At 43.0% G+C, this 509,458-nt stretch overlaps 10 protein-coding genes, 2 long non-coding RNA genes and 1 pseudogene across 29 annotated transcripts; 9 read left to right on the top strand and 4 right to left on the bottom strand.

Moving 5' to 3' along the window:
* Positions 1-257: 257 nt before the first annotated feature.
* On the bottom strand, positions 258-75,716 carry ptgfrnb (prostaglandin F2 receptor inhibitor b). Its single transcript, XM_071329971.1, has 11 exons — positions 75,354-75,716; positions 45,624-45,992; positions 42,522-42,932; positions 40,905-41,264; positions 32,962-33,281; positions 32,581-32,701; positions 27,734-27,953; positions 27,438-27,622; positions 25,238-25,345; positions 2,967-3,272; positions 258-2,863 (listed from the first exon to the last, which is right to left on the bottom strand). The coding sequence occupies exons 1-11, from the start codon at positions 75,391-75,393 to the stop codon at positions 2,700-2,702; spliced, it is 2,604 nt and encodes an 867-aa protein (XP_071186072.1). The 5' UTR covers positions 75,394-75,716; the 3' UTR covers positions 258-2,699.
* Positions 75,717-80,893: 5,177 nt separating this feature from the next.
* Positions 80,894-84,142, bottom strand: LOC139532419 (T-cell surface antigen CD2-like). The gene is made up of 5 exons (XM_071329972.1): positions 83,984-84,142; positions 82,384-82,662; positions 82,054-82,299; positions 81,671-81,829; positions 80,894-81,537 (listed from the first exon to the last, which is right to left on the bottom strand). The coding sequence occupies exons 1-5, from the start codon at positions 84,045-84,047 to the stop codon at positions 81,239-81,241; spliced, it is 1,047 nt and encodes a 348-aa protein (XP_071186073.1). The 5' UTR covers positions 84,048-84,142; the 3' UTR covers positions 80,894-81,238.
* A 771-nt stretch (positions 84,143-84,913) lies between these two features.
* On the top strand, positions 84,914-87,985 carry LOC139532954 (lymphocyte function-associated antigen 3-like). Its single transcript, XM_071331098.1, has 5 exons — positions 84,914-85,111; positions 86,185-86,481; positions 87,156-87,407; positions 87,603-87,705; positions 87,952-87,985. Exons 1-5 carry the CDS (start codon positions 85,027-85,029, stop codon positions 87,983-87,985), a joined length of 771 nt encoding a protein of 256 aa, XP_071187199.1. The 5' UTR covers positions 84,914-85,026.
* Positions 87,986-126,322: 38,337 nt separating this feature from the next.
* Positions 126,323-183,319, top strand: LOC139532421 (cell adhesion molecule CEACAM5-like). 2 transcript variants are annotated; one of them, XM_071329975.1, is made up of 12 exons: positions 126,323-126,517; positions 133,522-133,806; positions 133,935-134,207; positions 143,914-144,198; positions 144,327-144,599; positions 159,805-160,092; positions 160,219-160,491; positions 161,126-161,200; positions 166,068-166,094; positions 166,239-166,295; positions 177,400-177,458; positions 177,771-183,319. In XM_071329975.1, exons 1-11 carry the CDS (start codon positions 126,451-126,453, stop codon positions 177,420-177,422), a joined length of 1,926 nt encoding a protein of 641 aa, XP_071186076.1. In that variant the 5' UTR covers positions 126,323-126,450; the 3' UTR covers positions 177,423-177,458; positions 177,771-183,319. The 2 variants fall into 2 exon arrangements, with proteins under 2 accessions (XP_071186076.1, XP_071186077.1); XM_071329976.1 differs by lacking the exon at positions 161,126-161,200.
* A 15,280-nt stretch (positions 183,320-198,599) lies between these two features.
* Positions 198,600-220,265, top strand: LOC139532427 (high mobility group nucleosome-binding domain-containing protein 5-like). Of its 2 annotated transcripts, XM_071329993.1 has the most exons (4): positions 217,269-217,480; positions 218,142-218,393; positions 218,589-218,693; positions 218,940-220,265. In XM_071329993.1, the coding sequence occupies exons 2-4, from the start codon at positions 218,261-218,263 to the stop codon at positions 219,830-219,832; spliced, it is 1,131 nt and encodes a 376-aa protein (XP_071186094.1). In that variant the 5' UTR covers positions 217,269-217,480; positions 218,142-218,260; the 3' UTR covers positions 219,833-220,265. The 2 variants fall into 2 exon arrangements, with proteins under 2 accessions (XP_071186093.1, XP_071186094.1); XM_071329992.1 differs by lacking the exons at positions 217,269-217,480; positions 218,142-218,393; positions 218,589-218,693 and adding exons at positions 198,600-198,838; positions 199,037-199,126.
* Positions 205,818-215,305, bottom strand: LOC139532432 (T-cell surface antigen CD2-like; annotated as a pseudogene).
* Positions 220,266-227,379: 7,114 nt separating the features above from the next.
* On the bottom strand, positions 227,380-458,992 carry LOC139532420 (hemicentin-2-like). Of its 2 annotated transcripts, none has more exons than XM_071329974.1 (27): positions 458,848-458,992; positions 457,426-457,704; positions 457,106-457,351; positions 452,033-452,311; positions 451,711-451,956; positions 450,562-450,840; positions 450,240-450,485; positions 245,872-246,150; positions 245,550-245,795; positions 244,379-244,657; positions 244,057-244,302; positions 242,909-243,187; positions 242,587-242,832; positions 241,439-241,717; positions 241,117-241,362; positions 239,969-240,247; positions 239,647-239,892; positions 238,476-238,754; positions 238,154-238,399; positions 236,983-237,261; positions 236,661-236,906; positions 235,513-235,791; positions 235,191-235,436; positions 234,043-234,321; positions 233,726-233,971; positions 233,352-233,460; positions 227,380-227,842 (listed from the first exon to the last, which is right to left on the bottom strand). In XM_071329974.1, the coding sequence occupies exons 1-26, from the start codon at positions 458,906-458,908 to the stop codon at positions 233,354-233,356; spliced, it is 6,468 nt and encodes a 2,155-aa protein (XP_071186075.1). In that variant the 5' UTR covers positions 458,909-458,992; the 3' UTR covers positions 227,380-227,842; positions 233,352-233,353. The 2 variants fall into 2 exon arrangements, with proteins under 2 accessions (XP_071186075.1, XP_071186074.1); XM_071329973.1 differs by lacking the exon at positions 227,380-227,842 and adding an exon at positions 232,549-233,218.
* LOC139532429 (SLAM family member 7-like) lies at positions 258,591-348,366 on the top strand. Of its 8 annotated transcripts, XM_071330001.1 has the most exons (11): positions 258,619-258,817; positions 291,486-291,498; positions 295,869-296,153; positions 296,283-296,555; positions 296,706-296,783; positions 297,092-297,118; positions 299,421-299,471; positions 299,615-299,647; positions 299,762-299,842; positions 301,802-302,307; positions 302,674-302,724. In XM_071330001.1, the coding sequence occupies exons 1-10, from the start codon at positions 258,791-258,793 to the stop codon at positions 301,822-301,824; spliced, it is 891 nt and encodes a 296-aa protein (XP_071186102.1). In that variant the 5' UTR covers positions 258,619-258,790; the 3' UTR covers positions 301,825-302,307; positions 302,674-302,724. The 8 variants fall into 8 exon arrangements, with proteins under 8 accessions (XP_071186104.1, XP_071186097.1, XP_071186102.1 ...); XM_071329996.1 differs by lacking the exon at positions 291,486-291,498 and having other exon boundaries at positions 258,615-258,817; XM_071329998.1 differs by lacking the exon at positions 258,619-258,817 and having other exon boundaries at positions 291,313-291,498; positions 299,762-301,499.
* On the top strand, positions 274,332-279,805 carry LOC139532435 (uncharacterized). Its single transcript, XR_011666571.1, has 2 exons — positions 274,332-275,097; positions 277,848-279,805. It is a non-coding gene; the product is annotated as an uncharacterized lncRNA (long non-coding RNA).
* On the top strand, positions 318,029-341,954 carry LOC139532426 (SLAM family member 7-like). Of its 8 annotated transcripts, XR_011666569.1 has the most exons (12): positions 318,032-318,232; positions 320,858-321,145; positions 321,269-321,535; positions 322,035-322,301; positions 322,810-322,875; positions 327,862-327,888; positions 330,214-330,240; positions 330,492-330,521; positions 337,070-337,147; positions 337,362-337,445; positions 337,587-340,725; positions 340,764-341,954. XR_011666569.1 is itself a non-coding variant. In XM_071329985.1 (11 exons), exons 1-10 carry the CDS (start codon positions 318,166-318,168, stop codon positions 337,439-337,441), a joined length of 1,197 nt encoding a protein of 398 aa, XP_071186086.1. In that variant the 5' UTR covers positions 318,030-318,165; the 3' UTR covers positions 337,442-337,445; positions 337,591-341,954. The 8 variants fall into 8 exon arrangements, 7 of the variants coding, with proteins under 7 accessions (XP_071186090.1, XP_071186086.1, XP_071186089.1 ...); XM_071329985.1 differs by having other exon boundaries at positions 318,030-318,232; positions 337,591-341,954; XM_071329984.1 differs by having other exon boundaries at positions 337,587-341,954.
* On the top strand, positions 382,675-402,063 carry LOC139532425 (uncharacterized). Its single transcript, XM_071329983.1, has 5 exons — positions 382,675-382,839; positions 394,385-394,669; positions 394,803-395,078; positions 401,084-401,371; positions 401,499-402,063. Exons 1-5 carry the CDS (start codon positions 382,773-382,775, stop codon positions 401,792-401,794), a joined length of 1,212 nt encoding a protein of 403 aa, XP_071186084.1. The 5' UTR covers positions 382,675-382,772; the 3' UTR covers positions 401,795-402,063.
* On the top strand, positions 407,481-422,616 carry LOC139532416 (uncharacterized). Its single transcript, XR_011666564.1, has 3 exons — positions 407,481-407,539; positions 417,172-417,230; positions 417,537-422,616. It is a non-coding gene; the product is annotated as an uncharacterized lncRNA (long non-coding RNA).
* Positions 458,993-478,862: 19,870 nt separating the features above from the next.
* On the top strand, positions 478,863-486,980 carry LOC139532431 (SLAM family member 7-like). The gene is made up of 3 exons (XM_071330007.1): positions 478,863-479,116; positions 485,961-486,248; positions 486,372-486,980. The coding sequence occupies exons 1-3, from the start codon at positions 479,050-479,052 to the stop codon at positions 486,671-486,673; spliced, it is 657 nt and encodes a 218-aa protein (XP_071186108.1). The 5' UTR covers positions 478,863-479,049; the 3' UTR covers positions 486,674-486,980.
* The last annotated feature ends 22,478 nt before the right edge of the window (positions 486,981-509,458 follow it).

Here is a 509,458-nt window from a genome sequence, read left to right on the forward strand (position 1 = left end):
GCGAGAGAAAGAGACATTTAGGGACTAAAGGAGAGCCAGGGATTAAGAAAAACAGGTGTGAAAAAGATAGAGAGGAAGAAGAGAGAGAATGTGATAGTGAAGGTGAGAAGAATAACTCACTGGAGGCTGGCAGTTCTAAACATAACACTCATCTGCATTTGTAATTGAGAGAGAGCGAGAGAGGACACAAGCTATTCACTGAAGAACGACAAGAGATGGAGGGAAGGAGGGATACAACAAACCAGCTTCAGTCGTGGTACTGTTATAAAACATTTATTCTGGCAGAAATATTTGAAGTTTTTCAGAGGCCTGGAAGCAGAGGCGAATCATAAAAAACCCTGATTGATCGTCACCCAGAGAAACATCGGCACAGAATAAGATATTCATGTCAGATAAAAATCCATATTGGGCTTTACAATCATTTACAAAAAGACTTAGAAATCTATTTCAAATTACAAAAAATAAAATGACAGTAAGGATCTTTAAAAAGAACGTGCAGTGTTTTGTGTTGGCGGTTGTCCTATCTGTCTGTGGTTCTAGACTTTAGGGAGGTTCTTCGAATAGATCTCGGATCAGCTTCCCCAAGTCCAAACCTGAACTAAATAATTACGAGGTTGCACACAGAACAGACCTTGGGTCAGTGCTTAGGGACACCTTTCACCCACACAGTGGGACAGCTCGAGACATGATACCAATACTATAAAATGCAACTCTTTCCTTCAAGTACATGTCTGATCTCATACAGATGTATGGCAGCTGTAAACCAGGGTTCCACTACACATCTTTCACCAATCCAGTCATGTCAGATTAGGAAGGATGCAATTTCTAACTATTTTAACAGGGCCCTGGTTTATTGATTGGCACACAGCAGCTCTTCTCCCGTCGGTGGCGCTAGTGAGTTAAACCTAGTCAGATCCCAGAGCCAAAGACCCAGTTGGTACCTGGCCAGAACCTAGATACAGCTGGTGCCTCACAAGATGTGCATTCACACAGGGTTACATTGGCAGTGTGTATACAGGACAGTGTGTGTGTAGGGTTGTTTGTGTGTGTGCACGAGGAGTGTGATTTTATTTTTAGATGTTGGGGTACATGGCATTGGGGAAGAAGAGTGCTCGATCAAGCAGTGTGTGTTTAACTGTTGGTGTGCATGTCAGTATGTTGAGTGTGGTATATGGAGTGTGTGCATAGACAGGGTAGCATGTTGAGTGTTGGCAGTATATGGAGTGTGTGTATAGACAGGGTAGCATTTCAGGGGTGGTAGTTGACATCGGGTACAGGACCATTCTAAAAAGGCCTTTTGGGTCTAGGTTGGGGTAATTAGTAGAGGGTAGGGCTGGTCTTTGTCGCTGGGAAGATTACTGCTGGGCCAACCACTAACCCCAGGAACACAACAGCCCTGAGAGCCCCAGCCCCATACAAACACAGCATAGTCCTTTCTATGGACACTCAGCTATTGTACTGTACCAGAGACAGGGGAAGAAGACTCCCTAAGGACTGGGCCCTACTAAACTGGGAGGTGACATGGAGGTTCCTTTCAGGAATGGGTTTGTTAACAGTTCTCTCTCTAATCCTTCTCCATTGCATTCCACGGGTGTATCTCCATGCTCTGGCTTCCTCGTCCCATCTTCTTCACTTCATCTGCACTGATGTGAATGAAACGGGTAGGCTTCAACCATTATATTGCTTAGATCCGTCCTGTGTTTATTGAACAGTGCAGATGAAGGAGAGGAGACGAGGAAGCCACTTTGGGACTCCTTCAGCTAGAGCCAGGCATTGGCTGGGATAGTGTGTGGAGGACTGCAGGTTCCAGCTGGTTCCACGCATTAATCCAGTATGCTACCTATATAAACGATCTCTCCCTCTGACTGTGTCAGTCCATATCATATCATCATATCATATCACATCACCTCTCAGTCACAACCATTAGTCCATTCTCCCTCAATGGCCACCTTGCTCTTCAACCTGCCCCATATAAACCCTAGGCCCAACATAACATCAATGTCATTCACAGTGGGGGTAGCACCAGTGTCAGTGTAGGGGGTTACAGCAGGTGAGGTCTGGGTCCTTAGTGTCATTCACTCTCTCTAGAGGAGAGCCTCTGAGGTCATCAACGTGCGCCAGGGAACCTGGCTAGTTGCTGTTGAGTCACTGAAATGACATCACACCAGGGATATGACATCACACCAGGATGACGTCACACCAGGATGACATCACACCAGGATGACATCACACCAGGAACAGGGCAGGACAAAACGAGTAAAGCGGCTCTCTTTCCCAGCCTCAGGTGTGGCAAACCACACAAATATAGTATACACTCACACACATCTCCATTTAAAAGCTTTAAAAACAGTCTAATTTCAAAAACTAGTTGAGGACAAACGTAGAGAAAGTCCACTAAGGTAGGAATACTCCAGGGCTGTTTTGTGCAATACCTAACATCAATACGTTCACATAGGCAGACTAGATATCCTGCACTCTTCTTTAGCAGTTTGTTCAGTGTTTTCCCCTCTACAGTAAATGTCCTATTGTCTCTCCTCCTCTCCCGTTGGTGCGCTTAAAAGCTCCACGGAGCGCACCCGAAGGGCTGTGATTGGTCAATTGTCTGCCGTTGCTGTGGTAATGTGCTGGCGCGGTAACGTGCGCGTGCTCGTAGTTCATCAGCTGGAGAAGCGGTGGTCGCTCCAGCGGGCCTGTGCTAGTCAATCCATCTCCAGGTCCATGAGTTTGTTGCATGTGCGGGGGGTGTGTGTGGTGTTGCGGCAGCAGCAGTGGGCACAGATGAAACCCAGGAGGAGAGAGAAGAGCCCCACGGACACAGAGGTTACAGAACCGTACAGCAGAGGCAGCTTCAGAGAGTCCCACACTGGAGGGAGACAGAGAGACAGACCGAGAGAGAGAGAGAAAGTGTTAGTTACTGTACACACACACACACACACACACACAGTACCCCCCCCATCCTTACTCACTGGGGAATCGTACAGTGAGGAACACCCTGGTAGAGGTGAGTTCTGCCCCGTGTGTCCAGGCCCCTGTGGAGGCAGACAGGTACCAGGGCGTGGCCTGGCAGTGGTACTCCCCGCTGTCGCTGTCCTGGGTGGCGTGGATGTTCAGGGCGTAGGCGTGTGTGTCTGTGCGCTCCAGGGACACGTCACTGCTGGCGTTGCGCGCCTCCTTCTTGACCAGACCGAAGCGGTCCACACTGGCCAGTAGGGTGCCTTTGTTCCCCCCTCTCAGCCGCGTGAGGTACCAACGTACCTCGTAGGACAGGTCATCTGAGCAGAGGGAGGAAGAGGAGAGAATTCTATTAAAACCACTTCATTGGGTTTATGTAATAGAGCTAACATCAGCAGATTGAAACTGTGGATGTAGGGACAGGGAGAGGGGAGACTGGATAGAGCAACAGGAAGAGACATGGAGGGGAGACTGGATAGAGCGACAGGGAGAGACATGGAGGGGAGACTGGCTAGAGAGTGAAGAGAGGGGGAAGGGAATGGGACAGAGAGACAGAAGAGAGGGGGAGGGGACTGGATAGAGTGACAGGGAGAGACATGGAGGGGAGACTGGATAGAGAGAGAAGAGAGGGGGAGGGGACTGGGACGGAGAGACAGAAGAGAGGGGGAGGGGACTGGATAGAGACACAGAAGTGGATGGGGGAGGAGAAAATGTAAAGTCTCTGTATTTTATAGAAATTCTCTTCATGTGGTTGGGGCCAAAGGTTTCATCAGTCTATCGCTGAACCTACAGTTAGTGTCTGGTGTTGCCACCGTCTCAATGTTAATCTGTGATGGGAATTCATGGATCTGAAGAAAGCATGTCTATTCACATGTAGAGTTATCACTGAGAGAACATAGAACACAGTATACATCTTCCATATGGATACATCTATTTCTCTATCCATGTATTCATATATCTGTGTTTCTGTGCTAGGGGCTCTTAGCAGAGAGAGGAGCAGCTTTAACCGGTCATTAATGTGTCTAAAAGGGACTATCATTACTGTCCCACCCACACACAGATTACACATCAATACTATGTGTGTGTGTGTCTACAGCCACCTTTAGAGAACATCTCACAGAAAGAGACAAAGAGGGGAGGAACAAGAGGAAAATAAAGAACAAGATGTTCTAGAGAAGATGAAGAAAAAAGAGAACAAGAAAAGGAGAGAGCGAGCAACAAGGGAGAGAGAGCGAGCAACAAGGGAGAGAGAGCGAGCAACAAGGGAGAGAGAGCGAGCAACAAGGGAGAGAGAGCGAGCAACAAGGGAGAGAGAGCGAGCAACAAGAGAGAGAGAGAGAGAGAGCGAGCAACGAGAGCAACGAGAGAGCGAGCGGGAGCAACGAGAGAGCAACGAGAGAGCGAGAGGGAGCAACGAGAGAGAGAGGGAGCAGCGAGAGAGCAACGAGAGAGAGGGAGAGAGCGGGAGCAACAAGAGAGCGAGGGAGAGAGAGTAGGAGAGCAACGAGAGAGAGAGAGAGAGAGGGAGCAACGAGAGAGAGAGGGAGCAACGAGAGAGAGCAACGAGAGAGAGAGAGAGCAACGAGAGAGAGAGGGAGCAACGAGAGAGAGAGAGAGGGAGCAACGAGAGAGAGAGAGAGGGAGCAACGAGAGAGAGAGAGAGGGAGCAACGAGAGAGAGAGAGAGGGAGCAACGAGAGAGAGAGAGAGGGAGCAACGAGAGAGAGAGAGAGAGGGAGCAACGAGAGAGAGAGAGAGGGAGCAACGAGAGAGAGAGAGAGAGGGAGCAACGAGAGAGAGAGGGAGCAACGAGAGAGAGAGAGAGCAAAGAGAGAGAGAGAGAGAGAGCAACGAGAGAGAGAGAGAGAGCAACGAGAGAGAGAGAGAGAGAGAGAGAGCAACGAGAGAGAGAGAGAGAGAGAGCAACGAGAGAGAGGGAGCAACGAGAGAGAGAGAGAGAGAGAGAGAGAGAGAGAGAGAGGGAGCAACGAGAGAGAGAGAGAGAGAGAGAGAGCAACGAGAGAGAGAGAGAGAGAGGGAGCAACGAGAGAGAGAGAGAGAGCAACGAGAGAGAGAGAGAGAGCGGGAGCAACGAGAGAGAGCGGGAGCAGAGAGAGAGAGAGCAACGAGAGAGAGGGAGCAACGAGAGAGAGAGAGAGCAACGAGAGAGAGAGAGAGAGAGAGCAACGAGAGAGAGAGAGAGAGAGAGAGCAACGAGAGAGAGAGAGAGCGGGAGCAACGAGAGAGAGAGAGAGAGAGAGAGAGCGGGAGCAACGAGAGAGAGAGAGAGAGAGAGCGGGAGCAACGAGAGAGAGAGAGAGAGAGAGAGCGGGAGCAACGAGAGAGAGAGAGAGAGAGAGAGCGGGAGCAACGAGAGAGAGAGAGAGAGAGAGAGAGCGGGAGCAACGAGAGAGAGAGAGAGAGAGAGAGAGAGAGAGAGAGAGAGAGCGGGAGCAACGAGAGAGAGAGAGAGAGAGCAACGAGAGAGAGAGAGAGCGAGAGAGAGCGGGAGCAACGAGAGAGAGAGAGAGCGGGAGCAACCAGAGAGAGAGAGAGAGCGGGAGCAACGAGAGAGAGAGAGAGCGGGAGCAACGAGAGAGAGAGAGAGCGGGAGCAACGAGAGAGAGAGAGAGAGAGAGAGAGAGAGCGGGAGCAACGAGAGAGAGAGAGAGAGAGAGAGAGCGGGAGCAACGAGAGAGAGAGAGAGAGCGAGAGAGAGCGGGAGCAACGAGAGAGAGAGAGAGCGGGAGCAACGAGAGAGAGAGAGAGCGGGAGCAACGAGAGAGAGAGAGAGAGCGGGAGCAACGAGAGAGAGAGAGAGAGCGGGAGCAACGAGAGAGAGAGAGAGCGGGAGCAACGAGAGAGAGAGAGAGCGGGAGCAACGAGAGAGAGAGCGGGAGCAACGAGAGAGAGAGCGGGAGCAACGAGAGAGAGAGAGGGAGCAACGAGAGAGAGAGAGGGAGCAACGAGAGAGAGAGAGGGAGCAACGAGAGAGAGAGAGGGAGCAACGAGAGAGAGAGAGGGAGCAACGAGAGAGAGAGAGGGAGCAACGAGAGAGAGAGAGGGAGCAACGAGCGAGAGAGAGCAGCGAGCGAGCGAGCAGCGAGCGAGCAGCGAGCGAGCGAAAAAAAATGAGAGAGGGAGCAACGAGAGAGAGAGAGAGAGGGAGCAACGAGAGAGAGAGAGAGAGCGGGAGCAACAAGAGAGCGAGGGAGAGAGAGTAGGAGAGCAACGAGAGAGAGAGAGAGAGAGGGAGCAACGAGAGAGAGAGGGAGCAACGAGAGAGAGCAACGAGAGAGAGAGAGAGCAACGAGAGAGAGAGGGAGCAACGAGAGAGAGAGAGAGGGAGCAACGAGAGAGAGAGAGAGGGAGCAACGAGAGAGAGAGAGAGGGAGCAACGAGAGAGAGAGAGAGGGAGCAACGAGAGAGAGAGAGAGGGAGCAACGAGAGAGAGAGAGAGAGAGAGGGAGCAACGAGAGAGAGAGAGAGGGAGCAACGAGAGAGAGAGGGAGCAACGAGAGAGAGAGAGAGAGAGAGCAAGAGAGAGAGAGAGAGAGAGAGCAACGAGAGAGAGAGAGAGAGAGAGAGCAACGAGAGAGAGAGAGAGAGAGAGAGCAACGAGAGAGAGAGAGAGAGAGAGCAACGAGAGAGAGGGAGCAACGAGAGAGAGAGAGAGAGAGCAACGAGAGAGAGAGAGAGAGGGAGCAACGAGAGAGAGAGAGAGAGAGAGAGCAACGAGAGAGAGAGAGAGAGCGGGAGCAACGAGAGAGAGCGGGAGCAGAGAGAGAGAGAGCAACGAGAGAGAGGGAGCAACGAGAGAGAGAGAGAGCAACGAGAGAGAGAGAGAGAGCAACGAGAGAGAGAGAGAGAGAGAGCAACGAGAGAGAGAGAGAGCGGGAGCAACGAGAGAGAGAGAGAGAGAGAGAGAGCGGGAGCAACGAGAGAGAGAGAGAGAGAGGGAGCAACGAGAGAGAGAGGGAGCAACGAGAGAGAGAGGGAGCAACGAGAGAGAGAGAGAGAGAGAGCAACGAGAGAGAGAGAGAGAGAGAGAGCAACGAGAGAGAGAGAGAGAGAGCAACGAGAGAGAGAGAGAGAGAGAGAGAGAGAGCAACGAGAGAGAGAGAGAGCGGGAGCAACGAGAGAGAGAGAGAGAGAGAGAGAGCGGGAGCAACGAGAGAGAGAGAGAGAGAGAGCGGGAGCAACGAGAGAGAGAGAGAGAGAGAGAGAGAGCGGGAGCAACAGAGAGAGAGAGAGAGAGAGAGAGAGCGGGAGCAACGAGAGAGAGAGAGAGAGAGAGAGAGAGAGAGAGAGAGAGCGGGAGCAACGAGAGAGAGAGAGAGAGAGAGAGAGCAACGAGAGAGAGAGAGAGCGAGAGAGAGCGGGAGCAACGAGAGAGAGAGAGAGCGGGAGCAACGAGAGAGAGAGAGAGCGGGAGCAACGAGAGAGAGAGAGAGCGGGAGCAACGAGAGAGAGAGAGAGCGGGAGCAACGAGAGAGAGAGAGAGAGAGAGAGAGAGAGAGCGGGAGCAACGAGAGAGAGAGAGAGAGCGAGAGAGAGCGGGAGCAACGAGAGAGAGAGAGAGAGCGAGAGAGAGCGGGAGCAACGAGAGAGAGAGAGAGAGCGGGAGCAACGAGAGAGAGAGAGAGAGCGGGAGCAACGAGAGAGAGAGAGAGAGCGGGAGCAACGAGAGAGAGAGAGAGCGGGAGCAACGAGAGAGAGAGAGAGCGGGAGCAACGAGAGAGAGAGAGAGCGGGAGCAACGAGAGAGAGAGCGGGAGCAACGAGAGAGAGAGCGGGAGCAACGAGAGAGAGAGCGGGAGCAACGAGAGAGAGAGCGGGAGCAACGAGAGAGAGAGAGGGAGCAACGAGAGAGAGAGAGGGAGCAACGAGAGAGAGAGAGGGAGCAACGAGAGAGAGAGAGGGAGCAACGAGAGAGAGAGAGGGAGCAACGAGAGAGAGAGAGGGAGCAACGAGAGAGAGAGAGGGAGCAACGAGCGAGCGAGCGAAAAAAAATGAGAGAGGGAGCAACGAGAGAGAGAGAGAGGGAGCAACGAGAGAGAGAGAGAGAGCGGGAGCAACAAGAGAGCGAGGGAGAGAGAGTAGGAGAGCAACGAGAGAGAGAGAGGGAGCAACGAGAGAGAGAGGGAGCAACGAGAGAGAGCAACGAGAGAGAGAGAGAGCAACGAGAGAGAGAGGGAGCAACGAGAGAGAGAGAGGGAGCAACGAGAGAGAGAGAGAGGGAGCAACGAGAGAGAGAGAGAGGGAGCAACGAGAGAGAGAGAGAGGGAGCAACGAGAGAGAGAGAGAGAGAGAGGGAGCAACGAGAGAGAGAGGGAGCAACGAGAGAGAGAGGGAGCAACGAGAGAGAGAGGGAGAGAGAGCAACGAGAGAGAGAGAGAGAGAGAGCAACGAGAGAGAGAGAGAGAGAGCAACGAGAGAGAGAGAGAGAGCAACGAGAGAGAGAGAGAGAGAGAGAGCAACGAGAGAGAGAGAGAGAGAGAGCAACGAGAGAGAGGGAGCAACGAGAGAGAGAGAGAGAGAGAGCAACGAGAGAGAGAGAGAGAGAGAGAGGGAGCAACGAGAGAGAGAGAGAGAGAGAGAGCAACGAGAGAGAGAGAGAGAGAGCGGGAGCAACGAGAGAGAGCGGGAGCAGAGAGAGAGAGAGCAACGAGAGAGAGGGAGCAACGAGAGAGAGAGAGAGCAACGAGAGAGAGAGAGAGAGAGCAACGAGAGAGAGAGAGAGAGAGAGAGCAACGAGAGAGAGAGAGAGCGGGAGCAACGAGAGAGAGAGAGAGAGAGAGAGAGAGCGGGAGCAACGAGAGAGAGAGAGAGAGAGGGAGCAACGAGAGAGAGAGGGAGCAACGAGAGAGAGAGGGAGCAACGAGAGAGAGAGAGAGAGAGAGAGCAACGAGAGAGAGAGAGAGAGAGAGCAACGAGAGAGAGAGAGAGAGAGCAACGAGAGAGAGAGAGAGAGAGAGAGCAACGAGAGAGAGAGAGAGAGAGAGCAACGAGAGAGAGGGAGCAACGAGAGAGAGAGAGAGAGAGAGCAACGAGAGAGAGAGAGAGCAACGAGAGAGAGAGAGAGGGAGCAACGAGAGAGAGAGAGAGAGAGAGAGCAACGAGAGAGAGAGAGAGAGCGGGAGCAACGAGAGAGAGCGGGAGCAGAGAGAGAGAGAGCAACGAGAGAGAGGGAGCAACGAGAGAGAGAGAGAGCAACGAGAGAGAGAGAGAGAGAGAGAGCAACGAGAGAGAGAGAGAGAGAGAGAGCAACGAGAGAGAGAGAGGGCGGAAGCAACGAGAGAGAGAGAGAGAGAGAGAGCAACAAGAGAGAGAGAGGGCGGAAGCAACGAGAGAGAGAGAGAGAGAGAGAGCGGGAGCAACGAGAGAGAGAGAGAGAGAGAGAGAGAGCGGGAGCAACGAGAGAGAGAGAGAGAGAGAGAGAGAGAGAGAGCGGGAGCAACGAGAGAGAGAGAGAGAGAGAGAGCGGGAGCAACGAGAGAGAGAGAGAGAGAGAGAGAGAGAGCGGGAGCAACGAGAGAGAGAGAGAGAGAGAGAGAGAGAGAGAGAGAGAGAGAGAGAGCGGGAGCAACGAGAGAGAGAGAGAATGACCATATTAGAGAGACATATTTCCCTCAGATTACACAGATCCACAAAGAATTTGAAAACAAATCCAATTTTGATAAACTCCCATATCTACTGGGAGAAATTCCACAGTGTGCCATCACAGCAGCAAGATTTGTGACCTGTTGCCACAAGAAAAGGGCAACCAGTGAAGAACAAACACCATTGTAAATACAACCCATATTTATGCTTATTTATTTTAACTTGTGTGCTTTATCCATTTGTACATTGTTACAACACTGTATATATATAATATAACATTTGTAATGTCTTTATTGTTTTGAAACTTCTGTATGTGTAATGTTTACTGTTAATTTGTATTGTTTATTTCACTTTTGTATAATATCTACCTCACTTGCTTTGGCAATGTTAACACATGTTTCCCATGCCAATAAAGCCCCTTGAATTGAATTGAATTGAATTGAGAGAGAGAGAGAGAGCAACGAGAGAGAGAGAGAGAGCGAGAGAGAGCGGGAGCAACGAGAGAGAGCGGGAGCAACGAGAGAGAGAGAGAGCGGGAGCAACGAGAGAGAGAGAGAGCGGGAGCAACGAGAGAGAGAGAGAGCGGGAGCAACGAGAGAGAGAGAGAGAGAGAGAGCGGGAGCAACGAGAGAGAGAGAGAGAGCGAGAGAGAGCGGGAGCAACGAGAGAGAGAGAGAGCGGGAGCAACGAGAGAGAGAGAGAGAGAGAGAGAGCGGGAGCAACGAGAGAGAGAGAGAGAGAGGGAGCAACGAGAGAGAGAGGGAGCAGAGAGAGAGAGAGGGAGCAACGAGAGAGAGAGAGAGAGAGAGCAAAGAGAGAGAGAGAGAGAGAGAGCAACGAGAGAGAGAGAGAGAGAGAGAGCAACGAGAGAGAGAGAGAGAGAGAGAGAGAGAGCAACGAGAGAGAGAGAGAGCGGGAGCAACGAGAGAGAGAGAGAGAGAGAGAGAGCGGGAGCAACGAGAGAGAGAGAGAGAGAGAGCGGGAGCAACGAGAGAGAGAGAGAGAGAGAGAGAGAGCGGGAGCAACGAGAGAGAGAGAGAGAGAGAGAGAGAGAGCGGGAGCAACGAGAGAGAGAGAGAGAGAGAGAGAGAGAGAGAGAGAGAGCGGGAGCAACGAGAGAGAGAGAGAGAGAGAGAGAGCAACGAGAGAGAGAGAGAGCGAGAGAGAGCGGGAGCAACGAGAGAGAGAGAGAGCGGGAGCAACGAGAGAGAGAGAGAGCGGGAGCAACGAGAGAGAGAGAGAGCGGGAGCAACGAGAGAGAGAGAGAGCGGGAGCAACGAGAGAGAGAGAGAGAGAGAGAGAGAGAGAGCGGGAGCAACGAGAGAGAGAGAGAGAGCGAGAGAGAGCGGGAGCAACGAGAGAGAGAGAGAGAGCGAGAGAGAGCGGGAGCAACGAGAGAGAGAGAGAGAGCGGGAGCAACGAGAGAGAGAGAGAGAGCGGGAGCAACGAGAGAGAGAGAGAGAGCGGGAGCAACGAGAGAGAGAGAGAGCGGGAGCAACGAGAGAGAGAGAGAGCGGGAGCAACGAGAGAGAGAGAGAGCGGGAGCAACGAGAGAGAGAGCGGGAGCAACGAGAGAGAGAGCGGGAGCAACGAGAGAGAGAGCGGGAGCAACGAGAGAGAGAGCGGGAGCAACGAGAGAGAGAGAGGGAGCAACGAGAGAGAGAGAGGGAGCAACGAGAGAGAGAGAGGGAGCAACGAGAGAGAGAGAGGGAGCAACGAGAGAGAGAGAGGGAGCAACGAGAGAGAGAGAGGGAGCAACGAGAGAGAGAGAGGGAGCAACGAGCGAGCGAGCGAAAAAAAATGAGAGAGGGAGCAACGAGAGAGAGAGAGAGGGAGCAACGAGAGAGAGAGAGAGAGCGGGAGCAACAAGAGAGCGAGGGAGAGAGAGTAGGAGAGCAACGAGAGAGAGAGAGGGAGCAACGAGAGAGAGAGGGAGCAACGAGAGAGAGCAACGAGAGAGAGAGAGAGCAACGAGAGAGAGAGGGAGCAACGAGAGAGAGAGAGGGAGCAACGAGAGAGAGAGAGAGGGAGCAACGAGAGAGAGAGAGAGGGAGCAACGAGAGAGAGAGAGAGGGAGCAACGAGAGAGAGAGGGAGCAACGAGAGAGAGAGGGAGCAACGAGAGAGAGAGGGAGAGAGAGCAACGAGAGAGAGAGAGAGAGAGAGCAACGAGAGAGAGAGAGAGAGAGCAACGAGAGAGAGAGAGAGAGCAACGAGAGAGAGAGAGAGAGAGAGAGCAACGAGAGAGAGAGAGAGAGAGAGCAACGAGAGAGAGGGAGCAACGAGAGAGAGAGAGAGAGAGAGCAACGAGAGAGAGAGAGAGAGAGAGAGGGAGCAACGAGAGAGAGAGAGAGAGAGAGAGCAACGAGAGAGAGAGAGAGAGCGGGAGCAACGAGAGAGAGCGGGAGCAGAGAGAGAGAGAGCAACGAGAGAGAGGGAGCAACGAGAGAGAGAGAGAGCAACGAGAGAGAGAGAGAGAGAGCAACGAGAGAGAGAGAGAGAGAGAGAGCAACGAGAGAGAGAGAGAGCGGGAGCAACGAGAGAGAGAGAGAGAGAGAGAGAGAGCGGGAGCAACGAGAGAGAGAGAGAGAGAGGGAGCAACGAGAGAGAGAGGGAGCAACGAGAGAGAGAGGGAGCAACGAGAGAGAGAGAGAGAGAGAGAGCAACGAGAGAGAGAGAGAGAGAGAGCAACGAGAGAGAGAGAGAGAGAGCAACGAGAGAGAGAGAGAGAGAGAGAGCAACGAGAGAGAGAGAGAGAGAGAGCAACGAGAGAGAGGGAGCAACGAGAGAGAGAGAGAGAGAGAGCAACGAGAGAGAGAGAGAGCAACGAGAGAGAGAGAGAGAGAGAGGGAGCAACGAGAGAGAGAGAGAGAGAGAGAGCAACGAGAGAGAGAGAGAGAGCGGGAGCAACGAGAGAGAGCGGGAGCAGAGAGAGAGAGAGCAACGAGAGAGAGGGAGCAACGAGAGAGAGAGAGAGCAACGAGAGAGAGAGAGAGAGAGAGAGCAACGAGAGAGAGAGAGAGAGAGAGAGAGAGAGAGAGAGCAACGAGAGAGAGAGAGAGAGAGAGAGCGGGAGCAACGAGAGAGAGAGAGAGAGAGAGAGAGAGCGGGAGCAACGAGAGAGAGAGAGAGAGAGAGAGAGAGAGAGAGCGGGAGCAACGAGAGAGAGAGAGAGAGAGAGAGCGGGAGCAACGAGAGAGAGAGAGAGAGAGAGAGAGAGCGGGAGCAACGAGAGAGAGAGCGGGAGCAACGAGAGAGAGAGAGAGAGAGAGAGAGCAACGAGAGAGAGAGAGAATGACCATATTAGAGAGACATATTTCCCTCAGATTACACAGATCCACAAAGAATTTGAAAACAAATCCAATTTTGATAAACTCCCATATCTACTGGGAGAAATTCCACAGTGTGCCATCACAGCAGCAAGATTTGTGACCTGTTGCCACAAGAAAAGGGCAACCAGTGAAGAACAAACACCATTGTAAATACAACCCATATTTATGCTTATTTATTTTAACTTGTGTGCTTTATCCATTTGTACATTGTTACAACACTGTATATATATAATATAACATTTGTAATGTCTTTATTGTTTTGAAACTTCTGTATGTGTAATGTTTACTGTTAATTTGTATTGTTTATTTCACTTTTGTATAATATCTACCTCACTTGCTTTGGCAATGTTAACACATGTTTCCCATGCCAATAAAGCCCCTTGAATTGAATTGAATTGAATTGAGAGAGAGAGAGAGAGCAACGAGAGAGAGAGAGAGAGCGAGAGAGAGCGGGAGCAACGAGAGAGAGCGGGAGCAACGAGAGAGAGAGAGAGCGGGAGCAACGAGAGAGAGAGAGAGCGGGAGCAACGAGAGAGAGAGAGAGCGGGAGCAACGAGAGAGAGAGAGAGAGAGAGAGAGAGAGAGAGCGGGAGCAACGAGAGAGAGAGAGAGAGAGAGAGCGGGAGCAAAGAGAGAGAGAGAGAGAGCGAGAGAGAGCGGGAGCAACGAGAGAGAGAGAGAGCGGGAGCAACGAGAGAGAGAGAGAGAGAGCGGGAGCAACGAGAGAGAGAGAGAGCGGGAGCAACGAGAGAGAGAGAGAGCGGGAGCAACGAGAGAGAGAGCGGGAGAAACGAGAGAGAGAGCGGGAGCAACGAGAGAGAGAGAGGGAGCAACGAGAGAGAGAGAGGGAGCAACGAGAGAGAGAGCAACGAGAGAGAGAGAGGGAGCAAAGAGAGAGAGAGAGGGAGCAACGAGAGAGAGAGAGAGGGAGCAACGAGAGAGAGAGAGGGAGCAACGAGAGAGAGAGAGGGAGTAACGAGAGAGAGAGAGGGAGCAACGAGAGAGAGAGGGAGCAACGAGAGAGAGAGAGGGAGCAACGAGAGAGAGAGAGGGAGCAACGAGCGAGAGAGAGCAGCGAGCGAGAGAGAGCAGCGAGCGAGAGAGAGCAGCGAGCGAGAGAGAGCAGCGAGCGAGAGAGAGCGAGAGAGAGCAGCGAGCGAGAGAGAGCAGCGAGCGAGAGAGAGCAGCGAGCGAGAGAGAGCAGCGAGCGAGAGAGAGCAGCGAGCGAGAGAGAGCAGCGAGCGAGAGAGAGCAGCGAGCGAGAGAGCAGCGAGCGAGAGAGCAGCGAGCGAGAGAGCAGCGAGCGAGCGAAAAAAAATGAGAGAGGGAGCAACGAGAGAGAGAGAGAGAGGGAGCAACGAGAGAGAGAGAGAGAGAGGGAGCAACGAGAGAGAGAGAGAGAGAGAGGGAGCAACGAGAGAGAGAGAGAGAGAGGGAGCAACGAGAGAGAGAGAGAGAGAGGGAGCAACGAGAGAGAGAGAGAGAGAGAGGGAGCAACGAGAGAGAGAGAGAGAGGGAGCAATGAGAGAGAGAGAGGGAGCAACGAGAGAGAGAGAGAGAGGGAGCAACGAGAGAGAGAGAGAGCGGGAGCAACGAGAGAGAGAGCGGGAGCAACGAGAGAGAGAGCGGGAGCAACGAGAGCGGGAGCAACGAGAGAGAGAGCGGGAGCAACGAGAGAGAGAGAGGGGGAGCAACGAGAGAGAGAGAGGGAGCAACGAGAGAGAGAGAGGGAGCAACGAGAGAGAGAGAGGGAGCAACGAGAGAGAGAGAGGGAGCAACGAGAGAGAGAGAGGGAGCAACGAGAGAGAGAGAGAGGGAGCAACGAGAGAGAGAGAGGGAGCAACGAGAGAGAGAGAGGGAGCAACGAGAGAGAGAGGGAGCAACGAGAGAGAGAGAGGGAGCAACGAGAGAGAGAGAGGGAGCAACGAGCGAGAGACAGCAGCGAGCGAGAGAGAGCAGCGAGCGAGAGAGAGCAGCGAGCGAGAGAGCAGCGAGCGAGAGAGAGCAGCGAGCGAGAGAGAGCAGCGAGCGAGAGAGAGCAGCGAGCGAGAGAGAGCAGCGAGCGAGAGAGAGCAGCGAGCGAGAGAGAGCAGCGAGCGAGAGAGAGCAGCGAGCGAGAGAGCAGCGAGCGAGAGAGCAGCGAGCGAGCGAAAAAAAATGAGAGAGGGAGCAACGAGAGAGAGAGAGAGAGGGAGCAACGAGAGAGAGAGAGAGAGGGAGCAACGAGAGAGAGAGAGAGAGGGAGCAACGAGAGAGAGAGAGAGAGGGAGCAACGAGAGAGAGAGAGAGAGGGAGCAACGAGAGAGAGAAAGAGAGGGAGCAACGAGAGAGAGAGAGAGAGGGAGCAACGAGAGAGAGAGAGAGAGGGAGCAACGAGAGAGAGAGAGAGAGAGAGGGAGCAACGAGAGAGAGAGAGAGAGGGAGCAACGAGAGAGAGAGAGAGAGGGAGCAACGAGAGAGAGAGAGAGAGAGAGGGAGCAACGAGAGAGAGAGAGAGAGGGAGCAACGAGAGAGAGAGAGGGAGCAACGAGAGAGAGAGAGGGAGCAACGAGAGAGAGAGAGGGAGCAACGAGAGAGAGGGAGCAACGAGAGAGAGAGAGGGAGCAACGAGAGAGAGAGCAACGAGCGAGAGAGAGCAGCGAGCGAGAGAGAGCAGGGAGCGAGAGAGAGCAGCGAGCGAGAGAGAGCAGCGAGCGAGAGAGAGCAGCGAGCGAGAGAGAGCAGCGAGCGAGAGAGAGCAGCGAGCGAGAGAGAGCAGCGAGCGAGAGAGAGCAGCGAGCGAGAGAGAGCAGCGAGCGAGAGAGAGCAGCGAGCGAGAGAGAGCAGCGAGCGAGAGAGAGCAGCGAGCGAGCGAAAAAAATGAGAGAGCAAGAAACGAGAGAGAGGGCAGTGCCAGTGACCCAGAATGTGGTATGACTTCTTCAGTCAGATTTGATATCCTGTCCAGCAGCCTCTAATTACTGAACATCTTAACCACCAATACAGAGTTCTCTCCACTGGAGAGTTGGAAGTAAAAATAAATAAATAGGTACTATGGGGTGAATCCTAACTTTAAGTAACATTTTCACTTCGTATCCCATTGACCTCAATGTGTGACTAACTGAAGATTAAGAATGCTAATACAAGGCCTACTTTGTGAAAAATATGAAGATGATGTTGAATAAAAGGCAGGAAGGGACACATCTATATTTATAGAGATAGAACGGAGGGCACAGCGACCACTCGTTTCCACAACCTCGGTGTCCGGATTCAAGAGGTGACTGGATGTGACACGAGCCTAAACGTAGAGGACCGCTGGACTAACGGACCAATCAGGCCGATTCCTCCAGACCTAATTGAGGACTGGTCAGTGGACGTTAGTCTTAAAGGGATAGTTTGGTAGCTGGGCTGTTGTCAGTCTTAACTCTTTTCACTCCTAGAATTTGGACTGTATGGATAGGGCCAAATCGAAATGTTTTTAACAGAAGAAATATATGAAAAATAATATGCATAACCAATGATAAAGCAACAGTTTGGAGATTAAGGGGAAATTATCTGACCAAAGGTGAGAACACAACAGTTCACCAGACAAGACGGAATCCAAACATTATACACTTCATTTTACATTTACAGTACTTTTTGCAGCATTTCTCAATAACACAAATCTAAAAATACTCTGGATACATTCAGTAACATAGAAAATGGTTGCTTAAATGGGAAGAGGTCCATGATAAGGCGTTGCACTGCCTTCTTGACATCTCAGTCGAGGGAAAGTGTCAGTAACGTGCAAGTCAATCTCTCCTGGCTCAAAGTTGAGGAAAGATTGACTGCATCACTATTGGTCCTTGTACGAGATATTGATGTGTTGAAAGGTACCAAACTGTCTGTTCAACCAGTTCGGGCACTAACCGGTACAACACTAGACATGCAAACAGAGGTCTCTTCACAGTCCCCAGGTCCAGAACAGAGGCTGGGAAACACACAGTATTAAATAGAGCCATGACTACATGGAACTCTCTGCCACCCCAGGTAACTCAAGCTAGAAATAAAACCAGTTAAAAAAAACAGATAGGACACCTTACTGCACAAAGGGGACTGTGAAGAGAGACAGCCATTTTATATAGCTTGTATTGTAACTTGCATTGTACTATGTATTAGACCTAGATATTGTATGTACTGATATGTACGCTGTGTGTGACATTTTGTATTTATGCATTTCAGTCCTTGACTAATAATGTCCTGTACTATGTATTATGTCATGTTTCATGTGGACCCCAGGAATAGAAGCTGCTTCTTTTGCAGCGGCTAATAGGATCCTAATAAATACCAAATATTCTTGAACATTGTGTTAGGTTCAACCTAGCAAAAAAAATGATAACAAGCGTTTGAGTGAGAGGTCTACCTGGTGTGTCCAAGTGGCCACACCTCTCCAAACTATGCACAGATCCATTAGTCATTTCAATGCACTTTTATGACTCAAGGAAAAAGTCTCCAAATATAAAAGGTGCTATTATATATTATTTTATTTACCCTTTATTTAACTAGGCAAGTCAGTTAAGAACAAATTCTTGTTTTACAATGACGGCCTACCCTGGCCAAACATCAACCTGGACGACGCTGGGCCAATTGTGCGCCGCCCTATGGGACTCCCAATCACGGCTGGTAGTGATACAGCCTGGAATCGAACCAGGGTCTGTAGTGACGCCTCTAGCACTGAGACGTAGTGCCTTAGACCGCTGCGCCACTCGGGAGCCACTCGGAAGCAAGCACACTTGAAGTTTGTTTGGAACAAGCTAAAAACAATCCAAAAACGGCCCATTATAAAGCTCAACGTGGATCAGGTGTACATCGTTTGAAAGCCTATTCTATTTCCAACATTACTAGTTATAAAATACGATCTTACCGTCTTAGGTTTTCACAAGGCACTTCAGTGCGTGTTTTACGGCAAATTTTCTTCACAATAGGAGAAATATAGGCTCATTCTGTTCAGAACAATCCAGGGTATAACATGTAATCTTGTAATTTTACACCAAAAATAGCTAATATAAACGTTGATACTGTAAATAAATGAATTTTTAAATATGGAAATGTGAAGTACACATTATGACATCAAACCGGTATTATAATCCTCAACGTTTCATCTTTCAGAACACATGGACTCCTCTAGATTTACAGCATTCCACTCAGATTACAAACTAAATTACTAAAGCAGACAAAATCATCCACGACGAGTTATAGGTGCTGAGACTAGTAGTTGTAAAAGTAGTAGTGGTAGTGCGTTGCTAGGTAACAATGTAAACAATGCCACTTTATATGAACGGGACCATGTGTATGTTGTCTCATATCATGGGCAGGAGAGGCTCTAACAATGGGATCTCTAAACCACCCGTTGTATAACCACGTTTAGAACGTCTGCCAGTTGAAACTCATACAACGCTGTAAAGCAGACAGCTTGAGCTCTGACGTCATATACAACATGTTACTGTACAGCCCCTGCATTCCAATTGAGGTGCTCATTTATGACCAAATCTGCCATTTCCAACCAGTATATGGGATGACAGGGGCTGTGAGTGCAAAGGGTTAATAGTTTGGTAGCTGGGCCTTTTATGTTGAATAGAAAGTAGAGAGTGTTTCTATGAAGCCACTCAGGAGATCCTTTCAGATAGGAACTAAGTTATAAAGCTTCATAAAGCCACCGTTTGCCTCCTTTGACATAGAATACAATTATAACACAAAGGACAGGAAAAGAGAACATGAAGATATTGAAATAACACATCCCTGGAGTTGTAAATAGAAGATATCTAAAGAGGAAGGTGAACCACCACACCTTAGAGAAACAAAAAGAAGAGGTTCCTGCCAAGACCCCCTGTACCAGGCACTGGAGATAACATTCTCTCACGCACATGCACACATGCCTGCGAGCACACACACATCGTCACATTGGTCGCAGCTGTTTCAGTGGACTGTAATTCCTTGAATATACTGCTCTTTGAACCACACGCGTAGCAACAATAACCAAGACGGCAAAACAAATACATTATCATCACCAGTGTTCCCATTAACAAGGTTGATCCCCACCACAACACAACAATATGCTGTAAGATTCCTCCCACTGGCCCTTTTATCCTCCCCTCCACCTCCTCTATCCTCCCCTCCACCTCCTCTATCCTCCCCTCCACCATCCTCTCCCCACTTCCTCTATCCTCCATCTCATCAACACCAGGAACCACTAAGGAGAAATAAAACTAGATTGTCTTCACATCGAAATGAAGTGAATAAAATACATTTGATTGGTTCATTCCATGTATTGATCCCCAGAGGGGGAGTTAGTTTTGCCAACAGCAGCAGAAGGTAAAGAACAATAGTGTTAGAGACACTACTGGCATCCAGAACACAGAACTCAACAGGGATACTGCCACTGATGTCTGATAGAACAAAGTCTATTACATGTGGGCCATAAAGCGCTGATACAACACAGCACACAGGAATACTAAACACTGCATGGACCTCGTAGAATCACAATGAGCAGAACGGCCATTCCAATTACGAGCAACGGGCCATGACCGACGGGCGGCGGCCATTTTGGGTGTCTCATTTGGAATTGACACTAACAAGTCACGACGTCGCGTAAATTCTATTGTGTCGCCAATATTTGGGTGGAACGTGAAAAATGTAGTATTTCTTAGAGTTATGGGCTGATCTAAAGAGACATATCGTGCAGTAAGGTGCCATTTGACACATAACTCATGTCTGTTCAGTTGTGTTACCCCTTCTATTTCTATGCTCAAGCAGTCCTCCCCTTTATTACCAGAAGGACTTAATGGCCTGAGTGAGAGTCTTTCTCTTTCCCCACACCAGTGAGTTAGACCGTTCTCTCTTCACCACTCCTTTAGGAGATCTCTCCAGTCTCCTCTTCTCCCTGTGAGGGGGTAATGGACCATGGAATAGAACTATTAATTACTGGGTGTAGAGGAGAGGAGAAGAGAACATGGTTAGCAGGCTAGTTTGATTCTGTGGTGCAGGCTAGGAGAGAACAGGGTTAGCAGGCTAGTTTGATTCTGTGGGGCAGGCTAGGAGAGAACAGGGTTAGCAGGCTAGTTTGATTCTGTGGGGCAGGCTAGGAGAGAACAGGGTTAGCAGGCTAGTTTGATTCTGTGGGGCAGGCTAGGAGAGAACAGGGTTAGCAGGCTAGTTTGATTCTGTGGGGCAGGCTAGGAGAGAACAGGGTTAGCAGGCTAGTTTGATTCTGTGGGGCAGGCTAGGAGAGAACAGGGTTAGCAGGCTAGTTTGATTCTGTGGGGCAGGCTAGGAGAGAACAGGGTTAGCAGGCTAGTTTGATTCTGTGGGGCAGGCTAGGAGAGAACAGGGTTAGCAGGCTAGTTTGATTCTGTGGGGCAGGCTAGGAGAGAACAGGGTTAGCAGGCTAGTTTGATTCTGTGGGGCAGGCTAGGAGAGAACAGGGTTAGCAGGCTAGTTTGATTCTGTGGGGCAGGCTAGGAGAGAACAGGGTTAGCAGGCTAGTTTGATTCTGTGGGGCAGGCTAGGAGAGAACAGGGTTAGCAGGCTAGTTTGATTCTGTGGGGCAGGCTAGGAGAGAACAGGGTTAGCAGGCTAGTTTGATTCTGTGGGGCAGGCTAGGAGAGAACAGGGTTAGCAGGCTAGTTTGATTCTGTGGGGCAGGCTAGGAGAGAACAGGGTTAGCAGGCTAGTTTGATTCTGTGGGGCAGGCTAGGAGAGAACAGGGTTAGCAGGCTAGTTTGATTCTGTGGGGCAGGCTAGGAGAGAACAGGGTTAGCAGGCTAGTTTGATTCTGTGGGGCAGGCTAGGAGAGAACAGGGTTAGCAGGCTAGTTTGATTCTGTGGGGCAGGCTAGGAGAGAACAGGGTTAGCAGGCTAGTTTGATTCTGTGGGGCAGGCTAGGAGAGAACAGGGTTAGCAGGCTAGTTTGATTCTGTGGGGCAGGCTAGGAGAGAACAGGGTTAGCAGGCTAGTTTGATTCTGTGGGGCAGGCTAGGAGAGAACAGGGTTAGCAGGCTAGTTTGATTCTGTGGGGCAGGCTAGGAGAGAACAGGGTTAGCAGGCTAGTTTGATTCTGTGGGGCAGGCTAGGAGAGAACAGGGTTAGCAGGCTAGTTTGATTCTGTGGGGCAGGCTAGGAGAGAACAGGGTTAGCAGGCTAGTTTGATTCTGTGGGGCAGGCTAGGAGAGGACAGGGTTAGCAGGCTAGTTTGATTCTGTGGGGCAGGCTAGGAGAGGAGACTAGACAGACTCAGTGAACTACTCTAGTCGTAAAGGATGGTTCAATCCTAGTCAAACGTTTACATGCTTCTTTAGTGGGTTTACATTTTTTATATTTAACTAGGCAAATTCTTATTTACAATGACGGCCTAACCCGGCCAACGCTGGGGCAATTGTGCGCCGCTCTATGGGACTACCAATCTCGTCCGGATGTGATGCGGTACTGGGCCGAGTCCATATTCCACTCCATTCAAAGAAAATTAAAACCAATAAATAATTTTATGTTCCATCTTTCTCTTGATCTTAATTTAACCTCCTGTTGTCCTTTTTATGTTATGTCCTCTCACGGCAGCAACTGGCACAAGCAGGGACAAAGTCTTCAGTTTCTCCCCTAAGGAAACAGACTCCGTACTCTGAGTACAAAGTCTGGGTAGAGAGTACAGAGACAGGGTACAGAGACACGACAGCATCTGAGAAAAATAGCTGTTGCTTGTCAGCTTCAACTGATGCCAAACAAACAAACCGATAGCTCTGCTCTTTGATGACAACATCCTTGTGTCCCAGCCACTCGCACACTTCTATACATTTCCTGGGCATTCTATACATTTGCTGTGCATTCCTTACATTGTGAACAACTGACGTCTCCCGTTAGTCTTGGTCAGCAGGCATCAACTCGCCAGGCCAACAGCTAGCTAGCTTTCTCAACAACATCAGTTCACAAGTGCAACATTCCCACCAACACACGTGCAGTCTGTCGGTCTCACACAATCACCACACCGGCTGCGTCCTAATGATCTAATATATATATGTATTTCCTTGACGTCCACTAATCTGAAAGGACATGATGATAGACCAATATTTTTTTGTATCCATCTGTCCATTTATATCAGCTAGGAAAGGAAACAAGGAAAGGTGGCTGTTTGTGTCATCGCGGTCTCTCTGTGACGCTAGGTCTTGTGGGTAGGCCCATTCCAGTGCTGCATAGGAATGTGATTCTCCTGCTCAGGCTTGATCCAGCACTGTAAATGTTGTATATAGAGTATCACTGTCGATTACTCAACACTTACACCAAACCATCAGTCCTGTCAGGTACTATCCAGTCCCTCTCCTTTCTATATAGCAGTGGTTCCCAAACTTTTTATAGTCCCGCACCCCTTCAAACATTCAACCTCCAGCTGTGTACCCCCTCTAGCTCCAGGGTCAGCGCACTGTTTTTTGCCATCATTGGAAGCGTGCCACACACACACACACTATACGATACATTTATTAAACATAAGAATGAGTGTGAGTTTGTCACAACCCGGCTCATGGGAAGTGACAAAGAGCTCTTTTAGAACCAGGGCACAAATAATAATAATAATCAATCATTTTGCTCATTTTTTACAATGTAGAAAATAGTAAAAATAAAGAAAAATCCTTGAACAAGTAGAGGTTCTGAAACTTTGACCCGGTAGTAAGTAAGTAAATATATATATATATATCTTGTTCAAGGGTTTTTCTTTATTTGTACTATTCTGATCAATTTGATGTTATTTTAAAAACGGACAAAAAAATTGCTTTTCTTTCAAAAACAAGGACATTTCTAAGTGACCCCAAACTTTTGAACGATAGTGCTAACATAATTGCAAAATAGTTTTCTACTGATCAATTAGCCTTTTAAAATTATAAACTTGGATGAGCTAACACAACGTGCCATTGGAACACAGGAGTGATGGTTGCTGATAATGGGCCTCTGTACGCCTTTGTAGATATTCCATTAAAAATCAGCCGTTTCCAGCTACATTTACAACATTAACAATGTCTACACTGTATTTCTGATCAATTTGATGTTATTTTAAAAATGGACAAAAACGTTGCTTTTCTTTCAAAAACAAGGACATTTCTAAGTGACCCCAAACTTTTGAACGGTAGTGTATATATTTGTTTTAAATGTGAATCACGTTTTTATTATACATACCACCGACGACATTGCCCCAGTTTGGGAATACCTGCTATATAGGGTATCACTGTGGATTACTCAACATTTACACCAAACCATCAGTCACGTCAGCTACGATCCAGTTCCTCTCCTTTCTATATAGGGTATCACTGTGGATTACTCCACATTTACACCAAACCATCAGTCACGTCAGCTACGATCCAGTTCCTCTCCTAGACATCTGTTCCCAAGTCTCTCTGCCTTTTGGTTTCATGTGGTATTGTTGACAGTTTTTCAGCACCTCACATATCCTACATCAACAGCATTAATATGGGGATTAAATATTCCCCACCTCTGTAATAGAAGAAGGAATAAATAGTGTGTGTGTGTGCGCGCTAAGACAACAAAGGTTGGGTAACACCATCCGGTGCATGACTAAACGACAGCACACACACACACCTACCCACGTGAGTTTAGGACACCGCAGACGGCATGGTTGGGCAATACCGTATCAGTCGGCACATGACTGAACGAAACAAACCACTGCCACACTTGAAGGAAACGGGATGTATCTGTTTTAGTATCAGTAGGATTAGTTGGAACAATTTGTCTTGAATAGTGCGTCACAATACCTATTGTGAGGCATCATGACCAAGACAATAAGAAGGTAAGTCTGGCTCACAGATGAGACATGGAATTCTTAAAGCTACAGGTCAGGGTCTGCAGGTTTTTACTCCAGCATAGCTCTAATTAATTAACACCTGATTCAACTAAATCTGAGGTCTTGATAATCAGCTGATTGGTTGAATTGGGTATGTCAGTGCTGGGATGGCACAAAAGCCGAGGCTACACCCGAAAGCGCTCACCACGGTTGGAGAAAATTCTGCTGTCGATTGAGAAGACAAAATGCCATTCTAACCAAAAAAAGCCATGAGCCACCTAACAAACTAAGTGTAGTTGTAGTTCAGTAATACCATTCCCCTGCAGCCTTCCAGCGGTCTCGCTGTAGGTAACTAACAGACTAACAGTGTAGTTCAGTAATACCATTCCCCTGCAGCCTTCCAGCTGTCTCCCTGTAGGTAACTAACTAACAGACTAACAGTGTAGTTCAGTAATACCATTCCCCTGCAGCCTTCCAGCTGTCTCCCTGTAGGTAACTAACAGACTAACAGTGTAGTTCAGTAATACCATTCCCCTGCAGCCTTCCAGCTGTCTCCCTGTAGGTAACTAACTAACAGTGTAGTTCAGTAATACCATTCCCCTGCAGCCTTCCAGCTGTCTCCCTGTAGGTAACTAACAGACTAACAGTGTAGTTCAGTAATACCATTCCCCTGCAGCCTTCCAGCTGTCTCCCTGTAGGTAACTAACAGACTAACAGTGTAGTTCAGTAATACCATTCCCCTGCAGCCTTCCAGCTGTCTCCCTGTAGGTAACTAACAGACTAACAGTGTAGTTCAGTAATACCATTCCCCTGCAGCCTTCCAGCTGTCTCCCTGTAGGTAACTAACAGACTAACAGTGTAGTTCAGTAATACCATTCCCCTGCAGCCTTCCAGCTGTCTCCCTGTAGGTAACTAATTGCTATGTTCCACCATCAGGAAAAGAAGCTGCAACTGCCCATAAGATTACGACATTCCATTACGTTCTCTGATATGCATGTGAATAACAGGAAGGCTTATGTGTGTATGCGTGTGAATACATACACACACACACACACTGACAGCTGGGGTTCTGAAAAATGACACCCCCCCCTTGCATAATCACACAATCACATTCAGACAAACACACATAGCTGCTATGAGCAGAACTCTCTGTTCTGATCTCTGACCGGTGTCGTGTTAGACTGGACTGAAGAATATAGAAAGATAACAATATGAAAGAGACAGAGAGGAGGGGAAAGGAGACCGACAGACAGAGACAGAGTTATGTAATCTAATGGCTGAGGGAGGGAGAGGAAGACAAAGTGAGAGAGAGAGTTGATACGAGAGAATGAGACAGAATGACTTCCAATAAGAGATCACACTGCACTCCTCCCTGAGCTGGGAGAACAGTGACAAGAGAGGCAGGAGGAGGACAGGAGGAAGAGAGGAGAGGATGGAGAGATGTGAACAGGAGAGCTGATAAGAAACTAATTAACTCAGTCTGTCTCAACACTGGAAGGTTGTGTCTTATGGATACAGCTATCACCTGATGAGAGTGTGTGTGTGTGTCGTCTCCTACCTGACTTGGGGGATGCTCCAGAGACGCTGAGGGCACACACCATCTTGGCGGTCTCCCAGGGATACAGAGTGGTGGTGTCAGAGCGGATGGCCACGGCGAACGAGGGGCCTACAGGAAGGAACACACAGAGGTTAGAGGTTACATTCACTGTGTTTACACCCCTAACACTGGTCCTTCGCCAGGTCTTTCAAAGGTGCTCATCCAAACAGCTCCTCTCAGCTCACTGAGCCAGTCAGAGTGTGTGTGTGTGTGTGTGTGTGTGTGTATAAGCACCTACAGAGGGACACAGTATGGTGTCTCCTCTAACACATGTTCAACACACACGAGAAAGAGAGCCAGTGATACGGATCATTGCGGCTTCTAACTGAGTTGTCCAGGAGAGGTTGGTTATGGGGTGCCGCTTTGAAGCTTCCACCCCACAGAGAGGAAGAAGGGCTGCAGGTAGCCTAGCGGTTAGGAGCGTTGGACCTGTAACCAAATGGTTGCTGGTTCGAATCCTCGAGCCGACTAGGTGAAACATCTGCTGATGTGCCCTTGAGCAAGGCACATTACTGTATTTGATCCTCTAAGACGCTCTGTATTAGAGCGTCTGCTAAATGACTCAAATGTAAGAGAGAGCATGTGTCTTTCCACAGTGAGAGAGATGTAGAGAGAGAGAGTGCTCAAGGGGTCTACCTCCCCAGAGACAGTAGTAGAGGTTTCAGTAACTAGTTACACCTCTCTCCCACTAACATCAAACACAGCCAACTAGGCCGATGCAGGGAATGCGTGAGAGTATATTTAGAGTTCATGTGCGAGAGAGTATATTTAGAGTTCGTGTGCGAGAGAGTATATTTAGAGTTCGTGTGCGAGAGAGTATATTTAGAGTTTGTGTGCGAGAGAGTATATTTAGAGTTCGTGTGCGAGAGAGTATATTTAGAGTTCGTGTGCGAGAGAGTATATTTAGAGTTCGTGTGCGAGAGAGTATATTTAGAGTTCTTGTGCGAGAGAGTATATTTAGAGTTCGTGTGTGAGAGAGTATATTTAGGGTTCGTGTGCGAGAGAGTATATTAGAGTTCGTGTGCGAGAGAGAATATTAGAGTTCGTGTGCGAGAGAGTATATTTAGAGTTTGTGTGCGAGAGAGTATATTTAGAGTTCGTGTGCGAGAGAGTATATTTAGAGTTCGTGTGCGAGAGAGTATATTTAGAGTTCGTGTGCGAGAGAGTATATTTAGAGTTCGTGTGCGAGAGAGTATATTTAGAGTTCGTGTGTGAGAGAGTATATTAGAGTTCGTGTGCGAGAGAGTATATTTAGAGTTCGTGTGTGAGAGAGTATATTTAGGGTTCATGTGTGAGAGAATATATTTAGGGTTCATGTGTGAGAGAGTATATTTAGGGTTCATGTGTGAGAGAGTATATTTAGGGTTCATGTGTGAGAGAGTATATTTAGGGTTCATCTGTGAGAGAGTATATTTAGGGTTCATGTGTGAGAGAGTATATTTAGGGTTCATGTGTGAGAGAGTATATTTAGGGTTCATGTGTGAGAGAGTATATTTAGGGTTCATGTGTGAGAGAATATATTTAGGGTTCATGTGTGAGAGAATATATTTAGGGTTCATGTGTGAGAGAGTATATTTAGGGTTCATGTGTGAGAGAATATATTTAGGGTTCATGTGTGAGAGAGTATATTTAGGGTTCATGTGTGAGAGAATATATTTAGGGTTCATGTGTGAGAGAATATATTTAGGGTTCATGTGTGAGAGTATATTTAGGGTTCATGTGTGAGAGAATATATTTAGGGTTCATGTGTGAGAGAGTATATTTAGGGTTCATGTGTGAGAGAGTATATTTAGGGTTCATGTGTGAGAGAGTATATTTAGGGTTCATGTGTGAGAGAATATATTTAGGGTTCATGTGTGAGAGAATATATTTAGGGTTCATGTGAGAGAGTATATTTAGGGTTCATGTGAGAGAGTATATTTAGGGTTCATGTGAGAGAGTATATTTAGGGTTCATGTGAGAGAGTATATTTAGGGTTCATGTGTGAGAGAGTATATTTAGGGTTCATGTGTGAGAGAGTATATTTAGGGTTCATGTGAGAGAGTATATTTAGGGTTCATGTGTGAGCTTCAGTAACAGTCTAGTGGGTATAGACTCAGTAGGACACAGTAGATATTACTATGTAACTCAGTGGTGGTGGGTGTGTGTTCTATCCTCGTACCAGTCTCCTGGAAGTTGATCTGGACCTTGTTGGACTTGGCGCTGACAGCTTTGGTCCAGGCCTGGCCTGGTTGTTTGGTCCAGGCGGTGATGTCACACCAGTAGAAGCCCCTGTCAGCCTGCTGCACTCCGGCCAGACGGAAGCGGAACTCAGCCGGACCCGTCTTAGTCAGAACCAGGCTGTCCCTGGAAGCCAGAACCCAGTTTAGTTTCAACATAGCTCACTAGTAATAACACCACAACTTCATTCATCTTATGATACATACTGCTCAGTACTGTGTGTATGTGTGTGTTTACCTGCGGTTAGGGTCTGTAGCCCCTCCATGTTGTAGTACAGAGTCAGGACTGAGAGAGATGACGGTTCTGGTGGCAGAGTCCACGCTCTCCTGAGTCTGCACCAGCACAGAGTAGCCCGGGTCCTGCAAGTGCACATGGGATATGGTACAGCTCATCTCAAAGGTGGATCCGCCGGCCACTGCCTCACGCACACGCTGCGCCACGGCGGTTAGAGACGGACCTAGAGGGAGACAGATCAATCAATCAATTAATACATCAATCAGTGAGTCAGTCAATCACCATAACGTTCATCCTTATGACTTAGAAAGCTGCCTGGAGCGCAACCTAAATCAAGGACCATGAGAGCAACTGGGATTTGTGCGATAGTGTGAGCCGGGTACCGAGGTAATGGCAAGGGAAGCAGTGCAATCAATCAAGCTAGAGCCTGAGGCTAGTAGAGTGGTAGGGAGTAACCAGGACTACAGACAGACAGTATACAGTCAGACGCTCCGCAACCACAGCTACTGTAACTTAACAACCAGCTGTCAGTAGTAACCACAGGGACTGAGTGGACAGACCATCAGTAGGAAAGTCCGGACTTCATGAATGGACAAAGACACTGACTGAGCTCTGCAGAGAGAGATGGACAGAGAGAGTGAGACAAAGAGGGATGGAGAGATTGAGAGAGAGAAGGGGAATCCCAGAGTTGCTGGGAGGAAACAGAGGAAGACAGTCAGAACTAGGAGAGAGAAAAATAAAAACTCCCTACAGTATATCCTCATCTTATCGCTATTCAGTAGCTATTACACTAGATCGCCATCATCTAACCAGCCTTACGGGGTTCACAGAGTTCAGTTGTGTGTGTGTGTGTGAGTGTGTGTGCCGAAGGGCAACTGTTGAGCAACTATTTAGACTCAAATCAGCAGTGGAAACTAGGACTCATAGCTGTCACTCAGGGAAGCTGTCTAGGTCCCTTACTTTATTCAATCTTTACTAATGTCATGCCACCTGCTTTGACTAAATGACTCAACACTACACACGTCAGCAGCTACTACAGCGACTGAAATGACTGCAACGCTTAACAAAAAGCTGCAGTTAGTTTCAGAGTGGGTGGCCATCTTTATGTAATACATGTATCACTAGCCACTTTAAACTATGCCACTATGTTTACATACCCTACATTACTCATCTCATATGTACAGACTGTACTCTATACCATCTACTGCATCTTGCCTATGCCGTTCTGTACCACCACTCATTCATATATCTTTATGTACATATTCTTTATCCCTTTACACTTGTGTGTATAAGGTAGTAGTTGTGGAATTGTTAGGTTAGATTACTTGTTGGTTATTACTGCATTGTCGGAACTAGAAGCACAAGCATTTCGCTACACTTGCATTAACATCTGCTAACTTCTTTGGGATAGGGGGTGCTATTTTCACTTTTGGGGAAAATCGTATGATATTTAAACGGCCTCGTACTCAATTCTTGCTCGTACAATATGCATATTATTATTACTATTGGATAGAAAACACTCTCTAGTTTCTAAAACAGTTTGAATTATTTCTCTAAGTGAAACAGAACTCTTTTTACAGACCATTTCCTATCCGGAAGTGAGATTTCCAAAAGCGAAGTCTCTCTTCAAGAGCTTGTCTATAAAAGGGCATGTCACTTATGACTGTAGAAACACGTCATACACCTTCCCCTGGGTGTCATGCGGAAGTGAGAGCAGAAATGACTTGATTATCTCATTCAGGGATTGAATACAACCTCTTGGAGTGATAGGTGCGCCATTTATTTATTTTCGAGGGCGCGAAGTTGGATCTGGAATCGCCTCCTGGAAAACCGTCGTTATAGGTGAATATGATCTCCGGCTTCGATTTTATTTGATACGTCACAATATCATCCTAAAGTATGTTTTTTCAATATAGTTTAATTATATTATTGCAATTTATTCTGGACTTTAGACGTGATGCGTCGCAAGAATTTGTTGAAGAAGGAGAGGTTAGCACCGCACGGCCAGTGTGCTTGCTAATTCAAGAGGGAAATAGTTCGTTCTGGATCCAAATAAAGACGGTTCTGAACAAAGGACCCCTTGGAGAACATTCTGATGGAAGATCAACAAAGATAAGGACCCAATTTGGGATACTATTTCATATATCTGTCGAACTGTGCTATCGCTACCGTTTGACTAGAATCAATGCTGCTGTGTGTTAGCTATTGTAGTAAGCTAATATAACGATATATTGTGTTTTCGCTGTAAAACACTTCAAAAATCGGAAATATTGGCTGTATTTACAAGATCTTTGTCTTTCATTAGCTATCCACCATATATTTTTCTGAAATGTTTTATGATGAGTAATTAGGTAGTTGACGTTGGTGTCTGTATTTACTCTGGCTACTCCCATGCGATTTCTGACTGTAGCTATGATGGTAGCTATGATGGTAGCAGTAATGTAAAACTGATTTATAGCTAAAATATGCACATTTTTCGAACAAAACATAGATTTATTGTGTAACATGTTATAGGACTGTCATCTGAGGGAGTTTTTTCTAGGTTATTTAGGTTGGTTTTAGGTTAGTTAGGTTGGCTTGTGCATGCTACCTGCATGCTACCGTTGCTGTGAAAAATGTCTGTCTGTCTTTTGTATTTGGTGGTGAGCTAACATAAATGTGGTGTTTTCGCTGTAAAACATTTTAAAAATCGGAAATATTGGCTGTATTCACAAGATCTTTGTCTTTCATTTGCTATCCACCATATATTTTTCTGAAATGTTTTATGATGTGTAATTAGGTAGTTGACGTTGGTGTCTGTATTTACTCTGGCTACTACCGTGCGATTTCTGACTGTAGCTATGATGGTAGCAGTAATGTAAAACTGATTTATAGCTAAAATATGCAAATTTTTCGAACAAAACATAGATTTATTGTGTAACATGTTATAGGACTGTCATCTGAGGTCGTTTTTTCTAGGTTATTTAGGTTGGTTCTAGGTTAGTTAGGTTGGCTTGTGCATGCTACCTGCATGCTACCGTTGCTGTGAAAAATGTCTGTCTGTCTTTTGTATTTGGTGGTGAGCTAACATAAATATATGTGGTGTTTTCTCTGTAAAACATTTTAAAAATCGGACATGTTGGCTGGATTCACAAGATGTTTATCTTTCAAATGCTGTATTGGACTTGTTAATGTGTGAAAGTTAAATATTTCAAAAAAATCTTTTTTTGAATTTGCCGCTCTTCCTTTTCAGTGGAATGTGGGAGGAGTTCCGCTAGCGGAACTCCTGTCCTAGACAGGCTAACCATGTGTATGTGACAAATAAAATTTGATTTGAGTGGGTGGCAAGGAATAAGTTAGTCCTAAATATTTCTAAAACTAAAAGCATTGTATTTGGGACAAATCATTCACTAAACCCTAAACCTCAACTAAATCTTGTAAGAAATCATTTGGAAATTGAGCAAGTTGAGGTGACTAAACTGCTTGGAGGAACCCTGGATTGTAAACTGTCATGGTCAAACATATTGATACAACAGTAGCTAAGATGAGAAGTCTGTCCATAATAAAGCGCTGTTCTGCCTTCTTAACAACACTATCAACAAGGCAGGTCCTACAGGCCCTAGTTATGTTGCACCTAGACTACTGTTTAGTTGTGTGGTCAGGAGCCACAATAAGGGACTTCTGCAATTGGCTCAGAACAGGGCAGCACAGCTGTCCTTTGGATGTACACAGAGAACTAACATTATTAATATGCAAGTCAATCTCTCCTGGCTGAAAGTGGAGGAGAGATTGACTTCATTACTACTTGTTTTTGTTGACAAGCTGAACGCACCGAGCTGTCTGTTTTAAACTACTAGCACACAGCTCAGACACCCATGCATACCCCACAAGACATGCCACCAGAGGTCTCTTCACAGTCCCCAAGTCCAGAACAGACAACGGGAGGCTCACAGTACTACATAGAGCCATTACCACATGGAACTCTATTCCACATCAAGTAGACCACCCTTCCTATTGTATATAGTTCTGTCCTTGAGCTGTTCTTGTCTATTAACATTCTGTATTATGTCATGTTTCATGTTCTGTGTGGACCCCAGGAAGAGTAGCTGCTGCTTTTGCAACAGCTAATGGGGATCCTAATAAAATACCAAACCCATGCAAGCAGTAAAATTTGATTTAAAAAACAGAAAAATTCACCTTATGGAACAGGGGGGACTGTGAAGCAACACAAACATAGGCACAGACACATGCATACACACGCACTATACACACACGTACACATGGATTTCGTCATGTAGATGTGGTAGTGGTGGAGTAGGGGCCTGAGGGCACACCGTGTGTTGTGAATTCTGTGAATGTATTGTATGTTTTTAAAATTGTATAACTGCCTTCATTTTGACAGACCCCAGGAAGAGTAGCTGCTGCCTTGGCAGGAACTAATGGGGATCCATAATAAATACAAATACTCACACGCCAAACTGACTGACACCATCTCTGGTATGTTAGAGACTGATGCATCCGTCTGTGTGTGTGTGTGTGTCCTAGGCTTGTGGTGTGCCATGGTACAGGCTTTCCTGTTGTCAGACATACATTGACGCCTCTGCATGCTCTGCCATGTTTGTTGAGCGGCCAACATGAAACAAGCCAAGGTTACATGGTAATGTTCTGCATCCTCTAGCTTGGACTGCCATACAGAACACACGTCCCTTATTACCTCAAACACATCACATAGAAAACAAATGAGCATAGCAGAATGACAAATGTATTTAATAACAACATTGCTATATTCAGGTGGTTTCATCAAAAGAGAAATAAAAAAGGAGGGATGAGAAGAGCAAGAGAGAAGAAATGAGAGAGTCATCACTACTTACGTTTGGGTTCCCATCGGACAGTCAGAGGGGGGGTGAGGAACTCTGCTGCCTCCTCCATTCCATCCTGCCTAGAGGGAGTCCACGCTGTCACACTGCACGCATACGCCCCCATGTCCACCTCCTGATGGTACACACACCTTGTTAGCGGCTCTTGCTTTAATACAAACTTGTGCGTCTAACAAATGATGGTGCTTGAGGCACACACACACACACACACACACACACACACACACACACACACACACACATACACATGCACATACACATACGCGCGCATACATATGCATATATACATACACACACACATATATGTGTACATACACACACATGCATGCGTGCATATGCACGCGTACACACACACACACACACACACACACATACCTGTGTGCGTAGGAAGCGGAGCTTGAATGTATCCGGCTCTACTCGGGTCAGAACGATGGCACCAGACTCCAACCTATCACGGTACAGCGTCCCAGACTTCAGGTTGCCGTGGGCATCCAGGGAACCAATAGGGAGTGTGGTCTGTGTGGTTGTTAGGCGGTCGCCGGGTGGACCAGGAAGTGGTGTGTACTCCCAGGCCACGCCCAGTCGGCCCCCTGCAAGGAAGTGGGTGATGTTGGTCACATGACACGCCAGCTCTGTGGGGTCACCTGTGACCTGCGGGGTCGACGAGGGGGTAAGGGTCACTGCGAAATTAGGCTCTGGAGGGAGGGATAGAAAGATGGGGGTGGGGGGAAGAGAAGAGAGAAACATTAATAAACAGACTCTAAATGTCAGTAAAGGGACATGGTGAAATAACATCCACCTTAGGGCATTCAGGGTAGTGTAACATGTTGACTCCTGCTGCATACAGAACCAGATCAGAATAATCTGGAAGCCACTTCACATCCACTAAAGTAGTGGTGATCAGAGCTCTTCCCTGTCTGTAGCCATGAATCCAATGGGGGGGGTGTGTGTGTGCGTTAGGGATGTGCCTGGTTATTTGAATATCTGAACTTGCGTTAGTATTCAAATAATTGTGAGTATTCATTTTTTGTGAGAGAAAAAAGTGTTTTTAAAGTATTTTTCCAAGGTAAAATATCCATGTGACATTGTTATACCATGACCTATGAAATTATGAATTTAATAAAAACAAACTTTAATGTAATTCATGACATGCTCCCCATAAAAGACTGGTAGCCAACCGGTAGCCTTCACGTGTGTAGCTTGTTGTTTATGTTGGCCAATCAAAGCGGCAAAGAGGCTCAATGTGTAGCAAGTGAAATGAGAGTTCACTAATGCAGTGCAAGATAGAAAAAAAATAACCAACAGGTAGGCTGTTTTATCTGAACGGGGTTGGGGAGAAAGCACAGCATATGGCCTCAATTAGCCTAGCTAGCTATAGCTGGCTAGCTAGCTTCTAGGCTCCTACAATCCAGACAGGTATTGATATATGGGATGATAAATTGCTTCTACACGTTAGCTTGTCTTGGCTGTAGTCGCGTTGCCTTGGGTACTCGTCTCGCTAGCTCCCATCTCACTGGCCCCTCAGCAGAGCCCCAGCCTCTCTCCTTCCCACAGCAGTGTTCAGGTTCAAAACTTAAGCAATAAATAACATACAAAAAGTATTACGAATATCCGGATATCTGACAAAAATGATTGATATTATTCAAATAGTGAAATTATTTCTAAACCCCATTCCTAGTGTGTGTGCGCACGCAAAAGGGGCAATCAGACTTCTCAAACACAGTGTATCAGTATGAAACAACCAAGGCTTACACACACAGTGTATCAATGTTAAGTGTCAGCGGCTGGTATCTCAGTCAGACCTCTAGTCTACAGATTGTCCCTTTATGCTCCAATGAACAGGGAACACACATATTCCTTGCTCTCGATTAGTGTGTGTGTGTGTGTGTGTGTGGTCATGGGTTTTCCACGTTGTGTCATTTGGACGTCACAGGGGCTGAATCATGCACTGTCACCATCTGCTACACTGCTGTGAGGATCATCACAAGCTCATCTGCGAAAATCATCCTTTGTGAGGAGAGAATCCCCGCCAATTACCCATGTGCCCATTCCTCCGCTCTCATCCCCCTCATCCCTCTCTCTCACACACACACACACACCACACACACACCGTAGCTCCATTAATAGACCAAAGGAAGACTCACACTGCAGAACGACTCAAACACATTTCCTGCTACTGGCCTACAAATGGAACGAAACATACACCATAACAAACTCACGTGCCCACACAAGTACACAGGTGCACACCCACCCCTACTTACCCAAGACCGGATAAACCGAGGCATTATGCACAGGACAAGAGCTGTTCCAGGGCCATTTGTTAAGGGAATAGAAAGCTGATATCTAGTCCACCCAGTAGAGAGCTGATACCAGGCAGTGAAGAACACTACTCTGCTCTGATGAAGAAGGTAATGGCCCTCAACAAAACAAGACTAATGCACATTTTGAAACCGAACAACACAACTAGGTTTCCATTAGCCTGGCTGTGGTTCCCAACTGGTTGGTATGGACCATAGAGATGTAGAATACATGAAATGTTCTTCATACATATATGCATGTAATTATATGGACCTACTGCTGGGTTGTGTCTAAAGACTGGTGTGCCATGCACTCTAGCTAGAACCACAGCTCTGTTTACTTGAAAGGTCATATTGAAAAACAGACATGGTTTGGGTATAGCCTAGCACAGCATAGGGGTTGACAACCACTGATCTACAAGCTAACCACATTCAGGATTATGTGCTTGCCTTAAGAGTGTGACCTATAAAAAAAACTACAAGCACACACACACACATTCACTAAACAGACTAACACTTCGGAGGACATTTCAGTTGATTAAAAGCTCTGAAAAAAACAGTTTGTGTTTCAATTGATTTGGAACAGACCTGTCTTAGGGTTGTGTCAGCAGGGGCAAGCTGACGCAGTGTTAACTGCCAGGTATCTCTGGGGGGGGATGTGTGTGCGTGTGTGAGTGACTCACTGCTAATACAGGTCTGGAGTTTCAACGGTAAACACAGCCTGGCCTGTGTTTGAAATAGGTCATCCAATCTTACGTCAGCACGAAGTTCAGGTAAGAACATAAAATGTGTTGTACTTTGACCTCGTACAGTAAGGGAACAATATACTTCAGCCACCATGTTTCCCTGGGAGCTAAGAGTGCGACACAGTGTGTGACGTTTGAGTGTGGAGTTCTGCTCCGTTTTGGTGTGTTAACATCTGTTTATAACAGACAGGAACTACCTGACCAACTCAACTCTAGAGACGTTTACTAACGTACTAGAGTTCACCTGTTCATACTGACTACCACACAAACAGACGTAACTAATGAAATTCTGTATACTTCATGAAAATAGTTAAACAATGGTGCCGATAAATAATAAACACACCCAAGCGTACGTGTCTGCACACACACACCTAATATAGTTAGTGTGTCACACACACACACACACACATGCTGGGCAACTCAAACTAAAACGCCAAGGGGAGATTTAATTATTAGGACCGAGCAAGCAGGTGTTCTATCTGGTGTGAAGACAGAGACAGATGGATGAGCGAGGCGAGAGAAAAGGAGAGCGAGAGAGAAAGAAAAGGGACTAAGCATGTTCCAAGGAATGTTCTCAAAGGACCCTCTCCACTGCCAAAAAGCTCCGGCCTTCATCGGAGGGTCTCTGGTTTCACTGGGGTGTTTGAGCATGTGGTGTGTGTCTGTGTTGAACCAGATATGACCCAGAGTGCATTCCTCCACCCAGTCTCCACCCTGTCAACATCCTCCATCATCACTTTTCCTTCACTTCCTCAGCAGACAGCAGCCACTGAGCATCCTGAAGCCTGACTCAGACATGAAGGTGATATGGAGAGAGAACCAGTGATGAGGGAGAATGATCATTTATTTTATGATCACAAGAGCCTTATTTTCTGTTCCAGCATATTGGATTCACCCACAGCGCAATGTAACATTGTCAGGTTTAGGCTATTACATGATACGCAAATCTTCCCTATACCAATCATGAGGTTGCTACAACCTAGCCTATGACTGAAAGTCAACATAGGTGCACAGGTCAAGGTAATTTTTTGTAATCAAGGTGAGAGACAGTGACACATTCAATATCACCTTCAACACCCTTGCCTGCATCTAGCTGATCTAGGGTGTAAATCATTAGTACACCATGGTGCTACCCCACAGAGTGCTGCTGAGGCTACTGTAGACCTTTATTGCAAAACAGTGTGTTTAAATCAATGATTTGGTGAATATATTTTGTATTGTTTTATCTAAAAAGTGTAACATTCATGTTTAACTGTTTATTTTGATGAAATTCACGGAGGATAGTCCTTCCCCTCTGTGGAGCCTCTACTGGAGAGAACCCATTGAACTCTATGGTGACTCTGGGTGATTGTATGGGAGAGGTGACACAGCACTAACACCACAGGGGGAGTTTGTAGGATGGAGGAAGAATAACTGCAGCTTAAAGTTGTAATATGTCACTTTTTGGGCGACCCAACCAAATTCACATAGAAATGTGAGTTACAAATCTGTCATCCTCATTGAAAGTTTTGGCATCGTTTACTTTCGGTTTTGTGCAACAGCCTCAAACAACTAGAAACAAGATTTTGGGCTATTGAAAAGGTATTTCACAGCAGTTTAGGTGGTAGTGTGATTATCTATAGAATGACTGCTTGTTTTGTCACAAACTGAAATTAGGCGAACTATTAGAATATTAGCAAACAGGATTTCTGCAAATTGCACCTTTAAGAATGGCTCATTAAGTGTGTGTGCAACCACAGGAGGCTGCCGAGGGGAGCACGGCTCATAATAATAGCTGGAATGGAGTAAACGGAATGATAAACACTTGGAAACCATGTTTACGTTACCATTCCGTTGATTCCGTTCCAGTGATTACTATGAGCCCGTCCTCCACAACTAAGGTGCCGCCTGTGGTGTGGGTGTGTGTGTCATGCTTCCGTCATCATTGTGACATACAGTACCTATTGTTGTGATGGACTGCAGTGTAGAGTCAAAGAATAGTACCAATCAGTCAAGGAAAGACTCACCAGGGTAGCCCCCTCTGTAGCTCCATAGGGGATTACAAGGACACAGTGACTTCCAACTCTTTATACTACACCTCTACTGTTGGACAGAGAGGTTTATGGTGGTTGGAGGTATCCTGGATAGAGTGTGTGTGCGCGCGTTACTACATACAGTGGATTCAGAAAGTACTCAGACCCCTTGACTTGTTCCACCATTTTGTTGGGTTATAGCCTTACTCTAAATTGTATTAAATAGTCCCCCCGCCCTCATTCTACACACAATACCCCAGAATGACAAGCATTATGGGGTATTTTGCTATTTAGATGATAAATTAGCAAAAAACAAAACAAAAACGTAAATTTACATAAGTATTCAGACCCTTTACTCAGTACTTTTTTAAAGCACCTTTGGCAGCGATTACAGCCTCGATTCTTCTTGGGTATGACGCTACAAGCTTGGCACACCTGTACTTTGGGAGTTTCTCCCATTCTTCTCTGAAGATCCTTTCAAGCTCTGTCAGGTTGGATGGGGAGTGTTGATGCACAGCTATTTTCAGGTCTCTCCATTGATGTTCATTCAGGTTTAAGTCCAGGCTCTGGCTGGGCCATTCAAGGACATTGAGACTTGTCCCTACACTCCTGGTTTGTCCTGTGTTGTCTTGGCTGTGTGCTTAGGGTCATTGTCCAGATGGAAGGTGAACCTTCAACCTAGTCTGATTCTGCCACCACCATGCTTCACTGTAGGGATGGTGCCAGGTTTCCTCCAGACGTGACGCTTGGCATAAGGGCCAAAGAGTTTAATCTTGGTTTCAACAGACCAGAGAATATTTTTTCTCATGGTCTGAGTGTCTTTAGGTGCCTTTTGGATAACTCCAAGCGGGCTGTCATGTTCCTTTTGCTGAGGAGTGGATTCCGTCTGGCCACTCAACCATAAAGGCCTGATGGGTGGAGTGCTGCAGAGATGGTTGTCCTTCTGGAAATTTCTCCCATCTCCACAAAGGAACTCTGTCAGAGTGACAATTGGGTTCTTGGTCAATCAAGTTGTAGAAACATCTCAAGGATGATCAATGGAAACAAGACGCACCTGAGCTCAATTTGTCTCACAGCAAAGGGTCTGAATACTTATGTAAATAAGGTATTTCTAGTGTTAAATAAATGTGCAAACATTTTTAAAACCTGTTTTCGCTTTGTCATGGGTATTGTGTGTAGATTGCTGAGGATGTCTTTTTATTTAATCAATTTTAGAATAAGGCTGTTGCGTAACAAAATGTGGAAAAAGTCAAGGGGTCTGAATACTTTCCAAAGGCACTGTATTCTACCATTTCCTCAGCGTAGTAGGTCTGAATTTGATGGGATTTGGGTGCAAGTGTGAATGTGTGTCTCTGTCTTCCAGACGTAGGCAGAGTTCCTCTTCCATTGATGTCTGGCCTTGCCTACGACCCTCTCCCACTAGGCTTAACCCAGGGCACTTCTCTCAACATGCACAATGGCAGACAGAAAACTGACATCTAGTAACCACCAACACATACATGTCGCTGGTGAGTCTGTGTTGGTGTAGGGCTCTATGGTACTAGAGGGAACTCCTACACTCTGGCCTCTGGCTACACATTCCTTACCTCCATGACCGTTTTCACTGCACAGCGTTTGGTGTGTGTGTGTCAGAGGAGCGTCATGTTTGGGACTCTAGAGAACCAGCACCAGGCAGACCTAGTTCCAGAGCAGATTTAACCCCACAGCTACTGCAGCACAAACAGCTACTGTGTGGAACATTCAAGATCTGAATTCTAATATGGTTTCATACACTAGGAGCAGTGGGGTTGCTTATCATGCTAATGCTAACCCAATGGACTTTATGGCACTTCCTCACACAGAAATACAACACGTAGCCTAAAGCAGCGATTCTCAACTGCTGGATCGCGACGCAAATTTGCGTCACAGGAGGTTTCTTCAGAGTGTTTTCAATATACAACGCTATTAGTAATGCTATTTTGGTTGATTTTGGAAGCATCAAACCAGTGAGTTTATTACTAATTACTAATTTTCAGTGTAAAAACTCAAGACACTATGAAAGCTCAAACCAAGTTTATTCTTCCCAGAGCTGTCAATACAGCTGCATTAGACAAAGACATTCACACACGCACTGATATTTAACCCTTTCTCCTATGCCCGAGTCTCCTCCTACACATCTGAACAAACATTGTATCTTCCTTGCTAGGCAGGAAACTAAGTGATACAGGCCATAAACTTTTTTCTCCCTTAACATGACCTGACCTGGACCCCTTTCATCACTAATCCATGGCGCTCTCCCCTTATCAATGCCTGCCACGTGATCATTTTCACTACACTCAGTACATTCCAAGCTTAACCAACTTCTGGTGTAGCCCCTCAGGCCTCTATTACAACTAATGATTTATAACATTTAAAGTTCAGAAATGCAAACCTATCATTAGCATTCTTCATCAAGAATATGGGCAGTATTTAATTAATGACAAGAGGTTGGAATGTTGTTCCCTTGTCATATAATTGCTACATTTACTATCTATATAAACATTTAAACCCAGATTGTATTTTGCCAATTCTTTCCGCGATGAGAATATTGGGTCGGGACTGAGACAACCTGGTTCAATTTGGATCCCGAGGAAAAACCAGTTGAGAACCACTGGCCTAAAAGGTCATGAAAATCTATACCAAACTGGGAGGGACGACATGAACTTATCCATTGCAAAATGTTTTGCTACGGTGGTCACTAATGAATCCCTACACGACCACCCACACACTCTGAAGGATGGCATGAGTGACACCACGGCACCTTGAACCTGTCAGGTCATATACAGATACACCCTACACCACCGCTTAGGTCACAGAGCGACCATGCTGTCATTGTAAATAAGAATTTGTACTTAACTGACTTGCCTGGTTAAATAGAGAGGGAGCGAGCGAAACAGGGTGTAAAACCAGAGAAACGAGTTAGCTAGGCCTTAACAGGCATGAATAATCAATATTTTTCACTGTGGGGGCAGGTATGTCAGAAAAAAGGCTTGACTAATGGATAGGCTCACTCTGCGGGTGCCTGTGTGTGATGTGTGTGTGTGTGTGTGTGTGTTCGTTCCTGTGTGTCCCTGTGTAGTACAAGGAATCACTGATGTACTGCCATGGTGAAGCATGTGTGTTCAAAGTAAGCCTAGTGAGAGGCCAATGCTATTAATAGTATGTTAGATATGGTAATCTTGGTTGGACTGCATTTCAAGACCTGAAAAACATACAGCAGATATTTTAACAGCACTTTCACTCACTGATCTGTGTGACTAGAACTTGTACTGGGTTGGAGGTCTTCTCTGCAGCCTGGTACCATCTTCCTCCTCCTCCGACCCAGGCCCGGACCCTACAGGAGTACATCCCCTTGTCAGACCCCCTTACCCCCCTCACCACCAGCCTAAACTCCCCTGGCCCCGTCCGCTCCAGCCCCACCGAGGGGGACCCGTTTGAGACCACCCCGTCACGGCCCAGGCTGACCGCTGTGCGTCCGTCCACAAGCCAGGTGACCTCCAGGGCCAGGGAGGCCAAGTTGCCGGCGGAGACCAGGCAGGTGAGGGTCAGGGTGTCGTCCATGTTGAGCGTGGTGTTGGACTTGGCCACGACAGACAGGGAACGAGCTGGAAGGCGGAGGGAGAAGACAAAATGGCTGCCGTTAGAACCAATAAACAAGGAAACAACCCCCAGGTCCTAACTGCTAGACACCTGTAGAACTGGACCGGTTGGATAAGTAGCAGCAATATGGTGAAAATATAGAACACTCTAGCACAGTTGGATATGGAGATACAAGTACTCTACACGTCGAGAAGACGGAGTAGAAAGGATTCAAAATGTAAAACTTGATTAAAACCATCCAGATCAAAAGAACCAACAGTGAGAAGTTGAAAGACCCACATATAGAAGATCAAGGATTACTATTTATTAAAAAGCCAATTTCAAAAGCTCTAGAACCCACAAAATGTCAAGTATAAATTGGTAACAATTAAAAATGAATATACGCCGAGAACGATTTAGGCTGAATGTTAACAGAGTTTCAAAGCTACGGAAAGAAAAGTCAAGGAAAATCACATTAAAACATGATACGACTCATGACTCCAGAGACTGAACTGAAGCTAAACCTTTTTGAGGGGGTTTATATTTCTCAAATTAAAATCCTGGATACTGCTACTATAGGAGACTGGGATATCTGGTAGGTGAGATGACTTCACTATAGCTCACTATGTATGTTTAGACAAGAGAGCCCAGACAAAGGCCCCTGTTAGACTTCTCCAATCCTCTTTACTTTAGCATCTCAGTAGACAGTCAATAGTGGCTGCATGGCTACACTAGTCTGTACTTAGATACAGCATGTAAAGGAAGGCCCAGTCCCTCCATGTTGTCTTCCTGCCGAGCTAGTCCCACTGTCTCTCACCCCATTTTAATCACTCACCATGCAGGAGAGGGTTCGGGGGATATGGTGTCCCAGGCAACCACTGTGTGTGTGTGTGTGTGTGTGTGTGTGTGTGTGTGTGTGTGTCGGGGGTTCCTCACACACACCCAGGGATAAAGGCCTGACAGGGGGAGGGGCTGAGATAGATCTCTGGGTCAAGAGCCTCTCCAACACAAAGAAATGCTGCTAGGCTAAAATAAAGTAGGGGCCATAGAAACAACTCCACCATCCCCCATGATCCCTCTCTCTCAGCTGGTCCTAACCCTTCGATATTTTTACGTCTGTAAGGTGGAAGCCATATTTTGGAAGCTCCATCGCACCGCTTATACCAATCCAGACCGTACAGATCTGCAAATATCTCAGGGTTAGGGTCAAAGGGGAGTGACTTAGGATCGGCTGAATGTTTCACACGCTAAAGTACATACAAAACACACCCCATCCCCTTTACCTGTAGGTGTGACTGCCACAGCTCCCATCTCCACAGTCTTCTCCACGATGTTCTTCCACTGACCCCCTTCCTCGTGAATCCATTCCCTCCCCGTACACACGTACATCCCTGCATCAGCCTGCGTCACCCCGGCAACAACCAATCCAAACACCCCATCTCTGCGAATAGCCAATCGGAGCCCTCCGTCAGCATAGCGCTGGGAGGAGCCACTTCCTGTGACCACATCCCCATCTGGGCCAACAGTCAGGATATCCACCATTGGGATGCCTGGTCTCCGTAGCGACCAGGTGACGGACAGGTAGGTGGGATCAGTGAAGTGGCGGGTGACGTTGGAGGAGAGGGTGATGTCGCCACCCTCGGGGACCACGGGCTCTGGGGCCTCCGGGGCCACCTTCAAGGTGTTAGCAATGACTGTAGGGAAAGGACAGACAGTTACACACACAAGGCTAGCGTCGTTCATTTGCTGCTTCACTACAGCGACGTGGTTCTTCACTGCATGTTAAATGTCATAGTGACAGACAACGCTAACAGATGTTGCCGTAAGCCAACATCTAAAAATGTCATCATGTTCGTTCTTCATCGCCAAGAGTTATTACTGCTTTTATAATCCATGAAAAATCTATTAAATACCAATGTCAAGCTTACACATGCACATCTTCCTTATCTGCCCCTTTCCTACCCCCCCCCCCCCCCCCCCCCCAAACACACACAAAAAAACACACGGTTTAGGCTGTCAGTGAGGGGTGTAATGGGGGGTGCTGCTGTCAACAGTATGCGTAAGGAGGGTTTAGATTTGATAATCACATCAGAGAGAGAAGCCCTGTTTACTCTGACCGCCACAGCTGAATAAACAGAAGAGAAATGAGAGGGGGGGGGAAGAGAGCGAGAAAGAGAGCGAGAGACAGGCAATGAATGTCTGTCGCTCTCTCGCAATGTCTGTTCATCGCACTCCCTCTCTTACGCTCTTCCTCACTCCCGCTCCCTCAGCCTCTAAACAAGAATGATACTGTGCTTTGAAGTGTTCATATTCTGTTGAACCTTCTTACTCTAAGCTCAGTAAGCTGCCATTCTACCAAGTCTTTGATTTTAGACTTAGTGTCCTGGAGCTGCCATATCACTGTCACACTCATCAGTTAAAAATCTCCCTTTCCCCCCAACTAGCTAAACATATTCCTGTCTATGTGTTCGGGTACGGAGAAAATGAACATCTCACAACAGAAAGCCATTATTAATGTTGAACGTGCTGAAGGCCATTCAGTGGATCATGAATAGTTGTCATAGCAGAAGCAAGCAGAAGCAGCATTCAGTCTGATCAGGGCGGGAGCAAAGAAGTTGTCCGAAAAAATATTTGGGTCTCCCAAATGGACAATGACCCGAAGCATATTCCCAAAGTTGTGGCAAAATGGCTTAAGGACAACAAAGTCAAGGTATTGGAGTTGCCATCTTAAAGCCCTGACCTCAATCCTATAGAAAATTTGTGGGCAGAACTGAAAAAGCGTGTGCGTGCAAGGAGGCCTATAAACCTGACTCAGTTACACCAGCTCTGTCAGGAGGAATGGGCCAAAATTCACCCAACTTATTGTGGGAAGCTTGTGGAAGGCTACATTTGACCCAAGTTAAACAATTTAAAGGCAATGCTACCAAATACTAATTGAGTGTATGTAAACTTCTGACCCACTGGGAATGTGAGGAAAGAAATAAAAGCTGAAATAAATCATTCTCGCTACTATTATTCTGACATTTTCACATTCTTAAAATAGAGAGTGGTGATCCTAACTGACCTAAGACAGGGAATCTTTACCTTCTATTAAATGTCAGGAATTGTGAAAAACTGAGTTTAAATGTATTTGGCTAAGGTGTTTGTAAACTTCCGACTTCAACTGTATACACACACACACACATAAAAAAAATGTAAAAACCTGTTTTTGCTTTGTCATTATGGGGTAATTTGTAGATTGAGGAAAAAAATATATTTAATCAATTTTAGAATAAGGCTGTAACGTAACAAAATGTAGAAGAAGTCAAGGGGTCTGAATACTTTTCAAATGCACCGTATACATGTCAAGGTCACTTTAGTCGGAAGAAAAAAAATAAGACAGACAAGTGAGCCAAGCAAACACAAAACTGAGTGTTGGTGGAGAATGGTGTTTGCGTCGACACACCCATAGGAGAGGTCAGTAGACTGCCTCACCTACACAGGTGACTCTTCATACCAGAGTAAACTAATTTACACTACATGGTGTTACATCAATGGATCTCACTGTACTGTGTATACAACCGTCTACTAGTTCAACTACACCACGAAACATTGTTTAACAGCACGGCTAAAAGCAGCAATAAAAATCACCTACTAGTTCAAGAGCACTTAGATTTCACAATATAATCTCACCCCTCTACTTGTTCTAGCTCTCCTCATCAGCTCAATTCACCATTAAACCTCTCTTTTCCTCTCCCTCAGCTCATTCAGACAGACTGTTCAGAACAGGGCAACAGTCAGCTCAACAGAAGTAACAACCCACATTTGACATGAGATAAATACACCCATCTGGCATCTGCTCTCCAAGTGTGTGCGTGTTGGAAGACTCAACATGTGAACATGAGTGAAATCACCACTTGATCACCTCTCACTAGTGTGTCCCCAAAGCAGCAGATCTAGGAACAGGTTTTCCCTCCCCAAAGCAGATTAGCATAATTGGAGTTAAAAATTACATCACTGATCCTGAACCAGTCCATCTAAGGAAAGTGCAGCTGTGTCCATGTAAGTGTACTGTAGTGTATACAGTATATAAGTGCACACGTGTGTGTGTGTGTGGTCTGACAAACACACCAGCTTAAGAGAGCGAGTCATGTGTAAGCAAGGGATATGAGCCGTGTTCAATAGAGCACACAAACCACAACCAAAGAACATGAACACACACACGCGCTGGATGGGTCTTCCAACCCAGCCAACCTCAGTATGTAAACTAGAAGTCATAATGGAGGTCTGACTAATCTAGTTTGAAGTTAAAACAGTTCTCCTAAACGGATATACGGTGATTCCACTCTCTCTGATGGTTAAGACACTCAGTCTATAAGTCCCTCGCATACTCGTGTCTGACCCACCTTTGAGCGTCACCCTTGCGTCGTAGTTCCCGCTGAAGACAGAGTCCGTACTGGGTGTACTGCAGAGGTACGTGGCGCTGTCTGAAGACCTCACTTCCTGTATCCTCAGCTCCACCACGCTGTCCCCCAGCCGCACCACGCTCAGGTCACCACTGGCCACCCGGTCGCTTAGCGAAACGTCCGAGTACTTTGGGTCGAAGGTGGAGATTACTTGGATAGACCCCGCTCCCCCCTGCTGCATGGTCCAGTCAAAATCCTGCTCCCTGGGCCCTTCGTAGTCAGTGACATCACAGCGCAGTGAGACAGGTTGGCCCTCCACACGGAGCAGAGGGACAGGGGACACAGACACCACCCTGGCATGGGATACACCTAGAGAGAACACACACACACGTCATTGACAGATACGCATACATAAAATCCACAGAACCCCCCACACAATGACAGCGTTCCTACCACATCAGACTTCCTTCGCTAACCTCCTGAAAGCATCTCTGCTTAACAATACACATACAGTTGATACATGGATATATTTAGCACAGGGCAGGCTAAATATACACTTAGATACTACCTTTGGTTTGATTCCTCTGTGATTCCAAACCCACAGTGTGTGTGTGGGTGTGTGTGTGTGTGTTCTATAAAAAAGGCTCACATATTGACACCTGAACCCTAGCGTCGCTGCACTCAACGGGTGAATCAATAACCTGAAGTGGGTCCTCTCCTTGCCTTTATTACCACTGACATATAGTAACAGGTGAAAGCAAAGCCTATGGTAACCTTCTTAGACTGGAGTAGAAGGAGGAAAGGAGTTGAGGAAAGGAAGCCACTAGAGACTATTTAGACACACCCATAGAGAGACAGTCTTGCTAGAGAAGGGAACAGCCTAGACCACTTACTCTAGCTAGAGAGAGAACACCTATATGAAGTACAGGCTTGTTTGGATGGGCATAGGGGAAAGAGCAGCAAACATGCACACACACACCAGGCTTGTCTGAACAGGCTGAGGGGAAGAGCGTGTACATGCCATGGCCAGCATGGAGCAACACATGCTCCCCCACACCAAAGAACAGTATCAGGAAAAATTTGAGGTCAGCTCATTTGGCAAGAACAAAGTGACGATGTACCAGGAGCTTTCAAAAGAACGACCCCACAGCCCAGAAATAGTCCCTGTTACATCCCAACTGGAACAACCAAAGAGCAAAGCCTTCTGGGAACATTTCCATAACGCTCTACTTCTAATGGTAACGTTGGCAGCATTCCAATATGATCCTACACCATTGCCTTGGTTGGACGTTTGTTGGGATCCTTAGTGATTACCATTTCAATTCAAAACGCCTTGTTGACATAGAGTATACTTAACCCTTTTTCCTGTCCTAGCGTTTTGGGACACTCAAGGAACTGGAAAAATAGACGTTTGAGGGAAGGTGGTCCATAAAACATTTCTGGAACAGTCTGGTTCTGGGGAGGTCATCTCTTTGATTTACCCTACGTCATAAGAGAAGGGATAGTATACTGGTCGGACACCACTTAGGAGTGTGACTAATATTACCACGCAACTCTTTAGCCACTCTTATCCAAACAAACAGCCGGAGGGCCACAGAGTAAACAGGCAATATGAGACAGCCCAGTTAGGGTTAGTGTTCCCACATGGCCATATCACTTGTTTAGGGAAGACATAAGTGGCCACCTGTGCTAATTAGCAGTCTAGCGTCCCCGAACACCTGTTTGTAATCTGAGGAAGTGTCGTTTGTCAACTGGAGGCACACAGCTTGTTGGTCTGTGCAAAACTGCTACAGGAAGTGCATCTTTTTTTACTCAGAAAATTCTTTCTTGCCAATGTGAAAGGGGCATATGTTGCCAAAATTGTTAAAACACCGTTGGAATTGTAGTTAACATGGAGGCAACAATGGGCAAATGTAACTGCTGAAAACCATAAATACAGATAAGGGTTTTGGAGAGCTAGGGCAGTAGTGCATCATCAACCATGTTTGGGGAGGTGTGCATGTATTTATTGTTTAGGCCAGGGTTGTCAAACTCATTTTGCCCCGGGGGCCGTATTCGGTCTTCAACAAGGTCCGGTGGGCCGCACTGAAAAGTGGTTATATTTCCTCGCCGTCAAAAATTTGCAAAAAATATTCCTGTATCCATTGTTTTTGTAATTTGATGCTCTGTCTAGCTTTCATTTGTGATTTTCTGCGAGCTGGACAGCAAATAAATTCATGTAGGTCCATTATCATTTCTACAGTTTCGATTTGGTTTTAGTAATAAAAAAGTATATTAAGTTTGTATATTAAATCAATTTAATTAAACCACCTGTGTGCAGTATATTTGACACCCCAGGTTTAGGCTATAGGTCTAAAAACCATCAGCATGAGTCATAACGACTGGCGCCAAGCTGTTAGGAAAATCAAATGAGTGTGCTCCTATACTCCCTTAAAAAGACCTTCACTTCACAAACGATCTGTCATTAATTAATTAACTGCCAGCAGCATACCACCCTGCATACCACTGCTGGCTTGCTTCTGAAGCTAAGCAGGGTTGGTCCTGGTCAGTCCCTGGATGGGAGACCAGGTGCTGCTGGAAGTGGTGTTGGAGGGCCAGTAGGAGGCACTCTTTCCTCTGGTCTAAACAAAGATCCCAATGCCCCAGGGCAGTGATTGGGGACACTGCTCTGTGTAGGGTGCCGTCTTTCGGATGGGACGTTAAACGGGTGTCCTGACTCTCTGAGGTCATTAAAGATCCCATGGCACTTATCGTAAGAGTAGGGGTGTTAACCCCGGTGTCCTGGCTAAATTCCCAATCTGGCCCTCAACCATCACGGTCACCTAATAATCCCCAGTTTACAATTGGCTCATTCATCCCCCTCCTCTCCCCTGTAACTATTCCCCAGGTCGTTGCTGCAAATGAGAACGTGTTCTCAGTCAACTTACCTGGTAAAATAACGGTAAAATAAAAATAAATAAAATAAAAATTAATTGACGTTTTTGCCGAGATCGTAGTCGCGCAATTTTATACTAAAGAAAAATATGAATGCAACAATTTAAAATTATTTACTGAGTTACAGTTCATAAGGAAATCAGTCAATTTAAATAAATGAATTAGAACCTAAAATATGGATTTCACATGACTGGGAATACAGATCTGCATCTGTTGTCATGGATCAGAAAACCAGACAGTATCTGGTGCGACCACCATTTAACACATGCAGTGCGACATCTCCTTCACATTGACTTGATCAGGCTGTTGATTGTGGCCTGTGGAATGTTGTCCCACTCCTCTTCAGAGGCTGTGCGAAGTTGCTGGATATTGGTGGGGACTGGAACACGCTGTCGTACACGTCGATCCAGAACATCCCAAACATGCTTAATGGGTGACACGTCTGTTGAGTATGCAGGCCATGGAAGAACTTGGACATTTTCAGCTTCCAGGAATTATGTACAGATCCTTGCGACATGACGCTGTGCATTGTACTGTTGAAACATGAGGTGATGGCAGCGGATGAATGGCACGACAATGGGCCTCTGGATCTCGTCACGTTCTCTGTGCATTCAAATTACCATCGATAAAATGCAATTGTGTTCATTGTCCGTAGCTTATGCCTGCCCACACCATAACCCCACCACCACAAGGCACTCGTCACAACATTGACATCAGCAAACCACTCACCCACACGATGCCATACAAAGTAGAGGTCGACCGATTAATCGAAATTGGTATTTTTTTTTTTTTTTTTTTTTTACACCTTTAATCAATCTTTATTTAACTAGGCAAGTCAGTTAAGAACACATTCTTATTTTCAATGACGGCCTAGGAGGCAGAACGACAGATTTTTAACCTTGTCAGCTAGGGGGACCCAATCTTGCAACCTTACAGTTAACTAGTCCAATGCTCTAACACTGATTACAGTGCACTCCACGAGGAGCCTGCCTGTGCCGCGAATGCAGTTGGCTAAGGTAAATTGCTAGCTAGCATTAAACTTATAAAAAACAATCAATCAATGACTGTCATTGCTCCAATATGTACTTAACCATAAACATCAATGCCTTTCTTAAAATCAATACACAAGTATATATTTTTAAACCTGCATATTTAGCTAAAAGAAATCCAGGTTAGCAGGCAATATTAACCAGGTGAAATGGTGTCATTTCTCTTGCGTTCATTGCACGCAGAGTCAGGGTATATGCAACAGTTTGGGCCGCCTGGCTCTTTGCGAACTAATTTGCCATAATTTTACGTAATTATGACAACATTGAAGGTTGTGCAATGTAACAGGAATATTTAGACTCATGGATGCCACCCGTTAGATAAAATACGGAACGGAATAAACGTTTTGCTTTCGAGGTGATAGTTTCCGTATTAGTCAAAGGTATACGGTTTAGAGAGAAATAGTCGACGCGTTATAATTCCTGTAATAACTTGCGGCTGAACTTGACAGGGGTTCCTTCGTTATGTTACCGTTCATGTCTTCCATAGAGAATGTCTTGATCTACTTCAAATAAGGTCTGTGTTTCGTGCAGGCTTAAACCGCCTCAACGTTTTGATACCCGTGTAAATCTCACTAGGATAAGTCAAGTCAACATATTTTCATAAATCCACTCTACAAAAAGAATTATCTTCGCTTATATTTAGCCAATATTGATCAGAGTTACCTTGTCCTATGGATATCTACACAGTTATAAAATTGGCAAGGTGGTGTAAGCCTACACGAAACACAGACCTTATTTTAAGTGAATCTAAAAATATCCTATGGAATAAATGAAGGAACCGCTTTTCAGATTTTGCTAGGTGTCATGGGAATTATGACTCCCACTTTGGTCGTCAATTCTTACTATGCCCATTATTAAAATAGGATTTCCTGCATATAGAAATGACAGTTTTTGTTTTCAACATTCCTCACAGGTAACTTAAACTCTATTTTTATTCAAACAGTTGAGAGTATTTGTCTCCTATGCAGACTCTTCAGTATCATTGTCACTTCAGAGCTGTGTGTGTGTATGTATTATATTAAGTTAAAATAAAAGTGTTCATTGTTCATTCAGTATTGTTGCAATTGTCATTATTACAAAAATGTGTGTGTGTATGATATATATATATATATATATATATATATATACACTGCTCAAAAAAATAAAGGGAACACTTAAACAACACAATGTAACTCCAAGTCAATCACACTTCTGTGAAATCAAACTGTCCACTTAGGAAGCAACACTGATTGACAATAAATGTCACATGCTGTTGTGCAAATGGAATAGACAACAGGTGGAAATTATAGGCAATTAGCAAGACACCCCCAATAAAGGAGTGGTTCTGCAGGTGGTGACCACAGACCGCTTCTCAGTTCCTATGCTTCCTGGCTGATGTTTTGGTCACTTTTGAATGCTGGCGGTGCTTTCACTCTAGTGGTAGCATGAGACGGAGTCTACAACCCACACAAGTGGCTCAGGTAGTGCATCTCATCCAGGATGGCACATCAATGCGAGCTGTGGCAAGAAGGTTTGCTGTGTCTGTCAGCGTAGTGTCCAGAGAATGGAGGCGCTACCAGGAGACAGGCCAGTACATCAGGAGACGTGGAGGAGGCCGTAGGAGGGCAACAACCAAGCAGCAGGACCGCTACCTCCGCCTTTATGCAAGGAGGAGCAGGAGGAGCACTGCCAGAGCCCTGCAAAATGACCTCCAGCAGGCCACAAATGTGCATGTGTCAGCATATGGTCTCACAAGGGGTCTGAGGATCTCATCTCGGTACCTAATGGCAGTCAGGCTACCTCTGGCGAGCACATGGAGGGCTGTGCGGTATCGGCTTTTTTTGTCCTCCAATAAATCGGTATCGGTATTGAAAAATCATAATCGGTCGACCTCTAATACAAAGTGGTCTGTGGTGAGACCTGATGGAGGACAATGGAGGTCTGAACGGCGAGGCATGTTCAATCCGCCGTCTGCATTGGCTGTGCAGTATTTACAGTATTTACTCTGCAGAAGTCATGCGGTTTGCCGAACAGCTGTTGTGAAGGACGTTGTCGTGGAAGTCAGTTTGTGTTCATACAGGACCTCCCTACCATCACAAACATTCACGTCAATACGGAGCCCTCCACATTCTTACAAAATTTGAAGGTTGGAGGTTGTGTCATTAATTAATTAACTGCCAGCAGCATACCACCCTGCATACCACTGCTGGCTTGCTTCTGAAGCTAAGCAGGGTTGGTCCTGGTCAGTCCCTGGATGGGAGACCAGGTGCTGCTGGAAGTGGTGTTGGAGGGCCAGTAGGAGGCACTCTTTCCTCTGGTCTAAACAAAGATCCCAATGCCCCAGGGCAGTGATTGGGGACACTGCTCTGTGTAGGGTGCCGTCTTTCGGATGGGACGTTAAACGGGTGTCCTGACTCTCTGAGGTCATTAAAGATCCCATGGCACTTATCGTAAGAGTAGGGGTGTTAACCCCGGTGTCCTGGCTAAATTCCCAATCTGGCCCTCAACCATCACGGTCACCTAATAATCCCCAGTTTACAATTGGCTCATTCATCCCCCTCCTCTCCCCTGTAACTATTCCCCAGGTCGTTGCTGCAAATGAGAACGTGTTCTCAGTCAACTTACCTGGTAAAATAACGGTAAAATAAAAATAAATAAAATAAAAATTAATTGACGTTTTTGCCGAGATCGTAGTCGCGCAATTTTATACTAAAGAAAAATATGAATGCAACAATTTAAAATTATTTACTGAGTTACAGTTCATAAGGAAATCAGTCAATTTAAATAAATGAATTAGAACCTAAAATATGGATTTCACATGACTGGGAATACAGATCTGCATCTGTTGTCATGGATCAGAAAACCAGACAGTATCTGGTGCGACCACCATTTAACACATGCAGTGCGACATCTCCTTCACATTGACTTGATCAGGCTGTTGATTGTGGCCTGTGGAATGTTGTCCCACTCCTCTTCAGAGGCTGTGCGAAGTTGCTGGATATTGGTGGGGACTGGAACACGCTGTCGTACACGTCGATCCAGAACATCCCAAACATGCTTAATGGGTGACACGTCTGTTGAGTATGCAGGCCATGGAAGAACTTGGACATTTTCAGCTTCCAGGAATTATGTACAGATCCTTGCGACATGACGCTGTGCATTGTACTGTTGAAACATGAGGTGATGGCAGCGGATGAATGGCACGACAATGGGCCTCTGGATCTCGTCACGTTCTCTGTGCATTCAAATTACCATCGATAAAATGCAATTGTGTTCATTGTCCGTAGCTTATGCCTGCCCACACCATAACCCCACCACCACAAGGCACTCGTCACAACATTGACATCAGCAAACCACTCACCCACACGATGCCATACAAAGTAGAGGTCGACCGATTAATCGAAATTGGTATTTTTTTTTTTTTTTTTTACACCTTTAATCAATCTTTATTTAACTAGGCAAGTCAGTTAAGAACACATTCTTATTTTCAATGACGGCCTAGGAGGCAGAACGACAGATTTTTAACCTTGTCAGCTAGGGGGACCCAATCTTGCAACCTTACAGTTAACTAGTCCAATGCTCTAACACTGATTACATTGCACTCCACGAGGAGCCTGCCTGTGCCGCGAATGCAGTTGGCTAAGGTAAATTGCTAGCTAGCATTAAACTTATAAAAAACAATCAATCAATGACTGTCATTGCTCCAATATGTACTTAACCATAAACATCAATGCCTTTCTTAAAATCAATACACAAGTATATATTTTTAAACCTGCATATTTAGCTAAAAGAAATCCAGGTTAGCAGGCAATATTAACCAGGTGAAATGGTGTCATTTCTCTTGCGTTCATTGCACGCAGAGTCAGGGTATATGCAACAGTTTGGGCCGCCTGGCTCTTTGCGAACTAATTTGCCATAATTTTACGTAATTATGACAACATTGAAGGTTGTGCAATGTAACAGGAATATTTAGACTCATGGATGCCACCCGTTAGATAAAATACGGAACGGAATAAACGTTTTGCTTTCGAGGTGATAGTTTCCGTATTAGTCAAAGGTATACGGTTTAGAGAGAAATAGTCGACGCGTTATAATTCCTGTAATAACTTGCGGCTGAACTTGACAGGGGTTCCTTCGTTATGTTACCGTTCATGTCTTCCATAGAGAATGTCTTGATCTACTTCAAATAAGGTCTGTGTTTCGTGCAGGCTTAAACCGCCTCAACGTTTTGATACCCGTGTAAATCTCACTAGGATAAGTCAAGTCAACATATTTTCATAAATCCACTCTACAAAAAGAATTATCTTCGCTTATATTTAGCCAATATTGATCAGAGTTACCTTGTCCTATGGATATCTACACAGTTATAAAATTGGCAAGGTGGTGTAAGCCTACACGAAACACAGACCTTATTTTAAGTGAATCTAAAAATATCCTATGGAATAAATGAAGGAACCGCTTTTCAGATTTTGCTAGGTGTCATGGGAATTATGACTCCCACTTTGGTCGTCAATTCTTACTATGCCCATTATTAAAATAGGATTTCCTGCATATAGAAATGACAGTTTTTGTTTTCAACATTCCTCACAGGTAACTTAAACTCTATTTTTATTCAAACAGTTGAGAGTATTTGTCTCCTATGCAGACTCTTCAGTATCATTGTCACTTCAGAGCTGTGTGTGTGTATGTATTATATTAAGTTAAAATAAAAGTGTTCATTGTTCATTCAGTATTGTTGCAATTGTCATTATTACAAAAATGTGTGTGTGTATGATATATATATATATATATATATATATATATATACACTGCTCAAAAAAATAAAGGGAACACTTAAACAACACAATGTAACTCCAAGTCAATCACACTTCTGTGAAATCAAACTGTCCACTTAGGAAGCAACACTGATTGACAATAAATGTCACATGCTGTTGTGCAAATGGAATAGACAACAGGTGGAAATTATAGGCAATTAGCAAGACACCCCCAATAAAGGAGTGGTTCTGCAGGTGGTGACCACAGACCGCTTCTCAGTTCCTATGCTTCCTGGCTGATGTTTTGGTCACTTTTGAATGCTGGCGGTGCTTTCACTCTAGTGGTAGCATGAGACGGAGTCTACAACCCACACAAGTGGCTCAGGTAGTGCATCTCATCCAGGATGGCACATCAATGCGAGCTGTGGCAAGAAGGTTTGCTGTGTCTGTCAGCGTAGTGTCCAGAGAATGGAGGCGCTACCAGGAGACAGGCCAGTACATCAGGAGACGTGGAGGAGGCCGTAGGAGGGCAACAACCAAGCAGCAGGACCGCTACCTCCGCCTTTATGCAAGGAGGAGCAGGAGGAGCACTGCCAGAGCCCTGCAAAATGACCTCCAGCAGGCCACAAATGTGCATGTGTCAGCATATGGTCTCACAAGGGGTCTGAGGATCTCATCTCGGTACCTAATGGCAGTCAGGCTACCTCTGGCGAGCACATGGAGGGCTGTGCGGTATCGGCTTTTTTTGTCCTCCAATAAATCGGTATCGGTATTGAAAAATCATAATCGGTCGACCTCTAATACAAAGTGGTCTGTGGTGAGACCTGATGGAGGACAATGGAGGTCTGAACGGCGAGGCATGTTCAATCCGCCGTCTGCATTGGCTGTGCAGTATTTACAGTATTTACTCTGCAGAAGTCATGCGGTTTGCCGAACAGCTGTTGTGAAGGACGTTGTCGTGGAAGTCAGTTTGTGTTCATACAGGACCTCCCTACCATCACAAACATTCACGTCAATACGGAGCCCTCCACATTCTTACAAAATTTGAAGGTTGGAGGTTGTGTCATTAATTAATTAACTGCCAGCAGCATACCACCCTGCATACCACTGCTGGCTTGCTTCTGAAGCTAAGCAGGGTTGGTCCTGGTCAGTCCCTGGATGGGAGACCAGGTGCTGCTGGAAGTGGTGTTGGAGGGCCAGTAGGAGGCACTCTTTCCTCTGGTCTAAACAAAGATCCCAATGCCCCAGGGCAGTGATTGGGGACACTGCTCTGTGTAGGGTGCCGTCTTTCGGATGGGACGTTAAACGGGTGTCCTGACTCTCTGAGGTCATTAAAGATCCCATGGCACTTATCGTAAGAGTAGGGGTGTTAACCCCGGTGTCCTGGCTAAATTCCCAATCTGGCCCTCAACCATCACGGTCACCTAATAATCCCCAGTTTACAATTGGCTCATTCATCCCCCTCCTCTCCCCTGTAACTATTCCCCAGGTTGTTGCTGCAAATGAGAACGTGTTCTCAGTCAACTTACCTGGTAAAATAACGGTAAAATAAAAATAAATAAAATAAAAATTAATTGACGTTTTTGCCGAGATCGTAGTCGCGCAATTTTATACTAAAGAAAAATATGAATGCAACAATTTAAAATTATTTACTGAGTTACAGTTCATAAGGAAATCAGTCAATTTAAATAAATGAATTAGAACCTAAAATATGGATTTCACATGACTGGGAATACAGATCTGCATCTGTTGTCATGGATCAGAAAACCAGACAGTATCTGGTGCGACCACCATTTAACACATGCAGTGCGACATCTCCTTCACATTGACTTGATCAGGCTGTTGATTGTGGCCTGTGGAATGTTGTCCCACTCCTCTTCAGAGGCTGTGCGAAGTTGCTGGATATTGGTGGGGACTGGAACACGCTGTCGTACACGTCGATCCAGAACATCCCAAACATGCTTAATGGGTGACACGTCTGTTGAGTATGCAGGCCATGGAAGAACTTGGACATTTTCAGCTTCCAGGAATTATGTACAGATCCTTGCGACATGACGCTGTGCATTGTACTGTTGAAACATGAGGTGATGGCAGCGGATGAATGGCACGACAATGGGCCTCTGGATCTCGTCACGTTCTCTGTGCATTCAAATTACCATCGATAAAATGCAATTGTGTTCATTGTCCGTAGCTTATGCCTGCCCACACCATAACCCCACCACCACAAGGCACTCGTCACAACATTGACATCAGCAAACCACTCACCCACACGATGCCATACAAAGTAGAGGTCGACCGATTAATCGAAATTGGTATTTTTATTTTTATTTTTTTTTACACCTTTAATCAATCTTTATTTAACTAGGCAAGTCAGTTAAGAACACATTCTTATTTTCAATGACGGCCTAGGAGGCAGAACGACAGATTTTTAACCTTGTCAGCTAGGGGGACCCAATCTTGCAACCTTACAGTTAACTAGTCCAATGCTCTAACACTGATTACATTGCACTCCACGAGGAGCCTGCCTGTGCCGCGAATGCAGTTGGCTAAGGTAAATTGCTAGCTAGCATTAAACTTATAAAAAACAATCAATCAATGACTGTCATTGCTCCAATATGTACTTAACCATAAACATCAATGCCTTTCTTAAAATCAATACACAAGTATATATTTTTAAACCTGCATATTTAGCTAAAAGAAATCCAGGTTAGCAGGCAATATTAACCAGGTGAAATGGTGTCATTTCTCTTGCGTTCATTGCACGCAGAGTCAGGGTATATGCAACAGTTTGGGCCGCCTGGCTCTTTGCGAACTAATTTGCCATAATTTTACGTAATTATGACAACATTGAAGGTTGTGCAATGTAACAGGAATATTTAGACTCATGGATGCCACCCGTTAGATAAAATACGGAACGGAATAAACGTTTTGCTTTCGAGGTGATAGTTTCCGTATTAGTCAAAGGTATACGGTTTAGAGAGAAATAGTCGACGCGTTATAATTCCTGTAATAACTTGCGGCTGAACTTGACAGGGGTTCCTTCGTTATGTTACCGTTCATGTCTTCCATAGAGAATGTCTTGATCTACTTCAAATAAGGTCTGTGTTTCGTGCAGGCTTAAACCGCCTCAACGTTTTGATACCCGTGTAAATCTCACTAGGATAAGTCAAGTCAACATATTTTCATAAATCCACTCTACAAAAAGAATTATCTTCGCTTATATTTAGCCAATATTGATCAGAGTTACCTTGTCCTATGGATATCTACACAGTTATAAAATTGGCAAGGTGGTGTAAGCCTACACGAAACACAGACCTTATTTTAAGTGAATCTAAAAATATCCTATGGAATAAATGAAGGAACCGCTTTTCAGATTTTGCTAGGTGTCATGGGAATTATGACTCCCACTTTGGTCGTCAATTCTTACTATGCCCATTATTAAAATAGGATTTCCTGCATATAGAAATGACAGTTTTTGTTTTCAACATTCCTCACAGGTAACTTAAACTCTATTTTTATTCAAACAGTTGAGAGTATTTGTCTCCTATGCAGACTCTTCAGTATCATTGTCACTTCAGAGCTGTGTGTGTGTATGTATTATATTAAGTTAAAATAAAAGTGTTCATTGTTCATTCAGTATTGTTGCAATTGTCATTATTACAAAAATGTGTGTGTGTATGATATATATATATATATATATATATATATATATACACTGCTCAAAAAAATAAAGGGAACACTTAAACAACACAATGTAACTCCAAGTCAATCACACTTCTGTGAAATCAAACTGTCCACTTAGGAAGCAACACTGATTGACAATAAATGTCACATGCTGTTGTGCAAATGGAATAGACAACAGGTGGAAATTATAGGCAATTAGCAAGACACCCCCAATAAAGGAGTGGTTCTGCAGGTGGTGACCACAGACCGCTTCTCAGTTCCTATGCTTCCTGGCTGATGTTTTGGTCACTTTTGAATGCTGGCGGTGCTTTCACTCTAGTGGTAGCATGAGACGGAGTCTACAACCCACACAAGTGGCTCAGGTAGTGCATCTCATCCAGGATGGCACATCAATGCGAGCTGTGGCAAGAAGGTTTGCTGTGTCTGTCAGCGTAGTGTCCAGAGAATGGAGGCGCTACCAGGAGACAGGCCAGTACATCAGGAGACGTGGAGGAGGCCGTAGGAGGGCAACAACCAAGCAGCAGGACCGCTACCTCCGCCTTTATGCAAGGAGGAGCAGGAGGAGCACTGCCAGAGCCCTGCAAAATGACCTCCAGCAGGCCACAAATGTGCATGTGTCAGCATATGGTCTCACAAGGGGTCTGAGGATCTCATCTCGGTACCTAATGGCAGTCAGGCTACCTCTGGCGAGCACATGGAGGGCTGTGCGGTATCGGCTTTTTTTGTCCTCCAATAAATCGGTATCGGTATTGAAAAATCATAATCGGTCGACCTCTAATACAAAGTGGTCTGTGGTGAGACCTGATGGAGGACAATGGAGGTCTGAACGGCGAGGCATGTTCAATCCGCCGTCTGCATTGGCTGTGCAGTATTTACAGTATTTACTCTGCAGAAGTCATGCGGTTTGCCGAACAGCTGTTGTGAAGGACGTTGTCGTGGAAGTCAGTTTGTGTTCATACAGGACCTCCCTACCATCACAAACATTCACGTCAATACGGAGCCCTCCACATTCTTACAAAATTTGAAGGTTGGAGGTTGTGTCATTAATTAATTAACTGCCAGCAGCATACCACCCTGCATACCACTGCTGGCTTGCTTCTGAAGCTAAGCAGGGTTGGTCCTGGTCAGTCCCTGGATGGGAGACCAGGTGCTGCTGGAAGTGGTGTTGGAGGGCCAGTAGGAGGCACTCTTTCCTCTGGTCTAAACAAAGATCCCAATGCCCCAGGGCAGTGATTGGGGACACTGCTCTGTGTAGGGTGCCGTCTTTCGGATGGGACGTTAAACGGGTGTCCTGACTCTCTGAGGTCATTAAAGATCCCATGGCACTTATCGTAAGAGTAGGGGTGTTAACCCCGGTGTCCTGGCTAAATTCCCAATCTGGCCCTCAACCATCACGGTCACCTAATAATCCCCAGTTTACAATTGGCTCATTCATCCCCCTCCTCTCCCCTGTAACTATTCCCCAGGTCGTTGCTGCAAATGAGAACGTGTTCTCAGTCAACTTACCTGGTAAAATAACGGTAAAATAAAAATAAATAAAATAAAAATTAATTGACGTTTTTGCCGAGATCGTAGTCGCGCAATTTTATACTAAAGAAAAATATGAATGCAACAATTTAAAATTATTTACTGAGTTACAGTTCATAAGGAAATCAGTCAATTTAAATAAATGAATTAGAACCTAAAATATGGATTTCACATGACTGGGAATACAGATCTGCATCTGTTGTCATGGATCAGAAAACCAGACAGTATCTGGTGCGACCACCATTTAACACATGCAGTGCGACATCTCCTTCACATTGACTTGATCAGGCTGTTGATTGTGGCCTGTGGAATGTTGTCCCACTCCTCTTCAGAGGCTGTGCGAAGTTGCTGGATATTGGTGGGGACTGGAACACGCTGTCGTACACGTCGATCCAGAACATCCCAAACATGCTTAATGGGTGACACGTCTGTTGAGTATGCAGGCCATGGAAGAACTTGGACATTTTCAGCTTCCAGGAATTATGTACAGATCCTTGCGACATGACGCTGTGCATTGTACTGTTGAAACATGAGGTGATGGCAGCGGATGAATGGCACGACAATGGGCCTCTGGATCTCGTCACGTTCTCTGTGCATTCAAATTACCATCGATAAAATGCAATTGTGTTCATTGTCCGTAGCTTATGCCTGCCCACACCATAACCCCACCACCACAAGGCACTCGTCACAACATTGACATCAGCAAACCACTCACCCACACGATGCCATACAAAGTAGAGGTCGACCGATTAATCGAAATTGGTATTTTTTTTTTTTTTTTTTTACACCTTTAATCAATCTTTATTTAACTAGGCAAGTCAGTTAAGAACACATTCTTATTTTCAATGACGGCCTAGGAGGCAGAACGACAGATTTTTAACCTTGTCAGCTAGGGGGACCCAATCTTGCAACCTTACAGTTAACTAGTCCAATGCTCTAACACTGATTACATTGCACTCCACGAGGAGCCTGCCTGTGCCGCGAATGCAGTTGGCTAAGGTAAATTGCTAGCTAGCATTAAACTTATAAAAAACAATCAATCAATGACTGTCATTGCTCCAATATGTACTTAACCATAAACATCAATGCCTTTCTTAAAATCAATACACAAGTATATATTTTTAAACCTGCATATTTAGCTAAAAGAAATCCAGGTTAGCAGGCAATATTAACCAGGTGAAATGGTGTCATTTCTCTTGCGTTCATTGCACGCAGAGTCAGGGTATATGCAACAGTTTGGGCCGCCTGGCTCTTTGCGAACTAATTTGCCATAATTTTACGTAATTATGACAACATTGAAGGTTGTGCAATGTAACAGGAATATTTAGACTCATGGATGCCACCCGTTAGATAAAATACGGAACGGAATAAACGTTTTGCTTTCGAGGTGATAGTTTCCGTATTAGTCAAAGGTATACGGTTTAGAGAGAAATAGTCGACGCGTTATAATTCCTGTAATAACTTGCGGCTGAACTTGACAGGGGTTCCTTCGTTATGTTACCGTTCATGTCTTCCATAGAGAATGTCTTGATCTACTTCAAATAAGGTCTGTGTTTCGTGCAGGCTTAAACCGCCTCAACGTTTTGATACCCGTGTAAATCTCACTAGGATAAGTCAAGTCAACATATTTTCATAAATCCACTCTACAAAAAGAATTATCTTCGCTTATATTTAGCCAATATTGATCAGAGTTACCTTGTCCTATGGATATCTACACAGTTATAAAATTGGCAAGGTGGTGTAAGCCTACACGAAACACAGACCTTATTTTAAGTGAATCTAAAAATATCCTATGGAATAAATGAAGGAACCGCTTTTCAGATTTTGCTAGGTGTCATGGGAATTATGACTCCCACTTTGGTCGTCAATTCTTACTATGCCCATTATTAAAATAGGATTTCCTGCATATAGAAATGACAGTTTTTGTTTTCAACATTCCTCACAGGTAACTTAAACTCTATTTTTATTCAAACAGTTGAGAGTATTTGTCTCCTATGCAGACTCTTCAGTATCATTGTCACTTCAGAGCTGTGTGTGTGTATGTATTATATTAAGTTAAAATAAAAGTGTTCATTGTTCATTCAGTATTGTTGCAATTGTCATTATTACAAAAATGTGTGTGTGTATGATATATATATATATATATATATATATATATACACTGCTCAAAAAAATAAAGGGAACACTTAAACAACACAATGTAACTCCAAGTCAATCACACTTCTGTGAAATCAAACTGTCCACTTAGGAAGCAACACTGATTGACAATAAATGTCACATGCTGTTGTGCAAATGGAATAGACAACAGGTGGAAATTATAGGCAATTAGCAAGACACCCCCAATAAAGGAGTGGTTCTGCAGGTGGTGACCACAGACCGCTTCTCAGTTCCTATGCTTCCTGGCTGATGTTTTGGTCACTTTTGAATGCTGGCGGTGCTTTCACTCTAGTGGTAGCATGAGACGGAGTCTACAACCCACACAAGTGGCTCAGGTAGTGCATCTCATCCAGGATGGCACATCAATGCGAGCTGTGGCAAGAAGGTTTGCTGTGTCTGTCAGCGTAGTGTCCAGAGAATGGAGGCGCTACCAGGAGACAGGCCAGTACATCAGGAGACGTGGAGGAGGCCGTAGGAGGGCAACAACCAAGCAGCAGGACCGCTACCTCCGCCTTTATGCAAGGAGGAGCAGGAGGAGCACTGCCAGAGCCCTGCAAAATGACCTCCAGCAGGCCACAAATGTGCATGTGTCAGCATATGGTCTCACAAGGGGTCTGAGGATCTCATCTCGGTACCTAATGGCAGTCAGGCTACCTCTGGCGAGCACATGGAGGGCTGTGCGGTATCGGCTTTTTTTGTCCTCCAATAAATCGGTATCGGTATTGAAAAATCATAATCGGTCGACCTCTAATACAAAGTGGTCTGTGGTGAGACCTGATGGAGGACAATGGAGGTCTGAACGGCGAGGCATGTTCAATCCGCCGTCTGCATTGGCTGTGCAGTATTTACAGTATTTACTCTGCAGAAGTCATGCGGTTTGCCGAACAGCTGTTGTGAAGGACGTTGTCGTGGAAGTCAGTTTGTGTTCATACAGGACCTCCCTACCATCACAAACATTCACGTCAATACGGAGCCCTCCACATTCTTACAAAATTTGAAGGTTGGAGGTTGTGTCATTAATTAATTAACTGCCAGCAGCATACCACCCTGCATACCACTGCTGGCTTGCTTCTGAAGCTAAGCAGGGTTGGTCCTGGTCAGTCCCTGGATGGGAGACCAGGTGCTGCTGGAAGTGGTGTTGGAGGGCCAGTAGGAGGCACTCTTTCCTCTGGTCTAAACAAAGATCCCAATGCCCCAGGGCAGTGATTGGGGACACTGCTCTGTGTAGGGTGCCGTCTTTCGGATGGGACGTTAAACGGGTGTCCTGACTCTCTGAGGTCATTAAAGATCCCATGGCACTTATCGTAAGAGTAGGGGTGTTAACCCCGGTGTCCTGGCTAAATTCCCAATCTGGCCCTCAACCATCACGGTCACCTAATAATCCCCAGTTTACAATTGGCTCATTCATCCCCCTCCTCTCCCCTGTAACTATTCCCCAGGTCGTTGCTGCAAATGAGAACGTGTTCTCAGTCAACTTACCTGGTAAAATAACGGTAAAATAAAAATAAATAAAATAAAAATTAATTGACGTTTTTGCCGAGATCGTAGTCGCGCAATTTTATACTAAAGAAAAATATGAATGCAACAATTTAAAATTATTTACTGAGTTACAGTTCATAAGGAAATCAGTCAATTTAAATAAATGAATTAGAACCTAAAATATGGATTTCACATGACTGGGAATACAGATCTGCATCTGTTGTCATGGATCAGAAAACCAGACAGTATCTGGTGCGACCACCATTTAACACATGCAGTGCGACATCTCCTTCACATTGACTTGATCAGGCTGTTGATTGTGGCCTGTGGAATGTTGTCCCACTCCTCTTCAGAGGCTGTGCGAAGTTGCTGGATATTGGTGGGGACTGGAACACGCTGTCGTACACGTCGATCCAGAACATCCCAAACATGCTTAATGGGTGACACGTCTGTTGAGTATGCAGGCCATGGAAGAACTTGGACATTTTCAGCTTCCAGGAATTATGTACAGATCCTTGCGACATGACGCTGTGCATTGTACTGTTGAAACATGAGGTGATGGCAGCGGATGAATGGCACGACAATGGGCCTCTGGATCTCGTCACGTTCTCTGTGCATTCAAATTACCATCGATAAAATGCAATTGTGTTCATTGTCCGTAGCTTATGCCTGCCCACACCATAACCCCACCACCACAAGGCACTCGTCACAACATTGACATCAGCAAACCACTCACCCACACGATGCCATACAAAGTAGAGGTCGACCGATTAATCGAAATTGGTATTTTTTTTTTTTTTTTTTTTTACACCTTTAATCAATCTTTATTTAACTAGGCAAGTCAGTTAAGAACACATTCTTATTTTCAATGACGGCCTAGGAGGCAGAACGACAGATTTTTAACCTTGTCAGCTAGGGGGACCCAATCTTGCAACCTTACAGTTAACTAGTCCAATGCTCTAACACTGATTACATTGCACTCCACGAGGAGCCTGCCTGTGCCGCGAATGCAGTTGGCTAAGGTAAATTGCTAGCTAGCATTAAACTTATAAAAAACAATCAATCAATGACTGTCATTGCTCCAATATGTACTTAACCATAAACATCAATGCCTTTCTTAAAATCAATACACAAGTATATATTTTTAAACCTGCATATTTAGCTAAAAGAAATCCAGGTTAGCAGGCAATATTAACCAGGTGAAATGGTGTCATTTCTCTTGCGTTCATTGCACGCAGAGTCAGGGTATATGCAACAGTTTGGGCCGCCTGGCTCTTTGCGAACTAATTTGCCATAATTTTACGTAATTATGACAACATTGAAGGTTGTGCAATGTAACAGGAATATTTAGACTCATGGATGCCACCCGTTAGATAAAATACGGAACGGAATAAACGTTTTGCTTTCGAGGTGATAGTTTCCGTATTAGTCAAAGGTATACGGTTTAGAGAGAAATAGTCGACGCGTTATAATTCCTGTAATAACTTGCGGCTGAACTTGACAGGGGTTCCTTCGTTATGTTACCGTTCATGTCTTCCATAGAGAATGTCTTGATCTACTTCAAATAAGGTCTGTGTTTCGTGCAGGCTTAAACCGCCTCAACGTTTTGATACCCGTGTAAATCTCACTAGGATAAGTCAAGTCAACATATTTTCATAAATCCACTCTACAAAAAGAATTATCTTCGCTTATATTTAGCCAATATTGATCAGAGTTACCTTGTCCTATGGATATCTACACAGTTATAAAATTGGCAAGGTGGTGTAAGCCTACACGAAACACAGACCTTATTTTAAGTGAATCTAAAAATATCCTATGGAATAAATGAAGGAACCGCTTTTCAGATTTTGCTAGGTGTCATGGGAATTATGACTCCCACTTTGGTCGTCAATTCTTACTATGCCCATTATTAAAATAGGATTTCCTGCATATAGAAATGACAGTTTTTGTTTTCAACATTCCTCACAGGTAACTTAAACTCTATTTTTATTCAAACAGTTGAGAGTATTTGTCTCCTATGCAGACTCTTCAGTATCATTGTCACTTCAGAGCTGTGTGTGTGTATGTATTATATTAAGTTAAAATAAAAGTGTTCATTGTTCATTCAGTATTGTTGCAATTGTCATTATTACAAAAATGTGTGTGTGTATGATATATATATATATATATATATATATATATATACACTGCTCAAAAAAATAAAGGGAACACTTAAACAACACAATGTAACTCCAAGTCAATCACACTTCTGTGAAATCAAACTGTCCACTTAGGAAGCAACACTGATTGACAATAAATGTCACATGCTGTTGTGCAAATGGAATAGACAACAGGTGGAAATTATAGGCAATTAGCAAGACACCCCCAATAAAGGAGTGGTTCTGCAGGTGGTGACCACAGACCGCTTCTCAGTTCCTATGCTTCCTGGCTGATGTTTTGGTCACTTTTGAATGCTGGCGGTGCTTTCACTCTAGTGGTAGCATGAGACGGAGTCTACAACCCACACAAGTGGCTCAGGTAGTGCATCTCATCCAGGATGGCACATCAATGCGAGCTGTGGCAAGAAGGTTTGCTGTGTCTGTCAGCGTAGTGTCCAGAGAATGGAGGCGCTACCAGGAGACAGGCCAGTACATCAGGAGACGTGGAGGAGGCCGTAGGAGGGCAACAACCAAGCAGCAGGACCGCTACCTCCGCCTTTATGCAAGGAGGAGCAGGAGGAGCACTGCCAGAGCCCTGCAAAATGACCTCCAGCAGGCCACAAATGTGCATGTGTCAGCATATGGTCTCACAAGGGGTCTGAGGATCTCATCTCGGTACCTAATGGCAGTCAGGCTACCTCTGGCGAGCACATGGAGGGCTGTGCGGTATCGGCTTTTTTTGTCCTCCAATAAATCGGTATCGGTATTGAAAAATCATAATCGGTCGACCTCTAATACAAAGTGGTCTGTGGTGAGACCTGATGGAGGACAATGGAGGTCTGAACGGCGAGGCATGTTCAATCCGCCGTCTGCATTGGCTGTGCAGTATTTACAGTATTTACTCTGCAGAAGTCATGCGGTTTGCCGAACAGCTGTTGTGAAGGACGTTGTCGTGGAAGTCAGTTTGTGTTCATACAGGACCTCCCTACCATCACAAACATTCACGTCAATACGGAGCCCTCCACATTCTTACAAAATTTGAAGGTTGGAGGTTGTGTCATTAATTAATTAACTGCCAGCAGCATACCACCCTGCATACCACTGCTGGCTTGCTTCTGAAGCTAAGCAGGGTTGGTCCTGGTCAGTCCCTGGATGGGAGACCAGGTGCTGCTGGAAGTGGTGTTGGAGGGCCAGTAGGAGGCACTCTTTCCTCTGGTCTAAACAAAGATCCCAATGCCCCAGGGCAGTGATTGGGGACACTGCTCTGTGTAGGGTGCCGTCTTTCGGATGGGACGTTAAACGGGTGTCCTGACTCTCTGAGGTCATTAAAGATCCCATGGCACTTATCGTAAGAGTAGGGGTGTTAACCCCGGTGTCCTGGCTAAATTCCCAATCTGGCCCTCAACCATCACGGTCACCTAATAATCCCCAGTTTACAATTGGCTCATTCATCCCCCTCCTCTCCCCTGTAACTATTCCCCAGGTTGTTGCTGCAAATGAGAACGTGTTCTCAGTCAACTTACCTGGTAAAATAACGGTAAAATAAAAATAAATAAAATAAAAATTAATTGACGTTTTTGCCGAGATCGTAGTCGCGCAATTTTATACTAAAGAAAAATATGAATGCAACAATTTAAAATTATTTACTGAGTTACAGTTCATAAGGAAATCAGTCAATTTAAATAAATGAATTAGAACCTAAAATATGGATTTCACATGACTGGGAATACAGATCTGCATCTGTTGTCATGGATCAGAAAACCAGACAGTATCTGGTGCGACCACCATTTAACACATGCAGTGCGACATCTCCTTCACATTGACTTGATCAGGCTGTTGATTGTGGCCTGTGGAATGTTGTCCCACTCCTCTTCAGAGGCTGTGCGAAGTTGCTGGATATTGGTGGGGACTGGAACACGCTGTCGTACACGTCGATCCAGAACATCCCAAACATGCTTAATGGGTGACACGTCTGTTGAGTATGCAGGCCATGGAAGAACTTGGACATTTTCAGCTTCCAGGAATTATGTACAGATCCTTGCGACATGACGCTGTGCATTGTACTGTTGAAACATGAGGTGATGGCAGCGGATGAATGGCACGACAATGGGCCTCTGGATCTCGTCACGTTCTCTGTGCATTCAAATTACCATCGATAAAATGCAATTGTGTTCATTGTCCGTAGCTTATGCCTGCCCACACCATAACCCCACCACCACAAGGCACTCGTCACAACATTGACATCAGCAAACCACTCACCCACACGATGCCATACAAAGTAGAGGTCGACCGATTAATCGAAATTGGTATTTTTATTTTTATTTTTTTTTACACCTTTAATCAATCTTTATTTAACTAGGCAAGTCAGTTAAGAACACATTCTTATTTTCAATGACGGCCTAGGAGGCAGAACGACAGATTTTTAACCTTGTCAGCTAGGGGGACCCAATCTTGCAACCTTACAGTTAACTAGTCCAATGCTCTAACACTGATTACATTGCACTCCACGAGGAGCCTGCCTGTGCCGCGAATGCAGTTGGCTAAGGTAAATTGCTAGCTAGCATTAAACTTATAAAAAACAATCAATCAATGACTGTCATTGCTCCAATATGTACTTAACCATAAACATCAATGCCTTTCTTAAAATCAATACACAAGTATATATTTTTAAACCTGCATATTTAGCTAAAAGAAATCCAGGTTAGCAGGCAATATTAACCAGGTGAAATGGTGTCATTTCTCTTGCGTTCATTGCACGCAGAGTCAGGGTATATGCAACAGTTTGGGCCGCCTGGCTCTTTGCGAACTAATTTGCCATAATTTTACGTAATTATGACAACATTGAAGGTTGTGCAATGTAACAGGAATATTTAGACTCATGGATGCCACCCGTTAGATAAAATACGGAACGGAATAAACGTTTTGCTTTCGAGGTGATAGTTTCCGTATTAGTCAAAGGTATACGGTTTAGAGAGAAATAGTCGACGCGTTATAATTCCTGTAATAACTTGCGGCTGAACTTGACAGGGGTTCCTTCGTTATGTTACCGTTCATGTCTTCCATAGAGAATGTCTTGATCTACTTCAAATAAGGTCTGTGTTTCGTGCAGGCTTAAACCGCCTCAACGTTTTGATACCCGTGTAAATCTCACTAGGATAAGTCAAGTCAACATATTTTCATAAATCCACTCTACAAAAAGAATTATCTTCGCTTATATTTAGCCAATATTGATCAGAGTTACCTTGTCCTATGGATATCTACACAGTTATAAAATTGGCAAGGTGGTGTAAGCCTACACGAAACACAGACCTTATTTTAAGTGAATCTAAAAATATCCTATGGAATAAATGAAGGAACCGCTTTTCAGATTTTGCTAGGTGTCATGGGAATTATGACTCCCACTTTGGTCGTCAATTCTTACTATGCCCATTATTAAAATAGGATTTCCTGCATATAGAAATGACAGTTTTTGTTTTCAACATTCCTCACAGGTAACTTAAACTCTATTTTTATTCAAACAGTTGAGAGTATTTGTCTCCTATGCAGACTCTTCAGTATCATTGTCACTTCAGAGCTGTGTGTGTGTATGTATTATATTAAGTTAAAATAAAAGTGTTCATTGTTCATTCAGTATTGTTGCAATTGTCATTATTACAAAAATGTGTGTGTGTATGATATATATATATATATATATATATATATATATACACTGCTCAAAAAAATAAAGGGAACACTTAAACAACACAATGTAACTCCAAGTCAATCACACTTCTGTGAAATCAAACTGTCCACTTAGGAAGCAACACTGATTGACAATAAATGTCACATGCTGTTGTGCAAATGGAATAGACAACAGGTGGAAATTATAGGCAATTAGCAAGACACCCCCAATAAAGGAGTGGTTCTGCAGGTGGTGACCACAGACCGCTTCTCAGTTCCTATGCTTCCTGGCTGATGTTTTGGTCACTTTTGAATGCTGGCGGTGCTTTCACTCTAGTGGTAGCATGAGACGGAGTCTACAACCCACACAAGTGGCTCAGGTAGTGCATCTCATCCAGGATGGCACATCAATGCGAGCTGTGGCAAGAAGGTTTGCTGTGTCTGTCAGCGTAGTGTCCAGAGAATGGAGGCGCTACCAGGAGACAGGCCAGTACATCAGGAGACGTGGAGGAGGCCGTAGGAGGGCAACAACCAAGCAGCAGGACCGCTACCTCCGCCTTTATGCAAGGAGGAGCAGGAGGAGCACTGCCAGAGCCCTGCAAAATGACCTCCAGCAGGCCACAAATGTGCATGTGTCAGCATATGGTCTCACAAGGGGTCTGAGGATCTCATCTCGGTACCTAATGGCAGTCAGGCTACCTCTGGCGAGCACATGGAGGGCTGTGCGGTATCGGCTTTTTTTGTCCTCCAATAAATCGGTATCGGTATTGAAAAATCATAATCGGTCGACCTCTAATACAAAGTGGTCTGTGGTGAGACCTGATGGAGGACAATGGAGGTCTGAACGGCGAGGCATGTTCAATCCGCCGTCTGCATTGGCTGTGCAGTATTTACAGTATTTACTCTGCAGAAGTCATGCGGTTTGCCGAACAGCTGTTGTGAAGGACGTTGTCGTGGAAGTCAGTTTGTGTTCATACAGGACCTCCCTACCATCACAAACATTCACGTCAATACGGAGCCCTCCACATTCTTACAAAATTTGAAGGTTGGAGGTTGTGTCATTAATTAATTAACTGCCAGCAGCATACCACCCTGCATACCACTGCTGGCTTGCTTCTGAAGCTAAGCAGGGTTGGTCCTGGTCAGTCCCTGGATGGGAGACCAGGTGCTGCTGGAAGTGGTGTTGGAGGGCCAGTAGGAGGCACTCTTTCCTCTGGTCTAAACAAAGATCCCAATGCCCCAGGGCAGTGATTGGGGACACTGCTCTGTGTAGGGTGCCGTCTTTCGGATGGGACGTTAAACGGGTGTCCTGACTCTCTGAGGTCATTAAAGATCCCATGGCACTTATCGTAAGAGTAGGGGTGTTAACCCCGGTGTCCTGGCTAAATTCCCAATCTGGCCCTCAACCATCACGGTCACCTAATAATCCCCAGTTTACAATTGGCTCATTCATCCCCCTCCTCTCCCCTGTAACTATTCCCCAGGTCGTTGCTGCAAATGAGAACGTGTTCTCAGTCAACTTACCTGGTAAAATAACGGTAAAATAAAAATAAATAAAATAAAAATTAATTGACGTTTTTGCCGAGATCGTAGTCGCGCAATTTTATACTAAAGAAAAATATGAATGCAACAATTTAAAATTATTTACTGAGTTACAGTTCATAAGGAAATCAGTCAATTTAAATAAATGAATTAGAACCTAAAATATGGATTTCACATGACTGGGAATACAGATCTGCATCTGTTGTCATGGATCAGAAAACCAGACAGTATCTGGTGCGACCACCATTTAACACATGCAGTGCGACATCTCCTTCACATTGACTTGATCAGGCTGTTGATTGTGGCCTGTGGAATGTTGTCCCACTCCTCTTCAGAGGCTGTGCGAAGTTGCTGGATATTGGTGGGGACTGGAACACGCTGTCGTACACGTCGATCCAGAACATCCCAAACATGCTTAATGGGTGACACGTCTGTTGAGTATGCAGGCCATGGAAGAACTTGGACATTTTCAGCTTCCAGGAATTATGTACAGATCCTTGCGACATGACGCTGTGCATTGTACTGTTGAAACATGAGGTGATGGCAGCGGATGAATGGCACGACAATGGGCCTCTGGATCTCGTCACGTTCTCTGTGCATTCAAATTACCATCGATAAAATGCAATTGTGTTCATTGTCCGTAGCTTATGCCTGCCCACACCATAACCCCACCACCACAAGGCACTCGTCACAACATTGACATCAGCAAACCACTCACCCACACGATGCCATACAAAGTAGAGGTCGACCGATTAATCGAAATTGGTATTTTTTTTTTTTTTTTTTTACACCTTTAATCAATCTTTATTTAACTAGGCAAGTCAGTTAAGAACACATTCTTATTTTCAATGACGGCCTAGGAGGCAGAACGACAGATTTTTAACCTTGTCAGCTAGGGGGACCCAATCTTGCAACCTTACAGTTAACTAGTCCAATGCTCTAACACTGATTACATTGCACTCCACGAGGAGCCTGCCTGTGCCGCGAATGCAGTTGGCTAAGGTAAATTGCTAGCTAGCATTAAACTTATAAAAAACAATCAATCAATGACTGTCATTGCTCCAATATGTACTTAACCATAAACATCAATGCCTTTCTTAAAATCAATACACAAGTATATATTTTTAAACCTGCATATTTAGCTAAAAGAAATCCAGGTTAGCAGGCAATATTAACCAGGTGAAATGGTGTCATTTCTCTTGCGTTCATTGCACGCAGAGTCAGGGTATATGCAACAGTTTGGGCCGCCTGGCTCTTTGCGAACTAATTTGCCATAATTTTACGTAATTATGACAACATTGAAGGTTGTGCAATGTAACAGGAATATTTAGACTCATGGATGCCACCCGTTAGATAAAATACGGAACGGAATAAACGTTTTGCTTTCGAGGTGATAGTTTCCGTATTAGTCAAAGGTATACGGTTTAGAGAGAAATAGTCGACGCGTTATAATTCCTGTAATAACTTGCGGCTGAACTTGACAGGGGTTCCTTCGTTATGTTACCGTTCATGTCTTCCATAGAGAATGTCTTGATCTACTTCAAATAAGGTCTGTGTTTCGTGCAGGCTTAAACCGCCTCAACGTTTTGATACCCGTGTAAATCTCACTAGGATAAGTCAAGTCAACATATTTTCATAAATCCACTCTACAAAAAGAATTATCTTCGCTTATATTTAGCCAATATTGATCAGAGTTACCTTGTCCTATGGATATCTACACAGTTATAAAATTGGCAAGGTGGTGTAAGCCTACACGAAACACAGACCTTATTTTAAGTGAATCTAAAAATATCCTATGGAATAAATGAAGGAACCGCTTTTCAGATTTTGCTAGGTGTCATGGGAATTATGACTCCCACTTTGGTCGTCAATTCTTACTATGCCCATTATTAAAATAGGATTTCCTGCATATAGAAATGACAGTTTTTGTTTTCAACATTCCTCACAGGTAACTTAAACTCTATTTTTATTCAAACAGTTGAGAGTATTTGTCTCCTATGCAGACTCTTCAGTATCATTGTCACTTCAGAGCTGTGTGTGTGTATGTATTATATTAAGTTAAAATAAAAGTGTTCATTGTTCATTCAGTATTGTTGCAATTGTCATTATTACAAAAATGTGTGTGTGTATGATATATATATATATATATATATATATATATACTGCTCAAAAAAATAAAGGGAACACTTAAACAACACAATGTAACTCCAAGTCAATCACACTTCTGTGAAATCAAACTGTCCACTTAGGAAGCAACACTGATTGACAATAAATGTCACATGCTGTTGTGCAAATGGAATAGACAACAGGTGGAAATTATAGGCAATTAGCAAGACACCCCCAATAAAGGAGTGGTTCTGCAGGTGGTGACCACAGACCGCTTCTCAGTTCCTATGCTTCCTGGCTGATGTTTTGGTCACTTTTGAATGCTGGCGGTGCTTTCACTCTAGTGGTAGCATGAGACGGAGTCTACAACCCACACAAGTGGCTCAGGTAGTGCATCTCATCCAGGATGGCACATCAATGCGAGCTGTGGCAAGAAGGTTTGCTGTGTCTGTCAGCGTAGTGTCCAGAGAATGGAGGCGCTACCAGGAGACAGGCCAGTACATCAGGAGACGTGGAGGAGGCCGTAGGAGGGCAACAACCAAGCAGCAGGACCGCTACCTCCGCCTTTATGCAAGGAGGAGCAGGAGGAGCACTGCCAGAGCCCTGCAAAATGACCTCCAGCAGGCCACAAATGTGCATGTGTCAGCATATGGTCTCACAAGGGGTCTGAGGATCTCATCTCGGTACCTAATGGCAGTCAGGCTACCTCTGGCGAGCACATGGAGGGCTGTGCGGTATCGGCTTTTTTTGTCCTCCAATAAATCGGTATCGGTATTGAAAAATCATAATCGGTCGACCTCTAATACAAAGTGGTCTGTGGTGAGACCTGATGGAGGACAATGGAGGTCTGAACGGCGAGGCATGTTCAATCCGCCGTCTGCATTGGCTGTGCAGTATTTACAGTATTTACTCTGCAGAAGTCATGCGGTTTGCCGAACAGCTGTTGTGAAGGACGTTGTCGTGGAAGTCAGTTTGTGTTCATACAGGACCTCCCTACCATCACAAACATTCACGTCAATACGGAGCCCTCCACATTCTTACAAAATTTGAAAGGCGCACAGCGATCTGGTACGGAGCTCAATTTGACCTCTGTGTGCCTACAGAGGCTTCATAATTGAGTCACACCATCCATACGGTGGCGCCGACCACATTTTCAGATCAAGCCGAAATTGGCTCTTATGGTAGAGAAATGAACATTAAATTATCTGGCAACAGCTCTGGTGGACATTCCTGCAGTCAGTATGACAATTACACGCTCCGTCAACATATGTGGCCCTATGTTGTGTGACAGAACGGCACATTTTAAAGTGGCCTTTTATTGTCTCTAGCACAAGGTGCACCTGTGTAATGATCATGCCGTTTTATCAGCTTCTTGATATACCACACCTGTCAGGTGGATGGATCATCTTGGCAAAGGAGAAACATCACTAACAGGGATGTAAACAAATTTGTGCACCAAATTTGGGAGAAAAGCTTTTTGTCTTAAGAAAAATTTCTGTGATCTTTTATTTCTGCTCATGAAACATGGGTCCAACACTTTACATGTCGCGTTTACATTTTTGTTCAGTGTACAACTAATCTAACTAAGCTGTTTGGTGCAGTATTTCAATTAAAATAAAGTGTATGAATACGAGTCATCTCGTTAAATGACAGACTTTCCTGCAGAATCCCTACTGTTGACCAGTCACCGAAGAAAGTGCGTAGACTCCGGCTTGCCTCAAGAAAATAACGTGTGCCCGAACAACCGAAAAAAAAGAATCGTTATAATATATGCACTAACTCTTCCGAACGGTTTCGGCTGGGAACCATGCGGACGCCTTTAAAGCCATCGGGAAGGGCGGAAGGGCACACACATCCCCTGCTCCAGGAATGCTGGAAACATGTTAACTGGAGACATTTGATAATCTCATAGTACCACAACAATTTTTAAAAACTCAGCCGCTCACACAAACACACTGGCACGGGAAAGCCCTGAGCGATGCAGAGTATACGTTGACAGACACACACTCCCCATCCTACACAATCTGACACACCGTTGTGATATAAAATGTGTCCGATCAACTAATCGAAAAGGATATTTCTTCCTTGATCACTGAGATATGATAACCAATGACTATAATAACAGGGATGTCCATCAGTGGTGGACAGTGCTCCATTCCAAGTTCAACTACATCAGTTCAATTTATCAAGGGGATCTATGCGAATTGGACCGCTACCCATCGCGTGTTATGGTGCCTCCTTGTAACTGGACCATTGTCAAGGCTTGTCAACTTAACTTTTAATTGATTTAATGACATCAATTATCTCGTTCGTTTTCCTTTGATTGAACAATTAAAAGTTTCGACCGGGATTTGAGGAGCTGATATGGAAAATTGCCACACACCCTCCCTCACCTGTGACCAACCACCGTAGCCTACATGTAACGATGAAGTTGGGCGTGGGAAAATCTATTCACATATTTAAAAACGGTTCGTTTTAGTAAAACGCACTGTTATGTGTAATTCATTTAGGAGAAACAGCATGATCAGTAAAAATCCGGTGATAATGTTGCCTTTAAATGAATTTGACTAATTGCTTTGTCAATGAAGATTCTTATCAGGTTAAGTGAAAACGTGCCCGCGTGTGCATGTCAATCTAATATTTCCCACTAAACGACAGCACACGCGTTATTATGACGATATTATCAGACCGTTTGACAACCCTTTTTCAAATATAACTTACCCATCGATAAAAACAAGAGTAGAAGAGAGAGATGTTCCATCCTGCAAATTCGCGTCTTTTTAACTCCCAGTTTGTTCCTTTGTCATTAAAATCCGCCACGGGTGAAAGGAGTCCTCTCGGACCTTCAGTTCAAAAACCCAACCACCGGCGACCTCTCAGAAATCCCCAAAATGCTGTCCACGAGAACCGATACTGGCGAGTAGACGTTCGGATATCCGTTAAATGGACGTGCGTGCAGTGAAAGTCCACTGGTCGCGACCGTGTACGCTCGCATAATTCATACTGAGTGTCGTTAATCAGTGTTTGGTTTTGGAACGGGAGAGGGAGGGAACAACGTTGCGGTGTCCGGAAGTCAGTTTTTGGAGGACGGGAGTAGCGTCGGGATTTTCACAGGTAGCTCTGGCCCAAGTCTCATCTCATGTGGTCTCACTAGTGGCTATTTAGAGCTGAATAATAGGCCTACAGAATATCATCATCGATACAGTATGTGTAACGTTAGCCTATTGAAGCCTATTGAAATGTTGCTCTCAGATCATTTCACATCTACAAGGGGCCACTAAGAGGTGTGTATAGTTTGTAGTTTTAAAGGGGAATTTAACTCAAAAACGATATTTTCATTAGTCCACTGTTGATACAGTCCTAAAATGCCTGGCATGTCAGCAGTCAAGTTGTCAAGATATTATACAAGGGTGGGTCTAATCCTGAATGCTGATTGGTTAAAACCGCATTCCAGCCGGTGTCCATTCCACAAGTTACCACAAGCTACATCTACGATGTTAAAGTGCCTTTTTACCCTGTTCCATCTGACTGTGCAATCCACTGTCTCATCAGCCCAGCCAGGCAATTTATAAACATGATCTCCACTATAACAAACATCTAGATATTATCTCACATTTCTTTTAGACTAACATTTAGTTATCAACAGCGGAGATTTGTATTTACCCTCCTGTCTGTCATTTGCAAAATTGTTTCAATGTTGAAATTTGATCTCCAGCTGTCGCATAGTAATGAACATGTTGGGATGAGACAGACAGGCAGGCACCTTTTTTCAGCCAGTCGAAATCATGAATCAGCATAATTTTTATGTATATTTCTATCGACTGGGTCACGTCCATAGGTACAGAACTAACAGACTTAATGGCTGGGTCACATCTCTGGCAACCAAACCAATAAAACGAACGACCAGCCGGCTTGGGTAGCAACCCTGGATTTATGTCGGGACTATATCTTGTGGATGGAAAGATGAAATAGTATGAATAAATTAATCAAAATATTTTTTTGTTGTAAAATATGTAAATCATTATTAGAATACGTTGTATAAAAGTGATAATGCCCTCAAAGCTGATGTTTGGATGAAATATTGGCATGCCTCATGATTTTTACCTTTATTTATCTAGGCAAGTCAGTTAAGAACAAATTCTTATTTACAATGACAGCCTACCGGGGAACAGTGGGTTAATTGCCTTGTTCAGGGGTAGAACAACAGATTTTTACTTTGTCAGCTTGGGGATTTGATCCAGCAACCTTTTGGTTACTGGCCCAACGCTCTAACCACTAGGCTACCTGCTGCCCCAAAACATGTATCAGAAGTGGGATGACAATATGGCTGGAGACACTTTTCTTCTTAAGTCCAATATCTTGAAAACTTGCCTGCTGACATGCAAAACATTTTGGGACCGTATCAACAGTGGACTAATGAAAAAAATACCAGAAGATAATTTTTGAGTGAAATTCCCCTTTAATGTCATATGCACAAGTACAGTGAAATGCCTTTCTTGCAAGCTCTAAACCACAAAATGCAGTAATCAATATCAATTTAGTATTAAAAATAACATAAGGTATACCAAAAACGCATGTGAAATAAGAACACGAGAAGTAAGTAAGCTATACAGTATACAGGGTCAGTTCCAATACCATATGTACAATGTGCAGGGATACTGGAATGATAGATGTAGATATGTATAGGGTAAGGTGACTAGGCATCAGGATATATGATAAACAGAGTAGCAGCAACGTATATGATGATTGTATGTCAGTGTGTGTGTAGAGTCAGTGTAAATGTGTGTGCATGTTTTGGGCTCCAGAGTGGTGCAGTGGTCTAAGGCACTGCATCTCAGTGCTAGAGGCGTCACTAGAGACCCTGGTTTGATTCCAGGCTGCATCACAACCGGCTGTGATCTGGAGTCCGATAATTGGCCCAGTGTTGTTTTGGCCGGGGAAGGCCATCATTGTAAATAAGAATTTGTTCTTAACTCACTTGCCTAGTTAAATACATATTTTTGTAAATGTTGTGTGAGTGAATGAATAGGGATTGGTGCTGGGGGTTGATTTGGGACTGGGTTGCAGAAGAACCTGACACCTCTGAAGACTGGCCACTGTATTTGCTGTAGGTATAGTTTACAAAGTCATGCTGTGTGAGGAAGGGCAAGGGTTAAAGTTCACGGCTGTCTCTCTCACACACACACACACACACACACACACACACACACACACACACACACACACACACACACACACACACACACACACACACACACACACACACATCAATGAGTATCAGGAAAGAGAGTGGGTGGACAGAAGGGCAGGTGAAAGGTCAGGGTTCATGACCCCTGGGGACTTGGGTTGAAGGGGGTGTCAGTGGTTGAATTGGACATGGGTGCAAGAGGCTGCATTATGATGCATTTATTTTTACCTGTGTGTGTGTGTGCGTGTGCGTGTGTATGGACGTGTTTAACTAACAAGAATAGTAAACAAACAAACAAATTTACCAACTGGGGACATTTTGTTGGTCCCCACAAGGTCAAATGCTATTTCTAGTGGGTTTAGGGTTAAGGTTAGATTTAGTGCGGAAGAGTACAGGATAGGTTTAGGGTTAGGGAAAATAGGATTTTGAATGTGACTGAATTGTTGGTTAGCTGTACAAGACTCTCTCTGTTTGTGTGTGTGGTTGTGTGCGTGTGTGTGTGTGCGTGCGTGCGTGCGTGCGCACATGTGGGTGTAAGTAAGCATTTCAATGTTAGTTGGCAGGTAGCCTAGTGGTTAGAGTGTTGGATTAATAAGCAAAAGGTTGCAAGATCAAATCCCTGAGCAGACAAGGTAAACATCTGTTGTTCTGCAGATAACCCACTGTTCCTAGGCTGTCATTGAAAATAAGAATTTGTTCTTAACTGATTTACCTAGTTTTAAAAAATGGAAGTCTACACCTGTTGTTTATGAAGCGTTAGGGTGTGTTTGTGGGTCTAAGTGTGTGTGTTGGGGACAGGTGCCCAAAGCCAAACAGTGAACGTATCGGATCACCGTCACCCAGACCTCTATTTATACTGGGCCATACAACAGAGTGACTGTTGCTCTTATCTTTCTGACCCATTTTCTCCTTACCGATTTTTAACATTGAATGCATGTGAATATCGTCTCTGTCTGAAGGCTGAAGCCTTAGTACCTCAGTGTGAATAACTGAAAGTGACTGACTGAACAATATTAACAACCCAGACAGGAAACTGAAGGTCCAACCACAGCCTTCTCACTTTGTTTTAGGCAGTAGGTCCAAGTTGCCTCTCAAACCTGATCTTAGGTCAGTTTTGTGTTTTCTCCCTAACGATTATGGCTATAGAATTTGGGGAGGGTAGGTTGATCTTAGATCTGTGCCTAAGGGCACATTGATTTAACCCAGAGACGGGAAGTGATTAGTTTAGGGGTCAGAGTTCAGACTGTCGAACATGGCTCTGAGTGATAAACCTGGGTTTACTGTAGCCTCAATGTGTATCAGGGATACAGCTATTTTCAACCTAGCTTCCTTTTCTGCTGAAAACCTGGATGTGGGAACTCCGTTCAGGCGTTTCTCTTACGCCTGCTACGTTCGGTTAACTTTATTGTGACTCCTGCCGGTCTGTCATCAAACTGGTTCCCAAATGTTTACTGGCTGTCCGTGACCCAGCCGTAGTCTTTCAGGAACATATTCAGATTTCTGTCAACTAACTAGTTTAAATGTGACCCAAAGGAAAATGTTAATGGTCCACAAGTAGGTCCCTGGCCCACCCACTTCCTCTATTACTGTTGAATAGTCATGCAAGCAGATTAAATGAACACGGAAGCAAAGCACCATCTAGGGTTTATATAGTGAACAGGCGTGTGATGGAGAGGTTTTTTCAAATCAAATGTTATTGGTCACATACACATGGTTGCAGATGTGAATGCGAGTGTAGTGAAATGCTTGTAAAACAAATGGGTGCAAAAACCTGTGTTAACAGTCGTGCAGTTCAGCATACACAAATGCGCACACACACACACACACAGCGTCACATCCCTCCCACACACACAGGAAAAGGAGGTAAGATGTGTGGAAGCGAGGGCTTCAGATAAGTGTTGCTTTCAGCATCTTTGCTCCCTGCATGCTATTGGTTGGTTGCGAAACCCACAGCCAAGAGGCCTCAGCGATGTAACAGGAAAACAAGAGATTACATGAGCGCTTTACTCAGAGGTGTGATGACAGAGAATGACTCAAATGCACAATGATGTGAATGGAAACATTTTCAGAACTATTGTTATCATCTTGCAATTGTTAGCTATCAGACCTGGGTTCAAATACATTTGCATTGTAATTATTTGTATTTGAAATACTTATTTCCTGTGTATTTAAGTATTTTCAAATAATGCTGCCCGAATCAACTAGATAATTTGAAAGTATTTCTATAAATAGAATACTATTTTAAACTATTTTCAAATACAAGCTGTCGTACACGTCGATCCAGAGCATCCCAACATGTTCAGTGGGTGACATGTCTGGTGAGTATGCAGGTCATGGAAGAACTGGGACATTTTCAGCTTCCAGGAGTTGTGTACAGATCCTTGCGACATGGGGCTGTGCATTATCATGCTGAAAGATGAGGTGGAGGCGGATGAATGGCAAGACAATGGGCCTCAGGATCTCATCTCGGTATCTCTGTGCATTCAAATTGCCATCGGTAAAATGCAGTTGTGTTCGTTGTCTGTAGCTTATGCCTGCCCATACCATAACCCCACCATGGGGCACTCTGTTCACAACGTTTGCGGTTGTGAGACCGGTTGGACGTACTGCCAAATTCAACTACGTTGGAGGTGGCTTATGGTAGAGAAATTAACATGAAATTATCTGGTAACAGCTCTGGTGGACATTCCCGCAGTCAGCATGCCAATTGCACGGTCCCTCAAAACATGAGACATCTGTGGCATTGTGTTGTGTGACAAAACTGCACATTTTAGAGTTACTTTGTATTGTCCCCAGCACAAGATGCACCTGTGTAAAGATCATGCTGTTTATTCATCTTGTTGATATGCCACATCTGTCTGGTGGATGGATTCTCTTGGCATAGGGGAAATGATCATTAACAGGGATTTAAACAGATTTGTGCACAATATTTGAGAGATAAAAGCTTTTTTTGCAAAAGGACAATTTCTGGGATCATTTATTTAATCATTGAAAGATGCCATACATTGCCTCAAAGCACAGCTTCATTATTAGCTTTGTGGTTGGCAATCACATAATTCAGTCAATGTGCCTGTAATTCTTTACTTTTTATTGACAACCACACAGACATCAAGTTAAGATCACTACTTCAAGAGGAGGTGGATAGATAGGTAGGCTACAACCTATGGATGATTTTGATTACCACTCAACTCAACATAAAAACAATGAAACAGAATTTTGAAAAGGCATTGGAAGAAAAACATTTAATTTATGTAAAAACTAGTGTAAAAATAATCTACATTCATTTGTACAATAGAACACTGTGTGGGTGTTTTTTCCTTCCTTTTCTATTCTTTAGATAACAACATTTTCAACATGTAGACTGCTGGAACTCCTTTCCTTGGATCAGAAAGTATATAGGCTAAACCTGTTTCCAAACTCATTGCCTGGGGGGGTGAGGGCCTTTCTTCCTGGGCTGGGGTAGTGGTGGGGGCTGCTCCTCATCATCATCCATTGGTGTCTGTGGAGGCCTCCCTCGAGCCTGGGCTCTGGGTTGGGGCTCTGCCTGGCCAGAGGTTCTGGCCGTGGGCCTGGGGCCGGTGGAACCAGGTGGGGCCCCACCGGGGGGTCTCTGCCTTTGCTTCTGGCCCTCTGGTTGAGAAGGATGCTTTGTCTGGCCCTCTGGGTGGTAAGGATGCTGGGTCTTGGTCAGGGGGGCTAGTCTCAACTCTCTTTCCTCTGTGAAGGAGAAGGAACAGATGAAATGAGGGAGGGAACAAAAGAAAGATACTGTAGATACCATAAATGTTTCTGTGCACAGAACACCAACACAATAGCCATAGACATTTGAGCTTTGGTCTGAAACGATTACCTTCAAAGTGCATCTGGCTCTTGCGTCGGCTGAGGCAACAGCACACCAAGGTGATGATGATGAGGAGGAGTACCAAGCCCCCTCCCCCGGCCAGGATGCCCACCATGGTCAGGAAGTCAAATCCAAACAGTAACTGAGGATCACCCGATTTTGAGACAGCTGAGAGGAGGGTGGGGGATGAGGGGTGGAGCAGAGGAGAGTCAAATTAGATGTTTTACTGTCTTTTTCTCTTTTTTATGTGGTGCTCCACCAATCTTAAATATTGGTCACTTTTTTCCTGAAAACAGAAGAAAAAGAGAGAGACAGAAGAAAACAGAGAGAAAGAGAAAGACAGAGAGATACACAAAGAGAATTGCAATTGAGCCCTTCAAAACATACTGTACCTTTGCATGTTGGTTTGATGATGCCACTTGTCTCCGTGCTGACCTCGTTGACTGCAGAGCAGGTGAAGGTGTCCCGCTCTTTCAGTTTTTTCAGATCGATGATAAAGGTTGTTTTTGTTTCCTCGTTTAAAGGCTGTCCGTTCTGGCTCCACTTGAAAGTCACTCCCTCAGTGTTGGTCAAGGTACAGGTAAAGGTGACTTCCTTAGCAGAACAGGTGAATTTCACTGAGGGCTTGGAGACCTTTTCTGGAGAGAAACAAAATGTCAGTGTCTCTAAAGGAGAGGATACGGTACTTGTATGGTTGGAAATAAAGAGAGAAAGAGGCTTACCCTTCATACACAGCCTGAAGGACTGTTCTTTGATGCTTGTCCCGTCGCTGTTGAACACCTCTGCTGTGTAAGGACCTTCGTTTGCCAACGCCAGGCCTTTGAGCTGGAGAGACCCATCATCTAAGATGTCCTCAGCCTTGCCTGGTTTGAACTTTCCATTCTTTCTTTTAAATATAACGTTGCCATTGTGTTTCCAGGTTATTTCTTTCGAACTCAAGTCAGTGTATTTCAGAGGGATGGTGAAGTCAGTTCCAGGTTGGAAATAATGATAGCATGAATCTGTGATAGAATAGAAGAAAAGAGATCAGAATAATTCTCTGTTGTTGCTGACGGTAACATACTTTTATTACATTTTGGGGTCAATAAAGAGTTAAAAAATGTGATCTAATTCAAATCTTATTATTGACATTTTTGGTCAAGCATTTATCTACAGTATAAATGACCAATTATGTATGCTACATTTCAAAGTAAAATAAGTTAATTTCAAGTACAACTGTCCATTGTTAGTTCCTCATCATTTGTCAGTTAGGCCAACTACCAGGCAAATATGCTCTAAAACAGGCCCGTAAAATAAAGTGTCACAATTTATACCAAGTGTTTTTAACTTGGATCAAATTCAAATAATGCTACTGTATGAAAAGACATGTTCAACTGGTTGGGTCAGCCACATGAACCCAGATGATTCTATTACAGCTTCCTGTTCTTGTGTACTGGGTGTTTGAAACAGAACATGTCTAAAACCACAACTTTCTGAAAGGCCACAGATACTAAAACAACAGGACCTCTTCAAATCAAATGGCCTATCTGGGGACAATATCATAGACACAGATGGTCAGATTAAGCCTTCTCCTTGAGTAAATAGGATATGAATCTTGGTCAAATGAACGATATCTTATACATTTATATATCAATGGTAATTGAAATCAAATAAATTACATTGGCATGGAAAAAAACACTTAAGTAAAGAAATAAGTATTGTACCACATAATGATCTTAAAATATCTAAATAGCATTTACAACATCCATACAAATCACTCTAATAATGAGATAAAATTGCGATATCAAAGATCGAATCCCCAAGCTGACAAGGTAAAAATCTGTCGTTCTGCCGCTGAACAAGGCAGTTAACCCACTGTTCCTAGGCCGTCATTGAAAATAAGAAGTTGTTCTTAACTGACTTGCCTAGTTAAATAAAGGTAAAATAAATAATGGACATTGTTACATTTACAAGATAACACGTATTAGAGGCACCACAGAAGAGACATTTTCAATGTAATTTTTCATGCCCACGTCGTTGTTCATTTTCTCCCTAACATTGCTCAAATCAATTGTGATCAAATGTAAAGGTTCAATAGCAATCCATGAATGTGACCATCAATAGGTAAGAGTTATTTATTTACCAGATTGACCCTATTTGATGATCATTTAAATGAAAAGCATGCTATTTAAAATCAATAGACATCCTCTTCTCAAATAACTGATCCAACAATTACTCATATTTTTTACAGTATAAAAAAACCCCGGACTAAACAAAACATCCTCAAAAACCAATCCAAAGGCTTCGGGGGGAGGGGGGGGGGTTAGAGGGAGAGGGTCTTACCTGCTGCTGAAAGAGAGAGAAATCCATGAAGGACAAGGAATGCCAGTGATAATGTACAGGCCATTGTGTAGTTACTACATGTACTGTGAGAAAAATGTACAGGTTTCTGTTTAGTAGTCAGACTCTTTCCTGGGTCTCACTGTGTGTGTGTGTCTCAGAAGAGGAAATGATCCAATCAGCAGGTCCTGTATGTATCTACTCCCTCAGCAGTGCAGAGATGTCATATCTTAAAATAAGCTTCAAACAAACTCTTCATCTTCTCATCAGTATCAACACAGGCATTTTCTCAGCCACGTCCTAAACACAACCTTTTTTAACAAAACGTTTAAAAAAAAATGTATTCATTGTGTGGCATTAAATGCCACACAACTCCATATTAGGACATTCTCATAAATGATGACAATTTCAACAAATGTACTTCTTTTTTTATTTACATTAGTCATATAACGTTGATTTATGATACTGGTTTCAGATCAGCTTTTCCTTTCTGAACCTAACTCTGGGTCATCGTTCAAAACTGACCCTGGGTCTGTACTTAGGAGTGGCAAGCTCATACACTGTAATCACTTACCAATTCCAAACTGAGCCCTATATACCTACTGGAGAGCACATCTGAAAGGATTGGACAAGTGAAAGCAACATGGCAGGATGTGTTGATACCTTTCCTTTCCTCAATCTACCAGAAGTATCCAGGGTAGGTGATTGGTCTTGAATTTGAATGGAGCAAGCCAGTGAACAACAGTTTTCATGGATTGTAGAACTATGCTGACATCTAGTGTTCAATAAAGTTAGTTGCATCACCTGCACTTGGGAAATTCCAATTGCCTTCCCCCCAAACTGCGAATTGTTGTACGTTTTTCTAATTTTAGCCAGTCAAAGAGAGAATTTACATCCAAATGTCCTTTCCTTGACCTCGGATGACTTCAGCAGGCCACCGTGGTCGACTACATTCCATGTGAGCATCCACACACACGACAAACACATAATAGTCCTCAAGAGAAACAACAACACTTTCACTTTCATATGGATCGCACCTGCGGGCGATGGCTGACCAAGGAATATCAACTCCCAGTATAATAGGCATAGTCACTATATTCTGTTGCATTTATGGCGGACAATTCGTCAATGGTAAGTGAATGTATTTCCCCGGGCTGGTAGACTATTTATAAGTCGAGACACAATTAAAGAAAGCTGAGATGTCAGTCTAGTGAGACCACGTGTTTGGACGCGCTGATCTACGCTCCTTCACTACTCCTGTCCTAGAAAATCCCTTGATGGATTGTCCTAGGAATACATTTGGTATTGTTAGCCTTTTTCTATTGCTTTTGCTTACGAATGTATTTTATTTTATTGACATAAATGTTATTTAGAATACCAGTGGTGGAAAAAGTACATCATTGTCATACTTGAGTAAAAGTAAAGATACCTTAGAAGAAAATTACACAAGTAAAAGTGAAAGTCACCCAGTAAAATACTACTTGAGTATAAGTCTAAAAGTATTTGGTTTTAAATATACTTATGTATCAAAAGTTAAAGTATAAATCATTTCACATTCCTTATATTAAGGAAGCATTTATTTTTGGCCGGGGGCACACTTCAACACTCCGACATAATTTACAAAGGAGGCATGTGTGTTTATTGAGCCAGACCAGAGGCAGTAGGGATGACCAGGGATGTTCTCTTGATGTGTTTGAAAATGATAATTTTCCTGTCTGCTAAGCATTCAAAATGTAGCAAGTACTTTTGGGTGTCAGGGAAAAGTATGGTGTAATTTTTACATGATTTTCTTTAGGAATGTAGTTGAGTAAAAGTTGTCAACATATAAATAGTAAAGTACAGATACCCCCCAAAATTACTTAAGCAGTACATTAAAGTAGTTTTATTTAAGTACTTTATACCACTGAAAAATACTACAACTGAATTTAGGCTAATTACTAGCCTAGCTAGAGTTTACCCACCATCTATTCCCCACACCTTCTGTTTCCCCGCCCTAAAATATTTTGGGTTTCAGTTACTGCATTTTGTCCCAGGTGTTGCTTTTGGGGCCTTTGTGCACTGTCTAGAAAATAAACTAGGGGGAAGACTGTTGTATTACAGGGTAATAACATTGTTCCTTACAATAACTCAGCCCATTTATACCATATGAGGGCAATGTGACTATGTCATGTTAACTGTGGTGTAACTCTGTTCTCATCCCATAGCAGCTGGACCGTCCACCACCCGTTATGTCATCACAAACGGCAATGTCATTATCAACCCTGGGATCCCTGGTGGAGTTTTACAGGAGATCCTGTGGAAACATGGTGTAAATAAGGCGGTGGAATGGAACACTGCCAGGATATGGGAATTTCGTGATTTTAAAGGGAGGACATCCTTGAACACCACGACTGGAGAAATCACAATCAGACAGCTGACCAAGCAGCTCAGCGGCGTGTATGAGGCAGAGTGTACGATTGGTGTGGAAATACAGACCTTTCAGCAGAGAGTGGAAGTCATTGGTGAGTCAGGGTTTCCTAAAGGATGAATCAGGACCGACGTTTGGGTCATAAAGTCACTTGGTTGGCAACCACTGGCTTGTTGTAATATGATAAGTACTCAACCATAAATTAAACCTATGCCGTGCTCTCCAAAAGTCCCCATGATAAGAATTCCAGAGATAGATATCACATCAGATGCCCTGGCCTAGAACCAGCCATTCCGGTCTGTGGGGGAATAATGTCAACTTTTACATGATTGAGCAAGACTTTCAGTCCAACAGTTGTTACTAAGCTAACATCAAAAAACCTGGGAACACAAGCACATTGTAAAGAGAAAGAGCTGTGTGCAGTGTGTGTGCAGTGTGTGTGCGTGTGCAGTGTGTGTGCATGTGCAGTGTGTGTGCGTGTGCAGTGTGTGTACTGTGTGTGCACTGTGTGTGTAATGTGTGTGTAGTGTGTGTGTGTGTCACCAAGTGCCCTCTGTCTGATGTACTCCTCCATTAATGACATAATGTCAATGTTCAAACTTCTATGATTGACATTTAGTATCACCAGCCAGCCAACAGTCGTTACTAAACTAACAGAGAGAACATTTTACAACACAAACACATTTTAAAGAATAAGAGTTTGTGTGTGAAATATTCCTTACTTTCCCTCCACTGTTGCATAACATACTCCTCCATTTCCATCCACAGACACAGTATCACAACCTGAAGTCACCTGTGAATTGAACGGTACCATGGCAACACTTCACTGCAGTGCTGAGGGTCCACTGGTGGAGTTTCGCTGGTCTTGGTCTGACCACCAGGGGGAGATGTGGAGCCAGGAGCAGACTGGACAGCACTACAACATCACATCCCCAGAGTCAGTCAGCTACACCTGTGAGGCCAGGAACCCAGTCAGTGAGAAGACACAGACCTACAACAGCAACGACTGCCTGGCCACAGGTAAAGAGAGATAGGCGAGATGTAGAGGGCTTGGGTTTTGTAAAGCGAATACCATTCTGTTGGTATACTCAGTCAAGGTTTAATCATGTCCAAGTATTTTAATGCTGTTGATAAAGAAATAGAAAATCCTTTGTTCAGTTTCCACTGACCATGTGACCTGACCTGTGTGTATCTGTCTGTATGTGTGTGTGTCAGGTAATCCTGAGATCTACATACACTGGTATTGGTGCAGGTGTCTTGTTGTTGGTTGCTGTTGTGGTTGCTGTTGTGGTCTGGCTCATCAAGAAGCGTTCCAAAGGTAAGTCCATATCTTTAATTAAGGACAGTAATACCTTATAACAGGGTTCTTTATTATGAATCTCCTTGAAGTTGTAGTGACATTGTGTTGATTCATTGTGTTCGGTTTAGACTCAAAATCAACTGAAGAAAATCTGTCACTTTGTCCGAACTTGCATTTCCCTTTCTTTCTAAGCCCTCTAGTCGCTCCATACCTGCATACCCATTGACTTCCCTTCTTTCCTCTCCCTTGTTTTTGTTCCTCTAGATTTGTGGAGAACAGGGAATGCCAGCCATCTTGAAGAGGATCGAGAGAAGGCGGTGGCAATCAGCCAGGCAGAGATTGTGGAAGAGGAGAAAAAGCTATTACTAGATGAAGAACTCACTCAGAACACAAGTGTAAAGGATAGGGTCAATCAGATCAACCAGAACAGTGAGGCTGTGAAGACTGGAGAGGGTGCGGGAGAGAAGAAACCATTACTAGACAAGGCAGGATCCACTGATACAGATGTTATTGTGAGTAATAGCCCGTTCAAACTGAACAACCAGAATCAGGTGTGGGGTGGGGAGTCCGGAAAGAAACGGAGGGAAGAAAAAGAGCAGAACGCAGAATCCAAACAGAACATGAACTTTACCTTGGGGAGTGTACCAGGGGATACCGGCCAAACTGCTCCTCCGAAGCCACCTCGGAGCAGCCTTAACTATAATTCACTGTACCCACAGATCCTGGAAACACAGCACAGCAGAGAGCATCATGGGAGAGGACCTGACCAAAGCATGAGTGATAATGGCACAGAGAGAGATGGAGAGGGAGATGGACAGCTTATGTCCCAAAAAACCTTAGACACAGGGGAGGAGAGCAGAGGAAAGGAGACGGGGACAAGAGAGGAGGGAGAGCACGTTGAGAAGGTAGTAGAAGATGATTTAGTGAGAGTGGAGGGAGAGGGACAAGAAGAGACAGATAGGAGAGGTGATGGAGGAGAAAAAAAGGGACAGGAGAGAGAGATGGAAAATAATGAAGAAGAGCAGATGAAAGGAGAGGGAGAATAGAGGGAAGAAGGGAGAGAAGGGAGAGGAAGGAAAGAGCCCAACTTCTCCCGAACAACCACTCCCCTGCAAAGCCACCCGACCACCTCTCGCCCCAAAACCATAATCTATAAGACATGGCAACCAGATGGGTGTAGAACAAGGAAGCGTAGTGAAGACAATGGAAACTCAGAGGATTGGTAGTCACGCAGACAGAGAGAGAGGAACACCTGACCTATCAGGTCTGAGGAGACCCACTAGCTCAGTGTCAGACAGTACAGACACTCCTGATAGAAACAGTCCAGGATTGTCAGCTGTTTCTATAGCCACAGAATTTAGTCCAAAGGTGGGCATTGGTACTCTATCCAATCCAGGAAAGTACATTCTAGGTGCACCCTCCGGACCAGTAGTCACCAGTTCAGATACAACGTGTACAGCAATAGAGAGTAGCTCAGATACTCTGTCTACTACAGAGGAAAATGTACCAACAGAGACCAGTAAAGCTACAGCCTCTGTACCAGGAGAAACCAGTTGAAAAGCACTTGTTGAAATAGTTTTTTTAAACAAAAATGTTTGGCTCTGTACGGGGATGTTTTGTTTCTCTTATATTTAGACAATTATTTTCAAGTGTATTTAAAACCAAATACCTTTAGACTTTTACTTAAGTCATTTTCAATTAAAGTATCTTTACTTTTACTCAAGTATGACTTTTGGGTACTTTTTCACCACTGTATTATAGCACATCAACATAATGTATTGTGTTGGTACAGTATACAGTACATTTTTTATACCAACATACATTTTGTATTTTTAGGTGCATTTTATAAAGAAAAACATTTCATTAATATCTTTCTTGATCCTTTACATGGTGTGAGGGCTGATACTTTGCTATGTAAAAACAAGACATATTTCAAATGTTAATATAAAAAAAAAGATGTGAGAAAAAGTTTATTTTGTCCCGAGTTTCAATAATGCCTGAGGCGTAGACCCGTATAAAAAAGAAGAAATAACCCTATCACTTTGACTTCATGGATCTCACTTGTGTGATATGGCTGACCAAGGACGATCAATTCCAACTGTAATAGTATTAGTCACCATCTTCTGTTGCATTTGTGGCAGATAATTAATGAATGGTAAGTGACTATATTTCCCGCAGGTATTCATAATTATAGTCTAGACGCACTCAAGTGAAACAAAGAGGAGATTTCAGTCGAGTGTAAACTGACAAGTGTTTTGAAACAGCCATCCAGCGGGCGCCAGTTTAATCTTTTTTCATTAATGTTTGTTAGGGTGCAGACTATTGAGCTGAGTTAAGGGTGTGCATTATAAGAACATGTGAACTATATAGACTGTACCATTGTGTATTTTAAAGGTGAAAGGTAGGCCTACTTCACAGCTGAATGTATACTGGGCTGTTATTACTGGGTAGGACAAGATGTTAACACTCCACTAAAGGCTATGCCATGTTAAGAGTGATGATGCAACCATAGAAATATAATTTAAATAGATCTACCGGAATTATGATTCTATTTCTACGGGTGTAACTCTGCTCTTTTCCCATAGCAGCTGCAGCTTCACCAACACGTTATGTCATCACAAACAGGAATGTCATCATCGATCCTGGGATCCCTGGTGGAGTTCTACAGGAGATCCACTGGAAACATGGTGTAAACAAGGAGGTGGAATGGAACATCCCGACGGGATACAGGAATTTGGGGATTTTAAAGAAAATACATCCTTGAACACCACAACAGGAGAAATCACAATCAGACAGCTGACAAAGCAGCTCAGTGGGGTGTATGAGGCAGACTGTATGATTGGTGGGGAAATACAGACCTTTCAGCAGAGAGTGAAATTCGTTGTTAAGTCATTGTCTTCTAAATGTCAGGTCAGGACTTGTGATCCAATGATGGATCGGGACCTCTTTTTAGGTACCAGGTAAAGACGGGGATGTAACACATTTTTTAAATGTAATCTTTTTTTAACTAGGCAAGTCAATTAAGAACAAATTCTTATTTTACAATGACAGCCTACCCCGGCAACGCTGGGCCAATTGTGCGCCACCCTATGGGATTCCCAATCATGGCCGGATGTGATACAGCCTGGATTCGAACCAGGGACTGACACCTCTTGCACTGAGATGCAGTGCCTTAGACCGCTGCGCTGCTCGGGATTAAAAAAGGTCAAAGGTTCAAACACAAAGAGGTTGCCAACGACTGTGTCATGTGCTGTTAAAGTGCTGAACAGGAACCTTGGTTAGTCCACACTTTTTAAAGACATTTCTGTTTCTGGTTATATTTTGACTTGTTTTATAAACAAACCCTATATGCAGCTCTCTCCAAAAGTCCCCGTGATAAGAACGCCAGTATGATAGCAATCATATATCAGATGGGAGAACTATGTAGGTTTGGCTTTCATCTCCTTTGTTTTCTCTAACATTCCCATATCCAGACTAATGCAAAGCCAATGTAGACCCTGAGACCAGATCTGTCCATTGGAGGTATCATAGCTGATCCTCAACACAGACATCACATCCACACGCCTCAATGTGGGCTGAGTCCTGGGGATGACAACCAGCCACTCTGAAGAGGATCCAGAGAAGGCAGTGGGAACCAGCCACTCTGGAGAGGACCCAGAGAAGGCAGTGGGAACCAGCAACTCTGGAGAGGATCTAGAGAAGGCAGTGGGAACCAGCCACTCTGGAGAGGATCCAGAGAAGGCAGTGGGAACCAGCCACTCTGGAGAGGATCTAGAGAAGGCAGTGGGAACCAGCCACTCTGAAGAGGATCCAGAGAAGGCAGTGGGAACCAGCCACTCTGAAGAGGACCCAGAGAAGGCAGTGGGAACCAGCCACTCTGAAGAGGACCCAGAGAAGGCAGTGGGAACCAGCCACTCTGAAGAGGATCCAGAGAAGGCAGTGGGAACCAGCCAGGCAGAGAGTGGGGAGAAGGAGAAGCAGCCATTACTGGAATGAGAACAAGTGGTTAAAGTAGAGGACATAGATCAAGCAGAAAGGGGAAGGTGTGAGAACCAGAGATAGTGAGGGAGATAAGAACCCATTACTGGACTATGACAAGGAGGGATCTACTGATAACATAGGTGGGACTGTGAGTAATAACCAGTTGAAACTAAATGACCAGAATCAGGGCCTAGGTTCCAACCAGCCTAAATATTAGATGAGGACACCAACTAAGGAATCTGGAGAGGGGGAGGGAGAGAGAGGGAAGTGTGGAAAGAGAGTGAGGGAGAGGAAGAGGATGGGCTCATCTCACCCCATCCAAAGACCCCTCAGATGTCACGTGCCAGCGATGGATACAGCCTGAACCACAATCTAACACTCCCAACAGGTTCGGGATAAACAGTTGGGGAACCGTGCTAACCAGGAGTTACATGAGGAAAGTGACAAAGGAAATGACTGAGAGACAGAGGGAGAGAGAGATGAAGAGGAAAGGAGAGATGTTGATGGAGAGAGGGAGGGAGAGACAGAGGGAAGACGAGATGCAGAGAGGGAGGAAAATGAAGACACAGAAGGAAGGAAAGGAAGAAGAGGGATATAGAAAATACTAAAGTGACGACCAACAACAGGAGGACATCCACTCTGAGGTGGAGCCAGGGTCAGAGGAGCAAGAGGAGGAATCCAGCAGAGCCACACACACAACAGCCAGACTGACGGTCAGAGGTCTCCACCAACCCCTCAGAGAATGGACTAAGATGGAGCGTCCAGAGAGAGAGTAGGTGAAAGAACCAAACTTATCCCAAACAAACACCTCCATTCTAAACTCCCATACATCAAGACCCAACTTCTCCTAAAACAACGCCACACCCCACAATCCCCCACCACCTCTTGCCCCAAAATCATCAAGTATAATACACTATCGTGGCTATCATATTGGTGTAGAACAAGGAAGCGTAGTGAAAACAATGGAAACCCAGAGGAGCAGTGGTCAGATGGACAGAGAGAGAGGAACACCTGGCCTATCAGGTCTGAGGACCCACTAACTAGCTCAGTGTCAGACAGTACAGACACTCCTGATAGAAGCAGTTCCCGATTGTCAGCTGGTCTCAGAGCCACAGCATGAAGGAACACTATCTACTCCAGTAAACTACAGTTCAGGTGCACCCTCTGGACCAGTAGACACCAGCTCAGATACAGCATTTACAGCCATAGAGAGTAGTTCAGATACTCTGTCTACTACATAGGGAAGTATAGATAAATCCTGTGCCAACAGAGACCATTACAGCTACATACTCTATACCAGAAGAAACCAGTTGAAAAGCACTTGTTGAATATATAGTTTGTTTGACAAATATTTAGATTCTGTACAGGGAAGGTTTGTTTCTCTTTAGTAAACTCATATCTCTTTTGGGTTATCATGTATGGCCTGTCATGTTTAGCCTAGGCTACTATAATGTTCAACTATCTATACTGAACCAAAATATAAAACGCAACATGTAAAATGTTGGTCCTATGTTTCATGAGCTGAAATAAAAGATCCCAGAAATGTTCCTTATGCACAAAAAAATCTTTATTTCTCTCAAATGCTGTGCACCAATTAGTTTACATCCCTGTTAGTGAGCATTTCTCCTTTGCCAAAATAATCCATCCACCTGACAGGTGTGGCATATCAAGAAGCTGATTAAACAGCATGTTCATTACACAGGTGCACCTTGTGCTGGGGACAATAAAAGCCCACTTGAAAAAGTGCAGTTTTGTCACACAACACAATCCCACAGATGTCTCAAGTTTTGAGGGAGCGTACAATTGGCATACTGACTACAGGAATGTCCCCTAGAGCTGTTTCCAGAGAATTTAGCATTCATTTCTCTATCATAAGCCACCTCAAATGTAATTTTAGAGAATTTGGCAGTACGTCCAACCGGCCTCACAACCGCAGACCACCTGGCTCCCACTTGGGCCTGGCTCCCTTCCAGGTCCACCCATGGCTGCGCCCCTGCCCAGTCTTGTGAAATCCATAGATTAGGGTCTTATTTATTTAAATTGACTGATTTCCTTATATGAACTGTAACTCAGTAAAATCTTTAAATTGTATCATGTTGCGTTTATATTTTGGTTCAATATATATTGTGAATTTCAATGAAATGTTGATCGATACAGTAAGATGGCAAATGTATTATAAACTCAGCACAAAAGGAAACGGCCCTTTTTCAGGACCCTGTCTTTCAAAGATAATTCGTAAAAATCCAAAATGAGCGTTACACTCGTGGTACCCTGCCTGCAGGCTCATCCTGACATGAACCTCCAGCATGACAATGCCACCAGCCATACTGCTCGTTCTGTGCGTGATCTTCATTGTAAAGGGTTTAAACACTGTTTCCCATGCTTGTTCAATGAACCATAAACAATTAATGAACATGCACCTGTGGAACGGTCGTTAAGACACTAACAGCTTACAGACGGTAGGCAATTAAGGTCACAGTTATGAAAACTTAGGACACTAAAAGAGGCCTTTCTCCTGACTCTGAAAAACACCAAAAGAAAGATGCCCAGGGTCCCTGCTCATCTGCGTGAACATGCCTTAGGCATGTTGCAAGGAGGCATGAGAACTGCAGATGTGGCCAGGGCAATAAATTGAAATGTCCGTAATGTGAGACGTCTAAGACAGCGCTACAGGGAGAAAGGACGGACAGCTGATCGTCCTGGCAGTGGCAGACCACGTGTAACAACACCTGCACATGATCGGTACATCCGAACATCACACCTGCGGGACAGGTACAGAATGGCAACAACAACTGCCCGGGTTACACCAGGAACGCACAATCCCTCCATCAGTGCTCATACTGTCCACAATAAGCTGAGAGACGCTGGACTGAGGGCTTGTAGGCCTGTTGTAAGGCAGGTCCTCTCCAGACATCACCGGCAACAACGTCGCCTATTGGCACAAACCCACTGTCGCTGGACCTGACAGGACTGGCAAAAAGTGCTCTTCACTGACGAGTCGTGGTTTTGTCTCACCAGGGGTGATGGTCGGATTCGCGTTTATCGTCGAAGGAATGAGCGTTACACCGAGGCCTGTACTCTGGAGCGGGATCGATTTGGAGGTGGAGGGTCCGTCATGGTCTGGGGTGGTGTGTCACAGCATCATCGGACTGAGCTTGTTGTCATTGCAGGCAATCTCAACGCTGTGCGTTACAGGGAAGACATCCTCCTCCCTCGTGGTACCCTGCCTGCAGGCTCATCCTGACATGAACCTCCAGCATGACAATGCCACCAGCCATACTGCTCGTTCTGTGCGTGATTTCCTGCAAGACAGGAATGTCAGTGTTCTGCCATGGCCAGCGAAGAGCCCTTTATCTCAATCCCATTGAGCACTTCTGGGACCTGTTGGATCGGAGGGTGAGGGCTAGGGCCATTCCCCCCATAAATGCCAGGGAACTTGCAGGTGCCTTGGTGGAAGAGTGGGGTAATATCTCACAGCAAGAACTGGCAAATCTGGTGCAGTCCATGAGGAGGAGATGCACTGCAGTACTTAATACAGCTGGTGGCCACACCAGATACTGACTGTTATTTTTGATTTTGACCCCCCCTTTGTTCAGGGACACATTATTCAATTTCTGTTAGTCACATGTCTGTGGAACTTGTTCAGTTTATGTCTCAGTTGTTGAATCTTGTTATGTTCATACAAATATTTAAACATGTTTGGTTTGCTGAAAATAAACGCCGTTGACAGTGAGAGGACGTTTCTTTTTTTGCTGAGTTTATGTTTTGAGGAAAATATTTCATATTGTCAATGTTTTAGTGTGCATGCCATACAGGCCTTTGGATGAATGGCTATAGGCTGGTGAATTAAAATCTCTCTTACACTCAGTGGACAGGAAAACAATTAAATTAACTATAGTTATTAATTTACCTTTGAATATTACAGTATTGCCAACTTTTGTTACATTATAGCAGATATTCTATCAATTCGAAACTATATTTATGGAATTCTGTGCGTTGCAGCCAATTATACACACAGGGAGGCGCCAAAGACCAGGTATGGGTACAACTACAGGAAGGAATATTTCAGAACTGGTTGGAAAGAAATGCTTAAAGTTATTATAACATATAAACATAATGCAATGTGTTTGCTATAAAATATTATTTAGTTGCAGCTATTAAACGTAATTTACCAGTCAAATGGAACTTTGTTTTATTTTCCACCAAGAGGTCATGAAAAGGGAGGAATTAAACCAGTTTACTTTTACTTTCACAGCCTTAGCAAATACAATATCAGATTTAGGCTAGGCTATGTACCACACAATGTTTTGGCATATATACTTTGAATTTACTTTTATTTATTATCTAAACAAACAAACGAATGAGCAAATATGCCCAAACTAACGCTCATCGGATTGTATTTTTGGATTTGTCTGGCGCAAAAGGTGGTTTCCGGAGGTAAATTGAACCGATTGGCAAGGCGGCCGAACGTAGCTTTTGGCCTATTTAATATTTGTAATGTTACTTGTGTGCTATAGTGTTCTTCCTGTATAGCTTACAATATTATCACATAATGTTTGACTATCATGAAAAATAGGTATAGGAAATGTAACAATGTGCCTTATGAACACAATGTGCGTTGCAACTTCAAGAACACGCGAAGCCGCCGCATGTATTATTCACATCAATGAAAAAAACATGGCGATATGAAACAAGAAGCTTTTATAGCGACATTATTGACAATAGCCTAAACACGCTCTTCATAGTGATTTTCAACATGGGAAGTCAGAATGGTTTTAAACGAAGTCTATGTGGGTTTCGATGAGAAATAAGGACCGCCTCTTCTTCTTATTTGTAGACACACACACACAGAGCCTACTTCAGTAAGTGGTCGAATATTAAGTCTTGGGTTGCATTCCAAACAGTTAAAAGACACACCCTATCCCCTCAGCCCTCAAATTAAGTGGACACTTCTGATGACGTTTAATGACGTCTGACGTGTATACACTTGCAGGGCAAGGGAGGAAGGAATGATTTTTAAATGGACTGCACTTGCCCGGAAATTCGTCACTCGTTTATCCCGTGATGATTGTGTTTTCAGCCATTGGTAGCTTGTGGCATATGCGCTACAGTCAATTATGATTGCATGTCTACTTATATTGACTATATAATTATTAATATACTCCTCCTGTATGATAGCTAGCAAATTAATTAACTAACATAGTAAGCCTGCCTAGCTGGAACTTCTGAAGGAAAATGTTTTATTTCAACAATTTCCAAAAGCTAACCAAACAGAAACATAATTACTTTTACGAGACAAGTTTGTGCCGTCATGTGCATTAGTAGCACAATTTCGAACCTTTTAACATTAGTTTTTACTTACACTTGTATGTTGACTTCTCCATATTGAGGTTTGAAGTTTAGGCTGACTTTTCTTAGTGGATGTACATTCATAGCGAATTGAATTATGGGGCGTTTCAGGCCCCGACGTGAACATAATTGTACACTCGCAAACTCAATCAAAAATTAGGGCTGAGGGGCTTACATTGCAAACTTCCCTTGTTTGGCTAATCTTTTGGACCGATGTCCAAGATGGTGACAGGGATTCCCCCAAGGGCGTAAGGCGAGGGTAAGTGGAGGAGGGGTGTGTCTTTTATGAGTTTGAAACACAGCCCTGGCCTAACCAAGGCGTAAACCTACAGAAGGGTCTGCGTGATCATGGCAGGAGCGGTGATATGGACGGGCCTTAGGGGGGCCACCATACCTTCTTGCCCCTCCAAATACAATACTGAAATATTTGTCATTTATTTGACTGAGATGTACGCCGACAGAAAGAGCCATCAATCTCAGATAAAGCGTCAGAGCGAGCGAAACAGCGCCCCTCTGTCTCTGTATGTGTAAACAATATATCTGATGCTGTCTGGACCAAAAGAGTATGGCATGTCATACTATTTCTGTCCAGACAGCATCATATATGTGGGCTATATATAGTAAGAGAGAGAGCCTGTTTCGCTCGCTCGGATGCTTGAGTTTCAGCAGAGAGGAAGAGGTGAAGCGAGAGGGCTCACTCTCGCCAAAATCAGTCTAGAAATGGCCCTATGGGCATAATATGCAGACATAAGCTTGTTGCCTGCCTTCCCGCCTTTAGGACAATGACTCCCATTGTTAGGGCGGAGACATGAGTATCACATCATTATATAAAGTTAGGATGCTGGCTTCCCCTAAAGAAAATTGATGATTGTTTTGCCAAAATTATACAGTAACTCCTATATAATTACTCCTGCCTAAATGAAAACATTCAAAAAATACTATACCAGAGAGCATGACTTAGCCACAGAGAATCATTAAAATACTTCACCAGAGAGCATGACTTAGCCACAGAGGATCATTAAAATACTTTACCAGAGAGCATGACTTATCCACAGAGGATCATTAAAATACTTTACCAGAGAGCATGACTTATCCACAGAGGATCATTAAAATACTTTACCAGAGAGCATGACTTATCCACAGAGGATCATTAAAATACTTTACCAGAGAGCATGACTTATCCACAGAGGATAATTATAATACTTCACCAGAGAGCATGACTTATCCACAGAGGATCATTAAAATACTTTACCAGAGAGCATGACTTATCCACAGAGGATCATTAAAATACTTCACCAGAGAGCATGACTTATCCACAGAGGATCATTAAAATACTTCACCAGAGAGCACGACTTAGCCACAGAAGATCATTAGCTTATTTTAACAAATAGCTGTGGATTGTTTCAAATCACAACTGCATAGGCCTATGCCTATTTGGGAATCCCACAATTTGGAAAGCGGGCGTGGCAATATGTCTAGCTGACTGAGTTTTGGGTGTCAATGTAAATAAGAATTTGTTCTTAACTGACTTGCCTATTTAAATAAAAGGTTAAATAAACATAGAAATATATATTTCTAAAGAATCTAAAATATGTCTGAAGATAATGTGTCTCGAGTATAATTTTTTATGTTGCAACAAGAAGAAGGGGAGGGGTGTGTTTCTCTCCAGAATTCAATTCGCTATGTCCCGCCAATCCTTGCCCATTCATTGTTTCATTGTGTGAATTGTTTGCCCTTTGATTGTTGATTTTTTAAATCACTTCTCCAATCACTTCCCCATTCCCCATTACTTGTAACTGTACCGTTAATCCCTCTTCATTTGGTTACATACATTTATGTTAATGCATGCATTAATTACAGTAATTTACCATTCTCATTCTCGGAGTGGAAACGTTGTTTGCAGGATTCACAACCTGCTACACTTGTGAGAAACAAGTTTTGGTTTATTTCATAACCATTATGAGTTTTGTCAATCTTTTCCTTGTTATTTGTTTGGAGTGCTCCGTGAGCAATGAGCATGTGTCTGGTTTCTCTGTCTTGATCACGTTGAGGGAGCACGTGCGCGCCTGTGCACACATAAAAGTAGCCTACCTGGCCTGCTGCATGCAACTGTAGGCAATTTGGCAATGTCTGATTTCTGATTTTCTTAACTCACCACGTCCACCACTAATTCGCTGAACTTCACAGTCATTATTTCTTCAACTCACACATTGTAAACAAAGTCAGTTTTTTTTTACATTCATTGCAAATGATTGTTGCTCAGTATTTGAAAAATCTCTCCAACCCTCGATTATCAAAATATCATGATCTGATGATTATATACAGTGGGGAGGACAAGTATTTGATACACTGCTGATTTTGCAGGTTTTCCTACTTACAAAGCATGTAGAGGTCTGTCATTTTTATCATATGTACACTTCAACTGTGAGAGACGGAATCTAAAACAAAAATCCAGAAAATCACATTGTATGATTTTTAAGTAATTAATTAGCATTTTATTGCATGACATAAGTATTTGATCACCTACCATCCAGTAAGAATTCCGGCTCTCACAGACCTGTTAGTTTTTCTTTAAGAAGCCCTCCTGTTCTCCACTCATTACCTGTATTAACTGCACCTGTTTGAACTCGTAACCTGTATAAAAGACACCTGTCCACACACTCAATCAAACAGACTCCAACCTCTCCACAATGGCCAAGACCAGAGAGCTGTGTAAGGACATCAGGGATACATTTGTAGACCTGCACAAGGCTGGGATGGGCTACAGGACAATAGGCAAGCAGCTTGGTGAGAAGGCAACAACTGTTGGTGCAATTATTAGAAAATGGAAGAAGTTCAAGATGACGGTCAATCACCCTCGGTCTGGGGCTCCATGCAAGATCTCACCTCGTGGGGTATCAATGATCATGAGGAAGGTGAGGGATCAGCCCAGAACTACACGGCAGAACCTGGTCAATGACCTGAAGAGAGCTGCGACCACAGTCTCAAAGAAAACCATTAGTAACACACTACGCCGTCATGGATTAAAATCCTGCAGCGCACACAAGGTCCCCCTGCTCAAGCCAGCGCATGTCAAGGCCCATCTGAAGTTTGCCAATGACCATCTGGATGATCCAGAGGAGGAATGGGAGAAGGTCATGTGGTCTGATGAGACAAAAATAGAGCTTTTTGGTCTAAACTCCACTCGCCGTGTTTGGAGGAAGAAGAAGGATGAGTACAACCCCAATAACACCATCCCAACCGTGAAGCATGGAGGTGGAAACATCATTTTTTGGGCATGCTTTTCTGCAAAGGGGACAGGACGACTGCACCGTATTGAGGGGAGGATGGATGGGGCCATGTATCGCGAGATCTTGGCCAACAACCTCCTTCCCTCAGTAAGACCATTGAAGATGGGTCTTGGCTGGGTCTTCCAGCATGACAACGACCCGAAACACACAGCCAGGGTAACTAAGGAGTGGCTCCGTAAGAAGCATCTCAAGGTCCTGGAGTGGCCTAGCCAGTCTCCAGACCTGAACCCAATAGAAAATCTTTGGAGGGAGCTGAAAGTCCGTATTGCCCAGCGACAGCCCCGAAACCTGAAGGATCTGGAGAAGGTCTGTATGGAGGAGTGGGCCAAAATCCCTGCTGCAGTGTGTGCAAACCTGGTCAAGAACTACATGAAACGTATGATCTCTGTAATTGCAAACAAAGGTTTCTGTACCAAATATTAAGTTCTGCTTTTCTGATGTATCAAATACTTATGTCATGCAATAAAATGCAAATTAATTACTTAAAAATCATACAATGTGATTTTCTGCATTTTTGTTTGAGATTCCGTCTCTCACAGTTGAAGTGTACCTATGATAAAAATGACAGACCCTTGTGTGCAAAGCTGGTCAAGAACTACATGAAACGTATGATCTCTGTAATTGCAAACAAAGGTTTCTGTACCAAATATTAAGTTCTGCTTTTCTGATGTATCAAATACTTATGTCATGCAATAAAATGCAAATTAATTACTTAAAAATCATACAATGCAATTTTCTGCATTTTTGTTTTAGATTCCGTCTCTCACAGTTGAAGTGTACCTATGATAAAAATGACAGACCTTTCTTTACATGCTTTGTAAGTAGGAAAACCTGCAAAAATCGGCAGTGTATCAAATACTTGTTCTCCCCACTGTATATCCAGCAAAAACGTCTGTTCTGAGCTCACTGGTGCAAGAAACTCTGAGTGCCCGGAATAGGCTAGTTGATAGCTGTGCCCGCCTGTGGATATCAAATGCCCATTCAACTGATTAGTTCTGCAAGCGCTCCCTCAACAAATCAGGAAAGAGAAACCACACACACATGCTCATTGTTAACATGGAGCACTTCAAACAAAAGACAATGTAAAACATTTACAACTCCTAAATGATGGTTATGAAATAAACCAAAACTTGTTTCTCACAAGTGTAATAGGTTGTGAACTCTGCAAACATCGTTTCCAGTCCGAGAATGACAACGGTAAATGAATGGAATGCTTGCATTAACAGTAATTCATGTAACCAAATGACAGCGATTAACTGTATATTTAGGCCTACTGGTTACATACAGAGCCTTCAGGAAAGTGTTCAGACCCCTTGACTTTTTACACATTTTGTTACATTACAGCCTTATTCTAAAATGGTTTAAATATTTTTTTCCCTCATCAATCTACATACAATATCCCATAATGACAAAGTGAAAACAGGTTTTTCAAATTCTTTGCCAATTTATTACAAATAAAAAACAAATACCTTATTTAAATGGGGTATTGATAAAAATCAAAAATCAAAAGGGCAAACAATTCACACAATGAATGTTCAAGAATTGTTCAGAGACTGCGGGCTAATTCAGGACAGATTTTGGCGAGAGTGAGCCCTCTCGCTTAGCCTCTTCCTCTCTGCTGAACCTAGCGAGCGAAACAGCACCCCTTTGTCCAACTATATGTAGGCCATGCATCTGATACTGTCTGGACAGAAAAGGTATGACATGCCATAGATTGATGTGATTGATGTGTCTTTCTGTTGGCGCTCGTCTCGGTCAAATAAAGGATCAATATTTTATTTAGACAGGCAAGGAGGTACAATAGGGCGGGCCAGGCCCCCTAGGCCCCGCCCATATTGCCTGCCCTGCTTTATGCACAAATATTGATGTAATAATTATCGAATCCCCGAGCTGACAAGGTAAAGAAATCTGTCGTTCTGCCCCTGAACAAGGCAGTTAACCCACTGTTCTTAGGCCATCTTTGAAGATAAGAATTTGTTCTTAACTGACCTGCCTAGTTAAATAAAGGTTTAAAAAAAAACACATCTAAGTAAACTTGGAGCGGTGATGATATTTTGTGTGTTCCTCCCACTACGACTCGAGAAAGCATGCAGTTTATTAGGCTACAGATTAAATAAATGATGATGAACTTCACAGGGCGGTGAAAGTGCAAGGTTATGAGTTTGATCCTCCTTTCCAAGAAATATTGTTCTGGTGACATGACGATCGATGCTTTGCGGCCGTTTGACAAATATAAATAATCATCGCATTTATCCATAATAATGTCATAATGTAGATAGTTTAGCCCCACTGTAGCTGTGAGTTGTTGGCTAGAGCACATGTGTCAAGACCAGAGTGGGCACATTTGCTATAGAACACAACAGTCTATATAACACAACAGTCTATATATATAACACAACAGTCTATATAACACAACAGTCTATATATATAACACAACAGTCTATATAACACAACAGTCTATATATATAACACAACAGTCTCTATATAACACAACAGTCTATATAACACAACAGTCTATATATATAACACAACAGTCTATATAACACAACAGTCTATATATATAACACAACAGTCTATATATAACACAACAGTCTATATAACGCAACAGTCAATATATGTCACTTTCCATGCCAAAAGGGTTAGGACTACATATTTATACCCTAACCATAATGTGTTACCCTGGATACATTGATACTCTGATACATGTATGAAATGTCTGCTTTTCCAGAGTATCTTTATCTTAAAGTGGGAGGTGAGCTGGTGTTAAAACCAGTGCCTGACTTCATCATAAGCATCCTATGGAAGCATGGGAAGTACAAGGTGGCAGACTGGGACAAGGATTTTGGTGGTCTGGACATCTATGGTGCCTTCAAAGAGCGTACAACCCTGAACCAGAATACTGGAGAGCTGAGAATCAGTGGATTGAAGAAAACAGACAGTGGAGTTTATTCTGTGGAGTTCAACAGCAAACTGCTTGACAAGACATATACAATGTCTGTTATCAGTGAGTGTTTCTCTGTGCGTGCGTGTGTGTGTGTGTATGTATGTGTGTGTGTGTGTGTGGTCATGTGGAAACAGCAGGTTATTCAGTGCCTCACAAGCATTTTCCCTAATTATTCCTGTTTCTTTCCTCTATTTACAGAGGCAGTCCCCAAACCCACAATCACTTCTTCCTGTAACCCAGACAAAACCTCCTGCACTCTGACCTGTGAAGGTGACACCACTGATGCTGAACCAGTCACCTACAGCTGGAAAGTGGGAGAGAGAGCATGGGAGGTCATAGGAAAACAGCTGATTGTCTCTAAGAGCGACACTGGCAAACCAACCAACAGTTAGTTATAAGTACATCTGCAAGCTGAAGAATGATGTTCGTGGGGAAGGGGAAGTCAGTGAGCCAGTTGGAGAGGTGTTTGGTTCAGGTGAGTGGACACTCATAAGTGTGTTACATACTTATGTATTGATTTGTTAGTAACACTGCTAGTTTTGTAAGACATTTTTAATGCTGCACTATGTTGAATACCTGATCAACTCCTGTCAAAGTATCAATACAAAATGTGTTTTCATTTCAGAGTCTTCCAGTATCGGTGCTGTTGTTGCTTTGGTTGTCTGTCTCATTGTAGCATTTGCTGTCTTAACAGGTAAGAACAGCACATCTATAGTAACAGAGCACTGTACATGTACATAGTTCTGAAGCACAGATTGACATAACAGCAGCAACAACAGTGAGGTATACCCCCTGAAGGGGATACCTGTTCTACCTGTATTTACAGTAGTGTTCAGGCTACTGTTACAGTCAAGACAAGGGGTTAGATGCACCACCTGCTGTAGGGCACAGTCTTCATAATGTGTCACAGGGAGGCACCAATTTGGACAGTGCACAGTATGGATTAGTCTAATCTGAATTAATAAGCAAAAAGGATGGTAATTACTTTGTGTTAACCTAAAAATATGTTTATCGTACAATGGATATTGCATAGATGTGAAATCGCTGGCTAGGTTATTTTACCTTTGTCCTAAGCGACATCCATCCTATTTTTTAAATCAAGTTGCTCAACAGGCAAGTTTTACTTTCACTTTTATAGAAAGCTCATGTCTGCTACATAGGCTGAAGACATAGCCACAGTCAACGTACTATACAACTGTTGTTACAAACAAACTAGAATTTTTTTTTTAAAGAAAAGGCTCCCAGAGCCTCTCTGAAGATGATGTGGGCCGTGAAACCACGGATAGCCATTATTTTCCAATGGAAGAGAAGTGAAATGTGCGGGAGACAGTTGGTAGCATGGGCGAGGCTTGTGAACAGGGCAGGACCAAAGTCTGCGAAAGCTGAACTTTATGCAAATACTTCCCGCCATCGTGGCGCTTGAAGTACATCACAACACAAGTCAATAAAACATAATGTTAGAAACAGGCTAATAATAAGTAATGGGTAGAATCTGAATTGTTTACTCCTCGCATCCTCTCTCCTCGCTTCCTTAGAAGGAGAAGGTCAGAGGGGAGCGATCTCTGGCTTTCTCATCCAATGTGTTTTGAGAGGTAGGAGAGAGGATGCAAGGAGTATGCTTTTGAGATTCTCCCCTAGTTGTACAAGTATGCTACGTTTTCGATACCATATCGACCATCCACTATAACTATAATATGTGACTGTGCATAAGGCCTATCTGCAGGTCCATAAAAGGATGGTTCATTTTGGCTGTGTGTGTGTGTGTGGCTTCACCATAAGAAGTAGGGAGTTTCCAGGGTTGGGTAGGTTACATGTAATCAGTCACTCCTAACCCTGGGGGTTTCCATTGGGTATAGCAGGGTCTGGCAGTCACTCAAGAACAATCATTTAAAGTAGGCAAAAAAAATATTCTAAAGTCATTGGCATGGCTTGGAGCTGCCAGCATGGTGCCTCTTCTTTCACTTTTAGAAACCAGAGAACAGAGAGTGACAGTTTGTTTTGCCGGTCAGCAGTTTAGGCTGGTCACCGATTGCTTTGAAGTTGATGTCGACATTTGAACTCGGCCTTGCAAGCCTTGTTGTAATCTGATAGCCTGGGAATTGGGAGGTGGTGGAGTCCTCCTTTTTGGTGACCATTGGAAACCAAAAGCAATTTTTTTGCTATTAAAATATAGGTTGTGATAGCTGTAGGCTAATTGGTATCTTCATTCATTCGGCCCAGTAGGCTAGTGCCATTTTGGTTTCATGTATTGTTATAAAAATAAACACAACGGAACAACTTCTCCAAAATACATGTCCTGTTTTCTTTATAAAGCTAAGCTAGTTATGGTTTTTAGTCTGTTCGTGTGCTCTCCTCCTGTGTAGTTGAAGACACTTGTCGTGGCAATTTCCTGTATTACCAAATGAGAGAGAGAGTTACAAACCACACACCAGTCAGAGTTATACTTAAACTTCATCTTTAATAATATGAGCTTTACCATAGCCCTGTGACTTTCAACAATTCACTATCTATAATGAATTGTTGAGAGTCCCAACATAATGGCAACTGAGATCTTTTATAGCAAAGATACACCCCTCTCAACTTACATGACGAACCACAGATCTTAGGAACTCTTCACAAAAGGCCTTTTACTTGAGAAAGGAGTATCCCTTAGCCAGATTACATTCGCTATCAATTATCGCTCAGTTTGGTCTCTAAAACGAGGTTCTAATCTCGTTCCTGGTACTTCATAGTACCAAAACATTACCTCATCCAAGGCATAACTCAATTGTCAACTCTATATACTCCCATCTCAAGTAAACCTCCTCTTCTCTCCACTCCTGGACAAGCTCACTGAGGGGAGTGACTTGCGCACAGACATTGTGAAGCCAAGTAATTGGTTCCCCCTTAATCACGCCATCCCTTCACATGGTTTAACAGATACATTCACATATGAAGACAATGTTCCATCCTGTCCTCTTCCCTTTCTGATATTCTGCATAGCACCAGAGACATGTAAAAGACAAGCCTGACCTCTCCCCTCTCTGGGCCCCAAATGACTGAGCCCAACTAAGAAGAAAGTGCAACTGCCAAAACTATAGTCCAAAAGGATACATTCTAATGACAAGTATCTCACATAAGCATATTATGTAAATAAAACGTCTTATTTATCTATGTTACCCAACTAAATCTGATTCATCCGCCACACACTATAATGACTTCCCACCAACATTGTCTCGTGCTCCTCCCACTTTCTACAAAGACCTTTGGTGGGAAGTCATTATAGATCTACACTGTATGCACCGTTCCACAAGGGTGACTATAGCCTAGCAACCTTTTTCATCTGGAGTGCCAATTTACAATTATTCCTAAAGTTCTGCGTGCCAGTTATGATTTTCATATACGCATTGTAAGCTACCTAACCATGCCTAGAAAATGTCTAACTGCCCACAAACTAAATAATGATATAGCTGTCTACTAGACAGAGGCGCTGTCCATTCAGCACCATGCCACGGAGCTCCACTATGCCTACCTGTCCTGAAGCGCTGTCCTGAGGCGGTGCTGAATCACGGACGCTGCGTCCCTTTAAAAAGGCATGTGCAGATTTTGTGATTTTCGTAATTCTTTTAGTTTTTTTTGTCTTCATGCATTCTTGTTGATTGTAGGCCTGGGTAAGATCTTTGATGTATAGCTTTTATTTCAACGCATGTGTAGGATTTATCGAGCATAGTTTGCATTCGTCGTCATCTGTTTAATTCACTGGTTACTTTCACATTGATTTGAAGTCGGCCTGGTGCAGGTACTGTATGCAGGTTGTTTATTGGTGCTCTCAGAAATGATGTCTTCTTATTGCAGCTTAAACATGTAAATGTGGGTGAAGTCATACTCAATATTTGACCAAATGGTTAATACACAGACTTGTACTTTAAGAGGGGTTATTTCTCACTCTGTTATAGCTAACATATAAGATGGATCAACTTGGAAAATTTTATTTTATTTTTTTACTCCTCAGGAATGTTGTTGTGGAAGAAAAAGACAGGTAGGATAATTCTGTCTCTTCCTGTCTCAATTATTCATACTCACTGGTTCACAAAAATGGTAGAACATTTGGATTCCAGTGAAAACAAAACCATTTGAATGAAAATGTTAATAACGTCTTACATTTTGGTTTATCTTTACATCTGTGCATTTTTGCACTGCAAAATGTCACTCGCAGAGGTAACACTGTGGATAAAGATTGTCACTGTCATCCCTTGCTAGTTTGTACTGTTGAAAAGCCAATTATTTCACAATCTTCTGCTCCATTTGATTTGCTTCGTGGTTGTCATTCAGGACGCTTTCAGTTCTGAGAACTGTTTCCATGTTTGTTTTGTTTGATGACTGTTACCAGTTTAGAGATGTGGATTGTTTCAGAACGTCTCAAGACCTTTGCAGGTTTTGTGTCTTTTAGAGCTTACAGTATTCATCTACTGCAGGGGTAGACAACCCTGGTCCTGGAGGGCTGCAGACACTTCTTGTTTTTGATTTAACCACCTAGAAGACCAGGTGTGTTGAATTGAGGCAATCACTGAACTGATCAATTAGCTCAGTTGATCTGGTGTGGTGCCTAGTTGGAACAAATTCCTACAGTACCTACTTTACTGACATTACTGTCCCCATGGGAACATGTTGTTGCAGTGTCATGTACATGTTTAAAGTGGCGTTTAAATACAAAACAAATTGACAATAAAACTTTTATAACAGTTTCATACCAATAAAAAGAGACTAGCCTGCTGACCTTACTGTGTCGATAGGAACATTAGCCCAAGCTATTTAGGAGGGATATCACACCTGGCACAAATGATTGTCTAGTTGTGTTTTTCCTGCCGAGGGGTGTCCTATACCTGCACCCAGAGGGGACTAGTTCAAAGTGCGGCTACAGGGGTTGGCGTGTCCCACACGTGCGGACCTACTTTGACCCGCTGTGACCTCTGGCTCAGGAAGTCCAACAGCCACAAAACCAGCCCCCCATCTAAGGAGAAGTCCCTAATGAGTCTCTGTGACAGAATGTAAGGTTGGATTGTGTTGAAAACAGAAGAAAAGACAACAAACAAAACCCTGACAGGGGAATTGGCACCCTCTAGATGTCTATAGACTATGTTGAGGAGATTAAGAATGGCATCATAAACTGGGCTGGGCTGATAGGCAAACTGAAATGGGTCGAGGAGCTCCTCGGTGGCGCGGAGAATGACTTTTCACAATTTTCTCAAAGCATTTCATTACTAAGGATGTCAAGGTGACATGGAGGTAGTCATTCAGCACAGAGGGATTAGATGTGTTGCTGGTCGAGCGAGGATTGGAAAATGCCTGTAAAAACACCAGCCAATTGTTCAGCCCAGTGCTTTAACACATGTCCAGTTATTTTGTCTGGGCCTGGGCTTTAGTGTGAGTTACATCCAGGAACAACTTCACAACATCAGCCTGTTTAACAACAACCCTCTCAAACATTTGTAATGATGCTTCTATTTGTTTTACCTCTGAAAACAAGGTCGTCAGATTCAAATCTTGAGAAGAAAACATCCAGTTCATTAGCCATGTTCTGTCCCTCATGTCTCCCAAGTTCAGCATTGTTTTTCCCCTGCCTATATGGAGGGCACTCGCCATGGATTTAATCCCTTGGCAGGCCACCCTTGAGTTATCTGAGGAGAGGGTTCTCTCCACCCTTTGCTTGTATGCATCCTTGTCCACCAGTATCTGTCTTTTGATCTCACGTTGTACGTCTCTTAAAGCCTGTCTATTACCCTCCACATAAACGGCCTTCTTCCCATTAAGTAGTGATTTTAGATTTGTTGATAGCCAAGGCTTATTGTTAGGGAATAATTTACAGGTGTTAGTAGGTACAACTGACTCAACACAGAAGTTCATAGTCTGAAACAACACCTGTGAGTTCATGAAGATCAGAGCTGCTGTCCTCGTACCTCCCACATAGTACAGTCAAAACACCCTTGGAGACGAGTGATACTATTGTCGTTCCAGATGTGGACAGTTTTAACTGTCGGTTTCTCCCTCAGTAGGTTGGACGGAGGTAGACATTGTTGTGGTCTGATGTCCCCAGGGGAGGTCTGGTGGTGGCAGAGAAAGCATTTATTGTCCCAGAGCACAAATCAAGAGTCTTATTTTTTCTAGTGTGACATTTCACATACTGGTGGTATGTAAACAGGACCTAGTGCAAAATACAGTTGTTAAAATCCCCTAAAATAAATGTGGGTGCGTCGGGGGAGATGGATTCCAGTTTCAGTGACAGATTATGAATCATCTCTGATGCTTTTGTTATATTAGCTTTTGGTTGAATGTACACAACGGTAACAAACAATTGGGGGAACTCACAGGGCAGATAGTAGGGTCACAGTGACACAGAAGCAGTTCAATGTCGGGGGTACGGAGTCTCTCTCTTACCAGTATTGATTTACACCACTGGTCCCTGACAAGCAGGCAGACGACCCGCCGTGATGTTTCACTGTGACGGTCAGATCACTGTCTGCTCTGACCAGTGTGATGCCGGCCGGCTCCACTTCCCTGGCCGGGACTCTGTCATCCAGCCAAGTCTCAGTAAACGCCAACAAACAGGCCTCCCGGTATTCGTGTTGAAAGTGCAGTCGTTGACAGCTCATCCGCTTTCCCCCTCAGTGACTGGGCATTGATCAGCAAGGTGGTGAGTAAGGGAGGTGGTGTCTGATTCCCCCACGTTTTCCACATTTGCATTTGGGTTTGTAATCCACTCGCAGACAATCAGGGATTAGATGGGCCATTGGGATATCCATCGCATTTGTGTTTGAGTTGCATTGTAGTAGGAACTCTTTGCTGTGTTGGATTCCGCTGCCAGCAGCGTTTTCATCATTTAGTCCGTTTGTAGCAGGTACAGTTGAAGTCGGAAGTTTACATACACCTTAGCCAAATACATTTAACTCAGCTTTTCATAATTCCTGACATTTAATCCTAGTATGAATTCCCTGTCTTAGGTCAGTTAGTTTATTTTAAGAATGTGAAAGGTCAGAATAATAGTAGAGAGAATGATTTATTTCAGCTTTTATTTCTTTCATCACATTCCTAGTGGGTCGGAAGTTTACATACACTCAATTAGTATTTGGTAGCGTTGCCTTTAATTGTTTAACTTGGGTCAAACGTTTCGGGTAGCCTTCCACAAGCTTCCCACAATAAGTTGGGTGAATTTTGGCCCATTCTTCCTGACAGAGCTGGTGTAACTGAGTCAGGTTTGTAGACCTCCTTGCTCGCACACGCTTTTTCAGTTCTGCCCACAAATTGTCTATAGGATTGAGGTCAGGGCTTTGTGATGGCCACTCCAATACCTTGACTTTGGGGTCATTGTCCATTTGGAAGACCCATTTGTGACCAAGCTTTAACTTCCTGACTGATGTCTTGAGATGTTGCTTCAATATATCCACATAATTTTACTTCCTCATGATGCCATCTATTTTGTGAAGTGCACCAGTCCCTCCTGCAGCAAAGCACCCCCACAACATGATGCTGCCACCCCCGTGCTTCACGGTTGGGATGGTGTTCTTTGGCTTGCAAGCCTCTCCCTTTTTCCTCTAAACATAACGATGGTCATTATGGCCAAACAGTTCTATTTTTGTTTCATCAGACCAGAGGATATTGGAGTGTGTGTGACCATTTCTCAGTTGCACACCGTAGTCTGGCTTTTTTATGGCGGTTTTGGAGCAGTGGCTTCTTCCTTGCTAAGCGGCCTTTCAACGTATGTCAATATAGGACTTGTTTTACTGTGGATATAGATACTTTTGTACCTGTTTCCTCCAGCAAGTTCTTTGCTATTGTTCTGGGATTGATTTGCACTTTTTGCACCAAAGTACGTTCATCTCGAGGAGACAGAACGCGTCTCCTTCCTGAGAAGTATGACGGCTGCATGGTCCCATGGTGTTTATACTTGCATACTATTGTTTGTACAGATGAACGTGGTACCTTCAGGCGTTTGGATATTGTTCCCAAGGATGAACCAGACTTGTGGAGGTCTACAATTTTTTTCTGAGGTCTTGGCTGATTTCTTTTGATTTTCCCATGATGTCAAGCAAAGAGGCACTGACTTTTAAGGTAGGCCTTGAAATACATCCACAGGTACACCTCTAATTGACTCAAATGATGTTAATTAGCCTATCAGAAGCTTCTAAAGCCATGACATCCTTTTCTGGAATTTTCCAAGCTGTTTAAAGGCACAGTCAACTTAGTGTATGTAAACTTCTGACCCAATGGAATTGTGATACAGTGAATTAATCTGTCTGTAAACAATTGTTGGAAAAATTACTTGTGTCATGCACAAAGTAGATGTCCTAACTTTTGAATCCGGCGTCGTTTTGCGTGTCAATTCATAAACCATGTGCCATGGAATCGGTACATCAAATCTCTTCCCAACTATTTTGCAATTTATATGGAACATCTCTCAATTTTTTGGTCCTTAAATGAAACCGGTATATATTTTCATTTATCTCAAATTTCTATAACCATTTTTGATCTTCAATGCAGGGCCGACAGACAAGTTCCTTACTTTTTCCCCCTTCCACATGCCGCTTCCATTTTTGTGGTAATGCTGCAATTAGATGATTTCGTTTTCAAATAACGGAAAGTGAGCAGTTGTAATTGTCACGTTCTGATCTTTATTTTCCTTTGTTTTGTCTTTAGTTTGTATGGTCAGGGCGTGAGTTGGGGTGGGCTGTCTATGTTATGTGTTTCTATGTTTAGGGTTGTCATTTGGCCTGATATGGTTCTCAATCAGAGGCAGGTGTTTTGCATTGTCTCTGATTGGGAACCATATTTAGGTTGCCTGTTTTCACTGTTGGTGTGTCAGTGTTTGTGCCACACGGGACTGTTTTCGGTTAGATTTACTTTGTTATTTTGTATTTTCTGTCGTGTTCAGTTTATCATATTAAAACATGGACACTTACCACTCTGCGTCTCGGTCCGATCCCTGCTACACCTCCTCTTCAGACGAGGAGGAGGAAATCCACCGTTACAGTAATCTGAATAAAGGGAAAAAGGCAATTCTTTAACGTGGGGTGAGACATTCTTACTAATTTACTGGAGAACCATTTTGGATTTCAGTATAACTTTTGTATGACTGATGCCTTTAGTGAGAGGTCTAATGCTTTAATATGAATTTCTGCCCTCCAAATTCATATTCGTTATATAAATAGGCCCTTTTAATTTTGTCTGGCTTGCCATTCCAAATAGAATTTAATATTTTTTGTTCATATAATTTAAAAAGCAGGTCACTAGGTGTAGGCAAAACCATAAGCAAATAGGTAAACTGATATGACTAAAGAGTTAATCAGAGTGATTTTTCCACAAATAGACTGTCACGCCTGAGATATCTCTGTTTTCTTTATATTTTGGTTAGGTCAGGGTGTGACTAGGGTGGGTACGTTAGTTTTTGTATTGTCTAGGTTTTTTTGTAAGTCTAGGGTTTTTGTAGGTCTAGGTATTTGTATGTCTATGGTGGCCTGACATGGTTCCCAATCAGAGGCAGCTGTTTATTGTTGTCTCTGATTGGGGATCATATTTAGGTAGCCATTTCATTTTGGTGTTCGTGGGTTCTTATTCTATGTTTAGTTGCCTGTCTGCACTACTCATATTAGCTTCACGTTTTGTTAATTTGTTCAGTGTTCGTTCTTATAATAAAGAAGAATGTACGCTTACCACGCTGCGCCTTGGTCTCCTCCTTACAACGGCCGTGACATAGACAGGTATTTTTCTTTCCATGGTAGCAAGGTCTTATCTATTTTTGCTAACTTTCTATAAAAATGTATTGGAGTGAGATCATTTATTTTTTGGGGATATGTATACCGAGTATGTCCACATCCCCGTCAGACCATTTTATTGGTAAACTACACGGTAATGTAAAAGTTGCATTTTTTTTTTTCTTCTAATTTTAACAACTAACATTTCGATGGCAATAATAAATAGATATGCCGATAGTTGATAACCCTGTTTTAGTCTTCTTGACAGTTTAAAACTTTTAGATGTAGCCATTATTTACTATTTTACATTTTGGGTTACTATACATAACTTCAACCCATTTTTTTATAAGAGATTCTCAAATTTATATATTCCAGTGATTTTCTATATAAACTCCAGTCGTACTTTATCAAAAGCCTTTTCAAAATCAGCTATGAAAACCGTCCTGGTTTCCTCTATTTCATAGTATTCTATTGTTTTCAGTACTTGTCTTATATTATCTCCAATGTATCGTCCATGTAAAAAACCTGTCTGATTGGGATGGATAATATCTGACAAAACCTCTTTAATTCTATGCGCCAAGCATTTAGCTAGAATTTTTGCATCACAACACTGAAGTGTAAGAGGCCTCCAATTTTTTTAATTGACTGGATCTTTATATATACCACTTGGATCCTGTTTAGGTAATAATGATATCAGACCTTGTTGCATGTCTGATAATCTACCATTTATATAGGAGTGGTTAAAACATGCTAATAATGGTCCTCTGAGTATATAAAAAAAGTTTGCCATCCAACCCTGGAGTTTTCCCAGCCTTAAAGGCTTTAATTGCATCAAGAAGTTCCTTCTCTGTAATTTCACCTTCACATGAGTCTTTCTGTACAGATGTTACTTTTAATAGGAAAAAAATCCATACAATTAGCTTCGGTTAGTGGAGTTGGAGGAGACTGAAACGAAAACATATTCTTAAAGTACCTTTCTTCCTCTCAAAATATTGTTTGATGATTCATGAGTGACTCCATCATTTGTAACTAATTTCATTTTTTTTTTTAAATTGGTAGCATTTCTATATTGAAGATTGAAAAATTATTTGGTGCATTTTCCCCCATATTCCATCGAGTTCGCTTTATTTTTATAATATATTACACTGGATCTTTCTTGAATAAGTTCCTCCATTTCTTTTTGTTTTTACTCTAACTTATTCTGTGCCTCTATGGTACCGTTTTTATTGCAATCTAACTGTACTGTTAGTCCTTCAATTTCCTTTGTTAATATGGACTCTTTTGACCAATTGCTTTTGTTTTATAGATAAGTACTGAATTGTATGGCCTCTAAAGGCACATTTAAAAGTGTCCCATACAATAAGGGGATCTGCTGTACCTATGTAATGTCGTAAAAATTATGTTATAAATTATTGTGTCCTAGTTAAAAACAAGCTATCATCCAGTAGGCTTTGATGAAATGTCCAATATTCTCGCCCACGTGGAAATTCTGTAAGAGTAATATATATGCTAAATTTGTGATGATCCGACCGCATTCTGTCCCCATCAACACTTCCTAAAAAACTTTTGGTGCCAGAGCGAATGACATAAGAAAGTAATCAAGATGACTAGCTTGATTAAGCCTCCGCCATGTATATCTCACTAGGTCAGGGTATTTAAGTCTCCATATATCCACTAATTCCAATATATCAATGACATTCATGATTTCCTTAAGTGCCTGAGGGTGATAGTTTGTAGTGTGATTTCCTTTACGGTCCATAGAAGTATTTAAAAGTGTATTAAAATCTCCCACCATAATAATAGTCTAGTGTTGCTTGTAGAGTTGATAAATTCTTATATATTTTCAAAGAAGCTTGGATCATCATTATTTGGACCGTATAGGTTAATAAGCCATATCTGTTTATGGTCTAATAACATATATTTAAAATAATCCATCTACCTTGATGATCTGTTTGGACAATTTGCACATTTGGATCGAAATTACTATCAATAAATATCATCATCCCTTTTGAATTGCTTTGCCCATGGAATAAATATATTTCGCACCCCCAGTCCTTTTTCCACAAAACTTACTCAAAAATGTTGAATGAGTTTCCTGAAAACAACAGATATTATATTCTTTCTCTTTTAGCCAGGTAAATACTGATCGGTCTTTTCTTATTATCTGATAAGCCATTACAATTATAACTGGCTATACTTATTTCACCAATTACCATAATGAGACACGTTTCAATTCTATTTATCATAATATATGTTTGTAAACGTACCATTAAAAGTAACATGATGATTGAGTGTCAATATACAGTTGAAGTCGGAAGTTTACATACACTTAGGTTGGAGTCATTAAACTAGTTTTTCAACCACTCCACAGATTTCGGTTAGGACATCTCCTTTGTGCATGACACAAGTAATCTTTCCGAACAATTGTTTACAGACAGATTATTTCACTTATAATTCACTGTATCACAATTCCATTGGGTCAGAAGTTTACATACACTAAATTGACTGTGCCTTTAAAACAGCTTGGAAAATTCCAGAAAATTATGTCATGGCTTTAGAAGCTTCTGTTAGGCTAATTGACATCATTTGAGACAATTGGAGGTGTACCTGTGGATGTATTTTAAGGCCTACCTTCAAACTCAGTGCCTCTTTGCTTGACATCATGGGAAAATCAAAAGAAATCAGCCAAGACATCAGAAAAAAGTTGTAGACCTCCACAAGTCTGGTTCATCCTTGGGAGCAATTTCCAAACGCCTGAAGGTACCACGTTCATCTGTACAAACAATAGTATGCAAGTACAAACACCATGGGACCACGCAGCCATCATACCGCTCAGGAAGGAGATGCATTCTGTCTCCTAGAGATGAACGTACTTTCGTGCAAAAAGTGCAAATCAATCCCAGAACAACAGCAAAGGAGCTTGTGAAGATGCTGGAGGAAACAGCTACAAAAGTATCTATATCCACAGTAAGACGAGTCCTATATGGACATAAGCTGAAAGGCCTCTCAGCAAGGAAGAAGCCACTGCTCCAAAACCGCCATAAAAAAGCCAGACTACGGTTACTACTGCACATGGGGACAAAGATCGTACTTTTTAGAGAAATGTCCTCTGGTCTGACGAATATTATTTTTTTTTGAACTGTTTGGCCATAATGACCATATTGTTTTTATTTACTTTTCTGCTCTTTTGCACACCAGTATCACTACTTGCTCATCTATCACTCCAGTGTTAATATGCTAAATTGTAATTACTTTGCTACTATGGCCTATTTATTGCCTTACGTCCTCACGCCATTTGCACACACTGTATGTTGACATATACAGCATAGGCAAGAACAGCATAGGCAAGAACGGCATAGGCAAGATGCAGTAGATGTTATAGTGTACAGTCTATACATATGAGATGAGTAATGTATGTAAACATTATATTAAGTGGCATTGTTTAAAGTGGCTAGTGGTACATTTTTACATAATTTCCATCAATTCCCATTATTAAAGTGGCTGGAGTTGAGTCAGTATGTTGGCAGCGGCCGCTAAATGTTAGTGGTGGCTGTTTAACAGTCTGATGGCCTTGAGAGAGCTGTTTTTCAGTCTCTCTGTCCCTGCTTTGATGCACCTGTACTGACCTCGCCTTCTGGATGATAGCGGGATGAACAGGCAGTGGCTCGGGTGGTTGTTGTCCTTGATGATCTTTATGGCCTTCCTGTGACATCGGGTGGTGTTGTTGTCCTGGAGGGCAGGTAGTTTGCCCCCGGTGATGCATTGTGCAGACCTCACTACCCTCTGGAGAGCCTTACGGTTGTGGGCGGAGCAGTTGCCGTACCAGGCGGTGATACAGCCCGACAGGATGCTCTCGATTGTGCATCTGTAGAAGTTTGAGTGCTTTTGGTGACAAGCCGAATTTCTTCAGCCTCCTGAGGTTGAAGAGGCGCTGCTGCGCCTTCTTCACAACGCTGTCTGTGTGGGTGGACCAATTCAGTTTGTCCGTGATGTGTACACCGAGGAACATAAAACTTTCCACCTTCTCCACTACTGTCCCGTCGATGTGGATAGGGGGGTGCTCCCTCTGCTGTTTCCTGAAGTCCACAATCATCTCCTTTGTTTTGTTGACGTTGAGTGAGGTTATTTTCCTGACACCACACTCCGAGGCCCCTCACCTCCTCCCTGTAGGCCGTCTCGTCGTTGTTGGTAATCAAGCCTACCACTGTAGTGTCATCCGCAAACTTGATGATTGAGTTGGAGGCGTGCATGGCCACACAGTCGTGGGTGAACAGGGAGTACAGGAGAGGGCTCAGAACGCACCCTTGTGGGGCCCCAGTGTTGAGGATCAGCGGGGTGGAGATGTTGTTACCTACCCTCACCACATGGGGGCGGCCCGTCAGGAAGTCCAGGACCCAGTTGCACAGGGTGGGGTCGAGACCCAGGGTCTCGAGCTTGATGACGAGTTTGGAGGGTACTATGGTGTTAAATGCTGAGCTGTAGTCGATGAACAGCATTCTCACATAGGTATTCCTCTTGTCCAGATGGGTTAGGGCAGTGTGCAGTGTGGTTGCGATTGCGTCGTCTGTGGACCTATTGGGTCGGTAAGCAAATTGGAGTGGGTCTAGGGTGTCCGGTAGGGTGGAGGTGATATGGTCCTTGACTAGTCTCTCAAAGCACTTCATGATGGCGGAAGTGAGTGCTACGGGGCGGTAGTCGTTTAGCTCAGTTACCTTAGCTTTCTTGGGAACAGGAACAATGGTGGCCCTCTTGAAGCATGTGGGAACAGCAGACTGGGATAAGGATTGATTGAATATGTCCGTAAACACACCAGCCAGCTGGTCTGCGCATGCTCTGAGGACGCAGCTGGGAATGCCGTCTGGGCCTGCAGCCTTGCGAGGGTTAACACGTTTAAATGTTTTACTCACCTCGGCTGCAGTGAAGGAGAGCCCGCAGGTTTTGGTAGCGGGCCGTGACAGTGGCACTGTATTGTCCTCAAAGCGAGCAAAAAAATTATTTAGCCTGTCTGGGAGCAAGACATCCTGGTCCGCGACGGGGATGGTTTTCTTTTTGTAATTCGTGATTGACTGTAGACCCTGCCACATACCTCTTGTGTCTGAGCTGTTGAATTGCGACTCTATTTTGTCTCTATACTGGGACTTAGCTTGTTTGATTGCCTTGCGGAGAGAATAGCTACACTGTTTGTATTCGGTCATGTTTCCGGTCACCTTGCCCTGGTTAAAAGCAGTGGTTCGTGCTTTCAGTTTCATGCGAATGCTGCCGTCAATCCACGGTTTCTGGTTTGGGAATGTTTTAATCGTTGCTGTGGGTATGACATCGTCAATGCACTTTCTAATGAACTCGCTCACCGACTCAGCGTATTCGTCAATATTGTTGTTGGACGCAATGCGGAACATATTCCAATCCGCGTGATCGAAGCAGTCTTGAAGCGTGGAATCAGATTGGTCGGCCCAGCGTTGAACAGACCTGAGCGAGGGAGCTTGTTGTTTTAGTTTCTGTTTGTAGGCTGGAAGCAACAAAATGGAGTCGTGGTCAGCTTTTCTGAAAGGAGGGCGGGGGAGGGCCTTATATGCGTCGCGGAAGTTAGTATAACAATGATCCAAGGTTTTACCAGCCCTGGTATCACAATCGATATGCTGATAGAATTTAGGGAGTTTTGTTTTCAGATTAGCCTTGTTAAAATCCCCAGCTACGATGAATGCAGCCTCAGGGTGTGTGGTTTCCAGTTTACAAAGAGTCAGATAAAGTTCGTTCAGGGCCATCGATGTGTCTGCTTGGGGGGGAATATATACGGCTGTGATTATAATCGAAGAGAATTCCCTTGGTAGATAATGCGGTCGACATTTGATTGTGAGGAATTCTAGATCAGGTGAACAGAATGACTTGAGTTCCTGTATGTTATGATCACACCACGTCTCGTTAATCATAAGGCATACACCCCCGCCCCTCTTCTTACCAGAAAGATGTATGTTTCTGTCGGCGCGATGCGTGAAGAAACTAGCTGGCTGCACCGACTCCGTTAGCGTCTCTCGAGTTAGCCATGTTTCCGTGAAGCAGAGAACGTTACAATCTCTGATGTCTCTCTGGAATGTTACCCTTGCTCGGATTTCATCAACCTTATTGTCAAGAGAATGGACATTGGCGAGTAGTATGCTAGGGAGTGGAGTGCGATGTGCCCGTCTCCGAAGCCTGACCAGGAGACCGCTACGTTTGCCCCTTTTACGGCGTCGCATAGGGTCGCCGGCTGGGATCAGATCCATTGTATTGGGTGGAAGGCAAAACACTGGATCCGTTTCGGGAAAGTCATATTCCTGGTTGTAACGGTGGTGAGTTGACGTTGCTCTTATATTCAGTAGTTCCTCCCGACTGTATGTAATGAAACCTAAGATTACCTGGGGTACCAATGTAAGGAACACATAAAAAAACAAAATACTGCATATTTTCCAAGGAACGCCAAGCGAGGCGGCCATCTCGGTCGGTGCCAAGATCCCGCCGGAACGGGACCCATCCTTCGAAAAGAGCACATAGTGCCACCCACAGAACGGAAGCAGATCAACCGCCAAATGCATTTCCATCGCCCTCACCTCGATTTGTATTATATATAGCCATTAAAAAATATAGATATTTAAAAAATCCTGTTTATCCTATTTTCCATAATTAGCAATTAACATTTGTAGTAATGTAGGCAGTTTATGCAAAGGATTTTTACCTCTCACCAGTCTCGCCATTACCAAAATTACATTATGGAGAGAGGGAGAGATGGAGTGTTGGTTGAGAGCATCAAGACCTGAGAGGTAGAGCTCATTCTCATCGGCCTTGTACAGAGAGAGAGCTCTACAGTTCTGAGATGTTTTACTACTAAGAGAGAGCTCTGTAGTACTGAGATGTTTTACTACTAAGAGAAAGCTCTGTAGTACTGAGATGTGGTATTACAGAGAGAGCTCTGCAGTACTGAGATGTTGTATTACTAAGAGAGAGCTCTACAGTTCTGAAATGTTTTATTACTGAGAGCTCTGTAGTACTGAGATGTGGTATTACAGAGAGAGCTCTGCAGTACTGAGATGTTGTATTACTAAGAGAGAGCTCTGCTGTACTGAGATGTTGTATTACTAAGAGAGAGCTCTGCAGTACTGAGATGTGGTATTACTAAGAGAGCTCTACAGTTCTGAAATGTTTTATTACTGAGAGCTCTGTAGTACTGAGATGTTGTATTACTAAGAGAGAGCTCTGCGGTACTGAGATGTTGTATTACTAAGAGAGAGCTCTGCAGTACTGAGATGTGGTATTACTAACAACAATGGTGCATGTGTATTTGTTGTAATACCTTAATATTTTTATTTGACAAACACAGTGTATCTTCATCAAATTCCTTCAAATTACACTCTGGTATACAGTATGTCTGAGCATATCTGTTTTCAATATAATTTGGCCCCCTAGATTTTAAGATTTTTTTCACAAATATATGCAAGGGCAGACGCTTGGAGACGAGAAGCAAGTACAGGGAGTGAACAACGGACAAGAAACAAACAAGGACAGCGTCTGGACAGGGGAAAAACAACGACAATAATGCTGATACAGGGATGAGACAGAGGAACAGACAGATATTGGAAGGCAATCAAAACGTGAAGGAGTACAGGTGAGTCCAATGAAGCGCTGATGAGCGTAACGAAGGTGACAGGTGTGCGAAAAGATGGGCAGCGGGAGCAGGTGTGACATGGGCAACACCCGGCATTCCACCTGGGCGAGCGAGCCTGACGGGTCGGCCGACGCGTGGGAGCCTGTATTTGACATTGTGTTTGTTATTTCGCTGAACACTAGATGGTTTAATTTTATTTTTGGCAGTGAAACGAGGTCTACTCAGGCGAGAAAAAAGCATCACCCAAATGTATAGCCCCGTTGGAAAATCTAAATGGACTGTTTGAAAATGTGAATCACATTTCTATTTGGCGTACCCCCGACGGCAAGGGGTATGCGTACCCCAGTTTGGGAATAGCCGGTATAGACTAATCTGAATTGAAGACTAAAATGAATTGTAATTCGTAATTACTTTGTGTAAAACATATGTTTAGCCTTTGATGGATATTTTATTGATTTGAAGTCACTAGCTAGGTTATTTTGACCTTTGTCATCGGCTAAATCCAACGTATTGTTTTCAATCGAGGGGCTCAACAGGCAAGCTGAAGTTTTATTTTCACTTTTACATCTCATGTCTGCTAGGTAGGCAGGCTAAAGACTATAGCTGTGTTCGAACACTCATAATAATCGCACTAACCATACTATTTGTGACATGAATTTAGTATATGGTATGCTTATTGGTCATAGTATGGATATAGTTAGTATGCCAAAAATTCCCGGGTGTCATACTAATTCGCCAAAATATGAAGTATACACGCAGAGGACATTATTTCCGTACTTTATGCCCCATAATGCAATTCTTCAGGAAATGGGCCTGTGGCTTCACATCGTTTTCATATTTGAAGAAAATGGCAGAAAATATGCAGCCGAAGTCAAACGAGAGCGGATACAAATTCATTGCTTTAACTAATTATGACAAATGTTAAGAAAAAGTTGAGCAATGGTGTGCACACCATTTCAAATAAGTTACCTTGCACGTTATGTCCAGTGTGCTCTCCGAGAGCAAAACGCTCTGAATTTACTAATGGACAATCTGACAACACTCTGAATTTATGAGCGCACTCTGGCACTCCAGATTGAATTTAAGAACACACCCGAAGTCGTAAAATCTCTAACTAGTCATTTGTTATGCTAACTAGCTCGCAAGAGATTGCACAGCAACAGCATCAACGTCCGGTAAAGAGTCGAAGAGCTAGTACGCCTAACTGAAAGGTGTCACGCCCTGACCATAGAGAGCTGTTTATTCTCTATGTTGGTTGGGACGTGATAGTGTCTAGGGTGGGTCATCTAGGGGAATTGTATTTCTATGGTGGCCTGATATGGTTCCCAATCAGAGGCAGCTGTTTATCGTTGTCTCTGATTGGGGATCATATTTAGGCAGCCATTTCCCCTTTGTGTTTCGTGGGATCTTGTCTACAGTTAGTTGCCTGTGTGCACACCAGTAGCTTCACGTTTCGTTTGTGCTTTATTGTTTTGTTGCGTTTCAATTTATTAAAATATGTGGAACTCTACGCACGCTGCGCCTTGGTCTAATCCTTTCGACGATCATGACAAAAGGATACCGTTTGTTTGCAGTGTACTAAAATTACCTAATGGTATATAGTATGTAGTATATACTCATTAAGTATGTAGTATGGGTATTCTAACACAGCTATAGCCACAGTGAGTCAACATACTACACAACTATTTTGTTGTCTGTAGCTACAAACAAACTAGCAAAATAACTTCTAAGAGGCTCACACTTTCAATAGTGTCTTTTTGACTGAAGCGATACTCTGAGCAGTTTCATCAAGTAGGTTATTCTGTTGCACAGGCTGTTGTCTGGGTGGCGCGAAACTCTTCTTTTAAAGATGCACTCGTGTTAACTACAAGTTACTGGTCTGTTATGTGTGCTGATTACAAACAAGGATATCACAAGTCAATAAAACACAATGTTACAAAACTGCTAGTAAATAATAAGCCATGTTTGCACAAGTAGGCTACATTTTCAATATCGACCACAACCCATAACTGTAATATGTGACTGCAGAAGGCCTACAGTATGTGCAGGTCCATAAAATGATGGTACATTTTAGCTGTGTGGGTGGCTTTAGCATAAGAAATAGGGGTTTCCAGGGATGGGTAGGTTGTAATCAGTTACTCCCCAACCCTTGGGGTTTCCACTTCTGACTCCCAATGATGACATATTATAGACATATTCTATTGGCAAGGAGAGAGATTTTAACAGCTGAAATTGTGCATGGTAACCCTTGTAGTGGAACTGTTAGTGTCCTCTGTGTCTCTGCAAATGCGTGACTACATGTAGCGTGTTGTTTCCTGATGTTTGTGTTAGGATGTTCTGGGACTTTGCTCTCAGGAAAGGGACTGATAGAAGAAGAACAGAAAGAAGGGAACACATTGATACTTTGGCCCAAAGCCTAGAAACTGTGTGTGCAATGTCATGATTGCACCTTGAGAGCAGAGATGCCTAGTTTGTGCATGAGTATAACGAGTGCTGAAAAAGAAGCTGCCCCAGAGCTTTTGACAGACTTGTACTTTGAGTATTGAGTTTGTTGTAACCTCTCCGGCCGATATCAATAAAGATCTGTTCATTTAACTTTGACTTAGTGGTAATTTCCAAAACAATTTGGCATCACGATGAAGGATGATTGATTCTACCTATGGAGCTCGGCAGTGAGGGTCTGCGAGGGAACACCGGTGGGCCATTCCATGTGAAGGCATGCAAGGGAAATTCCCGTCTGACCAAAGACAACAAGGACCCACTCAGACCAGACCAGATTGTTAGATTATCAGAACATCCTTTTGACGATGTCTCATGTTACACTGAAGAGATGTACTGTACTTAACGCCTCTACTCTCCTCCCTACAGCTGATGCCGGTGAAGAACATGACTGACCATTGAGATTGACTGTAGCCCTAGGCTTGACCTAAAAGACGTTCCTCTTTTGAATATGCTATGCTGTTATCACCACTGTTCAAACTGTGCAAAGTGCTAAACTTCCCCTTCACTTGTCTGCTATTATTTGGTTTAGCTAGAGCATGCATTTTGGCTAAGGATTGCTCTGTTAATATCTATACTGATAGATATGCATTAGGTGTTGTCCACGATTTTGGCACTTTGTGGAAGAATAGAGGATTTTTAACTTTGTCTGGAACAACTATTGTTCACAGTGATCTTGTTTCCTATTTGCTGATGGCCGTTCAGCTCCCCTCATCTATTGCAGTGGTTAAGTGCCAAGCACACACTTCTGCAAAGGACAGTGTTTCTCAAGGGAACGCTAAAGCTGATTGTGCGGCCAAGCTAGCTGCTTCCTCTTCTCTCCCTTCTACAGAGAGCAGCAGTTCCTGTTTCCACTAACCACTTCTCTCTTAATGATGTTGTGGTTTTGCAGGCAGCTGCTGATGAAACTGAGGAAAGGCGGTGGGCTGAACACTGTCACAAGGACACCTCGGGTGTATGGCTTGATGATTCTAATAGACCTGCCATCCCTGTTGTACTTTCCAATACCTTGCTAAATTGTCACATGGTCATGGGCCTCCCGGGTGGTGCAGTGGTCTAGGGCACTGCATCGCAGTGCTAACTGAGCCACCAGAGTCTCTGGGTTCGCGCCCAGGCTCTGTCGCAGCCGGCCGCGACCGGGAGGTCTGTGGGGCGACGCACAATTGGGCTAGCATCGTCCGGGTTAGGGAGGGTTTGGCCGGTAGGGATATCCTTGTCTCATCGCGCTCCAGGGACTCCTGTGGCGGGCCGGGCGCAGTGCGCGCTAACCAAGGGGGCGGGTGCACGGTGTTTCCTCCGACACATTGGTGCGGCTGGCTTCCGGGTTGGAGGCGCGCTGTGTTAAGAAGCAGTGCGGCTAGGTTGGGTTGTGCTTCGGAGGACGCATGACTTTCGACCTTCGTCTCTCCCGAGCCCGTACGGGAGTTGTAGCGATGAGACAAGATAGTAATTACTAGCGATTGGATACCACGAAAAATTGGGGAGAAAAGGGGATAAAATTTAAAAAAAAAAAAAAAGATAGTAATTACTAGCGATTGGATACCACGAAAATTGGGGAGAAAAGGGGATAAAAAAAATCAAGACCATGTGTCAAAAGGAGGGATGGTAAATCTTGTAAATAAATATTGAACTACGGATTTACTGTGTTTGCTGAACATTTTTTTAAGAAGTGTGTGATCTGTATGACTAATGTTGGACTCTGCATTTCAGTATTCCTGCCATCACATCCCAGGCCAGAAGGCCCCTGTGAGCACTTGATGATGGACTTCATTGAGTTGATCCCTTGTGAGGTGAACAAGTATTGTTTAGTGATTGTTGACCTATTTTCAAAATGGATTGAAGCTTTTCCTTGCAGGGGAGCTATAGCAGCAGCTCTTCTGAGAGAGATTCCCCACAGTGACTGGCCTCTCTCCCCATGAAGTGCTGACAGGGCGACCCATGAGAGTGACTAACACACCATTTCCTCAAAACAGATTGACGCTGCAGGGAATGGAAGAAAACATGGTAGCATACTGTGTCTCACTTAACAATGTTCTTAAGACTCTCTTCCCACATGTGAAGGCTTCTCCGCCCAATCCATCAGGAGGAACTGAGCATTGTCTGCGCCCTGGAGACTTCCTGGTGGTAAAAAACTACAGAAGGAAGAGCTGGAAGGATCCTCATTGGAGAGGACCATATCAGGACCAGAATCAGGGCCGGGATTCCAACCTGCCTAAATATCAGATGAGGACACCAACTAAGGAATCTGGAGATGGAGGGGGGGAAGGAGAGAGAGAGAGAGATAGGGAAGTGAAGAAAGAGGTAGAGGATGGGCTTATCTCATCCCGTCCAAAGCCCCTTCAGATGTCACATTCCAGCAATGGATACAGCCTGAAACACAATCTAATACTCCCAACAGGTTCAGGATAAACAGTGGGGGAACCGATCTGACCAGGGGTTACATGAGAGGAGTGACAAAATAAATGACAGAGGGAGAGAAAGATGGACAGGGAAGGAGAGATGTTGATGGGGAGAGACAGATGGAAGACGAGATGGAGGAAGAGAAAGAGGGAAAGCAAGAGGGTGAGGGAGAGGAGAATGATGTAAAGACAACAGCAGGACATGAACTCTGAGGTGGAGCCAGGATCAGAGGACCAAGAGGAGGAATCCAGCAGAGCCACACACACACAACAGCCAGACTGACGGTCAGAGGTCTCCACCAACCCGTCAGAGAAGGGATGAAGATGGGAGCGTCAGAGAGAGAAGAGGTGAAGAACCTAACTTCTCCCAAACAAACACCATGTTGAATTCCCATACATCAAGAACCAACTACTCCTAAAACAACGACACGCCCCCACCACGTGTTTCACCAAGACCATCATCTACAAGACACTCACATTGCTTTCAGATGGGTGTAGAACAAGGAAGTGTAGTAAAGACAATGGAAACCCAGAGGAGCAGTGGTCAGGTAGACCACTGCTCCTCTGGGTTTGTAGCTAATCATACACATAGGGTGGTGCCAAAGACCAGGTATGGGTAAGGACTACAGCCAGGAATATTCCAGAAGTGGTTATAATTTTATTATTATAGCAAATAAACATAATGCAATGTGTTGGTATACAGTGTGATTGTATTGCAGCTATTAAACATTATTTACAAGTCAAATTGAACGCAATTTTATTTTGCACCAAGAGGTCATGACTCATGCATAGGGAGGAGCTAACCACATTTTACTTTAAGTTTCACAGCCTCAGGAAATAAAGACCAGAAAACTAGGCTAGGCTATGAACCAAACAGTGTTTAAACATATCTCATTGTAATTTACTTTTATTTATTATCTAAACAAACTACCTAGCAAATATGCCCAAACTAACGCTCATCAGATTATGCTTCTGGCTTTGTCTGGCGCGAACGGTGGTCTCCGGAGGTAAGTTGAACCGACTGGCGGGGCTGAACGTAGCATTTGCTCTACCTAATAATTGTTAGGCTATTTGTTTGCTATTTTGTGCTAATTGCTGTACTTAATTTATAAATCGGGAGGTTCCGGAACAAAAAGTGAGCGCGAGAGGGGGTAACCTGAGGTGTTCTGAGGTACTGGAACGCATGAGGGGAAAAACATATATTTATAATAAAGCATTCCATGCATATTATCGCCTTTGCGTAGTGGCATTGAGCAGTAGAGTACAGGCGCTTACAGAAGTTGCACACTTTTGGAAAATGTTTAGTAGCCCAGCGTCCGGGAAAAATCTCGCCTTTTATAAACACATTTCATGCAATTCTATGTCATTTTACATGACTGGAGACTTTGGTAGAATATTTTTAATACCGCACAAGTAATTGAAATGGCAGGCTATTTTGACACGGACAAACTGAGAATCTGAGATCAATAAAAACGACATTGTCTTGAATCCATCAATAGTGTGTAGAGACACATATTGTATGTTACAATGTGATGAGGAAATTATAGTCCTAAAAATGCTTTCCAGTTTCACTGACTCACCCAATGATGCGCAGCACACTTGCTGGTGAAGGCCGATGCGCTCCTGCCAAAAGCCTGTCTCTGTCTTTTGTAAAACAATATTTGGAATTTGATTAAATATTTTGGTAGCCCACATAAAGTCTTCTCTTTTCAGCAGGAGCAATTTGCTATCCAATCTGTGTTTTCCCTCGATTGTATATAAAATATTGCGAAAGGAATGTTTTGTCAGCATGCTGTTAATATATTGACAGATTTGCCAGGCGTTCCCGACTGTAGGCTATTAATTTGTTATTGGGTATTGGGCTACAATCCACATCTAGGCTATTTTTTAGAAGAAGCTATTGATCCTCGGTGGCTAAATTATAGGCCTTCTCATTGTGTAGTAGGCTATTCTGAATTATTTAATTTATTTCTGAACAGACAGCATTAATTCTATAACTTTGTCAAATTTATTTCAGTTTATCAAGGGTGTTGCAGCTCCTCCATAACCCTCTGCGCGGCCATGATTCTATAAGGAAATACATTATGAAGTGCAACGTTGGAGAGATGAGAGTTGCAGGCTCATGTCTGTCAGAGCAGAGCGAGGGAGAAAGATCATAAAATGTAATCTCATTGTAGTTATGTGAAATATACTGTCACGCTTCTCACACAGCCACCGCCACGCGTTGGTCTCAAACATAGGTTACAATGTTACGCAAACCATAACCCCAACCCGAATCAACTCTTATTAGGAGGCCCGGGCTGAAAATCTACTTTTTCACATTAAGTTTTTTTACGGAAGTAAAAACAGTTTCAGGTTGGATATTCGCCTGTAGTTTTCCTTGCTTCCACCAACAGCAGTTAGGGACCGTCAACATAGTGACAAATCAAATGTTACACATTTCAATAGCCCTTTAACCATTACTCCTAAAACTTTCCAAACTGGTTCTAGCTAACCTGATGGCACATATTGCACACACTTGTTTTTGTCCATTTACATTTGGCACTATTTTAAATTATTTTTTGAATTTTTGAAATTCAATAGCGCCTTGTTCATGTGACCCACACACCTCAAACAAGGTTCATAATGTACACTCAGCTGGCCTACACATTGCACACCCTTTAGTTCGTCCATTTTCCTCTCACACGATTTTACATGAATTCTTCAAACTTTCTAATTTCAATAGCTCCTTGGTCATGTGATCTACTGACCTCAACCAAGGTTCAGAATGTACATTGACTACCCTTCTATATTGCACACAATCATGCAGTGCGCATCAGGAGAGGGGCGGCAACTCATCCGGCCGCACCCCAACCCCATCACAAATGGCTCTACTCACCTGCCAAAAGAGGCAGGCTATCCCGGGCCAACCGAACATCCGTGGCGCTACGGTATCGTTACGTTTAGGGGGGATTCTGACTTAGAGGCGTTCACTCTCCGTTGGAGAGTCTCCCTCAAACAGGTGACACACAGAGTAGGGGGTGGAAGAGCCCTCCAAGGGGGATCTGACTTTGCCGTCTTCCCTTACCTACATGTTCTAACATGCCAGAGGCTGTTCACCTTGGAGACCTGCTGCGGATATGGGTACGGTCCATTGAGGGCCTCTTGGTTAGGGGCTTGGGGATTAGAGATGGGGCTCTCTTTTGGGGCTTGGTTAGGGCTGGAGCCTCGGTTAAAGCCAGCCTGTTGCCCCTTCCCATTATGCTGTGGCCCCTGGTTGGGGTTGTGCTGAGGCCCTTGGTGTTTAGGTCTGGGACTGCTCCCTCGGTCTTGCTGACCAGCCTTCTGACCGGCTCGGCTAGGCCCTTTTGGACCCCGGTTGTTGTACCCCAGGTGGTTGGCTCCGGTATTGCATCTTCTTTCTGTCTGAACACCCTCTGACCGGCTTTCTGAGCTCTCATCTCTCTAACCTGCTGGCTGATCTCCTGTTTCAGAACGGGATCTACTAGATCACTGGTCTCCAGGGAGATACGGATGTGAGGTGGGCGGGTGGGGTTGGAGGGGGCTCGGCGAGGGGGGTTGGCGTGGCAGGGAATGGAGGATGAAGGTTGGTTGAAGGAGTGGCTTTGTCTGAGGAATGGGCGAGGTGAGTGGACAGACCAATTCACACATGCACACTCTTCAAACACACACATCAAATATAAAACACACACGAGAACTGTAACAGAAGAACACAATATCTTGTTCCAAACCCATACTGTATGCACCACTATACAGACAATGTTGTAGTTCGACTGAGACTGTACTCATGAACTTCAGTTATGAATGTTGTCCAGAGACCAGAGTCTCTCCAGCATCTTCTCTCGAACCCTTCTGCTTCTGTCTGTAGAAACTATCAGTGTAGACACCTGGCCTGTGTGTGTGTGTGTGTGTGTGTGTGTGTGTGTGTGTGTGTGTGTGTGTGTGTGTGTGTGTGTGTGTGTGTGTGTGTGTGTGTGTGTGTGTGTGTGTGTGTGTGTGTGTGTGTGTGTGTGTACCTCTTTAGCCCATGCAGGTTTGTCAGTAGGACTAGCTGAGTCTTTATAGTGATACAGCGGTTTCTTCTCGCCTGGTCGGCCATCTTGGTTTTGTTGTTGTTGTTGCTGCTGTTGTTGTAGAGACACCAGGTAGGCTCTCTACAAAACAAATAGACAACAGTTTACCATCTCTTCAATTATTCAACAACATTGTTATATGACATCATCATAAGTGTTACCTCCTGTTGTAACTGTCTCTGTAGTCTCTCGGCTTGACGTTGTTCCTCAATCTGCTTACGCTTATACTCCTATGGAGACACACACACACACCCGGAAGGCTGTTATTATCCGATCTTAACCAACTCACTATGATGATAGCACAGAGCCAAGCAACAGAGACACATGACACACATGACCAATAGCATCACCCCATACAGGACAGGTTGACCAATAGGACCCATACAGGACAGGTTGACCAATAGGATCCAGACAGGACAGGGCTCACAGGGAAGTTTCATGATCCATGTACAAATGACCTGGACTAACCTGTACCCCGCACATCGACTCGGTACCGGTACCCCCTGTATGTAGCCTCATTATTGTTATATCATTTTCTTTTCTTTTTTTTAACTTTAGTTTATTTAGTAAATATTTTCTTGACTCTATTTCTTGAACAGCATTGTTGGTTAAGGGCTTGTAATTAAGCATTTCACAGTAAGGTCTACCTCTGTTGTATTCGGCGCATGTGACAAATAAAATGTGATGTGATTTGATGGGGTTAGGGAGGGGGGGTTCCTTGCAGGGTAAGTACTTGCAGAGAGGAACGAGGAACAACAAACCCTGGACACAGGGACAAGGTACAGGTTTAGATCACAGGCTCTGTTGCTGTAGTTTCACAGGGTTGAGGGGGTCAGACTTCAGAGGATGGGGGTAGGTAGATGTATACATGCAGGTATACAATGGGCCTGCTCCTGTAGATGTTATTGAGGGGTCAGGGGTACAGTGCCTTGCAAAAGTATTCACCCCCGTTGGCGTTTTTCCTATTTTGTTGCATTACAACCTGTAATTTAAATGGATTTTCATTTTGATTTCATGTAATGGACATAGACAAAATAGTCCAAATTGGTGAAGTGAAATGAAAAAAATTACTTCTTTAAAAAAAATGTAAAACAGAAAAGTGGTGCATGCATATACACTGCTCAAAACAATAAAGGGAACACTTAAACAACACAATGTAACTCCCAGTCAATCACACTTCTGTGAAATCAAACTGTCCACTTAGGAAGCAACACTGATTGACAATAAATTTCACATGCTGTTGGGCAAATGGAATAGACAAAAGGTGGAAATTATAGGCAATTAGCAAGACATCCCCCAATAAAGGAATGGTTCTGCAGGTGGTGACCACAGACCACTTCTCAGTTCCTATGCTTCCTGGCTGATGTTTTGGTCACTTTTGAATGCTGGCGGTGCTTTCACTCTAGTGGTAGCATGAGACGGAGTCTACAACCCACACAAGTGGCTCAGGTAGTGCAGTTCATCCAGGATGGCACATCAATGCGAGCTGTGGCAAAAAGGTTTGCTGTGTCTGTCAGCGTAGTGTCCAGAGCATGGAGGCGCTACCAGGAGACAGGCCAGTACATCAGGAGACGTGGAGGAGGCCGTAGGAGGGCAACAACCCAGCAGCAGGACCGCTACCTCCGCCTTTGTGCAAGGAGGAGCACTGCCAGAGCCCTGCAAAATGACCTCCAGCAGGCCACAAATGTGCATGTCTGCTCAAACGGTCAGAAACAGACTCCATGAGGGTGGTATGAGGGCCCGACGTCCACAGGTGGGGGTTGTGCTTACAGCCCAACACCGTGCAGGACGTTTGGCATTTGCCAGAGAACACCAAGATTGGCAAATTCGCCACTGGCGCCCTGTGCTCTTCACAGATGAAAGCAGGTTCACACTGAGCACATGAGCACATGTGACAGACGTGACAGAGTCTGGAAACGCCGTGGAGAACGTTCTGCTGCCTGCAACATCCTCCAGCATGACCGGTTTGGCGGTGGGTCAGTCATGGTGTGGGGTGGCATTTCTTTGTGGGGCCGCACAGCCCTCCATGTGCTCGCCAGAGGTAGCCTGACTGCCATTAGGTACCGAGATGAGATCCTCAGACCCCTTGTGAGACCATATGCTGACACATGCACATTTGTGGCCTGCTGGAGGTCATTTTGCAGGGCTCTGGCAGTGCACCTCCTTGCACAAAGGCGGAGGTAGCGGTCCTGCTGCTAGGTTGTTGCCCTCCTACGGCCTCCTCCACGTCTCCTGATGTACTGGCCTGTCTCCTGGTAGCGCCTCCATGCTCTGGACACTCTGGACACGCTGAAAGACACAGCAAACCTTCTTGCCACAGCTCGCATTGATGTGCCATCCTGGATGAGCTGCACTACCTGAGCCACTTGTGTGGGTTGTAGACTCCGTCTCATGCTACCACTAGAGTGAAAGTACCGCCAGCATTCAAAAGTGACCAAAACATCAGCCAGGAAGCATAGGAACTGAGAAGTGGTCTGTGGTCACCACCTGCAGAACCACTCCTTTATTGGGGGTGTCTTGCTAATTGCCTATAATTTCCACCTTTTGTCTATTCCATTTGCACAACAGCATGTGAAATTTATTGTCAATCAGTGTTGTTTCCTAAGTGGACAGTTTGATTTCACAGAAGTGTGATTGACTTGGAGTTACATTGTGTTGTTTAAGTGTTCCCTTTATTTTTTTGAGCAGTGTGTGTATATATATGACAGGGATTGAAAAGGATTTGCCAGTAGGTAGTCGACGTGATTCATGATGATGACTGCTTGTCTATCTTGTTCGCTAAGATTTTGAAAGTATGATGTTGACATTATCAGTCCAATCAAAGCTGCGGTAGATATAATGTGATTTGATGTCATTTTATCTGTGTCCAATGACCTTGAGTTTTCTTGGATAGGCACATCTAATGTAACTCTATAGCAGCACACAAGGGGGATTGAATTTTCGAGCACTCCCCATAGATTTTGCGGTGACGTAGTGTCCCCATGAGTGACAGAACACTGAGCAAATCATGGCGCAACTAGAGAACATTACCAACACCTACGCTCCGTATTTTCCGCTGGCTGCCCAACCACCACAGAAAGCATTGAGCTAGGCTGAAACACCTGTATTCTGGAACTGCCTTACTCAAGAAAGCAAAAAAGAAACCATGTTTTTATCCGGCTTTATTAACTCATTGATTTCTATTATTTTTTTTTACATTGTTTGCGAACGGATGTGACACATATTCATGCCAAAATAACATGCAAAACAAGCAACAACAACAAATAATTTATATATATATATATATATACATTTTATTTTAGCTGAACAGGAGGGGCTCAAAAAAGGTAGGGCTCTACCCCACCTGCCATGAATGATGGGTCGCCACTGATAACACCGCAGTCTATGTAACTTAGCAGTTCGTGACAAATCTTCAGTAGAGTTGAAAATGCGATGGAAACCCATTTAAATGTGTATTTTTCATTTGGTGCATAGGAATTTAACAGAAAGTAATTTTTATGTGGACTATGTCATCACGCACAGCCTTTTATCTGAAAAAAGGCATTCTGATGGAAACATCTCTCTGGTGGGAAATTGTGCGTATTGTTACATGCAGATTTTTAAATATTTGTATGAAAATCAGTCATAAATTGGATGGAAACCTAGCTAGTGATATAATAGTGAACAGGGTGTAGACAAATACTTTAATCTGTGGTGTAGTCTAGATAAATTTCTGCTCCAGTGGTGGTGGTGAGGGGGGACATACTAGTCAACGTGGCCAGACTACATAGACCAGATACACCCAGCAAGCAGAATTCTAGACATAAACAGTAAAGGTTGATAATAATGTATCTTTCAATGCCAATAGGGTTAGGACTACATATTTATACCCTAACCATACTGTATTACCCTGGATACATTGATACTCTGATACATGTATGAAATGTCTGCTTTTCCAGATCTTTATCATCAAGTGGAAGGTGAGCTGGTGTTGACACCGGACAAATCCACAGTGCCTGACTCCATCACAAGCATCCTATGGAAACATGGGAAGGAAAAGGTGGCAGAGTGGGACAAGGATTTTGGTGGTCTGGACATCTATGGTGCCTTCAAAGAGCGTACAACCCTGAACCAGAATACTGGAGAGCTGAGAATCAGTGGATTGAAGAAAACAGACAGTGGAGTTTATTCTGTGGAGTTCAACAGCAAACTGCTTGACAAGACATATAAAGTATCTGTTATCAGTAAGTGTTTCTGTGCGTGTGTGCATATATATGTGTATGTTTGTGCGTGGTCATGTAGAAACAGCTTGTTGTGTAGTGCCTCACAAGCATTTTCCCAAATTATTCCTGTTTCTTTCCTCTATTTACAGAGGCAGTCCCCAAACCCACAATCACTTCTTCCTGTAACACCAACAAAACCTCCTGCACTCTGACCTGTGAAGGCGACACCACTGATGCTGAACCCATCACCTACAGCTGGAAAGTGGGAGAGGGGGCGTGGGAGGTCATAGGAAAACAGCTGATTGTCTCTAAGAGCGACACTGGCAAATCAACCAACAGTTACAAGTACATCTGCAAGCTGAAGAACACTGTTAGTGTGGAAGGGGAAGTCAGTGAGCCAGTTGGAGAGGTGTTTGTCTCAGGTGAGTGGACACTAGTCAGGTGAGTAGTGATGGCAGGTAGCCTAGTGGTTAGAGCGTTGGACTAGTAACTGAAGGTTGCAAGATTGAATCCCCGAGATGACAAGGTAAAAAAAGAATCTGTCGTTCTGCCCCTAAACAAACACTGTTCCTAGGCCGTCATTGAAAATAAGATTTTGTTCTTAACTGACTTGCTTAGTTAAATAAAACAGTCTTATGTATTGATGTGTTAGTAACACTGCTAGTGTTGTAGGACATTTTGAATGTTGCACTGTTGAATTCATTTTACATTTCTTTCAACATTGTCACGCCATCTCCCGCTCTCCCTCTCTGGCGATCGAGGGCGCCAGACTGCCTATCTTTACGCACACCTGTCCCCTTCGTTACGCTCACCTGCACCTCACTGGACCCACCTGAACTCCATCATTATTTGATTGCCTCCACTTTATCAGTCTGTGTCCTCTGTGTTCCCCGTGTCTGCATTGATGTTCATTTGTCCCCTGTCCAGACGCTGGTCCTGTTTCATGTCTGTCATTTATTAAATGTTCTCCCTGTACCTGCTTCCTGTCTCCAGCGTCGGTCCTTACAAACATATCAACACAAAAATGTATATATTTTTGTTTTCAGAGCCTTCCACAGTTGGTGTTGTTGGCGGTGTTGTCCGTGGTTTACTTGTCATGTTACGCCCCTGAAAAAGGGGAGAAATGATCACGAGAGTGGTACGGTATTGTTTACTCATTGAAACTTTTAGTGCAATGAGAAAAAGACCGCGATTTCTCCGGGAACTTGAGTGGAGACCAGAGCAATCGATCTCAGGCTCATAGATTAAGAGCATTTAGTAGATCACAGATTAGCACTTTTACCCATGACAAAATAAAGTAATCAACATAACGTTTACACATTCCTCTCACAATTCGTACCCTTTGTACGCTTGACGGATTTTAACACAATTATATAAATGTTATCAATCTCTATCAGCTAATACTGAATGCATGATCTTCTTAACCTTAGATGTTTTAAGATCCTCACATACTATGAACTTACTAATACTTTTTAATGTATAACAGGCTATGAGTATTTCCTTTAACCTGTCACACTCACAGCGCTTCCTATCACCATAATAGGTAAGGACATCACATCTATAGTAACAGAGTACATCACAATCATATAGACACGGGTTAAAGGTGTACATGTACATATTTCTGAATCACAGATTGACTTAACAGCAGCAACAACAGTGAGCTATACCCCCTGAAGGGGATACCTGTTCTACCTGTATTTACAGTACTGTTCAGGCTACTGCTACAGTCAAGACAAGGGGTTAGATGCACCACCTGCTGTAGGTCAGTCTTCATAATGAGTCACAGGGAGGCACCAAATAGGATCCCGCACAGTATGGATTAGTCTAATCTGAATTAATCAGCAAAAAGGATGGTAATTACTTTGTGGTAACCTAAAAATATGTTTAGTTTACAATGGATATTAGATGTGAAATCGCTGGCTAGGTTATTTTACCTTTGTCATAGGCTACACCCATCCTGTTTTTTTTCAATCGAGTGGCTCAACAGGCAAGTTTACTTTCACTTTTACAGAAAGCTCATGTCTGCATGTAGGCTGAAGACAGACACAAACAACATACTACACAACTATTTGTTACAAACAAACAAACAAAAAATATTTCAAAGAAAAGGCTCACAGTGCCTCTGAAGACGATATGGGTGATGAAACTACGGAAAGCCATTCATTTCCAATGGCAGAGAAGCGAAGTGTGCGGGGTACTGTTGGGCGATGCTAGCATGGGCGAGGGTCGTGAACAGGGTGGGACAAAAGTTGGGGAAAGCTCAACTTTATGCAAATACTTCCCGCCATCGAAGCACACTTGAAGTACATCACAACACAAGTCAATAAAACATCATGTTAGAAAACTGCTAATAATAAATCATGGGTAGAATCTGAATTGTTTGCTCTTAGCTTCCTCTGTCCTTGATTCCTTCTCAAATCAAATTTTATTTGTCACAAACACATGGTTAGCAGATGTTATTGTAGTGAAATGCTTACCCTTTTTTTAAAACTAGGCAAGTCAGTTAAGAACAAATTCTTATTTTCAATGACAGCTTAGGAACAGTGGGTTAACTGCCTTGTTCAGGGGCAGAACAACAGATTTTTACCTTATCTCAGGGATTTGATCTTGCAACCTTTCGGTTACAAGTCCAACGCTCTAACCACTAGGCTACCTGCCGTCCCTGCTAGTTCTGACAGTGCAGTAATATCTAATAAGTAATCTAACAATTCCATAACAACTACCTAATACATACAAATCTAAGTAAAGGGATGGAATCGAATATATACATATAAATATATGGATGAGCAATGACCGAGCGGCATAGGCAAGATGCCATAGATGGTATAAAATACAGTATATATAATATATGGGATGGGTAATGCAAGATATGTAAACATTATTAAAGTGACTAGTGATCCATTTATTAAAGTGACCAATGATTTCAAGTCTGTGTAGGCAGCAGCCTCTCTATGTTAGTGATGGCTGTTTAACAGTCTGATGGCCTTGAGACAGAAGCTGTTTTTCAGTCTCTCGGTCCCCGCTTTGATGCACCTGTACTGATCTCGCCTTCTGGATGGTAGCGGGGTGAACAGGGTGTGGCTCAGGTGGTTGTTGTCCTTGATGATATTTTTGGCCTTCCTATGACATCGGGTGCTGTAGGTGTCCTGGAGGGCAGGTAGTTTGCCCCCGGTGATGCGTTGTGCAGACCTCACTACCCTCTGGAGAGCCTTACGGTTGTGGGCGGAGCAGTTGCCACACCAGGCGGTTATGCAGCCCAACAGGATGCTCTCAATTGTGCATCTGTAAAAGTGTGAGGGTTTTAGGTGACAAGCCAGAATTCTTCAGCCTTCTTCACCACACTGTCTGTGTGGGTGGACCATTTCAGTTTGTCCGTGATCTGTACGCCAAGGAACTTAACTTTCCACCTTCTCCACTGCTGTCCCGTCGATGTGGATGGGGGGTGCTCCCTTTGCTGTTTTCTGAAGTCCACGACCATCTCCTTTGTTTTGTTGACTGAGTGACAGGTTGTTTTCCTGACACCATACTCCGAGTGCCCTCGCCTCCACCCTATAGGCCGTCTCGTCGTTGTTGGTGAACAAGCCTACTACTGTTGCCGTCTGCAAACTTGATGATTGAGTTGGATGCGTGCTTGGCCACGCAGTCGTGGGTGAACAGGGAGTACAGGAGGGGGCTGAGCCGTCAGGAAGTCCAGGACCCAATTGCACAGGTTGGTGTTGAGAACAAGGGATTGACAGCATGGATTGACAGCATGGCCAATGTATTCAACCTGTTCTGGCACATGGCATGTGAATGCTTATCCTTTTAAGATAGGAAAAGAGAGCCTTAACCTCACTAGGGTATGTGGGACGGTAGCATCCCACCTCGTCAACAGCCAGTAAAACTGCAGGGCGCCAAATTCAAAACAACAGAAATCCCATAATTAAAATTCCTCAAACATACAGTGGGGATAAGAAGTATTTGATACACTGCTGATTTTGCAGGTTTTCCTACTTACAAAGCATGTAGAGGTCTGTAATTTTATCATAGGTACACTTCAACTGTGAGAGACGGAATCTAAAACAAAAATCCAGAAAATCACATTGTATGATTTTTAAGTAATTTATTTGCATTTTATTGCATGACATAAGTATTTGATACATCAGAAAAGCAGAACTTAATATTTGGTACAGAAACCTTTGTTTGCAATTACAGAGATCATACGTTTCCTGTAGTTCTTGACCAGGTTTGCACACACTGCAGCAGGAATTTTGGCCCACTCCTCCATACAGACCTTCTCCAGATCCTTCAGGTTTCGGGGCTGTCGCTGGGCAATACGGACTTTCAGCTCCCTCCAAAGATTTTCTATTGGGTTCAGGTCTGGAGACTGGCTAGGCCACTCCAGGACCTTGAGATGCTTCTTATGGAGCCACTCCTTAGTTGCCCTGGCTGTGTGTTTCGGGTCGTTGTCATGCTGGAAGACCCAGCCACGACCCATCTTCAATGTTCTTACTGAGGGAAGGAGGTTGTTGGCCAAGATCTCGCGATACATGGCCCCATCCACCCTCCCCTCAATACGGTGCAGTCATCCTGTCCCCTTTGCAGAAAAGCATCCCCAAAGAATGATGTTTCGACCTCCATGCTTCACAGTTGGGATGGTGTTCTTGGGGTTGTACTCATCCTTCTTCTTCCTCCAAACACGGCGAGTGGAGTTTAGACCAAAAAGCTCTATTTTTGTCTCATCAGACCACATGACCTTCTCCCATTCCTCCTCTGGATCATCCAGATGGTCATTGGCAAACTTCAGACGGGCCTGGACATGCGCTGGCTTGAGCAGGGGGACCTTGCGTGCACTGCAGGATTTTAATCCATGACGGCGTAGTGTGTTACTAATGGTTTTCTTTGAGACTGTGGTCCCAGCTCTCTTCAGGTCATTGACCAGGTCCTGCCATGTAGTTCTGGGCTGATCCCTCACCTTCCTCATGATCATTGATGCCCCACGAGGTGAGATCTTGCATGGAGCCCCAGACCGAGGGTGATTGACCGTCATCTTGAACTTCTTCCATTTTCTAATAATTGCGCCAACAGTTGTTGCCTTCTCACCAAGCTGCTTGATAATTGTCCTGTAGCCCATCCCAGCCTTGTGCTGGTCTACAATTTTATCACTGATGTCCTTACACAGCTCTCTGGTCTTGGCCATTGTGGAGAGGTTGGAGTCTGTTTGATTGAGTGTGTGGACAAGTGTCTTTTATACAGGTAATGAGTTCAAACAGGTGCAGTTAATACAGGTAATGAGTGGAGAACAGGAGGGCTTCTTATTAAAGAAGAACAAGAACAAGAAGAACAGGTCTGTGAGAGCCGGAATCATTACTGGTTGGTAGGTAGGTACTTATGTCATGCAATAAAATGCAAATTAATTATTTAAAAATCATACAATGTGATTTTCTGGATTTTTGGGGGCGGCCGTCAGGAAGTCCAGGACCCAATTGCACAGGTTGATGTTGAGACCAAGGGATTGACAGCATGGATTGACAGCATGGCCAATGTAAATTAAATGCAATTTAATTATTTAAAAATCATACAATGTGATTTTCTGGATTTTTGTTTTAGATTCCGTCTCTCACAGTTGAAGTGTACCTATGATAAAAATTACAGACCTCTATATGCTTTGTAAGTAGGAAAACCTGTAAAATCGGCAGTGTATCAAATACTTGTTCTCCTCACTGTATATTCTGGGACTGAGTAGCAGACAGTTTAATTTGGGCACGGTTTTCATCCAAAATTCCGAATGCTGCCCCCTACCCTAGTGAAGTTACACCCAGACTTGGACCACACACCCACTCCATTGAATAGCAGGCTAGTGATTGCTTTGTAACACTTGCAGTTAGCTGCTGATTCCTTCTAAACCACTCATTGTTGAATTTGCGATTATTGTAAAAAAAAGAAAAAAGAAATTGGATATATATATATTTTTCCCCCTTTTTCGTGGTATCCAATTGGTAGTAGTTACTGTCTTATCTCATCGCTGCAACTCTCGTACGGACTCGGGAGAGGCGAAAGTCGAGAGCCATGCGTCCTCCGAAACACAACCCAACCTAGCCACGCTGCTACTTGACACAGCGCACATCCAACCCGGAAGCCAGCCGCACCAATGTGTCGGAGGAAACACCGTACACCTAGCGACCTGGTCAGCGTGCACTGCACCCGGCCCGCCACAGGAGTTGCTAGTGCACGATGATACACGGATATCCCTGCCGGCCAAACCCTCCCTAACCCGGACGATGCTGGGCCAAATGTGCGCCGCCCCATGGGCCTCCCGGTCACGGCCGGCTGCGGCAGAGCCTGGGCTCGAACCCAGAATCTCTGGTGGCACAGCTAGCACTGCGATGCAGTTACTTAGACCACTGTGCCACCCGGGAGGCCCGAATTCGCAATTTCCAACTTGTTGGGTGATGTTTGTCCAATGGCCGATGAGCACCGACATGTTTTATGTATAATTTCTCTATCACACATATATATATATACACACACACACACACACACACACACACACACACACACACACACACACACACACACACACACACACACACACACAGTTGAAGTCGGAAGTTTACATACACCTTAGCCAAATACATTTAAACTCAGTTTTTCACAATTCCTGACATTTAATCCTAGTAAGAATTCCCCGTCTTAGGTCAGTTAGGATCACCACTTTATTTTAAGAATGTGAAATGTCAGAATAATATAGAGAATGATTTATTTCAGCTTTTATTTCTTTCATCACATTCCCAGTGGGTCAGAAGTTTAAATACACTCAATTAGTATTTACAGATGAACGTGGTACCTTCAGGCATTTGGAAATTGCTCCCAAGGATGAACCAGACTTGTGGAGGTCTACAATTTCTTTCTCAGGTCTTGGCTGTTTTCTTTTGATTTCCCCATGATTTCAAGCAAAGAGGCACTGCGTTTGAAGGTAGGCCTTGAAATACATCCACAGGTACACCTCCAATTGACTCAAATGATGTCAATTAGCCTATCAGAAGCTTCTAAAGTCATGACATTTTGTGGAATTTTCCAAGCTGTTCAAAGGCACAGTCAACTTAGTGTATGTAAACTTCTGACCCACTGGAATTGTGATACAGTGAATTGTAAGTGAAATAATCTGTCTGTAAACAGTTGATGGAAAAATTACTTGTGTCATGCACAAAGTAGATGTCCTAACCGACTTGCCATAACTATAGTTTGTTAACAAGAAATTTGTGGAGTGGTTGAAAAACAAGTTTTAATGACTCCAACCTAAGTGTATCTGCTCAAAAAAATAAAGGGAACACTTAAACAACACAATGTAACTCCAAGTCAATCACACTTCTGTGAAATCAAACTGTCCACTTAGGAAGCAACACTGATTGACAATAAATTTCACATGCTGTTGGGCAAATGGAATAGACAAAAGGTGGAAATTATAGGCAATTAGCAAGACATCCCCCAATAAAGGAATGGTTCTGCAGGTGGTGACCACAGACCACTTCTCAGTTCCTATGCTTCCTGGCTGATGTTTTGGTCACTTTTGAATGCTGGCGGTGCTTTCACTCTAGTGGTAGCATGAGACGTGGTCTACAACCCACACAAGTGGCTCAGGTGGTGCAGTTCATCCAGGATGGCACATCAATGCGAGCTGTGGCAAAAAGGTTTGCTGTGTCTGTCAGCGTAGTGTCCAGAGCATGGAGGCGCTACCAGGAGACAGGCCAGTACATCAGGAGACGTGGAGGAGGCCGTAGGAGGGCAACAACCTAGCAGCAGGACCGCTACCTCCGCCTTTGTGCAAGGAGGTGCACTGCCAGAGCCCTGCAAAATGACCTCCAGCAGGCCACAAATGTGCATGTGTCAGCATATGGTCTCACAAGGGGTCTGAGGATCTCATCTCGGTACCTAATGGCAGTCAGGCTACCTCTGGCGAGCACATGGACGGCTGTGCGGCTCCACAAAGAAATGCCACCCCACACCATGACTGACCCACCGCCAAACCGGTAATGCTGGAGGATGTTGCAGGCAGCAGAATGTTCTCCACGGCGTCTCCAGACTCTGTCACGTCTGTCACATGTGCTCATGTGCTCAGTGTGAACCTGCTTTCATCTGTGAAGAGCACAGGGCGCCAGTGGCGAATTTGCCAATCTTGGTGTTCTCTGGCAAATGCCAAACGTCCTGCACGGTGTTGGGCTGTAAGCACAACCCCCACCTGTGGACGTCGGGCCCTCATACCACCCTCATGGAGTCTGTTTCTGACCGTTTGAGCAGACACATGCACATTTGTGGCCTGCTGGAGGTCATTTTGCAGGGCTCTGGCAGTGCTCCTCCTTGCACAAAGGCGGAGGTAGCGGTCCTGCTGCTGGGTTGTTGCCCTCCTACGGCCTCCTCCACGTCTCCTGATGTACTGCCCTGTCTCCTGGTAGCGCCTCCATGCTCTGGACACTCTGGACACGCTGACAGACACAGCAAACCTTCTTGCCACAGCTCGCATTGATGTGCCATCCTGGATGAGCTGCACTACCTGAGCCACTTGTGTGGGTTGTAGACTCCGTCTCATGCTACCACTAGAGTGAAAGTACCGCCAGCATTCAAAAGTGACCAAAACATCAGCCAGGAAGCATAGGAACTGAGAAGTGGTCTGTGGTCACCACCTGCAGAACCACTCCTTTATTGGGGGTGTCTTGCTAATTGCCTATAATTTCCACCTTTTGTCTATTCCATTTGCACAACAGCATGTGAAATTTATTGTCAATCAGTGTTGTTTCCTAAGTGGACAGTTTGATTTCACAGAAGTGTGATTGACTTGGAGTTACATTGTGTTGTTTAAGTGTTCCCTTTATTTTTTTGAGCAGTGTGTGTATATATATGACAGGGATTGAAAAGGATTTGCCAGTAGGTAGTCGACGTGATTCATGATGATGACTGCTTGTCTATCTTGTTCGCTAAGATTTTGAAAGTATGATGTTGACATTATCAGTCCAATCAAAGCTGCGGTAGATATAATGTGATTTGATGTCATTTTATCTGTGTCCAATGACCTTGAGTTTTCTTGGATAGGCACATCTAATGTAACTCTATAGCAGCACACAAGGGGGATTGAATTTTCGAGCACTCCCCATAGATTTTGCGGTGACGTAGTGTCCCCATGAGTGACAGAACACTGAGCAAATCATGGCGCAACTAGAGAACATTACCAACACCTACGCTCCGTATTTTCCGCTGGCTGCCCAACCACCACAGAAAGCATTGAGCTAGGCTGAAACACCTGTATTCTGGAACTGCCTTACTCAAGAAAGCAAAAAAGAAACCATGTTTTTATCCGGCTTTATTAACTCATTGATTTCTATATATTTTTTTTACATTGTTTGCGAACGGATGTGACACATATTCATGCCAAAATAACATGCAAAACAAGCAACAACAACAAATAATTTATATATATATATATATATACATTTTATTTTAGCTGAACAGGAGGGGCTCAAAAAAGGTAGGGCTCTACCCCACCTGCCATGAATGATGGGTCGCCACTGATAACACAGCAGTCTATGTAACACCGCAGTCTATGTAACTTAGCAGTTCGTGACAAATCTTCAGTAGAGTTGAAAATGCGATGGAAACCCATTTAAATGTGTATTTTTCATTTGGTGCATAGGAATTTAACAGAAAGTAATTTTTATGTGGACTATGTCATCACGCACAGCCTTTTATCTGAAAAAAGGCATTCTGATGGAAACATCTCTCTGGTGGGAAATTGTGCGTATTGTTACATGCAGATTTTTAAATATTTGTATGAAAATCAGTCATAAATTGGATGGAAACCTAGCTAGTGATATAATAGTGAACAGGGTGTAGACAAATACTTTAATCTGTGGTGTAGTCTAGATAAATTTCTGCTCCAGTGGTGGTGGTGAGGGGGGACATACTAGTCAACGTGGCCAGACTACATAGACCAGATACACCCAGCAAGCAGAATTCTAGACATAAACAGTAAAGGTTGATAATAATGTATCTTTCAATGCCAATAGGGTTAGGACTACATATTTATACCCTAACCATACTGTATTACCCTGGATACATTGATACTCTGATACATGTATGAAATGTCTGCTTTTCCAGATCTTTATCATCAAGTGGAAGGTGAGCTGGTGTTGACACCGGACAAATCCACAGTGCCTGACTCCATCATAAGCATCCTATGGAAACATGGGAAGGAAAAGGTGGCAGAGTGGGACAAGGATTTTGGTGGTCTGGACATCTATGGTGCCTTCAAAGAGCGTACAACCCTGGACCAGAATACTGGAGAGCTGAGAATCAGTGGATTGATGGAAACAGACAGTGGAGTTTATTCTGTGGAGTTCAACAGCAAACTACTTGACAAGACATATAAAGTATCTGTTATCAGTAAGTGTTTCTGTGCGTGTGTGCATATATATGTGTATGTTTGTGCGTGGTCATGTAGAAACAGCTTGTTGTGTAGTGCCTCACAAGCATTTCCCCAAATTATTCCTGTTTCTTTCCTCTATTTACAGAGGCAGTCCCCAAACCCACAATCACTTCTTCCTGTAACGCCAACAAAACCTCCTGCACTCTGACCTGTGAAGGCGACACCACTGATGCTGAACCCATCACCTACAGCTGGAAAGTGGGAGAGGGGGCGTGGGAGGTCATAGGAAAACAGCTGATTGTCTCTAAGAGCGACACTGGCAAATCAACCAATGGTTACAAGTACATCTGCAAGCTGAAGAACACTGTTAGTGTGGAAGGGGAAGTCAGTGAGCCAGTTGGAGAGGTGTTTGTCTCAGGTGAGTGGACACTAGTCAGGTGAGTAGTGATGGCAGGTAGCCTAGTGGTTAGAGCATTGGACTAGTAACCGAAGGTTGCAAGATTGAATCACTGAGATGACAAGGTAAAAAAAAGAATCTGTCGTTCTGCCCCTAAACAAACACTGTTCCTAGGCCGTCATTGAAAATAATAATTTTTTCTTAACTGACTTGCTTAGTTAAATAAAACAGTCTTATGTATTGATGTGTTAGTAACACTGCTAGTGTTGTAGGACATTTTGAATGTTGCACTGTTGAATTCATTTTACATTTCTTTCAACATTGTCACGCCATCTCCCGCTCTCCCTCTCTGGCGATCGAGGGCGCCAGACTGCCTATCTTTACGCACACCTGTCCCCTTCGTTACGCTCACCTGCACCTCACTGGACCCACCTGAACTCCATCATTATTTGATTGCCTCCACTTTATCAGTCTGTGTCCTCTGTGTTCCCTGTGTCTGCATTGATGTTCATTTGTCCCCTGTCCAGACGCTGGTCCTGTTTCATGTCTGTCATTTATTAAATGTTCTCCCTGTACCTGCTTCCTGTCTCCAGCGTCGGTCCTTACAAACATATCAACACAAAAATGTATATATTTTTGTTTTCAGAGCCTTCCACAGTTGGTGTTGTTGGCGGTGTTGTCCGTGGTTTACTTGTCATGTTACGCCCCTGAAAAAGGGGAGAAATTATCACGAGAGTGGTACGGTATTGTTTACTCATTGAAACTTTTAGTGCAATGAGAAAAAGACCGCGATTTCTCTGGAAACTTGAGTGGAGACCAGAGCAATCGATCTCAGGCTCATAGATTAAGAGCATTTAGTAGATCACAGATTAGCACTTTTACCCACGACAAATTAAAGCGATCAACATAACGTTTACACATTCCTCTCACAATTCGTACCCTTTGTACGCTTGATGGATTTTAACACAATTATATAAATGTTATCAATCTCTATCAGCTAATACTGAATGCATGATCTTCTTAACCTGAGATGTTTTAAGATCCTCACATACTATGAACTTACTAATACTTTTTAATGCATAACAAGCTATGAGTATTTCCTTTAACCTGTCACACTCACAGCGCTTCCTATCACCATAATAGGTAAGGACATCACATCTATAGTAACAAAGTACATCACAATCACATAGAAACGGGTTAAAGGTGTACATGTACATATTTCTGAATCACAGATTGACATAACAGCAGCAACAACAGTGAGCTATACCCCCTGAAGGGGATACCTGTTCTACCTGTATTTACAGTACTGTTCAGGCTACTGTTACAGTCAAGACAAGGGGTTAGATGCACCACCTGCTGTAGGTCAGTCTTCATAATGAGTCACAGGGAGGCACCAAATAGGATCCCGCACAGTATGGATTAGTCTAATCTGAATTAATCAGCAAAAAGGATGGTAATTACTTTGTGGTAACCTAAAAATATGTTTAGTTTACAATGGATATTAGATGTGAAATCTCTGGCTAGGTTATTTTACCTTTGTCATAGGCTACACCCATCCTGTTTTTTTCAATTGAGTGGCTCAACAGGCAAGTTTACTTTCACTTTAACAGAAAGCTCATGTCTGCATGTAGGCTGAAGACAGACACAAACAACATACTACACAGCTGTTTGTTACAAACAAAAATATTTCAAAGAAAAGGCTCACAGTGCCTCTGAAGACGATATGGGTGATGAAACTACGGAAAGCCATTCATTTTCAATGGCAGAGAAGCGAAGTGTGCGGGGTACTGTTGGGCGATGCTAGCATGGGCGAGGGTCGTGAACAGGGTGGGACAAAAGTTGGGGAAAGCTCAACTTTATGCAAATACTTCCCGCCATCGAAGCACACTTGAAGTACATCACAACACAAGTCAATAAAACATCATGTTAGAAAACTGCTAATAATAAGTCATGGGTAGAATCTGAATTGTTTGCTCTTAGCTTCCTCTGTCCTTGATTCCTTCTCAAATCAAATTTTATTTGTCACAAACACATGGTTAGCAGATGTTATTGTAGTGAAATGATTACCCTTTTTTTTTTAACTAGGCAAGTCAGTTAAGAACAAATTCTTATTTTCAATGACAGCCTAGGAACAGTGGGTTAACTGCCTTGTTCAGGGGCAGAACGACAGATTTTTACCTTATCTCAGGGATTCGATCTTGCAACCTTTCAGTTACAAGTCCAACGCTCTAACCACTAGGCTACCAGCCGTCCCTGCTAGTTCTGATAGTGCAGTAATATCTAATAAGTAATCTAGCAATTCCATAACAACTACCTAATACATACAAATCTAAGTAAAGGGATGGAATCGAATATATACATATAAATATATGGATGAGCAATGACCGAGCGGCATAGGCAAGATGCCATAGATGGTATAAAATACAGTATATATAATATATGGGATGGGTAATGCAAGATATGTAAGCATTATTAAAGTGACTAGTGATCCATTTATTAAAGTGACCAATGATTTCAAGTCTGTGTAGGCAGCAGCCTCTCTGTGTTAGTGATGGCTGTTTAACAGTCTGATGGCCTTGAGATAGAAGCTGTTTTTCAGTCTCTCGGTCCCCGCTTTGATGCACCTGTACTGATCTCGCCTTCTGGATGGTAGCAGGGTGAACAGGGTGTGGCTCAGGTGGTTGTTGTCCTTGATGATATTTTTGGCCTTCCTATGACATCGGGTGCTGTAGGTGTCCTGGAGGGCAGGTACTTTGCCCCCGGTGATGCGTTGTGCAGACCTCACTACCCTCTGGAGAGCCTTACGGTTGTGGGCGGAGCAGTTGCCACACCAGGCGGTGATGCAGCCCAACAGGATGCTCTCAATTGTGCATCTGTAAAAGTGTGTGAGGGTTTTAGGTGACAAGCCACATTTCTTCAGCCTTCTTCACCACACTGTCTGTGTGGGTGGACCATTTCAGTTTGTCCGTGATCTGTACGCCAAGGAACTTATCTTTCCACCTTCTCCACTGCTGTCCCGTCGATATGGATGGGGGGTGCTCCCTTTGCTGTTTTCTGAAGTCCACGACCATCTCCTTTGTTTTGTTGACTGAGTGACAGGTTGTTTTCCTGACACCATACTCCGAGTGCCCTCACCTCCGCCCTATAGGCCGTCTCGTCGTTGTTGGTGATCAAGCCTACTACTGTTGTCGTCTGCAAACTTGATGATTTAGTTGGAGGCGTGCTTGGCCACGCAGTCGTGGGTGAACAGGGAGTACAGGAGGGGGCTGAGCACACACCCTTATGGAGCCCCAGTGTTGAGGATCAGCAAAGTGGGGATGTTGTTTCCTAACTTCACCACCTGGGGGCGGCCGTCAGGAAGTCCAGGACCCAATTGCACAGGTTGATGTTGAGACCAAGGGATTGACAGCATGGATTGACAGCATGGCCAATGTAAATTAAATGCAATTTAATTATTTAAAAATCATACAATGTGATTTTCTGGATTTTTGTTTTAGATTCCGTCTCTCACAGTTGAAGTGTACCTATGATAAAAATTACAGACCTCTATATGCTTTGTAAGTAGGAAAACCTGCAAAATCGACAGTGTATCAAATACTTGTTCTCCTCACTGTATATTCTGGGACTGAGTAGCAGACAGTTTAATTTGGGCACGGTTTTCATCCAAAATTCCGAATGCTGCCCCTTACCCTAGTGAAGTTACACACAGACTTGGACCACACACCCACTCCATTGAATAGCAGGCTAGTGATTGCTTTGTAACACTTGCAGTTAGCTGCTGATTCCTTCCAAACCACTCATTGTTGAATTTGCGATTATTGTAAAAAAAAAGAAAAAAGAAATTGGATATTTTTTTTTTTTTCCCTTTTTCGTGGTATCCAATTGGTGGAGTTACTGTCTTATCTCATCGCTGCAACTCTCGTACGGACTCGGGAGAGGCGAAAGTCGAGAGCCATGCGTCCTCCGAAACACAACCCAACCTAGCCACGCTGCTTCTTGACACAGCGCACATCCAACCCGGAAGCCAGCCGCACCAATGTGTCGGAGGAAACACCGTACACCTAGCGACCTGGTTAGCGTGCACTGCACCCGGCCCGCCACAGGAGTTGCTAGTGCACGATGATAGTAGGATATCCCTGCTGGCCAAACCCTCCCTAACCCGGACGATGCTGGGCCAAATGTGCGCCGCTCCAAGGGCCTCCCGGTCACGGCCGGCTGCGGCAGAGCCTGGGCTCGAACCCAGAATCTCAAGTTGGAAATTGCGAATTCGGGCCTCCCGGGTGGCACAGTGGTCTAAGTAACTGCATCGCAGTGCTAACTGTGCCACCCGGGAGGCCCGAATTCGCGATTTCCAACTTGTTGGGTAATGTTTGTCCAATGGTCGATGAGCACCGACATGTTTTATGTATAATTTCTCTATCACACACATATACATATATATACACACACACACACACACACACACAGTTGAAGTCGGAAGTTTACATACACCTTAGCCAAATACATTTAAACTCAGTTTTTCACAATTCCTGACATTTAATCCTAGTAAATATTCCCTGTCTTAAGTCAGTTTTAAGAATGTGAAATGTCAGAATAATATAGAGAATGATTTATTTCAGCTTTTATTTATTTCATCACATTCCCAGTGGGTCAGAAGTTTACATACACTCAATTAGTATTTGGTAGCATTGTCTTTAAATTGTTTAACTTGGGTCAAACGTTTCGGGTAGCCTTCCACAAGCTTCCCACAATAAGTTGGGTGAATTTTGGCCCATTCCTCCTGACAAAGCTGGTGTAACTGAGTCAGGTTTGTAGGCCTCCTTGCTCGCAAATGCTTTTTCAGTTCTGCCAACACATTTTCTATAGGATTGAGATCAGGGCTTTGTGATGGCCACTCCAATACCTTGACTTTTTTGTCCTTAAGCCATTTTGCCACAACTTTGGAAGTATGCTTGGGGTCATTGTCCATTTGGAAGACCCATTTGCGACCAAGCTTTAACTTCCTGACTGATGTCTTGAGATGTTGCTTCAATATATCCACACAATTTTCCTTCCTCATGATCCCATCTTTTTTGTGAAGTGCACCAGCAGCAAAGCACTCCCACAACATGATGCTGCCACCCCCCGTGCTTCACGGTTGGGATGGTGTTCTTCAGCTTGCAAGCCTCCCCCTTTTTCCTCCAAACAATACGATGGTCATTATGGCCAAACAGTTCTACCAGACCAGAGGACATTTCTCCAAAAAGTACGATCTTTGTTCCCATATGCAGTTGCAAATCGTAGTCTGGCTTTTTCATGGCGGTATTGGAGCAGTGGCTTCTTCCTTGCTGAGCGGCCTTTCAGGTTATGTTGATATAGGACTCGTTTTACTGTGGATATAGATACTTTTGTACCTGTTTCCTCCAGCATCTTCACAAGGTCCTTTGCTGTTGTTCTGGGATTGGTTTGCACTTTTCACACCAAAGTACGTTCATCTCTAGGAGACAGAACGCGTCTCCATCCTGAACGGTATGACGGCTGCGTGGTCCCATTTTGTTTGTACTTGCGTACTTTTGTTTGTACAGATGAACGTGGTACCTTCAGGCATTTGGAAATTGCTCCCAAGGATGAACCAGACTTGTGGAGGTCTGCAATTTTTTCTGAGGTCTTGGCTGTTTTCTTTTGATTTTCCCATGATGTCAAGCAAAGAAGCACTGAGTTTGAAGGTAGGCCTTGAAATACATCCACAGGTACACCTCCAATTGACTCAAATGATGTCAATTAGCCTATCAGAAGCTTCTAAAGTCATGACATTTTGTGGAATTTTCCAAGTTGTTCAAAGGCACAGTCAACTTAGTGTATGTAAACTTCTGACCCACTGGAATTGTGATACAGTGAATTGTAAGTGAAATAATCTGTCTGTAAACAGTTGATGGTAAAATTACTTGTGTCATGCACAAAGTAGATGTCCTAACCGACTTGCCATAACTATAGTTTGTTAACAAGACATTTGTGGAGTGGTTGAAAAACAAGTTTTAATGACTCCAACCTAAGTGTATGCAAACTTCCAACTTCAACTGTATATACAGTGGGGCAAAAAAGTATTTAGTCAGCCACCAATTGTGCAAGTTCTCCCACTTACAAAGATGAGAGAGGCCTGTAATTTTCATCATAGGTACACTTCAACTATGACAGACAAAATGAGGAAAAAAAATCCAGAAAATCACATTGTAGGATTTTTAATGAATTTATTTGCAAATTATGGTGGAAAATAAGTATTTGGTCAATAACAAAAGTTTATCTCAATACTTTGTTAAATACCCTTTGTTGGCAATGACAGAGGTCAAACGTTTTCTGTAAGTCTTCACAAGGTTTTAACACACTGTTGCTGGTATTTTGGCCCATTCCTCCATGCAGATCTCCTCTAGAGCAGTGATGTTTTGGGGCTGTTGCTGGGCAACACGGACTTTCAACTCCCTCCAAAGATTTTCTATGGGGTTGAGATCTGGAGACTGGCTAGGCCACTCCAGGACCTTGAAATGCTTCTTACGAAGCCACTCCTTCGTTGCCCGGGCGGTGTGTTTGGGATCATTGTCATGCTGAAAGACCCAGCAACGTTTCATCTTCAATGCCCTTGCTGATGGAAGGAGGTTTTCACTCAAAATCTCACGATACATGGCCCCATTCATTCTTTCCTTTACACGGATCAGTCGTCCTGGTCCCTTTGCAGAAAAACAGCCCCAAAGCATGATGTTTCCACCCCCATGCTTCACAGTAGGTATGGTGTTCTTTGGATGCAACTCAGCATTCTTTGTCCTCCAAACACGACGAGTTGAGTTTTTACCAAAAAGTTATATTTTGGTTTCATCTGACCATATGACATTCTCCCAATCTTCTTCTGGATCATCCAAATGCTCTCTAGCAAACTTCAGACGGGCCTGGACATGTACTGGCTTAAGCAGGGGGACACGTCTGGCACTGCAGGATTTGAGTCCCTGGCGGCATAGTGTGTTACTGATGGTAGGCTTTGTTACTTTGGTCCCAGCTCTCTGCAGGTCATTCACTAGGTCCCCCCGTGTGGTTCTGGGATTTTTGCTCACCGTTCTTGTGATCATTTTGACCCCACGGGGTGAGATCTTGCATGGAGCCCCAGATCGAGGGAGATTATCAGTGTTCTTGTATGTCTTCCATTTCCTAATAATTGCTCCCACAGTTGATTTCTTCAAACCAAGCAGCTTACCTATTGCAGATTCAGTCTTCCCAGCCTGGTGCAGGTCTACAATTTTGTTTCTGGTGTCCTTTGACAGCTCTTTGGTCTTGGCCATAGTGGAGTTTGGAGTGTGACTGTTTGAGGTTGTGGACAGGTGTCTTTTGTACTGATAACAAGTTCAAACAGGTGCCATTAATACAGGTAATGAGTGGAGGACAGAGGAGCCTCTTAAAGAAGAAGTTACAGGTCTGTGAGAGCCAGAAATCTTGCTTGTTTGTAGGTGACAAATACTTATTTTCCACCATAAATTCATAAAAATCATACAATGTGATTTTCTGATTTTTTTTTCTCATTTTGTCTGTCATAGTTGAAGTGTACCTATGATGAAAATTACAGGCCTCTCTCATCTTTTTAAGTGGGAGAACTTGCACAATTGGTGGCTGACTAAATACTTTTTTGCCCCACTGTGTATATATATATATATATATATACACTGCTCAAAAAAATAAAGGGAACACTAAAATAACACATCCTAGATCTGAATGAATGAACTATTCTTATTAAATACTTTTTTCTTTACATAGTTGAATGTGCTGACAACAAAATCACACAAAAATTATCAATGGAAATCAAATTTATCAACCCATGGAGGTCTGGATTTGGAGTCACACTCAAAATTAAAGTGGAAAACCACACTACAGGCTGATCCAACGTTGATGTAATGTCCTTAAAACAAGTCAAAATGAGGCTCAGTAGTGTGTGTGGCCTCCACGTGCCTGTATGACCTCCCTACAATGCCTGGGCATGCTCCTGATGAGGTGGCGGATGGTCTCCTGAGGGATCTCCTCCCAGACCTGCACTAAAGCATCCGTCAACTCCTGGACAGTCTGTGGTGCAACGTGGCGTTGGTGGATGGAGCGAGACATGATGTCCCAGATGTGCTCAATTGGATTCAGGTCTGGGGAACGGGCGGGCCAGTCCATAGCATCAATGCCTTCCTCTTGCAGGAACTGCTGACACACTCCAGCTACATGAGGTCTAGCATTGTCTTGCATTAGGAGGAACCCAGGGCCAACCGCACCAGCATATGGTCTCACAAGGGGTCTGAGGATCTCATCTCGGTACCTAATGGCAGTCAGGCTACCTCTGGCGAGCCCATGGAGGGCTGTGAGGCCCCCCAAAGAAATGCCACCCCACACCATGACTGACCCACCGCCAAAACCGGTCATGCAGCAGGATGTTGCAGGCAGCAGAACGTTCTCCACGGCGTCTCCAGACTGTCACGTCTGTCACATGTGCTCAGTGTGAACCTGCTTTCATCTGTGAAGAGCACAGGGCACCAGTGGCGAATTTGCCAATCTTGGTGTTCTCTGGCAAATGCCAAACGTCCTGCACAGTGTTGGGCTGTAAGCACAACCCCCACCTGTGGACGTCGGGCCCTCATACCACCCTCATGGAGTCTGTTTCTGACCGTTTGAGCAGACACATGCACATTTGTGGCCTGCTGGAGGTCATTTTGCAGGGCTCTGGCAGTGCTCCTCCTTGCACAAAGGCGGAGGTAGCGGTCCTGCTGCTGGGTTGTTGCCCTCCTACGGCCTCCTCCACGTCTCCTGATGTACTGGCCTGTCTCCTGGTAGCGCCTCCATGCTCTGGACACTACGCTGACAGACACAGCAAACCTTTTTGCCACAGCTCGCATTGATGTGCCATCCTGGATGAACTGCACTACCTGAGCCACTTGTGTGGGTTGTAGACTCCGTCTCATGCTACCACTAGAGTGAGAGCACCGCCAGCATTCAAAAGTGACCAAAACATCAGCCAGGAAGCATAGGAACTGAGTGTCATGTTTTGTCTTTGATCATGTCTTGTCCCTGTGCTTCCCTCTGCTGGTCTTATTAGGTTCTTTCTCTTTCTCTCTCTCTATCGTTCCGTTCCTGCTCCCAGCTGTTTCTCATTCTCCTAACGACCTCATTTACTCTTTCACACCTGTCCCCTATTTTGCCCTCTGATTAGAGTCCCTATTTCTCCCTCTGTTTTCCGCTCCTGTCTTTGTCGGATTCTTGTTTGATGTTTGCTGTTCCTGTGTCCTTGTTTCGCCCTGTCGTGTTCTTTGCCTTCTTCAGATGCTGCGTGTGAGCAGGTGTCTATGTCAGCTACGGCCAGTGCGTTCCCGAAGCGACCTGCAGTCTGTGGTCGCGTCTCCAGTCGTTCCTCTCTATTGACGAGAGGATTTCAGTTTCCTGTTTTGGATTTACTATTGATTATATCCAGGAGAATCATTATTTGTTTAATACTGGAATAAAGACTCTGTTACTATTACGTCGCTTTTGGGTCCTCATTCACCAGCATAACAGAAGAATCCGACCAAGATGGACCCAGCGACTATGGATTCTCTCAACACTGCCGTCGAGTTCCAGGGAGCAATGCTCGGCAGACACGAGCAGGAATTGTTTGCTGCTCGTCATGCCGTTGAGACCCTGGCCGCTCAGGTCTCCGATCTCTCTGGACAGTTTCAGAGTCTTCGTCTCGTGCCACCAGCTACTTCCTGGTCTTCCGAGTCTCCGGAACCTAGGGTTAATAACCCACCATGTTACTCTGGGCAGCCCACTGAGTGTCGCTCTTTTCTCACCCAGTGTGATATTGTGTTCTCTCTCCAGCCCAACACGTACTCTAGTGAGAGAGCTCGGATCGCTTACGTCATATCACTCCTTACTGGTCGGGCTCGGGAGTGGGGCACAGCTATCTGGGAGGCAAGGGCTGAGTGTTCTAACGATTATCAGAACTTTAAAGAGGAGATGATCCGGGTTTTTGATCGTTCAGTTTTTGGGAAGGAGGCTTCCTGGGCCCTGGCTTCCCTATGTCAAGGTGATCGATCCATAACGGATTACTCTATAGAGTTTCGCACTCTTGCTGCATCCAGTGACTGGAACGAGCCGGCGTTGCTCGCTCGTTTTCTGGAGGGACTCCACGCTGAGGTTAAGGATGAGATTCTCTCCCGGGAGGTTCCTTCCAGCGTGGACTCTTTGATTGCACTCGCCATCCGCATAGAACGACGGGTAGATCTTCGTCACCGAGCTCGTGGAGGAGAGCTCGCGTTAACGGTGTTTCCCCTCTCCGCATCTCAACCATCTCCTCCCACCGGCTCAGAGACTGAGCCCATGCAGCTGGGAGGTATTCGCATCTCGACTAAGGAGAGGGAACGGAGAATCACCAACCGCCTTTGCCTCTATTGCGGTTCTGCTGGACATTTTGTCATGTCATGTCCAGTAAAAGCCAGAGCTCATCAGTAAGCGGAGGGCTACTGGTGAGCGCTACTACTCAGGTCTCTCCATCAAGATCCTGTACTACCTTGTCGGTCCATCTACGCTGGACCGGTTCGGCTGCTTCCTGCAGTGCCTTGATAGACTCAGGGGCTGAGGGTTGTTTTATGGACGAAGCTTGGGCTCGGAAACATGACATTCCTCTCAGACAGTTAGGGAAGCCCACGCCCATGTTCGCCTTAGATGGTAGTCCTCTCCCCAGTATCAGATGTGAGACACTACCTTTAACCCTCACAGTATCTGGTAACCACAGTGAGACCATTTCCTTTTTGATTTTTCATTCACCTTTTACTCCTGTTGTTTTGGGTCATCCCTGGCTAGTATGTCATAATCCTTCTATTAATTGGTCTAGTAATTCTATCCTATCTTGGAACGTTTCTTGTCATGTGAAGTGTTTAATGTCTGCTATCCCTCCTGTGTCTTCTGTCCCCTCTACTCAGGAGGAACCTGGTGATTTGACAGGAGTGCCGGAGGAATATCATGATCTGCGCACGGTCTTCAGTCGGTCCAGAGCCAGCTCCCTTCCTCCTCACCGGTCGTATGATTGTTGTATTGATCTCCTTCCGGGGACCACTCCCCCTCGGGGTAGACTATACTCTCTGTCGGCTCCCGAACGTAAGGCTCTCGAGGATTATCTGTCTGTTTCTCTCGACGCCGGTACCGTGGTGCCTTCTTCCTCTCCCGCCGGAGCGGGATTTTTCTTTGTTAAGAAGAAGGACGGTACTCTGCGCCCCTGCGTGGATTATCGAGGGCTGAATGACATAACGGTTAAGAATCGTTATCCGCTTCCCCTTATGTCGTCAGCCTTCGAGATTTTGCAGGGAGCCAGGTGCTTTACTAAGTTGGACCTTCGTAACGCTTACCATCTCGTACGCATCAGAGAGGGGGACGAGTGGAAAACGGCGTTTAACACTCCGTTAGGGCATTTTGAATACCGGGTTCTGCCGTTCGGTCTCGCTAATGCTCCAGCTGTCTTTCAGGCATTAGTTAATGATGTACTGAGAGACATGCTGAACATTTTTGTTTTCGTTTACCTTGACGATATCCTGATTTTTTCACCGTCACTCGAGATTCATGTTCAGCACGTTCGACGTGTACTCCAGCGCCTTTTAGAGAATTGTCTCTACGTGAAGGCTGAGAAGTGCGCCTTTCATGTCTCCTCTGTCACTTTTCTCGGTTCTGTTATTTCCGCTGAAGGCATTCAGATGGATCCCGCTAAGGTCCAGGCTGTCAGCGATTGGCCCGTCCCTAAGTCACGTGTCGAGTTGCAGCGCTTTCTCGGTTTCGCTAATTTCTATCGGCGTTTCATTCGTAATTTCGGTCAAGTGGCTGCCCCTCTCACAGCTCTGACTTCTGTCAAGACTTGCTTTAAGTGGTCCGGTTCCGCCCAGGGAGCTTTTGATCTCCTCAAGAAGCGTTTTACATCCGCCCCTATCCTTGTTACTCCTGACGTCACTAAACAATTCATTGTCGAGGTTGACGCTTCAGAGGTGGGCGTGGGAGCCATTCTGTCTCAGCGCTTCCAGTCTGACGATAAGGTCCATCCTTGCGCTTACTTTTCTCATCGCCTGTCGCCATCGGAACGCAACTATGATGTGGGTAACCGCGAACTGCTCGCCATCCGCTTAGCCATAGGCGAATGGCGACAGTGGTTGGAGGGGGCGACCGTCCCTTTTGTCGTTTGGACTGACCATAAGAACCTTGAGTACATCCGTTCGGCCAAACGACTTAATGCACGTCAAGCTCGTTGGGCGTTGTTTTTCGCTCGTTTCGAGTTCGTGATTTCCTATCGTCCGGGAAATAAGAACACCAAGCCTGATGCCTTATCCCGTCTCTTTAGTTCTTCTGTGGCTTCTACCGACCCCGAGGGGATTCTCCCTGAAGGGCGTGTTGTCGGGTTGACTGTCTGGGGAATTGAGAGACAGGTAAAGCAAGCACTCACTCACACTGCGTCGCCGCGCGCTTGTCCTAGTAACCTTCTGTTCGTTCCTGTCTCTACTCGTCTGGCTGTTCTTCAGTGGGCTCACTCTGCCAAGTTAGCTGGCCACCCCGGCGTTCGGGGTACGCTTGCTTCTATTCGCCAGCGGTTTTGGTGGCCTACTCAGGAGCGGGACACGCGTCGTTTCGTGGCTGCTTGTTCGGACTGCGCGCAGACTAAGTCAGGTAACTCTCCTCCTGCCGGTCGTCTCAGACCGCTTCCCATTCCTTCTCGACCATGGTCTCACATCGCCTTAGACTTTATTACCGGTCTGCCTTCGTCTGCGGGGAAGACTGTGATTCTTACGGTTATCGATAGGTTCTCTAAGGCGGCACATTTCATTCCCCTCGCTAAGCTTCCTTCCGCTAAGGAGACGGCACAAATCATCATTGAGAATGTGTTCAGAATTCATGGCCTCCCGTTAGACGCCGTTTCAGACAGAGGTCCGCAATTCACGTCACAGTTTTGGAGGGAGTTCTGTCGTTTGATTGGTGCTTCCGTCAGTCTCTCTTCCGGGTTTCATCCCCAGTCTAACGGTCAAGCAGAAAGGGCCAATCAGTCGATTGGTCGCATATTACGCAGCCTTTCGTTTCGAAACCCTGCGTCTTGGGCAGAACAGCTCCCCTGGGCTGAGTACGCTCACAACTCGCTTCCTTCGTCTGCTACCGGGCTGTCCCCGTTTCAGAGTAGTCTTGGCTACCAGCCTCCTCTGTTTTCGTCCCAGCTCGCCGAGTCCAGCGTTCCCTCCGCTCAGGCTTTTGTCCAACGTTGTGAGCGCACCTGGAGGAGGGTCAGGTCTGCACTTTGCCGTTACAGGGCGCAGACTGTGAGAGCCGCCAATAAACGTAGGATTAAGAGTCCTAGGTATTGTCGCGGTCAGAGAGTGTGGCTTTCCACTCGTAACCTTCCCCTTACGACAGCTTCTCGCAAGTTGACTCCGCGGTTCATTGGTCCGTTCCGTGTCTCTCAGGTCGTCAATCCTGTCGCTGTGCGACTGCTTCTTCCGCAACATCTTCGTCGCGTCCACCCTGTCTTCCATGTCTCCTGTGTCAAGCCTTTTCTTCGCGCCCCCGTTCGTCTTCCCTCCCCCCCCCCGTCCTTGTCGAGGGCGCTCCTATTTACAAGGTACGGAAGATCATGGACATGCGTTCTCGGGGACGTGGTCACCAGTACTTAGTGGATTGGGAGGGTTACGGTCCTGAGGAGAGGAGTTGGGTTCCATCTCGGGACGTGCTGGACCGTTCGTTGATTGATGATTTCCTTCGTTGCCGCCAGGGTTCCTCCTCGAGTGCGCCAGGAGGCGCTCGGTGAGTGGGGGGGTACTGTCATGTTTTGTCTTTGATCATGTCTTGTCCCTGTGCTTCCCTCTGCTGGTCTTATTAGGTTCTTTCTCTTTCTCTCTCTCTATCGTTCCGTTCCTGCTCCCAGCTGTTTCTCATTCTCCTAACGACCTCATTTACTCTTTCACACCTGTCCCCTATTTTGCCCTCTGATTAGAGTCCCTATTTCTCCCTCTGTTTTCCGCTCCTGTCTTTGTCGGATTCTTGTTTGATGTTTGCTGTTCCTGTGTCCTTGTTTCGCCCTGTCGTGTTCTTTGCCTTCTTCAGATGCTGCGTGTGAGCAGGTGTCTATGTCAGCTACGGCCAGTGCGTTCCCGAAGCGACCTGCAGTCTGTGGTCGCGTCTCCAGTCGTTCCTCTCTATTGACGAGAGGATTTCAGTTTCCTGTTTTGGATTTACTATTGATTATATCCAGGAGAATCATTATTTGTTTAATACTGGAATAAAGACTCTGTTACTATTACGTCGCTTTTGGGTCCTCATTCACCAGCATAACACTGAGAAGTGGTCTGTGGTCACCACCTGCAGAATCACTCCTTTTTTGGGGGTGTCTTGCTAATTGCCTATAATTTCCACCTTTTGTCTATTCCATTTGCACAACAGCATGTGAAATTTATTGTCAATCAGTGTTGCTTCCTAAGTGGACAGTTTGATTTCATATAAGTGTCATTGACTTGGAGTTACATTGTGTTGTTTAAGTGTTCCCTTTATTTTTTTGAGCAGTGTATATATACATTTTATTTTAGCTGAACAGGAGGGGCTCAAAAAAGGTAGGGCTCTACCCCACCTGCCATGAATGATGGGTCGCCACTGATAACACAGCAGTCTATGTAACACCGCAGTCTATGTAACTTAGCAGTTCGTGACAAACCATCAGTAGAGTTGAAAATGCGATGGAAACCCATTTAAATGTGTATTTTTCATTTGGTGCAAAGGAATTTAACAGAAAGTAATTTTTATGTGGACTATGTCATCACGCACAGCCTTTTATCTGCAAAAAGTCAGTTTGAGGGAAACATCTCTCTGGTGGGAAATTGTGCATATTGTTACATGCAGATTTTTAAATATTTGTATGAAAATCAGTCGTAAATTGGATGGAAACCTAGCTAGTGATATAATAGTGAACAGGGTGTAGACAAATACTTTAATCTGTGGTGTAGTCTAGATAAATTTCTGCTCCAGTGGTGGTGGTGAGGGGGGACATACTAGTCAACGTGGCCAGACTACATAGACCAGATACACCCAGCAAGCAGAATTCTAGACATAAACAGTAAAGGTTGATAATAATGTATCTTTCAATGCCAATAGGGTTAGGACTACATATTTATACCCTAACCATACTGTATTACCCTGGATACATTGATACTCTGATACATGTATGAAATGTCTGCTTTTCCAGAGGATTTTTATCATCAAGTGGGAGGTGAGCTGGTGTTGACACCGGACAAGTCCACAGTGCCTGACTTCATCATAAGCATCCTATGGAAACATGGGAAGGAAAAGGTGGCAGAGTGGGACAAGGATTTTGGTGGTCTGGACATCTACGGTGCCTTCAAAGAGCGTACAACCCTGAACCAGAATACTGGAGAGCTGAGAATCAGTGGATTGAAGAAAACAGACAGTGGAGTTTATTCTGTGGAGTTCAACAGAAAACAGCTTGACAAGACATATAAAGTATCTGTTATCAGTAAGTGTTTCTGTGCGTGTGTGCATATATATGTGTATGTTTGTGCGTGGTCATGTAGAAACAGCTTGTTGTGCAGTGCCTCAAGCATTTTCCCAAATTATTCCTGTTTCTTTCCTCTATTTACAGAGGCAGTCCCCAAACCCACAATCACTTCTTCCTGTAACACCAACAAAACCTCCTGCACTCTGACCTGTGAGGGCAACACCACTGATGCTGAACCCATCACCTACAGCTGGAAAGTGGGAGAGGGGGCGTGGCAGGTCATAGGAAAACAGCTGATTGTCTCTAAGAGCGACACTGGCAAATCAACCAACAGTTACAAGTACATCTGCAAGCTGAAGAACACTGTTAGTGTGGAAGGGGAAGTCAGTGAGCCAGTTGGAGAGGTGTTTGTCTCAGGTGAGTGGACACTAGTCAGGTGAGTAGTGATGGCAGGTAGCCTAGTGGTTAGAGCATTGGACTAGTAACCGAAGGTTGCAAGATTGAATCACTGAGATGACAAGGTAAAAAAAGAATCTGTCGTTCTGCCCCTAAACAAACTGTTCCTAGGCCGTCATTGAAAATAATAATTTGTTCTTAACTGACTTGCTTAGTTAAATAAAGGTTAAATAAAACAGTCTTATGTATTGATGTGTCAGTAACACTGCTAGTGTTGTAGGACATTTTGAATGTTGCACTGTTGAATTAATTTTACATTTCTTTCAACATTGTCACGCCATCTCCCGCTCTTTTCTCTCTGGCGCTCGATGTCGCCAGACTGCCTATCTTTACGCACACCTGTCCCCTTCGTTACGCTCACCTGCACCTCACTGGACCCACCTGAACTCCATCATTATTTGATTGCCTCCACTTTATCAGTCTGTGTCCTCTGTGTTCCCCGTGTCTGCATTGATGTTCATTTGTCCCCTGTCCAGACGCTGGTCCTGTTTCATGTCTGTCATTTATTAAATGTTCTCCCTGTACCTGCTTCCTGTCTCCAGCGTCGGTCCTTACAAACATATCAACACAAAAATGTATATATTTTTGTTTTCAGAGCCTTCCACAGTTGGTGTTGTTGGCGGTGTTGTCCGTGGTTTACTTGTCACAGCGCTTCCTATCACCATAATAGGTAAGGACATCACATCTATAGTAACAGAGTACATCACAATCACATAGAAACGGGTTAAAGGTGTACATGTACATATTTCTGAATCACAGATTGACATAACAGCAGCAACAACAGTGAGCTATACCCCCTGAAGGGGATACCTGTTCTACCTGTATTTACAGTACTGTTCAGGCTACTGTTACAGTCAAGACAAGGGGTTAGATGCACCACCTGCTGTAGGGCACAGTCTTCATAATGTGTCACATAATGTGTCACCTTGTTCAGTGGCAGAACGACAGATTTTTACCTTATCTCAGGGATTCGATCTTGCAACCTTTCTGTTACAAGTCCAACGCTCTAACCACAAGGCTACCTGCCGCCCCTTCTAGTTCTGACAGTGCAGTAATATCTAATAAGTAATCTAACAATTCTATAACAGCTACCTAATACATACAAATCTAAGTAAAGGGATGGAATCGAAGATATACATATAAATATATGGATGAGCAATGACCGAGCGGCATAGGCAAGATGCCATAGATGGTATAAAATACAGTATATACATATGGGATGGGTAATGCAAGATATGTAAACATTATTAAAGTGACTAGTAATATAAAAATATTTGGATGAGCAATGAGCGAGTGGCATAGGCAAGATGCCATAGATGGTATAAAATACAGTTTATACATATGGGATAGGTAATGCAAGATAGATATGTAAACATTATTAAAGTGACTAGTGATCCATTTATTAAAGTGACCAATGATTTCAAGTCTGTGTAGGCAGCAGCCTCTGTGTTAGTGATGGCTGTTTAACAGTCTGATGGCCTTGAGATAGAAGCTGTTTTTCAGTCTCTCGGTCCCCGCTTTGATGCACCTGTACTGACCTCGCCTTCTGGATTGTAGTGGGGTGAACACGGTGTGGCTCAGAGGGTTGTTGTCCTTGATGATATTTTTGTCCTTCCTATGACATCGGGTGCTGTAGGTGTCCTGGAGCGCAGGTAGTTTGCCCCCGGTGATGCGTTTTGCAGACTGCACCACCCCCTGGAGAGCCATGCTGTTGTGGGCGGTGCAGTTGCCACACCAGGCGGTGATGCAGCCCAACAGGATGCTCTCAATTGTGCAGCTGTAAAAGTGTGTGAGGGTTTTAGGTGACAAGCCAAATTTCTTCAGCCTTCTTCACCACACTGTCTGTGTGAGTGGACCATTTCAGTTTGTCCGTGATCTGTACGCCAAGGAACTTATCTTTCCACCTTCTCCACTGCTGTCCCGTCGATGTGGATAGGGGGGTGCTCCCTTTGCTGTTTTCTGAAGTCCACGACCATCTCCTTTGTTTTGTTGACTGAGTGACAGGTTGTTTTCCTGACACCATACTCCGAGTGCCCTCACCTCCGCCCTATAGGCCGTCTCGTTGTTGTTGGTGATCAAGCCTACTACTGTTGTCGTCTGCAAACTTGATGATTGTGTTGGAGGCGTGCTTGGCCACGCAGTCGTGGGTGAACAGGGAGTACAGGAGGGGGCTGAGCACATACCCTTATGGAGCCCCAGTGTTGAGGATCAGCGAAGTGGGGATGTTGTTTCCTAACTTCACCACCTGGGGGCGGCCGTCAGGAAGTCCAGGACCCAATTGCACAGGTTGGTGTTGAGACCTAGGGCCTCAAGCTTAATGATGAGGTTGGAGGGTACTATGGTGTTGACTGCTGAGCTGCAGTCAATGAACAGCATTCTTAAATAGGTATTCCTCTTGTCCAGGTGGGATAGTGCAGTGTGATGGCGATTACATCGTCTGTGGACCTATTGGGGCGGTATGCAAATTGAAGTTGGTCTAGGGTAACAGGTAAGGTGGAGGTGATATGATCCTTGACTAGTCTCTCAAATCACGTCATGCTGACAGAAGTGAGTGCAACTGGGCAATAGTCATTTAGTTCAATTACCTTTGCTTTCTTGGGTGCAGGGACAATGGTGGACATCTTGTAGCATGTGGGGACAGCAGACTGGGATAGGGAGAGATTGAATATGTTCGTCTGCACATGCTCTGAGGACGCGGCTAGGGATGCCATCTGGGCCGGCAGCCTTGCAAGGGTTAACACGTTTAAATGTCTTATTCACGTCGGCCACAGAGAAGGAGAGCCCGCAGTTCTTGTTAGCGGGCCGCGACGGTGTTATCCTTAAAGCGAGCAAAGAACATGTTCAGTTTGTCTGGAAGCGAGACGTCTGTGTCCGTGGTGTGGCTGGTTTTCTTTTTATAGTCCGCGATTGCCTGTAGACCCTGCCACATACATCTTGTGTCTGAACCGTTCAATTGCGACTCTACTTTGTCCCTATACTAACGTTTCGCTTATTTGCTTGCCTTGCGGTGGGATTCACTATACGGTTTGTATTCAGCCATATTCCCAGTCGTCTTTCCATGGTTAAATGCGATGTTTCTTGCTTTCAGTTTAACACGAATGCCGCCATCAATTCTCAAAAACCATTGGAGAAGGTCAGAGGGGAGGGACCTCTGGCTTTGTCATCCAATGGGTTTTGATAAGTAGGAGAGAGAGGAGAGAGTGCGCAAGGAGTTTGCCATTAAGATTCTCCCCTTGTCACGCAAGTATACTACGTTTTCGATATCAAATCGGCCTATCTGCAGGTCCATAAAAGGATGGTTCATTTTGGCTGTGTGTGGCTTTACCATAAGAGGTAGGGGGTTTCCAGGGTTGGATAGGTTACATGTAATCAGTTACTCCCCAACACTGGGGGCGTCCATTTGGTATAGCAGGGTATGGCAGTTGCTCAAGAACAATCATTTAAAGTAGGCAAAAAAGTAGACTAAAATCATTCCAATCCTGATTTAAAATACAACATCTGTTTAGAGTATTAGATGGCATGGCTTGGAGAGCAGCTGCCAGCATGGTGCCTCTTCTTTCACTTTTAGAAAGCAGAGAACAGAGTACCAGTTTGTTTTGCCGGTCAGCAGTTTAGGCTGGTCACCGATTACTTTGAATTTGATGTCAGCATTTGAACTCGGCCTTGTTAACCTTGTTGTAATCTGATAGCCTGGGAATTGGGAGGTGGGGGAGTCCTCCTATTTGGTGACCATTTGAAACCAAAAGCCATTTTATTTCTATTAAAATATAGGTTGTGATAGCTGTAGCCTAATTGGTATTTTCATTCATTCGGTCCAGTAGGCTAGTGCCATTTTGGTTTCATGTATTGTTATAAAAATAGACACAACTCAACCCTTGACTTTTTACACATTTTGTTGCATTAAAGCCTAACTCTAAAATGGATTAAATAGTGTTTTTCCCTCGTCAATCTACACACAATTCCCCATATTGACAAAGCTATTTTTGTTTTGCAAATGTATTAAACTGAAATAGCATATTTACATAAGTATTCAGACCTTTCACTCAGTACTTTGAAGCACCTTTGGCAGCGATTACAGCCTCAAGTCTTATTGGGTATGACACTACAAGCTTCGCGCACCTGTATTTGGGGAGTTTCTCCCATTCTTCTCTGCAGATCCTCTCAAGCTCTGTCAAGTTGGACGGGGAGCGTCAATGCACAGCTATTTTCAGGGCTCTCCAGAGATGTTCAATCGGGTTCAAGTCCGGGCTCTGACTGGGCCACTCAAGGACATTCAGAGACTTGTCCCGAAGCTACTCCTGTGTTGTCTTGGCTGTGTGCTTAGGGTTGTTGTTCTGTTGGAAGGTGAACCTCCGCTCCATTGTGAGTGCTCTGGAGCAGGTTTTCATCAAGGATCTCTGCACTTTGCTCCTTTCACCTTTCCCTCGATCCTGACTAGTCTCCCAGTCCCTGCTGCTGAAAAACATCCCCACAACATGATGCTGCCACCACCATGCTTCACCATAGCCAGGTTTCTTCCAGACGCAACGCTAGGCATTCAGGCCAAAGAGTTCAATCTTGGTTTCACCAGACCAGAGAATCTTGTTTCTCATGGTCTGAGTCCTTTAGGTGCCCTTTGGCAAACTCCAAGCAGGCTGTCACATGCCTTTTACAGAGAAGTGGCTTCTGTCTGGCCACTCTACCATAGAGTGCTGCAGAGATGGTTGTCCTTCTGGAAGGTTCTCCCATCGCCACAGAGGAACTCTGGAGCTCTGTCAGTGTGACAATCGGGTGTCACGCCCTGACCTTAGTTATCTATGTTTTCTTTATTATTTTGGTTAGGTCAGGGTGTGACGAGGGTGGGTATGTTTGTTTTGTATTGTCTAGGGTTTTTGTATGTCTAGGGGTGTTTGTAAGTCTAGGCATATGTAGGTCTATGGTGGCATGCACTATCCATATTAGCTTCACGGTTCCTTTTGTTATTTTGTTCAGAGTTCATTCTTTTAATAAAGAAGAATGTACGCTTACGACGCTGCGCCTTGGTCTCCTCCTTACGACGGTCGTGACAGCACAGTATGTGTACATTTATTTTGCAACACCAGCGGAGTGGTCAGCATGTTAGCTCCCTTTAAAAAAGCATGTGTATATTTAGTGGTTTGTCATTCTTTGAGTTTGTCTTCATGCGTTCTTGTTGATTGTAGGCCTGGGTAAGTCCTTTGATGTATGGCTTTTATTTCAATGCATGTGTAGGATTTATCTAGCATAGTTTGCATTTGTCGTCAGCTGTTTAATGCACTGGTTACTTTCACATTGATTTGAAGTCGGCCTGGTGCAGGTACTGTATGCAGGTTGTTTATTGGTGCTCTCAGAAATGATGTCTTCTTATTGCAGCTTAAACATGTAAATGTGGGTGAAGTCACACTCAATAGCTGACAGAATGGTTCATGCACAGACTTGTACTTATTGAGGGGTTACTTCTCACTCTGTTGAACCTAACACATAAGCTACAGAACCATGGATCAACTTGGAAAATAAAATATTTATTTGTTACTCCTCAGGAATTTTGGTGTGGAAGAAAAAGAAAGGTAGGATGATTACCTGTCTCTTCCTGTCTCAATTCTTCATACTCACTGGTTCACAAAAAAATTGAACATTTGGATTCCAGTGAAAACAAAGAACCTTTTGAATGAAAATGTTAATTTCTTACATTTTTGTCTCTTTCATCTCAGAACTTCCAGATGACACCATGAGGGAAATTTTGAGCAAGGTTTTTTGTGGAATATGTGGTAAGTGTTACCCTAACTTGACTCTGGTCCCTTTTCAACTTGCTAACAGGGTCTCCAAACTAGTACAAACACAACATCATTAATTTCTTCCATATTTTCAACCTTCCATGTGCTACATACATGCTTCCACACAGGACAGTAGTGTTGTTTTTGTCCCAACCCAGAAATCCAGAAATGTGATTTAATCAAATTAGGGCCCTTACTTAGTAATAGGTGTCTCCTATTGTGTACGCTTGTGTGCGTGCCGCCGTGTGTGTGTTTGTGTGAGAGAGAGCGCGAGAGTGCGAGTGCACAGCAGTAATCCCACCACCCAGAATATTCTCATCATAACCTTATGAAAACTTAAAGGACAAATGCCTCCTAAATTCAAGGAACCTCTTCTACTCTGTTTACTGTAAACAATGTTGATGGATGGTATAACTTTGTTGACGGTATCCCCTATAATCAGAATTCTGTTGCCCCGGATACTGTTTATCACACTGTAGGGGATGTTCAGGTCACCAACCTTGGAGCTTCAGGGGTTCTCTCTAGAGATTACTCCATGAATCAGAATAATAACAATCCCACTAACACAGGTAGTAACACTAACACACCTTTTACATGGTACTTCTATGGGGCCATTTTGACAATGCAGATATGTGGAGATGTTGCCAGAAATGTGTTTCTCATATTATTAGTGGTGACATTTATTTGAAGAACATGTTTTAGTGACATTTACATACAGTATGAGAATGTGACTACTAATGTGAGTTTAAAGTTAGCAGTGTGTGGGCTAACCTATATAAAATGTGTATTATGCTGTTGGAATCTGCATTTTATTTTACCTTTCCTTACCTGTCTGTGTGACTCCAAGTACCTTGCTTGTTGTGGTGATAATCCTTCTCAGCATATTTCTCTGGCTGACAGTGGCATTGCCAAACCAACAATCAATACAAAAAGTTAAAATACTCCTAATGAAAGATTTGTAAAACATTGTCAGTATAGTAAAGTCAACATTAAAAGATCCCAGCTTTTCGAGAAAGTACATTTACTCCACTGAAGCTTATTGTCCAAGAGGACACCCAGATATTGTTTTCCTCTACAATCTCTATGTTCTGACCTGTGATAGATGTTGCAGAGGTAGGTGTTGTATGCTTCCTGAAGTCCATGGTATTGAGGACCAAGTGTAATTCGTCACACCACTCTACAAAGGACCGGGCCATGTTGTTCCTCGTTATCGTGCAACAGGCTGATCAAGGCAGTGTCATCAGAGAACTTATCGAGGTGTCTGTCAGGATGGGAACTAGTACAACTATTATTGTATAAGATGTAGAGGAGGGGTGACAAAACACATCCCTGAGGAGAGCCTGTGTTGGTGGTGCGCATGTCCCACACGTGGGGACCTACTTTGACCCGCTGTGACCTCTGGCTCAGGAAGTCCAACAGCCACAAAACCAGCCCTCCATCTAAGGAGAATTCCCTAATGAGTCTCTGTGATAGAATGTAAGGCTGGATTGTGTCGAAAACAGAAGAAAAGTCAACAAACAAAACCCTGACAGGGGATTTGGCACCCTCTAGATGTCTATAGACTATGTTGAGGAGATTAAGAATGGCATCGTCAACTCCTCTGCTGGGCTCATAGGCAAACTGAAATGGGTCGAGGAGCTTCTCGGTGGCGCGGAGAATGACTTTTCACAATTTTCTCAAAGCATTTCATAACTAAGGATGTCAAGGCAACATGGAGGTAGTCATTCAGCACAGAGGGATTAGATGTGTTGCTGGTCGAGCGAGGATTGGAAAATGCCTGTAAAAACACCAGCCAATTGTTCAGCCCAGTGCTTTAACACATGTCCAGTTATTTTGCCTGGGCTTTAGTGTGAGTTACATCCAGGAACAACTTCACAACATCAGCCTGTTTAACAACAACCCTCTCAAACATTTGTAATGATGCTTCTATTTGTTTTACCTCTGAAAACAAGGTCGTCAGATTCAAATCTTGAGAAGAAAACATCCAGTTCATTAGCCATGTTCTGGCCCTCATGTCTCCCAAGCTCAGCATTGGTTTTTCCCTGCCTATATGGAGGGCACTCGCCATGGATTTAATCCCTTGGCAGGCCACCCTTGAGTTATCTGAGGAGAGGGTTCTCTCCACCCTTTGCTTGTATGCATCCTTGTCCACCAGTATCTGTCTTTTGATCTCACGTTGTACGTCTCTTAAAGCCTGTCTATTACCCTCCGCATAAACGGCCTTCTTTAGTGATTTTAGATTTGTTGATACACAAGGCTTATTGTTAGGGAAGAATTTACAGGTGTTAGTAGGTACAACTGACTCAACACAGAAGTTCACATAGTCTGAAACGACACCTGTGAGTTCATCAAGATCAGAGCTGCTGTCCTCGTACCTCCCACATAGTACAGTCAAAACAAACGAGTGATACTATTGTCGTTCCAGATGTGGACAGTTTTAACTGTAGGTTTCTCCCTCAGTAGGTTGGACGGAGGTAGACATTATTGTGGTCTGTTGTCCCCAGGGGAGGTCTGGTGGTGGCAGAGAAAGCATTTATTGTCCCAGAGCACAAATCAAGAGTCTTATTTTTTCTAGTGTGACATTTCACATACTGGTGGTATGTGAACAGGACCTAGTGCAAAATACAGTTGTTAAAATCCCCTAAAATAAATGGGGGTTCGTCGGGGGAGATGAATTCCAGTTTCAGTGACAGATTATGAATCATCTCTGATGCTTTTGATATATTAGCTTTTGGTTGAATGTACACAACAGTAACAAACAATTGGGGGAACTCACAGGGCAGATAGTAGGGTCACAGTGACACAGAAGCAGTTCAATGTCGTGGGTACGGAGTCTCTCTTACCAGAATCTATTTACACCACTGGTCCCTGACAAGCAGGCAGACGCCCCCGCCGTGATGTTTCACTGTGACGGTCAGATCACGGTCTGCTCTGACCAGTGTGAAGCCTGCCGGCTCCACTTCCCTGTCCGGGACTCTGTCATCCAGCCAAGTCTCAGTAAACGCCAGCAAACAGGCCTCCCGGTATTCGTGTTGGAAGCGCAGAGTCGTTGACAGCTCATCCGCTTTCCTCTCAGTGACTGAGCATTGATCAGCAAGGTGGTGGGTAAGAGAGGTGGTGTCTGATTCCCCCACGTTTTCCACATTTGCATTTGGGTTTGTAATCCACTCGCAGACAATCAGGGATTAGATGGGCCATTGGGATATCCATCGCGTTTGTGTTTGAGTTGCATTGTAGTAGGAACTCTTTGCTGTGTTGGATTCCGCTGCCAGCAGCGTTTTCATCATTTAGTCCGTTTGTAGCAGGTACAGTTGAAGTCGGAAGTTTACATACACCTTAGCCAAATACATTTAACTCAGCTTTTCATAATTCCTGACATTTAATCCTAGTAAAAAGTCCCTGTCTTAGGTCAGTTAGGATCACCACTTTATTTTAAGAATGTGAAATGTCAGAATAATAGTAGAGAATGATTTATTTCAGCTTTTATTTCTTTCACCACATTCCTAGTGGGTCGGAAGTTTACATACACTCAATTAGTATTTGGTAGCATTGCCTTTAATTGTTTAACTTGGGTCAAACATTTCGGGTAGCCTTCCACAAGCTTCCCACAATAAGTTGGGTGAATTTTGGCCCATTCCTCCTGACAGAACTGGTGTAACTGAGTCAGGTTTATAGGCCTCCTTGCTCGCACACGCTTTTTCAGTTCTGCCCACAAATTTTCTATAGGATTGAGGTCAGGGCTTTGTGATGGCCACTCCAATACCTTGACTTTGGTGTCATTGTCCAATTGGAAGACCCATTTCTGACCAAGCTTTAACTTCCTGACTGATGTCTTGAGATGTTGCTTCAATATATCCACATAATTTTACTTCCTCATGATGCCATCTATTTTGTGAAGTGGACCAGACCATGATGCTGCCATCACCGTGCTTCACGGTTGGGATGGTGTTCTTCGCCTTGCAAGCCTCCCCCTTTTTCTCCAAACATAACGATGGTCATTATGGCCAAACAGTTCTATTTTTGTTTCATCAGACCAGAGGATATTGTAGTGTGTGTGACCATTTCTCCAAAAAGTATGATCTTTGTCCCCATGTGCAGTCTGGCTTTTTTATGGCGGTTTTGGAGCAGTGGCTTCTTCCTTGCTAAGCGGCCTTTCAGGTTATGTCGATATAGGACTTGTTTTTACTGTGGATATAGATACTTTTGTACCTGTTTCCTCCAGCATCTTCACAAGGTCCTTTGCTATTGTTCTGAGATTGATTTGCACTTTTCGCATCAAAGTACGTTCATCTCTAGGAGACTGAACGCGTCTCCTTCCTGAGCGGTATGATGGCTGCGTGGTCCCATGGTGTTTATACTTGCGTACTATTGTTTGTACAGATGAACGTGGTACCTTCAGGCGTTTGTAAATTGCTCCCAAGGATGAACAAGACTTGTGGTGGTCTGCAATTCTTTTCTGAGGTCTTGGCTGATTTCTTTTGATTTTCCCATGATGTCAAGCAAAGAGGCACTGAGTTTGAAGGTAGGCCTTGAAATACATCCACAGGTACACCTCCAATTGACTCAAATTATGTCATTTAGCCTATCAGAAGGTTCTAAAGCCATGACATCATTTTCTGGAATTTTACGAGCTGTTTAAAGGCAGAGTCAACTTAGTGTATGTAAACTTCTGACCCAATGGAATTGTGATACAGTGAATTAATCTGTCTGTAAACAATTGTTGGAAAAATTACTTGTGTCATTGTCACGCCCTGACCTTAGAGATCCTTATTATTGTCACGGCCGTTAAAAGAACAGAACCAAGGTGCAGCGTGGTGAGCGTACATTTTCGCCAACAAAACAACAAACGAGAAAACAACCGTGAAGCTAAAGGCTATAGTGCCAATAACAGACAACTTCCCAGACAGGTGGAAAAAAGGGCTACCTAAGTATGGTTCTCAATCAGAGACAACGATAGACAGCTGTCCCTGATTGAGAACCCTACCTGGACAAAACATAGAAATACAAATAATAGAATATAGAATACCCACCCCAACTCACACCCTGACCAAAACAAAATAGAGACATGAACAGGATCTCTAAGGTCAGGGCGTGACAATTATTATCTATGTTTGGTTAGGTCAGGGTGTGACTCGGGTGGGAAAGTCTATGTTTTCTATTTCTTTGTTTTGGCAGAGTGTGGTTCCCAATCAGAGGCAGCTGTCTATCGTTGTCTCTGATTGGGGATCATATATAAGTTGTCATTTTCCTTTTGGGTTTGTGGGATCTTGTTTTCTGTTTCGTGTCTGTACCTGACAGAACTGTGCGCTTTCGTTTTCACTTTGGTTATTTTGTTTGAGTGTTTTTTTGAAAATAAATATCATGAACACTTAACACGCTGCGCTTTGGTCTACGCTTTCTACCACCAACGAGAGCCGTTACAGTCATGCACAAAGTAGATGTCCTAACCGACTTGCCAAAACTATAGTTTGTTAACAAGAAATTTGTGCAGTGGTTGAAAAACAAGATTTAATGACTCCAATCTAAGTGTATGTAAACTTCCGACTTCAATTGTATATACAAGATCAGTCCAACACCTCACCACTGTAAAACCATCGTTGACAGATGGTTTACAAACCAAGTGTACAAATTAAAAACATAAAAGAGCACCACACCGAACATCACACACACTCATTAAATATATAGGATGATATAGCTGTCTACTAGACAGAGGAGCTGTCCATTCAGCACCACACCACGGAGCTCCACTACAGTATACCTACCTGTTCCCGAGGAGCTGTCCATTCAGCACCATGGAGCTCCACTATGCCTACCTGTACCGAGGAGCTGTCCATTCAGCACCATGGAGCTCCACTATGCCTACCTGTCCCGGTTTGGTTGTTTCAGTTAATGCCAGGGATGAAAACAATCAAACCACAGGCAAGTCATCCAGTTAATTTAAGACTGTATAAAGCAGAAGTAACTTCTTTAAGTACTATTTGATGCAGTAGGAGAGAGGCTGTAGTTGATGTTTTCCTTCTGTGTGATTCTGCAGAGGTTACTGTTCCTCTAATGGCCATCACCAGAAATCTGTTTTATCTCAATTAGGGACCTTTATTCACTTGAGTGTTTGTGTGTGTAACTCCAAAAGAGAGAAATTCAACGCAAATAAAGCTGAAAAGGGGCAGGGGAATGAAGGTGTGTATGAAACTTAAGTGGACAGTTTACCCGGTAACAGAGTGCTCTGGCAGTTACATTACACTCAAGACATATTTGTCACGGATGAGTTGATTCCTGTAACATACTGATTCTTAAAAGCTAAGTATACTGGAAAAAATATACAAATGCAACATGCAACAATTTCAACGATTTTACTGAGTTACAGTTCATATAAGGAAATAATTCAATTGAAATCAATTCAATAGGCACTAATCTATGCATTTCACATGACTGACCCACTGGGGAGCCAGGCCCAGCAAATCATAAGGAATTATTCCACACAAAAATGCTTTATTACAGACAGAAATAAAGTTTAATCAGCTGTCTGAGTGGCTGGTCTCAGACGATCTCGCAGGTGAAGAAGCCAGATGTAGAAGTCATGGGCTGGCCGTGGTTACACGTGGTCTGCGGTTATGAGGCCGGTTGGACATACTGCCAAATTCTCTAAAACGATGTTGGAGGTGACTTATGGCAGAAAAATGAACATTCAATTCTCTGGCAACAGCTCAGTTGGACATTCCTGCAGTCAGCATGCCAATTGCACATTCCCTCAAAACTCCACATTTTAGAGTGGCCTTTTATTGTCCCCAGCATAAGGTGCACCTGTGTAATGATCATGCTGTTGTATCAACTTCTTGATATGCCACACCTTTCAGGTGGATGGATTACAGGGTATTCGGAAAGTATTCACACCCCTTGACTTTTTCCACTTTTTCTTACGTTACAGCCTTATTCTGAAACGTTTTAAATTAATTTTTTCTCCTCATGAATCTACACACAATACCCCATAATGACAAAACAAAAACTGTTTTTTGCAAATTTATAAAAAATTAAAAACAGAAATACCTTATTTACATAAGTTTTCAGAACTTTTTGTTATGAGACTCGAAATTGAGGTCAGTGTCAAGGTTGTGCGCTGCTGGTGGAGAAGTCAGGTGCAGGAGAGCAGAGAGTTGTGAACAGGCGCACATTTTATTAGGCAGAGGCAACAAAGCAGACAGACGCCACTGCATCAAAACCTCCAGCCAAAGGTAAAAAGTGCAAGGCGCGAAACAGTCACAAAAAATAAGCAAATGTTTAACAATTAAACATCCTTCGTGAATACCACGGAATACAGGGAAAAACCAGCCTGGTGCATCACACGAAACACGTAACAAACAATTTCCCACAAAGACATGGGGGGAACAGAGGAATATATACATGCAGTGTGATTAGGGAATGTAAACCAGGTGTGCAGGGAACAAGACAAAACAAATGGAACAATGAAAAATGGAGCGGCGATGGCTAGAAAGCCGGTGACGCCGAACGCCGCCCGAACAAGGAGAGGAGCCGACTTCGGCGGAAGTCGTGACAGGTGCATCCTGTTTCCATTGATCATCCTTGTAATGTTTTTACAACTTGATTGGAGTCCACCTGTGGTAAATTAAATTGACTGGACATGATTTGGTAAGTGACACATCTGTCTATATAAGGTCCCACAGTTGACAGTGCATGTTAGAGCCAAAACCAAGCCATGAGGTCAAAGGAATTGCCCGTAGAGACCCGAGACAGGATTGTGTTGAGGCACAGATCTGGGGAAGGGTACCAAAAAATATCTGCAGCAATGAAGGACCCCAAGAACACAGTGGCCTCCATCATTCTTAAATGGAAGAAGTTTGGAACCACCAAGACTCTTCCTAGAGCTGGACGCCCGGCCAAACTGAGCAATCGTGGGAGAAGGGCCTTGGTCAGGGAGTTGACCAAGAACCCGATGGTCACTCTGACAGAGCTCCAGAATACCTCTGTGGAGATGGGAGAAGCTTTTAGAAGGACAACCATCTCTGCAGCACTCCACCAATCAGGCCTTTATGGTAGAGTTGCCAGATGGAAGCCACTCCTCAGTAAAAGGCACATGACATTCCGCTTGAAGTTTAGCAAAAGGCACCTGAAGGACTCTGATGAAACCAAGATTTAATTCTTTGGCCTGAATGCCAAGCGTCACGTCTGGAGGAAACCTGGCACCATCCCTACGGTGACGCGTGGTGGTGGCAGCATCATGCTGTGGGGATGTTTTTCAGTGGCAGGGACTGGGAGACTAGTCAAGATCAAAGGAAAGATGAACGGTATGGAGAGATCCTTTATGAAAACCTGCTCCAGAGCGCTCAGAATGAGGTGGAGATTCAACTTCCAACAGGACAACGACCCTAAGCACACAGCCAAGGCAATGCAGGAGTCTCTGAATGTCCTTGAGTGGCCCAGCCACTCGGTAACAGAGTGCACTGGCAGTTACTGTACACTCAAGCCATATTTGTCCTGGATGATTTGATTCCTGTAACTGGCTGATTCTGAAAAGCTAAATACATTATACTGTGTATTATAAGTATAGAGGGTTCTGTAACGATCGTCTTGATGAGAATGAGCGGACCAAGGCGCAGTGGGTGATGAATACATAATGAATATTTATTAACAGAACGTCGAAACACGAAAACTCTTTAACAAACTACAAAACAAATAAACGACGTAGACTGACCTAAAACATGAGAACTTACAAATACACGAAGAACGCACGAACAGGTACAGACTACAAACAAACGCTACAGTCCCGTGTGGTACTAACATACATACAGACACGGAAGACAATCACCCACAAACAAACAGTGAGAACATCCTACCTTAATATGGTTCTCAATCAGAGGAAACGTCAAACACCTGCCTCTAATTGAGAACCATATCAGGCAACACATTAAACCCAACATAGAAACACATAACATAGAATGCCCACTCCAACTCACGTCCTGACCAACTAAACACATACAAAAACAAGAGAAAACAGGTCAGGAACGTGACATAACCTCCTCCTCAAGGTGCGAACGCCGGGCGCACCACCAAAAGTCTAGGGGAGAGTCTGGGTGGGCATCTGTCCACGGTGGCGGCTCAGGCTCTGGGCGTGGTCCCCACCCCACCATAGTCAATCCCCGCTTTTGTAGCCTCCTCCCAATGACCACCCTCCAAATTAACCCCACTGGATTAAGGGGCAGCACCGGACTAAGGGGCAACACCGGAATGAGGGGAAGCTCCGGACTAAGGGGCAACACCGGAATGAGGGACAGCTCCGGACTGAGGGACGGCAGCTCCGGACTGAGGGACGGCAGCTCCGGTCTGAGGGACGGCAGCTCCGGTCTGAGGGACGGCAGCTCCGGACTGAGGGACGGCAGCTCCGGACTGAGGGACGGCAGCTCCGGACTGAGGGACGGCAGCTCCGGACTGAGGGACGGCAGCTCCGGACTGAGGGACGGCTGCTCATGGCTGGCTGACGGCTCTGGCTGCTTATGGCTGGCTGACGGCTCTGGCTGCTCATGGCTGGCTGACGGCTCTGGCTGCTCATGGCTGGCTGACGGCTCTGGCTGCTCATGGCTGGCTGACGGCTCTGGCTGCTCATGGCTGGCTGACGGCTCTGGCTGCTCATGGCTGGCTGACGGCTCTGGCTGCTCATGGCTGGCTGACGGCTCTAGCGGCTCCTGTCTGGCGGACGGCTCTAGCGGCTCCTGACTGACGGACGGCTCTGAAGGCTCAGGACAGACGGGCGGCTTTGAAGGCTCAGGACAGACGGGCGGCTTTGAAGGCTCAATACAGACGGGCGGCTTTGAAGGCTCAAGGCAGACGGACGGCTCTGAAGGCTCGGTACAGACGGGCAGCGCAGGCGGCGCTTGGCAGACGGACAGCTCAGACGGCGTTGGGCAGACGGCAGACTCTGGCCAGCTGAGGCGCACTGTAGGCCTGGTGCGTGGTGCCGGAACTGGAGGTACCGGGCTAAGGACACGCACCTTCAGGCTAGTGCGGGGAGCAGCAACAGGACGCACAGGACTCTGGAGGCGCACAGGAGGCTTAGTGCGTGGTGTAGGCAATGGTGGTAATGGGCAGGAGACACGCACCATAGGGCTAGCGGCGTGGGAGAAAGCAACAGCGCACGCAGGATTTTTGGACAGATGCCCACCCAGACACTCCCCTAGACTTTAGGTGGTGCGCCCGGAGTTCGCACCTTGAGGGGGGGGTTCTGTCACGTTCCTGACCTGTTTTCCTTGTTTTTGTATGTGTTTAGTTGGTCAGGGCGTGAGTTGGGGTGGGCATTCTATGTTACGTGTTTCTATGTTGGGTTAAATATGTTGCCTGATATGGTTCTCAATTAGAGGCAGGTGTTTGACGTTTCCTCTGATTGAGAACCATATTAAGGTAGGCTGTTCTCACTGTTTGTTTGTGGGTGATTGTTCCTGTGTCTGTGTCCGTTGCACCACACGGGACTGTTTCGTTCGTTTGTTCGTTCGTTTTGGTAGTCTGTACCTGTTTCATGCGTTCTTCGTGTTTATGTAAGTTCTTATGTTCAGGTCAGTCTACGTCGTTTGTTATTTTGTAATCAATTCAAGTGTTCTTCGTGTTTCGTCTTTGTTTAAATAAATCAGTATGTCATCGTACAACGCTGCGTTTTGGTCCGACCCTTACTCCTTCTCCTCATCCGAGGAGGAGGAATTAGACAGCCGTTACAGGTTCATCTAGAACAGCAGTGTCAAACTCATTCCATGAAGGGCTTAGTGTCTGCTGGTTTTTGTTTTTTTCTTTCAGTTAAGACCTAGACAACCAGGTGAGGGGAGTTATTCACTAATTAGTGACCTTAATTCATCAGTAAAAGGGATGAGTGAAAACCGACTGACACTCGGCCCTCTGTGGAATGAGTTTGACATGTCATCTAGAGGGTTTGCTTTAAACTATCTTAATTAGTTTGTGGTCAAGAATAGACAAACTAGGAAATCCCTGTACTGTTTGATTGTTGTAGCTTAAGAGGGTGTGAATGGAGAGCAGGGATGTGTGTGTGCTTGCCTGCATGTATGATTAAGTCCAACTCTTCTGTTGTGTGTTTTCTTGCCAGAAGCCACTCCGTTGGTGGAGTAGAAAGACCACCAGTAAAGAATCCAGTGTTTTATGATGGTAAGTATGAGTCTGAGAAAGACACCAACCACTACATTTATTAAGAAAGCATTAGGAAGTGCTCACATTGTTATTATGTTAGTGATGATCAACATGTGGTATTTTTCGTTTTAATTTGGATCCAATGAAAGAAACAATGAAGTCTGATTGGTGCTGGTGTTCTTAAAGGAAAGGAAGAACACCTGTTGTTGCATTTATAACATAAGACCAAGAGTTTTTCCAGACCATGTGACCTGACCAGGAAAAACTCCTGGCCCTAGTCATTAGTAATGTTTTGTCTCATGAGTTCTTTCCTCTGTTTCTTCCTTCCAGCTGGTGGTCTTCCTGGTGGGGTAACTGAGGACCAGAAACATGGGGTTTGAAGGCTCTCAGTACATAACTCCATATCTGTTACATTGAGACAAACGACCAAGAAGAGAGAAACATGTTTGAACTGTTGATGTTTTTAATGAAATGTTAAATGAAGGAAAACAAGAGGAAAGCATTGCACATAGTAACTTTAATTCAATCAGATGAAGTACAGTGAGCTACAAAAGTATTGGCACAGAGACCTCTTGTTGTTTTGGCTCTATACTCCACCACTTTGGATTTGAAATGATACAATGACTATGAGGTTAAAGTGCAGACTGTCAGCTTTAACACAATATGGATGAGAATACCCTCAAATTAAAGCTGACAGTCTGCACTTTAACCTCAGTCATTGTATAATTTCTGAATTTACTAATTCTTCAATACTTCACTTATGTCAAGTAATTTGAACAGGTTGTTATTGTTGTAGTGTCACGATGTTCGTAGTAATGATCGGACCAAGGCGCAGCGTACGTTGAGTTCCACGTAATTTTAGTGAAAGTGAAACTTAAGCAAATACAAAATAAAGTACAAACGAACCGTGATGACAATGCAGTGCTAAACAGGCAACTACACAGAAACAATATCCCATCACCCACAGGTGGAAAAAATGCAACGTAAGTATGATCCCCATTTAGAGACAACGATAGCCAGCTGCCTCTAATTGGGAATCATACCAAAACCCCAACATAGAAAAAACAACCTAGAACCCCACATAGAAAATATAAACTAGACTAACCCCCCTAGTCACGCCCTGACCTACTCTACCATAGAAAATAAAAGCTTTCTATGGTCAGGACGTGACATGTAGTTACTTTTCTCGAGTAATTTATGCCAACCTCCCCACGAGGCAAAGTTTTTTTTTTGGGGGGGTGGATCAGCTTTAATATTGCGGACAGATTGTTGCTTCCATCAATGTAATTGTCTACATCATTTCCAATCCCCCATATATTGTTTGGGTAAATATACCTACCTACCTACACACATACACACTTTTTTTATAATATACCTGTATTATTCCCCGCAGACCCTTCCACCCTTCCCCCAATTGGAGTAAACGAATAAACAATAACACTTAGGCTTCTACCTTCAGTTTATACATATTTTACAGACACAATCTATTTTACAATAGTTATATTTTGTTTGTTTTCAGTGCTGGCCTTCCTCTATTTCTGATGTCCATCCAGTTTGGTTTCTGTTTGTAACTGTGGTATTTCACAGAATTTCTGAACCTATCTACTTTTTACAGACCCCGTATGTTCTACATTTGTTATCCTGTTGTAATTGGTCCCACCCTTCAACTCCATTCAACCCCTCCCATCTATCTCAACCTTTCTGAACCACCCATCCCGGATCCGGGATAATTGTCATCAGCAACGCTGAATAGCATAGCGCCACAGTCAAATAAAATTACTAGAAAATATTCATATTCATGAAATCACAAGTGCAATATTGCAAAACACAGCTTAGCATTTGTTAATCCACCTGTCGTCTCAGATTTTGAAATTATGCTTTACAGCGAAAGCAATACAAGCGTTTGTAAGTTTATCGATCGCTCGACAAAACATTAAGTACACTTAGCATCAGGTAACTTGGTCACGAAAATCAGAAAAGCAATCAAATTAATCGTTTACCTTTGATGATCTTCGGATGTTTTCACTCACGAGACTCCCAGTTAGACAACAAATCCACAGGAAAAAGCGGTCACGACAACGCAGACAAAAATTCCAGATAATATCCATAATGTCCACAGAAACATGTCAAACGTTTTTTATAATCAATCCTCAGGTTGTTTTTCAAATATCTATTCGATAATATATCAACCGGGAGTGTTGGTTTTTCAATAGGACCGGGAGTAACAATGGCCGCCTTTCTCTGTTGCGCACAACTCACTCTGAGAGCCCCCACCTATCCACTTACGCAATGTGATCGTTCTCGCTCATTTTTCAAAATAAAAGCCTGAAACTATGAATCTGGTTGATATCCCTTTAAATGGGTGATAGGGATGCATAAGAACAGAGAGGTTTCAAAAACAGAGGCACTTCCTGATTGGATTTTTCTCAGATTTTAGCCTGCAACATCAGTTCTGTTAAACTCACAGACAAAATGTTGACAGTTTTGGAAACTTTAGAGTGTTTTCTATCCTAATCTGACAATATGCATATTCTAGTTTCGGGGGCTGAGAAATAGGCAGTTTCAAATGGGTACACCTTTTAGACAAAAATGAAAATACGGCCCCCTATACTTAAGAAGTTAACACCATCCATTTTGGATTTATATTTGCCATATATTTTTCAACTGTGCTGTGATGCTTCACAAAAGTACTGAACCTTTCTATTCTCATAGCTTCTACAGATTATAAATAAATAAATAAATTCTAAAAGTATTATTATATTATTGATCGATTGACTATGACTTTTCAAATCACCCAGTATTGCTATCTGTAGCGTTAGTTCTAAGTAAATGTTGCAATTCTTCAGCCATTCCTGGAACTGTGACCAAAAACGAGCTACATATGGACAGTACCAAAATAAATTATCTAATGACTCCTCGCAGCAAAATCTGCAGCGCTGGGAAGATTGTATCCCCCACATACAGTTGAAGTCGGAAGTTTACATACACTTTAGCCAATTACATTTAAACTCAGTTTTTCACAATTCCTGACATTTAATCCTAGTAAAACATCCCTGTCTTAGGTCAGTTAGGATCACCACTTTATTTTAAGAATGTGAAATGTCAGAATAATATAGAGAATGATTTATTTCAGCTTTTATTTATTTCATCACATTCCCAGTGGGTCAGAAGTTTACATACACTCAATTAGTATTTGGTAGCATTGCCTTTAAATTGTTTAACTTGGGTCAAACGTTTCGGGTAGCCTTCCACAAGCTCCCCTACAATAAGTTGGGTGAATTTTGGCCCATTCCTCCTGACAGAGCTGGTGTAACTGAGTCAGGTTTATAGGCCTCCTTGCTCGCACACGCTTTTTCAGTTCTGCCCACACATTTTCTATAGGATTGAGGTCAGGGCTTTGTGATGGCCACTCCAATACCTTGACTTTGTTGTCCTTAAGCCATTTTGCCACAACTTTGGAAGTATGCTTGGGATCATTGTCCAATTGGAAGACACATTTGCGACCAAGCTTTAACTTCCTGAATGATGTCTTGAGATGTTGCTTCAATATATCCACACAATTTTCCTCATGATGCCATCTATTTTGTGAAGTGCACCCATCCCTCCTGCAGCAAAGCACCCCCACAACATGATGCTGCCACCCCCGTGCTTCACGGTTGGGATGGTGTTCTTTGGCTTGCAAGCATCCCCCTTCTTCCTCCAAACATAACGATGGTCATTATGGCCAAACAGTTCTATTTTTGTTTCATCAGACCAGAGGAAATTTCTCCAAAAAGTACGATCTTTGTCCCCATGTGCAGTTGCAAACCACTTTTTTATGGTGGTTTTGGAGCAGTGGCTTCTTCCTTGCTAAGCGGCCTTTCAGCTTATGTCGATATAGGACTTGTTTTACTGTGGATATAGATACTTTTGTACCCGTATCCTCCAGCATCTTCACAAAGTTCTTTGCTATTGTTCTGGGATTGATTTGCACTTTTTGCACCAAAGTACGTTCATCTCTAGGAGAAAGAACGCATCTCCTTCCTGAGAAGTATGACGGCTGCGTGGTCCCATGGTGTTTATACTTGCGTACTATTGTTTGTACAGATGAACGTGGTACCTTCAGGCGTTTGGATATTGCTCCCAAGGATGAACAAGACTTGTGGAGGTCCACTATTTTTTTCTGAGGTCTTGGCTGATTTCTTTTGATTTTCCCATGATGTCAAGCAAAGAGGCACTGAGTTTGAAGGTAGGCCTTGAAATACATCCACAGGTACACCTCCAATTGACTCAAATTATGTCAATTAGCCTATCAGAAGCTTCTAAAGCCATGACATCCTTTTCTGGAATTTTCAAGCTGTTTAAAGGCAGAGTCAACTTAGTGTATATAAACTTCTGACCCAATGAAATTGTGATACAGTGAAATAATCTGTCTGTAAACAATTGTTGGAAAAATTACTTGTGTCATGCACAAAGTAGATGTCCTAACCGACTTGCTAAAATTATAGTTTGTTAACAAGAAATTTGTGGAGTGGTTGAAAAACAAGTTTTAATGACTCCAACCTAAGTGTATGTAAACTTCCGACTTCAACTGTATATAACATTCTATTGGTTGCAAGAATTTTTATAATAATTAAAATTTGAATTTTTTTGAATCCGGCGTCGTTTTGCGTGTCAATTCATAAACCATGTGCCATGGAATCGGTACATCAAATCTCTTCCCAACTATTTTGCAATTTATATGGAACATCTCTCAATTTTTTGGTCCTTAAATGAAACCGGTATATATTTTCATTTATCACAAATGTCTTTAACCATTTTTGATCTTCAATGCAGGGCCGACAGACAAGTTCCTTACTTTTCCCCCCTTCCACATGCCTCTTCCATTTTTGTGGTAATGCTGCAATTAGTTGGTTGTAGTTTTGGGTAGAGCAGACATTTCCATATGTCTGTGTTAGCTGCATGTGTGACATAACTCCGCCAGTCCTATTTATGATATAATTTACAAAGATTATACTTTTTTTTTTAAATGTTATTGAAAAATCGTTTTTTTAATCAATTAGTATATTTGAGTTTAACCACAATATGTGTTGTATTATTAGTTCTTTTTTTTCAGGTGGATTAAAATGAAATTGCAACCAACTTTCTAAGGCTTGTTTAAAAAATAACAATATTTTGGAGATGATTTCGTTTTCAAATAACGGAAAGTGAGCAGTTGTAATCTGAATAAAGGGAAAAAGGCAATTCTTGAACATGGGGTGAGACATTCTTACCAATTGACTAGAGAACCATTTTGGATTTAAGTATAACTTTTGTATGACTGATGCCTTTAGTGAGAGGTCTAATGCTTTAATATTAATTTCTGCCCTCCAAATTCCTATTCATTATGTAAATAGGCCCTTTTAATTTTGTCTGGCTTGCCATTCCAAATAGAATTTAATATTTTTTGTTCATATAATTTAAAAAGCAGGTCACTAGGTGTAGGCAAAACCATAAGCAAATAGGTCAACTGTGATATGACTAAAGAGTTAATCAGAGTGATTTTTCCACAAATAGACTGTCACGCCTGAGATATCTCTGTTTTCTTTATATTTTGGTTAGGTCAGGGTGTGACTAGGGTGGGTACGTTAGTTTTTGTATTGTCTAGTTTTTTTTGTAAGTCTAGGGTTTTTGTAGGTCTAGGTATTTGTATGTCTATGGTGGGCTGACATGGTTCCCAATCAGAGGCAGCTGTTTATTGTTGTCTCTGATTGGGGATCATATTTAGGTAGCTATTTTCCTTTTGGTGTTCGTGGGTTCTTGTTCTATGTTTAGTTGCCTGTCTGCACTACTCATATTAGCTTCACGTTTTGTTAATTTGTTCAGTGTTCGTTCTTATAATAAAGAAGAATGTACGCTTACCACGCTGCGCCTTGGTCTCCTCCTTACAACGGCCGTGACATAGACAGGTATTTTTCTTTCCATGGAAGCAAGATCTTATCTATTTTTTTCTAACTTTCTATTAAAATTTATTGGAGTGAGATCATTAATTTTTTGGGGATATGTATACCGAGTATGTCCACATCCCCGTCAGACCATTTTATTGGTAAACTACACGGTAATGTAAAAGTTGCATTTTTTTTGTGATCCAATACGTAATATAGTACACTTATAATTTTGTTTTAATCCGGAGAGGTTAGAAAAAGTATCTAGATCCTCTATGAGGCTAATTTTAACAACTAACATTTCGATGGCAATAATAAATAGATATGCCGATAGTTGATAACCCTGTTTTAGTCTTCTTGACAGTTTAAAACTTTTAGATGTAGCCATTATTTACTATTTTACATTTTGGGTTACTATACATAACTTCAACCCATTTTATAAGAGATTCTCAAATTTATATATTCCAGTGATTTTATATATAAACTCCAGTCGTACTTTATCAAAAGCCTTTTCAAAATCAGCTATGAAAACCAGGCCTGGTTTCCTCTATTTCATAGTATTCTATTGTTTTCAGTACTTGTCTTATATTATCTACAATGTATCGTCCATGTAAAAAACCTGTCTGATTGGGATGGATAATATCTGACAAAACCTCTTTAATTCTATGCGCCAAGCATTTAGCTAGAATTTTTGCATCACAACACTGAAGTGTAAGAGGCCTCCAATTTTTTTAATTGACTGGATCTTTATATATACCACTTGGATCCTGTTTCAGTAATAATGATATCAGACCTTCTTGTTGCATGTCTGATAATCTACCATTTATATAGGAGTGGTTAAAACATGCTAGTAATGGTCATTTGAGTATATAAAGAAAAGTTTGCCATCCAACCCTGGAGTTTTCCCAGCCTTAAAGGCTTTAATTGCATCAAGAAGTTCCTTCTCTGTAATTTCACCTTCACATGAGTCTTTCTGTACAGATGTTACATTTAATAGGAAAAAAATCCATACAATTAGCTTCGGTTAGTGGAGTTGGAGGAGACTGAAACTAAAACATATTCTTAAAGTACCTTTCTTCCTCTCAAAATGTTGTTTGATGAATCATGAGTGACTCCATCATTTGTAACTAATTTCAATTCTTTTTAAATTGGTAGCATTTCTATATTGAAGATTGAAAAATTATTTTGTGCATTTTTCCCCATATTCCATCGAGTTCGCTTTATTTTTATAATATATTACACTGGATCTTTCTTGAATAAGTTCCTCCATTTCTTTTTGTTTTTACTATAACTTATTCTGTGCCTCTATGGTACCGTTTTATTGCTATCTAACTGTACTGTTTGTCCTTCAATTTCCTTTGTTAATATGGACTCTTTTGACCTAAATTGCTTTTGTTTTATAGATAAGTACTGAATTGTATGGCCTCTAAAGGCACATTTAAAAGTGTCCCATACAATAAGGGGATCTGCTGTACCTATGTAATGTCGTAAAAATTATGTTATAAATTATTGTGTCCTAGTTAAAAACAAGTTATCATCCAGTAGGCTTTGATGAAATGTCCAATATTCTCGCCCACGTGGAAATTCTGTAAGAGTAATATATATGCCAAATTTGTGATGATCCGACCGCATTCTGTCCCCATCAACACTTTTTTTTAAACTTTTGGTGCCAGAGCGAATGACATAAGAAAGTAATCAAGATGACTAGTTTGATTAAGCCTCCGCCATGTATATCTCACTAGGTCAGGGTATTTAAGCCTCCATATATCAGCAGCATACCACCCTGGTATGCCAGCAGCATACCACCCTGCATACCACTGTTGGCTTGCTTCTGAAGCTAAGCAGGGTCGGTCCTGGTCAGTCCCTGGATGGGAGACCAGATGCTGCTGGAAGTGGTGTTGGAGGGCCAGTAGGAGGCACTCTTTCCTCTGGTCTAAAAAATATCCCAATGCCCCAGGGCAGTGATTGGGGACACTGCCCTGTGTAGGGTGCCGTCTTTCGGATGGGACGTTAAACGGGTGTCCTGACTCTCTGAGGTCATTAAAGATCCCATGGCACTTATCGTAAGAGTAGGGGTGTTAACCCCGGTGTCCTGGCTAAATTCCCAATCTGGCCCTCAAACCATCATGGTCACCTAATAATCCCCAGTTTATAATTGGCTCATTCATCCCCCTCCTCTCCCCTGTAACTATTCCCCAGGTCGTTGCTGCAAATGAGAATGTGTTCTCAGTCAACTTACCTGGTAAAATAATGGTAAAAAAAAAAAAAAAAAAATATCCACTAATTCCAATATATCAATGACATTCATGATTTCCTTAAGTGCCTGAGGGTGATAGTTTGTAGTGTGATTTCCTTTACGGTCCATAGAGGTATTTAAAAGTGTATTAAAATCTCCCACCATAATAATAGAGTCTAGTGTTGCTTGTAGAGTTGATAAATTCTTATATATTTTCAAAGAAGCTTGGGTCATCATTATTCGGACCGTATAGGTTAATAAGCCATATCTGTTTATGGTCCAATAACATATATTTAAAATAATCCATCTACCTTGATGATCTGTTTGGAGAATTTGCACATTTGGATCGAAATTACTATCAGTAAATATCATCATCCCTTTTGAATTGCTTTGCCCATGGAATAAATATATTTCTTACCCCCAGTCCTTTTTCCACAAAACTTCATCTAAAATTTTGAATGAGTTTCCTGAAAACAACAGATATTATATTCTTTCTCTTTTAGCCAGGTAAATACTGATCGGTCTTTTCTTATTATCTGATAAGCCATTACAATTATAACTGGCTATACTTATTTCACCAATTACCATAATGAGACACATTTCAATTCTATTTATCATAATATATGTTTGTAAACGTACCATTAAAAGTAACATGATGATTGAGTGTCAATATACAGTTGAAGTCGGAAGTTTACATACACTTAGGTTGGAGTCATTAAACTAGTTTTTCAACCACTCCACAAATTTCTTGTTAACAAACTATAGTTTTGGCAAGTCGGTTAGGACATCTACTTTGTGCATGACACAAGTAATCTTTCCGAACAATTGTTTACAGACAGATTATTTCACTTATAATTCACTGCATCACAATTCCATTGGGTCAGAAGTTTACATACACTAAATTGACTGTGCCTTTAAACAGCTTGGAAAATTCCAGAAAATTATGTCATGGCTTTAGAAGCTTCTGTTAGGCTAATTGACATAATTTGAGACAATTGGAGGTGTACCTGTGGATGTATTTTAAGGCCTATCTTCAAACTCAGTGCCTCTTTCTTTGCTTGACATCATGGGCAAATTAATAGATTTCAGCCAAGACCTCAGAAAAAAGTTGTAGACCTCCACAAGTCTGGTTCATCCTTGGGAGCAATTTCCAAACGCCTGAAGGTACCACGTTCATCTGTACAAACAATAGTATGCAAGTATAAACACCATGGGACCACGCAGCCATCATACCGCTCAGGAAGGAGATGCATTCTGTCTCCTAGAGATGAACGTACTTTCGTGCAAAAAGTGCAAATCAATCCCAGAACAACAGCAAAGGACCTTGTGAAGATGCTGGAGGAAACGGGTACAAAAGTATCTATATCCACAGTAAGACGAGTCCTATATCGACATAAGCTGAAAGGACGCTCAGCAAGGAAGAAGCCACTGCTCCAAAACCGCCATAAAAAAGCCAGACTACGGTTACTACTGCACATGGGGACAAAGATTGTACTTTTTAGAGAAATGTCCTCTGGTCTGATGAAAAAAAAAAAATTGAACTGTTTGGCCATAATGACCATATTGTTTTTATTTACTTTTCTGCTCTTTTGCACACCAGTATCACTACTTGCACATCATCATCTGCTCATCTATCACTCCAGTGTTAATATGCTAAATTGTAATTACTTTGCTACTATGGCCTATTTATTGCCTTACGTCCTCACGCCATTTGCACACACTGTATGTTGACTTTTTTTTTCTATTGTGATATTGACTGTAAGCTTGTTTATTCCATGTGTAACTCTGTTGTTGTTTGTGTCGCACTGCTTTGCTTTATCTTGGCCAGGTCGCAGTTGTAAATGAGAACATGTTCTCAACTAGCTTACCTGGTTAAATAAAGGTGAAATAAAAAAAAATGTTTGGAGAAAAAAGGGGGAGGCTTGCAAACTGAAGAGCACCATCCCAACCGTGAAGCAACATCTCAAGACATCAGTCAGGAAGTTAAAGCTTGGTCGCAAATGGGTCTTCCAATTGGACAATGATCCCAAGCATACTTCCAAAGTTGTGGCAAAATGGTTTAAGGACAACAAAGTCAAGGTATTGGAGTGGCCATCACAAAGCCCTGACCTAAATCCTATAGAACATTTGTGGGCAGAACTGAAAAAGCGTGTGCGAGCAAGGAGGCCTACAAACCTGACTCAGTTACACCAGCTCTGTCAGGAGGAATGGGCCAAAATTCACCCAACTTATTGTGGGAAGCTTGTGGAAGGCTACATTTGACCCAAGTTAAACAATTTAAAGGCAATGCTACCAAATACTAATTGAGTGTATGTAAACTTCTGACCCACTGGGAATGTGATGAAAGAAATAAAAGCTGAAATAAATCATTCTCTCTACTATTATTCTGACATTTCACATTCTTAAAATAAAGTGGTGATCCTAACTGACCTAAGACAGGGACTTTTTACTAGGATTAAATGTCAGGAATTGTGAAAAACTGAGTTTAAATGTATTTGGCTAAGGTGTATGTAAACTTCCGACTTCAACTGTAGCTGTACCATGATATTTGCATTGCTACTAAGTAAACCTCCAATTGGTCCCCACTATTCCACCTGCTAAAACCCCTCATCCTGAGGTGGGTTGTCATCCCAACGCCCAGCAGACCACCCCCGCCCCCCCGGATCCCGTGGCCCTGGAGAGAACGGGACCGATCCTTCGAAAAGAGCACATAGTGCCACCCATAGAACAGAAGCAGATCAACCGCCAAATGCATTTCCATCGCCCTCACCTCGATTTGTATTATATATAGCCATTAAAAAATATATATATTTAAAAAATCCTGTTTATCCTATTTTCCATAATTAGCAATTAACATTTGTAGTAATGTAGGCAGTTTATGCAAATTATTTTTACCTCTCACCAGTCTCGCCATTACCAAAATTACATTATGGAGAGAGGGAGAGATGAAGTGTTGGTTGAGAGCACCAAGACCTGAGAGGTAGAGCTCATTCTCATCGGCCTTGTAAAGAGAGAGAGCTCTACAGTTCTGAAATGTTTTATTACTGAGAGAGAGCTCTGTAGTACTGAGATGTGGTATTACTAAGAGAGAGCTCTGCAGCACTGAGATGTATTACTAAGAGAGAGCTCTGCGGTACTGAGATGTTGTTTTACTAAGAGAGAGCTCTGTAGTACTGAGATGTTGTATTACAAAGAATTTTCTGTTGTACTGAGATGTTGTATTACTAAGAGAGAGCTCTGCAGCACTGAGATGTATTACTAAGAGAGAGCTCTGCGGTACTGAGATGTTGTTTTACTAAGAGAGAGCTCTGTAGTACTGAGATGTTGTATTACTAAGAGAGAGTTCTGCAGTACTGAGATGTTTTATTACTAAGAGAGAGCTCTGCTGTACTGAGATGTTGTATTACTAAGAGAGAGCTCTGCTGTACTGAGATGTTGTATTACTAAGAGAGAGTTCTGCAGTACTGAGATGTTTTATTACTAAGAGAGAGTTCTGCAGTACTGAGATGTTTTATTACTAAGAGAGAGCTCTGCTGTACTGAGATGTTGTATTACTAAGAGAGAGCTCTGCAGTACTGAGATGTTGTATTACTAACAACAATGGTGCATGTGTATTTGTTGTAATACCTTAATATTTTTATTTGACAAACACAGTGTATCTTCATCAAATTCCTTCAAATTACACTCTGGTATACAGTATGTCTGAGCATATCTGTTTTCAATATAATTTGGCCCCCTAGATTTTAAGATTTTTTTCACAAATATATGCAAGGGCAGACGCTTGGAGACGAGAAGCAAGTACAGGGAGTGAACAACGGACAAGAAACAAACAAGGACAGCGTCTGGACAGGGGAAAAACAACGACAATAATGCTGATACAGGGATGAGACAGAGGAACAGACAGATATTGGAAGGCAATCAAAACGTGAAGGAGTACAGGTGAGTCCAATGAAGCGCTGATGAGCGTAACGAAGGTGACAGGTGTGCGAAAAGATGGGGAGCGGGAGCAGGTGTGACATGGGCGACACCCGGCATTCCACCTGGGCGAGCGAGCGTGGGACGGGTCGGGTCGGCCGAGGCGTGGGAGCCTGACGGGCCGGCCGAGGCGAGGGAGTCTTTATTTGACATTGTGTTTGTTATTTTGCTGAACACTAGATGGTTTAATTTTATTTTTGGCAGTGAAATGAGGAGGTCTACTCAGGTGAGAAAAAAACATCACCCAAATGTATAGCCCCGTTGGAAAATCTAAATGGACTGTTTGAAAATGTGAATCACATTTTTATTTGGCGTACCCCCGACGGCATGGGGTATGTGTACCCCAGTTTGGGAATAGCCGGTATAGACTAATATGAATTGTAATTCGTAATTACTTTGTGTAAAACATATGTTTAGGCTTTGATGGATATTTTATTGATTTGAAGTCACTAGCTAGGTTATTTTGACCTTTGTCATCGGCTAAATCCAACATATTGTTTTCAATCGAGTGGCTCAACAGGCAAGCTGAAGTTTTATTTTCACTTTTACTTCTCATGTCTGCTAGGTAGGCAGGCTAAAGACTATAGCTGTGTTCGAATACTAATAATAACCGCACTAACCATACTATTTGTGACATGAATTTAGTATATAGTATGCTTATTGGTCATAGTATGGATATAGTTAGTATGCCAAAAATTCCCGGATGTCATACTAAATTTGCCAAAATATGAAGTATACACGCAGAGGACACTATTTCCGTACTTTAGGGCCCCTAATGCAATTCTTCAGGAAATGTGCGTGGCTTCACATCGTTTTCATATTTGAAGAAAATGGCAGAAAATATGCAGCCGAAGTCAAACGAGAGCGGATACAAATTCATTGCTTTAACTAATTATGACAAATGTTAAGAAAAAGTTGAGCAATGTAATGACTTTTCAAATAAGTTACCTTGCACGTTATGTCCAGTGTGCTCTCCGAGAGCAAAACGCTCTGAATTTACAAATGGACAATCTGACAACACTCTGAATTTATGAGCGCACTCTGGCACTCCAGATTGAATTTAAGAACACACCTGAAGTCGTAAAATCTCTAACTAGTAATTTGTTATGCTAACTAGCTAGCAAGAGATTGCACAGCAACAGCATCAACGTCGGGTAAACAGTCGAAGAGCTAGTACGCTTAACTGAAAGGTGTCACGCCCCAACCAACATAGAGAATTAACAGCTCTCTATGGTTAGGATGTGACACCTTTCAGTTAAGCGTACTAGCTCTTCGACTGTTTACCCGACGTTGATGCTGTTGCTGTGCAAAAGTGTCTAGGGTGGGTCATCTAGGGGAATTGTATTTCTATGGTGCCTTGATATGGTTCCCAATCAGAGGCAGCTGTTTATCGTTGTCTCTGATTGGGGATCATATTTAGGCAGCCATTTCCCCTTTGTGTTTCATGGGATCTTGTCTACAGTTAGTTGCCTGTGTGCACACCAGTAGCTTCACGTTTCGTTTGTGCTTTATTGTTTTGTTTTGGTGCGTTTCAATTTATTAAAATATGTGGAACTCTACGCACCTTGGTCTAATCCTTTCGACGATTGTGACAAAAGGATACCATTTGTTTGCAGTGTACTAAAATGACCTAATGGTATGTAGTATATACTCATTAAGTATTTAGTATGGGTATTCAAACACAGCTATAGCCACAGTGAGTCAACATACTACACAACTATTTTGTTGTCTGTAACTACAAACAAACTAGCAAAATTACTTCTAAGAGGCTCATACTTTCATAGCGTCTTTTTGACTGAAGCGATACTCAGTTTCATCAAGCAGGTTATTCTGTTGCACAGGCTGTTGTCTTGGTGGTGCAAAACTCTTCTTTTAAAGATGCACTCGTTTTTACTACAAGTTACTGGTCTGTTATGTGTGCTGATTACAAACAAGGATATCACAAGTCAATAAAACATGTTTGAAAACTGCTAGTAAATAATAAGCCATGTTTGCACAAGTAGGTTACGTTTCCAATATCGACCGCAACCCATAACTGTAATATGTGACTGCAGAAGGCCTACAGTATGTGCAGGTCCATACAATTATGGTACATTTTAGCTGTGTGTGTGTGTGGGTGGCTTTAGCATAAGAAGTAGGGAGTTTCCAAGGTTGGGTAGGTTACATGTAATTAGTTACTCCCCAACCCTTGGGGTTTTTACTTCTGACTCCCAATGATAACATATTATTGGCCTATTGTATTGGCAAGGAGAGAGATGATTTTAACAGCTGAAATTGTGCATGGTAACCCTTGTAGTGGAACTGTTAGTGTCCTCTGTGTCTCTGCAAATGCGTGACTACATGTAGCGTGTTGTTTCCTGATGTTTGTGTTAGGATGTTCTGGGACTTTGCTCTCAGGAAAGGGACTGATAGAAGAAGAACAGAAAGAAGGGAACACATTGATACTTTGGCCCAAACCCTAGAAACTGTGTGTGCAATGTCATGATTGCACTTTGAGAGCAGAGATGCCTAGTTTGTGCATGAGTATAACGAGTGCTGAAAAAGAAGCTGCCCCAGAGCTTTTGACAGACTTGTACTTTGAGTATTGAGTTTGTTGTAACCTCTCCGGCCGATATCAATAAAGATCTGTTCATTTAACTTTGACTTGGAGTCCTTAGTGGTAATTTCCAAAACAATTTGGCGTCACGATGAAGGATGATTGATTTTACCTATGGAGCTCGGCAGTGAGGGTCTGCGAGGGAACACCGGTGGGGCATTCCATGTGAAGGCATGCAAGGGAAATTCCCGTCTGACCAAAGACAACAAGGACCCACCCAGACCAGACCAGATTGTTAGATTATCAGAACATCCTTTTGACGATGTCTCATGTTACACTGAAGAGATGTACTGTACTTAACGCCTCTACTCTCCTCCCTACAGCTGATGCCGGTGAAGAACATGACTGACCATTGAGATTGACTGTAGCCCTAGGCTTGACCTAAAAGACGTTCCTCTTTTGAATATGCTATGCTGTTATCACCACTGTTCAAACTGTGCAAAGTGCTAGACTTCCCCTTCACTTGTCTGCTATTATTTGGTTTAGCTAGAGCATGCATTTTGGCTAAGGATTGCTCTGTTAATATCTACACTGATAGATATGCATTAGGTGTTGTGCACGTTTTTGGCACTTTGTGGAAGAATAGAGGATTTTTAACTTTGTCTGGAACAACTATTGTTCACAGTGATCTTGTTTCCTATTTGCTGATGGCCGTTCAGCTCCCCTCATCTATTGCAGTGGTTAAGTGCCAAGCACACACTTCTGCAAAGGACAGTGTTTCTCAAGGGAACGCTAAAGCTGATTGTGCGGTCAAGCTAGCTGCTTCCTCTTCTCTCCCTTCTACAGAGAGCAGCAGTTCCTGTTTCCACTAACCACTTCTCTCTTAATGATGTTGTGGTTTTGCAGGCAGCTGCTGATGAAACTGAGGAAAGGCGGTGGGCTGAACACTGTCACAAGGACACCTCGGGTGTATGGCTTGATGATTCTAATAGACCTGCCATCCCTGTTGTACTTTCCAATACCTTGCTAAATTGTCACATGGTCATGGGCCTCCCGGGTGGTGCAGTGGTCTAGGGCACTGCATCGCAGTGCTAGCTGAGCCACCAGAGTCTCTGGGTTCGCGCCCAGGCTCTGTCGCAGCCGGCCGCGACCGGGAGGTCTGTGGGGCGACGCACAATTGGGCTAGCATCGTCCGGGTTAGGGAGGGTTTGGCCGGTAGGGATATCCTTGTCTCATCGCGCTCCAGGGACTCCTGTGGCGGGCCGGGCGCAGTGCGCGCTAACCAAGGGGGCCAGGTGCACGGTGTTTCCTCCGACACATTGGTGCGGCTGGCTTCCGGGTTGGAGGCGCGCTGTGTTAAGAAGCAGTGCGGCTTGGTTGGGTTGTGCTTCGGAGGACGCGTGGCTTTCGACCTTCGTCTCTCCCGAGCCCGTACGGGAGTTGTAGTGATGAGACAAGATAGTAATTACTAGCGATTGGATACCACGAAAATTGGGGAGAAAAGGGGATAAAAAAAATCAAGACCATGTGTCAAAAGGAGGGATGGTAAATCTTGTAAATAAATATTGAACTACGGATTTACTGTGTTTGCTGAACATTTTTTTAAGAAGTGTGTGATCTGTATGACTAATGTTGGACTCTGCATTTCAGTATTCCTGCCATCACATCCCAGGCCAGAAGGCCCCTGTGAGCACTTGATGATGGACTTCATTGAGTTGATCCCTTGTGAGGTGAACAAGTATTGTTTAGTGATTGTTGACCTATTTTCAAAATGGATTGAAGCTTTTCCTTGCAGGGGAGCTATAGCAGCAGCTCTTCTGAGAGAGATTCCCCACAGTGACTGGCCTCTCTCCCCATGAAGTGCTGACAGGGCGACCCATGAGAGTGACTAACACACCATTTCCTCAAAACAGATTGACGCTGCAGGGAATGGAAGAAAACATGGTAGCATACTGTGTCTCACTTAACAATGTTCTTAAGACTCTCTTCCCACATGTGAAGGCTTCTCCGCCCAATCTATCAGGAGGAACTGAGCATTGTCTGCGCCCTGGAGACTTCCTGGTGGTAAAAAACTACAGAAGGAAGAGCTGGAAGGATCCTCATTGGAGGACCATATCAGGACCAGAATCAGGGCCGGGATTCCAACCTGCCTAAATATCAGATGAGGACACCAACTAAGGAATCTGGAGATGGAGGGGGGGAAGGAGAGAGAGATAGGGAAGTGAAGAAAGAGGTAGAGGATGGGCTTATCTCATCCCGTCCAAAGCCCCTTCAGATGTCACATTCCAGCAATGGATACAGCCTGAAACACAATCTAATACTCCCAACAGGTTCAGGATAAACAGTGGGGGAACCGATCTGACCAGGGGTTACATGAGAGGAGTGACAAAATAAATGACAGAGGGAGAGAAAGATGGACAGGGAAAGAGAGATGGACAGAGAAGGAGAGATGTTGATGGGGAGAGACAGAGGGAAGACAAGATGGAGGGGGAGGGAAAGCAAGAGGGTGAGGGAGAGGAGAATGATGTAAAGACAACAGGAGGACATGAACTCTGAGGTGGAGCCAGGGTCAGAGGACCAAGAGGAGGAATCAAGCAGAGCCACACACACAACAGCCAGACTGACGGTCAGAGGTCTCCACCAACCCGTCAGAGAAGGGATGAAGATGGGAGCGTCAGAGAGAGAAGAGGTGAAGAACCTAACTTCTCCCAAACAAACACCATGTTGAATTCCCATACATCAAGAACCAACTACTCCTAAAACAACGACACGCCCCCACCACGTGTTTCATCAAGACCATCATCTACAAGACACTCACATTGCTTTCAGATGGGTGTAGAACAAGGAAGCGTAGTGAAGACAATGGAAACCCAGAGGAGCAGTGGTCAGGTAGACAGGTCAGGTGTTCCTCTCTCTCTATCAGGTCTGAGGAGACTCACTAGCTCAGTGTCAGACAGTACAGACACTCCTGATAGAAGCAGTCTAGGATTGTCAGCTGTTTCTATAGCCACAACATTTAGTCCAAAGGTGGGCAGTGGTACTCTATCCAATCCAGGAAAGTCCAGTTCAGGTGCACCCTCCAGACCAGTAGACACCAGTTCAGATACAACGTGTACAGTAATAGAGTAGCTCAGATACTCTGTCTACTACAGAGGAAAATGTACCAACAGAGACCAGTAAAGCTACATCCTCTGTACCAGGAGAAACCAGTTGAAAGCACTTGTTGAAATAGTTTGTTAAACAAAAATGTTTGGCTCTGTACGGAGATGTTTTGTTTCTCTTATATTTAGACAATTATTTTCAAGGGTATTTAAAACCAAATACCTTTAGACTTTTACTTAAGTCATTTTCAATTAAAGTATCTTTACTTTTACTCAAGTATGACTTTTGGGTACTTTTTCACCACTGTATTATAACACATCAACATAATGTATTGTGTTGGTACAGTATACAGTACATTTTTTATACCAACATACATTTTGTATTTTTAGGTGCATTTTATAAAGAAAAACATTTCATTAAGAGCTTACTTGATCCTTTACATGGTGTGAGGGCTGATACTTTGCTATATAAAAAAAATACATATTTCAAATGTTAATATTTTTTAAAAGTTGTGAGAAAAAGTTGCTTTTGTCCCGACTTTCAAAAATGACTGAGGAGTAGGCCCGTATAAAAATGAAGAAATAACCTTATCACTTTGACTTCATGGATCTCACTTGGCTGACCAAGGACGATCAATTCCAACTGTAATAGTATTAGTCACCATCTTCTGTTGCATTTGTGGCAGATAATTAATGAATGGTAAGTGACTATATTTCCCGCAGGTATTCATAATTATAGTCTAGACGCACTCAAGTGAAACAGAGGAGATTTCAAAACACAGAGGAGTGTTTTGAAACAGCCATCCAGCGGGCGCCAGTTTAATCTTTTTTCATTAATGTTTGTTAGGGTGCAGACTATTGAGCCTAGAACTTCTTATGACTGAAATCCCGTTAACGGGATGATATGACAACAGCCAGTGAAAGTGCAGGGTGCCAAATTCAAACAACAGAAATCTCATAATTACAATTCCTCAAACATACATGTATCTTATACCATTTTAAAGGGAATCTTGTTGTTAATCGCACCAAAGTGTCCGATTTCAAATAGGCTTTACAGCGAAAGCACCACAAACGATTATGTTAGGTCACCACCAAGTCACAGAAAAATTCTGCCATTTTTCGCGCCAAAGAGAGGAGTCACAAAAAGCACACATAGAAATAAAATGAATCACTAACCTTTGATCTTCATCAGATGACACTCATAGGACTTCATGTTAAACAATACATATGTTTTGTTCGATAAAGTTAATATTTATATCCAAAAACCTCAGTTTACATTGACGCCATGTTCAGAAATGCCTCCAAAATATCCGGAGAAATTGCAGAGAACCACGTCAAATAACATAAATACTCATAAACTTTGATGAAAGATACATGTTTTACATAGAATTAAAGATACACTTGTTCTTAATACAACCGATGTGTCAGATTTCAAAAAAACTTTACGGAAAAAGCAAACAATGCAATCTGAGACGGGGCTCAGATTTTTTATTTTTTTATCCGCCATGTTGGATTCAACAGAAATCAAAAATAACATTATAAATATTCCCTTACCTTTGATGATCTTCATCAGAATGCACAGAATGCACTCCCAGGAATCCTAGTTCCACAATAACTGTTTGTTTTGTTCGATAATGTCCATTATTTATGTCCAAGTAGCTACTTTTGTTAGCGCGTTTATTACACATATCCAAACGCTCATGCAGGTCCAGCCGAACTTCGGACGAAAACTTCAAAAAGTTATATTACAGGTCGAAGAAACTTGTCAAACTAAGTATAGAATCAATCTTTAGGATTTTATTATCATAAATATTCAATAACGTTCCAACCGGAGAATTTCTTTGTCTGTAGAGAAGCAATGGAACGCAGGTCGCTATCATGTGAAATGCGCGTGACCAGGACCTGGCTCTCTGCCAGACAACTGACTCAAACAGCTCCCATCCGGCTCCACATTACAGTAGAAGCCTCATGCAAGGTTCTACAGACTGTTGACATCTAGTGCAAGCCGTAGGAAGTGTAAACAGATCCATATCCCACTGTGTGTTCAATAGGGGCTGGGTTGAAAATCGACCAACCTCAGATTTCTCACTTCCTGTTTGGATTTCTTCTCAGGTTTTTGCCTGCCATATGAGTTCTGTTTTACTCACAGACATCATTCAAAAAGTTTTAGAAACTTCAGAGTGTTTTCTATCCAATACTAATAATAATATGCATATATTAGCAACTGGGACTGAGGACTCTGGGCACCTCTGGGCACCTTTCATCCAAGCTACTCAATACTGCCCCTGCAGCCATAAGAAGTTTTAAGGGTGTGCATTATAAGAACATGTGAACTATATAGACTGTGCCATTGTGTATTTTAAAGGTGAAAGGTAGGCCTACTTCACAACTGAATGTATACTGAGCTGTTATTACTGGGTAGGACAAGATGTTAACACTCCACTAAAGGATATGACATGTTAAGAGTGATGATGCAACCATAGAAATAGAATTTAAGTAGACCTACCGGAATTATGATTATATTTCTAAGGGTGTAACTCTGCTCTTTTCCCATTGCAGCTGCAGCTTCACCAACACGTTATGTCATCACAAACAGGAATGTCATCATCGATCCTGGGATCCCTGGTGGAGTTCTACAGGAGATCCACTGGAAAATTGTGTAAACAAGGAGGTGGAATGGGACACTGTCAGGATACGGGAATTTTGTGAATATAAAGGAAGGACATCCTTGAACACTACAACAGGATAAATCACAATCAGACAGCTGACCAAGCAGCTCAGCGGGGTGTATGAGGCAGAGGGTATGATTGGTGGAGAAATACAGACCTTTCAGCAGAGAGTGGAAGTCATTGTTTCTTAAATGGAAGGTCGAGACTTGTGATCCAATGATGGATCGGGACCTATTTTTAGGTACCAGCTAAAGACGGGGATGTAACACATTTTGTAAAGGTTACAAATGTAAATGGTTCAAACACAAAAAGGTTCCCAACGACTATGTCATGTGCTTTTGAAGTGCTGAAAAAGAACCTTGGTTAGTCCACACTTTTGAAATATTTTTTTCCCCAGATATCTTTTTACTTTTCTTATAAACAACCTTTGTTCAGCTCTCTCCTAAAGTCCCTGTGGTCAGAATGCCAGGATGATAGCAATCGTATATCAGATGGGAGAATTATGCAGGTTTGTGAGTAGAGAGAGGGGGGACATAATGTCTAAGTTAAAACCTCCATGATTGTGCAAGATATTTAGTATAACCAGCCATCCAACAGCTGTCACTAAGTTAACAGAGAGAACATTGTAGAACACCAACATATTGTAAAGAATGTGTGTATGTGTGTGAAATATTCCTGACTTTCCGTCCACTGTTGCATAACATACTCCTCCATTTCCATCCACAGACCCAGTATCACAACCTGAAGTCACCTGTGAATTTTAAGGCACCATGGCAACAATTCACTGCAGTGCTGAGGGTCCACTGGTGGAGTATCGCTGGTCTTGGTCTGACCACCAGGGGGAGATGTGGAGCCAGGAGCAGGCTGGACAGCACTACAACATCAAATCCCCAGAGTCAGTCAGCTACACCTGTGAGGCCAGGAACCCAGTCAGTGAGAAGACACAGACATACAACAGCAACGACTGCCTGGCCACAGGTAAACAAGAGAGATAGGCGAGATATAGAGGGCTTGGGGTTTGTAAAGCAAATACCATTCTGTTGGTATACTCAGTCAAGATTGAATCATGTCCAAGTATTTTAATGCTGTTGATAAAGAAATAGAAATTCCTTTGTTCAGTTTCCACTGACCATGTGACCTGACCTGTGTGCATCTGTCTGTATGTGTGTGTGTCAGGTAATCCTGAGATCTACATCTACACTGGTATTGGTGCAGGTGTCTTGTTGGTTGCTGTTGTGGTCTGGCTCATCAAGAAGCGTTCCAAAGGTAAGTCCATATCTTTAATTAAGGACAGTAATACCTTATAACAGGGTTCTTTATTATGAGTCTCCTTGAAGTTGTAGTGACATTGTGTTGGTTCATTGTGTTCGGTTTAGACTCATAATCAACTGAAGAAAATCTGTCACTTTGTCTGAACTTGCATTTCCCTTTCTTTCTAATCCCTCTAGTATCTTCATACCTGCATACCCACTGACTTCCCTTCTTTCCTCTGCCTTGTTTTTGTAACTAAGGCCATGCAAATTCCGTGGATCAATCAAGATCTGTCAGCTAGAGGTCGACCGATTAATCGGAATGGCAGATTAATTAGAGCCGATTTCAAGTTTTCATTACAATCGGTAATCGACATTTTTGGACACATAATGTGGCCGATTACATTGCACTCCACGAGGAGACTACCTGTTACGCGAGTGCACAAGAAGCCAATGTAAGTTGCTAGCTAGCATTAAACTTATCTTATAAAAAACAATCAATCTTAACATAATCACTAGTTAACTACACATGGTTGATGATATTACTAGTTTATCTAGCTTGTCCTGCGTTGCATATAACTGATGCGGTGCCTGTTAATTTCTTATCGAATCACATCCTACTTCGCCAAACGGGTGATGATTTATAACAAGCGCATTTGTGAAAAAAGCACTGTCGTTGCACCAATGTGTACCTAACCATAAACATCAATGCCATTCTTAAAATCAATACACAAGTATATATTTTTAAACCTGCATATTTAGTTAATATTGCCTGCTAACATGAATTTATTTTAACTAGGGAAATTGTGTCACTTCTCTTGCGTTCCGTGCAAGCAGTCAGGGTATATGCAGCAGTTTGGGCTGCCTGGCTCGTTGCAAACTGTGTGAAGACCATTTCTTCCTATAAAGACCGTAATAAATTTGACAGAATTGTACATAATTATGACATAACATTAAAGGTTGTGCAATGTAACAGCAATATTTAGACTTAGGGATGCCACCCGTTAGATAAAATACGGAACGGTTCCGTATTTCACTGAACGGAACGACTTGCATTTTCATTACAACGGAACGACTTGATTAGTGTAGTGTTAGCTGGCTACATAGTTGTCTTTGCTATCTTTGTATCTAAGATAATTGTGTAGCTTAGAGTTGGTTAGAGTAATTATTCGGTTAACTAGCCAGCTATTTTCGTAACGTAACGTAGTCAACACTGCTAGCTAGCCAGCTAGCCACCGAATAGCAGCATAGCAGCATAGCAGCACTGGAGAAACGATTACATTACAACGGAACGACTTGATTAGTGTAGTGTTAGCTGGCTACATAGTTGTCTTTGCTATCTTTGTATCTAAGATAATTGTGTAGCTTAGAGTTGGTTAGAGTAATTATTCGGTTAACTAGCCAGCTATTTTCGTCCGCCGCGCTGCGCTGCCGTCTCCTACCTAGTCAACACTGCTAGCTAACACTGCTAGCTAGCCAACTTCTACCGAATAGCAGCACTGTAGAAACTCACATTACACATTGTAGCTAGCTACATAGTTGTCTTTGCTGTCCTTGTATCCAAGATAATTGTTTAGTTTTGAGAAATTGTCGAGGTTACCTAGCCAGTTAGAGGTTACCTAGCCAGCTACACGTTCAAACAAAGTCAACAACGCAGCCACTGCTAGCCAGCCTACTTCACCGCCAGCAGTACTATATCATTTTAGTCAATAAGATTTTATTTTATTTTTGCAACGTAAGCTTAACTTCCTGAACATTCGAGACGTGTAGTCCACTTGTCATTCTAATCTCCTTTGCATTAGCGTAGCCTCTTCTGTAGCCTGTCAACTATGTGTCTGTCTATCCCTCTTCTCTCCTCTCTGCACAGACCATACAAACGCTTCACACCGCGTGGCCGCTGCCATTCTAACCTGGTGGTTCCAGCGCGCACGACCCACGTGGAGTTCCAGGTCTCCGGCAGCCTCTGGAACTGCCGATCTGCGGCCAACAAGGCAGAGTTCATCTCAGCCTATGCGTCCCTCCAGTCCCTCGACTTCTTGGCACTGACGGAAACATGGATTACCACTGACAACACTGCTACTCCTACTGCTCTCGCCTCGTCTGCCCACGTGTTCTCGCACACCCCGAGAGCTTCTGGTCAGCGGGGCGGTGGCACTGGGATCCTCATCTCTCCGAAGTGGACATTCTCTCTTTCTCCCCTGACCCATCTGTCTATCGCCTCCTTTGAATTCCATGCTGTCACAGTTACCAGCCCTTTCAAGCTTAACATCCTTATCATTTATCGCCCTCCAGGTTCCCTTGGAGAGTTCATCAATGAGCTTGACGGAAAGTTCCTTTCCTGAGGATGGCTCACCTCTCACAGTTCTGGGTGACTTTAACCTCCCCACGTCTACCTTTGACTCATTCCTCTCTGCCTCCTTCTTTCCACTCCTCTCCTCTTTTGACCTCACCCTCTCACCTTCCCCCCCTACTCACAAGGCAGGCAATACGCTTGACCTCATCTTTACTAGATGCTGTTCTTCCACTAATCTCACTGCAACTCCCCTCCAAGTCTCCGACCACTACCTTGTATCCTTTTCCCTCTCGCTCTCATCTAACACTTCCCACACTGCCCCTACTCGGATGGTATCGCGCCGTCCCAACCTTCGCTCTCTCTCCCCCGCTACTCTCTCCTCTTCCATCCTATCATCTCTTCCCTCTGCTCAAACCTTCTCCAACCTATCTCCTGATTCTGCCTCCTCAACCCTCCTCTCCTCCCTTTCTGCATCCTTTGACTCTCTATGTCCCCTATCCTCCAGGCCGGCTCGGTCCTCCCCTCCTGCTCCGTGGCTCGACGACTCACTGCGAGCTCACAGAACAGGGCTCCGGGCAGCCGAGCGGAAATGGAGGAAAACTCGCCTCCCTGCGGACCTGGCATCCTTTCACTCCCTCCTCTCTACATTCTCCTCTTCTGTCTCTGCTGCTAAAGCCACTTTCTACCACTCTAAATTCCAAGCATCTGCCTCTAACCCTAGGAAGCTCTTTGCCACCTTCTCCTCCCTCCTGAATCCTCCTCCCCCTCCTCCCCCCTCCTCCCTCTCTGCGGATGACTTCGTCAACCATTTTGAAAAGAAGGTCGACGACATCCGATCCTCGTTTGCTAAGTCAAACGACACCGCTGGTTCTGCTCACACTGCCCTACCCTGTGCTTTGACCTCTTTCTCCCCTCTCTCTCCAGATGAAATCTCGCGTCTTGTGACGGCCGGCCGCCCAACAACCTGCCCGCTTGACCCTATCCCCTCCTCTCTTCTCCAGACCATTTCCGGAGACCTTCTCCCTTACCTCACCTCGCTCATCAACTCATCCTTGACCGCTGGCTACGTCCCTTCCGTCTTCAAGAGAGCGAGAGTTGCACCCCTTCTGAAAAAACCTACACTCGATCCCTCCGATGTCAACAACTACAGACCAGTATCCCTTCTTTCTTTTCTCTCCAAAACTCTTGAACGTGCCGTCCTTGGCCAGCTCTCCTGCTATCTCTCTCAGAATGACCTTCTTGATCCAAATCAGTCAGGTTTCAAGACTAGTCATTCAACTGAGACTGCTCTTCTCTGTGTCACGGAGGCGCTCCGCACTGCTAAAGCTAACTCTCTCTCCTCTGCTCTCATCCTTCTAGACCTATCGGCTGCCTTTGATACTGTGAACCATCAGATCCTCCTCTCCACCCTCTCCGAGCTGGGCATCTCCGGCGCGGCCCACGCTTGGATTGCGTCCTACCTGACAGGTCGCTCCTACCAGGTGGCGTGGCGAGAATCTGTCTCCGCACCACGTGCTCTCACCACTGGTGTCCCCCAGGGCTCTGTTCTAGGCCCTCTCCTATTCTCGCTATACACCAAGTCACTTGGCTCTGTCATATCCTCACATGGCCTCTCCTATCATTGCTATGCAGACGACACACAATTAATCTTCTCCTTTCCCCCCTCTGATAACCAGGTGGCGAATCGCATCTCTGCATGTCTGGCAGACATATCAGTGTGGATGACGGATCACCACCTCAAGCTGAACCTCGGCAAGACGGAGCTGCTCTTCCTCCCGGGGAAGGACTGCCCGTTCCATGATCTCGCCATCACGGTTGACAACTCCATTGTGTCCTCCTCCCAGAGCGCTAAGAACCATGGCGTGATCCTGGACAACACCCTGTCGTTCTCAACTCACATCAAGGCGGTGACCCGTTCCTGTAGGTTCATGCTCTACAACATTCGCAGAGTACGACCCTGCCTCACACAGGAAGCGGCGCAGGTCCTAATCCAGGCACTTGTCATCTCCCGTCTGGATTACTGCAACTCGCTGCTGGCTGGGCTCCCTGCCTGTGCCATTAAACCCCTACAACTCATCCAGAACGCCGCAGCCCGTCTGGTGTTCAACCTTCCCAAGTTCTCTCACGTCACCCCGCTCCTCCGCTCTCTCCACTGGCTTCCAGTTGAAGCTCGCATCCGCTACAAGACCATGGTGCTTGCCTACGGAGCTGTGAGGGGAACGGCACCTCCGTACCTTCAGGCTCTGATCAGGCCCTACACCCAAACAAGGGCACTGCGTTCATCCACCTCTGGCCTGCTCGCCTCCCTACCTCTGAGGAAGTACAGTTCCCGCTCAGCCCAGTCAAAACTGTTCGCTGCTCTGGCACCCCAATGGTGGAACAAACTCCCTCACGACGCCAGGTCAGCGGAGTCAATCACCACCTTCCGGAGACACCTGAAACCCCACCTCTTTAAGGAATACCTAGGATAGGATAAAGTAATCCTCCTAACCCCCCCCTCCCCCTTAAAAGAGTTAGATGCACTATTGTAAAGTGGTTGTTCCACTGGATATCATAAGGTGAATGCACCAATTTGTAAGTCGCTCTGGATAAGAGCGTCTGCTAAATGACTTAAATGTAAATGTAAATGAAAGAATAAACGTTTTGTTTTCGAAATGATAGTTTCCGGAATTGACCATATTAATGACCTAAGGCTCGTATTTCTGTGTGTTGTTATGTTATAATTAAGTCTATGATTTGATATTTGATAGAGCAGCCTGACTGAGCGGTGGTAGGCAGCAGCAGGCTTGTAAGCATTCCTTCAAACAGCACTTTCGTGCATTTGCCAGCAGCTCTTCGCTGTGCTTCAAGCATTGAGCTGTTTATGACTTCAAGCCTATCAACTCCCGAGATTAGGCTGATGTAACCGATGTGAAATGGCTAGCTAGTTAGTGGGGTGCGCGATAATAGCGTTTCAATCGGTGACGTCACTCACTCTGAGACATTGAAGTAGTTGTTCCCCTTGCTCTGCAAGGGCCGCGGCTTTTGTGGAGCGATGGGTAACGATGCTTCGAGGGTGGCTGTTGTCGATGTATCCCTGATTCGAGCCCAGGTAGGGGCGAGGAGAGGGACGGAAGCTATACTGTTACTCTGGCAATACTATAGTGCCTATAAGAACATCCAATAGTCAAAGGTATATGAAATAGTCCTATAATTCCTCTAACTACAACCTAAAACTTCTTCCCTAGGAATATTGAGCACTCATGTTAAAAGGAACCACCAGCTTTCATATGTTCTGAGCAAGGAACTTAAACGTTAGCTTTTTTACATGGCACATATTGCATTTTTACGTTCTCCAACACTTTGTTTTTGCATTATTTAAACCAAATTGAACATGTTTCATTATTTATTTGAGACTAAATTGATTTTATTGATGTATTATATAAAGTTAAAATAAGTGTTCATTCAGTATTGTTGTAATTGTCATTATTACAAATATAAATATAAAAATCGTCCGATTTAATTGGTATCGGCTTTTTTTGGTCCTCCAATAATCAGTATCAGTGTCGGCGTTGAAAAATCATAATCAGTCGACCTCTACTGTCATCTCCCTTGGTGACACCACAGCTGATACTTTCCAATCCGGTCAATCGGATCAACCAGACCAGCAAAACTGGAGAGGGTGAGGGAGAGAAGAAGCCATTACTGGACAAGGCAGGAATGCAGGATCCACTGATACAGATGCTATTTAGTGAGTTGTTCTCCATCACAAACTGAACAACCAGAATCAGGTTTGGTGTTGGGAGTCCGGAAAGAGACAGAGGGAAGAAAAAGAGCAGAATGCAGAATCCAAACAGAACAGAAACATTTTCAGAACTATTGTTATCATGTTGCAATTGTTAGCTATCAGATCTTGGTTCAAATATGTGTATTTTAATTATTTGTATTTCAAATACCTATTTCCTATGTATTTGAGTATTTTCAAATAATGTTGACCGAATCAACTACTTCCATTGGAAGTATTTGAAATTATTTCTATGAATAGAATACTATTTTAAACAATTTTCAAATATTTATTTTAGAATACATTATTTCAAATACCAAGCAGACCCGGGTTCAAATGCATGGGAGTATTTCAATATTTGTATTTGAAAATACATTTGTCTGTGTATTTGAGTATGTTCAAATACATGGCAATAATTTAAGTGTATTTCCAAATGCATTCCAATATTCAACTACTTTTCAAATAAAAATATCCATACACTAACTTCAAAATGTATTTGAAAGTAATTGAATTACCCTAAATAGTATTTCAAGTGAACCCAGGTCTGTTAGCTATTAATCATCAAAAGATGCGATACATTGCCTCAAAACACATCATTACCTTTGTGGTCTGCAATAATATAATTCTGTCAATGACTACAGTATGTGCCTGTAATTCTTTACTTTTTATTGACAACCACACAGACATCAAGTTAAGATCACTACTTCAAGAGGAGGTGGATAGATAGGTAGGCTACAACCTATGGATGATTTTGATAAACACTCAACATAAAAACAATGAAACAGAATTTTGAAAAGGCATTGGATGAAAAGAACACTGTGTGGATATTTTCCTTCCTTTTCTATTCTTTAGATAACAACATTTTCAACATGTAGACTGCTAAAACTCCTTTCCTTGGATCAGAAAGTATATAGGCTAAACCTGTTTCCAGACTCATTGTCTGGGGGGGTTGAGGGCCTTTCTTCCTGGGCTGGGGTAGCGGTGGGGGATATTCTTCATCGTCATCCATTGGTGTCTGTGGAGACCTCCCTCGAGCCTGGGCTCTGGGTTGGGGCGCAGCCTGGCTGGAGGCTCTGGCCGTGGGCCTGGGGCCGGTGGAACCAGGTGGGGCCCCATCGGGGGGTCTCTGCCTTTGCTTCTGGCCCTCTGAGAAGGACGCTTTGTCTGGCCCTCTGGGTGGTAAGGATGCTGGGTCAATCCCGGCTATGGATTGTAACAATACAATAAAAAATATAGCTTTTCTATATTTCTTCACATATAACTAATTGAACACACAAGCACTAATTCAACATAGTGAAGATAAAAACTAAGTAAACAGGAGGCACAGTATGTGTGGATGGTGTGGTGTGTGTTTATTTTTTATTTTATTTGTTATGTTTGGAAAGTTGAGTGAGTGAGTAATGAAATGGTTGCAAATCCCAGAGCCAATGTATTGCTGTGAGCCGGGGTATGAGAGGGCTTTCAATGTTGTTCAGATGATGGATATACTTTTATAATGAATTATACGTCTTATTTATGTATTGTCCTATCATGGTGGAACAGTTTTAAAATAAATTATACATTTGATTTATTATTGTCCTACCATGGGGAACTACATTTTTAAAATAAATTAAATCTAATTATTTATGATCCTATTTTAATGGTACAGTCCATGACCCTATACCCTAGACACCCACCTGAATGACCCAGATACTAAGGAGAAGTCCCTAACTGTTTTATGTGCTTGCTGTCAGCGGTCTGTATGCAGCCAAATGAGGTCAGAGACCAAGAGCAGCACTGCCCCCTCAAGATTCTGAGCCTGCTTGGCAGGGTTGGTCATGCAAAGCCAAAGCCCCCTAAAGGGAGAGCGTACTACACAAAGAAATTCTCCAAGCTGCTAATGAGAACTCGGACATTCAGAGAGGGGGTATATTATTGTGACCCTAGTGGCACAAAATCAAAGTCGGACTGCATGGAGATGGTTGGGAATATGGTCAATACGGGTGACCGTATTGTGGGTGTTTCAGGGAAAAGGTGTACATTTGACCTCCATCATCTAGGATGTGACAATGGTAAAGAAAACCTCTCAATTTTTGCACGGTCTTCGCAGGCCTTCTCATGCAGCTGCAACTGCATTTGTAAATCAAAGATCTATCTTGAGTTGGGCTCTGGGTTGGTGCAATTGTTGAGAAAGTGAGTTTATGGTTGTGTGGGGGTAAGGGTTGAGTGTATGTGTGTATCCCACAACTGTTGCGAAGGAGTAAAAGATGTTAGGGACAATAGAGGATGATCCACAGCTATATATAATACAAATCGAGGTGAGGGCGATGGAAATGCATTTGGCAGTTAATCTACTTCAATTCGGTAAATGGCACTGTGTGCTCTTTTCAAAGGATGGATCCCAGTCGGTTATGGGTTATGGGATACAGGGGGTCGAGGGTGGTCTGCCGGGCATTGGGATGAGGAGGGCTTTTAGCGGGTGGAATAGTAGGGACCAATTGGAGGTTTACTTAGTAGAAATGCAAATATGCAAATATCATGGTACAGCTATATAGACACTCAATCATCATGTTACTTTTTAATGGTACGTTTAAAAACATATATTTTGATAAAAATAATTGAAAGTTGTGTCTCATTATGGTAAGTGGTGAAATAAGTATAGCCAGTTACAATTGTAATGGCCTAGCAGATAATAAGAAAAGACAATCAGTATTTACCTGGCTAAAAGAGAAGGAATATAATATCTATTGTTTACAGGAAACCCATTCAACAGTTTTAGATTAAGTTTTGTGGAAAAAGAACTGAGGGAAAGAACTGAGGGGGCCAAATATATTTCTCCCATGGGTAAAGAAATTCAAAAGGGGTGATGGTTTTAATTAACAATAATTTTGATCCAAATGTGCAAATTGTCCAAACAGATCCTCAAGTTAGATGGATTATTTTAAATATGTTATTGGACAATAAACAGATATGGCTTATTAACCTATACGGTCCGAATAATGATGATCCAAGCTTCTTTGAAAATATAAGAATTTATCAACTCTACAAGCAACACTAGACTCTATTATTATGGTGGGATATTTTAATACGGTCTTAAATACCTCTATGGACCGGAAAGGAAATCACACTACAAACTATCACCTTCAGGCACTTAAGGAAATCATGAATGTCATGGATATATTGTAATTAGTGGATATATGGAGACTTAAATACCCTGACCTAGTGAGATATACATGGCGGAGGCTTAATCAAGCTAGTCATCTTGATTACTTTCTTATGTCATTCGCACTGGCACCAAAAGTTTAAAAAGTGTTGATGGGGACAGAATGCGGTCGGATCATCACATAATTAGCATATATATATTACTCTTACAGAATTTCCATGTGGGCGAGGATATTGGAAATTTCATCAAAGCCTACTAGATGATAAATTGTTTAGAACTAGGACAGAAGAATTTATAACTGACTTTTTCAGACATAACATGGGTACTGCAGATCCCCTTATCGTATGGGACACTTTTAAATGTGCCTTTAGAGGCAATGCAATTCACTACTCAATTCACTACTCATTTAAGATCAAAAGAGTCCATATTAACAAAGGAAATTGAAGGACTAACAGTACAGTTAGATAGCAATAAAAACGGTACCATAGAGGCACAGAATAAGTTAGACGAAAAACAAAAAGAAATGGAGGAACTTATTCAAGAAAGATCCAGTGTAATATATTATAAAAATAAAGCGAACTGGATGGAATATGGGGAAAAAAATGCACCAAATTCTTTTTCAATCTTCAATATAGAAATGCTACCAAAGAAAATGTATTAAAACTTGTTACAAATGATGGAGTCACACATGATTTACCAAATGATATTTTGAAAGAGTAAGTAAAGTACTTTAAGAATATGTTTTCGTTTCAGGCTCCTCCATCTCCACTAACTGAAACTTATTGTATGGATTTTTTCCCTAATAATAATGTAAAATTAACATCTGTACAGAAAGACTCATGTGAAGGCCAAATTACAGAGGAGGAACTGCTTGATGCAATTGGGGCCTTTAAGGATGGGAAAACTCCAGGGCTGGATGGCATACCAGTGGAAGTATACAAAAAAAAAATGATATACTCAAAGGACCATTATTAGCTTGTTTTAACCACTCCTATATAAATGGTAGATTATCAGACACACAACAAGAAGGTCTGATATCATTACTGAAACAGGACCCAAGTGGTATATATAAAGATCCAGTCCATTTAAACAATTGGAGACCTCTTACACTTCAGTGTTGTTGTAACGCTCATCTTTAGGTGGAAGAGAGGAGGACCAAGGCGCAGCGTGGTGAATGTTCATGATGTCGAATTTTAATGATATCCAACAAAACAGAACACTGACAAAATACAAAAATGACGTGAACAGACCTGAACTTTAGAACATAAACCATGAACGCACGAACAGGAAGGAACTCACACGAATGAAACGAAACCGTGTGGCAAACAAACATAGACACAGCAACAATCACCCACAAACAAACAGTGAGAACAGCCTACCTTAATATGGCTCCCAATCAGAGACAATGACAAACACCTGTCTCTGATTGAGAACCATATTAGGCCAACCGAACAAACCTAAACATAGAAACAAATAACATAGACTGCCCACCCCAACTCACGCCCTGACCATACTAAATAAATACAAAACAAGGGAAATAAGGTCAGGAACGTGACAGTTGTGATGCAAAAATCCTAGCAAAATGCTTGGCGCATAGAATTAAAAAACTATTGTCAGATATTATTCATCCTAATCAGACAGGTTTTTTACATGGACGATACATTGGAGATAATATAAGACAAGTACTGGAAACAATAGAACACTATGAAATATCGGGGACACCAGGCCTGGTTTTCATAGCTGATTTTGAAAAGGCTTTTGATAAAGTACGACTGGAGTTTATATATAAATGCCTAGAATATTTCAATTTTGGGGAATCTCTTATAAAATGGGTTAAGGTTATGTATAGTAACCCTAGGTGTAAAATAGTAAATAATGGCTACATCTCAGAAATTGTTAAACTATCTAGAGGAGTAAAACAAGGTTGTCCACTATCGGCATATCCATTTATTATTGCCATCGAAATGTTAGCTGTTCAGATTAGATCAAACAATAATATTAAGGGATTAGAAATCCGTGGCTTAACAACTAAGGTGTCATTGTACGCTGATGATTCATGTTTTCTTTTTAAACCACAATTAGAGTCTCTCCACGGCCTCATAGAGGATCTAGATACTTTTGCTATCCTCTCTGGATTAAAACCAAATTATGATAAATGTACCATATTACGTATTGGATCACTAAAAAAATTAACATTTTACATTACCATGTAGTTTACCAATTAAATGGTCTGACGGAGATGTGGACATACTCGGTATACAAATCCCAAAAGAAAGAAATGATCTCACTCCAATAAATGTTTATGGAAAGTTAGCAAAAATAGATAAGATCTTGCTACCATGGAAAGTAAAATACCTGTCTATTTGTGGAAAAATCACCCTGATTAACTCTTTAGTTATATCACAGTTTACCTATTTGCTTATGGTTTTGCTTACACCTAGTGACCTGCTTTTTAAATTATATGAACAAAAAATATTCAATTTTATTTGGAACGGCAAGCCAGATAAAATTAAAAGGGCATATTTATATAAAGAATATGAATTCGGAGGGAAGAAATTATTAGATATTAAAGCATTAGACCTCTCACTAAAGGCATCAGTCATACAAAAGTTATACTTAAATCCAAACTGGTTCTCTAGTCAATTGGTACGAATGTCTCATCCTATATTCAAGAAGGGCCTTTTCCCCTTTATTCAGATTACACCTGCTCACTTTCAGTTGTTTGAAAAGGAAATAATCTCCAAAATATCTTTATTTTTTAAACAAGCCTTAGAAGGTTGGTTGCAATTTCAGTTTAATCCACCTGAAAGGACGGAACAAATAGTACAACAAATATTGTGGTTAAATTCAAATATACTAATTGATTAAAAAAACTGTATTTATCGAAGAAATGTTTACAAAAGGTATAATTTTAGTGAATGATATCATAAATAGAACTGGTGGAGTTGTCACACATGCAGCTAACACAGACATATGGAAATGTCTGCTCTCCCCAAAATTACAACCAATTAATTGCAGCATTACCACAAAAATGGAAGAGGCAAGTAGAAGGGGAAAAAAGTAAGGAACTTGTATGTCGGCCCTGTATTAAAGAACATAAATGGTTAAAGAAAAGTGTGATAAATAAAAACATATACCAATTTAATTTAAGGACCAAAAAACAGACAGCTGTGCCATATAAATAGCAAAATAGTTGGGAAGAGATTTGCGATGTACCCATTCCATGGCACATGGTTTATGAATTGATACGCAAAACAACGCCGGATTCAAAACTTCGAATTTTTCTATTTAAATTACTATACAAAATTCTTGCAACTAATAGAATGTTATATATATGGGGGATACAATCTTCCCAGCTCTGCAGATTCTGCTGTGAGGAGGCAGAGTCATTAGATCATTTATTTTGGTATTGTCCATATGTAGCTCGTTTTTGGTCACAGGTCCAGGAATGGCTGAAGAATTGCAACATTTGCCTAGAACTAACGCTACAGATAGCAATACTGGGTGATTTGAAAAGCCATAGTCAATCAATAATATAATAATTATTTTAGCAAAAATGTTTATTTTTAATTTACAATCTGTAGAAGCTATGAGAATAGGAAGGTTCAATTCTTTTGTGAAGCATCACAGCACAGTTGAAAAATATATGGCAAATAAAAATCCGAAATGGATGATGTTGAGAGACAGATGGGAGGGGTTGAATGGAGCTGAAGGGTGGGACTAATAACAAGATAAACAATGTAAAGCATACGGGACCTGTAAAATGTATATAGGTTCGGACCTTGTGAAATAGCATAGTTACAAATAGAGGAAGGACTAAGAACAAACAAGAGAGAACTATTGTAAAGTAGACTGTGTCTGTAAAATGTGTAAAATGTGTATAAATTGAAGAAAAAGCAGAAGTGTTTATTAGTTTACTCCAATTGGGGGATCGGTGGTAGGGTTTGCGGGGAATAATAATAAAGGTATATTCTTTAAAAAAGTATGTATGTCTATATAGGTATGTGTATGTATATATGTGTATATGTATGCATGCGTGTATGGATATATATATTTACCCCAAAAATATGGGGGATAGGAAATGATGCAGACAATTACATTGGCAGCAACATTCTTTCCGCAATATTAAGCTGATCCACCCCTTAAATAAAAAAATTTAATAAAAAAAGAAAAAAGGATGCTGGGTCTTGGTCAGGGGGGCTAGTCTCAACTCTTTCCTCTGTGAAGGAGTATGAACAGATGAAATTAGGGAGGGAACAAAAGAAAGATACTGTAGATACCATAAATGTTTCTGTGCACAGAACACCAACACAATAACCATAGACATTTGAGCTTTGGTCTGAAGCGATTACCTTCAATGCGCATCTAGCTCTTGCGTCGGCTGAGGCAACAGCACACCAAGGTGATGATGATGAGGAGGAGTACCAAGCCCCCTCCCCCGGCCAGGATGCCCACCATGGTCAGGAAATCAAATCCAACCAGTAACTGATGATCACCCGATTTTGAGACAGCTGAGAGGAGGGTGGGGGATGAGGGGTGGAGCAGAGGAGAGACAAATGAGATGTTTTACTGTCTTTTTCTCTTTTTTATGTGGTGCTCCACCAATCTTAAATATTGGTCACTTTTTTCCTGAAAACAGAAGAAAAAGAGAGAGACAGAAGAAAACAGAGAGAAAGAGAAAGACAGAGATACACAAAGAGAATTGCAATTGAGCCCTTCAAAACATACTGTACCGTTGCATGTTGGTTTGATGGGGTCACTTTTCTCCATGCTGACCTCGTTGAATGCAGAGCAGGTGAAGGTGTCCTGCTCTTTCAGTTGTTTCAGATCGATGATAAAGGTTGTTTTTGTTTCCCAGTTTAAAGGCTGTCCGTTCTGGCTCCACTTGAAAGTCACTCCCTCAGTGTTGGTCAAGGTACAGGTTAAGGTGACGTCCTTAGCAGAACAGGTGAATTTCACTGAGGGCTTGGAGACCTTTTCTGGAGAGAAACAAAATGTCAGTGTCTCTAAAGGAGAGGATACGGTACTTGTATGGTTGGAAAGAAAGAGGCTTACCCTTCATACACAGCCTGAAGGACTGTTCTTTGATGCTTGTCCCGTCGCTGTTGAACACCTCTGCTGTGTAAGGACCTTCGTTTGCCAACGCCAGGCCTTTGAGCTGGAGAGACCCATCATCTATGATGTCCTCAGCCTTGCCTGGTTTGAACATTCCATTCTTTCTTTTAAATATAACGTTGCCATTGTGTTTCCAGGTTATTTCTTTCGAAATCAAGTCAGTGTATTTCAGAGGGATGGTGAAGTCAGTTCCAGGTTGGAAATAATGATTGCATGAATCTGTGATAGAAGGGAAGAAAAGAGATCAGAAATAATTCTCTGTTGTTGCTGACGGTAACATACTTTTATTACATTTTGGGGTCAATAAAGAGTTAGAAAATGTGATCTAATTCAAATCTTATTATTGACATTTTTGGTCAAGCATTTATCTACAGTATAAATGACCATTTATGTATGCTACATTTCAAAGTAAAATAAGTTAATTTCAAGTACAACTGTCCATTGTTAGTTCCTCATCATTTGTCAGTTAGGACAACTACCAGGCAAATATGCTCTAAAACAGGCCCGTAAAATAAAGTGTCACAATTTATAAAGTGTCACAAAAATAAAGTGTCACAAAAAACCAAGTGTTTTTAACTTGGATCAAATTCAAATAATGCTACTGTATGAAAAGACATATTCAACTGGTTTAGTCAGCCACATGAACACAGATGATTCTATTACAGCTTCCTGTTCTTGTGTACTGGGTGTTTGAAACAGAACATGTCTAAAACCACAACTTTCTGAAAGGCCACAGATACTAAAACAACAGGACCTCTTCAAATCAAATGGCCTATCTGGGGACAATATCATAGACACAGATGGTCAGATTAAGCCTTCTCCTTGAGTAAATAGGATATGAATCTTGGTCAAATGACCGATATCTTATACATTTATATATCAATGGTAATTGAAATCAAATAAATTACATTGGCATGGAAAAAAACACTTAAGTAAAGAAATAAGTATTGTACCACATAATGATCTTAAAATATCTAAATAGCATTTACAACATCCATACAAATCACTCTAATAATGAGATAAAATTGCGATATCAAAGATCGAATCCCCAAGCTGACAAGGTAAAAATCTGTCGTTCTGCCCCTGAACAAGGCAGTTAACCCACTGTTCCTAGGCTGTCATTGTAAATAAGAAGTTGTTCTTAACTGACTTGCCTAGTTAAATAAAGGTAAAATAAAAAAATTAACATTGTTACATTTACAAGATAACACGTAATAGAGGCACCACAGAAGAGACATTTTCAATGTAATTTTTCATGCCCACGTCGTTGTTCATATTCTCCCTAACATTGCTCAAATCAATTGTGATCAAATGTAAAGGTTCAATAGCAATCCATGAACGTGACCATCAATAGGTAAGAGTTATTTATTCACCAGATTGACCCTATTTGATGATCATTTAAATGAAAAGCATGCTATTTAAAATCAATAGACATCCTCTTCTCAAATAACTGATCCAACAATTACTCATCTTTTTTACTGTAAACAAACCCGGACGAAACAAAACATCCTCAAAAACCAATCCACAGGCTTGGGGGGTTAGAGGGAGAGTCTTACCTGCTGAAAGAAAGAGAAATCCATGAAGGACAAGGAATGCCAGTGGTAATGTACAGGCCATTGTGTAGTTACTACATGTACTGTGAGAAAAATGTACAGGTTTCAGTTTAGTAGTCAGACTCTTTCCTGGGTCTCACTGTGTGTGTGTGTCTCAGAAGAGGAAATGATCCAATCAGCAGGTCCTGTATGTATCTACTCCCTCAGCAGTGCAGAGATGTCATATCTTAAAATAAGCTTCAAACAAACTCTTCATCTTCTCATCAGTATCAACACAAGCATTTTCTCAGCCACATCCTAAACACAACCTTTTTTAACAAAACGCTGTTTCAATTTTTTTTATTCATTGTGTGGCATTAAATGCCACACAACTCCATATTAGGACATTCTCATAAATGATGACGATTTCAACAAATGTACTTCTTTTTTTATTTACATTAGTCATATAACATTGACTTATGATACTGGTTTCAGATCAGCTTTTCCTTTCTGAACCTAACGCTAGGTCATCGTTCAAAACTGACCCTGGGTCTGTACTTAGGAGTGGCAAGCTCATACACTGTAATCACTTACCAATTCCAAACTGAGCCCTATATACCTACTGGAGAGCACATCTGAAAGGATTGGACAAGTGAAAGCAACATGGCAGAACGTGTTGATACCTTTCTTTTCCTCAATCTACCAGAAGTACCCAGGTGTAGGTGATTGGTCTTGAATTTGAATGGAGCAAGCCAGTGAACTACAGTTTTCATGAATTGTAGAACTATGCTGACATCTAGTGTTCAATAAAGTTAGTTGCATCACCTGCACTTGGGAAATTCCAATTGCCTTCCCCCCAAACTGCGAATTGTTGTACGTTTTTCTAATTTTAGCCAGTCAAAGAGAGAATTTACATCCAAATGTCCTTTCCTTGACCTCGGATGACTTCAGCAGGCCACCGTGGTCGACTACATTCCATGTGAGCATCCACACACACGACAAACACATAATAGTCCTCAAGAGAAACAACAACACTTTCACTTTCATATGGATCGCACCTGCGGGTGATGGCTGACCAAGGAATATCAACTCCCAGTATAATAGGCATAGTCACTATATTCTGTTGCATTTATGGCGGACAATTCGTCAATGGTAAGTGAATGTATTTCCCCGGGCTAGTAGACTATTTATAAGTCGAGACACAATTAAAGAAAGCTGAGATGTCAGTCTAGTGAGACCACGTGTTTGGACGCGCTGATCTACGCTCCTTCACTACTCTCCTGTCCTAGTAAAATCCCTTGATGGATTGTCCTAGGAATACATTTGGTATTGTTAGCCTTTTTCTATTGCTTTTGCTTACGAATGTATTTTATTTTATTGACATAAATGTTATTTAGAATACCAGTGGTGTAAAAAGTACATCATTGTCATACTTGAGTAAAAGTAAAGATACCTTAGTAGAAAATTACACAAGTAAAAGTGAAAGTCACCCAGTAAAATACTACTTGAGTAAAAGTCTAAAAGTATTTGGTTTTAAATATACTTAATTATCAAAAGTTAAAGTATAAATCATTTCACATTCCTTATATTAAGGAAGCATTTATTTTTGGCCAGGGGCACACTTCAACACTCCGACATAATTTACAAAGAAGGCGTGTGTGTTTATTGAGCCAGATCAGAGGCAGTAGGGATGACCAGGGATGTTCTCTTGATGTGTTTGAAAAGGACAATTTTCCTGTCTGCTAAGCATTCAAAATGTAACAAGTACTTTTGGGTGTCAGGGAAAAGTATGGTGTAATTTTTACATGATTTTCTTTAGGAATGTAGTTGAGTAAAAGTTGTCAAAATATAAATAGTAAAGTACAGATACCCCCCCAAATTACTTAAGCAGTACATTAAAGTAGTTTTACTTAAGTACTTTATACCACTGAAAAATACTACAACTGAATTTAGGCTAATTACTAGCCTAGCTAGAGTTTACCCACCATCTATTCCCCACACCTTCTGTTTCCCCGCCCTAAAATATTTTGGGTTTCAGTTACTGCATTTTGTCCCAGGTGTTGCTTTTGGGGCCTTTCTACACTGTCTAGAAAATAAACTAGGGGGAAGACTGTTGTATTACAGGGTAATAACATTGTTCCTTACAATAACTCAGCCCATTTATACCATATGAGGGCAATGTGACTATGTCATGTTAACTGTGGTGTAACTCTGTTCTCATCCCATAGCAGCTGGACCGTCCACCACCCGTTATGTCATCACAAACGGCAATGTCATTATCAACCCTGGGATCCGTGGTGGAGTTTTACTGGAGATCCTGTGGAAACATGGTGTAAATAAGGCGGTGGAATGGGACACTGCCGAGATACATGAATTTCGTGATTTTAAAGGGAGGATATCCTTGAACACCACGACTGGAGAAATCACAATCAGACAGCTGACCAAGCAGCTCAGCGGCGTGTATGAGGCAGAGTGTACGATTGGTGTGGAAATACAGACCTTTCAGCAGAGAGTGGAAGTCATTGGTGAGTCAGGGTTTCCTAAAGGATGAATCAGGACCGACGTTTGGGTCATAAAGTCACTTGGTTGGCAACCACTGGCTTGTTGTAATATGATAAGTACTCAACCATAAATTAAACCTATGCCGTGCTCTCCAAAAGTCCCCATGATAAGAATTCCAGAGATAGATATCACATCAGATGCCCTGGCCTAGAACCAGCCATTCCGGTCTGTGGGGGAATAATGTCAACATTTCCATGATTGAGCAAGACTTTCAGTCCAACAGTTGTTACTAAGCTAACAGCAAAAAACCTGGGAACACAAGCACATTGTAAAGAGAAAGAGCTGTGTGCAGTGTGTGTGTGCAGTGTGTGTGCGTGTGCAGTGTGTGTCTGTGTACAGTGTGTGTACTGTGTGTGCACTGTGTGTGTAATGTGTGTGTAGTGTGTGTGTGTGTGTCACCAAGTGCCCTCTGTCTGATGTACTCCTCCATTAATGACATAATGTCAATGTTCAAACTTCTATGATTGACATTTAGTATCACCAGCCAGCCAACAGTCGTTACTAAACTAACAGAGAGAACATTTTACAACACAAACACATTTTAAAGAATAAGAGTATGTGTGTGAAATATTCCTTACTTTCCCTCCACTTTTGCATAACATACTCCTCCATTTCCATCCACAGACCCAGTATCACAACCTGAAGTCACCTGTGAATTGAACGGAACCGTGGCAACAATTCACTGCAGTGCCGAGGGTCCACTGGTGGAGTATCGCTGGTCTTGATCTGACCACCAGGGGGAGATGTGGAGCCAGGAGCAGACTGGACAGCACTACAACATCAAATCCCCAGAGTCAGTCAGCTACATCTGTGAGGCCAGGAACCCAGTCAGTGAGAAGACACAGACATACAACAGCAACGACTGCCTGGCCACAGGTAAAGAGAGATAGGCGAGATGTAGAGGGCTTGGGTTTTGTAAAGCGAATACCATTCTGTTGGTATACTCAGTCAAGGTTAAATCATGTCCAAGTATTTTAATGCTGTTGATAAAGAAATAGAAAATCCTTTGTTCAGTTTCCACTGACCATGTGACCTGACCTGTGTGTATCTGTCTGTATGTGTGTGTGTCAGGTAATCCTGAGATCTACATCTACACTGGTATTGGTGCAGGTGTCTTGTTGTTGGTTGCTGTTGTGGTTGCTGTTGTGGTCTGGCTCATCAAGAAGCATTCCAAAGGTAAGTCCGTATCTTTAATTAAGGACAGTAATACCGTATAACAGGGTTCTTTATTATGAATCTCCTTGAAGTTGTAGTGACATTGTGTTGATTCATTGTGTTCGGTTTAGACTCAAAATCAACTGAAGAAAATCTGTCACTTTGTCTGAAGTTGGATTTCCCTTTCTTTCTAATCCCTCTAGTATCTTCATACCTGCATACCCACTGACTTCCCTTCTTTTCTCTCCTTTGTTTTTGTTCCTCTAGATTTGCGGAGCACAGGGAATGCCAGCCATCCTGAAGAGGATCGAGAGAAGGCGGTGGCAATCAGCCAGGCAGAGATTGTGGAAGAGGAGAAAAAGCTATTACTAGATGAAGAACTCACTCAGAACACAAGTGTAAAGGATAGGGTCAATCAGATCAACCAGAACAGTGAGGCTGTGAAAACTGGAGATGGTGAGGGAGAGAAGAAACCATTACTGGACAAGGCAGGATCCACTGACTCAGATGTTATTGTGAGTAATATCCCGTTCAAACTGAACAACCAGAATCAGGTGTGGGGTGGGGAGTCCGGAAAGAAACGGAGGGAAGAAAAAGAGCAGAACGCAGAATCCAAACAGAACATGAACTTTACCTTGGGGAGTGTACCAGGGGATACCGGCCAAACTGCTCCTCCGAAGCCACCTCGGAGCAGCCTTAACTATAATTCACCGTACCCACAGATCCTGGAGACACAGCACAGCAGAGAGCATCATGGGAGAGGACCTGACCAAAGCATGAGTGATAATGGCACAGAGAGAGATGGAGAGGGAGATGTACAGCTTATGTCCCAAAAAACCTTAGACACAGGGGAGGAGAGCAGAGGAAAGGAGACGTGGACAAGAGAGGAGGGAGAGCACGTTGAGAAAGAGAAGGTAGTAGAAGATGATTTAGTGAGAGTGGAGGGAGAGGGACAAGAAGAGACAGATAGGAGAGGTGATGGAGGAGAAAAAAAGGGACAGGAGAGAGAGATGGAAAATAATGAAGAAGAGCAGATGAAAGGAGAGGGAGAAGAAAGAGGGAAGAAAGGAGAGAAGGGAGAGGAAGGAAAGAGCCCAACTTCTCCCGAACAACCACTCCCCTGCAAAGCCACCCGACCACCTCTCGCCCCAAAACCATAATCTATAAGACATGGCAACCAGATGGGTGTAGAACAAGGAAGCGTAGTGAAGACAATGTAAACTCAGAGGATTGGTAGTCACGCAGACAGAGAGAGAGGAAGACCTGACCTATCAGGTCTGAGGAGACCCACTAGCTCAGTGTCAGACAGTACAGACACTCCTGATAGAAACAGTCCAGGATTGTCAGCTGTTTCTATAGCCACAGAATTTAGTCCAAAGGTGGGCATTGGTACTCTATCCAATCCAGGAAAGTACATTCTAGGTGCACCCTCCGGACCAGTAGATACCATTTCAGATACAACATGTACAGCAATAGAGAGTAGCTCAGATACTCTGTCTACTACAGAGGAAAATGTACCAACAGAGACCAGTAAAGCTACAGCCTCTGTACCAGGAGAAACCAGTTGAAAAGCACTTGTTGAAATAGTTTTTTTTAACAAAACTGTTAGGCTCTGTATGGGGATGTTTTGTTTCTCTTATATTTAGACAATTCTTTTCAAGTGTATTTAAAACATAATACCTTTAGACTTTTACTTTAGTCATTTTCAATTAAAGTATCTTTACTATTAGTCAAGTATGACTTTTGTGTACTTTTTCACCACTGTATTATAGCACATCAACATAATGTATTGTGTTGGTACAGTATACAGTACATTTTTTATACCAACATACATTTTGTATTTTTAGGTGCATTTTATAAAGAAAAACATTTCATTAATATCTTTCTTGATCCTTTACATGGTGTGAGGGCTGATACTTTGCTATATAAAAACAAGACATATTTCAAATGTTAATATAAAAAAAAAGATGTGAGAAAAAGTTTATTTTGTCCCGAGTTTCAATAATGCCTGAGGCGTAGGCCCGTATAAAAAATAAGAAATAACCCTATCACTTTGACTTCATGGATCTCACTTGTGGGATATGGCTGACCAAGGACGATCAATTCCAACTGTAACAGTATTAGTCACTATCTTCTGTTGCATTTGTGGCAGATAATTCATGAATGGTAAGTGAATATATTTCCCGCAGGTATTCATAATTATAGTCTAGACGCACTCAAGTGAAACAGAGGAGATTTCAGTCTAGTGTAAACTGACAACAAGTGTTTTGAAACAGCCATCCAGCGGGCGCCAGTTTAATCTTTTTTCATTAATGTTTGTTAGGGTGCAGACTATTGAGCCTAGAACTTCTTATGACTGCAATCCCGTTAACGGGATGATATGACAACAGCCAGTGAAAGTGCAGGGCGCCAAATTCAAACAACAGAAATCTCATAATTAAAATTCCTCAAACATACATGTATCTTATACCATTTTAAAGGGAATCTTGTTGTTAATCCCACCAAAGTGTCCGATTTCAAATAGGCTTTACAGCGAAAGCACCACAAACGATTATGTTAGGTCACCACCACAGAAAAATTCAGCCATTTTTCGCACCAAAGAGAGGAGTCACAAAAAGCACACATAGAGATAAAATTAATCACTAACCTTTGATCTTCATCAGATGACACTCATAGGACTTCATGTTAAACAATACATATGTTTTGTTCGATAAAGTTAATATTTATATCCAAAAACCTCAGTTTACATTGGCGCCATGTTCAGAAATGCCTCCAAAATATCCGGAGAAATTGCAGAGAACCACGTCAAATAACATAAATACTCATAAACTTTGATGAAAGATACATGTTTTACATATAATTAAAGATACACTTGTTCTTAATGCAACCGCTGTGTCAGATTTCAAAAAAACTTTACGGAAAAAGCAAACCATGCAATCTGAGACGGGGCTCAGATTATTTATTTTTTATCCGCCATGTTGGATTCAACAGAAATCAAAAATAACATTATAAATATTCCCTTACCTTTGATCTTCATCAGAATGCACAGAATGCACTCCCAGGAATCCTAGTTCCACAATAACTGTTTGTTTTGTTCGATAATGTCCATTATTTATGTCCAAGTAGCTACTTTTGTTAGCGCGTTTAGTACACATATCCTAACGCTCATGCAGGTCCAGCCGAACGTCGGACGAAAACTTCAAAAAGTTATATTACAGGTCGAAGAAACTTGTCAAACTAAGTATAGAATCAATCTTTAGGATTTTATTATCATAAATATTCAATAACGTTCCAACCGGAGAATTCCTTTGTCTGTAGAGAAGCAATGGAACGCAGGTCGCTATCATGTGAAATGCGCGTGACCAGGACCTGGCTCTCTGCCAGACAACTGACTCAAACAGCTCCCATCCGGCTCCACATTACAGTAGAAGCCTCATGCAAGGTTCTACAGACTGTTGACATCTAGTGCAAGCCGTAGGAAGTGTAAACAGATCCATATCCCACTGTGTGTTCAATAGGGGCTGGGTTGAAAATCGACCAACCTCAGATTTCTCACTTCCTGTTTGGATTTCTTCTCAGGTTTTTGCCTGCCATATGAGTTCTGTTATACTCACAGACATCATTCAAAAAGTTTTAGAAACTTCAGAGTGTTTTCTATCCAATACTACTAATAATATGCATATATTAGCAACTGGGACTGAGGACTCTGGGCACCTCTGGGCACCTTTCATCCAAGCTACTCAATACTGCCCCTGCAGCCATAAGAAGTTTTAAGGGTGTGCATTATAAGAACATGTGAACTATATAGACTGTGCCATTGTGTATTTTAAAGGTGAAAGGTAGGCCTACTTCACAACTGAATGTATACTGGGCTGTTATTACTGGGCAGGACAAGATGTTACCACTCCACTAAAGGCTATGACATGTTAAGAGTGATGATGCAACCATAGAAATAGAATTTAAGTAGACCTACCGGAATTATGATTCTATTTCTAAGGGTGTAACTCTGCTCTTTTCCCATTGCAGCTGCAGCTTCACCAACACGTTATGTCATCACAAACAGGAATGTCATCATCAATCCTGGGATCCCTGGTGGAGTTCTACAGGATATCCACTGGAAAATTGTGTAAACAAGGAGGTGGAATGGGACACTGTCAGGATACGGGAATTTTGTGAATACAAAGGAAGGACATCCTTGAACACTACAACAGGAGAAATCACAATCAGACAGCGGACCAAGCAGCTCAGCGGGGTGTATGAGGCAGAGGGTATGATTGGTGGAGAAATACAGACCTTTCAGCAGAGAGTGGAAGTCATTGTTTCTTAAATGGAAGGTTGGGACTTGTGATCCAATGATGGATCGGGACCTATTTTTAGGTACCAGCTAAAGACGGGGATGTAACACATTTTGTAAAGGTTACAAATGTAAAAGGTTCAAACACAAAAAGGTTCCCAACGACTATTGTGGAAGTGAATGGATACAGGCTGGTAAAAACAGGAAACTAAAGCAAGGCCATAAGTGCATAGAATAGCTGGACACACCGAGGTCAGAGGGACATACAAAGGAGGGGGCCAGCCAAATGACCAACAGATGAACTATAGGCATAATACATATTTATATTAGGACACTGAGAAGGTCCTGGCACCATTGTAATCTAATCAAGAGCGGATACAGGCGTTATTCGGCACGAACAAGCAGGAAGCCTGAAAATGAAAGACAATGGTAACATATGACGTCCCTGTTCACCCCGCTATCATCCAGAAGGCGAGGTCAGTACAGGTGCATCAAAGCAGGGACCGAGAGACTGAAAAACAGCTTCTATCTCAAGGCCATCAGACTGTTAAACAGCCACCACTAACATTTAGTGGCCGCTGCCAACATACTGACTCAACTCCAGCCACTTTAATAATGGGAATTGATGGAAATTATCTATCACTAGCCACTTTAAACAATGCCACTTAATATAATGTTTACATACCCTATATTACTCATCTCATATGTATATACTGTACTCTATATCATCTACTGCATCTTGCCATCTGTATGTAATACATGTATCACTAGCCACTTTAAACTATGCCACTTTATGTTTACATACCCTACATTACTCATCTCATATGTATAGACTGTACTCTATACCATCTACTGCATCTTGCCTATGCCGTTCTGTACCATCACTCATTCATATATCTTTATGTACATATTCTTTATCCCTTTACACTTGTGTGTATGAGATAGTAGTTGTGGAATTGTTAGGTTAGATTACTTGTTGGTTATTACTGCATTGTCGGAACTAGAATTAACATCGCATTAACATCTGCTAACCATGTGTATGTGACAGATAAAATTTGATTTCATTTGAAGTCACCTGTGAATTTTAAGGTACCATGGCAACAATTCACTGCAGTGCTGAGGGTCCACTGGTGGAGTATCGCTGGTCTTGGTCTGACCACCAGGGGGAGATGTGGAGCCAGGAGCAGACTGGACAGCACTACAACATCAAATCCCCAGAGTCAGTCAGCTACACCTGTGAGGCCAGGAACCCAGTCAGTGAGAAGACACAGACATACAACAGCAACGACTGCCTGGCCACAGGTAAACAAGAGAGATAGGCAAGATATAGAGGGCTTGGGGTTTGTAAAGCAAATACCATTCTGTTGGTATACTCAGTCAAGATTTAATCATGTCCAAGTATTTTAATGATGTTGATAAAGAAATAGAAATTCCTTTGTTCAGTTTCCACTGACCATGTGACCTGACCTGTGTGTATCTGTCTGTATGTGTGTGTGTCAGGTAATCCTGAGATCTACATCTACACTGGTATTGGTGCAGGTGTCTTGTTGGTTGCTGTTGTGGTCTGGCTCATCAAGAAGCGTTCCAAAGGTAAGTCCATATCTTTAATTAAGGACAGTAATACCTTATAACAGGGTTCTTTATTATGAGTCTCCTTGAAGTTGTATTGACATTGTGTTGGTTCATTGTGTTCGGTTTAGACTCATAATCAACTGAAGAAAATCTGTCACTTTGTCTGAACTTGCATTTCCCTTTCTTTCTAATCTCTCTAGTATCTTCATACCTGCATACCCACTGACTTCCCTTCTTTCCTCTGCCTTGTTTTTGTAACTAAGGCCATGCAAATTCCGTGGATCAATCAAGATCTGTCAGCTAGAGGTCGACCGATTAATCGGAATGGAAGATTAATTAGAGCCGATTTCAAGTTTTCATTGCAATCGGAAATTGACATTTTTGGACACATAATGTGGCCGATTACATTGCACTCCACGAGGAACCTGCGTGGCAGGCTGACTACCTGTTACGCGAGTGCACAAGAAGCCAAGGTAAGTTGCTAGCTAGCATTAAACTTATCTTATAAAAAACAATCAATCTTAACATAATCACAAGTTAACTACACATGGTTGATGATATTACTAGTTTATCTAGCTTGTCCTGCGTTGCATATAATTGATGCGGGGCCTGTTCATTTCTTATCGAATCACAGCCTACTTCGCCAAACGGGTGATGATTTATAACAAGCGCATTTGTGAAAAAAGCACTGTCGTTGCACCAATGTGTACCTAACCATAAACATCAATGCCTTTCTTAAAATCAATACACAAGTATATATTTTTAAACCTGCATATTTAGTTAATATTGCCTGCTAACATGAATTTCTTTTAACTAGGGAAATTGTGTCACTTCTCTTGCGTTCCGTGCAAGCAGTCAGGGTATATGCAGCAGTTTGGGCTGCCTGGCTCGTTGCAAACTGTGTGAAGACCATTTCTTCCTATAAAGACCGTAATTAATTTGACAGAATTGTACATAATTATGACATAACATTAAAGGTTGTGCAATGTAACAGCAATATTTAGACTTAGGGATGCCACCCGTTAGATAAAATACGGAACGGTTCCGTATTTCACTGAAAGAATAAACGTTTTGTTTTCGAAATGATAGTTTCCGGAATTGACCATATTAATGACCTAAGGCTCGTATTTCTGTGTGTTGTTATGTTATAATTAAGTCTATGATTTGATATTTGATAGAGCAGCCTGACTGAGCGGTGGTAGGCAGCAGCAGGCTTGTAAGCATTCCTTCAAACAGCACTTTCGTGCATTTGCCAGCAGCTCTTCGCTGTGCTTCAAGCATTGAGCTGTTTATGACTTCAAGCCTATCAACTCCCGAGATTAGGCTGATGTAACTGATGTGAAATGGCTAGCTAGTTAGTGGGGTGCGCGATAATTAGCGTTTCAATCGTTGACGTCACTCACTCTGAGACATTGAAGTAGTTGTTCCCCTTGCTCTGCAAGGGCCGCGGCTTTTGTGGAGCGATGGGTAACGATGCTTCGAGGGTGGCTGTTGTCGATGTATCCCTGATTCGAGCCGAGGTAGGGGCGAGGAGAGGGACGGAAGCTATACTGTTACTCTGGCAATACTATAGTGCCTATAAGAACATCCAATAGTCAAAGGTATATGAAATAGTCCTATAATTCCTCTAACTACAACCTAAAACTTCTTACCTGGGAATATTGAGCCCTCATGTTAAAAGGAACCACCAGCTTTCATATGTTCTGAGCAAGGAACTTAAACGTTAGCTTTTTTACATGGCACATATTGCATTTTTACTTTCTCCAACACTTTGTTTTTGCATTATTTAAACCAAATTGAACATGTTTCATTATTTATTTGAGACTAAATTGATTTTATTGATGTATTATATAAAGTTAAAATAAGTGTTCATTCAGTATTGTTGTAATTGTCATTATTACAAATATAAATATAAAAATCGAACGATTTAATTGGTATCGGCTTTTTTTGGTCCTCCAATAATCAGTATCGGTGTCGGCGTTGAAAAATCATAATCGGTCGACCTCTACTGTCATCTCCCTTGGTGACACCACAGCTCATACTTTCCAATCCGGTCAATCGGATCAACCAGACCAGCAAAACTGGAGAGGGTGAGGGAGAGAAGAAGCCATTACTGGACAAGGCAGGAATGCAGGATCCACTGATACAGATGCTATTTAGTGAGTTGTTCTCCATCACAAACTGAACAACCAGAATCAGGTTTGGTGTTGGGAGTCCGGAAAGAGACAGAGGGAAGAAAAAGAGCAGAATGCAGAATCCAAACAGAACAGAAACATTTTCAGAACTATTGTTATCATGTTGCAATTGTTAGCTATCAGATCTTGGTTCAAATATGTGTATTTTAATTATTTGTATTTCAAATACCTATTTCCTATGTATTTGAGTATTTTCAAATAATGTTGACCGAATCAACTACTTCCATTGGAAGTATTTGAAATTATTTCTATGAATAGAATACTATTTTAAACAATTTTCAAATATTTATTTTAGAATACATTATTTCAAATACCAAGCAGACCCGGGTTCAAATGCATGGGAGTATTTCAATATTTGTATTTGAAAATACATTTGTCTGTGTATTTGAGTATGTTCAAATACATGCCAATAATTTAAGTGTATTTCCAAATGCATTCCAATATTCAACTACTTTTCAAATAGAAATATCCATACACTAACTTCAAAATGTATTTGAAAGTAATTGAATTACCCTAAATAGTATTTCAAGTGAACCCAGCTATTAGCTATTAATCATCAAAAGATGCCATACATTGCCTCAAAACACATCATTACCTTTGTGGTCTGCAATAATATAATTCTGTCAATGACTACAGTATGTGCCTGTAATTCTTTACTTTTTATTGACAACCACCCAGACATCAAGTTAAGATCACTACTTCAAGAGGAGGTGGATAGATAGGTAGGCTACAACCTATGGATGATTTTGATAAACACTCAACATAAAAACAATTAAACATAATTTTGAAAAGGCATTGGATGAAAAGAACACTGTGTGGGTATTTTCCTTCCTTTTCTATTCTTTAGATAACAACATTTTCAACATGTAGACTGCTAAAACTCCTTTCCTTGGATCAGAAAGTATATAGGCTAAACCTGTTTCCAGACTCATTGCCTGGGGGGGTGAGGGCCTTTCTTCCTGGGCTGGGGTAGCGGTGGGGGATGCTCTTCATCGTCATCCATTGGTGTCTGTGGAGGCCTCCCTCGAGCCTGGGCTCTGGGTTGGGGCGCGGCCGGTGGAACCAGGTGGGGCCTCACCGGGGGGGTCTCTGCCTTTGCTTCTGGCCCTCTGGTTGAGAAGGATGCTGGGTCAATCCCGGTTATGGATTGAAACAATACAATAAAAAATATAGCTTTTCTATACTGTATATCTTCACATATAACTAATTGAACACACAAGCACTAATTCAACATAGTGAAGATAGAAACTAAGTAAACAGGAGGCACATTAAACAGGAGGCACAGTATGTGTGGATGGTGTGGTGTGTGTTTATTTTATTTGTTATGTTTGGAAAGTTGAGTGAGTGAGTAATGAAATGGTTGCATATCCCAGAGCCAATGTATTGCTGTGAGCCGGGGTATGAGAGGGCTTTCAATGTTGTTCAGATGATGGATATACTTTAAAATGAATTATACGTCTTATTTATGTATTGTCCTATCATGGTGGAACAGTTTTAAAATAAATGATACATTTGATTTATTATTGTCCTACCATGGGGAACTACATTTTTAAAATAAATTATATCAAATTATTTATGATCCTATTTTAATGGTACGGTCCATGACCCTATACCCTAGACACCCACCTGAATGACCCAGATACTAAGGAGAAGTCCCTAACTGTTTTATGTGCTTGCTGTCAGCTGTCTGTATGCAGCCAAATGAGGTCAGAGACCAAGAGCAGCACTGCCCCCTCAAGATTCTGAGCCTGCTTGGCAGGGTTGGTCATGCAAAGCCAAAGCCCCCTAAAGGGAGAGCATACTACACAAAGAAATTCTCCAAGCTGCTAATGAGAACTCGGACATTCAGAGAGGGGGTATATTATTGTGACCCTAGTGGCACAAAATCAAAGTCGGACTGCATGGAGATGCTTAGGAATATGGTCAATACGGGTGACCGTATTGTGGGTGTTTCAGGGAAAAGGTGTACATTTGACCTCCATCATCTAGGATGTGACAATGGTAAATAAAATCTCTCAATTTTTGCCCATTTTTTGTGCGGTCTTGCAGGCCTTCTCATGCAGCTGCAACTGCAAGTGCATTTGTAAATCAAAGATCTATCTTGAGTTGGGCTCTGGGTTGGTGCAATTGTTGAGAAAGTGAGTTTATGGTTGTGTGGGGGTAAGGGTTGAGTGTGTGTGGGTGTATGTGTGTATCCCACAACTGTTGCGAAGGAGTAAAAGATGTTAGGGACAATAGAGGCTGATCCACAGCTATATATAATACAAATCGAGGTGAGGGCGATGGAAATGCATTTGGCAGTTAATCTACTTCAATTCGGTAAATGGCACTGTGTGCTCTTTTCAAAGGATGGAACCCAGTCGGTTATGGGCTATGGGATACAGGGGGTCGAGGGTGGTCTGCCGGGCATTGGGATGAGGAGGGCTTTTAGCGGGTGGAATAGTAGGGACCAATTGGAGGTTTACTTAGTAGAAATGCAAATATGCAAATATCATGGTACAGCTATATAGACACTCAATCATCATGTTACTTTTTAATGGTACGTTTACAAACATATATTTTGATAAAAAGAATTGAAAGTTGTGTCTCATTATGGTAAGTGGTGAAATAAGTATAGCCAGTTACAATTGTAATGGCCTAGCAGATAATAAGAAAAGACAATCAGTATTTACCTGGCTAAAAGAGAAGGAATATAATATCTATTGTTTACAGGAAACCCATTCAACAGTTTTAGATGAAGTTTTGTGGAAAAAGAACTGGGGGGGCGAAATATACTTCTCCCATGGGCAAAGAAATTCAAAAGGGGTGATGGTTTTAATTAACAATAATTTTGATCCAAATGTGCAAATTGTCCAAACAGATCCTCAAGGTAGATGGATTATTTTAAATATGTTATTGGACAATAAACAGATATGGCTTATTAACCTATACGGTCCGAATAATGATGATCCAAGCTTCTTTGAAAATATAAGAATTTATCAACTCTACAAGCAACACTAGACTCTATTATTATGGTGGCAGATTTTAATACGGTCTTAAATACCTCTATGGACCGGAAAGGAAATCACACTACAAACTATCACACTCAGGCACTTAAGGAAATGATGAATGTCATGGATATATTGGAATTAGTGTATATATATAGATTTAAATACCCTGACCTAGTGAGATATACATGGCGGAGGCTTAATCAAGCTAGTCGTCTTGACTACTTTCTTATACCATTCTCTCTGGCACCAAAAGTTTAAAAAGTGTTGATAGGGGACAGAATGCGATCGGATCATCACATAATTGGCATATATATTACTCTTACAGAATTTCCACGTGGGCGAGGATATTGGAAATTTCATCAAAGCCTACTAGATGATAAATTGTTTAGAACTAGGACAGAAGAATTTATAACTGACTTTTTCAGACATAACATAGGTACAGCAGATCCCCTTATTGTATGGGACACTTTTAAATGTGCCTTTAGAGGCAATGCAATTCAGTACTCATCTATAAAACAAAATCAGTTAAGATCAAAAGAGTCCATATTAACAAAGGAAATTGAAGGACTAACAGTACAGTTAGATAGCAATAAAAACGGTACCATAGAGGCACAGAATAAGTTAGAGGAAAAACAAAAAGAAATGGAGGAACTTATTCAAGAAAGATCCAGTGTAATATATTATAAAAATAAAGCGAACTGGATGGAAAATTGGGAAAAATGCACAAAATTATTTTTCAATCTTCAATATAGAAATGCTACCAATTTTTTTTTATTAAAACTTGTTACAAATGATGGAGTCACGCATGATTCACCAAATTATATTTTTAAAGAGGAAGTAAAGTACTTTAAGAATATGTTTTCGTTTCAGGCTCCTCCATCTCCACTAACTGAAACTTATTGTATGGATTTTTTTCCTAATAATAATGTAAAATTAACATCTGTACAGAAAGACTCATGTGAAGGCCAAATTACAGAGGAGGAACTGCTTGATGCAATTGGGGCCTTTAAGGATGGGAAAACTCCAGGGCTGGATGGCATACCAGTGGAAGTATACACAACTTTTTTTTATATACTCAAAGGACCATTATTAGCTTGTTTTAACCACTCCTATATAAATGTTAGATTATCAGACACGCAACAAGAAGGTCTGATATCATTATTACTGAAACAGGACCCAAGTGGTATATATAAAGATCCAGTCCATTTAAAAAATTGGAGACCTCTTACACTTCAGTGTTGTGATGCAAAAATCCTACCAAAATGCTTGGCGCATAGAATTAAAAAAGTATTGTCAGATAGTTTCATCCAATTTTCATCCTAATCAGACAGGTTTTTTACATGGAGGATACATTGGAGATAATATAAGACAAGTACTGGAAAAAATAGAACACTATGAAATATCGGGGACACCAGGCCTGGTTTTCATAGCTGATTTTGAAAAGGCTTTTGACAAAGTACGACTAGAGTTTATATATAAATGCCTAGAATATTTCAATTTTGGGGAATCTCTTATAAAATGGGTTTAAGTTATGTATAGTAAACAAATCCCAAAATAAAGAAATTATCTAACTCCAATAAATTTTTATAGAAAGTTAGCAAAAATAGATAAGATCTTGCTACCATGGAAAGGAAAATACCTGTCTATTTGGGGAAAAATCACCCTGATTAACTCTTTAGTTATATCACAGTTTACCTATTTGCTTATGGTTTTGCCTACACCTAGTGACCTGCTTTTTAAATTATATGAACAAAAAATATTCAATTTTATTTGGAACGGCAAGCCAGATAAAATTAAAAGGGCCTATTTATATAACGAATGTGAATTCGGAGGGAAGAAATTATTAGATATTAAAGCATTAGACCTCTCACTAAAGGCATCAGTCATACAAAAGTTATACTTAAATCCAAACTGGTTCTCTAGTCAATTGGTACGAATGTCTCATCCTATATTCAAGAAGGGCCTTTTCCCCTTTATTCAGATTACACCTGCTCACTTTCGGTTGTTTGAAAAGGAAATAATCTCCAAAATATCTTTATTTTTTAAACAAGCCTTAGAAAGTTGGTTGCAATTTCAGTTTAATCCACCTGAAAGGACGGAACAAATAGTACAACAAATATTGTGGTTAAATTCAAATATACTAATTGATAAATAAAACTGTATTTATCGAAGAAATGTTTACAAAAGGTATAATTTTAGTGAATGATATCATAAATAGAACTGGTGGAGTTGTCACACATGCAGCTAACACAGACATATGGAAATGTCTGCTCTCCCCAAAATTACAACCAATTAATTGCAGCATTACCACAAAAATGGAAGAGGCAAATAGAAGGGGGAAAAAGTAAGGAACTTGTATGTCGGCCCTGTATTAAAGAACATAAATGGTTAAAGAAAAGTGTGATAAATAAAAACATATACCAATTTCATTTAAGGACCAAAAAACGGACAGCTGTGCCATATAAATAGCAAAATAGTTGGGAAGAGATTTGATGTACCCATTCCATGGCACATGGTTTATGAATTGATACGCAAAACGCCGGATTCAAAACTTCGAATTTTTCAATTTAAATTACTATACAAAATTCTTGCAACTAATAGAATGTTATATATATGGGGGATACAATCTTCCCAGCTCTGCAGATTCTGCTGTGAGGAGGCAGAGTCATTAGATCATTTATTTTGGTATTGTCCATATGTAGCTTGTTTTTGGTCACAGGTCCAGGAATGGCTGAAAAATTGCAACATTTGCCTAGAACTAACGCTACAGATAGCAATACTGGGTGATTTGAAAAGCCATAGTCAATCAATCAATAATATAATAATTATTTTAGCAAAAATGTTTATTTTTAATTAACAATCTGTAGAAGCTATGAGAATAGGAAGGTTCAATTCTTTTGTGAAGCATCACAGCACAGTTGAAAAATATATGGCAAATAAAAATCCGAAATGGATGATGTTGAGAGATAGATGGGAGGGGTTGAATGGAGCTGAAGGATGGGACTAATAACAAGATAAACAATGTAAAGCATACGGGATCTGTAAAATGTATATAGGTTCGGAACTTTTGTGAAATAGCATAGTTACAAATAGAGGAAGGACTAAGAACAAACAAGAAAACTATTGTAAAGTAGACTGTGTCTGTAAAATGTGTATAAGATGTATAAATTGAAGAAAATCAGAAGTGTTTATTAGTTTACTCCAATTGGGGGATCGGTGGTAGGTTTTGCGGGGAATAATAATAAAGGTATATTCTTTAAAAAAGTATGTATGTCTATATAGGTATGTGTATGTATATATGTGTATATGTATGCATGCGTGTATGGATATATATATTTACCCAAAAAATATGGGGGATTGGAAATGATGCAGACAATTACATTGGAAGCAACATTCTTTCCGCAATATTAAGCTGATCCACCCCTTAAATTTAAAAAAGATAAAGAAAAAAGGATGCTGGGTCTTGGTCAGGGGGGCTAGTCTCAACTCTTTCCTCTGTGAAGGAGTATGAACAGATGAAATTAGGGAGGGAACAAAAGAAAGATACTGTAGATACCATAAATGTTTCTGTGCACAGAACACCAACACAATAACCATAGCCATTTGAGCTTTGGTCTGAAGCGATTACCTTCAAAGCGCATCTAGCTCTTGCGTCGGCTGAGGCAACAGCACACCAAGGTGATGATGATGAGGAGGAGTACCAAGCCCCCTCCCCCGGTCAGGATGCCCACCATGGTCTAGAAATCAAAACCAAAACAGTAAATGCCGATCACTCGATTTTGAGACAGCTGAGAAGAGGGTGGGGGATGAGGGGTGGAGCAGAGGAGAGTCAAATTAGATGTTTTACTTTCTTTTTTATGTGGTGCTCCACCAATCTTAAATATTGGTCACTTTTTTCCTGAAAACAGAAGAAAAACAGAGACAGAAGAAAACAGAGAGAAAGAGGAAGACAGAGAGATACACAAAGAGAATTGCAATTGAGCCCTTCAAAACATACTGTACCGTTGCATGTTGGTTTGATGGGGTCACTTTTCTCCATGCTGACCTCGTTGAATGCAGAGCAGGTGAAGGTGTCCTGCTCTTTCAGTTGTTTCAGATCGATGATAAAGGTTGTTTTTGTTTCCCCATTTAAAGGCTGTCCGTTCTGGCTCCACTTGAAAGTCACTCCCTCAGTGTTGGTCAAGGTACAGGTAAAGGTGACGTCCTTAGCAGAACAGGTGAATTTCACTGAGGGCTTGGAGACCTTTTCTGCAGAGAAACAAAATGTCAGTGTCTCTAAAGGAGACGGTACTTGTATGGTTGGAAAGAAAGAGGCTTACCCTTCATACACAGCCTGAAGGACTGTTCTTTGATGCTTGTCCCGTCGCTGTTGAACACCTCTGCTGTGTAAGGACCTTCGTTTGCCAACGCCAGGCCTTTGAGCTGGAGAGACCCATCATCTAAGATGTCCTCAGCCTTGCCTGGTTTGAACATTCCATTCTTTCTTTTTAATATAACGTTGCCATTGTGTTTCCAGGTTATTTCTTTCGAACTTAATTCATTGTAATTAAGAGGGATGGTGAAGTCAGTTCCAGGTTGGAAATAATAATCGCATGGATCTGTGATAGAAGAGAAGAAAAGAGATCTGAATAATTCTCTGTTGTTGCTGACGGTAACATACTTTTATTACATTTTGGGGTCAATAAAAAGTTAGAAAATGTGATCTAATTCAAATCTTATTATTGACATTTTTGGTCAAGCATTTATCTACAGTATAAATGACCATTTATGTATGCTACAATTCAAAGTAAAATAAGTTAATTTCAAGAACAATTGTCCATTGTTAGTTCCTCATAATTTGTCAGTTAGGACAACTACTAGGCAAATATGCTCTAAAACAGCTTCTACCAAGTGTTTTTAACTTGGATCAAATTCAAATAATGCTACTGTATGAAAAGACATGTTCAACTGGTTGGGTCAGCCACATGAACCCAGATGATTCTATTACAGCTTCCTGTTCTTGTGTACTGGGTGTTTGAAACAGAACATGTCTAAAACCACAACTTTCTGAAAGGCCACAGATACTAAAACAACAGGACCTCTTCAAATCAAATGGCCTATCTGGGGACAATATCATAGACACAGATGGTCAGATTAAGCCTTCTCCTTGAGTAAATAGGATGTTAATCTTGGTCAAATGACCGATATCTTATACATTTATATATTAATGGTAATTGAAATCAAATAAATTACATGGCATGGAAAAAAACACTTATTTCTTTACTTAAGTATTGTACCACATAATGATCTTAAAATATCTAAATAGCATTTACAATATCCATACAAATCACTCTAATAATGAGATAAAATTGCGATATCAAATCATGCAAAGGAAGTTGTTAAAAATAGATGACATTGTTACATTTACAAGAAAGACAGAGAGATACACAAAGAGAATTGCAATTGAGCCTTTCAAAACATACTGTACCGTTGCATGTTGGTTTGATGGGGTCACTTGTCTCCATGCTGACCTCGTTGAATGCAGAGCAGGTGAAGGTGTCCTGCTCTTTCAGTTGTTTCAGATCGATGATAAAGGTTGTTTTTGTTTCCCCATTTAAAGGCTGTCCGTTCTGGCTCCACTTGAAAGTCACTCCCTCAGTGTTGGTCAAGGTACAGGTAAAGGTGACGTCCTTAGCAGAACAGGTGAATTTCACTGAGGGCTTGGAGACCTTTTCTGGAGAGAAACAAAATGTCAGTGTCTCTAAAGGAGAGGATACGGTACTTGTATGGTTGGAAAGAAAGAGGCTTACCCTTCATACACAGCCTGAAGGACTGTTCTTTGATGCTTGTCCCGTCGCTGTTGAACATCTCTGCTTTGTAAGTACCTTCGTTTGCCAACGCCAGGCCTTTGAGCTGGAGAGACCCATCATCTAAGATGTCCTCAGTCTTGCCTGGTTTGAACATTCCATTCTTTCTTTTAAATATAACGTTGCCATTGTGTTTCCAGGTTATTTCTTTCGAACTCAAGTCAGTGTATTTCAGAGGGATGGAGAAGTCAGTTCCAGGTTGGAAATAATAATCACATGAATCTGTGATAGAAGAGAAGAAAAGAGATCAGAATAATTCTCTGTTGTTGCTGACGGTAACATACTTTTATTACATTTTGGGGTCAATAAAAAGTTAGAAAATGTGATCTAATTCAAATCTTATTATTGACATTTTTGGTCAAGCATTTATCTACAGTATAAATGACCATTTATGTATGCTACAATTCAAAGTAAAATAAGTTAATTTCAAGAACAATTGTCCATTGTTAGTTCCTCATAATTTGTCAGTTAGGACAACTACTAGGCAAATATGCTCTAAAACAGCTTCTACCAAGTGTTTTTAACTTGGATCAAATTCAAATAATGCTACTGTATGAAAAGACATGTTCAACTGGTTGGGTCAGCCACATGAACCCAGATGATTCTATTACAGCTTCCTGTTCTTGTGTACTGGGTGTTTGAAACAGAACATGTCTAAAACCACAACTTTCTGAAAGGCCACAGATACTAAAACAACAGGACCTCTTCAAATCAAATGGCCTATCTGGGGACAATATCATAGACACAGATGGTCAGATTAAGCCTTCTCCTTGAGTAAATAGGATGTTAATCTTGGTCAAATGACCGATATCTTATACATTTATATATTAATGGTAATTGAAATCAAATAAATTACATGGCATGGAAAAAAACACTTATTTCTTTACTTAAGTATTGTACCACATAATGATCTTAAAATATCTAAATAGCATTTACAATATCCATACAAATCACTCTAATAATGAGATAAAATTGCGATATCAAATCATGCAAAGGAAGTTGTTAAAAATAGATGACATTGTTACATTTACAAGAAAGACAGAGAGATACACAAAGAGAATTGCAATTGAGCCTTTCAAAACATACTGTACCGTTGCATGTTGGTTTGATGGGGTCACTTGTCTCCATGCTGACCTCGTTGAATGCAGAGCAGGTGAAGGTGTCCTGCTCTTTCAGTTGTTTCAGATCGATGATAAAGGTTGTTTTTGTTTCCCCGTTTAAAGGCTGTCCGTTCTGGCTCCACTTGAAAGTCACTCCCTCAGTGTTGGTCAAGGTACAGGTAAAGGTGACGTCCTTAGCAGAACAGGTGAATTTCACTGAGGGCTTGGAGACCTTTTCTGCAGAGAAACAAAATGTCAGTGTCTCTAAAGGAGAGGATACGGTACTTGTATGGTTGGAAAGAAAGAGGTTTACCCTTCATACACAGCCTGAAGGACTGTTCTTTGATGCTTGTCCCGTCGCTGTTGAACACCTCTGCTGTGTAAGGACCTTCGTTTGCCAACGCCAGGCCTTTGAGCTGGAGAGACCCATCATTTAAGATGTCCTCAGCCTTGCCTGGTTTGAACATTCCATTCTTTCTTTCTAATATAACGTTGCCATTGTGTTTCCAGGTTATTTCTTTCGAACTCAAGTCAGTGTATTTCAGAGGGATGGAGAAGTCAGTTCCAGGTTGGAAATAATAATCACATGAATCTGTGATAGAAGAGAAGAAAAGAGATCAGAATAATTCTCTGTTGTTGCTGACGGTAACATACTTTTATTACATTTTGGGGTCAATAAAGAGTTAAAAAATGTGATCTAATTCAAATCTTATTATTGACATTTTTGGTCAAGCATTTATCTACAGTATAAATGACCAATTATGTATGCTACATTTCAAAGTAAAATAAGTTAATTTCAAGTACAACTGTCCATTGTTAGTTCCTCATCATTTGTCAGTTAGGCCAACTACCAGGCAAATATGCTCTAAAACAGGCCCGTAAAATAAAGTGTCAGAATTTATACCAAGTGTTTCTAACTTGGATCAAATTCAAATAATGCTACTGTATGAAAAGACATGTTCAACTGGTTGGGTCAGCCACATGAACCCAGATGATTCTATTACAGCTTCCTGTTCTTGTGTACTGGGTGTTTGAAACAGAACATGTCTAAAACCACAACTTTCTGAAAGGCCACAGATACTAAAACAACAGGACCTCTTCAAATCAAATGGCCTATCTGGGGACAATATCATAGACACAGATGGTCAGATTAAGCCTTCTCCTTGAGTAAATAGGATGTTAATCTTGGTCAAATGACCGATATCTTATACATTTATATATTAATGGTAATTGAAATCAAATAAATTACATGGCATGGAAAAAAACACTTATTTCTTTACTTAAGTATTGTACCACATAATGATCTTAAAATATCTAAATAGCATTTACAATATCCATACAAATCACTCTAATAATGAGATAAAATTGCGATATCAAATCATGCAAAGGAAGTTGTTAAAAATAGATGACATTGTTACATTTACAAGAAAGACAGAGAGATACACAAAGAGAATTGCAATTGAGCCTTTCAAAACATACTGTACCGTTGCATGTTGGTTTGATGGGGTCACTTGTCTCCATGCTGACCTCGTTGAATGCAGAGCAGGTGAAGGTGTCCTGCTCTTTCAGTTGTTTCAGATCGATGATAAAGGTTGTTTTTGTTTCCCCGTTTAAAGGCTGTCCGTTCTGGCTCCACTTGAAAGTCACTCCCTCAGTGTTGGTCAAGGTACAGGTAAAGGTGACGTCCTTAGCAGAACAGGTGAATTTCACTGAGGGCTTGGAGACCTTTTCTGCAGAGAAACAAAATGTCAGTGTCTCTAAAGGAGAGGATACGGTACTTGTATGGTTGGAAAGAAAGAGGTTTACCCTTCATACACAGCCTGAAGGACTGTTCTTTGATGCTTGTCCCGTCGCTGTTGAACACCTCTGCTGTGTAAGGACCTTCGTTTGCCAACGCCAGGCCTTTGAGCTGGAGAGACCCATCATTTAAGATGTCCTCAGCCTTGCCTGGTTTGAACATTCCATTCTTTCTTTCTAATATAACGTTGCCATTGTGTTTCCAGGTTATTTCTTTCGAACTCAAGTCAGTGTATTTCAGAGGGATGGAGAAGTCAGTTCCAGGTTGGAAATAATAATCACATGAATCTGTGATAGAAGAGAAGAAAAGAGATCAGAATAATTCTCTGTTGTTGCTGACGGTAACATACTTTTATTACATTTTGGGGTCAATAAAGAGTTAAAAAATGTGATCTAATTCAAATCTTATTATTGACATTTTTGGTCAAGCATTTATCTACAGTATAAATGACCAATTATGTATGCTACATTTCAAAGTAAAATAAGTTAATTTCAAGTACAACTGTCCATTGTTAGTTCCTCATCATTTGTCAGTTAGGCCAACTACCAGGCAAATATGCTCTAAAACAGGCCCGTAAAATAAAGTGTCACAATTTATACCAAGTGTTTCTAACTTGGATCAAATTCAAATAATGCTACTGTATGAAAAGACATGTTCAACTGGTTGGGTCAGCCACATGAACCCAGATGATTCTATTACAGCTTCCTGTTCTTGTGTACTGGGTGTTTGAAACAGAACATGTCTAAAACCACAACTTTCTGAAAGGCCACAGATACTAAAACAACAGGACCTCTTCAAATCAAATGGCCTATCTGGGGACAATATCATAGACACAGATGGTCAGATTAAGCCTTCTCCTTGAGTAAATAGGATATGAATCTTGGTCAAATGACCAATATCTTATACATTTATATATCAATGGTAATTGAAATCAAATAAATTACATGGCATGGAAAAAACACTTATTTCTTTACCTAAGTATTGTAACACATAATGATCTTAAAATATCTAAATAGCATTTACAATATCCATACAAATCATTCGAATAATGAGATAAAATTGCGATATCAAATCATGCAAAGGAAGTTGTTAAAAAATAGATGACATTGTTACATTTACAAGAAAGACAGAGAGATACACAAAGAGAATTGCAATTGAGCCCTTTAAAACATACTGTACCGTTGCATGTTGGTTTGATGGGGTCACTTTTCTCCATGCTGACCTCGTTGAATGCAGAGCAGGTGAAGGTGTCCTGCTCTTTCAGTTGTTTCAGATCGATGATAAAGGTTGTTTTTGTTTCCCCATTTAAAGGCTGTCCGTTCTGGCTCCACTTGAAAGTCACTCCCTCAGTGTTGGTCAAGGTACAGGTAAAGGTGACGTCCTTAGCAGAACAGGTGAATTTCACTGAGGGCTTGGAGACCTTTTCTGGAGAGAAACAAAATGTCAGTGTCTCTAAAGGAGAGGATACGGTACTTGTATGGTTGGAAAGAAAGAGGCTTACCCTTCATACACAGCCTGAAGGACTGTTCTTTGATGCTTGTCCCGTCGCTGTTGAACACCTCTGCTGTGTAAGTACCTTCGTTTGCCAACGCCAGGCCTTTGAGCTGGAGAGACCCATCATCTAAGATGTCCTCAGCCTTGCCTGGTTTGAACATTCCATTCTTTCTTTTAAATATAACGTTGCCATTGTGTTTCCAGGTTATTTCTTTCGAACTCAAGTCAGTGTATTTCAGAGGGATGGAGAAGTCAGTTCCAGGTTGGAAATAATAATCACATGAATCTGTGATAGAAGAGAAGAAAAGAGATCAGAATAATTCTCTGTTGTTGCTGACGGTAACATACTTTTATTACATTTTGGGGTCAATAAAAAGTTAGAAAATGTGATCTAATTCAAATCTTATTATTGACATTTTTGGTCAAGCATTTATCTACAGTATAAATGACCATTTATGTATGCTACAATTCAAAGTAAAATAAGTTAATTTCAAGAACAATTGTCCATTGTTAGTTCCTCATAATTTGTCAGTTAGGACAACTACTAGGCAAATATGCTCTAAAACAGCTTCTACCAAGTGTTTTTAACTTGGATCAAATTCAAATAATGCTACTGTATGAAAAGACATGTTCAACTGGTTGGGTCAGCCACATGAACCCAGATGATTCTATTACAGCTTCCTGTTCTTGTGTACTGGGTGTTTGAAACAGAACATGTCTAAAACCACAACTTTCTGAAAGGCCACAGATACTAAAACAACAGGACCTCTTCAAATCAAATGGCCTATCTGGGGACAATATCATAGACACAGATGGTCAGATTAAGCCTTCTCCTTGAGTAAATAGGATGTTAATCTTGGTCAAATGACCGATATCTTATACATTTATATATTAATGGTAATTGAAATCAAATAAATTACATGGCATGGAAAAAAACACTTATTTCTTTACTTAAGTATTGTACCACATAATGATCTTAAAATATCTAAATAGCATTTACAATATCCATACAAATCACTCTAATAATGAGATAAAATTGCGATATCAAATCATGCAAAGGAAGTTGTTAAAAATAGATGACATTGTTACATTTACAAGAAAGACAGAGAGATACACAAAGAGAATTGCAATTGAGCCTTTCAAAACATATTGTACCGTTGCATGTTGGTTTGATGGGGTCACTTGTCTCCATGCTGACCTCGTTGAATGCAGAGCAGGTGAAGGTGTCCTGCTCTTTCAGTTGTTTCAGATCGATGATAAAGGTTGTTTTTGTTTCCCCGTTTAAAGGCTGTCCGTTCTGGCTCCACTTGAAAGTCACTCCCTCAGTGTTGGTCAAGGTACAGGTAAAGGTGACGTCCTTAGCAGAACAGGTGAATTTCACTGAGGGCTTGGAGACCTTTTCTGCAGAGAAACAAAATGTCAGTGTCTCTAAAGGAGAGGATACGGTACTTGTATGGTTGGAAAGAAAGAGGTTTACCCTTCATACACAGCCTGAAGGACTGTTCTTTGATGCTTGTCCCGTCGCTGTTGAACACCTCTGCTGTGTAAGGACCTTCGTTTGCCAACGCCAGGCCTTTGAGCTGGAGAGACCCATCATTTAAGATGTCCTCAGCCTTGCCTGGTTTGAACATTCCATTCTTTCTTTTAAATATAACGTTGCCATTGTGTTTCCAGGTTATTTCTTTCGAACTCAAGTCAGTGTATTTCAGAGGGATGGAGAAGTCAGTTCCAGGTTGGAAATAATAATCACATGAATCTGTGATAGAAGAGAAGAAAAGAGATCAGAATAATTCTCTGTTGTTGCTGACGGTAACATACTTTTATTACATTTTGGGGTCAATAAAAAGTTAGAAAATGTGATCTAATTCAAATCTTATTATTGACATTTTTGGTCAAGCATTTATCTACAGTATAAATGACCATTTATGTATGCTACAATTCAAAGTAAAATAAGTTAATTTCAAGAACAATTGTCCATTGTTAGTTCCTCATAATTTGTCAGTTAGGACAACTACTAGGCAAATATGCTCTAAAACAGCTTCTACCAAGTGTTTTTAACTTGGATCAAATTCAAATAATGCTACTGTATGAAAAGACATGTTCAACTGGTTGGGTCAGCCACATGAACCCAGATGATTCTATTACAGCTTCCTGTTCTTGTGTACTGGGTGTTTGAAACAGAACATGTCTAAAACCACAACTTTCTGAAAGGCCACAGATACTAAAACAACAGGACCTCTTCAAATCAAATGGCCTATCTGGGGACAATATCATAGACACAGATGGTCAGATTAAGCCTTCTCCTTGAGTAAATAGGATGTTAATCTTGGTCAAATGACCGATATCTTATACATTTATATATTAATGGTAATTGAAATCAAATAAATTACATGGCATGGAAAAAAACACTTATTTCTTTACTTAAGTATTGTACCACATAATGATCTTAAAATATCTAAATAGCATTTACAATATCCATACAAATCACTCTAATAATGAGATAAAATTGCGATATCAAATCATGCAAAGGAAGTTGTTAAAAATAGATGACATTGTTACATTTACAAGAAAGACAGAGAGATACACAAAGAGAATTGCAATTGAGCCTTTCAAAACATATTGTACCGTTGCATGTTGGTTTGATGGGGTCACTTGTCTCCATGCTGACCTCGTTGAATGCAGAGCAGGTGAAGGTGTCCTGCTCTTTCAGTTGTTTCAGATCGATGATAAAGGTTGTTTTTGTTTCCCCGTTTAAAGGCTGTCCGTTCTGGCTCCACTTGAAAGTCACTCCCTCAGTGTTGGTCAAGGTACAGGTAAAGGTGACGTCCTTAGCAGAACAGGTGAATTTCACTGAGGGCTTGGAGACCTTTTCTGCAGAGAAACAAAATGTCAGTGTCTCTAAAGGAGAGGATACGGTACTTGTATGGTTGGAAAGAAAGAGGTTTACCCTTCATACACAGCCTGAAGGACTGTTCTTTGATGCTTGTCCCGTCGCTGTTGAACACCTCTGCTGTGTAAGGACCTTCGTTTGCCAACGCCAGGCCTTTGAGCTGGAGAGACCCATCATTTAAGATGTCCTCAGCCTTGCCTGGTTTGAACATTCCATTCTTTCTTTTAAATATAACGTTGCCATTGTGTTTCCAGGTTATTTCTTTCGAACTCAAGTCAGTGTATTTCAGAGGGATGGAGAAGTCAGTTCCAGGTTGGAAATAATAATCACATGAATCTGTGATAGAAGAGAAGAAAAGAGATCAGAATAATTCTCTGTTGTTGCTGACGGTAACATACTTTTATTACATTTTGGGGTCAATAAAAAGTTAGAAAATGTGATCTAATTCAAATCTTATTATTGACATTTTTGGTCAAGCATTTATCTACAGTATAAATGACCATTTATGTATGCTACAATTCAAAGTAAAATAAGTTAATTTCAAGAACAATTGTCCATTGTTAGTTCCTCATAATTTGTCAGTTAGGACAACTACTAGGCAAATATGCTCTAAAACAGCTTCTACCAAGTGTTTTTAACTTGGATCAAATTCAAATAATGCTACTGTATGAAAAGACATGTTCAACTGGTTGGGTCAGCCACATGAACCCAGATGATTCTATTACAGCTTCCTGTTCTTGTGTACTGGGTGTTTGAAACAGAACATGTCTAAAACCACAACTTTCTGAAAGGCCACAGATACTAAAACAACAGGACCTCTTCAAATCAAATGGCCTATCTGGGGACAATATCATAGACACAGATGGTCAGATTAAGCCTTCTCCTTGAGTAAATAGGATGTTAATCTTGGTCAAATGACCGATATCTTATACATTTATATATTAATGGTAATTGAAATCAAATAAATTACATGGCATGGAAAAAAACACTTATTTCTTTACTTAAGTATTGTACCACATAATGATCTTAAAATATCTAAATAGCATTTACAATATCCATACAAATCACTCTAATAATGAGATAAAATTGCGATATCAAATCATGCAAAGGAAGTTGTTAAAAATAGATGACATTGTTACATTTACAAGAAAGACAGAGAGATACACAAAGAGAATTGCAATTGAGCCTTTCAAAACATATTGTACCGTTGCATGTTGGTTTGATGGGGTCACTTGTCTCCATGCTGACCTCGTTGAATGCAGAGCAGGTGAAGGTGTCCTGCTCTTTCAGTTGTTTCAGATCGATGATAAAGGTTGTTTTTGTTTCCCCGTTTAAAGGCTGTCCGTTCTGGCTCCACTTGAAAGTCACTCCCTCAGTGTTGGTCAAGGTACAGGTAAAGGTGACGTCCTTAGCAGAACAGGTGAATTTCACTGAGGGCTTGGAGACCTTTTCTGCAGAGAAACAAAATGTCAGTGTCTCTAAAGGAGAGGATACGGTACTTGTATGGTTGGAAAGAAAGAGGTTTACCCTTCATACACAGCCTGAAGGACTGTTCTTTGATGCTTGTCCCGTCGCTGTTGAACACCTCTGCTGTGTAAGGACCTTCGTTTGCCAACGCCAGGCCTTTGAGCTGGAGAGACCCATCATTTAAGATGTCCTCAGCCTTGCCTGGTTTGAACATTCCATTCTTTCTTTTAAATATAACGTTGCCATTGTGTTTCCAGGTTATTTCTTTCGAACTCAAGTCAGTGTATTTCAGAGGGATGGAGAAGTCAGTTCCAGGTTGGAAATAATAATCACATGAATCTGTGATAGAAGAGAAGAAAAGAGATCAGAATAATTCTCTGTTGTTGCTGACGGTAACATACTTTTATTACATTTTGGGGTCAATAAAGAGTTAAAAAATGTGATCTAATTCAAATCTTATTATTGACATTTTTGGTAAAGCATTTATCTACAGTATAAATGACCAATTATGTATGCTACATTTCAAAGTAAAATAAGTTAATTTCAAGTACAACTGTCCATTGTTAGTTCCTCATCATTTGTCAGTTAGGCCAACTACCAGGCAAATATGCTCTAAAACAGGCCCGTAAAATAAAGTGTCACAATTTATACCAAGTGTTTCTAACTTGGATCAAATTCAAATAATGCTACTGTATGAAAAGACATGTTCAACTGGTTGGGTCAGCCACATGAACCCAGATGATTCTATTACAGCTTCCTGTTCTTGTGTACTGGGTGTTTGAAACAGAACATGTCTAAAACCACAACTTTCTGAAAGGCCACAGATACTAAAACAACAGGACCTCTTCAAATCAAATGGCCTATCTGGGGACAATATCATAGACACAGATGGTCAGATTAAGCCTTCTCCTTGAGTAAATAGGATATGAATCTTGGTCAAATGACCAATATCTTATACATTTATATATCAATGGTAATTGAAATCAAATAAATTACATGGCATGGAAAAAACACTTATTTCTTTACCTAAGTATTGTAACACATAATGATCTTAAAATATCTAAATAGCATTTACAATATCCATACAAATAATTCGAATAATGAGATAAAATTGCGATATCAAATCATGCAAAGGAAGTTGTTAAAAAATAGATGACATTGTTACATTTACAAGAAAGACAGAGAGATACACAAAGAGAATTGCAATTGAGCCCTTTAAAACATACTGTACCGTTGCATGTTGGTTTGATGGGGTCACTTTTCTCCATGCTGACCTCGTTGAATGCAGAGCAGGTGAAGGTGTCCTGCTCTTTCAGTTGTTTCAGATCGATGATAAAGGTTGTTTTTGTTTCCCCATTTAAAGGCTGTCCGTTCTGGCTCCACTTGAAAGTCACTCCCTCAGTGTTGGTCAAGGTACAGGTAAAGGTGACGTCCTTAGCAGAACAGGTGAATTTCACTGAGGGCTTGGAGACCTTTTCTGGAGAGAAACAAAATGTCAGTGTCTCTAAAGGAGAGGATACGGTACTTGTATGGTTGGAAAGAAAGAGGCTTACCCTTCATACACAGCCTGAAGGACTGTTCTTTGATGCTTGTCCCGTCGCTGTTGAACATCTCTGCTTTGTAAGTACCTTCGTTTGCCAACGCCAGGCCTTTGAGCTGGAGAGACCCATCATCTAAGATGTCCTCAGTCTTGCCTGGTTTGAACATTCCATTCTTTCTTTTAAATATAACGTTGCCATTGTGTTTCCAGGTTATTTCTTTCGAACTCAATTCATTGTAATTAAGAGGGATGGTGAAGTCAGTTCCAGGTTGGAAATAATAATCGCATGAATCTGTGATAGAAGAGAAGAAAAGAGATCTGAATAATTCTCTGTTGTTGCTGACGGTAACATACTTTTATTACATTTTGGGGTCAATAAAGAGTTAGAAAATGTGATCTAATTCAAATCTTATTATTGACATTTTTGGTCAAGCATTTATCTACAGTATAAATGACCATTTATGTATGCTACATTTCAAAGTAAAATAAGTTAATTTCAAGTACAATTGTCCATTGTTAGTTCCTCATAATTTGTCAGTTAGGACAACTACTAGGCAAATATGCTCTAAAACAGCTTCTACCAAGTGTTTTTAACTTGGATCAAATTCAAATAATGCTACTGTATGAAAAGACATGTTCAACTGGTTGGGTCAGCCACATGAACCCAGATGATTCTATTACAGCTTCCTGTTCTTGTGTACTGGGTGTTTGAAACAGAACATGTCTAAAACCACAACTTTCTGAAAGGCCACAGATACTAAAACAACAGGACCTCTTCAAATCAAATGGCCTATCTGGGGACAATATCATAGACACAGATGGTCAGATTAAGCCTTCTCCTTGAGTAAATAGGATATGAATCTTGGTCAAATGACCAATATCTTATACATTTATATATTAATGGTAATTGAAATCAAATAAATTACATGGCATGGAAAAAAACACTTATTTCTTTACTTATGTATTGTAACACATAATGATCTTAAAATATCTAAATAGCATTTACAATATCCATACAAATCATTCGAATAATGAGATAAAATTGCGATATCAAATCATGCAAAGGAAGTTGTTAAAAAATAGATGACATTGTTACATTTACAAGATAAGAGACATTGTCAACGTCATTTTTCATGCCCATGTCATTGTTAATTTTCTGCCTAACATTGCTCAAATCAATTGTGATCAAATTTACAGATTCAATAGCAATCCATGAATGTGACCATCAATAGGTAAGAGTTATTTATTTACCAGATTGACCCTATTTGATGATCATTTAAATGAAAAGCATGCTATTTAAAATCAATAGACATCCTCTTCTCAAATAACTGATCCAACAATTACTCATCTTTTTTACTGTAAAAAAAAACGGACGAAACAAAACATCCTCAAAAACCAATCCACAGGCTTGGGGGGTTAGAGGGAGAGTGTCTTACCTGCTGAAAGAAAGAGAAATCCATGAAGGACAAGGAATGTCAGTGGTAATGTACAGGCCATTGTGTAGTTACGACATGTACTGTGAGAAAAATTTACAGGTTTCAGTTTAGTAGTCAGACTCTTTCCTGTGTTTGTCTCAGAAGAGGAAATTATCCAACCAGCAGGTCCTGTATGTATCTACTCCCTCAGCAGTGCAGAGATGCCATATCTTAAAATAAGCTTCAAACAAACTCTTCATCTTCTCATCAGTATCAACTCAGGCATTTTCTCAGCCACGTCCTAAACGCAACCTTTTTTAACAAAACGTTCTTATAAAATTCATGCCCAAAAAATACATTTCGTGTACATTCATTGTGTGGCATTAAATGCCACAAAACTCCATATTAGGACATTCTCATAAATTATGACGATGTAAATAAAAGAAAGAAAAAGAGGTACATTAGTTATAGAAGTTGACTTATGATACTGGTTTCAGATCAGCTTTTCCTAGCTCAACCTGTACGCTCGGTCACCGTACAAAACGGACCCTGGGTCTGTGCTTAAGCGTGGCAAGCTCATACACTGTAGTCACTTACCAATTCCAAACTGAGCCCTATATACCTGCTCGAGAGTAGATCTGAAAGGATTGGACAAATGAAAGCAATATGGCAGAACGTGTTGATACCTTTCCTTTCCTCAATCTACCAGAAGTACCCAGGGTAGGTGACTGGGCTTGAGTTGGAATAGGGACTAGGAACTACAGTTTTCATGGATTGTAGAACTATGCTGACATCTAGTGTTACTTGCATCACCTGCACTTTGGGAATTCCAATTGCCTTTTGTCAACTGGAAACAGTCAGTTTACCGGTAGTTTTAGTCAGCCTAAACTACGAGAGAATTTACACCTTGCGGGTGTGATGAGATAACTCGATCCGGTGGAATACGACGATACGAACGCTTATTTCAGCGAACGCTTCGTAAACCACGCCCCAGTGGGCAGAGCCAGGCATGTTGGACTGGTACGAATTTTAATACAAAAAAAGCCTATAATTTTACAGTCGGTCCGCCATGGTTCTGTGTAGCTAATATATTTTAGACCCATGTATTTTAGTTCATTTCGTTTGACTTAATAAGTAAAATATATTTGAGTAGTAAACAGGGAAACAACAACAAGTCCCAGACAGTTCGCAATAGAACATGTCATTGTTTATTACCTTAATTATTGGGGTCATCTAGTTACCTGGTTATACGATGAGCTCGTTGACAAAACAGACCATGGGGGGACTTTTTACACGAAGATGTATTTGTCAAAAGCCCGCGGTGGGTCTGTGTAAACTATGCGATTCTATTGGAGAAATGTTTATAGCGTTGAATGTCACCTATTCATTTACTGTTATAGTATTTTAAAGTATCAGCCATATAACAGCCAGGAAACTAATTGTACTCACTTTGATATAACTTGCTGTTTTTTCTGCCTCATTGTGGCGTTGTTTGCCTGAATTATTAGAATTTCCTGGTGATCACAACAAAACTACTTATTGTGCTCAAATAGATAGAATAGAACATTGAGTTTTCTGCCTGAGCGTGGTGCTGTGTACTGCAATTTTCTGTATTGTCTTTTAACCAGAACAAAACGTATTTTTTTTACTCAACTAGAGATTGAAATAAATGGTGTTTATTTAAAAAGATGCGCTAGGCTGACATGGTGGACTGTTTCCTCAACTTACATGGACGGTTTCCTCACGATGGTTGTTGGTTATTTACCAGGTAACAAGTAAAAACGAAACAAGGAATGAAGCCATAGACTCCTTATTTTACTCAACTAGATATTATTACTTTGAAAAGATTGGCCTGGCTGACATGACAAATACATTAACAGAGGATGATTATATTTCTGCACATCTCTTTATGTGCAATGCTGGTTGCCATGGTTAACAGAAATGCATGCAGGATATTGAATGCTACCCGAAGTGACTCAGAAAAGTAACATAAATGTCCTACAGTATCACAGCAAGGTCAAACGGGTGTGTGTGTTAGTCAGATTATCCAGTGTCCACAGAAACACTTTTGATTGTTCTCTACCCCCAGTGCATGTGGTGTACTATGGTTTTAGCCATGCTCTCACTAACCCTCATCTTTTGTCTTTGTCTCCCCTTCGGGAGGACCTGAGGCTCTAGGACCGCGACTGAGGACACCTACCTGACACCTGGACCTGCCTGGCCCAATGCCACCTGGACTCCTCTAACTGCCTCCACTGTTTTTGTCTCCTCCTCAAGTCACTGACCCCTCCCCACAAACCCAGATACTTGGATTCCATTATTTACCATGACTTCTTTATGAAAAGCCATCTGACCATAGGGTCTTGAAGTGTTAATAGTTTCTGGATCTTGTCAGAGCCTGCTGGCTATGAAAACTGCTATTGCCCTTTTCTTATTGAAATGGTGAATAAAGGAAGACAATGCTTTCATTTTCAATTAAGACAAAATGAAGACAAGGTTAGAGATTAAATTATTTTATACGGTCTGTATTTCAGGCTCGTGCGGTGGAGGAGATCTTCGTGGGCTATACTCAGCCTTGTCTCAGGGTAGTAAGTTGGTGGTCTGTTGATATCCCTCTAGTGGTGTGGGGGCTGTGCTTTGGCAAAGTGGGTGGGGTCAATGGGGTGGGGTCCTGCCCGGTTGGCCCTGTCCGGAGGTATTGTTGGACGGGGCCACAGTATCCCCGACCTCCCCGTCTCAGCTTCCAGTATCTATGCTGCAATAGTCTATGTGCCAGGGGGCTAGGGTAAGTCTGTTATATCTGGTGTAATTCTCCTGCGGCTATGGAACCCTGACGCGCTACCATGTCCCGGACCTGCTGTTTTCGACTCTCTCTCTACCACACCTGCTGTCTCGACTGACATTTACTACTGAGGTACTGACCTGTTGCACCATCTACATCCACTGTGATTATTATTTGACCCTGCTGGTCATCTATGAACGTTTGAACATCTTGAAGAAGAATCTGGCCTTAATGGCCGTACTCTTATAATCTCCACCCGGCACAGCCAGAAGAGGACTGGCCACCCCCCCGAGCCTGGTTCCTCTTTAGGTTTCTTCCTAGGTTCCTGCCTTTCTAGGGAGTTTTTTGTGGGTTTTAGCCTGTTTTTTTTAATATATATTTTTTTAAATTTTATCCCATTTTCTCCCCAATTTTCGTGGTATCCAATCGCTAGTAATTACTATCTTGTCTCATCGCTACAACTCCCGTACGGGCTCGGGAGAGACGAAGGTCGAAAGCCATGCGTCCTCCGAAGCACAACCCAACCAAGCCGCACTTCTTCTTAACACAGCGCGCCTCCAACCCAATTGTGACAGAGCCTGGGCGCGAACCCAGAGACTCTGGTGGCGCCCACTGCGATGCAGTGCTCTAGACCACTGCGCCACCCGGGAGGCCCCTTAGCCTGGGTTTTTGTATAGTACTTTAACATCGGCTGATTTAAAAAGGGCTTTATAAATACATTTGATTGATTGATATCTATTACAGCAAGTTAAATAAAGATTAGTGCAAACTGGAAAGGTGTCTTCTTTCCCTAATAATTTCCTAAGGCTGAGGTATTTTGTCAGTTATCAGTTATTCCATACCAAGGCTGAATGGTAACAACACCATACATAACTGCAATGCAACTAATTAATCTCATTAGCACATGAATGTTCAGTCTATTGAATATTCCATCAATGAAAATATCGATTTCTTGGCTGAATTAATGTTTTATTAAACCTTCAAAAGCGACACACACCTACATAATAAAGGAAGTTTATCAAATAAAGTTATTGACAGGAAAATGAATTTACTACATTAATTATAGTCACAGAACCTATGGGCCCTGGTCAAAATTTAGAACACATTGCCTCTGTTGATTGGGTTTTGCCGGGGTCTTCCGTCATTGTAAATAAGAATTTGTTCTTAACTGACTTGCCAAGTTAAAGGTTCAATAAAATAAAATTGATGAAGCCACCTGAAATCAATGGCTGCATACCAATTATCCATCCCTCTCCTCGTGGATATCCAAGCATTAGATAGGTGTAAGCATTGGCTTGAGCTACTTTACAACAATGTTAAAACCCTGAGACCAGAAGAAATGTGCAAGTCCACACTTTGGTAGAAGGACAATCGATATGCAGCCGATGTTAATGGTCACACACCTTTGAGTCATTAGTTAAATTAAAAAAAAGGGTATTCTATAAAAGGGCAAATAATTGACACAGGCTGTTGCAATAGTAGGTAAGGCAATGGATCCAGAGCTGTATAGGTTAATTATGGACTTTAAAGTCCACGGCAGATACCCGGACAATGCAACTAAAACGTAACGGTTTGTCATTACACAGAGAAATTAAACCTTTGAGATGAAGGGTAAGATTAATTGCATCCCTATGCTCAATAATATCCATAAACATGCTTTGTGTGAAAATTACCCTCGGGTGTTAAGGGAACTTATGAAATGTCTAATTTCAACAGATGGTGAACTGCATTATAAGTTCACCTGGGTCTAAGACTCTCCACACCTGGCCAAAGTGATCAGAATACCTGTGGAGGTGAATTCTATATTTGTGGACCTAATTTACTGTCCAGGGACAGAATTTACTGTCCAGGGATGTCTGCAGACAGGTGTTACTCCCACTACTATGACCACTGAAACTCTGCTTTTTAATTGTTATTCATTGAATATGAAGTGCATTTTTTACATTTAATGTGCCCTTACAGAGAATGTGGAGGCTTGACTAATGTCACATTAACATTTTCTCACGTCTTGTATGCATCTTCTCTTAAGGTACCTCAATGTCCTTACTGCCAGGGGAAAATACGTATTTTTAAACACTCCTATAACAGTAAGTCTCACTTAGCAATGTCATGTACTTGAACGGTCAGGTCAGAGGGGGACTTTGCTATGTTTCCTATGCTTCAAATTAAAAGCACCCCAGCTGCCAAGTGGTCCCCAACTGACTGGTTCTGACACTTTTACTGTTTGTTTTTTTCCCAAAACGTATGAACCATTGATTCAACACCTTTTATATGGCATTACATTTGCTAATCACTTAAACAAAAATGGCGTTTAACTGGGTGATAATAACACTTACAGCATTTAATGTACAGGTGGACATGTCTCTGGTGGATATGGAGGCCAAATGACTAAGTCAATCCTTTCTATTCAAATGTATGTTTTAAAATACTTTTTACATCAGCAGTTGTCACAACATGCTTTCAAGATACTGTACCTTGCCTTAAAACCAGTCAAATAAAGCAATGCAGAGTGAATACCTAGAAGGCAGAACTGAATGTTCTGGCCAGACTCATCTCTTCAAAGAAAACACCATTTAATCTATTTGAGCAAAATAAGTAGTAGTTGTGATCACCAGGACATCCTAATAATTCAGGTAAAGAACGCCACAGGCAGAAAAATCGACATGTTCTATCATAAAGTGAGTACAATTAGTTTCCCTGGCTGTTACATGGCTGCTACTTATAAATACCATAACAGTAAATGAATAGATGACATTCGCTGCTATAAACCCTTCTCCAATATAACCGCATAGTTTACACAGACCAACCGCGGACATTTCTCAAAATAAATCTCCCATGGTTTGTTTTGTCAAAGAGGTCATCATATTCCAAACACTGGTGGTAACTAGATGATCCCAATAATTAAGGTAGTAAACGATTGTATGTTAAATTGCGAAATGTCTGGGACTTGATCGTTGTTGTTTCCCTGTTTACTACTCAAAGATATTTTGCTTATTAAGTCAAAGACGAAATTAACTGCAATACACTGATCTCAAACATATTAGCATAATTAGGCTACACAGAACCTTGGCGGACCCACTGTAAAATGAGACGTTTCACGTATTAAAACATGTCCCGGTCCAACATGCCTAGCTCTGCCCACTGGGGCGTGGCTTACGGAGCGCTCTCTGAAATAAGCGCTCGTATCGTCGTATTCTGCCAGATCGAGTTATCACAGCGCTATTCGGATGACTTCAAACCGAAAGAAGGTAATCGTGGTCGACTACATTGATGTGAGCATGAACAAACACACGACACACCCATAATAGTCCTCAAAATAAAAAAATAATAATTTCACTTTCAAATAGATCGCACTTGCGTTCGATGGCTGCCCGCTGATCTCCTGTCCTAGAAAAATCGGTTTGTCCTTGCAATATAATGTGGCATTGGTTGCTGTTAGCCCAATTCTACACTCCGTAACTTTTGCTTACTATTCCATTTGTTTTTTTTTAGATAAATTGATTTAGTATTCTCCAACTGAATTTAGGATCACTACTAGAATGCGGTGAATTTAGCTTTAGATTCCGACTTCTCCTCAATAGCTCAACAGAACATGGCAGGATATAAATGTCATATCAGCTGACGATGGCGAACAAGTTGCACCCCTTGTTTTCGCTGTTCCGTTCTGTTTTCCCAAAAATATTTTACGTACATTTCTATGGCTGATTATCCATGTAGTCGCAGCTAAGGGACCGTCTTAAAAGCAGTAGTAGTGCGTGGATAAACCCCGCTCCCCGCAAAAAAAGCACAACCTGTGTTGTGATAATTGCTTGTTTTCTCTATAACCTGTTAATTAATCTGCCTTGCGACCGTGATATATTGGCCTAAAGGCCGAGACAGTAAGACAGTGACAGAATAAATTCAACCACACTTTTTTTTTCTTTCACAAAACCAGATAGCAACCTCTGTCCAGTGAAGTCCACAAAGCATATTGTATGTAAATCAAATCAAAAAACGTTGGTCACATAAACATATTTAGCAGATGTTATTGCCATTGTAAAAAAAAAAAAAAAGGAAATGTTTGGTCAATTTTTTGGGGAAGCCTGGCTCCCCTTGGCATCCATGAATACGCACCACTGCTTAAAGTGCAATTAAAATGTAGTGTTAACTGAAACTTAAATAGTTTTCTTTCATGTGGTTACAAAGCTCAACTGAAATACATTCAGGGACCTCTACTCTCCCATCCAATTAATTGAATATCATTATACGTAAAAAAAAAAATATATATTATAATAATAATAATATTGTTTATAACTTCAATAGCTTCCACTCAATATAACTTTCAATAATTCAACCAATTTATTGGTTCAGGGAATTCGTCTGTACAATCTACATTTTCTCAAATTGATATGACGTTAATTTCTATGGCTTATTCTGTGTAGTCACAGCTAAGGGACCGTCTTAAAAGTGCAATTGAAACCTAGTGTTAACAGAAAGACTTCAATAGATTTCTTACCACATGATTTAGAAATATTACAAATACTTATCTTATTTTTTTTACTTTGGCTGTTTCCAATTAATAACATGTTTTAATATGTTAAAAAAATACTTCCCTAAAACATAAATAGCTTCAACCCCATATCACTTGCATGAATACAACCAACTGTTATCGATTCAGGGACCTGGTCTGTACAATCTATGGAAATTACATTTGTATTTTTGAACTTTGGCTATTTTCAATTAATTTAATATCATAATATGCCAAATATACTTCCTTAAAACAGCAATAGCTTCCACCGTACATCACTTGCATGAAAACAACCAACTGTTATTGGTTCAGGGACCTCGTCTGTACAATCTACGACAATTACTTTTGTGTGTTTAGACTTTGGCTATTTTAAATGACATTTATTTAATTACATGTCAAACATACTTGCTTTCAACTTTAATAGCTTCCACACCATATCACTCGCATGAAAACAACCAATTGTTATTGGTTTAGGGACCTCTTCCCTCCCAACTACTGCAATTACTTTTTTAAAATGTTTTTACTTTGGCTATTTTAAATGAATTTTATTAAATGTAAAAAAAATACTTGCTTAACTTCAATAGCGTCCACCCCATATCACTTGCATGAATACAATCAACTGCTATTGATTGAGAGGCCATGTCTGTACGATCTACGGCAATTCCTTAAATTTTGACACCGGCAATTTTTTCTATAAATTTAAATGTACTTTACATTAAAAATACTTCCTTAAAACTTCAGGAGCTTCCACCCAATATGACATTAGTGAATACAACCAACTGGTATTACTTCAGGGACCTCTTCCCTCCAATCCACGATCCTAACTCACGTCCAGTCTTTCAGGTCTGCAGCAGCCCATGGAGCCACCCAGGCCCATTCCCAGGGGGCAACCAGACTTCTTTCCCAGGTTACCCTACGTACCTTAACATTGGAAAGCTAGCAATCCTCCAGAACTTTCCGCAATGGCCAGTGAGCTAGTACATACAGAGGCAAGTAGACCTCCCCCAGAATCTTCAGCAGCCAGTGGGCCAGAACCCCCTGACGCTAGCGGACCTCAGCCAGAACCTTTTCCAGTGGCCAGAGAGCCTGTTCCAGATCCAGTTCCTGTTTGTGGCCATTGTTGTTAAAGGAAAATAACATTACATGTGTTGCATTTATATATTCACTGTCAAAGCTATTTGGGGGTGGGTACATGAAAACCAGGGGCAGCATGTAGCCTGGGACCAGGGGTGTTGTGGGCTACATGCAGATTTGTGCTCCTTGTGTGCTGTGGAATGGCCCTGGGGCTCCAGTAGGGCTGGGCAGTCTCTGGTGTTGTAGTTATTGGAGGTGGTCCGCTCTAAAGCAGTGTCTTTCAGAGCTTTTGCAAATATCATGATTCTATTCTTGCTGGGGTGCACATGGACAATAAAGTGATGGGACTGGATGTCATGATGGCAGAGTGGAACAGACTCCTTTCCTATCTTCATGTGTTGAGTCCAGGCCCCAACGAATTGAGCCTGTTCTGAGGGCAACTGTCACGTTCTGACCTTAGTTCCTTTTTTATGTCTTTATTTTAGTTTGGTCAGGTCATGAGTTGGGGTGGGCATTCTATGTTGTTTTTTTCTATGTTTTTGTTCTGTTATATTTCTATGTGTTTGGCCTAGTATGGTTCTCAATCAGAGGCAGGTGTCAGTCGTTGTCTCTGATTGGGAGCCATATTTAGGTAGCCTGTTTTCTATTGTGTTTTGTGAGTGGTTGATTCTTGTTTCCTGTGTCTGTGTTTGCAGCATACGGGACTGTTTCGGTTGTTTGTTTGTACTTTTGTTAAGTGTTCTGTTGATTTATTAAATATCTCATTATGGACACTTACCACGCTGCACATTGGTCCGATCCTTGCTACTCCTCTTCAGACGAAGAGGAAATCAGTTACAGCAACTCAATATTAGGAAGGTGTTGTTACTGTTTTGTACACTCAGTGTGTATATATATACAGTGGGGAGAACAAGTATTTGATACACTGCCAATTTTGCAGGTTTTCCAAATTACAAAGCATGTAGATGTCTGTAATTTTTATCATAGGTACACTTCAACTGTGAGAGACGGAATCTAAAACAAAAATCCAGCAAATCCCATTGTATGATTTTTAAGTAATTAATTTGCATTTTATTGCATGACATAAGTATTTGATACATCAGAAAAGCAGAACTTAATATTTGGTACAGAAACCTTTGTTTGCAATTACAGAGATGATACGTTTCCTGTAGTTCTTGACCAGGTTTGCACACACTGCAGCAGGGATTTTGGCCCACTCCTCCATACAGACCTTCTCCAGATCCTTCAGGTTTCGGGGATGTCGCTGGGCAATACGGACTTTCAGCTCCCTCCAAAGATTTTCTATTGGGTTCAGGTCTGGAGACTGGCTAGGCCACTCCAAGACCTTGAGATGCTTCTTACAGAGCCACTCCTTAGTTGCCCTGGCTATGTGTTTCGGGTCGTTGTCATGCTGGAAGACCCAGCCACGACCCATCTTCAATGCTCTTGGAGGTTGTTGGCCAAGATCTCGCGATACATGGCCCCATCCATCCTCCCCTCAATACGGTGCAGTCGTCCTGTCCCCTTTGCAGAAAAGCATCCCCAAAGAATGATGTTTCCACCTCCATGCTTCACGGTTGGGATGGTGTTCTTGGGGTTGTACTCATCCTTCTTCTTCCTCCAAACACGGCGAGTGGAGTTAAGACCAGAAAGCTCTATTTTTGTCTCATCAGACCACATGACCTTCTCCCATTCCTCCTCTGGATCATCCAGATGGTCATTGGCAAACTTCAGACTTGCCTGGACATGCGCTGGCTTGAGCAGGGGGACCTTGCGTGCGCTGCAGGATTTTAATCCATGACGGCGTAGTGTGTTCCGTCTCTCACAGTTGAAGTGTACCTATGATAAAAAGTACAGACCTCTACATGCTTTGTAAGTAGGAAAACCTGCAAAATCGGCAGTGTGTCAAATACTTGTTCTCCCCACTGTGTGTATATATATAGACAGTTGAAGTCAGAAGTTTACATACACTTAAAACTCATTTTTCAACCACTCCACAAATTTCTTGTTAACGAGCTATAGTTTTGGACAGTCGGTTAGGACATCTACTTTGCGCATGACACAAGTAATTTGTCAGATTATTTCACTTATAATTCACTGTATCACAATTCCAGTGAGTCAGAAGTTTACATACACTTAGTTGACTGTGCCTTTAAACAGCTTAGAAAATTCCAGAAAATTATGTCATGGCATTAGAAGCTTCTGATAGGCTAAATGACATAATTTGAGTCAATTGGAGGTGTACCTGTGGATGTATTTCAAGGCCTACCTTCAAACTCAGTGCTTCTTTGCTTGTGTCACGACTTCCGCCGAAGTTCGTTCCTCTCCTTGTTCGGGCGGCGTTTGGCGGTCGATGTCGCCGGTTTTCTAGCCATCGCCGATCCACCTTTCATTTTCCATTTGTTTTGTCTTGTTTTCCCGCACACCTGGTTTACATTCCCAAATCACTTGACGTGTATATAACCCTCTGTTCCCCCCATGTCTGTGTGTGGAATTGTTTGTTGTAAGTGTTTTGTGTATTTAGACTGGTTTGCGAATGTTTTAGTGTGCATGCCATATAGGCATATGGATGAATGGCTATATGCTGTTGATTAAAAATATCTCTTACACTCAGTGGACAGGAGGAAAATTAAATGAACATAGTTATTCATTTACCTTTAAATATTTCAGTATTGCCAAGTTTTGTTACATTATAGCAGAGATTATATCAATTCTATATTCTATATATGTAATTCTGTGCGTAGTAGCCAAATATACACACAGGGAGGCGCCAAAGACCAGGTATGAGTAGGACTACAGGAAGGAATATTCCAGAAGGGGTTAGAAAAAATGCTTATTAAAGTTATTATAACATATAAACATAATACAATGTGTTTGTATACCATATGATTCCATTGCAGCTATTAAACCTAATTTTCAAGTTAAATTAAACTTTATTTTATTTTCCACCAAGAGGTAATGAATAGGGAGGAACTAAACCACATTTTACTTTCACTTTCACAGCCTCATGAAATACAATATCAGACGTAGTTTAGGCTATAAACCACATAATTGTTTAGCATATCTCATTTTAACTTACTTTTATTTATTATTTAAACAAACTCATTAGCAAATATGTCCAAACTAACGCTCATCGGATTGTGCTTCTGGCTTTATGTGGCGCAAAAGTTCGTTTCCGGAGGTAAGTTGAATCGACCCGCAGGGTCGAACGTAGGTTTAGGTCTACCTAATATTTGAAGAATGGTTTTAAACGACGTCTGTGGGTTACGTTACGGACCGCACCCTTCATTTTCCGTTTAGCTACACACAGAGCCAACTTCAGGAAGTTATCAGATGTTGAATCCTGGCCTAACCAAGGCTAAAACCAAGGCTAAAACCTACAGAAGGGTCTGCGTGATCATGGCAGGCCCGGCGTTATGAGCGAGCCTTAGGGGGGCCCATCCAAATAAAATATTGAAATATTGATCATTTATTTGACTGAGACGCACGCCGACAGAAAGACCCATCAATCTCAGATAAAGAATCCGAGCGAGCGAAACAGCGCCCCTCTGTCTCTGTATGTGTAAACAATGTATCTGATTCTGCCTGGACCAAAAGAGTATGGCATGTTATACTATTTCTGTCCAGACAGCATCAGCTCCATAGGCTAGATAGATATAGGAGGCTGGCTTCCCCTAAAGTATTTACTAGGAATGCCAAGGCAGCAGCTACTCTTCCTGAGGTCCAAACACATTAAGGCACTTACATTACACACAAAACAAAGATAAAACAGTACATCATATAACATTATTACATCACTACAATACAAAATGTATAATACCACCATACAACAATATTAGAATGCACATCTGTGTAGAGTGTGTGTGCTAACATTTGTGTGTGTCTGTACCTGTGTGTGTGTCTCTTCACGGTACCTGCTGTTCCATAAGGGGTATTTTTATCTGTTTAAAAAAATCAGATTCTACTACTTGCATCAGTTACCTGATGTGGAATAGAGTACCATGGTCATGGCTCTATGTAGTACTGTGCGCCTCCCATAGTCTGTTCTGTACTAGGGGATTGTGAAGAGACCTCTGGTGGCATGTCTTGTGGGGCATACATGGTTGTCTGAGCTGTGTACTAGTAGTTTAAACAGACAGCTCAGTGCATTCAGCTTGTCAACACTTCTTACAAAAACAAGTATTGATGAAGTCAATCTCTCCTCCACTTTGAGCCATGAGAGATTGACATGCATATCATTAATGTGGACATTTAAGGGCCAGCCGTGCTGCCCTGTTCTGAGGCAATTTTAATTTTCCAAAGTCCCTCTTTGTGGCACCTGATCACACGACTGAACAGATTGTTTTGCCACAGTTATATAATTAGTCCTGTCTAAATAAGAACATTCAAAATACTTCACCAGAGAGCATGACTTAGCCACAGAGGATCATTAAAATACTTCACCAGAGAGCAGGACTTAGCCACAGAGGATCATTAAAATACTTCACCAGAGAGCATGACTTAGCCACAGAGGATCATTAGCTTCTTTAAAAAAAATAGCTGTAGATTGTTTCAAATCACAAGTGAATTAGTGTATGCCTATTTTGGAATCCCACAATTTGGGCAGCGGGCGTGGCAATTTGTCTGGGGTGGCAGGTAGCCTAGTGGTTAGAGTGTTGGGCCAATAACCGAAAGGTTGCTGGATTGAATCCCCGAGCTGTCAAGGAAAAAATCTGTCGTTCCGCCCCTGAAAAAGGCAGTTAACCCACTGTTCCCCAGTGGGCCGTCTTTGTAAATAAGAATTTGTTCTTAACTGACTTTCCTAGTTAAATAAAGGTTAAATGTAACAAAAACATGTGATCTGATTGAGTTGTGGCTGTCAGTGAAAAGCATCTAAAATATGTGTGAAGGTAATGTGTGTATAATTTTTATGTTGCAACAAGAAGAGAAGGGGTGTGTGGCGAAGATATGGTGTGTCTCTCTCCAGAATGCACTCAGCTGTCTCGTACCAATTCTTGCCCATTCATTGTTTCATTGTGTGACTTGTTTGCCCTTTGATTGTATATTTTTTTAATCACTTCCCCATTACATATGTCATCTGTAGTCCTAGGCCTAGTTAATCCCTCGTCATTTGCTTACATTAATGACTGTTAATACTGTTAATATACTATTCTCAGAGTGGAAACGTTGTTTGCAGAATTCAGAACCTGCTACACTTTTGAGAAACAAGTTCTGGTTTATTTCATAACCATTATGAGTTTTGTTAATCTGGGTTGGGTTAAATGCAGAAGATACATTTCAGTAGAATAAATTCAGTTGTACAACTGACTAGGTACCCCCTTTCCTTTCCCTTTAAATGGGGTATTGATCAAGATCAAAAGTCAAAAGGGGAAAAAATTCAAACAATGTAACAATGAATGTGCAAGAATTGTCGGGAGACTGTGGGCTTATTCAGGACAGATTTTGGCGAGAGTGAGCCCTCTCGCTAAGCTTGTTCCTCTCTGCTGAAACTAGCGAGCGAAACAGCGCCCCTCTGTCTTACTATATGTAGCCCATGTATCTGATACTGTCTGTCCAGAAAAAGTATGACATGCCTTACTCCTTTTGTCCAGACAGCATCAGATACATGATCTACACATACAGAAACAGAGGTGCGCTGTTTCGCTCGCTCTGACGCTTTGTCTGAGATTGATGATCCTTTCTGTCGGCGTGCGTCTCGGTCAAATAAATGATCAATATTTAAATATTTTATTTAGAGGAGGAGGCAAGGAAGTATGGAAGGGAGGGCAGGCCCCCATAACGCCTCCTTTATGCACAAATATTGATATAATAACCATCATATCGAAGTAAACTTGGAGTCACGTGATAATATGTTGTGTGTTCCTCCCATTATGACTTGGGAAGGTACTGTATGCAGTTTATTAGGCTACAGATGAAATAAATGATGATGAACTTCACAGGGTGGTGAAAGTGCAAGGTTATGAGTTTGATTCTCCTTTCCAATAAATATTGACAGTCTTATTTTGGTGACATGACGATCGATGCTTTGCTGCCGTTTGACTAATAAAAATAATAATCGCTCTTATCCATAATAATGTCATAATGTAGATAGTTCAGCCCCACTGTAGCTGTTGGCTAGAGCACATGTGTCAAGACCAGATTGGGAACATTTACTATGTAACACAACAGTCTATAATACAGTCTATATAACGCAACAGTCTATATAACGCAACAGTCTACTCTATATAACACAACAGATAACAGCCTATATAATACAGCGGTCTATATAACGCAGCAGTCTATATAACGCAACAGTCTATATAACAGAGCGGTCTACTCTATATAACACAGCAGATAACAGCCTATATAATACAGCGGTCTATATAACGCAGCAGTCTATATAACGCACAACAGTCTATATAACGCACAACAGTCTATATAACGCAGCAGTCTATATAACGCAGCAGTCTATATAACGCAGCAGTCTACTCTATATAACACAACAGATAACAGCCTATATAATACAGCGGTCTATATAACGCATCAGTCTATATAATGCACAACAGTCTATATAACGCAGCAGTCTATATAACGCAGCAGTCTATATAACGCAGCAGTCTATATAATGCACAATAGTCTATATAACATAGCAGTCTATAAAGCACAGCAGTCTATAACAGAAATTTGCATCCTGCAGCACTAATTCCAAAAGGTTTTGGGACACTGTAAAGTCCATGGAGAATAAGAGTACCTCCTCCCAGCTGCCCACTGCACTGAGACTAGGAAACACTGTCACCACTGATAAATCCACGATAATCGAGAATTTTAATAAGCATTTCTCTACGGCTGGCCATGCTTTCCACCTGGCTACCCCAACCCTGGTCAACAGCTCTGCACCCCCCGCAGCCAACTCTTTTCTCTGAATATATCAATGATGTTGCTCTTGCTGCGGGTGATTCTTTGATCCACCTCTACGCAGACGACACCATTCTGTATACATCTGGCCCTTCTTTGGACACTGTTAACAAACCTCCAAACGAGCTTCAACGCCATACAACACTCCTTCTGTGGCCTCCAACTGCTCTTAAATGCAAGTAAAATGAAATGCATGCTCTTCAACCAATCGCTGCCCGCACCTGCCCGCCCGACTAGCATCACTACTTTGGACGGTTCTGACTTAGAATATGTGGACAACTATAAATACCTAGGTGTCTGGCTGTCGTTCTGCCCCTGAACAAGGCAGTTAACCCACTGTTCCTAGGCCATCATTGAAAATAAGAATTTGTTCTTAACTGACTTGCCTAGTTAAATAAAGGTAAAATAAATAAATAAAAAGACTGTAAACTCTCCTTTCAGACTCACATTAAGCATCTCCAATCCAAAGTTAAATCTAGAATTGGCTTCCTGTTTCGCAACAAAGCCTCCTTCACTCAAGCTGCCAAACATACCCTCGTAAAACTGACTATCCTACCGATCCTTGACTTCGGCGATGTAATTTACAAAATAGCCTCCAACACTCTACTCAGCAAATTGGATGCAGTCTATCACAGTGCCATCCGTTTTGTCACCAAAGCCCCATATACTACCCACCACTGCGACCTGTATGCTCTCGTTGGCTGGTCCTCGCTACATATTCGTTGCCAAACCCACTGGCTCCAGGTCATCTATAAGTCTTTGCTAGGTAAAGCTCCGCCTTATCTCAGCTCACTGGTCACCATAGCAGCACCCACCCGTAGCACGTGCTCCAGCACGTATATTTCACTGGTCATCCCCAAAGCCAACACCTACTTTGGCCGCCTTTCCTTCCAGTTCTCTGCTGCCTATGACTGGAACTAATTGCAAAAATCAATGAAGTTGGAGACTTATATCTCCCTCACTAACTTTAAGCGTCAGCTGTCAGAGCAGCTTACCGATCGCTGCAGCTGTACACAGCCCATCTGTAAATAGCCCATCCAACAAACTACCTACCTCATCCCCATATTTGTTTTTCTGCTCTTTTGCTCACCACTATTTCTACTTGCACATCCTCATCTGCACATATATCACTCCAGTGTAAATTGCTAAATTGTAATTACTTCGCCACCATTGGCTTATTTGGAACCCGTTTAAATTTCTATTTTTCATTTGGTACATGGGAATTTATCTGCAAAAGTTATTTTTATGTAAAGTGAAAGGGAAGGGGGATACCTAGTCAGTTGTACAACTGAATGTATTCAACTGAAATGTGTCTTCCGCATTTAACCCAACCCCTCTGAATCAGAGAGGTATGGAGGGCTATGTACACTACCTCATCACTCAAAGACTTTTATCATCATAAAGTCAGTCTGATGGAAACATATCTGTGGTGGGAAAATGGGATTATTGTTTTATGCGGATTTTAGAATAATATCATGAAAATCTGTCGCAGATTGGATGGAAACCTAGCTAGTGATATGATAGTGAACAGGGTGTAGACAAAGACTTTATTCTGTAGTGTAGTCTAGATACATTTCTGCTCCAGTGGTGGTGGTGAGGGGGGACATACTAGTCAACGTGGCCAGACTACATAGACCAGATACACCCAGCAAGCATAATTCTAGATATAAACAGTAAAGGTTGATAATAATGTCAGTTCAATGCCAATAGGGTTAGGACTACATATTTATACCCTAACCATAATCTATTACCCTGGATACATTGATACTCTGATACATGTATGAAATGTCTGCTTTTCCAGAGGATCTTTATCATAAAGTGGGAGGTGAGATCCTGTTGACACCGAACACGTCCACAGTACCTGACCCCATCACAAGCATCCTATGGAAGCATGGGAGGAACAAGGTGGCAGAGTGGGACAAGGATTTTGGTGGTCTGGACATCTATGGTGCCTTCAAAGAGCGTACAACCCTGGACCAGACTACTGGAGAGCTGAGAATCAGTGGATTGATGAAAACAGACAGTGGCGTTTATTCTGTGGAGTTTAACAGCAAACTGCTTGACAAGACATATAAACTATCTGTTATCAGTAAGTGTTTCTATGTGTGTCTGTGTCTATGTATGTGTGGTCATGTAGAAACAGCAGGTTATGTATTGTAGTGCCTCACAAGCATTTTCCCAAATGATTCCTGTTTCTTTCCTCTATTTACAGAGGCAGTCCCCAAACCCACAATCACTTCTTCCTGTAACGCCAACAAAACCTCCTGCACTCTGACCTGTGAGGGCGACACCACTGATGCTGAACCAGTCACCTACAGCTGGAAAGTGGGGGAGGGGGCGTGGGAGGTCATAGGAAAACAGATGAATGTCTCTAAGAGCGACACTGGCAAATCAGCCAATGGTTACAAGTACACCTGCAAGCTGAAGAATGATGTTAGTGAGGAAGTCAGTGAGCCAGTTGGAGAGGTGTTTGGTCCAAGTGAGTGGACACTCATATATTTAACCTTTATTTAACTAGGCAAGTCAGTTAAGAACAAATTCTTATTTTCAATGACAGCCTAGGAACAGTGGGTTAACTGCCTTGTTCAGGGGCAGAACGACAGATTTTTACCTTGTCAGCTCAGGGATTCGACCTTGCAACCTTTCGGTTCCTAGTCCAACACTCTAACCGCTATGCTACCCTGCCGCCTCATAAGTGTGTTACAGTCTTATGTATTGATATGTCAGTAACACTGCTAGAGTTGTAGGACATTTTGAGTGCGGCACTATGTTGAATTCCTGATCAACTCCTGTCAAATTATCAATACAAAATATGTTTTCATTTCAGAGCCTTCTGAAGTTGGTGGTTGGGTTGTTGGTGTTGTCATTGCCATATTATTGCTTGTTGCCATCGTCATAACAGGTAAGAACAGCACATCTATAGTAACAGAGCACTGTACATGTACATAGTTCTGAAGCACAGATTGACATAACAGCAGCAACATCAGTGAGCTATACCCCCTGAAGAGGATACCTGTTGTACCTGTATTTACAGTACTGTTCAGGCTACTGTTACAGTCAAGACAAGGGGTTAGATGCACCACCTGCTGTAGGGCACAGTCTTCATAATGTGTCACAGGGAGGCACCAATTTGGACAGTGCACAGTATGGATTAGTCTAATCTGAATTAATCAGCAAAAAGGATGGTAATTACTTTGTGTTAACCTAAAAATATGTTTATCGTACTGTTAGGTTCTAATTCTCAGAGAAAAAACTTGACGGACACTATGAAAGCTTAAACCAAGTTTATTCATCCCAGAGGATCAATACAGCTGCATTAAACAAAAACATATTCACACAAGCACGGATATTTAATCCTTTCTCCTATGCTGAGTCTCCTCCTACACTTCTGAACAGCCAATGCATCTCTGTTGCTAGACAGAACCTTAGTGATATCTGTTCTTCCTCACTTCATCTGACCTGACCTCTGCCCCAAAGTGCTCACTCCTCCCCAACTTACAGCTGTCATGGTGACTGGTACCAGACTGTCTCTTTTCCTCCCATAGGATCCCTGATGACTAACAATAACAACCTGACATAATGTAAATGTTACCCTCTCTCCCTCAGTGACATGAATAAGAATATTTCATATTCTCAGAACCCAACAGTACAATGGATATTGCATAGATGTGAAATCGCTGGCTAGGTTATTTTACCTTTGTTATAAGCTACATCCATCCTGTTTTTTTTCAATCGAGTGGCTCAACAGGCAAGTTTTACTTTCACAGAAAGCTCATGTCTGCTATGAAGGCTGAATACATAGCCACAGTCAACATACTACAAAACTGTTTGTTTCAAACAAACTAGAAAAATGACTTCAAATAAACGGCTCACAGTGCCTCAATGAAGATAATGTGGGCCATGAAACCACAGATAGCCATTCATTTCCAATGGAAGAGAAGCAACATGTGCGAGGGACAGTTGCTAGCATGGCCGAGGGTCGTGAACAGGGCGGGACCAAATTTGGGAAAGCTGAACTTTATGCAAATACTTCCCACCATCGCGGCGTGCTTGAAGTAGATCACAACACACACAAGTCAATGAAATATAATGTTAGGAAACGGTTAACATTAAGCCATGGGTAGAATCTTAATTGTTTACTCCTCGCATCCTCTCTCCTCGCTTCCTTCTCAAAACCCATTGGAGGAGAAGGTCAGAGGGGAGGGACCTCTGGCTTTCTCATCCAATGGGTTTTGAGAAGTAGGAGAGATGATGCAAGGAGTATGCCATTGAGATTCTCCCCTAGTTGCACCAGTATGCTACATTTTCGATACCATATCGACCCATCCACTAGAACTGTAATATGTGACTGTGCATAAGGCCTATCTGCAGGTCCATAAAGGATGATTCATTTTGGCTGTGTGTGTGTGTGTGGCTTTACCATAAGAAGTAGGGAGGTTCCAGGGTTGGGTAGGTTACATGTAATCAGTTACTCCCTCCACTTGGTATAGCAGGGTAGCTCAAGAACAATCATTTAAAGTAGGTAAAAAAGTAGACAAATCATTCCAATCCTGATTAAAATACAACATCTGTTTAGAGTATTAGATGGCATGGCTCAGAGAGCAGCTGCCAGCATGGTGCCTCTTCTTTCACTTTTAGAAACCAGAGAACAGAGTACCAGTTTGTTTTGCCGTTAAGCAGTTTAGGCCGGTCGCCGATTGCTTTGAATCTGTTGTAATCTGATAGCCAGGGAATTGGGAGGTGGGGGAGCCCTCCTATTTGGTGACCATTCGAAACCAAAAGCTATTTTATAGCTATTAAAATAGGTTTTGATAGCTGTTGCCTAATTGGTATCTTCATTCATTCGGCCCAGGAGGCTAATGCAATTTTGGTTTCATGTATTGTCATAAAAAGAAACACAACTGAACGATTTCCCCCAAAAAATACATGTCCTGTTTTATTTTTTTTTAATGAAGCTAAGCTATTTACGGTTTTTAGTCCTCTGCAGTCGTTCATGTTCTCTTCTCCTGTATTGTTGAAGACACTATCATGACTTCCCACCAACATTGTCTTGTGCTCTTCCCACTTTCTACAAAGACCGTTGGTGGGAAGTCATTATAGAGCTTCACTGTATGCACCGTTCCACAAGGGTGACTATAGCCTAGGGCAGGGGTGTCAAACTCATTCCACGGAGGGCCTAGTGTCTGCAGGTTTTTGGTTTTTCCTTTCAATAAAGCCCTAGACAACCAGGTGTGGGGAGTTCCTAACTAATTAGTGATGTTAATTCATCAATCAAGTACAAGGGAGGAGCGAAAACCCGCAGACACTCGGCCCCCCGTGGAATGAGTTTGACACCTGTGGCCTAGGGGGTCGGCAACCTTTTTCATCTGGCGTGCCAATTTACAATTGATCCTACCATTTATAAAGTTCTGCATGCCAGTTATGATTTTCATATACGCATTGTAGGCTACCTAACCATGCCTAGAAAATGTCTAACTGCCCACAGACTGTGCTGTCCATTCAGCACCATTTTTTTAAAAAAAAATTTATTTCACCTTTATTTAACCAGGTAGGCTAGTTGAGAACAAGTTCTCATTTGCAACTGCGACCTGGCCAAGATAAAGCATAGCAGTGTGAACAGACAACACAGAGTTACACATGGAGTAAACAATAAACAAGTCAATAACATGGTAGAAAAAAAAGAGAATCTATATACAATGTGTGCAAAAGGCATGAGGTAGGCAATAAATCGAATAATTACAATTTAGCAGATTAACACTGGAGTGATAAATCATCAGATGATCATGTGCAAGAAGAGATACTGGTGTGCAAAAGAGCAGAAAAGTAAATAAATAAAAGCAGTATGGGGGGTGAGGTAGGTAAATTGGGTGGGTAGTTTACAGATGGACTATGTACAGCTGCAGCGATCGGTTAGCTGCTCGGATAGCAGATTTTTAAAGTTGTTGAGGGAGATAAAAGTCTCCAACTTCAGAGATTTTTGCAATTCGTTCCAGTCGCAGGCAGCAGAGAACTGGAAGGAAAGGCGTCCAAATGAGGTTTTGGCTTTAGGGATGATCAGTGAGATACACCTGCTGGAGCGCGTGCTGCGGGTGGGTGTAGCCATCGTGACCAGTGAACTGAGATAAGGCGGCACTTTACCTAGCATAGCCTTGTAGATGACCTGGAGCCAGTGGGTCTGACGACGAACATGTAGCGAGGGCCAGCCGACTAGGGCATACAGGTCGCAGTGGTGGGTCGTATAAGGTGCTTTAGTAACAAAACGAATGGCACTGTGATAAACTGCATCCAGTTTGCTGAGTAGAGTATTGGAAGCTATTTTGTAGATGACATCGCCGAAGTCGAGGATCGGTAGGATAGTCAGTTTTACTAGGGTAAGTTTGGCGGCGTGAGTGAAGGAGGCTTTGTTGCGGAATAGAAAGCCGATTCTTGATTTGATTTTGGATTGGAGATGTTTGATATGAGTCTGGAAGGAGAGTTTGCAGTCTAGCCAGACACCTAGGTACTTATAGATGTCCACATATTCTAGGTCGGAACCGTCCAGGGTGGTGATGCTAGTCGGGCGTGCGGGTGCAGGCAGCGAACGGTTGAAAAGCATGCATTTGGTTTTACTAGCGTTTAAGAGCAGTTGGAGGCCACGGAAGGAGTGTTGTATGGCATTGAAGCTCGTTTGGAGGTTAGATAGCACAGTGTCCAAGGAAGGGCCGGAAGTATATAGAATGGTGTCGTCTGCGTAGAGGTGGATCAGGGAATCGCCCGCAGCAAGAGCAACATCATTGATGTATACAGAGAAAAGAGTCGGCCCGAGAATTGAACCCTGTGGTACCCCCATAGAGACTGCCAGAGGACCGGACAACATGCCCTCCGATTTGACACACTGAACTCTGTCTGCAAAGTAGTTGGTGAACCAGGCAAGGCAGTCATTAGAAAAACCGAGGCTACTGAGTCTGCCGATAAGAATATGGTGATTGACAGAGTCGAACCATGCCATGCCATGCCATGGAGCTCCACTATGCCTACCTATACCGAGGAGCTGTCCATTCAGCGGTGCTGAATCACGGACGCAGCCTTACATGCGTCCGCGTGCGCATGTTGATTTTGTCCATCCACACCAGACGCAATCAGGACACTCAGGTTGAAATATCAGAACGAACTCTGAACCAGCTATATTCATTTGGGGACAGGTCGAAACACGCGAAACATTCATGGCTATTTAGCTAGCTAGCTAGCTGTTGCTAGCTAATTTGTCCTGGGATATAAACATTGGGTTGTTATGTTACCTGAAATCCCCAATATCTTTTTTCTGGATCTTTGTAGAATTTTGCCCCATTTTGAGTCACACAAAATCGTGTTTTCTCTACTCTGACAATTAATCCACAGATGAAAGAGGAAACCTACTTTGTTCCTAGTAATCTCTCCTCCTTCAGTTCTTTTTCTGGAGAAGAAAGTAAAAGTGCAATATGTGCTATGAAAGAAAACAACTACTAGAAGGCTCAGAGCGAGTGACGTTTGAAACGCTATTAGCGCGCGCTAACTAGCTAGCCATTTCACTTCAGTTACACCAGCCTCATCTCGGGAGTTGATAGGCTTGAAGTCATAAACAGCGCAATGCTTGACGCACAACGAAGAGCTGCTGGCAAAACGCACGAAAGTGCTGTTTGAATGAATGTTTACTCGCCTGCTTCTGCCTACCACCGCTCAGTCAGATACTTAGATACTTGTATGCTGGTATGCTCAGTCAGATTATATGCAACGCAGGACACGCTAGATAATATCTAGTAATATCATCAAACATGTGTAGTTAACTAGTGGTTATGATTGATTGTTTTTTATAAGATAAGTTTAATGCTAGCTAGCAACTTACCTTGGCTTACTGCATTCGCGTAACAGGCAGTCTCCTTGTGGAGTGCAACGAGAGAGAGGCAGGTCGTTATTGCGTTGGACTAGTTAACTGTAAGGTTGCAAGATTGGGTCCCCGAGCTGACAAGGTGAAAATCTGTCGTTCTGCCCCTGAACAAGGCAGTTAACCCACCGTTCCTAGGCCGTCATTGAAAATAAGAATGTGTTCTTAACTGACTTGCCTAGTTAAATAAAGGTATAAAAATATATATATTAAAAAAACGGCAAATCGGTGCCCAAAAATACCGATTTCCGGTTGTTATGAAAACTTGAAATCGGCCATTCCGATTAATCCCTCTAGTACAATGCATTCGGAAAGTATTCAGACCCCTTGACCTTTTCCACATTTTGTTGCGTTACAGCCTTATTTTAAAACGTATTAAATAATTCCCACCCCCCTCATCAATCCACACACAATACCCCATATTGACAAAGCAAAAACTGATTTTTAGTATTTTTGCTAATTTATATTTAAAAAATATATATATATTACATACACATAAGTATTCAGATCAGTGCTTTGTTGAAGCATCTTTGGCATTGATTACAGCCTTAAGTCTTCTTGGTTATGATGCTACAAACTAGAGGTCGACCGATTATGATTTTTCAACGGCGATACCGATTATTGGAGGACAAAAAAAGCCGATACCGATTATTCGGCCGATTTCTATATATATATTTTTTTAAACATGTTTATATATATATATATATATATCATACACACACACACATTTTTGTAATAATGACAATTGCAACAATACTGAATGAACAATGAACACTTTTATTTTAACTTAATATAATACATAAATAAAATCAATTTAGTCTCAAATAACATGAGAACATATGTTAAAACGAACCACCAGCTTTCATGGGTCTTCAATATTCCCAGTTAAGAAGTTTTGGGTTGTAGTGCAGAAAGCAGAGCTTGTCTGCATGTTCCCCTGTCAGTCTGCTCCTCCGCGAAACACAGACCTTATTTGAAGTAGATCAAGACATTCTCTATGGAAGACATGAACGGTAAAATAACGAAGGAACCCCTTTCAAGTTCAGCCGCAAGTTATTACAGGAATTATAACGCGTCGACTATTTCTCTCTAAACCGTATACCTTTAACTAATCCGGAAACTATCACCTCGAAAACAAAACGTTTATTCCGTTCCGTATTTTATCTAACGGGTGGCATCCATGAGTCTAAATATTCCTGTTACATTGCACAACCTTCAATGTTATGTCATAATTACGTAAAATTCTGGCAAATTAGTTTGCAAAGAGCCAGGCGGCCCAAACTGTTGCATATACCCTGACTCTGCGTGCAATGAACGCAAGAGAAATGACACAATTTCACCTGGTTAATATTGCCTGCTAACCTGTATTTCTTTTAGCTAAATATGCAGGTTTAAGAATATATACTTGTGTATTGATTTTAAGAAAGGCATTGATGTTTATGGTTAAGTACACATTGGAGCAATGACAGTCATTGATTGATTGTTTTTTATAAGATAAGTTTAATGCTAGCTAGCAATTTACCTTAGCTGACTGCATTCGCGTAACAGGCAGGCTCCTCGTGGAGTGCAATGTAATCAGGTGTTAGAGCATTGGACTAGTTAACATTGGAGAGCATTGGACTAGTTGTCAGCTCGGATCCCACGAGCTGACAAGGTTAAAAATCTGGGGCAGAACGAGGCAGAACGTTCCTAGGCCGTCATTGAAAATAAGAATGTGTTCTTAACTGACTTGCCTAGTTAAATAAAGATTAAATAAAGGTGTAAAAAAAAAAAAAAAAACGATTCCCGATTGTTATGAAAACTTGAAATCGGCCTGATTAATCGGCCATTCCGATGAATCGGCCATTCCGATTAATCGGTCGACCTCTACTACAAACTGGGCACACCTGTATTTGGTGAGTTTCTCCCATTCTTCTCTGCAGATCCTCTCAAGCTCTGTCAGGTTGGATGGGGAGCGTTACTGCACAGCTATTTTCAGGTCTCTCCAGAGATGTTCGATTGGGTTCAAGTCCAGGCTTGGGCTGGGCCACTCAAGGACATTCAGAGACATGTCCCAAATCCACTCCTCCATTGTCTTGGCTGTGTGCTTAGGGTCGTTGTCCTGTTGGAAGGAGAACCTTTGCCCTAGTCTGAGGTCCTGAGCAGTCTGAAGTGGGTTTTCATCAAGGGTCTCTCTGTACTTTGCGCCGTTAATCTTTCCCTCGATCCTGACCAGTCCCCTAAGTTTCTGCTGCTGAAAAACATCCCCACAGCATGATGCTGCGACCACCATGTTTCACCGTAGGGATGGTGCCAGGTTTCCTCCAGACTCGACGCTTGGCAGTCAGGCCAAAGAGTTCAGTCTTGATTTCATCAGACCAGAGAATCTTATTTCTCTGGTCTGAGAATCCTTTAGGTGCCTTTTGGCAAACTCCAAGCTTCCGTCTAACACTCTATCATAAAGGCCTGATTGATGGAGTGCTGAAGAGATGGTTGTCCTTCTGGAAGGTTCTCCCATCTCCACAGAGGAACTCTGGAGCTCTGTCAGAGTGACCATTGGGTTCTTGGTCACTTCCCTGACCAAGGCCCTTCTCCCCTGATTGCTCAGTTTGGCCGGGCAGCCAGCCATTCTTAAATTTGGTCCATTTAAGAATGATGGAGGCCACTATGTTTTTGGGGACCTTCAATGCTGCTGAATTTCTTTGGTACACTTCCCCAGATCTGTGCTTCGACACAATCATGTCTCGGAGCTCTACAGACAAATCCTTCTACCTCATGGCTTGGTTTTCCCTCTGACATGCACTGTCAACTGTGGAAACGTATATAGACAGGTGTTTGCCTTTCCAAATCATGTCCAATCTATTGAATATACCACAGGTGGACTCCAATCAAGTTGTAGAAACATCTCAAGGATGATCAATGGAAACAGGATGCACCTGAGCTCAATTTCGAGTCTCATAGCAAAGGGTCTGAATACTTATGTAAATAAGGTATTTCTGTTTTTATTTTATTATAAATTTGCAAACATTTCTAAACCTGTTTTCACTTTTGTATTATGGTGTATTGTGTGTAGATTGATGAGGACATTTTTTTATTTAATCAATTTTAGAATATGGGTATAATGTAAGAAAATGTGGAAAAAGGGGACGGGGTCTGAATACTTTCTGAATGCACAGTATGTGTACATTTATTTTGCAACATCAGCGGAGTGGTTAGCATGTTAGCTCCCTTTAAAAAAGCATGTGTATATTTTGTGATTCTTGTCATTCTTTGAGTTTGTCTTTGTGCATTCTTGTTGATTGTAGACCTGGGTAAGTCCTTTGATGTATGCCTTTTTATTTCAATGCATGTGTAGTATTTATCGAGCATAGTTTGCATTTGTCGTCAGCTGTTTAATGCACTGGTTACTTTCACATTGATTTGAAGTCGGCCTTGTGCAGGTACTGTATGCAGGTTGTTTATTGGTGCTCTCAGAAATGATGTCTTCTTATTGCAGCTTAAACATGTAAATGTGGGTGAAGTCCTACTCAATAGCTGACAGAATGGTTAATACACAGACTTGTACTTTAAGAGGGGTTATTTCTCACTCTGTTAAACCTAATACATAAGATACAGAACCATGGATCAACTTGAAAAATACAATTATAATTTTTTTTACTCCTCAGGAATTTGGTTGTGGAAGAAAAAGAAAGGTAGGCTAATTCTCTCTTCCTGTCTCAATTCTTCATACACACTGCTTCACAGAAAATTCAGAACATTTGGATTCCAGTGAAAGCAAAGCACAATTTGAATGAAAATGTTAATAATGGCTTACATTTTTGAGTTCCTATTTAATCTCAGGATATCCCCAAGACACCTGGATCAACTTTTTGAGAAAGTATTTTGGTAGAATGTTTGGTAAGTGTTGCCTTAACTGGACTGATCCATATTCTAACAGGGTTCCCAAAGTAATACACACACAACATTATTCATGTACTGCCCTATATTCACAACCTTCCATGCACTACACACATACTTCCTCTCAGCACAGAACAGTAGTGTTGTTTTTGTCCCATTCCAGAAAACTGTTTTAAACTAGGTGTGTGTGTGTGAGAGAGACAGAGAGAGAGTCCACAGCTGTAATCCCACAACCCAGAATATTTCCATGTTTTCTCAACATAACCTTAAAGGACATAACTTAAAGGACAAATACCTCCTAAATTCAAGGAACCTCTTCTACTCTATTTGCTGTAAACAATGTTAATGGATGGTGTAACTTTACAAGGGATGCAGGCAACAATCGGAATTAATACTTATTTTCCACCATAATTTGCTAATAAATTCATTAAAAATCCTACAATGTGATTTCCTGGATTTTTCTCTCATTTTGTCTGTCATAGTTGAAGTGTACCTATGATGAAAATTACAGGCCTCTCTCATCTTTTTAAGTGGGAGAACTTGCACAATTGGTGGCTGACTAAATACTTTTTTGCCCCATTGATTGCAATTTTATTTTAATTCTGTTGATGACTGATGGTAAGGCACAGTGGCATTCAACTGGAATTCTGCCACTTAGCATCCTTTTCATTGTCATCCAGAAGTGAACACAACAAATACTAAAATGGTTTGTGTATGAGAATGCTAAGCTCAACTTTTCTCTCTCCTCTTCTTCTCAGCTAAAGGCAGTGATGGAGTCCAGCCAGAACAAGGCAAGTCATCCAGTTAATTTAAGACTGTATAAACAGAAGTAACTTCTTAAGTAGCATTTGATGCAATAAGAGGAGCTGTAGTAGATGTTTAACAAAACAGGGGAAGAGAACACAGACAAAACTGTAAAAGGGCAGGAGAATGGAGGTGCGTATGAAGCTTAAGTGGATAGTTTACCCGGTAACAGATCTGGAATCAGTGCTCCTGCAGTTACAGTGAACTCCAACCATATTTGTTCTGATGTTTTGATTCCTGTAACTGACTGATCCTGAAAAGCTAAATACATTATATTTTGTTATATTATAAGTATAGAGGGAACTGGGGTGTCAAACTCATTCCATTAAGGGCTTAGGTTTTTGTTTTTTCCTTTCAATTAAGACCTAGACAACCAGGTGAGGGGAGTTATTTACTAATTAGTGACCTTAATTCATCAATCCAAGTGCAAGGGAGGAGTGAAAATCTGCAGACACTTGGCCCTCTGTGGAATGAGTCTGACACATGAAGTGGAAGTATTGTGTTATTCTCTTGGCGCGACTACAGTTGGGGAGAATGAGTGGACAATGGTGAAGAAGAGTGGAGTAGAAAGGGCTGAAGTTGGAAATGAACAGCAGTTGATGGTTGGAGTGTGATTCACAAGCAAGGATGTTTTTTTTGTTGGGGTGATCCGTTTGCGGTCTCAGAGATTGTGAAGGACGAATTGTTTAAAGTGGAATCGGTCAGAGTGACCAGGTGCGGTATGATGTTGATTTCGCATTTCAAAAGCGCATAAGGAGAAGGCTCTGTGGCTCTACAAGATGTCGATGTATGATGTGGAAAGCTAGGGTTTTCAGAGTTGGGCTCTGATTAAAGGTGTCATCTCTGGTGTCTCGTTGGACATAGAAGCTGTGTGGTTTAGGGATAACATTCCAGGAGTGGTAGACGAATGTCGCTTGAATCGAATGATAGACGAAAAGAAGGCGCAAAGCCTATCGGTTTGATTGGCGTTTGATGAAGTGGTTCTCCCGACTTATGTAAAACCTGATTATGTGAGTTGTGCGGTGAGACGCAGTAGTTAGGAGACCTGCTGGATAGCCCTGATTCTATGTGGAGGAGGTGAAAATAGCTGAATGAGTAAGTAGAGAGGAGGTGGTAGTGGATGTCCGACAGTCTGCAGTGAATGCCATGCAGGAGAAGGATCCCGACACACAAACAGTGAAGGTGGACTTTATTGCATTTATAGCGCAATTGATGAATTGCACTAGTCAAGTGAAGAATAAAATCAAAGCAGTTAGACATTGTGAAGGGGGCAAATAGATTTCTGGATCTCCAGGACTTTACAGCCAAAATGTTACAGGGAGTACTGAATGAAGAGGTCCCCCCCCCTCCCAGGTTCCCGAGCCTGTGTAGGGATCTGAATAGACATTTAAATCCGACTGAAGGTGTACAGTTTTTTGTTTGAAATTCAGGGTAGTAGTGTGAATTCGGGGAAATGTCTTTTGGTAATTAGTATGAATTTATTAATGCAAAAAATATTTTGAGTTTATTTTTTACTAGCCTGTACAGTAGGTGGCGGCAATACACCTTATGAGTGTATTCTTTCAGAAGAAGAAGAGTTTGTCCCTGTGTACTCATTGGCAGATTAACCTAGCGGATCCAATAGTCTTAAATATTAGTCAAAGCCTGATGGTAGAAGACACAGTGGTATTCTCCTGGAATTCTGACACTCAGCATCCTTTTCATTATCATCCAGAAGTGAACACAACAAATAATTATATGGTCTGTGTATGAGAAGGCTAAACTCAACTTCTCTCTTGTCTTCTCCTCAGCTAAAGGCAGTTAATTTAAGACTGTATAAAGCAGAAGTAACTTCTTAAGTAGCATTTGATGCAGTAGGAGAGGCTGTAGTTGTTTTCCTTCTGTGTGATTCTGCTGAGTGGTTTTGCTACTGTCCTCTAAAACAGGGGACAACATTGCTGACAAATTACAGGGGAATGGAGGTGTGTATGAGACTTAAGCAGACAGTTTACCCGGTAACAGAGTGCTCTGGCAGTTACAGTACACTCCAACCATATTTGTCCTGATTCCTATAACTGACAGATTCTTAAAAGCCAGATACATTATACTTTGTTGTATTACAAGTATATAGGGTTCATCTAGATCTGGGGTGTCAAACCCATTCCATGAAGGGCTTAGTGTCTGTTTTTTTGTTAAGATCTAGGCAACTAGGTGGGGGAGTTGTTTACTAATTGGTGATCTTATTTCATCAATCGAGTGAAAACCCGCAGACACTCGGCCCTCCATGGAATGAGTTTTTGATGATCAATGATTTGAGGTGGTGAAGGTGAACATAACAGTAATAACAGTAAGGAAGTTTGTCCTTCTATTAGCAGCTCATTAGCAGCTGAAGCCAGCAGATCCAACAGTCCTAAAGATCAGTCCAAGCCTGAGTGTAAGAAACAGTGGCGTTCACCTGGAATTCTGCCATCTAATATGTTGTTGATTACCTTGATGATTGTTAGAGCAAGTTTGTGGTCCAGAAAAGACAAACTAGGAAATCCCTGTACTGTTTGATTGTTGTAGCTTATGAGGGTGTGAAAGGAGAGCAGGAATGTGTGTGATTTAAGTCTAACTCTTCTGGAAGAACACCTGTTGCATATATAACATAAGACCAAGAGTTTTTCCAGACCATGTGACCTGACAAGGAAAAACTCCTGGCCCTAGTCATTAGTAATGTTTTGTCTCATGAGCTCTTTCCTCTGTTGCTTCCTTCCAGCTGGTGGTCTTCCTGGTGGGGTAACTGAGGACCAGAAACATGGGGTTTGAAGGCTCTCAGTACATAACTCCATATCTGTTACATTGAGACAAACTACCAAGAGAGAAACATGTTGGAGACGTTTTTAATTAAATGTAAAATGAAGGAAAACAACAGGTGAACGTTGCACAAAGTAACATGGAATCAGATGAAGTACAGTGAGCTACAAAATATTGGTACAGACATATTTTGTTGTTTTGGCTCTGTACTCCAGTACTTTGGGTTTGAAATGAGATAATGACTATGAGGTTAAAGACTGTCAGCTTTAACCCGATATGGATGAGACTACCCTCAAATTAAAGATGACAGTCTGCACTTTAACCTCAGTTGTTGGATCATTTCAAATCCAAAGTGCTGGAGTACAGAGCCAAAACAACCAGAAACCATGTAACTGTCTCAATACTTTTGGAGCTCACTGTACTTCATCAGATTGAATGCAATGTGTGCAATGTTTGCCTATTTTCCGCTCACTGTATAATGTGATGACCAGTGTGCTTTATGAACTTACAGTACTTCAGAAATATGAGGGCAATATTTGTATTTCAGAACATTTTGATGATGGACCAAAAAGTATCTTATACTTTGTGGTAAATAGCTTTGTAGATTCTTATCCTTTCTCAGTATTCATGCCTCGTCTTTACAAATCTCAATGAATTTGTGCAGGTTGTTTGAAGCCATAGTATCAACCATTTTGTGGTTGTATGATACCTTTTCAGGTATTTTCTCCAGAGTGCTTTATGCCAACCCACTGCACTTTCTGTTTTAAATCGCAGCTTGTGAATGTCTTATCATTTCATAATTTACTAATTCTTAAAGCCTTCACTTGACTTATGTCAAGGAATTTGTACAGGTTGTTATTGTTTTAATTATAAGGGGGAGAGCTCTGCAATACTGAGATGTATTACTAACAAGTTTTAATGCCTTAATATTTTAATGTTGTCTTCATCAAATTACAATCTGGTAAATATCTGTTTTCACAATAGAATTTTGTCACTAGGATTTTAAGATAGAGAAAAATATATATATCTGTACATCAGTCTGTGATGGACCAATTACAGACCATAGTAAGGGTTAACACTAATTGCCACCAGATTGTTGAGAACATTTGTTGGGCAAGACCACTAACTTGGTATATCCCAGGTTTTAGTTCTGTTACTGGTATGTCTCATGTAATTCTGTCACAGAAGATGTTATGAATTAAGACCAGCTCACATTAATTTATTGTGGGACTGGACCAAGACTGTTCTAAAATGGAGTGTTGGCACATGCAAAAACCTGTACTTGTACAATCATTGTATGTATCGCTGTTTAAACTCCAGACCTCAACACTAGTGGTGTTGATGACTGAATGATTGTGTTGTACACAACATCTGAACACCAATTCTGTTTCAGCACTTTGTCTTAAGATTGGGAAAAAATACAAACTTGATTGGTGAAAGCAATACAGAGGAAGGTCCATATAGGGCTGGATTCAGCCATCCCCAACATACATATCCCTATCTGAACCCTTCAGATCTGTGAATACTGAGTTGGGGAAAGGGACTAGTTGACACTAGACTTAGAGATCAGTCTCAGCCAGGTTCACTAAACTGATCACACCACAGGACTGATGATTCCTAAATCAAGTGTCCACTCCTTCCTTATGAAACATGCTGCTGTGCAAAACAAATGCACTTTAAAGCGCAGTGTGTTTATTTTATCTGCAACAATTGAATTCCAGCCTGTATGTCCTGCCAATCCTTTGTGAATTTGAGGTGTTTGATATTTATATTTTTCAATAAAGGAGTTCTATGTTTGATTTTATTAATTTGACCTCTGACATTGATCACATTTTTTTCAAACCTAAATGTGTGTGTTTGTGTGTCGGTCTGTGTGCCTCTATATTAAACAGCAGTCTGTGATGCAGTGCCTCACCAGCATTTTTTCCCCTGCTTTGTCTTTGTCTCTCTCCTGGATTTACAGAAGCAGTCCTTAAACCCACAATCACTTTTGCCTGTAACTCCAACAAAACCTTGTGCCTTACCTGTGAAGGCACCACCACTGATGCTGAACCCATCACATACAGCTGGAGAGGGGTTGTGGGAGGTCTTAGACAAACAGCTGATTGTCTCTAAGAGTGACACTGGCAAATCAACCAACGTTTAAAAGTACAGCTGCAAGCTGAAGAAGTCAGCGAGCCAGTTGGACAGGTGTTTGGCTCAGGTGAGTGGTAATGATAGGCCAGGGTGGTAGGTGTCCTAGTCGTTAAGATCGTTGGGCCAGTCACTGAAAGGTCACTTGTTCGAATCCCTGAGCCGACTAGGTCAAAAATGTCTGTGCCCTTTAGCAAGGCACTTAGCCCTAATCACTCTGGATAGGAGTGTCTACTAAAGGACTAAAATGTAAATAGGCCTGATTATCAATACTGATTATTACATATAATAAAAATAGTTTTAATCTGTATTAACTTCAGAGTCAGTGTTGCTACTGCCATTTGAATTGCTGTCGGTGACCGTACGCTACTTGGTTTGACCACGTGCATTGGTGTTCATAGACATAGTATTTAGTAACAGAGCACTTGCTCATAGAAATACTGTAGTTAGATGATTTGAGGTGGTGCAGGTGAACAGAACAGTAATAACAGTAACATTCACCCTCTTGCTCGTTAGTAGGCTATCTTAATGATGTGGTTTTGGGTAGATTAGATTTGTGTTTTGGGATTTTCGATGGCTACAAGAGTCACAGTGCTCAAGTGAACCATCTGATTGTCAAAATGTGGGGTTAGTAAGTGCTAAGTTATAGGTGAGGGGGAGGGAGCAAGTAGTACTACCAATGTCTACATTTAGCTGACAACCAGTAATTCTGAAGGTGATACTGGTTCTACCTGTATTTACAGAATTGTATATATTTTTTTTCACCTTTGTTTCACCAGGTAGGCTAGTTGAGAACAAGTTCTCATTTGCAACTGTGACCTGGCCAAGATAAAGCATAGCAATTTGACACATACAACAACACAGAGTTACACATGGAATAAACACACATACAATCAATAATACAGTAGAACAAAAGAAAACAAAAAGTCTCTATACAGTGAGTGCAAATGAGGAAGGATAAGGGAGTTAAGGCAATAAATAGGCCATGCTGGCGAAGTAATTACAATATAGCAATTAAACACTGGAATGGTAGATGTGCAGAAGATTAATGTGCAAGTAGAGATACTGGGGTGCAAAGGAGCAAGATAAATAAATAAATACAGTATGGGGATGAGGTAGGTAAATAGATGGGCTGTTTACAGATGGGCTATGTACAGGTGCAGTGATCTGTGAGCTGATCTGACAGCTGGTGTTTAAAGCTAGTGAGGGAGATATGAGTCTCCAGCTTCAGAGATTTTTGCAGTTCGTTCCAGTCATTGGCAGCAGAGAACTGGAAGGAAAGATGACCAAAGGAGGAATTGGCTTTGGGGGTGACCAGTGAGATGTACCTGCTGAAGCGTGTGCTACGAGTGGGTTCTGCTATGGTGACCAGTGAGCTCAGATAAGGCGGGGCTTTACTTGTAGATAACATGTAGCCAGTGGGTTTGGCGACGAGTATGAAGCGAGGGCCAACCAACAGGTGCAGGTCGTGCAGTGGTGGGTAGTGTATGGGGCTTTGGTGACAAAATAGATGGCACTGTGATAGACTGCATCCAATTTGTTGAGTAGAGTGTTGGAGGCTATTTTATAGATGACATCACCGAAGTCGAGGATCGGTAGGATGGTCAGTTTTACGAGGGTATGTTTGGCAGCATGAGTGAAGGATGCTTTGTTGCGATATAGGAAGCCGATTCTAGTGAGCAGGTGCGGGCAGTGACCGATTGAATAGCATGCATTTAGTTTTACTTGCGTTTGAAGCTCGTCTGGAGGTTAGTTAACACAGTGTCCAAAGAAAGGCCAGAAGTATACAGAATGGTGTCACCTGCGTAGAGGTGGCTCAGAGAATCACCAGCAGCAAGAGCGACATCATTGATTGATACAGAGAAGAGAGTCGGCCCGAGAATTGAACCCTGTGGCACCCCCATACAGACTACCAGAGGTCCGGACAACAGGCCCTCCAATTTGACACACTGAACTCTATCAGTGTCAAGCCCTGACCATAGAGAGCCCTTGTTTCTCTATGGTGTAGTAGGTCAGGGCGTGAGGGGGTATTCTAGTTTAAAATATCTATGTTGTGTTGTAGTTCATATTTTCTATGTTGGTGTTTTGTATGGTTCCCAATTAGAGGCAGCTGGTAATTGTTGTCTCAAATTGGGTATCATATTTAAGTAGCAATTTTCCCACCTGTGTTTGTGGGATATTGTTTTGTGTTTGTGCATGTGCACCACGTAGTCACGTTTCATTGTTCGTTTATTGATTTATTGTTTTTGCTTAAAGGTTCACTTTGAAATAAATATGTGAAACTCAACATCCGCTGCACCTTGGTCCCTTTCTTACGACAATCGTGATAGAATATCCCACCAACAAAGGACCAAGCAGCGTGAACATGAGGTAAGGGAGTTTTGGACTTGGGAGGACATGAGAGGACACGAGACCCTTCCTTGGCGGGAGTCGCCAAGGAGCATAGGGGGACAGCGACAACGGCGGGGACCGGGGCCACAGAAACCCCAAGATTTTTGGGGGGGGAACATGGAGCTGGCAGCTGAGCAGAGGGAAGAGCCAGAGACCGTCAGGGAGGCGATAGAGAAGTGGTCGGTCGACCCAAGGAGAGTACCAGAGCCCGCCTGGGAATCGATGGAACAGTGTGAGGAAGGATACTGGAGAATGGAGTTAGCTCGGAGTATGTGGCAACGCAGGCGTTTGGAGGAGCGTGTAATCAGTCCGGTGAAACCTGTGCCGCCTCCACACATCAGATCTCCAGTGCGCCTCTCCAGCCCGGTACGTCCTGTGCCCCTGCTCCCCGCACTCGCCCTGAAGAGCCAGAGACCGTCAGGGAGGCAATGGGGAAGTTGAGAGAAAGAGATGAGAGAGATGTTGTGCAAGTGTGTTATGCTCAACATCCGACCGGAGGATCCGGTTAGCAGTCTGGTGCAACCTGGGCCGGCTCCACGCTTCTGGCCTCCAGTGCGCCTCCCCAGTCTGGTCCGTCCTGTGCCTCCTCCTTGCACTCACCCTGAAGTGCGTGTCACCAATCCGGTGCCACCTGTGCCGGCCCCACGCATCAGGCCTCCAGTGCGCCTCCCCAGTCCGGTAAATCCTGTGCCTGCTCCTCGCACTCGCCCTGATGTGCGTGTCACCAGTCCGGTGCAACCTGTGCCGGCCCCACGCATCAGGCCTCCAGTGCACCTCCCCAGTCCGGTACGTCCTGTGCCTGCTCCTCACACTCGCCCTGAAGTGCGTGTAACCAGTCCGGTGCCACCTGTACCGGCACTAGGCCTCCAGTGCGCATTCACAGTCCAGAGCTTCCGGCGACGGTTCACAGTCCGGAACCTCCGGCGACGGTTCACAGTCCGGAGCTTCCGGCGACGGTTCACAGTCCGGAGCTTCCTGCGATGGTACACAGTCCGGAGCTTCCGGCGACGGTACACAGTCCGGAGCTTCCGGCGACGGTACACAGTCCGGAGCCTCCGTCGACGGTCAACGGTCCGGAAAGTCCAGGCACGGCGTCCAGTCCCGCTCCAAGGCCGGAGCCATCCTCTGCGCCGGTGCCCAGTCCAGGCACGGCGTCCAGTCCGCTCCATGGCCGGAGCCTTCTTCTGCGCCGGTGCTCAGTCCAGGCACGGCGTCCAGTCCGCTCCATGGCCGGAGCCTTCTTCTGCGCCGGTGCTCAGTCCAGGCACGGCGTCCAGTCCAGCTCCAAAGCCTTCCTCTGCGCCGGTGCCCAGTCCAGGCACGTCGTCCAACCCGGCTCCATGGCCGGAGTCCTCCTTTGTGCCGATGCCCAGTCCAGGCACGGCGTTCAGCCCGGCGCAATGGCCGGATCCGGGGTCTGGGCGGGGGCTACGACCTACACCGGAGCCGCTACCGACACTAATCCCCCCCCTACCCTCCCCATTAGGTTTCAGGTTTTGCGGCCGGAGTCCGCACCTTTGGGGGGGGGGGGGTACTGTCACGCCCTGACCATAGAGAGCCCTTGTTTCTCTATAGTGTGGTAGGTCAGGGCTAGGGTGTATTCTAGTTTAAAATTTCTATGTTGTGTTCTAGTTTATATTTTCTATGTTTCTATGTGTTTTGTATGGTTCCCAATTAGAGGTAGCTGGTAATTGTTGTCTCTAATTGGTGATCATATTTAAGTAGCTATTTTCCCCACCTGTGTTTGTAGGATATTGTTTTGTGTTTGTGCATGTGCACCACGTAGTCACGTTTCGTTGTACGCTTATTAATTTATTGTTTTTGCTTAAAGTTTCACTTTGAAATAAATATGTGGAACTCAACATCTGCTGCGCCTTGGTCCCGTTCTTACGAGAACCGTGACAATCAGAGAAGTAGTTCAGGTGTGCATGTTGCTTATTGGTGCTATCTGATGTGTCCTCATTATTGAAGTACCTGGTTTGAGCCCAGGTAGGGGCTAGGAGAGGGACAGAAGCTATACTGTTACATTGATGCTGTTGACCCGGATCAATGGTTGCTGCGGAAAAGGAGGAGGCCAATGTGAAATGGCTAGCTAGTTAGCGGTGGTGCGCACTAATAGCGTTTCAATCAGTGACGTCACTCGCTTTGAGACCTTGAAGTAGTTGTTCCCCTTGCTCTGCAAGGGCCTTGGCTTTTGTGGCGCGTTGGGTAACGATGCTTCGAGAGTGACTGTTGATGTGTGCAGAGGGTCCCTGGTTCGGGGCGAGGGGCGGAAACTATACTTACATTGATGCTGTTGACCCGGATCCCTGGTTGCTGCGGAAAAGGAGGAGGTCAAAAGGGGGGTCAGTGTAACCGATGTGAAATGGCCAGCTAGTTAGCGAGGTGCGCGCTAATAGCGTTTCAATCGGGGACGTCACTCACGTCACTAACGATGCTTCGTGGGTGTCAGTTGTCTATGTGTGCAGAGGGTCCCTGTGCATGAGCATGCTTAGAAGTAGGCCTACCTGGCCTGCTGCATGGAACTGGAGGAAAGTGCCCATTTGGCAATGTCTGATTTCTGATTGTGTTAATTCACCACGTCCACCACTAATAAGCTGAGCTTCATTTTTTCTTCACCTCATACATTGTAAATTGTCTGTTTTTTTAACGTCCATTGGAAATGATAGTTCCTCAGTACCTGATTTTTTTCCAACACTCGATTATCAAAATATCATGATCTGATGATTCTATATATCCAGCAGAAACGTCTGTTCTGAGCTCACTGGTGCGGGAAACTGAGGGCCCGGAATAGGCTTGTTGATACAATGGTACAAGTTCGCTAGAGACAGCCAGTTGGTGATTTGATACAATGTTGCGCTTCACAAGCAGTAGCTCAATAGACAGATAGAAAGGAAGGCAGACAGGCGGAGTAAAGAGATGAATGTGATTGAAAGAACCAACATTTTCATCAGGATATTTTCCACTGTTTTAATTGTCGGTTTAGGTCTATCTATCTTACTTAGTTGATGATTGATGTTATAGGCCTACTGCTGCATTGGCCAAAAGACTGAGTTCTATGCGCTCATTTCTTTAGCAGCCAATGGACCACAGTGTATCAATGGGTAGAGCTGGGGCCATTTAAAGTCCTGAGGAGAGTGAACGAGGTATGTTACAGGTTACAGCTTCCCCCCGATTACTGCATTAACCCCTCATTCCATGTGTCTCTCCTCAGGCCGGTGGTGGCTGGCCCGCTCCAGGAGTCTGAGTTACGGGAGGTTCCTCCGCCCCCTCTGGACATTGAGAGGGCCCCGGCGTACTCCGTTCGTTCCATACTGGATTCGAGACATCGGGCGAGGGGCCTTCAGTACCTCGTGGACTGGGAGGGGTATGGCCCGGAGGAGAGATGCTGGGTTCCGGTGGAGGACGTGTTGGCGCGCCGCTCGAGCCACGCGTCATGGGGGGGGGGGTGGCACCGTCACGACTTCCGCCGAAGTCGGCTCCTCTCCTTGTTCAGGCGGCGATCGACGTCACCGGCTTTCTATCCATCGCCGCTCCATTTCTCATATGTCCATTTGTTTTGTCTTGTTCCATACACACCTGGTTTTCATTCCATAATCAGACTGCGTGTATTTAGTCCTCTGTTCCCCTCCATGTCTGTGTGTGTAATTGTTTATTGTTATGTGGAAATTGTCAGGCGCCATACTTTTTTAAATGTTCCGTGATTTTTGGCACGTTATGTTATATGTGCTGTCATTTTGGACCGGAATTAAAGTGCGCCTGTTTACTACACTCTGCTCTCCTGCACCTGACTTCGCCTCCCGTACACACCCCCTAACACTCACCCCCTCCAAAGCCCCACCAGATGTCACTTGCCAACAATGGAAACAGCTTGAGTGTCACGGCCGTCGTCTAGGTGGAAATGACTGGACCAAAGCGCAGCGCGATGAGCGTACATTTCTTTTTATTTGAAATGAATGTCGCCAACAAAACAACAAAACAAGGAAAAAACGTGAAGCTTAACTTGGGCAATAGTGCCACTAACAAAGATAACTACCTGTTAAAATATTTTTATCAAGGATTAAGATAAATGATTCACTAATTCTACCCAGAAACTTAACCATTAGGATTAGAGGTTATGTAGCATGGACAAGGAGTAATTAAAAATGATAACCATTGGGGAAGAAAGGAATGTATGTGTGTGCCGAAAGAAAACAAAGAGACTCCTTAACCTATGTTTGAACCGACCCAGCTATAACTCTGTGGAGATAAAATAAGACAGTGAGAGCCCCTCCAGGTTTTCCGTATCTGGGGGGGACTGGAACTGTCAGCTGAGTGGTAATAAACTGTGGTGAGACTTCAGGGGATAATCCAAATATAGTGTGTATGTATGTGCGTAGTTTAAGGGAAGGTATAAAAGGAACGTTTTTGTATATGCACGTCAGAGCTCTCGCCAATAAAATTGTTTGACTAATTGTGAGATGGGAATTCTGTCTGTTTCATTTAAACTAGAACTTTACAATCTCTGGGGTTCAGACCTAAAAAGATAATTGCAATTTATGAACATTAATTACAAAATTATATAACACTACCCACAAATGCGAAAGGAAAAAAGGCTGCCTAAGTACGATTCCCAATCAGAGACAACGATAGACAGCTGCCTCTGATTGAGAACCACACCCGGCCAAACACAAAGAAATAGAAAACATAGAAATAAAGAAACTAGAATGCCCACCCTAGTCACACCCTGGCCTAACCAAAATAGAGAATAAAAGCCTCTCTATGGCGTGACATTGAGGAGCTAAACCACATTTTACTTTCACTTTCACAGCCTCAGGAAATAAAATATCAGAAGTAGGCTATGAACTGAAAAGATGGCGGAAGCGGACATTGATGTGGAGCGTGAACATAATGGCGTTGGAGTCAAGGAGATTTGGAATATTGTCCAAAAGAATAGAAAACGGAGCTAAGTAGCATACAGTGATAAGAAGGTCCCTTCTCATCCTGTAGAAGTACAGTTTGTAAATGAGGAGCAGCTGATTGGATAACCAATTTTGAAGAATCCATTTGATTGATGCTTGTTGGATGAATCGTATGGTGAATGAAGAAAAAGTGAAGTCTATCTGTTCTTTTGTTTTTTGATATGGAGTCTCTCACTACTCAAGTGCAGTTGGGATATATCAACCACAGAGTCAGAGCATTTATCCCAAGACCAAGTGTTTACAGAAGGGAGAAGCCGAGATGTTCAAGTTGTGGAAAAGATAATATCATGTGTTTTTAAAGTGATGAAAATTTGACATGTTGCAATTGTGGTGGGAACCGTTAAGCCACGTCTTTGGAATGCCCAACAAGGATGAAAGAGAATGAGGTGGTCAAAGTCCGGGCTGTCCAGAGTGTTTCATATGCAGCAGCTGTTAAAAGGGTTGAGGGTTCTAATGGTGCTCCTGAAGAGTCCATGGTTGTGGATAGGCCTTCACTGAGGGCTGCAGGGGTTTCTGTTCAACAGCAGGACCCAGATATGTTAAAGGTTGAGAAGGTGGACTCTGTGGCCTTTATAGCTATGGTGATTAATGGCACTGCCAAGGTAGAGAGGAAGTCCAGGAAAATAGACATCATTGTGGATGTGGCGGAACGGTTCCTGGGACTGAAAGACTTCTCGGCGGAGGAGTTGCATGGAGTACTGTCACAAGCCGTACCTCCCTCCGAGGTCATAGAGCCTGAGAAGGGAGATATGGAGATTTGAAGGAAGGAAGAAATAGGAGTTTTGGTGTTGTCAATGTGTTTTTTTACTGTTTTATTTGGGGTGGATTAAGTTTGTTTTCCCTGTCACGTATTAGGGAAAACTATCACGTATGTTTTTTTCAACCCTGTCCAGTTGGTGGCGGTAATATACATTTTGGGATTGTAGTCTGCCATAAAACCTACAGAAGAAGAAGAAGGCTATGAAGCCTGGGTTGGGATTCGCCAATAAAACTTACGTGGGTGCTAGGTCTGAGCAAGCAAATCAAGGAATCCGGGAGAAAGATAGCGCGTTTGTTTGAAATGGAAAAGTGTCGCGGTAGTTATTGATAAAGAAGAACATCAAGACAAAGCAGCTGCTTTACAAGTGGGATGGACTGTTGAGCGCTACATCCTGAAGGGTTGTGCTGATTGTATGGAGATTGTGACAGCCGGTTAAATGGCGTACCTTGAGAACAGAGTTGGGTGCTGTGGAATCGGCGATGGTAACCAGAAGTAGTCTTGTGACAATTGTATGTGTTTCTGCTGGTCAGAGGGAGCAGGCACTCCCTGTTAAACGAATGGGTGCAAGAGATGTGAATTGTTTTTCTCTCAAGAAAAGGGCGCCATTGAAAGGAGTGATTACTGGGGTAGAGGTAAATGTGAAAGCTGACCAACTGAAGGGGAAAGATTCCCGGTGTTTGTGATGCTCGTCGTTTGATGCGATGCAGACAGGGTGGCGTGAAGGGAGAAACAGAAGAGTAATTGTCTGTTCTTTTGAGTTTTGATGTTGAGTCTTTGCCAAACAAAGTAATGTTATGATATAAGTTATCCTGTACAAGCTTTTGTGCCGAATACATTACGTTGCTACAGGTGTCAAGCTTATGTGCATGTGGTAGCAGTGTGTAGGAGGGAGTTTCCTAGGTGTGAGAAGTGTGCAAAAGGGCATGAGACAAAGGAATGTGTAGCATTGGGGAAAGTAGTGGTATGTGTTGTTGTGTCTATGACTATCATTAAATGTGAAGACTTATTTATATCAAATCAGTACTCTAGGTTAAATTATTATGTGATTAAACTAATCATGTAAACATTAATTAACTAGGAAGTCAGTGCACCATGGGAAAATGTTGTTTACAGAGTTATGATTTCTAGAATATAACTCTTCAGATATTTTCATATCTTACGATTACAGTCTTCTTTTAATTATTATTACCCCGGTCATTCTCATTCTGAACGTCGTAAAATTCTTCGTTATCTGCACGAACCCTAGTCTCCATAATGAATCAGCGATATACAAATTGGCTTAATTATTTATTTACTAACTAACTAAATAATCACAGAAATACATAACAAACTAACATATAGTTATTGGTTACTAACACAATGCAATGAAAAAGTCACTAGTGGACTATACCGATATGACGGCTTGATAGACAATGGAAAGGGTGGGGACAGATAAAAAGCGGGAAAGACTAAATTAACCCACTACACACAGTTGATAGTTAAATTCATTGAAATGCTAATACTTTGCACATGAACGGCCGCTCATTCGAAAGGAATTGCAATGTACATATTTACGCTTTTATGCCGTTGTTGTCTCTCTGTTGAAATCACCGGTCCGTCTGCTGGAGAGTAAGTCGACAGAAAGTCTCGGGTTGTGTTAAAAAGGATACATCAGGCATACCAATGGGTGTCGCATAGAATAGACGCTTCCGCGGTTGTCTGTATTCTTGTCTTCGGCTACGCATATTTCCAGCTGCAGACTGGTAAAAGCGTTGTCTAGGATGTGCTCCTTCTGTAGCAATGTTTTAGAGTTGAACAATTTCCCGCTGTGTAGCCAACACTACACACTGTCTGATCTCCTTGGCCGATATAGTGGTAGCCATTTCAACGTTGGGACTTCGTTCCGGCGTTCTCTGACTCAATGGAAAATTTGTAGGAAGTGGGTTTTATACACTTCTGGAAAAGGACGGTCCATGACGCCGACATAATGTCTGGGCTCACGTGGGCGTGGCAACTGACTTGGTTAATACTTCACATGAAAAACAATTCCCTCATTTCGAAGGGTACCATCACATTACATCATCTCACAAATAGTTTCATATTTAATCATTAATTTTATACAACATTCAGGTAGAAAACGAATAACTGAGGGATGTACACTTCCAGAGATACCGTTAGATTGTCCTACTGTCTTTCCTGATGTCACAAAATAAAACAATTTCGACAGGATTGTTCTTTAAATACCCACGGACAATTCCCACATTCTCAAAAATAGAAATATTGTTTAATTCTCCAATTTTGGGGATGAAGAGTTTTGGCAAGAGAAGATACTTTTGTCACGCCCTGATCTGTTTCACCTGTCCTTCCTTGTGATTGTCTCCACCCCCTCCAGGTGTCGCTTATTTCCCCCAGTGTATTTATCCCTGTGTTTCCTGTCTCTCTGTGCCAGTTTGTCTTGTATTGTTCTTGCCGTAATATGGACTTGGTCTTTTACCAAATAGGGCTATCTTCTGTGTACCATCCCTACCTTGTCACAACACAACTGATTGGCTCAAATGCATTAAGAAGGACAGAAATTCCACAAATTAACTTTAACAAGGCACACCTGTTAGTAGAAATGCATTCCAGGTGACTACCTCATGAAGCTGGTTGAGAGAATGCCAAGTGTGCAAAGCTGTCATCAAGGCAAAGGGTGGCTACTTTGATGAATCTCAAATATAAAATATATTTTGATTTATTTAACACCTTTTTGGTTACTACATGATTCCATATGTGTTATTTCATAGTTTTGATGTCATCACTATTATTCTACAATGTAGAAAATAGTAAAAATAAAGAAAAACCCTTGACTGATTAGGTGTGTAGGATTGGATTTTGGGCATTTATAGTAATGATTATCAGTGGTACTGCAGGGATGGAACGTAAGTCGCAGAAAATAGAGGTTGTGGTGACAACTGCAGAGAGGCATTTGGGTCTGCGAGACTTTGCATCAGAAGAGTTACAGGGTGTGTTAAGTGGTAGTGTCCTATCCTTTCAGGCTGTTGGCCTGAAGTAGGACTAAATATATTTAAATAGTTGAGTGTGGTATTTTAGTGTGAGTGTAGTGTTAGATTAGGGGGAATTTTGTTATTTATTTTAGCAAAGTATAAGGAAGTTATACCCCAGTCTAGTAGGTGGCGGTAATGCAACATGTTTTTTTTTTTTGGGATACCAACCGCCATTAAACCTCAGCGAAGAAGAAGGCTATGCCCGGAACAGTTTTTTTAGCACATCTAATTTTAACTAACTTTTATTTAATATGTAAACAAATTAACTACCAAATATGCTCAAACTAACGTTCATTGGATTGTGCTTCTGCTTTCGTCTGGCGCAAAAGGTGGTTTCCGGAGGTAAGTTGAACCGACCGGCCTACGTAATATGTGTGCTATAGCTAGTGTGCTTATTGTATAGCCTAGCCTACAACATTATCACATGTTTGATTGTCATGTACAATAGATATAGGATATGTATCAATGTGCCTTATGAACACAATATGCGTTGCAACTTAAAGAACAAGCGCAGCCGCCGGGGTCGGGAATCAATTCAATGAAAAAAACACATGGCTATCTGAACTCAAAATCTTGTATAGAGATTTTCAACATGGACAGTCAGAATGGTTGTAAAAAATCCATGTAGGTTTGTAATGAGTACAGCACTTTTCTTATTCCGTTTAGCTACGCACAGACCAATTTGGCCAAGGCGCAAGCCTACAGAATTCACTGGGTATGCATGGATGTGTGTATACTGTAAATCATTTCTCAATAACTTGTTGCCTTAAAAGCATTTAATACAAGTGGTCCTCAAATAGCAGTCTTTAAAGCATATACCTATTCTCACAGAGTTTGGATGCCCTGCAGTGAAGGCTGAGTTTTCTGTGTTATTATTGTCACAGTAATATAATCATGAGATTAGACTACTAGAATGGTCCTGAACGTTCTTATGATGGTCCATGTTGGTCAGGGTGTTGGTCAACCATGGTTTTGCCTTTTCTGTGATATTGTGTAAAACAATAAATGTGAAAAATGTATGTGTGTTAGCTTAGCTAGCCAGACAGTTTTAGAGGAATGACTCCATACATTTTTCTAATTAACTGCCAATTACCATTAAAATAATGCAGTCAATCCACAGCCATACACCAGCTGGAATCAGTTGATGATAGGACTTAGACAAGTTGTAAATGCAACAAGTACTGATATTGTATCATATAATATATTCAGAAGTTTGGGGTCACTTAGAAATATCCTTGTTTTTGAAATTAAAGCAATTTTTTTTGTCCATTAAAATAACATAGTGTAGACATTGTTAATGTTGTAAATGACTATTGTAGCTGGAAACGGCAGATGTTTTAATGGATTATCTACATAGGCTTACAGAGGCCCATTATCATCTGAAACTCGTCAGCCTTCATTTCTCAGAACAAGAATAGACTATTTCATGTGAGAAATTGCCAAGAAACTGAAGATCTTGTACAACGCTGTGTCCTACTCCCTTCACAGAACAGCGCAAACTGGCTCTAACCAGAGTAGAAAGAGGAGTGGGAGGCCCCGGTGCACAACTGAGCAAGAGGACAAGTACATTAGTGTCTAGTTTGAGAAACAGATGCCTCACAAATGAAGCATTCAATTCTCTGGCAACAGCTCTTATTGGACATTCCTGCAGTCAGCATCCCAATTGAATGCTCCCTTACAACTTGAGAGATCTGTGGCATTGTGTTGTGACAACTGGACATTTTAGTGGCCTTTTATTGTCCACAGCACGAGGTGCACCTGTGTAATGATTCTGTAACTTTGAGGGATTATGACTAGAGGTCGACCGATTATGATTTTTCAACACCGATACCGATTATTGGAGGACCAAAAAAAGTTATTTTTATTTTTATAAATGTTTTCTTTATTTATTTGTAATAATGACAATTACAACAATACTGAATGAACACTTTAACTTAATATAATACATCAATAAATTCAATTTAGCCTCAAATAATGATACATGTTGAATTTGGTTTAAATAATACAAAAACAAAGTGTTGGAGAAGAAAGTAAAAGTGCAATATGTGCCATGTAAAAAAAAGCTAACATTTAAGTTCCTTGCTCAGAACATGAGAACATCTGAAAGCTGGTGGTTCCTTTTAACATGTCTTCAATATTCCCAGGTAAGAAGTTTTAGGTTGTAGTTATTATAGGACTATTTCTCTCTATACCATTTGCATTTCATATACCTTTGACTCAGTCAGACTGCTCTATCAAGTATCAAATCATAGACTTAATTATAACATAACACACAGAAATACGAGCCTTAGGTCATTAATATGGTCAAATCCAGAAACTATAATTTCGAAAACAAAACGTTTATTCTTTCAGTGAAATACGGAACCGTTCCGTATTTTATCTAACGGGTGGCATCCCTAAGTCTAAATATTGCTGTTACATTGTACAACCTTCAATGTTATGTCATAATTATGTACAATTCTGGCAACTTAATTACGTTTTTTTTTAGGAATAAATGGTCTTCACACATTTCGCAACGAGCCAGGCGGCCCGAACTGCTGCATATACCCTGACTGCTTGCACGGAACGCAAGAGAAGTGACACAATTTCCCTAGTTAAAAGAAATTCATGTTAGCAGGCAATATTAACTAAATATGCAGGTTTAAAATAATATACTTGTGTATTGATTTTAAAGAAAGGCGTTGATGTTTATGGTTAGGTACACATTGGTGCAACGACAGTGCTTTTTTCACGAATGCGCTTGTTAAATCATCACCCGTTTGGCAAAGTGGGCTGTGATTCGATGAGAAATTAACAGGCACCGCATCGATTATATGCAACGCAGGACACGCTAGATAAACTAGTAATATCATCAACCATGTGTAGTTAACTGGTGATTATGTTAAGATTGATTGTTTTTTATAAGATAAGTTTAATGCCAGCGAGCAACTTACCTTGGCTTCTTGCTGCACTCGCGTAACAGGTAGTCAGCCTGCCACGCAGGCTCCTCGTGGAGTGCAATGTAAGGCAGGTGGTTAGAGCGTTGGACAAGCAACGGTAAGGTTGCAAGATTGAATCCCTGAGCTGACAAGGTAAAAATCTGTCGTTCTGCCCCTGAACAAGGCAGTTAACCCACCGTTCCTAGGCCGTTTATTGAAAATAAGAATGTGTTCTTAACTGACTTGCCTAGTTAAATAAAGGTTAAAAAAAAAAAGACCACAATCGGTGTCCAAAAATGACGATTACCGATTGTTATGAAAACTTGACATCGGCCCTAATTAATCGGCCATTCCGATTTAATCGGTCGACCTCTAATTATGACATAGCTCCTCTAGTAGTTTAATAGGATCTCTAATATAATTAAGTGATAATGCCAGAGAAGCCGGTGTTTGGAAGATATATTGGCACGCGTGTCGAGGGCCAGCAAACTGTGCCAATAAATCCTCAACACCTGCTTCGAGGGCATTATCACTTTAATACAACAGGTTACCAAGATATTCAAATAATGATTGACATATTTTCATTGACTTTATTTTGATTGATTTCTTAATACTATTTCACCCTTCCACAAGATATAGTCCAGAAACAAATCGAGGGTGTCTACCCAAGCCGGCTGGTCATTCGTTCTATTTGTTCGGTTGCCAGAGACGCGACCCAGTCGCTCAATCTTTTTGTTCTGTAGCTCTGGACATACATTCGTTCTAAATGTTCCATTGCCACACTGGCTGGCAACGTTCTTATTCTTTGCTTGCTAGCTAGCCAACTACGGCTAACTTAGTCACGTCAAACAGTGCAGACAGAAAAAAACAGTAGCTGCATTTGTTTAAGCTGTTTTCTAGTGACATTTATTTGTATATATCCATAACAATGATGTAATGAGGCACGATTTTGCCTGGCATAGAAAATGTACTCTCTTGTTAGGACACTGTTGTTCAAAAGAGCTAGCCAACAACACAGCTCACACAATAACTTCAAACTGAAGCTGGAAAGACTGCAAACTAGCCTCACTTTGTTTCGTTATACCTTTTTTTAAATATACATTTCTTTGTATATATTCATAAAAATGATGCCAGCTGATTCATGATTTTGACTGTCTGAGAAACACTGCCTGCCTCTCTCTCGTCCTGACCCCTACACGTTCATTACTATGGTACAGTTGGAGATCACATTTGAATATTGAAACAATGTTGCAAATGTCAGAGAGATGGACAGTAAGGTTTATACAAATCTGAGATAATGTCTAGATGCTTTTTATAGTGGGGATCAAGTGTATATCTTCCCTGCCTGGGATGAGGAGACAGTGGATTGCGCAGTCAGATGGAACAGAGTAAATAAGCATTTTAATATCATAGATTTAGCCGATGGTAACTTGTGCAATAGACACCGTCTGGAATGTGCTTTTAACCAATCAGCATTCAGGATTGGACCCACCCTTTGTATAATAGTGGACAGCCTCCGAGGCAGGGTTTACCCAAAGATTTTAATCTGTGGTGTAGTCTAGATAAATTTCTACTCCAGTGGTGTTAGTGAGGGGGACAATACTGGTAAAATGGTCAGATTACATAGACCAGATACACCCAGCAAGCAGAATTCTAGACATAAACAGTAAAGGTTGAAAATAATGTCAGTTCAATGCCAATAGGGTTAGGACTACATATTTATACCCTAACCATACTGTATTATCCTGGATACATTGATACTCTGATACATGTATGAAATGTCTGCTTTTCCAGAGGATCTTTATAAAGTGGGAGGTGAGCTCGTGTTGAAACCAGACAAGTCCACAGTGCCACACTCCATCACAAGCATCCTATGGAAGCATGGGAAGAACAAGGTGGCAGAGTGGGACAATGGTTTTGGTGGTCTGGACATCTATGGTGCCTTCAAAGAGCGTACAACCCTGGACCAGACTACTGGAGAGCTGAGAATCAGTGGATTGATGAAAACAGACAGTGGAGTTTATTCTGTGGAGTTCAACAGCAAACTGCTTGACAAGACATATAAACTATCTGTTATCAGTAAGTGTTTCTGTGTGTGTGTGTGTCTGTGTCTATGTATGTGTGGTCATGTAGAAACAGCAGGTTATGTATTGTAGTGCCTCACAAACATTTTCCCAAATGATTCCTGTTTCTTTCCTCTATTTACAGAGGCAGTCCCCAAACCCACAATCACTTTTTCCTGTAACGCCAACAAAACCTCCTGCACTCTGACCTGTGAGGGCGACACCACTGATGCTGAACCAGTCACCTACAGCTGGAAAGTGGGGGAGGGGGCGTGGGAGGTCATAGGAAAACAGCTGATTGTCTCTCAGAGCGACACTGGCAAATCAACCAACAGTTACAAGTACATCTGCAAGCTGAAGAATGATGTTCGTGGGGAAGGGGAAGTCAGTGAGCCAGTTGGACAGGTGTTTGGCTCAGGTGAGTGGACACTCATAAGTGTGTTACAGTCTTATGTATTTATATGTCAGTAACACTGCTAGTGTTGTAGTGCAGCATTCAAAATGTCCTATGTTGAATACCTGAAACTCCTGTCAAAGTATCAATACAAAATGTTTTTTTTCATTTCAGAGCCTTCTGAAATTGATGTTGGGGTTGTTGTTGGTGTTGTCGTTACTATTGTAGCGCTTGTTGCCATCGTCATAACAGGTAAGAACAGCACATCTCTAGTAACAGAGCACTGTACATGTACATAGTTGTGAAGCACAGATTGACATAACAGCAGCAACAACAGTGAGCTATACCCCCTGAAGGGGATACCTGTTCTACCTGTATTTACAGTAGTTCAGATGTGCAGGTACTGTATGCATGTTGTTTATTGGTGCTCTCAGAAAATGTCTTCTTATTGCAGCTTAAGCATGTAAATGTGGATGAAGTCCTACTCAACAGCTGATAGTATGGTTAATGCAGACTTGTACTTTAAGAAGTTGTAAAATATTTGTATATTTACTCCTCAGTTTGGTTGGTGTGGAAGAAAATTAAAGGTAGGGTGATTCTCTGGCTCTTTCTGGTCCAACTCTTCATACTCACTGCTTCACCAAAATGTTAGACAATGTGCATTTCATTTCATTGAAAGGGTCTTAATAATGTATTAATGTATGCACACTCCAACACTCAAGCATATTTTACAACTGCAGTATTTGTGTTTAGTGAATCCACCAGATCAGAGGCAGTAGGGATGACAATGCATTATATTGATAGGTGCGTGGATTGGACCATATTGCTGTCATGCCTGAGCATTCTAAATGTAATAAGTACTTGTAGGTGTCATGGAAAATGTATGGAGTAAAAAGTAGATTATTTTCTTTAGGAATGTAGTGAAGTAAAAGTTGTCAAATATATATAAATAATAAAGTACAGATACCCCCCCAAATTAAGAGAATAAATAAATAGAAAAAGGGTGTGTGAGTGCACAGTAGTAATCTCATAACCTTATGCAAACTTAAAGGGAAAATACAGTTGAAGTCGGAAGTTTACATACACCTTAGCCAAATACATTTACACTCAGTTTTTCACAATTCCTGACACTTAATCCTAGTAAAAATTCCCTGTCTTAGGTCAGTTACGATCACCACATTATATTAAGAATGTGGAATGTCAGAATAATAGTAGAGAATTATTTATTTCAGCTTTTATTTCTTTCATCACATTCCCAGTGGGTCAGAAGTTTACATACACTCAATTAGTATTTGGTAGCATTGCCTTTAAATTGTTTAACTTGGGTCAAATGTTTCGGGTAGCCTTTCACAAGCTTCCCACAATAAGTTGGGTGAATGTTGGCCCATTCCTCTTGACAGAGCTGGTGTAACTGAGTCAGGTTTGTAGGCCTCCTTGCACGCACACACTTGTTCAGTTCTGCCCACAAAGTTTCTATAGGATTGGGGTCAGGGCTTTGTGATGGCCACTCCAATACCTTGACTTTGTTGTCCTTAAGCCATTTTACCACAACTTTGGAAGTATGCTTGGGGTCATTGTCCATTTGGAAGACCCATTTGCGATCAAGCTTTAACTTCCTGATTGATGTCTTGATGTTGCTTCAATATATCCACATAATTTTCCTCCCTCATGATGCCATCTATTTTGTGAAGTGCACCAGTCCCTCATGCAGCAAAGCACCCCCACAACATGCTGCCACCCCCGTTCTTCGGCTTCCAAGCCTCCCCCTTTTTCCTCCAGACATAACGTTGGCCATTATGTCCAAACAGTTCTATTTTTGTTTCATCAGACCAGAGGACGTTTCTCCAAAAGGTACGATCTTAGTGTGCAGTTGCAAACCGTAGTCTGGCTTTTTTATGGCGGTTTCGGCGCAGTGACTTCTTCCTTGGTGAGCGCCCTTTCAGGTTATGTCGATATAGGACTTGTTTTACTGTGGATATAGATACTTTTGTACCTGTTTCCTCCAGCATCTTCACAAGGTCCTTTGCTGTTGTTCTGGGATTGCTTTGCACTTTTTGCACCAAAGTACGTTCATCTCTAGGAGAGAGAACGCGTCTCCTTCCTGAGCGGTATGATGGCTGCGTGGTTCTATGGTGTTTATACTTGCGTACTATTGTTTGTACAGATGAACGTGGTACCTTCAGGCATTTGGAAATTGCTCCCAAGGAGGAACCAGTTGTGGAGGTCTATAATTTTTTCTGAGGTCTTGGCTGATTTCTTTTGATTTTCTCATGATGTCAAGCAAAGAGGCACTGAGTTTGAAGGTAGGCCTTGAAATACATCCACATGTACACCTCCAATTGACTCAAATTATCTCAGAATATCAGAAGCTTCTAAGGCCATGACATCATTTTCTGGAATTTTCCAAGCTCTAAAGGCACAGTCAACTCAGTGTATGTAAGCTTCTGACCCACTGGAATTGTGATACAGTGAAATAATCTGTCTGTAAACAATTGTTGGAAAAATGACTTGTCATAAACAAAGTAGATGTCCTAACCGACTTGTCTAAACTATAGTTTGTTAACAATAAATTTGTGGAGTGGTTGAAAAACGAGTTTTAATGACTCTAACATAAGTGTATGTAAACTTCCGACTTCAACCGTACATCGTAAATTCAAGGAACCTCTTCTACTCTGTTTGCTGTAAACCAATGTTGAATGACCAATCCTAGGGGAAACACTGCTGTAATTGACAGATTCTTAAAAGTTAAATACAACACACTGTGTATTGGGAAAGGGGGATAACTAGTCAGTTGTACAACTGAATGCATTCAAGTATAGGAGTGTATAAGTATAGGAGTTTTTCTTTCAAAATGATCTGATTAGAGAAAGTTTGTCCTTCTGTTCTCAGCAGCTGAAGCCAGTGGATCCAACAGTCCTAAATATGATTCAACGCCTGAGAGTAAGAAGACACAGTGGCATTCACCTGGAATTCTGCCACTTAGCATCCTTTTCATTGTCATCCAGAAGTGAACACAACCAATGCTAATATGGTCTGTGTATCAGAATGCTAAGCTCAACTTTTCTTTCTTCTCTTCTCCTCAGCTAAAGGCAGTGATGTAGTCCAGCCAGAACAAGGCAAGTTATCCAGTTAATTTAAGACTGTATAAAGCAGAGGTAAATTCTTAAGTAGCATTTGATGCAGTAGGAGAGAGGCTGTAGTTGATGTCTTCCTTCTGTGTGATTCTGCAGAGGTTACGGTTCCGCTAACGGTCAACCACAAAACCGGGGAAGAGGACGCAGACAAACCTGGAAAGGGGCAGGAGAATGGCGGTGTGTATGAAACTTAAGCGGATAGTTTACCTGGCAGTTACAGTGAACTCCAACCATATTTCCAACTGACTGATTCTTAAATGGTAAACGTCAATGGAGCTCAGCGTTCAACACAATAGTGCCCACAAAGCTTATCACTAAGTTAAGGACGCTGGGACTAAACACCTCCCTCTGCAACTGGACTTCCTGACGGGCCGCCCCCAGGTGGTAAGAGTAGGCAACAACACATCTGCCATGCTGATCCTCAACACTGGGGCCCCTCAGGGATGCGTACTTAGTCCCCTCCTGTACTCCCTGTTCACCCATGACTGCGTGGCCATGCACGACTCCAACACCATCATTAGGTTTGCAAACGACACAACAGTGGTAGGCCTGATCACAGACAATGATGAGACAGCCTCCTCCTATAGGGAGGAGGTCAGAGACCTGGCCATGTGGTGCCAGGAAAACAACCTCTCCCTCAATGAGAGCAAGACCGGTTGCATCACCGCCTGGTATGGCAACTGCTTGGCATCCGATCGTAAGGCGCTACAGAGGGTAGTGCGTACGGCCTAGTACTGAGGCCAAGCTTCCTGCCATCCAGGACCTATATACTAGGCCGTCTCAGAGGAAGGCCCCAAAAATTGTCAGACTCCAGTCGCCCAAGTCATAGACTGTTCTGTCTGTTACCACACGGCAAGCAGTACCGGTGCGCCAAGTCTAGGACCAAAAGGCTCCCTAACAGCTTCTACCACCAAACCATAAGACTGCTGAACAATTAATCAAATGGTCACCCAGATTATTTACATTGCCCCCGCCTTTGTTTTTACACTGCTGCTACTCGCTGTTTATTATCTATGCATAGTCACTTTACAAATTACCTCGACTAGCCTGTACCCCCGCACATCGACTCGGTACCGGTACCCCCTGTATATAGCCCGGTACCCCCTGTATATAGCCGTGTTATTGTTATGTAATTTTCTTCTTTTTTCTTTTATTTATTTAGTAAATATTTTCTTAACTATTTTTTGAACTGCATTGTTGGATAAGGGCTTGTAAGTAAGCATTTCACGGTAAGGTCTGTTGTATTCTGCAGATGTGACATAAAATTTGATTTGAAATACATTATACTGTTTATAAGTATAGAGGGTTCATCTAGAACTGGGGTGTCAAACTCATTCCATGAAGGGCTTAGTGTCTTTTTTTCTTTCAATTAAGACTTAGACAACTAGGTGAAAGGAGTTATTTACTAATTAGTGACCTTAATTCAGCAATCAAGTACAAGGGAGGGGCGATAACCTGCAGACACTCAGCCCGCCATGGAATGAGTTTGACACGTGATTTAGAGGGTTACTAGAAATTATCTAATTAGCAGCTGAAGCCAGTGGATCAAACAGTCCTAAAGATGAGCTGAAGCCTGAGGTAAGACAGTGGCATTCCACCATGTACTATGTTGTTGTTTACCTTGAGGATTGTTAGAGCAAGTTTGTGGTCAATAGACCAACTATGAAATCCCTGTACTGTTTGTTGTAGTTTGAGGGTGTGAAGGGAGAGCAGGGATGTGTGTGTGCTTGCCTGCATGTATGATTAAGTCCAACTCTTCTGTTGAGTGTTTTCTTGCCAGATGCCACTCCGTTGAAGTAAAGACCACCAGTAAAGAATCCAGTATTTTAGGATGGTAATTATGAGTCTGAGAGACACCAACCACTACATTTATTAAGAAAGCATTAGGAAGTGCTCACATTGTTAGTGATGATCAACATGTGGTATTTTTCGTTTTAATTTGGATCCAATGAAAGAAACAATGAAGTCTGATTGGTGCTGGTATTCTTAAAGGAAAGGAAGAACACCTGTTGTTGCATTTATAACATAAGACCAAGAGTTTTTCCAGACCATGTGACCTGACCAGGAAAAACTCCTGGCCCTAGTCATTAGTAATGTTTTATCTCATGAGCGCTTTCCTCTGTTGCTTCCTTCCAGCTGGTGGTCTTCCTGGTTGGTAACTGAGAACAAGAAAAATGGGGCACGTGTGTGTAATGATCATGCTTCTTGAAATGCCACACCTGTAATGTGGAAGAATTATCTTGGCCAAGGAGAAATGTTTACTAACAGGGATGTACACAACATTTGTCCGGAATAAGGTTTTTGTGAGTATGAAACATTTCTGGGATCTTTTATTTCAGCTCATGAAACATGGGACCAACACTTTGCATGTTGCATTTATATTTTTGTTCAGTGTATAAATGGTAAATGAAGGGAAACAGGCAAACATTGCACATAGTAACTTGCATGCAATCAGATGAAGTACAGTGAGCTCCAAAAGTATTGGGTCAGTGACACATTTTGTTGTATTGGCTCTGTACTGCATGTCTTATATAATTTCACTTGACCTATGTCAAGGAATTTGTACAGGTTATTGTTTTATTACCCAGGCCTGAGAGGTAGAGCTCCTCTACCTTGTAAAGAGAGAGCTCTTCAGCACAGATGTTTTATTACTGAGAGAGCTCTGCAGTACTGAGATGTTGTATTACTAAGAGAGAGCTCTGCAGTACTGAGATGTTGTATTACTAAGAGAGAGCTCTGCAGTACTGAGATGTTGTATTACTAAGAGAGAGCTCTGCAGTACTGAGATGTTGTATTACTAAGAGAGAGCTCTGCAGTACTGAGATGTTGTATTACTAAGAGAGAGCTCTGCAGTACTGAGATGTTGTATTACTAAGAGAGAGCTCTGCAGTACTGAGATGTTGTATTACTAAGAGAGAGCTCTGCAGTACTGAGATGTTGTATTACTAAGAGAGAGCTCTGCAGTACTGAGATGTTGTATTACTAAGAGAGAGCTCTGCAGTACTGAGATGTTTTATTACTAAGAGAGAGCTCTGCAGTACTGAGATGTTGTATTACTAAGAGAGAGCTCTGCAGTACTGAGATGTTGTATTACTAAGAGAGAGCTCTGCGGTACTGAGATGTTTTATTACTAAGAGAGAGCTCTGCGGTACTGAGATGTTGTATTACTAAGAGAGAGCTCTGCGGTACTGAGATGTTGTATTACTAAGAGAGAGCTCTGCAGTACTGAGATGTTGTATTACTAAGAGAGAGCTCTGCAGTACTGAGATGTTGTATTACTAAGAGAGAGCTCTGCAGTACTGAGATGTTTTATTACTAAGAGAGAGCTCTGCAGTACTGAGATGTTGTATTACTAAGAGAGAGCTCTGCAGTACTGAGATGTTTTATTACTAAGAGAGAGCTCTGCAGTACTGAGATGTTTAATTACTAACAACAATGGTGAATGTGTATTTAAAAAATAATAATAATAATAATACATGTTTATGCATTAATATTTAATTTTGACAAACAGTGTTTGTCTTCATCAAATTACCCTCAGGTGTGTGTATATATCTGTTTTCACAATAGAATTTTGTCACCTGAATTTTAGGACATTTTTTTTCTCAAATATATCTACATCAGTCTGATGGACCATAGTAAGGGGTAACACTAGTTGCCACCAGATTGTTGAGAACATTTGTTGGGCAAGACCACTAACCTGGTATATCCCAGGTTTTAGTTCTGTTACTGGTATGTCTCATGTAATTCTGTCACAGAAGATGTTATGAATTAAGACCAGCTCACATTAATTTATTGTGGGACTGGACCAAGACTGTTCTAAAATGGAGTGTTGGCACATGCAAAAACCTGTACTTGTAGTGACGTGTTGAGGACTGAATGTTTGATGTCCATGTACACATCTGAACACCAATTCTGTTTCAGCACTTTGTCTTAAGAATGTATTTTTTCCATACTTGATTGGTGAAAGCAATACATATAGGGCTGGGTTCAGACATCACCAACATGCATATCCCTATCTGAACCCTTCAGATCTGTGAATAGTGCTCTGGGGAAAGGGACTAGTTGACACTAGACTTAGAGATCAGTCTCATTGCATGTACTGGATGACTTTTTTATTTATTTTTTAAAACAACCTTTTTAACTAGGCAGGTCAGTTCAGAATGAATTCTTATTTACAATGATGGCCTAGGAACAATGGGTTAACTGCCTTGTTCAGGTGCAGAACAGATTTTCCCCTTAAACTCTGGGATTTGATCTAGCAACCTTTCAGTTACTGGCCCAACGCTCTAACCACCAGGCTACTTCTCAGCCAGGTTCACTTAACGGATCACACCACAGGACTGACGAATCCTAAATCAAGTGTCAACTCCTGCCTTGTGTTACATGCTGCTGTGAAAAACAAATGCACTTGAAAGCGCAGTGTTAAATATATTTTATCTGCAATGATTGAATTCCAGCCTGCATATGCTGACAACCCTTTGTGTATTTTGAGGTGTTTTATATTTTTTCAATAAAGGACTTGAGTTCTATATTGGATTTTATTATTATGACCTCAGTGATAAGGTAGAATTTTTTTTTCTATTATATATATTTTTTCTTCTTCCCCAAACCTGATTGGTGAAAGCAATATACAAGGCCGTGCCATTGCCACCATGAGGCTCCAAAGAGTTATACACGACTAGTCAGGGACTTTGGGGGAAGGGTGGAGAATCTAGGGGCTACATTGTAACAATTAAGAAATGTGTGTAGCCTGTAATCTAGGCTGCATTGTAATAATGTACATTTTAGCCAACAAATTCTTGTCCAGTTTCATTATCAAGAAGTTATCTAGTAGCAAGCTGAATTTCACCTCATAGGCTACGAAAAGGGAGCTTTCGCAGAAATATAACCATGTAATATAGACTAGGCTACTGCAATAGCAGCGCTAAGCAGAGTTTGACAAATTATCAATGCAATACTCTGCGCCATTAAAAGGTACATTTTGTTTCTTGTGGATTATCCATATGGAGGACCAAACCTGTAATTAGAATTAAATGAAATGCCCACAAATAGATAAACCATGAATAAATGCATGTTTAATTGGGTGAATTAATGCACACATAGATAATTTAAATAATTAATCCCACTCATTGTTTTTATTTTTTTCTGTATTTATTCCTCCAATTTGATAACTAGGGGTGTCAAGCGAACATATGTGGGTATTATCTAACACACCATTGATTGGTCAATGCCACGGCACGTTGCTTGATTACATTTGCCTGGATTGCATTTGCCTGCATTCAGTATGACAAAAGTGTTTAAAGGCCATGTTTAGCATTAACACCCCCCCCCCAAACAATTTGCAGCACATAGCAATCTCTATCAATGTCACTTTTTTGGCGAAAGTTGGAGATAAAATATTTTATATGTTGCTTTGCCCCACACGCACCATAAAATTACACAAAAAGAACAAATGGAACATTGTCCTTGCTTGACATAGAAACAGGTGAACAGTTTTGGACCACTGAGCCATTGACTGCCTGCACCATTTTAATTGAATTTTAAAATGGAATGCAAAATTCATATAGAAGGATTTGGTGGTATTTTGCCAGCCAGGAAAGGTAGAGGAGCACAGAGAATCACTCCGTTTTAAACAGAAGCTTCTGGCAGTTTCTGAAGCCAATGTGGAATGTTGAATTAATTTTCTTCTTCTGAATTTGTCTCTAGTGTTTGAATGGTTTTGGCTATAAGCTACTATGACCCCATACCTGAAAGCTTAGACTCTCTGGAACATGGACCTTCAACATTCCACATTGGCTTCATAAACCACCAGAAGCTTCTGTTTACCACAGAGAGCGTTTTATTCTTTTATATGTTTTATCTGTTATCCTCTACCTTACCTGGCTGGCAAAGTACCGGGATGTTGTCTCTGTTTTTTTAATCTGAATTTAGATAACTGAATTTGAATGCATCCGAGATGTTTAATATATGAAACTTTGATCAACTTGAAATAATAGTTTCTAAACTTGATGCAGAAACAATAAATTCAATATCTACCATACTGAAACTGAATATTTAAATATGAAATTAAATTGAAATATAATTTTAATACTAAATGAATATTCAATTCAGTTTCAAATCATGAAATACAAGTTCAAATTATGAAATCTATAAGTCAATTGGCGCATTACAAATAAAAATTCAAAATTATGGAATGAGTTCTTTTTTTATTTTATTACTCTGGCGCTGTAGGTGAAATGTGTTCCTGACGTGTTCCCATTTTGAACCATTTCATATATACGAAGGTACAAACTCTGTCTTCCTGGGGGGGGGGGGAATTACTCAGCACTGTCAACACTTTCTATTCAACAGTTAAGGCATGAAATGGGTCATTTTAATATCAAGGAATATTTCACTTTCTCTGGTCATATAGGAGTAACAACATGAATTTGTGCAGAAATTTTATGGTGCGACTCGATTTTCGCCATCAACTGGTAGATGGTGTCCATTTTGGTCAGTGTCAACTGATGTTATGGGTGTAAAATGTCATGTTGATGCCGTCTGTTGGTAAATGTTCATTATTGCAACACCAGTGTGCTTAATATACCCCGGATGTATTGCAATGTGCTGAACAAGAGTGGTTATTCGCATCAATGACTGTCGTCATTTAACATCCAAACAGGAAAGAGAGAGTGGAGGGACTTTGAAAGGCGGACTCTGATCAGGCTGCTTCTCTCTCCCTCCGCTGAGACTGATCAGGCTCCATTTTTTTATGTATTTTTTATTTCACCTTTATTTAACCAGGTAGGCTGAGAACAAGTTCTCATTTACAACTGCGACCTGGCCAAGACAAAGCAGTGCGACAAAAACAACAGAGTTACACATAAACAAACGTACAGTCAATAACACAATAGAAAAATCTATGTACACTGTGTGCATATGTAGAAGAGTAGGGAGGTAAGGCAATAAATAGGCCACAGAGGTGAAATAATTACAATTTAGCATTAACACTGGAGTGATAGATGTGCAGATGATGTGCAAGTAGAGATACTGGGGTGCAAAAGAGCAAGAGGAAAAATAATATGGGGATGAGGTAGTTGGGTGTGCTATTTATAGATTGGCTGTGTACAGGTACAGTGATCGGTAAGCTGCTCTGACAGCTGATGCTTAAAGTTAGAGAGGGAGATAAGTCTCCAGCTTCAGTGATTTTTGCAATTCGTTCCAGTCATTGGCAGCAGAGAACTGGAAGGAAAGGCGGCCAAAGGAAGTGTTGGCTTTGGGGGTGACCAGTGAAATCAGCCCAGTAAAATAAAAAAAGCTAATTATTTAAATGTATGCTCACTCAGCTGTGCCTCAAAGTAATACACCAACTGATCTATTACCGGTGTGATCATGTAGCCTACCTCAAATGTTGAAATATAATTGTAAAAAATTGTCAGAAGAACAACAATGCATTGTCAGGGGAGTTCAAGCAGAGCCAATATGCGGGGATAATGTTTTAGCACTATAGCGGGGTTGGTTGTTTAGCAACAAATCGACACATCCACAAGTATGAGGAAAACAGATTGGATTGGCTTAGATTGCTGACAACATGTAAGCCTTATTTAGTCTCCAATGATCATAGAAAACATAAGTACATTTTCACAATGAGCACTTGTTTTCTCTCATACATCTTTACAGTTCTTGGCTAGTGAATTTTAGCCATATTAGCGTAGACATGACATGAGACAAAACACCTCTAAAACAAGACATGGTATGAAGAACAAGATAAAACGAGCCACTTATGATTCCCCACATGGTCGTTTCTTGTCATTCTTGCTAGCAATCTGGCCATACAGTAGAGGGGAAATGAAGGTTTTCGTTTTTTGTTGTTGCTCTGGGTGCGTTTCATACTCCCACATAGTTAACAATCAACTTTGGCAATCAAAATGTAATATATTATTTTCCCATGACAATTTGTGTCAATCTTTTGGAAAAAATCTAGCGTTTGTATGATTATATTGACATAATGTTGTACCACAACACAGTGCTTTTAACCTGCATGCAAATATAATTTTGTGCAGTTGTACATCCCCGTTTTATATTAATTGTAATATGTATGTGCTGTGTATACTGTATTGTGTGTGATGTATTAATGTATGTAATAAATATTTTATCTTGAAAAATGTAATATTCTATGTAAAACACTGTAGCCGGCAATTTTTGTGATGAAATAAACAACTACTGCTACAGGCAGGAGGTTAGATGCACCACCTACCATATGGCACAGGGAGGTGCCACACAACTGCACAGTACGGTATAGACTCATCAAAATTAATCGTAATTACTTTGTCAAACATATGTTTAGCCTTTGATGGATATTTTATTGATTTGAAGTCGCTAGCTAGGTTATTTTGCCTTTGTCATAGGCTAAAGATGGCGCCGACAAAGAGGGCTGCTTCGCTTCCAGCTCTTAGGGAACTTTGCAGTATTTTGTTTTTTTATGTATTATTTCTTAAATTGTTAGTCCAGAATTGTTTTTGTGTTATTACATACAGCCGGGAAGAACTACTGGATATCAGAGCGGTGGTAACTCACCAGCACTACCAGCATCATACCAGGAATACGACTTTCCCGAAGCGGATCCTTTGTTCGTACCCCCCAAGGCAATTGAACTGATTCCAGAAGCCGACCCAAAACAACGCCGGCGAAGGAGAGGTACTCGGAATGGTGTTCTAGTCCGACCTAGGAGGCGCACTCACCACCCACCCCTTCCGAGTATATTACTCGCTAATGTTTAGTCTTTGGATAATAAAGTTGACGAGCTCAGAGCGAGAGGATCTTTCCAGAGAGACATCAGGGATTGTAACATACTCTGTTTCACTGAAACATGGCTCTCTTGGGATATACTGTCTAAGTCGATCCAGCCAGACGGGTTTTCAGTACATCACGCAGACAGGAATAAATATCTCTCCGGGAAGAAGAAGGGAAGGGGTGTATGATTCATGATCAACGACTCATGGTGTAATTGTGATAACACACAGAAACTCAAGACCTTTTGTTCACCTGACCTACAATACCTCACCATCAAATGCCGACCACATTCTCTCCCAAGATAATTTTATTTGGTTATAGTCATGGCCGTGTATATCCCCCTCAAGCCAATACCACGACGGCCCTCAAAGAACTTCACTGGACTTTATGCAAACTGGAAAAACACATATCCTGAGGCTGCATTTATTATAGCTGTGGATTTTAACAAAGCAAATTTGAGGAAAAGGATTATGAAATTCTACCAACACATTGTCTGTAGTACTCGCGCTGCTAAGACACTCAACCACTGTTACTCCAGCTTCCGGGAGGCCATCAAGACCCTCCCCCACCCTCCTTTCGGCAAATCTGACCACGACTCTATTTTGCTCCTCCCTTCCTATAGGCAGATCTCAAACAGGAAGTACCCATGCTAAGGACTATTCAACGCTGGTCTGACCAATTGGAATCCACACGCAGACTGGGATATGCTCCGGGTAGCTTCAGAGAATAATATAGACCTATACACTGATACAGTGACTGAGTTTATCAGGAAGTCTACAGACAATCGTGGACTACAAAAAGAAAACCAGCCACCAACGTCTTGCTACCGGATAAGCTAAACACCTTCTTCGCTCTCTTTGAAGGTAACACAGTGCCACCAACGCAGCCTGCTACCAAGGACTGTGGGCTCTCCTTCTCCGTGACCGACGTAAGACATAAGTGTGTTAACCCTTGCAAGGCGGCGGGCCCAGACGGCATCCTTAGCCGCGTCCTCAGAGCATGCGCAGACCAGCTGGCTGGTGTGTTTACAGACATATTCAATCTCTCCCTATCCCAGTCTGCTGTCCCTACATGCTTCAGGATGGCCACCATTGTTCCTGTACCCAAGAAAGTGAAGTTAACTGAATTAAATGACTATCGCCCCGTAGCACTTACTTCTGGCATCATTTACATTTACATTTAAGTCATTTAGCAGACGCTCTTATCCAGAGCGACTTACAAATTGGTGCATTCACCTTATGATATCCAGTGGAACAACCACTTTACAATAGTGCATCTAACTCTTTTAAGGGGGGGGGGGGTTAGAGGGATTACTTTATCCTATCCTAGGTATTCCTTAAAGAGGTGGGGTTTCAGGTGTCTCCGGAAGGTGGTGATTGACTCCGCTGACCTGGCGTCGTGAGGGAGTTTGTTCCACCATTGGGGTGCCAGAGCAGCGAACAGTTTTGACTAGGCTGAGCGGGAACTGTACTTCCTCAGAGGTAGGGAGGCGAGCAGGCCAGAGGTGGATGAACGCAGTGCCCTTGTTTGGGTGTAGGGCCTGATCAGAGCCTGAAGGTACGGAGGTGCCGTTCCCCTCACAGCTCCGTAGGCAAGCACCATGGTCTTGTAGCGGATGCGAGCTTCAACTGGAAGCCAGTGGAGAGAGCGGAGGAGCGGGGTGACGTGAGAGAACTTGGGAAGGTTGAACACCAGACGGGCTGCGGCGTTCTGGATGAGTTGTAGGGGTTTAATGGCACAGGCAGGGAGCCCAGCCAACAGCGAGTTGCAGTAATCCAGACGGGAGATGACAAGTGCCTGGATTAGGACCTGCGCCGCTTCCTGTGTGAGGCAGGGTCGTACTCTGCGAATGTTGTAGAGCATGAACCTACAGGAACGGGTCACCGCCTTGATGTTAGTTGAGAACGACAGGGTGTTGTCCAGGATCACGCCAAGGTTCTTAGCACTCTGGGAGGAGGACACAATGGAGTTGTCAACCGTGATGGCGAGATCATGGAACGGGCAGTCCTTCCCCGGGAGGAAGAGCAGCTCCGTCTTGCCGAGGTTCAGCTTGAGGTGGTGATCCGTCATCCACACTGATATGTCTGCCAGACATGCAGAGATGCGATTCGCCACCTGGTTATCAGAAGGGGGAAAGGAGAAGATTAATTGTGTGTCGTCTGCATAGCAATGATAGGAGAGACCATGTGAGGATATGACAGAGCCAAGTGACTTGGTGTATAGCGAGAATAGGAGAGGGCCTAGAACAGAGCCCTGGGGGACACCAGTGGTGAGAGCACGTGGTGCGGAGACAGATTCTCGCCACGCCACCTGGTAGGAGCGACCTGTCAGGTAGGACGCAATCCAAGCGTGGGCCGCGCCGGAGATGCCCAACTCGGAGAGGGTGGAGAGGAGGATCTGATGGTTCACAGTATCAAAGGCAGCCGATAGGTCTAGAAGGATGAGAGCATGAAGTGCTTTGAGAGACTAGTCAAGGATCATATCACCTCCACTTTACCTGTCACCCTAGACCCACTTCAATTTGCTTATCGCCACAATAGATCCACAGACGATGCAATCGCCATCACACTGCACACTGCCCTATCCCATCTGGACAAAAGGAATAACTATGTAAGAATGCTGTTCATTAACTATATCTCAGCATTCCATAGTACCCTACCAAGCTCATCATTAAGCTTGAGGCCCTGGTTCTGAACCCCGCCCTGTGCAACTGGGTCCTGGACTTCCTGACGGGCTGCCCCCAGGTGGGGAAGGTAGGAAACAACCCCTCCACTTGGCTGATCCTCAACATGGGGCCCCACAAGGGTGCGTGCTCCGCCCCTCTGTACTCCCTGTTCACCCATGACTGCGTGGCCATGCACGCCTCCAACTCAATCATCAAGTTTGCAGATGACACAACAGTAGTGGGCTTGATTACCAACAATGACGAGACTGCCTACAGAGAGGAGGTGAGGGCTCTGGGAGTGTGGTGCCAGGAAAATAAAATCTCACTCAGCGTCAACAAAACAAAGGACATGATCGTGGAATTCAGGAAACAGCAGAGGGAGCACCCCCCTATCCACATCGACGGGACCACCGTGGAGAAGGTGGAAAGCTTCAAGTTCCTCAGCGTACACATCACTGACAAACTGAAATAGTCCACCCACACAGACAGTGTGGTGAACAAGGTGCAACAGCGCCTCTTCAACCTCAAGAGGCTGAAGAAATTTGGCTTGGCACCTAAAACCCTCACAAACTTTTACACAAGATGCACAATTGAGAGTTTCCTGTCAGGCTTATCACCACTCGGTACGGCAACTGCACCGCCCGCCACAGCAGGGCTCTCCAGAGGGTGGTGCGGTCTGCCCAACGTATCACCGGGGGAAAACTACCTGCCCTCCAGGACACCTACAGCACCTGATGTCACAGGACAGCCAAAAGTTTCATCAAGGACCTCAACCACCCGAGCCACTGCCTATTCACCCCGCTATCATCCAGAAGACGAGGTCAGTACAGGTGCATCAAAAACAGCTTCTATCTCAAGGCCATCAGACTGCTAAATAGCCATCGCTAGCACATAGAGGATGCTGCCTATATTCATAGACTTGTAACCACTGGCCACTTTAATAAATGGAACACTAGTCACTTTAATAATGTTTACATATCTTGCATTACTCATCACTTATGTATATACTGTATTCTATACTATTCTACTGTATCTTAGTCTATGCCGCTCTGACATTGCTCATCCATTTATTTATATATTCTAATTACGTTCCTTTTCTTAGATTTGTGTATATTAGTATATGTTGTGAAATTGTTAGATATTACTTGTTAGATGTTACTGCACTGTTGGAGCTAGAAACACAAGCATTTCGCTACACCCGCAATAACATCTGCTAAACACATGTATGTGACCAATAAAATTTGATTTGATTTTAAATCCAACATATTGTTTGCAATCGAGTGGCTCAACAGGCAAGTTTTACTTTCACTTTCACATCATGTCATGTCTGCTAGGTAGGCAAGCTAAAGACATAGCCACAGTGAGTCAACATACTACACGACTGTTTTGTTGTCTGTAGCTGCACACAAACCAGCAAAATTACTTCTAAGAAAAGGCCTTTTTCACGGAAACGATACGCTGTGCAGTTTCATCAAGTAGGTTATTCTGTTGCACAGGCTGTTGTCTGGGTGGCGCGAAACTCTTCTTTTAAAGATGCACTCGTTTTTATTACAAGTTACTGGTCTGTTATGTGTGCTGATTACAAACAAGGATATCACAAGTCAATAAAACACAATGTTATGAAACTGATAGTAAATAATAAGCCATGTTTGCAAATAATAAGCCATGTGGCTTTAGCATAATAAATAGGGGGTTTCCAGGGTTGGGTAGGTTGTAATCAGTTACTCCCCAACCCTTGGGGTTTCCACTTCTGACTCCCAATGATGACATATTATAGACATATTCTATTGGCAAGGAGAGATATTTTAACAGCTGAAATTGTGCATGGTAACCCTCACTTATCCCCTTTATTTTGGCATCAGTTTATTTTAAGGGCTATACATGAACCACACAACATAATTCCCACATACATGTAAACTGACAACTGTTATTGTGGTTAATATGTACAGTTGAAGTCAGAAGTTTACATTTAAACTCAGTTTTTCACAATTCCTGACATTTAATCTTAGTAAAAACTCCCTGTCTTAGGTAAGTTAGGATCACCACTTTATTTCGAGAATGTGAAATGTCAGAATAATAGTAGAGAGAATGATTTATTTCAGCTTTTATTTCTTTCATCACATTCCCAGTGGGTCAGAAGTTTACATATACTCAAATAGTATTTGGTAGCATTGCCTTTAAAATGTTTAACTTTGGGTCAAACATTTTGGGTAGCCTTTCACAAGCTTCCCACAATAAGTTGGGTGAATTTTGGCCCATTCCTCCTGACATAGCTGGTGTAACCGAGTCAGGTTTTTAGGCCTCCTTGCTCGCACATGATTTTTCAGTTCTGCCCACAAATGTTCTATAGGACTGAGGTCAGGGCTTTGTGATGGCCACTCCAATACCTTGATTTTGTTGTCCTTAAGCCATTTTGCCACAACTTTCTGAAGTATGTTTAGGGTCATTGTCAATTTGGAAGACCCATTTGCGACCAAGCTTTAACTTCCTGACTGATGTCTTGAGATGTTGCGTCAATATATCCACATAGTTTTCCTCCCTCATGATGCCATCTATTTTGTGAAGTGCACCAGTCCCTCCTCCAGCAAAGCACCCCCACAACATGATGCTGCCACCCCCGTGCTTCACGGTTCGGATGGTGTTCTTTGGCTTGCAAGCCTCTCCCTTTTTCCTCCAAACATAACAATTGTCATTATGTCCAAACAGTTCTATTTTTGTTTCATCAGACCAGAGGACATTTCTCCAAAAAGTACGACCTTTGTCCCCATGTCCAGCCGTAGTCTGGCTTATTTATGGCGGTTTTGGAGCAGTAGCTTCTTCCTTGCTGAGTGGCCTTTCAGGTTATGTCGATATAGGACTCGTTTTACTGTGGATATAGATACTTTTGTACTTGTTTCCTCCAGTATCTTCACAAGGTCCTTTGCTGCTGTTCTGGGATAGATTTGCACTTTTCGCACCAAAGTACGTTCATCTCTAGGAGACTGAACGCGTCTTCTTCCTGAGCGGTATGACGGCTGCGTGGTCCTATGGTGTTTATACTTGCGTACTATTGTTTGTACAGATGAACGTGGTACATTCAGGCATTTGGAAATTGCTCCCAAGGATGAACCAGTTGTGGAGGTCTATAATTTTTTCTGAGGTCTTGGCTGATTTCTTTTGATTTTCTCATGATGGTAAGCAAAGAGGCACTGAGTTTGAAGGTAGGCCTTGAAATACATCCACAGGTACACCTCCAATTGACTCAAATGATGTCAATTAGCCTATCAGAAGCTTCTAAAGCCATGACATAATTTTCTGGAATTGTCCAAGCTGTTTAAAGGCACAGTCAACTCGGTGTATGTAATCTTCTGACCCGCTGGAATTGTGATACAGTGAATTATAAGTGAAATAATCTGTAAACAATTGTTGGAAAAATTACTTGTGTCATGCACAAAGTAGATGACCTAACCGACTTGCCAAAACTATAGTTTGTTAACAAGACATTTGTGGAGTGGTTGAAAAACGAGTTTTAATGACTCCAACCTAAGTGTATGCAAACTTCCGACTTCAACTGTATCACGTTTATTGTCAATAGGGCTATGTAGGCCCATTTAGAGTGTTAACTAGTTCACTTTCACGTATATGATGCCTGGTTTTCCAGATGAACAGCTTCTACAGAAAAGTGGGAGAGTTTCTTGTGTTGACTCCGGACAAGTCCACTATACCTGACCCCATCATATGCATCCTATGGAAGCATGGCTTGAACAAGGCGGCAGAGTAGGACAAGGATTTTGGGCTGTACACCTACGGTGCCTTCGAAAGCCGCACAACCATGGATCAGGCTACTGGAGAGCTGAGAATCAGTGGCTTGACGAAAACAGTTCAACAGCATACTGCTTGACAAGACATATACACTATCTTATCAGTAAGCGTGTGTGTATGTGTGTACGGTATGCGTGTGTGTGCATGTTGGTTCCTTTGCTTGCTTCACAAGAATTTTTCACAGCTTTGTCTATCTCCTGGATTTACAGAGGCAGTCCCTAAACCACAATGACTTATTTCTGTAACTCCAACTAAACCTGTTTTTAAACACAGCCTAATGGAGATTAAAAGAGAGAGAGAAACAGAGAACACAAACAGATTGTAAAGAATGAGAAAGAGTGAAAGAAAGACAGAGAGCACAAACAGATTGTAAAGAAAGAGCGAGAGAGTGTGTGTGTGTGCGCACCACCACGTGTCCTCTGCTATGTGACATACTCATCCATTTCCATCCACAGACACAGAATCACAACCTGACGTCACCTGTAAATTGAACGGTACTATGGTAACTGTTCACTGCAGTGCTAAGGGTCCGCTGGTGGTGTACTGCTGGTCTTGGTCTAAACACCAGGGGGAGATGTGGAGCCAGGAGCAGACTGGACAGCACTACAACATCAAAGCCCTAGAGTCAGACAGACAGCTACACCTGTAAGGCCAGAAACCAGTCAGTGAGATCACACAGACCTACAACAGCAACGACTGAAAGGCCACAGCTAAACAAGATAGATAGTATAAGCAGATATGGGCGACATCAACAACATATGTTTTTGTCCAACTGACCATCCCCAACTGTTTCTGTATTTGAGTCTCCTCGGAGTTTGATGGAAATGTATTTTTCATATCAACAATTGTATCTCTAGCTATCTCAAGATCAAATAATGATTCCAGGTAAACAAAATATTCAGATTTAGAAAGTAAGAATGGGAAAGTGTTTTTCTGAAATAGACTTTCATATGCTCCAACATACCTGGTTCTCTAGGTATGATAGGTTGAATGATATCCAGAGCAGGACAAAGAACAGGATGCTGATTGGCTGAAAGCCATGGTATATCAGATCGTATACCACGGGTATGAAAAAACATTCATTTTTACTGCTCTAATTACGTTGGTAACCAGTTTATAATAGAAATAAGTCACCTCGGGGTTTGTGTTGCGTCGTGCATAAGAACAGCCCTTAGTCATGGTATACTAACCATATACCACACCTCCTTGGGCCGTATGACGTCCTGCCCCTGAGCAAGGCAGTTTACCCACTGTTCCCCAGGCACCGAACACGTGGATGTCGATTAAATGCGGAAGACACATTTCAGTTGAATGTATTCAGTTGTACAACTGACTAGGTATCCCCCTTTCCCCTTTACCCCTTTTTGTTCAGTATAACCAGATTACCCACACCAGCAAGGCTGTGATAACCAGAGAGAGTGAGGGAGAGAAGCAGCCATTACTAGATGAGGCAGGATCTACTAATAACACAGGTGATGTTGTGAGTAATAACACGCTCAAACGAAATGACCAGAATCAGGGCTGGAATTCCAATGCCTTCCTGCATAGATCTCAAGTGAGGACACTGACTAAGGTATCTGGAAACGGAGAGGGGGAAAGAGAGAGGGAAGAGAGTAAGGGAGGGGAGGAGGCTATGTCACGGGCTCATCTGACCCCTTCCAAAGCCCAGAGATGGATACAGCCTGAACCACAATCAGGATACACTGTGGGGGACAGAGGATTATGGGAATGGATCTGACCAGGAGTCACATAAGGCAATGGTCTGAGATTATGATGCAGAGACAGGGGGAGATGAAGAGAACGAGGGAAGACGAGATGAAGAGGCTAGAAGAGATGGAGAGGGGAAGGAAGAGAAAACACAGGATGAAGGGAAGGAAGAGGAGGAATCCAGCAGAGCCACACTCAACAGCCAGACTGACGGTCAGAGGTCTCCACCAACCCCTCAGAGAAAGAACAAATATGGAGCATCAGAGATAGAGGTGAAAGAACCTAACTCCTCCCAAACAAACACCTCCATCCTGAATTCCCATACATCAAGACCCAAGGGGGGCCCGAGTGAAAACATTTGGAAAACCCTGATCTATAAGACACTATCATGGCTATCAGATGGGTGTAGAACAAGGAAAACAAGTGAAAACAATGGAAACCTAGAGGAGCAGTGGTCAGGTAGACAGAGAGGGAGGAACACCTGACCTATCAGGTCTGAGGAGACCCACTAACTCAGTGTCAGACAGTACAGACACTCCTGATAGAAGCAGTCCAGGATTGTCAGCTGGTCTCAGAGCCACAGCATTTAGGTACACTATCTACTCCAGTAAACTACAGTTCAGTTGCACCCTCTGGACCAGTAGACACCAGCTCAGATACAGCATGTACAGCAATAGAGAGTAGCTCAGATACTGTCTACTACATAGGGATGTATAGGTAAATCCTCTGTACCAACAGAGACCAGTACAGCTACAGAGTCTGTACTAGAGGAAACCAGTTAAAATGCATTTATTGAATATATGGTTTGTTTGATAAATATTTAGATTCTGTACAGGGAAGGTTTGTTTCTCTTCAGTAAACTCATCTCTCTTTATCTATATATTTGGAGTTATTATGTATCATGTTATTATCCTGTATGTGCTGTCATGTTTAGCCTAGGCTACTATCATTTTTATAAACTTTGAATAATGTGAATTATAATGAGATGTTGATCCATACAACAAGATGGGAAACATGTATTATATTTTGAGGAAAATATGTCTGTGTGAATGTTTGTGTGTATGTCTCATACAGTAGGCCTATAGGTCAATGGTTATAGGCTGGTGAATCAAAAGCCCTCAGACTCAGTGGACAGGAGGAAAATTAAATGAACTATAGTTATTAAGTTAACTTTGAATATTACAGCATTGACAACTTTTGTTACATTATAGCACAGTGATCCTATCAATTATAAATTATAAAGGAATATTCCAGACGTGGTTAGATTTTTTTTTTTTCAATTAAAGTTATTATAGCATATCAACATAATGCAATGTGTTGGTATACAGTGTGATTGTATTTCAGCTATTAAACATGATTTACAAGTCAAATGGAACGTTATTTTCAACCAAGTGGTCATGACTTCAGAGGAAGGAAGAGGGAGGAACTAAAATCCACATTTTACTTTCACTTTCACAGCCTCGGTAGGCTAGGTTATGAACGTCACACTGTTTTAGCATATCTCATTTGAACTTACTTTTATTTATTATATAAATAAACGAACGAACTAACAAAGATGTCTAAACTAACACTTATCAGATTGTGCTTCTGGCTTTATCTGGTGCGAACGGTGGTCTCCGAAGGTAAGTTGAATCGACTGGCGGGCCGAACGTAGCGTTTGGCCTACCTAATATTTGTTAGGCTACTTGTTTGCTATTGTGTGCTAGTTGTATAGCCTAGTCTACAACATCACATCATAATATTTGATTATCAAGAACAGTGGGTGAACAATGAACAATACAATATGTTAGATCACGCGCCTTATGAACACTGCGCTGCAGCCGCCGAGTGGGATTCATATCAAAGAAAATAAGAAACATGGCAATCTGAAATCATAAACGACATTATGGAGTGATGGACATAGCCTAAACACGCTCTTCATATTGAAGAATGGTTTTAAACGACGTCTATGTGGTTTACGTTACGGACCGCACCCTTCATTTTCCGTTTAGCTACACACAGAGCCAACTTCAGGAAGTTATCAGATGTTGAATCCTGGCCTAACCAAGGCTAAAACCTACAGAAGGGTCTGCGTGATCATGGCAGGCCCGGCGTTATGAGCGAGCCTTAGGGGGGCCCATCCAAATAAAATATTGAAATATTTATCATTTATTTGACTGAGACGCACGCCGAAAGAAAGAGCCATCAATCTCAGATAAAGAATCCGAGCGAGCGAAACAGCGCCCCTCTGTCTCTGTATGTGTAAACAATGTATCTGATGCTGTCTGGACAAAAAGAGTATGGCATGTCATACTATTTCTGTCCAGACAGCATCAGATATGTGGGCTACATATAGTAAGAGAGATAGGGGCCTGTTTCGCTGTTTCTGTTTTTGCCTTCTCAACAAGCTGCTTGCCTATTGTCCTGTAGCCCATCCCAGCCTTGTGCAGGTCTACAATTTTATCCCTGATGTCCTTACACAGCTCTCTGGTCTTGGCCATTGTGGAGAGGTTGGAGTCTGTTTGATTGAGTGTGTGGACAGGTGTCTTTTATACAGGTAACGGGTTCAAACAGGTGCAGTTAATACAGGTAATGAGTGGAGAACAGGAGGGCTTCTTAAAGAAAAACGAACAGGTCTGTGAGAGACGGAATTCTTACTGGTTGGTAGGTGATCAAATACTTATGTCATGCAATAAAATGCAAATGAATTACTTAAAAATCATACAATGTGATTTTCTGGATTTTTGTTTTAGATTCCGTCTCTCACAGTTGAAGTGTACCTATGATAAAAATTACAGACATCTACATGCTTTGTAAGTAGGAAAACCTGCAAAATCGGCAGTCTATCAAATACTTGTTCTCCCCACTGTATATGTCACTGGTCATCCCCAAAGCCAACACCTACTTTGGCCGCCTTTCCTTCCAGTTCTCTGCTGCCTATGACTGGAACGAATTGCAAAAATCAATGAAGTTGGAGACTTATATCTCCCTCACTAACTTTAAGCGTCAGCTGTCAGAGCAGCTTACCGATCACTGCAGCTGTACACAGCCCATCTGTAAATAGCCCATCCAACAAACTACCTATCTCATCCCCATATTTGTTTTTATTTTTCTGCTCTTTTGCACACCAGTATTTCTACTTGCACATCCTCATCTGCACATCTATCACTCCAGTGTAAATTGCTAAATTGTAATTACTTCGCCACTATTGGCCTATTTATTGCCTTACCTCCATGCTTTATTTGCACACACTGTATACAGATTTTTCTATTGTGTTATTGACTGTACGTTTGTTTATTCCATGTGTAACTCTGTGTTGTTGATTTTTTTCGCACTGCTTTGCTTTATCTTGGCCAGGTCGCAGTTGTAAATGAGAACTTGTTTTCAACTGGCCTACTTGGTTAAATAAAGGTGAAATAATATAAAAAATATAACCCACAACAGTCTATATAACACAGCAGTCTATATAACACAACAGACAGCAGTCTTTATACTGCAACAGTCTTTATACCGCAACAGTTTGTATACCGCACAACAGTCTATATACCGCACAACAGTCTATATAATGCACAATAGTCGATATAACACAACAGTCTATATAACGTAGCAATTTGTGACAAACCATCAGTAGAGTTGAAAATGCGATGGAACCCATTTAAATTTGTATTTTTCATTTGGTACATGGGAATTTATCTGCAAAAGTTATTTTTATGTAAAGTGAAAGGGAAGGGGGATACCTAGTCAGTTGTACAACTGAATGTATTCAACTGAAATGTGTCTTCCGCATTTAACCCAACCCCTCTGAATCAGAGAGGTATGGAGGGCTATGTACACTACCTCATCACTCAAAGACTTTTACCATCAAAAAGTCAGTCTGATGGAAACATATCTCTGGTGGGAAAATGTGATTATTGTTTTATGCAGATTTTAGAATAATATCATGAAAATCTGTCGCAGATTGGATGGAAACCTAGCTAGTGATATGATAGTGAACAGGGTGTAGACAAAGACTTTTTAATCTGTAGTGTAGTCTAGATACATTTCTGCTCCAGTGGTGGTGGTGAGGGGGGACATACTAGTCAAAGTGGCCAGACTACATAGACCAGATACACCCATCAAGCAGAATTCTAGATATAAACAGTAAAGGTTGATAATAATGTCAGTTCAATGCCAATAGGGTTAGGACTACATATTTATACCCTAACCATAATGTATTACCCTGGATACATTGATACTCTGATACATGTATGAAATGTCTGCTTCTCCAGAGGATCTTTATCATAAAGTGGGAGGTGAGCTGGTGTTGAAACCAGACAAGTCCACAGTGCCACACTCCATCACAAGCATCCTATGGAAGCATGGGAAGGACAAGGTGGCAGAGTGGGACAAGGATTTTGGTGGTCTGGACATCTATGGAGCCTTCAAAGAGCGTACAACCCTGAACCAGACTACTGCAGAGCTGAGAATCAGTGGATTGATGAAAACAGACAGTGGAGTTTATTCTGTGGAGTTCAACAGCAAACTGCTTGACAAGACATATAAACTATCTGTTATCAGTAAGTGTTTCTGTGCGTGTCTGTGTCTGTGTATGTGTGGTCATGTAGAAACAGCAGGTTATGTATTGTAGTGCCTCACAAGCATTTTCCCAAATGATTCCTGTTTCTTTCCTCTATTTACAGAGGCAGTCCCCAAACCCACAATTACTTCTTCCTGTAACGCCAACAAAACCTCCTGCACTCTGACCTGTGAAGGTGACACCACTGATGCTGAACCAGTCACCTACAGCTGGAAAGTGGGGGAGGGGGCGTGGGAGGTTGTAGACAAACAGATGAATGTCTCTAAGAGCAACACTGGCAAATCAGCCAATGGTTACAAGTACACCTGCAAGCTGAAGAATGCTGTTAGTGAGGAAGTCAGTGAGCCAGTTGGAGAGGTGTTTGGTCCAGGTGAGTGGACACTCATATATTTCATCCTTTATTTAACTAGGCAAGTCAGTTAAGAACAAATTCTTATTTTCAATGACAGCCTAGGAACAGTGGGTTAACTGCCTTGTTCAGGGGCAGAACGACAGATTTTTACCTTGTCAGCTCAGGGATTCGACCTTGCAACCTTTCAGTTCCTAGTCCAACACTCTAACCGCTATGCTACCCTGCCGCCTCATAAGTGTGTTACAATCTTATGTATTGATATGTCAGTAACACTGCTAGTGTGTGGTCATGTGGAAACAGCAGGTTATGTATTGGAGTGCCTCACAAGCATATTCCTAAATTATTCCTGTTTCTTTCCTCTATTTACAGAGGCAGTCACAAAACCCACAGTCACTTATTTCTGTAACCCAGTCTATATAACACAACAGTTGCGTTGCAGTTATGTAGAAACAGCAGGTTGTGCATTGCCTCACAAGCATTTTCCTAAATTATTCCTGTTTCTTTCCTCCATTTACAGAGGCAGTCCCCAAACCCACAATCACTTCTTCCTGTAACCCAGACAAAACCTCCTGCACTCTGACCTGTGAAGGCGACACCACTGATGCTGAACCAGTCACCTACAGCTGGAAAGTGGGAGAGAGAGCATGGGAGGTCATAGGAAAACAGCTGATTGTCTCTAAGAGCGACACTGGCAAATCAACCAACAGTTACAAGTACATCTGCAAGCTGAATAACTCTGTTAGTGAGGAAGTCAGTGAGCCAGTTGGAGAGGTGTTTGGTCCAGGTGAGTGGACACTCATAAGTGTGTTACAGTCTTATGTATTGATATGTTAGTAACACTGTGTGAGGCCGTTGGTAAAATTGAATAAATGCAGAGTCAGGCGCAGGACACAGTTCTGAGTAATAATCCAAGATTTACTCAATCAAAGGTAAGATTCCAACAAGGAACGTATACAATCAACAAAAGCACGAACAACAAGAACCCACATGACAAACAATAACGCACAAAACAGAGAGGGAAGCCAGAGGGTTAAATAAGGAACATAATTAATGGAATAGAAATCAGGTGTGTATAATGAAGACAAAACCAAACGGAAATTAAACATGGATTGGTGGCGACTAGAAAGCCGGTGACGTCGACCGCCGAACGCCGCCCGAACAAGGAGAGGGACCAACTTTGACGGAAGTCGTGACACACTGCTAGTGTTGTAGGACATTTTGAGTGCGGCACTATGTTTAATTCCTGATCAACTCCTGTCAAAGTATCAATACAAAATGTGTTTTCATTTCAGAGCCTTTCAATATCGGTGCTGTTGTTGCTTTGGTTGTCGTTACCATTGTTGTCATCGTCTTAACAGGTAAGAACAGCACATCTATAGTAACAGAGCACTGTACATGTACATAGTTCTGAAGCACAGATTGACATAACAGCAGCAACAACAGTGAGCTATACCCCCTGAAGGGGATACCTGGTCTACCTGTATTTACAGTACTGTTCAGGCTACTGCTACAGTCAAGACAAGGGGTTAGATGCACCACCTGCTGTAGGGCACAGTCTTCATAATGTGTCACAGGGAGGCACCAATTTGGACCGGGCACAGTATGGATGATCCTAATCTGAATTAATAATTTAAATGAATGGTAATTACTTTGTGTTAACCTATACATATGAATACATAGCCACAGTCAACATACTATACAACTGTTGTTACAAACAAACTACAAACATGACTTTAAAGAAAAGGCTCACAGTGCCTCTCTGAAGACGATATGGGTGATGAAACCACGGAAAGCCATTCATTTCCAATGGAAGAGAAGCAAAGTGTGTGGGGGACAGTTGGTAGCATGGACGAGGGTTGTGAACAGGGCGGGACTAAAGTTGGGGAAAGCTGAACTTTATGGAAATACTTCCCACCATCGCGGCGTGCTTGAAGTACATCACAACACACACAAGTCAATAAAACATCATGTTAGAAAACTGCTAATAATAAGTAATGGGTAGAATCTGAATTGTTTACTCCTTGCATCTTCTCTCCTCGCTTCCTTCTCAAACCCCATTGGAGGAGAACGTCAGAGGGGAGGGACCTCTGGCTTTCTCATCCACTGGGTTTTGAGAAGTAGGAGAGAGGATGCAAGGAGTATGCCATTGTTATTCTCCCCTAGTCGCACCAGTATGCTACATTTTCGATACCATATCGAACCATCCACTATAACTATAATATGTGACTGTGCCTAAGGCCTATCTGCAGGTCCATAAAAGGATGGTTCATTTTGGCTGTGTGTAGCTTTACCATAAGAATGATGGTGTTTCCATGGTTGGGTAGGTTACATGTAATCAGTCACTCCCAACCCTGGGGGCATGTCACGTTCCTGACCTTGTTTTCCTTTTGTATTGTTGTGTTTAGTGGGTCAGGACGTGAGATGGGTGGGCAGTCTGTGTTTGTTCTATGTTAAGTGTCAGGTTTAATTGACCTTGTATGGCTCTCAATCAGAGGCAGGTGTTTTCGTTTTCCTCTGATTGAGAGACATACATAGGGAGGTTGTTTCACATTGTTTGTCGTGGGTGGTTGTCGCTGTGTCTGTGTTTATTGCACCACACGGTACTGTCTCGTCTCTCGTTCGTTCTTTCCTGTTCATGAGTGCATTGTTTTTTATGTTCACCAGTTCAGGTCTGTTTAACGTCGTTTGTTGTTTTGTAGTTTATGCAAGTATAAGTTTTTGTGTTCGTCTTCGTCAGCAAATAAATCTATATGTATTCACAACCCGCTGCACCTTGGTTTAATCCCTGCTCCTCCTCTTCGGATGAAGAGGAGGAGGAGAGTCGTTACAGAACCACCCACCAAATTACCAGAACCAAGCAGCGGGGAAAAGGACAGCAACCGCAGAAATCCCAGGACTTGTGGACTTGGGAGGACGAGTTGAACGGAGAAGGACCCTGGGCACAGGCTGGGGAGTATCGCCGCCCCAAAGCTGAGCTGGAGGAAGCGAAAGCTGAGCGGCGGCGATATGAGGAGGCAGCACGGCAGCGGGACAGGTACGAGAGGCAACCCCAGAAATGTTTTTTGGGGGGGGCTAGAGAGGAGTGTGGCTAAGCCAGGTAGCAGACCTGAGCGCACTCCTCGTGCTTATTATAAGCATCGCGTCACTGGTCAGGCACCGTGTTATGCGGTTAAGCGCACGGTGTCGCCAGTGCGTGCCCATAGCCCGGTGCGCTATAGAGCAGCCCCCCGAAAGTGTCATGTGAGTGTGGGCATCCAGCCGGGGCATATTGTGCCTGCTCAGCGCGTCTGGTCTCCGGTACGCAGTTTCGGTCCAGGGTATCCTGCGCCGGCTCTGCGTGCTGTGTCTCCGGAGCGCTGGGAGGGTGCAGTGCGTCCTATGCCTACGCTCCGCTCGTACCGGGCAAATGTGGTAGTGGAGCCTAAGAGAGAAGTGCGCGTAGTAGGCACTAGATCTCCAGTGCTCATCCACAGCCCGGTTCAACCTGTGCCTGCACTCTGGAGGGTACGGGCTGGTGTAGTATTCCAGCCTGGGGGAGTGGTGCCAAGGCTGCGCACCAGAGCTCCAGTACTCCCCCACAGCCCGGTCCTTCAGGTGCCTCGTAACATCAAGCCTCCTGTAGGTCTCTCCAGCCTGGTGGGTCCTGTGGCAGCCCCACGCACCAGGCTGTCTCTCCGTCTCCTCCCTACAGGTGTGCCCATCTGCCCAGCGGCGCCTGAACTGCCCATCTGCCCAGCGGCGCCTGAACTGCCCGTCTGCCCAGCGGCGCCTGAACTGTCCGTCTGCCCAACGGCGCCTGAACTGCCCGTCTGTCATGAGCCTGCAAAGCTGCCCGTCTGTCATGAGCCTGCAAAGCCGCCCGTCTGCCATGAGCCTGCAAAGAGCCTACAGAGCCGTCCGCCAGACAGGAGCCGCTAGAGCCTTCCGCCAGACCGGATCAGCCAGAGCCTTCCGCCAGACCGGATCAGCCAGAGCCTTCCGCCAGACCGGATCAGCCAGAGCCTTCCGCCAGACCGGATCAGCCAGAGCCTTCCGCCAGACCGGATCAGCCAGAGCCTTCCGCCAGACCGGATCAGCCAGAGCCTTCCGCCAGACCGGATCAGCCAGAGCCTTCCGCCAGCCAGGACCAGCCAGAGCTTTCCGCCAGCCAGGACCAGCCAGAGCCGTCCAGCCAGGACCAGCCAGAGCCGTCCAGCCAGGACCAGCCAGAGCCAGCTAGCCAGGATCCGCCAGAGCCAGCCAGCCAGGATCCGCCAGCCAGTCCGGTGTTGTCCCTCAGTCCGGAGCTGCCGTCCCTCAGTCCGGGGCTGCCCCTAAATCCAGCGGGACCCATGTCTAGGGTTCCCAGTCCAAGGTCGGTGGCGAGGGTCGCCACCTTGAGGAGGCCACAGAAGCGGGGATTTATTATGGTGGGATGGGATCCACGTCCTGCGCCAGAGCCGCCGCCGCGGACAGATGCCCACCCAGACCCTCCCCTAGACTTTTTTTTATGGTGCGTCCGGAGTTCGCACCTTAAGGGGAGGGTTCTGTCACGTTCCTGACCTTGTTTTCCTTTTGTATTGTTGTGTTTAGTGGGTCAGGACGTGAGATGGGTGGGCAGTCTGTGTTTGTTCTATGTTAAGTGTCAGGTTTAATTGACCTTGTATGGCTCTCAATCAGAGGCAGGTGTTTTCGTTTTCCTCTGATTGAGAGACATACATAGGGAGGTTGTTTCACATTGTTTGTCGTGGGTGGTTGTCGCTGTGTCTGTGTTTATTGCACCACACGGTACTGTCTCGTCTCTCGTTCGTTCTTTCCTGTTCATGAGTGCATTGTTTTTTATGTTCACCAGTTCAGGTCTGTTTAACGTCGTTTGTTGTTTTGTAGTTTATGCAAGTATAAGTTTTTGTGTTCGTCTTCGTCAGCAAATAAATCTATATGTATTCACAACCCGCTGCACCTTGGTTTAATCCCTGCTCCTCCTCTTCGGATGAAGAGGAGGAGGAGAGTCGTTACAGGGCATCCATTGGGTATAGCAGGGTCTGGCAGTCACTCAAGAACAATCATTTAAAGTAGACTAAAAAAGTAGACTAAAGTCATTGGCATGGCTTGGAGAGCAGCTGCCAGCATGGTGCCTCTTCTTTCACTTTTAGAAACCAGAGAACAGAGAGTACCAGTTTGTTTTGCCGGTCAGCAGTTTAGGCTGGTCGCCAATTACTTTGAATTTGATGTCGACATTTGAACTCGGCCTTGTTAACCTTGTTGTAATCTGATAGCCTGAGAATTGGGAGGTGGGGGAGTCCTCCTATTTGGTGACCATTCAAAACCAAAAGCAATTTCTTTGCTATTAAAATATAGGTTGTGATAGCTGTAGCCTAATTGGTATCTTCATTCATTCGGCCCAGTAGGCTAGTGCCATTTTGGTTTCATGTTTTGTTATAAAACTAAACACAACTGAAACAACTTCCCCAAAATACATGTCCTGTTTGTTTTAGAAAGCTAGGCTACTTATGGTTTTTAGTCTGTTCGTGTTCTCTCCTACTGTGTCGTTGAAGACACTAATGACTTCCCACCAACATTGTCTTGTGCTCTTCCCAATTTCTACAAAGACCGTTGGTGGGAAGTCATTATAGATCTACACTGTATGCGCCGTTTGACAAAGGTGACTATAGTCTCGGGGGTCGGCAACCTTTTTCATCTGGAGAGCCTATTTACAGTTATAACTACCATTTCTAAAGTTCTGCGTGTCAGTTATGATTTTCATATACACATTGTAGGCTACCTAACCATGCCCAAAAAATGTCTAACTGCCCACAAACTAAATCCTGATATAGCTGTCTACTAGACAGAGGCGCTGTCCATTCAGCACCACGCCACGGAGCTCCTCTATGCCTACCTGTCCTGAGGCGCTGTCCTGAGGCGGTGCTGAATCACGGACGCAGCCTTAGGTTCCTTTAAAAAAGCATGTGTAGATTTTGTGATTTTCGTAATTCTTTTAGTTTTTTTTGTCTTCATGCATCCTTGTTGATTGTAGGCCTGGGTAAGTCCTTTGATGTATGGCTTTTATTTCAACGCATGTGTAGTATTTATCGAGCATAGTTTGCATTCGTCGTCATCTGTTTAATTCACTGGTTACTTTCACATTGATTTGAAGTGGGCCTGGTGCAGGTACTGTATGCAGGTTGTTTATTGGTGCTCTCAGAAATGATGTCTTCTTATTGCAGCTTAAACATGTAAATGTGGGTGAAGTCATACTCAATATTTGACCAAATGGTTAATACACAGACTTGTACTTTAAGAGGGGTTATTTCTCACTTTGTTAAACCGAACACATAAGCTACAGATCCATTTTTTTTATTCCTCAGGACTTTTGGTGTGGAAGAAAAAGAAAGGTAGGATAATTCTCTGTCTCTTCCTGTCTCAATTCTTCATACTCACTGGTTCCGAAAAATGGTAGAACATTCGGATTCCAGTGAAAACAAAACCATAACAATCCCACTAACACAGGTAGTAACACTAACACACCTTTAACATTGTACTTCTATGGGGCCATTTTGACAATGCAGATATGTGGAGATGTTGCCAGAAACGTGTTTCTCATATTATTATTGGAGGCATTTATTTGAAGAACATGTTTTAGTGACGGCTACATACAGTATGAGAAGGTGATTACTAATGTGAGTTTAAAGTTAGTGTGTGGGCTGGCAAATATATGTGTATTATGCAGTTGGAATCTGCTTTAAATTTATTTTACCTTTATTTAACTAGGCAAGTCATTTAAGAACAAATTCTTATTTTCAATGACGGCCTACAGTGGGTTAAATGCCTTGTTCAGGCGCAGAATGACAGATTTGTAACTTGGGGATTCGAACTTGCAACCTTTCGGTTACTAGCCCAACGCTCTAACCACTAGGCTACCCTGCTGTCCCATTTGTATTTAAAACGCCACTTTAAACGTGTACATGACACTGCAACAAAATGTCCCCATGGGGACAATAATGAGATTGGTGTGGTGCCTAAATGATGTACTTGTGATGAGTATTTGAAATAACCTGCTTGGTTTTGGTTTATCTTTACATCTATGCATTTTTCATGTCAAAATGTCACCAATAGAGGTAACACTGTGGATAAAGATTGTCACTGTCTCCCCTTGCTAGTTTGTACTGTTGAAAAGCCAATTATTTCACAATCTTCTGCTCCATTTGATTTACTCCGTGGTTGTCATTCAGTACACTTTCAGTTCTGAGAACTGTTTCCATGTTGTTTTGTTTGATATGACTGTTACCAGTTTAGAGATGTGGATTGTTTCAGAACGTCTCAAGACCTTTGCAGGTTTTGTGTCTTTTAGAGCTTACAGTATTCATCTACTGCAGGGGTAGACAAACCCTGGTCCTGGAGGGCCGCAGGCACTTCATGTTTTTGATTTAACCACCTAGAAGACCAGGTGTGTTGAATTGAGGCAATCACTGAACTGATCAATTAGCTCAGTTGATCTGGTGTGGTGCCTAGTTGGAACAAATTCCTACAGTACCTACTTTACTGACATTACTGTCCCCATGGGGAAATGTTGTTGCAGTGTCATGTACATGTTTAAAGTGGCGTTTAAATACAAAACAAATTGACAATACAACTTTCATAAGTTACATACCAATAAAAAGAGACTAGCTTGCTGGCCTTACTGGGTCGATAGGAACATTAGCCCAAGCTATTTAGGAGGGATATTACACCTGGCACAAATGATTGTCTAGTTGTTTTTTTCCTGCCGAGGGGTGCCCTATACCTGCACCCAGAGGGGGCTAGTTCAAAGTGCGGCTACAGGGGTTGGCTTGTCTCTAAAATAATTTGCTGCCTTGCGGAGGGCCCTGACCTTAAAAATCTAATTCAGGCCTGTCTGTGTGACTCCAAGTACATTGCTTGTTGTGGTGATAATCCTTCTCAGCAAATTTCTCTGGCTGACAGTGGCATTGCCAAACCAACAAACAATACAAAAAGTTAAAATACTCCTAATGAAAGATTTGTAAAACAGAGTCAGTATAGTAAAGTCTACATTAAAAGATCCCAGATTTTGAGAAAGTACAGTCTCTGTTGACTCTTTTTGTAGATCAGGTCTCTGTACATTTATTCCACTGAAGCTTATTGTCCAAGAGGACACCCATATATTGTTTTCCTCTACAATCTCTGTGTTCTGACCTGTGATAGATGTTGCAGAGGTAGGTGTTGTATGCTTCCTGAAGTCCATGGTATTGAGGACCAAGTGTAATTCGTCACACCACTCTACAAAGGACCGGGCCATGTTGTTCCTTGTTATCATGCAACAGGCTGATCAAGGCAGTGTCATCAGAGAACTTATCGAGGTGTCTGTCAGGATGGGAACTAGTACAACTATTAGTGTATAAGATTACAGGAGGGGTGACAAAACACATCCCTGAGGAGAGCCTGTGTTGGTGGTGCGCATGTCCCACACGTGGGGACCTACTTTGACACACTGTGACCTCTGGCTCAGGAAGTCCAACAGCCACAAAACCAGCCCCCCATCTAAGGAGAATTCCCTAATGAGTCTCTGTGACAGAATGTAAGACAGTGTCATTCGACTGGAATTCTACCACTTAGCATCCTTTTCATTGTCATCCAGAAGTGAACACAACAAATAAGTATATGGTCTGTGTATCAGAATGCAAAACTCAACTTTTCTCTTGTCTTCTCCTCCTCAACTAAAGGCAGTGATGTAGTCCAGCCAGAACAAGGCAAGTAATCCAGTTAATTTAAGACTGTATAAAGCAGAAGTAACTTCTTTAAGTAGCATTTGATGCCGTAGGAGAGAGGCTGTGGATGATGTTTACCTTCTGTGTGATTCTGCAGAGGTTACGGTTCCACTAATGGCATCACCAGAAATCTGTTTTAACTCAATTAGGGACCTTTACTCACACGTGTGTGTGTGTTGTGTATGTGTGTGTGTGTGTGTTGTGTGTGTCCAAAACACGGAAATTCAACGCAGATAAAGCTGAAAAGGGGCAGGGGAAAGAAGGTGTGTATGAAACTTAAGTGGACAGTTTACCCGGTAACAGAGTGCTCTGGCGGTTACAATACACTCAAGACATATTTGTCACGGATGAGTTGATTCCTGTAACATACTGATTCTTAAAAGCTAAATATACTGAAAAAATATATACAGTGGGGAGAACAAGTATTTGATACACTGCCGATTTTGCAGGTTTTCCTACTTACAAAGCATGTAGAGGTCTGTAATTTTTATCATAGGTACACTTCAACTGTGAGAAACGGAATCTAAAACAAAAATCCAGAAAATTACATTGTATGATTTTTAAGTAATTAATTTGCATTTTATTGCATGACATAAGTATTTGATCACCTACCAACCAGTAAGAATTCCGGCTCTCACAGACCTGTTAGGTTTTCTTTAAGAAGCCCTCCTGTTCTCCACTCATTACCTGTATTAACTGCACCTGTTTGAACTCGTTACCTGTATAAAAGACACCTGTCCACACACTCAATCAAACAGACTCCAACCTCTCCACAATGGCCAAGACCAGAGAGCTGTGTAAGGACATCAGGGATAAAATTGTAGACCTGCACAAGGCTGGGATGGGCTACAGGACAATAGGCAAGCAGCTTGGTGAGAAGGCAACAACTGTTGGCGCAATTATTAGAAAATAGAAGAAAATAGAAGAAGTTCAAGATGATGGTCAATCACCCTCGGTCTGGGGCTCCATGCAAGATCTCACCTCGTGGGGCATCAATGATCATGAGGAAGGTGAGGGATCAGCCCAGAACTACACGGCAGGACCTGGTCAATGACCTGAAGAGAGCTGGGACCACAGTCTCAAAGAAAACCATTAGTAACACACTACGCCGTCATGGATTAAAATCCTGCAGCGCACACAAGGTCCCCCTGCTCAAGCAGGCGCATGTCCAGGCCCGTCTGAAGTTTGCCAATGACCATCTGGATGATCCAGAGGAGGAATGGGAGAAGGTCATGTGGTCTGATGATTCAAAAATAGAGCTTTTTGGTCTAAACTCCACTCGCCGTGTTTGGAGGAAGAAGAAGGATGAGTACAACCCCAAGAACACCATCCCAACCGTGAAGCATGGAGGTGGAAACATCATTCTTTGGGGATGCTTTTCTGCAAAGGGGACAGGACGAGTGCACCGTATTGAGGGGAGGATGGATGGGGCCATGTATTGCGAGATCTTAGCCAACAACCTCCTTCCCTCAGTAAGAGCATTGATGATGGGTCGTGGCTGGGTCTTCCAGCATGACAACGACCCGAAACACACAGCCAGGGCAACTAAGGAGTGGCTCCGTAAGAAGTATCTCAAGGTCCTGGAGTGGCCTAGCCAGTCTCCAGACCTGAACCCAATAGAAAATCTTTGGAGGGAGCTGAAAGTCCGTATTGCCCAGCGACAGCCCCGAAACCTGAAGGATCTGGAGAAGGTCTGTATGGAGGAGTGGGCCAAAATCCCTGCTGCAGTGTGTGCAAACCTGGTCAAGAACTACAGGAAACGTATGATCTCTGTAATTGCAAACAAAGGATTCAGTACCAAATATTAAGTTCTGCTTTTCTGATGTATCAAATACTTATGTCTTGCAATAAAATGCTAATTAATTACTTAAAAATCATACAATGTGATTTTCGGGATTTTTGTTTTAGATTCCGTCTCTCACAGTTGAAGTGTACCTATGATAAAAATTACAGACCTCTACATGCTTTGTAAGTAGGAAAACCTGCAAAATCGGCAGTGTAACAAATACTTGTTCTCCCCACTGTAAATGCAACATGCAACAATTTCAACGATTTTACTGAGTTTCAGTTCATATAAGGAAATCATTCAATTGAATAAAATTCAGTAGGCCCTTATCTATGCAATTCACATGACTGGGTAGGGGTGCAGCCATGGGTGGGCATGGGAGGGCATAGGCCCACCTACTGGGGAGCCAGGCCCAGCCAATCAGAATGAATTTTTCTACACAAAAAGGCTTTATTACAGACAGAAATCAAGTTTAACCTCTCTAGGGTACATGGGACGGTAGCGTCCCACCTGGCCAACATCCAGTGAAATTGCAGAGCGCAAAATTCAAAAATACTCAATTCAAATATTTAACATTCTTGAAAATATATGTTATACATAAAATTAAAGCTTAACTTCTTGTTAATCCAGCCGCTGTGTCAGATTTCAAAAAGGCTTTACGGCGAAAGCATACCATGCGATTATCTGAGGACAGCGCCCAGCACACAAAACATTACATACAGTTACCAGCCAAGTAGATTAGTCACGAAAGTCAGAAATAGCAATAAAATGAATCACTTACCTTTGATGATCTTCATATGGTTGCACTCACAAGACTCCCAGTTAAACAATAAATGTTTGTTTTGTTCGATAAAGTCCCTCTTTATATCCAAAAACCTCTGTTTTGTTGGCGCGTTTTGTTCAGTAATCCAATGGCTCAAAGGCAGTCACAACAGGCAGACGAAAAATCCAAATAGTATCAGTAAAGTTCGTAGAAACATGTCAAACGATGTTTATAATCAATCCTCAGGTTGTTTTCAGTCATAATAATCAATCATATTTCAATAGCTTCGTCAATATAAAAGAAAAACAAGAAAGGCGCACTCTCGGTCGCGCGCAGAAAACAGGTCTGGGGACTTTCCAGGGTCCACTCACTCAGAGTAGTCTTACTCCCTCATTTTTTCAGAATACAAGCCTGAAACAATTTCTAAAGACTGTTGACATCTAGTGGAAGCCATAGGAAGTGCAATTTGAGTCCTAAGTCATGGGATACTGTATAGGCATTCAATATAAAACTACAAACACTTCCTGGATGGATTTTTCTCAGGTTTTGCCTGCCATATCAGTTCTGTTATACTCACAGACATTATTTTAACAGTTTTGGAAACTTTAGAGTGTTTTCTATCCAAATCTACTATTATATGTATATCCTAGCTTCTGGGCCTGAGTAACAGGCAGTTTACTTTGGGCGCGCTTTTCATCCGGAGGTGAAAATAGTGCCCCCTACCCTAGTGAGGTTAATCAGCGGTCTGTGTGGCTGGTCTCAGACGATCCCGCATGTGAAGAAGCCAGATGTGGAAGTCATGGGCTGGCGTGGTTACACAGTCTGCGGTAATGAAGCCGGTTGGACATACTGCCAAATTCTCTAAAATGACGTTGCAGGCGACTTATGGCAGAGAAATTAACATTCAATTCTCTGGCAACAGCTCAGTTCGACATTCCTGCAGTCAGCATGCCATTTGCACGCTCCCTCAAAGCTGCACATTTTAGAGTGGCCTTTTTTTATATATATTTTTTATATATTTTTATTTTCTCCCCTTTTCTCCCCAATTTTCGTGGTATCCAATCGCTAGTAATTACTATCTTGTCTCATCGCTACAACTCCCGTACGGGCTCGGGAGAGACGAAGGTCGAAAGCCATGCGTCCTCCGAAGCACAACCCAACCAAGCCGCACTGCTTCTTAACACAGCGCGCCTCCAACCCGGAAGCCAGCCGCACCAATGTGTCGGAGGAAACACCGTGCACCTGGCCCCCTTGGTTAGCGCGCACTGCGCCCGGCCTGCCACAGGAGTCGCTGGAGCGCGATGAGACAAGGATATCCCTACCGGCCAAACCCTCCCTAACCCGGACGACGCTAGGCCAATTGTGCGTCACCCCACGGACCTCCAGGTCGCGGCCGGCTGCGACAGAGCCTGGGCGCGAACCCAGAGACTCTAGTGGCGCAGCTAGCACTGCGATGCAATGCCCTAGACCACTGCGCCACCCGGGAGGCCAGAGTGGCCTTTTATTGTCCCCAGCACAAGGTACACTAGTGTAATGATCATGCTGTTTAATCAACTTCTTGATATGCCACACCTTTCAGGTGGATAGATTACAGTGTATTTGTAAAGTATTCAGACCCCTTGACCTTTTCCACTTATTCTTACATTACAGCCTTATTCTAAAATGGTTTTCTCATCAATCTACACACAATACGCCATAATGACAAAACGAGAATAGGTTTATAGATTTTTGGGAAAATGTATAAAAAATAAAAAACAAAAATACCTTTATTTACATAAGTATTCAGAACCTTTGTTATGAGACTCGAAATTGAGCTCAGGTGCATCCCGTTTTCATTGATCATCCTTAAAATGTTTCTACAACTTGATTGGAGTCCACCTGTGGAAAATTACATTTATTGGACATGATTTGGAAAGGCACACACCTGTGTATATATAAGGTCCCACAGTTGACAGTGCATGTTAGAGGGAAAACCAAGCCATGAGGTCAAAGGAATTGCCCGTAGAGCCCCGAGACAGGATTGTGTCGAGGCACAGATCTGGGGAAGGGTACCAAAACATTTCTGCAGCATTGAAGATCCCCAAGAACACAGTGGCCTCCATCGTTCTTAAATTGAAAAAATTTGGATCCAGCAAGACTCTTCCTAGAGCTGGACGCCTGGCCAAACTGGGCAATCGGGGGAGAAGGGCCTTGGTCAGGGAGGTGACCAAGAACCGGATTCTCCCAGAGTTCCTCTGTGGAGATGGGAGAACCTTCCAGCAGGACTCCACCAATCAGGCCTTTATGGTAGAGTGGCCAGACAGAAGCCACTCCTCAGTAAAAGGCACATGACAGCCCGCTTGAAGTTTGGCAAAAGCCACCTGAAGGACCCTGGTCTGATGAAACCAAGATTGAACTCTTTGGCCTGAATGCCAAGCTTCATGTCTGGAGGAAACCTGGCACCATCCCTACGGTGAAGCGTGGTGGCAGCATCGTGCTGTGGGGATGTTTTTCAGCGGCAGGGACTGGGAGAATAGTCAGGATCGAGGGAAAGATGAACGGAGCAAAGTACAGAGAGATCCTTGATGAAAATCTGCTCCAGAGCGCTCAGAATGGGGCGGACGTTCACCTTCCAACAGGACAGCGACCCTAAGCACACAGCCAAGACAATGCAGGAGTGGCTTCGGGACAAGTCTCTGAATGTCCTTGAGTGGCCCAGTCAGAGCCCGGACTTGAACCCGATTGAACATCTCTGGAGAGTCCTGAAAATAGCTGTGCAGCGATGCTCCCCATACAACCCGACCGAGCTTGAGAGGATCTGCAGAGAGGAATGGGAGAAACTCCCCAAATACAAGTGTGCCAAGCTTGTAAGCGTCATACCCAAGAGAACACGAGGCTGTAATCGCAGCCAAATGTGCTTCAACAAAGTACTGAGTAAAGGGTGTGAATACTCATGTAAATGTTATATTAACATTTTTGATTTATTAGTACATTTTTAAGAAAAAAATAACAAACCTGTTTTTGCTTTGTCATTATGGGGTATTGTGTGTAGATTGATGAGGGGGAAAACTATTGAATCCATTTTAGAATAAGACTAATGTAACAAAATGTTGAAAAAGTCAAGAGGTCTGAATACTTTCCAAATGAACTGTATCCTGGCAAAGGAGAAATGTTCACTAGCAGGGATGTAAACAAATTTGTGCATTTTTCTTTTTGCATATGGAACATTACTGGGATCTTTTATTTCAGCTCATGAAACATGGGACCAACAATTTACATGTTGTGTTTATATTTTTATTCAGTAAATCTTAAAGGCTATTTATACATACAATTTGTATAAAACCCATATGGGTGAGACAACATCCCTCCCTGTGGCTGTAAGATAAGGCTAATGTGTAATGTATGTATTATGTTGAGTGTGTAATGTACAGTGTCTATTTTGTATACAGCAGTACTGTGTGTCTAAGACCATTTCCCCCTTGGGACATTAAAGTTCATCCTCTTCCTATACGCTTTATCTATAATTATATCACAATATTTTAGGTTGACTATAATTTCATTACACAATTTCTGATACATCACATGCCTTACTTTTATTTTCCTGCATCAGTAAAATGAGGAAGTGCATCATCTATGCCTCTACTGCCATTCAATCCAATTAGACTGGTTTTGGATTTCTCCCTGACCAAGATGTTTGCCATTTTTGCCCCATTCTGGAACTTTGAGGGATTATGACATAGCCCCTCTAGTGGTTTAATAGGATCTATATTGATATAATAGTGGACAGCCTCCGAGGCAGGGTGAACCCAAAGACTTTAATCTGTGGTGTAGTCTAGATACATTTCTGCTCCAGTGGTGGTGGTGAGGGGGGACATACTAGTCAAAGTGGTCAGAATACATAGACCAGATATACCCAGCAAGCAGAATTCTAGATATAAACGAGAATATTTTTTTCTCAACCGTATATATTTTTAAAAGGCAAATACATTGTATATTCAAGGAACCTCTTCTACTCTGTTTGCTGTAAACAATGTTGATGGTGTAAATTTACACGGTACGCATAAAAAGGTAGGATGGAAACCTGGTTACAGATTGAGGTGAAAGTGGCGTTACACTGGAATTCTACCATCAAATATGTTGAGGATTGTTAGAACAAGTCGGGTTTAAAAAACATATTGTGGTGGGAGGGCTTGTCCTGTCTAAGAAACCACTGTCTGGGAAACACTGGTGGTTCAGTAGAGAGGCTGTCGTACTTGTTTTACCTTCTCTGTGCGTTTCCTCAGATGATAAGGCTAAAGCGAATGGCAGCGCTGCACCAGGGGGCGACCTTAACGCAGCTGAAAAAGGAGAGGCAAATGGAGGTGTGTATGAGAAAGAGATAGTTCACCTCAAGTCCCTCTGTATGCGTCAGGATAAATGTACAGACCTCAGTCTCAAATAGATGGGAAAGACTGGCTTCATCTTAAACTGTCATAACAGAGCAGGAATCAGTGCCATTGTAATTATAGCATTCTTGAATCACATTAATTCTGTTCCATTTCTCTAGTTGAGTTCTCCTGTTGTGTTTTCTTGCAGAGGGGTCCGTGCTGCTGAACGAAGACACGGTGAAGTACGACAATGGAAAGGGGGCAGCAGAAGAGAATTCAGCATTGTAGGACGGTAAGTTGGAGTGTGATAACAATGTAGACTGTTTTCACTTCATTTCCCTTTTATTGTGCAATACTTCTGGTCAACTCACTATAAGTAGACTGTTAACAACTCTTGTTCCTAATGATTTATTCCTAACTGACATCTCTCTAGCCAGGGAACTGTGGACCAGAGGTACACAGAGGATCATGAAGACAAGAGAACCCACCGTCTCATCTGGGCTACCAGCACTGGACGACATGGGTGCCCCTCTGAGGTTGCGTTTTTTGTGGATTTACCTTTTTTGGGAAAGATCTGAATTGAATAATTATTGAGAATCATGGATTTAAAAGAACTGAATCTCTTTTTGACTTTGACTTTTGGACTATTTAAAAATATATATATATTTCACCTTTATTTAACCAGGTATGCTAGATGAGAACAAGTTCTCATTTACAACTGTGACCTGGCCAAGATAAAGCAAAGCAGTGCGACACAAACAACAACACAGAGTTACACATGGAATAAACAAACATACAGTCAAAAATACAATAGAAAAAGTATATACAGTGGGGAGAACAAGTATTTGATACACTGCCGATTTTGCAGGTTTTCCTACTTACAAAGCATGTAGAGGTCTGTAATTTTTTATCATAGGTACACTTCAACTGTGAGAGACGGAATCTAAAACAAAAATCCAGAAAATCACATTGTATGATTTTTAAGTAATTAATTTGCATTTTATTGCATGACATAAGTATTTGAACACCTACCAACCAGTAAGAATTCCGGCTCTCACAGACCTGTTTGTTTTTCTTTAAGAAGCCCTCCTGTTCTCCACTCATTACCTGTATTAACTGCACCTGTTTGAACTCGTTACCTGTATAAAAGACACCTGTCCACACATTCAATCAAACAGACTCCAACCTCTCCACAATGGCCAAGACCAGAGAGCTGTGTAAGGACATCGGGGATAAAATTGTAGACCTGCACAAGGCTGGGATGGGCTACAGGACAATAGGCAAGCAGCTTGGTGAGAAGGCAACAACTGTTGGCTCAATTATTAGAAAATGGAAGAAGTTCAAGATGACGGTCAATCACCCTCGGTCTGGGGCTCCATGCAAGATCTCACCTCGTGGGGCATCAATAATCATGAGGAAGGTGAGGGATCAGCCCAGAACTACACGGCAGGACCTGGTCAATGACCTGAAGAGAGCTGGGACCACAGTCTCAAAGAAAACCATTAGTAACACACTACGCCGTCATGGATTAAAATCCAGGCAAGGTCCCCCTGCTCAAGCCAGTGCATGTCCAGGCCCATCTGAAGTTTGCCAATGACCATCTGGATGATCCAGAGGAGGAATGGGAGAAGGTCATGTGGTCTGATGAGAGAAAAATAGAGTTTTTGGTCTAAACTCCACTCGCTGTGTTTGGAGGAAGAAGAAGGATGAGTACAACCCCAAGAACATCCCAACCGTGAAGCATGGAGGTGGAAACATCATTCTTTGGGGATGCTTTTCTGCAAAGGGGACAGGACGACTGCACCGTATTGAGGGGAGGATGGATGGGGCCATGTATCGCGAGATCTTGGCCAACAACCTCCTTCCCTCATTAAGAGCATTGAAGATGGGTCGTGGCTGGGTCTTCCAGCATGACAACGACCTGAAACACACAGCCAGGGCAACTAAGGAGTGAGAAGCATCTCAAGGTCCTGGGGTGGCCAAGCCAGTCTCCAGACCTGAACCCAATAGAAAATCTTTGGAGGGAGCTGAAAGTCCGTATTGCCCAGCGACAGCCCCGAAACCTGAAGGATCTGGAGAAGGTCTGTATGGAGGAGTGGGCCAAAATCCCTGCTGCAGTGTGTGCAAACCTGGTCAAGAACTACAGGAAACGTATGATCTCTGTAATTGCAAACAAAGGTTTCTGTACCAAATATTAAGTTCTGCTTTTCTGATGTATCAAATACTTATGTCATGCAATAATATGCAAATTAATTACTTAAAAATCATACAATGTGATTTTCTGGATTTTTGTTTTAGATTCCGGCTCTCACCGTTGAAGTGTACCTATGATAAAAATTACAGACCTCTACATGCTTTGTAAGTAGGAAAACCTGCAAAATCGGCAGTGTATCAAATACTTGTTCTCCCCACTGTATACAGTGTGTGCAAATGAGGTAGGATAAGGGAGGTTAGGCAATAAATAGGCCATAGTGGCGAAATAAGTACAATATAGCAATTAAACACTGGAGTGATAGATGTGCAGAAGATGTGTGTGCAAGTAGAGATACTGGGGTGCAAAGAAACAAAAAATAAATAAAATAACATTATGGAGATGAGGTAGTTGGATGGGCTATTTACAGATGGGCTATGTACATGTGCAGTGATCTGTGAGCTGCTCTGACCGCTGGTGCTTAAAGCTAGTGAGGGAGATATGAGTCTCCAGCTTCAGTGATTTTTGCAGTTCGTGATAGACTGCATCCAATTTGCTGAGTAGAGTGTTGGATGCTATTTTGTAAATGACATCGCCGAAGTCAAGGATCGGTTTATATAGTCAGTTTTACGAGGGTATGTTTGGCAGCATGAGTGAAGGATGCTTTTTTTGCGAACTAGGAAGCCAATTCTAGATTTAATTTTGGATTGGGGATGCTTAATGTGAGTCTGGAAGGAGAGTTTACAGTCTAACCAGACACCTAGGTATTTGTAGTTGGGCTGCGATCAGTTGAAGAGCATGCATTTACTTTTACTCGCATTTAAGAACAGTTGGAGGCCACAGAAGGAGAGTTGTATGGCATTGAAGCTCGTCTGGAGGTTAGTTAACACAGTGTCCAAACAACATTCTTTCCGCAATATTAAGCTGATCCACCCCTTAAATATATATATTTTTTTAAACACAGTGTCCAAAGAAGGGCCAGAAGTATACAGAATGGTGTCGTCTGCGTAGCGGTGGATCAGATAATCACCAGCAGCAAGAGCGACATCATTGATGTATACAGAGAAGAGAGTCGGCACAGTATTGTCTCTTATCGATGGCGGTTATGATATCGTTTAGGACCTTGAGCGTGGCTGAGGTGCACCCATGACCAGCTCGGAAACCAGATTGCATAGCGGAGAAGGTACGGTGGGATTCGAAATGGTCGGTGATCTGTTTGTTAACTTGGCTTTCGAATACCTTAGAAAGGCAGGGTAGGATGGATATAGGTCTGTAGCAGTTTGGGTCTAGAGTGTCTCCCCCTTTGAAGATGGGGATGACCGTAGCAACTTTCCAATCTTTGGGGATCTCAGACGATACGAAAGAGAGGTTGAACAGGCTAGTAATAGGGGTTGCAACCATTTCGGCGGATCATTTTAGAGAGTGTCCAGATTGTCTAGCCCGGCTGATTTGTAGGGGTCCAGATTTTGCAGCTCTTTCAGAACATCAGCTATCTGGATTTGGGTGAAGGAGAAATGGGGGAGGCTTGGGCAAGTTGCTGTGGGGTGTGCAGGGCTGTTGACCGGGATAGGGGTAGCCAGGTGGAAAGCATGGCCAGACGTAGAAAAATGCTTATTGAAGTTCTCACTTATCGCAGATTTATCGGTGGTGACAGTGTTTCCTAGCCTCAGTGCAGTGGGCAGCTGGGAGGAGGTGCTCTTATTCTCCATGGACTTTACAGTGTCCCAGAACTTTTTTGAGTTTGTGCTACAGGATGCAAATTTCTGTTTGAAAAAGCTAGCATTAGCTTTCCTATCTGCCTGTGTATATTGGTTCCTAACTTCCCTGAAAAGTTGCATATCACGGGGGCTATTCGATGCTAATGCAGAACGCCATAGGATGTTTTTGTGCTGGTCAAGGGCAGTCAGGTCTGGAGTGAACCAAGGGCTATATCTGTTCCTGGTTCTACATTTTTTGAATGGGGCATGCTTATTTAAGATGGTGAGGAAAGCACTTTTAAAGAATAACCAGGCATCCTCTGACGGAATGAGGTCAATATCCTTCCAGGATACCCGGGCCAGGTTGATTAGAAAGGCCTGCTCGCTGAAGTGTTTTAGGGAGCGTTTGACAGTGATTGGTGAGGCGGAAAAAACTATTGAATCCATTTTAGAATAAGACTAATGTAACAAAATGTTGAAAAAGTCAAGAGGTCTGAATATTTTCCAAATGAACTGTATCCTGGCAAAGTAGAAATGTTCACTAACAGGGATGTAAACAAATTTGTGCAGAAATCTTTAGAGAAATAAGCTTTTTTGCATATGGAACATTTCTGGGATCTTTAATTTCAGCTCATGAAACATGGGGCCAACACTTTACATGTTACGTTTATATTTTTATTTTTATTCAGTAAATCTAAATGGCTATGTATACAGTACATACAATTTGTATAAAACCCATATGGGTGTGAGACAACATCCCTCCCTGTGGCTGTATGAGAAGTGTATGATAAGGCTAATGTGTAATGTATGTATTATGTTGAGTGTGTAATGTACAGTGTCTATTTTGTAAACAGCAGTACTGTGTGTCTAAGACCATTTCTCCCTTGGGACATTAAAGTTCATCCTCTTCCTATACGCTTTATCTATAATTATATGACAATATTTTAGGTTGACTATAATTTCATTACACAATTTCTGATACGTCACATGCCTTACTTTTATTTTCCGGCATCAGTAAAATCAGGAAGTGCATCATCTATGCCTCTACTGCCATTCAATCCAATTAGACTGGTTTTGGATTTCTCCCTGACCAAGATGTTTGCCATTTTTGCCCCATTCTGGAACTTTGAGGGATTATTGTCACAAAAAGGACGCTGGAGAGACGAAGCAGGTACGGGGAGTAACATTTAATAAATAACGGACATGGAACGAGACATAAACAGCGTTAGCAAACAGAAAACAATCAATGCAGAAGCTGGGAACAGAGCTGGGGAACTGACACATATAGGGGAGGAAATGAACAGGTGATAAGAGAGTCCAGGTGAGTCCAATAACGCTGATGCGCGTGACGAGGAAAGGCAGGTGTACGTGATGGATGGCAGGAGTGAGTGATGCAAGGCATTCTGGCGCCCTCAAGCGCCAGGGGGAGGGGAAGAGCGGGAGCAGACGTGACAATTATGACATAGCCCCTCTAGTAGTTTAATAGGATCTATATTGGTATAATAGTGGACAGCCTACGTAGACCAGATACACCCAGCAAGCAGAATGCTAGACATAAAAAGTAAAGGTTGATAATAATGTCTCTTTCAATGCCAATAGGGTTAGGACTACATATTTATACCCTAACCATACTGTATTACCCTGGATACATTGATACTCTGATACATGTATGAAATGTCTGCTTTTCAGATTATCTTTATAATGAAATAAAATAAAAATGTATTGGTCACATACACATGGTTTGCAGATGTTAATGCGAGTGTAGCGAAATGCTTGTGATTCTAGTTCCGACAATACAGTAATATCTAACAAGTAATCTAACAAATTCACAACAACTACCTTATACACACAAATGTAAAGGGATGAATAAGAATATGTACATGTAAATATATGGATGAGCGATGGCCGTGCGGCATAGGCAAGATGCAGTAGATGGTATAGAATACAGTATATAGATGAATAATGTAGGATATGTAAACATTATTCAAGTGGCGTTATTTAAAATGACTAATGATACTTTTATTAAGTCCATTTATTAAATTGGCCAGAGATTTGAGTCTGTATGTTGGCAGCAGCCTCTATGTTAGCGATGGCTGTTTAACAGTCTGATGGCCTTGAGATAGAAGCTGTTTTTCAGTCTCTCTGTCCCAGCTTTGATGCACCTGTACTGACTACGCCTTCTGGATGATAGCGGGGTGAACAGGCAGTAGCTCGGGTGGTTGTTGTCCTTAATTATCTTTTTGGCCTTCCTGTGACATCGGGTGGTGTAGGTGTCCTGGAGGGCAGGTAGTTTGCCCCTGGTGATGCGTTGTGCAGATCGCACCACCCTCTGGAGAGCCTTACGGTTGAGGCGGTGCAGTTGCCGTACCAGGCGGTGATGCAGCACGACAGGATGCTCTCAATTGTGCATCTGTAAAAGTTTGTGAGTATTTTAGGTGACAAGCCAAATTTCTTCAGCCTGCTGAGGTTGAAGAGGCACTGTTGCACCTTCTTCGCCACTCTGTCTGTGTGGGTGGACCATTTCAGTTTGTCTGTGATGTGTACGCTGAGGAACTTAAAACTTTCCACCTTCTCCACTACTGTCCCGTCGATGTGGATGGGTGGGGGTGCTCCCTCTGCTGTTCCCTGAATTCCACGATCATCTCCTTTGTTTTGTTGATGTTGAGTGCTAGGTTATTTTCCTGACACCACACTCCAAGGGCCCTCATCTCCTCCCTGTAGGCCGTCTCGTCGTTGTTGGGAATCAGGCCTACCACTGTAGTGTCGTCTGCAAACTTGATGATTGAGTTGGAGGCGTGCATGGCCACGCAGTCATGGGTGAACAGGGAGTACAGGAGAGGGCTGAGAACGCACCCTTGTGGGGCCCCAGTGTTGAGGATCAGCGGGGTGGAGATGTTGTTTCCTACCTTCACCACCTGGGAGGTGAGCTTGTGTTGGCGCCGGACAAGTCCACAGTGCCTGACTCCATCACAAGCATCCTATGGAAGCATGGGAAGTACAAGGTGGCAGACTGGGACAAGGATTTTGGTGGTCTGGACATCTATGGTGCCTTCAAAGAGCGTACAACCCTGAACCAGACTACTGGAGAGCTGAGAATCAGTGGATTGAAGAAAACAGACAGTGGAGTTTATTCTGTGAAGTTCAACAGAAAACAGCTTGACAAGACATATACAGTCGTGGCCAAAAGTTTTGAGAATGACACAAATATTAATTTCCACAAAGTTTTCTGCTTCAGTGTCTTTAGATATTTTTGTCAGATGTTACTATGGAATACTGAAGTATAATTACAATAATTCCATATGTGTCAAAGGCTTTTATTGACGATTACATGAAGTTGATGCAAAGAGTCAATATTTGCAGTGTTGTCCCTTCTTTTTCAAGACCTCTGCAATCTGCCCTGGCACGCTGTCAATTAACTTCTGGGCCACATCCTGACTGATGGCAGCCCATTCTTGCATAATCAATGCTTTGAGTTTGTCAGAATTTGTGGGGTTTTGTTTGTCCACCTGCCTCTTGAGGATTGACCACAAGTTCTCAATGGGATTAAGGTCTGGGGGGTTTCCTGGCCATGGGCCCAAAATATAGATGTTTTCTTCCCCGAGCTACTTAGTTATCACTGTTGCCTTATGGCAAGGTGCTCTATCATGCTGGAAAAGGCATTGTTCGTCACCAAACTGTTCCTGGATGGTTGGGAGAAGTTGCTCTTGGAGGATGTGTTGGTACCATTTCTTTATTCATGGCTGTGTTCTTAGGCAAAATTGTGAGTGAGCCCACTCCCTTGGCTGAGAAGCAACCCCACACATGGTCTCAGGATGCGTTACTGTTGGCATGACACAGGACTGATGGTAGCGCTCACCTTGTCTTCTCCAGACAAGCTTTTTTCCGGATGCCCCAAACAATCGGAAAGGGGATTCATCAGAGAAAATGACTTTACCCCAGTCCTCAGCAGTCCAATCCCTGTACCTTTTGCAGACTTTCAGTCTGTCCCTGACGTTTTTCCTGGAGAGAAGTGGCTTTTTTGCTGCCCTTCTTGACACCAGGCCATCCTCCAAAAGTCTTTGCCTCACTGTGCGTGCAGATGCACTCACACCTGCCTCCTGCCATTCCTGAGCAAGCTCTGTACTGGTGGTGCCCTGATCCCGCAGCTGAATCAACTTTAGGAGACGATCCTGGCGCTTGCTGGACTTTCTTGGGCGCCCTGAAGCCTTCTTCACAACAATTGAACCGCTCTCCTTGAAGTTCTTGATGATCCGATAAATGGTTGATTTATGTGCAATCTTACTGGCACCAATTCCCTTGCCTGTGAAGCCCTTTTTGTGCAAAGAAATGATGACAGCACGTGTTTCCTTGCAGGTAACCATGGTTGACAAAGGAAGAACAATGGTTCCAAGCACCACCCTCCTTTTGAAGCTTCCAGTCTGTTATTCGAACTCAATCAGCATGACAGAGTGATCACCAGCCTTGTCATAGTCAACACTTACACCTGTGTTAACGAGAGAATCACTGACATGATGTCAGCTGGTCCTTTTGTGGCAGGGCTGAAATGCATTGGAAATGTTTTTGGGGGATTCAGTTCATTTGCATGGCAAAGAGGGACTTTGATCAGATGAATTGCAATTAATTGCAATCTTCATAACATTCTGGAGTGTATGCAAATTGCCATCATACAAACTGAGGCAGCATACTTTGTGAAAATTAATATTTGTGTCATTCTCAAAACTTTTGGCCACAACTGTACACTGTTATCAGTAAGTGTTTATGTGTGCGTGTGTATATATCTGTGTGTATGTACCCGTGTGTATGTCTGTGTGTGGTCATGTAGAAACAGAAGGTTATGCAATGCCTCACAAGCATTTTTTTTGTTTAATATACATTATTCTGTGTATTATAAAGTATTGGAGATTTCTTTCAAATGATCTAATTAGAAAGAGTTTGTCCTTCTGTTGTCATTAGCAGATAAACCTAGCAGATCCATTAGTCCTAAAGATGAGTCAAAGCCTGAGAGTAAGAAGACACAGTGGCATTCACCTGGAATTCTGCCACTTAGCATCCTTTTCATTGTCATCCAGAAGTGAACACAACCAATGCTAATATGGTCTGTGTATCAGAATGCAAAGCTCAACTTCTCTCTTCTCTTCTCCTCAGCTAAAGGCAGTGATGTAGTCCAGTCAGAACAAGGCAAGTCATCCTGTTAATTTAAGGCTGTACAAACAGAAGCAACTTCTTTAAAGATGGACTATACAGAAATCATTCCTCCATTTCCTGGGTGATATAATTCTAAAAGTGTACATAATTTCACTTCATGACAAAATAAGCAGTCATTGTGTAAAATATATTTTCAATAACCAAAAATATTGTTTATTCAGCTGTTTGAAGCTGGTGTACAAAACCAAAACGGGAAGCATAGAAATAACACACATAGAACATATCTACCACTTCTGATACTTGCCTTCAACGGGAATGAAGGGGAAGAGGACGCAGACCAAGCTGGAAAGGGTCAGGGGAATGGAGGTGTTTATAAAACTTAAGCGGATAGTTTACCCGGTAACAGAGTGCTCTGGCAGTTACAGTGAACTGAAACCATATTTGTCCTGATGATTTGATTCCTGTAACCCACTGATTCTGAAAAGCTAAGTACAGTATACTGTGTATTATAAGAAGAGAGGGTTCATCTAGAACAAACTCATTCCATGAAAGGCTGTTTGTTTTTTCCATTCCATGAAAGGATGTTTGTTTTTTCCTTTCAGTTAAGACCTAGACAACTAGGTGAGGGAAGTTCCTTACTAATTAGTGACATTAATTAATCAAGTACAAGTACACTCGGCCCTCCATGGAATGAGTTTGTCACGTGATCTAGAGTGTTACTTGAAATGATATAACTAGAGCTAGTTAGTGGCCCAGAATAGACATAACCAGGAAATCCCTGTACTCATTTATTGTTGTAGCTTGTGAGGGTGTGAAGGGAGACCAGGGATGTGTGTGTGTATGATTATGTCCAACTCTTTTGTTGTGTGTTTTCTTGCCAGAAGTCACTCTGTTTAAGTATAAAGACCACCAGTAAAGAATCCAGTGTTTTAGGATGGTAAGTATGAGTCTGAGAGACACCAACCACTAGATTAATTAAGAAAGCATTAGGAAGTGCTCACATTGTTATCACATTATTATGTTTGATGATCAACATGTGGTATTTTTCGTTATAATTTGGATCCAATGAAAGAAACAATGAACAAGTCTGATTGGTGCTGGTGTTCTTAAAGGAAAGGAAGAACACCTGCTGTTGCATTTATAACATAAGACCAAGAGTTTTTCCAGACCATGTGACCTGACCAGGAAAAACTCCTGGCCCTAGTCATTAGTAATGTTTTGTCTCATGAGCTCTTTCCTCTGTTGCTTCCTTCCAGCTGGTGGTCTTCCTGGTGGGGTAACTGAGGACCAGAAACATGGGGTTTGAAAGCTCTCAGTACATAACTCCATATCTGTTACATTGAGACAAACGACCAAGAAGAGAGAAACATGTTTGAACTGTTGGAAATGTTTTTCATGAAATGTAAAATGAAGGGAAACAACAGGCAAATATTTCACAAAGTAACATGCAATCAGATGAAGTACAGTGAGCTACAAAGTATTGGTACAGACATCTTTTGTTGTTTTGTCTCTGTACTCCAGAACTTTGGATTTGAAATTATACAATGACTATAAAGTTAAAGTACAGCTTTGAGGGTATTTTCATTCTGTCACGTTCCTGACCTGTTTTCTTTTGTCTTGTATTTATTTAGTTGGTCAGGGCGTGAGTTGGGTGGGTTTGTCTATGTGTGATTTTCTATGTTGGGATGTTTGTGTTCGGCCGGGTATGATTCTCAATCAGAGGCAGCTGTCAATCGTTGTCCCTGATTGAGAATCATACTTAGGCAGCCTGGGTTTCACGTGTGTTTTGTGGGTGTTTGTTTCCGTGTTTGTATTCGTGCCACACGGGACTGTTGTGGGTTGTAGTCATTTTGTTATTTTCTTTCATGTTAGTGTTCAGTTTCGAGTTAAAAAAATTATCATGAGCACTACCCACTCTGCGTGTTGGTCCGATCCATGCTCCTCCTCGTCTGAGGAGAACGACTATGACGACCGTTACACATTCATTTCGGTTGAGCCTATGAGAAATTGCAGCACTTTTTGTACATAGTCCCCCCATTTTAGGGGACCAAAAGTATTGGGACAAATTAACTTGTCTGTATTATTGAGTCACTTTTATTCTAAATAAGAAAATAATGTTTTTAAACACTTTTACATTAACACGGACGCTACCATGATTACAGAATCCTGAATTAATCATGAATAATGCAGTGAGGAGTGAGAAAGTTAGACGCACAAATATCATACCCCCAAAAATTGCTAACCTCCCCTGTTATTGTAATGGTGAGAAGTTAACAAGTCTTGGGGGTATGATATTTGTTCGTCTAACTTTCTCACTCATTATTTACGATTCATTCAGGATTATCCATAATCATGGTAGCATCAATATTAATGTAGAGGTGTTTAGAAACATATTATATTCTAATTTACAATAAAAGTGACAGAATACATGATTTACCATTCATTTCTATTGGACACAAAATAATCTGCAAAACAAACAGCAAATGGATCTAACAAGTTTTTAGTCACAAGCTTGATGTAATCATTGTGTGCTAGAAATATGGGACCAAATATGGGGAATTTACTTTGGGTCCATAAAATGGGAGGCCTATGTAGAAAAAGTCCTGTAATTTCTAAACGGCTCACCCGATACGGATGAGAGTACACTCAAATTAAAGCTGACAGTCTGCCCCCCCCCCCCCTCCCCCTAGATGTCACCCATTTTCCCATTATCTCCTATGCATTTATACCTGTGTTTTCTGTTTGTCTGTTGCCAGTTCATCTTGTCTCGTCTGGCCTACCAGCGTTTTCCCCCATACTCCTGTTTCTCTCTAGTCCCTGTTTTCTAGTTTTCCCAGTTTTGACCATCTGCCTGAGCCTGAGCCTGAGCCTGAGCCTGAGCCTGAGCCTGCCTGCCGTTCTGTACCTTGTGACACTGCCCTGGATTACTAACCTCTGCCTGCCCTGACCCTGAGCCTGCCGTTGACCTGTCGTTTTACCTACTCTGTTTGTAATAAACTTTTGTTACTTCGAACTGTCTGGGCCTTATCTTGAGGTCTGATAGTATCAATCACTTTGTGGTTGTATGATACCTTTTCAGGTATTTTCCCCAGAGTGCTTAATGCCAACCAACTCCACTTTCTGTTTTAAATCGCAGCATGTGAATTTCATAGTTCTTCAAGCCTTCCCTTGACTTATGTCAAGGAATTTGTACAGGTTGTTATTGTTTACTTTTCTCTGAATAACTTAGGCCAACCCCCAGGCAAAGTATACTGTAGGGAGAGAGTGTTGGTTGAGAGGAACCAGCCTTGAGAGGTAGAGCTCATCCTCATCTGCCTTGCAAATAGAGTACTGAGATGTTTTATTACGAAGAGAGAGCTCTGTAGTACTGAGATGTTGTATTACTAAGAGATAGCTCTGTAGTACTGAGATGTTGTATTACTTATTACTAAGAGAGAGCTCTGCAGTACTGAGATGTTGTATTACTAAGAGAGAGCTCTGCAGTACTGAGATGTTGTATTACTTATTACTAAGAGAGAGCTCTGCAGTACTGAGATGTTGTATTACTAAGAGAGAGCTCTGCAGTACTGAGATGATGTATTACTAAGAGAGATCTCTGCAGTACTGAGATGTTGTATTACTAAGAGAGAGCTCTGCTGTACTGAGATGTTTTATTACTAAGAGAGAGCTCTGCTGTACTGAGATGTTGTATTACTAAGAGAGAGCTCTGCTGTACTGAGATGTTTTATTACTAAGAGAGAGCTCTGCTGTACTGAGATGTTGTATTACTAAGAGAGAGCTCTGCAGTACTGAGATGTTGTATTACTAAGAGAGAGCTCTGCTGTACTGAGATGTTGTATTACTAAGAGAGAGCTCTGCAGTACTGAGATGTTGTATTACTAAGAGAGAGCTCTGCAGTACTGAGATGTTGTATTACTAAGAGAGAGCTCTGCAGTACTGAGATGTTGTATTACTAAGAGAGAGCTCTGCAGTACTGAGATGTTGTATTACTAAGAGAGAGCTCTGCAGTACTGAGATGTTGTATTACTAAGAGAGAGCTCTGCTGTACTGAGATGTTGTATTACTAAGAGAGAGCTCTGCTGTACTGAGATGTTGTATTACTAAGAGAGAGCTCTGCAGTACTGAGATGTTGTATTACTAAGAGAGAGCTCTGCAGTACTGATATGTTGTATTACTAAGAGAGAGCTCTGCAGTACTGAGATGTTGTATTACTAAGAGAGAGCTCTGCAGTACTGAGATGTTGTATTACTAAGAGAGAGCTCTGCAGTACTGAGATGTTGTATTACTAAGAGAGAGCTCTGCAGTACTGAGATGTTGTATTACTAAGAGAGAGCTCTGCAGTACTGAGATGTTGTATTACTAAGAGAGAGCTCTGCAGTACTGAGATGTTGTATTACTAAGAGAGAGCTCTGCTGTACTGAGATGTTGTATTACTAAGAGAGAGCTCTGCAGTACTGAGATGTTGTATTACTAAGAGAGAGCTCTGCAGTACTGAGATGTTGTATTACTTATTACTAAGAGAGAGCTCTGCAGTACTGAGATGTTGTATTACTAAGAGAGAGCTCTGCTGTACTGACATGTTGTATTACTAAGAGAGAGCTCTGCAGTACTGAGATGTTGTATTACTAAGAGAGAGCTCTGCAGTACTGAGATGTTGTATTACTAAGAGAGAGCTCTGCAGTACTGAAATGTTGTATTACTAAGAGAGAGCTCTGCAGTACTGAGATGTTGTATTACTAAGAGAGAGCTTTGCAGTACTGAGATGTTGTATTACTAAGAGAGAGCTCTGCAGTACTGAGATGTATTACTAACAACAATGATGCATGAGTATTTCTTTTAATACTTTAATTTAAAATTTGACAAACAGTGTTTGTCTTTATCAAATTCTTTCAAAATACCCTCAAATCTGAGCATAACAGTTTTCACAATACAATTGTCACCCGGATTTCAACAACAAAAAATCTCTAATAAATCTTTATATCAGTCTGTGACGGACTAAAGTAAGGGGTAACAGCGTTGTACACTAGTTGCCACCAGATTGTTGAGAACATTTGTTGGGCAAGACCACTAACCTGGTATATCCCAGGTTTTAGTTCTGTTACTGGTATGTCTCATGTAATTCTGTTACAGAAGAAGATGTTATAAATTAAGACCAGCTCACATTAATTTATTGTGGGACTGGACCAAGACTGTTCTAAAATGGAGTCCTGGCACATGCAAAAACCTGTACTTGTAGTGATGTGTTGATGACTGAATGTTTGATGTCCATGTACACATCTGAACACCAATTCTGTTTCAGCACTTTGTCTTAAGAATGTATTTTTTCCATACTTGATTGGTGAAAGCAATACAGAGGAAAGTCCATATAGGGCTGGGCTGAACCATCACCAACATACATATCCCTATCTGAACTATTCACAGATCTATTCACCAGATCTGTGAATAGTGAGCTGGGGAAAGGGACTAGTTAACACTAGACTTAGAGATCAGTCTCAGTCAGGTTCACCAAACGGATCACACCACAGAACTGACGATTCTGAAATCAAGTGTCAACTTTCCTTCCAAGACATGCTGCTGTGCAAAACAAATGCACAAATGCAGTATGACATCTATCTGTAACGACTGAATTCCAGCCTGTATATGCTGCCCATCCTTTGTGAGTTTGATATTTATATTTTTTCAATAAAGGACTTGAGTTCTATATTGGATTTTATTATTATGACCTCTGAAAGTGATCAGGTCGATTTGATTTTGAAACCTGATTGGTAAAAGCAATATACAAGGCCATACCATTGCCACAAGGAGGCGCCAAATAGTTATACACGACTAGTCAGGGACTTTGGGGGAAGGGTGGAGAATCTAGGGGCTACATTGTAACAATTAAGAAATGTGTGTCGCCTGTAATCTAGGCTGCATTGTAGCAATGTACATTTGAGCCATTAGCCAACAAATTCTTAGTAACACGACAGTCCAGTTTCATTATCAAGAAGTTATCTAGTAGCAAGCTGAATTTCACCTCATAGTGTAACGAACCTGTAAGGCCACTAAAACACGTTGTTTGTTGACTAACGTAAACAGTCTAGGACACTGATTTCCCATGAAATAATCCATTTGTATTTTATTTGAATGAACAGACAGTGCATCCCAGCACTGACCCGCCGCACAAAACATCTTCCCAAAAACTCTCTCAGCATGCCTCCCATCTCCTCACATACAGCAACTCATTTGCATAACATTGTGTGATAGGCTGAGAGACTTTTGAATGTGTAAACATTACCCTCTTCTTAAACTGAACACACCCTGTGTTTAATAACCTGGATAAACACATGAAAAAATAACCTCTGAGAAGTGTACAGTAACCAAACACATTCAGAATGCATTGACCAAACAGGCCTCCAAATAGTTCTTTGGGGTCTACCCCCCTGACCCATGTGATCTTCTGCTGCAATTTACTCAGGTGCTTGACCCGTCTCAAAGGAGTCACTTTCTCTTGCAGGTGCACAGGGCAACTCCGTGTTCACGTCCGTTTGTGTGGCATGAGTCTCTGTGTCTTCGACTGAGCTTTCATTTCTGACAGTCCAGTTCCCGTTCCACTGAGACATTAACATCCCTTGGAGCCCACAGTCTCACAATGTCCCCCACCCTTCTCCTGAAGGGTAACCTAGGCAACATTGGTTTCTTTTCCTCAGAGCACCCTGTTTCCTTAAGGGTATGTCTCTTTTCCGGTGCCAGTGACCTCATGCTCTGAAACAACCCCAAAGTATTTTTGATCCTGTTGTAGTGTACCACGGCATGATAAGGTCCGTTACACTGTACTACTTCATACAGCACCTCTGACAGTTTCTTTGCCATTTTCTTTCTCAGTTTGGGTGACAACCCCTTTTCCCTCTGGTAGTCTCTAAGCCACCAACTCATTTTCCTCATACCTCTGGGGTGTCACCTTCAGATCAAAGTATTCCTTTTGTTTACCTGTGGTTTTTAGGTGATTTCTCTTTACAGCTTCCCTTGCAGTGCTTAAATACCCTTGCACCTTTTGCACATACTGAGTAACATACTGTTTCCCTTAATTTTGTTGTGTTCCCATAACCACATCAACCTGTAAAGTCATTTCAGCACTGAACAGCACCCTGTATGGTGTGAACCCTGTGGAAGAGTGAACACTACTCCTGTATGACATCATCACATATGGGAGTATCTCATCCCAATTTCTTTGATTGTCATCAACAAAAAGTGACAGCATATTGATCAGAGTTCTGTTCATTCTTTCCACCAAACCAGCTGATTGTGGGTTGTACGGAGTGGTTCGTGTTTTGTTCATTTGTAAAAGATTTAGATCTCTCTAAAAAGAGCAGATACAAAATTCCGCCCCTGGTCGCTAGGAACGCCTAACTTCAACACAAATTCCTCTACCAGTTTCCTGGTCACTGTTACTGCGTCCTGATTGGGTATGGCATATGCCTCTGACCACCTAGTAAAGTAATCTGACACTACCATCATTTGTTTGTTACCTCGTCCTGTCTCTGTAAACAGACACATTAGGTCTACAGCTATCCTCTCAAAAGGGCGGCCTGTGACAGAACTTGTCATGGGCGCTCTGGGGGATGGACCCTGTAAGTTGTATGCAGTGCACGCCACACAGCCCTTACACCACTGCTTTATGGCTCTCTGCCAGCCTGGACAATAAAATCTTGCTCTGATTTTACGGGTGAGTTTTTCAACTCCTAAATGGCCTCCAGTTCTATCATTACGGATAAAGGTAAGTATCTCATGTACGAATTCATCTGGTACAACCCCTGGATGCACAAACTGGATGGACTGATGGGGGTTTCCCTGAGGATGGCACACTGAGCTCTGACAAACTGGATGGACTGATGGAGGTTTCCCTGAGGATGGCACACTGAGCTCTGACAAACTGGATGGACTGATGGTGGTTTCCCTGAGGATGGCACACTGAGCTCTGACAAACTGGATGGACTGATGGAGGTTTCCCTGAGGATGGCACACTGAGCTCTGACAAACTGGATGGACTGATGGTGGTTTCCCTGAGGATGGCACACTGAGCTCTGACAAACTGGATGGACTGATGGTGGTTTCCCTGAGGATGGCACACTGAGCTCTGACAAACTGGATGGACTGATGGTGGTTTCCCTGAGGATGGCACACTGAGCTCTGACAAACTGGATGGACTGATGGAGGTTTCCCTGAGGATGGCACACTGAGCTCTGACAAACTGGATGGACTGATGGAGGTTTCCCTGAGGATGGCACACTGAGCTCTGACAAACTGGATGGACTGATGGTGGTTTCCCTGAGGATGGCACACTGAGCTCTGACAAACTGGATGGACTGATGGTGGTTTCCCTGAGGATGGCACACTGAGCTCTGACAAACTGGATGGACTGATGGAGGTTTCCCTGAGGATGGCACACTGAGCTCTGACAAACTGGATGGACTGATGGTGGTTTCCCTGAGGATGGCACACTGAGCTCTGACAAACTGGATGGACTGATGGTGGTTTCCCTGAGGATGGCACACTGAGCTCTGACAAACTGGATGGACTGATGGGGGTTTCCCTGAGGATGGCACACTGAGCTCTGACAAACTGGATGGACTGATGGTGGTTTCCCTGAGGATGGCACACTGAGCTCTGACAAACTGGATGGACTGATGGTGGTTTCCCTGAGGATGGCACACTGAGCTCTGACAAACTGGATGGACTGATGGTGGTTTCCCTGAGGATGGCACACTGAGCTCTGACAAACTGGATGGACTGATGGAGGTTTCCCTGAGGATGGCACACTGAGCTCTGACAAACTGGATGGACTGATGGTGGTTTCCCTGAGGATGGCACACTGAGCTCTGACAAACTGGATGGACTGATGGTGGTTTCCCTGAGGATGGCACACTGAGCTCTGACAAACTGGATGGACTGATGGTGGTTTCACTGAGGATGGCACACTGAGCTCTGACAAACTGGATGGACTGATGGTGGTTTCCCTGAGGATGGCACACTGAGCTCTGACAAACTGGATGGACTGATGGTGGTTTCCCTGAGGATGGCACACTGAGCTCTGACAAACTGGATGGACTGATGGGGGTTTCCCTGAGGATGGCACACTGAGCTCTGACAAACTGGATGGACTGATGGTGGTTTCCCTGAGGATGGCACACTGAGCTCTGACAAACTGGATGGACTGATGGTGGTTTCCCTGAGGATGGCACACTGAGCTCTGACAAACTGGATGGACTGATGGTGGTTTCCCTGAGGATGGCACACTGAGCTCTGACAAACTGGATGGACTGATGGTGGTTTCCCTGAGGATGGCACACTGAGCTCTGACAAACTGGATGGACTGATGGTGGTTTCCCTGAGGATGGCACACTGAGCTCTGACAAACTGGATGGACTGATGGGGGTTTCCCTAAGGATGGCACACTGAGCTCTGACAAACTGGATGGACTGATGGGGGTTTCCCTGAGGATGGCACACTGAGCTCTGACAAATCGGAGGAGATAAGAATGCAGCTGGAAAAGAAAGAGAAAAGTAATATAGATTAAAGTGAAGTGGGATGATTTTAGAAAGTGGGAGAGAGAAGCGGATTCTCTGAAGGAGAAAACAGTAAAATGACTAATGGTAAAGCAAGAGGACTAATGGTAAAGCAAGAGGACTAATGGTAAAGCAAGATGACTGATGGTAAAGCAAGAGGACTAATGGTAAAGCAAGAGGACTGATGGTAAAGCAAGAGGACTGATGGTAAAGCAAGAGGACTGATGGTAAAGCAAGAGGACTGATGGTAAAGCAAGAGGACTGATGGTAAAGCAAGAGGACTAATGGTAAAGCAAGATGACTGATGGTAAAGCAAGAGGACTAATGGTAAAGCAAGAGGACTGATGGTAAAGCAAGATGACTGATGGTAAAGCAAGAGGACTGATGGTAAAGCAAGAGGACTGATGGTAAAGCAAGAGGACTGATGGTAAAGCAAGAGGACTAATGGTAAAGCAAGAGGACTGATGGTAAAGCAAGAGGGCTGATGGTAAAGCAAGAAGACTGATGGTAAAGCAAGAGGACTAATGGTAAAGCAAGAGGACTGATGGTAAAGCAAGAGGACTGATGGTAAAGCAAGAGGACTGATGGTAAAGCAAGAGGACTGATGGTAAAGCAAGAGGCCTGATGGTAAAACAAGAGGACTGATGCTAATGCAAGAGGACTGATGGTAAAGCAAGAGGACTGATGGTAAAGCAAGAGAACTGATGGTTGATGGTAAAGCAAGAGGACTGATGGTAAAGCAAGAGGACTGATGGTAAAGCAAGAAGACTGATGGTAAAGCAAGAGGACTGATGGTAAAGCAAGAGGACTGATGGTAAAGCAAGAGGCCTGATGGTAAAACAAGAGGACTGATGCTAATGCAAGAGGACTGATGGTAAAGCAAGAGGACTGATGGTAAAGCAAGAGGACTGATGGTAAAGCAAGAGGACTGATGGTAAAGCAAGAGGCCTGATGGTAAAACAAGAGGACTGATGCTAATGCAAGAGGACTGATGGTAAAGCAAGAGGCCTGATGGTAAAGCAAGAGGACTGATGGTTGATGGTAAAGCAAGAGGACTGATGGTAAAGCAAGTGCAGGACAAAGACAAACGAAAGGAAGACAAGAAAGGTAGAAGAAGTCTGAGAGAAGTGTTTTCTCTGGGAGGACCTCTTGGTGGGGGTGACCAACAGCCAAGCCAAAACCAACCCTTGGCTGCCGGACCAGTGAACCCCGGATACGGTCCAGTTCCACAACCATGGAACCTGCCTGCACCGTAGCCACCCCCAGCCTATACTGGGCAGTGAGAGGGAGCCGAAGTAGAAAAGATGAAACCCCAAAAAGATGAAAAACCCAAGATAAGGCCAAAACCAAAGACTGACTACGACCTTAGACAAAGACGAAGGGACAAAGCCGACAGCCCTCCAGAATCCAGCTCTCATGATGATGATGATGATAAAGACGGCAAAGGAGACGAGCGACCGCCACTCAAGAAGCTCTTCCCCCTGATATCAACTCCAAACCCTCAGGGGGAGCTGCTATGACTGTGGATTGACTCTGGGACGTGGATGAGGTGAAAGCCATTGTAAAGGACGTGACTGACCACGCGAAAGAAGATGGAAGTTGGAAACCTCTATTTCTGTACTCCTCAGCCTGACCTGTAAACCTCCTGGGAAGAGATCGGATGTGCAAGATGAATCTGACTATTGCATTGCACTGCTGAGGGCTTGTCCCTCCGTTCCCCTACAAACGGGATAAACCCGTGCATGTCCCAGTGTTATTATGCCTGGCATTTGAGCGATCCTGAGGTGGAAGGTGGACTATTAGAGCGATCACTTACCTCCCCACATCACTGTGCATGGGAGGTGCCGGAACATCTTCACTGAACAGCAGCTGTCCCTTCGTGTGAAGACCCTGAATATCAACAAAGATGGACAAAGCCGAAAAGCAGAGTGGAAGTGACAATTGATGGAATATACTACGGTGAGGAATTTACAGCGGCCGGAGTTTTGCTGTTTGATGTACAGAGATCGATGTATGAAGTACTGGGCGCTGTCCCACACTGTAGTATGGAAAAAAACAATTGAGAATGGAAAGATATTGGATCTTGGAGGAAGACTGTGAACAGCCACTGATTGGGTGGCCTGGGAGGCGGATGGGAAGGGGTCTCCATCAACAGCGACCTTTTTCTCCACTTTCTGGGTTACTACTCGAACGATACCAAAGAAAGAACCTATTCCTACCGAAAGTATGATGGTTGTGTCCCAAGGTAACTCCCGCATACCATGACTGAACAGCTCTGAGCTGTCTCCAAGACCGATATTGGGAAGATGAGAGGTGCCAGCCCGGTGAAAGTTGTCCCGAATAGTAATTACAGACCATAAAAAATCTCAGTAGCCTCTTAGCAAAGAACCAGAAAAGGGTATTATTCCCATCCATCAGGCCCTGGCTGAAAATGGGGCTTTGATCCCATGCCCAAACACCCCTAATTTACCTGTTAGGAAGCCATCTGGTGAATATCGATTTGTGCGATATTTTAGAATAGGTTATTAATGATGTTGTTCACGCAAGAGCACCCCTGGTGCTGAACACAGTTAATATTCTTTCCAAAGTTCCCCCAGGGACCTGTTGTTTTTCGGTTATAGATTTGGCTAATGCATTTTTCAGCGTCCCTGTTGACCCTGGGTCACAGGATTGGTTCTCTTGCGTTTATTTGGGGGGGAAATTACTTGGACAATGATGCAGCAAGGCTGTTGAATCACCTGCCATTTTTGGGCCAGGAAATGGAAAGGAAAGCATTTATTCCCCCTGGAGGATTTTTATTTATTTAACTAGGCAAGTCAGTTAAGAAAAAATTCTTATTTACAATGACGGCCTACCGGGGAACATTGGGTTAACTCCCTTGTTCAGGGGTAGAACAACAGATTTTTAACTTGGCAGCTCGGGGATTCGATCCAGGAACCTTTCGGTTACTGACCTAACGCTCTAACCACTAGGCTACCTGCCACCCCTGCAGTAATACTGTTGTTCAATGCGTTGATGACCTGTTGGTCTGATGACCTGTTCCTCATCTGAGAAAATCTGTCACGAAGATACAAAGGCATTGTTGATTTTCTTAGATAAATGTTCATAAAGCTTCCCCCTCTAAGATGCAGTTGTGTAGAAGTCCTGATAAATATTTGAGTCATGACATTACTTATGAGGGTCGCGCCCTCCATAAAGATAGGCTAGAGGTGATCAAGTCCCTGCCTAAACCTGTTACTAAGCAGCACCTGATGTTGCTGTTGGGAGTGGATGGCTACTGTCGCCCATGGTTGAAAGACTATGCGGAGAGAGTACAGCCTCTGCAGGATTGTATTTATGGCAGAAAGATGGAAATGTGTGAAGTGGTGGAATGGACACCTGAGGCTGAATTACCCTTAATTAAGTTAAAGCAGGCTCTAATGTCAACCCTCTCTTTGGGTTTGCCTGACCACACCAAACCATGTTTTTGTCTCTGAGAATTGTTGGGGTTCGTTCCTTGTTCCTTGTCAATCATTGGCTCATTGGTGAAATTAGCATTCAGACAATATCTTTAATTAAATCAATCATTAATTTATTAATGCAATTGCAGACAGAAGTTGACAACGGGAACATAGCACGCATGTTTCCGAGTAAGTTCTGCACCCCACCTAAGGGCACAGCTGATGTTATACATGTGATCACTCCCTAGAGGTATGATCACCTACATCAATGTATGTGTGTATCGATAAGCTGAGGTTACCTTATAAGGCAACCTAGTAAATTCTCTGAATTTATTAGAATTGTCCACTGTCTCACAAGATAAAAATATCAAAACCAGACAGTGGTTACGTCTCTTTATCTAGTTTCAGTCTGACTCAGACCTAGCCTGCAAGCACACTCTCACAACAGCCAGGGCTTAACCACAAAGACTAATATAGATAGCTTGTGCAACGTATAGTGGCAGAGTTTTTAGACACATAGCAACAGTATCTTATTATAAGGCCTGCAGCAAAACATATGAATCTTAAGGTCCCCTTAATCAATAATGGGGAGGGTCTTTGGGACCCACCCCCTACAGAATCATGGGCTTATGCCTGCTGTGTTGACACAGTACCACAGAGTTGGCTATAGGCCTATGTGGAACTACTCTAAGCGTTTAGACACTTAACTGAAGCATGGTTTCCTGCCTCTGCTCTGTTTCTGTGGAAACTGAGGCGTTTTTGCATGTTCTGATATTGTAGCAATGACTGAGCTGACGGTGCATGTTCCCATGTGGTTCATGCCATTATTACACAGGTTAAAACTGCGCATCTTACACATGCCAGAGTGTGCCAAGCACACACTTCTGCAAAGGACAGTGTTTCTCAAGGGAACGCTAAAGCTGAGACATGGACAGGGAAGGAGAGATGTTGATGGGGAGAGAAAGAGGGAAAGCAAGAGGGTGAGGGAGAGGAGATTGATGTAAAGACAACAGGAGGACATGAACTCTGAGGTGGAGCCAGGGTCAGAGGACCAAGAGGAGGAATCCAGCAGAGCCACACACAACAGCCAGACAGACGGTCAGAGGTCTCCACCAACCCCTCAGAGAAGGGATGAAGAAGAGAGCGTCAGAGAGAGAAGAGGTGAAGAACCTAACTTCTCCCAACAAACACCATGTTGAATTACCATACATCAAGACCCAACTACTCCTAAAACAACGACACGCTCCCACCACGTTTCACCAAGACCATCATCTACAAGACACTCACATTGCTATCAGATGGGTGTAGAACAAGGAAGTGTAGTAAAGACAATGAAAACCCAGAGGAGCAGTAGTCAGGTAGACAGGTCAGGTGTTCCTCTCTCTCTATCAGGTCTGAGGAGACCCACTAGCTCAGTGTCAGACAGTACAGACACTCCTGATAGAAGCAGTCCAGGATTGTCAGCTGGTCTCAGAGCCACAGCATGAAGGAACACTATCTACTCCAGTAAACTACAGTTCAGGTGCACCCTCTGGACCAGTAGACACCAGCTCAGATACCCCATGTACAGCAATAGAGAGTAGCTCAGATACTGTCTACTACATAGGGATGTATATGTAAATCCTCTGTACCAACAGAGACCAGTACAGCTACAGAGTCTGTACCAGAAGAAACCAGTTGAAAAGCACTTGTTGAATATGTAGTTTGTTTGAGAAATATTTAGTTTCTGTACAGAGAATGTTTGTTTCTCTTCAGTAAACTCATCTCTCTTTATCTAAATATTTCTGGTTATTATGTATCATATTGTTATCCTGTATGGGCGGTCATGTTTAGCCTAGGTTACTAGAATTTTTCTACTGTGAATAATGTGAACTAAAATGAAATGTTGATCCATGCTACAACATGGCAAACATGTATTATGTTTTGAGGTGTCACACCCTGGCCTTAGTATTCTTTGTTTTCTTTATTATTTTAGTTAGGTCAGGGTGTGACATGGGGAATGTATGTGTTTTTGTAGTGTCTAGGGTGGTTGTATGGTTTAGGGGGTTAAATAGAGTAGATGGGTTTGTGTTTAGTATAGGTGTCTAGCTGTGTCTATGGTTGCCTGAATGGTTCTCAATCAGAGACAGATGTCATTAATTGTCTCTGATTGGGAGCCATATTTAAGGCAGCCATAGGCACTAGGTTAATGTGGGTAATTGTCTATGTTGTACGTTTGTAGCTTGTGTGTGCACTTACGTCTTTAGCTTCACGATCGTTTGTTGTTTTGTTTCAGTTTGTTATAGTGTTTGTTGCGTGTTTTTTCCTTTCTCTACAATAAAAGAGAATGTATTTTGCACACGCTGCGCCTTGGTCCACTTTCTCTCAGCAAGACGATCGTGACAGAATTACCCACCAAAGGACCAAGCAGCGTGTGAAACAGCAACAGGACCCACCTACACAGGATTCATGGACATGGGAGGAGATATTAGATGGAAAGGGACCTTGGTCACAACCGGGAGAATATCGCCTCCCTCGTGAAGAGCTGGAGGCAGCTAAAGCCGAGAGGAGGCGATATGAGGAGGCAGCACGGAAGCAAGGCTGGAAGCCCGTGAGTACAACCCAAAAATTTATTGGGGGGGGGGCTGAAAGGGAGTGTGGCGAAGTCAGGTAGGAGACCTGCGCATACTCCCTGTACTTACCGTGGAGAGCGAGAGTACGGGCAGACACCGTGTTACGCAGTAGAGCGCATGGTGTCTCCTGTACGTGTTCATAGCCCGGTGTGGGTTATTCCACCTCCCTGCACTGGCAGGGCTAGATTGAGGATTGAGCCGGATGTCATGAAGCCGGCCCAACGCATCTGGCCACCAGTGCGTCTCCTCGGGCCGGCTTACATGGCACCAGCCTTACGCATGGTGTCCCCGGTTCGCCTACATAGCCCGGTGCGGGTTATTCCACCTCCCCGCACTGGTCGGGCGACAGGGAGCATACAACCAGGTAAGGTTGGGCAGGCTCAGTGCTCAGTGCTCAAGGGAGCCAGTACGCCTGCACAGTCCGGTATTTCCGGCGCCACCTCCCCGCCCCAGCCCATTACCACCAGTGCCTACACCACGCACCAAGCCTCCTGTGTGTCCCCAGAGTCCTGTGCGTCCTGTTGCTGCTCCCCGCACTAGCCCTGAGATGCGTGTCTCCAGCCCATTACCACCAGTGCCTACACCACGCACCAAGCCTCCTGTGTGTCCCCAGAGTCCTGTGCGTCCTGTTGCTGCTCCCCGCACTAGCCCTGAGATGCGTGTCTTCAGCCCGGTACCTCCAGTTCCGGTACCACGCACCAGGCCTACAGTGCGCCTCAGCCGGCCAGAGTCTGCCGTCTGCCCAGCGCCATCTGAGCTATCCGTCTGCCCAGCGCCATCTGAGCCATCCGTCTGCCCAGCGCCTTCTGAGCCATCCGTCTGCCCAGCGCCTTCTGAGCCATCCGTCTGCCCAGCGCCTTCTGAGCCATCCGTCTGCCCAACGCCTTCTGAGCCATCCGTCTGCCCAGCGCCTTCTGAGCCATCCGTCTGCCCAGCGCCTTCTGAGCCATCCGTCTGCCCAGCGCCTTCTGAGCCATCCGTCTGCCCAGCGCCTTCTGAGCCATCCGTCTGCCCAGCGCCTTCTGAGCCATCCGTCTGCCCAGCGCCTTCTGAGCCATCCGTCTGCCCAGCGCCTTCTGAGCCATCCGTCTGCCCCGCGCCTTCTGAGCCATCCGTCTGCCCCGAGCCATTAAAGCCGCCCGTCTGTCCCGAGCCGTCAGAGCCGTTCGTCAGTCAGGAGCCGCTAGAGCCGTTCGTCAGTCAGGATCTTCCAGAGCCGCCAACCAGCCAGGATCTTCCAGAGCCGCCAACCAGCCAGGATCTGCCAGAGCCGCCAACCAGCCAGGATCTGCCAGAGCCGCCAACCAGCCAGGATCTGCCAGAGCCGCCAACCAGCCAGGATCTGCCAGAGCCGCCAACCAGCCAGGATCTGCCAGAGCCGCCAACCAGCCAGGATCTGCCAGAGCCGCCAACCAGCCAGGATCTGCCAGAGCCGCCAACCAGCCAGGATCTGCCAGAGCCGCCAACCAGCCAGGATCTGCCAGAGCCGCCAACCAGCCAGGATCTGCCAGAGCCGCCAGCCAGCCAGGATCTGCCAGAGCCGCCAGCCAGCCAGGATCAGCCGGATCCGCCAGCCAGCCAGGAGCAGCCGGATCCGCCAGCCAGCCAGGAGCAGCCGGATCCGTCAGCCAGCCAGGAGCAGCCGGATCCGTCAGCCAGCCATGAGCAGCCGGATCCGTCAGCCAGCCATGAGCAGCCGGATCCGTCAGCCAGCCATGAGCAGCCGGATCCGTCAGCCAGCCATGAGCAGCCGGATCCGTCAGCCAGCCATGAGCAGCCAGATCCGTCCCTCAGTCCGGAGCTGCCGTCCCTCAGTCCGGAGCTGCTGTCCCTCAGTCCGGAGCTACCCATCCGTCCGGTGGCGCCCTCTGGGATGGTCTTCAGTCCGGGACTTGCAACAAGAGTCGCCGCTCCAGAGGCGCCACCAAAGCGGGTATTGACAATGGTGGAGTGGGGGCCTCGTACCGCGCCCGAGCCGCCGCCATGATGGGGGCCACCCCGGACCCTCCCCTTCTGTTTCAGGTTCTGCGGCCGGAGTCCGCACCTTTGGGGAAGGTACTGTCACACCCTGGCCTTAGTATTCTTTGTTTTCTTTATTATTTTAGTTAGGTCAGGGTGTGACATGGGGAATGTATGTGTTTTTGTAGTGTCTAGGGTGGTTGTATGGTTTAGGGGGTTAAATAGAGTAGATGGGGTTGTGTTTAGTATAGGTGTCTAGCTGTGTCTATGGTTGCCTGAATGGTTCTCAATCAGAGACAGATGTCATTAATTGTCTCTGATTGGGAGCCATATTTAAGGCAGCCATAGGCACTAGGTTAATGTGGGTAATTGTCTATGTTGTGCGTTTGTAGCTTGTGTGTGCACTTACGTCTTTAGCTTCACGATCGTTTGTTGTTTTGTTTCAGTTTGTTATAGTGTTTGTTGCGTGTTTTTTCCTTTCTCTACAATAAAAGAGAATGTATTTTGCACACGCTGCGCCTTGGTCCACTTTCTCTCAGCAAGACGATCGTGACATGAGGAGAATATGTCTGTGTGAATGTTTTAGTGTGCATGTCTCATACAGTAGGCCTATAGGTCAATGGTTATAGGCTGGTGAATCAAAAGCCCTCAGACTCAGTGGACAGGAGGAACATTAAATGAACTATAGTTATTAAGTTACCTTTGAATATTACAGTATTGCCAACATTTGTTACATTATAGCACAGTGATCCTATCAATTCTAAATTATATATGTAATTATGTGCATTGTAGCTAATCATACACATAGGGTGGTGCCAAAGACCAGGTATGTGTAACGGCTGTTCTCCTCCTCTTCGTCTGAAGAGGAGGAGTAGGGATCGGACCAAAACGCAGTGGTTGATGAATACATGAAGATTTATTAAAGCAAGACGAAACACGAAAAACACTTGGAAAATTACAAAATAACAAACGACGTAGACCGACCTGAACATAAGAACTTACATAAACACGAAGAACAGGTACAGACTAGCATAAACGATACAGTCCCATGTGGTAACAATCACCCACAAACAAACGGTGTGAACAGCCTACCTTAATATGGTTCTCAATCAGAGGAAACGTCAAACACCTGCCCCTAATTGAGAACCATATCAGGCAACACATTGAACCCAACATAGAAACACATAACATAGACTACCCACCCAGCTCACGCCCTGACCATACTAAACACATACAAAAACAACGGAAAACAGGTCAGGAACGTGACAGAACCCCCCCCTCAAGGTGCGAACTCCGGGCGCACCACCTAACAATCTAGGGGCGGGTCTGGGTGGGCATCTGTCCGCGGTGGCGGCTCCGGCGCAGGACGAGGACACCACTCCACCATTGTCTTTGTCCCCCTCCTTAGCCTCCTTTGAGTGGCGATCCTCGCCCCCGACCCTGGTCTAGGAACCTTAACACAGGTCCCCCCTAGATAGAGGAGATAACTCAGGACATAGAGGTAGCTCAGGACAGAGAGGCAACTCCGGACTGAAGAGGCAGCTCTGGACTGAAGAGCAGCTCTGGACTGAATGGTCGCTCCGGACTGGAGGGCAGCTCATGACTGGAGGGCAGCTCATGACTGGAGGGCAGCTCATGACTGGAGGGCAGCTCATGACTGGAGGGCAGCTCATGACTGGAGGGCAGCTCATGACTGGAGGGCAGCTCATGACTGGAGGGCAGCTCATGACTGGCTGACGGCTCTGGCTGCTCATGGCTGGCTGACGGCGCTGGCTGCTCATGGCTGGCTGAAGGCTCTGGCTGCTCATGGCTGGCGGACGGCTCTGGCTGCTCCTGTCTGGCGGACGGCTCTGGCTGCTCCTGTCTGGCGGACGGCTCTGGCTGCTCCTGTCTGGCGGACGGCTCTGGCTGCTCCTGTCTGGCGGACGGCTCTGGCTGCTCCTGTCTGGCGGACGGCTCTGGCTGCTCCTGTCTGGCGGACGGCTCTCGCTGCTCCTGTCTGGCGGACGGCTCTGGCGGCTCCTGTCTGGCGGACGGCTCTGGCGGCTCCTGTCTGGCGGACGGCTCTGGCGGCTCCTGTCTGGCGGACGGCTCTAGCGGCTCCTGTCTGGCGGGCGGCTTTGAAGGCTCAGGACAGACGGGCGGCTTTGAAGGCTCAGGACAGACGGGCGGCTTTGAAGGCTCAGGACAGACGGGCGGCTTTGAAGGCTCAGGACAGACGGGCGGCTTTGAAGGCATAGTACAGACGGGCAGCGCAGGCGGCGCTTGGCAGACGGACAGCTCAGACGGCGTTGGGCAGACGGGCAGTTCAGGCAGTTCAGGCGCCGCTGGGCAGACGGCAGACTCTGGCCGGCTGAGGTGCACTGTAGGCCTGGTGCGTGGTGCCGGAACTGGAGGTACCGGGGTAAGGACACGCACCTTAAGGCTAGTGCGGGGAGCAACAACAGGACGCACAGGACTCTGGAGGCGCACAGGAGGCTTAGTGCGTGGTACCGGAACTGGAGGTACTGGGCTGGAGACACGCACCACAGGGCTAGTGCGTGGAGGAGGAACAGGGCTCTGGAGACGCACAGGAAGCCTGGTGCGTGGTGTAGACACTGGGCTGAAGACACGCACCATAGGGCTAGTGCGTGGAGGAGGAACAGGGCTCTGGAGACGCACAGGAAGCCTGGTGCGTGGTGTAAGCACTGGTGGTACTGGGCTGGGGCGGGGAGGTGGCGCCGGATATACCGGACCATGCAGGCGTACTGGCTCCCTTGAGCACTGAGCCTGCCCAACCTTACCTGGTTGTATGCTCCCCGTAGCCCGACCAGTGCGGGGAGGTGGAATAACCCGCACTGGGCTGTGTAGGCGAACCGGGGACACTATGCGTAAAGCTGGTGCCATGTATGCCGGCCCGAGGAGACGCACTGGAGACCAGACGCGTTGAGCCGGCTTCATGGCACCTGGCTCAATACTCAATCTAGCCCTGCCAGTGTGGGGAGGTGGAATAACCCGCACCGGGCTATGCACACGTACAGGAGACACCGTGCGCTTTACCGCATAACACGGCGTCTGCCCGTACTCTCGCTCTCCACGGTAAGATCGGGAAGTGGGCGCAGGTCTCCTACCTGCCTTCGCCACACTACCCTTCAGCCCCCCCCCCCCAAGAAATTTTTGGGCTTGACTAACAGGCTTCCTACCGCGTCGTCGTGCTGCCTCCATTCGCCGGTATCCCTCCTCACACTGCGCCAGAGAATCCCAGGCGGGCTCCGGCACTCTCCTTGGGTCGATCGCCCACCTGTCGATCTCCTCCCAGGTTGTATAGCCCAGATCCTTCTCCTGCTTCCGTGCTGCCTCCTCATACCGCCGCCTCTCGGCTTTAGCTGCCTCCAGCTCTTCACGAGGGCGGCGATATTCTCCAGGTTGTGCCCATGGACCTTTACCGTCCAGTATTTCCTCCCATGTCCAGGAATCCTGCGATCGCTGCTGCTGCTTTCCCCCACGCCGCTTGGTCCTTTGTTGGTGGGTGATTCTGTAACGGTAGTCGTCATATTCCTCCTCCTCGGACGAGGAGAGGCGAGAAGGATCGGACCAATACGCGGAGTGGTTAGTGTTCATAATGATTTAATATAACGAAACTGAACACTGAATTACAAAACAAATAAACGAAGTGCAGAAACCTATACAGTACCGTGTGGTGAAAAACACACACACGGAAGACAATCACCCACAAACAAACGGTGTGAACAGCCTACCTTAATATGGTTCTCAATCAGAGGAAACGTCAAACACCTGCCCCTAATTGAGAACCATATCAGGCAACACATTGAACCCAACATAGAAACACATAACATAGACTACCCACCCAGCTCACGCCCTGACCATACTAAACACATACAAAAACAACGGAAAACAGGTCAGGAACGTGACAGTATGGGTAAGGACTACAGCCAGGAATATTCCAGAAGTGGTTATAATTTTATTATTATAGCAAATAAACATAATGCAATGTGTTGGTATACAGTGTGATTGTATTGCAGCTATTAAACATGATTTACAAGTCAAATGGAACGCAATTTTATTTTCCACCAAGAGGTCATGACTCATTCATAGGGAGGAACTAACCACATTTGACTTTAAGTTTCACAGCCTCAGGAAATAACGACCAGAAAACTAGGCTAGGCTATGAACCAAACAGTGTTTAAACATATCTCATTGTAATTTACTTTTATTTATTATCTAAACAAACTACCTAGCAAATATGCCCAACCTAACGCTCATCAGATTATGTTTCTGGCTTTGTCTGGCTCGAACGGTGGCCTCCGGAGGTAAATTGAACCGACTGGCGGGGCTGAACGTAGAATTTGCTCTACCTAATAATTTTTTGGCTATTTGTTTGCTATTTTGTGCTAATTGCTGTACTTAATTTATAAATCGGGAGGTTCCGGAACAAAAAGTGAGCGCGAGTGGGGGTAACCTGAGGTGTTCTGAGGTACCGGAACGCATGAGGGGAAAAACATATATTTATAATAAAGCATTCCATGCATATTATCGCATTTGCGTAGTGGCATTGAGCAGTAGAGTACAGGCGCTTACAGAAGTTGCACACTTTTGGAAAATGTTTAGTAGCCTAGCGTCCGGGAAAAATCTCGCCTTTTATAAACACATTTCATGCAATTCTATGTCATTTTACATGACTGGAGACTTTGGTAGAATATTTTTAATACCGCACAAGTAATTGAAATGGCAGGCTACTTTGACACGGACAAACTGAGAATCTGAGATCAATAAAAACAACATTGTCTTGAATCCATCAATAGTGTGTAGAGACACATATTGTATGTTACAATGTGATGAGGAAATTATAGTCCTAAAAATGCTTTCCAGTTTCACTGACTCAATGATGCGCAGCACACTTGCTGGTGATGGCCGATGCGCTCCTGCCAAAAGCCTGTCTCTGTCTTTTGTAAAACACTATTTGGAATTTGATTAAATATTTTGGTAGCCCACATCATAAAGTCTTCTCTTTTCAGCAGGAGCAATTTGCTATCCAATCTGTGTTTTCCCTCGATTGTATATAAAATATTGCGAAAGGAATGTTTTGTCAGCATGCTGTTTATATATTGACAGATTTGCCAGGCGTTCCCGACTGTAGGCTATTAATTTGTTATTGGGTATTGGGCTACAATCCACATCTAGGCTATTTTTTAGAAGAAGCTATTGATTCTCTGTGGCTAAAGTATAGGCCTTCTCATTGTGTAGTAGGCTATTCTGAATTATTTCATTTATTTCTGAACAGACAGCATTAATTCTATAACTTTGGCAAATTTATTTCAGTTTATCAAGGGTGCTGCAGCTCCTCCATAACCCTCTGCGCGGCCATGATTCTATAAGGAAATAAATTATGAAGTGCAACGTTGGAGAGATGAGAGTTGCAGGCTCATGTCTGTCAGAGCAGAGCGAGGGAGAAAGATCATAAAGATCATAAAATGTAATCTCATTGTAGTTATGTGAAATATACTGGCACGCTTCTCACACAGCCACCGCCACGCGTTGGTCTCAAACATAGGTTACAATGTTACGCAAACCATAACCCCAACCCGAATCAACTCTTATTAGGAGGCCCGGGCTGAAAATCTACTTTTTCACATTAAGTTTTTTTACGGAGGTAAAAACAGTTTCAGGTTGGATATTCGCCTGTAGTTTTCCTTGCTTCCACCAACAGCAGTTAGGGACCGTCAACATAGTGACAAATCAAATCTTACACATTTCAATAGCCCTTTAACCATTACTCCTAAAACGTTCCAAACTGGTTCTAGCTAACCTGATGGCAGAGACACATATTGCACACACTTGTTTTTGTTGATTTACATTTGGCACTATTTAAAATTATTTTTTGAATTTTTGAAATTCAATAGCGCCTTGTTCATGTGACCCACACCTCAAACAAGGTTCATAGTGTACACTCAGCTGGCCTACACATTGCACACCCTTTATTCCGTCCATTTTCTTCTCACACGATTTTACATGAATTCTTCAAACTTTCTAATTTCAATAGCTCCTTGGTCATGTGACCTACTGACCTCAACCAAGGTTCAGAATGTACATTGACTACCCTTCTATATTGCACACAAACATGCAGTGCGCATCAGGAGAGGGGCGGCAACTCATCCGGCCGCACCCCAACCCCATCACGAATGGCTATACTCACCTGCCAAAAGAGGCAGGCTATCCCGGGCCAACCGAAGATCCGTGGCACTACGGTATCGTTACGTTTAGGGGGGATTCTGACTTAGAGGCGTTCACTCTCCGTTGGAGAGTCTCCCTCAAACAGGTGACACACAGAGTAGGGGTTGGAAGAGCCCTCCAAAGGGGATCTGACTTTTCCGTCTTCCCTTACCTACATTGTTCTAACATGCCAGAGGCTGTTCACCTTGGAGACCTGCTGCGGATATGGGTACGGCCCATTGAGGGCCTCTTGGTTAGGGGCTTGGGGATTAGAGATGAGGCTCTCTTTTGGGGCTTGGTTAGGGCTGGAGCCTCGGTTAAAGCCAGCCTGTTACCCCTTCCCATTATGCTGTGGCCACTGGTTGGGGTTGTGCTGAGGCCCTTGGTGTTTAGATCTGGGACTGCTCCCTCGGTCTTGCTGACCAGCCTTCTGACCGGCTCGGCTAAAATCTGGACCCCTACAAATCAGCCGGGCTAGATAATCTGGACCCTTTCTTTCTAAAATTATCTGCTGAAATTGTTGCCACCCCTATTCAACCTCTCTTTCGTGTCGTCTGAGATTCCCAAAGATTGGAAAGCAGCTGCGGTCATCCCCCTCTTCAAAGGGGGGGGACACTCTTGACCCAAACTGCTACAGACCTATATCTATCCTACCCTGCCTTTCTAAGGTCTTCGAAAGCCAAGTCAACAAACATTACCGACCATTTCGAATCCCACTATACTTTCTCCGCTATGCAATCTGGTTTCAGAGCTGGTCATGGGTGCACCTCAGCCACGCTCAAGGTCCTAAACGATATCTTAACCTCCATCGATAAGAAACAATACTGTGCAGCCGTATTCATTGACCTGGCCAAGGCTTTCGACTCTGTCAATCACCACATCCTCATTGGCAGACTCGATAGCCTTGGTTTCTCAAATGATTGCCTTGCCTGGTTCACCAACTACTTCTCTGATAGAGTTCAGTGTGTCAAATCGGAGGGTCTGTTGTCCGGGCCTCTGGCAGTCTCTATGGGGGTGCCACAGGGTTCAATTCTTGGACCGACTCTCTTCTCTGTATACATTAATGATGTCGTTCTTGCTGCTGGTGAGTCTCTGATCCACCTCTACGCAGACGACACCATTCTGTATACTTCTGGCCCTTCTTTGGACACTGTGTTAACAACCCTCCAGGCGAGCTTCAATGCCATACAACTCTCCTTCCGTGGCCTCCAATTGCTCTTAAATACAAGTAAAACGAAATGCATGCTCTTCAACCGATCGCTGACTGCACCTGCCTGCCTGTCCAACATCACTACTCTGGACGGCTCTGACTGAATATGTGGACAACTACAAATACCTAGGTGTCTGGTTAGACTGTAAACTCTCCTTCCAGACTCACATCAAACATCTCCAATCCAAAGTTAAATCTAGAATTGGCTTCCTATTCCGCAACAAAGCATCCTTCAGTCATGCTGCCAAACATACCCTTGTAAAACTGACCATCCTACCAATCCTCGACTTCGGTGATGTCATTTACAAAATAGCCTCCAATACCCTACTCAATAAATTGGATGCAGTCTATCACAGTGCCATCCGCTTTGTCACCAAAGCCCCATATACTACCCACCACTGCGACCTATACGCTCTCGTTGGCTGGCCCTCGCTTCATACTCGTCGCCAAACCCACTGGCTCCAGGTCATCTACAAGACCCTGCTAGGTAAAGTCCCCCCTTATCTCAGCTCGCTGGTGACCATAGCAGCACCCACCTGTAGCACGCGCTCCAGCAGGTATATCTCTCTGGTCACCCCCAAAACCAATTCTTCCTTTGGCCGCCTCTCCTTCCAGTTCTCTGCTGCCAATGACTGTAACGAACTCCAAAATCTCTGAAACTGGAAACACGTATCTCCCTCACTAGCTTTAAGCACCAGCTGTCAGAGCAGCTCACAGATAGATTACTGCACCTGTACATAGCCCATCTATAATTTAGCCCAAACAACTACCTCTTTCCCTACTGTATTTATTTATTTATTTTGCTCCTTTGCACCCCATTATTTCTATCTCTACTTTGCACATTCTTCCACTGCAAATCTACCATTCCAGTGTTTTACTTGCTATATTGTATTTACTTCACCACCATGGCCTTTTTTTGCCTTTACCTCCCTTATCTCACCTCATTTGCTCACATTGTATATAGACTTATTTTTCTACTGTATTATTGACTGCATGTTTGTTTTACTCCATGTGTAACTCTGTGTTGTTGTATGTGTCGAACTGCTTTGCTTTATCTTGGCCAGGTCGCAATTGTAAATGAGAACTTGTTCTCAACTTGCCTACCTGGTTAAACAAAGGTGAAAAAAAAATAAAGAACTTGAGTTCTATATTGGATTTTATTATTATGACCTCAGTGATCAGGTCGAATTTCTTTTGAAACCTGATTGGTGAAAGCAATATACAATGCCATACCATTGCCACAAGGAGGCGACAAAGAGTTATACACGACTTGTCAGGGACTTTGGGGGAAGGGTGGAGAATCTAGGGGCTACATTGTAACAATTAAGAAATGTGTGTAGCCTGTAATCTAGGCTGCATTGTAACAATGTACATTTGAGCCATTAGCCAACAAATTCTTAGTAACACGACAGTCCAGTTTCATTATCAAGAAGTTTTCTAGTAGCAAGCTGAATTTCACCTCATAGTGTAACGAACCTGTAAGGCCACTAAAACGCACACGTTGTTTGTTGACTAACGTAAACAGTCTAGGACACTGATTTCCCATGAAATAATCAATTTGTATTTTATTTGAATGAACAGACAGTGCATCCCAGCACTGACCCGCCGCACAAAACACCTTCCCAAAAACTCTCTCAGCATGCCTCCCATCTCCTCACATACAGCAACTCATTTGCATAACATTGTGTGATAGGCTGAGAGACTTTTGAATGTGTAAACATTACCCTCTTCTTAAACTGAACACACCCTGTGTTTAATAACCTGGATAAAGACATGAAAAAATAACCTCTGAGAAGTGTACAGTAACCAAACACATTCAGAATGCATTGACCAAACAGGCCTCCAAATAGTTCTTTGGGGTCTACCCCCCTGACCCATGTGATCTTCTGCTGCAATTTACTCAGGTGCTTGACCCGTCTCAAAGGAGTCACTTTCTCTTGCAGGTGCACAGGGCAACTCCTTGTTCACGTCCGTTTGTGTGGCATGAGTCTCTGTGTCTTCGACTGAGCTTTCATTTCTGACAGTCCAGTTCCCGTTCCACTGAGACATTAACATCCCTTGGAGCGTCACCTTCAGATCAAAGTATTCCTTTTGTTTACCTGTGGTTTTTAGGTGATTTCTCTTTACAGCTTCCCTTGCCGTGCTTAAAAACCCTTGCACCTTTTGCACATACTGAGTAACATACTGTTTCCCTTCATTTTGTTGTGTTCCCATAACCACATCAACCGGTAAAGTCATTTCAGCACCGAACAGCACCCTGTATGGTGTGAACCCCGTGGAAGAAGGAACACTACTCCTGTATGACATCATCACATATGGGAGTATCTCATCCCAATTTCGTTGATTGTCATCAACAAAAAGTGACAGCATATTGATCAGAGTTCTGTTCATTCTTTCCACCAAACCAGCTGATTGTGGGTTGTACGGAGTGGTTCGTGTTTTGTTCATTTGTAAAAGATTTAGATCTCTCTAAAAAGAGCAGATACAAAATTCCGCCCCTGGTCGCTAGGAACGCCTAACTTCAACACAAATTCCTCTACCAGTTTCCTGGTCACTGTTACTGCGTCCTGATTGGGTATGGCATATGCCTCTGACCACCTAGTAAAGTAATCTGACACTACCATCATTTGTTTGTTACCTCGTCCTGTCTCTGTAAACAGACACATTAAGTCTACAGCTATCCTCTCAAAAGGGCGGCCTGTGACAGAACTTGTCATGGGCGCTCTGGGGGATGGACCCTGTAAGTTGTATGCAGTGCACGCCACACAGCCAGCCTGGACAATAAAATCTTGCTCTGATTTTACGGGTGAGTTTTTCAACTCCTAAATGGCCTCCAGTTCTATCATTACGGATAAAGGTAAGTATCTCATGTACGAATTCATCTGGTACAACCCCTGGATGCACAAACTGGATGGACTGATGGAGGTTTCCCTGAGGATGGCACACTGAGCTCTGACAAACTGGATGGACTGATGGTGGTTTCCCTGAGGATGGCACACTGAGCTCTGACAAACTGGATGGACTGATGGTGGTTTCCCTGAGGATGGCACACTGAGCTCTGACAAACTGGATGGACTGATGGTGGTTTCCCTGAGGATGGCACACTGAGCTCTGACAAACTGGATGGACTGATGGTGGTTTCCCTGAGGATGGCACACTGAGCTCTGACAAACTGGATGGACTGATGGTGGTTTCCCTGAGGATGGCACACTGAGCTCTGACAAACTGGATGGACTGATGGTGGTTTCCCTGAGGATGGCACACTGAGCTCTGACAAACTGGATGGACTGATGGTGGTTTCCCTGAGGATGGCACACTGAGCTCTGACAAACTGGATGGACTGATGGGGGTTTCCCTGAGGATGGCACACTGAGCTCTGACAAACTGGATGGACTGATGGGGGTTTCCCTGAGGATGGCACACTGAGCTCTGACAAACTGGATGGACTGATGGAGGTTTCCCTGAGGATGGCACACTGAGCTCTGACAAACTGGATGGACTGATGGGGGTTTCCCTGAGGATGGCACACTGAGCTCTGACAAACTGGATGGACTGATGGTGGTTTCCCTGAGGATGGCACACTGAGCTCTGACAAACTGGATGGACTGATGGTGGTTTCCCTGAGGATGGCACACTGAGCTCTGACAAACTGGATGGACTGATGGTGGTTTCCCTGAGGATGGCACACTGAGCTCTGACAAACTGGATGGACTGATGGAGGTTTCCCTGAGGATGGCACACTGAGCTCTGACAAACTGGATGGACTGATGGGGGTTTCCCTGAGGATGGCACACTGAGCTCTGACAAATCGGAGGAGATAAGAATGCAGCTGGAAAAGAAAGAGAAAAGTAATATAGATTAAAGTGAAGTGGGATGATTTTAGAAAGTGGGAGAGAGAAGCGGATTCTCTGAAGGAGAAAACAGTAAAATGACTAATGGTAAAGCAAGAGGACTAATGGTAAAGCAAGAGGACTAATGGTAAAGCAAGATGACTGATGGTAAAGCAAGAGGACTAATGGTAAAGCAAGAGGACTGATGGTAAAGCAAGAGGACTGATGGTAAAGCAAGAGGACTGATGGTAAAGCAAGAGGACTGATGGTAAAGCAAGAGGACTGATGGTAAAGCAAGAGGACTAATGGTAAAGCAAGATGACTGATGGTAAAGCAAGAGGACTAATGGTAAAGCAAGAGGACTGATGGTAAAGCAAGATGACTGATGGTAAAGCAAGAGGACTGATGGTAAAGCAAGAGGACTGATGGTAAAGCAAGAGGACTGATGGTAAAGCAAGAGGACTAATGGTAAAGCAAGAGGACTGATGGTAAAGCAAGAGGGCTGATGGTAAAGCAAGAAGACTGATGGTAAAGCAAGAGGACTAATGGTAAAGCAAGAGGACTGATGGTAAAGCAAGAGGACTGATGGTAAAGCAAGAGGACTGATGGTAAAGCAAGAGGACTGATGGTAAAGCAAGAGGCCTGATGGTAAAACAAGAGGACTGATGCTAATGCAAGAGGACTGATGGTAAAGCAAGAGGACTGATGGTAAAGCAAGAGAACTGATGGTTGATGGTAAAGCAAGAGGACTGATGGTAAAGCAAGAGGACTGATGGTAAAGCAAGAAGACTGATGGTAAAGCAAGAGGACTGATGGTAAAGCAAGAGGACTGATGGTAAAGCAAGAGGACTGATGCTAATGCAAGAGGACTGATGGTAAAGCAAGAGGACTGATGGTAAAGCAAGAGGACTGATGGTAAAGCAAGAGGACTGATGGTAAAGCAAGAGGCCTGATGGTAAAACAAGAGGACTGATGCTAATGCAAGAGGACTGATGGTAAAGCAAGAGGCCTGATGGTAAAGCAAGAGGACTGATGGTTGATGGTAAAGCAAGAGGACTGATGGTAAAGCAAGTGCAGGACAAAGACAAACGAAAGGAAGACAAGAAAGGTAGAAGAAGTCTGAGAGAAGTGTTTTCTCTGGGAGGACCTCTTGGTGGGGGTGACCAACAGCCAGGCCAAAACCAACCCTTGGCTGCCGGACCAGTGAACCCCGGATACGGTCCAGTTCCACAACCATGGAACCTGCCTGCACCGTAGCCACCCCCAGCCTATACTGGGCAGTGAGAGGGAGCCGAAGTAGAAAAGATGAAACCCCAAAAAGATGAAAAACCCAAGATAAGGCCAAAACCAAAGACTGACTACGACCTTAGACAAAGACGAAGGGACAAAGCCGACAGCCCTCCAGAATCCAGCTCTCATGATGATGATGATGATAAAGACGGCAAAGGAGACGAGCGACCGCCACTCAAGAAGCTCTTCCCCCTGATATCAACTCCAAACCCTCAGGGGGAGCTGCTATGACTGTGGATTGACTCTGGGACGTGGATGAGGTGAAAGCCATTGTAAAGGACGTGACTGACCACGCGAAAGAAGATGGAAGTTGGAAACCTCTATTTCTGTACTCCTCAGCCTGACCTGTAAACCTCCTGGGAAGAGATCGGATGTGCAAGATGAATCTGACTATTGCATTGCACTGCTGAGGGCTTGTCCCTCCGTTCCCCTACAAACGGGATAAACCCGTGCATGTCCCAGTGTTATTATGCCTGGCATTTGAGCGATCCTGAGGTGGAAGGTGGACTATTAGAGCGATCACTTACCTCCCCACATCACTGTGCATGGGAGGTGCCGGAACATCTTCACTGAACAGCAGCTGTCCCTTCGTGTGAAGACCCTGAATATCAACAAAGATGGACAAAGCCGAAAAGCAGAGTGGAAGTGACAATTGATGGAATATACTACGGTGAGGAATTTACAGCGGCCGGAGTTTTGCTGTTTGATGTACAGAGATCGATGTATGAAGTACTGGGCGCTGTCCCACACTGTAGTATGGAAAAAAACAATTGAGAATGGAAAGATATTGGATCTTGGAGGAAGACTGTGAACAGCCACTGATTGGGTGGCCTGGGAGGCGGATGGGAAGGGGTCTCCATCAACAGCGACCTTTTTCTCCACTTTCTGGGTTACTACTCGAACGATACCAAAGAAAGAACCTATTCCTACCGAAAGTATGATGGTTGTGTCCCAAGGTAACTCCCGCATACCATGACTGAACAGCTCTGAGCTGTCTCCAAGACCGATATTGGGAAGATGAGAGGTGCCAGCCCGGTGAAAGTTGTCCCGAATAGTAATTACAGACCATAAAAAATCTCAGTAGCCTCTTAGCAAAGAACCAGAAAAGGGTATTATTCCCATCCATCAGGCCCTGGCTGAAAATGGGGCTTTGATCCCATGCCCAAACACCCCTATTTTACCTGTTAGGAAGCCATCTGGTGAATATCGATTTGTGCGATATTTTAGAATAGGTTATTAATGATGTTGTTCACGCAAGAGCACCCCTGGTGCTGAACACAGTTAATATTCTTTCCAAAGTTCCCCCAGGGACCTGTTGTTTTTCGGTTATAGATTTGGCTAATGCATTTTTCAGCGCGTCCCTGGGTCACAGGATTGGTTCTCTTACGTTTATTTGGGGGGGAAATTACTTGGACAATGATGCAGCAAGGCTGTTGAATCACCTGCCATTTTTGGGCCAGGAAATGGAAAGGAAAGCATTTATTCCCCCTGGAGGATTTTTATTTATTTAACTAGGCAAGTCAGTTAAGAACAAATTCTTATTTACAATGACGGCCTACCGGGGAACATTGGGTTAACTCCCTTGTTCAGGGGTAGAACAACAGATTTTTAACTTGGCAGCTCGGGGATTCGATCCAGGAACCTTTCGGTTACTGACCTAACGCTCTAACCACTAGGCTACCTGCCACCCCTGCAGTAATACTGTTGTTCAATGCGTTGATGACCTGTTGGTCTGATGACCTGTTCCTCATCTGAGAAAATTTGTCACGAAGATACAAAGGCATTGTTGATTTTCTTAGATAAATGTTCATAAAGCTTCCCCCTCTAAGATGCAGTTGTGTAGAAGTCCTGATAAATATTTGAGTCATGACATTACTTATGAGGGTCGCGCCCTCCATAAAGATAGGCTAGAGGTGATCAAGTCCCTGCCTAAACCTGTTACTAAGCAGCACCTGATGTTGCTGTTGGGAGTGGATGGCTACTGTCGCCCATGGTTGAAAGACTATGCGGAGAGAGTACAGCCTCTGCAGGATTGTATTTATGGCAGAAAGATGGAAATGTGTGAAGTGGTGGAATGGACACCTGAGGCTGAATTACCCTTAATTAAGTTAAAGCAGGCTCTAATGTCAACCCTCTCTTTGGGTTTGCCTGACCACACCAAACCATGTTTTTGTCTCTGAGAATTGTTGGGGTTCGTTCCTTGTTCCTTGTCAATCATTGGCTCATTGGTGAAATTAGCATTCAGACAATATCTTTAATTAAATCAATCATTAATTTATTAATGCAATTGCAGACAGAAGTTGACAACGGGAACATAGCACGCATGTTTCCGAGTAAGTTCTGCACCCCACCTAAGGGCACAGCTGATGTTATACATGTGATCACTCCCTAGAGGTATGATCACCTACATCAATGTATGTGTGTATCGATAAGCTGAGGTTACCTTATAAGGCAACCTAGTAAATTCTCTGAATTTATTAGAATTGTCCACTGTCTCACAAGATAAAAATATCAAAACCAGACAGTGGTTACGTCTCTTTATCTAGTTTCAGTCTGACTCAGACCTAGCCTGCAAGCACACTCTCACAACAGCCAGGGCTTAACCACAAAGACTAATATAGATAGCTTGTGCAACGTATAGTGGCAGAGTTTTTAGACACATAGCAACAGTATCTTATTATAAGGCCTGCAGCAAAACATATGAATCTTAAGGTCCCCTTAATCAATAATGGGGAGGGTCTTTGGGACCCACCCCCTACAGAATCATGGGCTTATGCCTGCTGTGTTGACACAGTACCACAGAGTTGGCTATAGGCCTATGTGGAACTACTCTAAGCGTTTAGACACTTAACTGAAGCATGGTTTCCTGCCTCTGCTCTGTTTCTGTGGAAACTGAGGCGTTTTTGCATGTTCTGATATTGTAGCAATGACTGAGCTGACGGTGCATGTTCCCATGTGGTTCATGCCATTATTACACAGGTTAAAACTGCGCATCTTACACATGCCAGAGTGTGCCAAGCACACACTTCTGCAAAGGACAGTGTTTCTCAAGGGAACGCTAAAGCTGAGACATGGACAGGGAAGGAGAGATGTTGATGGGGAGAGAAAGAGGGAAAGCAAGAGGGTGAGGGAGAGGAGATTGATGTAAAGACAACAGGAGGACATGAACTCTGAGGTGGAGCCAGGGTCAGAGGACCAAGAGGAGGAATCCAGCAGAGCCACACACAACAGCCAGACTGACGGTCAGAGGTCTCCACCAACCCGTCAGAGAAGGGATGAAGATGGGAGCGTCAGAGAGAGAAGAGGTGAAGAACCTAACTTCTCCCAAACAAACACCATGTTGAATTCCCATACATCAAGACCCAACTACTCCTAAAACAACGACACGCCCCCACCACGTGTTTCACCAAGACCATCATCTACAAGACACTCACATTGCTATCAGATGGGTGTAGAACAAGGAAGTGTAGTAAAGACAATGGAAACCCAGAGGGCAGTGGTCAGGTAGACAGATCAGGTGTTCCTCTCTCTCTATCAGGTCTGAGGAGACCCACTAGCTCAGTGTCAGACAGTACAGACACTCCTGATAGAAGCAGTCCAGGATTGTCAGCTGGTCTCAGAGCCACAGCATGAAGGAACACTATCTACTCCAGTAAAATACAGTTCAGGTGGACCCTCTGGATCAGTAGACACCAGCTCAGATACAGCATTTACAGCCATAGAGAGTAGCTCAGATACTGTCTACTACATAGGGATGTATAGGTAAATCATTGTACCAACAGAGACCAGTACAGCTTCAGCCTCTGTACCAGAAGAAACCAGTTGAAAAGCACTTGTTGAATATGTAGTTTGTTTGACAAATATTTAGTTTATGTACAGAGAAGGTTTGTTTCTCTTCAGTAAACTCATCTCTCTTTATCTAAATATTTCTGGTTATTATGTATCATGTTATTATCCTGTATGGGCGGTCATGTTTAGCCTAGGTTACTAGAATTTTTCTACTTTGAATAATGTGAACTAAAATGAACTGTTGATCCATGCTACAACATGGCAAACATGTATTATGTTTTGAGGAAAATATGTCTGTGTGAATGTTTTAGTGTGCAAGTCTCATACAGTAGACCTATAGGTCAATGGTTATAGGCTGGTGAATCAAAAGCCCTCAGACTCAGTGGACAGGAGGAACATTAAAACCTTTTCTCAATAGGGGGGCGCTGTTTTCACTTTGTAAAGATTTGTCCCCAAATTAAACTGCCTCGTACTCAATTCTTGCTCGTACAATATGCATATTATTATTACTATTGGATGGAAAACACTCTCTAGTTTCTAAAACCGTTTGAATTATATCTGTGAGTAAAACAGAACTCATTTTGCAGCAAACTTCCTGTCAGGAAGTGAGAAATCTGAAATCGGGCACTCTGTTCCAGGGTCAGTTTATTAATTTGCATGTAATCTATGGGTCTACATGCACTGCATACGCCTTCCCCTAGATGTCAGTAAGCAGTGAGAATTGGAATGGTGTGTCTAGGTAGATCTGAGGCCGTATAAAAGCTCTTGGAACCGGGTGTGCAGTCTTTTCAACGTTCGTCATGACGCAAGACAGACCTCAGGATTGCATTCTGAAAAGCTCTCGTTATAGGCATTAGATATATTCGGCTCTGATTTTCTTCGATATAGGTGTTAAAAACATCAAAATGTAGTTATTTTAAACCGAGTTATATCAGTTTATATCAGTATATTGCGATTTTCGGTATTTCATTTGTGCTGCGTTATAGTGAGTTGGACACGTCTTCGCCACATGGCTAATGTTTGCTGCTAATTCCAAAGTTGAAGACGACAATCTACAACCGAGCAACGATTCTTCTGGACAAAGGACAACTTGCACAAGATTCTGATGGAAGCTCATCAAATAGTAAGAACTATTTATGATGTTAATTCGTTGTTCTGTTGAAAAATGTTAAACTATTATTCCGCCATTAATTTCGGTGCGGTCTCGCTTTAACACACGCTGTATGTCGTAGTAACGTTAATTTTAAAAATCTAACACAGCGGTTGCATTAAGAACTAATGTATCTTTCATTTGCTGTCCAACCTGTATTTTTTAGTCAAGTTAATGATTAGTTATTGATTAGATTAGGTGCCTCTCCCAAGATTTCTCCCGACATTTTGTTTGCAGCTTGGCTACTATTCTCATTGTATAACCACGATTTGTGCCGCTAAATATGCACATTTTCGAACAAACCATATATGTATTGTGTAATATGATGTTATAGGACTGTCATCTGATGTTTTGAGAAGGTTAGTGAAAAATGTAATCTTTTGCTGGTTTATTCGCTATCGCTAACGTGCATGAATCAATGCTGCTGTGTGGTTGGCTATTGTAGTAAGCTAATATAATGCTATATTGTGTTTTCGCTGTAAAACACTTAAAAGATCTGAAATATTGGCTGGATTCACAAGATCTTTGTCTTTCATTTGCTGTACGCTGTGTATTTTTCATAAATGTTTTATGATGAGTATTTAGGTAATTCACGTTGCTCTCTGTAGTTATTCTAGTTGCTTTGGTGAGAGTTGTGATGGTGGCTGCAATGTAAAACTATGATTTATACCTGAAATATGCACATTTTTCGAACAAAACATATGCTATACAATAAATATGTTATCAGACTGTCATCTGATGAAGTTGTTTCTTGGTTAATGACTATATCTTTATTTGGTCGAATTTGTGATAGCTACCTATGCAGTAAAAAAATGGTGGAGAAAAAAAAGTTGGGTCTTTTGCTATCGTGGTTAGCTAATAGAAATACATATTTTGTCTTCCCTGTAAAACATTTAAAAAATCAGAAATTATGGCTGGATTCACAAGATGTATCTTTCATCTGGTGTCTTGGACTTGTGATTTCATGATATTTAGATGCTAGTATTTACTTGTGGCGCTATGCTAGGCTATGCTAGTCAGCTTTTTTACTGATGAGGGTGCTCCCGGATCCGGGATGAGTACCAAGTAAAAGTTAAATGAACTATAGTTATTAAGTTACCTTTGAATATTACAGTATTGCCAACCTTTGTTACATTATAGCACAGGGATCCTATCAATTCTAAATTATATATGTAATTATGTGCATTGTAGCTAATCATACACATAGGGTGGTGCCAAAGACCAGGTATGGGTAAGGACTACAGCCAGGAATATTCCAGAAGTGGTTATAATTGTATTATTATAGCAAATAAACATAATGCAATGTGTTGGTATACAGTGTGATTGTATTGCAGCTATTAAACATTATTTACAAGTCAAATGGAACGCAATTTTATTTTGCACCAAGAGGTCAGGACTCATGCATAGGGAGGAGCTAACCACATTTTACTTTAAGTTTCACAACCTCAGGAAATAAAGACCAGAAAACTAGGCTAGGCTATGAACCAAACAGTGTTTAAACATATCTCATTGTAACTTTTATTTATTATCTAAACAAACTACCTAGCAAATATGCCCAAACTAACGCTCATCAGATTATGCTTCTGGCTTTGTCTGGCGCGAACGGTGGTCTCCGGAGGTAAGTTGAACCGACTGGCGGGGCTGAACGTAGCATTTGCTCTACCTAATAATTGTTAGGCTATTTGTTTGCTATTTTGTGCTAATTGCTGTACTTAATTTATAAATCGGCAGGTTCTGGAACAAAAAATGAGCGCGAGAGGGGGTAACCTGAGGTGTTCTGAGGTACCGGAACGCATGAGGGGAAAAACATATATTTATAATAAAGCATTCCATGCATATTATGGCCTTTGCGTAGTGGCATTGAGCAGTAGAGTACAGGCGCTTACAGAAGTTGCACACGTTGGGAAAATGTTTAGTAGCCTATCGTCTGGGGAAAATCTCGCCTTTTATAAACACATTTCATGCAATTCTATGTCATTTTACATGACTGGAGACTTTGGTAGAATATTTTTAATACCGCACAAGTAATTGAAATGGCAGGCTACTTTGACACGGACAAACTGAGAATCTGAGATCAATAAAAACGACATTGTCTTGAATCCATCAATAGTGTGTAGAGACACATATTGTATGTTACAATGTGATGAGGAAATTATAGTCCTAAAAATGCTTTCCAGTTTCACTGACTCACCCAATGATGCGCAGCTCACTTGCTGGTGATGGCCGATGCGCTCCTGCCAAAAGCCCGTCTCTGTCTTTTGTAAAACAATATTTGGAATTTGATTAAATATTTTGGTAGCCCATATCATAAAGTCTTCTTTTTTCAGCAGGAGCAATTTGCTATCCAATCTGTGTTTTCCCTCGATTGTATATAAAATATTGCGAAATGAATGTTTTGTTAGCATGCTGTTAATATATTGACAGATTTGCCAGGCGTTGCCAGGCGTAGTTATGTGAAATATACTGGCACGCTTCTCACACAGCCACCGCCACGCGTTGGTCTCAAACATAGGTTACAATGTTACGCAAACCATAACCCCAACCCGAATCAACTCTTAGGAGGCCCGGGCTGAAAATCTACTTTTTCACATAAAGTTTTTTTACGGAGGTAAAAACAGTTTCAGGTTGGATATTCGCCTGTAGTTTTCCTTGCTTCCACCAACAGCAGTTAGGGACCGTCAACATAGTGACAAATCAAATGTTACACATTTCAATAGCCCTTTAACCATTACTCCTAAAACGTTCCAAACTGGTTCTAGCTAACCTGATGGCAGAGACACATATTGCACACACTTGTTTTTGTTGATTTACATTTGGCACTATTTAAAATTATTTTTTGAATTTTTGAAATTCAATAGCGCCTTGTTTATGTGACCCACACACCTCAAACAAGGTTCATAATGTACACAGCTGGCCTACACATTGCACACCATTTAGTTAGTCCATTTTCTTCTCACACGATTTTACATGAATTCTTCAAACTTTCTAATTTCAATAGCTCCTTGGTCATGTGACCTACTGACCTCAACCAAGGTTCAGAAAGTACATTGACTACCCTTCTATATTGCACACAAACATGCAGTGCGCATCAGGAGAGGGGCGGCAACTCATCCGGCCGCACCCCAACCCCATCACGAATGGCTCTACTCACCTGCCAAAAGAGGCAGGCTATCCCGGGCCAACCGAAGATCCGTGGCGCTACGGTATCGTTACGTTTAGGGGGGATTCTGACTTAGAGGCGTTCACTCTCCGTTGGAGAGTCTCCCTCAAACAGGTGACACACAGAGTAGGGGTTGGAGGAGCCCTCCAAAGGGGATCTGACTTTTCCGTCTTCCCTTACCTACATTGTTCTAACATGCCAGAGGCTGTTCACCTTGGAGACCTGCTGTGGATATGGGTACGGCCCATTGAGGGCCTCTTTGTTAGGGGCTTGGGGATTAGAGATGGGGCTCTCTTTTGGGGCTTGGTTAGGGCTGGAGCCTCGGTTAAAGCAAGCCTGTTGCCCCTTCCCATTATGCTGTGGCCCCTGGTTGGGGTTGTGCTGAGGCCCTTGGTGTTTAGGTCTGGGACTGCTCCCTCGGTCTTGCTGACCAGCCTTCTGACCGGCTCGGCTAGGCCCTTTTGGACCCCGGTTGTTGTACCCCTGGTGGTTGGCTCCGGTATTGCATCTTCTTTCTGTCTGAACACCCTCTGACCGGCATTCTGAGCTCTCATCTCTCTAACCTGCTGGCTGATCTCCTGTTTCAGAACGGGATCTACTAGATCACTGGTCTCCAGGGAGATACGGATGTGAGGTGGGCGGGTGGGGTCGGAGGGGGCTCGGCGAGGGGGGTTGGCGTGGCAGGGAATGGAGGATGAAGGAGTGGCTTTGTCTGAGGAATGGGCGGGGTGAGTGGACAGACCAATTCACACATGCACACTCTTCAAACACACACATCAAATATAAAACACACACGAGAACTGTAACAGAAGAACACAATATCTTGTTCCAATCCATGCTGTATGCACCACTATACAGACAATGTTGTAGTTCGACTGAGACTGTACTCATGAACTTCAGTTATGAATGTTGTCCAGAGACCAGAGTCTCTCCAGCATCTTCTCTCGAACCCTTCTGCTTCTGTCTGTAGAAACTATCAGTGTAGACACCTGGCCTGTGTGTGTGTGTACCTCTTTAGCCCATGCAGGTTTGTCAGTAGGACTAGCTGAGTCTTTATAGTGATACAGCGGTTTCTTCTCGCCTGGTCGGCCATCTTGGTTTTGTTGTTGTTGTTGCTGCTGCTGTAGAGACACCAGGTAGGCTCTCTACAAAACAAATAGACAACAGTTTACCATCTCTTCAATTATTCAACAACATTGTTATATGACATCATCATAACAACCAAGTGTTACCTCCTGTTGTAACTGTCTCTGTAGTCTCTCGGCTTGACGTTGTTCCTCAATCTGCTTACGCTTATACTCCTATGGACACACACACACACACACACACACACACACACGGAAGGCTGTTATTATCCGATCTTAACCAAATCACTATGATGATAGCACAGAGCCAAGCAACAGAGACACATGACACACATGACCAATAGCATCACCCCATACAGGACAGGTTGACCAATAGGACCCATACAGGACAGGTTCACCAATAGGACCCATACAGGACAGGGCTCACAGGGAAGTTTCATGATCCATGTACAAATGACCTGGACTAACCTGTACCCCGCACATCGACTCGGTACCGGTACCCCCTGTATGTAGCCTCATTATTGTTATATCATTTTCTTTTCTTTTTTTAAACTTTACTTTATTTAGTAAATATTTTCTTGACTCTATTTCTTGAACTGCATTGTTGGTTAAGGGCTTGTAATTAAGCATTTCACAGTAAGGTCTACACCTGTTGCTTTCGGCGCATGTGACAAATAAAATGTGATGAGGGCCTCCCGGGTGGCGCAGTGGTCTAGGGCACTGCATCGCAGTGCTAGCTGCGCCACCAGAGTCTCTGGGTTCGCGCCCAGGCTCTGTCGCAGCCGGCCGCGACCGGGAGGTCCGTGGGGCGACGCACAATTGGCCTAGCGTCGTCTGGGTTAGGGAGGGTTTGGCCGGTAGGGATATCCTTGTCTCATCGCGCTCCAGCGACTCCTGTGGCGGGCCGGGCGCAGTGCGTGCTAACCAAGGGGGCCAGGTGCACGGTGTTTCCTCCGACACATTGGTGCGGCTGGCTTCCGGGTTGGAGGCGCGCTGTGTTAAGAAGCAGTGCGGCTTGGTTGGGTTGTGCTTCGGAGGACGCGTGGCTTTCGACCTTCGTCTCTCCCGAGCCCGTACGGGAGTTGTAGCGATGAGACAAGATAGTAATTACTAGCGATTGGATACCACGAGAAAAGGGGATAAAATTAAAATAAAAAGTGATGTGATTTGATGGGGTTGGGGAGGGGGGTTCCTTGCAGGGTAAGTACTTGCAGAGAGGAACGAGGAACAACAAACCCTGGACACAGGGACAAGGTACAGGTTTAGATCACAGGCTCTGTAGCTGTAGTTTCACAGGGTTGAGGGGTCAGACTTCAGAGGATGGGGGTAGGTAGATGTATACAATGGGCCTGGTCCTGTAGATGTTATTGAGAGGTCAGGGGTACAGTGCCTTGCAAAAGTATTCATCCCCGTTGGCATTTTTCCTATTTTGTTGCATTACAACCTGTAATTTAAATGGATTTTCATTTTGATTTCATGTAATGGACATAGACAAAATAGTCCAAATTGGTGAAGTGAAATGAAAAAAATTACTTGTTTCAAAAAATGTAAAACAGAAAAGTGGTGCATGCACCCCCTCTGCTATGAAGCCCCTAAATAAGATCTGGTGCAATCAATTACCTAGAGAAGTCACATAATTCGTTCTAAAAAAGTCCACCTGTGTGCAATCTAAGTATCACATGATCTGTCATATGATCTCAGTATATATACACCTTTTCTGAAAGGCCCCAGAGTCTGCAACACCACTAAGCAAGGGGCACCATCAAGCAAGGGCCACCATGAAGACCAAGGAGCTTGCCAAACAGGTCAGGGAGAAAGTTGTGGAGTACAGATCAGGGTTGGGTTATAAAAAAAATATCAGAAACTTTGAACATCCCACGGAAAATTTCATGTAAAATCATTTGAGATTAAAATGGACAAACTAAAGGGTGAGCAATGTGTAAACCCACTGAGTGTACATTCTGAACCTTGTTTGAGGTCAGTAGGTCACATGACCAAGGAGCTTTTGAAATGTAAAATGTAAAGAAATTAATATAAAATCACCTGCGATGAAAAGGGACAAACAAAAGGGTGTGCAATATAGAAGGATAGTCAGTGGACATTCTGAACCTTGGTTGAGGTCATGACCAAGGAGCTATTGAAATTTGAATGTAAAAAAAGTTTGTACTTTGTTTACGCTCCCTAACTAATTCAACTAGGAATATGAAATGCTGCTCACATTTCCACATTAATTCCATTTCCACGTCAATTCCATTTCCACGTTAATTCTGGCCAAATAGGTTCCAGAACAAAACTCAAATTAAGCACTGGCTAATTGTATAGCCTAGCCTACAACATGACATCATAATCTTTGATTATCATGAACAATGGGTATATACACTGCTCAAAAAAATAAAGGGAACACTTAAACAACACAATGTAACTCCAAGTCAATCACACTTCTGTGAAATCAAACTGTCCACTTAGGAAGCAACACTGATTGACAATAAATTTCACATGCTGTTGTGCAAATGGAATAGACAAAAGGTGGAAATTATAGGCAATTAGCAAGACACCCCCAATAAAGGAGTGGTTCTGCAGGTGGTGACCACAGACCACTTCTCAGTTCCTATGCTTCCTGGCTGATGTTTTGGTCACTTTTGAATGCTGGCGGTGCTTTCACTCTAGTGGTAGCATGAGACGGAGTCTACAACCCACACAAGTGGCTCAGGTAGTGCAGCTCATCCAGGATGGCACATCAATGCGAGCTGTGGCAAGAAGGTTTGCTGTGTCTGTCAGCGTAGTGTCCAGAGCATGGAGGCGCTACCAGGAGACAGGCCAGTACATCAGGAGACGTGGAGGAGGCCGTAGGAGGGCAACAACCCAGCAGCAGGACCGCTACCTCCGCCTTTGTGCAAGGAGGAGCACTGCCAGAGCCCTGCAAAATGACCTCCAGCAGGCCACAAATGTGCATGTGTCTGCTCAAACGGTCAGAAACAGACTCCATGAGGGTGGTATGAGGGCCCGACGTCCACAGGTGGGGGTTGTGCTTACAGCCCAACACCGTGCAGGACGTTTGGCATTTGCCAGAGAACACCAAGATTGGCAAATTCGCCACTGGCGCCCTGTGCTCTTCACAGATGAAAGCAGGTTCACACTGAGCACGTGACAGACGTGACAGAGTCTGGAGACGCCGTGGAGAACGTTCTGCTGCCTGCAACATCCTCCAGCATGACCGGTTTGGCGGTGGGTCAGTCATGGTGTGGGGTGGCATCTCTTTGGGGGGGCCGCACAGCCCTCCATGTGCTCGCCAGAGGTAGCCTGACTGCCATTAGGTACCGAGATGAGATCCTCAGACCCCTTCTGAGACCATATGCTGGTGCGGTTGGCCCTGGGTTCCTCCTAATGCAAGACAATGCTAGACCTCATGTGGCTGGAGTGTGTCAGCAGTTCCTGCAAGAGGAAGGCATTGATGCTATGGACTGGCCCGCCCGTTCCCCAGACCTGAATCCAATTGAGCACATCTGGGACATCATGTCTCGCTCCATCCACCAACGCCTGGGAGGAGATCCCTCAGGAGACCATCCGCCACCTCATCAGGAGCATGCCCAGGCGTTGAAGGGAGGTCATACAGGCACATGGAGGCCACACACACTACTGAGCCTCATTTTGACTTGTTCTAAGGACATTACATCAAAGTTGGATCAGCCTGTAGTGTGGTTTTCCACTTTAATTTTGAGTGTGACTCCAAATCCAGACCTCCATGGGTTGATAAATTTGATTTCCATTGATCATTTTTGTGTGATTTTGTTGTCAGCACATTCAACTATGTAACGAAAAAAGTATTTAATAAGAATAGTTCATTCATTTAGATCTAGGATGTGTTATTTTAGTGTTCCCTTTATTTTTTTGAGCAGTATGTGTGTATATATATATATATATATATATATATATATATATATATATATATATATATATATATATATATAATGACCAGATTTAAGTTGGCAAGTTAGTTAAGAACAAATTCTTATTTACAATGACAGCCAACAGTGGGTTAACTGCCTTGTTCAGGGGCAGAAGCAAAGATTTTTACCTTGTCAGCTCAGGAATTTGATACAGCAACTTTTCAGTTACTTCCCCAACACTCTAACCACTAGGCTACCTGCCACCCCAGACGCTCATGTCTCCACCCTAACAATGCGAGTTACTGTCCCAAAGGCAGGAATGCAGGCAACAGGCTTAGGTCTGCATATTATGCCCATGCAAACACATTGGGTTTATTCAGGACAGATTTTGGCAAGAGTGAGCACTCTTTATTCACCTAACTCTCTGCTGAAACTAGCGAGAGAAACAGTGCCCCTCTTATTTACAATGACATCCTACCGGGGAACAGTGGGTTAACTGCCTTGTTCAGGAGCAGCCGCAGAACAACAGATTTTTTTTTTACCTTGTCAGCTCTGGGATTCGGTTCCTGGCCCAACGCTCTAACCGCTAGGCTACCTTTCCGGCCCGATTTGCTCATCAATCTGTTGGCTCGCGTCTCGGTCAAATAAATGATCGATATTTCAATATTTTATTTGGACGGGCGTGGAGGAATGGTAGGGTGGGCCAGGACCCCCATGCCTTCCCTGCTTTATGGCAAATATTGATATAATAACCATCATGAACTTGGAGTCGTGTTATATGTTGCGTGGCCCTCCCACTAAGACTCGGGAAAGCATACAGTTTATTAAGCTACAGATTAAATTAATTATGATGAACTTCACAGGGTGGTGAAAGTGCAAGGTGATGAGTTTGATGCTCCTTTCCAATAAATATTGATGGTCTTATTCTGGTGACATGATGATCGATGCTTTGCATTTGTTTGACAAATACAAGAAATATCACTTTTATCCATAATGTAGATAGTTTAGCCCCACTGTAGCTGCGAGCTGTTGGCTAGAGCACATGTGCCAAAACCAGATTAGGCACATTTGCTTTTTAACACAGCAGTCTGTGTAACACGGAAATCTGGGTGGGGCAAACAAACATTTTTTAGATGCAAAGCCACTACACAATACATTAATTGCACTATAACAGTGACAAACAGTGCCCACAAACTGTTAGGGCCGACATAAAGCTGTCCCAACAGCAGAACTTTCTGTTCAGCACCATGGAGTGAATCCATGGTGGAAGAGGCAATTCGTAATTTCAAGTAAGACATCAACGAGCGAGCTCGGACGGACTTAGTCAATGTAGCTATATGTTCAAGCACTTCAGAACATGGGCCGTTCTTACAGTATTCTCCCTGTATACCAAGTCAGAACCGTAGCGTAAATAAATGGGGCTGACAAGGAAAGCTCTTACAATATTCGATGATTACATTTCTCTTAAACAGGCTATGGGCTAGATGTGCACCACCAAGTCAGAACAGTAGGCTAAGTTATGAGGGGGAAAGGGACCAAATTATTAGGGTGAGGCACATGGGCTACTAACAGCTTACTACACAACATACATTTAGTATTACTTTCTTAGCTACAGTATACATATCTCCCAGGCAGCATACAAGACATTTTTGGTCTCACCTTGTTGTGCAGTGCTCACTTGAACAGGAAGGTGGCGCGGCAGTCCTTGTGGGCAAATTCTGTTTATCCTTTTAAGATGGGAAAAGAGACCCTTAAACCCAGACTTGGACCACACACCCACTCCATTGAATAGCAGGCTAGTGATCACGGTGCAAAACTTGCAGTTAGCCGCTGATTCCTTCCAAACCACTCATTGTTGAATTTGCGATTTCCAACTTGTTGGGTAATGTTTGGCCGATGAGCACCGACATGTTTTATGTATTATTTATTTATTTATTTATTTATTTATTTATTTATATATATATATACAGTTGCAGTCAGAAGTTTACATACACCTTAGCCAAATACATTTAAACTCAGTTTTTCACAATTCCTGACATTTAATACAGGTAAAGATTCCCTATCTTAAGTCAGTTAGGATCACCACTTTATTTTAAGAATGTGAAATGTCAGAATAATATAGAGAATATAGAGAATATAGAGAATATAGAGAATTTCAGCTTTTATTTCTTTCATCACATTCCCAGTGGGTCAGAAGTTTACATTTACAATTCGTATTTGGTAGCATTGCCTTTAAAATGTTTAACTTGGGTCAAACATTTCGGGTAGCCTTCCACAAGCTTCCCACAATAAGTTGGGTGAATTTTTCCCATTCCTCCTGACAGAGCTGGTGTAACTGAGTCAGGTTTGTAGGCCTCCTTGCTCGCACATGTGATGGCCACTCCAATACCTTGACTTTTTTGTCCTTAAGCCATTTTGCCACAACTTTGGAAGTATGCTTGGGATCATTGTCCAATTGGAAGACGCATTTGCGACAAAGCTTTAACTTCCTGACTGATGTCTTGATGTTGCTTCACGGTTGGGATGGTCCTCTTCAGTTTGCAAGCCTCCCCCTTTATCCTCCAATTTTTTTTTTTTTCACGTTTAACCAGGTAAGCTAGTTGAGAACAAGTTCTCATTTACAACTGCAACCTGGCCAAGATAAAGCAAAGCAGTGCGACACAAACAACAACACAGAGTTACACATGGAATAAACAAGCTTACAGTCAATAACACAATAGAAAAAAAGAAAGTTTACATATATGTGTGCAAATGGCATGAGGAGGTAAGGCAATAAATAGGCCATAGTAGCAAAGTAATTACAATTTAGTGGATTAACACTGGAGTGATAGATGAGCAGATGATGATGTGCAAGTAGTGATACTGGTGTGCAGAAAAGTAAATAAAAACAATATGGTCATTATTGCCAAACAGTTCTATTTTTTTTTCATCAGACCAGAGGACATTTCTCCAAAAAGTACGATCTTTGTCCCCATATGCAGTTGCAAATCGTAGTCTGGCTTTTTCATGGCGGTATTGGAGCAGTGGCTTCTTCCTTGCTGAGCGGCCTTTCAGGTTATGTTGATATAGGACTCGTTTTACTGTGGATATAGATACTTTTGTACCTGTTTCCTCCAGCATCTTCACAAGGTCCTTTGCTGTTGTTCTGGGATTGGTTTGCACTTTTCGCACCAAAGTACATTCATCTCTAGGAGACAGAACGCGTCTCCATCCTGAACGGTATGACGGCTGCGTGGTCCCATTTTGTTTGTACTTGCGTACTATTATTTGTACAGATGAACGTGGTACCTTCAGGCATTTGGAAATTGCTCCCAAGGATGAACCAGACTTGTGGAGGTCTACAATTTTTTTTCTGAAGTCTTGGCTGTTTTCTTTTTATTTCCCCATGATTTCAAGCAAAGAGGCACTGAGTTTGAAGGTAGGCCTTGAAATACATCCACAGGTACACCTCCAATTGACTCAAATGATGTCAATTAGCCTATCAGAAGCTTCTAAAGTCAAGATATTTTGTGGAACTTTCCAAGCTGTTCAAAGGCACAGTCAACTCGGTGTATGTAAACTTCTGACCCACTGGAATTGTGATACAGTGAAATAATCTGTAAACAGTTGATGGAAAAATTACTTGTCATGCACAAAGTAGATGTCCTAACCGACTTGCCGTAACTATAGTTTGTTAACAAGAAATGTGTGGAGTGGTTGAAAAACAAGTTTTAATGACTCCAACCTAAGTGTATGTAAACTTCCAACTTCAACTGTATATATATATATATATAAATATATGACAGGGATTGAAAAGGATTTGCCAGTAGGTAGTCGACGTGATTCATGATGATGACTGCTTGTCTATCTTGTTCGCTAAGATTTTGAAAGTATGATGTTGACATTATCAGTCCAATCAAAACTGCGGTAGATATAATGTGATTTGATGTCATTTTATCTGTGTCCAATGACCTTGAGTTTTCTTGGATGGGCACATCTAATGTAACTCTATAGCAGCACACAAGGGGGATTGAATTTTCAGGCACTCCCCATAGATTTTGCGGTGACGTAGTGTCCCCATGAGTGACAGAACACTGAGCAAATCATGGCGCAACTAGAGAACATTACCAACACCTACGCTCCGTATTTTCCGCTGGCTGCCCAACCACCACAGAAAGCATTGAGCTAGGCTGAAACGCCTGTATTCTGGAACTGCCTTACTCAAGAAAGCAAAAAATAAACCATGTTTTTATCCGGCTTTATTAACTCATTGATTTCTATTTTTTTTTTTACATTGTTTGCGAACGGATGTGACACATATTCATGCCAAAATAACATGCAAAACAAGCAACAACAACAAATAATTTATATATATATATATATATACATTTTATTTTAGCTGAACAGGAGGGGCTCAAAAAAGGTAGGGCTCTACCCCACCTGCCATGAATGATGGGTCGCCACTGATAACACAGCAGTCTATGTAACACCGCAGTCTATGTAACTTAGCAGTTCGTGACAAACCATCAGTAGAGTTGGAAATGCGATGGAAACCCATTTAAATGTGTATTTTTCATTTGGTGCATAGGAATTTAACAGAAAGTAATTTTTATGTGGACTATGTCATCACGCACAGCCTTTTATCTGCAAAAAGTCAGTTTGAGGGAAACATCTCTCTGGTGGGAAATTGTGCGTATTGTTACATGCAGATTTTTAAATATTTGTATGAAAATCAGTCATAAATTGGATGGAAACCTAGCTAGTGATATAATAGTGAACAGGGTGTAGACAAATACTTTAATCTGTAGTGTAGTCTAGATACATTTCTGCTCCAGTGGTGGTGGTGAGGGGGAACATACTAGTCAACGTGGCCAGACTACATAGACCAGATACACCCAGCAAGCAGAATTCTAGACATAAACAGTAAAGGTTGATAATAATGTATCTTTCAATGCCAATAGGGTTAGGACTACATATTTATACCCTAACCATACTGTATTACCCTGGATACATTGATACTCTGATACATGTATGAAATGTCTGCTTTTCCAGATTTTTATCATCAAGTGGAAGGTGAGCTGGTGTTGACACCGGACAAATCCACAGTGCCTGACTTCATCATAAGCATCCTATGGAAACATGGGAAGGAAAAGGTGGCAGAGTGGGACAAGGATTTTGGTGGTCTGGACATCTATAGTGCCTTCAAAGAGCGTACAACCCTGAACCAGAATACTGGAGAGCTGAGAATCAGTGGATTGAAGAAAACAGACAGTGGAGTTTATTCTGTGGAGTTCAACAGCAAACTGCTTGACAAGACATATAAAGTATCTGTTATCAGTAAGTGTTTCTGTGCGTGTGTGCATATATATGTGTATGTTTGTGTGTGGTCATGTAGAAACAGCAGGTTATGTATTGTAGTGCCTCACAAGCATTTTCCCAAATTATTCCTGTTTCTTTCCTCTATTTACAGAGGCAGTCCCCAAACCCACAATCACTTCTTCCTGTAACGCCAACCAAACCTCCTGCACTCTGACCTGTGAGAGTGACACCACTGATGCTGAACCAGTCACCTACAGCTGGAAAGTGGGAGAGAGAGCATCGGAGGTTGTAGACAAACAGCTGATTGTTTCTAAGAGCGACACTGGCAAATCAACCAATGGTTACAAGTACATCTGCAAGCTGAAGAACGCTGTTAGTAGTGGGGAAGGGGAAGTCAGTGAGCCAGTTGGAGAGGTGTTTGGCTCAGGTGAGTGGACACTAGTCAGGTGAGTAGTGATGGCAGGTAGCCTAGTGGTTAGAGCGTTGGACTAGTAACTGAAGGTTGCAAGATTGAATCCCCGAGATGACAAGGTAAAAAATAAATCTGTCGTTCTGCCCCTAAACAAACACTGTTCCTAGGCCGTCATTGAAAATAAGATTTTGTTCTTAACTGACTTGCTTAGTTAAATAAAACAGTCTTATGTATTGATGTGTTAGTAACACTGCTAGTGTTGTAGGACATTTTGAATGTTGCACTGTTGAATTCATTTTACATTTCTTTCAACATTGTCACGCCATCTCCCGCTCTCCCTCTCTGGCGCTCGAGGGCGCCAGACTGCCTATCTTTACGCACACCTGACCCCTTCGTTACGCGCATCTCATTGGACACACCTGAACTCCATCATTATTTGATTGCCTCCACTTTATCAGTCTGTGTCCTCTGTGTTCCCCGTGTCTGCATTGATGTTCATTTGTCCCCTGTCCAGACGCTGGTCCTGTTTCATGTCTGTCATTTATTAAATGTTCTCCCTGTACCTGCTTCCTGTCTCCAGCGTCGATTCTTACAAACATATCAATACAAAAATTTATATATTTTTGTTTTCAGAGCCTTCCACAGTTGGTGTTGTTGGCGGTGTTGTCCGTTGTTTACTTGTCACAGCGCTTCCTATCACCATAATAGGTAAGGACATCACATCTATAGTAACAGAGTACATCACAAGCACATAGAAACGGGTTAATGGTGTACATGTACATATTTCTGAATCACAGATTGACATAACAGCAGTAACAACAGTGAGCTATACCCCCTGAAGGGGATACCTGTTGTACCTGTATTTACAGTACTGTTCAGGCTACTGTTGCAGTCAAGACAAGGGGTTAGATGCACCACCTGCTGTAGGTCAGTCTTCATAATGAGTCACAGGGAGGCACCAAATAGGATCCCGCACAGTATGGATTAGTCTAATCTGAATTAATCAGCAAAAAGGATGGTAATTACTTTGTGGTAACCTAAAAATATGTTTAGTTTACAATGGATATTAGATGTGAAATCGCTGGCTAGGTTATTTTACCTTTGTCATAGGCTACACCCATCCTGTTTTTTTCAATCGAGTGGCTCAACAGGCAAGTTTACTTTCACTTTAACAGAAAGCTCATGTCTGCATGTAGGCTGAAGACAGACACAAACAACATACTACACAGCTGTTTGTTACAAACAAACATATTTCAAAGAAAAGGCTCACAGTGCCTCTGAAGACGATATGGGTGATGAAACTACGGAAAGCCATTAATTTCCAATGGCAGAAAAGCGAAGTGTGCGGGGTACTGTTGGGCGATGCTAGCATGGGCGAGGGTCGTGAACAGGGTGGGACAAAAGTTGGGGAAAGCTCAACTTTATGCAAATACTTCCCGCCATCGAAGCACACTTGAAGTACATCACAACACAAGTCAATAAAACATCATGTTAGAAAACTGCTAATAATAAATCATGGGTAGAATCTGAATTGTTTGCTCTTAGCTTCCTCTGTCCTTGATTCCTTCTCAAATTTTATTTGTCACATACACATGGTTAACAGATGTCATTGTGAGTGTAGTGAAATGATTATCCTTTTTTTTTTTAAACTAGGCAAGTCAGTTAAGAACAAATTCTTATTTTCAATGACAGCCTAGGAACAGTGGGTTAACTGCCTTGTTCAGGGGCAGAACGACAGATTTTTACCTTATCTCAGGGATTCGATCTTGCAACCTTTCAGTTACAAGTCCAACGCTCTAACCACTAGGCTACCAGCCGTCCCTTCTAGTTCTGACAGTGCAGTAATATCTAATAAGTAATCTAGCAATTCCATAACAACTACCTAATACATACAAATCTAAGTAAAGGGAAGGAATCGAATATATACATATAAATATATGGATGAGCAATGACCGAGCGACATAGGCAAGATGCCATAGATGGTATAAAATACAGTATATATAATATATGGGATGTGTAATGCAAGATATGTAAACATTATTAAAGTGACTAGTGATCCATTTATTAAAGTGACCAATGATTTCAAGTCTGTGTAGGCAGCAGCCTCTCTATGTTAGTGATGGCTGTTTAACAGTCTGATGGCCTTGAGACAGAAGCTGTTTTTCAGTCTCTCGGTCCCCGCTTTGATGCACCTGTACTGATCTCGCCTTCTGGATGGTAGCGGGGTGAACAGGGTGTGGCTCAGGTGGTTGTTGTCCTTGATGATATTTTTGGCCTTCCTATGACATCGGGTGCTGTAGCTGTCCTGGAGGGCAGGTACTTTGCCTCCGGTGATGCGTTGTGCAGACCTCACTACCCTCTGGAGAGCCTTACGGTTGTGGGCGGAGCAGTTGCCACACCAGGCGGTTATGCAGCCCAACAGGATGCTCTCAATTGTGCATCTGTAAAAGTGTGTGAGGGTTTTAGGTGACAAGCCACATTTCTTCAGCCTTCTTCACCACACTGTCTGTGTGGGTGGACCATTTCAGTTTGTCCGTGATCTGTACGCCAAGGAACTTATCTTTCCACCTTCTCCACTGCTGTCCCGTCGATATGGATGGGGGGTGCTCCCTTTGCTGTTTTCTGAAGTCCACGACCATCTCCTTTGTTTTGTTGACTGAGTGACAGGTTGTTTTCCTGACACCATACTCCGAGTGCCCTCGCCTCCGCCCTATAGGCCGTCTCGTCGTTGTTGGTGATCAAGCCTACTACTGTTGTCGTCTGCAAACTTGATGATTGAGTTGGAGGCGTGCTTGGCCACGCAGTCGTGGGTGAACAGGGAGTACAGGAGGGGGCTGTGCACACACCCTTATGGAGCCCCAGTGTTGAGGATCAGCGAAGTGGGGATGTTGTTTCCTAACTTCACCACCTGGGGGCGGCCGTCAGGAAGTCCAGGACCCAATTGCACAGGTTGGTGTTGAGACCAAGGGATTGACAGCATGGATTGACAGCATGGCCAATGTATTCAACCTGTTCTGGCACATGGCATACGAATGCTTATCCTTTTAAGATAGGAAAAGAGAGCCTTAACCTCACTATGGTATGTGGGACGGTAGCGTCCCACCTCGTCAACAGCCAGTAAAACTGCAGGGCGCCAAATTCAAAACAACAGAAATCCCATAATTAAAATTCCTCAAACATACAGTGGGGAGAAGAAGTATTTGATACACTGCCGATTTTGCAGGTTTTCCTACTTACAAAGCATGTAGAGGTCTGTAATTTTTATCATAGGTACACTTCAACTGTGAGAGACGGAATCTAAAACAAAAATCCAGAAAATCACATTGTATGATTTTTAAGTAATTCATTTGCATTTTATTGCATGACATAAGTATTTGATACATCAGAAAAGCAGAACTTAATATTTGGTACAGAAACCTTTGTTTGCAATTACAGAGATCATACGTTTCCTGTAGTTCTTGACCAGGTTTGCACACACTGCAGTAGGAATTTTGGCCCACTCCTCCATACAGACCTTCTCCAGATCCTTCAGGTTTCGGGGCTGTCGCTGGGCAATACGGACTTTCAGCTCCCTCCAAAGATTTTCTATTGGGTTCAGGTCTGGAGACTGGCTAGGCCACTCCAGGACCTTGAGATGCTTCTTATGGAGCCACTCCTTAGTTGCCCTGGCTGTGTGTTTCGGGTCGTTGTCATGCTGGAAGACCCAGCCACGACCCATCTTCAATGTTCTTACTGAGGGAAGGAGGTTGTTGGCCAAGATCTCGCGATACATGGCCCCATCCATCCTCCCCTCAATACGGTGCAGTCATCCTGTCCCCTTTGCAGAAAAGCATCCCCAAAGAATGATGTTTCCACCTCCATGCTTCACAGTTGGGATGGTGTTCTTGGGGTTGTACTCATCCTTCTTCTTCCTCCAAACACGGCGAGTGGAGTTTAGACCAAAAAGCTCTATTTTTGTCTCATCAGACTACATGACCTTCTCCCATTCCTCCTCTGGATCATCCAGATGGTCATTGGCAAACTTCAGACGGGCCTGGACATGCGCTGGCTTGAGCAGGGGGACCTTGCGTGCACTGCAGGATTTTAATCCATGACGGCGTAGTGTGTTACTAATGGTTTTCTTTGAGACTGTGGTCCCAGCTCTCTTCAGGTCATTGACCAGGTCCTGCCGTGTAGTTCTGGGCTGATCCCTCACCTTCCTCATGATCATTGATGCCCCACGAGGTGAGATCTTGCATGGAGCCCCAGACCGAGGGTGATTGACCGTCATCTTGAACTTCTTCCATTTTCTAATAATTGCGCCAACAGTTGTTGCCTTCTCACCAAGCTGCTTGCCTATTGTCCTGTAGCCCATCCCAGCCTTGTGCTGGTCTACAATTTTATCACTGATGTCCTTACACAGCTCTCTGGTCTTGGCCATTGTGGAGAGGTTGGAGTCTGTTTGATTGAGTGTGTGGACAGGTGTCTTTTATACAGGTAATGAGTTCAAACAGGTGCAGTTAATACAGGTAATGAGTGGAGAACAGGAGGGCTTCTTAAAGAAAAACTAACAGGTCTGTGAGAGCCGGAATTCTTACTGGTTGGTAGGTGATCAAATACTTATGTCATGCAATAAAATGCAAATTAATTACTTAAAAATCATACAATGTGATTTTCTGGACTTTTGTTTTAGATTCCGTCTCTCACAGTTGAAGTGTACCTATGATAAAAATGACAGACCTCTACATGCTTTGTAAGTAGGAAAACCTGCAAAATCGGCAGTGTATCAAATACTTGTTCTCCCCACTGTATATATATATATATATATGACAGGGATTGAAAAGGATTTGCCAGTAGGTAGTCGACGTGATTCATGATGATGACTGCTTGTCTATCTTGTTCGCTAAGATTTTGAAAGTATGATGTTGACATTATCAGTCCAATCAAAGCTGCGGTAGATATAATGTGATTTGATGTCATTTTATCTGTGTCCAATGACCTTGAGTTTTCTTGGATGGGCACATCTAATGTAACTCTATAGCAGCACACAAGGGGGATTGAATTTTCGAGCACTCCCCATAGATTTTGCGGTGACGTAGTGTCCCCATGAGTGACAGAACACTGAGCAAATCATGGCGCAACTAGAGAACATTACCAACACCTACGCTCCGTATTTTCCGCTGGCTGCCCAACCACCACAGAAAGCATTGAGCTAGGCTGAAACGCCTGTATTCTGGAACTGCCTTACTCAGAAAGCAAAAAAGAAACCATGTTTTTATCTGGCTTTATTAACTCATTGATTTCTATTTTTTTTTTTTACATTGTTTGCGAACGGATGTGACACATATTCATGCCAAAATAACATGCAAAACAAGCAACAACAACAAATAATTTATATATATATATATATATACATTTTATTTTAGCTGAACAGGAGGGGCTCAAAAAAGGTAGGGCTCTACCCCACCTGCCATGAATGATGGGTCGCCACTGATAACACAGCAGTCTATGTAACACCGCAGTCTATGTAACTTAGCAGTTCGTGACAAACCATCAGTAGAGTTGAAAATGCGATGGAAACCCATTTAAATGTGTATTTTTCATTTGGTGCATAGGAATTTAACAGAAAGTTATTTTTATGTGGACTATGTCATCACGCACAGCCTTTTATCTGCAAAAAGTCAGTTTGAGGGAAACATCTCTCTGGTGGGAAATTGTGCGCATTGTTACATGCAGATTTTTAAATATTTGTATGAATATCAGTCGTAAATTGGATGGAAACCTAGCTAGTGATATAATAGTGAACAGGGTGTAGACAAATACTTTAATCTGTGGAACATTTGAACACTAGTCAACGTGGCCAGACTACATAGACCAGATACACCCAGCAAGCAGAATTCTAGACATAAAAAGTAAAGGTTGATAATAATGTCTCTTTCAATGCCAATAGGGTTAGGACTACATATTTATACCCTAACCATAATGTATTACCCTGGATACATTGATACTCTGATACATGTATGAAATTTCTGCTTTTCCAGAGGATCTTTATCATCAAGTGGGAGGTGAGCTGGTGTTGACACCGGACAAATCCACAGTGCCTCACCCCATCACAAGCATCCTATGGAGGCATGGGAGGAACAAGGTGGCAGAGTGGGACCAGGATTTTGGTGGTCTGGACATCTATGCTGCCTTCATAGAGCGTACAACCCTGAACCAGAATACTGGAGAGCTGAGAATCAGTGGATTGATGAAAACAGACAGTGGAGTTTATTATGTGGAGTTCAACAGCAAACTGCTTGACAAGACATATAAACTATCTGTTATCAGTAAGTGTTTCTGTGCGTGTGTGCATATATATGTGTATGTTTGTGCGTGGTCATGTAGAAACAGCTTGTTGTGCAGTGCCTCACAAGCATTTCCCAAATTATTCCTGTTTCTTTCCTCTATTTACAGAGGCAGTCCCCAAACCCACAATCACTTCTTCCTGTAACCCAGACAAAACCTCCTGCACTCTGACCTGTGAGGGTGACACCACTGATGCTGAACCCGTCACCTACAGCTGGAAAGTGGGAGAGGGGGCGTGGGAGGTCATACACAAACAGCTGATTGTCTCTAAGAGTGACACTGGCAAACCAACCAATGGTTACAAGTACATCTGCAAGCTGAAGAACGCTGTTAGTGGGGAAGGGGAAGTCAGTGAGCCAGTTGGAGAGGTGTTTGTCTCAGGTGAGTGGACACTAGTCAGGTGAGTAGTGATGGCAGGTAGCCTAGTGGTTAGAGCGTTGGACTAGTAACCGAATTTTGCAAGATTGAATCCCCGAGATGACAAGGTAAAAAATAAATCTGTCGTTCTGCCCCTAAACAAACACTGTTCCTTGGCCGTCATTGAAAATAAGATTTTGTTCTTAACTGACTTGCTTAGTTAAATAAAACAGTCTTATGTATTGATGTGTTAGTAACACTGCTAGTGTTGTAGGACATTTTGAATGTTGCACTGTTGAATTCATTTTACATTTATTTCAACATTGTCACGCCATCGCCCGCTCTCCCTCTCTGGCGATCGAGGGCGCCAGACTGCCTATCTTTATGCACACCTGTCCCCTTCGTTACGCTTACCTGCACCTCACTGGACCCACCTGAACTCCATCATTATTTGATTGCCTCCACTTTATCAGTCTGTTTCCTCTGTGTTCCCCGTGTCTGCATTGATGTTCATTTGTCCCTTGTCCAGACGCTGGTCCTGTTTCATGTCTGTCATTTATTAAATGTTCTCCCTGTACCTGCTTCCTGTCTCCAGCGTCGATCATTACAAACATATCAATACAAAAATGTATATATTTTTGTTTTCAGAGCCTTCCACAGTTGGTGTTGTTGGCGGTGTTGTCCGTGGTTTACTTGTCACAGCGCTTCCTATCACCATAATAGGTAAGGACAGCACATCACATCTATAGTAACAGAGTACATCACAATCACATAGAAACGAGTTAATGGTGTACATGTACATATTTCTGAATCACAGATTGACATAACAGCAGCAACAACAGTGAGCTATACCCCCTGAAGGGGATACCTGTTGTACCTGTATTTACAGTACTGTTCAGGCTACTGTTACAGTCAAGACAAGGGGTTAGATGCCCCACCTGCTGTAGGTCAGTCTTCATAATGTGTCACCTTGTTCAGTGGCAGAACAACAGATTTTTACCTTATCTCAGGGATTCGATCTTGCAACCTTTCGGTTACAAGTCCAACGCTCTAACCACTAGGCTACCTGCCGCCCCTTCTAGTTCTGACAGTGCAGTAATATCTAATAAGTAATCTAACAATTCCATAACAGCTACCTAATACATACAAATCTAAGTAAAGGGATGGAATCGAAGATATACATATAAATATATGGATGAGCAATGACCGAGCGGCATAGGCAAGATGCCATAGATGGTATAAAATACAGTATATATAATATATGGGATGTGTAATGCAAGATATGTAAACATTATTAAAGTGACTAGTAATATAAAAATATTTGGATGAGCAATGAGCGACTGGCATAGGCAAGATGCCATAGATGGTATAAAATACAGTTTATACATATGGGATAGGTAATGCAAGATACATATGTAAACATTATTAAAGTGACTAGTGATCCATTTATTTAAGTGACCAATGATTTCAAGTCTGTATAGGCAGCAGCCTCTCTGTGTTAGTGATGGCTGTTTAACAGTCTGATGGCCTTGAGATAGAAGCTGTTTTTCAGTCTCTCGGTCCCCGCTTTGATGCACCTGTACTGACCTCGCCTTCTGGATGGTAGCAGGGTGAACAGGGTGTGGCTCAGAGGGTTGTTGTCCTTGATGATATTTTTTTCCTTCCTATGACATCGGGTGCTGTAGGTGTCCTGGAGGGCAGGTAGTTTGCCCCCGGTGATGCGTTGTGCAGACCGCACCACCCCCTGGAGAGCCATGCTGTTGTGGGCGGTGCAGTTGCCACACCAGGCGGTGATGCAGCCCAACAGGATGCTCTCAATTGTGCATCTGTAAAAGTGTGTGTTTGGGTTTTAGGTGACAAGCCACATTTCTTCAGCCTTCTTCACCACACTGTCTGTGTGGGTGGACCATTTCAGTTTGTCCGTGATCTGTACGCCAAGGAACTTAACTTTCCACCTTCTCCACTGCTGTCCCGTCGATGTGGATGGGGGGGTGCTCCCTTTGCTGTTTTCTGAAGTCCACGACCATCTCCTTTGTTTTGTTGACTGAGTGACAGGTTGTTTTCCTGACACCATACTCCGAGTGCCCTCACCTCCGCCCTATAGGCCGTCTCGTTGTTGTTGGTGATCAAGCCTACTACTGTTGTCGTCTGTAAACTTGATGATTGTGTTGGAGGCGTGCTTGGCCACGCAGTCGTGGGTGAACAGGGAGTACAGGAGGGGGCTGAGCACATACCCTTATGGAGCCCCAGTGTTGAGGATCAGCGAAGTGGGGATGTTGTTTCCTAACTTCACCAACTGGGGGCGGCCGTCAGGAAGTCCAGGACCCAATTGCACAGGTTGGTGTTGAGACCTAGGGCCTCAAGCTTAATGATGAGGTTGGAGGGTACTATGGTGTTGACTGCTGAGCTGCAGTCAATGAACAGCATTCTTACATAGGTATTCCTCTTGTCCAGATGGGATAGTGCAGTGTGATGGCGATTACATCGTCTGTGGACCTATTGGGGCGGTATGCAAATTGAAGTTGGTCTAGGGTAACAGGTAAGGTGGAGGTGATATGATCCTTGACTAGTCTCTCAAAGCACGTCATGCTGACAGAAGTGAGTGCAACTGGGCAATAGTCATTTAGTTAAATTACCTTTGCCTTCTTGGGTACAGGGACAATGGTGGACATCTTGTAGCATGTGGGGACAGCAGACTGGGATAGGGAGAGATTGAATATGTTCGTAAAACACACCAGCCAGCTGGTCTGCACATGCTCTGAGGACGCGGCTAGGGATGCCATCTGGGCCGGCAGCCTTGCAAGGGAGAGGAGAAGGAGAGCCCGCAGTTCTTGTTAGCGGGCCGCGACGGTGTTATCCTTAAAGTGAGCAAAGAACATGTTCAGTTTGTCTGGAAGCGAGACGTCTGTGTCCGTGGCGTGGCTGGTTCTCTTTTTGTAGTCCGCGATTGCCTGTAGACCCTGCCACATACATCTTGTGTCTGAACCGTTCAATTGCGACTCTACTTTGTCCCTATACTAACGTTTCACTTATTTGCTTGCCTTGCGGTGGGATTCACTACACGGTTTGTATTCAGCCATATTCCCAGTCGTCTTTCCATGGTTAAATGCGATGTTTCGTGCTTTCAGTTTAACACGAACGCCGCCATCAATTCTCAAAAACCATTGGAGAAGGTCAGAGGGGCAGGACCTCTGGCTTTGTCATCCAATGGGTTTTGATAAGTAGGAGAGAGAGGAGAGAGGGCGCAAGGAGTTTGCCGTTAAGATTCTCCCCTTGTCACGCAAGTATACTACGTTTTCGATATCAAATCGGCCTATCTGCAGGTCCATAAAAGGATGGTTCATTTTGGCTGTGTGTGGCTTTACCATAAGAGGTAGGGGGTTTCCAGGGTTGGATAGGTTACATATAATCAGTTACTCCCCAACACTGGGGGCGTCCATTTGGTATAGTAGGGTATGGCAGTCACTCAAGAACAATAATTTAAAGTAGACTAAAAAAGTAGACTAAAATCATTGGCATGGCTTGGAGCTGCCAGCATGGTGCCTCTTCTTTCACTTTTAGAAACCAGAGAACAGAGTACCAGTTTGTTTTGCCGGTCAGCAGTTTAGGCCGGTCGCCGATTACTTTGAATTTGATTACTTTGAATTTGATGTCAGCATTTTAACTCGGCCTTGTTAACCTTGTTGTAATCTGATAGCCCGGGAATTGGGAGGTGGGGGAGTCCTCCTATTTGGTGACCATTTGAAACCAAAAGCTATTTTATTTCTATTAAAATATAGGTTGTGATAGCTGTTGCCTAATTGGTATTTTCATTCATTCGGTCCAGTAGGCTAGTGCCATTTTGGTTTCATGTATTGTTATAAAAATAAACACAACTCACCCCTTGACTTTTTACACATTTTGTTGCATAAAAGCCTTACTCTAAAATGGATTTAATAGTGTTTTTCCCTCATCAATCTACACACAATTCCCCATATTGACAAAGCTATTTTTGTTTTGCAAATGTATTAAACTGAAATAGCATATTTACATAAGTATTCAGACCTTTCACTGAGTACTTTGAAGCACCTTTGGCAGCGATTACAGCCTCAAGTCTTATTGGGTATGACACTACAAGCTTGGCGCACCTGTATTTGGGGAGTTTCTCCCATTCTTCTCTGCAGATCCTCTCAAGCTCTGTTAGGTTGGACGGGGAACGTCAATGCACAGCTATTTTCAGGGCTCTCCAGAGATGTTCAATCGGGTTCAAGTCCGGGCTCTGACTGGGCCACTCAAGGACATTCAGAGACTTGTCCCGAAGCTACTCCTGTGTTGTCTTGGCTGTGTGCTTAGGGTTGTTGTTCTGTTGGAAGGTGAACCTCCGCTCCATTGTGAGCGCTTTGGAGCAGGTTTTCATCAAGGATCTCTGCACTTTGCTCCTTTCACCTTTCCCTCGATCCTGACTAGTCTCCCAGTCCCTGCTGCTGAAAAACATCCCCACAGCATGATGCTGCCACCACCATGCTTCACCATAGGGATGGTGCCAGGTTTCTTCCAGACGCAACGCTAGGCATTCAGGCCAAAGAGTTCAATCTTGGTTTCACCAGACCAGAGAATTTTGTTTCTCATGGTCTGAGTCCTTTAGGTGCCTTTTGGCAAACTCCAAGCAGGCTGTCACATGCCTTTTACAGAGAAGTGGCTTCTGTCTGGCCACTCTACCATAAAGGCCTGATTGGTGGAGTGCTGCAGAGATGGTTGTCCTTCTGGAAGGTTTTCCCATCGCCACAGAGGAACTCTGGAGCTCTGTCAGTGTGACAATCGGGTGTCACGCCCTGACCTTAGTTATCTATGTTTCCTTTATTATTTTGGTTAGGTCAGGTTGTGACGGGGGTGGGTATGTTTGTTTTGTATTGTCTAGGGTTTTTGTATGTCTAGGGGTGTTTGTAAGTCTAGGCATATGTAGGTCTATGGTGGCATGCACTAGCCATATTAGCTTCACAGTTCGTTTTGTTATTTTGTTCAGTGTTCATTCTTTTAATAAAGAAGAATGTACGCTTACAACGCTGCGCCTTGGTCTCCTCCTTACGACGGTCGTCACAGCACTGTATGTGTACATTTATTTTGCAACACCAGCGGAGTGGTCAGCATGTTAGCTCCCTTTAAAAAAGCATGTGTATATTTAGTGGTTTGTCATTCTTTGAGTTTGTCTTCATGCGTTCTTGTTGATTGTAGGCCTGGGTAAGTCCTTTGATGTATGGCTTTTATTTCAATGCATGTGTAGGATTTATCTAGCATAGTTTGCATTCGTCATCAGCTGTTTAATTCACCAGTTACTTTCACATTGATTTGAAGTCGGCCTTGTGCAGGTACTGTATGCAGATTGTTTATTGGTGCTCTCAGAAAATGTCTGTTCTTATTGCAGCTTAAGCATGTAAATGTGGGTGAAGTCATACTCAATAGCTGACAGTATGGTTAATGCACAGACTTGTACTTTGTGAGGGGTTATTTCTCACTCTGTTATAGCTAACACAAGCTACAGAACCATGGATCAACTTGGAAAATAACATATATATTTTTTTACTCCTCAGGAATGGTGTGGAAGAAAAAGACTGGTAGGATGATTGTCTGTCTCTTCCTGTCTCAATTCTTCATACTCACTGGTTCACAAAAAAATTGAACATTTGGATTCCAGTGAAAACAAAGAACCTTTTGAATGAAAATGTTAATTTCTTACATTTTTGTCTCTTTCATCTCAGAACTTCCAGATGACACCATGAGGGAAATTTTGAGCCAGTTTTTTTGTGGAATATGTGGTAAGTGTTACCCTAACTTGACTCTGGTCCCTTTTCAACTTGCTAACAGGGTCCCCAAACTAGTACAAACACAACATCATTAATTTCTTCCATATTTTCAACCTTCCATGTGCTACACACATGCTTCCACACAGGACAGTAGTGTTGTTTTTGTCCCAACCCAGAAATCCAGAAATGTGATTTAATCAAATTAGGGCCCTTACTTAGTAATGGGTGTCTCCTATTGTATACGCTTGTGTGCGTGCCGCCGTGTGTGTGTTTGTGTGAGAGAGAGCGCGAGAGTGCGAGTGCACAGCAGTAATCCCACCACCCAGAATATTTCCAAGTTTTCTCATCATAACCTTATGAAAACTTAGAGGACAAATGCCTCCTAAATTCAAGGAACCTCTTCTACTCTGTTTACTGTAAACAATGTTGATGGATGGTATAACTTTGTTGACGGTATCCCCTATAATCAGAATTCTGTTGCTCCGGATACTGTTTATCACACTGTAGGGGATGTTCAGGTCACCAACCTTGGAGCTTCAGGGGTTCTCTCTGGGGTTTCCATGGATACAGTTTACAGCGCTGTAGGAGAGAAGTCTTCCAGAGATTACTCCATGAATCAGAATAATAACAATCCCACTAACACAGGTAGTAACACTAACACACCTTTTACATGGTACTTCTATGGGGCCATTTTGACAATGCAGATATGTGGAGATGTTGCCAGAAATGTGTTTCTCATATTATTAGTGGTGACATTTATTTGAAGAACATGTTTTAGTGACATTTACATACAGTATGAGAATGTGACTACTAATGTGAGTTTAAAGTTAGCAGTGTGCGGGCTAACCTATATAAAATGTGTATTATGCTGTTGGAATCTGCATTTTATTTGACCTTTCCTTGCCTGTCTGTGTGACTCCAAGTACTTTGCTTGTTGTGGTGATAATCCTTCTCAGCATATTTCTCTGGCTGACAGTGGCATTGCCAAACCAACAAACAATACAAAAAGTTAAAATACTCATAATGAAAGATTTGTAAAACATTGTCAGTATAGTAAAGTCAACATTAAAAGATCCCTGCTTTTCTAGAAAGTACATTTACTCCACTGAAGCTTATTGTCCAAGAGGACACCCAGATATTGTTTTCCTCTACAATCTCTATGTTCTGACCTGTGATAGATGTTGCAGAGGTAGGTGTTGTATGCTTCCTGAAGTCCATGGTATTGAGGACCAAGTGTAATTCGTCACACCACTCTACAAAGGACCGGGCCATGTTGTTCCTCGTTATCGTGCAACAGGCTGATCAAGGCAGTGTCATCAGAGAACTTATCGAGGTGTCTGTCAGGATGGGAACTAGTACAACTATTATTGTATAAGATGTAGAGGAGGGGTGACAAAACACATCCCTGAGGAGAGCCTGTGTTGGTGGTGCGCATGTCCCACACGTGGGGACCTACTTTGACCCGCTGTGACCTCTGGCTCAGGAAGTCCAACAGCCACAAAACCAGCCCTCCATCTAAGGAGAATTCCCTAATGAGTCTCTGTGATAGAATGTAAGGCTGGATTGTGTCGAAAACAGAAGAAAAGTCAACAAACAAAACCCTGACAGGGGATTTGGCACCCTCTAGATGTCTATAGACTATGTTGAGGAGATTAAGAATGGCATCATCAACTCCTCTGCTGGGCTGATAGGCAAACTGAAATGGGTCGAGGAGCTTCTCGGTGGCGCGGAGAATGACTTTTCACAATTTCCTCAGAGCATTTCATTACTAAGGATGTCAAGGCAACATGGAGGTAGTCATTCAACACAGAGGGATTAGATGTGTTGCTGGTCGAGCGAGGATTGGAAAATGCCTGTAAAAACACCAGCCAATTGTTCAGCCCAGTGCTTTAACACATGTCCAGTTATTTTGCCTGGGCTTTAGTGTGAGTTACATCCAGGAACAACTTCACAACATCAGCCTGTTTAACAACAACCCTCTCAAACATTTGTAATGATGCTTCTATTTGTTTTACCTCTGAAAACAAGGTCGTCAGATTCAAATCTTGAGAAGAAAACATCCAGTTCATTAGCCATGTTCTGTCCCTCATGTCTCCCAAGCTCAGCATTGTTTCCCCCTGCCTATATGGAGGGCACTCGCCATGGATTTAATCCCTTGGCAGGCCACCCTTGAGTTATCCGAGGAGAGGGTTCTCTCCACCCTTTGCTTGTATGCATCCTTGTCCACCAGTATCTGTCTTTTGATCTCACGTTGTACATCTCTTAAAGCCTGTCTATTACCCTCCACATAAACTGCCTTCTTCCTATTAAGTAGTGATTTTAGATTTGTTGATAGCCAAAGCTTATTGTTAGGGAATAATTTACAGGTGTTAGTAGGTACAACTGACTCAACACAGAAGTTCATAGTCTGAAACAACACCTGTGAGTTCATCAAGATCAGAGCTGCTGTCCTCGTACCTCCCACATAGTACAGTCAAAACACCCTTGGAAACGAGTGATACTATTGTCGTTCCAGGTGTGGACAGTTTTAACTGTAGGTTTCTCCCTCAGTAGGTTGGACGGAGGAAGACATTATTGTGGTCTGATGTCCCCAGGGGAGGTCTGGTGGTGGCAGAGAAAGCATTTATTGTCCCAGAGCACAAATCAAGAGTCTTATTTTTTCTAGTGTGACATTTCACATACTGATGGTATGTGAACAGGACCTAGTGCAAAATACAGTTGTTAAAATCCCCTAAAATAAATGTGGGTGCGTCGGGGGAGATGAATTCCAGTTTCAGTGACAGATTATGAATCATCTCTGATGCTTTTGATATATTAGCTTTTGGTTGTACACAACAGTAACAAACAATTGGGGGAACTCACAGGGCAGATAGTAGGGTCACAGTGACACGGAATAAGTTCAATATCAGGGGTACGGAGTCTCTCTTACCAGTATCTATTTACACCACTGGTCCCTGACAAGCAGGCAGACGTCCCCGCCGTGATGTTTCCCTGTGACGGTCAGATCACGTGGAGCCTGCCGGCTCCACTTCCCTGTCCGGGACTCTGTCATCCAGCCAAGTCTCAGTAAACGCCAGCAAACAGGCCTCCCGGCATTCGTGTTGAAGCGCAGAGTCGTTGACAGCTCATCCGCTTTCCTATCAGTGACTGAGCATTGATCAGCAAGGTGGTGGGTAAGAGAGGTGGTGTCTGATTCCCCCACATTTTCCACATTTGCATTTGGGTTTGTAATCCACTCGCAGACAATCAGGGATTAGATGGGCCATTGGGATATCCATTGCGTTTCCATTGCGTCAGGTGTAGAAGCATGGTGGCTAGGAAAAACTCCCTAGAAAGGCCAAAACCTAGGAAGAAACCTAGAGAGGAACCAGGCTATGAGGGGTGGCCAGTCCTCTTCTGGCTGTGCCGGGTGGAGATTATAACAGAACATGGCCAAGATGTTCAAAATGTTCATAAGTGACAAGCATGGTCAAATAATAATCAGGAATAAATGTCAGTTGGCTTTTCATAGCCGATCATTAAGAGTTGAAAAAAGCAGGTCTGGGACAGGTAGGGGTTCCATAACCGCAGGCAGAACAGTTGAAACTGGAACAGCAGCAAGGCCAGGTGGACTGGGGACAGCAAGGAGTCATCATGCCCGGTAGTCCTGACGTATGGTCCTAGGGCTCAGGTTCTCCGAGAGAGAGAAAGAAAGAGAGAAGGAGAGAATTAGAGAGAGCATACTTAAATTCACACAGGACACTGGATAAGACAGGAGAAGCACTCCAGATATAACCAACTGACCCTAGCCCCCGACACATAAACTACTGCAGCATAAATACTGGAGGCTGAGACAGGAGGGGTCAAGAGACACTGTGGCCCCATCCGATGATACCCCCGGACAGGGCCAAACAGGAAGGATATAACCCCACCCACTTTGCCAAAGCACAGCCCCCGCACCACTAGAGGGATATCTTCAACCACCAACTTACAATCCTGAGACAAGGCCGAGTATAGCCCACAAAGATCTCCACCACAGCACAAACCAAGGGGGGGCGTCAACCCAGACAGGAAGATCACATCATCAGATCACATCAGTAACTCAACCCACTCAACCCACGCACCCCTCCTAGGGACGGCATGAAAGAGCACCAGTAAGCCAGTGACTCAGCCCCTGTAATAGGGTTAGAGGCAGAGAATCCCAGTGGAGAGAGGGGAACCGGCCAGGCAGAGACAGCAAGGGCGGTTCGTTGCTCCAAAGCCTTTCCGCCTTTCCTTTAATTGTTTAACTTGGGTCAAACATTTCGGGTAGCCTTCCACAAGCTTCCCACAATAAGTTGGGTGAATTTTGGCCCATGTAGGCCTCCTTGCTCGCACACGCTTTTTCAGTTCTGCCCACAAATTTTCTATAGGATTGAGGTCAGGGCTTTGTGATGGCCACTCCAATACCTTGACTTTGGTGTCATTGTCCAATTGGAAGACCCATTTGTGACCAAGCTTTAACTTCTTGACTGATGTCTTGAGATGTTGCTTCAATATATCCACATAATTTTACTGCCTCATGATGCCATCTATTTTGTGAAGTGCACCAGACCATGATGCTGCCACCCCCGTGCTTCACGGTTGGGATGGTGTTCTTCGCCTTGCAAGCCTCCCCCTTTTTCCTCCAAACATAACGATGGTCATTATGGCCAAACAGTTCTATTTTTGTTTCATCAGACCAGAGGATATTGTAGTGTGTGTGACCATTTCTCCAAAAAGTACGATCTGTGTCCCCATGTGCAGTTGCACACCGTAGTCTGGCTTTTTTATGGCGGTTTTATGAGCAGTGGCTTCTTCCTTGCTAAGTGGCCTTTCAGGTTATATCGATATAGGACTTGTTTTTACTGTGGATATAGATACTTTTGTACCTGTTTCCTCCAGCATCTTCACAAGGTCCTTTGCTATTGTTCTGAGATTGATTTGCACTTTTCGCATCAAAGTACGTTCATCTCTAGGAGACTGAACGCGTCTCCTTCCTGAGCGGTATGGCGGCTGCGTGGTCCCATGGTGTTTATACTTGCGTACTATTGTTTGTACAGATGAACGTGGTACCTTCAGGCGTTTGGAAATTGCTCCCAAGGATGAACAAGACTTGTGGTGGTCTGCAATTGTTTTCTGAGGTCTTGGCTGATTTCTTTTGATTTTCCCATGATGTCAAGCAAAGAGCCACTGAGTTTGAAGGTAGGCCTTGAAATACATCCACAGGTACACCTCCAATTGACTCAAATGATGTCATTTAGCCTATCAGAAGGTTCTAAAGCCATGACATCATTTTCTGGAATTTTCCAAGCTGTTTATAGGCACAGTCAACTTGGTGTATGTAAACTTCTGACCCAATGGAATTGTGATACAGTGAATTAATCTGTCTGTAAACAATTGTTGGAAAAATTACTTGTGTCATTGTCACACCCTGACCTTAGAGATTCTTATTATTGTCACGGCCGTTAAAAGAACAGGACCAAGGTGCAGCGTGGTGAGCGTACATTTTCTTTTATTTAAAAGAATTACGCCAACAAAACAACAAACGAGAAAACAACCGTGAAGCTAAAGGCTATAGTGCCAACAACAGACAACTTCCCACAAAGACAGGTGGAAAAAAGGGCTACCTAAGTATGGGTCTCAATCAGAGACAACAATAGACAGCTGTCCCTGATTGAGAACCCTACCTGGCCAAAACATAGAAATACAAATAATAGAATATAGAATACCCACCCCAACTCACACCCTGACCAAAACAAAATGGAGACATAAACAGGATCTCTAAGGTCAGGGCGTGACAATTATTATCTATGTTTGGTTAGGTCAGGGTGTGACTCGGGTGGGAAAGTCTATGTTTTCTATTTCTTTGTTTTGGCCGAGTGTGGTTCCCAATCAGAGGCAGTTGTCTCTGATTGGGGATCATATATAAGTTGTAATTTTCCTTTTGGGTTTTGTGGGATCTTGTTTTCTGTTTCGTGTCTGTACCTGACAGAACTGTGCGCTTTCGTTTTCTCTTTGGTTATTTTGTTGGAGTGTTTTTTGAAAATAAAAATCATGAACACTTTCAACGCTGCGCTTTGGTCTACGCTTCCTACCACCAACGAGAGCCGTTACAGTCATGCACAAAGTAGATGTCCTAACCGACTTGCCAAAACTATAGTTTGTCAACAAGAAATTTGTGCAGTGGTTGAAAAACAAGATATAATAAGTGTATGTAAACTTCCGACTTCAACTGTATATACAAGATCAGTCCAACACCTCACCACTGTAAAACCATCGTTGACAGATGGTTTACAAACCAAGTGTACAAATTAAAAACATAAAAGAGCACCACACCGAACATCACACACACTCATTAAATATATAGGATGATATAGCTGTCTACTAGACAGAGGAGCTGTCCATTCAGCACCACACCACGGAGCTCCACTACAGTATGCCTACCTGTACCGAGGAGCTGTCCATTCAGCACCATGGAGCTCCACTATGCCTACCTGTACCGAGGAGCTGTCCATTCAGCACCATGGAGCTCCACTATGCCTACCTGTCCCGGTTTGGTTGTTTCAGTTAATGCCAGGGATGAAAACAGTCAAACCACAGGCAAGTCATCCAGTTCATTTAAGACTGTATAAAGCAGAAGTAACTTCTTTAAGTACTATTTGATGCAGTAGGAGAGAGGCTGTAGTTGATGTTTTCCTTCTGTGTGATTCTGCAGAGGTTACTGTTCCTCTAATGGCCATCACCAGAAATCTGTTTTATCTCAATTAGGGACCTTTACTCACTTGTGTGTTTGTAACTCCAAAAGAGAGGAATTCAACGCAAATAAAGCTGCAAAGGGGCAGGGGAATGAAGGTGTGTATGAAACTTAAGTGGACAGTTTACCCGGTAACAGAGTGCTCTGGCAGTTACATTACACTCAAGACATATTTGTCACGGATGAGTTGATTCCTGTAACATACTGATTCTTAAAAGCTAAGTATACTGGAAAAAATATATAAATGCAACATGCAACAATTTCAACGATTTTACTGAGTTACAGTTTATATAAGGAAATCATTCAATTGAAATCAATTCAATAGGCCCTAATCTATGCATTTCACATGACTGACCCACTGGGGAGCCAGGCCCAGCCAATCATAATGAATTTTTCCACACAACAAGGCTTTATTACAGACATAAATAAAGTTTAATCAGCTGTCTGAGTGGCTGGTCTCAGACGATCTCGCAGGTGAAGAAGCCAGATGTAGAAGTCATGGGTTGGCCGTGGTTACACGTGGTCTGCGGTTATGAGGCCGGTTGGACGTACTGCCAAATTCTCTAAAACGATGTTGGAGGCGACTTATGGCAGAAAAATGAACATTCAATTCTCTGGCAACAGCTTAGTTGGACATTCCTGCAGTCAGCATGCCAATTGCACATTCCCTCAAAACTCCACATTTTAGAGTGGCCTTTTATTGTCCCCAGCATAAGGTGCACCTGTGTAATGATCATGCTGTTTAATCAGCTTCTTGATATGCCACACCTTTCAGGTGGATGGATTACAGGGTATTCGGAAAGTATTCAGACCCCTTGACTTTTTCCACTTTTTCTTACGTTACAGCCTTATTCTGAAACGGTTTAAATTCATTTTTTCTCCTCATGAATCTACACACAATACCCCATAATGACAAAACAAAAACTGTTTTTTGCAAATTTATAAAAAATTTAAAACAGAAATACCTTATTTACATAAGTTTTCAGAACCTTTTGTTATGAGACTCGAAATTGAGGTCAGTGTCAAGGTTGTGCGCTGCTAGTGGAGAAGTCAGGTGCAGGAGAGCAGAGAGTTGTGAACAGGTGCACACTTTATTAGGCAGAGGCAACAAAGCAGACAGATGCCACTGCGTCAAAACCTCCAGCCAAAGGTAAAAAGTGCAAGGCGTCAAACAGTCACAAAAAATAAGCAAATGTTTAACAATTAAACATCCTTCGTGAATACCACGGAATACAGGGAAAAACCAGCCTGGCGCGTCACACGAAACACGTAACAAACAATTTCCCACAAAGACATGGGGGGAACAGAGGAATATATACATGCAGTGTGATTAGGGAATGTAAACCAGGTGTGCAGGGAACAAGACAAAACAAATGGAACAATGAAAAATGGAGCGGCGATGGATAGAAAGCCGGTGACGTCGACCGCCGAACGCTGCCCGAACAAGGAGAGGAGCCGACTTCGGCGGAAGTCGTGACAGGTGCATCCTGTTTCCATTGATAATCCTTGTAATGTTGTTACAACTTGATTGGAGTCCACCTGTGGTAAATTAAATTGATTGGACATGATTTGGAAAGTGACACATCTGTCTATATAAGGTCCCACAGTTGACAGTGCATGTTAGAGCCAAAACCAAGCCATGAGGTCAAAGGAATTGCACGTAGAGCCCCGAGACAGGATTGTGTTGAGGCACAGATCTGGGGAAGGGTACCAAAAAATATCTGCAGCAATGAAGGTCCCCAAGAACACAGTGGCCTCCATCATTCTTAAATGGAAGAAGATTGGAACCACCAAGACTCTTCCTAGAGCTGGCCGCCCGGCCAAACTGAGCAATCGTGGGAGAAGGGCCTTGGTCAGGGAGTTGACCAAGAACCCGATGGTCACTCTGACAGAGCTCCAGAGTTCCTCTGTGGAGATGGGAGAAGCTTTTTGAAGGACAACCATCTCTGCAGCACTCCACCAATCAGGCCTTTATGGTAGAGTGGCCAGATGGAAGCCACTCCTCAGTAAAAGGTACATGACATTCCGCTTGAAGTTTAGCAAAAGGCACCTGAAGGACTCTGATGAAACCAAGATTGAATTCTTTGGCCTGAATGCCAAGCGTCACGTCTGGAGGAAACCTGGCACCATCCCTACGGTGACGCGTGGTGGTGGCAGCATCATGCTGTGGGGATGTTTTTCAGTGGCAGGGACTGGGAGACTAGTCAAGATCAAGGGAAAGATGAACGGTATGGAGAGATTCTTTATGAAAACCTGCTCCAGAGCGCTCAGAATGAGGCGGAGGTTCACCTTCCAACAGGACAACGTCCCTAAGCACACAGCCAAGGCAATGCAGGAGTCTCTGAATGTCCTTGAGTGGCCCAGCCACTCAGTAACAGAGTGCACTGGCAGTTACTGTACACTCAAGCCATATTTGTCCTGGATGATTTGATTCCTGTAACTGGCTGATTCTGAAAAGCTAAATACATGATACTGTGTATTATAAGTATAGAGGGTTCATCTAGAACAGGGGTGCCAAACTCATTCCATGAAGGGCTGAGTGTCTGCGGGTTTTTGTTTTTTCCTTTCAGTTAAGACCTAGACAACCAGGTGAGGGGAGTTATTCACTAATTAGTGACCTTAATTCATCATTCAAGTAAAAGGGATGAGTGAAAACCCGCTGACACTCGGCCCTCTGTGGAATGAGTTTGACATGTCATCTAGAGGGTTTGCTTTAAACTATCTAATTAGAACAAGTTTGTGGTCAAGAATAGACAAACTAGGAAATCCCTGTACTGTATGATTGTTGTAGTTTATGAGGGTGTGAAGGGAGACCAGGGATGTGTGTGCGCTTGTGCTTGCCTGCATGTATGATTAAGTCCAACTCTTCTGTTGTGTGTTTTCTTGCCAGAAGCCACTCCGTTGGTGGATTAGAAAGACCACCAGTAAATAATCCAGTGTTTTATGATGGTAAGTATGAGTCTGAGAAAGACACCAACCACTACATTTATTAAGAAAGCATTAGGAAGTGGTCACATTATTATGTTTTGATGATCAACATGTGGTATTATTATTTGGATGCAATGAAAGAGAAACAGTGAACAAGTCAGATTGGTGTTGGTATTCTTAAAGGAAAGGAAGAACACCTGCTGTTGCATTTATAACATAAGACCAAGAGTTTTTCCAGACCATGTGACCTGACCAGGAAAAACTCCTGGCCCTAGTCATTAGTAATGTTTTGTCTCATGAGCTCTTTCCTCTATTGCTTCCTTCCAGCTGGTGGTCTTCCTGGTGGGGTAACTGAGGACCAGAAACATGGGGTTTGAAGGCTCTCAGTACATAACTCCACATCTGTTACATTGAGACAAACGACCAAGAAGAGAGAAACATGTTTGAACTGTTGGAGATGTTTTTAATGAAATGTAAAATGAAGGAAAAAACAGGAAAGCATTGCACATAGTAACTTGCATTCAATCAGATGAAGTACAGTGAGCTACAAAAGTATTGGCACAGAGACCTCTTTTGTTGTATTGGCTCTGTACTCCACCACTTTGGATTTGAAATGATACAATGACTATGAGGTTAAAGTGCAGACTGTCAGCTTTGACACAATATGGATGAGAATAGCCTCAAATTAAAGCTGACAGTCTGCACTTTAACCTCAGTCATTGTATAATTTCATAATTTACTAATTCTTCAATACTTCACTTATGTCAAGTAATTTGAACAGGTTGTTATTGTTGTAGTGTCACGATGTTCGTAGTAATGATCGGACCAAGGCGCAGCGTACGTTGAGTTCCACATAATTTTTGTGAAAGTGAAACTTAAGCAAATACAAAAAAACAAAAAAACGAACCGTGATGACAATGCAGTGCTAAACAGGCAACTACACAGAAACAATATCCCATCACCCACAGGTGGAAAAAAATGGTACGTAAGTATGATCCCCAATTAGAGACAACGATAGCCAGCTGCCTCTAATTGGGAATCATACCAAAACCCCAACATAGAAAAAACAACCTAGAACCCCACATAGAAAATATAAACTAGACTTACCCCCCTAGTCACGCCCTGACCTACTCTACCATAGAAAATAAAAGCTTTCTATGGTCAGGACGTGACATGTAGTTACTTTTCTCAAGAGTAATTTATGCCAACCCCCCACGAGGCAAAGTTTTTTTTAGGGGGTGGATCAGCTTTAATATTGCGGACAGATTGTTGCTTCCATCAATGTAATTGTCTACATCATTTCCAATCCCCCATATATTGTTTGGGTAAATATACCTACCTACCTACACACATACACACTTTTTTTATAATATACCTGTATTATTCCCCGCAGACCCTTCCACCCTTCCCCCAATTGGAGTAAACTAATAAACAATAACACTTAGGCTTCTACCTTCAGTTTATACATGTTTTACAGACACAATCTATTTTACAATAGTTATATTTTGTTTGTTTTCAGTGCTGGCCTTCCTCTATTTCTGATGTCCATCCAGTTTGGTTTCTGTTTGTAACTGTGGTATTTCACAGAATTTCTGAACCTATCTACTTTTTACAGACCCCGTATGTTCTACATTTGTCATCCTGTTGTAATTGGTCCCACCCTTCAACTCCATTCAACCCCTCCCATCTATCTCAACCTTTCTGAACCACCCATCCCGATAATTGTCATCAGCAACGCTGAATAGCAGTCAAATAAAATTACTAGAAAATATTCATATTCATGAAATCACAAGTGCAATATTGCAAAACACAGTTTAGCATTTGTTAATCCACCTGTCGTCTCAGATTTTGAAATTATGCTTTACAGCGAAAGCAATACAAGCGTTTGTGTAAGTTTATCGATCGTTCGACAAAACATTAAGTACACTTAGCATCAGGTAACTTGGTCACGAAAATCAGAAAAGCAATCAAATTAATCGTTTACCTTTGATGATCTTCGGATGTTTTCACTCACGAGACTCCCAGTTAGACAACAAATGTTCATTTTGTTCCATAAAGATATTTTTATATCCAAATACCTCCGTTCGTTTGGCACGTTATGCTCAGAAATCCACAGGAAAAAGCGGTCACGACAACGCAGACAGAAATTCCAGATAATATCCATAATGTCCACAAAATCATGTCAAACATTTTTTATAATCAATCCTCAGGTTGTTTTTCAAATATCTATTCGATAATATATCAACCGGGAGTGTTGGTTTTTCAATAGGACCGGGAGTAACTACGGCCGCCTTTCTCTGTTGCGCACAACTCACTCTGAGAGCCCCCACCTATCCACTTACGCAATGTGATCGTTCTCGCTCATTTTTCAAAATAAAAGCCTGAAACTATGTCTAAAGGCTGTTGACACCTTTAGGGAAGCCATAGAAAAAGGAATCTGGTTGATATCCCTTTAAATGGGTGATAGGGATGCATAAGAACAGAGAGGTTTCAAAAACAGAGGCACTTCCTGATTGGATTTTTCTCAGATTTTAGCCTGCAATATCAGTTCTTTTAAACTCACAGACAAGATTTTGACCGTTTTGGAAACTTTAGAGTTTTCTATCCTAATCTGACAATTATATGCATATTCTAGTTTCGGAGGCTGAGAAATAGGCAGTTTCAAATGGGTACACTTTTTAGACAAAAATGAAAATACTGCCCCCTATACTTAAGAAGTTAACACCATCCATTTTGGATTTATATTTGCCATATATTTTTCAACTGTGCTGTGATGCTTCACAAAAGTACTGAACCTTTCTATTCTCATAGCTTCTACAGATTGTAAATAAATAAATAAATAAATTCTAAAAGTATTATTATATTATTGATCGATTGACAATGACTTTTCAAATCACCCTGTATTGCTATCTGCAGCGTTAGTTCTAGGTAAATGTTGCAATTCTTCAGCCATTCCTGGAACTGTGACCAAAAACGAGCTACATATGGACAGTACCAAAATAAATTATCTAATGACTCCTCGCAGCAAAATCTGCAGCGCTGGGAATATTGTATATACAGTTGAAGTCGGAAGTTTACATACACTTTAGCCAATTACATTTATACTCAGTTTTTCACAATTCCTGACATTTAATCCTAGTAAAACGTCGCTGTCTTAGGTCAGTTAGGATCACCACTTTATTTTAAGAATGTGAAATGTCAGAATAATAGTAGAGAGAATGATTTATTTCAGCTTTTATTTCTTTCATCACATTCCCAGTGAGTCAGAAGTTTACATACACTCAATTAGTATTTGGTAGCATTGCCTTTAAATTGTTTAACTTGGGTCAAACGTTTCGGGTAGCCTTCCACAAGCTTCCCACAATAAGTTGGGTGAATTTTGGCCCATTCCTCCTGACAGAGCTGGTGTAACTGAGTCAGGTTTGTAGGCCTCCTTGCTCGCACACGCTTTTTCAGTTCTGCCCACAAATTTTCTATAGGATTGAGGTCAGGGCTTTGTGATGGCCACTCCAATACCTTGACTTTGTTGTCCTTGAGCCATTTTGCCACAACTTTGGAAGTATGCTTGGGATCATTGTCCAATTGGAAGACCCATTTGCGACCAAGCTTTAACTTCCTGACTGATGTCTTGATGTTGCTTCAATATATCCACACAATTTTACTCATGATGCCATCTATTTTGTGAAGTGCACCAATCCCTCCTGCAGCAAAGCACCCCCACAACATGATGCTGCCACCCCCGTGCTTCACGGTTGGGATGGTGTTCTTTGGCTTGCAAGCAATTTCACCTTCACATGAGTCTTTCTGTACAGATGTTAATTTTACATTATTAATAGGAAAAAAATCCATACAATTAGCTTCGGTTAGTGGAGTTGAGGAGACAAACGAAAACATATTCTTAAAGTACCTTTCTTCCTCTCAAAATATTGTTTGGTGAATCATGAGTGACTCCATCATTTGTAAGTAATTTCATATTTTTTTTTTAATTGGTAGCATTTCTATATTGAAGATTGAAAAATTATTTGGTGCATTTTTCCCCATATTCCACCGAGTTCGCTTTATTTTTATAATATATTACACTGGATCTTTCTTGAATAAGTTCCTCCATTTCTTTTTGTTTTTACTCTAACTTATTCTGTGCCTCTATGGTACCGTTTTTATTGCTATCTAACTGTACTGTTAGTCCTTCAATTTCCTTTATTAATATGGACTCTCTTGACCTAAATTGCTTTTGTTTTATAGATAAGTACTGAACTGTATGGCATCTAAAGGCACATTTAAAAGTGTCCCATACAATAAGGGGATCTGCTGTACCTATGTAATATCGTAAAAATTCAGTTATAAATTATTGTGTCCTAGTTAAAAACAAGTTATTATCCAGTAGGCTTTGATGAAATTTCCAATATTCTCGCCCACGTGGAAATTCTGTAAGAGTAATATATATGCCAAATTTGTGATGATCCGACCGCATTCTGTCCCCATCAACACTTTTTTTTAAACTTTTGGTGCCAGAGCGAATGACATAAGAAAGTAATCAAGATGACTAGCTTGATTAAGCCTCCGCCATGTATATCTCACTAGGTCAGGGTATTTAAGCCTCCATATATCCACTAATTCCAATATATCAATGACATTCATGATTTCCTTAAGTGCCCGAGGGTGATAGTTTGTAGTGTGATTTCCTTTACGGTCCATAGAGGTATTTAAGACCGTATTAAAATCTCCCACCATAATAATTGTCACGCCCTGGCCTTAGTTATCTTTGTTCTCTTTATTATTTTGGTTAGGTCAGGGTGTGACGAGGGTGGTTTGTGTGTTTTTGTCTCGTCTAGGGTGTTTGTACTGTCTAGGGTTTTTTTGTAGAGTTATGGGGTTGTGTTCATTATAGGTGTTTATGTAAGTCTATGGTTGCCTAGATTGGTTCTCAATTAGAAGCAGGTGTTTATCGTTGTCTCTGATTGGGAACTATATTTAGGCAGCCATGTTCTTTGGGTATTTTGTGGGTGATTGTTTCCTGTGTCAGTGTTTGTGCCACACGGGACTGTTACGGTTTGTTCACGGTTATTGTTTTTGTAGTGGTGTTCATAGTTCAGTTTTCTATATTAAAACATGGATACCTACCACGCTGCGTATTGGTCCGATCCTTGCTACACCTCTTCAGTGGAAGAACATGAAGACAGCCGTGACAATAATAGAGTCTAGTGTTGCTTGTAGAGTTGATAAATTCTTATATATTTTCAAAGAAGCTTGGATCATCATTATTTGGACCGTATAGGTTAATAAGCCATATCTGTTTATGGTCCAATAACATATATTTAAAATAATCCATCTACCTTGATGATCTGTTTGGACAATTTGCACATTTGGATCGAAATTACTATCAATAAATATCATCATCCCTTTTGAATTGCTTTGCCCATGGAATAAATATATTTTGCACCCCCAGTCCTTTTTTCACAAAACTTAATAAAATTTTTTGAATGAGTTTCCTGAAAACAACATATTATATTCTTTCTCTTTTAGCCAGGTAAATACTGATCGGTCTTTTCTTATTATCTGATAAGCCATTACCATTATAACTGGCTATACATATTTCACCAATTACCATAATGAGACATATTTCAATTCTATTTATCATAATATGTTTGTAAACGTACCATTAAAAGTAACATGATGATTGAGTGTCAATATACAGTTGAAGTCGGAAGTTTACACACACTTAGGTTGGAGTCATTAAACTAGTTTTTCAACCACTCCACAAATTTCTTGTTAACAAACTATAGTTTTGGCAAGTCGGTTAGGACATCTACTTTGTGCATGACACAAGTAATCTTTCCGAACAATTGTTTACAGACAGATTATTTCACTTATAATTCACTGTATCACAATTCCATTGAGTCAGAAGTTTACATACACTAAATTGACTGTGCCTTTAAACAGCTTGGAAAATTACAGAAATGTATGTCATGGCTTTAGAAGCTTCTGATAGGCTAATTGACATAATTTGAGTCAATTGGAGGTGTACCTGTGGATGTATTTTAAGGCCTACCTTCAAACTCAGAGCCTCTTTTCTTGACATCATGGGAAAATCAAAAGAAATCAGCCAAGACATCAGAAAAAAGTTGTAGACCTCCACAAGTCTGGTTCATCCTTGGGAGCAATTTCCAAATGCCTGAAGGTACCACTTTCATCTGTACAAACAATAGTACACAAGTATAAACACCATGGGACCACGAAGCCGTCATACCGCTCAGGAAGGAGACACGTTCTGTCTCCTAGAGATTAACGTACTTTGGTGCAAAAAGTGCAAATCAATCCCAGAACAACAGCAAAGGACCTTGTGAAGATGCTGGAGGAAACAGGTACAAAAGTATCTATATCCACAGTAAAACGAGTCCTATATCAACATAACCTGAAAGGCCGCTCAGCAAGGAAGAAGCTACTGCTCCAATACCGCCATGAAAAAGCCAGACTACGATTTGCAACTGCATATGGGGACAAAGATCGTACTTTTTGGAGAAATGTCTGGTCTGATGAAAAAAAATAGAACTGTTTGGCAATAATGACCATATTGTTTTTATTTACTTTTCTGCACACCAGTATCACTACTTGCACATCATCATCTGCTCATCTATCACTCCAGTGTTAATCTGCTAAATTGTAATTACTTTGCTACTGTCATGACGTTGGCCTGGGGGTAGGTTTATGACAGTCATAAATACCTCTTTCCCCCATTCCTCTCCTTACTCTACTGATGTGACATTAGAAAGCCCCTTTGGTTAACATAGAGATTCTGGGAACATCAGAAGTTGGGGGGAAATGAACTATATTCTGGTAATCCGACCAACTGAACATATGCGGTGGTACTTAAAGTATATTATGTCAGTTCGGTTGCCCTCTGACACATTCTCATCAATGATAGAATGACAAACTCTACTGTGGAAAGTCTAAACATCAGAGGTATCGGATTCACATGGAATTGTTTTTTAATTCAAATGTTTGAATATGAAATTATTTGTGAAGAGATGAAATGTAATTTTAGCTTCCAAATGAGAGATTTGGGTTTTCATAAGTTTGGGCCTCTGCTCAACCAGTGGCCCGCCCCTGTGAAGAGACATGGGTTACAAACTTTTCAGACACACCCCTCTCCCTCCACTATATAAAGCCATTGACAAAAATATAACTTCCTGTTCCGAGGATATGAGGGTGACGATCCCATGTCAGAATGGTTCAGATAATAACTACAGAACTAACCCCACATCAGCATGAGCTTTGGTTGTGAATGGTATGAACTTTGAACTCGTATTCACTACAGAAGTGATACCTCCTAGCCGTTGAGTTAGCAACAGCTGCTACAAACGCAGGTTAGGAAGGACAGTCAGAGTATCCCGTCTACTACACAACGACGTTACTACAACGTATCCAGCGACCACCAGAGACATTCTTCAAAGGACAGAGGACTCGGTTTGGCAACACGGTCTTCCATCTACCACCAACCTACTGAAGCGCAGCTCAGAGTAAATATTTATTGCATTTTCCTTTTCCAAATGGGCGGTAATTTAGAATGCATAAGATACTGTATTTACGATAGCACAGCTTCGCCTCTGTTCCAGTCTCCCGCTCTTTCACTAAAACCCAGCCCCCTTTCCTTTGTGTAACAAGCTGTCATATCTGTTCCGCCCGCCAGGGACGTTTTCCTTTATGACGGCAATTTGTAATCAAGTTATGATTTAATTGTGTATGTGTGAATCTGTGTGATTAGTTAGGTATTTAGTAAATAAATAATTAAACCCAATTTTGTATTGCTGATTCAACTTGTTAGCCAGGATTCTTGCAGATAACCAAGAATTTACAACTTTCAGAATATGAGACTGAAGTAAGATGACGATTGATGTTGACTGCTATTGATGTAAAATTTTGCTAAATCTTTAAGAGTTTATTCGGAAGATAACAGCTCTATAAATATTATTTCGTGGTGCCCGACTCTCTAGTTAATTACATTTACCCGATTAGCTCAATCAGCTGATATTAATTACGGAGAAAGTATTTTATAGAATAGCATGTCATAGCAATTAATCCGGCATAGCCAAAGACTTGACACTACTATGGCCTATTTATTGCCTTACCACCTCACGCCATTTGCACACACTGTATGTAGACTTTCTTTTTTTCTATTGTGTTATTGACTGTACGCTTGTTTATTCCATGTGTAACTCTGTGTTGTTTGTGTCGCACTGCTTTGCTTTATCTTGGCCAGGTCGCAGTTGTAAATGAGAACTTGTTCTCAACTAGCTTACCTGGTTAAATAAAAAAAATGTTTGGAGGAAAAAGGGGGAGGCTTGCAAACTGAAGAGCACCATCCCAACCGTGAAGCAACATCTCAAGACATCAGTCAGGAAGTTAAAGCTTGGTCGCAAATGGGTCTTCCAATTGGACAATGATCCCAAGCATACTTCCAAAGTTGTGGCAAAATGGCTTAAGGACAACAAAGTCAAGGTATTGGAGTGACCATCACAAAGCCCTGACCTCAATCCTATAGAAAATTTGTGGGCAGAACTGAAAAAGCGTGTGCGAGCAAGGAGGCCTACAAACCTGACTCAGTTACACCAGCTCTGTCACGAGGAATGGGCCAAAATTCACCCAACTTATTGTGGGAAGCTTGTGGAAGGCTACCCGAAACGTTTGACCCAAGTTAAACAATTTAAAGGCAATGCTACCAAATACTAATTGAGTGTATGTAAACTTCTGACCCACTAGGGATGTGATGAAAGAAATAAAAGCTGAAACAAATAATTCTCTCTGCTATTATTCTGACATTTCACATTCTTAAAATAAAGTGGTGATCCTAACTGACCTAAGACAGGGACTTTTTACTAGGATTAAATGTCAGGAATTGTGAAAAACTGAGTTTAAATGTATTTGGCTAAAGTGTATGTAAACTTCTGACTTCAACTGTAGCTGTACCATGATATTTGCATTGCTACTAAGTAAACCTCCAATTGGTCCCCACTATTCCACCTGCTAAAACCCCTCATCTTGAGGTGGGTTGTCATCCCAATGCCCAGCAGACCACCCCCGCCCCCCCGGATCCCGTGGCCCTGGAGAGAACGGGACCCATCCTTCGAAAAGAGCACATAGTGCCACCCATAGAACAGAAGCAGATCAACCGCCAAATGCATTTCCATCGCCCTCACCTCGATTTGTATTATATACAGCAATTTAAAAATATATATATTTTTAAAATCCTGCTTATCCTATTTTCCATAATTAGCAATTAACATTTGTAGTAATGTAGGCAGTTTATGCAAAGGATTTTTACCTCTCACCAGTCTCGCCATTACCAAAATTACATTATGGAAAGAGGGAGAGATGGAGTGTTGGTTGAGAGCACCAAGACCTGAGAGGTAGAGCTCATTCTCATCGGCCTTGTAAAGAGAGAGAGCTCTACAGTTCTGAAATGTTTTATTACTGAGAGAGAGCTCTGTAGTACTGAGATGTGGTATTACTAAGAGAGAGCTCTGCAGCACTGAGATGTATTACTAAGAGAGAGCTCTGCGGTACTGAGATGTTGTTTTACTAAGAGAGAGCTCTGTAGTACTGAGATGTTGTATTACTAAGAGAGAGCTCTGCAGTACTGAGATGTGGTATTACTAAGAAAGTGCTCTGCAGTACTGAGATGTGGTATTACTAAGAGAGAGCTCTGCAGTACTGAGATGTTGTATTACTAAAAGAGAGCTCTGCAGTACTGAAATGTTGTATTACTAAGAGAGAGCTCTGCAGTACTGAGATGTGGTATTACTAAGAAAGAGCTCTGCAGTACTGAGATGTGGTATTACTAAAAGAGAGCTCTGCAGTACTGAGATGTGGTATTACTAAGAGAGAGCTCTGCAGTACTGAAATGTTGTATTACTAAGAGAGAGCTCTGCTGTACTGAGATGTGGTATTACTAAGAGAGAGCTCTGCAGTACTGAGATGTTGTATTACTAAAAGAGAGCTCTGCAGTACTGAGATGTTGTATTACTAAAAGAGAGCTCTGCAGTACTGAGATGTTGTATTACTAAGAGAGAGCTCTGCAGTACTGAAATGTTGTATTACTAAGAGAGAGCTCTGCTGTACTGAGATGTTGTATTACTAAGAGAGAGCTCTGCAGTACTGAGATGTTGTATTACTAAAAGAGAGCTCTGCAGTACTGAGATGTTGTATTACTAAGAGAGAGCTCTGCAGTACTGAGATGTTGTATTACTAAGAGAGAGCTCTGCTGTACTGAGATGTTTTATTACTAAGAGAGAGCTCTGCAGTACTGAGATGTTGTATTACTAAGAGAGAGCTCTGTAGTACTGAGATGTTGTATTACTAAGAGAGAGCTCTGTAGTACTGAGATGTTGTATTACTAAGAGAGAGCTCTGTAGTACTGAGATGTTGTATTACTAAGAGAGCTCTGCAGTACTGATATGTTTTATTACTAAGAGAGAGCTCTGCGGTACTGAAATGTTTTATTACTAAGAGAGAGCTCTGCAGTACTGAGATGTTTTATTACGAAGAGAGAGCTCTGCTGTACTGAGATGTTGTATTACTAAGAGAGAGCTCTGCAGTACTGAGATGTTTTACTACTAAGAGAGAGCTCTGCAGTACTGAGATGTTTTATTACTAAGAGAGAGCTCTGCAGTACTGAGATGTGGTATTACTAAGAGAGAGCTCTGCGGTACTGAAATGTTTTATTACTAAGAGAGAGCTCTGCAGTACTGAGATGTTTTATTACGAAGAGAGAGCTCTGCAGTACTGAGATGTTGTATTACTAAGAGAGAGCTCTGCAGCACTGAGATGTTGTATTACTAAGAGAGAGCTCTGCAGTACTGAGATGTTGTATTACTAAAAGAGAGCTCTGCAGTACTGAGATGTTGTATTACTAACAACAATGGTGCATGTGTATTTGTTGCAATACCTTAATATTTTTATTTGACAAACACAGTGTGTCTTCATCAAATTCCTTCAAATTACACTCTGGTATACAGTATATCTGAGCATATCTGTTTTCAATATAATTTGGCCCCCTAGATTTTAAGATTTTTTTTCACAAATATATGCACGGGCAGACGCTTGGAGACGAGAAGCAAGTACAGGGAGTGAACAACGGACAAGAAACAAACAAGGACAGCGTCTGGACAGGGGAAAAACAACGACAATAATGCTGACACAGGGATGAGACAGAGGAACAGACAGATATTGGAAGGCAATCAAAACGTGAAGGAGTACAGGTGAGTCCAATGAAGCGCTGATGAGCGTAACGAAGGTGACAGGTGTGCGAAAAGATGGGCAGCGGGAGCGGGAGCAGGTGTGACATGGGCAACACCCGGCATTCCACCTGGGCGAGCGAGCCTGACGGGTCGGCCGAGACGTGGGAGCCTGACGGGCCGGCCGAGGCGTGGGAGCCTGATGGGCCGGCCGAGGCGTGGGAGCCTGATGGGCTGGCCGACGCGTGGGAGCCTGTATTTGACATTGTGTTTGTTATTTCGCTGAACACTAGATGGTTTAATTTTATTTTTGGCAGTGAAACGAGGTCTACTCAGGCGAGAAATAAACATCACCCAAATGTATAGTCCCGTTGGAAAATCTAAATGGACTGTTTGAAAATGTGAATCACATTTCTATTTGGCGTACCCCCGACGGCATGGGGTATGCGTACCCCAGTTTGGGAATAGCCGGTATAGACTAATCTGAATTGAAGACTAAAATGAATTGTAATTCGTAATTACTTTGTGTAAAACATATGTTTAGCCTTTGATGGATATTTTATTGATTTGAAGTCACTAGCTAGGTTATTTTGACCTTTGTCATCGGCTAAATCCAACGTATTGTTTTCAATCGAGAGTCTCAACAGGCAAGCTGAAGTTTTATTTTCACTTTTACATCTCATGTCTGCTAGGTAGGCAGGCTAAAGACTATAGCTGTGTCTGAACACTCATAATAATCGCACTAACCATACTATTTGTGACATGAATTTAGTATATAGCATGCTTATTGGTCATAGTATGGATATAGTTAGTATGCCAAAAATTCCCGGATGTCATACTAATTCTCCAAAATATGAAGTATACACGCAGAGGACACTATTTCCGTACTTTAGGGCCCATAATGCAATTCTTCAGGAAATGGGCCTGTGGCTTCACATCGTTTTCATATTTGAAGAAAATGGCAGAAAATATGCAGCCGAAGTCCAACGAGAGCGGATACAAATTCATTGCTTTAACTAATTATGACAAATGTTAAGAAAAAGTTGAGCAATGTAATGACTTTTCAAATAAGTTACCTTGCACGTTATGTCCAGTGTGCTCTCCGAGAGCAAAACGCTCTGAATTTAGAAATGGACAATCTGACAACACTCTGAATTTATGAGCGCACTCTGGCACTCCAGATTGAATTTAAGAACACACCCGAAGTCGTAAAATCTCTAACTAGTAATTTGTTATGCTAACTAGCTAGCAAGAGATTGCACAGCAACAGCATCAACGTCCGGTAAACAGTCGAAGAGCTAGTACGCTTAACTGAAAGGTGTCACGCCCTGACCATAGAGAGCTGTTTATTCTCTATGTTGGTTGGGGCGTGATAGTGTCTAGGGTGGGTCATCTAGGGGAATTGTATTTCTATGGTGCCCTGATATGGTTCCCAATCAGAGGCAGCTGTTTATCGTTGTCTCTGATTGGGGATCATATTTAGGCAGCCATTTCCCATTTGTGTTTCGTGGGATCTTGTCTACAGTTAGTTGCCTGTGTGCACACCAGTAGCTTCACGTTTCGTTTGTGCGTTATTGTTTTGGTGAGTTTCAATTTATAAAAATATGTGGAACTCTACGCACGCTGCGCCTTGGTCTAATCCTTTCTACGAACGTGACAGAAGACCCCACCAACAAAGCACCAAGCAGCGTGCCCAGGAGGAGGAAATATCCTGGACTTGGGAAGAAATCCTGGATGGGAAGGGATCCTGGACTTGGGAGGAAATCCTGGCAGGACAGGATCGCCTTCCTTGGCGGGAGTCGCCTAGGAGCATAAGAGGACAGCAACGACGTCAGGGAGGAAGGCCACAGAAACCCCAATAATTTTTTTGGGGGAGCACACACGGGGTGATTGGCGGAGTCAGGGTTTAGACCTGAGCCAACTCCCCGTGCTTACCGTGGGGAGCGTGTGACCGGTCAGGCACGGTGTTATGCGGTGATGCGCACTGTGTCTCCAGTGCGCATTCACAGCCCGGTGCGTTCTGTGCCAGCTCCTCGCATTTGCCGTGCTAGAGTGGGCATCCAGCCAGGACCGATTGTGCCGGCTCAGCACTCCTGGTCTCCAGTACGCCTCCTCGGACCAGGATATCCTGCGCCGGCTCTACGCGCTGTATCCCCAGTACGCCTTCACAGCCCAGTGCGTTCTGTGCCAGCTTCCCGCACTTGCCAGGCTAAAGTGAGCATCCAGCCAGGACGGGTTGTGCCAGCTCTACGCTCTAGACCTCCAGTGCGCCTCCACAGTCCAGTACGTCCTGTGCCTCCTTCCCGCACTCGCCCTGAGGTGCGTGTCATCAGCCCGGTGCCACCTGTACCGGTCCCACGCATCAGGCCTCCAGTGCGCCTCCACAGTCCAGAGCTTCCGGCGACAGTTCCCAGTCCGGAGCTTCCGGCGACGGTTCCCCGTCCGGAGCTTCCTGAGACGGTTTCCAGTCCGGAAACTCCTGAGACGGTTTCCAGTCCGGAACCTCCTGAGACGGTTTCCAGTCCGGAACCTCCAGCGACGGTCGGCGGTCTAGAACCTCCAGCAGGGGTTCTCAGTCCGGAGCCACCGGCGACGATTCCCGCACCAGAGCCGCCATGGAGGATGACGTATCTGCTAGCGGAGTGGGTACTTCGTCCCGCACCGGAGCCGCACTGACGGTAGATGCTCACCGGGACCCTCCCCTATTGAGTCCGGTTTTGCGGTCGGAGTCAGCACCTTTTTGGGGGAGGGGGGGTACTGTCACGCCCTGACCTTAGAGAGCTGTTTATTCTCTATGTTGGTTGGGGCATGATAGTGTCTAGGTTGGGTCATCTAGGGGAATTGTATTTCTATGGTGGCCTGATATGGTTCCCAATCAGAGGCAGCTGTTTATCGTTGTCTCTGATTGGGGATCATATTTAGGCAGCCATTTCCCCTTTGTGTTTCGTGGGATCTTGTCTACAGTTAGTTGCCTGTGTGCACACCAGTAGCTTCACGTTTCGTTTGTGCTTTATTGTTTTGTTGCGTTTCAATTTATTAAAATATGTGGAACTCTACGCACGCTGCGCCTTGGTCTAATCCTTTCGACGATCATGACAAAAGGATACCGTTTGTTTGCAGTGTACTAAAATTACCTAATGGTATATAGTATGTAGTATATACTCATTAAGTATGTAGTATGGGTATTCTAACACAGCTATAGCCACAGTGAGTCAACATACTACACAACTATTTTGTTGTCTGTAGCTACAAACAAACTAGCAAAATAACTTCTTAGAGGCTCACACTTTCAATAGCGTCTTTTTGACTGAAGCGATACTCGGAGCAGTTTCATCAAGTAGGTTATTCTGTTGCACATGCTGTTGTTTGGGTGACGTGAAACTCTTATTTTAAAGATGCACTCGTGTTTACTAAGTTACTGGTCTGTTATGATGGCTGATTACAAACAAGGATATCCTCTACCTCTTTCTCTCCCTCACTCGCTTTCTTCACTTCCCCATCTCTCTCTCTCTCTCCTTCCCCCCCTCCATCTCCAGATTCCTTAGTTGGTGTCCTCATCTGATATTTAGGCAGGTTGGAATCCCGGCCCTGATTCTGGTCCTGATATGGTCCTCTCCAACGAGGATCCTTCCAGCTCTTCCTTCTGTAGTCTTTTACCACCAGGAAGTCTCCGGGGCGCAGACAATGCTCAGTTCCTCCTGATAGGTTGGGCGGAGAAGCCTTCACATGTGGGAAGAGAGTCTTAAGAACATCACCATGATCCTTTACATGGTGTGAGGGCTGATACTTTGCTATATAAAAAAAATACATATTTCAAATGTTAATATTTTTAAAAGGTTGTGAGAAAAAGTTGCTTTTGTCCCGACTTTCAAAAATGCCTGAGGAGTAGGCCCGTATAAAAATGAAGAAATAACCGTATCACTTTGACTTCATGGATCTCACTTGGCTGACCAAGGACGATCAATTCTAACTGTAATAGTATTAGTCACCATCTTCTGTTGCATTTGTGGCAGATAATTAATGAATGGTAAGTGACTATATTTCCCGCAGGTATTCATAATTATAGTCTAGACGCACTCAAGTGAAACAGAGGAGATTTCAGTCGAGTGTAAACTGACAAGTGTTTTGAAACAGCCATCCAGCGGGTGCCAGTTTAATCTTTTTTCATTAATGTTTGTTAGGGTGCAGACTATTGAGCCTAGAACTTCTTATGAATGCAATCCCGTTAACGGGATGATATGACAACAGCCAGTGAAAGTGCAGGGCGCCACAAAGCACCACAAATGATTATGTTAGGTCACCACCAAGTCACAGAAAAATTCAGCCATTTTTCACGCCAAAGAGAGGAGTCACAAAAAGCACACGTAGAGATAAAATTAATCACTAACCTTTGATCTTCATCAGATGACACTTATAGGACTTCATGTTAAACAAAACATATGTTTTGTTCGATAAAGTTAATATTTATATCCAAAAACCTCAGTTTACATTGGCGCCATGTTCAGAAATGCCTCCAAAATATCCGGAGAAATTGCAGAGAACCACGTCAAATAACATAAATACTCATAAACTTTGATGAAAGATACATGTTTTACATAGAATTAAAGATACACTTGTTCTTAATGCAACCGCTGTGTCAGATTTCAAAAAAACTTTACGGAAAAAGCAAACCATGCAATCTGAGACGGGGCTCAGATTTGTTTTTGTTTTATCCGCCATGTTGGATACAACAGAAATCAAAAATAACATTATAAATATTCCCTTTCCTTTGATGATCTTCATCAGAATGCACAGAATGCACTCCCAGGAATCCTAGTTCCACAATAACTGTTTGTTTTGTTCGATAATGTCCATTATTTATGTCCAAGTAGCTACTTTTGTTAGCCCGTTTAGTACACATATCCAAACGCTCATGCAGGTCCAGCCGAACGTCGGACGAAAACTTCCGAAAGTTATATTACAGGTCGAAGAAACTTGTCAAACTAAGTATAGAATCAATCTTTAGGATTTTATTATCATAAATATTCAATAACGTTCCAACCGGAGAATTCCTTTGTCTGTAGAGAAGCAATGGAACGCAGGTCGCTATCATGTGAAATGCGCATGACCAGGACCTGGCTCTCTGCCAGACAACTGACTCAAACAGCTCCCATCCGGCTCCACATTACAGTAGAAGCCTCATTCAAGGTTCTACAGACTGTTGACATCTAGTGCAAGCCGTAGGAAGTGCAAACAGATCCATATCCCACTGTGTGTTCAATAGGGGCTGGGTTGAAAATCGACCAACCTCAGATTTCTCACTTCCTGTTTGGATTTCTTCTCAGGTTTTTGCCTGCCATATGAGTTCTGTTATACTCACAGACATCATTCAAACAGTTTTAGAAACTTCAGAGTGTTTTCTATACAATACTAATAATAATATGCATATATTAGCAACTGGGACTGAGGAGCAGGCCGTTAACTCTGGGCACCTTTCATCCAAGCTACTCAATACTGCCCCTGCAGCCATAAGAAGTTTTAAGGGTGTGCATTATAAGAACATGTGAACTATATAGACTGTGCCATTGTGTATTTTAAAGGTGAAAGGTAGGCCTACTTCACAGCTGAATGTATACTGGGCTGTTATTACTGGGTAGGACAAGATGTTAACACTCCACTAAAGGCTATGACATGTTAAGAGTGATGATGCAACCATAGAAATAGAATTTAAGTAGACCTACCGGAATTATGATTCTATTTCTAAGGGTGTAACTCTGCTCTTTTCCCATTGCAGCTGCAGCTTCACCAACACGTTATGTCATCACAAACAGGAATGTCATCATCGATCCTGGGATCCCTGGTGGAGTTCTACTAGAGATCCACTGGAAAATTGTGTAAACAAGGAGGTGGAATGGGACACTGTCAGGATACGGGAATTTTGTGAATATAAAGGAAGGACATCCTTGAACACTACAACAGGATAAATCACAATCAGACAGCTGACCAAGCAGCTCAGCGGGGTGTATGAGGCAGAGGGTATGATTGGTGGAGAAATACAGACCTTTCAGCAGAGAGTGGAAGTCATTGTTTCTTAAATGGAAGGTCGGGACTTGTGATCCAATGATGGATCGGGACCTATTTTTAGGTACCAGCTAAAGACGGGGATGTAACACATTTTGTAAAGGTTAAAAATGTAAAAGGTTCAAACACAAAAAGGTTCCCAACGACTATTGTGGAAGTGAATGGATACAGGCTGGTAAAAACAGGAAACTAAAGCAAGGCCATAAGTGCATAGAATAGCTGGACACACCGAGGTCAGAGGGACATACAAAAGAGGGGGCCAGCCAAATGACCAACAGATGAACTATAGGCATAATACATATTTATATTAGGACACTGAGAAGGTCCTGGCACCATTGTAATCTAATCAAGAGCGGATACAGGCGTTATTGGGCACGAACAAGCAGGAAGCCTGAAAATGAAAGACAATGGTAACATATGACGTCCCTGTTCACCCCGCTATCATCCAGAAGGCGAGGTCAGTACAGGTGCATCAAAGCAGGGACCGAGAGACTGAAAAACAGCTTCTATCTCAAGGCCATCAGACTGTTAAACAGCCACCACTAACATTTAGTGGCCGCTGCCAACATACTGACTCAACTCCAGCCACTTTAATAATGGGAATTGATGGAAATTATCTATCACTAGCCACTTTAAACAATGCCACTTAATATAATGTTTACATACCCTATATTACTCATCTCATATGTATATACTGTACTCTATATCATCTACTGCATCTTGCCATCTGTATGTAATACATGTATCACTAGCCACTTTAAACTATGCCACTTTATGTTTACATACCCTACATTACTCATCTCATATGTATAGACTGTACTCTATACCATCTACTGCATCTTGCCTATGCCGTTCTGTACCATCACTCATTCATTTATATTTATGTACATATTCTTTATCCCTTTACACTTGTGTGTATGATATAGTAGTTGTGGAATTGTTAGGTTAGATTACTTGTTGGTTATTACTGCATTGTCGGAACTAGAATTAACATCGCATTAACATCTGCTAACCATGTGTATGTGACAGATAAAATTTGATTTCATTTGAAGTCACCTGTGAATTTTAAGGTACCATGGCAACAATTCAATTCACAAAATACAAATATGCAAATCTGTCACTTTGTCTGAACTTGCATTTCCCTTTCTTTCTAATCTCTCTAGTATCTTCATACCTGCATACCCACTGACTTCCCTTCTTTCCTCTGCCTTGTTTTTGTAACTAAGGCCATGCAAATTCCGTGGATCAATCAAGATCTGTCAGCTAGAGGTCGACCGATTAATCGGAATGGAAGATTAATTAGAGCCGATTTCAAGTTTTCATTGCAATCGGAAATTGACATTTTTGGACACATAATGTGGCCGATTACATTGCACTCCACGAGGAACCTGCGTGGCAGGCTGACTACCTGTTACGCGAGTGCACAAGAAGCCAAGGTAAGTTGCTAGCTAGCATTAAACTTATCTTATAAAAAACAATCAATCTTAACATAATCACAAGTTAACTACACATGGTTGATGATATTACTAGTTTATCTAGCTTGTCCTGCGTTGCATATAATTGATGCGGGGCCTGTTCATTTCTTATCGAATCACAGCCTACTTCGCCAAACGGGTGATGATTTATAACAAGCGCATTTGTGAAAAAAGCACTGTCGTTGCACCAATGTGTACCTAACCATAAACATCAATGCCTTTCTTAAAATCAATACACAAGTATATATTTTTAAACCTGCATATTTAGTTAATATTGCCTGCTAACATGAATTTCTTTTAACTAGGGAAATTGTGTCACTTCTCTTGCGTTCCGTGCAAGCAGTCAGGGTATATGCAGCAGTTTGGGCTGCCTGGCTCGTTGCAAACTGTGTGAAGACCATTTCTTCCTATAAAGACCGTAATTAATTTGACAGAATTGTACATAATTATGACATAACATTAAAGGTTGTGCAATGTAACAGCAATATTTAGACTTAGGGATGCCACCCGTTAGATAAAATACGGAACGGTTCCGTATTTCACTGAAAGAATAAACGTTTTGTTTTCGAAATGATAGTTTCCGGAATTGACCATATTAATGACCTAAGGCTCGTATTTCTGTGTGTTGTTATGTTATAATTAAGTCTATGATTTGATATTTGATAGAGCAGCCTGACTGAGCGGTGGTAGGCAGCAGCAGGCTTGTAAGCATTCCTTCAAACAGCACTTTCGTGCATTTGCCAGCAGCTCTTCGCTGTGCTTCAAGCATTGAGCTGTTTATGACTTCAAGCCTATCAACTCCCGAGATTAGGCTGATGTAACCGATGTGAAATGGCTAGCTAGTTAGTGGGGTGCGCGATAATTAGCGTTTCAATCGTTGACGTCACTCACTCTGAGACATTGAAGTAGTTGTTCCCCTTGCTCTGCAAGGGCCGCGGCTTTTGTGGAGCGATGGGTAACGATGCTTCGAGGGTGGCTGTTGTCGATGTATCCCTGATTCGAGCCGAGGTAGGGGCGAGGAGAGGGACGGAAGCTATACTGTTACTCTGGCAATACTATAGTGCCTATAAGAACATCCAATAGTCAAAGGTATATGAAATAGTCCTATAATTCCTCTAACTACAACCTAAAACTTCTTACCTGGGAATATTGAGCCCTCATGTTAAAAGGAACCACCAGCTTTCATATGTTCTGAGCAAGGAACTTAAACGTTAGCTTTTTTACATGGCACATATTGCATTTTTACTTTCTCCAACACTTTGTTTTTGCATTATTTAAACCAAATTGAACATGTTTCATTATTTATTTGAGACTAAATTGATTTTATTGATGTATTATATAAAGTTAAAATAAGTGTTCATTCAGTATTGTTGTAATTGTCATTATTACAAATATAAATATAAAAATCGAACGATTTAATTGGTATCGGCTTTTTTTGGTCCTCCAATAATCAGTATCGGTGTCGGCGTTGAAAAATCATAATCGGTCGACCTCTACTGTCATCTCCCTTGGTGACACCACAGCTCATACTTTCCAATCCGGTCAATCGGATCAACCAGACCAGCAAAACTGGAGAGGGTGAGGGAGAGAAGAAGCCATTACTGGACAAGGCAGGAATGCAGGATCCACTGATACAGATGCTATTTAATGAGTTGTTCTCCATCACAAACTGAACAACCAGAATCAGGTTTGGTGTTGGGAGTCCGGAAAGAGACAGAGGGAAGAAAAAGAGCAGAATGCAGAATCCAAACAGAACAGAAACATTTTCAGAACTATTGTTATCATGTTGCAATTGTTAGCTATCAGATCTTGGTTCAAATATGTGTATTTTAATTATTTGTATTTCAAATACCTATTTCCTATGTATTTGAGTATTTTCAAATAATGTTGACCGAATCAACTACTTCCATTGGAAGTATTTGAAATTATTTCTATGAATAGAATACTATTTTAAACAATTTTCAAATATTTATTTTAGAATACATTATTTCAAATACCAAGCAGACCCGGGTTCAAATGCATGGGAGTATTTCAATATTTGTATTTGAAAATACATTTGTCTGTGTATTTGAGTATGTTCAAATACATGCCAATAATTTAAGTGTATTTCCAAATGCATTCCAATATTCAACTACTTTTCAAATAGAAATATCCATACACTAACTTCAAAATGTATTTGAAAGTAATTGAATTACCCTAAATAGTATTTCAAGTGAACCCAGCTATTAGCTATTAATCATCAAAAGATGCCATACATTGCCTCAAAACACATCATTACCTTTGTGGTCTGCAATAATATAATTATGTCAATGACTACAGTATGTGCCTGTAATTCTTTACTTTTTATTGACAACCACCCAGACATCAAGTTAAGATCACTACTTCAAGAGGAGGTGGATAGATAGGTAGGCTACAACCTATGGATGATTTTGATAAACACTCAACATAAAAACAATGAAACATAATTTTGAAAAGGCATTGGATGAAAAGAACACTGTGTGGGTATTTTCCTTCCTTTTCTATTCTTTAGATAACAACATTTTCAACATGTAGACTGCTAAAACTCCTTTCCTTGGATCAGAAAGTATATAGGCTAAACCTGTTTCCAGACTCATTGCCTGGGGGGGTGAGGGCCTTTATTCCTGGGCTGGGGTAGCGGTGGGGGATGCTCTTCATCGTCATCCATTGGTGTCTGTGGAGGCCTCCCTCGAGCCTGGGCTCTGGGTTGGGGCGCGGCCTAGCTGGAGGCTCTTGCCGTGGGCCTGGGGCCGGTGGAACCAGGTGGGGCCTCACCGGGGGGTCTCTGCCTTTGCTTCTGGCCCTCTGGTTGAGAAGGATGCTGGGTCAATCCCAGTTATGGATTGAAACAATACAATAAAAAATATAGCTTTTCTATATATCTTCTCATATAACTAATTAAACACACAAGCACTAATTCAACATAGTGAAGATAGAAACTAAGTAAACAGGAGGCACATTAAACAGGAGGCACAGTATGTGTGGATGGTGTGGTGTGTGTTTATTTTATTTGTTATGTTTGGAAAGTTGAGTGAGTGAGTAATGAAATGGTTGCATATCCCAGAGCCAATGTATTGCTGTGAGCCGGGGTATGAGAGGGCTTTCAATGTTGTTCAGATGATGGATATACTTTAAAATGAATTATACGTCTTATTTATGTATTGTCCTATCATGGTGGAACAGTTTTAAAAATAAATGATACATTTGATTTATTATTGTCCTACCATGGGGAACTACATTTTTCAAATAAATTATATCAAATTATTTATGATCCTATTTTAATGGTACGGTCCATGACCCTATACCCTAGACACCCACCTGAATGACCCAGATACTAAGGAGAAGTCCCTAACTGTTTTATGTGCCTGCTGTCAGCTGTCTGTATGCAGCCAAATGAGGTCAGAGACCAAGAGCAGCACTGCCCCCTCAAGATTCTGAGCCTGCTTGGCAGGGTTGGTCATGCAAAGCCAAAGCCCCCTAAAGGGAGAGCATACTACACAAAGAAATTCTCCAAGCTGCTAATGAGAACTCGGACATTCAGAGAGGGGGTATATTATTGTGACCCTGGTGGCACAAAATCAAAGTCGGACTGCATGGAGATGCTTGGGAATATGGTCAATACGGGTGACCGTATTGTGGGTGTTTCAGGGAAAAGGTGTACATTTGACCTCCATCATCTAGGATGTGACAATGGTAAATAAAATCTCTCAATTTTTGCCCATTTTTTGTGTGGTCTTGCAGGCCTTCTCATGCAGCTGCAACTGCAAGTGCATTTGTAAATCAAAGATCTATCTTGAGTTGGGCTCTGGGTTGGTGCAATTGTTGAGAAAGTGAGTTTATGGTTGTGTGGGGGTAAGGGTTGAGTGTGTGTGGGTGTATGTGTGTATCCCACAACTGTTGTGAAGGAGTAAAAGATGTTAGGGACAATAGAGGCTGATCCACAGCTATATATAATACAAATCGAGGTGAGGGCGATGGAAATGCATTTGGCAGTTAATCTACTTCAATTCGGTAAATGGCACTGTGTGCTCTTTTCAAAGGATGGATCCCAGTCGGTTATGGGCTATGGGATACAGGGGGTCGAGGGTGGTCTGCCGGGCATTGGGATGAGGAGGGCTTTTAGCGGGTGGAATAGTAGGGATCAATTGGAGTTTAACTTAGTAGAAATGCAAATATCATGGTACAGCTACATAGACACTCAATCATCATGTTACTTTTTAATGGTACGTTTACAAACATATATTTTGATAAAAAGAATTGAAAGTTGTGTCTCATTATGGTAAGTGGTGAAATAAGTATAGCCAGTTACAATTGTAATGGCCTAGCAGATAATAAGAAAAGACAATCAGTATTTACCTGGCTAAAAGAGAAGGAATATAATATCTATTGTTTACAGGAAAACCATTCAACAGTTTTAGATGAGGTTTGTGGAAAAATAACTGGGGGGGCGAAATATACTTCTCCCATGGGCAAAGAAATTCAAAAGGGGTGATGGTTTTAATTAACAATAATTTTGATCCAAATGTGCAAATTGTCCAAACAGATCCTCAAGGTAGATGGATTATTTTAAATATGTTATTGGACAATAAACAGATATGGCTTATTAACCTATACGGTCCGAATAATGATGATCCAAGCTTCTTTGAAAATATAAGAATTTATCAACTCTACAAGCAACACTAGACTCTATTATTATGGTGGCAGATTTTAATACGGTCTTAAATACCTCTATGGACCGGAAAGGAAATCACACTACAAACTATCACACTCAGGCACTTAAGGAAATGATGAATGTCATGGATATATTGGAATTAGTGTATATATATAGATTTAAATACCCTGACCTAGTGAGATATACATGGCGGAGGCTTAATCAAGCTAGTCGTCTTGACTACTTTCTTATACCATTCTCTCTGGCACCAAAAGTTAAAAAAGTGTTGATAGGGGACAGAATGTGATCGGATCATCACATAATTGGCATATATATTACTCTTACAGAATTTCCACGTGGGCGAGGATATTGGAAATTTCATCAAAGCCTACTAGATGATAAATTGTTTAGAACTAGGACAGAATAATTTATAACTTACTTTTTCAGACATAACATAGGTACAGCAAATCCCCTTATTGTATGGGACACTTTTAAATGTGCCTTTAAAGGGAATGCAATTCAGTACTCATCTATAAAACAAAATCAATTAAGATCAAAAGAGTCCATATTAACAAAGGAAATTGAAGGACTAACAGTACAGTTAGATAGCAATAAAAACGGTACCATAGAGGCACAGAATAAGTTAGACGAAAAACAAAAAGAAATGGAGGAACCTATTCAAGAAAGATCCAGTGTAATATATTATAAAAAATAAAGCGAACTGGATGGAAAATTGGGAAAAATGCACAAAATTCTTTTTCAATCTTCAATATAGAAATGCTACCAATTTTTTTTAATTAAAACTTGTTACAAATGATGGAGTCACGCATGATTCACCAAATTATATTTTTAAAGAGGAAGTAAAGTACTTTAAGAATATGTTTTCGTTTCAGGCTCCTCCATCTCCACTAACTGAAACTTATTGTATGGATTTTTTTCCTAATAATAATGTAAAATTAACATCTGTACAGAAAGACTCATGTGAAGGCCAAATTACAGAGGAGGAACTGCTTGATGCAATTGGGGCCTTTAAGGATGGGAAAACTCCAGGGCTGGATGGCATACCAGTGGAAGTATACACAACTTTTTTTTATATACTCAAAGGACCATTATTAGCTTGTTTTAACCACTCCTATATAAATGTTAGATTATCAGACACGCAACAAGAAGGTCTGATATCATTATTACTGAAACAGGACCCAAGTGGTATATATAAAGATCCAGTCCATTTAAAAAATTGGAGACCTCTTACACTTCAGTGTTGTGATGCAAAAATCCTACCAAAATGCTTGGCGCATAGAATTAAAAAAGTATTGTCAGATACTTTCATCCAATTTTCATCCTAATCAGACAGGTTTTTTACATGGAGGATACATTGGAGATAATATAAGACAAGTACTGGAAACAATAGAACACTATGAAATATCGGGGACACCAGGCCTGGTTTTCATAGCTGATTTTGAAAAGGCTTTTGACAAAGTACGACTAGAGTTTATATATAAATGCCTAGAATATTTCAATTTTGGGGAATCTCTTATAAAATGGGTTTAAGTTATGTATAGTAAACAAATCCCAAAATAAAGAAATTATCTAACTCCAATAAATTTTTATAGAAAGTTAGCAAAAATAGATAAGATCTTGCTACCATGGAAAGGAAAATACCTGTCTATTTGGGGAAAAATCACCCTGATTAACTCTTTAGTTATATCACAGTTTACCTATTTGCTTATGGTTTTGCCTACACCTAGTGACCTGCTTTTTAAATTATATGAACAAAAAATATTCAATTTTATTTGGAACGGCAAGCCAGATAAAATTAAAAGGGCCTATTTATATAAAGAATATGAATTCGGAGGGAAGAAATTATTAGATATTAAAGCATTAGACCTCTCACTAAAGGCATCAGTCATACAAAAGTTATACTTAAATCCAAACTGGTTCTCTAGTCAATTGGTACGAATGTCTCATCCTATATTCCTTTATTCTGAATAAAGGGCCTTTTCCCCTTTATTCAGATTACACCTGCTCACTTTCGGTTGTTTGAAAAGGAAATAATCTCCAAAATATCTTTATTTTTTAAACAAGCCTTAGAAAGTTGGTTGCAATTTCAGATTAATCCACCTGAAAGGACGGAACAAATAGTACAACAAATATTGTGGTTAAATTCAAATATACTAATTGATAAATAAAACTGTATTTATCGAAGAAATGTTTACAAAAGGTATAATTTTAGTGAATGATATCATAAATAGGACTGGTGGAGTTGTCACACATGCAGCTAACACAGACCAACACAGTCTCACATTCAATTCGCGCATATATGTACAAAATGTATTTCAGCAGATTTCGTGCGTTTTTGTGCGTTTTCGTCTGGCTTAATTCGTGAGAAAAGACACGAATTTATGTGCTTCTTAATTCGTGCGAAAAGACACAAATTTAACCAGTAGGCTACACAAGCCTTTGCAACAACCATATAGACGCGATAATTTGTATTTCATTTTTGTTCTTCTTAATGGCTAATTCAACGTCATGAATATACAGAAATGTTGTCTTTGTTTAACCATGTTTTAAAATGTGTCGTTGTATGCCTATATGTACTGTTTTAGACTTGCTGAACAGAATTTTTGAGAAAAGACGCACATTTACGTGCGACTTAATTCGTGGGAAATATTGTTTTATTAATGCCAATGCTGTTTTCTGTGCTTGATTTCGCTTGATACTGGTGCACTTGTAATCAGAACGCCTTTTTGTCATGTAGGCAACCATACACGATTTTCTTCATAACCCATTTCATATTTCATGGAGACTAAATTACACCATTTTCTTCATAATGCATGTATTACATGTTAATGTAAAATAATGAATTATGTTGGCTTACACTTATGGCCTTTCCAAGGCCTTTCCATACCTTAAGGGAACATTTTAGCACTCACCATATGGTTAGTGAGAAACGCCACATTGCAAATGTATGGTCCCTTACTAGACGTCCTGCAACGTTTCTAAAATTCGCGGACGGCGTCGGGCCGTGCGCGGGAGAGAGATCTTTCAGGAAGTCATCAAACGAAATCTCTCGGACGTTCGGTTTCCGTTTTATAAAAAGAACAAATTTTGGTCATTTTTCCGCAGTCTCGGAAATTCCCACCAGAGGGAAAATAAATAATATTGCAAATGCACAAGCACATTGCAAATGCATGTGGCCTTTTCTCCTAAACGGAAAATATTTCGAAGACGTAATGGACAGTTGGCCCCGAACAAGATGGCGTCGAGGCCTCAACGCTTTTTGAGTTATGGCCATTTATCTGGGATTAAAGGTCAAAAACGCAAAGTAGGGTGCTAATTTGACCGCTTCACGTCGAAGTACATAAGCATACGGTGTCAGGAAAAAAAAGAACCAGCCATTTATCTATCGTAATTTAAGAGAAATCGTACATTGACAAATTGGTAATGTTCACAAAAAGGAGTTCAAAAAAAAAAAGTTACAGATCCAGTTGCAGTGTGTTCAGACGAACATTTTTTAAGTGGGTCTCGAAGCTCTGCCAGAATTCTGTGATTTTATGTGATTTTATGAAATAACACACACTCATTTAACCCTCTGTAAATAAGTCAGTTCTTAACATAAAGACTTAAAACTCAATATTATATAAGAGCCTACCCCAAGGAGGATATGTGTTCACTTTCAGCTTCCTATGTCAACCGGAAGTACCTTCAAATGGTGCCATAGGGTCAGTTTCGAAGGGTTAAAAAGGTCAGATCTGCCTCCCGGGTGGCGCAGTGGTCTAGGGCACTGCATCGCAGTGCTAGCTGCGCCACCAGAGTCTCTGGGTTCGCGCCCAGGCTCTGCCGCAGCCGGCCGCGACCGGGAGGTCCGTGGGGCGACGCACAATTGGCCTAGCGTCGTCCGGGTTAGGGAGGGTTTGGCCGGTAGGGATATCCTTGTCTCATCGCGATCCAGCGACTCCTGTGGCGGGCCGGGGGCAGTGCGCGCTAGCCAAGGGGGCCAGGTGCACGGTGTTTCCTCCGACACATTGGTGCGGCTGGCTTCCGGGTTGGAGGCGCGCTGTGTTAAGAAGCAGTGCGGCTTGGTTGGGTTGTGCTTCGGAGGACGCGTGGCTTTCGACCTTCGTCTCTCCTGAGCCCATACAGGAGTTGTAGCGATGAGACAAGATAGTAATTACTAGCGATTGGATACCACGAAGAAAAGGGGATAAAAGGATGGAGTGAAAAAGTACGGTGCTTAAAGACACACAAAGCCTGCAATGGCATTGCCATTATCTCCAGGCCGTGCCGAGTTCAACGAGATGCCCCGCTTGAAGAAAAGGGGATAAAAGGATGGAGTGAAAAAGTACGGTGCTTAAAGACACACAAAGCCTGCAATGGCATTGCCATTATCTCCAGGCCGTGCCGAGTTCAACGAGATGCCCCGCTTGACCGTAGCTCGCTCGGTCTGAGCGACAGGGACAAGAAGAAGGACCCAAATGACCCTTTGACCTCAATTTCATATTTTTTTGCTTTTGGGAGACAGAGAGAGAACCGTTAAGGTTAGAAGCACAATTTGACCTCAGGAACGTTCCTAAGGTCCTCCCGATCTGTGCAAGCCTAACATTGGCCGTGTGGCATTAACCCTTAACAGTTAAAAGAAGGTGTTTACATCAAACAGTTTACAATGACATGTCTCCCCATAGGAATACATTGCCTGCTCCCCTAAATTCAACCTGAAGCCTATGTGGGTTAATAATGCCTTATGAACCTGTCTTCGATGACAATCCATCAGGCCACTATGAGGTCTACCTGTGGCGATTCTAAGCTTCCTGGAGCAACCGGAAGTGGTTAAATCACCCTAAAAGTGTTTGCCATACCCAACCTGCAGTTTGAGAGAAATAGTGCATTCAACCCTATGTAAATCAGTGAGTTCTTAACGTATAGACTTAAAACTCAGGATTCTGTAAAGCCCACTCCAATGAGGATATGTGTTTACTTTCAGCTTCCTGTGCCAACCGGAAGTGCCATAATTCGTGTCAAAAGGGCTGTTTCGAAGGGTTAAAAAAGTCAAATCTTTCCAAAACTTAATATATGTGAGTAGGCAACCCTCATGAACTGTAAATCAGTCCTTCATCCCATCAGATTTCAAGGAAAAATTTACACACCCACACAGAAAGGATGGAGTGACACACTGAGGGGCTTAGAGGCAGACAGTGCCTGCAATAGTTACTTTTGTTCGAACTTTTAAAGAACCGTCAGACCTAGAGTTCTGAAACTTTACAAACCTGTTCTAGAGCTCAGGTCGATTAAGCACGGTGAGTTATGTGGCTCTAGAAGGTTCTCGGACCGATAAAAAGCCTCGTGCATTTGCATTGACTTCAATTCATTTTGAGCATTACGAAAATGGTGACATTTAGAAAAGTCCCAGAGTTGCAAGACTAGGTGCATTGAAACCGGCTCGGGCCATAGAGACGGACCCCGACATTTCTGTCCGATAGCTCATTCAAGGACCCCGTAGCAAGGCATGGAAAAAAGTGGAATTTCAGCACCAATTAAGGTTTTGCTCGGGCACCGAATGACCTATCGAGCCGAAACTTGGGATTAGAGGTCGCCTTACATAGGGCTAAACATAATGTGAGAACTGGACCCGCAGCTAGAACATAACTATGTATTATTTGTTTTATTATGGTTTAAATGGAAGGCGCTGTGAATTTTGGGCCTGCTCTGAAATATGTGATAGTTGGCTTCTAAACGAGTTGGAAAAAGTGAGTTTGGAGTCAGATGGTATCAGTTTGGTGTCTGAAAATATCTAATTGGCTGATGGACACTGACTTGCTAGTTGACTTTTGTGCATTTGCAATATGTTTCAACAGTGAAAAAACACCAAAATAGCATTCTGAAATCACCACTAAAAATGACATCACCATAGCCGTGCCGAGTTCAACGAGATGCCCCGCTTGACCGTAGCTTGCTCGGTCTGAGCGCAGCGACAGTGACAAGAAGATGACCCTTGACCTACATTTCAAGTCTTTTGCTTTTGGGAGACAGAGAGAGAACTGTTAAGGTTTAGAAGCACAATTTGACCTCAGGAACGTTCCTAAGGTCTCTGTGCAAGCCTAACCTTGACCGTGTGGCATTAACCCTTAACAGTTAAAAGAAGGTGTTTACATCAAACAGTTTACAATGACATCTCACCCCATAGGAACACATTGCCTGCACCCCTAAATTCAACCTGAAGCCTATGTGGGTTATGAATGTCTTATGAACCTGTCTTCAATGACAATCCATCAAGCCACTATGAGGTCTACCTGTGTTGATTCTAAGCTTCCTGGAGCAACCGGAAGTGATAAAATCACCCTAAAAGTGTTTTGCCATACCCAACCAGCAGTTTGTGATATATAGTGCATTCAACCCTGTGTAAATCAGTCAGTTCTTAACGTATAGACTTAAAACTCAGGATTCTGTAAAAGCATACCCGATCAGGATATGTATTTACTTATAGCTTCCTGTGCCAACCGGAAGTGCCTTAAAATGGGGTCATAGGTGCTGTTTCGAAGGTTTAAAAAAGTCAGATCTTTCCAAAACTTTAAATGTGTGAATCGGTCAACCCTCATGAACTGTAAATCAGTAATTTCGCTAAACAGATGTCAAAGAAAAGCTCTCTCACACACACACACAGCAAGGACGGAGTGAAAAAGTATGGTGCTTAAAGACACACAGAGCCTTAAATGCTTTTAGGGGGGATCCAGACTTCCATACCCGCTCTGGGAGCGCTATACTACCGCCCCAAATCAATGGGTGCTGGCCTGAGTGATTTATGGAGGTTTTCAAAAAATATTCTGTTTTTTCTTCTGGAAAATATTTTATGTTTTTTCTTCTCGAGTCAATGGCCTGAGTGATTTATGGAGGTTTTCAAAAAATATTCTAAGTCCAAACTTTTCATGCACCTGGTATTTTTTTGGGGTTACCAGGCGTCATTTTTCAAAACGGTTGAAATTGCTTTTAGGGGGCATCCAGAGTGTCACATGACCGGATGAGGTAACTATTCTTGTTCTTCTTGTAACTTTCCGGTAGGCTAGAAGCTTTCCGGTGTTTTGCTGCTCGACACAGGTCGACGCAGGTATTGCACTTGATTTATCGTTATCGTAACCGTAGGTGCAGCCAAGTGGAAATACGAAAGCTTTCTAGCTATTTCACACTGACGGTAAATACACTCAGAGCCATGTATTTACACTCAGCCACCCTAGCCTTATTACGGGTTAACGTTTTGGTAATTTTGGTTGGCCAACAAAATGTAAGACTACAATGACTGCATACGTTTCCCCAAATGTTATACGAAAAAAAAATGTTTTGCTATTGATGGACAATGGCAAGGCTGCCATTGTATTTTCAGTTACATTCTGGTCAATAAAAATGTTTTACACGTTTGTTTTTTAAGAAATACATGGAACTACAACCGAATAAAACACCATTAGCCATCATGCATTGCATGATTCATTCTATACTGAAGTCTGTTCAGAAAAATCGAAAACAGTACATATAGGCATAAAACCACAATGTTTTAATAGGGATTAAATAAAGACAATATATATATAACCTCTTATGGTTATATGGTTAAAAAAAAGACAAAATATCTATATATTCATAACGTAAAATAAATAAATACAGGCGATCGCGTCTATGGTTGTTGCAACGGCTTGTGTGTCGCCAACTGGTTAAATTCGTGTCTTTTCGCACGAATTAAGTAGCACAGAAATTCGTGTATTTTCGCACGAATTAAGTAGCACAGAAATTCGTGTATTTTCAAACGAATTGAACCACCCCAAAAATGCACAAAAACGCACGAAATCTGCTGAAATACATTTTGTACATATATGCGCGAATTGAATGTGAGGCTGGGCTGCACAGACATATGGAAATGTCTGCTCTCCCCAAAATTACAACCAATTAATTGCAGCATTACCACAAAAATGGAAGAGGCAAATAGAAGGGGGAAAAAGTAAGGAACTTGTATGTCGGCCCTGTATTAAAGAACATAAATGGTTAAAGAAAAGTGTGATAAATAAAAACATATACCAATTTCATTTAAGGACCAAAAAACGGACAGCTGTGCCATATAAATTGCAAAATAGTTGGGAAGAGATTTGATGTACCCATTCCATGGCACATGGTTTATGAATTGATACGCAAAACCCCGGATTCAAAACTTCGAATTTTTGCAACTAATAGAATGTTATATATATGGGGGATACAATCTTCCCAGCTCTGCAGATTCTGCTGTGAGGAGGCAGAGTCATTAGATCATTTATTTTGGTATTGTCCATATGTAGCTTGTTTTTGGTCACAGGTCCAGGAATGGCTGAAGAATTGCATTTACATTTGCCAAGAACTAACGCTACAGATAGCAATACTGGGTGATTTGAAAAGCCATAGTCAATCAATCAATAATATAATAATTATTTTAGCAAAAATGTTTATTTTTAATTAACAATCTGTAGAAGCTATGAGAATAGGAAGGTTCAATTATTTTGTGAAGCATCACAGCACAGTTGAAAAATATATGGCAAATAAAAATCCGAAATGGATGATGTTGAGAGATAGATGGGAGGGGTTGAATGGAGCTGAAGGGTGGGACTAATAACAAGATAAACAATGTAAAGCATACGGGATCTGTAAAATGTATATAGGTTCGGAACTTTTGTGAAATAGCACAGTTACAAATAGAGGAAGGACTAAGAACAAACAAGAGAACTATTGTAAAGTAGACTGTGTCTGTAAAATGTGTATAAGATGTATAAATTGAAGAAAATCAGAAGTGTTTATTAGTTTACTCCAATTGGGGGATCGGTGGTAGGTTTTGCGGGGAATAATAATAAAGGTATATTCTTTAAAAAAGTATGTATGTCTATATAGGTATGTGTATGTATATATGTGTATATGTATGCATGCGTGTATGGATATATATATTTACCCAAAAAATATGGGGGACTGGAAATGATGCAGACAATTACATTGGAAGCAACATTCTTTCCGCAATATTAAGCTGATCCACCCCTTAAATTTAAAAAAGAAAAAGAAAAAAGGATGCTGGGTCTTGGTCAGGGGGGCTAGTCTCAACTCTTTCCTCTGTGAAGGAGAATGAACAGATGAAATTAGGGAGGGAACAAAAGAAAGATACTGTAGATACCATAAATGTTTCTGTGCACAGAACACCAACACAATAGCCATAGCCATTTGAGCTTTGGTCTGAAGTGATTACCTTCAAAGCGCATATGGCTCTTGCGTCGGCTGAGGCAACAGCACACCAAGGTGATGATGATGAGGAGGAGTACCAAGCCCCCTCCCCCGGTCAGGATGCCCACCATGGTCTAGAAATCAAAACCAAACAGTAAATGCCGATCACCCGATTTTGAGACAGCTGAGAGGAGGGTGGGGGATGAGGGGTGGAGCAGAGGAGAGACAAATGAGATGTTTTACTTTCTTTTTTATGTGGTGCTCCACCAATCTTAAATATTGGTCACTTTTTTCCTGAAAATAGAAGAAAAACAGAGAGAAAGAGAAAGACAGAGAGATACACAAAGAGAATTGCAATTGAGCCTTTCAAAACATACTGTACCGTTGCATGTTGGTTTGATGGGGTCACTTTTCTCCATGCTGACCTCGTTGACTGCAGAGCAGGTGAAGGTGTCCAGCTCTTTCAGTTGTTTCAGATCGATGATAAAGGTTGTTTTTGTTTCCCCGTTTAAAGGCTGTCGGTTCTGGCTCCACTTGAAAGTCACTCCCTCAGTGTTGGTCAAGGTACAGGTAAAGGTGACGTCCTTAGCAGAACAGGTGAATTTCACTGAGGGCTTGGAGACCTTTTCTGGAGAGAAACAAAATGTCAGTGTCTCTAAAGGAGAGGATACGGTACTTGTATGGTTGGAAAGAAAGAGGCTTACCCTTCATACACAGCCTGAAGGACTGTTCTTGGATGCTTGTCCCGTCGCTGTTGAACACCTCTGCTTTGTAAGTACCTTCGTTTGCCAACGCCAGGCCTTTGAGCTGGAGAGACCCGTCATCTAAGATGTCCTCAGCCTTGCCTGGTTTGAACATTCCATTCTTTCTTTTAAATATAACGTTGCCATTGTGTTTCCAGGTTATTTCTTTCGACCTCAATTCATTGTAATTAAGAGGGATGGTGAAGTCAGTTCCAGGTTGGAAATAATAATCGCATGGATCTGTGATAGAAGAGAAGAAAAGAGATCTGAATAATTCTCTGTTGTTGCTGACGGTAACATACTTTTATTACATTTTGGGGTCAATAAAAAGTTAGAAAATGTGATCTAATTCAAATCTTATTATTGACATTTTTGGTTAAGCATTTATCTACAGTATAAATGACCATTTGTGTATGCTACATTTCAAAGTAAAATAAGTTAATTTCAAGTACAATTGTCCATTGTTAGTTCCTCATAATTTGTCAGTTAGGACAACTACTAGGCAAATATGCTCTAAAACAGCTTCTACCAAATGTTTTTAACTTGGATCAAATTCAAATAATGCTACTGTATGAAAAGACATGTTCAACTGGTTGGGTCAGCCACATGAACCCAGATGATTCTATTACAGCTTCCTGTTCTTGTGTACTGGGTGTTTGAAACAGAACATGTCTAAAACCACAACTTTCTGAAAGGCCACAGATACTAAAACAACAGGACCTCTTCAAATCAAATGGCCTATCTGGGGACAATATCATAGACACAGATGGTCAGATTAAGCCTTCTCCTTGAGTAAATAGGATATGAATCTTGGTCAAATGACCAATATCTTATACATTTATATATTAATGGTAATTGAAATCAAATAAATTACATGGCATGGAAAAAAACACTTATTTCTTTACTTAAGTATTGTAACACATAATGATCTTAAAATATCTAAATAGCATTTACAATATCCATACAAATCATTCGAATAATGAGATAAAATTGCGATATCAAATCATGCAAAGGAAGTTGTTAAAAAATAGATGACATTGTTACATTTACAAGAAAGACAGAGAGATACACAAAGAGAATTGCAATTGAGCCCTTCAAAACATACTGTACCGTTGCATGTTGGTTTGATGGGGTCACTTTTCTCCATGCTGACCTCGTTGACTGCAGAGCAGGTGAAGGTGTCCAGCTCTTTCAGTTGTTTCAGATCGATGATAAAGGTTGTTTTTGTTTCCCCGTTTAAAGGCTGTCCGTTCTGGCTCCACTTGAAAGTCACTCCCTCAGTGTTGGTCAAGGTACAGGTAAAGGTGACGTCCTTAGCAGAACAGGTGAATTTCACTGAGGGCTTGGAGACCTTTTCTGCAGAGAAACAAAATGTCAGTGTCTCTAAAGGAGAGGATACGGTACTTGTATGGTTGGAAAGAAAGAGGCTTACCCTTCATACACAGCCTGAAGGACTGTTCTTTGATGCTTGTCCCTTCGCTGTTGAACACCTCTGCTGTGTAAGGACCTTCGTTTGCCAACGCCAGGCCTTTGAGCTGGAGAGACCCATCATCTAAGATGTCCTCAGCCTTGCCTGGTTTGAACTTTCCATTCTTTCTTTTAAATATAACGTTGCCATTGTGTTTCCAGGTTATTTCTTTCGAACTCAATTCATTGTAATTAAGAGGGATGGAGAAGTCAGTTCCAGGTTGGAAATAATAATCGCATGAATCTGTGATAGAAGAGAAGAAAAGAGATCTGAATAATTCTCTGTTGTTGCTGACGGTAACATACTTTTATTACATTTTGGGGTCAATAAAAAGTTAGAAAATGTGATCTAATGCAAATCTTATTATTGACATTTTTGGTCAAGCATTTATCTACAGTATAAATGACCATTTATGTATGCTACATTTCAAAGTAAAATAAGTTAATTTCAAGTACAATTGTCCATTGTTAGTTCCTCATAATTTGTCAGTTAGGACAACTACTAGGCAAATATGCTCTAAAACAGCTTCTACCAAGTGTTTTTAACTTGGATCAAATTCAAATAATGCTACTGTATGAAAAGACATGTTCAACTGGTTGGGTCAGCCACATGAACCCAGATGATTCTATTACAGCTTCCTGTTCTTGTGTACTGGGTGTTTGAAACAGAACATGTCTAAAACCACAACTTTCTGAAAGGCCACAGATACTAAAACAACAGGACCTCTTCAAATCAAATGGCCTATCTGGGGACAATATCATAGACACAGATGGTCAGATTAAGCCTTCTCCTTGAGTAAATAGGATATGAATCTTGGTCAAATGACCAATATCTTATACATTTATATATCGGTCACTTCCGGGTCACTTCCGGGTTGGAGCGAGTAGTCGCATTCCGCTTCGCTCCACAGGTAGTATTACATTTCATTTCATTTCATTACAGTACAACGGTTTGATTTGTTTGACCTTAGCTAGCTACATAGCCGTCTTTGTATCAAAGATAATTGTGTAGTTTAGAGTAATTATCGAGGTTCGCTAGCCAGCTATTTTCGTCCTTCTAACGTAACGTAACGTAGTCAACACTGCTAGCTAGCCAGCTAGCCAGCTAGCCACCGAATAGCAGCACTGTAGAAACTATTAGAAACTATTACATTACAACGGAACAACGGAACGACTTGATTAGTGTAGTGTTAGCTAGCTACATAGTTGTCTTTGCTGTCTTTGTATCTAAGATAATTGTGTAGTTTAGAGTAATTATCGGTTAGCTAGCCAGCTATTTTCGTCCGCCGTGCTGCCGTTCTCCTACCTAGTCAACACTGCTAGCTAGCCAACTTCTACCGAATAGTAGAAACTATTACATTACAACGGAACGACTTGATTAGCATAGTGTTAGCTAGCTACATAGTTGTCTTTGCTGTCTTTGTATCCAAGATAATTGTGTAGTTTAGAGTAATTATCGAGGTTACCTAGCCAGCTACACTTTCAAACAAAGTCAACAACGCAGCCACTGCTAGCTAGCCTACTTCACCAGCCAGCAGTACTATATCATTTTAGTCAATAAGATTTTTTGCAACGTAAGCTTAACTTTCTGAACATTCGAGACGTGTAGTCCACTTGTCATTCCAATCTCCTTTGCATTAGCGTAGCTTCTTCTGTAGCCTGTCAACTATGTGTCTGTCTATCCCTCTTCTCTCCTCTCTGCACAGACCATACAAACGCTTCACACCGCGTGGCCGCCGCCACTCTAACCTGGTGGTCCCAGCGCGCACGACCCACGTGGAGTTCCAGGTCTCCGGCAGCCTCTGGAACTGCCGATCTGCGGCCAACAAGGCAGAGTTCATCTCAGCCTATGCTTCCCTCCAGTCCCTCGACTTCTTGGCACTGACGGAAACATGGATTACCACTGATAACACTGCTACTCCTACTGCTCTCTCCTCGTCTGCCCACGTGTTCTCGCACACCCCGAGAGCTTCTGGTCAGCGGGGTGGTGGCACTGGGATCCTCATCTCTCCCAAGTGGACATTCTCTCTTTCTCCCCTGACCCATCTGTCTATCGCCTCCTTTGAATTCCATGCTGTCACAGTTACCAGCACTTTCAAGCTTAACATCCTTATCATTTATCGCCCTCCAGGTTCCCTTGGAGAGTTCATCAATGAGCTTGACGCCCTGATAAGTTCCTTTCCTGAGGATGGCTCACCTCTCACAGTTCTGGGTGACTTTAACCTCCCCACGTCTACCTTTGACTCATTCCTCTCTGCCTCCTTCTTTCCACTCCTCTCCTCTTTTGACCTCACCCTCTCACCTTCCCCCCCTACTCACAAGGCAGGCAATACGCTTGACCTCATCTTTACTAGATGCTGTTCTTCCACTAATCTCATTGCAACTCCCCTCCAAGTCTCCGACCACTACCTTGTATCCTTTTCCCTCTCGCTCTCATCCAACACTTCCCACACTGCCCCTACTCGGATGGCATCGCGCCGTCCCAACCTTCGCTCTCTCTCCCCCGCTACTCTCTCCTCTTCCATCCTATCATCTCTTCCCTCTGCTCAAACCTTCTCCAACCTATCTCCTGATTCTGCCTCCTCAACCCTCCTCTCCTCCCTTTCTGCATCCTTTGACTCTCTATGTCCCCTATCCTCCAGGCCGGCTCGGTCCTCCCCTCCTGCTCCGTGGCTCGACGACTCATTGCGAGCTCACAGAACAGGGCTCCGGGCAGTCGAGCGGAAATGGAGGAAAACTCGCCTCCCTGCGGACCTGGCATCCTTTCACTCCCTCCTATCTACATTCTCCTCTTCTGTCTCTGCTGCTAAAGCCACTTTCTACCACTCTAAATTCCAAGCATCTGCCTCTAACCCTAGGAAGCTCTTTGCCACCTTCTCCTCCCTCCTGAATCCTCCTCCCCCTCCTCCCCCCTCCTCCCTCTCTGCGGATGACTTCGTCAACCATTTTGAAAAGAAGGTCGACGACATCCGATCCTCGTTTGCTAAGTCAAACGACACCGCTGGTTCTGCTCACACTGCCCTACCCTGTGCTTTGACCTCTTTCTCCCCTCTCTCTCCAGATGAAATCTCGCGTCTTGTGACGGCCGGCCGCCCAACAACCTGCCCGCTTGACCCTATCCCCTCCTCTCTTCTCCAGACCATTTCCGGAGACCTTCTCCCTTACCTCACCTCGCTCATCAACTCATCCTTGACCGCTGGCTACGTCCCTTCCGTCTTCAAGAGAGCGAGAGTTGCACCCCTTCTGAAAAAACCTACACTCGATCCCTCCGATGTCAACAACTACAGACCAGTATCCCTTCTTTCTTTTCTCTCCAAAACTCTTGAACGTGCCGTCCTTGGCCAGCTCTCCTGCTATCTCTCTCAGAATGACCTTCTTGATCCAAATCAGTCAGGTTTCAAGACTAGTCATTCAACTGAGACTGCTCTTCTCTGTGTCACGGAGGCGCTCCGCACTGCTAAAGCTAACTCTCTCTCCTCTGCTCTCATCCTTCTAGACCTATCGGCTGCCTTTGATACTGTGAACCATCAGATCCTCCTCTCCACCCTCTCCTAGTTGGGCATCTCCGGCGCGGCCCACGCTTGGATTGCGTCCTACCTGACAGGTCGCTCCTACCAGGTGGCGTGGCGAGAATCTGTCTCCGCACCACGTGCTCTCACCACTGGTGTCCCCCAGGGCTCTGTTCTAGGCCCTCTCCTATTCTCGCTATACACCAAATCACTTGGCTCTGTCATATCCTCACATGGTCTCTCCTATCATTGCTATGCAGACGACACACAATTAATCTTCTCCTTTCCCCCCTCTGATAACCAGGTGGCGAATCGCATCTCTGCATGTCTGGCAGACATATCAGTGTGGATGACGGATCACCACCTCAAGCTGAACCTCGGCAAGACGGAGCTGCTCTTTCTCCCGGGGAAGGACTGCCCGTTCCATGATCTCGCCATCACGGTTGACAACTCCATTGTGTCCTCCTCCCAGAGTGCTAAGAACCTTGGCGTGATCCTGGACAACACCCTGTCGTTCTCAACTAACATCAAGGCGGTGACCCGTTCCTGTAGGTTCATGCTCTACAACATTCGCAGAGTACGACCCTGCCTCACACAGGAAGCGGCGCAGGTCCTAATCCAGGCACTTGTCATCTCCCGTCTGGATTACTGCAACTCGCTGTTGGCTGGGCTCCCTGCCTGTGCCATTAAACCCCTACAACTCATCCAGAACGCCGCAGCCCGTCTGGTGTTCAACCTTCCCAAGTTCTCTCACGTCACCCCGCTCCTCCGCTCTCTCCACTGGCTTCCAGTTGAAGCTCGCATCCGCTACAAGACCATGGTGCTTGCCTACGGAGCTGTGAGGGGAACGGCACCTCCGTACCTTCAGGCTCTGATCAGGCCCTACACCCAAACAAGGGCACTGCGTTCATCCACCTCTGGCCTGCTCGCCTCCCTACCTCTGAGGAAGTACAGTTCCCGCTCAGCCCAGTCAAAACTGTTCGCTGCTCTGGCACCCCAATGGTGGAACAAACTCCCTCACGACGCCAGGTTAGCGGAGTCAATCACCACCTTCCGGAGACACCTGAAACCCCACCTCTTTAAGGAATACCTAGGATAGGATAAAGTAATCCTTCTACCCCCCCCCCCTCCCCCCCTTAAAAGAGTTAGATGCACTATTGTAAAGTGGTTGTTCCACTGGATATCATAAGGTGAATGCACCAATTTGTAAGTCGCTCTGGATAAGAGCGTCTGCTAAATGACTTAAATGTAATGTAAATGTATATCAATGGTAATTGAAATCAAATAAATTACATGGCATGGAAAAAAACACTTATTTCTTTACTTAAGTATTGTAACACATAATGATCTTAAAATATCTAAATAGCATTTACAATATCCATACAAATCATTCGAATAATGAGATAAAATTGCGATATCAAATCATGCAAAGGAAGTTGTTAAAAAATAGATGACATTGTTACATTTACAAGAAAGACAGAGAGATACACAAAGAGAATTGCAATTGAGCCTTTCAAAACATACTGTACCGTTGCATGTTGGTTTGATGGGGTCACTTTTCTCCATGCTGACCTCGTTGACTGCAGAGCAGGTGAAGGTGTCCAGCTCTTTCAGTTGTTTCAGATCGATGATAAAGGTTGTTTTTGTTTCCCCATTTAAAGGCAGTCCGTTCTGGCTCCACTTGAAAGTCACTCCCTCAGTGTTGGTCAAGGTACAGGTAAAGGTGACGTCCTTAGCAGAACAGGTGAATTTCACTGAGGGCTTGGAGACCTTTTCTGGAGAAACAAAATGTCAGTGTCTCTAAAGGAGAGGATACGGTACTTGTATGGTTGGAAAGAAAGAGGCTTACCCTTCATACACAGCCTGAAGGACTGTTCTTTGATGCTTGTCCCTTCGCTGTTGAACACCTCTGCTGTGTAAGGACCTTCGTTTGCCAACGCCAGGCCTTTGAGCTGGAGAGACCCATCATCTAAGATGTCCTCAGCCTTGCCTGGTTTGAACTTTCCATTCTTTCTTTTAAATATAACGTTGCCATTGTGTTTCCAGGTTATTTCTTTCGAACTCAATTCATTGTAATTAAGAGGGATGGAGAAGTCAGTTCCAGGTTGGAAATAATAATCGCATGAATCTGTGATAGAAGAGAAGAAAAGAGATCTGAATAATTCTCTGTTGTTGCTGACGGTAACATACTTTTATTACATTTTGGGGTCAATAAAAAGTTAGAAAATGTGATCTAATGCAAATCTTATTATTGACATTTTTGGTCAAGCATTTATCTACAGTATAAATGACCATTTATGTATGCTACATTTCAAAGTAAAATAAGTTAATTTCAAGTACAATTGTCCATTGTTAGTTCCTCATAATTTGTCAGTTAGGACAACTGCTAGGCAAATATGCTCTAAAACAGCTTCTACCAAGTGTTTTTAACTTGGATCAAATTCAAATAATGCTACTGTATGAAAAGACATGTTCAACTGGTTGGGTCAGCCACATGAACCCAGATGATTCTATTACAGCTTCCTGTTCTTGTGTACTGGGTGTTTGAAACAGAACATGTCTAAAACCACAACTTTCTGAAAGGCCACAGATACTAAAACAACAGGACCTCTTCAAATCAAATGGCCTATCTGGGGACAATATCATAGACACAGATGGTCAGATTAAGCCTTCTCCTTGAGTAAATAGGATATGCATCTTGGTCAAATGACCAATATCTTATACATTTATATATCAATGGTAATTGAAATCAAATAAATTACATGGCATGGAAAAAACACTTATTTCTTTACTTAAGTATTGTAACACATAATAATCTTAAAATTCCTAAATAGCATTTACAATATTCATACAAATCATTCGAATAATGAGATAAAATTGCGATATCAAATCATGCAAAGGAAGTTGTTAAAAAAGAGATGACATTGTTACATTTACAAGATAAGAGACATTGTCAACGTCATTTTTCATGCCCACGTCATTGTTAATTTTCTGCCTAACATTGCTCAAATCAATTGTGATCAAATTTACAGATTCAATAGCAATCCATGAATGTGACCATCAATAGGTAAGAGTTATTTATTTACCAGATTGACCCTATTTGATGATCATTTAAATGAAAAGCATGCTATTTAAAATCAATAGACATCCTCTTCTCAAATAACTGATCCAACAATTACTCATCTTTTTTACTGTAAAAAAGAAAGGACGAAACAAAACATCCTCAAAAACCAATCCACAGGCTTGGGGGGTTAGAGGGAGAGTGTCTTACCTGCTGAAAGAAAGAGAAATCCATGAAGGACAAGGAATGCCAGTGGTAATGTACAGGCCATTGTGTAGTTACTACATGTACTATGAGAAAAATGTACAGGTTTCAGTTTAGTAGTCAGACTCTTTCCTGTGTTTGTCTCAGAAGAGGAAATTATCCAACCAGCAGGTCCTGTATGTATCTACTCCCTCAGCAGTGCAGAGATGCCATATCTTAAAATAAGCTTCAAACAAACTCTTCATCTTCTCATCAGTATCAACTCAGGCATTTTCTCAGCCACGTCCTAAACGCAACCTTTTTTAACAAAACGTTCTTATAAAATTCATGCCCAAAAAATACATTTAGTGTACATTCATTGTGTGGCATTAAATGCCACAAAACTCCATATGAGGACATTCTCATAAATTATGACGATGTAAATAAAAGAAAGAAAAAGAGGTACATTAGTTATATAAGTTGACTTATGATACTGGTTTCAGATCAGCTTTTCCTAGCTCAACCTGTACGCTCGGACACCGTACAAAACGGACCCTGGGTCTGTGCTTAAGCGTGGCAAGCTCATACACTGTAGTCACTTACCAATTCAAAACTGAGCCCTATATACCTGCTCGAGAGTAGATCTGAAAGGATTGGACAAATTAAAGCAATATGGCAGAACGTGTTGATACCGTTCCTTTCCTCAATCTACCAGAAGTACCCAGGGTAGGTGACTGGGCTTGAGTTGGAATAGGGCAAGCCAGTGAACTACAGTTTTCATGGATTGTAGAACTATGCTGACATCTAGTGTTACTTGCATCACCTGCACTTTGGGAATTCCAATTGCCTTTTGTCAACTGGAAACAGTCAGTTTACCGGTAGTTTTAGTCAGCCTAAACTACGAGAGAATTTACACCTTGCGGGTGTGATGAGATAACTCGATCCGGTGGAATACGACGATACGAACGCTTATTTCAGCGAACGCTTCGTAAACCACGCCCCAGTGGGCAGAGCCAGGCATGTTGGACTGGGACGAATTTTAATACAAAAATGCCTATAATTTTACAGTCGGTCCGCCATGATACTGTGTAGCTAATATATTTCAGACCAGTGTATTTTAGTTAATTTCGTTTGACTTAAGTAAAATATATTTGAGTAGTAAACAGGGAAACAACAACAAGTCCCAGACAGTTCGCAATAGAACATGTCATTGTTTATTACCTTAATTATTGGGGTCATCTAGTTACCTGGTTATACGATGAGCTCGTTGACAAAACAGACCATGGGGGTACTTTTTACACGAAGATGTATTTGTCAAAGGCCCGCGGTGGGTCTGTGTAAACTATGCGATTCTATTGGAGAAATGTTTATAGCGTTGAATGTCACCTATTCATTTACTGTTATAGTATTTTAAAGTATCAGCCATATAACAGCCAGGGAAACTAATTGTACTCACTTTGATATAACTTGCTGTTTTTTCTGCCTCATTGTGGCGTTGTTTGCCTGAATTATTAGAATTTCCTGGTGATCACAACAAAACTACTTATTGTGCTCAAATAGATAGAATAGAACATTGAGTTTTCTGCCTGAGCGTGGTGCTGTGTACTGCAATTTTCTGTATTGTCTTTTAACCAGAACAAAACGTATTTTTTTTACTCAACTAGAGATTGAAATAAATGGTGTTTATTTAAAAAGATGCGCTAGGCTGACATGGTGAACTGTTTCCTCAACTTACATGGACGGTTTCCTCACGATGGTTGTTGGTTATTTACCAGGTAACAAGTAAAAACGAAACAAGGAATGAAGCCATAGACTCCTTATTTTACTCAACTAGATATTATTACTTTGAAAAGATTGGCCTGGCTGACATGACAAATACATTAACAGAGGATGATTATATTTCTGCACATCTCTTTATGTGCAATGCTGGTTGCCATGGTTAACAGAAATGCATGCAGGATATTGAATGCTACCCGAAGTGACTCAGAAAAGTAACATAAATGTCCTACAGTAACACAGCAAGGTCAAACGGGTGTGTGTGTTAGTCAGATTATCCAGTGTCCACAGAAACACTTTTGATTGTTCTCTACCCCCAGTGCATGTGGGGTACTATGGTTTTAGCCATGCTCTCACTAACCCTCATCTTTTGTCTTTGTCTCCCCTTCGGGAGGACCTGAGGCTCTAGGACCGCGACTGAGGACACCTACCTGACACCTGAACCTGCCTGGCCCAATGCCACCTGGACTCCTCTAACTGCCTCCACTGTTTTTGTCTCCTCCTCAAGTCACTGACCCCTCCCCACAAACCCAGATACTTGGATTCCATTATTTACCATGACTTCTTTATGAAAAGCCATCTGACCACAGGGTCTTGAAGTGTTAATACTTTCTGGATCTTGTCAGAGCCTGCTGGCTATGAAAACTGCTATTTCCCTTTCCTTATTGAAATGGTGAATAAAGGAAGACAATGCTTTCATTTTCAATTAAGACAAAATGAAGACAAGGTTAGAGATTAAATTATTTTATACGGTCTGTATTTCAGGCTCGTGCGGTGGAGGAGATCATCGTGGGCTATACTCAGCCTTGTCTCAGGGTAGTAAGTTGGTGGTCTGTTGATATCCCTCTAGTGGTGTGGGGGCTGTGCTTTGGCAAAGTGGGTGGGGTTATATCCTGCCCGGTTGGCCCTGTCCGGAGGTATTGTCGGACGGGGCCACAGTATCCCCCGACCTCCCCGTCTCAGCCTCCAGTATCTATGCTGCAATAGACTATGTGCCAGGGGGCTAGGGTAAGTCTGTTATATCTGGTGTAATTCTCCTGCGGCTATGGAACCCTGACCTGTTCAGACGCGGTACCATGTCCCGGACCTGCTGTTTTCGACTCTCTCTCTACCACACCTGCTGTCTCGACTGAGATTTACTACTGAGGTACTGACCTGTTGCACCGTCTACAACCACTGTGACCCTGCTGGTCATCTATAAACGTTTGAACATCTTGAAGAAGAATCTGGCCTTAATGGCCGTACTCTTATAATCTCCACCTGGCACAGCCAGAAGAGGACTGGCCACCCCTCAGAGCCTGGTTCCTCTTTAGGTTTCTTCCTAGGTTCCTGCCTTTCTAGGGAGTTTTTTGGGGGTTTTAGCCTGGGTTTTTGTATAGTACTTTAACATCGGCTGATTTAAAAAGAGCTTTATAAATACATTTGATTGATATCTATTACTGTCACGTTCGTTGTTAGGTGAAAGAGTGGACCAAGGCGCAGCGTGATAATTATACATCTTCTTTAATGAAGACAAACAAAACACTTACAAAGGAACAAAAACAACAAACGTGACAGAATTATCTCTTCCCTCTGCTCAAACCTTCTCCAACCTATCTCCTGATTCTGCCTCCTCAACCCTCCTCTCCTCCCTTTCTGCATCCTTTGACTCTCTATGTCCCCTATCCTCCAGGCCGGCTCGGTCCTCCCCTCCTGCTCCGTGGCTCGACGACTCATTGCGAGCTCACAGAACCGGGCTCCGGGCAGCCGAGCGGAAATGGAGGAAAACTCGCCTCCCTGCGTACCTGGCATCCTTTCACTCCCTCCTCTCTACATTCTCCTCTTCTGTCTCTGCTGCTAAAGCCACTTTCTACCACTCTAAATTCCAAGCATCTGCCTCTAACCCTAGGAAGCTCTTTGCCACCTTCTCCTCCCTCCTGAATCCTCCTCCCCCTCCCCCCTCCTCCCTCTCTGCGGATGACTTCGTCAACCATTTTGAAAAGAAGGTCGACGACATCCAATCCTCGTTTGCTAAGTCAAACGACACCGCTGGTTCTGCTCACACTGCCCTACCCTGTGCTTTGACCTCTTTCTCCCCTCTCTCTCCAGATGAAATCTCGCGTCTTGTGACGGCCGGCCGCCCAACAACCTGCCCGCTTGACCCTATCCCCTCCTCTCTTCTCCAGACCATTTCCGGAGACCTTCTCCCTTACCTCACCTCGCTCATCAACTCATCCTTGACCGCTGGCTACGTCCCTTCCGTCTTCAAGAGAGCGAGAGTTGCACCCCTTCTGAAAAAACCTACACTCGATCCCTCCGATGTCAACAACTACAGACCAGTATCCCTTCTTTCTTTTCTCTCCAAAACTCTTGAACGTGCCGTCCTTGGCCAGCTCTCCTGCTATCTCTCTCAGAATGACCTTCTTGATCCAAATCAGTCAGGTTTCAAGACTAGTCATTCAACTGAGACTGCTCTTCTCTGTGTCACGGAGGCGCTCCGCACTGCTAAAGCTAACTCTCTCTCCTCTGCTCTCATCCTTCTAGACCTATCGGCTGCCTTTGATACTGTGAACCATCAGATCCTCCTCTCCACCCTCTCCGAGCTGGGCATCTCCGGCGCGGCCCACGCTTGGATTGCGTCCTACCTGACAGGTCGCTCCTACCAGGTGGCGTGGCGAGAATCTGTCTCCGCACCACGTGCTCTCACCACTGGTGTCCCCCAGGGCTCTGTTCTAGGCCCTCTCCTATTCTCGCTATACACCAAGTCACTTGGCTCTGTCATATCCTCACATGGTCTCTCCTATCATTGCTATGCAGACGACACACAATTAATCTTCTCCTTTCCCCCTTCTGATAACCAGGTGGCGAATCGCATCTCTGCATGTCTGGCAGACATATCAGTGTGGATGACGGATCACCACCTCAAGCTGAACCTCGGCAAGACAGAGCTGCTCTTCCTCCCGGGGAAGGACTGCCCGTTCCATGATCTCGCCATCACGGTTGACAACTCCATTGTGTCCTCCTCCCAGAGTGCTAAGAACCTTGGCGTGATCCTGGACAACACCCTGTCGTTCTCAACTAACATCAAGGCGGTGACCCGTTCCTGTAGGTTCATGCTCTACAACATTCGCAGAGTACGACCCTGCCTCACACAGGAAGCGGCGCAGGTCCTAATCCAGGCACTTGTCATCTCCCGTCTGGATTACTGCAACTCGCTGTTGGCTGGGCTCCCTGCCTGTGCCATTAAACCCCTACAACTCATCCAGAACGCCGCAGCCCGTCTGGTGTTCAACCTTCCCAAGTTCTCTCACGTCACCCCGCTCCTCCGCTCTCTCCACTGGCTTCCAGTTGAAGCTCGCATCCGCTACAAGACCATGGTGCTTGCCTACGGAGCTGCGAGGGGAACGGCACCTCCGTACCTTCAGGCTCTGATCAGGCCCTACACCCAAACAAGGGCACTGCGTTCATCCACCTCTGGCCTGCTCGCCTCCCTACCTCTGAGGAAGTACAGTTCCCGCTCAGCCCAGTCAAAACTGTTCGCTGCTCTGGCACCCCAATGGTGGAACAAACTCCTTCACGACGCCAGGTCAGCGGAGTCAATCACCACCTTCCGGAGACACCTGAAACCCCACCTCTTTAAGGAATACCTAGGATAGGATAAAGTAATCCCTCTAACCCCCCCCCCCCCCCCTTAAAAGAGTTAGATGCACTATTGTAAAGTGGTTGTTCCACTAGATATCATAAGGTGAATGCACCAATTTGTAAGTCGCTCTGGATAAGAGCGTCTGCTAAATGACTTAAATGTAAATGTAAATTACCCACCATACCAGGACCAAGCAGCGTGATACAAAGCAGCAGCAGCGCAAGAAGGAGGAATGGACATGGGAGGAGGTTTTGGACAGCAAGGGTTGCTACACATGGGAGGAGATCCTGGCTGGAAAGGATCGCCTCCCATGGGAACAGCTGGAGGCAGCTAGGAGAGCAGAGGCAACCGGAGAGAGGAACCGGCGTTATGAAGGTACGCGGCTAGCACGGAAGCCTGTGAGTCAAGCCCAAAAATGTATTGGGGGGGGGCTACAACGGAGTGTGGCGAAGTCAGGTAGGAGACCTGCGCCAACTCCCCGTGCTTACCGTGGAGAGCGAGAGTACGGGCAGACACCGTGTTATGCGGTAAAGCGCACGGTGTCTCCTGTACGTGTGCTTAGCCCTGTACGTGTGCTTAGCCCGGCTTCATGGCACCTGGCTCAATGCCCAATCTAGCCCGGCCAGTGCGGGGAGGTGGAATAACCCGCACCGGCCGGGCTAGATTGGGCATTGAGCCAGGTGCCATGAAGCCGGCTCAACGCGTCTGGTCTCCAGTGCGTCTCCTCGGGCCGGCATACATGGCACCAGCCTTACGCATGGTGTCCCCGGTTCGCCAACACAGCCCAGTGCGTGTTATTCCACCTCCCCGCACTGGTCGGGCTACGGGGAGCATTCAACCAGGTAAGGTTGGGCAGGCTCAGTGCTCAAGGGAGCCAGTACGCCTGCACGGTCCGGTATATCCGGCGCCACCTCCCCGCCCCAGCCCAGTACCACCAGTTCCTACACCACGCACCAGGCTTCCAGTGCGTCTCCAGAGCCCTGTTCCTCCTCCACGCACTCGCCCTATGGTGCGTGTCTCCAGCCCGGTACCACCAGTTCCGGCACCACGCACCAAGCCTCCAGAGTGCTGTGCGTCCTGTTGCCCCGCACTAGCCTGAAGGTGCGTGTCCTTAGCCCGGTACCTCCAGTTCCGGCACCACGCACCAGGCCTACAGTGCGCCTCAGCCGGCCAGAGTCTGCCGTCTGCCCAGCGGCGCCTGAACTGCCCGTCTGCCCAACACCGTCTGAGCTATCCGTCTGCCAAGCGCCGCCTGCGCTGCCCGTCTGTACTGAGCCTTCAAAGCCGCCCATCTGTCCTGAGCCTTCAAAGCCGCCCGTCTGTCCTGAGCCTTCAAAGCCGCCCGTCTGTCCTGAGCCTTCAAAGCCGCCCGTCTGTCCTGAGCCTTCAAAGCCGCCCGTCTGTCCTGAGCCTTCAGAGCCGTCCGCCAGACAGGAGCCGCTAGAGCCGTCCGCCAGACAGGAGCCGCTAGAGCCGTCCGCCAGACAGGAGCCGCTAGAGCCGTCCGCCAGACAGGAGCCGCTAGAGCCGTCCGCCAGACAGGAGCAGCCAGAGCCTTCCGCCAGACAGGAGCAGCCAGAGCCTTCCGCCAGACAGGAGCAGCCAGAGCCTTCCGCCAGACAGGAGCAGCCAGAGCCTTCCGCCAGACAGGAGCAGCCAGAGCCGTCCGCCAGACAGGAGCAGCCAGAGCCGCCCGCCAGCCAGGAGCAGCCAGAGCCGCCCGCCAGCCATGACCAGCCAGAGCCGCCAGCCAGCCATGACCAGCCAGAGCCGCCAGCCAGCCATGTTCTGCCAGAGCCGCCAGTCAGCCAGGATCTGCCAGAGCCACCAAAGCGGGTATTAACTATGGTGGAGTGGGGGCCACGTCCCGCACCCGAGCCGCCGCCGTAGGAAGGCCCACCCGGACCCTCCCCTTCTGTGTCAGGTTTTGCGGCCGGAGTCCGCACCTTTGGGGGGGGGGGGGGTACTGTCACGCCCTGGCCTTAGTTATCTTTGTTTTCTGTATTATTTTGGTTAGGTCAGGGTGTGACAGGGGGGATGTTTGTGTGTATTTGTCTCGTCTTGGGTGGTTGTAGTGTCTAGGGGGTTTTGGTAGAGTGTATGGGGTTGTGTTGAGTGTAGGTGTCTAGGTATGTCTATGGTTGCCTGAATGGTTCTCAATCAGAGACAGCTGTCATTCATTGTCTCTGATTGGGAGCCATATTTAAGGCAGCCATAGGCATTAGGCTGTTGTGGGTAATTGTCTATGTCTAACGTTAGTAGCTTGTGTGCACTTTCGTTTGTAGCTTCACGTTCGTGGTTTATTGTTTTTTTATTAGTTTGTATAGTGTTCGTTTCATCTTCGTATCTAATAAAAGAAGATGTATTCATATCACTCTGCGTTTTGGTCCGATCCATGCTCCTCCTCAGACGAGGAGGAGAACAAACGTGACAATTACAGCAAGTTAAATAAAGATTAGTGCAAACTGGAAAGGTGTCTTCTTTCCCTAATCATTTCCTAAGGCTGAGGTATTTTGTCAGTTATTCCATACCAAGGCTGAATGGTAACAACACCATACATAACTGCAATGCACCTAATTAATCTCATTAGCACATGAATGTTCAGTCTATTGAATATTCCATCAATGAAAATATCGATTTCTTGGCTGAATTAATGTTTTATTAAACCTTTAAAAGCGACACACACCTACATAATAAAGGAAGTTTATCAAATAAAGTTATTGACAGGAAAATGAATTTACTACATTAATTATAGTCACAGGCCTATGGGCCCTGGTCAAAATTTAGAACACATTCCCTCTGTTGTTAGGGTTTTGCCGGGGTCTTCCGTCATTGTAAATAAGAATTTGTTCTTAACTGACTTGCCTAGTTAAATAAAGGTTCAATAAAATAAAATTGATGAAGCCACCTGAATCAATGGCTGCATACCAATTATCCATCCCTCTCCTCGTGGATATCCAAGCATTAGATAGGTGTAAGCATTGGCTTGAGCTACTTTACAACAATGTTAAAACCCTGAGACCAGAAGAAATGTGCAAGTCCACACTTTGGTAGAAGGACAATCGATATGCAGCCGATGTTAATGGTCACACACCTTTGAGTCATTAGTTAAATAAAAAAAAAAAAGAGGGTATTCTATAAAAGGGCAAATAATTGACACAGGCTGTTGCAGTAGTAGGTAAGGCAATGGATCCAGAGCTGTATAGGTTAATTATGGACTTTAATGTCCACGGCAGATACCCGGACAATGCAACTAAAACGGAACGGTTTGTCATCACACAGAGAAATTAAACCTTTGAGATGAAGGGTAAGATTAATTGCATCCCTATGCTCAATAATATCCATAAACATACTTTGTGTGAAAATTACCCTCGGGTGTTAAGGGAAGTTATGAAATGTCTAATTTCAACAGATGGTGAACTGCATTATAAGTTCACCTGGGTCTAAGACTCCACACCTGGCCAAAGTGATCAGAATACCTGTGGAGGTGAATTCTATATTTGTGGACCTAAATGGCCATTGGGGACAGAATTTACTGTCCAGGGATGTCTGCAGACTGGTGTTACTCCCACTACTATGACCACTGAAACTCTGCTTTTTAATTGTTATTCATGGAATATGAAGTGCATTTTTTACATTTAATGTGCCCTTACAGAGAATGTGGAGGCTTGACTAATGTCACATTAACATTTTCTCACGTCTTGTATGCATCTTCTCTTAAGGTACCTCAATGTCCTTACTGCCAGGGGAAAATAGGTATTTTTAAACACTCCTATAACAGTAAGTCTCACTTAGCAATGTCATGTACTTGAACGGTCAGGTCAGAGGGGGACTTTGCTATGTTTCCTATGCTTCAAATTACAAGCACCCCAGCTGCCAAGTGGTCCCCAACTGACTGGTTCTGACACTTTTACTGTTTGTTTTTTTCCCAAAACGTATGAGCCATTGATTCAACACCTTTTATATGGCATTACATTTGCTAATCACTTAAACAAAAATGGCGTTTAACTGGGTGATAATAACACTTAAAGCATTTAATGTACAGGTGGACATGTCTCTGGTGGATATGGAGGCCAAATGACTAAGTCAATCCTTTCTATTCAAATGTATGTTTTAAAATACTTTTTACATCAGCAGTAGTCACAAAATGCTTTCAAGATACTGTACCGTGACTTAAAACCAGTCAAATAGAGCAATGCAGAGTGAATACCTAGAAGGCAGAACTGAATGTTCTGGCCAGACTCATCTCTTCAAAGAAAACACCATTTAATCTATTTGAGCAAAATAAGTAGTAGTTGTGATCACCAGGACATCCTAATAATTCAGGTAAAGAACGCCACAGGCAGAAAAATCGACATGTTCTATCATAAAGTGAGTACAATTAGTTTCCCTGGCTGTTACATGGCTGCTACTTATAAATACCATAACAGTAAATGAATAGATGACATTCGCTGCTATAAACCTTTCTCCAATATAACCGCATAGTTTACACAGACCAACCGCGGACATTTCTCAAAATAAATCTCCCATGGTTTGTTTTGTCAAAGAGCTCATCACATTCCAAACACTGGTGGTAACTAGATGATCCCAATAATTAAGGTAGTAAACGATTGTATGTTATATTGCGAAATGTCTGGGACTTGATCGTTGTTGTTTCCCTGTTTACTACTCAAAGATATTTTGCTTATTAAGTCAAAGACGAAATTAACTGCAATGCACTGATCTCAAACATATTAGCATAATTAGGCTACACAGAACCATGGCGGACCCACAGTAAAATGAGAGGCTTTTCACGTATTAAAACATGTCCCGGTCCAACATGCCTAGCTCTGCCCACTGGGGTGTGGCTTACGGAGCGCTCTCTGAAATAAGCGCTCGTATCGTCGTATTCTGCCAGAATACGACGATTTGGTCAATTTTTTGGGGAAGCCTGGCTCCCCCATGAATACGCGCCACTGCTTAAAGTGCAATTAAAATGTAGTGTTAACTGAAACTTAAATAGCTTTGTAACCACATGAAAGAAAACTCAACCCAACTGAAATGCATTCAGGGACCTCTACTCTCCCATCCAATTAATTTAATATCATTATACGTAAAAAAATATGTATTATAATAATATTGTTTATATCATCAAAGGTAAACGATTAATTTGATTGCTTTTCTGATTTTCGTGACCAAGCTTCCTAATGCTAAGTGTACTTAATGTTTTGTCGTGCGATCGATAAACTTACACAAACGCTTGGATTGCTTTCGCTGAAAAGCATAATTTCAAAATCTGACACGACAGGTGGATTAACAAAAGGCTAAACTGTGTTTTCCTATATTGCACTTGTGATTTCATGAATATAAATATTTGTAGTAATATTTATTGAATGTAGCGCTATGCTATTCAGCGGTTGTTGATGACACTTATCCCAATTATCGGGATTGCAGCCATAACAAGTTAACAGAAAGACTTCAATAGATTTCTAACCACATGATTTAGAAATATTACAAATACTTATCTTATTTTTTTACTTTGGCTGTTTCCAATTAATAAAATGTTTTAATATGTATAAAAAATACTTCCTTAAAACATAAATAGCTTCAACCCCATATCACTTGCATGAATACAACCAACTGTTATCGATTCAGGGACCTGGTCTGTACAATCTATGGAAATTACATTTGTATTTTTGAACTTTGGCTATTTTCAATTAATTTAATATCATAATATGCCAAATATACTTCCTTAAAACAGCAATAGCTTCCACCGTACATCACTTGCATGAAAACAACCAACTGTTATTGGTTCAGGGACCTCTTCTGTACAATCTACGACAATTACTTTTGTGTGTTTAGACTTTGGCTATTTTAAATGACATTTATTTAATTACATGTCAAACATACTTGCTTTCAACTTTAATAGCTTCCACGCCATATCACTCGCATGAAAACAACCAATTGTTATTGGTTTAGGGATCTCTTCCCTCCCAACTACGGTAATTACTTAAAAAAAATGTTTTTACTTTGGCTATTTTAAATGAATTTTATTGTATGTAAAAAAATACTTGCTAAAAACTTCAATAGCATCCAACCCCATATCACTTGCACGAATACAATCAACTGCTATTGATTGAGAGGCCATGTCTGTACGATCTACGGCAATTCCTTAAATTTTGACACCGGCTATTTTTTCTATAAATTTAAATGTACTTTACATTAAAAATACTTCCTTAAAACTTCAGTAGCTTCCACCCAATATGACATTAGTGAATACAACCAACTGGTATTACTTCAGGGACCTCTTCCCTCCAATCCACGATCCTAACTCACGTCCAGTCTTTCAGGTCTGCAGCAGCCCATGGAGCCACCCAGGCCCATTCCCAGGGGGCAACCAGACTTCTTTCCCAGGTTACCCTACGTACCTTAACATTGGAAAGCTAGCAGTCCTCCAGAACTTTCCGCAATGGCCAGTGAGCTAGTACATACAGAGGCAAGTAGACCTCCCCCAGAATCTTCAGCAGCCAGTGGGCCAGAACCCCCTGACGCTAGCGGACCTCAGCCAGAACCTTTTCCAGTGGCCAGAGAGCCTGTTCCAGATCCAGTTCCTGTTTGTGGCCATTGTTGTTAAAGGAAAATAACATTACATGTGTTACATTCATATATTCACTGTCAAAGCTATTTGGGGGTGGGTACATGAAAACCAGGGGCAGCATGTAGCCTGGGACCAGCCTGGGCTACATGCAGATTTTTGCTCCTTGTGTGCTGTGGAATGGCCCTGGGGCTCCAGTATGGCTGGGCAGTCTCTGGTCTTGTAGTTATTGGAGGTGGTCCGCTCTAAAGCAGTGTCTTTCAGAGCTTTTGCAAATATCATGATTCCATTCTTGCTGGGGTGCACATGGACAATAGAGTGATGGGACTGGATGTCATGATGGCAGAGTGGAACAGACTCCTTTCCTATCTCCATGTGTAGAGTCCAGGCCCCAACGAATTGAGCCTGTTCTGAGGGCAACTGTCACGTTCTGACCTTAGTTCCTTTTTTATGTCTTTATTTTAGTTTGGTCAGGGCGTGAGTTGGGGTGGGCATTCTATGTTGTTTTTTCTATGTTTTTGTTCTGTTATATTTCGATGTGTTTGGCCTAGTATGGTTCTCAATCAGAGGCAGGTGTCAGTCGTTGTCTCTGATTGGGAGCCATATTTAGGTAGCCTGTTTTCTATTGTGTTTTGTGAGTGGTTGATTCTTGTTTCCTGTGTCTGTGTTTGCAGCATACGGGACTGTTTCGGTTGTTTGTTTGTACTTTTGTTAAGTGTTCTGTTGATTTATTAAATATCTCATTATGGACACTTACCACGCTGCACATTGGTCCGATCCTTGCTACTCCTCTTCAGACGAAGAGGAAATCAGTTACAGCAACTCAATATTAGGAAGGTGTTGTTACTGTTTTGTACACTCAGTGTGTATATATATATATATATATACAGTGGGGAGAACAAGTATTTGATACACTGCCGATTTTGCAGGTTTTCCTACTTACAAAGCATGTAGAGGTCTGTAATTTTTTATCATAGGTACACTTCAACTGTGAGAGACGGAATCTAAAACAAAAATCCAGAAAATCCCATTGTATGATTTTTAAGTAATTAATTCGCATTTTATTGCATGACATAAATATTTGATACATCAGAAATGCAGAACTTAATATTTGGTACAGAAACCTTTGTTTGCAATTACAGAGATCATACGTTTCCTGTAGTTCTTGACCAGGTTTGCACACACTGCAGCAGGGATTTTGGCCCACTCCTCCATACAGACCTTCTCCAGATCCTTCAGGTTTCGGGGCTGTCGCTGGGCAATACGGACATTCAGCTCCCTCCAAAGATTTTCTATTGGGTTCAGGTCTGGAGACTGGCTAGGCCACTCCAGGACCTTGAGATGCTTCTTACGGAGCCACTCCTTAGTTGCCCTGGCTGTGTGTTTCAGGTCGTTGTCATGCTGGAAGACCCAGCCACGACCCATCTTCTATGCTCTTGGAGGTTGTTGGCCAAGATCTTGCGATACATGGCCCCATCCATCCTCCCCTCAATACGGTGCAGTCATCCTGTCCCCTTTGCAGAAAAGAATCCCCAAAGAATGATGTTTCCACCTCCATGCTTCACGGTTGGGATGGTGTTCTTGGGGTTGTACTCATCCTTCTTCTTCCTCCAAACACGGCGAGTGGAGTTTAGACCAAAAAGCTCTATTTTTGTCTCATCAGACCACATGACCTTCTCCCTCTGGATCATCCAGATGGTCATTGGCAAACTTCAGACTTGCCTGGACATGCGCTGGCTTGAGCAGGGGGACCTTGCGTGCGCTGCAGGATTTTAATCCATGACGGCGTAGTGTGTTACTAATGGTTTTCTTTGAGACTGTGGTCCCAGCTCTCTTCAGGTCATTGACCAGGTCATGCCGTGTAGTTCTGGGCTAATCACTCACCTTCCTCATGATCATTGATGCCCCACGAGGTGAGATCTTGCATGGAGCCCCAGACCGAGGGTGATTGACCGTCATCTTGAACTTCTTCCATTTTCTAATAATCGCGCCAACAGTTGTTGCCTTCTCACCAAGCTGCTTGCCTTTTGTCCTGTAGCCCATCCCAGCCTTGTGCAGGTCTACAATTTTATCCCTGATGTCCTTACACAGCTCTCTGGTCTTGGCCATTGTGGAGAGGTTGGAGTCTGTTTGATTGAGTGTGTGGACAGGGGTCTTTTATACAGGTAACGAGTTCAAACAGGTGCAGTTAATACAGGTAATGAGTAGAGAACAGGAGGGCTTCTTAAAGAAAAACTAACAGGTCTGTGAGAGCCGGAATTCTTACTGGTGGTAGGTGATCAAATACTTATGCCATGCAATAAAATGCAAATTAATTACTTATAAATCATACAATGTGATTTTCTGGATTTTTGTTTTAGATTCCATCTCTCACAGTTGAAGTGTACCTATGATAAAAATTACAGACCTCTACATGCTTTGTAAGTAGGAAAACCTGCAAAATCGGCAGTGTATCAAATACTTGTTCTCCCCACTGTATATAGACAGTTGAAGTCAGAAGTTTACATGCACTTAGGTTGGAGTCATTAAAACTCATTTTTCAACCACTCCACAAATTTCTTGTTAACAAGCTATAGTTTTGGACAGTTGGTTAGGACATCTACTTTGCGCATGACACAAGTAATTTTTCTGATTATTTCACTTATAATTCACTGTATCACAATTCCAGTGAGTCAGAAGTTTACATACACCGAGTTGACTGTGCCTTTAAACAGCTTGGAAAATTCCAGAAAATTATGTCATGGTTTTAGAAGCTTCTGATAGGCTAAATGACATCATTTGAGTCAATTGGAGGTGTACCTGTGGATGTATTTCAAGGCCTACCTTCAAACTCAGTGCCTCTTTGCTTGTGTCACGACTTCCGCCGAAGTCAGTTCCCCTCCTTGTTCGGGCGGCGTTCGATGTCGCCGGTTTTCTAGCCATCGCCGATCCACCTTTCATTTTCCATTTGTCTTGTTTTCCCGCACACCTGGTTTACATTCCCAAATCACTTGATGTGTATATAACCCTCTGTTCCCCCCATGTCTGTGTGTGGAATTGTTTGTTGTAAGTGTTTTGTGTATTTAGACTGGTTTGCGACGGGTTATTTCAACCCGTATTTTGCTGTTCTGGGTGCAGTTTGGTTTTTGCATCATTAAAGTGTTCCGGCTGTTACCCATTTTTGCTCTCCTGCGCCTGACTTCCCTGCAGCCAGTTACGCACCGCTTACAGAATTCCACACCCGAATATGTAGTCAGCAGGAGCAGGTGCCCCTGGTATAGGGGTTGAGGACCGCGTCCGGGAGCACGTGGCAATGCTCCATCCTCTCGGCGCCGCCATGGACCGCGTCGTCCAAACCATGGACCGCTGGGAGAGACAGGGAGTTCCTCCAGCGCCTCCACCAGCACAACCGGGGTCTCCACTACTCGCCCCCCCTGCACCCGTTCCCAGTGGGATTCGTCTCGCCCTTCCCCGGGAGTACGATAGGATGGCTGCACGCTGCCAGGGTTTCCTGTCGCAGCTGGATCTATACCTGGCAACCGTCCACCCGGCTCCTTCGGGCCGTGAGAAGGTGTCCAATCTCGTCTCGTGCCTCTCGGGGAAAGCCCTGGATTAGGCCAACGCCGTGTGGGGAGAAGGAGATGCGGCGCTGGACCATTTTGAGGATTTCACCCGCCGCTTCCAGGCAGTCTTCGACCACCCGCCCGAGGGTAGAGCGTCTCTTCCATCTGAAGCAGGGGACGAGGAGCGCCCAGGAGTTCGCGATGGACTTTCGGACCCTGGCCGCCGGCGCGGGATGGAACGACAGGGCCCTGATCAACCACTATCGCTGCAGTTTGCGCGAGGACGTCCATCGAGAGTTGGCCTGCAGGGACACCACACTCTCCTTCTACCAGCTGGTGGACCTGTCCATTCGGATGGATAACCTGCTGGCTACCTGCGGACGTCCAGAGCGGGGTCTGTCGGTTCCATCCCCCAGCACCACCGCTCCGATGCCCATGGAGCTGGGAGGTGCTGCGCTCAGGAAGACCGGAGGAGGTTCCTTCTCGTGCACCATCTGTGGCCGCAGAGGTCATACTGCCGGTCGGTGCCGGATTGGTTCCTCTGGGGGTCGAGGCAGCAGGCAGGGCACTTTGGCGTCACCCCAGGTGAGCCGGCACCATTCTCACCCAGAGCCCTCTGTTGCACACATGTTTTTGTATGTTATGAGTTTTCCCCGCATTCCCAGCATAAGGCGCTCGTCGATTCAGGCGCCTTATGCTGGGTAGACGCCACACTTCCCAGGAGTCACGTGTATCCCCTGTCACAGGCGGAGATGGTGGCTATGGAAACATATGTCTCCGAATCCCTGCGTCAGGGGTAAATTCGGTCCTCCACTTCACCCACCTCATCGAGTTTCTTTTTTGTGAAGACGAAGGAGGGAGGTCTGCGCCCATGTATTGACTATCGAGCCCTAAACCAGATCACTGTGAAGTACAGCTACCCGCTACCTCTCATAGCCACAGCGATTGAGTCAATGCACGGGGCGCGCTTCTTCACCAAACTAGATCTCAGGAGCGCTTACAACCTGGTGCGTATCCGGGAGGGAGATGAGTGGAAGACAGCGTTCAGTACTACCTCAGGGCATTATGAGTACCTCGTCATCTGTACGGGTTATTGAATGCTCCATCAGTCTTCCAAGCCTTTGTAGACAAGATTTTCAGTTACTTGCACGGGCAGGGTGTAGTGGTGTAAATTGATGACATTCTGATATACTCCGCTGCAAGCGCCGAGCATGTGTCCCTGGTGCGCAGGGTGCTTGGCCGCCTTTTGGAGTATGACCTGTACTTCAAGGCTGAGAAATGCCTGTTCATCCAGCAGTCCGTCTCCTTCCTAGGGTACCGCATTTCCACCTCAGGGGTGGAGATGGAGAGTGATCGCATTTCAGCCATGCGTAATTGGCTGACTCCCACCACGGTAAAGGAGGTGCAGCGGTTTCCAGGGTTTGCCAATTACTACCGGAGGTTTATCCGGGGTTTTGGTCAGGTAGTGGCTCCCATTACCTCACTGCTGAAGGTGGGCCCGGTACGTTTGCAGTGGTCGGCTGAGGCGGACAGGGCTTTTGGTCACCTAAGGGCTCTGTATACCTCGGCTCTCGTGCTGGCCCATCCGGATCCCTCTTTGGCGTTCACAGTGGAGGTGGACGAGTCCGAGGCTGGGATAGGAGCCGTGCTCTCTCAGCGCTCGGGTACGCCACCGAAGCTCCGCCCCTGTGCCTTCTTCTCGAGGAAGCTCAGCCCGGTTTAGCGAAACTATGACGTGGGGGCCCGGGAGCTGTTGGCTGTCGTCAAGACTTTGAAGGCGTGGAGACATTGGCTTGAGGGGGCTAAACACCCTTTTCTCATCTGGACTGACCACCGAAATCTGGAGTACATCCGGGCAGCGAGGAGACTGAATCCTCGCCAGGCAAGGTGGGCCATGTTTTTCACACGTTTTGTTTTCACCCTTTCGTACAGACCAGGTTCCCAGAATGTCAGGCAGGCGCACTGGCTGTATGACACAGAGGAGCGGCCCATGGATCACACTCCCATACTGCCTGCCTGGTGGCGCCGGTAGTATGAGCAGGCGTTACGTGCAGAGCCCGCTCCCCTCCAGTGTCCGCTGGGCGTCTGTACGTTCCGTCTGCTGTCCATGACCGGCTGATCTATTGGGCTCATACGTCACCCTCCTCTGGTCATCTAGGTATCGGTCGGACAGTGCGCTGTTTGAGTTGGAGGTACTGGTGGCACACCTTGGCCAAGGATGTGAGGGTTTATGTTTCCTCCTGCTCGGTGTACGCCCAGTGTAAGGCTCCTAGGCACCTGCCCAGAGGTAAGTTACACCCCTTACCCGTTCCACAACGGCCATGGTCTCACCTGTCGATAGATTTTCTCACAGATCTCCCCCTCACAGGGTAACACCATGATCCTGGTCGTTGTGGACCGTTTCTCCAAGTCCTGCCGTCTCCTTCCTCTGCCCAGTCTCCCAACGGTCCTACAGACTGCGGAGGCCTTGTTCATTCACGTCTTCCGGCACTACGGGGTGCCTGAGGATATAGTGTCTGACCGAGGTCCCCAGTTCACGTCGAAGGTCTGGAGAGCGTTCATGGAGTGTCTGGGGGTCTCGATCAGCCTTACCTCAGGTTTACACCCCGAGAGTAACGCGCAGGTGGAGAGAGTGAACCAGGATGTGGGTAGGTTTCTGCGGTCTTATTGCCAGGACCGGCCGGGGGAGTGGACGGCGTTCGTGCCCTGGGCAGAGATGGCCCAGAACTCGCTTCGCCACTCCTCCACTAACCTCTCCCCCTTCCAGTGCGTACTGGGGTATCAGCCGGTCCTGGCTCCTTGGCATCAGAGTCAGACCGAGGCTCCTGCGGTGGACGACTGGTTCCGGCGCACGGAGGAGACATGGGAGGCCGCCCATGTTCACCTTCAGCGCACCGTGCTGCGCCAGAAAGCCAGCGCAGACCGTCACCGCATTGAGGCCCCGGTGTTCGCACCGGGGGACCGGGTCTGGCTCTCGACCCGAAGCCTGCCCTACCGGAAGCTGGGTCCGCAGTTTATGGGGCCGTTCAAAGTCCTGAGGAGACTGAACGAGGTGTGTTACAGGTTACAGCTCCACCCGATTAACGAATTAACCCCTCGTTCCATGTGTCTCTGTAACCGATGTGAAATGGCTAGCTAGTTAGCGGTGGTGCGCACTAATAGCGTTTCAATCGATGACGTCACTCGCTCTGAGGCCTTGAAGTAGTTGTTCCCCTTGCTCTGCAAAGGCTGCGGCTTTTGTGGCGCGATGGGTAACGATGCTTCATGGGTGACTGTTGTTGATGTGTGCAGTGGGTCCCTGGTTCGAGCCCAGGAAGGGGTGAAGAGAGGGGTGGAAGCTAAAACTGTTACAGCTCTCCTCAGGCCGGTGGTGGCTGGTCCGTGCCAGGAGTCTGAGGTGCGGGAGGTTCCTCCTCCCCCTCTGGACATTATGGGGGCCACAGCGTACGCTGTTCGCTCCATACTGGATTCGAGGCATCGGGCGAGGGGCCTTCAGTACCTCGTGGGGTACGGTTCGTAGGAGAGATGCTGGGTTCCGGTGGAGGACGTGTTGGACCCTTCAATGCTGCGGGAGTTCCACTGTCTCCGTCCGGATCGCCCTCCGGGTCGTCCCCGTGGCCGGTGTCGGCGCGCTGCTGGAGCCGCGCGTCAATGCTTCCGCCACAGTCGGTTCCTCTCCTTGTTCGTTTGGCGGTCGACGTCACCGGTCTTCTAGCCATCGCCGATCCACCTTTCATTTTCCATTTGTTTTGTTTTGTTTTCCTGCACACCTGGTTTACATTCCCTCATTATTTGATGTGTATATAACCCTCTGTTCCCCCCATGTCTGTGTGTGGAATTGTTTGTTGTAAGTGTTTTGTGCATTTCGGACTGGTTGGCTATTTTGCTGTTCGGGGTGCAGTTTGTTTTGCATCATTAAAGTGCTCCGGCTGTTACCCATTTCTGCTCTCCTGCGCCTGACTTCCCTGCAGCCAGTTAAGCACCGCTTACATATATGAACTGTAACTCTGTAAAATCGCTGAAATAGTTGCATGTAAGTTTATTTTTATTCAATATATATTGTGAATTATAATGAAATATTGATCCATACAGTAAGATGGCAAACATGTATTTTATGTTTTTAGGAAAATATTTTATCTTGTGAATGTTTTAGTGTGCATGCCATATAGGCATATGGATGAATGGCTATATGCTGTTGATTAAAAATATCTCTTACACTCAGTGGACAGGAGGAAAATTAAATAAACAATAGTTATTAATTTACCTTTAAATATTTCAGTATTGCCAAGTTTTGTTACATTATAGCCGAGATTATATCAATTCTATATTCTATATATGTAATTCTGTGCGTAGTAGCCAAATATACACACAGGGAGGCGCCAAAGACCAGGTATGAGTAGGACTACAGGAAGGAATATTCCAGAAGGGGTTAGAAAAAATGCTTATTAAAGTTATTATAACATATAAACATAATACAATGTGTTTGTATACCATATGAGTCCATTGCAGCTATTAAACCTAATTTTCAAGTTAAATTAAACTTAATTTTATTTTCCACCAAGAGGTAATGAATAGGGAGGAACTAAACCACATTTTACTTTCACTTTCATGAAATACAGTATCAGACGTAGTTTAGGCTATAAACCACATAATTGTTTAGCATATCTCATTTTAACTTACTTTTATTTATTATCTAAACAAACTAATTAGCAAATATGTCCAAACTAACGCTCATCGGATTGTGCTTCTGGCTTTATTTGGCGCAAAAGTTCGTTTCCGGAGGTAAGTTGAATCGAACGTAGGTTTAGGTCTACCTAATATTTGAAGAATGGTTTTAAATGACGTCTATGTGGGTTACGTTACGGACCGCGCCCTTCATATTCCGTTTAGCTACACACAGAGCCAACTTCAGGAAGTTATCAGATGTTGAATCCTGGCCTAACCAAGGCTAAAACCTACAGAAGGGTCTGCGTGATCATGGCAGGCCCGGCGTTATGAGCGAGCCTTAGGGGGGCCCATCCAAATAAAATATTGAAATATTGATCATTTATTTGACTGAGACGCACGCCAACAGAAAGACCCATCAATCTCAGATAAAGAATCCGAGCGAGCGAAACAGCGCCCCTCTGTCTCTGTAGGTGTAAACAATGTATCTGATTCTGTCTGGACCAAAAGAGTATGGCATGTTATACTATTTATTTCCAGACAGCATCAGATCCATAGGCTAGATATAGGAGGCTGGCTTCCCCTAAAGTATTTACTAGGAATGGCAAGGCAGCAGCTACTCTTCCTGAGGTCCAAACACATTAAGGCACTTACATTACACACAAAACAAAGATAAAACAGTACATCATATAACATTATTACACCACTACAATACAAAATGTATAATACCACCATACAACAATATTACAATGCACATCTGTGTAGAGTGTGTGTGCTAACATTTGTGTGTGTCTGTACCTGTGTGTGTGTCTGTACCTGTGTGTGTGTCTCTTCACGGTACCTGCTGTTCCATAAGGGGTATTTTTATCTGTTTTTTAAAATCGGATTCTACTACTTGCATCAGTTACCTGATGTGGAATAGAGTACCATGTGGTCATGGGTCTATGTAGTACTGTGCGCCTCCCATAGTCTGTTCTGTACTAGGGGATTGTGAAGAGACCTCTGGTGGCATGTCTTGTGGGGCATACATGGTTGTCTGAGCTGTGTACTAGTAGTTTAAACAGACAGCTCAGTGCGTTCAGCTTGTCAACACTTCTTACAAAAACAAGTATTGATGAAGTCAATCTCTCCTCCACTTTGAGCCATGAGAGATTGACATGCATATCATTAATGTTAGCTCTCCGTGTACATTTAAGGGCCAGCCGTGCTGCCCTGTTCTGAGGCAATTTTAATTTTCCAAAGTCCCTCTTTGTGGCACCTGATCACACGACTGAACAGATTGTTTTTCCACAGTTATATAATTACTCCTGTCTAAATAAGAACATTCAAAATACTTCACCAGAGAGCATGACTTAGCCACAGAGGATCCCGTGTGGCTCAGTTGGTAGAGCATGGCGCTTGCAACGCCAGGGTTGTGGGTTCATTCCCCACGGGGGGACCAGGATGAATATGTATGAACTTTCCAAATTGTAAGTCGCTCTGGATAAGAGCGTCAGCTAAATGACTTAAAATGTAAAATGTAAATGTAAAAAATACTTCACCAGAGAGCAGGACTTAGCCACAGAGGATCATTAAAATACTTCACCAGAGAGCAAGACTTAGCCACAGAGGATCATTAAAATACTTCACCAGAGAGCAGGACTTAGCCACAGAGGATCATTAAAATACTTAACCAGAGAGCATGACTTAGCCACAGAGGATCATTAGCTTCTTTAAAAAAAATAGCTGTAGATTGTTTCAAATCACAAGTGAATAAGTGTATGCCTATTTTAGAATCCCACAATTTGGGCAGCGGGCGTGGCAATTTGTCTGGGGTGGCAGGTAGCCTAGTGGTTAGAGTGTTGGGCCAATAACCGAAAGGTTGCTGGATTGAATCCCCGAGCTGTCAAGGAAAAAATCTGTCGTTCCGCCCCTGAAAAAGGCAGTTAACCCACTGTTCCCCAGTAGGCCGTCTTTGTAAATAAGAATTTGTTCTTAACTGACTTGCCTAGTTAAATAAAGGTTAAATGTAACAAAAACATGTGATCTGATTGAGTTGTGGCTGTCAGTGAAAAGCATCTAAAATATGTGTGAAGGTAATGTGTGTATAATTTTTATGTTGCAACAAGAAGAGAAGGGGTGTGTGGCGAAGATATGGTGTGTCTCTCTCCAGAATGCACTCAGCTGTCTCCTACCAATTCTTGCCCTTCATTGTTTCATTGTGTGACTTGTTTGCCCTTTGATTGTATATTTTATTAATCACTTCCCCATTACATATGTCATCTGTAGTCCTAGGCCTAGTTAATACCTCGTCATTTGGTTACATTAATGACTGTTAATACTGTTAATATACTATTCTCAGAGTGGAAACGTTGTTTGCAGAATTCAGAACCTGCTACACTTTTGAGAAACAAGTTCTGGTTTAATTCATAACCATTATGAGTTTTGTCAATCTGGGTTGGGTTAAATGCAGAAGATACATTTCAGTAGAATAAATTCAGTTGTACAACTGACTAGGTACCCCCTTTCCTTTCCCTTTAAATGGGGTTATTGATCAAGATCAAAAGTCAAAAGGGCAAACAATTCACACAATGTAACAATGAATGTGCAAGAATTGTCGGGAGACTGCGGGCTTATTCAGGACAGATTTTGGTGAGAGTGAACCCTCTTGCTCAGCCTCTTCCTCTCTGCTGAAACTAGCGAGCGAAACAGCGCCCCTCTGTCTTACTATATGTAGCCCATGTATCTGATACTGTCTGTCCAGAAAAAGTATGACATGCCTTACTCCTTTTGTCCAGACAGCATCAGATACATGATCTACACATACAGAAACAGAGGTGCGCTGTTTCGCTCACTCTGACGCTTTGTCTGAGATTGATGATCCTTTCTGTCGGCGTGCGTCTCGGTCAAATAAATGATCAATATTTAAATATTTTATTTAGAGGAGGAGGCAAGGAGGTATGGTAGGGAGGGCAGGCCCCCATAACGCCTCCTTTATGCACAAATATTGATATAATAACCATCATATCGAAGTAAACTTGGAGTCACGTTATAATATGTTGTGTGTTCCTCCCACTACGACTTGAGAAAGCATGCAGTTTATTAGGCTACAGATGAAATAAATTATGGTGAACTTCACAGGGTGGTGAAAGTGCAAGGTTATGAGTTTGATTCTCCTTTCCAATAAATATTGACATTCTTATTTTGGTGACATGACGATCGATGCTTTGATGCCGTTTGACTAATAAAAATAATAATCGCTCTTATCCATAATAATGTCATAATGTAGATAGTTTAGCCCCACTGTAGCTGTTGGCTAGAGCACATGTGTCAAGACCAGATTGGGAACATTTACTATGTAACACAACAGTCTATAATACAGTCTATATAACGCAACAGTCTACTCTATATAACACAACAGATAACAGCCTATATAATACAGCGGTCTATATAACGCAGCAGTCTATATAACGCACAACAGTCTATATAACGCACAACAGTCTATATAACAGAGCGGTCTACTCTATATAACACAGCAGATAACAGCCTATATAATACAGCGGTCTATATAACGCAGCAGTCTATATAACGCACAACAGTCTATATAACGCACAACAGTCTATATAACGCAGCAGTCTATATAACGCAGCAGTCTATATAACGCAGCAGTCTACTCTATATAACACAACAGATAACAGCCTATATAATACAGCGGTCTATATAACGCATCAGTCTATATAACGCACAACAGTCTATATAACGCAGCAGTCTATATAACGCATCAGTCTATATAACGCACAACAGTCTATATAACGCAGCAGTCTATATAACGCAGCAGTCTATATAATGCACAATAGTTTATATAACATAGCAGTCTATAAAGCACAGCAGTCTATAACAGAAATTTGCATCCTGCAGCACTAATTCCAAAAGGTTTTGGGACACTGTAAAGTCCATGGAGAATAAGAGTACCTCCTCCCAGCTGCCCACTGCACTGAGACTAGGAAACACTGTCACCACTGATAAATCCACGATAATCGAGAATTTTAATAAGCATTTCTCTATGGCTGGCCATGCTTTCCACCTGGCTACCCCAAACCTGGTCAACAGCTCTGCACCCCCCGCAGCCAACTCTTTTCTCTGAATATATCAATGATGTTGCTCTTGCTGCGGGTGATTCTTTGATCCACCTCTACGCAGACGACACCATTCTGTATACATCTGGCCCTTCTTTGGACACTGTTAACAAACCTCCAAACGAGCTTCAACGCCATACAACACTCCTTCTGTGGCCTCCAACTGCTCTTAAATGCAAGTAAAATGAAATGCATGCTCTTCAACCGATCGCTGCCCGCACTTGCCCGCCCGACTAGCATCACTACTTTGGACGGTTCTGACTTAGAATATGTGGACAACTATAAATACCTAGGTGTCTGGCTGTCGTTCTGCCCCTGAACAAGGCAGTTAACCCACTGTTCCTAGGCCATCATTGAAAAATAAGAATTTGTTCTTAACCGACTTGCCTAGTTAAATAAAGGTAAAATAAATAAATAAAAAGACTGTAAACTCTCCTTCCAGACTCACATTAAGCATCTCCAATCCAAAGTTAAATCTAGAATTGGCTTCCTATTTCGCAACTGTCACGTTCCTGACCTATTTCTGTTAGTTTGTTGTATGTGTTAGTTGGTCAGGACGTGAGTTTGGGTGGGCATTCTATGTTGTCTGTTTCTATGTTGGTTTAAGGGTTGCCTGGTATGGCTCTCAATTAGAGGCAGGTGTTTGGCGTTCCTCTAATTGAGAGTCATATTTAGGTAGGTTGTTTCACAGTGTTCGTTGTGGGTGGTTGTCTCCTGTGTCAGTGTTTGTCGCACCATACGGGACTGTTCGGTTTGTGTTGTACATCGTCATTTTATGTGTAGGCTATTTTCCCTGTTCGTGCGTTCTCGTGTTTAATGTAAGTTCGTCGTTCAGGTCTGTCTACTCCGTTTGTTGTTTTGTTAGTTTATAGTGAAGTTCGTGTTTTCGTCTTGTCTTTAATAAATATTATGTGTTCACAACCCGCTGCGCCTTGGTTCCCTCAATACTCCTCCTTTTCGGTTGAAGAGGAGGAGGACCACCGTTACAGCAACAAAGCCTCCTTCACTCATGCTGCCAAACATACCCTCGTAAAACTGACTATCCTACCGATCCTTGACTTCGGCGATGTAATTTACAAAATAGCCTCCAACACTCTACTCAGCAAATTGGATGCAGTCTATCACAGTGCCATCCGTTTTGTCACCAAAGCCCCATATACTACCCACCACTGCGACCTGTATGCTCTCGTTGGCTGGTCCTCGCTACATATTCGCTGCCAAACCCACTGGCTCCAGGTTATCTATAAGTCTTTGCTAGGTAAAGCTCCGCCTTATCTCAGCTCACTGGTCACCATAGCAGCACCCACCCGTAGCACGCGCTACAGCACGTATATTTCACTGGTCATCCCCAAAGCCAACACCTACTTTGGCCGCCTTTCCTTCCAGTTCTCTGCTGCCTATGACTGGAACTAATTGCAAAAATCAATGAAGTTGGAGACTTATATTTCCCTCACTAACTTTAAGCGTCAGCTGTCAGAGCAGCTTACCGATCGCTGCAGCTGTACACAGCCCATCTGTAAATAGCCCATCCAACAAACTACCTACCTCATCCCCATATTTGTTTTTCTGCTCTTTTGCTCACCACTATTTCTACTTGCACATCCTCATCTGCACATATATCACTCCAGTGTAAATTGCTAAATTGTAATTACTTCGCCACCATTGGCTTATTTATTGCCTTACCTCCATACTTCATTTGCACACACCGTATACAGATTTTTCTATTGTGTTATTGACTGTACGTTTGTTTATTCCATGTGTAACTCTGTGTGGTTGATTTTTTTTCCGCACTGCTTTGCTTTATCTTGGCCAGGTCGCAGTTGTAAATGAGAACTTGTTTTCAACTGGCCTACCTGGTAAAATAAAGGTGAAATAAAATAAAAAATATAACCCACAACAGTTTATATAACACAGCAGTCTATATAACACAACAGTCTATATAACACAACAGTCTATATAACACACCAGTCTATATAACACAACAGACAGCAGTCTTTATACCGCAACAGTCTTTATACCGCACAGCAGTCTATATAACACAGCAGTCTATATAACACAACAGACAGCAGTCTTTATACCGCAACAGTCTTTATACCGCAACAGTCTGTATACCGCACAATAGTCTATATAACGCACAACAGTATATAATGGACAATAGTCGATATAACACAACAGTCTATATAACGTAGCAATTTGTGACAAACCATCAGTATAGTTGAAAATGCGATGGAACCCATTTAAATTTCTATTTTTCATTTGGTACATGGGAATTTATCTGCAAAAGTTATTTTTATGTAAAGTGAAAGGGAAGGGGGATACCTAGTCAGTTGTACAACTGAATGTATTCAACTGAAATGTGTCTTCCGCATTTAACCCAACCCCTCTGAATCATTGAGGTATGGAGGGCTATGTACACTACCTCATCATCAAGACTTTTATCATCAAGAAGTCAGTCTGATGGAAACATATCTCTGGTGGGAAAATGTGATTATTGTTTTATGCGGATTTTAGAATAATATCATGAAAATCTGTCGCAGATTGGATGGAAACCTAGCTAGTGATATGATAGTGAACAGGGTATAGACAAAGACTTTTTAATCTGTAGTGTAGTCTAGATACATTTCTGCTCCAGTGGTGGTGAGGGGGGACATACTAGTCAACGTGGCCAGACTACATAGACCAGATACACCCAGCAAGCAGAATTCTAGACATAAACAGTAAAGGTTGATAATAATGTATCTTTCAATGCCAATAGGGTTAGGACTACATATTTATACCCTAACCATAATGTTTTACCCTGGATACATTGATACGCTGATACATGTATGAAATGTCTGCTTTTCCAGAGGATCTTTATCACCAAGTGGGAGGTGAGCTGGTGTTGACACCGAACACGTCCACAGTGCCACACTCCATCACAAGCATCCTATGGAAGCATGGGAGGAACAAGGTGGCAGAGTGGGACAAGGATTTTGGTGGTCTGGACATCTATGGTGCCTTCAAAGAGCGTACAACCCTGGACCAGACTACTGGAGAGCTGAGAATCAGTGGATTGATGAAAACAGACAGTGGCGTTTATTCTGTGGAGTTTAACAGCAAACAGCTTGACAAGACATATAAACTATCTGTTATCAGTAAGTGTTTCTATGTGTGTCTGTGTCTATGTATGTGTGGTCATGTAGAAACAGCAGGTTATGTATTGTAGTGCCTCACAAGCATTTTCCTAAATGATTCCTGTTTCTTTCCTCTATTTACAGAGGCAGTCCCCAAACCCACAATCACTTCTTCCTGTAACGCCAACAAAACCTCCTGCACTCTGACCTGTGAAGGCAACACCACTGATGCTGAACCAGTCACCTACAGCTGGAAAGTGGGGGAGGGGGCGTGGAAGGTCTTAGACAAACAGATGAATGTCTCTAAGAGCGACAGTGGCAAATCAGCCAATGGTTACAAATACACCTGCAAGCTGAATAATACTGTTAGTGAGGAAGTCAGTGAGCCAGTTGGAGAGGTCTTTGGTCCAAGTGAGTGGACACTCATATATTTAACCTTTATTTAACTAGGCAAGTCAGTTAAGAACAAATTCTTATTTTCAATGACAGCCTAGGAACAGTGGCTTAACTGCCTTGTTCAGGGGCAGAACGACAGATTTTTACCTTGTCAGCTCAGGGATTCAATCTAGCAACCTTTCGGTTCCTAGTCCAACACTCTAACTGCTATGCTACCCTGCCGCCTCATAAGTGTGTTACAGTCTTATGTATTGATATGTCAGTAACACTGCTAGTGTTGTAGGACATTTTGAGTGCGGCACTATGTTTAATTCCTGATCAACTTCTGTCAAAGTATCAATACAAAATGTGTTTTCATTTCAGAGCCTTCTGAAGTTGGTGGTTGGGTTGTTGGTGTTGTCGTTGCCATATTATTGCTTGTTGCCATTGTCATAACAGGTAAGAACAGCACATCTATAGTAACAGAGCACTGTACATGTACATAGTTCTGAAGCACAGATTGACATAACAGCAGCAACAACAGTGAGCTATACCCCCTGAAGGGGATACCTGTTCTACCTGTATTTACAGTACTGTTCAGGCTACTGCTACAGTCAAGACAAGGGGTTAGATGCACCACCTGCTGTAGGGCACAGTCTTCATAATGTGTCACAGGGAGGCACCAATTTGGACAGTGCACAGTATGGATTAGTCTAATCTGAATTAATCAGCAAAAAGTATGGTAATTACTTTGTGTTAACCTAAAAATATGTTTATCGTACTGTTAGGTTCTAATTCTCAGAGAAAAAACTTGACGGACACTATGAAAGCTGAAACCAAGTTTATTCATCCCAGAGGATCAATACAGCTGCATTAGACAAAAACATATTCACACAAGCACTGATATTTAATCCTTTCTCCTATGCTGTCTCCTCCTACACTTCTGAATGCATCTCTGTTGCCAGACAGAACCTTAGTGATATCTGTTCTTCCTCACTTCATCTGACCTGACCTCTGCCCCAAAGGGCTCACTCCTCCCCAACTTACAGCTGTCATGGTGACTGGTACCAGACTGTGTCTCTTTTCCTCCCATAGGATCCCTGATGAATAACAATAACAACCTGACATAATGTAAATGTTACCCTCTCTCCCTCAGTGACATGAATAAGAATATTTCATATTCTCAGAACCCAACAGTACAATGGATATTGCATAGATGTGAAATCGCTGGCTAGGTTATTTTACCTTTGTTATAAGCTACATCCATCCTGTTTTTTTTCAATCGAGTGGCTCAACAGGCAAGTTTTACTTTCACAGAAAGCTCATGTCTGCTATGAAGGCTGAATACATAGTGAACAGGGCGGGACCAAATTTGGGAAAGCTGAACTTTATGCAAATACTTCCCACCATCGCGGAGTGCTTGAAGTAGATCACAACACACACAAGTCAATGAAATATAATGTTAGGAAACGGTTAACATTAAGCCATGGGTAGAATCTTAATTGTTTACTCCTCGCATCCTCTCTCCTCGCTTCCTTCTCAAAAACCATTGGAGGAGAAGGTCAGAGGGGAAGGACCTCTGGCTTTCTCATCCAATGGGTTTTGAGAAGTAGGAGAGAGGATGCAAGGAGTATGCCATTGAGATTCTCCCCTAGTCGCACCAGTATGCTACATTTTCGATACCATATCGAACCATCCACTATAACTATAATATGTGACTGTGCATAAGGCCTATCTGCAGGTCCATAAAGGATGGTTCATTTTGGCTGTGTGTGGCTTTACCATAAGAAGTAGGGAGGTTCCAGGGTTGGGTAGGTTACATGTAATCAGTTACTCCCTCCACTTGGTATAGCAGGGTAGCTCAAGAACAATCATTTAAAGTAGGTAAAAAAGTAGACAAATCATTCCAATCCTGATTAAAATACAACATCTGTTTAGAGTATTAGATGGCATGGCTCAGAGAGCAGCTGCCAGCATGGTGCCTCTTCTTTCACTTTTAGAAACCAGAGAACAGAGAACCAGTTTGTTTTGCCGGTCAGCAGTTTAGGCCGGTCGCCGATTGCTTTGAATCTGTTGTAATCTGATAGCCAGGGAATTGGGAGGTGGGGGAGTCCTCCTATTTGGTGACCATTGGAAACCAAAAGCTATTTTATAGCTATTAAAATAGGTTTTGATAGCTGTTGCCTAATTGGTATCTTCATTCATTCGGTCCAGGAGGCTAATGCAATTTTAGTTTTATGTATTGTCATTAAAAGAAACACAACTGAACGATTTCCCCCAAAAAATACATGTCCTGTTTTTTTTTTTTTTTATGAAGCTAAGCTACTTACGGTTTTTACATTTACATTTAAGTCATTTAGCAGACGCTCTTATCCAGAGCGACTTACAAATTGGTGCATTCACCTTATGATATCCAGTGGAACAACCACTTTACAATAGTGCATCTAACTCTTTTAAGGGGGGGGGGGGGGTTAGAAGGATTACTTTATCCTATCCTAGGTATTCCTTAAAGAGGTGGGGTTTCAGGTGTCTCCGGAAGGTGGTGATTGACTCCGCTGACCTGGCGTCGTGAGGGAGTTTGTTCCACCATTGGGGTGCCTTAGCAGCGAACAGTTTTGACTGGGCTGAGCGGGAACTGTACTTCCTCAGAGGTAGGGAGGCGAGCAGGCCAGAGGTGGATGAACGCAGTGCCCTTGTTTGGGTGTAGGGCCTGATCAGAGCCTGAAGGTACGGAGGTGCCGTTCCCCTCACAGCTCCGTAGGCAAGCACCATGGTCTTGTAGCGGATGCGAGCTTCAACTGGAAGCCAGTGGAGAGAGCGGAGGAGCGGGGTGACGTGAGAGAACTTGGGAAGGTTGAACACCAGACGGGCTGCGGCGTTCTGGATGAGTTGTAGGGGTTTAATGGCACAGGCAGGGAGCCCAGCCAACAGCGAGTTGCAGTAATCCAGACGGGAGATGACAAGTGCCTGGATTAGGACCTGCGCCGCTTCCTGTGTGAGGCAGGGTCGTACTCTGCGAATGTTGTAGAGCATGAACCTACAGGAACGGGTCACCGCCTTGATGTTAGTTGAGAACGACAGGGTGTTGTCCAGGATCACGCCAAGGTTCTTAGCACTCTGGGAGGAGGACACAATGGAGTTGTCAACCGTGATGGCGAGATCATGGAACGGGCAGTCCTTCCCCGGGAGGAAGAGCAGCTCCGTCTTGCCAAGGTTCAGCTTGAGGTGGTGATCCGTCATCCACACTGATATGTCTGCCAGACATGCAGAGATGCGATTCGCCACCTGGTTATCAGAAGGGGGAAAGGAGAAGATTAATTGTGTGTCGTCTGCATAGCAATGATAGGAGAGACCATGTGAGGATATGACAGAGCCAAGTGACTTGGTGTATAGCGAGAATAGGAGAGGGCCTAGAACAGAGCCCTGGGGGACACCAGTGGTGAGAGCCTGTGGTGCGGAGACAGATTCTCGCCACGCCACCTGGTAGGAGCGACCTGTCAGGTAGGACGCAATCCAAGCGTGGGCCGCGCCGGAGATGCCCAACTCGGAGAGGGTGGAGAGGAGGATCTGATGGTTCACAGTATCAAAGGCAGCCGATAGGTCTAGAAGGATGAGAGCAGAGGAGAGAGAGTTAGCTTTAGCAGTGCGGAGCGCCTCCGTGACACAGAGAAGAGCAGTCTCAGTTGAATGACTAGTCTTGAAACCTGACTGATTTGGATCAAGAAGGTCATTCTGAGAGAGATAGCAGGAGAGCTGGCCAAGGACGGCACGTTCAAGAGTTTTGGAGAGAAAAGAAAGAAGGGATACTGGTCTGTAGTTGTTGACATCGGAGGGATCGAGTGTAGGTTTTTTCAGAAGGGGTGCAACTCTCGCTCTCTTGGAGACGGAAGGGACGTAGCCAGCGGTCAAGGATGAGTTGATGAGCGAGGTGAGGTAAGGGAGAAGGTCTCCGGAAATGGTCTGGAGAAGAGAGGAGGGGATAGGGTCAAGCGGGCAGGTTGTTGGGCGGCCGGCCGTCACAAGACGCGAGATTTCATCTGGAGAGAGAGGGGAGAAAGAGGTCAAAGCACAGGGTAGGGCAGTGTGAGCAGAACCAGCGGTGTCGTTTGACTTAGCAAACGAGGATCGGATGTCGTCGACCTTCTTTTCAAAATGGTTGACGAAGTCATCCGCAGAGAGGGAGGAGGGGGGGGGGAGGATTCAGGAGGGAGGAGAAGGTGGCAAAGAGCTTCCTAGGGTTAGAGGCAGATGCTTGGAATTTAGAGTGGTAGAAAGTGGCTTTAGCAGCAGAGACAGAAGAGGAGAATGTAGAGAGGAGGGAGTGAAAGGATTTTTAGTCCTCTGCAGTCGTTCATGTTCTCTTCTCCTGTATCGTTGAAGACACTATCATGACTTCCCACTAGCATTGTCTTGTGCTCTTCCCACTTTCTACAAAGACCGTTGGTGGGAAGTCATTATAGATCTACACTGTATGCACCGTTCCACAAGAGTGGCTGTAGCCCTAGGGGGTCGGCAACCTTCTTCATCTGGAGTGCCAGTTTATAATTGATCCTACCATTTCTAATGCCAGTTATGATTTTCATATACGCATTGTAGGCTACCTAACCATGCCTAGAAAATGTCTAACTGCCCACAGACTGTGCTGTCCATTCAGCACCACGCCATGGAGCTCCACTATGCCTACCTATACCGAGGAGTTGTCCATTCAGCGGTGCTGAATCACGGACGCAGCCTTACATGCGTCCGCGTGCGCATGTTGATTTTGTCCATCCACACCAGACGCAATCAGGACACTCAGGTTGAAATATCAGAACGAACTCTGAACCAGCTATATTCATTTGGGGACAGGTCGAAACACGTGAAACATTCATGGCTATTTAGCTAGCTAGCTAGCTGTTGCTAGCTAATTTGTTCTGGGATATAAACATTGGGTTGTTATGTTACCTGAAATGCCCAATATCTTTTTTCTGGATCTTTGTAGAATTTTGCCCCATTTTGAGTCACACAAAATCGTGTTCTCTACTCCGACAATTAATCCACAGATGAAAGGGGAAACCTACTTTGTTTCTAGTAATCTCTCCTCCTTCAGTTCTTCTTCTACTTTTCTTCTTCTTCTGTGGACTTCGTATGGCGGTTGGCAACTGGAGTGTGGACCTCAGTTCAGCTTTCAATCACCCACGTGGGTAAATGTTCCTAAAAACCAATGAAGAGATGGAAGAGGCGGAACTTGCAGCACATAATGCGTCAAAAATAGAAGCAAGTTCTATTTTAGCACCTGGCTACGCAGACACTCATTAACGTGCGCAATCATTCTGGATGAAATAATGAAATAACATGTACAATGTAGAGGTCGACCGATTATGATTTTTTTTTACGCAGATAACAATTATTGGAGGACCAAAAAAGCCGATACCGATTAATCGGCCGGTTCTTTTTTAATTTATTTGTAATAATGACAATTACATCAATACTGAATGAACACTTATTTTAACTTAATATAATACATCAATAAAATCAATTTAGCCTCAAGTAAATAATGAAACATGTTCAATATGGTTTAAATAATGCAAAAACAAAGTGTTGGAGAAGAAAGTAAAAGTGCAATATGTGCTATGAAAGAAAACTACTAGAAGGCTGAGAGCGAGTGACGTTTGAAACGCTATTAGCGCGCGCTAACTAGCTAGCCATTTCACTTCAGTTACACCAGCCTCATCTCGGGAGTTGATAGGCTTGAAGTCATAAACAGCGCAATGCTTGACGCACAACGAAGAGCTGCTGGCAAAACGCACGAAAGTGCTGTTTGAATGAATGTTTACGAGCCTGCTTCTGCCTACCACCGCTCAGTCAGATACTTAGATACTTGTATGCTTGTATGCTCAGTCAGATTATATGCAACGCAGGACACGCTAGATAATATCTAGTAATATCATCAACCATGTGTAGTTAACTAGTGGTTATGATGGATTGTTTTTTATAAGATAAATTTAATGCTAGCTAGCAACTTACCTTGGCTTACTGCATTCGCGTAACAGGCAGTCTCCTTGTGGAGTGCAACGAGAGAGAGGCAGGTCGTTATTGCGTTGGACTAGTTAACTGTAAGGTTGCAAGATTGGATCCCCCGAGCTGACAAGGTGGAAATCTGTCGTTCTGCCCCTGAACAAGGCAGTTAACCCACCGTTCCTAGGCCGTCATTGAAAATAAGAATGTGTTCTTAACTGACTTGCCTAGTTAAATAAAGGTATAAAAAAATATATATTCAAAAAACGGCAAATCGGCGCCCAAAAATACAGATTTCCGGTTGTTATGAAAACTTGAAATCGGCCATTCAGATTAATCGTCGACCTCTAGTACAATGCATTCGGAAAGTATTCAGACCGCTTGACCTTTTCCACATTTTGTTGCGTTACAGCCTTATTTTAAAACGTATTAAATAATCCCCCCCCCCCTCATCAATCCACACACAATACCCCATATTGACAAAGCAAAAACAGATTTTTAGTATTTTTGCTAATTTATATTTAAAAAATATATATATATTACATATACATCAGTACATCAGATCAGTGCTTTGTTTTAGCATCTTTGGCATTGATTACAGCCTTAAGTCTTCTTGGTTATGATGCTACAAACTAGAGGTCGACCGATTATGATTTTTCAACGCCGATACCGATTATTGGAGGACAAAAAAAGCCGATACCGATTAATCGGCTGATTTATATATATATATATATATTTTTTTTAACATGTTTTTATATATATACAGTGGGGCAAAAAAGTATTTAGTCAGCCACCAATTGTGCAAGTTCTCCCACTTAAAAAGATGAGAAGGCCTGTAATTTTCATCATAGGTACACTTCAACTATGACAGACAAAATGAGAAAAAAAAATCCAGAAAATCACATTGTAGGATTTTTAATGAATTTATTTGCAAATTATGGTGGAAAATAAGTATTTGGTCAATAACAAAAGTTTATCTCAATACTTTGTTATATACCCTTTGTTGGCAATGACAGAGGTCACACGTTTTCTGTAAGTCTTCACAAGGTTTTCACACACTGTTGCTGGTATTTTGGCCCATTTCTCCATGCAGATCTCCTCTAGAGCAGTGATGTTTTGGGGCTGTTGCTGGGCAACACGGACTTTCAACTCCCTCCAAAGATTTTCTATGGGGTTGAGATCTGGAGACTGTCTAGGCCACTCCAGGACCTTGAAATGCTTCTTACGAAGCCACTCCTTCGTTGCCCGGGCGGTGTGTTTGGGATCATTGTCATGCTGAAAGACCCAGCCACGTTTCATCTTCAATGCCCTTGCTGATGGAAGGTTTTCACTCAAAATCTCACGATACATGGCCCCATTCATTCTTTCCTTTACACGGATCAGTCGTCCTGGTCCCTTTGCAGAAAAACAGCCCCAAAGCATGACGTTTCCACCCTCATGCTTCACAGTAGGTATGGTGTTCTTTGGATGCAACTCAGCATTCTTTGTCCTCCAAACACGACGAGTTGAGTTTTTACCAAAAACTTCTATTTTGGTTTCATCTGACATTCTCCCAATCTTCTTCTGGATCATCCATATGCTCTCTAGCAAACTTCAGACGGGACTGGACATGTACTGGCTTAAGCAGGGGGACACGTCTGGCACTGCAGGACTTGAGTCCCTGGTGGCGTAGTGTGTTACTGATGGTAGGCTTTGTTCCTTTGGTCCCAGCTCTCTGCAGGTCATTCACTAGGTCCCCCTGTGTGGTTCTGGGATTTTTGCTCACCGTTCTTGTGATCATTTTGACCCCACGGGGTGAGATCTTGCGTGGAGCCACAGATCGAGGGAGATTATCAGTGGTCTTGTATGTCTTCCATTTCCTAATAATTGCTCCCACAGTTGATTTCTTCAAACCAAGCTGCTTACCTATTGCAGATTCAGTCTTCCCAGCCTGGTGCAGGTCTACAATTTTGTTTCTGGTGTCCTTTGACAGCTCTTTGGTCTTGGCCATAGTGGAGTTTGGAGTGTGACTGTTTGAGGTTGTGGACAGGTGTCTTTTATAGTGATAACAAGTTCAAACAGGTGCCATTAATACAGGTAACGAGTGGAGGACAGAGGAGCCTCTTAAAGAAGAAGTTACAGGTCTGTGAGAGCCAGAAATCTTGCTTGTTTGTAGGTGACCAAATACTTATTTTCCACCATAATTTGCAAATAAATTCATTAAAAATCCTACAATGTGATTTTCTGGATTTTTTTTCTCATTTTGTCTGTCATAGTTGAAGTGTACCTATGATGAAAATTACAGGCCTCTCTCATCTTTGTAAGTGGGAGAACTTGCACATTTTTGTAATAATGACAATTGCAACAATACTGAATGAACAATGAACACTTTTATTTTAACTTAATATAATACATAAATAAAATCAATTTAGTCTCAAATAACATGAGAACATATGTTAAAACGAACCACCAGCTTTCATGGGTCTTCAATATTCCCAGTTAAGAAGTTTTGGGTTGTAGTGCAGAAAGCAGAGCTTGTCTGCATGTTCCCCTGTCAGTCTGCTCCTCCGCGAAACACAGACCTTATTTGAAGTAGATCAATACATTCTCTGGAAGACATGAACGGTAAAATAACGAAGGAACCCCTTTCAAATTCAGCCGCAAGTTATTACAGGAATTATAACGCGTCGACTATTTCTCTCTAAACCATATACCTTTAACTAATCCGGAAACTATCACCTCGAAAACAAAACGTTTATTCCGTTCCGTATTTTATCTAACGGGTGGCATCCATGAGTCTAAATATTCCTGTTACATTGCACAACCTTCGATGTTATGTCATAATTACGTAAAATCCTGGCAAATTAGTTTGCAAAGAGCCAGGCGGCCCAAACTGTTGCATATACCCTGACTCTGCGTGCAATGAACGCAAGAGAAATGACACAATTTCACCTGGTTAATATTGCCTGCTAACCTGTATTTCTTTTAGCTAAATATGCAGGTTTAAAAATATATACTTGTGTATTGATTTTAAGAATGGCATTGATGTTTATGGTTAAGTACACATTGGAGCAATGACAGTCATTGATTGATTGTTTTTTATAAGATAAGTTTAATGCTAGCTAGCAATTTACCTTAGCTTACTGCATTCGCGTAACAGGCAGGCTCCTCGTGGAGTGCAATGTAATCAGGTGTTAGAGCATTGGACTAGTCAACTGTAATGTTGCAAGATTGGATCCCCGAGCTGACAAGGTTAAAAATCTGTCGTTCTGCCTCGTTCAGGGGCAGGCCGTCATTGAAAATTAGAATGTGTTCTTAACTGACTTGCCTAGTTAAATAAAGATTAAATAAAGGTGTAAAAAAAAAGAATACTGATTTCCGATTGCTATGAAAACTTGAAATCGGCCCGATTAATCGGCCATTCCGATTAATCGGTCGACCTCTACTACAAACTGGGCACACCTGTATTTGGGGAGTTTCTCCCATTCTTCTCTGCAGATCCTCTCAAGCTCTGTCAGGTTGGATGGGGAGCGTTACTGCACAGATATTTTCAGGTCTCTCCAGAGATGTTCGATTGGGTTCAAGTCCAGGCTTGGGCTGGGCCACTCAAGGACATTCAGAGACATGTCCCGAATCCACTCCTCCATTGTCTTGGCTGTGTGCTTAGGGTCGTTGTCCTGTTGGAAGGAGAACCTTCACCCTAGTCTGAGGTCCTGAGCAGTCTGAAGTGGGTTTTCATCAAGGGTCTCTCTGTACTTTGCGCCGTTAATCTTTCCCTCGATCCTGACCAGTCCCCTAAGTTCCTGCTGCTGAAAAACATCCCCACAGCATGATGCTGCGACCACCATGTTTCACCGTAGGGATGGTGCCAGGTTTCCTCCAGACTCGACGCTTGGCAGTCAGGCCAAAGAGTTCAGTCTTGATTTCATCAGACCAGAGAATCTTATTTCTCTGGTCTGAGAGTCCTTTAGGTGCCTTTTGGCAAACTCCAAGCGGGCTGTCATGTGCCTTTTATTAAGGAGTGGCTTCCGTCTCGCCACTCTATCATAAAGGCCTGATTGATGGAGTGCTGAAGAGATGGTTGTCTTTCTGGAAGGTTCTCCCGTCTCCACAGAGGAACTCTGGAGCTCTGTCAGAGTGACCATTGGGTTCTTGGTCACTTCCCTGACCAAGGCCCTTCTCCCCTGATTGCTCAGTTTGGCCGGGCAGCCAGCCATTCTTAAATTTGTTCCATTTAAGAATGATGGAGGCCACTATGTTTTTGGGGACCTTCAATGCTGCTGAATTTCTTTGGTACACTTCCCCAGATCTGTGCTTCGACACAATCATGTCTCGGAGCTCTACAGACAAATCCTTCTACCTCATGGCTTGGTTTTCCCTCTGACATGCACTGTCAACTGTGGAAACGTATATAGACAGGTGTTTGCCTTTCCAAATCATGTCCAATCTGTTGAATATACCACAGGTGGACTCCAATCAAGTTGTAGAAACATCTCAAGGATGATCAATGGAAACAGGATGCACCTGAGCTCAATTTCGAGTCTCATAGCAAAGGGTCTGAATACTTATGTAAATAAGGTATTTCTGTTTTTATTTTATTATAAATTTGCAAACATTTCTAAACCTGTTTTCACTTTTGTATTATGGTGTATTGTGTGTAGATTGATGAGAATTTTTATTTATTTAATCAATTTTAGAATATGGGTATAATGTAAGAAAATCTGGAAAAGGAGACGGGGTCTGAATACTTTCTGAATGCACAGTATGTGTACATTTATTTTGCAACATCAGCGGAGTGGTCAGCATGTTAGCTCCCTTTAAAAAAGCATGTATATATTTTGTGATTCTTGTCATTCTTTGAGTTTGTCTTCGTGCATTCTTGTTGATTGTAGGCCTGGGTAAGATCTTTGATGTATGCCTTTTATTTCAATGCATGTGTAGTATTTATATAGCATAGTTTGCATTCGTCGTCAGCTGTTTAATGCACCGGTTACTTTCACATTGATTTGAAGTCGGCCTTGTGCAGGTACTGTATGCATGCTCTCAGAAATGATGTCTTCTTATTGCAGCTTAAACATGTAAATGTGGGTGAAGTCACACTCAGTAGCTGACAGAATGGTTAATACACAGACTTGTACTTTAAGAGGGGTTATTTCTCACTCTGTTAAACCTAATACATAAGATACAGAACCATGGATCAACTTGAAAAATACAATTATAATTTTTTTTACTCCTCAGGAATTTGGTTGTGGAAGAAAAAGAAAGGTAGGCTAATTCTCTCTTCCTGTCTCAATTCTTCATACACACTGCTTCACAGAAAATTCAGAACATTTGGATTCCAGTGAAAGCAAAGCACAATTTGAATGAAAATGTTAATAATGGCTTACATTTTTGAGTTCCTATTTAATCTCAGGATATCCCCAAGACACCTGGATCAACTTTTTGAGAAAGTATTTTGGTAGAATGTTTGGTAAGTGTTGCCTTAACTGGACTGATCCATATTCTAACAGGGTTCCCAAAGTAATACACACACAACATTATTCATGTACTGCCCTATATTCACAACCTTCCATGTACTACACACATACTTCCTCTCAGCACAGAACAGTAGTGTTGTTTTTGTCCCATTCCAGAAAACTGTTTTAAACTAGGTGTGTGTGTGTGAGAGAGACAGAGAGAGAGTCCACAGCTGTAATCCCACAACCCAGAATATTTCCAAGTTTTCTCATCATAACCTTATGCAAACTTTAAAGGACAAATACCTCCTAAATTCAAGGAACCTCTTCTACTCTATTTGCTGTAAACAATGTTAATGGATGGTGTAACTTTACAAGGGATGCAGGCAACAATCGGAATTAATACTTATTTTCCACCATAATTTGCTAATAAATTCATTAAAAATCCTACAATGTGATTTCCTGGATTTTTCTCTCATTTTGTCTGTCATAGTTGAAGTGTACCTATGATGAAAATTACAGGCCTCTCTCATCTTTTTAAGTGGGAGAACTTGCACAATTGGTGGCTGACTAAATACTTTTTTGCCCCATTGATTGCAATTTTATTTTAATTCTGTTGATGACTGATGGTAAGACACAGTGGAATTCGACTTGAATTCTGCCACTTAGCATCCTTTTCATTGTCATCCAGAAGTGAACACAACAAATACTAAAATGGTTTGTGTATGAGAATGCTAAGCTCAACTTTTCTCTCTCCTCTTCTTCTCAGCTAAAGGCAGTGATGGAGTCCAGCCAAAACAAGGCAAGTCATCCAGTTAATTTAAGACTGTATAAACAGAAGTAACTTCTTAAGTAGCATTTGATGCAATAAGAGGAGCTGTAGTAGATGTTTAACAAAACAGGGGAAGAGAACACAGACAAAACTGTAAAAGGGCAGGAGAATGGAGGTGCGTATGAAGCTTAAGTGGATAGTTTACCCGGTAACAGATCTGGAATCAGTGCTCCTGCAGTTACAGTGAACTCCAACCATATTTGTCCTGATGATTTGATTCCTGTAACTGACTGATCCTGAAAAGCTAAATACATTATATTTTGTTATATTATAAGTATAGAGGGAACTGGGGTGTCAAACTCATTCCATTAAGGGCTTAGGTTTTTGTTTTTTCCTTTCAATTAAGACCTAGACAACCAGGTGAGGGGAGTTATTTACTAATTAGTGACCTTAATTCATCAATCCAAGTGCAAGGGAGGAGTGAAAATCTGCAGACACTTGGCCCTCTGTGGAATGAGTCTGACACATGAAGTGGAAGTATTGTGTTATTCTCTTGGCGCGACTACAGTTGGGGAGAATGAGTGGACAATGGTGAAGAAGAGTGGAGTAGAAAGGGCTGAAGTTGGAAATGAACAGCAGTTGATGGTTGGAGTGTGATTCACAAGCAAGGATGTTTTTTTTGTTGGGGTGATCCGTTTGCGGTCTCAGAGATTGTGAAGGACGAATTGTTTAAAGTGGAATCGGTCAGAGTGACCAGGTGCGGTATGATGTTGATTTCGCATTTCAAAAGCGCATAAGGAGAAGGCTCTGTGGCTCTACAAGATGTCGATGTATGATGTGGAAAGCTAGGGTTTTCAGAGTTGGGCTCTGATTAAAGGTGTCATCTCTGGTGTCTCGTTGGACATAGAAGCTGTGTGGTTTAGGGATAACATTCCAGGAGTGGTAGACGAATGTCGCTTGAATCGAATGATAGACGAAAAGAAGGCGCAAAGCCTATCGGTTTGATTGGCGTTTGATGAAGTGGTTCTCCCGACTTATGTAAAACCTGATTATGTGAGTTGTGCGGTGAGACGCAGTAGTTAGGAGACCTGCTGGATAGCCCTGATTCTATGTGGAGGCAGTGAAAATAGCTGAATGAGTAAGTAGAGAGGAGGTGGTAGTGGATGTCCGACAGTCTGCAGTGAATGCCATGCAGGAGAAGGATCCCGACACACAAACAGTGAAGGTGGACTTTATTGCATTTATAGCGCAATTGATGAATTGCACTAGTCAAGTGAAGAATAAAATCAAAGCAGTTAGACATTGTGAAGGGGGCAAATAGATTTCTGGATCTCCAGGACTTTACAGCCAAAATGTTACAGGGAGTACTGAATGAAGAGGTCCCCCCCCCTCCCAGGTTCCCGAGCCTGTGTAGGGATCTGAATAGACATTTAAATCCGACTGAAGGTGTACAGTTTTTTGTTTGAAATTCAGGGTAGTAGTGTGAATTCGGGGAAATGTCTTTTGGTAATTAGTATGAATTTATTAATGCAAAAAATATTTTGAGTTTATTTTTTACTACCCTGTACAGTAGGTGGCGGCAATACACCTTATGAGTGTATTCTTTCAGAAGAAGAAGAGTTTGTCCCTGTGTACTCATTGGCAGATTAACCTAGCGGATCCAATAGTCTTAAATATTAGTCAAAGCCTGATGGTAGAAGACACAGTGGTATTCTCCTGGAATTCTGACACTCAGCATCCTTTTCATTATCATCCAGAAGTGAACACAACAAATAATTATATGGTCTGTGTATGAGAAGGCTAAACTCAACTTCTCTCTTGTCTTCTCCTCAGCTAAAGGCAGTTAATTTAAGACTGTATAAAGCAGAAGTAACTTCTTAAGTAGCATTTGATGCAGTAGGAGAGGCTGTAGTTGTTTTCCTTCTGTGTGATTCTGCTGAGTGGTTTTGCTACTGTTCTCTAAAACAGGGGACAACATTGCTGACAAATTACAGGGGAATGGAGGTGTGTATGAGACTTAAGCAGACAGTTTACCCGGTAACAGAGTGCTCTGGCAGTTACAGTACACTCCAACCATATTTGTCCTGATTCCTATAACTGACAGATTCTTAAAAGCCAGATACATTATACTTTGTTGTATTACAAGTATATAGGGTTCATCTAGATCTGGGGTGTCAAACCCATTCCATGAAGGGCTTAGTGTCTGTTTTTTTGTTAAGATCTAGGCAACTAGGTGGGGGAGTTGTTTACTAATTGGTGATCTTATTTCATCAATCGAGTGAAAACCCGCAGACACTCGGCCCTCCATGGAATGAGTTTTTGATGATCAATGATTTGAGGTGGTGAAGGTGAACATAACAGTAATAACAGTAAGGAAGTTTGTCCTTCTATTAGCAGCTGAAGCCAGCAGATCCAACAGTCCTAAAGATCAGTCCAAGCCTGAGTGTAAGAAACAGTGGCGTTCACCTGGAATTCTGCCATCTAATATGTTGTTGATTACCTTGATGATTGTTAGAGCAAGTTTGTGGTCCAGAAAAGACAAACTAGGAAATCCCTGTACTGTTTGATTGTTGTAGCTTATGAGGGTGTGAAAGGAGAGCAGGAATGTGTGTGATTTAAGTCTAACTCTTCTGGAAGAACACCTGTTGCATATATAACATAAGACCAAGAGTTTTTCCAGACCATGTGACCTGACAAGGAAAAACTCCTGGCCCTAGTCATTAGTAATGTTTTGTCTCATGAGCTCTTTCCTCTGTTGCTTCCTTCCAGCTGGTGGTCTTCCTGGTGGGGTAACTGAGGACCAGAAACATGGGGTTTGAAGGCTCTCAGTACATAACTCCATATCTGTTACATTGAGACAAACTACCAAGAAGAGAGAAACATGTTGGAGACGTTTTTAATTAAATGTAAAATGAAGGAAAACAACAGGTGAACGTTGCACAAAGTAACATGGAATCAGATGAAGTACAGTGAGCTACAAAATATTGGTACAGACATATTTTGTTGTTTTGGCTCTGTACTCCAGTACTTTGGGTTTGAAATGAGATAATGACTATGAGGTTAAAGACTGTCAGCTTTAACCCGATATGGATGAGACTACCCTCAAATTAAAGATGACAGTCTGCACTTTAACCTCAGTTGTTGGATCATTTCAAATCCAAAGTGCTGGAGTACAGAGCCAAAACAACCAGAAACCATGTAACTGTCTCAATACTTTTGGAGCTCACTGTACTTCATCAGATTGAATGCAAGTTACTATGTGCAATGTTTGCCTGTTTTCCGCTCACTGTATAATGTGATGACCAGTGTGCTTTATGAACTTACAGTACTTCAGAAATATGAGTGCAATATTTGTATTTCAGAACATTTTGATGATGGACCAAAAAGTATCTTATACTTTGTGGTAAATAGCTTTGTAGATTCTTATCCTTTCTCAGTATTCATGCCTCGTCTTTACAAATCTCATTCAATTTGTGCAGGTTGTTTGAAGCCATAGTATCAACCATTTTGTGGCTGTATGATACCTTTTCAGGTATTTTCTCCAGAGTGCTTTATGCCAACCCACTGCACTTTCTGTTTTAAATCACAGCTTGTGAATGTCTTATCATTCCATAATTTACTAATTCTTAAAGCCTTCACTTGACTTATGTCAAGGAATTTGTACAGGTTATTATTGTTTTAATTATAAGGGCGAGAGCTCTGCAATACTGAGATGTATTACTAACAAGTTTTAATGCCTTAATATTTTAATGTTGTCTTCATCAAATTACAATCTGGTAAATATCTGTTTTCACAATAGAATTTTGTCACTAGGATTTTAAGATAGAGAAAAAAATATATATCTGTACATCAGTCTGTGATGGACCAATTACAGACCATAGTAAGGGTTAACACTAGTTGCCACCAGATTGTTGAGAACATTTGTTGGGCAAGACCACTAACTTGGTATATCCCAGGTTTTAGTTCTGTTACTGGTATGTCTCATGTAATTCTGTCACAGAAGATGTTATGAATTAAGACCAGCTCACATTAATTTATTGTGGGACTGGACCAAGACTGTTCTAAAATGGAGTGTTGGCACATGCAAAAACCTGTACTTGTACAATCATTGTATGTATCGCTGTTTAAACTCCAGACCTCAACACTAGTGGTGTTGATGACTGAATGATTGTGTTGTACACAACATCTGAACACCAATTCTGTTTCAGCACTTTGTCTTAAGATTGGGAAAAAATACAAACTTGATTGGTGAAAGCAATACAGAGGAAGGTCCATATAGGGCTGGATTCAGCCATCCCCAACATACATATCCCTATCTGAACCCTTCAGATCTGTGAATACTGAGTTGGGGAAAGGGACTAGTTGACACTAGACTTAGAGATCAGTCTCAGCCAGGTTCACTAAACTGATCACACCACAGGACTGATGATTCCTAAATAAAGTGTCCACTCCTTCCTTATGAAACATGCTGCTGTGCAAAACAAATGCACTTTAAAGCGCAGTGTGTTTATTTTATCTGCAACAATTGAATTCCAGCCTGTATGTCCTGCCAATCCTTTGTGAATTTGAGGTGTTTGATATTTATATTTTTCAATAAAGGAGTTCTATGTTTGATTTTATTAATTTGACCTCTGACATTGATCACATTTTTTTCAAACCTAAATGTGTGTGTTTGTGTGTCGGTCTGTGTGCCTCTATATTAAACAGCAGTCTGTGATGCAGTGCCTCACCAGCATTTTTTCCCCTGCTTTGTCTTTGTCTCTCTCCTGGATTTACAGAAGCAGTCCTTAAACCCACAATCACTTTTGCCTGTAACTCCAACAAAACCTTGTGCCTTACCTGTGAAGGCACCACCACTGATGCTGAACCCATCACCTACAGCTGGAGAGGGGTTGTGGGAGGTCTTAGACAAACAGCTGATTGTCTCTAAGAGTGACACTGGCAAATCAACCAACGTTTAAAAGTACAGCTGCAAGCTGAAGAAGTCAGCGAGCCAGTTGGACAGGTGTTTGGCTCAGGTGAGTGGTAATGATAGGCCAGGGTGGTAGGTGTCCTAGTCGTTAAGATCGTTGGGCCAGTCACCGAAAGGTCACTTGTTCGAATCCCTGAGCCGACTAGGTCAAAAATGTCTGTGCCCTTTAGCAAGGCACTTAGCCCTAATTACTCTGGATAGGAGTGTCTACTAAAGGACTAAAATGTAAATAGGCCTGATTATCAATACTGATTATTACATATAATAAAAATAGTTTTAATCTGTATTAACTTCAGAGTCAGTGTTGCTACTGCCATTTGAATTGCTGTCAGTGACCGTACGCTACTTGGTTTGACCACGTGCATTGGTGTTCATAGACATTTGACCAGTAAGGACAATACATTCTTAGTATTTAGTAACAGAGCACTTGCTCATAGAAACTACTGTAGTTCGATGATTTGAGGTGGTGCAGGTGAACATAACAGTAATAAAAGTAATAGCAGTAACATTCACCCTCTTGCTCGTTAGTAGGCTATCTTAATGATGTGGTTTTGGGTAGATTAGATTTGTGTTTTGGGATTTTCGATGGCTACAAGAGTCACAGTGCTCAAGTGAACCATCTTATTGTCAAAATGTGGGGTTAGTAAGTGCTAAGTTATAGGTGAGGGGGAGGGAGCAAGTAGTACTACCAATGTCTACATTTAGCTGACAACCAGTAATTCTGAAGGTGATACTGGTTCTACCTGTATTTACAGTAGTGTTTTTTTTAAATGTATTTCACCTTTGTTTCACCAGGTAGGCTAGTTGAGAACAAGTTCTCATTTGCAACTGTGATCTGGCCAAGATAAAGCATAGCAATTTGACACATACAACAACACAGAGTTACACATGGAATAAACAAACATACAATCAATAATACAGTAGAACAAAAGAAAACAAAAAGTCTCTATACAGTGAGTGCAAATAAGGTGAGATAAGGGAGTTAAGGCAATAAATAGGCCATGCTGGCGAAGTAATTACAATATAGCAATTAAACACTGGAATGGTAGATGTGCAGAAGATGAATGTGCAAGTAGAGATACTGGGGTGCAAAGGAGCAAGATAAATAAATAAATACAGTATGGGGATGAGGTAGGTAAATAGATGGGCTGTTTACAGATGGGCTATGTACAGGTGCAGTGATCTGTGAGCTGATCTGACAGCTGGTGTTTAAAGCTAGTGAGGGAGATATGAGTCTCCAGCTTCAGAGATTTTTGCAGTTCGTTCCTGGAAGGAAAGATGACCAAAGGAGGAATTGGCTTTGGGGGTGACCAGTGAGATGTACCTGCTGAAGCGCGTGCTATGAGTGGGTTCTGCTATGGTGACCAGTGAGCTGAGATAAGGCGGGGCTTTACCTAGCAGAGACTTGTAGACAACATGTAGCCAGTGGGTTTGGCGAAGAGTATGAAGCGAGGGCCAACCAACGAGAGCGTGCAGGTCGCAGTGGTGGGTAGTGTATGGGGCTTTGGTGACAAAATGGATGGCACTGTGATAGACTGCATCCAATTTGTTGAGTAGAGTGTTGGAGGCTATTTTATAGATGACATCACCGAAGTCGAGGATCGGTAGGATGGTCAGTTTTACGAGGGTATGTTTGGCAGCATGAGTGAAGGATGCTTTGTTGCGATATAGGAAGCCGATTCTAGATTTAATTTTGGATTGGAGATGCTTAATGTGTGTCTGGAAGGAGAGTTTACAGTCTAACCAGACACCTAGGTATTTGTAGTTGTCCACGTATTCTAAGTCAGAGCTGTCCAAAGTAGTGATGCTGGACGGGTGAGCAGGTGCGGGCAGTGACCGATTGAATAGCATGCATTTAGTTTTACTTGCGTTTGAAGCTCGTCTGGAGGTTAGTTAACACAGTGTCCAAAGAAGGGCGAGAAGTATACAGAATGGTGTCATCTGCGTAGAGGTGGCTCAGAGAATCACCAGCAGCAAGAGCGACATCATTGATTGATACAGAGAAGAGAGTCGACCCGAGAATTTAACCCTGTGGCACCCCCATACAGACTACCAGAGGTCCGGACAACAGGCCCTCCAATTTGACACACTGAACTCTATCAGTGTCAAGCCCTGACCATAGAGAGCCCTTGTTTCTCTATGGTGTAGTAGGTCAGGGCGTGACTAGGGGGTATTCTAGTTTAAAATGTCTATGTTTTGTTCTAGTTTATATTTTCTATGTTGGTGTTTTGTATGGTTCCCAATTAGAGGCAGCTGGTAATTGTTGTCTCAAATTGGGGATCATATTTAAGTAGCAATTTTCCCACCTGTGTTTGTGGAATATTGTTTTGTGTTTGTGCATCACGTAGTCATGTTTCATTGTTCGTTTATTGATTTATTGTTTTTGCTTAAAGGTTCACTTTGAAATAAATATGTGAAACTCAACATCCGCTGCACCTTGGTCCCTTTCTTACGACAACTGTGACAATCAGAGAAGTAGTTCAGGTGTACATGTTGCTTATTGGTGCTATCTGATGTGTCCTCATTATTGAAGTACCTGGTTTGAGCCAAGGTAGGGTCTAGGAGAGGGACAGAAGCTATACTGTTACATTGATGCTGTTGACCCGGATCAATGGTTGCTGCGGAAAAGGAGGAGGCCAAAAGGGGGGTGAGTGTAACCGATGTGAAATGGCTAGCTAGTTAGCGGTGGTGCGCACTAATAGCGTTTCAATCAGTGACGTCACTCGCTTTGAGACCTTGAAGTAGTTGTTCCCCTTGCTCTGCAAGGGCCTTGGCTTTTGTGGCGCGTTGGGTAACGATTCTTCGAGAGTGACTGTTGATGTGTGCAGAGGGTCCCTGGTTCGGGGCGAGGGACGGAAACTATACTTACATTGATGCTGTTGACCCGGATCCCTGGTTGCTGCGGAAAAGGAGGAGGTCAAAAGGGGGGTCAGTGTAACCGATGTGAAATGGCTAGCTAGTTAGCGAGGTGCGCGCTAATAGCGTTTCAATCGGTGACGTCACTCACGTCACTAACGATGCTTCGTGGGTGTCAGTTGTCTATGTGTGCAGAGGGTCCCTGTGCATGAGCATGCTTAGAAGTAGGCCTACCTGGCCTGCTGCATGGAACTGGAGGAAAGTGCCCATTTGGCAATGTCTGATTTCTGATTGTGTTAATTCACCACGTCCACCACTAATAAGCTGAGCTTCATTTTTTCTTCACCTCATACATTGTAAATTGTCTGTTTTTTTAACGTCCATTGGAAATGATAGTTCCTTAGTACCTGATTTTTTCCAACACTCGATTATCAAAATATCATGATCTGATGATTCTATATATCCAGCAGAAACGTCTGTTCTGAGCTCACTGGTGCGGGAAACTGGGCCCGGAATAGGCTTGTTGATACAATGGTACAAGTTCGCTAGTGACAGCCAGTTGGTGATTTGATACAATGTTGCACTTCACAAGCAGTAGCTCAATAGACAGATAGAAAGGAAGGCAGACAGGCGGAGTAGAGAGATGAATGTGATTGAAAGAACCAACATTTTCATCAGGATATTTTCCACTGTTTTAATTGTCGGTTTAGGTCTATCTATCTTACTTAGTTGATGATGGACATTATAGGCCTACTGCTGCATTGGCCAAAAGACTGAGTTCTATGCGCTCATTTCTTTAGCAGCCAAAGGACGACAGTGTATCAATGGGCAGAGCTGGGGCCATTTAAAGTCCTGAGGAGAGTGAACGAGGTATGTTACAGGTTACAGCTTCCCCCCCGATTACTGCATTAACCCCTCCTCAACCCCTGTGTCTCTCCTCAGGCCGGTGGTGGCTGGCCCGCTCCAGGAGTCTGAGTTACGGGAGGTTCCTCCGCCCCCTCTGGACATCGAGAGGGCCCCGGCGTACTCCGTTCGTTCCATACTGGATTCGAGACGTCGGGCGAGGGGCCTTCAGTACCTCGTGGACTGGGAGGGGTATGGCCCGGAGGAGAGATGCTGGGTTCCGGTGGAGGACGTGTTGGCGCACCGCTGGAGCCACGCGTCATGGGGGGGCACCGTCACGACTTTCGCCGAAGTCGGCTCCTCTCCTTGTTCGGGCGGCCATCGACGTCACCGGCTTTCTAGCCATCGCCGCTCCATTTCTCATATGTCCATTTGTTTTGTCTTGTTCCATACACACCTGGTTTTCATTCCATAATCAGACTGCGTGTATTTAGTCCTCTGTTCCCCTCCATGTCTGTGTGTGTAATTGTTTATTGTTATGTGGAAATTGTCAGGCGCCATACTTTTTTTAATGTTCCGTGTTTTTTGTCACGTTATGTTTTATGTGCTGTCATTTTGGACCGGAATTAAAGTGCGCCTGTTTACTACACTCTGCTCTCCTGCACCTGACTTCGCCTCCCGTACACACCCCCTAACACTCACCCCCTCCAAAGCCCCACCAGATGTCACTTGCCAACAATGGAAACAGCTTGAGTGTCACGGCCGTCGTCTAGGTGGAAATGACTGGACCAAAGCCCAGCGTGATGAGCGTACATTTCTTTTTATTTGAAATGAATGTCGCCAACAAAACAAGGAAAAAAACGTGAAGCTTAACTTGGGCAATAGTGCCACTAACAAAGATAACTACCTGTTAAAATATTTTTATCAAGGATTAAGATAAATGATTAAATAATTCTACCCAGAAACTTAAACATTAGGATTAGAGGTTATGTAGCATGGACAAGGGGTAATTAAAAATGTTAACCATTGGGGAAGAAAGGAATGTATGTGTGTGCCGAAAGAAAACAAAGAGACTCCTTAACCTATGTTTGAACCGACCCAGCTATAACTCTGTGGAGATAAAATAAGACAGCGAGAGGCCCTCCAGGTTTTCCGTATCTGGGGGGGACTGGAACTGTCAGCTGAGTGGTAATAAACTGTGGTGAGACTTCAGGGGATAATCCAAATATAGTGTGTATGTATGTGCGTAGTTTAAGGGAAGGTATAAAAGGAACGTTTTTGTATATGCACGTCAGAGCTCTCGCCAATAAAATTGTTTGACTAATTGTGAGATGGGAATTCTTTCTGTTTCATTTAAACTAGAACTTTACAACCTCTGGGGTTCAGACCTAAAAAGATAATTGCAATTTATGAACATTAATTACAAGATTATATAACACTACCCACAAATGCGAAAGGAAAAAAGGCTGCCTAAGTACGATTCCCAATCAGAGACAACGATAGACAGCTGCCTCTGATTGAGAACCACACCCGGCCAAACACAAAGAAATAGAAAACATAGAAATAAAGAAACTAGAATGCCCACCCTAGTCACACCCTGGCCTCACCAAAATAGAGAATAAAAGCCTCTCTATGGCGTGACATTGAGGAGCTAAACCACATTTTACTTTCACTTTCACAGCCTCAGGAAATAAAATATCAGAAGTAGGCTATGAACTGAAAAGATGGCGGAAGCGGACATTGATGTGGAGGGTGAACATAATGGCGTTGGAGTCAAGGAGATTTGGAATATTGTCCAAAAGAATAGAAAACGGAGCTAAGTAGCATACAGTGATAAGAAGGTCCCTTCTCATCCTGTAGAAGTACAGTTTGTAAATGAGGAGCAGCTGATTGGATTACCAATTTTGAAGAATCCATTTGATTGATGCTTGTTGGATGAATCGTATGGTGAATGAAGAAAAAGTGAAGTCTATCTGTTCTT

The sequence above is a fragment of the Salvelinus alpinus genome, chromosome 10 (assembly GCF_045679555.1).
Source record: "Salvelinus alpinus chromosome 10, SLU_Salpinus.1, whole genome shotgun sequence".
NCBI lineage: Eukaryota > Metazoa > Chordata > Actinopteri > Salmoniformes > Salmonidae > Salvelinus > Salvelinus alpinus.

What these genes read in the sequence shown, in the direction of transcription:
- LOC139532429 (XM_071329996.1), top strand. Translation starts at nt 258,751, where the DNA reads ATGTCCAAACTAACGCTCATCGGATTGTGCTTCTGGCTTTATGTGGCG. An exon ending in ATATAAACTATCTGTTATCA is followed by an intron (nt 296,154 to 296,282) that starts GTAAGTGTTTCT and finishes CTCTATTTACAG; the next exon opens with AGGCAGTCCCCAAACCCACA. An exon ending in ATATGATTCAACGCCTGAGA is followed by an intron (nt 299,472 to 299,614) that starts GTAAGAAGACAC and finishes TCTTCTCCTCAG; the next exon opens with CTAAAGGCAGTGATGTAGTC.
- ptgfrnb (XM_071329971.1), bottom strand. Translation starts at nt 75,393, where the DNA reads ATGGAACATCTCTCTCTTCTACTCTTGTTTTTATCGATGG. An exon ending in TCCGCTTCCTACGCACACAG is followed by an intron (nt 32,702 to 32,961) that starts GTATGTGTGTGT and finishes GTGTACCATCAG; the next exon opens with GAGGTGGACATGGGGGCGTA. An exon ending in GATCAACTTCCAGGAGACTG is followed by an intron (nt 25,346 to 27,437) that starts GTACGAGGATAG and finishes TCCTTCCTGTAG; the next exon opens with GCCCCTCGTTCGCCGTGGCC.
- LOC139532425 (XM_071329983.1), top strand. Translation starts at nt 382,773, where the DNA reads ATGCCCAAACTAACGCTCATCAGATTATGCTTCTGGCTTTGTCTGGCG. An exon ending in ATATAAAGTATCTGTTATCA is followed by an intron (nt 394,670 to 394,802) that starts GTAAGTGTTTCT and finishes CTCTATTTACAG; the next exon opens with AGGCAGTCCCCAAACCCACA. An exon ending in TGGAGAGGTGTTTGGCTCAG is followed by an intron (nt 395,079 to 401,083) that starts GTGAGTGGACAC and finishes CTGCTTTTCCAG; the next exon opens with AGGATCTTTATCATCAAGTG.
- LOC139532421 (XM_071329975.1), top strand. Translation starts at nt 126,451, where the DNA reads ATGCCCAAACTAACGCTCATCAGATTATGCTTCTGGCTTTGTCTGGCG. An exon ending in GCTTCCTATCACCATAATAG is followed by an intron (nt 161,201 to 166,067) that starts GTAAGGACATCA and finishes GTTACTCCTCAG; the next exon opens with GAATTTTGGTGTGGAAGAAA. An exon ending in GGTTTTTTGTGGAATATGTG is followed by an intron (nt 166,296 to 177,399) that starts GTAAGTGTTACC and finishes TTTTCTTGCCAG; the next exon opens with AAGCCACTCCGTTGGTGGAG.
- LOC139532426 (XM_071329985.1), top strand. Translation starts at nt 318,166, where the DNA reads ATGTCTAAACTAACACTTATCAGATTGTGCTTCTGGCTTTATCTGGTG. An exon ending in TGGAGAGGTGTTTGGTCCAG is followed by an intron (nt 321,536 to 322,034) that starts GTGAGTGGACAC and finishes CTCCATTTACAG; the next exon opens with AGGCAGTCCCCAAACCCACA. An exon ending in TGTAGTCCAGCCAGAACAAG is followed by an intron (nt 330,241 to 330,491) that starts GCAAGTAATCCA and finishes AATTCAACGCAG; the next exon opens with ATAAAGCTGAAAAGGGGCAG.
- LOC139532427 (XM_071329992.1), top strand. Translation starts at nt 198,631, where the DNA reads ATGGCAACAATTCACTGCAGTGCTGAGGGTCCACTGGTGGAGTATCGC. An exon ending in CAACGACTGCCTGGCCACAG is followed by an intron (nt 198,839 to 199,036) that starts GTAAACAAGAGA and finishes TGTGTGTGTCAG; the next exon opens with GTAATCCTGAGATCTACATC. An exon ending in CATCAAGAAGCGTTCCAAAG is followed by an intron (nt 199,127 to 218,939) that starts GTAAGTCCATAT and finishes TTGTTCCTCTAG; the next exon opens with ATTTGCGGAGCACAGGGAAT.
- LOC139532419 (XM_071329972.1), bottom strand. Translation starts at nt 84,047, where the DNA reads ATGGCCTGTACATTATCACTGGCATTCCTTGTCCTTCATGGATTTCTC. An exon ending in TCTCTCTCTTTCAGCAGCAG is followed by an intron (nt 82,663 to 83,983) that starts GTAAGACCCTCT and finishes ATTCTATCACAG; the next exon opens with ATTCATGCTATCATTATTTC. An exon ending in CATCAAACCAACATGCAAAG is followed by an intron (nt 81,830 to 82,053) that starts GTACAGTATGTT and finishes CCCTCCTCTCAG; the next exon opens with CTGTCTCAAAATCGGGTGAT.
- LOC139532954 (XM_071331098.1), top strand. Translation starts at nt 85,027, where the DNA reads ATGGCTGACCAAGGAATATCAACTCCCAGTATAATAGGCATAGTCACT. An exon ending in CAACGACTGCCTGGCCACAG is followed by an intron (nt 87,408 to 87,602) that starts GTAAAGAGAGAT and finishes TGTGTGTGTCAG; the next exon opens with GTAATCCTGAGATCTACATA. An exon ending in CATCAAGAAGCGTTCCAAAG is followed by an intron (nt 87,706 to 87,951) that starts GTAAGTCCATAT and finishes TTGTTCCTCTAG; the next exon opens with ATTTGTGGAGAACAGGGAAT.
- LOC139532420 (XM_071329974.1), bottom strand. Translation starts at nt 458,908, where the DNA reads ATGGCCTGTACATTACCACTGGCATTCCTTGTCCTTCATGGATTTCTC. An exon ending in CTTCAGGCTGTGTATGAAGG is followed by an intron (nt 239,893 to 239,968) that starts GTAAGCCTCTTT and finishes GTTTCTCTCCAG; the next exon opens with AAAAGGTCTCCAAGCCCTCA. An exon ending in CATCAAACCAACATGCAACG is followed by an intron (nt 235,792 to 236,660) that starts GTACAGTATGTT and finishes CTTCTATCACAG; the next exon opens with ATTCATGTGATTATTATTTC.
- LOC139532431 (XM_071330007.1), top strand. Translation starts at nt 479,050, where the DNA reads ATGTCCAAACTAACGCTCATCGGATTGTGCTTCTGGCTTTATTTGGCG. An exon ending in GCAAAAGTTCGTTTCCGGAG is followed by an intron (nt 479,117 to 485,960) that starts GTAAGTTGAATC and finishes CTGCTTTTCCAG; the next exon opens with AGGATCTTTATCACCAAGTG. An exon ending in ATATAAACTATCTGTTATCA is followed by an intron (nt 486,249 to 486,371) that starts GTAAGTGTTTCT and finishes CTCTATTTACAG; the next exon opens with AGGCAGTCCCCAAACCCACA.